This window comes from Schistocerca piceifrons, chromosome X (assembly GCF_021461385.2).
Source record: "Schistocerca piceifrons isolate TAMUIC-IGC-003096 chromosome X, iqSchPice1.1, whole genome shotgun sequence".
NCBI classification, from domain to species: Eukaryota; Metazoa; Arthropoda; class Insecta; order Orthoptera; family Acrididae; genus Schistocerca; species Schistocerca piceifrons.
The window spans coordinates 471,823,016-472,245,754 of record NC_060149.1 but is presented as its reverse complement, the minus strand read 5'-3'; the positions used below and the strand labels follow the sequence as shown (position 1 = coordinate 472,245,754).

Sequence of the window (422,739 nt, the reverse complement as noted above, 5' to 3'; positions counted from 1 at the left end):
TCCATTTCCTGTACGCATGCTGTACGTGTGATGCCTCCGTGACACTTTTATCCTTCTCGTGCGTTCATAATATCCAGAAGCCTCTTTAACTGACTACTTGTCCCTGGATGGAGTTAACACGTATGAAATACAATCATTAAGATGTGGAAAATACTGGTGGTTTATTTTGAAAGCAAACTATTCTGTTCTTCCAACAGTGTTCAAAATTCATGAATTTTCACTCGAGACTGTCAGCGAATCTACCGGTCATGATCAGATAAATTTAGTTTGTGGTGTGACGTGAACTTTAGGTGATGGTCAAACATGTACTTCATGCAAAATAAATTTATCTGTTTCTATACGACGCTGCGCTCATGCTAATACCGTTTAAGTAGTATATACATTTAAAATAAGCATTTTAAACTTCATGTTCTTACACGTTGTACACATACAGCAATGTTCGCCAGATTCCGCCCGATTTCGTGACTGAACTGCAGCTCTCCTCCAAGTAATTTCGGTCCCTGCGCGCACTCTCCGCAGCAATAATGCTATCGATATATTGGCGGTACTGCGTTTGCTTCGACTGCTAACGAGATTAATCAGCATGAGATAGTAAACAATGCTTCCTTAACTTTGGTTCCTACACCGAAAGTGGAGATGGATTGACTGTATGAAGAGTAAATAATCAGTCATTACATGTGTGGATAAATAGGAGATGCGACATCAGACAATATAGAAGACATGAGTGAATCTATAAATGAGAGCAACATTAGCATTCTTCTCACAAACTCTACATGGAAATTGAGTTTAAAGACTGTTTCACAAGTAAGTTAATAGTTCCTTCATTAGCAAGGAGTTCACGCATATTGAATTCACACACTTAATATATCACTCTCTCTTGTTGTTTAAAATATATTTTTCCGATTTTCTTCAAACGCTCTCACCACTTTTACCACATTATTTGTTGTTCCGAAAGTCTCAGTTTTTGTTACATCGGTTCTTTACTATGCGAGAATCCTTTTAGTCCACAGAACGAGCGAGAAGGATCCAGGCCAGTTTTATTGTATCATTTTCTGTTAGGTTCACTTTGATCTGGCTACTGAAAATGTTGCGGCATACTAGTAGATAAGGACATTTGATTTGGTTGCAGTACTTCTATCTACGGATGAGCGTCTTCTTCCTCTATAGTTGTCACGGTGGATTCCCATTCGGAAGAACGACGATTAAGATTCCCGTCGGGTCATTCAGATTTAGGTTTTTCTCTATTTACATAAATTGCTCAAGGAAAATGCCGGGATGTTCCTTTGAAAGGGCAACTCCGATTTCCTTCCTCCTCCTTCCCTAATCCGAGATTGTACTCCGTCTCTAATGACCTGGAAGTCGAAGGGGGAGTTAAACTCTAATCTTCCTTCCTTCTTTGCCGCTTTCTCTAGGTACATTATTTGTCTATGTAATTGAGGCTGCAGTCTACTAAACGTCAGTTAGAACAGATGTAGACACCTTTTTTTTTAATTTCATCCAGAGCCTCCTCAATAACTCAATAAGCGACAGAACATCATCACTCGCTGACTGTTCTATAGGTGAATATCGCTTCAGCCTGTTTACGTTGTCACTAGAGGGTTTCAGTCTCGGGTAATTGCTTTCATACAAATACAGAGCTTGTGAGATACAGCCGCACCAACTAAGCAGGGCGCCGCCAGTGGCAAAGGCACGAGCTAATAATGTGGCTGACAGTTCTTGGCCGGCAACCATTGCACTACGATGAGTGGCAGATTGACGAATTTATAATCGAGTCACAGTGATCACATCCGAACGTAGGGTATTTTTCTAACTTTAAAATCACATAACTGCCTGGCGAAAGGTTACCTTGTGTGTTAGTTCATAACGCTCCATGGCGTCTGCCATTACGAGTGACTATGAGCTTTAGTTGTTCGCTCACATAACTCATTAATTTTCCCCTATGCTGTAGTTATATTTCGTACTATTCAGGAATGAAACGCTTCAGTTTTTAACTCACATTGACATCTGCTTATACTGACTACTGTATCCGAAAAATCAGTGATTTCAAGTTTTTCTAATTTTTGTTATGCTTAAACGACAAAATAAATTAACTCGAAGGAAAACGGTAACGTTTACATTCACGCAACCCTCGACAACCTTCCTTTGATGATTCCTACCGAAAACTCATAAAAAAGGCTATTGAAGTATAACAGTAAGACGCAGGAAAATTTCAACTTATAAGCCTATATGGCTCACACCAGTCGCCTGTAAAATTATGGAACACGTTTTATGTTTCTCTCTAGCTGAATCATCGTTTTAGTCTGGTCTTCGGAGCCTTTCTGAAAGCTACATCACACTAGTGGCATCTGCCAAACTCAAGCACTCTCGACGATGTGCACCGCGAGCGAGATTTGCTGGGAAACTTTTATTGGTGAACCCTGATTAATTCTCAGCACTGCTACACTTACGTGCAAAACCAATCTAAATCAGAGTCGCCTTCCTCACTATAGACTGCCAGGCAGGTTTTAAATGGCCACTACTCAAATGTCACTAATATAACTGCCCTGCAGCAGTCTTAATTATTATCAGAAAGATTTCGCAATCCGAGCACAGGACAGCATCTCTAATAGTTCATACTCCGCCTCCTTCTGGTTATTGGCAACTTCTGCCACTAAGTTCCACCAAAAGGAAGAACACGGATACAGTTAAGTCAAATAGTCAAAAGACCAAAAAATGGACCGCACTTTAAATTTCTACGAGAGCTAATGGAATTATTGGTTCAATTAGACCACTCCAAGCCTGTTTGTTACATCCAGAAACACTTCAATATACCTAAAGGCTCTCCGTTCTGCTAGGTCGCAGTTTCCTACTGAGCACGTTCTCACCCACTAAAAGGCAACAATCCTTGAGTAATGGGAAATTAAGCACCTTTCCATGGCGCTCTCGGAAACGTACTTACGAGCTCGTGGAACAAGCGAGAAAAGCACTGCCCATTAGCATTCACGAGTCGGCGACATGCTTGCCCACATTAAAAACTTTGTCACTCTACAGTATCACATCACATGTCAGAATACTTGAAAACAGAAAAACTATAAAATTAATTTTTATCGTCGAGAAGTATTCTGAAAGTGTCCTTTTGTCACTAAATTTAGTTTTTACCTTATATTTTAGGTTCGTTTACAGTGGTTACGGCAGCCATCATAATCACAGAATTAAACTGTTTACATGTATGGGATCCATATCAACTAGTACGGTGTGTGCTTACAAAAAATGGTGAAATGATTGATCGGTTGTATTTAACGCAATAGACACGAATTAGCATTCGGTCCAGTACAGTGGTCCAATATGTAGTGAAAGACGGCTTATAAAATATCACACTAGATTTTATCAGACCAGGTTTACAAACATGCTTCACTCCTACACATATTAATTCTGCAAGGTCAGTATCTATAAAAGCATAGCACTTGGCCAACGATACATAAGCAAACATTTGCCTGCCATATATTGCTTCACTGATTCACAACGTATAGCTGTACATGCAGGTATCTTGTTCATATGGTCCTTTTGTAATTCAGGAAACTAGCTTTGGTGAAAGTTCGTGCCTAATGAAATGTTATGAGAAGAAAATGGGAGGCCTCCAGTACAACTGTGTGTGTGTCCCAGTTTCTCCGAGGGCGTGCTGAAAATTAATGCGTCCTAATTTTTATGTGAAAAATCTTACAGATTTTTAAATAAAACAACTGTTATTAACATTCTCCATCTTTATTCTCCATGTCTACACCTTTGCAGCTGTCTGCCGCTAGACGGCTCCAAATTATAGCATGTAGCATAGCGGTGTGTAAAGTAAAAAGTAACTGTGTCGGTGCGTGAGAGACAGCGTGCTTTAATAGTGTTTCGAAATCGAGGGTTTCGGCCAGACATGGACACTCTCCTTCATCATGACAATGCCAGACGAGACACGGGTGCAGAGACATCTGTTACAATCCGACTCCTTGGGTTCACTGTCATCGACAATCCTCCATGGACCCTCGACTTCCATCTGTTTCCATAACTTAAAGAACATCTTCGAGGACTTCAGTTTGATAGTGATGAAACGGTGCTAGCTGATGTGAAGTTGTGGCTCCGTCAACATAGTCAAACTTTCTACAATGGTGACATCAACAAACCGGTCTCTCTGTGGGAGAATAGTGTTCGTCGGCAGGGTGACAATGTTGTGAAACAAATACGTAAATATGAAGAATAAAGATGTGGAATGCTAATAACGTTTATTTCATTTATAAAACTGTAGGAGCTATCACATAAAACATTAGGAGGCGTAACTTTTCAGCACGCTCTCGTACTACGTTGCTGTAGACCCTTCAGCACCACATCTACAGGTTTCCCGTCCTTGCTGTGTTAATGGGAGTATGTCCGCTGGGCCTACCAATAAGTTAAGAACTCCCACCTACTGGATGAAGAAAAAACAATAAGAGGAACATACGATATTATGGGAACAGCAAAATAAGGAACTTAATATTTAGAAAATGGCAGCAGATACAGAATTCTCTATTCACTGGACGGAGAGCGTTTAAATTTCTTCCTTATGTAGCCGAAAGCTTCAGGTAACTTACCATCAGATAACTTTAGATAAGTGGTCCATTGCATTACGGGACATGGGCCATATCTTACATATCTGAATAGAACTGGTAAAATGGTAACGAGCAGGTGTGACTGTGGAGAAATCGGCACCACAAATCATATCCAATTTCATGAATTTCCCCCTTTTAAAAATATAACAAGGATTGATAAATAGGGCAAAAGAGCTAAAACTGTTTCAACATGATCTGAGTAAAATGATACTTACATACGCTAAACCTTCTAGCTAATTCCACCTGAGGGAGGGCAGTGAATAACTATAGCCAACATACACCACAGTACAAAAGAGTAAGGCCCTTAGACTTTCCCAGGAACCGAGAACGAAGGACGACATCTCTTTAGCACCATTACTGTTTCTTGACACCAGTCAATACAATAACGACAAGGCCACAGCTAATGCAAAAGGCGGTGGAAGCAGGTCAGACAGGAGACGACCTAACAGAGTTACGTCACAGAGTTCCCCTGATTTGGAGGAAACTGCCACCACGTCATTAGGAAACTACCGCATCCCTGGGATAGCTGAAGGACAAGCGTCGTAATAATGACACAAGAGAAGACAGAGCAGAGCCTCTGGGGTACTGTGGTCTGTAGGCACTGTTTGGGGCTACGTGGGAATCGGTGTCTTTGCAAAACAAGTATGCACCAAGCTCATAAAAGGACGCCTCATTTTTAGATAGAAGCATGCTGACAGACAGAGCTAAGCTTCGAGGAGAATTTCACGCTGATCCAAGAGTCGGCATGATTCTACAAGCTGTCATCACGAGCTTGGCCTCAACTAACAGCTCGCCTACTGTTAACACTGAGTCTGATGTTGAGGACTTAGCAATCGTCCAGATGATGGTCCACCTGCGGGCATACACTGATCAACTACCAGCCTTCTGTCCTGGAGAGTTCTGTTCGAGACGGGGGCCAGGCAGCTATTCAGCCATCTTTGGCTGTGCGGGCATACTGTCTACACCTTCGTCTGCGAGTGCAGGTGCTGCTTCTGAGGGCCGTTTTCCTCAGTGGGATACACGGTATGAGTCCGCACCCTCTGCTGCGACCTGCCCTCGGCTGCGAAACCGCGTCCATTCGGCATACGCAGCGACACACATTTCGCTTCAGCGTTCCTGCTGAGAAGTATGGTGTCACAGAGGCTGCTGGAGGCCGCAGGTCGGATGCTTACCGCCTCCACATCCGCCGTCTTCAGCGAACGTCCCGGAGGACGTTGGTGCCACAGAGCTTCGTTATGATTGTTGCAGTTTGTTCACGAATAAAATGTATGTTCAAGCAATGATGTTTTCTTGATGGCATTAATGCCTGATACCAGACAGTCATTCATCACCACACTGCTACCCCTCCAAGGGCAGTGAACTTCCGGCTCCTGACACCACATGGCCAGTTCTACTACCAGCCGTAATGGGCATCCATTCCTGGCGATTAGAGCTCTATGATCGCTTAGGTTAGTAATGAAGGGAAGTGGCCATAAGCGTCATTAGTAAGGACGAATAGAAGCACTGAAAGTAAGTGATGCACTCTGACTTGTCGCTATACTGTCTGGAGGCAGTAAAATATTGCTGGACCTAATAGAGTGGCAGATCGGGCACGAAACGCACCAAGAAGCTAGCTGTAGTCCAGCGGTTGTAAACTGTGTCTGCGTATTTGTGTGTGTGTGTGTGTTTGTGTGTGTGTGTTTGTGTGTTTTCATCTGATACTAAAAAGGATAGTTAGTACAACTACAGAATGCAATATGCTATTTAACTGTTCTTCGATGTTCAGTCACCTGCCTCGAGATAACTGGGTGTTTGTGTTGTCCTCATCATTTCTTCATAATTCATGAAAGTGGCGTGATTGGTCTGAACAAAGGTTGGGAATTTGTACGGGCGCTGATAACCGCTGAGTTGAGCGCCCCACAAACCAAACTTCATCAGCGACCCTCACACCGTGATAAGCGATAGTAGTAGGAATATTAGAATTAGTGTTAGTAACACTATTAACAGTAGTTGTAGCCGCTGGAGAAAGATGAAACCAGTGGTAGGAGGTTTTTATTCTTGCAGTAATTGTATTTTTCATTACCGTTGTAGCAAAATACGCTATTGTAACAGTACTACGAGTAACAGCAGTGGTTGATAAAGATAACTGTAAAATTAGGCAAAATGTCAGAAGCAAGGAAAAAGCTGTGACTCTCTTCCTGTCACATTAAAGTAACACCGTGATGAGAATGAAAAGAATGTCATGGGAAAGATATACACTATGTGATCTAAAGTATCCGGACATCCCCAAAACATACCTTTTCCATATTAGGTGCACTGTGCTGCCATCTACTGCCACGTACCCCATATCAGCGACCTCAGTAGGCATTGACATCGTGAGAGAGCAGAACGGGGCGCTCCGTGGAACTCACGGACTTCGAACGTGGTCAGGTGATTGGGTGTCACTTGTGTAACACGTCTGTACGCGAGATTTCCACACTCCTAAACATCCCTAGGTCCACTGTTTCCGATCTGATTGTGAAGTGGAAATGTGAAAGGACATGTACAGCTCAAAAGCGTACAGCCGACCTCGTCTGCTGACTCACTGCCACCGCCGACGGTTGAAAAGAGTCCTAATGTGTAATAGGCAGACATCTATCCAGACCATCACACAGGAATTCCAAACTGCATCAGGATCCACTGCTCGTACTATGACAGTTAGGCGAAGGTGAGAAAACTTGTACTTCATGGTCGAGCGGCTGCTCATAAGCCTCACATCACGCCGGTAAATGCCAAACGACGCGTCGCTTTGTGTAAGGAGCGTAAACATCGGACCATTGAACAGGGGTGAAACGTTGTGTGGAGTGACGAATCACGGTACACAATGCGGCGATCCGAGGCAGGGTGTGGGTGTGCCGAATGGCCGGTGGCGTCATCTGCCAACGTGTGTAGTGCCTACAGTAAAATTCGGAGGCCGTGGTATTATGGTGTTTCTCATGGAGGGGACTTGCACTCCTATTTGTTTTGCGTGGCACTATCACAGCATAGCCCTACATTGATGTTTTAAGAACCTTCTTGCTTCCCACTGTTGAAGAACATTTCGAGGATGGCGATTGCATCTTCAAACACGTTCGAGCACCTGTTCATAATGCACGGCCTGTGGGGAGCGGTTACACGACAGTAACATCCCTATAATGGATTGGCCTGCACAGAGTTCTGACCTGAATCCTATAGAACACCTTTGGGATGTTTAGGAACGCCGACTTCGTGCCAGGACTCACCGAACGACATTGACACCTCTCCTCAGTGCAGCACTCCGTGAAGAATGGGCTGCCATTCCCCCAGAAACCTTACAGCACCTGATTGAACGTATGCCTATGAGAGTGGAAGCTTTAATCAAGGCTGAGGGTGTGCCAACAGCATACAGAATTCCAGCATTACCGCTGGAGGGCGCCACGAACCTGTTTGTCACTTTCAGCCCCGTGTCCGGATGCTTTTGGTCACACAGGGTACGTAGAATAGTGGATAGGTTGTCACCAATAGCGAGAGCAGCAGAAAGTAATAAAGATAAGGGAAAGTAGTATGGTACACACTATAAATTTAATTCATTTTTCAGAGTAGAAGAAAAAAAAGAAAATAAATGGATTATATTGAAGATTCAAACAAATGTGATTCTACGTGCAACAGTATACTGTTTTCATGAAGAAACTGGACTATGATAAATTAAGGAACAGTTTCGTTTTAAATCTTCCGAGAAGGTGCACTGAATAAACATAACAACTGACTCGACAACCACTATCTTAGGTTTACAAAATGGGTAATATTAAAACGTACCGCAGGGTTTGAACAAAGTAATACTAACAATAATTTCTGGAGTTCCTGTCTCAAATGAAACACTCAGATTCTCTCGTCTGTTTTTCCTGTAAGTGTGGCATATCTTGAGCAGTCAGTAAGTACACAATCATTTTCTTGATTTACCGTCAAGCTCGACCTTAGGACACTCCACAAAGACATATTTTCATGCTGGCTATTTGGTGCACCTATTATAATTATTCCAAAGCTACTAGTGGTATCGAGAACCATAGTATCTAGTTTCTGATAATTTCTGGAGTTGCTTTGGGTGACAGTCAGTTTTTGTTAGCACCCATGTGATTGTAACCACGACAACATAGAGAACATATGGGAAAACTACGCCTTCCAGATACTGTAGTAGAACAAAAAGAACATTTACTGAATTAGTCTGAAGGTCATTAAAGAATATTCTCAACTGTAATAACAAGGTCACTGGCACGAAATGGAACTTCGAGGTTAATACGAGTTTAGAGACCACAGTGTTGAAAAATGGAAACTTAAAAAAATTGAACATTCGTAGCAGAACTGTAACTGAAGAAAATTTCACACACTAGTTGTGTACGAACTACAGGCTTCAGTACGGCTAGCTCGCGAAAATTGGAATATTTAGAGATGAAAACACTAAATATAACCTAACGAGTCTGTATCTCTACTGCTATTACTGCAGTATGGAGGACACCAGCACACGTATGTTACTCACAATATCTTCCGTCTACAGTGAACCATTGTTAGAGACCTCTAATGATTTGACGGGTGATATAACTGATTTAGAACGGCCCTTTTCCTACACTGCAACGAAAGGTAACAAGTGAGGCTTATGAATTAATTTCAAGTGACCGTGTCCAGACGAAGCCGCACGCCTTGTGGCCAATATGAAATTACTCGTAAGATGACCATGAGGACAAAATAATACGTCTTCCGTGGAACCAACTAGCATGGAATTTGAATATTTTAAAGCGACTGTAGTCGATACTGGAGAGTAGTAAAGAATCATTGTCATCCAGCATCTCTCGAAGTAACTGGAACAGTGTCTTGTCAATAGAACCATAAATTCCGCCATTCTGGGTTTATTTAAATTAATACTAGGAGGGATTTCAAGCATTTGCATGATGGGGATGGCCATACACCATACCAAGTTGGAGTTCATATGTTTTCCCAGCAATACTGTGACATGTTTTTTGTATCTGGGCATCCGGTACAACAAACCATTAGTCAAGTACAAATTACAACCCGCTGCTAAGTGTCTAACTTGTAAAAAATTGACCAATACTCCTTTTTGTGACTGATCCTATCACTGTGTTCTTCATGCTTGGGTAATAACTATATACAATTTTGTAACACTTCAACCGAATTGGCCGAAGCGGTCTATCTTGTTTTGTTTAGAGACTTCGCGAAACATTACTAAAAGCCTTCCAGGAACGAAGAATACCTCATATACCAGAAGACTGTTGTCTCCTCTTAGACCTCATGAATGAAGTTAAAGATGTGGGTTTCCCAAAATGCACTGATAAAGATCTTGAGCCAACTGTAGCCGTTTGCCGTATTTCACTGCAAGCCTGTCGGCCTGGAAGGACTGGGCGTTCACAGAGGGTGGGATTATTGGTAATTGGGAGTGGCGATGTTGGGCGTGTGATGTAGCCCCTTAGGAATACGGCTGATCATAATGTGAAGAAATCTAGTGTTCACCATGTGTGCATACCGCAAAGTCACTGAAAACTGACTAAAGCTGAAGACAAGTTCAGACAAAATTTTTACAAATCGCCTAACGGTGTTGAGAAAGGATGTATTAAATACTACTGTTGGTGGCATGTTTGTTACTGTTAGGAAAAAGCTGTCTTTTAGCGAAATAGACGCAGGTGTCCCTGTGAGTTACTGTGGTTAGAGGGTATACTTGGTAACCGGAATAAATTAATAATTTGTTCCTTTTACATCAGTCAGACTCAGATGATAGAGTTTCAGAGCAGTTCAAAGAAGAATTGAGTCTCATCTCAAATAGGTACCCTACTCATGAAATTAAACTTGGTGGTAACTTTAATCTGCCCCAGAGGAACAGGCGAGAACACATGCTTAAAGTCGATGTTACGAGTAATACATCATCGAAAATTGTACTAAGTGCTTTCTTCGAAAGTTGTTTTGAATAAATAGTTCATGGGGCCACGAGCAGTGTAAATAGTTGCGATTACATGCCAGACCTCTCAGGAAAAAAAGAGTAATGAACAAAAAGAGAGCTTTATGACGGATACAGGTATTAGTGACCGCAAGGTCGTTGTAGCGAGACTAAATAACGTATGATATCAACCAAAAGCAACTGCAAACTATAAATGTTTAAAACAGCTGATTAATACTTGCTTGATGCCTACCAAAGATATAGTCTCCATTTCTTCCAAACTATCTATATAAGCATATACCAAATATGGATTACATTCAAGGAATTAGTGCGGAAAGCAGTCTAGAATTTCATACCAATTAAATTAATAAGTAACGGAACTGAGGCAACATGGTACAAAAAAAAGTTCACGACACTGTACCATAACAAAGACGAAATATTTTCGCCAGATTTAAACGAACACAAAATCTCCAAAATTGGCGATGTTTCACAGACGTTTGAAATTTAGTGGGAACGTCAGTGAGAGAGACCTATTATACAGTAATCAACCAGAACATTATGGCAACATAGCCAACAGCTAGTATGACAAACTTTGGCATGGATAATAGCGAAGACGCGTCGTGGCATGGAAGCAAAGAGTCCTTGGTAAGGCGCTGGAGAGAGTTGACACCACATGTGCACACACAAGTCACCTAATTACCGTAAATTCCTGGAAGTGGCAGGGGGACAATGAGCTCTGACGCCAAGTACAGTCATATCCTAGATGTGATTGGTCGAGTTCAGACTTGGTGGGTTGGGGGGCCAGGACATCAACTGGGACTAGCCACTGGTTCTCGATCCACGCTGTCACACTCCTGGCCTTGCGACATGGCACACTACCTTCTTGAACAATACCACTGCCATCGGAAACATGATCGCCATGAAGGGGTGTACGCGGTCTTCAACCAGTATACGATGCCCCTTGGCTGTCATGGTGTCTGGCACGAGCTCCACTGGATCCATGGATGCCTACTTGAGTGTTTCCCAGAGCATAATGTCTCCGTCCAGCAGTACAGGTGTCAAGGGGCTGTAACTCTGGAAGACGACGGATTTGTGCCCACCCATCGGCATGATGGAGAAGGTATCGAAATACATCAGACCATGCAAGGCTCTACCACTGTACCAACGTCCAGTGCCGATGGTCAAGTGCCCATTTCAGTCGTAGTTGCCGATACCGTGGTGTTAACATTAGTACACGCATTGGTCGTCGTCAGCGGAGGCCCATCTTTACGAGCGTTCGGTGCACTGTGTGTTCACACACACTTGTACTGTATCCAGCATTAAAGTCTGATGTTAGTTCTGACACAGTTCGCCACGTGTCCTGTCTTACCAGTATGCTCAGCCTACGACGTCCGACATCTGTAATGAGGGGTAGCTGCTCAGCCCCACGACGTGTGGACGGCGTTTCACCTAGATTTCGCCACGTTTTCAAGACACTCACCACAGCACTCCTCGAACACACGACAAGTCGTGCACTTTCCGAAATGCTCGTGCCGAACCTCCGGGCGTTCAGAATCTGCCCTCGGTGAAGTTCAGATAGATCGCATGCCTTCCCCATTCTACACAAGGACAGCATTCTGATACTACGCGCACCATGCAGTCATTCCTCGCCAGGTGAGACCGCTATACCCTGCTTGCGTTTATATCAATAGTAGGTGATAATGTTCTCACTGATCAGTGTGGTTTCAACAGCAAACTCAACAAGAAAATCCAAAGATATGCAGATCGTTTGCAATGCGAAAACAGCGGCACTTCGTAATGGGGAAACTGCGGCACGAAAGTACCTCCACTGTGAAGTAGTAATCGTAATGTTGTCAATGATACTGCCACTAAACTTCAGTTACTAGACACAGTTTTCCGAAATTCCTTCACAAAAGAAGAAAATACACAGATGTAGTAAGTGCTCCATAATTTGAATCAGGTTCAGCAGCCAACATGAGTTAGTTAGAAATAGATATCCTTGGCGTTGGTTAGCAAGTTAAGTCACTTCATAAATGCAAATTTCCGTTTAATTCTTATACCCATCAAGTTCCTTTCGGTATGCGATGAAACAGCTCCATTTTTAGTAGTCACATACAAAATTAAAGAGACCTTTGCAGAAAAGAGAAGATGCTGTGTGTATCTCAAAAACTCAGACGGCAAACCAATACCAAGTAATGAAGGGAAAACTGAAAGCTGTAAGGAGTAAGTAGAGGGTATATACAAGGGAGACGAACCTGAAGGCGATGTTACAGAAAGGGAAGAGGGTGCAGATGAAGATGAGGTAGATAATATGATACCGCTGGAAGAGATTGACAGAGCACTGAAATACGTAAGTAGAAACAAGGAGCCTGGAGTAGTCGGCATTCCGTCAGCAGAACTGATAGCTTTTGGAGAGCCAGCCATGGCAAACCTGTTTCATCTGATGTGCGAGAAGTATGAGATAGAAAAAAAAAACCCTCAGGCTTCATGAAGACTTTAAATACTCCGATTCCAGAGAAAGCTGTTGCGGACAGGTGTGGATACCAAACTATCAGTTTCATTAATCATGCTTTCAAAATACTAACACGAATTCCTTACAGAGGAATGGAAACCTGGTAGAAGCCGAACTCAGGGAAGATCAGTTTGGATTCCGGAGAAATATGAGTTCACGGGAGGCAAGAATGACCTACGGCTTCTCTTATAAGACTGATGAAGGATCTTAAAGCCTACTTTTATAGCATTTGCAGACTTAGAGAAGGCTTTTGACGATGTTGACTGGAATACACTCTTTAAGATTCTGAAAGTAGCACGGGTAAAAGGCCGCGAGCTGAAGGCTATTTACAACTTGTACAGAAACCAGATGGAGTCGAGGCGCATCAAACTGAAGTAATGATTGAAAATTGAGTGAGAAATGTTATAGCCTATCCCACATGCTATTCAATCTGTACAGTCAGTAAGCAGTAAATGAACGCAAATAAAAATTTGGAGTTAGAAGTAAAGTTCAGGAAAGAGAGAGAGGGATTATCAGGTTTGCCGATGACGTTGTAATTCCGTCAGACAGTAAACGACTTGGAAGAACAGGTGAACGGAATGCACAGTGTCTTCAAAGGAAGATATAAGATGGAGATCAAGAAAAGCAAAACAAAAATTATAGAATGTAGTCGAATTAAATCAGGTGATACTGAGGGAATTAGATTAGGAAACTACACACTACAAGTAGTAGAAGAGTTTTGCTATTTGGGCAGCAAAATACACTGTTCAGCAAGAATATTGTGACCTCTGAACTATTATTGATGCAAACCCGCCGAGGCGACAGCATCGTCTCCTGGCGAGGAATGACTGCTACTCAGAAAAACGCACGTTGTCTGTAGAGCCAGTGAGCGTGCAGTCCGTGTATAGGATGGGAAAGGCGCTTGATCTATCTGAGTTACATCGAGAGCAGATTGTGATGACCGGGAGGCTCGGCTCGAGCGTTTCGGAAACTGCACGACTTGTCGGGTGTTCAAGCAGAACTATGACTAGTGTCTTCAACATGTGGTGCAACCTGGGTGAAAGACGTCCACTCATTACAGATGGTGGACGTCGTAGGTTCAGCAGACTGGTAAAACAGGACAGGCAGCGAGCTGTGGCGGAACTTGCATCAGAATCTAATGCTGGACAGAGTAAAAGTGAGTCTGAACGCACAGGGCAACGAACACGCCTAAAACTGGGCCTCTGCGGCCGATGACCCATGCGTGTGCCAATGTTAACGACACGACATCGGTAACTACGACTGAAGCACGTTTGACCATCGGTACTGTACATTGACGAAGTGGCGGAGATCTGCATGTTCTGATGAATCCCAATACCTTCTTCATCATGCCAATGGGAGGGTGCGAATCCTTCGTCTTCCAGGGAGATAGCTCCTTGACACCTATACGGTGGGACAGATATAAGCTGGCGGTGGCTCCATTATGCTTTGGGGAACATTCATGTCGGTATAAATTGGTCCAGATGAACTCGTGCAAGGCACCATGACGGCCAAGGGGTATTGTACAGTGGTTGCAGACCACGGAAACCCTTTCATGACGATCATGTTTCCCGACAGAAGTGGCATTGTTCAACAACGTAATGCGCAATGTCTCAAAGCCAGGACTGTGATCGAATGAGCCGGGTGGAGTGGCCGAGCGGTTCTAGGCACTTCAGTCTGGAACAGCGCTATCATTACGGTCGCAGGTTCGAATCCTGCCTCGAGCATGGATGTGTGTGATGACCTTAGGTAAGTTAGGTTTAAGTAGTTCTAAGTTCTAGGGCACTGATGACCTCAGATGCTAAGTCGCATAGTGCTCAGAGCCATTTGAACCATTTTTTTGTGATTGAATGTTTGAGGAACACAATATCGAGTTTCAGTTGATGTGCTGGCCCCCAGCTCACCAGATCTGAATCCTGTCGAACATATCTGAGATATGGTTCAAAGTGGCGTCAGAGGTCATTGCCCCCCTCCCCAGTATTAACGAAAATTAGGTGGTTTGTGTGTGCAGATGTGGTGTGAACTCCCTCCAGCAACCTACTAAGGTCTCATTGCCTCTACGCCAAGACGCGTCGCCGCTGTTATCCGTGCCAAAGGTGAACATACCGGCTATTAGGTTGGTGGTCAGTGTAACTGATAATGACCAAAGTAAAAAGGATATAAAATGTAGACTGACAGTAGTAAGAAAAGCGTTTCTACTGAAGAGAAATCTGTTAACATCGGATATAGATATATAGAAGATATTTGTCCGGACTGTAGCCCATTATGCAAGTGAAAAATGGACGATAGCCAGTTTAGAAACGAAGAGAACAGAGGCTTAAGAATTGTGTAGCTACAGAAGAATGCTGAAGGTTAGACGTGTAAATAGCATAACTAATGTGGAGGTTCTGAATAGGAATGCAGAGACAATAATTTTTGGCACAGTCTGACTAAAAGAAGGGGTCACTTGATAAGACACACTCTGTGACATCGAGGGATCACAAGTTTTGTATGGAGGAAGCGTGACAGATAAAAATCGTAGAGAAAAACCGAAAGATGAGTACAGTAATCAGATTCAGACGCATGTAGGTTGCAGTAGTTATTCAGAGATGAAGATGCTTTCACAGGTTAGCGTGGCATGGAGAGCACTATCAAACTTGTCTTCGGACTGAAGACCACAAAAACATGCTACTGCTCCCTGAACGAAAGACACGTACTACACCTAAGGACTGGGAACTTGCACAGGTCATAGTAACATGCATGATACGAAACTGAAGTAATCCGCTGAAATATAGACCCATACCTCCAACATAGTTTTGCGTTAGTATCTCGGAACTACTTACAACTTCGTTTGGAGATTATGAAATCCCTCTTTGAAAACAATCGATCGATGCATAGCAAGCACAGATTCAGAGGAAACAGTTCTTGTGAAACACGGCTGGCTCTTTATTATCATGAAGCAAGAGGGGATTTGAAATTCATTCCACATTTCTAGGCTTCTAGAAGGCTTTCGATATCGTTTCTCACATGCGGTCTCTGAAGCAAATTAGCTACCTATATAATATCATCCTAGTTGTGCGACTGGATTCGTGATTTCCCCCCTTACAATCGTCACAAACTGCAGAAACTGACAGATGATCATCTAGAGAGAGATATGGTACTAGTGTTCCTCAAAGACGAGTTATAGACCCTCTCCTATTGCTAATCCAAATTACGCTACAGTAATAAAGGATTACTTCTTTAAATCACCATCGTGTTCTACCACTGCGGCCCAAATGTTCTAAACGTGGGTCGTTGGTGCCCCTTTAATCGTCCTCCGCCCTGTGGCGTCAACCTCGGGCTCATCATCATCTCTAAACTTGACACTTACGCATTAGAGGCCAAAACCGTGACACTCAGGGTTCAAATCATGCAGTTTTCTTTTGCAAACGTGGTAGGCGAGCAATATACGGACCGTTTTTATCCATAATGGGGAATAAATCGAGTCAGAGATAGGATGGACAGTGAAGGGGGAGGCGTGTTTATAGCGATAAAAAGTGCAATAATATCGAAGGAAATTGACGGAAATCCGAAATGTGAAATAATTTGGGTGAAGGTCACGGTTAAAGCAGGCTCAAACATGGTAATTGGATGTCTCTATAGACCCCCTGGCTCTGCAGCTGTTGTGGCAGAGCACCTGAAGGAAAATTTGGAAAATATTTCGAGTAGATTTCCCGACCATGTTATAGTTCTGGGTGGAGATTTTAATTTGCCGGATATAGACTGGGAGACTCAAACGTTTATAACGGGTGGTAGGGGCAAAGAATCCAGTGAATTTTTTTAAGTGCATTATCTGAAAACTACCTTTAGCAGTTAAACAGAAAACCGACTTGTGGCGATAACATATTAGACCTTCTGGTGACAAACAGATCCGAACTATTTGAAACAGTTAACGCAGAACAGGGAATCAGCGACCATAAAGCGGTTATGATTTTAGCCGTAAATAGAAACATTAAAAAAGGTAGGAAGAATTTTCTGTTTAGCAAGAGTAACAAAAAGCAGATTTAAGAGTACTTGACGGCTCAACACAAAAGTTTTGTCTTAAGTACAGATAGTGTTGAGGATCAGTGGATAAAGTTCAAAACCATCCTGGAATATGCATTAGATGAGTATGTGCCAAGCAAGATCATAAGAGATGGAAAAGAGCCAGCGTGGTACAACAACTGAGTTAGAGAACTGCTGCGGAAGCAAAGGGAAATTCACAGCAAACATAAATATAGCCAAAGCCTTGCAGACAATCAAACATTACGAGAAGCGAAATGTAGTGTGAGGAGGGCTATGCGAGAGGCGTTCAATGAATTCCAAAGTAAAGTTCTATGTACTGACTTGGCAGAAAATCCTAAGAAATTTTGGTCTTATGTCAAAGCGGTAGGTGGATCAAAACAAAATGTCCAGACATGCTGTGACCAAAATGGTACTGAAACAGAGGATGACAGACTAAAGGCAGAAATAATAAATGGTTCTTTCCAAAGCTGTTTCACAGAGGAAGACTACACTGTAGTTCTAGCTTTAGGTTATTGCACAGATGACAAAATGGTAGATATCGAATTGGACGACAGAGGGATAGAGAAAGAATTAAAATCGCTCAAAAGAGGAAAGGCCGCTGGACCTGATGGGATACCAGTTCGATTTTGCACAAAGTACGCGAAGGAACTTGCTCCCCTCCCCCTTCTTGCAGCTGTGTACCGTAGGTCTCTAGAAGAGCGTAGCGTTCCAAAGGATTGGAAAAGAGCACAGGTCATCCCCATTTTCAAGAAGGGACGTAGAACAGAACTATAGACCTATATCTCTAACGTCGATCAGTTGTAGAATTTTGGAACACGTATTATGTTCTAGTATATTGACTTTTCTGGAGACTAGAATCCACTCAACAGGAATCAGCATCGGTTTCGAAAAAGACGATCGTGTGAAACCCAGCTCGCGCTATTCGTCCACAAGACTCAGAGGGCCATAGACACGGGTTCCCAGGTAGATTCCGTGTTTCTTGACTTCCACAAGGCGTTCGATACAGTTCCCCGCAAGTCGTTTAATGAAGAAAGTAAGGGCATATGGACTATCAGACCAATTGTGTGATTCGATTGAAGAGTTCCTAGATAACAGAACGCAGCATGTCATTCTCAATGGAGAGAAGTCTTCCGAAGTAAGAGTGATTTCAGGTGTGCCGCAGGGGAGTGTCGTAGGGCCGTTGCTATTCACAATATACATAAATGACCTTGTGGATAACATCGGAAGTTCACTGAGGCTTTTTGCGGATTATGCTGTGGTATATCGAGAGCTTGTAACAATGGAAAATTGTGCTGAAATGCAAGAGGATATGCAACAAATTGACGCATGGTGCAGGGAATGGCAATTGAGTCTCAATGTAGACATGTGTAATGTGCTGCGAATACATAGAAAGAAAAATCCTTTATCATTTACCTACAATATAGCAGCTCAGAAACTGGAAACAGTTAATTCCATAAATTATCTGGGAGTAGGCATTAGGAGTGATTTAAAATGGAAAGATCATATAAAGTTGATCGTCGGTAAGGCAGATGCCAGACTGAGATTCATTGGAAGAATCCTAAGGAAATGTAATCCGAAAACAAAGGATGTAGGTTACAGTACACTTGTTCTCCCACTGCTTGAATATTGCTCGCCAGTGTGGGATCCGTACCAGATACGGTTGATAGAAGAGATAGAGAAGATCCAACGGAGAGCAGCTCGCTTCGTTACAGGATCATTTTGTAATCGCGAAAGCTTTACGGAGATGATAGACAAACTCCAGTGGAAGACTCTGCAGGAGAGACGCTCAGTAGGTCGGTACGGGCTTTTGTTGAAGTTTCGAGAACATACCTTCACCAAGGAGTCAAGCAGTATATTGTTCCCTCCTACGTATATCTCGCGAAGAGACCATGAGGATAAAATCAGAGAGATTAGAACCCGCACAGAGGCACACCGACAATCTTTCTTTCCACGAACAATACGAGACTGGAATAGAAGCGAGAACCGATTGAAGTACTCAAAGTACCCTCCACCACAAACTGTCACGTGGCTTGCAGAGTATGGATGTAGATGTAGAGATGAGGTACAGTAAAATGGTTTAGAGTTTCAGATAAAAGTTACAAGTGGCAAATAGGATCACGCATTGCTACTAATGGCCGTGACCTCGAACATGGTTTGTAAAGTGATTTGGAGGTTAAAGTGGTTTTGTAAATAGCGGTCATAATATTTGGTTTAAGATTTGAAAAGGGCGGCAAATTTTACCTGTAATACGATACACCATTCAAGGTCATGGCAAGGTTCAATGAAGGTCAAATAAGCAAGAATGTTTTTAGTTCTAGCAGGGATTAGCTTAGAAAAGAGGAGGTATACAGCAAAACAAAATGTTAGATACAAATTGGAAGGAGTATCCCGAGGAATGCAAGGCGAGCGGAGTCACTCAACGACTTGTAAATCAATGATCAACATTTTATTTATCATGTATTTCAAACGTTTCTATTTTCTAAAATAAATTATTCTCGGGAACTGTACTTGCTGCTTTAATAATGTATTGTCATGTGAGTTACACTGTGGCTAAATTAGAACACGATCACAACATTAAGTTTTGAGTTCAGTGATGTCACTGATTTGTCATTCTTCTTGGGAATCCAACATAACTCGAGAGAAGCTATACTCAGATATCACAATTGTTGATGTCAAGGGAAGCAACAGGATTCTATTGGATTAGGTTCCATGGACTTGACTTAATGTTGAGCCAGAACAATACTTGACGCTTTTTAACATATACGCCGCTAGCTGTTGCATTCGGTAAATTTTGGCAAGGCCTAGACAACATTATTGTGCTTGGTGACAACTTAAAGGTTATAAAATGTTTATTAATCATCTGCTCGTAAGTGAAAAGAAAAAGAACAGTCGCTGCAAAGATGTATTTGTGGCAAGATGGTCTCCCGTCTGGAGCGCAGACGCTCAGGAAATCTATTTATTCGGTGTAACTTCGTTTGAAGAGCTCATCTGCCGACATAAAGAATTTATGAAAAAATCCTTACAGCATATTCTTCAGTGTTACTGGAGAAGAAGCGTTCCTAATTCTTTCGCAGGGACAGTTTTTACGTTGCTAAAAAGAGTTTTAATCTGTTTCGTGAAAAGGCATCCGACTGACACAGGGATGCTATTACTCCGCTTCTCAGACCAAGTAAAATTTGTAGAAGAGGTTTGAACAGAACGTTGACCGGCTGAGGACAAACCGGTTTTCAAAGACATATTAATGGTTCGTTTCATTCAGACACTTGAAGGAGTGTGAATAGTAGATGATTTATTATTTCCGTCAAGAAAGCGCAAAACATTTATTTTCCCCAGGCGACTTTCTTTGTTTCTTTTTTAATGTGATATGCAATGATTAACTTCGGATACATCCACTTTGAATTATAATTTCTTGAGTTCCAGTATCGACTTCGAGCCACCTGCAGAATCACGTACAATGAATGTTACTTACATTGAGGCGACAAAAAGGCGCGGGATAGTGATAAGCACACATACAAAGAGCGGTAGTATCGTGTACCCAACGTACAAAAAATCAGGTGATTGATGTGAAAAGGCCTCCGATGTGATTATGGACTCACAATGGGAATTAACAGACTTTGAACAGGGAATGGTAGTTGAAGCTAGACACATGAGACATTCCGTTTCAGAAATTGTTTGAGAATTCAATATTCCGAGACCCACATTGTCAAGAGTGTGCTGAGAATACCAAATTCTAGACGTTAGCTCTCACCACGGATAACGCAGTTGCCGAAGGCCTTCACTTAACGACCGTGAGTAGCGGCGTTTGCCTAGAGTTGCCAGTGCTAACAGTCAAGCAGCACTGTGTGAAATAACCACAGAAATCAACGTGGCACGTACGACGAATGTATCCGTTAGGACAGTGCGGCGAAATTTGGTGTTAACGGCGGCAGACCTCCGACGCGAGTGCCTTTGCTAACAGCACAACATTGCCTGCAGCGCCTCTCCTAGACACATGACCATGTCAGTTGGCCCCTATAAGACTGGAAGACTGTGTCCTTGTCAAATGAGTACCGGTTTCCGTTTGTAAGAGTTGATGGTAGTGTTCGAGTGTGGCACAGACCCCAAGAAGCCACGGGCATAAGTTGTCAACAAGGCACTGTTCTAGCTAGTGGTGGTTCCATAATGGTGTGGATTGTGTTTAAATTGAATGGGTTGGGTCCTCTGGTACAACTGAACCTATGATTGACTGGAACTAGTTATGTGCGGGTACTTGTAGACCAAACAACGATAGAATTTATATCGATGACAACGTGCCATGTCACCGAGCCAAAATTGTTCGCGACTGGTTCGAAGAACATTCTGGACTATTCGAGCTAATGATTTGGCCACCCAGATCACGCGACATGTGTCCCATCGAACATTTATGGGACGTAATCGGGAGGTCAGTTCGTGCACAAAATCCTGCACCGGCAACACTTTCGCAGTTACGAACGACTAGAGAGGCAGCACTGAAACTTCCAACGGCATGTTGAGTGCGTGCCACGTCAAGTTGCTGCACTACGCTGGGCAAAATGAGATCCGACATGATATTTGGAGGTGCCCCATGACTCTTGTCAGCTCAGTGTATGTATTTTAAGTAGCACAAATCTTGTGAGTCTATAAACTCTGAGCAACTGTGAACATTAGCACATATTATTCGGTCCTGCAGTATTATCCTTCGATGGTTTAATACAGAACAAGAGCATCAGTTTAATGATCCACATCAACCTTAGCCTAAGGTGCATTGTTGTAGATATCTAACCAGTCGGAGTGCAGTATTAAAAATCCAATATGAAGAACAAAACAAAGTGTGCATTTTACCCCCATGTCCCTTCCTCCCCATCCCCAACCAAAAATATTTAAATCATGTGTAGAAATAGTGTCAAATTACATTATTTCTAAAGTAAACATCGTGTCACGTCCCTTTCTCCCGGTCACACTCCTTATCTCCAGCTCTTCATAGCGCAGTATTAATCAATGCAAGATGATGGAAAATGACTAATTGTGTGCTTTATACCTTCAGAGGGTATATACACGTACCTGTAAGTATAAATTTTATAACAGACACAGCTGTGTGCGCACATTGTTGTGACGTTAGCAGCAGGCACAGCCGGAGTGGCAACTGTTTTGACCTATAGGGGGGTGGGTTTGCCCAAGCCGGGCAGAGCTCGGAAGCCGCACGAGAACCGCGGCTTCGTCAATATATGGCGGCACCCTTGGAGGTTCAGTGACTGGCGGACACTCTGAGTGTGAGAATTACCCAGACAGCAAGACAACAACAAGCAGGTAGACCCATGGTCTGGCCGTGTGGTCAGGAAAACACTGGCGTCCGGCCGTTGGTATGAAACATGCAGGGGTAGCTGCTATGGTTGGACTGAGAGTCCAGAATAATTATCAAATAACACTAAATCCAACAGACACTATACCGTTACAAAGACAAAATCAAGACGCATGCGTGGCTTAAAAAACGGCCTTCGGAAACCTCTTTCAACGTTACTTTTGTTAAATATTTTATTTATAAAATGCACTCTAAATTGATATCTCAAGAACGCCGTAAGCGATTTTCAAAAACGAAGTGGCTACAGACAGGGTTCATTGAGCACTTAAAAGCTATCATAACATATTACAGATTATTTATTTACACGTCAAGTTACGTAGGATAAAACTGAGGAGCAAATCTCCAAGGTCACGGAACGTGTCAGTAAATGAAATTACAACATAAAAATGATAATAGATAAAAATGAAATGTTTATGAACCTGAAAAAAGTCAAGCCATAAGTTTAAGTAAATGCAATCAACAATACAACAAGAATCAGCTTAATTTTTCAAAGAACACCTCGACAGAACAGATGAGTAACCCATGAGGAAACTCTTCAGTTTCGATTTGAAAGCACCTGGGTTACTGCTAAGATTTTTTAATTCTAGTGGTAACTTACTGAAAATGGATGCAGTATACTGCACATCTTTCTGCGCAAGAGTTAAGGAAGTCCGATCCAAATGCAGGTTTGATTTCTGCCGAGTATTAACTGAGTCAAAGCTGCTTATTTTTGGGAATAAGCTAATATTGTTAGCAAAAAATGGCAGCAAGGAATATATGTACTGATAGACCAATGTTAAAATACCCAGACTCGTGAACAGGGGTCAACAAGTGGTTCTTGAAATTACACCACTTATTGCCCGAACTTCCCATTTCTGTGTCAAAAATATCCTTGTAGAATGGGAAGAGTTACACCAAAACATAATACCATATGACATAATCGCATGAAAATAATCAAAGTAGACTAATTTTAATATAGAAAGATCATTCACATCAGATACCGTTCGAATAGTAAAAATGGCAACATTAAGTCTTTCAACAAGATCCTGAGCTTGGACTTTCCACGACAGTTTACTATCCATCTGAATACCTATAGCTTTCAACTGCTCAGTTTTACTAATGATAAGCCCATTACCTGAGTCTAAAAATGTCAGGTTTTGTTGAATTGTTCGTTAGAAACTTTAAAAACTGAGTCTTACAGTGATTTAGCGTTAGTTTATTTTCTACAAACCATGAACTTATGTCACGAACTGCACTATTTGAAACAGAGCCAATGTTCCACACAACATCCTTTACTACCAAGCTAGTGTCATCAGCAAACAGATATATTTTAGAGTTACCCATAATACTAGAGGGTATATCATTTATATAAACAATGAACAGGAGTGGAACCCAACACTGATCCCTGGGGCACCACCCCACTCTACCATACTCCATTCAGACCCCACATTACAGCCATTCTCAACACTACGAATAATGACCTTTTTGCTGTCTGTTGCTAATGTAAGAAGTGATCCAATTGTGAGCTACTCCCCGTATTCCGCAATGGACCAAATTCTGGAGCAACATTTTGTAATCAACACCAGCAAACGCCTTAGTTAAATCAAAAAATATGCCTAGCGTTCAAAACCTATTGATTAACCCATATAGTACCTCACTGAGAAAAGAGAACATAGCATTTTCATTTGTTAAACAACTTTTAAAGCCGAACTGTACATTTGCATAGCAAGTCGTGTGATATAGAATGATCAATTATCCTTACATACAAAGCCTTTTCTGTAACTTTAGCAAACAGAGATGGCATAGAAATAGGTCTACAATTCTCTACATTATCCCTTTCTCCCTTTTTATAAAGCGGCTTTACTAATGAGTACTTTAATCGTTCAGGAAACTGACCATTCGTAAAGGAAATTTATAAATATGGCTAAGTACAAGGCTAACATGTGCAGCACAGTACTTTAATATTCTGCTAGGCACTTCACCATATCCATGAGAGTCCTTAGTCTTTAGTGATTTAATTATAGACTCAATCTCCCCCTAGTGTGCATCGCAGAGGAGTATTTCAGACATCAATCTCGGAAAGGCATTTGCCAAGAGAGTTATATGATTCCCAGTAGAAGCAAAATTTTTATTTGATTCACCAGCAATGCCCAGTCACTAATTTTTTCCTCCTATTACGAAAACATTCTGTTGTCACCCACCTAAATAGAGGGAAGTGATCATCACGATAAAATAAGAGAAATCAGGGCGCGCACAGAAAAATTTAAGTGCTCGTTTTTCCCGCGCGCCGTTCGAGAGTGGAACTGTAGAGAGACAGCTTGAAGATCGTTCATTGTACCCTTTCCCAGGCACGTTATTGTGAATAGCAGAGTAATCACGTAGATGTAGATGTTAAATAATGTACATATATCTGCTCTACCATTAACAGAAATATTTCTGCTGCGAACTGACTTTACATCGTCGACCTTGTGCTGCTGACCAGTCACTTCCTTCACAACTGACCATACCGTTTTAATTTTTTCCTGTGAATTAACTGTTCCGTTTGAATACCACATACTCTTTGAATAAAAAATTCAAGCACTTTGCAGTACTGTTTGTAATGGGCTACTGTAGCTTGATTGTGACTACTTCTAACATTTTGATATAATTCCCGCTTTGCTCTACATGTTATCCTTATCCCACTAGACAGCCACTCGAGCTGTCTTTTACTGCTTTGACCTCGTTGAGAACGTTCTAATGGCAAGTTACTCTCAAAGAGCATGAGAAATGCTTTAAGGAAAGCATTATTTTTGTCATCTATGTTATCAGCACTATAAACATCCTGCCACTCTTGTTCCTTGACGAGGTTTAAAAAAACTCTGTGTTGCCGTTAGATTAACTTTCCTACGTAGTTTCTAATTATGTGTTACATTTGTTTGAGTACAAAAGCGTTTTAGTGTTGAAATCTGTGCATCATGATCCGAGGGGCCATTCATCCTTTTACTAACAGAATGTCCATCTAGTAATGGAGAATGAATAGAAATACTGTCTATGGCTGTGTTCCCCTGCACCCTGGTAGGAAAAAACACAATCTGCTTCAGATCATATGAATTTAGGAGATTTACGAACACCTTTTTCCTTACACAATCATATACAATACTAATAGTGTAGTCACCACAGACAACAAATTTTTGGTATTTCCTATAAAGTACATCAAGAACCGTCTCCAGCTTGAGCAGAAATGCTCTGAAGTCAGAGTTAGAGAACCTATAAACAACAACAATCAGAAGTTTAGTTTCACTAAATTCAACTGCCCCTGCACAACATTGAAAAATCTGTTCAATGCAGTGCCGTGACACGTCTATGGACTCAAATGGCATACTGTTTTTTACGTACATGGTCACTCCCCCACCCCGCAAGAAACTCCTTGAAAATCTGAAATGTGCATTCCGTTTGTAAAAACCTGAATTGTCACGTAAATAATAAGCGAAACGTTTAAAATAGCGACAGCATTAGGAAGTAGACGTCGATAAGGACATATGAATTTACCTATCCTTAACCGTTTATATTTGACAGTAACATTAGAACATAAAATTGTGTTCACCTTGACAAAATCATTATTTATAAACAAACTATTTAACGAAGTGGAAAACTAAGAACACCAACAGAAAGATGAAACAATTTACATGCAGTTACATGTTTGATAAATGTGTATAACATTAAATGTATAGTTTTTAAGAATTTTGCTGTTCTCAGAAGTGTGTGCACCTACTTCACGTCGAGGCAAGAGCTCGAAGAGCGGCAGCCGTCTTGCGCAATGTTCTTTTGGTTTGGATGCATTTTCAGTTGGGTTTCAGACCTTATACAGACAGTACGTGTGTAAGGCGCTGGGTTGCGTTTCCAGTGAGTAAAAATATTTGAGTCATGGACCTGCGATACTCGCATGTGTCGTTAGTGAATATTCTGAAATATTTTTAGCATATAGACTTTGAATAATTTGCATTAGTCTATATAGTCTGAACTCTATTAAGTTTGGAATTGCGGAACTTTAATGTTAAACTTGCGCTACATGAACTTTCAGTTTTTTCCGAAATTTTTGCCGGAGTTTAACCTGACGTGAGATAGTGTTCCGTATCGTTTAAGCCCTGAGACAGACATTAATGAGTTTTACATTACACATATATTAACTAATGATGAGCGTTAGAGTGACTGAAAAAACTCAGCTTCTTTAAAAATTTAAAGTGCTGTGAGCAGCGAACCTTGTTTCTTACCGTAAATTCCTGCCTGCATTTATTCAACTTAGCGACTGAATTTTCTTTAGGGCTAATGCAAAAAAATACGTTTGTTGGCCCTTAGACTGTAGCACAGGCAACTTTTAGAAAACCTTCAGGAACCCTATAAAATGTAACTTTATAAACTTGCAGTTTACTATTCGTGCGTATGTACAGTGGGCTGACAAGATGGAAGTTCACTGAACAACTATTTTGTCGAATGAACAGATTAGAAACCACTTTTATTCTGTCTCGTCGAGTGTGTGGACTTGAGTCCTGGATACTTCACAGTGAACTGACTCGGTAGGCACTTTGGACTGCGTGTGAAGCCAGATCACATTCTGCTACAAACGTGTCGGATCAGGCCGCAGTAGTTAGTCAGCCAGGGATGGCAGCAGCTGCCGCCCCTGCACGAAGTCGTATCCACACCGCATCACACCGCAGTTTGCTGGCACATGACAAACTGCCAATGGTACCAGTCTGCAGCATTTCCATCGAAGCAGTACAGCAGAAGGGTCGCACTCACAACAAAACAAAATTAAGTATTTGCCGCCGGTGTGTTATTTTTTGCGATTTTCAGTTCCCTTTTTAGCTAAAGCAGCAGAGTATGAAATCAAAGAGTCGCCAAGCGATTACGAACCAACAGCAGGTTGAAGTCAGCCTGAGACTCCACAGAGGGATGAAGAAGTAGCCAAAATCATGGTGAGTGATATACTTTCAGCCGGCCCGTGTGGCCGAGCGGTTCTAGGCGCTTCAGTCTGGAACCGCGCGACCGCTGCGGTCGCAGGTTCGAACCCTTCCTCGGGCATGGACGTGTGTTAGTTAGGTTTAAATAGTTCTAATTTCTAGGGGACTGATGGCCTCAGATATTAGGTCCCATAGTGATCAGAACCATTTTGATATACTTTCATTTTTGAACTAATTACGTGTCACATTAAAGAGACGTTATGTTAAAATGCTATGCGTAGTATAATCAGTAAAGTGGAAACGTGTGGGGAAAAATTAAGAAGTGGTTTAAGAAATGAAGCTGAGAGTACAATTACTAAATCAGGGGATTTAACTTTGAATTCAGGCGAGGCAGCAGTTTATGCAGTCCTGTCTGACTTTATTTCAGATTACTGTAATTATGAGCAAGCAGTGGGTCCTGCATCAAATTTTTTCAGCAGTGGTATTCGATTAGCTAAAATGGATCATCTTCAGTGGAAATCAGTAATAATTATATGCAGGCACTAGGACCTCAATTTGTTGTTTTTGTGGGTGGAGACATACAACAAGTTGCATGCGACGGTATACGAGTATGGCTAAGATTAATTACGTGCAAGCAGTGGTTCCCGTACCAGATACTTTTAGTAGTGAAGCAGTGGATTACATATCAGATGTTTTTGGGTCTGAGTAGGCAATAGATCCGTTATTAGTCCGTTTTGTTGATAGTGGTTATGATGCACACAATATAGCTGGTGATAATGTTTGTGTAAGTGTTTATGAGGGTGGAGATGTACAGAAAGGTATACGCTCCAGTTATGTAGGTGAGCTTATTTGTGAGCAGGCAGTGGTTCTTGCATCACATGGGTTTTTTGATGGTGGTCGTAATGAACAGAACTGAACTGCAAATATTGTTTTTGTAGCAGAAGCTGTGAGTGATACAGTAAATAGTAATAAGGTAAGTGTTGTTGCTAATAATAGTGAAGTTACGCAAATGAACAGTAGAATAAGTAATTCACAATTACGAAGTACTTCTGAAACGCGGGGTGGACTGCACTGCAAACATACCATGGGAAAGAGTTCACTGATGTAAGCAGTAAAGTTTCAAGATGCATGCATGGATTGTTTTGTGCAAGGTATGAATGAGGAATTTAAAGTGAAGTTTGTGGAGGGATTAATGGCGGGTTTCTGATGAGATGTGGAAAAATGCAAGCCCATATCACATGTGGGACAATTTTGGGAAATGCTTGCGAACTGATTGGCGACAGTTTAAACAAATCAGATTTCATTATGAAGCTCATAATGAACCGGAATGAAGGAGAAAAAGATTCACAATGAGGGGTTTTTGACAGGAATGATTGTGAAAACTCATTTGAAAAGGCCATGTAAGTTCGACATAAAGAGGAACTGCTAGACAGAACTTAGAAGACAGGAATTTCTTGCACCTGGGATGTTAAATGGGGCATTGATTCAAGAAATAAATAGGTCTAAAAGATGGACTAAGTTAGGCAGAGTAATGATAGGAGGGAGGTAACTAAGGTAACATGTTGTAAGGAATGAGATAGCGAAGAGAAGAAATTAATACTGCAGTCCAATGAAACTACATGTTTGCCGTTACCAGTCACTGTTTATCTCCACGACGTGTTTCAAAGGTTTAAATCACCATTATCAGTTGGATTTATATTTGTTAGTATGACACATGTGTGTGTTATGTTACGATTTTTGTAGGAACTTGTGGGACTGTCTACGAGGTGGAACCATAAAACACCAGAGGCTGGATGGCATCATTATCTATAAAACACTCTGGCTTAACTTGCCCTGTGGTAATCAACATTTTTATTGTTACCTCTCAAAATTCTAAAGTTTAGTAACAATAACTTAAGCAGTACAGATACCGAAAAAAGCGCATTGCAGGGGCGTCTGGACAGTAAACCAGAAATCTCTGAAATTAGTTCTGAGTCTTACTGTATTATTATTTTAAAAAATCGTTTATCTTCTGACAAGTCTGATTCGGCACGCCACGAATTCCTCTCCTGTGCCAACCTCTTCCTCTCAGAGATGCAGTTGCAGCGTACGTCCTCAATTATTTGCTGGATATGTTCCAATCTCTGTCTTCCTCTACAGTTTTTGCCGTCCACAGCTCCCTCTAGTACCATGGAAATCATTCCCCGATATCTTAACGGATGTCCTATCGTCCTGTCCCTTCTCCTTGTCAATGTTTTCTGCATATTCTTTTCCTCTCCGATTCCGTGCAGAATCTCCTCATGCCTTGCCTTTTCTGCCACCTAATTTGCAACATTCGTCTGTAGAACCACGTCTCATATCCTTCCATTCTCTTCTGTTTATGTTTTCCCACAGTCCATACTCCACTACCATACAATACTGTGCTCCAAACGCACATTCTCAGAAATTTCTCCCAAAAATTAAGGCCTATGTTTGATACTAGTGGACTTCTCTTGGCCAGGAATGCCGTTTCTGCCAGTGCTAGTCTGCTTTTGATGTCCTTCTTGCTCCGTCCGTCATTGGTTATTTTGCTGCTTAGGTAGTAGAATTCCTTAACCTCATCTACTTCATGACCGTCAATCCTTATCTTAAGTTTGTCACTGTTCTCATTTCTTCTATTTCTCATTACTTTCGTCTTTCTGCGATTTACTCTCAATCCGTATTCTGTACTCATTAGCCGGTTCATTCCATTCAGCAGATTATATAATTATTCTTCACTTTTACTCAGGATAGCAATGCCATCAGCTAATCGTATCATTAATATCCTTGCACCTTGAATTTTAATTCCACTCCTGAATCTTTATTTTATTTCCGTCATTGATTCTCCGATGTACAGATTGTACAGACTTCGTTCTTGGTCGTCCACTCTTATTAATGCCTCTTAGCTCATGTACCGGGTGATCAAAAAGTCAGTATAAATCTGAAAACTTATTAAACCACGGAATAATGTAGATAGAGAGGTAAAAATTGACACACATGCTTGGAATGACATGGGGTTTTATTAGAACAAAAAAATCCAAAAATGTCCGACAGATGGCACTGGACAGCAAAACGTCAGTGACGGGTGAGAGGTACGCCGATATGTTACAGAATCGCATCGTCCCCAGCCTGGCTGATAAACACCCGCTGGAACGTACGATGTATATGCAGGATGGCGCTCCACCCCATATTGCTAGACGCGTGAAAGATCTCTTGCGCTCGTCGTTTGGTGATGAACGTGTGCTCAGCCGCCCCTTTCGTCATGCTTGGCCTCCCAGGTCCCCAGACCTTAGTCCGTGCGATTATTGGCTTTGGGGTTACCTGATGTCGCAAGTGTATCGTGATCGACCGACATCTCTAGGGATGCTGCAAGACAACATCCGACGCCAATGCCTCACCATAGCTCCGTACATGCTTTACAGTGCTGCTCACAACATTACTCCTCGACTACAGCTATTGTTGAGGAGTGATGGTGGACATATTGAGCATTTCCTGTAAAGAACATCATCTTTGCTTTGTCTTACCAATACAATACAATACAATCTATCGGTACCACCTTATCCGATCTTAAGTCGTCCAAAGTTCTCTTAAATTCTGATTATAATACTAGATCCACCATCTCTTCTAAATCGACTCCTGTTTCTTGTTCTATCACATCAGACAAATCTTCGCCCTCACAGAGGCCTTCAGTGTACTCTTTCCACCTATCCGCTCTCTCCTCTGCATTTAACAGTGAAATTCCCGTTGCACTATTAATGTTAACACCCTTGCTTTTAATTTCACCGAAAGTTACTTTTGACTTTCGTATATGTTGAGTCGGTCTTTTTTACAATCATTTCTTTTTCGATTTCTTGACATTTATTATGCATCTTATCTGCACTTCCTATTTATTTCATTCCTCAGAGACTTTTATTTCTGTATTCCTATACCATGTTAATGAGACAGTACCTGTTCTAAATATAAGTTATCATATCAACTATAGCTTTCTCAGTTCCGGCGTAAGTTAAAGCTCCGGCACGAAGATGAAGAACGCAAGAGCAGAGAAGGCTGTGCGACGACGTTAGCGACTAGCCTACTGTTTAGAACCGCACCACGGGAGGAGCGGCCTCTATATGAAGAGAATATAAGCGCCGCTCCTGCCAGCCTTGGAGAGGAGAAGAGGGACACTAGCAGAGAGGCCTACATGAGCAGTGATATTAACGATAGCACTGACTTATGAGCAACTGGAAATGCTTATATGGACATTGTATATAGTGAAGGACACTGACGTGATGGCTGGGTGTAGTGTGATGTCCTTAGGTTAGTTAGGTTTAAGTAGTTCTAAGTTCTAGGGGACTGATGACCATAGATGTTAAGTCCCATAGTGATCAGAGCCATTTGAACCATTTGAAGGACACTGACTGTTTGCATGTCGCCCATCGCTTGCGACAATTCGTGGTAAATCCAAAGTATTTTCAGTCTACTTTATTGTAATTAAAACCATTAATGTGATTTGCTTGAATTGTTGTATAGATATCTGAGAAAGCAGCATCCTTTAGGCATCCTATAAGAGACGATGAGTTATACGACGATCACAGGGCCTGGTGGCCACTGAATTTTTCTTTTTGCTGGCGCCTTAATTCTTCCTTGCTTTACTTTGCAGGGGCGTTTATTTGTTTTAATCGTTTCTTGTTGTTTTTGTTAATGAGTGTTTGCAGGTGGACATCCAGAAAAATTCTTTGCTTTTGTACCGATATTGCTTGCTTGTCTTGTCTGTTTGTTGCAATTGTCTCTTCCAAACTGCTAACCCTGTCTATCCTGCTACCTGTTCAGGCGCCACACCCGCAAGTGTTAGATGCCACACAGCGAATGCAGATGTTTCAGTTCGGGACGCAGCTACTCTCTACGCTACTCAACACGGTGCAGCAGCTGCTGGCCAACGCTGCGCGCCCGACGGAACAACCATCACCGACAGCAACACCTACTGCTATACCGCCTTTTCGAATGTTTTGTGAAAAAGACGAAAATGGCTCGAGTGGTTGTCCAAGTTCGAGGCACACCTCCTTGCTCACAATGCACCAGGTACTGTGAAACATCCATATCTTTTATATCTGGTAGGAAGAGCAGTGTTCCGTTTAATTCAGAAGTGGTTTCGGAACGCCATTCCGAGTGAACTCAGGTATGATCAAGTTACCTCTTTGCTAACTAACTATTGTGACCACCAAGTGAATGTGGTAGCAGCTAGGTATTAATCCTTTAATTGCAAAAAAACGCTCAGAACGGACTTACCCCAAGTACAGATTTGCAGGGAAATGTAAATTCAGATGTGCTTACGGTGCTTTATATTCAGAATTTATGTTGCGTGATGCGACCGTTTACAATGTCCCTGATGTCACACTCAGAGAACAGTTTTTTTTTAAACAGTCCGACCCATCATTTCAGCAGGTAGCGCAAATACTAGATTAGTACGATTCCGCCCGCATCTCGTGGTCTTGCGGTAGCTTTCTCGCTTCTCACGCCCGGGTTCCCGGGTTCGATTCCCGGCGGGGTCAGGGATTTTCTCTGCCTCGTGATGGCTGGGTGTTGTGTGATGTCCTTAGGTTAGTTAGGTTTAAGTAGTTCTAAGTTCTAGGGGACTTATGACCATAGATGTTAAGTCCCATAGTGCTCAGAGCCATTCGAACCATTACGATTCCGGTGCCTTGTCGGCACATAAATCTGAGTAACCAGTTATATGTCGGTTTGATTCCCTTGTTTGTGATCAGCCCAGTTGGCGGCAGCTTGCGCTAGTCTTACCGAGTAAACAATGCTGCACGCCGCATAAGCAGTTTGCTAAACAGGCGGCTACACAGGCGAACAGAATTAAGTCTTGCCCTTGGTATTTACTTATCACAAATGCCAATACTTCCCCTCCCGACAAGCTCAGTGTTACGCTTGTGGTAGGAAAGGACATGTGCAATCCGTACGTTTGCAACGGCCCACTCACAAATTCTCGTCACAAGACGCATGTCATTAATGCCGTATATTCGAAGTCTGCAACTGGCGTTAGCACAACTAGCAAGCGTGCAGTTTCTTCAGTGATACGTCAATCAAACAAACTTTTGTTCATTTACTTATTTGTAGGAAACGTGGTAAATTTCCGTTATACACGGGTGCCTCTGTCACATTGTTAAATCGTAACACATATGAACTGTTAGGCTCCTCACACCTATCTAAACCTAACACGCAACTGATGTTTTATAATGGACAAGACATACCGGTTCTCGGAACATATATTTTGCCTGCCATGTATCTCTCACATACGCGAAGAGTGACTTTTGCTGTGCTACAATCATGTAAGTGTGAGAACACAGTTGTTCTTGATTCTTTTGATTTGTTCGGCTTTAACATTCAGGACAATGTGTTGTCAGTGCCTGCATTCAATGCAAAAGACAGCTTGGTAAAAGACTTCCCGAAACTCTTTTCTGACGGTTTAGGAAAGACTAACAATTTTGTTGCACACATTACTCTGAAAGACAATGCTCAGCCGAGATTTTTCCGGGCCAGAACGGTTCCTATTGAGTTAGGGAACAAAGTAATGGCTGAACTTACAGAATTGCAAGATAGCGGAGTTACTGCGCCCATTCCAGCTAGTCAATGGGCAAGTCCACTGGTTTTGCTCCCCAAACCTTCAGGCCACATTCGACTCTGTGTTGACTATGTCTACAGTCAGCCCACAGGTTGTGACTGACACTTATCCATTGCCACGGCCAGAGGCTCTCATAGGCAGATTAGGCACTGGACGCTACTTTACAAAAATTGATTTCCACGACCCATATCTTCAACAACCGCTCGATGAAGAATCTCAAAATGTCTGTGTAGTGAATACTCACTTGGGCTTGATTAAATATTTGTGTTTGCCTTTTGACAGTGCTTCCGCAACCACCATTTTCCAACGGTATTAGGAACAGCTGACTGCACAAGTGCCAAACTCTTCAAACCAGCCGACCGTAGTGGCCGATCGGTTCTAGGCGCCACAGTCTGGAACCGCGCGACCGCTACGGTCGCAGGTTCGAATCCTGCCTCGGGCATGGATGTGTGTGATGTCCTTAGGTTAGTTCTAAGTTCTAAGGAACTGATGACCTCAGGAGTTAAGTCCCTCAGTGCTTACAGCCATTTTGTTCAAACTATTTGGACGATATACACCTGAAGAACACATTGCAAATTTGCGTGCTTTGTTTTATGTGTTATCTGATGCAGGACTAAAGTGTAGACTGGACAAGTGTGATTTTTTTAACCTGAGTTGCAGTATCTTGTCGTCTCATAAACAGTCAAGGTGTAAATCCTCTTCAGTTGCATTTGTTAGCCGTACGCGACTTGCCAGTTCCTCGTTATGTACACAATTGCAGTCAGTCTTAGGGAAAATGAACTATTATATTCATACCGAATGCTGCACAAACCGCAGCTCCATTGCATCCCTTGCGTCGCAAGAATGTCCCCTTTGCTTGAACAGATGAGTGCCAAGTAGCTTTTCAAAAACTCAAAGATGCATTGCTCAGTGATCGATGATTAGTTCACTTTGACCCTTACAAACCAGTTGTATTACAAGTTACTGAATCGGTGCAGTGCTTCCGCACAGGACTGGTAATAGAGATAGGTCTATTGCTTTCGCATCAGAAGTGTTGTCCAAAGCTCTGTGTACCTAATCCCAAATGGAGAAAGATGCTTTGGCTATTGCGTATGGTGTCACCAAATTCCACCACTATTTGTATGGCAGAAAATTCTACTTAGTAACGCATCACAAGCCTTTGCATTCCTTGCTTCGTCCGACGAAACCGATTCCTGTGCGAATTGTCCAAAAATTGCAATTATGGGCTTTGTTGTTGTCTCAATATCAGTACGAGAATCTGTACCGCCCGATGGCTCAAAATGGTAATGCGGACGCACTTTCCCGTCTTCCGATTGGCCCTGACACAGACTTTGACGCTTCTGCTGCATCTTGTTGCCACATCGATGCTCAGGATTCTGAACTGCTTCAATATTTTCCGTTGAACTATAGGAAGATTGCACCGGCCACCGAAGCTGATTCAGATTTGAACGTTTTGATAACAAACATTAGCACAGCTTGGCCTCGGTCCTTGCATAACATAAAAAACTCTGTAACGCGTCGATACTTTGCCCGTCAGCATAACCTTGCTGTATAGAAAGGTGTGATTCTTGTTCAAAATGAGAGTGGATAGTCACGTGTGTTGATTCCTAAAGCTATGCAAAATAGAAGTGTTGCAATTATTTCACCAAGGACACTGGGGGATTGTTCGTACGAAACATTTAGCACGTCGACACTATACTTGCCAAGGTATGGACACCCAAGTAGAACAGATGACGTCACAGTGTCACGCATGTGAGGAAAATCAGCCCGCTCCCCCACAAAATTTCTCTGCTTGGCCCAAGTGGCAATCGCCATCGCAGCGTGTGTACATAGACTTTGCGGTACCTGTTTGGAACACTTGCTAGTTCATTGTCGTTGACTCGTATAGCAAGTTTGCTTTTGCTGAGATAATGAACTCGACAATGTCACGTCGCACAATTAAGGTGTTGTTATCGATTTTTTGCCAGTAAGGTTTATCTGAAGTAATAGTTCAGACAACGGCCCTCAGTTCAATTCAAATGAATTTGAAATATTCTGTGAACCCAATGTCATACAACATCTAACTAGCGCACAGGTCCATCTACAGTCCAACGGCGAAGCGGAACGTTTTGCCAGAATCTACAAGCAACAGGTGGTCAAACTTCGCTCCGCACACACCAGGGATCAACCACTGCAACTGTTTCTCGCCTCATATCGTTCACACCCACCAGCTGGACCATCGCCGGCTGAACTGCTTCACGGACGCCGCCATCAGACACTGCTCCGCCCTCCCCAGCATCCGTCGCCGAAGGAAGGTCGCAAGTATCGCATCACGCCGCATTACATTGTCTTTTACAGGGTTTTTAGCGACAGCAGACGATGGACCGAGGCGATATTGTCCGTCGACTTGGCGCTTGCATGTGTCTTACTTCACGTCCAGATGACTTGCAGCGCCGACACCAAAACGAACTTCGCCTCTGTCATATGCACGACGATCTATCAATGTCTCTTCCCCCAGAGTCACTGATCCAGAGGACAGCGCAGCCATAGCAGTTGCCGGACGGTGTCCCTACGACACGGCGGGACGACCCCTTGGAGTCGGAGCCTTCACCTCCTCCGCCTCCTCTAGTCCTATCGATGGAGCTAGACGCTCCCATACCGCAGCAGTCGCCGCCTTCATCTGGTTTATGGCATCAGGAGGTGGACGCGTACCCTTCTGGTCATTTTCCGGGGGACGTTTCCGCCATAGCGAAGGCCGGATGGTGGGGTAGTGCCTGAAGCTTTCCCCGTCTCCAGAAACCACAGCTTCCGGCCCAGCGATGCGCCCACTCTACTTCCTCCCCTGCCGTGGTTGCGCTCCCTACACGACGACGGTCCGTCGCTTTGGTGGTGGAAATGGGTGGGGGGGGGGGGGGAGGAGGGAGGAATGTTCCGGCGTAACGAAAAGCGCCGGCTCGAAGATGAAGAACGCAAGAGCAGAGAAGGCTGTAAGACAACGTCAGACAATAGCCTGCTGACTAGGACCGCATCACCACAGGAGCGGCCTCTATGCGAAGAGAATATAAGCGTCGCTCCTGCCAGCCTCGGAGAGTTGAAGACGGATACTAGCAGAGAGTACAAGATGTGCAGTGATATAAATGGTAGCAGTGACTTACGAGCGAATGTGAATACTTACATGAACATTGTATATAGCGAAGGACACTGACTGTTTGCACGTCACCCATCGCTTGCAACAACTCGTAGTAAATCCAAAGTTAAGTGCTTTCAGTCTACTTTATTGTAATAAAGCCATTAATGTGGTTTGCTTGAACTGTTGTATAGCTATCTGAGAAAGCAGCGTCCTTTAGGCGAGCCATAAGAGACGAGTGGGCAGGATCCCACAATGTTCATAGGGTGAGCGTAACTGAATATGATAAGAAATCTGATGTAATGTAAGAGCTTTTAGAATTACATTCCAAACAGTCAGCTAATATATATTTTTATGGACATATAAGGTCGAGGTATCATAACTAAATCTTGTAATAATATTCTATATGGTAATCACAAATAACATATATCATAGGACCATTACACCATTGTTGTTAGTTACATTTTATGTATTTTCACACACGGTCCTAGTAGATCCTGGATGCTCACCCAGCTAGACCTCGAGCTGTACATTATTTACAGAAACACGCACTTTATGCATTGGACCATAACTTACATCTTGGGATACGTAATGCATTTTCCTTATTTTCCACTTTGTAGAAACTAGACCTCAAGCTATGGATCACATTATCCTGGTATACACTGACATAACAGAAGTCCTGAGACAGCGATATGCAAGTACGCAGATGGCGGTATTATCGCGTATCCAAGGCGTAAAAGGGCTCTGGATTGGCGTAGCTGTCATTCGTTCTCAGGTGATTCATGAGAAAAGACTTCCAACGTGATTATGACCACGCGACGGGAATTAAAAGACCTTGAACGCGGAATGGTTGCTGTAGCTAGAAACATGGAACATTATATATCGGAAATCGCTAGGGAATTCAATATTCCAAAATAGACCGTTGAAGAGTGCGTCTAGAATACCAATGCGAAATATTTTCTAACTGTTGAGTCCTGGAATTGTAATATTCTGTTGTGACGCTAGGGAACAGTGAAATATTCGTTACATGTAAAATGAAGGAGGAAGCGGGGAAAGAAAGGAAAGGAAAGGAAAGGAAAGAGATAACTGATGTCAGTTCCATTGGAACATTACGCGGAGTCAGCGGCGACGACCAAAAATATGTGCCGGACTTGGATTCGAACCTGTTTCAATGTAAGATGCTACTGAGTGGTTTGATTACCTTACCTCAGATACCATCTGTCCCAATGGCTCGCAAGATTAATGCCGACGATTGTTTGTGTAGAAGAAGGTGAATCTTCAGCGCAGATGCTCAAGTACGTCCGACCTCCTGCGATATTCTTTTGAACAGCGGGCGGGGAGGAAATGGACAGTGACTCCGGATAGGCGGCGCTCGGTGGGGATGTGGGTCGGCCGTGAGGCGTAAAGAGGTAGTCCGTGCAGCAGTAAAAACACTGTGTCCCGGGTTGTGCAGTGGTTAACGCACCTGCCTAGTTAGCAAGAGATTCTGCGTTCAGTACACATTTTCAGTCGTCCACGCTGACTCCACGTAATGTCCCGATGCAGCTGACATCAGTAATCCCCTCCCTCTCGTTTCCTTTCTCCCCTCCGCACCTCCCTTCCACCTTCAAAGTACATACGATCTGAAAGAGTCGGTTGGTACATAAGTTCGAAGCTTGTTTCCGTAATTTTAATACACACAGCAGATTCACATAAAGAGACTTTAATCATCAATAACATATTCTCTCCACTATTTACAAGTCTGCCAACACTGACGTAACTTCTCGTTTCTGCAACTGTAGAAATCATAAGGTTTGAGGGGAAGAACTCGTCGAGCCATGTTCGAAGCTCATTTTCATTCGAAAAGGAAGTACCTTGAAGGTTGTTCGAAGGTTATTCAACTGATCTTTTTCATATATATATATATGAAAAAGGGATCACAGCATTTGAAAGGAGATCTGAGTGTGGCAGACACACACACACACACACACACACACACATACACACACACACACACACACAGATATATTTCATACATCGAATTCTGTAGTCCTTGCAAACATATGATCATTCTTTATATGTTACATCAGAAATACTGTACACACCTATGATCTTTATGTCGAGCTAAGTAATCATTCTCTCTCACATCTCTTTCTATTTTTCGCTCTCTGCTTCTCACATACGCTATTGGATGAGGGTAAAGATAGTTATTTTACAGGGCTGTCACCATTCTTCTATTAGATGACCACCACTCCCCCTTTGAGTGACCAGCATTCCCCTACTAGGCGGTTACGATTCCCCCTATGGGTGCAGTCACCATTTCCCTACTAGGTGGTCACGATTCCCCTATGGTTGGCCACCATTCCTCCTTAGGGTGACCACTATTCCTCATTTGGGTGGCCTCCATTCCTCCTTTCGGTGGACACCATTCCCTCTTTCAGTGGTCACCATTCCCCCTAGCTGATTACCATTCCCCTACTAGGTGGCAACCATTCGTTTGTGATTGACCACTGCAGCCTCTCAATTCGATTGGACGGAAGAGTAGTCTTAAGGGAGTCAGATTATTCAGCTCCTAGGTGTCCGTCATTCCCACTATGTTTCCACCCGGTAATGGTTAATGCAATGGGCTAATGCTTAGGTTCTAACATTTAATCGTTAGTACCTAATAACTAATGCCTAAAGGGTAACAGCTAATGGCTAACACATAATGGGTTAATGCACAACACCGAATTCCTTAAGGCTACTGCATAACGGGGAACGCCTAACGTATACAGGCAACAACAGTATTATAACATATTACAGAAAGCGTTCAGTTTGTCTCCTCCAGTACCTAATAAATATTTTGTGTCATCATACTATTTAAGATCCAGTGACCCCTAACGCTTAACGCTGTGAGGAGTGGTGTAGGTTGAGAAGTTTGCTTGTTATGGCTTCAGATGTGATTGAGCATGCAGTTGTCAACATATTTCTGAATTCGATGGGACGGAAAAGTAGTTTGAAGAGACAGGCACTGAAATGTCGATGAAACACTCTGACGGAAAAAATTGCAACACCAAAAAGTATTTAATGTGGAGTAATGAAACTTTGAGAAGACATTTGTCTAGGTAATATACTTAAGAAATTAATATTATGAGTTCACCAACGAATGTAAGCGCGGAATAAGTCATTGCAATCTTGAAACGCTAGTACAGTAATAATCCATGTATCTGCCCGAATGCTCGACACAAGCCTGCAAACGTGCAGGCGTTGTGTTCTACAGGTGCAAGATGTCAGTTTGTGGGATGGAATTCCATACCTATTGCTCTTGGTCGGTCAATACAGGGACGGTTCATGCAGGCTGTGGATGACGCTGGAGTTACCGTCCGATGAGGCCTCACTTATATTTGTCTCTCGATCCCTGCGACAGATATACTTTGGTGGTGCGCATGATTGCCGCATTTACATCTGCTCACAAAGGATTGCTGTTATATTTCAACAAAGTCTTACCTTGAATGTTTGGGCTGAAATTGTGAATAATCGTCTCTTAGGACCTGTATGAGTGTCATGTTGTTTTATTGGGGCAGATAACAGCTAGTTTCAGCATACGAAACCACAGATGGACACAGTGCCTATTTTGGACTGCAGCAATTTAGGATTCCAGTCTAACGAGGCGCCACCATGTTCCTTTGCAGATGTAAATGTTTAGGTAACTATCCAGGTTATGTAACAATGACTGATCGGGCAGGACCAAGTGAATTAACAGTGTGTTCAGCTTATCTAGCATCCCTTTATTATCACTCTGTATATGCAGAGTGTAACGTAGAAACACTCTAATCGTCGCCAGATCTGAGCAGATAGTACAAATCAGTTACGGGTTTAACCAGGTGAAATACGATGACGGAAAAATGCAAAACCAAGATGGAGTTGTGTGACGTAAGCGAAAGTTGGTAGCGTGTTTCTACAGCTGAAAGATGATGTCTGGTCATATTTCGGGCCAGTCGCATAATAGTGGTACTAGTAACATCACTATGAGGACTGAAATCAGGTTGGTCTTAGATACATGCTGCTGTAACATTGTGAGACCTTTGAGACTGGACGTTATGAGCTGGCGTTAGTCAAGGCAACAAATCGTCATTATCAGCGCCTCACTGAGTTTGAACGAGCTCGTGTAATAGGGCTACAAGAAGTCGTATGTTCCTTCTGCGGTGTTTCTAAAAGACCTGAGAGGAATGTAGCACCAGCACATTGTTGTTGACAGCGGTGGTCATGAGAATGCACGGATGCAAGAAGACGGGGTTCCGGGCGTCCACGTGGCACTGTCGTAAGGGAAATCCATCGTGTTTGGAGCATGGCTCTGGGGCAACGTAACTGCATCTGCAGCAACAATTTGAGCAACAGTTGGCACCGCAGTGACACAGCGAACTGTTAAAAACCAGTTACTTCAAGGACAGCTCAGACATAGACGCCTTCTAGTGTGCACATCACTGACCTCAAACCACCGCTGTTTTCGACTTCAGTAGTGTCAAACGAGAACTCACTGGAGGGCAGCGTGGAAGCATGTGGCGGTTTCTGATAAAGCCGGTTCTGTGTCAGTGCCAGTGACAGCCGCGTGTTGGTCAGAAGGAGGCAGTTGAGACCCTGCAGTTAACCTGTCTGCAGCTTAGACACCCTGGAACTACACCATGAGTTATGGTACGATGTGCGATTTCGTTTGACAGCAGGCGCACTCTTTGGCTGTCCCACGCACCCAGACTGAAAAAATGTACGTCAGTGTGGTGATTCGAGCTGCCATGCTGCCAGTCATGAACAGCATTCTGGGCGTGTTTTCCAACTGCATACCGCTGTTGTAATTGAACGTGCTCCAAAGAGTGTTGACATGATGCCTTGGCCTGGTCGATCATCAGATGTGTCTCCAGTTGAGCACATATGGGACATCAGCGGACGGAAACTCCTACGTCATCTACATCCAACACTAACCATCCCTATAATGACCGACGAAGTTGAACAAACGTCCGGACTCGACCCCACAAACTGACATGTGGCACCTTTACAACACAATTCATGCTTGTATTCAACATTATGGCTGCTACACTGTTTATGAATGTATCAGCGTTTCACATCCTCAGTGGCTTATTTCACGCTTACTTTAACACGTAATCATGCAATGTTAATCAGTTACATGTGTTACATAGACGGATGTATTCCCGAAGGTTCATTAGTCTATATCAATTTTCTTTTTTTTTTGTGTGTTGTGATTTTTTCCGTCACTGTACATTCCTGCGTACAGAATTGAACTATCGTTGCTGCGACAACATTAAGCATGTAAAGAGATTCGCAGTGGACAGTTCGAAAAACCAGAACCGCGTTCTGGCCCTTAAGTGCTCTTCGGTAATGACTGGCCATGGTGTCATCTTCTGCGAATGGCGTAATACGGATGACGTATAGAGAGGAGCGGGATTAGAACACCGCTCTTCAACCATTGTCAACTTCCCAGACATTGGAGCCGCTACTTCTCACCCACATAGCTCCGCAAGTGGCGCAACGACGCGAATACTGGCTGCAATACTGGCTGCAATACTGGCGTGGCTTTAATATTACAGAATTTGTGGGCAACTATTACTACTCATTCTCTGCTGCTTACAAGAGGAACGTGTCACGTAACAATAAATGATGTGTGACCTATGGGGTTTTATAATTTGGCACTGAGATCGTGAAATACACAGTAAGCCTATTAGCAGGTGAGGTTTGTAGAGTGGTTAACAAAAAGATTCGCCAGGAATGCCAACGGCTCATTTTAGAATTACTTTGTTTCCTAGTATTTTGTATTCTTACTTCTAAGGAGAATAGTGTTCTTAAAACTGATTGTAAACGAGCAAAAGAAACAGTTTTTTTTTTCCCAAAGGCTCCTCTGTCCGTATAAGTTCATACCACAAAAGAGGAAGAGGAACAATATTTCCGTAATCAAAAAGCTGATATACCACTACACTGAGGAATTAACATGAGGTGGATGTACTTTTCTCACTTCTTGAGACAAAACCTTTCCGCAGTTTACCACATCACAGGTCAGAATTCTCAATGTGCATTTGTTTTCAAGACAAATTTTTAGATCGTACACTCCTAAAGCCTTCGACAGAATTTAGAATGCAACTTTCCACACTGATAAAGAAACATAAATGCCTCATAAGGATTCACGATGATGGAAGGAAAATTAAGGTTTAACGTCTCATCGTCGTTGGAAACGGAACATAATCATGAATTGGTGATGAATGGAGAAGGCAATGTGCCGTGTCCTTTCGAACCAACCATACGGACATTTGCTGTAACAGAGTTAAGAAAACTATGGAAACCCTAAATGTGAATGGCCGGACAATGATTTGAGCCGCCTCGTTTCCAGTGGGGTTCCACTGTCTTACCACTGCGAAAACTCCCTCGATAAGGCTTTAAGATAATGGAAAAGGCTGCAAGCTGTTCTAGGACGCATGGGCCTCATACAGAGCGTAAAATGTCAGATCACAAATTAACAGCTTAACTTTTTGGTTTGGTGGTAAGGTTATGTTTCTATCTTCAGGCCATCAGTAAGTATAGTCTTCAAATATCGTCCAATCAATTTGTAATTTGTAGTTTGGTTCATTGTGATATAACTGCAAGTCGTTCACGGTATACAACGTAGCACAAGTATCATTACAGTGTTCAATAATTCTCTCACTTACTAGCGTTTAATGTCCATGTAATCTCAACAGTACAGTTACACTATTCAGCGCATTAGGTAGAAACGGGTTGCCAAAGCATTGGCTGTTAAGTTTTCCTTGGTGCAGTTCGCAGATCCATTAATTTGTTTTAATCGACTGATGCGGCACTGGAGTGGAGACTCGATTATCTGGACCTCAGTTACAGGGATTCGCGATTATCCGGATTGTCAACTGCGGGCAAATATCTTCGTAGTGCTGTTCGTGCGTGCACGGACATGTCGCAGTGGCATCACCAGTCCGCGCCCCGCGCTTTCATTATAGTTTGATTTAGGCAGCGAGTGTTTCATTACAGTTCGAGCTGGACAGCGAGCGTTTCATTATTGTTTGGGTCAGACAGTTACCAATCGCTGTCTCGTATCGTGTCTCCGCTTAAAAGTCTCAAAGTGCAAGAGGGCGGTGTTATCACTCAATGATAAAATAAACATTACTGATTAATTTAAAAAGAGGCGAAACTCTTCGAAAGTTAGCCGTTAAGTATAACGCAGTACTTCTACGATAAGCGATATAAGGAAGAATGTCGATTCAGATTTGAAGAACACCTGCAAACCTGGTAGTGAAGATGGGAGTAAACAGCGAACTCGAAAACTGAACTATTGGAAGAAGCTTTTTATTATTGATTTTTACAAGAACGATCAAACTCGCAACCGATATCCGGTCCTCTGCTCTGTGACAAGGTACTCCAGTTAGATAAAATAGATGGCGATGAATGGATTGTGTTAAGCAATGGATGGTTGCACAGATATAAATCTTGTCATGGAATCGGGAACTGAAAATCCAAGGTGAAAAAAAAGTCAGCTAGTATAGATGCAGTAATTTCTTTTAAAGATAGTTAAAAAAATTAGATGAAAATGATTATGATATGAACTTTATTTAAAATGCTAATGAACTCAGATTACTTTGAAAATCATTACCGTTAAAGTCCTTAGTTTCTCGACCAGAGAGTTCAACTACGGGATATAAAACTAGTTAAGAGCGAGTAACAATATTACTTTACGCAAACGCTACTGGGACCGATTACCTACCTTTGCTTCTCATCGGATAAATCCAATACCTCACAAAATATTGTGGTTCCCTTAATTTATAAAAATCAAAAAAGCGCATGGATGAACACCGAAATATTCATTGACTGCTATGACAACACCTTTATACCTGAAGTTCCAAAACGAAACTGGTGAACAAGTTAAAGTTCATCTTTTACTGGATAAGGTGCCAACCTATCCTTTGGCTGAACTGTTAGAGACAGAAAATGAAATGTTTACAGCAAAAGTTTTGGCTCCATATGAGACATCCTTGATACAACTAATGGATAAAAGTGTCAATGAAACATTGAAAATACATTTATCAAGATTATTGTCTGTTGAATATTTTGTCAACTCTGAAACAAATGTATTTAAAGGAGTGTTGCTACATGGCTGTAGATGAGTGAAATTTTATTGAATGGAAGATACGAAAACGGGAGCGCGAAAATTCAATAACCGGTACGGATGACTCTTGGAGGTTGCAAATGGCTGTCCTATGTGAGTATTGTTGAGTATTTCAAGATTAATGCTTCAGTGTTTTAAGCAGTAATTTTAAGAAGATACGTACGTAAAAACGAAAATGCCTCTCATCTCTTAATAAACAACGGTTTTTGCTGACTTCAATAAGTTTAAAAGACTGGTTGCAGTAACTTCAAGAAACTTTTAATATGTTTAATTTGTCTTTGTTATTTTGAATAAATAGCTAGCATTATATATTAACTCTAGAAAGAGAACCATATGAAAATGTACCTAGAAGATAATGATTCACGTAGGTTACCAGAGTGAATAATAGGAAATCTGTTTTCCTTCATATTTCCGATTATCGTGATTTTTGTCTATGCCAATGATTTATGACAACAATCAGTCCGGTTTATTGAATATCCACTGCACCTCAATATTCACGCTTACTTAAATCGAAATGTAAAAGTAATGCGTTTACCACGGTAGTACAAGACAGGGTGCTTATCACATACTCTGTCAACATTATTCACCTAATCTCTTCATAAACTGTACATTTACGGCCATCAGATTGTCGTCAATCACTTCGACATGTAATGATGTAAGTCGAGATCATATTTGCTTGTACATGGCCAACGTAGTGTACAGTCATTTGAAGAAAGCTTAAAGTCCTTCTTTAGGTTTTGAGACCACTGTTCTAATGTTTATAAAATTTATTATGTTGACAAGATAAATTTCGTCTCTGCGCGCTTACTGTATCAGCGGTTCCAAATATATTTATAATATTGCGAGAGCACTCTTTATCTCCAAACACCAACTTCGTATCGGGTCTAACCCGACATGCAGTCGAATCTACCTAAGGTTGCATGACTCATACATTCCTCATCAACGTGCCTCAAAACTAGGCGAGACCTCATCAGTCACAAGGGCTGTCAGGTGGTGGTGTGCCAGACCCTCAGCTACACGTGACCAAATACACTCCTGGAAATTGAAATAAGAACACCGTGAATTCATTGTCCCAGGAAGGCGAAGCTTTATTGACACATTCCTGGGGTCAGATACATCACATGATCACACTGACAGAACCACAGGCACATAGACACAGGCAACAGAGCATGCACAATGTCGGCACTAGTACAGTGTATATCCACCTTTCGCAGCAATGCAGGCTGCTATTCTCCCATGGAGACGATCGTAGAGATGCTGGAGTAGTCCTGTGGAACGGCTTGCCATGCCATTTCCACCTGGCGCCTCAGTTCGACCAGCGTTCGTGCTGGACGTGCAGACCGCGTGAGACGACGCTTCATCCAGTTCCAAACATGCTCAATGGGGGACAGATCCGGAGATCTTGCTGGCCAGGGTAGTTGACTTACACCTTCTAGAGCGCGTTGGGTGGCACGGGATACATGAGGACGTGCATTGTCCTGTTGGAACAGCAAGTTCCCTTGCCGGTCTAGGAATGGTAGAACGATGGGTTCGATGACGGTTTGGATGTACCGTGCATTATTCAGTGTCCCCTCGACGATCACCAGTGGTGTACGGCCAGTGTAGGAGATCGCTCCCCACACCATGATGCCGGGTGTTGGCCCTGTGTGCCTCGGTCGTATGCAGTCCTGATTTTGGCGCTCACCTGCACGGCGCCAAACACGCATACGACCATCATTGGCACCAAGGCAGAAGCGACTCTCATCGCTGAAGACGACACGTCTCCATTCGTCCCTCCATTCACGCCTGTAGCGACACCACTGGAGGCGGGCTGCACGATGTTGGGGCGTGAGCGGAAGACGGCCATTCGACGGCCAACACCGCGGTTCCTGGTGTGTCCGCTGTGCCGTGCGTGTGATCATTGCTTGTACAGCCCTCTCGCAGTGTCCGGAGCAAGTATGGTGGGTCTGACACACCGGTGTCAATGTGTTCTTTTTTCCATATCCAGGAGTGTACATTCAGTACATTCAGAGATTAGGAGAATATGCCGGTTGGGGTAACAGTCCAGTATGCTTTGGATCCGACAGCAATGGCAGCATGTGGTCTTACGTTACCTTGTTGAAAGACAACATCACGAAGAATACGAAGGTATGGCAAATCTACCAGCTATAAACACGCCAGTCATTTAACGTCAGCTGTTCAAATTATCGGCTATGTGAGCCGTAGTAGATCGAGTTCTATCTTATCATTATAGCAGGCACAGGGTCCGTATGACGATGAAGAATTCATTCTAGCAACGACCTTTCTCCTCTGTACCTCCAACCTCCATACAATGAATCTTACTCTGATCAGCCAGAACCTAATAGATGGTATATCCACCTTTGGCACAGATAACAGAGGCGACGCATCGTGTCATGGTCACGGGAGGGATTTGGCATCAAATCTGCTCACATAAACCACCTATTTCTAGTAAATTCCGGTGAGGGGTGCAATGAGCTGTGACACCACATTCAGTCACATCCCAGATGTGTTCGATCGGGTTCAGATCCTGTGAGTTGCGGGGCTAGCACGTTAATTGAAGGTCGCCATCGTGTTCCTTGAAGCACTCCATCACACCCCTGGCTTTGTGACATGGCGCACTATCTTGTTGAGAAATGCCACTGCCGTCGGTAAACATGATCGGCATGAACGTGGTCTGTAACCATTGTACGATGCGCCTTGGCCGTCAAAGTGCCCTGCAGGACCTCCAGTGGACCAACGGATGCCCAAGTGAGTGTTCCCAGATCATAACGGAGCAACCCACAGTGTGTCATCTTCCCGCCGCACAGGTATCAAGGAGCTGTTCCCCGAGAACATACTGCGTTCGCGCACTCCCATCGACATGGTGAAGAAAGCATCGTGATTCAACAGACCATGCAACACTCCACCACTGCCCAAAGTCCAATGCAGATAGTCACCTGCTCATTTCAATCGTAGTTGCCGAGTGGCGGTGTTGCATTGGTACAGGCATGGGTCGTCGGCTGCAGAGGCCTATCGTTAGAAGTGATCGGTGCATTGTGTGTACAGACACACTTGTACTGTGCCCGAAATTAAAGTCTGATGTTAGTTCTCCCGCAGTTCGCTGCCTGTCCTGTCTTACGAGTCTGCGCAGCCTACATCGTCCGACATCTGTAATGAGGGTTTGCCGCCCTACCCCACGACGTCTGGATGTGGTTTTACCTTGGTTCCACCACAGCACTCCATGAACACGTGCCAAGTCGCGGAGTTTCAGAAATGCCATCACAAATTGTCGTCGGTCAAACTCCGATGGATCGCGTGCCTTCCCCATTCTACACGCTCACTGATACCACATGCACCGTGTGTGTGTGTGTGTGTGTGTGTGTGTTTCTGTGTGTGTGTGTGTGTGACTTGCAGTCATTCCTCGTCACATGACGCTGCTATCGCCTCGACGGGCTTACATCGATAGTAGGTCGGTGGACATATTGTTCTGGCTGATATGGCACGAATAAGCAACCCATGTATAAGTCCTCTTGTGCACTCGCTGCATGGTGTTGGGTATGGTCTACCTGAACTCAGCGAGTCTAGATTTTCATGACATGCGTGGGATACCAAACAACGCGAGCAACAATATCATGGATTAATAAACCAAAATCTCTATTGACCAAATCCTGACAATGTTGAATTTCGGCATATGCTGATAGACGTTTCTACCTTTTACACGAGACGATCGTCTCACAAACAACCAACATTCCAGTGCGATTTGTGAATGAGAGAAATGCTGTGTAATCTTTCTTTATTTACGGAATACACATGGTGTTGCTCTTCATATTATGTGCCGTTATACTGAAATCAAATCATTTGCACACCGAAGTATGTAATACAGTAAACGCCAGTTTGACATCTGTTGCAAGCCAGCTTCATGCGTGTCTATTTGTATTACCAGCAGTGCATATATATTTTTGAGGGTGATAATGTATGTGCAAAGTAATAACAATTATTAGCTGAATACAAAAATTTTAAAATGAAATTCTGGAAAGCGGATAACCCTAACTTCTATCGAGGAACTGTGCGATCCTTTTAGCCTTAGTAAATGCCAATTAATTATAGGTTAAGTGACAAGTGAGCATGATTAGAGTTTAGAAAGAAAGATGAACTTGCTGCTGTTGAATATGCGTAACTACTTACCTTTTTTTACACCAGAATGAAACAATTATTAGAAAGAATTAACGAAACGTTGTTAATCAATATTATTGTTTATAGTAAGAGATATTATGTGTAAAATGTATCCAGCATCTCTGAACAAACCTCTTCAGGTGAAATCAAAAGTTAGCTCAACATATAAATAGTATTAACATTTGCTAGAACACTGTAGGCATGTCGGATGTTCACTTGTTACAGTAGAGTACTTTTCATGCACACAATGTAGTAGAGTGAAACATGTGCGTATTTATAGAAAACGGTTGAGTAGTGGCCAAAGAAGTCTCCATCATTGGGTACGAACCACGTAATCCGCCGATATGGGGCCCTGAAGTGTTGTTTCGATTGTGTACAGCGAACTAACTCGACTGGAACCTAGAGTACAGTTATAGGAGGCAGAGGGATGGCTAAAACTCGTAAAACGTACACCCATATCACAATAATTAATGACTTTGACTTGAATGTGTGTTGGTGGTGGCTATTGATGTAAGTTTTGTACATCTTTCGCTCCCAGATGTTGAAAATAAATTTTATTTTATTTCAGGACTTACAGCTTTTTATTGTGGGACCCAGTTGACAACAATATGTCAAGTCCAGTTCCTTGGAAGTATATTTTTCCTTGATGAGCTTTTTAGAAACATATGAACTGGGCGAATACAAAGGTACATAGATGCCAGTGTTTATTTTTGTTATGCTATAAAGCCAATAACACATAAATTTGTGCCTTCCACAGATTTTACTCGCCACGGATACGTTATGGAAGCAGTGTACTTCAAACAGTTCAGAACTGTACTTGAGAAATGGAAACTACATACTGGATAAATGTTATCTAAAGTAAAGTACACAGCTCAGAAGAATACCTGCGACGGATGTTGCGGGAGATGAATTAGTAGCCTTCCGCTCGCAGTCTATGTTATTGGCTGTCCAAAAAATATAGGCTTACTAGTAGACTTCAATGTCGACCAACTTGTGTTTCGTGGTTCATCGTCCATGGAATCCAATTGTCTGCGGTGGAAAAGGGAAAAATTCTAGTAAAATGGGCATGCCAACATCGCATCCCATAGCAGAGTGAAGAGACAGACGTGGAAGCCCAACCGTTGGTGATTGTATAAGAAACTTGTATTGTGACAAAGAACATGCCTTCCAATAGTTTCGTACAAATTAGGAGAGCTGCTAGCGACATCCTGCACAAAAAAGGTAGGAGCGTGACCGACATTACACAAAAAGTATCAATAGCTGAAGACATAAGACAATAACATATTTATGTTGCTCTAATCTCATCAAATAAGTCACGGTTACGATACTGACATAGTTGTTTTAAGGAAAATAATTTTAGAATAGTTAATCGTGAAAGAAACGTTTACGATATATGAGGCAATACATGTTTATTCACCACAACGTCAGTAATGTATATCTACTGACAATGAGTCGCTGAGAACACGACATAGCTCAAATTAAGTGTTTTGGAGCAACTTTAAACGTGACTCTTCAATATAAAAACTATGTCATTAAATAATAACCTAAATATGTAACAGTCTTGAATTATTGTTAGATAAAAATAACTTAACTATATTACGTTTCTGTTTATATTAGTTGAAAACGCGTGTTTATAGTATCTATTACTTTTTCTCTTTCATTATAAAATATGGAGTGCTATATATTGTTTTTGCAAGCTGTAATACTTCCCTGCAAAGTCTCTGCTTTAGACAAAATCACTATTAATCTACATACAAGCCTTCGATATTCTCCCTGAAAGTCTTCACTAATTATTATTCATTATAGTGCAGCAGCAGTCCACATATTAGCTATAGCACTAGATAGGAATTAACATATTCTTCTTTTTCTCTCCTCACGGACTCAATGAACCTCTTCAAGCGTTTGCTGTTCATCTTGTTCAGTAAGTTTTCTTTCCGAGCTACACAGCAGCTTTTCATCCTTTGAGATCTTTTTTACATTTCCTTATCTGCAAGTATCTTTCTTACTGTACGTAGTCTGTCTATTTTTTGTTTAAATCTTATTTTTATGTTTTTCAGTTTCTTCAAATTTTCTGTTTCGTTTTCCAACTCGTCCAGGGTTAATTCTAGCATTGTCGTAATCTTCCTGATTTTCTTTATTCATCTCACTTGTTGCTTCATGTTCTGAAGTTACCCTATAATTTTTCTTGTTATTCTGGTTCCTGGTGTCCTCATAATGTGACGAAGAAAAGATATCCATTTATTAAAAATAAAAGTTAAATGGCTCTGAGCGCTATGGGACTTAACTTCTGAGGTCATCAGTCCCATAGAACTTAGAACTACTTAAACCTAACTAACCTAAGGACATCACACACATCCATGCCCGAGTCAGGATTCGAACCTGCGACCGTAGCGGTCTCGCGGTTCCAGACTGTAGCGTCTAGAACCGCTCGGTCACCCCGGCCGGCTCCATTTCTTCCGTACAGTATCTGTAATGGGCTCCAGTTCTCGGTACACCACTTCATTTGGCGCTATCCGCCATTGTCCATCTTTCTTTACCTTTCTCGAGTATAGATGTTCTACCTGTTCTGCTCTCTACGTTTAGGATTTTTTCTATTCTGTTTTCCAGAGTGACATTGAAAAGAGTTTCATTTCCGTATGTCATCTCTGATAGAACCACTTTCTTGTAAGGTTCTAATATAGTTTTGATTGATAGACTTTTTATTCTCTGTAGACCATATTAAATTTTCAGTTTTTATCATTCTGTTAGTTCTCTCTTGCCATGCAGGTTTCTCGTGCAAGTCCTATGTTATAAATTCTCCTAGGTATTTAAATAGTTTTACTATTTTTAATTTGCTTTTATTTACTGGTACGTGGTTGATTACTAGTACTCTGCTACGATTATCTCAGTCTTTTCGAATGATATTGGGAGTACTATTTTTATACTATATTCTGTAGCCTTATTATTTGATTTCCGGGTTCTTGAATGTCCCCGGCAATTTAAATTTACTTTATCTTTCTTGGTCTCACTTATTATTTTTTAGGGTTTTCCTTATACAATTCCCTCATCACATACTGCATAGCACAGTTGAAAAGTAATGGCGAAAAGCCATCCCCATGTCTTAGCCCTGTTTTAATCGTAAATGGCTCGGAGGAACCTCCTCCCAAATTTATATTCGGTTTTTGTTGTAGCTAATTTTATTATTGTTATTAGTTTGGGATGGGGTTGGAAATTCCGTAATATCTTCGTCGCTCTATATCTTTAAGTACAATCATAAGCCTTTTTGAAGTCTAAAATCGATATGAATTCTGTTTTTGTCTTCTTTTGTGGCAATCAATCAACAAATTAAAAATGATTATCTGTTCTGGGCAGCGTCTTCAGGGGCTAAATCCATCTTGGCGTTCTCCAATTTGCAGTTCAATCTGACCTTTGCAACGACCATGTAGAGTCTCTGACATGACCTTACATGTGATTTTCAGAAGGGAAATTCCTCTATAGCTTTCGGGAATTGATCTGTCTCCTTTTTTGCGTAATCGACGGATTCTAGCTGTAGTTAATTATTCACGAAGTTCTTTGTCCGTGATTTTCAGTATGCATTCGTGTAATGATATCTTCATAGGTTCTGCTGCATATTTGCAAAGCTCCGGTAATGTTTGATCTCCTCCACTTACATAATAGTTTTTGAGCTCTTTCAAAGCTATGTAGACTTGGTGGATTTCAGGTGTGTTTATAGTTTACACTGTTGCTTTAATAGGGGTATCTACTGTATATTTATGTGAAGTAGTTATGAAGGATATTCGCAATTTAGTATTTTGTTAAACGTTTCTTCTATTTTTTGGATTATTTTCTATTGCTATGGGCCAATTAACTATTTCTATCCTATAACACTGATGTTGAATGATCATATCTTTCTAGTTGTCTGCTAAATCCATTGCAGTAATCCCCTTAATTATCTTTATCGCTATTTGTTTCTATCATTACGAGTATGTCATTTTGGTATTGATGTTTAACCATTCTTATTATTTTTTTGGGTTATCCTCCTTTGTCCTGTGAGATCCAACCGTGATTCCCCTGCTTTATGATTCTGATACCTTAAACAGTCTTGGTGTCTATGTATAGTTCTAACATTCGTGTGTTTTCGTAGGATTTATTCTGGCTACTTGTTCAAACTGTTTCTTTCAGCTGGGGAATTATTTCCTCTGAATCCTCTGTCCTTTTTATATTATCTCTTTGTTCCTCGTATTGCTTGTCATTTATCAATATATAAGGGTCGTAGCCTCTCTTATTTCTGGGGTGAGAGTTTTTGTTTGTTAGTGGGAGGAATTTAATTTTTATTTTTAATATGCAGTGATCTGATCCAGTATTCGACCCTCTCATAACTTTCGGACTGTAGATTTCCCAGTGGTAATTTTTATCCATCAAGATATCAAACAGCTGAAAATCTGAATTTTCCAGTCTGCATGTTTCCAAGTTTCGATTTTCCATGCCCTCCTTGTTTTTTCTTCGTTGTGCTGGCCATTTACCTCCTACATCTCTATATCTTCCTTCCTTTCCTAACTGGTCATTAAAATCTCCTATTAAGATTTATTGTGACTTTTATTTATGTTTGCTGTCGTATGTCTGATCTAAAAGCTCCCAATATCCATCCACATCTTCTCCTGTTCGTTAACGTATTATTGTAAGATATAAAGTACTAGAAAACTAAATAATTGGTCTGAAGTGAATTTCGTGTTATCAAGAAACTACACGTTGAGCCGCCTAACTGTGCAAGGTAGCTATAACAATCGACACTTCTGATAAAAGAATCGAATTTTATTTTATTGCTCTTGTACTTATCTATGATTTGGAGATTACAGATTATTGTTAATATCTTCGCTGTTGCCGGTATTTTTGATAAACAGAACCTCGATAACTTCCTGCAATTATGCAGCGGACACCGATTGGAACAATTATAATTTAACTATGCACCCTCTGAGTCTTGTTACTTCCCAAGTGCACAAATACTCGTATTTTCCGAGACATTTGTAGTATTTCACTCTTTAACGTTAACGCGAAAACACGAGTAATGATATTTGTGTAAGTCAACTAAAAGATTTTCCCTAGTGTGACTAGTGCAGCTGAATATTGTGGTCGTGAAGTCTTTTGTATGGATGTTTGCGTTTTTTACAAGAGGAAAGAAGAAACTTTGTCATTTACAGGATTGTCGGTAGATGTGTTCTGTAACTTGGGTACATGCATTTACAATATCTCTTCACTTTTCCGTAAGAAATTTCTGGTAACTTTTCGCTTGTATATACTGATTCCATACAGTATTGATATTTCTGTCCGTCAGTCATGTTCGCTTTCGATGACGTTCCAATTAATGTTCTGAAAGGAGATACCGGTTTTGTTGCTGTTAATTTAAGAAGCACGTCGATTTGCGGGTAAACGAATTTCCAGCTGATGTTTATGCTCCTCCGTCTTTGTCGCACTGAGGTAGGGGCTTGAGCTTCAAAGGCGACTCTGCAGAGTGCTGTAGTACAGCGTAATGCCGGGTGATATTAAAATTCCTTTCTTAGGCGGTACCCACAATCATTAACCACAAAACTGCTTAAAGTGAGCTACCACATCGCCTCGCGAAACTGCCATGCTGCATACACAAATTTCTGCTCGTTTAGTGTACACTTCACAAACTGGGCTTTCAACAAAATATTTAGTTTGGTAGATGTATAATTTCTGCCACAAATCATTATATTATGGACTACCCATAATTTCTAAAAACATAATTCACTATGCCCAAAGATAGTGGACATGAATAGAATTACGCAATCACACAATCCTCCTTTCTTACTGCATAGCGGAACGTAAAGAAATTTTTACTTACAAAAACGTTACTGTGACAGGGGATGTGAGAAGAACGCAAAAAACCGTTTAAGAGCAGTATGTTGTTCTTTTCTGAAAATACTTTAATTTTAAAAGGAACTTCACATTCGAAGGGTAATAAATTGTAGTTTAAGAGAAAATATAAGTACTGTAAAGAAACTTCTTTTCGCCGAATGTTTCCCACGTCACATGATTTCTTCAAATTGTTCTTGGCAATTACAGCAGCGTGTAAGTTCTTTTCAAAGTGTAGCACAGGATGACACATTATGCACTGCTTCCCGTTTTGTCACAGATCTCTGCGCTTATTAAGTAATGTTCAACGTTATTTCGTATACGAGTATTTCCAGCATAAACATCCATGTGTCTTGAACAGAATTTGCCCTGAGGAATTTAATTACCAACATCCACCTACAAGTGTGAATAGCTCCATGTAACCCCTATGACGGTGACGACGGGTTGTGGCACGGTCTCCATAACACAGCTGTTCTGTTGAGGAGTCATTCTGCTCCGTGGCCGTGTCATCGTCCACTACATTTCGTTAACGATGGCCCAATCTGTGTCCACGGAGCGTATACGTCACGCAAAGGCGTCCCAGATGCGCTCACCAGGATTGAGGTCAGGCGATCTGCCGGCACTCACAAGCACTTTCATGTCTGTAGAGTGTTATGTAAAACATCTGCACACTATTCGTAAGTTATGAAGTTACTGGTCGTCTCCCATTAGTAAGAAAAACAGGTGAATACGTTCCGATTGCATCTTCCTGCATAGGTTGATCATTATAGATGATGGTGAACTTCTAAGGGCTCTTTCTACTCCGTGTACATATCCCCCATATTCCAATACCTGCGTAAATGTTGTCCGGTCAGCAGGCGGTCCCAGCACCCTTCAGACGTGCTTGTGTCTAGCACCGAAGTGTATGACGTTATAAAGTATGAGTATGCTAAAAAACAGTGAACTACGCCCATAAGTAGTAGTAATAGTTGTATGTTTAATATAAATAGTCACACACAAAAACACACGCACACTCGCTCACACACACACGCACACACACACACACACACACACACACACACACACACACACGCACACACACACAGAGAGAGAGAGAGAGAGAGAGAGAGAGAGAGTTAAATTTTCTAGCTCAGCGGAAAATGGTCTTAGGAAAGCTAACATTTCGAAATGTATGTGTGTGTGAATTCCTAAGGGACCAAACTGCAGAGTCCATCGGTCCCTAGACTTACACAATACTTAAACTAACTTGTGGTAAGAACAACACATACACCCATGCCCGAGGGAGGACTCGAACCTCCGGCGGGAGGGACCACGCAATCAGTGACATGGCGCCTCTAACCGCGCGGCCAATCCACGCTGCCAGCTAACAGTTGCATATTGTGCAGCAAATAATGCGCACCAGGAAAGTGATCCAAAACTGAACAAGTGTTAGGTGTTAGCTTTCTGCATACAGAGTCTAGTCGTGTGAATGAGAATTTTGCTCAGTTCTGTAATCGAAGATAGTGAGTGTAGGATAATGTAAGGCAATATAGGATTTTATTGGTGGATCACTGCCACCTAACTGAAATAAATTGTTAGTGCTCTAGGATTACGCACCATTTACGGCTGGAGGAATGTAATGTATCGAGAAGATAGGGCGTCTGCTGCCCAGACACTGAAGATACGCTATTTTCTCCCAGCATTTCTGACCGAGACAGACGTGACTAGGCCGTCGTAAAAAGTCAGGAATCTGGAGACAGACGGAAGTAAAAATGATAAAGTTTGTCTTGTCCCTTGATATGACCAGCGGTAAGGATGCAGATAATTTGCTGAATAAAGGCGCTTTTAGAAGACAGAACTGACAGATGGACACGCGCACCTGAGAACCTAGTTGCAGCTGTAGAAGGAGCAATTCACTGCCATTATAGAACAAAATTTCTTGGCGACTGTATGCTCCTTTTTTAGAATGGCCAAAGAGGTCTGCAAAAGGGATTGTAAGATAATTCAATTGACTAGCAGAACAACCTGAACTGACAAATCACACGTACGTAAACGCCAACTGGGAACGTTGCATATCATTAGGAGTGAAATACTGCTAGCGGGTACTTCACTGAGAGGTTTCGGTGTGAGCGTTCATGAGAGATATCGCTTTTCTATAACCACGAGGTGCTATGTTGGTTAGAGCCTGACAGATTTTCATTAATATAATGTGCATTACTGTCGTAGTAGTGGGAATACGCTTATCAAAATAGTGAAGAACCCACAAGAGGAAGAAAATAGTATGAAACTTCACTAGTCTGGGGACCTCGCTGACCACCGTACGATCTCAACATGACACACATAGTTCATAGAGACACGTGCGATGTATGGACGAGCATTGTTATGTTGAAAAATTGCACCACAATACTATCTCATTGGCGTTAACTCATGAGGACGCAGGATTCCCTTGACATATTGTTATGCCATCATAGTTCCCTTCAGTCAGTACCACGCGAGAATGAAGTCATACCCGATGACTCCCCACACTATGACACCTGGAGTAACACTGCTGTGACTCTCCAAAGCATTGGAAAACATTGTAAATATAGAACCTCCACCTAGGTCGCCTCCACACTCGCCGATGATGTTTATCTGGTGTACAACCGTAATTCATCGTTGAACACAGTGCAATGTCATTCAAAAGCAGTCCATTTTTCCAGGTCATGGCACCATTCCAAATGAAACTCTTTGTGTTGACGGCAGACTATGACGGTGAGGATACGGCTGCTGCTAGGCTCAGACCAATGGTGTGGGATCATGCAGTATGCTGTAGGGAGCCCGTTATCTGTTCTCGGACGACAGACACAGATATGGAGGGGTTACGATATGCGCGGCACACGGTACGGCGATCTTAATTTCTGGTGTTCAGACGTTGTCGATATGAACCATAACAACTTGTATGCCTGCCCTCACTTTCCCATCCAGTCTAACTTTGAGCCACTGCAGTATTCGAATGCCACATTAATCTGTATATTGCCCATTTCTACCAGTTGTCCACATAGAGACCCACAATAAGATCTCTTGAAAAATATACCACATGCTGATAATGCTGTCTCACATGTACGAGGTATCTCTGTCTTCCTTACAGTGAGCACTCACCGTCAAAGACAGTTCATGCCCCTTACAATACTTTACCAGGCAAGGTAGCAACACTAAACGCGAACAACACAAATTGAGTCAGGCCACAGATGTCGTCTATTACTCGCTGATGGCCGTTCTACCTGTCACAGAAAACTGAAGCTCTAATCAGTCACATACCCGCCGATGCTAGGGTACTTTAAGAAATCAAGCATATTGAGAAATTAAATCAATTATACTGTGCTTTATTTGCAGTCATGCATCTGGCATACATTGTTTCCTCATTTATTATTAATGCGAATGCCGTACTCAAGCAGAAGTATCTTATTATAAATAAATTTAACCACCTTTAATTAATTCAACAAGGTGAAACCTTAACATAGCGAAAATACATCACTATATAACTGTCACCAAACAAGAAGCAGGATTTGTTATTGCATGCCCAGGCCAAAATTTGTTATTAAATGCCCATCTTAGCTCGATTCATTACTATAGGTCCATATTTTGTATGCCATACTCCACCTTTACCGTCTTTATCCACAACCACTTGTTAGCACTGATTCATGTGTCAAAGTTCGTATAGGCCTTTGCGAAGGGAAATACACATTTAGGCTTTGTGGATCGCACGTAGTACTTCAGTTTTGTCATTACAGCTGCTCTTCAGTAAACATTAGTAAATATTTGTAAAGAAACTGAAATGGTAGATTAAGGTGATATTATTCTTTTGTTTCGAAACAGGTAAAAATGTACATATGAACTAAGATATCCTTCTCCTTTCGAATTACAATGTCAAACTTCGCATTGCCTACATTTATACTTTCGAAAATGGTTAAAGAAAAGGCCGATATTAAAACGTACTTTAAGAAATTCAGCTCTCCTTTTGGAACACCAATGTGTCATTCATTTTCTTCTGGTCGTATATCAACCCTAGTAATTTGCTTATCTTTGTCTATCTTTATTCCCTAGTTTACAAAGAACATTATCACTACTTGTGAAGCACAGTGAAGGATTTAGCGACAGTTTTGGAGGGTAGACACAACCACCTTGTTTTAAACTTGTGTTCAGTAAAGGGATTGAAACTGTAAACCGTAGGTACTTGCTCAGAGGATGTTATTGTAAAGAAGATAAACGGGGTTACAGAATCAGCAAGAAAACTAAGGCGACACTGTCAGTGAGAATGATGTCCCAGAACACTTGACAGAGGTATTGGGCAATGCATTCTAAAGGTTTAATGTCATAAGGATTGAAAAATAATACTTCAAACCACTCGAACGCTCAATATTGCACATTAAAACACAACGGAAGACATCCCGTACACAGTGTCCTCTTGATGCTTTTCAAGAAAGCAGAGTCTAGAACGCTGTTTTATGGACAGTCAATGAGTGCTATACTGGATTCAGAAGGTCTAATCTAAGGTCCCCATTTCTAGGGAAAGACAAGTCGTGCTTCCAATGTAAGTCGCTCAAGCCAACTTCTTTTAAACAGAAGCACCTAAAATATAAATAATATTATTTGCTTCCTGTTCTTCATCCCTACATCAGCTACATTTTATATAAATCTGCTTCTTTGAGAGGTAATCCAAATAGTTTGTCAAAGCCAAGAGCAGTCTCAGTAAGTTCAATATGATGTGAAACTCCACAGATTTTGAGACATAGTCGGAGACAGGAGGGTAGTTGCTTCAGAGCGGGAAAGTTTTCTGTCTTTTGTTCTTTCTGAATATATAAAAACGTTATGTACTTAATTCAGTTATATTATCTTACTACAACTTAGATTGCAGCAGTCAAAGGAATCTTGATCAACATTCTATTAAGACTCCCGGGAGCATGGAAAGAGAGGTATACATTCTAAATACAGGTATTTCAACTTTGAAATAAGTAATAAGTGCCTAGGTTATGCGGAAGCAGCATTACATATGAGATTAAATATAGCAAAAGAGAGTGCCACGAGCTCATGAAGCTTCATTTCTTTTAGAATATCTACATAACCAATTTGTTTCAGTATTAAGATCGTAGATTCTGAGTTTGTTCTTTGATTTAAGGCATTTCCTTTCTTGACAACTATTATCAAACTTCAGTCATAGAATAAATGAAGAGGTACTGTAGTCAATTTCAGTATAGTTTCTATGATAACCTCGGTGTTATTTAACATTCAGTAAAAATCTAAATTAAATGATTATGTTTGCTTGTGTTGTACGTCGCCCGCCTTAATATAGCGATTAGGGTTACTGGCTGGCGACGTGCCGGTCGTTGCTTAGCTTCCTGCCACTTGCAATTGATTGTCATTTACATTTCTTATTTCTAGATGATTCTGGTACTTGCTTATGGAGTATTGTAAGCTGCTAAGTTCTCCATGTATGTAAAATACAGACCTCTCCGTGCAGAGACAGGCGGTTCATCTCTCTATGTACTTTTGCGTGTATCAATAAACGTGCTTCCAGTGTGATTTCTTAGTTCCTTGTTTACGGCTCTGCTCACGTAACAGGCAGTTTGTTCTGGACAATACGTGTCAATATATACCTGTTTGTTAAAAATTTTCAAAAACATCTGCTAGTAATGAAAGTTTTTAAATATAAGTGAATATATTCTTTAACATTCCATCGAGTATTTTTTCTTGTAATTTTTTTAGCAATTAGTGCCTTTTTTCAGGTATGTAATATTCGTTTATTTCACTGTAGAACATATTACTTTTTCCTTGGTTCGTAAAATTTTACGAATAACTACGAATAATATCCTGTACGATTCTGATATTTCTAACAAATGATGGATTCTTCAGTCTGAGATAATATTCATTGCAGACTGATGCTATGAAGTTTGTAGTTAAGTGGTCATTATTTATCAACATACTCACCTTGGCGACGAAAACGTTTCTCCAAACGAGATACCTGTTTATTGATTCAATCGTTGTAGAATGACTAACTTTATTAATCGAGCCACAACCTCACCTACGCTTCAACCCGTTTCATCATTATCAAACTGAAGTCGTCAAAGCGGTTCTTTAAATTTTGTAAACTGACCAAAATGGGATGGGACCAAGCCAGTACTCTATGAAGGATGATCGATGACAGTGAACCCAATGCGACGGATTGTTGCAGATGTCGTGTGTGGTCTGACATTGTCATGCTAATGGAGAATGTGCTACATGCATAGACAGACTCTTGTAATTAGTGCTTGAAGTTACCTGAGGGTCTCGCAGTACCTTGCATGGTTTATAGTGGTGCCGTTAGGTCTGTATTCCAAATGCACCATTGTGAGCATGACTGTCTCCTGATGGCGTGATCTTCAGCTTTTTTTACGTCGATGAACCTTTGTAGCGGGACCCAGTCGATGCTCTCCTGTTTTCGGAGTCAGATTGGTAAACACAGATTTCACACATGTCACAGTGTTGTTAAGGAACCCATTACCATCACGTTCAAAACCGTACTCAGCTTTCATCCTTCTATGAATTTCAACTGGAGGCCGGTTTTCTCCAATTAGAAACTCGATTACACCACGTTGTTTCTCATGCACCAACACAGTTCGGTTACACACCGCCATGTTACATGTTCCAGTTCGGATTCCTCTGGCGGCAGAGAGTTGCAACTTGCGTCAGCGACGCGTGAAAGTCGACCGAGTAAATGCACGAAGTGTAATACTCTACCGTATCTTCCTTCGCCGTCGGCGTTGTCGTTGTTACTGTGAGACACCGTTATACCAAGAGGAAAGGCACGTCGATCTTAGAGCATGAGATATAATGACCTTAAGCCATTGACAACACACAACGGTCACAGTAGCACCTGATTCCAGTATAGCTGCAGTAGTTAGGATCTACGAACTATCCCATCTTGACTAGGTCCCCAAAACCTAACTCGTAACGAGATTCCTTCAAAGCAAATTGTCATAACGATCGTCTATAAAGGCTTCGTACAACGAGAAGAAATGTTACAGTTTATGGAATAATAACAGATGCGTCCAAACTGTCTTGTCTCTTCTGCTTTATTTAACATAACTTCGTTCACAATTTCATTTCGCATTCACCACTCATTCACCGAAACCCTTTGATGAACAGTTTTGGTTGCTTGACACCAACAGTCAATGATAATGATACTATTTTTCTCCTTTTTATAAATTGAAGCCCGCTCTCCGCGATATAATTAAAAAATAAACGGTCTCATTACCGCGTCCCTCGTGACATGCGAATAGACTTATCCCGGAATTGACCGCCCTGTAGGTGTATTCAATTTAATGACCACATTTCGCTATCCGCGATTTCGTGTAACTAAATGTCCATTTGTTAGTCTGATAATACACAATAGCTATTTAAAATTCGCCCCTATATTTTTCACAACGCACAAATAGCACTTCTTTACTTGTTTACTTCTAAGAGTAAAACGGAAAAAAAACGCCGTATCATCGGCTTACTCGATATAAAGCAAAACACCTTAATATGCCCAATTTTACCTCTTCTTATAGGATCGGCTACCTTACTCATTAATTTACTACATATTATTTCCAATAACACTAAACAGGTATCGCCGTTATACACTCCTGGAAATTGAAATAAGAACACCGTGAATTCATTGTCCCAGGAAGGGGAAACTTTATTGACACATTCCTGGGGTCAGATACATCACATGATCACACTGACAGAACCACAGGCACATAGACACAGGCAACAGAGCATGCACAATGTCGGCACTAGTACAGTGTATATCCACCTTTCGCAGCAATGCAGGCTGCTATTCTCCCATGGAGACGATCGTAGAGATGCTGGATGTAGTCCTGTGGAACGGCTTGCCATGCCATTTCCACCTGGCGCCTCAGTTGGACCAGCGTTCCTGCTGGACTTGCAGACCGCGTGAGACGACGCTTCATCCAGTCCCAAACATGCTCAATGGGGGACAGATCCGGAGATCTTGCTGGCCAGGGTAGTTGACTTACACCTTCTAGAGCACGTTGGGTGGCACGGGATACATGCGGACGTGCATTGTCCTGTTGGAACAGCAAGTTCCCTTGCCGGTCTAGGAATGGTAGAACGATGGGTTCGATGACGGTTTGGATGTACTGTGCACTATTCAGTGTCCCCTCGACGATCACCAGTGGTGTACGGCCAGTGTAGGAGATCGCTCCCCACACCATGATGCCGGGTGTTGGCCCTGTGTGCCTTGGTCGTATGCAGTCCTGATTGTGGCGCTCACCTGCACGGCGCCAAACACGCATACGACCATCATTGACACCAAGGCAGAAGCGACTCTCATCGCTGAAGACGACACGTCTCCATTCGTCCCTCCATTCACGCCTGTCGCGACACCACTGGAGGCGGGCTGCACGATGTTGGGGCGTGAGCGGAAGACGGCCTAACGGTGTGCGGGACCGTAGCCCAGCTTCATGGAGACGGTTGCGAATGGTCCTCGCCGATACCCCAGGAGCAACAGTGTCCCTAATTTGCTGGGAAGTGGCGGTGCGGTCCCCTACGGCACTGCGTAGGATCCTACGGTCTTGGCGTGCATCCGTGCGTCGCTGCGGTCCGGTCCCAAGTCGACGGGCACGTGCACCTTCCGCCGACCACTGGCGACAACATCGATATACTGTGGAGACCTCACGCCCCACGTGTTGAGCAATTCGGTGGTACGTCCACCCGGCCTCCCGCATGCCCACTATACGCCCTCGCTCAAAGTCCGTCAACTGCACATACGGTTCACGTCCACGCTGTCGCGGCATGCTACCAGTGTTAAAGACTGCGATGGAGCTCCGTATGCCACGGCAAACTGGCTGACACTGACGGCGGCGGTGCACAAATGCTGCGCAGCTAGCGCCATTCGACGACCAACACCGCGGTTCCTGGTGTGTCCGCTGTGCCGTGCGTGTGATCATTGCTTGTACAGCCCTCTCGCAGTGTCCGGAGCAAGTATGGTGGGTCTGACACACCGGTGTCAATGTGTTCTTTTTTCCATTTCCAGGAGTGAATTTTAATTGTATTCAAAAGCATGTTACTACTATTATGACCGACCAAATCGTAACAAATCGTGCGGCCTGCGTTTTTAACGATAACTTTACGCTATTCAAGTTCCGTTACAGCTATCTTGACTCGTAGTGTTACAATACGTCAACCGATGTTGAGAACGGAATAAAAAGTTCTGAGTCACTACTGTTCAGCACGCCCTCGTATTTATTGATCCAAGTCTTAAAGCTAACGATTAAGTGGTTTTGGGGACGTTCTTTCCCTTTACCTTTTGTATTTATTGATTCACACAATGAGTACTTTCTTGATTACTGACAGTGCCTCTGTCATTATAATTTAATGGTTTTACTGGCTCTAGTCCTGCTTGTCACTTATCTCTCACAATGCCTTCATAGTAGTCTCAATGGATTTGCTTTTAATAAGTGTTGATTGGACCTCAAAAGGATTCTGGTTTATTTTTCAGAAAGTCTTATTATTATGCCGCAGCAGCCATCTACTGTAACATAATGTATGGCGTACCTTCGCATGTATCACGTAGTGTACATATAAGGGAGTTGTACACTCTTATGGTGCAAGGAATATTTTCAGGATCTCAGCCTATCAGAAATATTGTATGAATGAGGACCACATTCTATGACCTTTGAAAGTTACGAGGCACTGAAAATCCTCGGACACGTACTTTAATTAGCTGCTTGTGTTAAACGTGATGAGAACAGAATTTTACGATATTTTTGTTTGAGTCATTAGTCTTCTAACTGATTTTACATGACCCGCTACATAATTTTCTGCTGTGTCAACTTCTTCATCTCAGAAGTGCACTTGCACCGAACGACCTCACGTACTTGTAGGATATATTATAGTCTCTGGACATCACACACGCCGGCCAGAGTGGCCGAGCGGTTCTAGGCGCTACAGTCTGGAACCGCTCGGCCGCTACGGTCGCAGGTTCGACTCCTGCATCGAGCATGGATGTGTGTGATGTCCTTAGGTTAGTTAGGTTTAAGTAGTTCTAAGTTCTAGGGGACTGATGGCCTCAGAAGTTAAGTCCCATAGTGCTCAGAGCCATTTGAAACAATTTTTTTTGACGTCACACACATCCATGCCCGAGGTAGGATTCGAACCTGCGACCGTAGCGGTCGCGCGGTTCCAGACTGAAACGGCCTAGAACCTCTCGGCCACACCGGCCGGCATGACGTTTAGGTGTAACAGATATTAATACTACGGTTGGTTACAGCGTGTTTTAATGTAGATATTATAACAGCTGAAAAACTCGTTGTACTACATGTGATTTACGTTACCATATTAGAAGGTAAAAAAAAAAATCAACCCTGTGTTTCATTTGTCAGTCCGAATGTGTGCCGCTCAAAACGAAATCTGAAATATAATTAAAAAAATCATTCAGACTCCCTGTAGGTAAGATCTACTTCAGCGGAATACTTGGATCCGATAATACAGGCGGAACTGTACTGATTCCTTTCTTGTTGGTCAGACATTTTTAGTTGGCACGGAAAGAGGTGACATACGGGCGTGACGCCTGCTGGGATCTGGTACGAAGCGTCGTTCACGCCGGGGCCTCGGCCACTGAGAATAAGCAGAGGAGAGCGGAGTTTTTAGGAGGGGCGCTGGCGTTGGGGGGACTTCCGCGAGCTAGCGGATGTCCGTGACCCGGCGCGCCATTGGCCGGATCCGGCGGCGCGCGCGCTATAAGGCGGTGCGGCTGACCTAATTGCGTACAAGTGGCCGCTGCTCTGGCGCAAGCTGCCAGCTCTCGACCGCCGACGCCGCTGCCACTGCCACTGCCATGGACGTCGCGCTCAAGGTAACGCCACCTCAAGGTCGCAGCTGCGTGCTCCTGCAAGTAAAATGCTACGGCGGCATCTAACTTCTTCAGACGGGCGCTCACTGTGGAGGATAGCTAATTTTAGAGAGGAGCAGCAGAGTCAGAAGACAGACCGTGAGAAGTGGAATGAAATAACGTAATAAATCTATAGTGTAATATGCATCACCGCAGCGTAGTAATACGTTATGGATCTATTGTCATGATTCTTATCACTATAACACCCTGGGAGCATACTGATATTTTCATTGATTATCGCAACTAATTATCTTTCAGCGAAGAAAAACGCAGATAAACAAACTGAGAAGTCAGTTTTTCATTCAGTATGCAAAACTCTGTAAAACGAAAACTATCCTTACTAATGTATATTAAGCGTTGTAAAATACGCAGTAATCGTTTACTCACTGTAGGTCCAGCTCTCAAAATAAAACCCATGTTCGTAGCCGTTTATTAAGATGGTACGTCCAACTGTTATATGTTTTTGTGGGTGAGGATTAATGGAATAACAGTTCATTTTACAGTCCAACAATAAACAGTCACTTAAGTTGTGTCTGTTCTATTGAAAATTAGAATATAAATAAAAACTTAAATATGTAATGTGTCAGTAAAAACTACTTGTGTCACAGTTACGTGTCTCACATGCTGCCTACGTGAATGAAAATGAAACTTAGACAGTTCAGCTTAAATCACGAACTGCTTAAATTTCGAATGCATATCAGTCGAAATGCACAGTAAATGTACTAGTGTAAAATCTGTGTGTTGACAGTGACAACAACTCAAATTGGTAAGAGAATGATGGTTTTACTATCGACTTCGTGGAATGGCTGTTTATTCGACTGCCTTCACTCAGACTTTATCTAAGTTAAGTTTCAAATTCCTCTAACGCACAACATACATAAATTATGTTTTAATCCATTGTACTGATATAAATGGTTGTTACTCATGAACTAGATCCGAAGACAGAGCTTTTTATCTCGTTGGCAGTATTCACTAATAGATTGTTCTCAGCAATTCACAAAAACACCAAATAGTTCTCTATAAGACATTATGCCGTTTAATTCGATTTCTTAAGTTCGCTTCCGTATAATAAGAGATTAGAACCTAAATTTCTAAGTCTTTTGACGGGATGAGTCGTAAATTACTATTTATAATTTCTGATTAATCTTTACTATCTTGCTCACAAATTCTTCCAAAGTTTTGATTGTAAATTAAATTTAGAGGTTGGTGTCGATGAACTGCAGGAAACTGATTATGCATATACCTGCTTACATCGATGCGTTCTAACTCTGTAAAACAAGAACAGTTTCTGCGTAATGTCACTCTCAGTACTGAGTCCTTCTCGGGGTTGAAGGAGAAATTTCATCTGACAATTTTTGAAATGTATCAAACAGGATTACTATCTTTTTAACTGATAAAAAGCCTAGTGAATACGTTCTGTCAAAAACTAGTATCTCCCATTTGTTAAGCCCTAGCCCACTCGACATTAAAACCTGAGACAGCGTTGTAGATTTTTATTCTTGATATTATAAATATTGCATTCCTTTCAGATGTTACGCGAAACCCAATAATCTGCAAAGGCTACATGAGTCAGAGTGCCTACGACGAACTTTGAATGAACTGAAAACATATTTCAATTACGAGTCAACCTAGCACGGCACAAAATCTCTATTAGTTCTTGATTTTGCTTCAACGGGAAAACTGCCCATAGTCTTTATATTAATGGAACATTGGTTAGAATTCTTCTTTGCCATTCGCTCCTAGACTAACACTCATAGAGTCCTTAACTATCAGAAGACAGATACAACGTCAATTCATAACTCAAATAATCTAGTATCTGACTTACAAGTAATATCGTTGACACATTTTCTCCCATTGAAAGTCAGTTTCCATAAATCTGAAGGCGATAGGGATTATTAGATACTACATCTCACATTTACCCTAAAATTCAATCCTAAATTGATGGAAAACCTGGTTCAAAGAAAGAAAGAAAATCAGAGTCAAATTTCCATCAACGAGGTCATTCAAATGTGCCAAAAACTCGTCTGATGCAAGGTTATGAGAGGAAATCGACAGTACCCTTTTCAAAGGCACAGTTCCAGATTTTCTGTTTACAGATTTAGGAAAACCAGGATAACTCTAAATCGCTAAGCCTGGACTGTGTCTTGACTTCGCTCTTTACAAAAGCCAGTCTAGTGCCTTTACCACTGCACGACCTCACTCGATCGAGAGCGACAAATTTAAAATAAATCTATATTATAGCCTGTAACAATTTTTAACGGGAAATTAGTAGAATTAAGGTACTACTGCAAGGAACGATGGTGTACGTTATCTACAGTGTGGTAATAATTAAACTTTCCCCACTTCATGCAGTGTAGACTGAAAGCTATTTACCGTATGGGTACATAACTTTACAGGAATGATGTTCAGACTGGCGCTGCAGGATTTGCGTTGCTAGTACTGTTAGAGTCGTCGCTGGGCGCTGGTATTGGTAGGGCGACGTTGGATTGGAAGACAATCATCAGTGTGCATTAAGTTTGCAGGCAGTTAACATGGATCTGGACAAGGTGAGGAGAGCTATTTTATCAAAACAACAGCAATATCGTTGCTCTCTTTACGATTGTCGACGCGTTAAAGGAATACGGAGAGTTCCTATTTCAGAATCGATGTAGAAGAACGTGATTCGGAGGTTTGAATCAACTGACGGTTTGTGAAGTGCTCATGGGAGAGGCTGACGGGCAGTTGCACCACAAATATCTCAAGACGTTCCTGTTCACATGGCTGAGAATGCTGGACGCAATGTGTGATCTTCAAACACTGCATGGGCCGTGTCATGCAGTTAAACATTTCATGGTACACAGTCCGAAAAGTGCTGCGAACAACTACGATATCCTATTCGTAGTGCGGTTGGAGGCTGTCGTTGATGCAGATGGTGGCCACACTGTGCAACATTTTTAATCTGATACACAACTAATGAATGTGCTTCCCTCTCATGTGAAAGTCAATAGGTTTTACTTTCAATGGTTTATTCGTTGTTTCTCTTTAGCAGGTCCTTACAAATCTTTCCACAAAGTTTCATTGACCTACGATCACTCATTTTTCGTGAGTCCCCCTCAGGGAGTGGAAGTTTAAATATAAGACCCTGTACTTACCATGAAAGACTTAACGTCCTCTTCCATCTGACAGATCATCAGAAACACTACCTTACTCTTTGTCCTCTACGAAACAGCAAAGCTACTTTTATTTAACAGAGACAACACATAGAACACGATTGTGGTTTTAGCCAGAGTCTAGAACTGTTAAGTTAATGGCGGCCACAGAAATGAGCAATATTGTTTTACGGAGGAGTTCTACTAAATGTGGAAAGAAATTAGTCGTGACATAGCTGGAAGAACCGTAGCCGCTATCGTAATTTGATTTATGAGAAAACAATAGAAACCATGAATCAGCATAAGCTACGAGTATTTGCACCCATTTCCTTCACCTTAAGAGTACAGAGTTTTACCACTGCTCGAATCCTCTCCGTTTTCTACGTAAAACGTAAAGTCTCACAACGTCCTCTGATGACATAGTACTTCGCTCAGCAGCAACAGCCATGTTCTGCGAATGTGACATCGTGTTTTCTTTTCAGTTCGTGCCATTATTTGTATTTCAGTTCAAGTCATTAACGGGAAGCGTCTCACGAGTACAAATTTAACGACTAAGTACGACGAAAACCAGGCGTGACTGTCGTTCTTTGGCTCATGTGCTGTAGATCTTTAATGACTTCGTTGATTCTTTGACATCACAAAATTATTTGAAACAAAGCGTTGTAAAAGATAAATGAGTGAGAGAATTTTAACTTTTGTAAAATTTGAACATCAAGAACTAATACTACTTACACTTCATAATTAGCGAGATCTATTGGTATTTGAACTAAACTATTGCTTACCTGGTTTTGTTTTATTTTTGTTTTACTCTTCTTCTTCACCTTTGTCTTGGCCCGTTCGATTGCGAGGTCGGTATTGTTGTAAGGTTTGAAGCCTGCTTAGTGACGATGGGTAGCCGGATACCCTACCTGACGCCACTCCTGCCCCCGGGATGGAATTCGTGTGCCACTTCCGTCTGCATTTAGAGCAAAGCACATGTTCAAGTGTGAGCTCGTGTTCTGAATGTTTACAAATCGTGTATTTGAGGCGGGACGTGGGAAAGAACCCGATAGTTACCTCGACGGATTTCGGAAACGCCCTAAAAATCACATTCATGCTGGCCTGTACAGAGACCCTCGTCGTAAATCCACCAGGAAGAGTCGATCCTGGGCTATGTTCATATATGAATGGCGGAGGCGTCGTGTTAACGCGCTCGGCTATCCAGGTAGGTCTTGTGTTCGTGTTTTAATGTCCCACTTAATTTATTCGGTACTAGAAGCAAAAAGTGGGAGTTGAATTACACACTATCAGCAAACGACAGTGCATGGAGGCAAAAATGACTACGTTAAATAACTGGAGTGGAAGTAATTTTGGATTATAAATGTTTGGGGGTACTAACGAAAGAAAAGTTGTATTTAACGTCATCGACACAAAAGTAGTTAAAATATTTTCGGAAAACGGCATTCAGTGTCAGAAAAGCAGTCACGAAGCTATGATATGGGAATTTTCGTAAGTCCGTCTTGTAGCTGGCCGATCACCGTGTATCTACGACGCGGGAATCCCAACTCAAGGTCTGCCAAGGACTTCTCCATAGCGGTATGAGTGGAACCGGACGCATTTAGCCCTGTGAAGAAATATGATCAAACCGTTCGAGGAGAAATTGCAGCTCTTGTTTCGAAAAGTCGTTATGAATTGAGAGAGGGGAGTGCTAACCACACGTTCTGCTTACTGTACTGATTTTTAATCAAGAAGACTTCATAAACAGAACACAAACAGCAGTTGGTCGGAATTTCTTGGTCCTCAGTCCCTGATGGTGTAGCCTGGGTTTTAGAATTTCATTAAATGTAACACTGCGTAGAATATTCGCTACTGTCACAATTTTGATAGTAATAATACGAATTTCATTACGGTATATCGCCTCTGTCTAAACAGAGCTAGTGCGGTTACACTCGGTCCGAAGGCAGGCGGCTCGAACCCTAGTGGTGGAAGAAACTTATAGCACAAGCAGTTGATTGAAAAGGGGATGACTGGCACTTTCGTGCAGTAATATTCGCCAATATACAGTGCTAAAACCAAGTTCTCTATGCATTGTATGACGTATTAATGCTATTTGAAATTGTTGATCGCGACATGTTCATCAAATGGGAACTTACGGCTAAGTTGTTTCTGACTGAGGATAGTTGACAATGTACTGGTTCCGGGTATTATATCCTTGCGTCTCTCTAATTGTCATCAGTAATTACATTTCTTATTCATTCGTTGGTCGCCTGCCCTAAACAGTTACACTCTAAAGACACTTGAGAGCTGAGTCACTGAAGCGGCATCCAATAGAAGGAATTGCTCTAGGTCACTAGTCGAGTGGAAATATTATTATCATTATTATTAATTATTCGGCCCTGATTTTTTAAGCAGTAATGATAACTTTCAGTAAACTATACAAGACATTCATTTAATAAATCCCATGCTTTGTGAAAAAATTTAATCCTATAAGTCGTGTATATGCACACCATGTCGAAGAAGTAACCCGAGTACATTATAAACTAAGAAGTATCACGTTGAAACAAAGGAATATGAATTTCAGTGGTAAATAAGTTTACCAAACCAAGCAACGGAACGAAAGACAACAGCAATACCATTCTCAATAATAACAATAATAATAATACTAATTTCTCTGTATAATTTCGTATCACACATATATTCCTCAACACACGCTCTAGCTGCACCCAGTAAACATAAAAAATAATACCAAACGGCAATTAAATAACCTACAAAACAACCTGTTTATAGCTCTGGGGACAGTCATAAGTACTACTCTCTACGACCCATTCACTCTATTTTTTACAGAGATTAATATGTGCAACGGGTGCATTCGAATTAAGATAAAAAAGTACCTCTTCAAATGACTATGAGAACGTGCGGTGAACTACCGCCCCCGCAGTAAGTTGTATGTGCCCTCCAACGCCGTCGTGCTGCTCACCTTTCCGGTATTTCCTAGAATGGGAGCCGTGCCAGAGAAAGACTAAAACGAACTCATATTCAAACCTTAATTTGTTGCGTCAGTTTTCGCAAAGTCTTGGCACTACTGTAAATGTTTTCAATCACTCATTGCTGTAAGTAGTTACTCGCCCTGAGCACACAACATACAAGCCATTGTTCACACATTACTTCGTATATCCATAGTGGTCACTACAGCGTTTCACCGTTGATGTTGACTTCTCTCTCTTTCTCTTTCTCATGCACATTCTCTTCCTCTTTTAGCTAGTAATTTTCCTTCCCGCATAGATATTCTCCCAAGGTTTTGGCAGGTACCTCATTGTTAACATGTTCGTTATTTACATACTTTTAAAGTCGTTTGAAAGTGTTTAGGAATACTACACCATTAATCCAAACGCAGAACTGCCTTCCTTTTACAGTAATATGTAGTACATTCGTACTAATCTTACAGGACAAAATATTAGTTCGGTCTCTAAAGGAATACCCTGGTCACTCTGGAGCACTGTAGACGGCGAACAATTGCTACAAAGATGACACGTGACACTGCAGTTTTGACGGGAGTGAAGGCAGTGAAGTGGTGTGTATGCGCCATTCCGTTGCGCGGGATCAGCGCAAGGCGCTTGGTTAACGTGTAAACGTGACAGGAAGGCAGATAGGAGCTGTCGTGTTTGGATGTGCCCTTTAGCACACTGTGAATGAAGTCGCCCGATTTATTGGTGTATGGTCGCGCACTATCCAATGTATCAACGAGGAATGTTCTCGCAGCGAAGTTACAAGACCTTGAAACAGTAGTCGTAAAAAGAAAATATCCGACAGGGAACGGAGGCGAGTTACACTCCTTTTCTATGAGAATCGGTTTCTAACGTGTCAGGAATTGCAACTATAAGTGAATCAAGATCTTTCTGAACATGTTTACGAACGAACATTGTAAAGAGAACTGCATGTAATCAACATCCGGAACCGGGTACCCCGCAAAAGGCTATTGCTAACGCCGGTACTTAAATCAGCACGTCTGCAGTGGGCCAAAGAACACAGAGACTGGACAGTGAATATTCGGATGCCTGTATTGTGGTCCACCGAGTCGCGATTTAACCTCTTCAAATGGTGCAGGACCTCGAGTGAACTTGCGGTCCAGTGAAACTTTTGACTTGCTGTGTGTGGAGGATATAGTTCAAGCAGTACGTACGTCTGTTATGCTTTTCGGTAGTTTTTCGTATCATGTCTTTGACCCACTCATTCACGTCACTGTTAACATAAAACGGGATGTTTATTTTAGTATTCTCAATGACCAATTTTTATCCTTTTTGCTACATATTCACGGTGAGTATGCTGTGAACCCTCCTGTCTCCCAAGATGACAGCCATGTACACAGGCCTGCACCGATACGTTTCTCGTTTGACGGACTTTCGGGCAACCTGCCGCACCTTGATTGGCTCGCTAAATCAGTCGATCTTAATCCCTTAGAATATGTCCGAGGCTATTTGAAGCGGTAGACGAAATTCAGCGGTCAACAGTCCCGCGATTCAGTACCTATATAGCTACTCATCCGTCAATGGCTTCACTTAGACTTGGCGTGCCTAAATAAACTTGTGGACTTGAGGTCTGTGTTTCTCGGTGAACGGAGGCCATCAGCATGGTTAGCGGCGGTGTTAAACGATTTTAGCCTCACATCTCCTGGCGGTAACTAATCTTCTAACCAGTATACTTACCTGTTCGTATAGTGCAGTCCTCAGTGTTCTAAGTTACAAAACAGAAATGTGAGCTAAACCCGGATCGAATTCACACATGATAAACGAGAGTAGATATGGTACACTGACTGGATCAGGTATGGTGTTTAGGAGATTTGCCTCACTTTTTAGACAAATCCCAGTCTTGCACCTAGCTTCTGCCTCAGACGAAAATTTTGTAAGTACAGTAACACACGCGATGGTTAGACAGATGGCGCACTAAACTTTCATCCTTTAGGGTAACAAACAACTGTGATTTTAGGAAGCACATGCGGGAGAAAAGTGAAAATAAAAGAAGGCTAAATAATAAAGTAGAAGAGGCGAATCCCATCATCACGGATCAAGGCCAGGACAACGAGGGTATATGGTAGAAGATTTTTGATTTATTACCGAAGATATGTAAAATAAAATATTCTTCACAATTATTTGTTGCTAGATAAGCAAAACATTAGGGTCACCTACAGCCAACAGGAGGCAAGCACTAAATTGTCATCCATTAGGGTAACAAATGACTGTGATTAAGGGAATACATGTGGATGAAAAATCAAAATAAAAGAGGGCCAAATAATAAAGTTAAAAAAAGAGCCCATTCATCAGAAGATAATGCTAGAATAAAGAAGATTATATAGTACACAATTTGTGATTTATTACTGAAGATTTATAAAATAAAATATACTTCACAAATATTTGTTGGAAAGTTTGCAAATTGCCTATGTCGCAGCCACCAGGAGGCACGCTCTGTATTCTGTTTTCCCTTTCAGAAATCCACCACTTGATGACGTGCACATTCACTTGCGAACGTGTATTCATGTCTTGACTGGAGTCCTCATCGTTTAAAAATCACAAAATCATAGACAAGTTCCCGCCTCTAATTTTACATTCATTAATTCACCCCTTGACAACGTAAACATCCACGACGAACGTTTATTCGTGTGTTGATTAAATAATCCACCTTTAGAAGATCACAAAAATGCATTTACTGAAATCAAGGACAGCTTCTAGTGTCACACACCGGAGTCATATTACATTGGAACGGCATTTCCATTATTTGCATCTCGCCATAACTACTGCAACATACGCGCATTTCAACCAGCTTAGTGTAATCAAGTCCTGGTCTCCCTATATAACTTTCACACCTCACACTTCCGTTCATTTCCAAGTTGATTATTCCTTGATGCCTCATGATGTGTCCTATCAAATGAACCCTTCTTTTAACCCAGTTGTGTCATAAATTTTATTTTCTCCTCAGTTTGAATCAGTATCTCTTTGTTAATATAGTATGTAACCATTGAATCTTCAGCATCTTTCCGCTGCACCATATTCCGAAAGATAATATTCATTTCCTGTCTGAATCGTTTATCGTGCTTCTTCAGCTACGTACAAGTCAGAACTCCAGACAAATACCTTGAGAAAAGACATTCGAACATTTAAATTTATATTCGAATTTAAGAAATTACTCATTTACAGAAAATATGTTTTCTCAGTTGCCAGTCTGCGTTTCATTTTCTCTCTGCTTCATCCATCGTCAGTTACTTTGTTATACAACTAGAAAAACTCATCTACCTTTAGTGTTTCATTTTCTAACTCAATACCCACAAACATCTTATAACCACTTTTCAAGAGGCCTTCCATTCATTTAAAATGATCGTCTCAGTCCTTTACTATCTCTTACATAATTAACGTAATCATTAAAAAACGTTACAGTTTTTATATCTTCTCCCTACATTTTAATTAGATTTCCAAATTTATCTTTATTTATCTTTTTTTTTTTTTTTTTTTTTTTTTTTTTTTTTTTTTTTTTTTTTTTTTTTTTTTTTTTTTTTACACCTCCGTTTGAGCAGGAATACACTGAGGTGACAAAGGTTATGGGACACCTCCTAATATCTTATCGGATCTCCTTTTGCCCGGCGTAGTGCAGGAGCTCGATGTGGCATAGACTCGACAAGTCGTTGGAAGTCCGCTGCAGAAATATTGAGCTATGCTGCCTCTATGGTTCAAATGGCTCTGAGCACTATGGGACTTAACATCTGTGGTCATCAGTCCCCTAGAACTTAGAACTACTTAAACCTAACTAACCTAAGGACATCACACACATCCATGCCCGAGGCAGGATTCGAACCGGCGACCGTAGCGGTCACGCGGTTCCAGACTGATGCGTCTAGAACCCCACGGCCACACCGGCCGGCTGCTGCCTCTATACCCATCCATAATTGCGAAATGGTTGCTGGTGCAACATTTTGTGCATAAAGTTGCCTCTCGATTCTGTTTAATTAATTTTCGATAGGATTCATCTCGAGTCGGAGGATCTGGGCAGCCGAATGTTTCACTCCAGTTGTCTAGAATGTTCTTTAATCTAGTAGTGAAGAATTGTGGCCCGGTGACATGGTGCATTGTCATCCAAAAAAAAAAATCCATCATTGTTTGGGAACATGAAGTCCATGAATGGCTGCGAATAGTCTCTAAGTAGCCGAATATAAAAATTTCCAGTCAATGATCTGTTCGATTGGACCAGGGAACCCAGTCCATTCTAAGTAATTACAGCCCACACCATTATGGAGCCACCATCAGCTTGAACAGTACCTTGTTGACATCTTGGGTCCATGGTTCTTGGGGTCTGCTTCATCCTCGAACCATACCATCAGCTCTTATAGAGTGAAATCGGGACTCATCTTACCAGGCCACAGTTTACTAGTAGTCAAGCGTCATAGCGATACTGTCAAGAGCGTAAGAGATGCGCTGCAGGCGATGTCGTGCTATTAGCAAACGCACTCATGTCGATCGTCTACTGCCATAGCCGGTTAACACCTAATTTCGCCACACTGTCCTAACGGATACGCTCTTCGTACGTCTTAAGTCGATTTCTGTGGTTATTTCACGCAGTGTTGTCTGTCTGTTAGCACTGAGCGTGAATGCCGTCGTCCACTGCGTTGTCGGTGGTGAGAGGTAATGAATGAAATTTGGTATTATCGGCAAACTCTTGACACTGTGAATCTCGGAATATAGACTTTCCTAACGATTTCGCAAATGGAATATCCCGTGCGTATAGCTCCAACAACCATTCGGCGTTAAAAATCAGTTAATTCCCGCCATGCGGCCATAATCACGTCGTACGCCTTTTCACATGAATAAGCTGAGTGCAAATGACAGCGCCACCAATGCACTACCCTTTTAAACCTTGTATACCAGCCACCACCATCAGTATAAGTACATCTCGCTATTACGTGACTTCTTTTGTCTCAATGTATATTTCAGTAACTATCGGAAATTCCATGTCATCATGTTTAATTGATAGTAAGGCTCTACCTAAATCTCTGTGCGCCTTTAATTTACGCAGATACTTGGTACTCACAGCATCGCTACTACCCCCCTGGAACTGAGTAATTTAGTAATACCAACAATGCTAGTCCACGCAGCAGGTGAGCTATGCCACATTGCTTTCTAACAGTTATTAGTTTCCGGCACACATTTCCTCTGTATTGAGTTATCAGTCTGGCAGAAATATCGAATGTCAAGAGGAAGAACAATTTAGGGGACAGCGTAGACTGTTTAAAAGAGTTGCTGCCTGTCTCTGCAACAGGGACGGCGCTAAAAGCAAAGCTCATAACCAGTGTCTGACTTCACGTCCTTCCCGTGGCTTTGTGCCTGGCAACGTTCCAACAAGAAACATGGCCTGCACTGTGGCTGCGGCTGTTTTAGGTGACAGCACTAAACTACTACTACAGGATGTCGAGAAGGTCATTTCAGTTACGTGAAAGTCAACATTTATTATTTTATGCCGTGAACAAGCATTCAAGAATGTGAAAGGTGCAGTTCAATGTGCACTGGTTTTCAAATGTAATCATCTCTCTTTTGCTTGGCGTTATTCCGTCTTGTACATGGTCTGTTTTTTCAGGTTTTGTCAAACTGTACTTTTATAATTTATCCTCGTGGGTGAGTCCGCCTTTTGATCTCACAGTCGTCTAGGTAAAATAAGTGCGGAAAGTCATGTGCACGGTCTGTCTCTGAACGGTTCATACTTCGTTCGGCGTGTTATTGTATTTACACTATTTGTGTAGTCTATGAGATAGAATTTGGGAACCTACCCAGCATTTGCCTATACGACCGTGGGAAACTGCTTAAAAACCACCCTCAATCTGGCCGGTCAATAATCAAATGATTGAAATGGCTCTGAGCACTATGGGACTTAACTTCTGAGGTCATCAGTCCCCTAGAACTTAGAACTACTTGAACCTAACTAACCTAAGGACATCACAAACATCCATGCCCGAGGCAGGATTCGAACCTGCGATCATAGCGGTCGCGCGGTTCCAGACTGTAGCGCCTAGAACCACTCGGCCACCGCGGCCGGCTGGTCATTAATCCGTTAGATCTGAGTGTGGTTCACATTCCTGTCTCGCAAGCTAGGAGCTAGGTCACTGCGTTTTACGTTATAGTAGCATACTAGTTTTATGTGTAACGTCTCCTCTAAGTAGTTTAAACTTTCAGATTTGATTGACAATGATTATCTTTCCCCTGTGGTGGAAGGATTTTTGTCACAATACAGTAGTAATACTAAAAGTACAAAGCTCCTTCATGTTCAAGAACTAAATCGTTTTGAATTGGACTACTTGTAAGGAATTTCGTACGTTGTGCTCCTATACTTATTGTCCCTAAGTGTATGACGATTGATCACTGGTAAACTCTTGTATTTTTGTCAAGAGTAAACTGGTTACATTATGCATTTATTAACTTTATTCCAAGCAGTCAATGTGAATATAACAATATAATATTTAAAATGACTTCTCTCAGCATTCTAGATATAAAATTGTCGCATTTGTCCAGAACCATTTCTCGTAAGCCTATATTTAAGGAAGCATTTTCTTTCACTGACCTTATCTTACGGGACACTGCATCATTTTCTACTATTATTGATTTATTTCAGTACAGTTAGAGACCGTAAATCTAACCTACATGACTAAACTAATGAAATATATTTTTATGAACAATTCATAATGGACATCTACGTGCATATTGATTAATTTTAGGAAGGTGTCATTTACAGGAGGCATTTACGCGGTAGTCTGAGCATTGCAGTAAATCTGCCTAAACACATAAAAGCATAGCTTTCTACCACAAAGCTATTCCTTAAAAATTATGTTATATGATGACTACACAATACAAGAGCTATACAGTGAGGTATACTTGCGTTCAAGATTATGAGATTATTAATAATTTCGTAAATATATCCCTTACACTCAAAAAGTTAGTCATTCATTATTATTGGCTTTTCATTTATTAGAAGTGTGTTCTTCTCTTGTATCTTCTTTTTTATATGTCCTGGCTATAACCATATTTGCTTGTCTCTACATCGGCGTTCTGCCCTGTTGATGCCAAGGATTCCTTAACCAGTGTAGTTATAATAAAATAAATAATGACCAAGTAGATCAAATATGGGGAGTGGTATTAGGTGTAAACGCAATTTTATCACGCAATGCTGCTTCCTAATTTCTCATTTTACATCACGTGATTTTCGTTTGACCTTTGGTGTGGCTTTATTAATGGTATTCTTCTCTCTTTGCGTCTCTAATGAGTAATTTGCGTTGTAGCGTGAGGTTGTTAGACGTATAAACCATGGTGTTGGTAACAATCGCAAAATCATGTTTCATAAAAGAGATCAAATATGTCTGAACGGTATTTCCATCACTGCTATATGTCAGGTGGTTCTTGAAAACGTGTTGAGGATTATGAGTACATTTATGTTCGTAAAATCAAAGATTCGTAATCTAGCATTAGTGTACTTTCAGTAACTTAGGAATCCGTGACATTGTCGTCTCTCTTACGTGCTAGCCATATACTTATTATGATTCCGCTAATTATTAACAGAGCTTCAAAAAAATGGCTCTGAGCACTATGGGACTCAACTGATGACGTCATTAGTCCCCTAGAACTTAGAACTAGTTAAACCTAACTAACCTAAGGACATCACAAACATCCATGCCCGAGGCAGGATTCGAACCTGCGACCGTAGGGGTCTTGCGGTTCCAGACTGCAGCGCCTTTAACCGCACGGCCACTTCGGCCGGCAACAGAGCTTCAGGATAGGCAGATAGTTTCGGGTCAAGCTATCACAGAACCAAGCCTTCGTATTTTCTCCAAGTTGTATTTGTGATACGTAGACAAGGGACAATTACTTGAGCTAATGTCGGCATGTCCCTAGGTTTCTTCCATATTCAGTTAATCTGCTAAAGACGTAGAGACGTTTGGGGACATCAGCCAATTTACGTATGGGCCCACTTAGATTTTCAGTGTCAAAATTAGCGATTCTATGTGGCTGTAACTACTTTGCAGTTTTAGTGGCTATACAGCTGAACCTTTAGTAATAGCCTACCTTCCGCGTGGCTTGAGTGAATCCGCCTTGTGTCGCTTACGAGGGATGGCCTAGCATTTGACAGCCCTCATAGATTAGTAATCCCATCCTTTTTGATAGGTACCAATTTATGGAAACAAAATTACTGATAAACTTGTTGCCTCTAGTGTATCTTTAGCTTCCTCTGATTTGTGTAACAGAAAATGTTGGTAATCGATCCTAGCGTGGAAAATAGTTATTACTTGATGCGATTCCAGTTATAATTCGACTTCCGAGCAACCATAATCTTCCTAAAGGATCACATCTGCCCACAGTCTTTGTCTCCCCTATCGGTGTAGCTATAATCCGTCTCCCTACCCTCGAAATGACGATAGTGGGAGTACATGTGGTTAATTCTTGTGTTTCATATTTTTCTAACGCCAATTCCACGATGATACAGACTCCGCTTTATCTCGTAGCTAAGCTTTACGTTATTTTTGCGACCGGAACTTATTACTTGTCGCTACATCATTACTAAACTTAAAGCGGGCTAGAAACTCGGGTACACCATCCACGTGTGATTCTTTTACATTTTCGTCTATGTATTTTCCAGATTTGACGGCTTGTCTGTTGTTTCAGAGGTGAGATGGGAACTAGCCTGCTGTTTACAGACGCAGGTGTGGTTCTGATCAGATTCTGCTGCCATATATACGGGCCTATAACTGTAAATCGCCCGCATCTCGTGGTCGTGCGGTAGTGTTCTCGCTTCCCACGCCCGGGTTCCCGAGTTCGATTCCCGGCGGGGTCAGGGATTTTCTCTGCCTCGTGATGGCTGGGTGTTGTGTGCTGTCCTTAGGTTAGTTAGGTTTAAGTAGTTCTACGTTCTAGGGGACTGATGATCATAGATGATAAGTCCCATAGTGCTCAGAGCCATTTGAACCATAACTGTAAATCCCGAGAACGAACTCGGCCTGCTGTGGAAAATTTCTGTGCCATCTTTGCTAGCCCGTTACGCATAACGTACGCATTGTGGACAGGTAAAGGGCTACGATTTTACACAATGTGAGAAAAGCAGTTGGCGTCGGTGACTCTCTGGACAAAGAACCAACGTACGGTGCTAAGAAAAATCAGACATTCGTAGGACACTATATGATCTGGTCTTATTGTGTAGCTGAGGGTATTGCCCCTGAGGCTATATAATGGTTAAATTAGTGGCTGCGACACATTACGTTAGGACTGCTACATTACGTTCGCCCCAACGCCTGTGTTTCAGGGAGAGAGACGATCTTCTTCCAAAAGACCCGGATGGTGGTTTTTATTTTATCATATGAAATAAAGAGACGTGATGGTTTAAAGATACTTTTTCGCTTAAGAAAGTAGCCACGGTAAATAGGTATTGCTTGTGTTAGTAGATACTCGACGACTTCAGCAAGTAAGCGACGTTTCCGAAACGATGTGTTGTAATCTCTAAACATGGTTTCGGCTTTAATGGCAGTAGTCAGAAGCTCTCTGTTCGCAGTGTGTCTAGCACTGAAGTGATGAAGTCCCTAATTCGAATAATGCCATGATTAACATAATTTTCTTGCGTCTTCTTCGAAGAACGTGGCTGCACGTCAATTTATCCTGCAGCCCACGTCAGCCTTGGGAATTTCGTGATCGCCAAGTGTCGACAGGCCACCCAAATACACTCCTCGAAATTGAAATATGAACACCGTGAATTCATTGTCCCAGGAAGGGGAAACTTTATTGACACATTCCTGGGGTCAGATACATCACATGATCACACTGACAGAACCACAGGCACGTAGACACAGGCAACAGAGCATGCACAATGTCGGCACTAGTACAGTGTATATCCACCTTTCGCAGCAATGCAGGCTGCTATTCTCCCATGGAGACGATCGTAGAGATGCTGGATGTAGTCCTGTGGAACGGCTTGCCATGCCATTTCCACCTGGCGCCTCAGTTGGACCAGCGTTCCTGCTGGACTTGCAGACCGCGTGAGACGACGCTTCATCCAGTCCCAAACATGCTCAATGGGGGACAGATCCGGAGATCTTGCTGGCCAGGGTAGTTGACTTACACCTTCTAGAGCACGTTGGGTGGCACGGGATACATGCGGACGTGCATTGTCCTGTTGGAATAGCAAGTTCCCTTGCCGGTCTAGGAATGGTAGAACGATGGGTTCGATGACGGTTTGGATGTACCGTGCACTATTCAGTGTCCCCTCGACGATCACCAGTGGTGTACGGCCAGTGTAGGAGATCGCTCCCCACACCATGATGCCGGGTGTTGGCCCTGTGTGCCTCGGTCGTATGCAGTCCTGATTGTGGCGCTCACCTGCACGGCGCCAAACACGCATACGACCATCATTGGCACCAAGGCAGAAGCGACTCTCATCGCTGAAGACGACACGTCTCCATTCGTCCCTCCATTCACGCCTGTCGCGACACCACTGGAGGCGGGCTGCACGATGTTGGGGCGTGAGCGGAAGACGGCCTAACGGTGTGCGGGACCGTAGCCCAGCTTCATGGAGACGGTTGCGAATGGTCCTCGCCGATACCCCAGGACAACAGTGTCCCTAATTTGCTGGGAAGTGGCGGTGCGGTCCCCTACGGCACTGCGTAGAATCCTACGGTCTTGGCGTGCATCCGTGCGTCACTGCGGTCCGGTCCCAGGTCGACGGGCACGTGCACCTTCCGCCGACCACTGGCGACAACATCGATGTACTGTGGAGACCTCACGCCCCACGTGTTGAGCAATTCGGCGGTACGTCCACCCGGCCTCCCGCATGCCCACTATACGCCCTCGCTCAAAGTCCGTTAACTGCACATACGGTTCACGTCCACGCTGTCACGGCATGCTACCAGTGTTAAAGACTGCGATGGAGCTCCGTATGCCACGGCAAACTGGCTGACACTGACGGCGGCGGTGCACAAATGCTGCGCAGCTAGCGCCATTCGACGGCCAACACCGCGGTTCCTGGTGTGTCCGCTGTGCCGTGCGTGTGATCATTGCTTGTACAGCCCTCTCGCAGCGTCCGGTGCAAGTATGGTGGGTCTGACACACCGGTGTCAATGTGTTCTATTTTCCATTTCCAGGAGTGTACAAGAGGCGTCATAAACTACGTAAAATGAAGTATCTGAACGCCTCGTAATATGGAGCGAAAGGGTCCGATCTCACCGGAGATCCTGGTTAAAATTCAAAAGCGCGTTATAATTTGCTTACAGTTATACAGTACGCTCCAATATTTCCTGTATCCTAAGACATTTCTCCTATCATATTCCTTGCGTAACTGTTAAAGCTGTGATTGAGAGTTTAATTATGTGTAGTGGAGTCTCTCACACTCCAACCAAATGTCTGGTATGTCTGTTCTAAATCCTGTTGTAACATTTCAGCACTTTTTGTAAACATTAATCTACGTTTCAAAAACACACACATTTTCAGTACAGAAGCAAATCATAATACACTGATAAGCCCAAAAATTATTACCATCTATTTAATAGAGTGTTGATCCACTTTTGGAATGCAGAACACCTGCAAGGCCACGCCATTCCAGAGCTGGCGACCAATAGCGTCCCAGGCCTGTCCCGTACTGTTCATATCAGACGAATGTGGTGGCTATGACGTCAGCGTAAATTCTCCATCATATTCCTCAAACCACGGTCATTTATGTTGCTGAAAGATGCCATCGCCTTCGGGAAAGACATCAAGCATGAACGCATGCAGGTGGTCCGCAATAATGCTTATGTAGTCCACAGCTGTCATGGTACATTCGACTACTAGCATAGGTCTCATAGAAGCCAGGTGAATGTCACCCATACCGTAATACGGTCTCCACCCGCTTGATTCCCGGGGCTGGAGCAGGTTGAATGACGGGATGGCCGTGCAAGAGCATCGACCTGCCGTTGCAAGAAACGTGATCTATCGGACCACATGACACGTTTCCATTGATCCAATGGTCAAGTTCGATGATCAAGTTCCCACTAAAATCGTACCTGATGAAGGCGTTGGGTCAACATGGGAACAATCAGAGACCATCTGCTGCGGAGCCGCATGTTCATAATTCTGCACCAAACGGGGTGCCCCAGACACTCGTACCTGCACCAGAATTGTGTTCCATCGGAAGACTTGCTGCAGCCAGCCGCCTACCCTATTTTATAGAGCGACTAAGCCTCCGACCTCCATGTTCTGGGATACGGCGTGAACGTGCAGCACATTGTAGCCTACTCGTGGTTTTTCCGTCCCTCAAGCACTTTGCAAAGATTCTCCCGACAGTGGAAAATACACAGCTGACCAGTTTCACCATTACAAAGATGCTCGTTCCCACACTCTAGGTCATAACAGTCTCCCTTTTGTTAATGTCATTTATATCAGTGTATACCCCAATTTGCGGACCGTATTTCTGCTTGAATGATTCCCCAGTCGTCTCTACTTCAGTTATGTACTTTTCTGAGTGCATCACGTGCGTGGAACGGCAACAGGCTGGATTCTGTCTCACGGTGTAAAGTTATCATAATTCTTTGACTCACCAGTGTATATTCTCGTTGTAAATGTATGTTTACATCTAGGATCTCTATCCGCATAAGTATGAGCAACATATATACGAATCTCCAGGACACGTATCGCGAGTTGTAGAAGCACGCTGCTTGCAAGTCATACATGTGTGAGGGCACGTTTGCGTCTGGTGATTTGGATCAGTGCGTCCGGTGATGAAAAGGTGTTCGTAACTCGTGATAGCTTCCCAAGACTTTATTTTTTATGTGCTGGTGCGCTTGCCGTTTTGGATGAAGAGAGGAAAACCCAATAAACACAACGAATACAACAATGGATTCCACAGAACACTATTTTTAAACAAACGTGGTGAGACGGCGCCTAGGATTGTACTGCGCATGCGCAACTTCTGCGAATTGTCGATCATATCGCTCAAACGTTGTATACAAAATTCATGTGCGCTTTGTATACGAGGGAAACTCAGCATGCAGCTTGGATGAACTTTCGTATGAGATGGTGTATCGCGATATGTCAAGGTGACATTACGCTCATACATGTTGCGACACATGTATCCCAGTGTAAACGTAACACAACAGTGTGTATCCTGTCCCTTGACTGTATAAGGTAATGCGGAATAGTTGAAAATATCTTTCACTCAGTTATGACCATGGGCCAAACCTAAGTTACTCTACGTCTGACAAGCTTTCTACAGTCTAATAGTTAAGTTTTGACAACTAACTGTAAAGTAATCATCAAGTTATTGAAACCATTTTTGCTTTTTTCCTCGTAGCTTTGAAGATTCCCTTTACATGACATCCATTTCATCTTCAAATCGACATGTAGCCATAAAGTGCATTGTGTTGAAAATGAAGTGACAGAAAATTTTTTATAGAATGTTCATACTGAGCGTTCGTAATAATTTTAAGCAATTAAAGTTCCCTTCCTGGGCATGAGCAGAATCCTGCAACAGCAAAATTTCTTAGTTTGTTGATTTCATACTTGACTACTATATGTTAACAGTACATTTCAGCAATTATCGCTCCAATTCTTGGCGTATTTGGTGTACCAGTAACCAGTTACAGAAGTATTAAATTTGTATACAGTGCCTGGTTAAGTCGTTTTATTACGTACTTCTGCTCGACAGTGATCAGTAGCTATTTATTTAGTGTCTTTGTTGAGTAGCAGTTTATTATTTCTTTAATTGTTAAAGTAGCGTTATCAGGCTTGGTAACGTAGTTTTACGCTGCTAGACCGCCGCAGTCCCTTGATCCAATTTGAATTACTGCTATTTCAAATGGTAAAGCTCCAGAACTTGACAAGTGAGTGAAAACAAGGAGTAGCGTCGCAGCAGTATTTAGACTGAATCGAGGAAGTTGTTTAATAGTAATATACTGCTAGCTGTGATGCTGAACGCTGATTAAAGTGGACAGGTACTGTGCCTGATGCCTACTGATGCAGGGATATTGGCCACTGTCCAGAAACAGTAGAGAGCGGTGTTAGCCACGGTCGGCAGACTTCAGGCAGCTGTCCCGGGCTGCGGTGGCTTTGAAGCACTTGCAGCGAAAGCTGTGGCACCTTTGATGCTTCTAGCGTCGCCTGGGATCTCTATTGTCGCAGCGCATTCCACTACGCTTGACCTGGCCCGTTCATAGTCATCCGAGTGTAAATAGTGAACAGTGGCGGAGTTGTGAATCCCTTGGATGATACTAATTTATAAAGATTCAGTTGTACTAATTAGCATAACTATTAGTACAACTAAAGCGGATTTCTAAATTAATTATCACGCTTCTTAGTTCAGGACGTCCTACATACCAAATCTTGCGCTCTTGGATGAAGGTGAAAGTGTCTGCTTGCTGCAAGGCAGTTCACTTACGCCTTAGACTGTTTTGGCTATCGCTGAAAGTACTTGCGAACAAGCATTGGACGCTTCATCTGTTAGTACTGGGGACGATCTCTCTGAAATGCCCGGACAAATTCAGAGGGTGATTTGCTGGCTGACGGGAGCTTCGAAGCTAGGTGGGTGATGAAGCGCCTCAGGGAAACAGCAGAGAGGTCAGGAAGGAAGGCAAAGGTCCACTAAGTACGTTTGTCAGTGGTCGCATAATGCGGAAGAGGTTCCCCCAGAAAGCGTGAAGTTGTGTGCAGATCGTGACTACTGTCAGCGCGAATGACGGCTGCCGCCCCATAAGTGGCCGTCTAAACTCATACGCGGGATGGGTCACGAGCTTTCAGCATCGCTGCTAGGACCGATAAGTGGTCTGTTTTGGTTTGGAGCCAAGTGCAGGACTTAAACCAGAGATTTAAACGATTTTGTAAATATATTAAATGCGGAATTCTTGAATGACCCTATTCTATAGAGAAATGTAGTATCCTCTCAGTAGTCGAGGAACCACCTACACGAAGGAAGCAATTACTAGGGTTGCAGAGTACGTATGCCGTGCTCATGTGAGTTCTTCTGGGACAGAAAAACTCATCTACAGTGCTTATAATGAAGTGTACTGATTTAGGGGAAAGGAGAATGTCAGCCCACTTTACAGAGTCATTACAGATTGGAGAGAGAAGATGTCAAAATAATGTTCGCTAACTTGAGAAGTGTCCTTGGAAATCCTAAGATATAATGTCCTTTATAAACGGGATTAATACCCACATGGTACCATGAACAGATAGCTGGCTGAAACCAGAAGTGACAATCAACCAAACTTTTCATTCCGACTATAATATACATCGCGATGATAGGCGGAATGACTGTGGACTGTAACGTTTCGGACCTCCTGGTAACAAATATGCCCGAATATACCGATTCAGTCAGCGGAGAACAAAGAATTAATGATCTATCCAGTTGCTTCATCACTGACTACAGCTGTTAATAAAAAAAAAAATAAGAAATGTCAGAAGATATTCTGTTCGGAAAGTGCGGCAAGATAAAGATGTAGATTATCTGAGCAGTCATCATTCATCTCTTAAGACTGAAAGTGTTGAGAATAAATGGACCACATTCGAGAGTATTGCACTATATGCCTTACTCAGGTATCCATCGAGGAAAGTTGTGTTGGATGGGAAGCACCAACTGTGACTGAACAGCCAGATTAAAATAGATGATTAGGAAGCAAACAGAGCTTCACAAGTTTTAACGTATGCAAAGTCTTTTGGAAATCAGCTAACTCGAGGTCCTCAAACTGAGGTGAAATCGAAATATGCATGAAGCAACCAACGAATGAGAAAGTGAAATCGTATCTACCGATCTTAAAAAGTTTCCAAAGGAATTTCAGTCTTACCTTATGTTAGTAACCGGATCGAAGTTATTTAGCCAGTCATACTGGCACCGAAATGGAAGCTAACAGGAGGAATACCGAACTAAATGTAGTATCCAGAAATTGTTTCGCTGAGGAACATGGCATTAAGATTCTTGCTGACAAATTTTGTACAAATGTGGAAACATCACATGCTGAGAAAATCATCCACGTGATGGAAAACCAACTAATAGAAAGATCTTGTTGTTCTTTTATAGGAGCTCTATCGTAGGCCGCTAGAAAAATGAAGCGTTCCAATTGATTGTAGAAATACACAGATCATTACCGTTTTCTAGCACGAAGCAACATGGATTCCATAAACAACAGTGTTGTGAAATCCACCAAGATTTGTACTTCCACGAGACCCAGTAGGCAGTTGATACCGACACCCATAATAATTAAATGCTACTTGACTTCCACTAAGTGTTGGTGAAAGTTCAGCACTATTTCGTACTGAAGAAACAACGAATGTTCGGAATTTCAGGCCAGCACAGTAATACGATTCAGAGATATTACTGAACAGGTTGCAGCGTGTACTTTTTATCAGAGAGAATTCTTCAGACCTTCGTCACTTCGGGCGTACACGTAGGGAGTGTCATAGGACTATTTCTGATCACGATAAATACAGGGTGAACATTAATAAAATCGACAAACTGCAGAGACGGATTCTTGACTGGAAATGAAGCAAGAAAGGTCTTACGAACATGTGTCAGGAAATGCATAGTTCCGTGGTAGATGGCGCAGACGAATGAAAGTTACTCTTACCACGTGCTGTGTATTCTTTGTGTGTTGCAGGCTCTGTGGTTGACGTAGCGTACTGTAAGCAACAGAATGATCCGACATTCATATCGGAAACAAGCCGACATGGTGTTTGTACACGGCCAAGCAGATGGAAATGGTCGAAAGGCAGCACAGCTACCCTCACAGACCCCAATCACATCACACAGCATTCAAGCCCATTTAGGGCGTTTGTGTGACCAGGAATCCTTTCAGACAGACGAACGTGCTGGGAGGAGGCGGACTGTGCGTCCACCAGATTTGGAGGACCGGTTTCCACAGGATATTGAGACGAACCCTAGTACAAGCTCCAGGTAAGTGGCTCGCCAACATGGTGTAAGCCAGAGTACGATTATGTGTATCCTGCGTGACAACCGCCACTATCCCTACTACCTGCAACGAGCACAATTATTATCAGAAATGGATTTCCCTCTACGGGAAGGATTTTCTCAATGGGTTTTGCATCAGACGATCACAATTATCTGTTTTCTGTCATCTGTCCTCTTTCCCGACGAAGCAACAGTTACCAGAAATGGCACCATCCCATGGCGACCACTTTGAATATCTGTTGTGATGTGGATGCGATGTAGCTCTGTACTGTGTTCCGGGACGATTTATTGTCGTTACAAGCACGCGATCCATTTCCGGACACATGTCTACAGAACCTTTTTTTTATATTTACGGTCAGGAATCCGTCCCTGTAGTTTGTCGGTTTTATTAATGTTCACCCTTCATAAACAGTCTAACCCAGTGCATAATATGGGATGCTTCATTCATGGTTCTGTTCGCGGATGATGCTATTGTATGTGCAGAAGCAGCAACGCTAAGAAATTGTAGCGAAATTCAGGAAGAACTGCAGTGAATCGACTGTTGGTGTAGGTATTGACAGTTGAACCTCAACATAATCAAATGCAACTCATTTAAAAAAGGTAGAGGGTGAGACCCGTAATTGCCTGATTACATGATTGTCGAACTATCACTGAAATGAAACTCTCCGCTGCAGAGTGAAAATCTCATTCTGAATCACTGAAATACTAACATTGATTATATACCTGACATTATGTATACCTAGTAATTTAAAGTGTAACGAGCATATAAAACATATCTAACTAAAGACAGATGATAGACTGAGATTCTCTGGAAGAATCCGGGGAAAGTGTAGTCCACGCACGACGGAGGTAGCTTAAAAATCTCCTTCCATCTATATGTGAGTAGCGCCGTTCAATATTGAACCTTCACGAAAAAAGAAAATCCCAAGTCGAGTAACAGGTTTTTTCTTGGGTTCTTCAATTATGTAGGAAAGCGTCATGGATATTGTCACCCACCTCTAGCGGCAGACGTTACAATAGAATCGTTGTCCATTACGGCGTGATTTACTATTAAAATTCGGAGAGCGTATTTTCCCAGAAGAGTTAGTCAATATACTGATTCCTGCTACGTATATCTCCAGAAAAGACCACGGAGGTAGAATTAGAGAGATTCAAACTCTTACAGAGGCTTACTAAGACTCATTCTATCTTTCATATGTTACGACAGGAACAGGAACGATGGAAGTGTTAGTATCCTTGGTCACACATCGTAATATTGTTTGCACAGTATGTACACTGAGGTGGCAAAATTTATGGACTACCACCTAATATCGTTTCGGATTTTCTTTTGCCCGTCGTAGTTGAGCAACTCGACGTGGCATATACTCTCTGCAGGAATATTAAGCCATGCTGCCTCTATAGCCGCCCAGAATTGCGAAACTGTGGCCTTGCAGAATTTTTTGCACGAACTGACGTCTTGATTAAGTCCCATAAATGTTCGATGATTAACCAAACCAATCGCTCCAACTGTCCAAAATGTTCTTCAGACGAATTAAGAACAATTATGGCCCAGTGATATGGTGCAACGTCATCAACGAAAATTCCAACGTTGTTCGTTTCAAATTCATCAAATGGCTCTGAGCACTACGGGACTTAACAGCTGAGGTCATCAGTCCCCTAGAACTGAGGACTACTTAAACCTAACTAACCTAAGGACATCACACACATCCATGCCCGAGGCAGGATTCAAACCTGCCACCGTAGCAGCAGTGTGGTTCCGGACTAGAACCGCTCGGCTACAGCGGCCGGATCGTGGCTCGGGAACATGTATCCTATGAATGACTGCAAGTCGTCTCCATCAGGCCGAACATAAGTAATTTCAGTTAATGATTGGTTCAGTGATTTTCCAGTCATCTAGGATCCAACCGATATTGTCACTAGCCCAGGAGAGGCGCTGCAGGCGATGTCGTGCTGTTAGGAAATGTACTCGTGTCAGTCGTCTGCTGCCATAGCCCATTAAGGCCAAATTTCGTCGCATTGACCTAGCTAATGTGTTCGTCGTATGGCTCACATGAGTTCTGTGGTTATTTCACGCCATTTTACATGTCTGTTAACACTGGAAACTGAACACTACTGCTCTCGGTCGTTACGTGAAGGCCGTCGACCACTGCGTTTTCCGTGGTGAGAGGTAGTGCCTGAAATCTGGTACTCTCGGTACACTGTCGACACTTAGGATCTCAGAAAACTGAATTCCCTTACGGTCTCCGAGATGGAATGTCCTATTCGGCTAGCCTCAACTACCATTTCAAGTTCAAAGTCTGTTAAATCCCATCATGCAGCCACAATCACGTTGTATGCCTTTTCATATGAATCACCTAGGTACAAATGAATTTCCGCCAATACACTGCCCTTTTATACTTGGAGTACGTGACACCACCGCCATCTGTGTATGTGCATACTGCGATCCTATGACTTCTGTTACCTGAGTTTAGATAGTTTTACAGAAGAATGTTTTAAATTGTTTCGTTACTTACTAACGAGTTTATTATTTTAAGATATCCGCTGGGGCATAACGCTCTCGGTACTCTGGACCTTTTTGATGCAGTTTTCTTGTGTTGAATTACTCAGTGCAAGATGAAATGTTGAATTAGACATTTATTAACAGAGTTATGATTATACATATGGAAATCGTTGAAACTAGATCTTGTAGTTTTCCTTGTGCAGCTTACTATTTCCTCTGTGATCAACTGATCTACGACGATATATTCTGAGATAAAACACTGACCAGTTACTAGTGCTGTCTTCTGTACTCTTCTAAAATTAGTGTACCATCATTGTGCCATCAAGAACATCAGTTTTCAGGTAGGGTAAATTTCGTGTATCTCTACAAATATAACCTCTAAATCTTCTCCAGTATTCCCAGTTTGGACCTGGAAGCCGTCCCCTCTCCCCTGAAGCCTTCAAAGCCAGCAAGTCATTTGTTTAACGCTGCGGGCGTCACGTCGCTGCGGAGCACGTATTGACTTAACGCTCCGGCCAGACGAGCCACTCGCCGGAAACCACTCGATATCACCAGCAGCCCCCGTCATTTCCCCAAACCAACTCTCGGAATACAAAGAAACACTAGTGGTTAAATTTTCAATGTAACAGGTCAGACTTTTGGATTGTATATAGAGAATGCCTTCAATTTTCAACTGTACGCCGATTCATATTGGTCTGATCATTGCGTTGAAAAATAAATCATTTTGCTACAGCCTTGGGCGTAATTTTAATTTTGAGAAATCAGAATTTTAGATGTTTGTATTGATTGTAGAGGTGGGAGGGAACTTCAAATTCCTGTACAGATTCAGTTTTTCCATTGTTTCCTTACAACACCTCAAGAAAGTACGAAGATGAGCAATACTTAACGATACGACATATTCATTTCATCACTCATGTCCGACTGTGAAGTCTAGAGTACCTTACGATATCGATGCTGACCCAGCAGTAATAATGGTTTATAGGACAAACCAAGAGAGTTTTCTGTTTCTTCCTTCGATGGCAGAATACTAGAAGATGACAACGAACATCTTGCGGACGAATTTCTTCAAGAGTAAACAAGTAACAGTATGCAGAGTCAAGCTCTGTCTTGAAACTATAAACTCAAAGGGCATGTTTGAGTTGCTCGTGTATCCTGTTTCACGTCTTCTTACACAGACTCCTTACTGCGCTGAGAGCGCAAGTGCGCGCATCCTATGAATTTTACGCGTACGCTCTGGCAGCATTCATCATTACATGCACTTTATTACTGCTGACGTTATATGTAGTATACAGTATTAGCATGTAGTTCTTTTTACAATTCAAGCACCACTATACTCGAAGACTAAGTCTATTTTGGTAATGTACTCCATCGTTTCATGTTATTACTAACACATATTTCTTACTTGTAATGAGTTCTATGAAATTCAGTAGAAATATTTTTGAGATTCCTTTATTTTACCAATTTTTCTTAATTTATGGACACTAGAATAATAATGGCACGCCATTGTGTATGATACTCCTCACGTTATCTGCAAAATTACTGCAGTAAAAACAGAACTACACAGTATTAATATTGTACAGTAATATTTATTTTATATTTTGTTGTGAACCAACTTTTGGCTTTCTCGGCCATCATTAGACAACTAAAACTGAACAAACAATCTAAACAACAGCCTAAGCTTGTCGCTGCACAAAGAAACTTTTATTTCGAAAGATACGTAACATTTAAAGATTCCGCATCTATACCACAAACACAAAAGTGCAATGCTTCTAATTTGTGTTTTTCGTATAGATCCATAATACTTAAATGTTACATGTCTTTGGAAATAACAGAAGTAGAAGATCACGCTGATGTTGTGTGGCCGTTTTTCCAGTCTAAAGTTGTCCGATGATAGCTTAGAAATCTGAAAGCCTGTTCACAATAAAATATAAAATTAATATTATTGTGGAACATTAATAACGCGTGTTTCGGTTTTTAATGTTTTCCACTAAGTACCGACTGAATATTGAATAAATGTTACGTTATGACAACCGTAATGAAGCGAGACTAGGATGTAAAGTTCCGTAGACGACAAAGGGATGCGTAAGGAGTAAAACTCTGATTGCACATTAAAGGAAAAGGTTGTTATCTTTTGAAGTCTCTAATACCTAGGTCATGATTACTTGGCGGGGGGTGAAAATTGCAGTTCTCCTATGACATTCCGGTATTTCATGTACATTTACCTAATTATATTTCGTACATTTTTTTTCAATATTCATAAAAAAGAATACCCTGAAAAATGCTACAAAGACAGATCTGAAAATCAATATTGATGTCCATTACCAAAGCTGTCGCAGAATATCAGAACGTCATTAAAAAAAACTAAGGTCAGTCATTTTATTGTTGCACTACCCGAATCAATGTAGAAACTGCTACCCATGATGACAGGGCAGTGACAGTGGCATTAAAGCAATTCTTGTATTTATGTTTCGTAGTCAGGTATTACTTTCACTGTACACTCCTTAAAGTGACACCCGATGACGTTCTTTATCATACAAAGACATACATCTAGAAGTACGTATATGGTACGATAAGACGTTCTCTACATTTATTTGTTTCTGTAGCACTGCTTTGCGTGCAAACTTAGTCCATTTCGGCTCTTCAGGCATGGACAGATGTAAGTTTATAGGATGTGATTTAACTGAGCTAATACTTGCAGCATACATGTTATTTAGTAAAATAAATTTGATACGAGTACGTGAGTGCTACTCGTGCGTCGGTTAAAAGAATTTTATTTAATGTACGTTTCTTAATCGCCGAATGAAGAAACGAACAAATAGCAAATAGCTCAAAAGAGCAATTGCAGTACTAATCTCACTGAAGTGTGCAAATTTCTCAGCAATACCCAAGGCTTCATGTGAAACCGCCGTGGATTTGTCCTACATAAAACAACAGAGCTCAAAATCGTGGAAGACGAGAAGGCATCGTTTCTCTTTTGTGTGCAAAAGTTTGAGAGTTCTGCAGTCCCATAAATTTGTACTTATACTTCAAATAAATCTGTCATTCTCCATGTGATGTCGTCTGAAGAACGAGGTCCCATGTCAAAGCTGGTACCTCACGACGGAGCCACAAGTAAGGATAGTCACTGCGTGACTCAATAACGAATGAGAGACAACGGCGAAGACACGTTCTCCAGAGATTCCATGCAGCACCGCTGCCGGGGGATAATTTACTTCAGAATGCAGCGCCACTCAACCCAGTCTGCAATCGTCACGTATGACGACAGCATTGTCGTACTTCAGATCAAGCAGTGCGATTTGTAATGAAGTCATAACTATATCGAAGTTTATAGTCAATTGTACATTCAGAGACGAGACTATTTTTCTGTATTAAATCAAGTGATTAGTTTTAATGTTCAGTGACAGTAAAAAGTCATAGTCAATCCTATGAACACCGATTATTTCCAGGTTAAGTATTTTATAATTTTCAAACATTAACAAAGTAATTTAATATTTTGTGTGTGTTGTAATACCACTCGACATCCACCAGAAGTAAACCTAGGATTGCTAGGACACACTAGAGGGCCAATGCGAAAGCCTTTAGTTGAAGGGAATTTGAGTAAGTGCCGTTTCTAACCACCGGCAAATTGCGGACCTCTAGAAAATCCATAATTGTACGACTTTTTGTAATAAAATGACGGGAAACGTCATGTTGGCAGTTAAAGAATTAGTGTAACTTGCGTATTATGAAAGTATGCTGCTTCAAGGCAACGTCAATTTGAGAATTCATCAGAAATGCTATGTCCTTGGTTCAATTTCTGGTTGTAACTCGTTTATGGTTGGTGTAGCGTAATGAGCGAAAGCGCAGACTTATAAAATAACATGTCACGTGTGGGTGCTTCGCATCTCACTGGATCCCAAATTATTTTATCAACCTTCACGTTTTCTAATAGATTTTGATGCTTTCTTATTAGTTGAGTGTAAGTATGTTCTATAATATTCAATGTTACAAAATAAAAGTGCGTTCTTTCTAAATAGTGGTTGGCTTTATCCACGAGACAGCTTGCACTACTTACAGTATGATATTTCGCACTTATTGATTCAAGTTTTGTATTTGACATGTTGTAAAGAATCAGCCACTGAATAGAAACAGGTGTCAAATAAGAATGGCATGAAGATACTTTTTAGTAATATCTTCATGCCATTCTTATTTGACTTTTTAGTGAGAATGATCAAATTTTAGCTTATGTGGACAACTATTATAAATTAGTATTTCTCTAATTGTAACGGAACTTTTATAAGCCGATGTCCTCATTGACTGGACATATAACTTCCCGTTTTACCATATGACAGGTTCATAGATATGTATATTTTAACAGGCAGAACAACAAGACTGCCATATGATTAAGGGAGGAAATGAGGGTTTTAGCAGAGCTAACGTTGGGATTTAACGCCCGTCCATTTCGCAAAAAGAATGATTTGCGAGTGAGATGCAACTGACAACTGCCGCTGGAGCGCGCTGTGATCACGTGTGTCACGTTGAGGCACACGTAACGTACGTACAAGTCGCATCGTTTCTGAGCATTCAGTAGCACGTTCAACTCAGCTCGCTCAACGCTGAAGTTCTAAAGCACGGTCGGTGTGCCGACGCCGTAACGTCCAAGTTCTGTGACGTGGCGTGAACGTCCAACGCCTTGTCACCTACTCGTGGTTTCACCGTCCCTTATTTTCTTGCTACAGATGCCGACGATATTAGCAAGCGAACAGCAGAGCAACTTCTTTCTACCTTCCTTCATTGCCTTTGACCAACTCCTACGTCTCACTCATCTTCTCTCCCTCCAGCTTAACTCCCGTCGCTCCGCCATTTTTGTCTCCCTTGACCTCGAAAAGGCCTACGGCCGTGTCTGTCATCTCGGTATCCTGTTTAAACTGTAGACCAACGCCCTTCCTGTCGACTACGTTCGTCTGATTGCCTCCTTCCTCTCCCACCGCCCCTCCTATGTTACCATCCATAGCACCGATTCCCGCACCTTATACCTCTCTGCAGGTGTGCCCCAGGACTCTGTTCTCTCCACTCTCCTCTACCTCCTGTACATGGCAGATATCCCACAACACCCCTCCCCCCTCCAGTACACCTCCTGCAGTATGCCGATGAAACCGCATTCCTTGCCCTCGCTTCTACCCTCCAACGGTCTCAACGCCTTCTTCAGAATCACCTTGACCTATTTGCCACATAGTGTAACCAGTGGCTCCTGAAAATCAATCCTTCCAAGACCCAGGCAATCATTGTAGGTCGTACCACTCGCTCCTTCCAACTCCTTGATTTCTGCCTTACCATCCATGCCCGTCCTGTCCGCCTCTCCCTCACCTCACCTACCTTGGCCTCACCATTGACCATCACCTCACCTGGATCCCTCATCTCTGCTCTATCCCATCCAAAGCCCTCAACTGCCTCCGCCTCTTCAAACTCCTCTCTGGCCCGACATGGGGCTTGAACCCCTCTACGATACTCCACACCAACAAATCCTTAATCCGTCCCATGCTCTGTTATGCCAGTCCTGCCTGGATACCGCCCCCCTCCCCTGTCCCCCAAATTCTATAAGTCCCTCAAGATCCTCGAATGCCACACACTCCGTCTCGCCTTCTGTATATGCCACCCGTCTCCCATGCGGATCCTCTACAACCTTCATCTGCTCCTATTCCTTGAACATATCCGTATCCTCTACACCTCCTGTTGCCTTGATCCTCCTCATCCCCTGGTTACTCCTCTCGTCTCCAACCCCCCCTCCGCCTCAGCCCTCTGCCACCCCCTACCCACCATCTCTACACCTTTCATCTCCTTTCCCAAGGTGGCTTCCATCGACTCCCCCTCCCAGATGATACCCTCTCTGTCTCCATTTATCCCTCCTATCAGCTCTGATCCTCACCTCCGCTTCCCTTCCTCTGTACTTTCCCTTGGTTCCCTCTCCCCCCCCCCCCCCACCTTCCATACTGTTCTTTCCCCGCCTATCCTCTATCGACCTTCCTTCTCTCCTCTGAGTCATTTTGAATTTACCTCCTCTGCCTTTCCCCATTCCCTCTCGCATCTGCACTGACCCCCCCTTATGAGTCCTCTTCGTCTGTCAGTTGCCCCCCCCCCCTTCGTTTTTCCTCTCCTCCCCCCTTTTTTTCCCCTCACCTGTCCAGGTGCCCACCATCTGCCCTTGGCTATGGTGTGTCATCTTCATGCCAAGTTTTCAGTGCTGTGTTTCTAGCGAGTGTTCAAAGTTGTGCGCCTTTTCCGAAGTGTTGCGAACGGAAATAATACTGTCGTTGGGTGTGATTTTTACACTACTGGCCATTAAAATTTCTACACCAAGAAGAAATGCAGATGATAAACGAGTATTCATTGGACAGATATATTATACTAGAACTGACATGTGATTACATTTTCACGCAATTTGGGTGCATAGGTCCTGAGAAATCAGTACCCAGAACAACTATCTCTTGCCGTAATTACGGGCATTGGGTCAAACACAGTTTGTATGGCGTGTACAGGTACAGCTGCCCATGCAGTTTCTACACGATACCACAGTTCATCAAGAGTAGTGACTGGCGTACTGTGACGAGCCAGTTGCTCGGTCACCATTGACTACACGTTTTCAATTGGTGAGAGATCTGGAGAATGTGCTGGCCAGGGCAGCAGTCGAACATTTTCTGTATCCAGAGAGGCCCGTACAGGACCTGCAACATGCGGTCGTCCATTATACTGTTGAAATGCAGGGTTTCGCAGGGGTCGAATGAAGGGTAGATGGCTCAAATGTCTCTGAGCACTATGGGACTTAACATCTGTGGTCATCAGTCCCCTAGAACTTAGAACTACTTAAACCTAACTAACCTAAGGACATCACACACACCCATGCCCGAGTCAGGATTCGAACCTGCGACCGTAGCGGTCACGCGGTTCCAGACTGAAGCGCCTAGAACCGCACGGCCTGAAGAGTAGGGCCACGGGTCTTAATACATCTGAAATGTAACATCCACTGTTCAAAGTGCCGTCAATGCGAACAAGAGGTGACCGAAACGTGTAACCAACATCACCCCATACCATCATGCCGGTTGACACGCCAGTATGGCAATGCCGAATACACGCTTCCAATGTGCGTTCACGGCGACGACGCCAAACGCGGATGCGACCATCATGATGCTGTAAACAGAACCTGGATTCATCAGAAACAATGACGTTTTGTCATTCGTGTGCGCAGGTTCGTCGTTGAGTACACCATCGTAGGCACTCCTGTCTGTGTTGCAGCGTCAAGGGTAAACACAGACATCGTCTCCGAGCTGATAGTCCATGCTGCTGCTAACGTCGTCGAACTGTTCGTGCAGATGGTTGTTATCTTGCAAACGTCCCCATCTGTTGACTCAGGGATCGAGATGTGGCTGCACGATCCGTTACAGCCATGTGGATAAGATGCCTGTCATCTCGACTGCTAGTGATATGAGGCCGTTGGGATCCAGCAAGGTGTTCCGTATTACCCTCCTGAACCCACCGATTCCATATTCTGTTAACAGTCAATGGATCTCGACCAACGCGAGTAGCAATGTCGCGATACGATAAACCCCAATCGCGATAGGCTACATTCCGACCCTTATCAAAGTCTGAAACGTGATGGTACGCATTTCTCCTCCTTACACGAGGCATCACAACAACGTTTCACCATGCAACACCGGTCAACTGCTGTTTGTGTATGAGTAATCGGTTGGAAACTTTCCTCATGTCGGCACGTTGTAGGTGTCGCCACCGGCGCCAACCTTGTCTGAATGCTCTGGAAAGCTAATCATTTACATATCACAGCCTTTTCTTTCTGTCGGTTACATTTCGCGTCTGTAGCACGTCATCTTTGTGGTGTAGAAATTTTAATGGCCAGTAGTATACATCTCTTGCGAACAGAAACCAGACTATCACCGTGATTTTTAGTTGTCTGTCTACTATTTTACCTGTCTGCTTCCCCTGTATTTTATTATAATCGCCAACCCTTTGTTTGATGTTTTAACTTTCCACAATTTTTCACCATTTTACAATTTAAGTCACCGTTTTATCGTCTGCTTTTATTGTTTCTTACCTTCTTCTTATGTTTTAAAAATCCTGTACGCTGAAGAGCAGCGTACTAAGCTACTGCCAGCCCGCCCCCTTCGGTGGGAACCGAAATTCAATAAAGGAAAAAAGAAAAAGAGCAGAGCAGCTTCGTTATTTACAAGATAGCCCTACACGTTTTCGGGTGTCTAAACAATATGCCTTTTGTTGATGTTGCCTATGCAGTCAATTTCCCCATTTGCAACCCATGTAGTCACTACAACGATTCCTCATTCCTCTGTAATTCACTTACCAATTTTCGTTAGAAATCAGTGAAACTGTAAAAGATAGCGAAAGAGCGCTAAGGATGAAACTGAATTTGTCACTAGCCATAGCCTAGGCTACGATTGTGAATCTCGTAAGCCTCCACTGATCCACAGCGATGAGTGTGCAACTCTAAAATGTTTGAAGCACTTCCAGGTGATGTTGCATATATATTTCTTAAAACGGAAAAAATCACTGTCCTCCGGTCATACAGTCAACTTACTAGTGTAGTGGAAGTATTGGTTATTTTGTAGTACATATTATATATTAATCTAAATTGTTTCAATGTGTTTTCGCTCTAATATCGTGCACATTTGTCCGACATTCGTTTAATAATTAAAATAAAGAACACATGAAAATAAATTTAAAATTCATATTTGTGTCCGAAGTAGGTCTCGAATCCACAACCTTTGCTTCGTGAGGCCATGACGATACCTTGAGGCCATCGAAGTCAGAAAAGTAGCTTCTAGTCCTCATGATTTGGCGACTTCAGCCTAAATAAACCTCTAAGTACACTGTAGGGTCTCTGCCAGCTCTGTGAGATAGCAGGATGGTAACTCACATTTGTTTTGTAATGTCATTTACGGTACCTAACAGCTGAAATTGTGGAATAGCTCCACGTTCTAGTAATACAGACGATCACAACGCGTCTAGAGAAAAAATTGCATCTCGCTTGAACAGTACGGAAAAATATAATCTCACTAAATTAGATGAACAATATTTCACTAACACGATAGAGATTGAGCAAATTTAGTGTCTTCCATACGTGTAACAGCTCGTCCAGAATATTTTTCCTTTTCTACATCCACATGATTACTCTGCAATTCACATTTAAGTGCTTGGCAGAGGGTTCATCGAACCACAATCATACTATCTCCCTACCATTCCACTCCCGAACAGCGCGCGGGAAAAACAAACACCTAAACCTTTCTGTTCGAGCTCTGATTTCTCTTATTTTATTTTGATGATCATTCCTACCTATGTAGGTTGGGCTCAACAAAATATTTTCGCATTCGGAAGAGAAAGTTGGTGACTGAAATTTCGTAAATAGGTCTCGTCGCGACGAAAAACGTCTTTGCTTTAATGACTTCCATCCCACACTCTCTCCCCTATTACGTGATAAAACAAAACAGACTTTTACACACCAAATGTCAGAGCCTATAATTTAAATAAAACAGAGATACAGAGACATGTTTAGGAAACTTGATGGTATGTCTATGTTTTTGCTGTCGTTTTGATGCTGTTGTTGATTTTTATTGAAAGACGCGGACCCACTCTTCAAGAATAGACAACCGACTCTCGCCTTTATGTTCCCTGGGAGGATGTCAAAGCTCCCTCAATTTCACGGTGCTCCGCTTGCCATTATCTGTCCTTGCCTGAAAGAGATGCTCTAAACTTCTGCGGCACATAAAAACATTTAAGTTCTAATGCATCTTAATTCATAGTACATCGATCAGCATTACGTACCTGTACTACAGGACATTTAGTAATGAGCCACAGTTTTTGTTTTAATAGAAAATTAGAATGCTACACGCATTACACTGTAGAAGCACCTTTAGAAAATTTACAAAGGAAACTCTGTTCTGTACAGCAGCTACAGCACAAGACGACTTCCAAAAATTTTCAATCGTGGTAAGTTCTCGCCAAAGTAAGGCTGGTGTTGAAACGTACGGTTTTGTACAAAAATAAATAGAGTCAAAACACCTGCTTTGCACAGTACAATATCTAATGTAGCTGACAATAAACTCTTGAGAGAGAAACAGCGATACACTTGAAAGAGAGCAAAGAACTGTAACTCCAAAGCACAAACTCAGGAAAACAATTGAGATTTACATCACAATCGTCGTTTAACTATTGTTTCAGTTTGTCATAGAATGTTCTTATATGCGAACAATTTGTTGACGAACCATAGCAGAAGCAGGTCTAAAACCTTACTTCGTTTAGTGTATGGCCAACAACGCTCTGTTGAAACTAGCTACTATTAAAACAATTCTCAGGAGTCATTTGATTTTGTAGGCAGTATAATAATGAAGTTAATCATTTAACAAGTACGATGTATGGCCGGCTATGTGCAAGGAAGTTGTAAGTGATCTACGTAATATGATTCTTTTCCAAACTGCAGACCTATTTCTTATCAAGCAACATACTGGCGAGTGATTATGAGGTCTGTACATTTAGAGAAGGTATACATGAAAAAAGAACACCAGGCTAGTTAGGCTTCTCTGGTAATCGAGAAATTATACATGGAAGCGTTCAAAATGACTAGTTCTATACCGAAATAATAGCATAACGGAAGCCACTGTTACGCCAGATGCGACTGGAGAAATAAGTGTTTGGCTCCAGTCTAGAAGGAATATTTCTGGCATTTCTACAGTCGCTGATTTGCACATAGGATAACTAGTCATTACAGAGGGAGATGACATTGTCGTTGAGACAGTGTACCCACATGCGTCAGCAGCGGGATCGCAATCTCGGACGGCCATTCAATTTAGTCTCGTATGATCTGTGCCATTATCACGTCTAACAACCTGCTAGAGACAAGCAATGTGATTGTTTGTCCGTGCAATATGTATCGTTCTAGCTGTCAATGACCATTTCAGATGTTTTAGGAGCATAAACGGGTCGCTGCCTCTTCTGCTATATTTTTCTCATAGATATTCAGTTTCGTCTTCAGAGCCCATATTCCAGTAAAAAGAAAGAAAAAATGTCGCGTGACTAGGACCTCCCGTCGGGTAGACCATTCGCCTGGTGCAAGTCTTTCGATTTGACGCCACTTCGGGGACTTGCGCGTCGATGGGGATGAAATGATGATGATTAGGACAACACAAGATCCTATCCCTGAGCGGAGAAAATCTCCGACCCAGCCGGGAATCGAACCCGGACCCTTAGGATTGACATTCTGTGACGCTGACCACTTTTTTTTTCTTATTCATTTTGTTCGTTGTTGATCATTCTGTTTGGTCGTTGCGGACGTCACATGATATCCGTTCAAGTTCGTTCTGTTGAGCCTTTCACTCAGTTTTTTTTTTTTTTTTTTTGCAGAGGCCAACCAGCTCTCTAACCGAACACGCTGAGCTACCGTGCCGGCTAGCCACTCAGCTACCGCGGGCGGACATTCCAGTAAATGTAATACTGATTTCACTGTCATGCTTGATAGACATCTAGCAGCTCCCTTGTATTGAACTGTGTCGCCTCGTTAAACGGCCTGACATGATGTGGTACTACGAACAGCTCTACGAGAAATATATGCAGTTGCGATTACGGACTGCCATCACCTGTGTAGTGGAAAGCAGACAATGAAAATTTGTGCCGGACCGGCATTCGAAGCCTGATTTCCCACTTATCGTCAGCTGTCACCTTACAGCACGACTCACGGCCACACTCAAACTTCCATACGTCGTCAACCATAGGTCTACAATCTCTACTCGTACATCCATTATGTATATTCCCGAACAGAGGAGACATTTTACTTGAAAGTCCCTTGCCCGATGTCGGCGGATAAATAAGATATTGCAGTGCCTATGTTATTTCGACTTACGATGCAAAGTTCCTTCGGACATGTATGCTATGAGTCGTGCTCAGATAGCTAAATGGTAAGGCGACCGCTCGCGATAAGAGGGAAATCCGGGTTCGATTCCCGGTCCGGTACTAACTTTCATCCCATTATACAGCTGATGGTAGTTCATATTCGCAACTACGAGTACATTTCATGTACTTCGTGACGGCTGTAGTCGCCGCAGTGCCTGTTCCTTGCAACATGAATGCACGCCCGGAGTAACTTCACATCGTAATTTGGAATAACACAGGCACTGCAGTATCGTACGAACAGTTCTTTGTCAGTCTATGTTATGAATTAGCTGTAATCAACTAACATACTGGCCATGGTGTGTACATCATGCTTTCAGTGCTACGTTAGTATTACGAAAGTTGCTCTGTGTCAGAGGGAAGTTCATTACTGGTTCGAGTTCGCAGGAGGTTTGCAGAATCCTTTGTCATGTTTCCTTCAGATCCGTAAAATTCTCGTCATCTATCTTTAGCCTATTAAACAACAGTAACAGGAGTGCGTACTAACAGGTCGTAGTATAACGTGCAGTTGTGGGGACACTATTTCCTCTGCCACAAGAGTTTTATTTGCCAGTGCCTGATGCTGGGATATCAGGAGGGTTGTTCACTGATTGCCAAGACTAAGTTTAACTACACTTTGTTGTTGATCGACTGTTCTGAATGAATCAGCCTCTCGTATATGAGGGGTGGTTATGTAGAAATAGTAGCAGTTAATGGAACGATCATAAAGTGGGTCTGCGACCAATTAATATGGTGATCGACAACTATTAATTCATTTTAATACATTACAAGTTTTAATATTACGTATATATGTTTGTTCTCACAGACGTTATTTCTGGAAGAAAAATAAATATTCATCTAGTTTAGAACTACATGTGGCAAAAAGAAAATAAAAACCACTAAAGATGGGCATTCGATCGTGTTGCAGCAGCTTACACGATTGACGCAGACATTTCAAGATGAACGTGAGCCATATCCATAGAGAGTGGCGGAAGACATTCTCGCGTTGTTACAGATCATCGGAGGATACGAATAAACTCTGTCTAGTGTTTTAATCTGCACTCTGCAGCTTGGCAGAAGGGGCAAGCTTCCCTGAAATTAAGTCATGTGTACTTACGTGACGTTCCATGTTTCGTGTGAGTCTTAGGAGATGTGCAGTTGTGTGGCGGGGAGGACGTAGAGCAGCCCCTTAACGTTAGCATACCTTTTTGTCCCTGTAGAGCAGTGGTTCAGTGGTTCCCAACAAGAGAGTAATTACCTCCAGAGAGGTAAAATGTTATTTTCTGAATTGTGGAAACATGAAAGCTTCGGTTACGGTTCAGTCAGAAAATTCCGTATTTGCTTCAACCCGGCTTTTTCACTGTAGAATAAAAGTACCGCACAAAAATCTGTGCTCTCAAACATGGGCATAACTACTGTTCATGTTTGTAAACTCGAGGAAATTTAGGGTGAAGAAAATGCTTGCAGTCATAATAGGGGCTCCAGATGACGAAAACTGACAACGACTGGGAGAGCGGTGTCCTGACCACATGCCGTTCCATCTGCGTCCACTGATGCCATTGACAGACAATGACACGGTAGTCTGTCGGTCGTTCCCGATATGAGTACCAGTCCCCGTGGACGGGGTTTACATCACATGCCTCGAAAGAGAACCCATAGTTTGCGCTACATATTGCTGTCTGTCCCTTTTTATCGCAACGGTCGTGCTCAGCAACCCGACTTCTGAACATACCTGATCTAGACGTGCTGCTTGAGACATTTCTCTTCTTGAATAGCTTACAACAGTACGCAGCTGTTCATTGTGAATATTCACTCCTGCAATTCTTTTTCGTGGACTGCTCGTGGCAAATTTTGTCGTCTTGCCACACAAAGAATCGTGTCTGCATCTAGGCTTGGCACAAGAAAACTAGAAATCGAAAAGTTGAGTTACTTGCGGAAAAAATATGTAAACGATGAAAATCTGCATGCGTTGCTGAAATATTTTGTTCGGAAATTCTTTTACGTTCCGCATAAAAGATTAAAACCTATAGGTTTTGGATTTGCATGGTTTTTTGCTATGCAGTGGTTCTCAAACGATTACAAGGAAACTCTTCTCGAAAAATACGTACTAGATTCTTTCGTATCTGATACTCTCATATCGCGGCTCGATGATGAAATGGCTGTCTTTTCGATATTTGGCATATTCACTACGATACTTCGAAGTTAAGTGACTCACTATCCGTTGTTCGAAAAATTTACAGTGAATTATGAATGCGAAGTGCGATTGCTGATCTGAGGGCAACAGAAACTGACAGCCTAAAAATGCCGGACTTCTTCGAAACGATTCAGCCAGGCACCTCTAGAAGTAGTTCGAAATCCTAAGTAGCCCTCTACAAGGAATTTCTGAATCACATTCCATCCTCTGGTTTAAGATGTCAAGAAGATCGAGCCCAGGCCTGTGCCCTTTTTTAACAGTGTTGATAATATCGTCGTTGAGCGCCCCTAATCCACACACACCTACCAAACCACCCACCCACGCTCACGCATACACACATACACACAAACACTCACACACACGCCAAAACGCACACACTTCTTCTTTAACAAGTCCACGAATCCAACAACGTTTACGAGCAAAGCTCTTTCACTTTTCGGTTTTTGCACTTTAGAGTGTTCTTTACGAAATGTAGCTAACATAGCGAAAAAAAATTTATGATCATAAGATATCCTTCTCTCTTTATAGTCATAGGAGATTCATTAAACGTTGTTATGGGTAATTTTAGAGCGTCCAAATAGATTACATCTGAATACATTTATAAGCGCCCACGCTGTGCGCAGCGCACCGAATACGTTCCTCCTGCTGTCAGTACCTGAAAGGAAGTGGAGAACCAGTGTGCGTTCCATTCGGACAGGACTGCGCCGCGCACAGCTTTGCTGAGATGCGAAGCGTCGCATTGCCCTGCACTGCAGGTAGTGGTTCCAGCTGGAGAGCATTCGGTGTTGCACCTGCAGCAAGTCAGGACTGGAAGGGCTGCTTTTATTGTGCTGTAACGCCACCTAATGAAGAGAAAAAGCCGTCTTCAGTTGATAACACCAGTGTTAAATTGTAGGTCAATGAACGGCGGAAATAATGTTTTCAGTGAACTGTTTGCTGGCAAGAACAGTACGAAAATTTCTTTCCAATGTCGTTCGAAATCTTGGAACACCTGTTGCATCTGAACAATGAACAATGAGCACAAATTTTGCCACTGCAGTATCTCACAAATAGAGCGTGATAAATACTTTGCACTTTCTGGCAACTGGAGATTACTGTAAGAGTTTGATGTGTGCATAGTGCTCTTCGCTTCATCGATTTCGCAGCTGACACCACTCGCGACATATCACCAGTCATCATTTTTTGTTTTCATGTGATATTCATTCTTATTCGACTCCCACAACTCCCGCTTTTATGTACAAAACGCTATAAGTTGTTCAGTTTCATTACGGTTCCAGTACACATATAATGAGAACACACTGCCACAACGTGAATACAGGCAGCCACTGCGTTACCGCTCCTGCGAAAAGAAAGTCATTTATGAAATATAGTTACTCCACGGAGTATTCGTCTAATACATGATTGTATGCTTAAGGGTCTATAACGGGTGGAAAACCGCTGGACTGGAATAAAGCAGGGACAAGGACGTCTTTATTGATCACTGAAAATGAGAATGCAATAAAGAAACACAGATTGCTACGTAAGTAAACATGCTTAAGCATTCAGAAGCAGAGATAGGCAATGTAAGACACAATATAAGTATTCGTCTACAGTACTGAAAATAACACTTTGAACATAGAATGTTCCTGATGTTTTTGTCAAGTAAATGCCACAAATTCTAGATAGGATTAGTGTCTGGGAATTGGGTGACGTCTGTATCCAGTGGGGCGTGTTACACAACAGCCACAGCTTTCTATCTAGATCCGTATGTTTTGGATTATTACCTTGTCTGAAAATATAATCCCCATTAAGACACACGTGATTCACCTTACTGGATAGATGTGTTTTTAGGAATTTATGTAGATATTGTAGTTTATAATGCCATCGATAAAACACTAATCCCCTAAACCATTTGCACTCGTGCACCCCCACACAAGTATTGAACCTCCACCATGTTTAACTGAGACTGTTATATTTCTCCCTTCAAGTTCACTCATTTTTCCCCACACTGTGGAGCGCCCTTGAACAGCTCACATCGACTCTCGTCAGCAAATACAACCTTCTTCCAGAAATCAGACCCATTTGATTTATGTTCTCTAGCAAATGCAAGTCGCTTTCTTATGTTGATTTTATTGATGTACGGTTTTCTACTGGCTGTTCGGCCTCCATACCCAGCTTCATGAAGCATATTTCTTACAGTCTGTGCTGAAATAGACATTCCTGTACGCATATGAAAAGCATTAGCAAGGTGTGGAGCGCTCGGTTTCGGATTTTTGGTGACTTCTCGAAGTAGCTGTCATTTCTCCATCTTGGACAGAGCTGCAGGGCTACCGCTTCGAGATTTGTTTTCGTACTTCTTGCTCTGATTAAACCTGTATATAATACTCTTCACTGTACTGGCAGGTCTACCGACGGTGTTCCCAATTTCTTAAAAACATTTTTCTTGTCGAAACAACCTGACGCAGATTTTTCTCTCTTCCTTTGTAGTTTCGCAACGTTTTCGACCCATATTACGTAAATATCACTCAACGGCTTTCAGATCGGCCCAGTACCACAGATATTGCTTCCTAGACGAATACCTGTTTAGCGTCCATTGCGGGTATTTGATCACAAATTAAGCAACGTATGAGCCATAAAGAGCGTTTTATTTCCGAGTGCAGAAATCAACCAATATACGGAAATGGTTATTTTTCATTTCGTAGCTGTATTTGTATGACTGTGTGCATTATAATTTGTGCGCCACGGTCGGACGAATACTTCGTGGGGTCAATGTACGTGAGATGTTATGACTTGTCAGGCTGTATTGTGTACGGTGGCGCAGTGCGACATTCACTTGGTTGTCGCTGACTCACGTCCGCACTGGCAGTGTTCCGCAACATTGCGTCACAGAATCATGTGAAGGGTAGGATTCAAACCGCCTGCGAAATAGTATCCCGCAAGACCCAGTTTCAGGATGCATCGTCACGGACAGAAGAGAGAATGTGGCGCACTCAGCTGAGTTGCAGTCTAGACGGTGCTCTGTGACAACGAATCGCAGCTACACGTCCCAGTGTGTACTAGGCTTACGATTACTGCCACGTACTATTTCATAATCTCCGTTCCTCTCTTTCTCGTACGTAAGCATGGTGCTGCTACCCTTGTCAGTTTTCTTTTTCCTTTGAGAGATTATACATAACGCAGTGTTGATAACCGTGATAGTTGCTAAGGCTAATGAAAAGTCCGAATGTGTTCTGTGTAGCAAAGTGCTAAAAGCAGTGGTAACGAGACCCAGTAAATTAAAAGATAACTTCGAAAGAAGTCAACCTGAGTTCGTTGGAAAGTACGTTGAATTCTTCAAACATGAATAAGTTCCACTGAAAAGTTCACGCATGGGTACATCAGGCTACTTTTTCTAGTCAACAGAAGTTAGTCTAACACAATCAAGGTCTTATCGAGGAGATATGTCTAGGTATTTCGGACACAGTACTCAACGAAACAACATGCACTCATTTCTTTGCACTACAGTTGCATGAATCTACTGACATTGGATCTTCTTCCCAGCTACTTGTTTATGCCCGACACGTAAATATGACGGTTTGAAACAAGAGTTCTTCTTCTCTGAGTCACTGCACACCACACCACGCCGTGAATATGTTTTCGGATCAGTGAAGAGTTTTATTGAGGGAACTGAGGTGCACTGGTAGAATTTTGTAGGTTTATGTATAGATGAAGCAACTTCTATTTTGGGCATTCGCTTTGGGGTTCACACATTAGCTAAGGAAGTTGCTGCAAATGCAATGTTTGGCCACTGCGTTATACATCGTTATGCTTTGGCAGTGGAAACACTTCTACCTGATATGTTGAATTTACTCACTCGCATAGTGAAAACTATAAACCTATTCCGAGAAAATGCAACATGTGTAAGAATTTGCTAAGATTTGTGCAAAGAAAGTGCCAAGCCGTTGAGCCCAGATCGATGTGTTATTGTCCCAAACAGAGGTACGATGGCTATCAAGTGCCAAGATGCTGCATAGAATTTTCTAGATTAGATAAGAAATTTCTTTGTTGCAGGAAAGGCCAAGGACGGAAAGAGAAAACGATTTAAATGCCCAAATAACAGATAATACATTTAATTCCAAAGTGGTATAGTTTGCAGATTTTTATGCAGTAATAAATAAGCTTAATGTAGTCTTGAAACGAAATGTGATGAATATTTTTACCAGCATATGGCTGAAATTCAAGTCATTTCGATGTTTTCATAACTGATTGTGATGCTCGATGCCAACAGTGAAAAATATTCGTTCTTACATTAAATAAATCAGCAAATATCATAACTAATAAATTCCATCGGTAGCTGTTTCCCTGTAATGGAGAATCAACAATAAGATTCCTGCGTTTGAAGACCATTTCCAGTTGATTATTGAATTTACTCACTATCTTTCATATAGTGAAGTTGAAACCAAAACAGAATTTATTAGACTACGTAAGTGCAACTCACTGAACATAGATTTCTTTAAAATGGATGTAGCAACATTTTGGAGGAAGGTTGGCGACGATTATCCATTATTATCAAAAATAGCCTTAAGAATACTGATTCCATTCGCCACGGCTTGCAGGTGTGATGGTGGAGTGGCGCCTGTGGTGGCAATGAAACAGAAACGAAGGAACCAGTTGAATTTGGAACACGAATTACGATGTCCATTGCCCGAGACCAAACCGAATAGGAAATAGACGGTTAGAAATATGTAACGTTAACCGTCTCGTTGAGTTTCATTATTTGTTGTTTTAATATAACACCTACAAAAAATTTTCAGTTTTACTTACAGAACGATAGTGAAATATTATATATTTTCCTGTAATTTTAAAAATAGGAATGTTCATAGATTTCTATCAAACTAAACTTTAGTTAGGCCTATATACTAAACTGTCTTGGTACACGAGGTTTCTGTATTATTTCTTTAGGGGCTATAGTCTCAGAAAGTTTGGGATCTACTACTAGAGAGTAACATTTTCTGAAAATGATAGAACGATAGAGCGGAAAACACTTCTGTAAAATTCTCGTCAATTTCGCCAAACTGCGCTTGCTTTTTTGTGGTTGGGGAATATTTTCTCACAAGAGCAAGAAATTAGACCGGAAGACTACATCCACTTCCAGCTTGGTCATGTGTATGCTAATATTACAAAAGAAATGGAACACCTCACCGTAAATATCTATACACATGTGGAATAGTACGATATTCTAATACGAAGCTGAGCCAACGCTGCTACGAACCGACATCTACGGCAGCTGAATTGTACAACTAGTTATTAAGAAAAGAAGGAATACTATTGTTTAAGCAATGATGAGGGGGAGTGATGAGATCTATTACGCAACTATCTGTGAGTCGCGACGAAAAAATCAGCCAGAGGTACCATCGCTTCTAAGATCTTTTATTTGGCTATAATGCACTAAAGTTCACTGTATTGTGAAGTGTACATGTTGCTCTGAAATCCATATCAAACACGAATGTGAGATTATTTGCCCAAATTACAAATTTACAGGTTAAAACTTATAATTTCTGAATCAATTTGTTCAGAGGAATTTCTGACATTTCTGGTAAAACCTCATGTGAAATACATGCGGGATAGTTTTGATGTGTATACAAGGAGGGAGTATCGTGTAGCGCAGAGATATTATTGATTCATTGGAACATTTGGTTACCAATGTAAGACATGCAGTTGCCACACGAGTGAGTAACCAGGTTGGCTTTAACGTTTGTAGCCACGTGAAGGAATTCTTTCATGACATTCTCTTAGTGTCTTCTTGTTATGTGACCATACCACCTCAGCCTGGATTCAAAGCGTTTTCCGTATATGGGTACGATTTTAAAACTATATCTTATGAATCCATTACGCACTTTGTCTTCCAGTGTTACTCCTCCTTACCATCGTAACATCCGTACTTCTCTTGAATCGAGTTTCTGTTCCTGAGTATTTTTATGCCCAGACTTCACTGCCATATAACACTGATGGTCTTATAGCAGTTTAATAAATATTGCTTTTGATTTTAATGAGCATTTTTGAATAATACACGAAGACATACGCCACTTGTTCCAGTCAGGCGTTATTCTTTGAATTATGTCTGGTTCAGTTAATCCCTCTTCCGATATTACTAATCTCATACACCTCAGATTCTTATATCTTGAAAATTTTACGTTAACGTGCGTGAAATATGATTTTTTTGGCATTAGGACCGAAGTTGCACATAATGAACTCTGTCTTTATGCTGTTATTCGATTACATGAAAAATTGACTGTAAACTAATGAAGTTATAGGCTGACATTGTTTTTTGACAGCAGCACACAAGTCGCGTCAGGAGAACAAAACATGAAGGTCTTTGGGGATGAGAGTACCTCCTGTGATGAGACTTGATCGTTGTAGGTAACACTCTATGTGGCAGTGATTTTGACCCCTACGTATACCCAGGCCTCACTGTTAGCATCCGAACACCGCCATCAACCTAGTGCAACTGAACCGTGATTCACTCGAACGGAAGACAGTCTTCCATTAGACCACTAACCCTCTCGATGATCACGTGTACACTACAGTGATGATTGAATATGTCGCGGGGTTAACATGGAGCGTCGGCAGCGCAGCACAGTGTTCTTAATGTGCGCTGAACGGTGTGCCCAGAAAAAACTTTTATGCCAGTAAAATTAGAGTACTGTCTTCCAAATACTAGCGAAATACTTGAAAATGTTTTAATCGCCCAGGTAGACCCCTGATATGAATAATCTGAGCTTGCCCCGATTTCTGAGTGGAGCTTCAGCCATACTGAACAGAAAACCAGCAAAATTTCGAACCTTGTCTGATATTTTTTTTCTTTTCTAAATTACTCCGAGACGGAGGAGAGGGAAGAGATTAGTATTTAACGTCCCATTGACAACGAGGTCATTAGAGACGGAGCACAAGCTCAGATTAGTGAAAGATGGAGAAGGTAATCGTCCGTACCCTTTCGAAGACATTTGACTTAAGCGATTGAAGGACATCACGGAAAACCTAAATCAGGGTGGCCGGATGCGGGTTTGAAACCTCGTCCTCCTGAATGCGAGTCCAGTGTGCTAACCACTGCGCTACACCGCTCGGTAAAATTACTCAAAAACTAAGCGTTTAATCGAAAAAGCGAAGGTTACGAAAATTTCCATTAGAAATTAGAGCATTAAATTCTGTATTGACTGCCTTCCAAAACCTTGCTGTTTATTAAATCTTCCAATACAAAAGCCACGTCAGAAAACTGTAATCTTTCACACGTTTGTAGAAACATTAGTTTCCTAGTAGTAAGACATCCAGAATCTTAGAATAGGTCAATTTAACGCAAACTTTTATAGGTTAAAAGTCATAGACAATCAAGTTGTGTTTTCAAGAAATCAAAGAAAGTGACAAAAAACTTAGCTGGTACGTAAATATCGTCATCATTCAATTATGTGTAAATCACATTGTCAGTGACCAACATCAACTTTCTACTTTCCATTCAATAAATTTTTCGAGTATTCACTCTTGTTGTTTTTGCTACAAGCAGATACTCCATAACCTGCACCTTATCGAGATAAGTTTTGAAACCTATGAAATTAGCAGTAAAATATTGTAGAAAGGACAAAAAATTAGTTAAAGGATGTTAGTGAAAAGAAATACGATAGATTTATTACTGTTTTATTGGGAATAAAGGAACTTAATTCAGTTAACAACAAACTGAGTTACATACGATTATATAAAACTGTTTCAAAGTAATGCAATAAAACAAAGAATTTTGCAGTGGATCTACTACGTTGATTTTTCAAGTTTGCACCTGCATATATGTCCTCAGGGAATTCTGTTGATCGCTGCCTCTGTAAGAAGCGAAGAGGCGAGGCTTAATGATGTCTGTGATACACATTTTTCAAAATTTCAGTAGAATGCTCAATAGATTTATTTTATCTCCGGAGTACAGGGCTGCCATGAACGTCCGTCCAGTGCCACCAGTCTCAGTAATAACTTTAGAATTTCTGTATATCTTTACTGTATTCTGTAGGTTGTCTTTCATCTCCAGTGCCTTGAGGAGTTTCGGTTTTCCTTTACCAAAAACCAGCGAAGTCGTATCGCAGGCACTGACGGCACGTAATAACAGAATGTTGTCTTTCGATGTTTGACACACTTTGAAATTCAGTGGGTTGTAGACAACATAACCTTGTCCGCCTTTGAAAGCCTTCTGTAGAGAAATGTTGGAAAACAGTGTGGCTGAAGCGGTCAGAATCATAAGAAGGTCGATGTCCTCCCCAACGACGAAAACAACAGTGTCAGCTAAGCAATGTCAACATCAGTAGCTAGAATATTAGAGTATCAGCATCATCAGCAACTTTCTTAGAAATAAAATGCTCACCCTCTAGTTGTGCAGCCAGTAAAGAAATGAAGCACTGTTTATTTTATTCGTTCGACAGAAAAAAATCGTTTAGAATGGTTACTGACGTTGTTTCATTAAATGTCACAGTTGGTGCAGTACTTCTATTGGCTCTGCGTAGGCTCTCAGCTGATTTTGTGCTCCTGTCATTTGCCACTTCACAGTATCCATCAAATACAGTCGTGCCATTTCCGCCATACCAACACTTGAATATAATCTACATACTATGAATTATGGAAGAAAATAATTCTATTGCCTCCCATGATACACTATGCAATAGACATTCTCCATCTACCACGTACTCTGCCTTTTCGAAGTCAATTGGGTCATTAGAGATATCAAACTACTTGTAAGACATAGCTTTTTGCTTTTTCCGCACACTTACGTCGTCAAACATAGATACAAGTTATGGGACCAGATGGTATTTAAAATAGTTCTGAAGCTTTTCATTGTATCTTTTGTGAAACGCGATGCTGCGAAAAATCGTTTCACCGTTGACAGGAATGACCTAGTCGCGCTCTGTGATTTTAGATGTCACACCAGAGACAGGACGCCATTTCTCTTCTTTCAAATATCACACTGTCAATGTTTCTACCAATAATCCCCGAAATGCTTAAATTGATAAGATCATCGGCCTTGTGGCAACTGATCTTTTCATCGCCTACTGTCCCACTGCTAAAGGGCATTTAAATGAGCGTGAACCGGAAGAGGATCGTGTGACGAAGACCAGTAATACAACTTCTTGATATCTGCTTAATTTCTTTGTTATCTTGCATTTCAGGCATGCAAATATTGCTGTGTGGTTGGGAATGAAACCATACAAAAATGCTCAACTTGATCCATTATGTCTACTGCTGCAGGCATCGAAGCAGTCCATCTGGCCAGGGTCTATCTACCAATCCACCAGCATTTTTTAAATCACCACTTCCATGATTGTAAGCGTTAAAGTTTTTTCAGTTGCCCTGCCAGAAAAAGTTACTATCCAAAATTTTGCGGACTCTAGGGTTGTAAACTATCACTTAGGTAGGATAAGCTCACATTCTTACCAACTTAGTGTCGTTTCCAGTTCAGTCATGTCGTGTTGAATTGCATTACTTAAACGTAATTTTGTATAATCACATGCAACTCAGTTTATTGTTAACTGAATTACGTTTCTTCATTCCTAATAACAAATAATAGACCTGTCATATTTTTTTACACTAATTCTCTTGTAACCAAGTTTTTATCCTTCATATAATGTTATAATAGAAATTTCACTCCTCCTCGTCCTCTGTTAGAATATTGCTGCACGGTGAGGGATCCTTACCAGGTGGGATTGACGGAGGACATCGAAAGGCCGCTATCGACAGGGGATCTCAAGTTGATTCCGCATTTCTAGATTTCCGGAAAGCTTTTGACACCGTTCCTCACAAGCGACTTCTAGTAAAGCTGCGGGCCTATGGGGTATCGACTTGATTCGTGATTTCCTGTCAGGAAGGTCGCAGTTCGTAGTAATAGACGGCAAATCATCGAGTAAAACTGAAGTGATATCAGGTATTCCCCAGGGAAGCGTCCTGGGAACTCTGCTGTTCCTGATCGATGTAAATGACCTGGGTGATAATATGAGCAGTTCTCTTAGGTTGTTCGCAGATGATGCTGTAATTTATCGTCTAGTAAGGTCATCCGAAGACGAGTATCAGTTGCAAAGCGATATAGAAAAGATTGCTGTTTGGTGTGGCAAGTGGCAGTTGACGCTAAATAACGAAAAGTGTGAGGTGATCCACATGAGTTCCAAAAGAAATCCGTTGGAATTCGATTACTCAATAAATAGTACAATTCTCAAGGCTGTCAATTCAGCTAAGTACCTGGGTGTTAAAATTACGAACAACTTCAGTTGGAAAGACCACATAGATAATATTGTGGAGAAGGCGAGCCAAAGGTTGCGTTTCATTGGCAGGACACTTAGAAGATGCAACAAGTCCACTAAAGAGACAGCTTATACTACACTCGTTCGTCCTCTGTTAGAATATTGCTGCGCGGTGTGGGATCCTTACCAGATGGGATTGACGGAGGACATCGAAAGGGTGCAAAAAAAGGGCAGCTCGTTTTGTATTATCACGTAGTAGGGGAGAGAGTGTGGCAGATATGATACGCGAATTGGGATGGAAGTCATTACAGCAAAGACGTTTTTCGTCGCGGCGAGATCTATTTACGAAATTTCAGTCACCAACATTCTCTTCCGAATGCGAAAATATTTAGTTGAGCCCAACCTACATAGGTAGGAATGATCATCAAAATAAAATAAGAGAAATCAGAGCTCGAACAGAAAGGTTTAGGTGTTCGTTTTTCCCGCGCGCTGTTCGGGAGTGGAATGGTAGAGAGATAGTATGATTGTGGTTCAACGAACCCTCTGCCAAGCACTTAAATGTGAATTGCAGAGTAGTCATGTAGATGTAGATGTAGAAAACTATAATATTGATAACGTGTAGGTTAGAGATTATGTGCCAGTAAAAAAATAAAGCAATGAATATTCGAAAAAATTACTGAACAGGAAACAGAGCGCTGATGTTGGTGGTTAACCATGTGATTTACATATAATTGCGTAATTGCGATATTTACTAACCCCCTACGTTCTTGCCACATTTTTTGACGGTTTGAATACATCATTAAATGCTTAAGAACTATTCTCCTATAAACTTTTGCGACAAATTAGCAAGTTATCAGATACTGCAAGTCTTCCAGCGATGAAAAGAGTGCTTTCCGAAAATCGTGAACGATTACCGTTGTCCGACGTAGCATTTCTGAAGGAAATTTAATCAAACTGAAATATTCTGATACTCAACAGAAGCAGAATTTAATGGTCTACATTTTAGTTACCTTGGCTGTTTCGATTAAACGCTTAGTTTCAAAGTAATTAAAAAACTGAGAAAGTTCGAAATGTTTTTTTTTTTTTTTCATCTCGGCTGAAATTCTACTCAAAATTAGGGGCATTCATATCAGAGACATACTTGTATGATTACAACAGTTTCAGGATTACACTAATCTCACTAGTGTTTAAAAGGCAACTCTCTTTTTGGAGCTAATTTCACTTGTCTATTGTGCCTGCACCTGCATAGAACCCTGTCTTCAGAACTGCTACAGACCGGGCAAGCCTCCGATGTCCACATCCTGCGAAGAGGCGAGGACGTTCTATACCTTGTCGCCCACTGGTGGTTTCACCGTCATTCAACCGCTTTCCACAGACGCTCACGACTGTATAACGCTAACAGCCGATTAGTTTTGTCGTTACCGAAATGTAGTTCCCAGTCACAGGGCCGTAGCAATATGCCCTTTTCCATTCGCTTATGACAGCGGATTTCTCCACTTGCAGTTCATTCTCGCATTGTGCAGGCATCATAGTGTTTCCATTTGTCAGTGTACTTCATAGTGGAAAATGGACACTTTAGTGATGGCAGTCCTCTCTTCGTTTCCGGTCTCTCTTTTCGCTGGCGCCTGCTGCGCTCTTACTTTGTAAACGTTTGTGAGTTTCAAGATTTGGGATGGCGAGCTCTACTTAAAAGAAATTTGTTTATCATAGTTACAGTTCAAATGTTGCTTCCCCTTCGAAAAGAATGGACTAGCCATGGTTTAGAAAACAGATTAACTCTATCTCCTCCTTCGCAACCCTCTCCATATTACGCACAAAACGAAAAGCTATTAAAGCGTTAGAACTCGAATATAAAATAACTATAGTAACACTAAAACAATTTTCGCACACTGTTGAGTGCAGTGGTCAAATAGCACAGGATTACAAAAAAAAAAAAATGGTTCAAATGGCTCTGAGCACTATGTGACTTAAATTCTCAGGTCATCAGTCCCCTAGAACTTAGAGCTACTTAAACCTAACTAACCTAAGGACATCACACACATCCATGCCCGAGGCAGGATTCGAACCTGCGACCGTAGTGGTCACGCGGTTCCAGACTGTAGCGCCTAGAATCGCTCGGCCACTCCGGCAGGCACAGGATTACCATTAAAAATGCATAAGGCTGTCTTTGTACTTCCTGTTATTCCGAAAATATTTCATTCTTCCACCACTGCTCGGTGGAACAACTTCATATTTATAAACGAAAAGCAATAAAAAATATGTATGTTTTTCACGATTAAAGTTGATTCAGGTAAATAATATTGCCTGATGATGACATTCTAACCCGAAAACTAGTGAACTAAATAAATCAATACCTAACAAAACATTTTTTTTTACTTTTCATTTATAAATTATAGGTGTTTATTTATTCCATTTCTACTGAATAATTTTTCTGAAACACGGGATCACAAACAAAACCCGGTATAAGATTTCGATGGACATACGTTGCCCGTAGTATATGAATGCTCTAAGCCACTTAATGGTAACAATGACCACATTGATATCTACTTAAAAGTTAATATACTGATGATTTAGTACGCTGATGATTATGCGCTAAGTTATGACAAACAAGTACTACTGGGGCAGAAACGGATTAAATATTTCCTGAAATAGGGTTCTGAATCTCATTCATGGAAGTATTTTAGTAAAAGGTAAAATACGATTTAATTCACTTGTATTTATCGGCAAGTGGAGCTAACAAAATTTAGTACTTTGGACGAGTCAGTTGTGTGTGCAACGTGAGCGAGAGGACGCAAGGCAGAGCAGAGCTGATGCGGATTATATGCTACCGGGGAATTATCCTACCTCTGCAGGGGTGCCGAGCGAAATATTGTTGGTCTCGCACAGCGGGAGCGGGCAATTTTTTTCTCTAGGGCACTGGAGATTGGACGGATAGTTCCACCAGTTCGTGACTCAGGTGAGAGATTAGAAGCCCGCCATGTCCCCCAATTAGCGTAACTCAGCGACGTTACTGCTGGAAAGGATCTTTCAAGAGCAGCTACCCTTTCCCTGCGCTTGCCTGCGGCCTGTACGACATGCGTCTATTTATTCCTTTACCAGATAATATACTCGCTGTGTTCGCTGACGTTACAATAAACGATGTTGTTGCTTCTTCTTGACACCACAATACGATTTCACACAAATTCCTTAACATACGTCCTCTTTCCTTTAACAACTATAAAAAAGTAACTACCGAGGTATAGTGGACAAGACGCTTCATTTGTATTTGGGAGGGATAGGTTCTGATCCTACCCTTATTTAGATTTTCGTTAGTTGGCAAAATCACGAAGACGGGCTCGTACACACAAATCGCTAATTATTTTAATACCCTCTACGTGTCCAGCTAAATCTGTGTTCAGTCTCCAACAATTTCGATGGCAGAGGGGTAGTAGCATCATTTGACAGTCCTCAGCGTTTACTCGACTGTAACAACAGTACTGAGGAATATGAGTAGGAACTCACGTATGGATCAACAGTACACATATTAACTTTCAATTTCTCTCACCGAATCTCCTTCCTAATACAGCTCAACATTTCACACTTTCAAATGACCTATAACATTGTACTAAATGATTTAATTCGTTCTCATTGTGTTCATACGGGCCCTGTGCTACATATTTAACACTGATGTGTCAACCTATACGAAAATAATCACTTCACGACATTTCAGCTTCTTTTGTTTATAATTGTGTACTTTTAGCGAGTTAATAGCCCGTTAGCACTGCGTAATTACGAGTATACGAGACCATGGAATGGACTCTGTTTGTTGTTAATCTGTTAAGTGTTTTCATAGAAATGTATTGGTTGCTAAAGTATATCGACAGTTCACTATAGTAGAGGTCAACGGCTTTATGTGTACCCATAAGGCATAAAATACTAAAATAATTATAAATTTATTTTGTAATTCAAATGTTCCATGTCTTAAATAACACACGAAACAGACACACACACACACACACACACACACACACACACACACACATGCACGCATGCCTACGCAAACACAGAAATACGCATACAACTCTACCCTCTACTTTCTTTGTCCATTCCTAGTCATTCTTACACGGGAAACTCCCCATCGCACACGCACCAGATTTAGTGGTAAGAGGGTCCAATGGACAGACCGTCAAAGAACTGAACACAGATCAAGCATGCAAACAGGAAGAAGGTGAACTGAACTGTGAAAAAAGAGCAAAAGAGAAATAGTGAACGGTCCAAGCTCAATAAGTGTAGCATTGAGCGACGAAAAGAACGAACGGTGTCGTGGTTAAGTGGTCACGGTGTTGCAGTGCCGCACAGACGAGCCGTGTTCAAAGTTCCCTCGTGCGTCTATTTTCTTTTCCTCGCTGTTTGCTGTATTCAAATTTGTGTCTTTGTCGTGGTGTAACTTCCGTTTGCAACAGCGAGGTGTAATGAAGTGATCTATAATGAAGTCACTCTGTTAACAGCCGAAAAGAAGCGATTTTCGAATGGGAACCGCAAACCTTTGACGACAAGGTGACAAGTCAAACGAATCCTCCACTGGAAAAGACGCCTGGTGTGGCATATATAGCACTAGTGACAGTACGTGCGTCATACGACACGACCTAATTTGTACGCCTGGTGATGAGTGAGATACGCTTTCATGCTCAGTTTAAGTGTTACTATGAACGTGAATGTAATCACTTCTAAGGAAATGATGAAAACAATATAGTTTGTCCCGTAAGCTGGAACAAATGAGCGCAGCGGTTTCACATTCACAGTTTCTCTGTGCTCGGTCAAAACATGTGTGTTTAATGTTTTTAAAGTTGCATTCCGTTTTGGAAGTTTTGACTCTTCAATTCCTTTGTTCTAACATACTTCACATCCGTTTTTTGTTTTTATTTCTGTGAGACGCCTATGTGGTATCTCGCCTACTGTCACTATTCATCACATTTACTTGCGACGGTAATGTATTCTTACCACATGAGTCATATTCCATAATCAATGTATAATATGACAACTGCCAAGACTACAAAAAGAGAACAAACATTTTCAATGAACAGACGGACAGTCATAAAGTTGTGAAAGAAAAGAATAAATAGCATTAGTGGGTTTAGAATCCTGCTTGCCCGCCATGCTATCCAACATCGTAACCACACAGCCACGACGCCATGGCTGTTACACACTACTCAGTCTTCCACTTGTTGAGCTTGAACCGTTCACTGTTTCTATTTTACTTTTATTCAAAGATCAGTACACCTTTTTATTTTCATACTTGGTCTGTGTTCAGTTTTTGACGAGTTATCCACTGGCCCATATTACCATTAAATCTGAAGGGGGTGCGATGGAGAGGATCCGTTGTTAGTAGGCAAATAATACGTACGCCGTGGCTCAAAAATTTGTGAGACAAATAATTTATTCCTGGCGTATAAGCGATGTCAGTGCAGTGTCTACGACGACAGCTTTAACTGACAACGTAAATAACAGATATGCATTCGACCGATCAGTTGTGACCAGGCAGTGTTGAGTAATGGCCATGCGGCCGTTGTGTGTCGACGCTGTAGCGTCAAACAACGCAATGGAGCAACGAACTGAAGACCTCTAAATCAAGTGTTCAACATACTATCGCAAACATTTTCATGAAAAGAAAAATGTGTGTAACGTATGTCCCGCACATTTTGACTCCCGAACAGGAACAGCGGTGCGTGGACGCCTACCGCGACTTAATTGGCATGCGAAAGGTGGAGACGTTTTTGCTCAGAAAAGTCATCGCGGGTGACGACACACGGTGTTATAAACGGAGACCTACCACGAAACTACAAAGTGCAGAAATTCACATGAACCCTCATCGCCTTGACCACATAGCCTAAATTCAAGCCAGTGTGACGTTCTAGTTGTACAAAATTTCAAACAAGGCCTTTTCTGACAGTTTCACATGCTTTTATCTACATCTACATCTACATGGATACTCTGCAAATCACATTTAAGTGCCTGGCAGAGGGTTCATCGAACCACCTTCACAATTCTCTATTATTCCAACCTCGTATGGCGCACGGAAAGAATGAACACCTATATCTTTCCGTACGAGCTCTGATTTCCCTTATTTTATCATGGTGATCGTTCCTCCCTATGTAGGTGGGTGCCAACAAAATATTTTCGCATTCGGAGGAGAAAGTTGGTGATTGAAATTTCGTGAGAAAATTCCGTCGCAACGAAAAACCCCTTTCTTTTAATGATTTCCAGCCCAAATCCTGTACCATTTCTGTGACACTCTCTCCAATATTTCGCGGTAATATAACACGTGCTGCATTTCTTTGAATTTTTTCTATTTACTCCGTCAGTCCTATCTGGTAAGGGTCCACCACTGCGTAGCAGTATTCTAAAAAGGGGACGGACAAGCGTAGTATAGGCAGTCTCCTTAGTAGATCTGTTACATTTTCTAAGTGTCCTGCCAATAAAACGTAGTATTTGGTTAGGCTTCCCCAGAACATTTGCCAGCCGAGGTGGCCGAGCGGTACTAGGCACTTCAGTCTGGAACCGCTCGACCGCTACGGTCGCAGGTTCGAATCCTGCCTCGGGCTTGGATGTGTGTTATGTCCCTCGGTTAGTTAGGTTTAAGTAGTTCTAAGTTCTAGGGGACTGATGACCTTAGATGTTGAGCCCTATAGTACTCAGAGCCATTTGAACCAGAACATTTTCTATGTGTTCCTTCTAATTTAAGTTGTTCGTAATTGTAATACCTAGGTATTTACTTGAATTTACGGCTTTTAGATTAGACTGATTTATCGTGTAACCAAAGTTTAACGAGGTCCTTTTAGCACTCATGTGGATGGCCTCACACTTTTCGTTATTTAGGGTCAACTGCCCCATTTCGGACCATTCCGATATTTTTTCTAAATCGTTTTGTAGTTTGTTTTGATCTTCTGATGACTTTATTATGCGATAAATGACAGCGTCATCTGCAAACTACCCAAGACGGCTGTTCAAGTTGTCTCCCAAATCGTTTATATCGATAAGGAACAGCAAAGGGCCTATAATACTGCCTTGGGGAACGCAAGAAATCACTTTTGTTTTACTCGATGACTTTCCGTCAATGAGCTTTGGTGCGTTGTACTGATGTTGTGCACTGTATTGCTTTGTATGTTAACCGGAGGCTTAGAAACGACGGAGAGGCTCCGTACCCGCCGCAGCCGCATTCTGCGAGGCAGATGGACCGGCTCACCGAACCTTTACCCAAGTCCGCCCGGAGGATTCGGGCCGGGGCCGAGGCGCTCCCTCCCAGTCCGGAAAGCCGTGCGTTGGATCGCACTGCTAACCGGGCGGGCTATGTTGTGCATACTACACTCCTGGAAATGGAAAAAAGAACACATTGACACCGGTGTGTCAGACCCACCATACTTGCTCCGGACACTGCGAGAGGGCTGTACAAGCAATGATCACACGCACGGCACAGCGGACACACCAGGAACCGCGGTGCTGGCCGTCGAATGGCGCTAGCTGTGCAGCATTTGTGCACCGCCGCCGTCAGTGTCAGCCAGTTTGCCGTGGCATACGGAGCTCCATCGCAGTCTTTAACACTGGTAGCATGCCGCGACAGCGTGGACGTGAACCGTATGTGCAGTTGACGGACTTTGAGTGAGGGCGTATAGTGGGCATGCGGGAGGCCGGGTGGACGTACCGCCGAATTGCTCAACACATGGGGCGTGAGGTCTCCACAGTACATCGATGTTGTCGCCAGTGGTCGCCGGAAGGTGCACTTGCCCGTCGACCTGGGACCGGACCGCTGCGACGCACGGATGCACGCCAAGACCGTAGGATCCTACGCAGTGCCGTAGGGGACCGCACCGCCACTTCCCAGCAAATTAGGGACACTGTTGCGTCTGGGGTATCGGCGAGGACCATTCGCAACCGTCTCCATGAAGCTGGGCTACGGTCCCGCACACCGTTAGGCCGTCTTCCGCTCACGCCCCAACATCGTGCAGCCCGCCTCCAGTGGTGTCGCGACAGGCGTGAATGGAGGGACGAATGGAGACGTGTCGTCTTCAGCGATGAGAGTCGCTTCTGCCTTGGTGCCAATGATGGTCGTATGCGTGTTTGGCGCCGTGCAGGTGAGCGCCACAATCAGGACTGCATACGACCGAGGCACACAGGGCCAACACCCGGCATCATGGTGTGGGGAGCGATCTCCTACACTGGCCGTACACCACTGGTGATCGTCGAGGGGACACTGAATAGTGCACGGTACATCCAAACCGTCATCGAACCCATCGTTCTACCATTCCTAGACCGGCAAGGGAACTTGCTGTTCCAACAGGACAATGCACGTCTGCATGTATCCCGTGCCACCCAACGTGCTCTAGAAGGTGTAAGTCAACTACCCTGGCCAGCAAAATCTCCGGATCCGTCCCCCATTGAGCATGTTTGGGACTGGATGAAGCGTCGTCTCACGCGGTCTGCACGTGCAGCACAAACGCTGGTCCAACTGAGGCGCCAGGTGGAAATGGCATGGCAAGCCGTTCCACAGGACTACATCCAGCATCTCTACGATCGTCTCCATGGGAGAATAGCAGCCTGCATTGCTGCGAAAGGTGGATATACACTGTACTAGTGCCGACATTGTGCATGCTCTGTTGCCTGTATCTATGTGCCTGTGGTTCTGTCAGTGTGATCATGTGATGTATCTGACCCCAGGAATGTGTCAATAAAGTTTCCCCTTCCTGGGACAATGAATTCACGGTGTTCTTATTTCAATTTCCAGGAGTGTATGTGCTACACCTGAATTATTAAAACTATCGTCTCCACTTCCATCTATTTTTTATAAAGCCAATCTCGAACCTTTTTAAACTGACAAGGTACATTATTCATCACTAAGAGCTATGTCCGCCCAGCTAGCTGAGTGGTCAGCGCGACGGACTGTCATGCCCAGTGTCTCAGGTTCGATTCCCTGCTGGGTCGGAAGTTTTCTCCGCTCAAGGACTGGGTGTTGTATTGTCATCATGATCATCTCATCCCCATCGACACGCAAGTCGCCGAAGTGGCATCAACTCAAAATACTTGCACCAGGCGGACGGCCTACCCCGTGGGAGGCCTTAGCCACACGACATTTCACTAAGAGGTATGGGTAACACATTTAAATTGCGCAGAATTGTTATGCATTACAAACTGCTCCATGTCACAGAGAATGAAAACACTCGTTTGCAAGATGTTCTATTTCTTCACATAAATATGAAAAGATATTTATTTGTGTAAGGAAAGCGAGGAGTGTACTGCTTTGGTGTTTCAGAAAGCCTGGTAGAACCACGAGCTAGCATTCAAAAATTAAATGTCGTATTGACTGAATAATACCCTTAGAATTCACTAGGGAGAATCGTTGGAAGAAACTTATAGGCCGTTCTGATGGGGATCCCTAGGAGAATATTAAACCAGACATCCAGTAATGCTACGCTGACACATTCAGTAAGTGATACAATATTTAGCCTATGAGTTAATTTAGCTGTAAGAAGACGAACCTGTTTGACGTTGCATCTCATGTGCACTCGCAAGTTCAAGGAAAGAAACGTCACAATGCAAATTAATACACACACAAACGACTCCCGCGGTCGCGCTTTGCTAGTATTTCATTTTAAGCACTGGCTGTAGAGCTAAATGTGTGTAGTTCCGTAAGTTCATCTGTTTGTTGCATCTGATTTCCGAACACAACAATGACAAGAGATTTTGGGTCACTTCCATAGGTTGTTCATTTTGTTTCATTACAAAACGTTGGAGGTACGAGTGTGACTTTTCAATACTTTTCACTTATAAGACAGTGAATGGTAACTTAAAATTCAGGAAAGTACCCACAAATTTGTAGCTGTATATTCGGTAGTGAGTAGCGATCCCTGTGCAGTTCCAAACGCTCGCACACGTTGTAGCACCAGATTTGTGAGCAACTGAAGTGAAGTGGACAATTTTAGGACTGACGTTACTGGGATGTTGGCTGAGCTTGCACTGGCCGTCAACATGACAGGCGATTGCTGGAAGCCTACCGGAGTGGCCGTGCTGTTCTAGGCGCCACAGTCTCGAGCCGAGCGACCGCTACGATCGCAGGTTCGAATCCTGCCTCTGGCATGGATGTGTGTGATGTCCTTAGGTTAGTTAGGTTTAATAAGTTCTAAGTTCTAGGCGACTGATGACCTCAGAAGCTAAGTCGCAAGTGCTCAGAACCATTTTTGATTGCTTGAATTGCGGGGGTGAGATTCATATAGGGACTAATGATCCCACACCCTTGGTTTGCTGCCGCGTTACTTGGAGCGCTGCAGGTGTATAAATCCATCATCTCGCTTTCTTATTGCCTGATTTTGTGTCTTCCACCTTTGTTTTCGTTTCGTAGTTGACGTAAGTTGATTTCATCATAGCGTGCATCTGATTACGAGTTCTCGTGTGTATTGCACTCTTCTAATCGAGCTGTAAATGTTACTCGTCTTCTATATGGTTCAAATGGCTCTAAGCACTATGGGAGTTAACATCGGAGCTCATCAGTCCCCTGGACTTAGAACTACTTAAACCTAAGTAACACACATCCATGCCCAAGGCAGGATTCGAACATGTGACCGTAGCAGCAGCGCGGTTCCGGACAGAAGCGCCTAGAACCGCTCGGCCACAGCGGAGGGCACTTGTGTTCTAATTGCGTTCTTCTGGCATCCGTAATACCGGGTAGGTAAATGTTTCCAGGCTTGTTTTTGTTTCTTGTAAAACAGAAGGTGGTTTCATTCATGGTGTTCTTCGGACTTCATGTGTATCTGTCATTGCTTACGAATCTGAGTATGAACCGCTTGTATTCTACTTTATTTTATTTGCATCCGTTTTCCGTACTTTCTCGCATTTAATGAAAAACTCCATGTTAGCAGGTTTTCACAGTGTTAGTATTCAACTTTATTACATCTTGTCACGGAATGAGTATGTTGTGGTTGTATCTTACCACTGAGTGCCATACATTTCTCAGTGTGTTGCAAAGTATGGTCGTAGATGTAGATGATCAGGCCCTATAGTTAGTAGTCTCGGTGACTAGAGCACTGTTCCTTGCAAATGCTAAAAACAGTACCTACGCAAATGTTTTCACACCTTATTAACAGATACTACAAACAGTACATTTTAGCAGAGGTCAATGAAAATTTCGGTGGCAACCATTAAATACGAGAGTACGATAAACGGATGGTAAGCCGCGTGGGATTATCCCAACGGTCTATGGCGCTACGGTCATGGAGTCTGCGGCTGGTCCCGGGGGAGGTTCGAGTCCTCCCTCGGGCATGGGTGTGTGTGTTTGTCCTTAGGATAATTTAGGATAAGTAGTGTGTAAGCTTAGGCAGTTAAGTTCTCTAAGATTTCACACACATTTGAACATTTTTTGAACGGATGGTAACAAAAATAACTTAGAATACATGTAATATACTTATACTGCACTTCGTCCGCAGCTCGTGGTCGTATGGTAGCGTTCTCGCTTCCCGCGCCCGGGTTCCCGGGTTCGATTCCCGGCGGGGTCACGGATTTTCTCTGCCTCGTGATGACTGGGTGTAGTGTGCTGGCCTTAGGTTAGTTAAGTTTAAGTAGTTCTAAGTTGTAGGGGATTGATGACCATAGATGTTAAGTCCCATAGTGCTCAGAGCCATTTGAACCATTTTTTTATACTGCACTTCAATCGAGCAGTTCACACACGGATTGTAAGCAGGAACAAATAGGCATGAGTTCACAGAATATCATGTCACGAAACCAGTTTCTATTTCATATGAATCAAAAACAAATATGGAATCATGTGCTCCATCCAATATTACGGATAAGCTCAAAAATTTAGCAGAATACGAGCAACATATTTACGTTGCAATTCACGGAGTGCATTACACACAAGAAGATCATTATCAGGAACGTCATTTCCAGTTGGTAATTGCCATACGGTCGAAAGTTCAATATTGTGTTTAACAAACAAATACACTTTACCATTGGACTACCAGACCCACCCACAAAATGTAAATGAAAATATTGTCATCTAATACTCGTATATCGTAAAGTAATAATACGGATTTCCGCTCCTTATTTCTTGCACTTAAAAATCACTGCCACGCCGCTTGGAGCGTTGCTGTCGTTCTGTTTCCGTATCTTAAGACGGGCCTTTCACTTCTGATACTTTGATGTTCAGAGGCGGGAAGGGCAAGACGTGCGAAACGAGCGCATTCCACAGCGGGAAATTTATGGGTTGACGCCGCAAAGGTGTCCCATCCCCTAGATCGTGAAGGCCACTGGCTATTGGCCTGCAGTTGTGTCATGGATGTACAGTAAGTACGTCGGTTCGAAAAAAGCCGGCATCACCGATAGAGCGAATTCGGGGGAGAAGAAACATGTCGATAAGAGACGTCGCTGACGATCAACTCGAATTGCAACATCAGAAAGGTGGATCATAGTGTACGAAGCTCATAGTTGGACAACCAAGACCAGTGTATTTCAGTATAGCTCGCGGTTTGATACAGAAGCCACCACTCCCTACATGTCCCTCTCCTCACACCATGTCACAGGGCACAGAATTAAGCGTGGACGCTGGAACATCGCCACCAGACACTCAAGGCATGTAACAGAGATCAAGTGCAGTAATGAGTTGACACAGGATTATAGGATGGTATCAGTGTGTCGAAAACCACTTGAAACGACGCATTCCTACTGACACAAAGCACCGTTAAGGCTGGTGTTATTCTCATGGAGGGATGTCTGGAAGCTTACATTGGTTGAAATGAATCACCTGATGGGTCTATCGCCGTCTCTGGCCAGCGTACGATACAGAAACAAACTTCCCCATCATATGAATCCTTTTATTCGTCTGCACCACCCCGTCAGCAAAGCTGTACTCTGAACGAGGCAATGTGTAACCGCACGGCTCCTGAGTAGAAACAAAGTGATTTGAGGAACACTGTACGGACATGATTCGCGTGTGGCCGCCACGGTCATCTACCCTCAATCCTTTGCAGCATATTCGAGTGAAACGTGCGTGCATTGCAATAAACTTTAATTAATCTGCGTGAGCTACGGGCGGCGTCTGAGTACTCATGGATCAAGATGGCTTTCCAACGCTTTGGGTATTTCCTGGACAAATGACACTAGGTATCACTAACGTCCTTAGGGCGAAAAGTGGTGCAAGATGCACTAGGTATGGGTCTAATTCAATCGTTAATGAGTATGCGAATTCCTGGAGCACTAAGCAGCTGTAGGCGTTCTACGCTCTACCACTCGATCGGCAAGATATGTTCACAAACTTTAAGTCACAGGTAAGTAATTGGTTCAGAAGACTTTCACTATAGACTCTAATACCCTATGAAATTTAAAGGGACAGTTAATGGTTAATGTTCTCAAAATACAAAAAATTTCTATCAAATACAGTAAGATATATTAATTTCAAGAATGTGTGCCAGTAAATATGGACTTAGTAGTCTCACTTCGTGTCCCGACCTACTGCTCTATTAATGAGAATAAACACAAGATAATGGAGCACACAACAGAAAAATCATAGTAGCAACTACAAGCGTAGTGGTAATCCGCAGGACATTATCTGTAAGCTTCTTCGGTCTGTCACACTGAGTGAGTATCTAGTAGTAATATTACGATTACTTGAATTAAATAACAGTGTAGGTTTATGAATAGCTTCAATTCATTTGGAGGATTCTGCGAAAGTGCAGGGCATCCATTGAGGAAATTAGACACAAAATAATAGAAGGGTCTATTCTAGAGTATAGTTCCAGTATTTTCTAGTTGTTATCCACTGTGCCTTACAGCATGTGTACAATAAATTGAAAGACGTGTAGTCATGATCGTAATGGGCGAGTATGGTGCACTCTTAAGTGTAATGGAGATGGTAACGGAAAGAAGGGCACAGCCATGTCGAAAGTGCTACTTAATTAATTTAGAGAGTTAACATTCGAGGGTGTGCAATAATTCTACTGCCTCCATCGTGCATCTCACGATGCACTGTAGACACAGAAGCGTAGGTTACTAGCCTAAAGTTTATAGATAGCGATTGTACGAAATGTTCTGCGTCCAAACTATGAGATGCTTGCACATATTATTTGTTGAACTTGTGGGATGAATATAAATGAAATTTGTTATGCAAAGCGTTCAAAGAAATTTTACTGAAGCTTACGCATAAATTCACAGAAAGATAATTATGAACGGTGCATTCGGGTATGGACTGGTGAATCACTTGATCTTCGCCTTAAGAAACATCCACCTCACGCTGTTTAAGAAAGTATATAAAAAATCTAGCTCGAATGATATGCTATTTACCTGCCTTTCGTACTGTGCTAGTTACTGATATGTGTACTCAATTTTATAGTCTGTGTTCTTCTAATCGTTTAATGTTTCTTTGGCATACCTACGTTTAATTAATATTGTACTTGACTAATTTGCACCTCGCCGACGCTCTAAGTGTCTCATGTGCAGCATTTGAGAATTTTTGTATCTATAAGAAAGTGGCTTGCTTCAAAGATGTCGGCAAACTCGTACCTAATATGGTACTTTTCGTAGATTCCTATGATACCAACTGGTTTAGTTACAGATGGAGAATAGGTAATATTTTCGATACTAATTCACTTAAATTGCAGTTTTATATGTAAACGGGGAACAATTTTTCTGATCTAAGGTGTTGTTATGGCTTTTTCAAATTGTGCATAGCCTATGTCGCTATAATAGTTAAGTCGTAGCTGTAGAACTTGTTCATACGTTCGTGATTCATTGAGTGATGAACGTAACAATCTTCTTAGACCTCAGCTATGAATCATCTCCAAATCACCTACGGTTTCCTTCAGCTACGTCACTGGATATGGAGTTTGAGCAAGTTGTTAAGGCTTCGGAGACCCAAGTGGAGGAAGTTCGATTGGCACTCCCAATGAAATCCAAGTGTGACGTTATATGTCCTGTGGGATAACAGCCATACTGCTGCAAGTTTCCTCACGGGAGGACCGTTGGTCTGAGTCGCTGCTGCCATCTCGCTGGAGAAACGTATTTTGCGAAGTTTTGGCACAATTCCGTGTGTCCTTAGTCCTGTATTTTATTGTATTCCGTAACGGCACCTTGCACATCACCAATACGTGTCACGCAGCCACATTCAGGAACTTCCCGCAGAAAACTCTCAAGAACTCGATGCTTTCAAACTTAGATCAATGGAATAAAATTTCACACTTTGTAGCATCAGAATTGCCTTAGATCTACAAACAGAATGTATTTAATTTCACGATGTAGATCGTTTTCAACATGAAATAACACTATTTATAAACTGACTAAGGTACAAGATACCGACGCTACCACGTGTTAGTCCTGATCTAACGCGTTTCACATTCCCAAAACTATTTCGTAAAATCAGTCTAAGCACGCTATTGTTCTTAGACGAAACCCTCACTAAACCTATTTGTCGAATTTGACTTTAACATGCTCACAAGCATGATATTCCTTTTATATCTTAATCTGTAACTTGATGTTACCGAAAGAGAGAAATAATGATTCATCTTTATATGACATTTCTTTCCTTTCACTGTCACGGATGGAGCATGTGAAGAATTATTGCTTACATGTATTTGTGAGAACATTAATAGTTTAGTCTTGTTTTCGTAATTTCTACAGGGATGGTTGGAACCAGGCTGCAAGAATTTCCTAAAATGCTCGCGGATACCGCATACTTGAAATTATGAAAACAATTTTTCTTTCTGTGCTACGTGTATGTAGCTAATGTTTCTGTTGATGTTTTCCTAAATAGAAGCCACGTGGAATGTAAAGCAGCATTTCTCTACCGGGAGCTGAACTCCAAATACACGTGTCATATGGTGCATCACCAGAGTACAAAGCGCGATAAAATTTGTTGGAACTACTGCCTTCTTCGCGTTAAAACGAAGCATCCTGATGATAAGTGATGTGTTAGAAAGAGTAACGATGAATATGTCAAGAAATGCTGTTGTACTGTATATTCCTGTATTACGGAGGAATGATCTGTAAGAAGTCAGAAACATGACATTTTAGGGCAACATTTTTTCTAGAAAAACGATGCTTAATATACAAAAAAAACTTGCAAATACACTCCGTGAAAAAAGTTTGTGCCAGAAAAGGATAGCGTACAGTCCTGACTCTGTGAAGACGTTCCCAACGAGTTTGTCATCACTGGTTATTAAACATTTGACGGCAACTGAATAATGTACATACTACGAAAGGGGCGATTCGTAATCGATACAAGCCGAGGATAAAGTTATCTCCATCCTGTTTTCAACAGATAGTTTCTACACGACATCGAGACGAACTTTTTATTGTTCTCTTACAAAGTGTGCGGCTGATTACATTCACATACTTCGAATAAAACCTTGTCCCAAAAACTGATGATCTAGCTTCAAATGCGACATTTAATTTGAAAAATAAACAACATAAGAGATCCAGAAGTTTTACCTTTAAACTAAAATGACAATATCGTACTTTGCTAATTGAAGTACACCTACCTCCCAGGTCTTTATGAATTTCATACAACTTTTTTTCTGTTTCGTTTCGGATTGAAGTCCAGTCTGCGACGAGATCCTTAGAGGGAACAGCAGAAAACCGAGATTAAGACACGCAAACCATTGTTTGAAAATAGTTCCACGTGAATTCATTTGGCATTTTCTGTCGGTACATCGAGTTTCTCGATAGCGACTATTATGTTCGATCAAGAGGATAACGATGAACACCTTTAAATGTAAGCTAAAACGGTAAAAAAGAATAATCTGTATCGACTGACGAATAAAGCCTAGATGTTCTATAGAGAAATGCTACTGCTGATTGTGTACACTACATGACACAAATCCGTATATTCTTATACTCGAGATCATTTTATACGACCAGTGAAGTGGTGACCTTAGCCTGGAGTCTTGTGTAGGAACAGTTTCTTACACTGATAATTTCCTATTCATTTGTCCATACAGTACAGTGTTACTGGAATTCCCGCGAATCTGTCAGTTCGGTCAATCGTTTACCACTCAATGACGAAAAGTAATCATTTAATCTGAGCACGCAAAAAAACTGAGAATTGATAGCAAAAATGTTTAGAGTTTAAACATCTCGTCAACAACGATTTGATTAGAAACAGAAGCCAAGTATGAAGACGAGTAGGGTAGAAAAAATCGGGCATGGACTTGCTGAAGAATAAATCCCAACATTCACTTGTAGTTATTTAGGTGGAATGTGAAATCTAACTGATAGGAAACACACCGTGATTTCTGTAACCATAGTGTCTCACCTATTGCCTCCTTAGACAACGAAAAATTAATCTCATGAGCACCGAAACACTGTGTTAAATGCATTCCGTCACCATGAATACTAGAATGTTTGGCGCGCTGCCTCAGTTGAACTGATAGAAAGACTCGAGAAAATGTTGAAGATACTTCTCAGATATATAAAGGACTCATGCTTACTCATGACAGAAGGTGGTAGTAAATTGTGACCTAAATATGATATAATATGCCTCAAAGTATGTTCTTTTCTCGTCATCGTATTCAATTCGGAAATTTCTGCAAAATTAAAATTCATGTTCGCCAGAGTCTGTAAAATTACAAAAAATAAAAAGAAACACCTAAGATTACCTTTTTATTACAAATCATATAACTGACAGAATAAAATAAATTAGGATTACTGATCTCTGAAGCTGACAAAATTGGCATGACGTGAAGCCCCCAAGTGCTACAGTGTAGGTCCATAAACGTTATGTCATAGAATCAAAGAGCAATCTCTCAACACGAGAATTAATACGTGTTTTCGAAGTATCAATTGTAGTATACAAAATGGTAACAGATCAGTTTCCGACCCACACTATCTCTAACGCGTTGCAGGAGAGACACGCGAGGAAAGACGTAGTAGCCGCGGATTTCGAACAACGGTTGTAACTTTATCGTCATATGTGGCCACTCATTGTCCTGCTGAAGCACAGAATCTAGAGTTACATTCTCTTTGAATCTCTCCGTATTAGTGGATACAGCTCAAGATGCCTTTAATACGTAGGCGTCGAGGATGTATACTGTGTCCAGTGGAGTTACTAACTACCGCTGCAGATGCCAATGAGCTTAGTCTGTCAATAATGAGCATTGTGCTCAATGCGGAAAAATGTAATATGTCTTCGACCAGCACTGCGGGACAGGTTGAGGTTGGGCTCATTTGAAATCACTAGTCAGCCACTGAGGGCATCAGTAACGTAGAACGCTTATCCATTGTAGTTTGAGGTGCTTATGGTTTCTGGATAATGAAAGCCAATACAATAGCATGCAGGCCACTGGTTTATCTCACAGCAAATGGCGTCGAACCGTCAACAGGGACAAATGCACTTCAGCTACAGTGTACCGACGTCGAACTAACACTTATCGAATCGTAACACTCTGTTATGGCCCTTCGGCCAAGTAGTATTTATCTCTCACATTGTTCACTCTTCGTGGTGCTGTACCCACTCGTAGCTACGTACAATCATTTCCTATCCACTGCATTCAACCACATACTTCTTTAGTTATACCTAGAACACTAAAAATAGGAAAATGTTACACTGATATTAAACCACCGTAAAGTTTACTACTCCACATTCTATCCAAAGCATGACATAATTTATAAGTAAAGCATTAGCTAATTAAAATGATTGGATCTGCAGTGGTATGTTACATACCAAATTAAGTAAAAAATGTCATGTTTTACATCCTGCGGCAATCTTAAGTTTTACGGGGTTCAGTAATCTACGGTACGAGTCGAAAATTCATGCTTTGAAAAAACCCGTTTACCCGAGACCGACAATTCCAACTTATCAGATGTTCATCTCATTCTGACGTATGATATATTTGTTATTATTATTGTTATTACAATTATCGTTATTATTGTTATCGTTTTCAGAATTATTTAGGATATAACACTTCATAATTCTATGTTTCCATATTCTGTTTTCATTTCTGGTAATCGTTCCCGTATGTGTTACATATTCTTACATATTCTGCAACATGTGATACCAACACATGTTCGACAAAATAATCTGCTACTAAATAAATTAAATGAATAAATGTAACGTCGTCAGGTACACTAGTGCATGCATTCATGATTTTTCTCCCTTTGATAACTGCATGCAGCGTAGAACTGGGGGGAGGACACTGGAGCGGGGGGGGGGGGGGGGGGGGGGGGAGGGACACCCGATAGGGGATGGGGGAAGGTCATCTGAGCCAATGAGCAGCTGATATCAATGTTGTCTTATCGTGTTATTATTTATGGCATTCTGTTGCAATGCCTTCGAGTTTCAATTCACTGGGGCCACTCATTTTTTAACTACAGTTTTCACAAACACTGCTGTAGCTTCATAAGGACATAGTTGTTTTGTGAGAAAACTTGATGCAAAGATCGATCAGTCACGTCCACTAAGACTACACATGGATAGCAATGCAGCCCATTCATTTCCCCTTATTTTTCTACAGGCAAATAAAGTCTTTACTTCGTATTACACTTAGTGCTTTGACTTGTTAAGAAGGCTTATGACATAACCTCCTGTGTTTAACCTTTCTATAATTTCATATTTTGCGTTGAAATTAATGAGGAGAAATGGCGATTAGTTTTGGCGTAAGATGTGTTATCGTAAATGTGGATATTTCACTGGAGTGACTCTTCTTCTTCTTTCGTTTCACCCTCTTTGGGGTACGCTGGATCAATCATTTCTTTGTGCGTTGTTCTTTTCTTAGGGCCCAGTATTTCTTCATTCTTTCTGATCTTCTTCTCCTCTCTTCTTCTGAGATGAAGGATTTGGACTTTTGTGTGGATTTGTCTTGGAACCTTATGTTTTCATCTTTAGTAATTAATTTAGCAGTTCGATCAATAAGTGAATTTTCTGAAATATTTAATTCCACTAGGTCTTTCTCAGTTTCTTTAAACCAGTTGGGCTTCGTTTTTCAGTTACGGAAGAAGTCAAAGATTTGTTTAGTTAATCTGTTGGAATTCATTCTGAGAAGATGACCATAAAAATTTATTCTCCTTTTTCGCATAGAATCTGAAAGTTTTTCAATTTTCTTGTAGAGAGTTTCATTTTTGATGTATATAATCTTATTGTCTTGAAATTTGGCCCAATGATTTTTCTTAAAATTTTTCTTTCCTTTACTTCAAGTTTCTCCATTTGGCCTTTGAGATTGATGTTAAGTGTTTCTGCTGCATACAGTGCTTCTGGCTTAATCACTGTCTTGTAATGTGTAATTTTGGACCCCCATGAAAGGGATTTTTTGTTGTATGTATTTTTTGTTAGTTGGAAGGCCAATTCAAGTTTATTTTTTCTGGATTCCATTGCTTTGCTTTCCCTAGCATTCCAAGTTATCCATTATCCGAGATATTTGAATTCTTTTACTATTTCAATCTTCTGTTCTTGAACTTTGAGGTATTTACATGAGTGCTTGATGTTTGTCAATATCTTAGTTTTTTCAGAGGAGATGTGAAGACCAATTGTAGCTGCTTGTTTCTTTAGTTCAAGGATTTGCTCCCGTGCTTCTTCCATTGTTTCAGCAAACAGGGCCATATCATCTGCAAAAGCAATGCAATTTACTTTAAGGTTCTTCTTTTTGCAACCCAGTCTTATACCACTCTTAATATTTGTGTTCCATTCTCTGACTACTTTCTCAAGCGCACAATTGAACAGCAACGGTGAGAGCCCATCGCCCTGTCGCACTCCCGTTTTTATTTCAAAGGGTTCCGATACTTCGCCCATAAATTTAACTTTCGAAAATGTATTTGTAAGGGTCGCTTTTATAATATTAGTTGTTTTCTTATCCAAACCCATTTCTTCCAGGACTGATAACAGAGATTCTCTATCAATCTAATCATATGCTTTTTTGAAATCAATGAAGGAGATTACGTATGTCTTTGCCCTTGATTTTTGGTATGCTATAATGTTTTTGAGGTTTAGTATTTGTTCCGAACATGATCTACCCTTTCTAAAACCTCCCTGATATTCCCCGATTTGCGGATCCAATTGCGGCTCTGCCCTGTTAAAAAGGACTTTAGAAAGAATCTTGTACGTTATATCCAGCAGTGATATTCCTCTGTAATTGTTGGGGTCTGTCTTCAAACCTTTCTTATGGATAGGGTGGATGAGAGCTGTTCTCCATTCTGCGGGGATCTCTTCTTCTTTCCAGATTTGATCGAAAACACACTGCATTTTTGTCGGCCTTTTTCCATAGTTCTGCCACTATTTGATTTTCTCCGGACGCCTTGTTGTTTTTAAGTTCTGAAATGACCTTCTGTAGTTCTTCAGTCGTCGGTGGTTCTGATTCCGGCTTCTCACGGTTTTTTGGAATGGATTCAAATTTTTCAAGGATGGGTTCACAATTCAGGAGTTTCTCAAAGTAGCCTGCTAGTATTTTGCAGTTTTCCGTGTTGTGTGAGCGATGGTCCCATTTACATCTCGAAATTGGAGGGTGGGTGCTTTGTATCTTGATAACCTTTGTTTGAACGTTCTGTAAAAGCTCCTTGTGTTGTTTTTAGCTAATTCTTCATCAATTTGGAGGAGAGTTTTGTTTTCATGTGTCTTCATAATCCTTTTTATGTTTTTATCTACCAGTTTTCTAACTGTAATGAAATTCAGTCTACTTTCTTCTGTTTTCTGTGATTGCCAATTTTGTCATGCCTGTTTTCTTGTTTCAATGAGGGCATCACATTCCAGCGACCACCAGGCATATTTTTTACTTGTTTTGTTAGGTGCTATCCGTTCAGCTGTAGTAATGAGGTTTCCCTTGATATCCCCCCAATCTTTGTGTCTGAATGGATTCTGTTGCTTTTGTGAATTCAGCTGATTTTAATATCTTCTCTGTGCTATACTTCCGACCCTTAATTTGTTTCATGCTGCGTTTCCTGTTTGGGATGACTTTGAACTTAATTTTAGAAAGGTAATGGTCTGAATCCAAGTTTGCACCCCTGAGTACCCTAACGTTCATGATTTCTTTGCTAGAAATCTTCGTAATTGCCACATGATCAAGTTGAAATTCCACAAGGCTAGGATTTGGGGATACCCATGTCTTTTGTCTTCGTGGTAGTTTCTTGAAAGCTGTGGATTTAGGAATTAAATTATGTGATTCTATTCCATGATTTCCTTTTCAATTCGAGATATAACTATAGAAAGCAACCCTTTGTCTTTATATGATTGTGGAAAAAAAGCGGATTCGCGATGAATCTTCATAAATGACTGTTAGTCGCATAGCATGCAGCCGGTTCTTCTGCCTGCTTTGCTTGTCGTTGACATACGCTTTGCAGCATCATGGTTGTGAGCTACAGCTGAGGCAGGGCGTATACTTCTCACTAGACGAAATTTCTGGGCAGTTGGTGCAGTGGAAGCGAGGTGCATCAATCAAGACGTGACGGCTGTGAGGCGACGGGGAAAGGAGGGAGACAAATGAGGAGCTCACGCACGAAACGGAGGAAAAGAGATAGATGCCAGATTCGTGCTTTGCGAGTATCGTCTTTTGCTCTACGACAGGATTTTTCTCTAAGTAACAGTGTTTTCAGTCTACTTTATGCAAAGTGTCTAATCGACTCATATTCATGAGGTAGGATTTTGCCCTACAGTGAAATCTTCTCTCTAGAAGGTACTAAATCACTCACAGAAAGATTCAACCTTAATGTTTCAGTTATGTGCCTTACTTTTATATTTGAATATAAAAAGCCGTTAGTAAACCTTACCGGAGCAACACATTCACATCAAAGGAAGGTACACTATCCTATGTCCCTATGCCTACACGTACCCTCACAACCGAAGTAGATGCATACCTAAGGGATCTGGTTGTATTACCATTTCGCAGCCTTCCTCCTTCATACCAGAAACATCACCTCGAAGCACAAAGACTTGCACAAAAACTTTTTCACGAACATCTTGTCAATTACACTTGGTGATCCGGCCGCAGTTTATAATCTCTCACATAGTCGATTTGTTATTACTCGTACTGTCGCATGTTCCTCCGAGTTATCAATATTTCGAAAGTTAAACTCTGTAGACTGCCGTGAAAAAGAGCTGATAAATTTTGATCTTACGTAAAGTCAGTAAATGGATAAACTCTATCTATCAGGTCATAGAGTAAGTACAATGGCACCTAAACAGAGATTAAAAGAGAGAAGGCCGCAATAATAAATTCCGTTTTCCGAAGTTGTTTGTCTTCCTCATCGCACAAATACCAGAATTATAGATACTGATATAGGTGTGCGCGGGATAGGAAACCATGTAAATTTGCTGAACGGAAGGAAGGTGACTGAACTGACGAGATACTAACACAGTTCCACATTGAGTACTTAAAAGAAAATGGTCGTCTCCTAGAAGCTGTCTATACTAGGTCGCAGGGTTGCTAAAGCACTCCAAGAGATTGGAAAATCATGCAAATCATTCTCGTTTTAAAGATGGTTCTCCAAACATATGCACACAATTATAGACAAGTATTACGTCGTCCAACTGTTGCAGAATTTTGGAACACAATTTACGCTTGTGTATCAATATTTTTCTGGAGTCCGAAAAACTTCAGTTTCGAGAGTGATTCCGTAAATAACAATTCCACGAGAAGGAGAAGGCAATAAACACAGCCTTCTAGTCCTGTGACGTATTCCTTAACTTCAGGAATGCGTACTACTCGGTATCACTTTGTCACTGAATGAGCAGTCAGACCAGTTTTATGACTGTACTGAATATTTCGTAGCTTTTGAATTCGTCCTTAATGGAAAGAAATCTTGTTATGTAAAAGTATCTTGGGGTGTATCTCGTCAACGTGTTGTAGGACCAGAAAGTACTGTTCACAACACACATGGTAGATGAAGAAAATTTACATCGATAGAAAACTTCATCGAAATTTAGGAATATCTGCACAGGATCTGCGCTCAGTGCCGCAACTGGATGTTTCCGTCTATTTATGCAAAAAACTTTGTATTTTTTCATGATGAGTGCAAAGTACTGTTATTATTTGATCACAAATTTGACGAAACATTACTGGAAAGAGTCACGTCCATTAAATATCTGCTGGTATGCGTGAAGAGCTATTTATTCAAAATCAGAGGAACATCCAAATAAATCTCACCATATAAATATCAGATGACAAATTAAATTTCATTGGGGAAATTGTCACGATGTGTAGATCAAGTACGAAGGAAGTCGCTTGCTAAACCCTTGTTCGACCAATATATAAGTACTATCTCTCCGTTTGCGACCCTTACCAGGTAATGTTGAGAGAAGAAATACAAGAGATACGAAGAAGAGGAGTGGGTTATATCAAGGCTTCATTTACTAAATGCGAAAGCACCACGGAGATACTCATCCAAATTCATGTTGCAGAGGTTTCAGCAGGGGCCTTGTGCAGCACAAAGGGCTTTGCGTTGATATTTCTAAGCGCACATGCTCGTAGAAAGGACAACTAATATATCGCTTCCTCCTGCACAGACTTCGTGGAAAGACCATAGTGGTAAAATTAAAGACATCGAGTTAATACAGAGACTTACCAACTTCCCGCCCTTCATTCACCACTGGAACAAGAAATGAGATAAATGGCAGAGGTATATGGAGTACCCTTCGACCCACACTGTTAGGTGGTTGTTGAACTGTAGGTGTAGATGCTGCACGAGCGCACCGCCCCAAACACACGAACAACTTCCCCCGCGAGACAAGAATCAACCGACTCGAATAGCCTGAGCTATTTTCTTGCTAGAATAATTTGAGAATCCTTGGAAGAAGTAGAAATTCTCCCTGCAACGCCGCAGATATCTTCCTCATACACTGGAAACTCCAGGAGGGCAGCTGTCACGTTATAGGCAGCTTTTCGAGGAGCATGCAAGGACGTTATAACGCACAGGGTGGGGTAATGGGGCATTGTATGGTACTCAGGTAGGAGTTTGATTTTAAAGATTTGCAAGAAGGTGCACTGTCGAATAGCTTTCCTTTTATTTTTTTAGTTGTTCTGTTTTTATTTCACAGTAAATTAACAGTTCTTGGTTTAGTGATGTTTATTCTTTCAACCCACAATCCGTTTCACGCTAATGCAACTCACATTCACGGTTATGCAATTGGTGTAAAACAGTCTTTGACCAGAATAGTCGCTGCTGAGGGTTCGATCTTTGTCTGATCTCTTCCAGTTCATCTGAGATTGCTGCGAGATTATATACACATCAAAAAAAGTTTTGCATCACCCCAGTTCCCAGAACTCCTGAAGACAGACGTTGACTGTGGGTACTGTATCACAGACACAGTCCCTTTGACTGTTCAGAGATGTCACTAAACCCGTCCAAAGATGTAAACAACCATGCATGAGCAGCGCCTATTAGACGGAGGGTGTCCGACAGACGATCAGTTCCAGTCATTCCACAAGGAAGGAGGTACACGGCTAGTGTCGTCTGCAGTTCAACCATGCCTAAGTAGTCAATATCGCGGTTCGATCGCGTCCGCATTGTTACTTTGTGCCAGGAACGTCTCTCAACAAGAGAAGTGTTGAGGCGTCTCGGAGTGAACCAAAGCGATGTTGTTCGGACATGGAGGAGATACTGAGAGACAGGAACTGTCGATGACATGCCTCGCTAAGGCCGCCCAAGGGCTATTACTGCAGTAGATGACATCTACCTACGGATTATGGCCAGGATGGACCCTGACAGCAACGCCACCATGCTGAATAATGCTTTTCGTGCAACCACAGGACTTCGTGTTACGACTCAAACTGTGCGCAATAGGCTGCATGATGTGCAACTTCACTCCCGACGTCCATGCCGAGGTCCACCTTTGCAACCACGACACCATGCAGCGCGTTACAGATGGGCTCAACAACATGCCGAATGGACCGCTCAGGATTGGCATTACGTTCTCTTCACCGATAAGTGTAGCATATGCTTCTAACCAGACCATCGTCGGACACGTTTTTGGAGGCAACCCGGTGAGGCTGAACGCCTTAGACACACTGTCCTGCGAGTGCAGCAAGGTGGAGGTTCCCTGCTGTTTTGGGGAGATGTTATGTGAGGCGACGTACACCGCTGGTGGTCATTGAAGGCACCAAAATGGCTGTACGATACGTGAATGCCATCCTACGACCGATAAAGCAGCCATATCGGCAGCATACTGGCGAGGCATTCGTCTTCATTGACGACAATTCGCGCCCCCATCGTGCACATCTTGTGAGTGACTTCCTTCAGGGTAACAACATCGTTCGACTAGAGTGGCCAGCATATTCTCCAGATAAGAACCCTATCGAACACGCCTGAGATTGATTGAAAAGGGCTGTTTATGGACGACGTGATCCACCAGCCATTCTGAAGGATCTACGCCGAATCGCCGATGAGGAGTGGGACAATCTGGACCGACAGTGCCTTGATGAACTTGTCGGTAGTATGCCACGACGAATACAGGTATGCATCAATGCAAGAGGACGTGCTACTGGGTATTAGAGATGCCGGTGTGTACAGCAATCTTGACCACCACCTCAGAATGTCTCGCTGTATAGTGGTACAACTTGCAATGTGTGGTTTTTATGAGCAATAAGAAGGGCGGAAATGATGTTTTTGTTGATCTGTATTCCAATTATCTGTACAGTTTCCGGAACTCTCGGAACCGAGGTGATGCAAAACTTTTTTTGATGTGTGTATTTTCTTTGCACTATACATTTCAGTAAGGGCCAAGTCATGGATGTAAAGTACTGGTTATCGTTGTATCGTTGCAGCAGAAGCACTATAATAACGACGAAGATAGCGTCCATTCCGATGTAATGGCAGTAGAGCAGTCTTGCATTGCTATGATAATATTCCTGGCCGATCGGTTCTAGGCGCTTCAGTCCGGAACCGCGCGACCGCTACGGTAGCAGGTTCGAATTTTGCCTCGGGTATGGATGTGTGTGATGTGTGATGTACTTAAGTTACTTAGGTTTAATTAGTTCTAAGTCTAGGGAACTGATGACCTCAGATGTTAAGTCCCATAGTGCTTAGAGGCATTTGAACCATTTTTATGATGATATTCCACAAGTAAACTACTTGAATTGCCCAAAGAGTTTCTAGGTCGATACAATGAAACTAGCTGGGCCAGATCGGTGAGGTATTTGATTGAAGATGGGTGCTACGCACAGTAGCCACTCAAAAGCAGTACTTTCGTAGTCAATAGGAGGCGGAGCAGACAGCACCGTTTAATGACGTGAGACTGCGCAATGGTAAGCGTGCATTTGTGGACTGAGAATATAATCGGTATTCATATCGTCGTTATTTCTAGAACATACACCGTAGAGGCCTGATCATCTATGCTGATAAGAACGTTAATGAGTCGTATATCGATGAAAAATGATTGTCACTTTTACACTGAAGAACCTTGCCTGCTTCTGTGAGATTGCCGCAAGCTGTTTTATGAAATGCTTTGAATCAGTAAATTGTTATGCGTCTTTTGGTGACGCTTAGCTACCTAATCTTTATCCCTGGATTGGGTGTAACCAAGTATAGTATGGTTCTGACAATCATGGAGACGAAGAAGGGCAGATCTGTGAAAATGAAATGAATCTGTCTCGCAAGACTTCAAAGGGATTTCCCTACTTTATTAGTGTTTAGTTGAGATTGCTTTCAATTGAGTAACGTGGATTCACTGTCCGATAGGATAACTGACGAGGTGAAAACAGAGATTTTCTTACGATACATGTCTTCCTTAGTTACAAAATGCTGTTCAGTAGACCTGGGTGTGAACAAGTAGCATTCTCATTCCATACCTTTAGAGTGCGTTGCTCTTCATCTATAACACTTCGTCCATAACACAGTCTTACGATGTTGAGGTTTTGTGCCAACATGGGATGACATTAGGTAGAGCAATATTAAAAATTCTATTCTTCTTATCTGTGAAAGTTTAATTACTACGGCAATTACTCTACGACATGATTTTTGAGTGTGCGTTTAGATTTCTGTACCACAGTCTGGGCCGTTTTTTATTTTTTCCCCGTTTGTTTCCTTTTGGATGACTCATTGACATCCGACTTAGTAATACTATCAGAACCAGTTGTCCACAGCAGAATCCACGTATCTTCAATTGTTAATACTGTCACTACTTTTCAACTGAGCGACGCTTTTCTCAAAATCCACAGAATTGTGTTATACCACACATCTTACAGTTTGGAGTGCACTGCTTTCATTGTTGATGGTAATTCTTAAGAATATAATGATTACAGGAAACAAATTTCCACAAATTTCCATTGTTTCCTTAGATATGCTGCATACTGACAGCAGCCATGTACAGTGTGAGTTACATTACACACATGATGCCCCAGGTAATGGCACCGAAACCTAAACGTACATTCAAAATTCATCTTGCGGACAAATATCTTCAGTAATTAAACTTCCATAGATAAATAAATACAATGTCTAATACTGCTTTACCTAATGTGATTCAGTGTTGATATAAAACCACAACCGCAAAATATTAAGTATTATAGATCAAGAGTAACGCACTCTGAAAGTATGGGAGGAAAATGTTACGTGTCCACGTTCAGGTCTCCTTAAACTTTTTACTGACTGGTACGAGCAAGACACGACATGACGTGGAATTTCTAGGCGGTTGCTTTTCCAGAACGTCACAGTATCCAGAAGTGAAGTTCAAGGAAGTAAGGAGAAAGTTTAGGATTTAGCGTCCGATCGGAGGCGATGTCCTTAGAGATGAATCAAAAGCTGTAATGAACGAAAGACGTGGTAAGACAGTGCCCTTTTCAATTTAAAACGAGAATTTCCGTCATTTGTCTGTAGATATGAACGAAAACCAGAGACAGACTTTACCAGGATGACCAGACGGCGACGGGAACCCCATTGTGCTCGAATTAGTGCCCACCTCTATGGTGTGAGGTTCAAATGTCCGTATGGCTGTCCAGAATCAGATTATTGCGCGTTCCCTGAGTAATTCTACGTAAATGTTTATCCATTATGGATACTATAGAACACAGAGACTGTATATTAAATGAAATATTAGAAGATGATCCTGAAACGCCTAGCTTATGGCAATAAAGTAATATTTCATATGTGACTGTTCGAAGGTACCTATAGCTGAGTTTTACCTGATACTCTTTACTTCCATTCTTCCATTGGGTTGAAAATTTCCGTTCTAATGTGAGAGTTAATTTATTGTCATTTCGCAGTATTTGTGGCAGTATTATTGTCATTTCGAAAGGCTTCTGTAATTTCGTACTGGGTTATCACTTAGGTGAAACTTAAGTAAACTGTAACTAAATTACTTTGTGCAGTTCAGAGGCATTCAGCGAACCACATGCAGTAGCGATGTTTATTTGACGTAACCTGATATACCTTATCGATGAACACGAATGCTTTCTTCAGAAGTATAAACAGTACGTGACCTCATTCCGTAGTAGAAAGCGTCTTCATTCCCTCGGAAAGGGTATAAGCACCATCATCGACCGATTAGTATTCTTTTCCGTAGTGTGCTGCTGCGCTTTACCAATTGTGTCAAAGTCAGCTGATGGCGGGATTGGTAGCAATGTATCCGGATATTACTATACACTTACTTCTGTATTTTGAGACAACGCTTCGAACCCATACTGCAGTGGCCAACTATTCACTTCACGCATGGAAAAATATTTGTTTCAGCAGTCAAAGTACAATCACATATTAAAAGTGAGATAGTAGTGGAAATTCAGTTACCGTTCAGTAACTGTCAATTAGAATCGTAGTTTCCATTCCGTTTTTAAACACGAGGCAGTTACCCTATCGTATAATCTTACGTTATATCGGAGGCTGTATGTCGAAAGATAATAAAGATGTTAGCGGCAACCACAGAACCGAGATTATGCATTCTTTTCTATGGTTACTGCATGTGGCAAACAAAGCGTACAAACGTGTTGCGTCTTCCTCAATAGTAGGAATATCGCTCTGTGTGTTTATCGGGTGACTGTATAATTATAACTCAAAGACACAAAATTAAAACGAGCTCCTTGTGTAGTTCACGTGCCAGGAGCAAGGAGACGTGTCAAAGCTGTACCATTTTTTTTTATTTGTTTAGTTTTGGATGATTCATTGACATCCTACTTAGTAATAGTATCAGAACCAGTTGTCCACAGCAGGTTCCACGTATCTTCAATAGTTAATACTGTCACTATTTTTCAAAACAAAGCCAGTCATGAATAATCAACTACAATAGACTACGGTAAAGATAAGTTGAGATTCAATTATATTTATTAAAATACTAGTTAGATTCTATTGGAACTGTCGTGTATGCACGTTATAGCCGGATATTTCCCGGTCCAACTAAAACAGAATTCAGATATTTTTCTTTTCTAGGTAATTTTATATTTGTTTTACTCACCAGTCTTATATTTATTTTATAACTATGACCGTATATTTATTCGCATTAAATTACTTACAATTCCTAAAACATAGTCTAAGGACACACTTTTTTATTATTTCCGTCATAGTTGGAACATTTGTAGGGACAGGCAGGTTGTTTAACTGAAATTACACCTTAGAATGTACTAAACACTCAGTTTAGAATGAAAAAAGTTATTGTGCAATTAGTATCTCCTCATTGTATTTCAAAAGTGTAAAACTTGACTCTTGCGGGAAATTGTTCGAAACGAGGGAAGGGATATTAGAGTTTGATGTCCCACAGACACCCAAATCATTATAGGTCGAGCACAATCTGGAAGAAACCGAAAGGAAATCGGCCATGTGTTTTTGCTCTTTTAGCTCTCTTGTCTCTTATTTTCCCCTCGAATTTTTGTAAAAAAATACGCTTGTGTTTTAAGTTGGATGTGTCTTGTTTTCTGTTGGTGGCGATCTTTGGTGGAGGCACTTCAATGAAACTACGACCAATTGCTGCCGCAAATACGGTACGTTTTTTTTTTCATTGAGTTTCATCCCTATCTTTATTCCCAATTGATTTACAAGTTTACAGATCATCAGCTGCAAATCCAGACATTCTGACTTATTTACGTGAATAATGTTTTCATTCATTCATTTCTCCTCTGCTGGTTTCTTCTTGAGTAACCTGGTAACTCATCAAACTTTGTTCCAATAGTGTGTCGAGGTTAGAATTCATGTACGGAGAGTATCATAATTAATAGTAACAACAGATACGAAAAACAGATATGAAAAACGATTACTTTCATACTCCACTCACGTATCCTCAGTGTCGCGCCGTCGTTGTCCTTAACCGGCCTCTCTGTTTCCCTCCGGTTGACAGAAAAAAATATTGTTTGCGGGTGGTTATTGCGACGTAGAATCCAGTTTCGTTATATGCCTCACACATCCTGACCAGCTACTTTTTCACTGTTTCGTACTTTCTTTATTGAAAACAACGTAGAAACTCCTTGAGAAATTCAAGGAATTTACTTATGGAATATTCACAGTAATTAAAGGCAGCTCTACTACTACTGCATCACAAACGATTCAATACAGAGTTAAGTATGAAATAAAGAGTACTTAACCGAAAAGTTTACATAGAAAAAACAATTGTATTAATTATGACAATTCTTCATAACGAAGAGTGTTATCTCGTTACAGACTCGTTTCCAGACCCATGCTGGCTAGAATTTTTATGCTTCCATTGCCTAACACTTCCAACCGTGCCAATTTTCACCATTAATAAAAATATATCCTGTGCTTTGTTTGCACTTGAGGGTGGTGCTATAAGTTGAGAATTGTTGCTGGACTCTGGCTTTAATACGTCACAAACAATAGCAGGTGATTTGAATTCTACAGCTACATCTACAATTACAAATAGCAGCCTGTAATCCACTGTGTAGCGCCCGGGGGTGGGGGTAACTCCAGGTTATACCATTCCACTCATGTATATTTTGCAGGAAGAATGATGTCTTAAATGCCTCTGTACACACTGTAACTAGCTGAATCTTGTCTGCGTGACCCATACGAGTGTGATACGTAGGAGCTGTGGTATATTACTAAATTACTTGCGTAATGCTGGTTCTTATAGTATATTCCTAGATTAAGCGCATAATACAGGTTCTTCAAACTTCGTAAGTTGATTTTGAGGGTATAGGTTGCGTCTGCAGCTCTGAGACGCTCCACAATTAATCACACAACCCTTTGACTATTCCAGCTGCCCTTCTTTCTGTACATTCAATATCGTTGGTCAGCTGTACTAGGTTCGGGTCACAAACACTTGTGCAATATTCTACAATGTGTACCGGCACGTACCTATGCCAGTATCCAGTGTCGTAGACAAGACGCAGAGTTCCGGGCACTGCCCACACGCCATCTTAGCAGCAGCAGGTGCCCCTGCGCCCGAACTTCCTTCCAAGACACAACGACCGCTCAGGACGGTGAGCATCTCTTCAGGAAGTTTCCAAATTAACAAGAGAGTTAGTGCGACGGTGTACTGAGACAGTGGTATCCGTTCCACATAGTCAGCCACCAAACAGCCATCCTTATACACCCCCATTCCCACCTCCCCCATGTCAGCCAGTCGTCATCGGGATAGCTGAACTTGGCTACGGCGACCAGCCTATATCAGTCGCTCCCATGAAGAAAACGTCTTCAACAACCTCAGTGGGCTTGTAACCACAGACTGCTGCCTGACTGACGTTGGCAGCTCTGGACTCTGCCGCCGTCGCGAGTCAGTGTCGCCAGGGTCCAGGCCTTTACACAGTTTTCTGTGGCAATCTATCCCCTGGTACGGTACCAATGATCATAATAACTGCACTTAGACACATAACATTCTGTACACCGACGAAACTCCATCGAAGAAATATGCTGCGTCTTCACTACCAAGACGATAACAAACTCATGTTTGATCCCGAGACAGGATTTTATCGTATGTAGATAAATAGTGCATCTACACTATGTGATCGAAAGTATCCGGACACCTGGCTGAAGACGTACAAGTTAGTGGCAGCCCTCCTTCGGTAATGCTGGATTCAATATGGTGATGGAGCACCCTTAGCCCTGATGATAGCTTCCACTCTCGGAGGCATACGTTCAATCAGGTGCTGGAAGGTTCCATGGGGAATGGTAGCCCATTATTCATGGAGTGCTGCACTGAAGAGAGGTATCGATGTCGATCGGTGAGGCCTGGCACGAAGTCGGCGTTCCAAAACATCCCAAAGGTGTTCTATACCATTCATGTGAGGACACTGCGCAGGCCAGTCCACTACAGGGATGTTACTGTTGTGTAATCACTCCGCCACAGGCCGTGCATTATTAACAAGTGCTCGATCGTGTTGAAAGATGCAGTCGCCAGTTCCGAATTTCCCTTCAACAGTGGGAAGCAAGAAGGTGCTTATAACATCAAATTTGTTGTGATAGTGCCACTCAAAACAACCGAGGGTGCAAGCCCCCTCCATTAAAAAACACGACCACACCGTAACAGCAGCGCCTCTTAATGCTACTTTTGGAACTACACACGCAGGCAAATGACGTTCACCCGGCATTAGCCATACCCACACCTTGCCACTGGATCGCCACGTTTCTTACCGTGATTCATCACTCCACACAACGTTCTTCCACTGTTCAATCGTCCAAGGTTTACGATTCTTATACTAAGAGAGGCGTCGTTTGGCATTTATCGGCGTGATGTGTGGCTTACGAGCAGCCGCTCAACCATGAAATTCAAGTTTTCTCACCTTCCGCCTAACTGTCATTGTACTTGCCGTGGATCCTGATGCAGTTTCAAATTCCTGTGTGATGGTCTGGATAGATGTCTGCCTATTACATATTGTGACCCTCTTCAATTTTCGGCGGTCTCTCTCAGGCAGCAGACGAGGTCGGCCTGTACGCTTTTGTGCTGTATGTGTCCCTTCACGTTTCCACTTCACTATCAAATCGGAAACAGTGAATCTAGAGATGTTTTAGGAGTGTAGAACTCTCGGGTACAGACGTATGACACAAGTGACATCCGATCTCCTGACCGCGTTCGAAGTCCGTGAGTTCCGCGGAGCACCCTATTCTGGTCTCTCACGATGTCTAATGACTACTGAGGACGCTGATAGGAGTACCTGGCACTAGGTGGCAGCACAATGCACCTGATATGAAAAACGTATATTTTTCGGAGTGTACGGATACTTTTGATCACACAGTGTATTTGCTGCCTTGATCAACGGCTTTAAGGATGTCGTGTGAGAAAAGTGTTAATTGGGTTTCGCAAGACCAATGTTTTAGGAATCTAAAGTGGTTGGCACGGAGGAGGTCATTCTGTTCGAGATACCCCATTACGTTTGAGCTTGGAATATGTTGTAAGACTACAACAGATGGGAGTCAAAGATATTAGACAGCAGTTTTGTGAATCTCTTCTGCTAATATAAACACTTCCTGTTCAACGGTCAAACAATATGACTATTAGTCGCCATACTGGTCAGGATATAGACAGACTCACCCATTAGAAAATAAATTGTCTAAATACACTTGCTGTGGCCGAACGGTTCTAGGCGCTTCAGTCCGGAACCGCGCTGTTGGTACGGTCGCAGGTTCGAATCCTGCCTTGGGTATGGATGTGTGTGATGTCCTTAGGTTAGTTAGGTTTAAGTAGTTCTTAATCTAGAGGACAGATGACCTCAGATGTTAAGTCCCATAGTGCTTATAGCCATTTGAACCATCAAAATACTCTTATAGCCTGTATGCTACAATAATTCACTTGACTGCCTTATTTTTGTGTTTATTTCTATTCTACTGTGAGGATTACTTTCCTGGAAGCTCCCTGAAAGATAGCACTGTCATCTCTTCCTCTGACGCAGCATGGTTCTTAGATGGCGTTTCGTCGATATACAGAATATTAGGTGTCTAAGTACAGATATTATGATCGTTGTTACCTAAATACGTACCTGCTTCATTGTGATAGTTGTGTTTTCTCTACATCTAACAGTCTTCCCACAAACACGTCACATAACTTACTATCTGAAATTTCTGCGTGATCATTTATTAGTCCCTCGGTAAACATCGTTAGGTGGATCCATACTATAAGACATTACAATCACTATAAAAAAGCTAACTAATTTTAAACAACACTACAAACACAGATGCAGTTCTCGTGTCTTTGAGTGGTAAACAAAATACTGGCGTCGATGTCGAGCAACAATCCTCTGCTGTTCTCCAACCAAAAATACTGCAATCATGACCGCCAGACACCACTGATTTTTAACTATGAACGAAGTACACGTTTGTAACTCCGAGCTACATATATTGGGAAAAAATGCGCTCCTTGTTTGGAGTGTAAAAACAAAATCAACGTGAACAGGGTATTTCATAACTAAAAGCGAAGAGTGACACGGACGACAGTATACGATAACAGACACAAAAACTTTTCACTAAGCACAGTTTCCAGCTCATGCAAGACGAAATATAACGTACCAGTACAGTCCAAGGTGATAGAACGAGCGAGGCGTGTACCTTGACCTCCTAGATCACGTGACCTCGCGCAAATTGTTTCTGTTACGGATCATCTGTAACATCAATTACAAAACACTCCAATTGTTACGGCTGAAGGACTGGACTAGCGAGTTTCACAAGTATATGAAGCTTCATGAGATGACACGTGGGTGTTTCACGAGTGCGGCATTACATCGAATTTCACTATACAGTAAAATGTTACAAGTAATGTGATGAAATACTATTGTATATCTTTTTAAAGTAGGCTAGTGATGGAATTTGAGCCCAGTTAAATTGGAGACCTAAATTTCAAACAGATTAGGGCTAAATGAATAAGTGATACTGAGGTCAATGGCTGCTCGTGAACACACATTTGCACTTTTTCCGCAAACTCTTCGTTTGTTGACCCATTCTTACCGGAACGTCTTTGCTTGAATTATCTTGTATGTTCACCCACGTCAGTTTTTGGTACTAGTTGTGAGACACCCTGAATATTAGTAGGTGCACGGGCTCAGATGTGTCACAGAGAAGTACAACTCCTGATTTTGTATTTACAATTCCAGTTTCAATTGTAGCTAATCATAATCAGAAAATTGTGTTTTGTTTGTTTGCAACATGTTCCATTACAAATTTTTGTAATTCTACATGTATGTACATTTTGTGCGTGTATAGTGTTTGTATTGTATGATGATGCTGATGATGATGACGAAAGAATGGAGAGGGTGAAACCCGCTGCCGGCATCTAGCCTACTCCTTGCAAATAGCACCAGGTGGGCCTCAGAGCATAACGTTCCCATCCGACGGACGGATCACCATTGACAGTGTCACATACCCTGACATCATTAGACACTGCGGAGAGGTTTGGTGTAAAAACAGGGGCACTTGCGCGGAGTCTGGCAATCGTAAAATTCACGCCACCACCTCTCCTTTCCTTTTCGTTCAAACACTGGTAGTGAAAATTTTTTCTGTCACCAAGATTTGGAACCGTCTTACTCGCGGGTCGAGCACCACCGCACGAATGTGCGATAAGCGACCTGGAACACAGAGGCGAGTGAGAAAATCGTGTGTGGCACCTCCTAAATATTGGCCTGCAGCAAACTGCCTTTGTCATCGATACGAATAATTCTCATTTTTATTCTCAGTCTGATTAATTTAGATTCCTGATTAAAACGTACAAAATAATGCAGTAAAAAATTGAAATAGTGGATGAAAGAGGATACGAGAGAATTCAAGCACATTAAGTACTAAAATTTAATTGTAGTATACCTGATTTGTTACTGTTTTTATTTTAAATTTGAATTCGTAAGCAAATTAAGTTAGTTCTGAACCAGATAACAGGTTATAAAAGTAGTTTACCAATGTAGCGGAACTAACGTAAATACGAAATAATAATAAAAAGTCTTTTACATTAAAGTAACAATGTTTCCAAAAAATATCGATGTTGCTAACGAAATGATAAGTTATTTTATCACCTTGCTCTCCTTTAACTGTTCAATTACAACAATAAAACAGCAATTATTTATTATTACTTGTTTGGTAGTCATTCAACCTGGCACGTTTGTGAATTACACCAAGCCAAAAAATGAGTAATACAGTACACAGACCTTATCGAAAGTAAACACAGTAGATTAATAATATGTAGGTCAATGAAACTGCAGAATTAATATTACACTGTAAACTATGTAAGTAACGGTATCAGACATTAGTGTAATAATTTATTGGATTTTAGAAACATTAATAATGAGGAACGATTGGCGAAGGTATGAGTCTATGAGTAGTTAAAACCTCTATCAATTTTTTAGAAATTTGTAAGAACTGAATATGGTCGACTGTATTAGGAAAAACTGTGGAGGTGCACCTAACCTCCATGTTCGTTAAACACTAATCAATCCTCTTTTCATTTCAAACTCCCCCAAGCATCTAAGTGACTTACTATCATAATTAACATATGATCAATATAGTCTATATTTCCATATAGTCCAATAAACTGATATCTCTATTACACACTTAAGTGTACCTGATATAGCAGTACAAAGGGGAAAGCCTTCACCAGGGCTTGAATACTTGTTGAATATCACGGCCACCAGAGTTTCTGGATGCCAGTTAAGAAATGTATTCCTGAGTCGGTTACACACTTTTTTTAAACTATAGCTAAGGCTGAGCTCACAAAACTAAGATCTATCCTGAGTTTTGTGTTCACTGAAATTTCACGTGTAGGTAATTGATAAGTGCCCGTTTAATAGAGTGTCGTGTTTGCGTTATCAGTGAAGATGAAAGCGAAAGACGAAGGGGAAACTCAATGCTGACAAATCGCACAAATGTGGCCATTAAGTGTAATGTGCCATCTGATAAACAGATCACCTTCAACAGAGTTATATTTTCTGACTCTGTGAGACACTGCAGAAAGCTTTGAATGTTACCCAAGGCTTCTGGAATTTTGTGGCACAACCTCTCGCCCCACAGCCGGCCAAATACTAGTGATCTGGTTTCTTATACGACTAACAGGATTCGAAAGTGTCATTTGAAAGTCGAGTATCAAATCAGAAGCTTAAGTCATAGATCTAGATCAAAGACGTAAATATAAGTGAACCGATCTACCCTGACATCAACATAACTCTGTATACTGCACATATATCGCTTTCAGGACAGAAGAGTCCTTCTTCCTGCGATGGTTTACCCATAACAGTACTCCATACAAAATCGAGCAACGAATGTACACAAAAAAAAAATCATTGTATGATTGGTGCTGATTGTGGAAAACAACCTAGTGATACAAGTATCTCCACTGAGCTTCTCCAGGAGGTCGTGAGTACGTGCCTTCCACCATTAGTTTCAGAAAATTGGTGTCCTGTGCTTCATAAATCGATACACCAGAGTAAAACAGTACAATGTCAGGGTGTACAGAATCGCATGACGGAAGAGGGTTACACTGCACTTTACTGCAGCACACTGCTAATCAATATTTGCATGATATTCATTTATTATGTGTGTGTTCCAAAAGCGTTGAAATTTGTTCTTTATGTTATTTTATTTTCCCACGATTTTTATTGAACGTTTAATTAAGAGAGCTTTTCGTTCTGGATCATCTAGGCACTGACAAGAATGCTACCAAAGTTCTTCATATATTTTTTATATTGGAACTCACTTTTTTTGTTTAAAATATTACCTGTATATCGCGAGAAATGCTGTTATAGCTCCCCTTTCCTGCTCTGCGATGAATGGAAAGATTACTGCATAGGGCCTGGTGCAGACCGTATTTTTTCTGTAAGATGTATACTAAATGTGGAGAGTTTTTTTTCGCTTTTGTTTGTCCTTTTTTTGCATGGCTCAAATGGTTCAAATGGCTCTGAGCACTTTGGGACTTAACTACTGAGTTAATCAGTCCCCTCGAACTTAGAATTACTTAAACCTAACTAACCTAAGGACATCACACACATCCATGCCCCAGGCAGGATTCGAACCTTCGACCGTAGCGGTCACGCGGTTCCAGACTGAAGCGCCTAGAACCGCACGGCCACACCGGCCAGCATTGTTTGCATCTTGTAATAGATTTCCGAGCAGTTCATCCTCTTAGAAACATGTCACAGGCGCCGCATTTGATTTAATATATTCCTGACATGTCGTATTTTTTAGTTATGTCGTGTATTATATTCATTCGTAGTTTCTTTTCAGTTCAAAAGGTAATTATGAGATCTGTATTGTGAAATGTACATCTTATATTTTGGAAATATTCCCCAGGGATAGTTATGTAACAAGAATTTCGGCTTGTAAATGAGTCACGCTCTAAAATAGTAGCGGAAAAATAAAATAACGTATAAAAATATCACATATCTAGCTGATATACATAAAAATGCATTTTACAAAATTTATTGAAGGTGTGAAAATGCACAAAAAGAAATTTAAAACACGTTCAACCAGCATCTACTTCTCTTTCGAATTCGATTTACAATAAAATCACTTTGACAGCTCAGGTTGTATCAACTCCAAAGTAAACAGCGTTCGAGTCATATGTTACAACCGAAAGCAAGTCGTAAATTTATATCTATAAAAGGAGCAGCATTAATAATTAACGTCAGAAGGAGAAGTTTCTATCCGTAATATCTTCTTTAACATTACGAAAGGTCATATACCATTAGTGCACCATGGATTTGCGAAGTTCGGCGACGTGGCTATACTGTTCCGAAAGGCCAGCGGTGTCAAGACGGGTGGCGGCCACGTTCATTACTGGAGCTAATGAACGGTCGGCAAATGGCGAGAATCTGAGAGGCCGGCTTCCGCGGCTGCCATTACCGGTGGCAAATATTTGCGGAGGTGCGCTGAGGCGTGTGGCCGCCTCGCAACAGGTGGCGCCTACCTGCGGCCTGCGGCTGCGGTTCACCGGGCTCACCTTCCCAACTCGCGGCTTCTGCTGCACCTGGTACAGCCCAGCCGACATACCAATCTGCCCTGCCAAAGGAATTCCAGTTTTTTCCTCACTTTTCAGCGCCTTTCCTTTAGATCTATAGTTATTTCAAAAAGAGGAAGCATTTCAGGACACACCGAAAGATTTGCATGTTGTAAACATTATAGTTTCAGAGCATTTTAATATCACAGTTCATTGTAGCGAAGACAGTGAACGTTGATTATATTTGGTAACATATTATTAATGTGCACGTAAGGGCATTGCAACCATATTGCGGTGAAACAAACGTTTGGGGGAAAACATTTTTAAGGAATTTCCACCATGATGAATAGAAAATATACACACCCTTTACTCTAAATTGATGCAGAAGGATGGACTCTTGTAACTGAAAAGAATGTTATGTCGTTGGTTAGACAAATCACATGGCACTGGTGGGGAATTCAAAAATGAAAGATGGTACTGGCAGGAAATTAACAAGTGCAAGATTGCACAGGTGGGAAACTTAAAAATACGAGATGGTGTTGGTGGGAAATTCAAAAATGAAAGTGCGCTGGCGAGACAGAAATTAAAAAGAGTTTAAAGGAACTAAAAAGCAATAATCTTATACAAAATCTGAGATGGTTTAACAACAGAACAATCTCCCTTTTCATGCGACCACTATGGTGTAATATTCTAAAGTATTCGAACGATTTGAAGGTTGTCCCATGACCAAAATATCCAAGCAATGCGAATTTTTTGCACCATCGTCAAAAGTATCCCAAAGATCGGAAATTTGCGCCATTTTCAGAAGTATCCGAATTAGCTGAATTACGTTCAAAAGAGTATCGATCTGAATATTTTTACGTGGTAATCAAAATTATTCATCAAAAAATATGTAAAGGGTGCTGCATGCGACATTTCCACATCTGAAATACTTAAGTTTTATTGACAGCAAACACACATACGCACACAAACACACACACATAGCTTTAATGCCATGAACATAGAGTTTAAGTGACAGTTGTGAAAGCCATAGTTTGAGCTCTGTACCACACTTAAATTGTTGTACAAAACACACGATACTTGTCAAATGTCACAATGTTAATTCACTGTCTATAACTTTAAAATCTAAAAATACGGCAGAAACACAAAAATCCAATGCTTAAGGCTAGTACCATAATGTCATTTCCAAAGACACACACATATCTGTCAAAATGTAGGTTTAAAACGTGACTGTGGACTCCCAAAGAAAGTGCCTTCGTGGTATTTAGACATCTAAGGTGTTACAGAATATACGTAGCTATAAAACAATATCCTAATCAAGGAGTGATTATTCCACTTTTAGGCTTAAATGCGGCAATGACCAATCTTACAACTACATGAAGCACATGCTGGCAAAAGCACTATGCTACGCAGGCTAGTATACAAACAAACAGGCGGTCTGAATTACTGTCAGTTTCTGGAAAAACGCAATTAATGTATGTCATCTAAAGCGTGACTGTGAACTCTCAAATTGACTGCCGCATTGCTAATTCCACATGAAAACTAGTCGATGATGAACAAAATGTACGTAACAAGTACACAGGCAGTTTTATCCTATACCTAAATGACAGTGTGGTAAGTAACGTTGTAGGGGAGAAGAAAATAATTTATTTTAGGAGTGCAGTGCCTTGACAAAATAGTGGCAAAGCAAGAAAAGAGTATTTGTGTGTTAGAATATGCGAGATGTTTATCTGTTACAGAAGTGGAGAGTGCATTGAGAAAGACGTATCGAAAAGAACCGCAATGTAAACAGAGCATAGTGCGTTGGTATCTACATTTTAAGGACACTGGATGTGTGTGTAAACAGAAAAGTACTGGTTGCCCAAGTACGCTAGATTTGAACGGTCCGTGCAAGTCTCGAACTTGGAGTACCTCAGCATACTGTGTGGAAGATTTTGTGATAGTGGTTTCATTTCGAACAGTACTGTGTGCAACTCTTCAACAATTAAAACTGACAGGTTGTGGTTTGCCCCTTCAATTTTGCATTACAATTCAGAAAGCTACTGTGTCATTCATTGTCACTGCTGCAATCTCTTCTCACTGTCGCAACCTCTCTTACTTGCTGTCATTGTCATCGACTCTGTCTCTCATTATCACTGGCTGTCACGCACTTCCAATTTCTTCATTTCATTATTCATCTCCAAATAGCACTGTCTCCTTCACTCTCAACATAAAAAAGTGCGAATGTGTTCGCACGTCAAAAACTTTGGGTAAAACTGTTAAATTGCTAAGGAAGGTATAATGATTCAGCTTATACTCTACTTTACAGTCAGGGTCTTTTAAAAAACAGGAGCGTATTCGCCTTTTCTGGGCTGGTTCCCTTCTCTTCCCAGCTAATGCAAGGCATGTTACTCATTAGAAAAGAACTTTATGGGTCAGTAAAGTTCTGATAGTTTAATTAGATGAAATTGAATTTACGCAAAACTATACAGGATGATTCAAAAAGAATACCACAACTTTAAAAATGTGTATTTAATGAAAGAAACATAATAAAACCTTCTGTTATACATCATTACAAAGAGTATTAAAAACGTTTTTTTTTCACTCAAAAACAAGTTCAGAGATGTTCCATATGGCCCCCTCCAGACACACGAGCAATATCAACCCGATACTCCAACTCGTTCCTCACTCTCTGTAGCATATCAGGCGTAACAGTTTGGATAGCTGCTGTTATTTCTCGTTTCAAATCATCAATGGTGACGGTTGACTTTCCCGTTAGTGTGGAAAGTTGCTTCATCACTAAACACAATCTTTGAAACGAAAGATTCATCTGTTTCCATTTGAGCAAGGATAAAATCACAGAAATCGATTCTTTTAATCTTATCAGCTGCAGACAGTGCTTGAACCAATTTCAGACGATAAGGTTTCATAACTAACCTTTTTCGTAGGACTCTCCATACAGTTGATTGTGGAATTTGCAGCTCTCTGCTAGCTCTGCGAGTCGATTTTCCTGGGCTGCGAACAAATGCTTGCTGGATGCGTGCTACATTTTCAACACTCGTTCTCGGCCGTCCAGAACTTTTCCCTTTGCACAAACACCCATTCTCTGTAAACTGTTTATACCAACGTTTAATACACCACCTATCAGGAGGTTTAACACCATACTTCGCTCGAAATGCACGCTGAACAACTGTCGTCGATTCACTTCTGCCGTACTGAATAACACAAAAAGCTTTCTGTTGAGCGGTCGCCATCTTAGCATCAACTGACGCTGACGCCTAGTCAACAGCGTCTCAAGCGAACAAATGTACAACTAAATGAAACTTTATAGCTCCCTTAATTCGCCGACAGATAGTGCTTAGCTCTGCCTTTTGTCGTTGCAGAGTTTTAAATTCCTAAAGTTGTGGTATTCTTTTTGAATCACCCTGTATAATTTTACATCTCCGACCGGATTTTATGCGCATGAAAATATTGCACTTGCTTCATTACCACAAAAAAAGGGGTTCCCAGAAACCTTCTGATGATAAATGAGACACTTTACAGCATATTACTCCATGCTACGTCACTTTACAAAAACTAGATTTTCGTCTCATACCGAATTTTAAGTGCGTATTTACGTATACAAGTAGGGTAAGTCTGAACCTCTGAATTTTGTGTGAAAGTTGTTCGAGAACTTAGAAATATGTAGTAAAAGTTTGAACCATTTTCTGTCAATAGCCGTCTTGGAACCCGTGGCTCGGTTTCGCTATCAAAGAACTGAATTTTTAGGGTTTTCTTGGGAGCCGCCCATGAACTAAATTGTGACTCCATAGGTTAATTAAGGCGTACCGAGTGCCAACCGATTAGCTCCATTTGTCTAAGATGAAGAATATCTGTAATTTTCAAACTTTGACCCTGTAATGTAGGACAGTTACAGTAAGACGATCCTTGTTCGGTATACAAATGGCCCCCTAGCCCAGGAGTTATCCAAAAGCACTTGAGCCTATGTTTCTATCACCAATAGAACACTACCTATAAACCGCGGAAAAAAACCGTTTTTGTGGGCAGATTGTTGGAACATATTAGGTAGCGCATTCTGTCGCATGCATACCGACATCATTAAGATCTTCGTCTCCGATGCGATGGTATTCATTGATACACTATGTGATCAAAAGTATCCTGACACTCCCAAAAATATACGTTTTTCTCATCAGGTGCATTGTGCTGCCAGCGACTGCCAGGTACTCCATATCAGATACCTCAGTAGTCATTAGACATCGTGAGAGACGAGAATGGGGCGCCCCGCGGAACGTGGTCAGGTGATCGGGTGTCGCTTGTGTCATACGTCTGTACGCGAGAGTTCTACAGCCCTAAACATCTCTAGATCCACTGTTTCCGATTTGATAGTGAAGTGGAAACATGAAGGGAGACGTACAGCACAAAAGCGCACAGGCCGACCTCGTCTATTGATTGACAGAGACCGTCGGCAGTTGAAGAGAGTCGTAATGTGTAATAGGTAGACATCAATCCAGACCATCACACAGGAATTCCAAACAACATCAGGATCCTCTGAAAGTCCTACGACAGTTAGGACGGACATGATAAAACTTAAATTTTATGTTCGAGCGGCTGCTCATAAACCCCATGTCACGCTGGTAAATGCCAAACGACGCTTCGCTTAGTGCAAAGAGAGTAAACACTGGACGATTAAACAGGGGAAAACATTCTTTGGAGTGACGAATCACGTTACACAAAGTGGCGATCCGATGGCAAGGTGTGGGTATGGTGAATGCCCGGTGAACGTTATCTGTCGGAATGTGGAGTGCCAACAGTAAAATTCGGAGTCGGTGGTGTTATGGTGTGGTCGGGGCTTGTACCCCTTGTTGTTTTGCGTGGCACTATCACAGCACAGCCCGACATTTATGTTTTAAGCACCTTCTTGCTTCCCACTGTTGAAGAGAAATTCGACGATGGTGACTGCATCTGTCAGTACTATCGAGCACCCGTTCATAATGCACGGCCTGTGGAGGAGTGGTTACACGACAATAGCATCCCTGTAATGGACTGGCCTGCACAGAGTCCTGACCTGGATGGTATAGAACACCTTTGAGATGTTTTGGAACGCCGACTTCGTGCCAGGCCTCACCGACCGACATCCATACCTCTCCTCTGTGCAGCACTCCGTGAATAATGCGCTGCCATTCCCCAAGGAACACGATCGAGCACCTGACTGAACTATGCCAGCGAGAGTGGAAGCTATCATCAAGACTAATTGTGGTACAACACCAAATTGAATTCCAGCATTACCGATGGATGGCGCCACGAACTCGTAAGTCATTTGTAGCCACTTTTGGTCACATAGTGTATCTACATACAAGGAGCTATAAAATGTTTCCTTTCCAAGGCCGTAAAGTCCAGAATAGGTATGGCAATCAGCCGAAATCTCCGCGACCATTGAGGAAATCAACTCACCGCCGCAAAAGGATGAAGATATCCGTTTCGTAAGAGAGGGTGCCCTACTGCTTCAAGAAGTCTGAAACTGCTTCCTGTACATCCACGTCCGACAGGAACTGTCCACCCTCCAGGACATTTTAAGGGGCCGAAGGTACGATAATCGCATGGGGGGAGGTCAGGACTATAGAACAGGTCCTCGTGTGTCTCAAACTTCATTGGGCGTAACTTCTGCGTAATTCCTAGATCTACCGTAAACTTGTGTCGCGTCGCGACCAGCATGGAAATGGCGTACTATTTCACAACGGTGGTTTTCTACAGATATGCTGCCTCATGTACATTCTTCATCCTGCGATGGATGTTTGCGGGTGTTGGTTCTTCGGCAACCCAGAAAAATACAACAGATCGTTGGTCTGGTTTGGAAAATTTTGGTAATAACGTCACCATAGCTCACGTTTTACCATTTACCGCATCCACTTCGGAAAGACACAAATGCAACACTAAACACTTGCCTACTTGTCGATTCTTATATACCCGCATCGGAGTCGTGCTACCTGGCATATACGTTGCAGCAACGCCCTCGAACGGAAACTTTTCATTGCTCCTAGCAGTAACATCAGACGTAAAGTTGCGTAGAACCAGTACTGGAAGGGGCCCGCATCTCGTGGTCGTGCGGTAGCGTTCTCGCTTCCCTCGCCCGGGTTCCCGGGTTCGATTCCCAGCGGGGTCAGGGATTTTCTCTGCCTCGTGGTGGTTGGGTGTTGTGTGATGTCCTTAAGTTAGTTAGGTTTAAGTAGTTCTAAGTTGTAGGGGACTGATGACCATAGATGTTAAGTCCCACAGTGCTCAGAGCCATTTGAACCATTTTTGAGTACCGGTAGGGGATAAGGCTGATCTAATGCCCGCCATTTTGGAAATCCTTTACTCATACGCGAACTTTCGATAGTGACAGGGAGTTTTCGCTACACGTAACAGACAACTGACGATGATTTTCCTGCTCTGCAAGCGTCTCTGTTTCCAAATAGCAAAGAGTCAGACATCCGCAATCCGCTTTAACATGGTAGTATAAGTGTTTAACGTCTCGTCGACAACGAGGTGATTACAGCCGGAGTACAAGCTCGGATGAGGATTGGAATTGGCGGCGTAATTTTCAAACGAAAACTTCCATCATTTCCCTTAAATGATTTAGGGTAATGAAGGCAGGTCTAAATCTCGATGGCCTAGTGAGATTTTGAACCATTGTCTTTCGAAATACGAGTTCAATGTATTACAATTGTCTCACCTCACTCAGTCCGGTTTCCGACTCAGAGGCGACATCGGTAGTGTGGTGTATGCAGAGCTGCTCCCTGCAAAATTCGGCCACTTGATTAAAGTGTATGCTTCGCGTGCCAAGGACGGCCCCTGCCTCGTCACGGGCGTTGTTTGTAAATGGAAAGTTGTGGCACTGTATACGGTCGAGCCGCAAGCAGTGGCCTGATCGTCCGGGGTCGGTATCCTCACCGACAGGTAGCGGGCCTGTCACGGTAGATAGCGCTGTAAACAGGGCAATACTTTCCTGCGCTACATCACGTGCCCTTGCAGCGCCACGAGTGTATCTTCTGTTTGGAGACTACGCCGCCGCTGCAGGAGCATGTCGGAGCAGTTACGTTCCAGGCTTTCACCCCGGCCGCACCCATACGGGGTCATCGCCCTCGTCACGAGCACCTATCGGTGACCCTACACACGACCACCGTCTCTATCACTCCCAGGTGCCACGCGACGCTGCACGTCGTTCAACCGGCAGCTATCGTCGTTAGGGGCATCGCCTCAGACAGCCGACGCCCGACTTCTCGGAAGTACCGGCGTCACCATGACATACTCCGAGAACCAGGTTGGATCTTAACGGCGATCATCCTCGACTGCCCCCGCGCCGCCGCCTCCCACGACTCGTGGGCTTCGTAGTGTAGGCACATCCCAGGCAACGTCTAGCACAGATCTTTCTAGAATTAGATTTTCACTCTGCAGCGGAGGTGCGCTGATATGAAACTTCCTGGCAAATTAAAACTTCGCGCCGGACCGAGACTAGAACTCGGGACTTTGCCTTTCGCTGGCAAGCGCTCTACCGACTGAGCTTCCCAAGCACAACTCACGCCCCGTCCTGAGAGCCTTACTTCTGCCAGTAGGAGACGAGGGAGGTAGGAGACGAGGTACTGACAGAACAACAGCTGCGACGACGGAGCCTGAGTTGTGCTTGGGTTGCTCAGTTGGTAGAGCACTTGCCCGCGAAAGGAAAAGTCCCGAGTTCGAGTCTCAGTCTGGCACACAGTTTTAATTTGCCAGGATGTTTCAGAGATCTTTCTGTTAATACTTCAGTTGTGTCGACAATCATCAACGGGTATTTATTTGAGTTCTGTTTTCTATATCGATAGTAAACAGTGTTATTACGAAGTGTCTTTCATCACTCTTCTATATGGGGATACTTCAAGTGTCACCAAGCGCTGAAGACTACTATCCTGAGTGCCCAAATATCCAATCATATAATACCAGATTTACTTGTTATAGTATGAAGACACATTTGGAATATTTAAATAAGGGTGACCGTGGTGTTATCTTTCGTCATCGTGTTATTACTGATTAAAAAAAAAGCAGTAGTTTATGTCTGCGTATAGTGGTAGCCGCTCACTTGCAAGACAAATGCAGACGCAAGTATGTATTCCGTGGCCAGTGTATAAAATCACATTCATTCAGGTTACTTGCATCCTGTATCAGGTGATGAGCAGCATGATTATTTTTAGTGCTCCCTTTGCAATTACTGCGAAATATAACCCTTCCACGGGAACACAGTGTTACGTAAGTGCAGACCACCTGTTATTAATTAACGGTTGCAATACAAACACGAAGTATTGGTCCGCGGTAACCACGCTTCAAAACGCTGCATTTACTCATAACAAGGTGAAAAAGTCCTGTCAATGAGAAAGTAAGACGTGATGTCTCCGACCAACAGTTACACTCAACGCTTAGTTATTGTTTCTTCTCCTACTTTAAAAATAATTATATTTTGCAATAAAATGTATAAAATCAGTCAAATATCAGCAGCATAATGCGGAAGAACTTATCAGAAGCGATCAAGAAGTTTCCGTTTGAGGGTGTTGCTTCAGATTATTTGCAACGTAGCGCGTCTTCGTGCGGGTATACATGCATCGACCTGTAGGCAAGCGATTAGTGAGGCATTTGGGTCTTTTTCACGTGTGTGCGGTAAATGCGTGAACGTGAACTTGGTCGATATTATTACCAAGTGCGTTCAAATAGGACAATCGGGTTGTTATTCTTTTCTCGGCTGCCGAAGGACGAACTGCGTTAGACATCAAACGGTGAATGAAGAATGTGTATGGAGCACTGCCAAAAACCACAGATGTAGAATGGTGCGCCAAGTTTCGTGCTGGTCACGATTCGACAGAGGATGCCTTCTGGGAGTTGCGCAGAAGTTACGCCCAATCGAGTGGGGGAGACTCGAGCACTTGCCCTATAGTCCTAATATCTCCCCTTGCCACTGTCAAGCTTTCGGTCTCTTAAAAAAGGCTTCGAAGCACCGACGATTTCTGTCGGACGAGAATGTGCAACAGGCAGTTTCAGACATCGTCACGCTGTGGGACATGGTGTTTTACCAAACCGGTTTCTTCCATCTGGTGGGTTGGTGAGATGATTGTCTCAATTCTCACGGTGATTTTGGCTGATGGCATAACCGATTGTGGTCTATGCGTCAATGGAATGGATATTTTTCGATTGACCCTTATACTTGTAACCTCCCCACAAAATAAAAAAAAATAAATAATATGAATAAGATTCTAATTTAGTGTAACCTCAAAACAAATTTCTTTCACAGTGTAACCTCCCCACAAAATTCGTTCCCATTTATAACCTCCCTACAGCAATTCATTCACATTTAACCTCCACACAAAATTCTTTCTGATTTCATCAAAGCTCAAAATTCATTCACATTTAGCGTAACCTCACAAGAGAAAAATTCCTAAACCTCTCAACAGTAAAAATTATAATTATGTCGTTCACATTCAGTGTAACGTCCCAATAAAAAAATAAATTCAGTAACCTGGTAATAAAACAATGTAACTAACCTCTCAATTAAATTGTCGCTCCCTTATGACTTTTCAATAATTCACTGTGAATTTAACCTGGTAAATTTTGGACGATAGCAGTGCTGCGTCATGGCCCTGAGAGATCATTCTGAATAAAAAAAGGAAAAATTCTTACCTCAATGAAGTCGCCGGATATATCTGCTCTTACAATAAATTTTTCCGGCACAGCTCTGTGCAATGCTGGCCGACCTATCTGTCATCTGTGAAAGAAAGCAACTGATTTTTCTATTGCAATAATCTGGATGATCATGGATGGGAGAAATTAGTAAATTCTTTAAATTGAAATGAATGGTTGTTAAAAGTTACTTTTTTGAGGAAGATTATTATTACGAAAGTTTTAAAACATTTACATGCGACTTGAGACAACATTACTCCATATGCGCGAGGCTGCTTTTTACCTTGTACAATAATACTCAGGCTCCGGCATCGCTGCACCGCGACCGGGCCAGCCAACACGATACACCAGACCAGACCAGAGCAGACTCCAGACTAGCAACAACTTACTGCTACAGCTTCACAGTTCCTACCGCAGTCAACACTGCTCTCTGGTCAGAGACCTTGCATATCGCAGGCAGCACATGAGCAATACATCGAAATTACATCTGCTCGGACCTCTTACATACTGCAAATGCCGCAGTGGTAGCACCGGTTCCCGTCAGATCACTGAAGTTAGGTGCTGTCGGGCTGGGCTAGCACTTGGATGGGTTATCGTCCGGTCAGCCGAGTGCTGTTGGCAAGCGGGGTGCAAAGCAAATTGAGGAGCTACTTGACTGAGAAGTAGCGGCTCCGGTCACGAAAACTGACAACGGCCGGGAGAGTGGTGTGCTGACCACAGGCCCCTCCGTATCCGCACCCTGTGATGCCAGTGGGCTGAGAGGATGACACGGCGGCCGGTCGGTACCGTTGGGCCTTCCAAGGCCTGTTCGGACGGGAGCTTCCTCTCTCTCCTCTCTTCCTTATACTAAGAAGATTATGAATAATATGTTGCTATCATAATAGGCATGATCTTGTCCATTCATTACTCAAAATGGCGACTCATGGTCTCGCACTCTTCACGTTAGAGGAATAGTAATAATATTTCATGTTAAAAAGGATCTAATGATTACTGACGTTTTACTGTAGTAAAATACCAATGCGCCAAAATGGGCTGTCGCATGCCATAAGTTGATCAACAGAATGTATCGCGTCGAAAGTGCTATGGACACTATGGAGTGATAGAAGAGCCGTTCTTCTGGTGGTCAGGACAGCGATGGCTCTCCCACCTGGGTATTGTGGGTTTGATGGGTTAGCAAAGGCTATGGGAGTCTTTCGAAGATGAAGGTGGCTGCAGCAAGAAAGACAGCGTGCATTAAATCTCTTTATTACTACAGCAGCCACAGGTGCTTACTACCGTTCGGTGGCGTGGCCCGGCATCCATTCACGGGTATTATCCACGTGCGTGGTCAGGCGTCGTTGGTTCTGCCCTGCGAAGCCCGCAGCGCTGGTCTGCAGTGCAGACTCGTGGCGACACGATGCCCCGAACCCCGGACCTCAGCGCGCCAGTAGCGGCCTGATTACGACGAGGGTTTTCCAGCGGATTCTGTAGTGGTCCGGTGGCATGGCTTGTTACGGTCGCTGGTTGAAACATCTGCCTAGGTCTCCCATAATGCGTTATAAATAATGCCCCGGTGACTGGCTGTCTCGCGGCGAATGAATGCAGTGCTGGTTGGCATACTGCTTCGTCGACGACTAGTTACGAGTCAGATAAAACGTGCGACCCGCTGAGGAAAAGAGTTATCCGTACCAATCAAGACTAAAGACAGCTATATGGTTACAGCCTAACAGAGAAATATTTTGAGCAGCAGAAAAAAACACTTCTGGTCCTCTTCATCTACTAGAATATCAGTTTGGTGATTATTTGTCGTCAGTAGTGAGACTGTGCATCACTAAAAGTAATTTCATGGCGAAAGTGGTTTGTACAATTGCACAGGTGAAATAAATCAAACAAGTCGAAACTCTGAGGGTGTGTAGAACAGTGTACCAGAAATAAGTGATTAATAATGCAGGAAGCCGGCGTATATATTGTCACGTAGAAGAAGGTGTAATTAAATTAATGACGAAAACTAACTTCACTTAACGAAGGTTTATTCAGCACTTGCACATACAAGAGTGCGGAGTGAACTGACCCCGGCCAGAACACATACGGTGTACATACATTTACAGATCATTCTAGTACAATGATTCTTAACATTTATGGATACTTCTAGAATGTGCTCGAACCGAATATAGAAATTGAAAATTCGCAGTTCAGTTGAGTTTTGGACTCACGACCCTCCATGCAACAGTCTAGTATCATAACCACTACACCACGGTGACTATGCTACTCAGCTTCTTCTGCAACACTGCTCCCTCCTTAAGAGACCAGCGTCTCGGTGGTACGTCCTCATAGGCCGGGAACGAGTCATAGGCCCTGCATACTCCGACACCCGATGACTGATGTTCTCTCTTTGCCACTACTCTTTTCGTCGCCTTTCCGCTTCTTGCCAGTCACTGGAGCTCCGAATTTACCCTGGGTTGCAGGATTCTTACAGGGATTCGTTTGAAGGACGTGGACCGTATCTCTGATCTTTCGTCGTCTTGTGTCGGGGTCGAAATCTTCAACATCATAAGTAACGTCAGACAACTGTCTTATAACCTCATAAGGTCCAAAGTAGCGCCTTAGGAGCTTCTCAGAGTGACCAACCTTCCGAACAGGAGTGAAGATCCAGATGCGGTCACTAGGCTGGTAGCTAACAGGGGGGTGGCTCGCGTCATACCTTCAGCGATCGTTTTCTTGAGCCTGCAGCGTGCGGGCTCGAGCTAATTGCCGAGTTTCCTCAGCTGTGGTTAAACCTGGCCGATGTAGTCGTCGTCCACATCATCGGGATGTAACGGAAATACTGCGTCCATCGACGTAGTCGCCTCACGCACATGCACCAGGAAAATTGGCGTATATCCTGTGGTGTCTTGTTTGGCGGTGCTGTAGGCAAACGTCACGAAAGTTAGCATCTCATCTCAGTTAATCTGCTCAACATTGACGAACATTGATAGCATGTCGGCCAAGGTCTTATTAAGGCGTTCAATAAGCCTGTTACTCTCTGTCACAAGATTCGACTGAAAAACTTTCCCTCGATCCGTAATTAACGACCTTGTGGCACCCTGTTTTAACACAACGTCTTCCACAACGAATTTGGCTACCTGGAATGCTTCAGCTGTCTTCATGGCTTTTGTTATGGCATAGCATGTCAGATAATCAGTGCAAACTATATTCCATTTATTGCCACTAGCAGACGTTGTAAATTGTCCGAGGAGGTCAATCCCATAACGCTAAAAAGGCGTTTCGGCGGGTGGAATTGGTGTGAGTCGGCCAGGTGGTTTCTGAGGAACTGCCTTTCTCCTCTGGCACTCTCGACAGTGCGGCACATGGTGCGGACACTCCTAAATAAACCTGGCCAGAAAAACCTCTTGCCGATCTTATCGTATGTCTTAATAAATCCAAAATGTCCGGCCTCAGGTGTTCCGCGGAATTTCTGTAGAACATCTAAGCTTATGTGTTTAGGAATCACTGGTAGTCACCTCTTTCGAAACGGATCAAAGTTTTTCTTGCAAAGAAATCCATTAATTACCTTAAATTGTCCTTCCACACACTCTGACCGATTTAAGGCAAGCATAATTTGAGATGTCTTGGCATCCTTCTTCTGCTCAGTAGTGTGATCCTAGAGTGCAGCGAGACAGTCACTATCTTCATGAAAGCCTTGATGGTCTTGCACAGGGTTTCTTGAGAGACAGTCTGCATCTTGATATTTTCTTCCATTTTTGTACGCTATGGTAATGTCATACTCTTGAAGACGTAGTACCCACCTGTCGAGTCGTCTTGTTGGATCCATAAGACTTGTCGACCAACAGAGTGAATGGGGGTCTTAACAACTGTGAATGGCCTTCCATAGAGATAATGTCGAAATTTGCACATGGCTCAGATCACAGCAAGATATTCTCTTTCTGTAGTTGAGTAGTTTCTCTCGGCTTTTGTAAGTGTCCTAGAAGCACAGGCTATAACCTCATTTCTATCCGAAATTTGCGCCAAAACATCACCGATCCCATTCCCACTGGCATCTGTGTGTAGTTCTGTAGGTGCTCTCTCATCATACAGACGAAGTAGACGGTCAGTCGACAGAGCTTTTCGCAGAACATTGAGAGAATCTTGTTGAGTACCACCCTCGATAAATCTATCATCGACTTTTAATAACACTTGGAGTGGCCTGGCTTAGATACAAAAGACTTTGATAAAACGACGGTAATAAGAACATATTCCGTGGAGCGTCTCACATAGCTAATACTTTTAGGAATAGAAAATTCCATTGTAGATTTCACCTTTTCTTGGTCTGGCCGCACACCTTCGTTTGACACAAGGTGTCCAAGTATTTTGATTTCTTTTGCTTCAAAGAGACACTTTGTTCAAAAAATGTTCAAATGTGTGTGAAATCTTATGGGACTTAAATGCTAAGGTCATCAGTCCCTAAGCTTACACACTACTTAACCTAAATTATCCTAAGGACAAACACACACACCCATGCCCGAGGGAGGACTCGAACCTCCTCCTGGACAAGCTGCACAGTCCATGACTGCAGCGCGCCAGGCCGCTCGGCTAATCCCGTGCGGCAGAGACACTTTCTTGGATTAAGTTTCAGTTCGCCTTATTGGAGACACTTAATAACGGCCCTCAGTGTTCATAAATTGTCTCTGTGAACACTATAATGTCATCTAAATAACAAAGATACACCGTGCGCGTCAAGTGACTTGGAAGATTATCCATCATCCATTCAAAAGTTGCTGGTGCATTACACAAACTAAACGGCTTTACCTGAAAGTCATACAGACCCTCAGAGGTGATGATTGCAGTTTTCTCACGATGAGCCTCCTCTACTTCAATTTGCCAGTATCCCTCCGTTGCTGACACACGGTATGCTCTCTGTCTTATGGGCTGATGGTCTCCAGTGCTAATCCTGTGCTTCAGCGTCAATTTGTCTAATTTGATCTTCGCCTGTGAATTGAAGCATTCAGAGAACTCTTCAAGAATGGCACGTAGCTTCTTCTGTTGTTGCTTATTGAGATCTGGTGATAGTCGAGATAGAAGATCTTGTCTCGTAGTGGTAGCGCTAATTTCACCCACAGACTCCGCATGGGAGGTTTCTATGATGCTCAGCTGTTCTACAATTAACGGCTCAGCGTTTGCTACGCACATGCGTCATGGAAAGATCTGCGGTCCTCGGCGACAGTTAACTATCAACAATTCACCGAATCCGTTCTTAAACGAGACGATAGAGCCTGGAATGACCAAGTATTCTTCAGTGGTATGCTTCTCTTACATTCCAATACAAGATCCATGGCATGACACATGATAGCTATCTTTCTACCGCTGACGACAGGAATGATCACTTCATCAAGCACACATAGCCTCCGCACACTCGGCTGCGCATCTTCCTGTCCACAGTATCTCATCTCGTCTAGCATAATCTTCGAGCGACCACAATCTATAACTGCCCGAGAAGCCTTCAAAAAGTCCCATCCGAGAATGACGTCATGACTACACTCTTGTAAACGATGAATTCTAAGGGCTGTGTATGGCCACTTAAACCCACATGAATGACATCTTCCTGTAGGTTTTATATATTTCCCATCAGCCACCTTCAACAGCGACATTTTGCTGTGGGCGAATACGGTTTTTTGCAACTGGCCACGGTTCTTCTCCGAAATGACTGAATATGATGCTCCAGAGTCCACAGGACCTTGGGCTGGTCTGCCATCCATCAGGATATCGATGTAGTTTCCCATCATTTTTGTAGTGATCGACGGCGGAGCAGTTTTCTCTTCGGCGGCCTTACCTCAAAGGAAGTTTTCCAGGTTGCGGCGGCTAGGTGATCGTCTGGAGCTTCTGAACGGCAATGGAGACCTTGATCGGCGTGTTGGGGAGCCTCCTCTCCAGCGGCTAGCTTGCGGCGATGGTGACCTACGTTTTCCTGCACCCACATCTTTTTGTTCATATTCGTCGTCCCGGAGTTGGCGTCTGCTGAGATCAATCTGTTGTCTTCTGGCACGGGCGTCAACAAACATCCGCCGCCTTTCTCGACAGTAGTGCACCACATGTCCCGATCGTCCGCAGTGGAAACATACTGGTTGGTTATCCTCGGTCCTCCAGACGTCATTTTTCCTTGGTGCCAAAACAGGTTACGCGTGTGGCATTGTAGGAACGTAATTCCGCCTGGGTCTAGACTTTTTCACAGTTTTTGGGTTCAATGTCTGTTCCACGTCCTCCCTTATGACCTCTTGAAGCGTCTCGGTTTTATGCTCGCCGTGCAATCCAAGTGCCTTCTGAATTTTCTCTCTCACTGTCTGACGAGGAATATTTGTGAAATCAGTTTCTTCCTCCAACACAAACATCGATAGGACGTTTGGAAGCCATTCAAATATCTTGCGTGTAATTCTGTTTTGATGCATTGGCTAGATATACTGGCCCCATTTTATGAAGTCATCTGCTGTCGAAACCTCCTTCAGGCGTAGGGCTTGATACATGTCCTCAGCAACACCCTTCATGAGATGTACAACCTTATCATCCTCCTTCATTCTAGGATCCACCATTTTACACAGCTCCAAGACGTCTTGAATGTAGGATGCTGTAGTTTCTCCTGGACGCTGTGCCCTGCACTTTAATTTATCTTCAGCCTTGCACTTCTGTCGTTGTGTATCGCCAAAATACTTGAGCAGTTCCACCTGAAATACTTCCCAGCTTGTGAACTTCTCCTCATTGTTCTCACACCATTGCTTGGCAGTTGCCCCCACCCCCTCCCCCCACAAGTAGAAAAATAGGTTAGTTAGCCAAACACATGGTGTTAAAAAAATGGCTCTGAGCACTATGGGACTCAACATCTGAGGTCATCAGTCCCCTAGAACTTAGAACTACTTAAACCTATCTAACCTAAGGACATAACACACATCCATGCCCGAGTCAGGATTCGAACCTGCGACCGTAGCAGTGACGCGTTTCCGGATTGAAGTGCCTAGAACCGCACGGCCACCGCGGCCGGCAAACACTTGGTGTCATCCCATTTGTTAAATCTGGCTATACGCTGATACCAGCCACTTGTTTGGATCTTGGCCATCGTCACCAGAGAATCATCGTAACGTCCTCTTCTTCTTCTGTCTCCGATTGATTGCGATCTGTTGAATATGGCTCGAACTCGTGTTTCTATCCACATAAACTGCGGTTCTGTCGTGACTTGATGGGAGCCACTGTGTCGTCGATAATGTGCGCTGTCACAAGTTCACGAACACTAACTTACTTAACGAAGGTTTATTCAGCACTTGCTCAAATAAGAGCGCTGAGCGAACTCCTTTAGGCCAAAACACATACGGTATATATACAGTTACAGAACATTCCAGTACAATGATTCTTGACGTTTGTGGTTACTTTTAGAATGTACTCGAATCGAATTTAGAAATTAAAATTTTCCGTTTCAGTTTAGTTTTGAATTCACGACCCTCCTAGCACCAGTCTATTATCATAACTACTACACTATGGTGACTATGCTATTCAGATTCTTATGCGACAATATAATCTCAGTAGGGAGCTCATTTGTGCCTCCAGAAGTCATGTAATACCTTTGCCTGAGACCTGAGTGAACCACAAGCTCCTTGGAGTCATAGATGAAGAACGTGAGGGAGGCAACCTGCAGGATCCATTGGGACCCCAAAGCATCGTTATATAATCTGGCTGAATGGATGGCCACTCAGAATGTAATGTCGCCCGCTAGCCTGACCAATGCTGAGAGAAAGCAACCCTGAGCGTTTCAGTAACATATTGGACAACTGACTGGTTTTCTTTTTGTAATCATGGTGTGTGATGGTATTATGCAGTCTCATAATGGTTTCTTGCAAAGTGTAACTGTAACTAACTAGTCATAGTCCAAAGACAGATATATTGTGTGAAAATAAAAGTAATTGCAATGTGCACTGTTTACATTGTTGCAGCTGGCACACTTTCTCTTTTCATTTTGTTATAAATTTTGCTTGAAACACTAGAATGCAATTATTTCTTGCTTAATATACACGATCAAAAATAATAACTGCAAATGTGTTGTCACATCAAATTTATCATTGAATGGTTAATGTTACATTCTTTAAGTGAAGAATCATCTTATTAAATGGAAAGTTACCAACTATTATCAGCACGTCTCCCCGTCATCAAAGAGCGCAGTATCGGTACATGCGTAAGTTAGAATGGCGCAGATAAATCGGTCTCCTCGTACGGAAGTTCATCGCATGCAGTGAAGAGCTAGTACTTGACCATACAATGCACCCACAGCTTGTGATAAATAACTGATCGTCGATCTTTCAGTATCAGGCAGCTGCGTCCACAGATTTTATGGAGCTCTAGAATGGACGTGAACTTTTAGCGTTTACAGCTGGACGCCGTCTGCTGGGAGGCTCTAATCGTTGGACACCTAAACCAATACCGCGTTGCACTACATGGGCACATGCACGCCTCAGCGAATGGTGAATCTTCAACCTACCTTGCAGTGTTGGCCGCACACATGCCAGACGCTACAGTGGTGTGCGCAGTCTGACAGCATACGTTAATGGGGGAAAAGCCAACAAATGCCAAATGTGTTGGCTTCAGTCGTCGTTAACTTCAACTAATCGCACGTACTGAGTGCACTCAGAACACTGGAGTCTGAGACAGTGTCCATGCTTCCAGCGCCTCGTACGTCAGATTATAAGTAAACAGGACTTCCCAACATGCGACGACAAAAGTAGAACCCTTCTTACTCAAACAACAGGCGTAGCACCTTTATTAGCCTGCACGACGGCCTCGCACGTTTCCCATAGAAAGTGTCTGGGATATAATTGATCGCCAATGCGGTCGAACGCTTCTACTGCAACCACTGATGATGGTTTGTGGGCTCACATACATACTGCATGGGTAGACTGTGTACAGATAATGAAAGAGAAATATATAAAATATAGCTCTGAGCCAAATACAATGAATATTACACCTGTATAAAACAAATACTCAACAACGAAATCATAACACAACTAAAGAAAAATAGAAATAAGCAGAGGATGCAAACATCACAAAACTCCAAAACAATACGCACTACAGTACGCAAAAATACACAGAACACGAAAGGCTGTGACACAACTAACAAAAAGTAAAGCTACATTTTAACATACGAACACAAATTAACACCAAAATATCCATTACACTGAAGAAACAGAGATTGCACATATTATACTAAACAAGAATCACGCGCCACTGACATTTACAAACTCCAATATAGACAGCTGACAAATACCAAAGGGCCGGTGTATATCACGTAGAATGTCAAGACTGCCAATTCTTGTATCTGGAGATGACAGACAGAAGTTTAAAAATTAGATGGGAAGAACATAGCAGGAGCTGGAAATATAAAAACAGGCATTCTGCCTTTTCTGAATATCTGATGAAGCAAGGCTATGAACAATCTAAAATCTAATTGTACATGAAAATTTTAGGAATGAACAATTACGACAGCAAAACTGCTAACACTACAGGAAAACTTTCACAGTGGGTCCTTGCTATGAACAAGAGAGTAATAAATGACCAAATCAATATCACTCACAATTCACTGATCACCAAACTAAAACAATAACAAAGGGATATGTAGAATATAACTGGAGTATACACGACTAATGACTTAATCCCCTCCGGCCGGAGTGGCCGTGCGGTTCTAGGCGCTACAGTCTAGAGCCGAGCGACCGCTGCGGTCGCAGGTTCGAATCCTGCCTCGGGCATGGATGTGTGTGATGTCCTTAGATTAGTTAGGTTTAATTAATTCTAAGTTCTAGGCGACTGATGACATCAGAAGTTAAGTCGCATAGTGCTCAGAGCCATGTGAACGATTTTGAACTTAATCCCCTACCGCAGAAACATAAAAAAGCAAAAAAATTAAAGATCAGTCACTTGCAGTTCCCTAGACAAAAATTTGCCCTATTTCTCGCCACATACGATAGCACCTGCGCACACATGACAAATATGAGACTATCAAACTACAGACAGACACCACAACACAAAAAGGACGAACGAAAAGCACACAATAGGCAACACTATACAGGATGGTCAGAAACTGCGAGTAATAATTGTTAGGAAAAAAGAATCGACACGTTGCGCCATTTCCTAGCTAATTAGTATTCAAGTTAGCCAATCAGGACAATGCACGCACAAATTCAAGCAGGCCGCAAGATACAATTAGTGTCTGTTGTTCTCACGGCGTAGATTAGGCCTGATCTCCGATGTGCTCGTGCTTGATGGCTCGCGCTTACGCCTCAGCAGCGAGCAACCGGCCGGCGCACGGCGATTAATGGATGGCGAAGAGGAGGGGAGGGGAGGGGAGGGGAGGAAGACCCGGAGGAAGGCAGCTCGGCACGAGAAACTGTTGTCAACGAGTCTGTTCTATGGTCCGCTAAAAGATCTACAGAGATATATCGCTTCGGGCTGGCTAATAAATGCATTTCGTGGTAAACTTATATCCTAAAACTGTTGCAGTGATGAAAATCACAACGAAATGAAACTTACATTTCTTTTAATTGATGAGGCAAAGAACATGGGCCAACAAAGTACGAAACATGATATTTGCAAAGACTGATGCGGCCTTATAATACAATACCGTTTCGAACGAAGTTCAAATTTACATCAACATATATTTCTAGACTATTTTATTCACACGTTGAACGTAGAAACAGAAAATTTCAACGTATATGGCATATGTTGCTTTTCCCTAAAGCATTAATGTCCAGTATTACTTTCTGAGAACTACTAATTCGATGATAAGCTGTTACACTGAAATCTGTCAGTAGGCGTCTGTGGGTAGATTTCGTTTTCCTCATTGCGGGAAAAAAAGTTGCTCGCAAATATATGTAGGTGGAAAGATCGATATAATTGTAGCTTCAAACTTCTGCAGTTGTGGAAATTTATGTCAAAGAAAATTTTGATACGAGTCTAAAGCCTTATTTTGTTACGAAACTTGTCACTCAGCTGCCTGCCACATTTCAGGTCTAAGAGTTTTAACATAGCAAGACTTCTTGCATTGACTTATTAAAAATTGATATTGTTGGGTCTAACCTCTTCTTTAAAGTTCGTAAGCCTGTCATAATGCTGCTTATCATCGATTTTAAAAGTTCTACTGTCCGTTTTAAGCACTGCTTCATCAATTATGTAGGCATGCGTTTAAAACTATGGCGAACGTATTGTCATTGCTCAGAACACACGCAGTTTGTACTTTCGTCGCGCAGTATACAGTCGTCTGATAGCCACATTTTACCGCAAGTGCTCACTACTCAGGCGGCCAGCGAGCGTCAGCGGTCATGCTCGCCTAGCCACCTTCTGAAAAGTCTGCCGTAGATGAAAGGACAGGAGACTGCTCAGCCTTTAGTCTGGGTTCGTTCCTTACCACCGTCCCTTGTCAAGTGTTTGTATCGCTCTCTGGTTCTGTTTTAGGAGACCAAACGAAACACGCATTTGGCGACACTGTTTCTGGCAGGCAGTTTGAATTTGTGCACGCAACGTCCTGATTGTCATTCTTCGATGCTAATTCGCTGCCGGCCGCGGTGGTCTAGCGGTTCTGGCGCTGCAGTCCGGAACCGCGGGACTGCTACAGTCGCAGGTTCGAATCCTGCCTCGGGCATGGGTGTGTGTGATGTCCTTAGGTTAGTTAGGTTTAAATAGTTCTAAGTTCTAGGGGACTTATGACCTAAGATGTTGAGTCCAATAGTGCTCAGAGCCAAGCCAAGCTGCTAATTCGCTCGACAATGACTCAGTTAATCGAATTTATTTCTAAACAGTTATTTCTGAGCACAGCCTACCCTGCAACACCCTCACAAGCTTTTCAGACTGTTTCTGACTACCCTGTATACGCAGTTACAGACACAAGCAACACATTGAGGATGTCAGGTGTTATGCTGGAATGTGTACGAAAACTCCGAAAATCGTAAATCCAGGCATACACAGCTCAAGTATGTACAGCTTCCGGACGACACACATGGCGTAATAAGATCACAATATCGTAAGTAGAACCTAACAATAATTTAATCTCAAGGAATTTGCGTTCCAAGAAGTAATTTCTTACCTAAGACGAAGCGTATAGATAAAATGATATATAGTAACTTATCTGCAATCGTTATACAACACAATTGTTCTGCACATAAAAGAAACATGTGTTATAGACCACTGAAGATGCTTTATAAATAAAAAGATACAAAAAAATGTGTCACGTAACAAACAGACTTTCGTTTAGTTGCATAGACGGACCACATCTGCAAGAAAATTAATCACATAGCTCAATTATACTCTTTGGTCTCTGTAACTTTGGTAGCATCTGTTAAGTGTTAGATGTTTGTGAACTTGTGTCTCGTCGCCATAACCCACCAGTCATTTGAATAACGATGTTCAACTTTTTCAGGATGTCCTTAGATATGTCTATTTTTCAACTGTTTTGCTGTCCACATATATTTACTCATTAATGCAGCTCCTCTGAAAACCGAATAAACCGGAAAGAAAATATTTTCTGAAGATTCCTCGCTCACAATGGAGTTTAGTTGAGAGCAGCAAAATCCCTGAAGTCGTTGCAGAACTAATATGAGCTTCTGTAGTTCAAAATCTCGCATAAATTGGTGTTTAAACATATAGATAAGGAGTGCTTATTGAGAGGACGGTGATTCTTCGCTGGTAATTAAATCCCCTCGCCCACACCCCATCCCCCAAACGCGTAAGTCGTGTTTCTCTTTCCGTAGCCCGCGCTGCGTAATGGAACTCTACGTTAATATTTTGCAGTTATATTCTGCCAAATTTTCCGTTAGCATGGCTGCAGTCCTTCCCCATGCACCTGAAGAAATATTACTTATTTCAGTTTCCATTTTGTACTACGAAATAGCAACGTTCACTGCTTTCAGTTGAAATAAGAGGTTTTACATCTATCACTCACCAACCTGTACTACAAAGTAAAAATCTTCTCAGTTTTCAGTTGAAACGTAATCCAGCCATACTACGCGGTGAACTACAATTGGCTTTGGTGGAGTAACGTGAGTATTTACTCTGTTCATCGTCCTGACAAACTTATGAAATATGAATTTTTACAGCAATATACACTGCAAACGTTATCCACAAGGCGTCACTATAATTATCTTATAGATTTATGTAACAGATTACGGAGTCTAAATCTCCAGTTTAAGATGAGTTTTTTTTAAATATTATCTCATCTAAAGGAGAGATCATATACAGTAGCAGCACAACGAACACCGAAATGTAACTAATTCCCTGAATTTAGACAATTAAGTGTTTCGTGCTCTAGGAAAAACATGCACCATACTTAGCTTATTGGTGACTTACGATGTGCCGGCTGGAGTAGCCGTGCGGTTCTAGGCGCTACAGTCTGGAGCCGAGCGACCGCTACGGTCGCAGGTTCGAATCCTGCCTCGGGCATGGATGTGTGTGATGTCCTGAGGTTAGTTAGGTTTAATTAGTTCTAAATTCTAGGCGACTGATGACCTCTGAAGTTAAGGCGCATAGTGCTCAGAGCCATTTGAACCATTTGCCACTTAGGATGTTATCCAAATCAGATAACGGCAGCCTACCCTTTGCTGTTATCTTACCAGCATTACTTAGTCTGTTACCCACGAGACGGCAATCGTAGTTGAAAGAAACAATGTTTTGTAGGATATAATATTTAGGGAACGAGAGATTAGTTTTAGAAAATTTGTTGTAGTCAAAGAGACTTCATTTCTGAGTACCCAAGAGATTTCTGTAACGTATCTAAGAATAGCCTGTCTTATTGCCTCAATTGTCAGTGTTGTAGTAGAGGTATTTCTCGTGATACTGCGCAGGACAACTTAATGTATTCCAAGTCGAGTGTTTCTGAATAGTTGGCGGAAAGAAAAACAGTATCAGTCCAGTAAATCCAAATAACAACTGAGGTTACGCAGCGTAAGTGTTTATCTAACAGCTTGTGACATAATCACTTACTATGTTTACATTCGAGTTACAATTTGAATTTCTGTGTTCACTTTGATATCAGTAACGTCACAATAGCATCAGTTATTCGTGTTTCCTTGCACGAAATGTTCGTTCAGCAAGCTGCAACGTCGTTACATTCATAGGATTATCGAGAATTTGAATAATTCCAGAGTACCCTGAAAAAAAAATGTCATAATGAATAATTCGTGGTAGGTTTCACCGGAAATGCGTATGAATTATGCAACACTTGCCATCACTGCGTGTTGATATAGCGGAAGGCATACTTGACATTTACTCTAACTGGCCCTCCACTAGGCACATTTTGTGGCGGAAAAATGACGCCCATATCACCTTTCCTTCGGTTAGTTGAGATATTATTACTGTAACTATATGAAACAACAGAAAACTTGATCGGAGCGGGCATGATACTGTCTGTTTCAGCGGATAATATAGTTTCGATGTTGCCAAAATATTCCAGAGCCTATCAGATGCAGTAAATACAAATACCTATCACGTGTATTATTCGCATAATGTTTGTAAAAGCTTTTACATGTACAGCACATAAAACGATAATAACAAACAATATACAACAGATAAAGTCATCTCCACGTTTAAACATCACGTGAACAAAATTTACATGTTGTACCACAGCAAAATTTTGTTCTCATTAAGTCCTTTAATCTGCTTAGTGGCCTGTATAATTTACATTTATCTGTAATTTTAGGAATTATAACGAACAAAAAGTTTTACAAAAACTGCGGATGGAAGTCATAGATTTCTCAGTGTAATAACCCCCGTTTTTCGGAGCCAGTACTGAGTTACTGAGAGGATGGAAGGCAGTGACAAGGCATGCAACAAATTAATTCCACCGTCCCTCTCTCGACAAATGGCTCTGAGCACTATGGGACTTAACATATGAGCTCATCAGTCCCCTATAACTTAGAACTACTTATACCTAACTAACCCAAGGACATCACACACATCCATGCCCGAAGCAGGTTTCCAACCTGCGACCGTAGCAGTCGTGCGGGTCTGGACTGAAGCGCCTAGAACCGCTCGGCCACCGCGGCCGGCCACTCTCTCGAGAAATTTGTCTACTGATCTTCTGTATTATGCGGAACAAGCGGTACGCATTTATGCAGACGTCTGAAAAAGTTGAAAATGAGCCGGTGAACAGTATTAATAACACGGTCTTGTGCAGCAACAGCTCAATTTGTTATTATGATTTGCTTTCTGTTATCTATGAATGAAACAGGTGAAGGATCATTACGGGCATGCTGTTGTCTCTGAACCAAAATAACAGTAATTAAGCAAATAAAGATAATCTACAGCTGCTAAGAATAACAACACACAAGTAATTGTTGGAAAAAGTAGAAAGGAGTTCGAGTGACGAGACCAATGACGGTACGAAGCTCAGTCCCTCATAGCCTTCGTCCTATTATTAAAATCGCACAGAAAGTGGAAAGCTGAGTGTTATTAATGAGCTTCCACATCATTATGCACATTAGTTATCTCCATACATAGTGAACTTGGAAAGACGTTTCAGCACCCACACACTACTCTACTTTTAGGCGTGACACCGACCTCTGGGTGACTTATCGAAGGTTATTGCAGCAGACTGTATCAAAGACAGATCATATTTCCTTGTGAAATTAATGTCTCTTGACAAAATAGTACAATAAAGTATCAGTGTTCGTTAATAAGCGAGCAACAACATTACACCCAATTTTGTAGTTTCATATTGTAATGCTCTTAAAACTCTCGCAACGAACGAAAGACTGGTATAAAGTTATTGAGAATTTGTGACTTTAAAGAAAGATAAGTAGGATGAATACATACTACATTTAACTTAATTACGAATTCATCGCAGTTTCTACAAATTTTGTTTATAGATCAGGTTTTCAATTAATGTTATCAGTATATATCCATAGCAGGTTAGAGAAATAGAAAATGGCAGAAAAAGGATCCTGCAACACTCATATGTACGACTCTAACGGCTTAACCACTGCACCACATAGCTCGACCTTAAACGATACAAAAATTAGCTCTAATCATAAAGCGAATCATTTTATCTGTTGCGTAGTAATGACAGAAAAGCTGTGCCAAACGATTTTTAGGGAACGACTCGGTTTAAAAAGGTTGAAACTTTTACATCCTAAGCCTCATGTCGCAGCTTCGTAATGAAATGAATACCGTTTCATTCTTTGTCACGGTTACCATGATTCTTTCGAAAATGACTGACTAATCGCACATAATGCAAAGATTTAACGTCCCTTGATATACTATGTGAACAGTTTACGTTTGGTCTACATCAGGTCATATATTACTGCAATAGATGGGGGATTCTTAAGTGACAGTATACGGCATAAGAGAAATCGTTACACCATTTTGAATTTGCTTTACTGTGTATTATGAATATATCAGCGGAATGTACGTCCTAATAGATCAGTTATTATATTAAACCGGAGCAGTCTTCTGAAGATTATTATTGTGTTAAGAATTCTATCAGAACTTTAGTCCAACAAACGGTAGCCTCTGCAGTAAGGAGTTATTTGCAGGAAAGCGGAAACAAGTTTAGTTTGTAGGCTATATTCAGTACCTTCTTCTTCGTCTTTTGTTTTATGCTTGACACCAGACAGCAACCACTTACAGTTCGTCCATTTTAGACGCTGTCACGCAATGTACTGGCGATCATCAGTTGCTGTGAGTGGTGCGGGAGAAGATGTTGCCGAATGTGTCGCAGTCCTTTTTCATGAGGCAACTACTGCAGACAACAAGTTGCCGGCGGTAGTTGTCCTCGTGTGAAAGCAGCCTAACTGTTCACTGCAGTAAATATATTTTCATTCATTGTGTATAGAGGGTGACTCACGTACAAGAAAGCGTTGTGCCAGACGTTGCGCTATCAGTATAGAAAGGCATAATCCTAACGCTGCATACGCTACGGCCCGTGTCTCGAACTCTGGCGAAAGGGGCACTGGGTTTAGCCGAGCTAGCCGACTTAGGAGCGGGCTTAGAAAGAATTCCGAGAGAATCGTTGCGACATTCAATACTTTAGACTGGTGTGTCAGTAGTTTCTGCACGAAGCGCTGTACGCAAAACAATTGCAGTGAAACTACTGCACCAGGTTGTTACAGTCTGTGTATGATGGAGAGCTGATACTGAATTGTTCTGTTTCCCGTTGTAACACGGCTGCATTTATCAGGGAAAGCGAACAAGCAAAACAATCCACGTTGCAGTTATTAAAATCTTGCCTGCATCAAGAGCCTCGGCAACATGTGGAAATACTATACGATTGCAGCGTAAAATTGATGCAACACGAATTATTGAAACGACTTCCATCCACCAGACCCCTTAACATCTCATTGGTACGAGAACAATATCAAGCATCCTTTTTTCCAGATAATGAATAGTCAACGAAAATATCTCTGTGTATTCCATGCTGCACAATGGCAGAATGCACACCGCTGGTGCGTCTATGTCTGTATTACAGAGAGTTATTATGATAGGAACTATCCTCATAACAGCTTCACCCAGAGCGGGAAGAAGAAACATATTCACACTTCACAGGTCTATGATTGATATGAAATGCTACTTTAGGTGCTACAAAATCAAGTCAGTTTTACAAAGAACTTGGCAGTATGAGCCCACGACGTTACACACGCTAGCGGCTAGATACGTGCACTGATTCGATTGCGAATGGTGTCATAAAACTGTTGCCCTCTCTCCTGAGGCAAGCTGGCCCAAAACTCTCGTAACTAGTCCTTGATATCCGAGATACTGGCATTGGGACGGATTTGACGTTCGTGCTGGTCCCACACATTCTCTATAGGTAGCAGATCTGGGGATATTGCTGGCCACAGGAGTGTCTCAACATCACACAAACTGTTCACAGTCACGTGCAATGTGTCGATGAGCATTGTTCTGTTGAAAAATGGCACTACAATACTGCGGCAGTACACATATGTGGAAGCAGAATGTTAGTGACGATACAGTTGTGCCGTCCGAGTGCTCTCAATCTCTACTACCCGAGGCCTGAAGTCATACCCGATGGCTCCGCACACCATGACGCCAAGGATTAACACATCTGCTCCTTTCCAGAACATAGGACGACTGTGACCTTCCCCGGTCGCCGGCATCTTTGCTGATAATGGTCATCCGAGGTAGTGTCATGGCTGAACACAATGCAGTGCCATTCAGTAACAGTCCATGCTTCCCGGTCGCGCCACTACTCCTAACACAGCCGTTTGTGTTGTGGTGTTAACAGTAGTCTACGTATGAAACGGTAATTCCCTAGTCCATCTGCTGATAGCCTCCGACCAGTTTTGTGGAATTACAGAGAATATTCCAGGGAGTCTTAATCTCCGATGGCAGACGACGTGTAAAGGAGTTACGATGTTACCTTCTGGTGTTCAGATGTGGTCAAACGGAAACTTACCTATTAGTACGTCTGCCCTCACTCTCTCATATTGCCCAACAACGGACCATTGTCATTTCCGAATGCCCCACAAATGAGGATATTGCACGATTCTGCCAAATGGTCAAATGGAGACCCACAATGAGGCAACTTTCAAACTCTGTCACGCTTTCTCATAGGAATACCCTACATTGCCGTGTCAGTCGTAGTGATCACTCTACATCCGACGCTGTTCCTGCCCCTTATATTCACTAGCAGGCCTGGTAACAACACTAAATACAAACAACACTTATGCAGTCTATGGCCGTTCTACCTGTCACAAATACAGGGTGTTTCAAAAATGACCGGTATATTTGAAACGGCAATAAAAACTAAACGAGCAGCGATAGAAATACACCGTTTGTTGCAATATGCTTGGGACAACAGTACATTTTCAGGCAGACAAACTTTCGAAATTACAGTAGTTACAATTTTCAACAACAGATGGCGCTGCGGTCTGGGAAACTCTATAGTACGATATTTTCCACATATCCACCATGCGTAGCAATAATATGGCGTAGTCTCTGAATGAAATTACCCGAAACCTTTGACAACGTGTCTGGCGGAATGGCTTCACATGCAGATGAGATGTACTGCTTCAGCCGTTCAATTGTTTCTGGATTCTGGCGGTACACCTGGTCTTTCAAGTGTCCCCACAGAAAGAAGTCACAGGGGTTCATGTCTGGCGAATAGGGAGGCCAATCCACGCCGCCTCCTGTATGTTTCGGATAGCCCAAAGCAATCACACGATCATCGAAATATTCATTCAGGAAATTAAAGACGTCGGCCGTGCGATGTGGCCGGGCACCATCTTGCATAAACCACGAGGTGTTCGCAGTGTCGTCTAAGGCAGTTTGTACCGCCACAAATTCACGAAGAATGTCCAGATAGCGTGATGCAGTAATCGTTTCGGATCTGAAAAATGGGCCAATGATTCCTTTGGAAGAAATGGCGGCCCAGACCAGTACTTTTTGAGGATGCAGGGACGATGGGACTGCAACGTGGGGCTTTTCGGTTCCCCATATGCGCCAGTTCTGTTTATTGACGAAGCCATCCAGGTAAAAATAAGCTTCGTCAGTAAACCAAATGCTGCCCACATGCATATCGCCGTCATCAATCCTGTGCACTATATCGTTAGCGAATGTCTCTCGTGCAGCAATGGTAGCGGCGCTGAGGGGTTGCCGCGTTTGAATTTTGTATGGATAGAGGTGTAAACTCTGGCGCATGAGACGATACGTGGATGTTGGCGTCATTTGGACCGCAGCTGCAACACGGCGAACGGAAACCCGAGGCCGCTGTTGGATCACCTGCTGCACTAGCTGCGCGTTGCCCTCTGTGGTTGCCGTACGCGGTCGCCCTACCTTTCCAGCACGTTCATCTGTCACGTTCCCAGTCCGTTGAAATTTTTCAAACAGATCCTTTATTGTATCGCTTTTCGGTCCTTTGGTTACATTAAACCTCCGTTGAAAACTTCGTCTTGTTGCAACAACACTGTGTTCTAGGCGGTGGAATTCCAACACTAGAAAAATCCTCTGTTCTAAGGAATAAACCATGTTGTCTACAGCACACTTGCACGTTGTGAACAGCACACGCTTACAGCAGAAAGACGACGTACAGAATGGCGCACCCACAGACTGCGTTGTCTTCTATATCTTTCACATCACTTGCAGCGCCATCTGTTGTTGAATATTGTAACTACTGTAATTTCGAAAGTTTGTCCGCCTGAAAATGTACCGTTGTCCCAAGCATATTGCAACAAACGGTGTATTTCCATCGCTGCTCGTTTAGTTTTTATTGCAGTTTCAAATATAACGGTCATTTTTGAAACACCCTGTAACTGCAGCTGTAATCGTTACCTATCATAGGTAACTGCAGCTCTAAACATTTACATACTCGCTGATGGTTTGTACGATGTTACTTTGATATCATATCGTGTCTTCTGGGTGGTTCAATTTTTTTGTCAGGCAGTGCTCCATTGTAAATGAATTGGTGGTCTATGCTTCCGCAACATTCAGCACAATATGACTGTTGGTTTTCTGGTTAGTTGTTAGTTCTCTGATAAAAGTGGAAATAAATTCTTCTCATACTCTTCCGAAGAAATAGCTATGTGACTGATAAGGATTTAAAGAACTCCAACGTCAATTGCGCTGTGAGTACAGGTTCCCTGATAAACGCAGCCATGTTTCGTCAGAAAAAAGGGCATTTCACGTTCAACCTCTTCATAAAGTAGCTTTTGCTGTGACTGAATATGAAGGAAAGGGACGGAAACTAAACTAATCTAATTTTAAAAGACATGAATCTGAAAAACAACGTTAAAATCTGCGGTCTTCTGGGCCTGCTACGTAATAAATTACTTTCAAGGACATAAAACTTTTACATAACCAGTCACACCTCTATGAAAAATATTTTTACTTGATTTATGTGTCTATTTCGGCTATACAGCCATCATCAGGCTATCTGTAATATAACATCTTATAAATTTGGGTACATCTGTTGTATTACATGTAAGTTACTTACGAATATTACAATTTTACATACATTTTTTCGAATCCTATTACTCATACGTAATTTCCGTGTAATGCAACAAACGTATCAAAATTTGTATGATGGTCCTTCAAACATTACCTGATAATTGGCGTATAGCCGAAATAAGCCTTTAATTCAAATAAAAATTATACTCATAGCTGCGTAACTAGTTATATAAATATAATATATCGTTGTACGTCAAAATTATCACGACGTAAGCGTTAATGTTTGTACAGGACAATTTTAGATTAGAACCAAATTGATAATGATCCAAAAAATTCGGTAACGCTTTCAGTTAAGTTGATAACGATTCTTCTAATTACTTTAGTGTTAATGAGGAATAAGGAACTGTTTTCTAACGTGAAATTCGTTTACTTAGTTGCATTTGAACAGTTGGTCATGGGTAAATCGTCTTATTCCACGACATACAGCACGTCTGCAACTGTTAAATTATCTGGAATCAAAGTTCTGGAAGTTCCGTCTCTGATATATTAGTCAGTGCTAAGGATTCCTTATGCGTCTTACCTTGTAGTGTGATCTTTAATCTAAATTTATATTCGGGTGTCTGATGTTTATCGAGTGAGTGTCACCCAACATAAGAACCAAAACATTTCACAATAAAGCAGGTGATTCCGATGTACTCGAAAATATACTTAGATACTGTCTTTTATGATCCATGTCGTATCCATGAAAATCTAAACCTAGTACCACAATAGTTCCGAGATACTTTACGCGAATCGGAGATAGATTTACCTTTGATTTTTCTGTTCTCTCAAAACTGTTGAAACGTTATTGATGCTACTCTAAGTATTTTTCTTAAATTTTTCGTGATACGTTAGTGATATGTATGGGCCAATAGTAGTGACCACTTTTAGGTGCTATTCACCTGCAATATCTGGTTACTATAAACATGTAAAACACAATTTGAAAAAGTTAATGGCAATCATGTATTTCTTAACAATTTTAGCCACTTGTTTCTTACTCTGAAGCAAATTATCAAGCAAGAGCTAAGATCATGAAAACTGTAAATTACACTAAAAACGTGTAATCAGACTATTTTCATTCGACAGCATACAACAGCGATGGTGCTTATTTCGGTGTCTATACCCCGTCAGTCCAAAAATTTTCATGACAACTGAATTTGTCGTCAGTTGTGGGTACAACAACATCATAATAAATGAAAAGCGGAATTTACTTTTGCTCTACAGTATTACTTTTATTGTGTTAACCGGTTTGCGGCTACAAGACTATCTTCAGTCATTTACTTACTATTAACGCCAAAGAAATTATAATGTTTGTGAACGACATAGGAAAAGAAGTTATACATCTAGTATGAAGCAGAAAGGTAAAAAAAAATAACATCTTTGACATCTAGATATGTAACTTCTCTTCCATTGTCTCTTACAAACATTGTAACTTCTTAGGCGACAATGGTAAGAAAATGTCTGAAGATGGCGTTGTCAGCCGAAAACCGATTACAATAATAAATGTAATACTGTAGAACAAAACCAACAAATTTCGTGACTTGGTTAATAAAAACTAGAGAAAAGTTAAGATGGAGGTGTCAGTGCCTGAGGTGTTTTACATAACCTACCCTCTCCTGAGTACTACGCACGGAACTTTTAATACAACCATCTGAAAGTAGCAGAAATGTCCTTCTTTAGGGCTGCTCAACTCGGGCATCACATTAGCTTCAATGTCGGCTAAATCTTCAAAGTATTGTCCCTTCGTACGAACTGCTGCACTTTGTCGTTTTATGGTAGAAACGTATTGATAACACCAAATTTCATCACCCATGACGATTATTTTCCATACAAGAATTTCCGGTGTTTCGAATTTCAATCGAGTTGTGGCATGTAATCTCGCGTTGTTGGATTTGTTCGAGTGTCAAAGTATCCAGCATAAACATTGCACGCACTTTTCTCATCTTCAAACCATTGCGGAGAATGCTATGAAAACTTGATTGAGATATGTAGCCTCATTGCGATTTGTTACAACAACGCTGACACACTGCTGTAGCACGTCCACTACTTAACGCTGCCTACTCACAATTGACGAGTGGAATGTACATTGGCGGCTTATAGTTGTTAGCTCGAGTTGCCACCGTAGTTATTGTACGGACGTCGGTTATTCGCCAGGAATAAAATGAGTCTCTGAACTTTCGGGACGGATGGTGTATGCACCGGAAATTTTACTTATTTGCTTTCAATAGTAATTTATACTTAATACCAATGCTCGCATTCAGAGAAATGCGAAGAAAAATGAAATACCATTTGGATTTATTGTGAACAGAGTATCCTGTATACGTTCTTAGGTCTGTTACATATATCATCACACGCCCTGTGTGTGTAAGGAACTTTTTCGTTGGCATTAGTTTGTTCGTCATTAGATACTTTTCCCGGGACGTAAACAAATATTTAAGAAACGAATCCCGAGGTGACAGGGAGGTTTTGACTTTGTGTGACACGAGAGAGTGAGCCACCATGACGCCTCTGTCGCCTGATGTTTATCGCTTTGTTGGGAGAATAGCAGAGCCAGAAATTTCCTATACTGTTGTCGCAAGGTTGAATATGAAAGAAATTTGAGATACCATAACAGTTAGTTGCACACCTGATGGAAAACAAATCATATACTGCACGTGCAAAATACCGCATAGTGCTACGCAGATATGCCCTCTCTATCCTGTCTGCCACAAACCGCTTGCGTTACAATAAAGCCATTGTCAACTTGTAATGGCGTTACTGCTTCCAACACAAAGAACAACGCCTATTCCAAATTGCAAGCCACTGTAGCTTGCATTTGCTATTGTCATCTACCAAACTCGACTAGTTCATGTCTATGTTGTAATGCAATTGTTCCATTCTTCTAACGTAGCGCTGCATTCTCTGTATGCACCACTATAAAAACACTTTCACAAAAACTTTTCGTTAACTGTGCCGTGTGGTTTCTCCGTACGCTTTCAATCCTCTCGTGTTTTAAAATATGAACGGTGTGTTACGTGATGCTTTTCCTTGCACTGTGGCTCACTTTACAAGATTATAAAGCGCGGTTCCTTCACACGACCACTTCTGCTCCACATAATGTTAAGGTCTGTAATTTCGTCGAAAACGAACTCATCAAAGCGTCATAACGGCGGCGAAAAAAATTCTGGCATGGCAAAAACTTTAGTTTTAGAATATGAAGGAATTCGCGGGAAAATAAGTACGGATAATAGATAAATATGTTGAAGGTAGTTCTTCCTGTGTAAATGGGTCTGAATCTTCAAATATGATATTAGGAGGTCACACAGTTTTCTCATTAACACTATTTTAATATTACAGAATTAAGAAATAACCTCCCAAATGTTCTTTTTTATATCATGTTAACAGTTTACTTACACTGTGGAGAAAGGTATTCCGAGACTCCATTGAAATAAATGTTGTATTAGAAATGACAGCCATCAAATGTTTTGCAAGAGCCTGTTTATATGAATCATGATGGTTCAAATGGTTCTGAGCACTATAGGACTTAACATCTGAGGACATCAGTCGCCTAGAACTTAGAACTACTTAAACCTAACTAACCTAAGGACATCACACACATCCATGCCCGAGGCAGGATTCGAACCTGCGACCGTAGCGGTCGCATTTGAATCATGACTAGTTTCTGGAATTTCCTACCTGTATTCTGGCAGTTTAATTTTACGCCGATAACGCAAAGTTGAGTTGTTAAACGCTCGATTAACTTTGAACACTGTTCTTTTTCTGCACTGAAGGCACATCTGAGTAGAAACTATATTCCATTAGAAAACAGTTATAACTAAGAAAGGTGCAGTTCTCATCTACCACGCTCCACTTCCTGTTTCGAGAACTCTCATGGCGAATTTGCCTTTAGTAGTATTAGTAGCACATCCACGCGTGCATTAAATGTATAAGCACCTACAATTACACAGATACTCCGCAAACTACAACACGGTGCGTGGCGGAACGTACCCTGTACCTTACTAGTCATTTCCTTTCTTGTTCCACTTGCAAATAGAGCGATGGAAGAACGACTATTTATATGCCTCCGTATGAGCGCTGACTTCTCGTATCTTGTCTTCGTGGTCCTCGCGCACAATGTATGTTGGCGACAGTAGAAGTGTGGTAGTCAGCTTCAAATGCTGGTTCTCTAAATTGGCTCAATAGTGTTTCTCGAAAAGAGCGTCACCTACCCTCCAAGGATACCCATCTGAGTTCCCGAAGCACCTCCGTAACACTTAGGTGTTGTTACAACCTACCGGTAACAGACCTAGCAACGCGCCTCTGAATTACTTCGATGTCTTTCTTCAATCTGACCGGGTAGGAATCCCAAACACTCGAGCAGTACGCAAGAATAGGTCGCACCAGCGTCCCTTACAGGTGAAGTACTCTTTCCTCCTCCAAATAAACCGAAGTCGACTATTCGCCTTCCCCACTACAGTGCTTATAAGCTTTTTCTATTTCATGTCGCCTTACAACATGACTCCCACATATTTAAACGATTTGACGCGGAAAAAAAGAAAAAAAGAAAAGCTCAAATGGCTCTGAGCACTATGGGACTTAACGTCTGAAGTCATCAGTCCCCTAGAACTACTTAAACTTAACTAACCTAAGGACATCACACACATCCATGCCCGAGGCAGGATTTGAAACTGCGACCGTAGCAGTGGCGCGGTTCCGGACTGAAGCGTCTATAACAGCTCGGTCACCGCGGCCGGTTTGTCGCTGTCAATCAGGACACTAGTAGTACTATATACGAGCATTAAAGGTTTGTACCTCCTACTCATTACCATTATCTTACGTTTTTCCACATTTAGAGCTAGGTGCCACTCACCACACCAACTAGAAATTTTTTCTATGTCTTCTCGCTTCGTCTTACAGTCAGTCAACTTCGACACCATGTCGTACACCACAGCATCATCAGCAAACTACCGAAGTTTGCTGCCCACCCGGTCCGCCAAATCATTTATGTAATCAGAGAACAACAGCTGTCCTATCACACTTCCCTGGGGCACTCCTGGCGAGACCCTAGTCTCAGATGAATACTCGCTGTCGAGGACAACATACTGGGTTTTATTACTTAAGAAGTCTTCAAGCCCTTCACAAATTAGTCAACCTATTCCATATGCTCATATCTTCGTTAACAGCCTACAATGGGGTACAGTGTCAAATACTTTCCGGAAATCTAGAAATATGGAAATGCCTGATACCCTTCATATTTAATACCAACGGCGTATTCTAAAGTAGAATGTATATGATGGCGGTATGTGGTACGGATAATGACCTTGACGCTCTCGCGTTATGTGAGCCGACGTCCGTCCGCCGAGCTTCGTCGCACCGCCGCGGCTGTCTCGTCCGGTTGGACTTTCTCCCGGCGTCCCGGTAGCCCAGTTGTCCGCTCCACTGACCTCTTCCCGCACATTTACCGGCCCACAGTTCATTGCACCGTACAGAAGGAGCTCACCATTATTGTGTATTCAGCTGCCTACTCCCAACGCCACTCAAGCAGCTCGAATTGTTCGCTAGCCGGAAGGAAAGCGCTGCCGCGCTCTCCATTAACAAAAACCTATAGGAAGCTATACAGTTGGCAAGCGGTTGCAGTGGATTGGAACTTTCATTCTTGTTAATGGAATGTTATATCGCTTCGTGGTAGAAACATTTAAAATTTAAGAATGAAAAGCACAGAAGCTGAGTTTCGATGTACTGGTATTTCAATGTTAGGTCTTGTCTCCGTCAGTAGGTTAAAACCTTTCTGTTTAGCGTATAGGTTATCATTTTCTCTCTTATGCTGAAAATTGATCTCCGTATGCAGTTTGTGATCTAGATTACAGGAAATCTGATATGTGTACAAAAATTTAGTGGCCAGACATCGATATCATTATTTACGTTTGCTGGTAGCTTGTCTATATTCTCTGTATTTTACGACATTGAAGTAGGTATACACCACTAAATACTAATTACATGTTACATCTGACATATAAAAATAATTAAAGATAGCAAAATATATGTCTATACAGGGGTTCAAAAAGAAGTGTACAAAATTTGAGAGGTATAGTACTCATCGAAACAAGAAAAAACAGTACAATAAACATGGGTCCGGAAGTGTTACTTTCTAAGATAAACACGTGTTTATAGGAAGGGCCACGAGACCCTTGGTTGTAGTTATTAGCGCAATCGTTGCATTGTGGCTGCGTCAAATGTGTCGGCATGGTATTATGATGTCTTACAGTACTCTACCTACCATTAGGTGGTCTGCAGTCAGTTGTGTCGTTCGAGTAGTGTTGTATGCTACGTTAGTTTTCGTCGTGTTTGTGTGCCTTATTGCACAGTACTGTCAACTCTGTGTATGTATCATAGGGTTCTACCTTCATCCAAACGCATATTCACTCACGTGTTTACTGTTGTTGCGCGGTTTGTAAGTACAAATGGTTTAGTACATTTACACTTTCTCTCTTCCACCACTTGTTAACAATGGAAACCTACTACTCGACAAATGAAATGGCGAATATGATATTCTGCTATGGTTTAGTAAACAGAGCCAGTGCCCTATACACTGACTAATATACACAGCTCGGAGTGCCCTCTGACACTCTGTTCGGCTGTCCTTTCTAGCGTCTGAGAGCCACAAATATCCTTGCACCTCTGAAAACTGACTGTGGAAAGCCCTGCACAGACCGCATGCCTGACATGGAGGAGCGTGTGCTACATTCGTTGGAAGAAAACCCTGGGGCCAGTGGGCGACGATTAGCTGCAGCAGAAGGCGTGTCTCACTCTATTTTCTAGGGAGTAGTTCACGAGCAAATGCAACAGCGCGTTCAGGTCCTAAGGTGAGTACATCATCATGGCAGACGGCGGTTCTGCCAATGACTGTTGCAGAAGTGTGCGGCAGATCCACTGTTCACATCCAAGATTTCATTTACCAATGAGGCGGGGTTCACAAGAGGTGGTGTTGTGAATTTCCATAACCAGCATGTATGGGCAGATGTACATCTACAAGCAATTCAGGAAAGAGGTCATCAACACTGATTCTCGATCAACGTATAGGCAGGTGTACTTGGGGATAGATTAATAGAGTTATACGTCCTACCATAAAGGTTAACTGAGGCACATTATCTGGCTTAGTGTATTGCCTACATTGATAGAGACTGTGCCACTGCAACAACGTATGCAAATGTGGTTCATGCATGATCGAGCACCAGCACACTTTCTTCACAATTTTTGCGAACACCTGACGCAGACATATCAGGACCACTGTATTTGTCGTAGGGGGAAGGGGGGACGAGGGCTCACACCTCGGCCTACTCGTTCCCCAGTCCTCAGTCCCCTAGCCTTTTGGTTATGACACTTGAAGGAATTGGTCTACGCCAAACCAGTCAACGAATTGATGACATTACAGGGTCGCGTCTTTAATGAGCGCCAGCAGGCACAACAGTAATCGGGTGCACTTCAGAGAGTGCGTCATTTCTTACGCCGGAGAGCAGAGGGGTGCATTGTCATGAATGGTCGCCAATTTGAACACCTCCTGTAAACACTTGTTTATCGCAGAAAGTATGTATTTCCGCATTCATGTTTACTGAACTTATCCCAGAAAGTATGCATTCCGGACCCATGTTTATTGGACTTCCTTTTTGTTTCGATTAGTTGAGTACTACATCCTATCAAAGTGTTCAACACTTTTATTAGGCACCTTGTATAATGACCAAGATATTTTTAGCTTTCAAAGTTTGATTTCCTGCTCAGTGGCATCATGAAGAAATACCACTGAAAAAACACATTTAACGGTCTTAAAATTGAGATGATATTTAACAGAGAAATCCTCCGTGATACATGTCACGCTAAATGCTCTATAGGATAACATGCGCTAAGTTGTGACTATGTAGAAACGCATGAGGTTGATGAAGTTTGCCACAATACCACAACGAGATATGAATTCATTAATATGCCGTTTCTTGACAAGAGCGATTTAAGTTCCAACAGTCAGATGTGCCATGTTGTTGACACATTCTTCTGAATAACGTGGTACTATGTTCCTCAAGCAATGTTACGAAGATCGCGTAGAGACTGACTTCCAGAATGTCATATGGGAAGTAAATGTGAGGTCAGTGAAATCCTACGTTGTTGACTGGAAAAGTAATTTCATATTTCGAAATGAAAATGGCGAACTGCTGCGTAGAGTGTGTGTTAAACGTAAATGTTTACTTATAATTATTTGATTTGCAGCTTGTGATGTGATGAATGACTTTGTTAAAAAGAACATAATGTTGGTTATTCGGATACTTAACTTTCGCTTAGCATAAGCAATTAATAAAGCTAAATAACTTGCATGAAATAAATGATTGTGACAAAGATTTGTCTGACAGCGTGGGGCGAAAGGCATTGAAACATATAGGACCTCTAGTCCGGAAAGTTCGGTTATTATTGATATGTGTTCTGCTTTGGAGTCATTAAACAAGCGCGAAGAAACTGTTTAGGAGCACCTGCAAAATATGTTCTGATATTAACACTTTTTGGATTTGAAAATCATTTGAGACTGAGATAGATGTACACATGTAACTGCATAACGTTAATGTATCGTAAGCATATATAACTTCGAATAAAGAAAACAATAAAGACTGCTTGCAGTGTGTGAAACTCTGAAAAGAACTATATGGACAACAGTATATCTTTCCGTTGCCACCAAAGTAATTAAGGATGAAGACTACATGCTCCAGAAATAAAATAAATGGGCTTCTGGGAGATACTATCGTCAAACAATATCCAGTTATCATGGAGCATAGGCAGTTTTGGTTCTCGTAATTTGCTAAATTATTCAATGTTTCTAAGGGCTTCTGTCTCTCCGTTAGCAGTTTTTATGACACTATAAAAACTGAGGAGCTGTAGTCAGTGAGTTAAATAATTATTTATTTGAATTTCAGTGTCTCCACTGTCACACTGGACTCGCCTTCGGGAGGACGACGGTTCAATCCCGCGTCCGGCCATCCTGATTTAGGTTTTCCGTGATTTCCCTAAATTGCTCCAGGCAAATGCCGGGATGGTTCCTTTCAAAGGGCACGGCCAACTTCCTTCCCCGTCCTTCCCTAATCCGATGAGACCGATGACCTCGCTGTCTGGTCTCCTTCCCCAAACAACCTAACCTCCACTGTCATCCCTTTGTGATAATCCGTCATAGATGCATATCTCAAATCTCGTTTATCTGAACTGTTGTGTCGTCTAGCACGAGAGTCTTAGGATGACAATTAACTTCTGAGTTGAATTTGAATGGCTAGACTGAGAAACTGAATTTTTCGAGGCTTCTTTCTACAACCTCAATATTGCTGCAGTGGCTGTGTGTTTCCCAAATAAAGAATGTTTAGAAACTTTTTTCTGCTACTGTGCGTAGGCGTGAGTTTAGTATGCGAACGTACTTAACACTGCGTGCACTTTTCTTTTTCATTATAGGAAAATTCGTTCATAACCAAACGACTGTTTCTTTATATTAGTAAGATGCTAAGATGCTAGATTACCTTTCGTAAGGTCAAATTATTATTATATAGTAGTTTAGATATGCTTTATAGAAGTGCATAGTATTTGTGAGAAGCCTGATTCGTTTCTCTTCAGTAACATATTCTGCCCTCCTAGTTAAATGAACTTAATCTTCTGGTCTACAAGCATTCCGTACAATGCGTGACCCATAAAGAAAATAATGAATGCTGAAGAATGAAGGCTTTTATTTAATGTTAACGTCGACAATATAATATACTTTAGCATTATATTTGTTTCTAGACTTCAGCTTAACAATTTATCTTGGAAAAATGCCAAAATAGACAAAACAAAATTGATGAATACACCAGATATCAAAGAGTATTTATCTGCTTTGTTATACATTGCGTTTTTATGATGTTTGTTTTCATAAGCAATGAACACCGCAGCTTATAAAACGTCTTGTTCCTCTATTTGTTAGAACAACGGTTAGTCGCTTGAGAATTATCCCTTTGCATGTTATAATATATGCCTTTTTTGTATCCGTAGCTCCCCAGTGACCGATATGAAAGAGTCACAATAAAATTCATAGATTCCACTCTGGCAAGTGGTTAAATGCACTTTACACTCTGATGAACCAGAACATTACGACCACAGACCCTCTTGAAACCGAATACCACATTAATGCATTGCGGCCACGTGACACGATAAGGAAAGTGCATAAGAGGAGCAATGACGAATGGGGATTCATTCTAGCGACGATACCGTAAATACGGAATGTACTGAGAACAGTGACATTGACAAATGGCAAATTGTTATACCTCTCCACCTCAGAAGGAGCATCTCGGTAACGAAAAATCTGGTTGGCAGTCCTCGTGCAATTGTCATCAGCATGAACTCAAAATCACATACGAAATGTATTCGCAGATGAGAATGATGACAGTGAAAATATGTGCCGGACCGGATCTTGAACCCGGTTTTCCAACTTTACGCGAGCAGTCACTTTAAACGATTTTCTTTCTTTCCTAGAATGGTTTTCTAGCATAACCAAACACAGTATGTCTGTTAGGAATGCTGATAATAAAACATATTTAAATTGAACATAATAAACATGGTTCTTACACTAAACACTTACTCTAAAACTGTCTTTTATACATTGACTAAAAATTACGGAATATGGGTCCTCAAGGGAACAATTTTGTGTGGGTCTTTTTTAGTTAAACAGTGTAAAAATAATAACAGGAAACACCTTTATTTAACACAAAAGACATGAAAGAAATAACCCAGAGCTGCTCCATGTGTGCGAAAACGAATCGGCAACCGCTCGTTTTGAAGAGATGGTTGGAGATATTCCTTCGGAAAGCGAACGCAGAGCCCTTAATGTTCGTGAGAGTATGGCTTCCCCCTTCAGTCCCCCTGACCGGGGAGGCTCCAACTGCGTGTCAGGTTAGAAAAAGTGCTCCCTAGATAGGTTTTTAACGTGTCGTCTCATTACGTGGTGTCGTGCTAGCAAAAGCGTCCAAAAATCGATCATGTTCTTGGGTCCATTTTCGAAAAGATAAAGGACAGCCACACCCTCTATCCAGACGACCGCATGAATCTTTAGTGGTGGAAAATACTTCTCGTCCTAACGAAAGTGCATACTGGAGATAATCATGAGCGTTTGCACAGAGAGATAAAGGGCCAGGGCCAGAAGGAACCATATTCGGGCCTCCGCTCCTCAACGGAGACGGTGTCCGTCCGTATCGTTCACATCGCACAGGCAGATGGGGCTTTCTGCCACGGCGATGACATGGAGTTGGTGTCGCGTCGGGTGTTTATCAGTAACGACTATGCTCGTTTGTATGGTGAAGTATAGTTGATGAATTGTGTGTCACACCGCCGGTAACCTAACATGTGGGTGACCTCCTTTGACGCATTCTTAGGGTGAGTCTGCATTAAGAGATGATAAATAGGTCACGTAGTAGGAGCCCTAGTGTGAGGAAAGCCTTCATGGACATAACTGTGTTCCAGAAGGAAAAATGGTTCAAATGGCTCTGAGCACTATGGGACTTAACATCTCAGGTCCTCAGTCCCCTAGAACTTAGAACTACTTAAACCTAACTAACCCAAGGACATCACACACATCCATGCCCGAGGCAGGATTCGAACCTGCGACAGTAGCAGTCGCGCGGTTCCAGACTGAAGCGCCTAGAACCGCTCGGCCACCTGCGGCCGGCCCATAAGGAAAAGTCTGGCATGTGATAGCGCTGTACAATGTGGGCCACGTCGATCGGCGATTCCATAACTTCAAGAATGCACGTACGTAAAGATCTGTAGCGCGCGCACGGACATTGACCAGGGCGAGTCCACCTCTTCGCATTGGAAATTCGTGGGTTTCATACTTGACCTTGAATATGTGACCAGTACTGATAAAATAACCGAAGGCCGCTAGGATGCGATGCGCCGTCACTGTAGAGAGAGGTAAAATTTGTGCGATCTGTACAGGGTGATTCAAAAAGAATACCACAACTATAGGAATTTAAAACTCTGCAACGACAAAAGGCAGAGCTAAGCACTATCTGTCGGCGAATTAAGGGAGCTATAAAGTTTCATTTAGTTGTACATTTGTTCGCTTGAGGCGCTGTTGACTAGGCGTCAGCGTCAGTTGATGCTAAGATGGCGACCGCTCAACAGAAAGCTTTTTGTGTTATTCAGTACGGCAGAAGTGAATCGACGACAGTTGTTCAGCGTGCATTTCGAGCGAAGTATGGTGTTAAACCTCCTGATAGGTGGTGTATTAAACGTTGGTATAAACAGTTTACAGAGAATGGGTGTTTGTGCAAAGGGAAAAGTTCTGGACGGCCGAGAACGAGTGATGAATATGTAGCACGCATCCAGCAAGCATTTGTTCGCAGCCCAGGAAAATCGACTCGCAGAGCTAGCAGAGAGCTGAAAATTCCACAATCAACTGTATGGAGAGTCCTACGAAAAATGTTAGTTATGAAACCTGAACGTCAACCACCCGAGGCGATGGATCGGCCGCCAGGCAGCCCGGTGACACAGCACTTCATCACTAGCCTCCAAGAAGCCCTGATCTTACCCCCTGCGATTTTTTTCTTATGTGGGTATGTTAAGGATATGGTGTTTCGGCCACCTCTCCCAGCCACCATTGATGATTTGAAACGAGAAATAACAGCAGCTATCCAAACTGTTACGCCTGATATGCTACAGAGAGTGTGGAACGAGTTGGAGTATCGGGTTGATATTGCTCGAGTGTCTGGAGGAGGCCATATTGAACATCTCTGAACTTGTTTTTGAGTGAAAAGAAACCTTTTTAATTCTCTTTGTAAAGATGTATAACAGAAGGTTATATTATGTTTCTTTCATTAAATACACATTTTTAAAGTTGTGGTATTCTTTTTGAATCACCCTGTATTATGCTGGAAGCCATATAAATGTTACGAAACTGCACCTTTTTTTAACATGTCCACTGCTCTCAATAACTGACTTTAAACGCCCGTTCTGATGTTCTGAAGAAGACGCCGGAAATTGGTCGCCATGGGGCGACGGATATCTAGAGTAAAATCTTTTGCTAGACAGCATAGTGTCTCCATTGTCCTGAAGGGAGCCTTACTTTTATTAGGGAGTCCCCTACCAATGGTTATCGCGCAGGATTTGGCGACGATCATATGGCTGCTGTATTAGTCGATCCATCATGTTGCCTCTTGAACCTCCTCCATGGTATGTACGATGAAGACGAGGTCGTTTGCATAAGCGCGGTATTCGAATGTGTGTCATCGCAGGGAAATCCCTGATAAACGACGTTGCAGGCCTCAGAGAAGCGGTTCTAGAGCGATGGCGTACATGACGTTGAAAGAAGACAACCCTGCGATCGATATTGGTGTCGCCATCCGTACATTGACCATGATCCTCGACGAAGCGTCACGAAGCAAGGGCATGATTACGAGGATAACGCAGGTGGAAAAGCCATCTGCTCCAACACCTTCGCGAGGAAGTTATGTTTCACGTTATCGAATGCCTGATCGAAATCGACGGAAATCATGACTCCCTACAGTCGACAGACTGTGGCAATGGTGGTGACGTCTCTTTAATCACGTTACATTGTAGTATCTCTGCGACAGGACTTGGTACAGGACTAGACTGAGACGCATAGCGAGGAGGCGTTTAAAAATCTTAATAACGGCATTGAGTAAGGCGATTGGCGAATAGCTGTCACGTCGCTTGCCTCCAGAAAGTTTGGATATCGGAGTAATTAGACCGTCCAGGAATTCTGGTGGTGGCGTGATTGTAGAAGACATTAGTTCCTGGTACATTTCCATTCACTGCTGCGACATTAAATCCTTGAAGGTCCTATGAAATTCTAACGGCAGGCCGGTTTGTCTTTGCGATAGATTGAGTGTCCCCTTGGCGAGCGCATCAGTGATGTCTTCCGTAGAGATGTTTGGTACAATTGACCGTCTGTAATATTTCTGTAAGTGCCTCATAGTTAGGTATTCTTGATGATAGAAGTGACGATAGTGAGCTTCGAAGACTGTTGCCAAGTCCGCCTGTGATACCAAGCGTCGGCCGTCAGGCAGTTCTAAAGAACGTATCAGGATTTGTCGACCGCGTCTGAGATCTACGACGGCATGAAGCACTGAGGGCGTTTCTCCGTTCATCTGTCTCGGCATCGCACTCGGACAACTACGCCTTCCAAAAGGTGCCGAGTAAGGGCCAATACCTTAATCTTGATGTGTTGAACCTCGACCTCCATTCCGGGAATGGCGGGTGCTCCGTAAAGTCTTGCAGGATCAGGTAGTAACATTCTGTCGTGTCTCGGTGCCACTGCATTGGTTGCTTACCATACTGAACCAGCGAGCGGCGTAGAGCTGGCCTTACACACCGTAACCACCGCTGAAGTAGGGACAAGTACTGTGTGAAGCGTCTTTCGCTGGGTTCCCATGTGGTCGTGACCATTCATCGACATTCCGGTTCCTGTAAGCAGGCAACGTTAAGTTTCTCACGTCTCACAGCATAATAAAACGATATGATATTAACGAGATAGTCATAATTTAGTGGCCGAAACGAAATTGCCATTGGTCTCGTGCATCTCCGACTAGCTCTAGTAATGGCAGGGTTTCAGTTCCATTCATTTCTCATAGTTTGCTCAGTTGTATATCATTCTCATCGTGAAGTTTTTACTAACGATCTAAGTATAGTATTAGTTAGAATAAGGCCAGTAAGAGGAATGTATTAAAAAATGAATTTTCTTCCAAGATATCAAGCAACAAATTTAGCCAATATAGTTTGTGATCGGCACTTAACGTTTAACATTCACAGAAGAATATTTTCTCTAAGGGGCATCATAGTGACGTATCACATAAGAATAGCACAATAGGTTGATCATGATAAGAAAGTTTACTTTTTAGAACTGAATACATGTGTTAACATGGAATCTTCACTCATTTTTAATCCATAATTTTTTTCTGTAATATCTTCGTTTGTCCGTTGGAAGGAAACACTTGTCGAAAGAAAAACTTCTTTTGTTTCGCCCTTGACTGTGCTACACACTTGCCCCAACGCAGTTACATGCTCTTACAAAAGTTAAACTGTGCCTGCATTCTGTGATCACCTTTGCTGCTGGTGAATAGTTTCAGTTTAAGAGCACTGTTATGTCATTTCACAGAAAACTGTGCAGTTATATTCAGTCTTAAGGACCTGTTTACACATTCAGTAATAACAGAATCAATTCTGGAGTAAAATTTTTGTTATCACATTTCAGCTGGAAACGATAAGAGATAGAAAAATCTGAATGTCGGAGTAAAAGGTAATTCTTCAGACGCGTGAATAATTTCGATTCGCTATCTCAGTGTTTTCCTTTAGCGACGTTTAAAAAATATTCCCTCACCTTGTCACTTCAATGGCATATTTTTCCCAGTCATTCATTTCCTTCGATGTCCTACAAGCGTAAAGTATGTTTTTCAGATTGTATAGGGCACCGTTATTAAATTCTGCGTGCCTTCCTCGTTCGCGTTATTGCTTCTGTCGATCGCATCTGACTGTCTGTTGCGAGAAAGGCATTTATGTCGGACGGAACGAGGAATACACAGTAATAGTGGGCTATTCTGTCGCATGCGTACTTCACACGTAATTAAATGAACCATATAAGATGTCACTTGCTCAAACGTCCCAATCATTTTGCATCCACATATCAGCTACATGCACAGTGTATGCGTGCTTCCGTCGTAAACAACACTATAAATAAAAATATATCTGTGTTATTCTCTTTCTATTAAACATTCACGACCCACGTACAGGGTTTATACTCTCTTCTTCAGATGTGTACGGTGGTTAACAATTGTATTTTTAACTCCACTTTATTAGATTGCTTTCTTGTTTGTTACGCAAATATTTTCAGATCAATACATACACACAGAAAAAATAGGGCTAGCAATCCTAACGAAATGCATTTATTCTGTAGCGGCCTTGCGGAGACCACGGACCCTTAGACTATAATTCGCAAAAATGTCCATGAACAATCTCATATATTTTTTCAGCGGACTCTGGGTTCACCGTGTATGTGTGTTTCAGTCAAAGTACATGCTCGTGCATTTGCAAATTGACGTTTGTGCACTGAAGAGCGTGAATATGGACTGATATAAATGTCTTTTTATGCTATCACTCACCACTTGTGTGGGTAGAGTACATTACCTTTTGATTGTGGGGCAGACCAACATGTTACGCTGGTTAAGCCACGAAACACTTTCTGGAGAGTTGGGCTCGCACCCACGCTAGGTCAACCTGATTTATGTTCCCGTGATTTTCGTAATTCACTTAATGCGAATTGGTCACAGCAAGGAAACAGCCGACTCCCAGGGTAGGCTTTATTTTCTACTGCCACTCTAAAATGACGATCTATAAAAACCAATTTCTCTCTTACCACCGAGTTCTAATAGTAGTATCCAGAATGAGACTGCGTCCTTAGTCGAAAGGTTAGCGTCGCTGTCTTCGGTGCGGAAGGCCCCGAATTCTGTTCCCGATGCCCCTTAAACTTATTATGAGTACGAATCCCTGAAACGGGGTCCACTCAGCCTCATGAGGTTGAATGAGGAGCTCGGGTGTGGCCGAGCGGTTCTAGGTGCTACAATCTGGAACCGCGCGACCGCTACGGTCGCAGGTTCGAATACTGCCTCGGGCATGGATGTGTCTGATGTCCTTAGGTTAGTTAGGTTTAAATGGTTCTAAGCTCTAGGGGACTGATGACCGCAGAGGTTAAGTCCCATAGTGCTCAGAGCCATTTGAATGAGGAGCTGTGTCAATGAAGAAGCAGCTGCACCATCAGGATTCATCTACTGTCAACAATTGCTGGAGGGTTTGGCGCCTTGCTCACCACCTGTCACACAATCTTATATCGCTTCTCATACTGTCTTGTTGGCAGAAGTCGGCCTGTCAGAACAGGACTGAGGCCTAATCCGTGAGTGGTGTTTAGTTTAGTTTAGTCTATCCAGATCTATTACGATGTCATTATCTGTCTGATCCTAACCACCCATGAATGTATCACTGCGCTCCAGGCATCCTTCTTCAAATGCGGGAGCTTCTCCAACGGCCACTGCCGTCTAGGTGAACACCAATAATTACAGACTGGAAGGATTGCCTTAAAATTAAGCTAGTCCAAAATTACTCCTGCACAGAAGGAATAATTTTATATAATTTTAATTTACAGCTGAATTTGCCAATGAAATAAATGTAGCATCGTAAACGCCCCCTATAAGAAGTCTAACTAACTCAAAGGAATATATCACATTATACAGATAACTGCTACACAAAAAGACAGAATTCGAAATCAGGTGCACTTTTACAATGCATCTACAAAACAACTTTAAATCGTATCCTTTTTTTTTTAGTTTTGCGATGTTTTACAGTGATGGACTCTCCCACATTATCATTTGTTGAACTCTTTCGAAACACGTAACCTCATTCACCTGCCGCGAGGAATACCACACGCAATGCACTGAGAAGATTTTTGGCATATCGTTTAACATTTGTTCGAGAAAAGTTGCTGGCCCTTCGCTCCGCTACTTCGTACTCGTTTCCGATGGCCGACTCATGTGTCGGATGGCCCAAACTGGCTGCTGACTCCTGTCCTCCGGTGGGAAGTAGACATTTTGTAAACGGTTGTGAATCCAGACAAATGAAACAGTCCTGCCATCCATGGGAATAACGACGTCTATTTTTTGTTTAGTTACAGAGGGAACTTCAAAGAGGCGAGGGAGCTTAAATCGAAATTGTCCTTTCTCCATTTTGTTTGTATTTTATTTCGTTCTTTATTTTTATTTACTCGAAAAATTGGCAGCCTTTACTGCCTGATCTAAGATAAGTACTGTTGTCACTACCATTGCATTGTTTCACATATAAACGTTACGGACTAAAAAGTTGTGGAAACTGAACCCAAAGTTACCCTCTATGAACAGTTAAAAGTGGAGTTCGTTCTCCACAGTAGCCGTCCTTACCGTTCCGAATGTATTGTGCCGTTCATAAATGCGAAATTAACTTTTCGCTATTTACTGTTGGTTGAGTTACAGGTACTCTAAGGGAATTCATTTCTTTGACAGTATTTTATCGTAATGTGTACACCAACGGTTGCTACTGTTGGTTCTGACACACACACACACACACACATATATATATATATATATATATATATATATATATATATATATATATATATATATATATAGGGTGATTCAAAAAGAATACCACCACTTTAAAAATGTGTATTTAATGAAAGAAACATAATATAACCTTCTGTTATGCATCATTACAAAGAGTATTTAAAAAGGTTTTTTCTTCACTCAAAACAAATTCAGAGATGTTCAATATGGCCCCCTCCAGACACACGAGCAATATCAACCCGATACTCCAACTCGTTCCACACTCTCTGTAGCATATCAGGCGTAACAGTTTGGATAGCTGCTGTTATTTCTCGTTTCAAATCATCAATGGTGGCTGGGAGAGGTGGCCGAAACACCATATCCTTAACATACCCCCATAAGAAAAAATCGCAGGGGGTAAGATCAGGGCTTCTTGGAGGCCAGTGATGAAGTGCTATGTCACGGGCTGCCTCGGGTAGTTTGGTTTTCAGCCTAGTCAACAGCGCCTCAAGCGAACAAATGTACAACTAAATGAAACTTTATAGCTCCCTTAATTCGCCGACAGATAGTGCTTAGCTCTGCCTTTTGTCGTTGCAGAGTTTTAAATTCCTAAAGTTGTGGTATTCTTTTTGAATCACCCTGTATAATGGCGGAAAAAATCACAACACAGAGATGGAGTTGTGAGACATAAAGAAAAGTTGGTAGGCGTGTTTCTCTATCTGAAAGGCGATGACTGCTCAGATTTCGCATCAGTCGCATAAGAGTGACGTTAGTAGACGATTGTGAGTGTTAGATATCTTTGAGCTTTGACGTGGTGAATTGATGTTTGTCAAGAATACCTTTAAGGTGACAATGACGCCATTATCAACACCTCGCTGATTTCGAAGGAGGTCATGTAAGGGGCTACGAGATACCGTATGTACCTTCTGCGATACTGCAGAAAACTTGGCAGGAATGCAGCCAGTGTATATGACTGGCAGCCGTGGTCACGAGAAAGTACTGTTGCAAGAGGACAGGGCTCCGGACGACCATGTGGCCCCACGAAGAGGGAAAACCACCGTGATGGGTGCATGGCTCTGGCGCATCATACTGCATCTACCGCAGCAATTTGACCAGCAGTTGGCACCACAGTAACACAATAAATCGGTTACTTCAAGGACAGCTCCGAGCCAGAGGCGAGGCTTTGCAGCGTGGATTCCACTAACCCCAAAACACAGACATCTGTGACTTCGGTGGCGTCAATTGCTCATAGGATGGAAGGGTGGAGGTCTGTTGTGTATTCTAATGAACGATGATTCTACTTCTTTGACAGTGATGTCCGTTTGTTGGTTAGAAAGAGGCCAGCTGAGGGCATGCAACGGACCTTTCTGAGTCCTAGACGCACCTACACCTGGAATTATGGTCTGGGGTGTGATTTTGTATGACAGCAGGCGCACTCTCGTCATTATCCCACTCACCTCGACTGCAAATTTGTACGTCAGTCAGGCGATTCGACCTGTTGTACTGCATTTCATTAACAGCATTCCAGGGTGTGTATTCCAACAAGAAATCTCTGTTGTAACACAACATGCTCTACAGAGTGTTGACATGTTGCCTTGGTCTGCGCGATCACCAGATCTGACTTCAGTGGAGCACATATGGGATATCATTGTGACGACAGCTCCAGTGTCACCCACAACCAGCATTACCCGTCCCTGTACTTGACAACCAAGTGCAACAGGCCTGGAAGCCATCCCGCAAACTGACATCTGGCCCCTGTACAACACAGTGCATGCACGTTTGCATACCTGCATTCAACATTCTGGCGGTTACACCGGTTGTTAATGTACCATTATTTCATATTTGCGTCCGCAGCTCGTGGTTTCGCGGTCGCGTTCTCGCTTCCCGAGGACGGGGTCCCGGGTTCGATTCCCGGCGGGGTCAGGGATTTTCACCTGCCTCGAGATGACTGGGTGTTTGTGTTGTCCTCATCATTTCATCATCATTCATCAAAATGGCGAGTTTGGACTGAGCAAAGGTTAGGAATTTGCACGGGCGCTGATAACCACGCTGTAGAGCGCCACACGAACCAATCATCATCATCATCATCACTCAAATTTGCAATGGCTGACGTCACGCTTAGATAATCCTGTGATCTTGCAGTGATAATGGCCTACATATGTTATATAGACAAATATATTCCCGAAATTTCATTACTCTATATTAATTATTTTTTGCCATTGTCTTTTTGGCACGTACCGTTACCTAAGGGAAAAATGTGCTTAAACATAATAGAACCGGGGTGCGCTGCTGTTCAAATCGATCTCACGGATGACAAAAGCTCACATGCTTACGCTGTCCGCTCTCTTGCTCACTGCTTCCGATACAAATAGAGTGTAATGAAAGTAATGTCATCGACGTCTTATTGGTAGCATCTCATTTTATCCTACTTGCAGAAATGAGTCAAGAAACCACTTAAAATATTTATTAATCGAAGATGATCGTGGTAATGAAGGTGAACAGGAAGGGCAGTATCACAGTCATAAAAATGGTAAGAGCCTATATTCGACGTCTTAATTGCGATATATTCTGCGTTCAACATTTACAAAGCAACAGAAGACTGTTATTAAGCACTTAAATCTAGAGGGAAGAGTGCTCAGATGTTACCAAGTATCAAATAAAATTAAGGTTACAAAAATGTAATTAATGAAGCACTTATAAGGCTGAAACGAGCGAGAGAGGGAAATGTTGTCAGTGAAAAGCAGCATTGGAGCATGACAGTGCGTTACTTAGCCTGCAAGCAGTAGGACCTCGCCTGTTGTAGTGGCGCAGGTGACGGTTGTCTATCAGGTCCTCTTTCATGAATGCAGACCTTACATGTTGACTTCTCCAGAATAACTATTAAAGTGAGGCTAACTGACGCTGCTGAGTCATATTTAAAAACTCTGTCCCAGCATGAAAACAGTAGACTATCAGGGTAAGCTTTACTTTCAATCGCCACACCAAGAGACCATTCCTACCAATTGATATCTGTGTCTGTGTTACCAGCGAGTTATGAGTGAGATCTCGCGATCTGTTAAGTTATCATTGCCTGACTGGTCCTAACAGCCAACTACTTCCCAGAAATGTGTCCTTGCGCTCCTGGCGTCCATCTGCCAACTAAGGAGCTCCTTTTAACGGTGACCACCACCTAGGTGATTTCTAATAATTACAGTTTCATAGGCATTTCCATAAAATGGACTCGGCCAGAATTACTCCTGTACAGAGGAAATGATGTTAAGTAATTTCCGTCTCATTCTGCACTCGGGAATACGCAGAATCTCACGAAGCAGTGTTTCCTTGTTTTAATCTATAATTTTTTATGTCGTTAAGGGCATGGCAAACCCAACCCAGATGTAGGGAACACGAGGTGACCGAAAACGAATGTGACAGAAAATATGTACAGAATTCGTACACGACGACAGTTGCACTGGCTTTCTAAGACTGCTCTGAAACTGAAATGCATTTGTGTGCATTTACTAAAATAAATATATAAAACGATGGATAAACTTTAGTTGATGACTAGAGCGTAATTTGTTGAAAGTGATAACAAGTTTTTATTTCTCATTTTGTGTATTTGCATAGTTATATCGTTTCCGATCAAATCTATATAGGTCTTAGAACATAAAATCAATTCTATAAGCAAATAGCCATCCTTTCCGCCTTTATTTTTTAACGTTCCTTCGACAGCGCACCATTAGAGACGGAGCAGAAGCTCGGATAGATAAGAATAGAGAAGGAAATCAGCAGTGCATTTTCAAAGGAACCATCCCGGCATTTGCATTATGCTATACACGGAAATTACGAGAAACATGTATCAGTATGGCTGGGCCCGGGTTTGAACAGTCGTCCTCCAGAATGCGAGTCCAGTGTGCTACCACAGAGCTCGCTCGGTTTCCACCTGGAGACACTGCGATGCGGCGCACTTACACAGTGCAGAGGGTTTTCTTTGAAGCTAATAACCCTCTTAAAAGTACTAACAAACTCGACACATAAAAGTGGCAGCGGCCCAAGTTTGCCCGCTGGCATTCTTTGGAGACCAGCGGCACATCTGTCGTTTAGCGCGAAGCACCCACTAACGGTCCGCATCGTCTCTTTAGGAGAGCTTTCTCCCCCTTTCATATTTCTTTTGTCCATAGCTGCACCTGTGCACTAACCGCCGCCGACCCAGATAGTATCATGGCCGAAAGCCCGCCCTAAGCTGAAAGTTGGCATACACCTGCTTCAGTCACACTCTCGCGAAAATCGATCTCTGGAGGCGCACTCACTCACTTGTTTGTTTCAAAAGTATGACGTCTCAGCTTCGTATAATGTTACGCAAACTCTTGCCTTCTATGTAGTTTGCTGTATATAGTTTCATAAAAAACTCTATACTTCAAAAACACGTGAGAGGGCCATGTGACAACTTCTCGATCTGGCAATGGAATCCCGTATTTACAGGTCAAACATGATGTTAATTTTCTACGTAGTCCCTTTTTACGCCAACGCATTTTGTACAATGATGAGCCGGTAGGCAGGTTATGACAGTTATCTGCTGTTCGGTAAGATTACAGACGAACTATTTACATTACGTTTTCATTATGTGGGGCAATAAATGGACCTCGGAGAGTGGCAATGTGATACATGGAGTATAAGTTCTATAAACTCTTCGTACAGAATTTCAGTGGTCCATATCCTAAACAGTATTTGTGAATCAGATCGTTTTCCTGATTAAAGATGATAATTTTTTTTCTTCTTTTGTAATCCATACTAGATGATTTGCATTGTACTTATTAGTTATACTCTTCGCAAAGTAAGCAATAAGAGCAACACATTTGCACCCCAAAAACACACGTCATATACTATGCGAAAGGTAACTTAATCCTCAGAAAATAAGGAGGATCATGCGGATACAGGTTTTAGTGACTACAAAGTTGTTGTAGAGGGACTGAATTTGATTACATGCAAACGCACCAAAAATAAGCATATAAAAATTAGTTTGACACCTTCTTAAGGGACACTCTTCACTCCTCCCATTCTGGACATTTAAGTACAGACCAGACCTGATTTGAATTCGAAATATAAAGAGATATACACCAAATATACTGATATGAGGTGGTACTAATCCCCCCATTGTACCCAAAACTGTTACAGAAGCATAGAAAAATGCATCCTGAATCTGAAAGAGCACAATATCTCCAAGAGCGGCGAAGTTTTACAAAAGCTCATAATTCAGCGTGAACTTCAATGGGAGATGCTTTTAACAGTTTCCACAACGAAACTCTGTCTAGATATGTGGTAGAAAGTCCAAAGATTTTCTGGTCGTATGTCAACTGCACCAGTGGCAAGGCGCAATGAACACTTTCACCGCGCTATAAGAATGATAATGTTACTGGAGACAGTGTCACTAAAGCAGACTTACTAAACAAGCGCTTTCGATATTCCTTCAGCAACAAGGAGGAAGTAAAGATTCCAGAACGAGAGCAACAGCAAACATAAGTAACTTAAAAGCAGCTATCGTCTATCTAGCGAAGCACCTTAAATCACTAAATAAAGGCAAGGCCTACAGTCCAGATAGTAGTCCAGATAGGTTCCCTACAGAGTACGCTGATGCAGTAGCTCCCTACTTCGCAATCATATAAATCGAGGTATCCGTACACGAAGACTGGAAAGCTGACGAGCCACACAAGTACCCAAGAACGAAAACGTAAGTAATCCACTGAATTACAGACACATGTAACTAACGTCAATTTCCGGTAGCATTTTGGACATATACTGTGTTCGAACATTACGTATTACCTCTAGGGCCCGCATCTCGTGTTCGTGCGGTAGCGTTCTCGCTTCCCACGCCCGGGTTCCCGGGTTCGATTCCCGGCGGGGTCAGGGATTTTCTCTGCCTCGTGATGGCTGGGTGTTGTGTGCTGTCCTTAGGTTAGTTAGGTTTAAGTAGTTCTAAGTTCTAGGGGACTGATGACCATAGATGTTAAGTCCCATAGTGCTCAGAGCCATTATTACCTCTAGGTTCAAATGGTTCAAATGGCTCTGAACACTATGGGACTCAACTGCTGAGGTCATTAGTCCCCTAGAACTTAGAACTAGTTAAACCTAACTAACCTAAGGACATCACAAACATCCATGCCCGAGGCAGGATTCGAACCTGCGACCGTAGCGGTCTTGCGGTTTCAGACTGCAGCGCCTTTAACCGCTCGGCCACTTCGGCCGGCTTACCTCTAGGGAAACGATTTGAAATAACATTGTCAACACGGATTTAGAAAATATCGTTCTCAAACTTTTTATTCGCACGAAGTAATGAGTTCTATCGACAGGGGATTTCGAATTGATTCTATATTATTAGATTTCCAGATTGCTTTTGACACCGTTCCTCGCAAGCGACTCCTAATCTAATAGCGTGCGTATGGAGTATAGTCAAGGTTGTGCGACTGCATTAAAGATTTCCTGCCAGAAAGGTCACAGTACGTAGTAACTGACGGAAAGTCATCGAATAAAACGGAAGTAATATCTGGCGTTCCCGAAGTGTTATAGGACCTCTGCTGTTCCTAACCCACATAAATGATTTAGAAGGCAATCTTAGCAGTCCTCTTAAATTGCTTGCTGATCATGCTGTCATTTATATTCTTGTAAAGTCATAAGATGATCAAATCAGATTGCAAAATGATATTTGTATGGTGCGAAAAGTGGTAATTGACTGTAAATAATGAGAAGTATGAAGCCATCCACATGAGAACTAAAAGGAATCCGCTAAATTTCGGTTACACGATAAATCAGTCAACTCTGATGGCTGTAAATTCGATTAATTAAAAAGGGATCGCAATTACGAATAACTTAAACTGGAACGATCACATGCAAATCAAAGACTGGGATTTATTGGCAGAATACTTAGGAAATAAAAGGATATACTAAAGAGACTGCTTACACTATACTTGTCCGCCTTCTTCTGGAGTATTGCTGTGCGGTCTGGGATCCGCATCACATAGGATTCACGGAGGACATCGAAAAAGCTCAAAGAAGAGCAGCTCGTTTTACATTATCGTGAAATAGGGGAAAGAGTGCCATGGATGTGATATGCGAATTAGGGTGGAAATCATTAAGACAAATGCGTTTTTCGTTGCTGTAGTATAACACCATCCTACCGTGACATAAGATAATGTTTGAGTTTTGACCGTGCGTGTCTCTATTGGATGAAGGTATCGGACTGTAATTTTGAATAGAGTACATTTAAACTAAACAGGCCTTAACTTTGGTTTTAATGAAAGTAGTAAAATTCATATACGAATGAAAAATCGAACGGTCGCCAGCCCAATTAATTTGAAACTACATGTTTAAGGAAATTGAGTATTAGTTATTGAAGTGACCTTCATTAAAATTTTCCTTTGAGTAGCACATAGAATACAAACTGACAGGGCACTGTGGCTGTCTGTAGCAGTGGTCACCAATAATGTACATACGAGTAATCATAGAAAGCAAAATCGTATCAAACTCACACTAATAAGAGCTACACTCAATATTGTTGCTTGGATCAGTACTGAAAAAAATGCCTCTGAGCACTATGCGACTTAACTTCTGAGGTCATCAGTCGCCTAGAACTTAGAGGGTCTAGTGCAGCAGGGGATACAACCCGTCGGCTTTGGACAATGACGTCACAAGTCGCCAGAGAGCAGTTTACCATTTTCGCTTTTGCTGTTATGTTTCAGTTTCGTTTTTTTACTGATTGCTTAATAAAGTGGATCTGTTTATTCTATCTCGTGAGATTTTTTTTTTAAAAAGCCAAAAAACACTTATCAGCCACTGAAGGGAGCTACAACACTAAGAAGAATCGCTTCTCGATTGGCCACTTGTGACGTCATTGTCCAAAGCCGACGGGTTGTATCCCCTGCTACACTAGTCCCAACTTAGATCTAATTATACCTAACTAACCTAAGGACATCACACACACCCATGCCCGAGGCAGGATTCGAACCTGCGACCGTAGCGGTCACGCGGTTCCAAACTTTAGCGGCTAGAACCGCACGGCCACTCCGGCCGGCTAATCAGTACTGAAATGTTCCTGCAAGAAGTGCAGACCTAAAATTAGCCATGATGGGCTTCTGACTTAACTTACATGCAAAAACCACAATTAAAATAAATAATACCACAATCACACTGTTTATACTCCCATTTGCAGAAATGTATCAGATTTCCTTAGTAGTAATAATAGTCCATTTATCTTTTTAATAGGTGAAGAATATGATGGGGATCCATAAACTAGTTTGGTGGCATTAGTCAAGCTCTAAGATTACTTCAGTACCAAAGACTAATTCAAATAAAGTTAACTCTTAACTTCACTTGGAATAGTATATATTTTTACTTTTCAAGGCAAATTACTCAACACTGACTGCAATTAACTTTAAAAATTCGTTCATGATAATAGTCAAAGCTAAATTAAGTTTCAGATGAGTATAACTTATTTCATCACCTGTGAAGCAGGTATTTTAGATAGTAACATTTACACAATCTGCCAATAAATTTTTGCAAAACGATACTTTTCAATAATCTGAGAGTACTTTACTAAAATTCTAACTAGCTTCACTTTTACTAATCCTTGCACATCTGACAAGCATACATAAACAATAATAGTGCATTTGAAACAGTATACTCGGTTTAATAAACACTTAGGAGGGGATCCTGCATAGGTTCATGATCAGGATGAAAGATACGGTTCTAAACACTTATTTATAGCATTTGGATTATTATTAAAATCACTCACACAAATTAACTGGTCCATGCTCTGATACATATCTGTGTGCATGACGTTGGTGGAGCAGTGGGGATGTTATGGTGGCAAGCGACGTGGAGGCTAACCGTAATCACGGCTCTTGTTGTTTGGATATTCTACAAAATTTCTTCTTGTCGACGGATTTTTAACGTGTTAAAGCCATTCATTATTTCCGAGAGTACCAAGCAACAGCCAAATCCACATCCGAGGCAAATTTCCTTGCAAAACGGCTTCCAATTGCCTCCCTCAGCACCGTCGATGTGTACCGTGCAACGACCAGCCACTGACTGCCTATCGTTCCCACCAAGCAGCCGCCCCGTTCGACCGCCAAAACCACCTTTTACATAGCACCGAGCCACTTCCGTTGCGGAGGGCCTTCCCTACGTCTTTTACATATTACAAACATAAATGCCCTAAGCATGAACCAGTTTCCAATAACATTATTTTCTTTATAAATATACTCATATTATAAAATTTCATTATTCTAACATTTATCTTTTTCCGTATATACATTACAATACTTTAAATTTCCTGCCACAAATCAATGACCTTGACTAACTAAGAATAAACACTCAATAATTGTAGATACACAGATACATAAAATAAATCTTCTTCTAATCGATATAAGTGTTGCAGTAGGATCTTCTCATGTAATTTTGATCAAGAACTTTCTCCTCAGAGTGTGAAAATATTTTGTTGGCGCCCACATACATAGGGAGAAATGATTACTATAACAGTGTAAAAGAAGTCGAAGCTCGTTTCTCCCGCTCCCTGTTCGAGAATGGAAAGTAGGGAAATACCTTGAAGGTGGTTCGATGAAACCTCTCCCAGGCATCTGTATCAGTCCAGAAATGACAAAACCTGTGGAAATGTAATGCTTTGGATCAGCGAACTATCCGTCGGTTCCCAGGACTTAAATCTCTCACTATTCATATTAAAGTTATAGGAGGTAGCTGATCGTAATCCGTCTGTTGAATGGAAACTATAAGGTATTAAGCTCCATTCGAGCTATTTGAGAGGAGTAAACTTTTTGTTATCATCGATTAACACTCCACTACACTTGGTTTTGTAAATAATTTTTATGTTTTCTAGAGAAATTATTGTTCGTTTTTAATGCAATTAACAAACAAATTTATATGAAAAGAAAAATATTGGAGTACTTCGGTTAATTTCATTTCAGAATGGCAAATAAGAAACTTTTTGGGGTAACTCATCAACCCAAGTTGAAAAATTCCCTGTCCGGAAGCATGTAACACGAATTATATGTAGTGTGAACTTAATAACGTCTCGCACAGGCCTGTTCAAGGAACTTAGGATACTACCTCCTGCTTTTCAGTATACTTACTTCTTCGTAAAATTTGTGTTAAACGTGTGTCTCTTGGTTAGTTGGTTGGTTCGGAGGAGGGGAAAAACAGCAAGCTCGTCGGTCCCATCGGATTAGGGAAGGATGGAGAAGGTAGTCGGACATGTCCTTTGAAAGGAACTATACCGCCATTTTCCTGAAGAGATTTCGGGAAATCGTAGAAAACCTAAATCAAGATGGATGGTCGCGGGTTTGAGCTGTCGTCCTCCCGAATGCGAGTAAAGTGTGCTAATCACTGCGCCATTAAATGAATTTTCGGTGCGTGCTTCGTAGAACCTTATAATAAATTTAAACATGAAAATACTTCCTAATGTTACTTCAGTAAATCCATTTAGGATGATGAACTGAAACTGTAATCTATATTGGAAATTTATTTGGGAATAAACATGCAACTACTGGTTTTTTTATTTTTCATGCGATTTATTGTAAGCCAACCATAAACATGTTTTCGAGCCACTGGCGCCTCGTCATCAGATGGCAGTGTTACAGGAACATTATATCATGGACCAAAATTAGCTATAGTTGCTGTGACACCTGTAGCGTCTAGCCACACTCGACCCACGGTATAATGTTCCTCTAAGATCTTCATTTGCGCTTCCAGTGCCCCGGAACACATTAATGGCGCAATAAGTCGCATAAAAAATAAAAAAAAAAAATAAGAAATTATCATGTTCTGTACTTATTCCCAGAAAAATCGCGAACTTCCTAATGTTCAATGAAAAGTTTTTCACGAATTTCTAGAAAATTTGCTTTTTCTGAGAATGACATCCTCCATGACTACCATGTTCCTGTCCCCTCATGCAATCTTTGCATGGCAATTACTATACGACTATGTTATGAAGAAAGCCTTAGCCCTCTCATTCTACACTCGAATGAATTTTGCACAAAACATCGTTCTAAACCGTTATCGAGAGCTGCATCACAGTAAAATTCATTTGAATAACTCTGGAAAGCCTTTATAAAGCAGCTATGTAGAACATACACAAAACCAGAGGCACTAAAATATCCTGGCAAATGAAAAAATTAAGCATATTAATCTTCTAGAAAAACGATCTGTAATTGGAAACAGAATTAATACGAATCACGTTGAGCTCAGAGTGCTAGAACGTTACCTGCTTCTCTTTATATGCGCGCTCGCTGCGGCATTACTGCTACATCGCCGACAGACTGTTTTGCCGCGCCAGTAGACGTGAGCAGTAAATCGGTTTACACCGCGCCGCTGCTGCCATGAGGAATCAAACACGACGAAGAGCAGTAAACATGAGGCTGCACGCTATCGGTAACTGCATCGGTGCAGTTATTCCTGGCACGCAGGATATTACCTACTTCCGCCAACATTGGCTAATGACTGCGCAACCGAGGGGTGACCGGTAATCAGGATTACTTGGGAAGCCCTGTCCTTTGAGGTGGTACTTAAACAACGGATCCGTTTAGGCTATGTAAAGTGGACACGTAGTCTGTATCAACGCGCCAACAAAGCATCAAGGAGGTACATTTCAGATAGTTACACATGACATATCAGGTTTGGGAACGACGTACATTGGATACTCGCAAACGTTACATGGCGGTATCATCATTGCGATAAGTGATGAGTGCATATCGCTTTAGGTAAATGTGAATCTAGAGCCACCATACCGTGTGGCATAAAAACGAGTTATCTAAGGATATCAGATACACGTGCAACACTCATCGCAGTGCAGTGGTTCAATTCTGAGGTTGCCTGAAACATGTTAGGAAAGCTAAAGTGTCTCATATCAATAGCAGCTTTCCTGTTCTGCCAATATTCCATGGCACGTTTAAGAAATGACAAGTGATCGAAAGTAAATAATGGTTATAAAGACAGAACGTTTCCAAATAAATATATTAACTGTTTGCAAATTTCCTAAATGATAGTGATAGGTGGAGTTGCACTCTACCAAAACAACGATTCAGTAGTTTTGGTATACCACATAAATAGTGGTACTGGTAGCATCGATAGAGAAAGAAACACAAATAAGTGCGTGAGCGAAACTGGGAGCCGACTACTTCTCTACGTTTTTTGTTTGTTTGTTTGTCTTGCACTAATTAAAATCTCATATCGTTCATTGATAGTCTATTGTGTATTTGATATTCTTACAAAATATAAATTGTATATTACAGACAATAAAAATTAGTTGATCGCGTAACTTGGGACGAATTTCCTGTTATTATTGATGTGTGTCAGTTATTTACAAATAACGGATCGAGCAAGTAATGAAGCGATTTCTGATAAGTTTTTGTTTTGCTGTATGTGTTTTTTTGTTTGGGCTTTTTGAGGGCACTGCATTTTATAGAGCTATATGATAAATGGGTGTTTTTTATTTTTACTACTACATCCCTCTGTTTAACGTAACAGATCAGCAGTTTTCGAATAAAACCCGAACTAAACGTTGGTAGTTTCAGTTTTGCTATAAACACTGAATATTTTAATTAACAGACAGGAAGATAATTACGTAGAACAAAAATGCTACGTAAGTTACATGGCACTTTACTCATCCTAACTCAATCCTAGGCGGTACGCTGCTTCTGGTTTCTAGGGGAAATCGCACAGGCAAATAGAGAGATCGAAAAGAGGTAACGTCCGAAAGGTATGCAAAACACCTAACTCAAAGGTAATGCTGTTAAGATATTAACTGACCGAGACTACTAGGAAAACTACCGAAGTCTACCCTAACTTACGATAGTCTACGGCAGTCTACGGTAATTTAGGTTATAGGTAACATTTGCTTATCGTCGCTTATAATGCGTAAATCAATATTAGGGTTTAATATTCCGTTGACGACTAGGCTGTTAGGTTTTTACAGGAGCCATTACGTAGTTGACGTTAAACAGTTAGGGAAAGTAAGGAAATCCTAAACATTAATGACGTGCTGGAATTTGAACCAATCTGCTCCATCACTGGAAGTCATACAAATATTGTCACGTTAACTCAGAGTATTACACAGGTACCTAGAGCGAATTTTAAGAGACGTCACATGCGAATCTCGTTACGTCTTCTGTATAAATCTGGTTATCATTCATCGCTACGGCACTGCTACACATGCTTTGGGGTGAAAGAACTCCAAAATGTCCCTTGAGTAGCTACAGCTGCTCATCTATCGTTATGATCTATCCTTATGATCTACTATCACGATGTATAGTCACGATTCTATGAGGGAAATGTCACGCTGGGTAGCCGCGCGGTATGAGGAGTCTTGTTCAAATTGTTCAAATGGCTGTGAGCACTATGGGACTTAACATCTGAGGTCATCAGTCCCTTAGAACTTAGAACTACTTAAACCTAACTAACTTAAGGACATCACACACATCCCTGACCGAGGCAGGATTCGAACCTGCGACCGTAGCGGTCGCGCAGTTCCAGACTGTAGCGCCTAGAGTCACCGAGCGAGGTGGCGCAGTGGTTAGACACTGTACTCGCATTCGGGAGGACGCCGGTTCAATCCCGCATCCGGCCATTCTGATTTAGGTTTCCCGTGATTTCCCTCAATCGCTCCAAGCAAATGCCGGGATGGTTCCTTTCAAAGGGCACGGCCGACTTCCTTCCCCGTCCTTCCCTAATCCGATGAGACCGATGACCTCGCTGTCTGGTCTCCTTCCCCAACACAACCAACCAACCAATAGCTGTAGCGCCTAGAACCGCCCGGCCACTCAGGCCGGCTGAGGCGTCTTGTCACGGTTCGCGCGGCTCCCCCCGTCGGAGGTCCGAGTCCTCCCTCGGGCATGGGTGTGTGTGTGCTGTCCTTTGCGTCATTTAGTTTAAGTTTGATTCAGTAGTGTGTAAGCTTAGGGAACGATGGCCTCAGCAGTTTGGCCCCATAAGACCTTACAACAAATTTCCAAATGAAGGAAATCGCTAAGATGCTCAACATAACAGTCTCTGTCGTTGCCGCTTCTATATGGCAAAATGGGACCAAAATTGTTGCCACAGAGACCACATACGGTACTTAGCTACAGCCGAAGACTCTCGTTCACTTTGATTAGAACAAGACATCTTCCTCTCAGTCCGTTTGAAGCAACCGACAAAAATTTTTAGGGGAGCGGAGAGAAATAGGAAACAGATGGATATGGTGTTGCAAATGCTACCACTGGAAAGAAGCACGAAAGTATTATTATACAGTATGTTGCCTAAGTCAATAAGACCTCTAGAATTTAGGAGATATATTCGTTAATGGAAGTGACGGAAGTGTGTAAAAATCAAATGATAAGATTCTTATGAGACACAATGCCAACTAAATATAGAAAAATGAAAAATAATCAGTCACAACGAAGTACAGAGAGTGAGTGTAATAGGATGGAGGAGCTTATCTTCGTCTATGATAGGTATACTTAAATTTTTTGGCGATGCTGTGACTGCAAACTGTATCTTGGCGGTTTCTGAAATTTATTTACACGAATGATACGCAATCCTGGGTGTCAGGTGACAGTAATTCAGTGCTGACCATCGTTACGAAATAGTAAGATATAATAAAACCGTGCTAAGAGGCTACGGTCAATATCTTCACTTTGGAGCCATTTAAAAAATGTTCACGAAGCTCATTTTAATTTTTCTTTAATCATTGACATTAAATATCAAACGGAATTTGGCAAAAATGTTAACAGCAATAGCTTGAATACGTGGTGATAAATGAAAACCGGTTCCAGAAGTAGATTTGGAATCTGATCTGTTGCATGCTGCGGTCTGTTACTTTAATTTCTTTCCCTTTTTCTCGATAGTTTTTCTTTCCTCCTTCTAGCCTTACTATTGGTCACAACGTTGCTTCCCATCATAGATCTGGCAAAACGGCCATTCAGAGACCTGAGGGCTGTGACTCAGAAGGAACCGTTTATTGGAACATTCTGACAAAAATATACAAAAAGGAACAATAAGGCATCCTACATGTGAATGTGAATTCTAATTTAACCTATAATCGGAAAACTGTGCATTCGGATTCCTTTTTTCGGTGTGAAAGTCTCTTGAAATGCTCCCTACTTAAAACCTTTTCAAAGCAACTGAAGGACTGCTCTTAATTGTAAATTGTGTGATGTACCGGGTGATCAAAAAATCAGTATAAATTTGAAAACTTAATAAATGACGGAATGATGTAGATAGAGAGGTAAAAATTTACACACATGCATGGAATGACATTAATTAGAAACAAAATAAAAAAAACAAATTATTGCTAGCCGCGAGAAAGATCTCTTGCTCGGGTCGTTTGGTGATGATCGTGTGCTCAGCCGCCACTTTCGTCATGCTTGTCCTCCCAGGTCCCCAGACCTCAGTCCGTGCGGTTATTGGCTTTAGGGTTACCTGAAGTCGCAAGCGTATCGTCATCGACCGACATCTCTAGGGATGCTGAAAGACAACATCCGACGCCAATGCCTCACCATAACTCCGAACATACTTTACAGCGCTGTTCACAACATTATTCCTGAACTACAGCTATTGTTAAGGAATGATGGTGGACATATTGAGCATTTCCTGTAAAGAACATCATCTTTGCTTTGTCTTACTTTGTTAGGCTAATCAATGCTATTCTGATCAGATGAAGCGCCATATGTTTGACATTTTTTGAACGTTTGTATTTTTGGGTTATAATAAAACCCTATGTAATTACAAGCATGTGCGTCAATTTGTACCTCTCTATCTTCATTATTCAGTGATTTGTTTAGTTTTCAAATTTATACTGTTACTTTGATCACCCGGTATGTATTAACTAAAAAAAAAAAAAAACCCACACACACAGTAGTACCGGAGTGGCACCAAACAGCCCTCAAAATAAAAAATTTACTAACATTCACTATAGGTCTGTTTCGACATTCTAGCCATTGTCGTGTGGTACAACAATACAGATCCGCATCAGAAATATTTCTGCACTGACCACGTTTTCGTTTCGGCGTTCCTACGCATTACTAGTGGACATGTGCGGAAGAAACTAATGTCTACATTGAAAACCTATAACGGTTTCAACCTTACGTGTTAAGTCTGAGGCGCTTGTCACCATTCGCGCGACTCCCCCCGTCGGAGGTTCCAGTCCTCCCTCGGGCATGGGTGTGTGTGTCGTCCTTAGCGTAAGTTAGTTTAAATTAAATTAAGTAGTGCGTTAGCTTCGGGACCGATGACCAGAGTACTTTGGTCCCATAAGACTTTACGTGTTATAAACAGGCGGACAAATGGTTCAAATGGCTCTAAGCACTATGGGACTCAACTGCTGAGGTCATAAGTCCCTTAGAACTCAGAACTACTTAAACCTAACGAACCTAAGGACATCACACACATCCATGTCCGAGGCAGGATTCGAACCTGCGACCGTAGCTGTCGTGCGGTTCCAGACTGTAGCGCCTAGAACCGCTCGGCAATTTCTGCCGAAACAGGCTGACAAATTAAATGAATTAGACTGTTCACTTTACGAGTCAGAACTGGTGTTGATGAACAAATACGCCTTACTGGCTTTGATATCACATGAGAAAAAATGCGTGAATGTCAATTCGACCATTGTAGCAGTAGTCAATGCCAGGGAGCTGTTAACTGGGAGACTGTTTGTCAATGAATATAAAATGAAACAAGGAAAATGTTTTTTTATTCTACAGAACGAGAGACTAAAGCTCTCATTGCAGCTCCTGACAGCTTTACAAAGAAACTTTTAATAAAAGTAATGAAAGAAGCTTAAGAATTCACGTTCCATCGACAATCAGGACAGTAAAGACGGAGAGAAAATTAGGATTGTATTATGATCCGGAAGAATATCAGCTGTGGTCATTCCAAAGAAACCTTTCGCTATTTGCCCCATCAGCGTAGGAGAGTCCCGGTAAAGATTAGAGCACTGCTATATCCGAATACGAGTCCAATGCAAGTCGAATGCGTCATATTGTTCGCTAAATGCTCTAGTGTCATTAACAGCAAGGCGTTTGTAAAAGGTGAAGTCGTCTATGTATATCCTAATAAATGCACAGTTCCTATAAGGGACAGTCAAATGAAACCGAGACAGATAGGAAACATGGACTGAACTATTAATTATTTCGAAAGTGATCGCCATAACTCTTAAAACATCTATCCTACTGTGACACAAGGCGGTATTTGCCTTCATGGAAAAAGGCTTGCGTGTCCGTTTATATGTTGCCGAGCTTGTTTCGAGTACGCCGCAGAAGTTTCTGGGAAGCCCTTACACATCCTCAATACAGGTTCGGTCTCTCCCCATACGATTTCCATATTTTTGGAGGCATGAAGAAAAACAGTCGTGCCTTTCGATTTGCTTCGGATGAAGAGACACACGCCTCGGCACCATCATGGTTTCGTAGGAAACCTCAAATATTTTCCCTGAAGGCATTGACCGTCATGTCTTACAGTGAGATAAATGTGTTAACATTTATGGCGATTGAAATTTTCACTTTGTAGTGGAATGTGTCCTCATACGAAACTTTCTGGCCTATTAAGACTGTGTGCCGGACCGAGACTCAAACTCGGGACCTTTGATGGGCAACTACTCTACCAACATTTTTTCTTAAACCGAGATCTCCTGCTTACATGACAGACGCTCTATTTTTTTCTTTTTTAAAGTAAGGTAGGAGAAACACAAACATTTATTATTCACAAGACCATAATACGTCTTTATACTTATAACTGTCCTGGAAGCAACCTCGCTGCCGTCCTACCACGCAGCATGAAATGACAACAAAGTGGGGCCACCTGATCACTTTACTGTTTCGGTTTCACAATGACAGCACCGCCGCTCATCTATGCGCTCTCGGCACACCCCAAGTGTATGGCGGGTCCGCAAAAACCGTTCCTAGGGAATTGGCATACCAGTCCTTGGACTTTCGTAGGCGTAACAGTTTTTTGTATCCATCTTGCAATTATTGCCAGTAATCCAGTACGTTCAGACGTGTGTCTCTATATATGTAATGGACCGTCATACCTGTGATCCACGCCACTGCGTTCGTCTTGTAACGCGGAAAATCCCTTTCCTCTTGGAAAGTACTATGCCGGATGATATTGCTGCATATAGCGCGCCGCATGAACGCTATTAACGTCCTCGCTAGAGTCCAGACAGCCAACGCCTCATCGCAGACCAGCTGGTGGCTGTCGGCATCCAGCATGACCCATTGTTGACACATGGGCGATTCCGCCAAATGTATTGGGTAGCTTTTGTCATTCGTTGGGTATTTCTGGTTCGCTACAATGTACTATGTTGACCTGACTGTTGTAGGTAGGAGAGGGTGGTGTACCTTGCGCCACACCACGTGCCAATTAACGGCTGGATGTTTCCATTCCACCCTGTTCCGGGCGATCTGTCGAAGAAGCAGATGGTACACGTCCTTCCATGTCGACTGTCGAGAAGTCGGCAAACGCTCTCGAACGTAACTGTGTTCAACGATGAACGTGCATACATACGTTAACGGGGGTGATATATGCCCGACTGGGCGGCACTGACCGGGGGAAGATACGATGTTGGTACTAGTTCTTCGACGGTCGTTCCCGTAAGCGAGTGATTCCTGTTGCGCCACGGTTTTAGCTTAGTACTAATATATATGACAAGCGCCTCCTCGTGCCCGTTCACAAAACCAACGCCCCTTCTCGCGCTGGGAGGGTAAGCGTGTTGTACTGTACCTTAAAGAGCTGTCCCAGGCTTACATAGTACCCAAGAGCCGGCTGAGTCCTCATAGCCATCGTGCGAGTCAAGGGGAGAAGGTGTGTCAGGTGGCACATCATGCGAGCAAGATAAAGCTTGACGAGTGACACTCGTTGCAGCGTATCCATCGGCCGTAGGGCGTTTACTCGTACTGACATGCGGACTCTGAGCTACAACAAAAAAATGGTTAAAATGGCTCTGAGCACTATGGAACTTAACTTCTGAGGTCATCAGTCCCCTAGAACTTAGAATTACGTAAACCTAACTAACCTAAGGACATCACACACATCCATGCCCGAGGCAGGATTCGAACCTGCGACCGGAGGTGGTTCCAGACTGTAGCGCCTAGAACCGCTCGGCCACGGCGGCCGGCTCTGAGCAACATCCGACGGTAGTTGTCCGCAGTCGTTCCCGCTGACTACTTATGAAACGTTATACCCAAACATCGAAGAGTTTGCACCAAGGATAAGGGTCCTTTCGTTCCTGGTTCTAGTCCACGCCCCACATGCATGAATTGTGATTTTCGGAAGTTGACCTCGCTGCCAGCGCCCATCCCATATGTCTGTAGCCAATACAGTGCTGATTAAGTCATCCCCTCATACCGGACGAGGAACACAATATTATCCGCATATGCTCTACATTTGAATGATAGACGCCGCAGGGAGATCCCGATAAGACGGCTACGGAGGCCTGCGAGGCACGGTTCTAAGGCGATCGCATACAGGAGGATCTTCAAGGGACAACCCTGTCTGAGTGATCTTAAGCTCTTAAAAAACTCTGTTCACCCTCCGTTGATCACCATCGCTGATGTGGCGCCGTGCAACAGCCGCATCACTGCAGTGGTCAACAATGGTAACACACACATCCTATTCATCACCGTCGCGAGGTACACATCATCCACTTGATCAAAAGCATTATCGAAATCTACAGCAACCAGTGCCCCCCTGGAGGCGGTATGCAGCCGCGAAGGAGACGACGTCACGATAGTCTCCCAAGGCTGTGTGGATATTACCGATGCTGCCAAGACAAGTCTGATCGGCATGTATTCGATGCGAAAGCGACGTTTTGATACGGCCGCCCAGTATGTGTGTAAGGATCTTGTAGTCACTATTAATAAGGGTCAAGGGGCGATAATCACAACGTCGTTTGCCACCACGGGGCTTGAGTATCGGGATCATGAGGCCTTCTGAGAATTTAATGAGAGCCGGTAATTCTTGCCACAGAAGCTCATTAAACATGCATAACCACATCGGTATCATAATGGTCACAAAAGCACGGTATAATTCCAATGGGAATCCGTCTGGTCCTGGGGACTTGTTAGAGGCACCTCGTGTAACCGCTTCCTCCGGCTCCTCACACGTAATTTCAAATAACACGTCCGCTTTCCCGTTCACACGCGTCGTGTGTGGGATCTCTTCCCCGTCGCTAGCGTAGAATCTGTTAAAATGATCCGTGGACGCCTGTGCTATGCCCCTTTGTGTAGAAAAACGACGGCCATCGCCGAGATCGATCTCATGAATTAACGTCCTTCGTCTTCTTCTTATTTCCTTTATCACATAATGTATCAAAGGAACCTCGTTGGGCAGGCAATCCTGCGACCTCGCGTGTATCATCGTACCAGCAATCCTTAGCGCCGCAAGTTGTACCAGCTTCGCCTTGACTCGGTGGACGGCCGTCTGGCGTTCTGGTGTAGGTGGCTGAGCGAACAGCTCCCGGAGGGCCGTAAAGTAAAAGTCAGTGGTCGTGCGCTGCCATTGACAAACCTTCTTCCCATAACCTATTAACGTTCTCCGTAAAACTGGCTTCGCGCGCTCGATACACCACTGTAGGATATAACAGTAAGAATTCCGTCGACGGATTGAGCTATGCCACGCGTCCTCCACTATGCGGCAGCATTCTGATGGGCGCATGTGGGAGACGTTCATCTTCCAATTACCCCTTCGTCTCCATACCTGCTGTCTATCAAGGTTAACCGTACAAACATTTGCCTCATGGTCTGTAAACGCGATAGGCCAGATTTCTGCGTCCACCGTCGACATCGCTAACGCCCTTGGAACGAAGATCAGATCCAAAAAGCTCGCGGAGGGGCTCGGATACCATGTATCGACTAATTCCATCCCGTTGACCAGCTCCAGAAGTTCTTGGCTAGGAGTATAGTTAGGATGTTGGTCCGTTCTGTCGAGCACACAACTAGAATCTCTGCCGTGTATGCAAGCATCATATCGTCCCCGGAACAACGGTGTAGCCTCATGGGCGTAAAATCGTGCTCTGTGCCGGCCGCGGTGGTCTAGTGGTTCTAGGCGCTCAGTCCGGAACCGCGCGACTGCTACGGTTGCAGGTTCGAATCCTGCCTCGGGCATGGATGTGTGTGATGTCCTTAGTTTAGTTAGGTTTAAGTAGTTCTAAGTTCTAGGGGACTGACGACCATAGATATTAAGTCCCATAGTGCTCAGAGCCATTTGAAACATTTGAACCTTCCTTCAATAGTATCGCAGTGCCAACGACTCTCTCGTCACAGGGGGAGCAGTAAATATCGTAACCGTAAAGGTCTGAGGGGAGAAGCACCCGAACGACCTGTAATAGCGCTATGTCTAAATCTGCAGGCTTTATCATGTCACTGAGCATCTTGATTTTTACCGGCGTCCCAGTCATATTGATGTGAACAGACCCTATCTGATGAGCTTGTTGCGTGGCTTTCAACTTAGGTAGGGCACCTTAAGGTCGCTAATTCTTCGGTACAAAGGCTGCTTTCTTTCTAACGCCACCCGCCGTCCTCTCATGTGGTCTGCCGTTGTTCCGTGCACTCTTCTGGTCTTACACCGGGAGAGTATGTGGGAACAGTTCCTCCAGCACCATCTGCTCCCCACGGGGGTGGGTCTTCTGACCAGTCCCCCAGCATCGCATCGTTGTAGGCGCCGTAGCCTTCTCACTAGACTGTTGCCGTCGATCGAATTTCTCCGCTGTTTCTGGGGCATCGTCATAGGAAGGTCGTGTCGCAGTCCCGCTGGTCGCCCTTGCATCCACGCTAGGCAGTTCTTCAGTATCCATGGTCGTCTGCTCTGTACCCGAACACGCCTCAGAATAGCCTGCTGGATCAAATTGGTCGTTCTCCACCGTGAGGCGGTACTTCTTCCGGCGTCTTGGTGATGGCTATTTACGTTGCCGAGCCTCGAAATCAGAGGTCAACATGGCCTCTGGTTCTTCGTGGGGGACGTCACAATCGTGCGCCGTCGAATTATCGACGTCTTTAAGTGCCTTATTTGAAGGGGCTGCAAGCGGCACCGAAGAGGGGGCGTCCTGTGATTGCTGCAGGCGGTCTAGCACAACGTCGTCCTTCCGTAGCTCGCCACCATCTGCCTCTGTCTGTAGGTTCCGGTACGTTTCTGTCTCGCGGCCTACGTCACCGCGTAATGCGGCGACATAGGTCATTGGGAGCACAGTCGGGTGCGGTGTGAGTGGTGGATCATGCCGTGGCAGCTGTAACAATCTTCGGTGAGTACACTCAGACCATACCTGTCCCTCCTTCCCACACCCAGAGCACGTCATCGGCTGTCCGTCGTAGATAACAATCGACATACAACGTGCGATGTACAAGTATGACGGAACATGTTTTCGGAGTTCGATACGTATTTGTCTGACGCCATTGAGGGCAGGATACGTTTCGAAACTCGCCCATTTTTCAGCCACATGGGATAGGATTGCTCCGTAAGGACGCAGGGCGTCTATCACAAATTCTTCTGGCACTTCGAATGGGAGCTCAAAGACGCGGATCGTTCGTAGTCCCATGGCGGCGTGTTCAACTGTAATCGCTCCAACGTTCCGGTCCGAATGACGGAAACGAAGTCCTTGTCGGTGTCTGAGTAGTAGGTCGTAACATGCCGCTTCATTAATTAGCTTGACATAGACTACGCTGCTGACTAACGATAGGTGTATTCCCACTAGAACGTCAGCTTCGAATTTTTCCCCGTCCCGTTCTATCTTGTAAGCCTTCGGTCGAGCATATTCGTTAACGAAAAATAAATTTCAGCGTCGATTTGTGGAACGACAAGGCCATGATTAGTTCTAGGTTTTACCACGGCACACCGCTACACGCTTACCGTAAACACCTCTCGCGCACACGTGCGGCAGTGACGTTAACACCGTCCGAGCCGCTGCGCCGCTGAAGGCTAACTGCTACCCAAGCACAACTCACGACTCGTCCTCACAGTTTTACTTCCGCCAGTACCTCGTCTCCTACCTTCCGAACTTCACGGAAGCTCTCCTGCGAAACTTGCGCGTTAGCACTTCTGGAGGAAAGAGTAGCGCTTTCGTACTTGGGTAGCTCAGTTGGTAGAGCACTTGCCTGCGAAACGCAAAGGTCACGAGTTCGAGTCTCAGTCCGGCACACAGTTTTAATCTGCTAGGAAGTTTTACTTTTGGCGATTACTTTTGAAATAATAAACAGTTTACTCACATTTTTCCATCTGTCTACTTTTCATTTGACTGCCCCTTATAAATGTAATCCGTTTCTACAACTTCCAGCAAATTTCTGTTATTTCTTTCCGGAAGTAGAGGAATAATTTAGAGAGACATGATGCTTTTTTTCTGCTAATGCCAAACGCGTTGTCTAAGTGATAAATCTAATAACCTGCAAATAATTTACAGTTTCAGTTTTTACAATAGCTCGTTTTAGCGACTTTCCTCTTTTTTCAGTTCCGCTGGATATAAGGGAGGTATTATGTGACATAAGCATGAAAAAGGAATGATTTCATCACAGTGCAACGTCCCTATAATGTGCGCTGTGTTAAATGAGACGTCGGTACGCAGTTAAAGTTATCAAATTTCCAAATGTACGTGCTAACAACGGCACTTACGTCGCAAAAGACCAACATGGTGGGACCAGTGTAATTTATAGCGGCCAATGCCAGGGTCATTAGTTTAACGACGCAGCGGCATCCGCTGTACTCTAGCTCCCGGGCTGTATGCCCGATGCGCGCCTTCCCGGAACGCACCGCTCCCTGAAACATCTGCGGTCGCCGATTTGTGGAGGCGTCTCTGCTTCGGTGTCACTCGCGGCTGGCTGCCGAGAGTGAGGAACTTTCAAAGCAGTTATCCTTGCGGTACGCCATTTACTTCTACAAAGTTCTGTGATCTCTAAAATGATTTCTCTCTGCATCACTTACCTCAACTGGCATTAATTGCTTGATATTTCACTAATGCTTCATAAATTAACTATTTTTCTTCTTCTCCTTGGTCTTCTGTTACAAAGTTAACCTTTTTGTCTGTTGTGGCTTCCTTGATTACAGTTACCGCTATTTCCGCCCTTTCAATACGTCTCCTTTGTAACACGGAACAACTGCTCGCAGTGTGCTGAACACTGCGCAACCTACGCCACCTCACATTTCATATTCGTGATAGACTAGTTCTGCGTGTGCCAAAGCCGGCCAGTGTGGCCGAGCGGTTCTAGGCGCTTCAGTCTGTAACAGCGCGACCGCTACGATCGCAGGTTCGAATCCGGCCTCGGGCATGGATGTGTGTGATGTCGTTAGGTTAGATAGGTTTAATTGCTTCTAAGTCGTAGGGGACTGATGACCTCAGATATTAAGTCCCATAGTGCTCAGAGCTATTTGAACCATTTCGTGCTCGAAAGATGAACTGCCGTGATATCATTTGACCACTCACTCGACAAACAGCAACAGGAATCATAGACAGCCGACAGGTATCAGGAAGTGTCCATATGTGTTGATTTACAGTACACTGCCTGATGAAGAAAAGTGAAGTCCAGAGACGAAGAGGAGGAAAGGAAACGAAACTTCAAGGTTTTGAGACGCCGTATGATGTCAATATTTTTATTAAAATTCGAGTCAAATTTACGTAGACGGTGGCAGGATAACACCACTTATCGGTGTGAAGTTGTGCACTCTTTGACCTTGAAGTGCACTGATTCGCTTGATAAGGGTGTCATAAAGACGTCTTATCATCCTCTGAGGCAAGATGGTGCCCAACTGTTGTAACCGACCTTGATATTCCGAATACAGCCTGTGGGGAAGACATCATGTCCGAGCAGGTCCCAAACATTTTCTATCGGGGATAGATTTGAGACTATTGACGGCCACAGGAGAACCTCAAAATCACGCAGACATTTCACAGAGTCCTGTACCATTTGTGCCATGTTGAGGAATGGTACCACGAAACTGTCACATGAGAAGCAACACGTGGAGACGAAGGATGTCTGTGACATACAGTTGTGCCGCCAGATTTCTCTCAATCACTACTAACTATAACCTGAATTCACACCCGATAACCTGCCACATCATGAAACCATAAGTACGAGCGGACTTTTCCCATCCGGTTTTCATCTGTTTGCGTACCTTAAATAAAATCTTCGAGGACTGACGGCATCGATAAACTAGTCTCTCGTTAGGAGAAATGTGTTCGTCGCCAGGATGACTATGTTGAGAAATGAAGAAGAAAGGTGTAGAATATTAATGAACTTGTTTCATTTAAAAATCTGTAAGAGTTTGCATATTAAAAATTCGGAGACATTACTTCTCAGCGTAGCCGGTAACATCCCCGTGCATTTCAAAAGCGTTGTAATACGGGAGCTCTCCCATGATCACCGCCATCCTCGCCGACGACGGTCAGCCGAGATTGTGCAGTGCCGCAATTCATCGTTGACATAATGTGACATCATTCATCAGAACTCTATACTTACTGGTGACGGAGAAACTCATAACACAGCCCTTTGTGTTGTTCAGTTAAAGTCAGCTTACTCATGTGACGGTAATTCTCTAGCGCAGTCTCTGTTACTCTTCAACCAACGGTGCAGGATCACAGAATGCTGCAGGGATTCTATTACTTATCTTCGGATGGCAGGCGGAGATGTGATGTCCTTGGTGCTCCATACGGCGGTCCTCCTTTGTAACATGGTAGGGCATGGTCGACTGGAGCCTTGCTAACGAGTGTGTCTGCCCTCACGTTCCGATACAGTCCAAAATTGGACCACTGTTACATCCAAATGCTCCACATATTTGGTTATTACGTTATTCGACCAGCCGGCCAAATGGAGGTCCACAATGAGACAACTTTGAAATTCTGTCAGTTGCTGAGAACACTATATCACATGAATACACGGAATCTCCGTGCTATTCGTAGTAGTTACTCGACATCTGCCGGTGTCCTCACCTGTTACATAACCTAATAGGCCTGGTCAAAACAATAAACGCAAACAATACTAATGCTGTCCTGTCACAGAGGATTGCAACTCTAATTATATACATATTTGCTGATGCTGTGTACCAGCACGTAATTATACTGTCATTCTACCAAGATTTCTGGGCTATACACTTTTGTTGGCAGCCGCTGTAGAATAACCAGAAAAATATACCTGCCGAAGTCAGATACCAGACTGTGATTTAGTGTAAGAGTTCCAAAGAAACGTAATTTACTCATGCTGCAACGCAATGGTACTTGAGAATGAGATTGTGTGGTGGTCTTACTACACACGTCTAATTTATACCGCTTTGAAACTTAGTGATAATGTATATTTTAATACGTTCGGTCACATTCTTCATATGCGACACACTCACTGTTTTCGTGTTATGTGATACTTCTACATCAACAACTACATTCATAATATGTCTGTCGCTGTACGGCGCGTGGAGTGTGGTACTTTGTGCCATAGTTAATAATTTCTTTCCTGTTCCATTTGCAAATGAAGGTAGAGTAAAGCCATATCTATACGCCTCTATGATCCTTAATCTCCCTTCGATGTCGCTTTCCGCGCCCGGGTTCCCGGGTTCGATTCCCGGCGGGGTCAGGGATTTTCTCTGCCTCGTGATGACTGGGTGTTGTGTGATGTCCTTAGGTTAGTTAGGTTTAAGTAGTTCTAAGTTCTAGGGAACTGATGACCATAGATGTTAAGTCCCATAGTGCTCAGGGCCTTAACTTCGCTTACTGCCGCTCGGGATTAGCCGAGCGGTCTCAAGCGCTGCAGTCATGGACTGTGCGGCTGGTCCCGGCGGAGGTTCGAGTCCTCCCTCGAGCATGTGTGTGTGTGTTTGTCCTTAGGATAATTTAGGTTAAGTAGTGTGTAAGCTTAGGGACCGATGACCTTAGCAGTTAAGTCCCATAAGATTTCACACACATCTGAGCATTTTTTTTAAATCTCCCTTACTCTGTCCTTACACGAACTGATGGCAGTAGCTTCGTTCTTTAGTCTGTCGCAAATGTTTGGTCTCTAATTTTTATCGACAGAGTTTCAAGACATGCTAGTCTTCTTCACTCGAAAGATTCCCATCTAAACTCGCCTACATTTCAGTAACACTCTCGTACTGATCGAACCAATTAGTCGAGCAGCAGCTACCTTGTGTGCTTCGATCTGTTCCATTAATCTGGCCAAGTGAAAATCCCAACAGTTTAGCAGTATTCAAGAAAGAATCTCACAAGTTTTCTACACGCGGTCTCTTTCATAGATGTGCTGCCCTAGTATAGATCTCGGTCAGTAGATAGTGCTCAGCAATTCGCCGTCCCGACAAGTTATCTTAAGTGCTCGTTCCACTTCATGTCGTTTCGTAGCGTTATGTCTAGATATTTAATCGATACCATTAATAATACGTTCGAACATTGAAGGAATGTTTCTCTTATCCATTTTCATTGGTTCACATTTATTCACATTTAAAACAAGCTGCCATTCATCACGCCAAATAGAAATTCTATACTTAATCCTTCTACAATCATTCAAAGACGACACTGTCCAACACACAACAGCGCACCAGCTAGCTGTCTGTCCTGATGTTCCCTTGAGCCCTAATGAGAACTTGCCATTCTATTAACCAAAATCTTTTCGAGCCACTCACACATTTGAGAACCTATTCTGTGTGCTCGGACTTGTTAACAGTTTGCGATGTTAAACGCTTTCGAGAAAACTGCAGTATAGAATCTATCTGTACGTAATCATCCGCGATGCGTCACGCTTTAGCATTTGAAAGGGACGCCTTTCTGTCTCCAGGATATTCATTAGATACTAGCTTGTAATATGTCCATACTTTCTGCAGGAGACTGACATCCTTTGGTCCTCGTTACATACGGAAGTGACCCACTCTTTTTCCCAGTAGCCTGGGGCTGTTCACTGCACGAAAGTTTGACGATAAATGCGACCTGCGAAAGAATGTTGTACTTAAAATTGAACAGAAATTGAAACAGGGCATTATGCCTTATTCGATGTCAGTAGGTTCCGTTGACTTTTAACACCAGAGATGTTTACTTCTATGACCTCCTTTAGAGAATTTTTGTGGCTGTCAAACGATGGTAATTCTGTACGATTTTCCTGCTTGAGTTATTTTTTAAATTGTGACACTCGAGAAACGTCCAAGAACTATTTAATCGGTTCGTGCAGAATGGCTACTGTACTGGGTTCCAAAGGTGATCATAAATAATTTGGCTCATCCATGTAGTCTGACTGTCTGCCACATAGTGGGGTCGACGCTATTTACTCGTGAATTATTTCACTTGCTAACGTAACGTGTTTCTTGGCTTGGCTTCCACTGAAGCTGTCAATACATTACAAAAACGCAAGTTTTTCTCTTAATTTACTGTAGCTCTTAATATGGTAATGCAAACTTAATAAAATTTCTGCTCTCCTAACTTTAGGACTGTGTGAGTAAAAATACTGACACATTCCACTCCCCCAATAGTTATTGGTAACAAACACAAAAGGTAGTTACTTTGCAGCTGTTGCTGAGGTCAGGTGTTATACTTCGCAGTCTCTGTTAGTAGTGTCACCTAAAAGACGCTCTTTTCCCTTTATTCAATAATGCTGACAGAACGACTTTCTTGTACTACAGTATGTACATAAAATCAAGCACATACATAGACATGGCAGTTGAAAATTTGTTAAATTATATAGTTGTTACTAGTTATGTCAAGTGGATTTGATTTCCTTAACCAGGAATTAACAATTTTTTTAAACTGAATGCACTGCCTGGAAGTAAAAACAAGACACACATTTATCAGTTAAACTTTGAATGAACTTACTTTCATGTTGGCTGCCATCCTGTTACAGGACTTGAGAAACACTTTAAATTGTATCTCAAGAGTTTTCAACTGGATACAGATTCTTGAAAAATCTAAATGTTTTAAATACTATACGAATTTGTAGTTTTATTACGTGAAGTTGTCACTAATGTGTTAAATGATGCTGTTGCTCATAGTTAGAAATCATTGCTCATAGGCATCAAAAGCAGCAATTTATTTTATCTGTAGGGCATGCTACAGTGGTGAACGTGCTTTGAAACTCATTGTGATACAGAATCAGGGTGTGTTTAGTTAGGAGGAACTAGTATACTTAGGGTTTTACTATCATGTTATATAAGGGACACAAGGTTGCAAGTACTTTGGATAAAAGGAACCATTCAAAGAAAACAGTTTGTTATATTATTTCACTTTACGAATGAAGCAAGGGATAGCTTTACTTAGCTTTCAGTTTCTGTTGCCGGTGCAAGCTTTTTATTGTCAGAAAAGGGCTAATGTACAAGTTCAGTATGAGACGGTTTAAAACCCCAGCGACACAAGCTGTCGTATGGGGCACCAAGCTGAGAGGGACACCAGTGCTGACCAAATGCAAAATTTTCGTACAGGGTGTACCACAATTAGTAGGGAAAACTAACACGGGTGAAAGTGTACGAGAAAGAAAAAGGGCGGGGGGGGGGGGGAGGAAGCCAAATGATGTGTCACTTATGTGGAAAAATGGCCTGAAACCGTCACTGGGTACAGTCCTTATGTTGGCTGCAACAATCAGTGGACTGGTACTCGCAATGACGGCTTTTTCTACCGTACGCATCGTCTCCAATTGTAACAGCAATAAGCACATCATAGGCTAGTCGTGTCATTGACTCTTACGCAGCTTAATGACTATTTAAATGTGAGTATTTCGAAGATAACTTAGGACATTATAGTGATTGTAATTTATTTTTCTTTGGTAGTCTTACGTATAAAGGTCAGTCAAATGAAAACGAGATCCATGCAAAACAAATAAGTAAATTGGTTATTATTCCAAAAATAATCACCAGGAGTTTTAATACATTTATCCCACTGGGAGATCATACGGTCAATGCGTTCACTGAAAAATATCTACAGCTGCCTACCGAACCGTAACTGAACCTTTTCGTGCGAAGCACGTCGACGACCACGAATTCCTTTTTCTGGGCTCCAAAACATGAAAAATCACACGGAAAGAGATCGGGAGTGTATGGAGGATGTGTAAGGGTATCCGATCGAAAATTTGCAGCGTAGTTCATGAACAGTTACGCTAGTTCCCGGAAAGTCATGAAGACATTTTTCCTTAACTGCAAGGGCCCGCTGCTCATAGATTTCTTGGAACACGGCTCCCCTATTAACGCAAAGCAGATACTTTGCAAAACCTAAAGCGCGTCATCAAATCGGAACGCCCACTAACGTTGACAGACGGCATCATTCTGCTGCAGGATAATGCAGGCCTACATGTTGCCAGGGTAGTTTCGACTAGGCTGCAGAAGTTAAGCTGGGAAACACTTACACATTCTCCATACAATCCAGAACACTACCAGTGGATCACCATGTTTTTTGTGCCCTGAAGAAAGGTATTAGTGGCCGTCGATTTGCTTCTAACGAAGCGGTGCACTCCTGGCTAGAATTATGGTTCCCTAGGATACCGCAAACAGTTTTACATGAACGCAGTGACCGTCTTGTCTCAAAGTGGGATAGATGTATTAAAAGTTTATTACTGTTGAAACAATAAACAGTTTATTTATTTCCTTCCGTCTGTCCAGTTTTTATTTCACTGAGCGCTGTAAGTTAATTACCCTTTTAAATTAATGAAAAAAGCTGAATCAATCTTTATTATGTCATTCTAAAACAAAGCCTTTCTGGTTTCAGGTAATCATTGTTCTTCATGGTACTTTCGTCTCCCCGTGTGTTGCTGCCGATTTAAGCAAACAACTAAAGGTAAAAACGTCTACAGCTAAATATATACTCTGTAAGCAATTGTACTGGTTGTAGCGGACGTTTCTTCGTACTAATATTAAAAACTTTCTGTTCTCTTCTGTATGCGTACACGTCTCTGTAAGCGCTCGATTGTCTCTTATCGTGTTCTCATAATCTCTACGCTAAATATATGATGGTATCAGCATAATGGTTAGTCTTCCTCAAACATAGAGTCTCTAAATTTACCCATCTGGGTTCCGCGAACACTACACCGTATTTCCTCCTAACATTCCAAGTGAAGTTCCCAAACGTCTGTAATATTCTGCTAGAGGCTCACACATGGTCTAGCAGTCGACACTGTGATAGTGTCCAATGCCTTTTTGACATTTAGGATGACGCTATCCTCCTTCTTACCTGTGTGATATGTTTGGAAGTTACCTTGTACGAATAAAGCTAACTGTAGCCGACACTAAACGTTTTTCGTTTTTCCTGAATTCATACTGATTCTTAGGAGAAACTAGTTTTGATCCAGCAAAGTCATAATGTTTGAGCTTAGAATATCCTTTGGTATCCTGTTGGAAAGATATGACAAGGGTTAAAACGTCAAGGAATAACTGCCATGGTACTTGAGGGAGCTCTACCAAAGCAGTGAGAGGAATGAAGTCATAAGGAAAGCGTCCTGCAACAGACAGACAGCGATGTGGTCTTTAATTCTTTGCATCCGTTCTTTTAGACGTCTTGTAATCAGGGGTGACCTACGCTGTTTTCCAGTGCTATGGAACTATTCGCTGAACAAGAGATTATATCGATAAGCAGGAGTAGGCGAAGGACTAAATCGTCTACTGATTTAGAGTAGAGTAATATTTGAGGGATTCTTTCAGGGCCTGATGTCTTGTTCGCTTTGAACCGATTCCTTTTTTTTTTTTTGGTCGGGTGCACATTTATAAAACTAATATGAGATTCTATATGGCGGTCCAAAACTGTTACGGTAGTAATTCTATGTGTAATTATATATTTTTTTAAATGTGTAAATTAACATTTACGCTTTTCCTCTCGTCCTTAGCTTCAAACTGAAACGTCCCCTTTGAACAATTTATACAAGACTGTGCTTAACCTGACACACAATATTTTTAGCGCAACGCAATCTGACTTTCAAAATTCCCTACAAAACAATGGCCCTGACTAACATTTAACTATACCTTTCACAAATCACTTACCTCACAAAAATCTTCGCTGCTCAAGCTACTGCAATACAGCGAGCGCCACTACTGCCAGCTAAATAAAAGATTCAAACTATGGAAGGCACTAACTACTGATAGGGATAGTTAGCAAATGAAAGATATTAATAGAGAACGAACAATGTATTTACCTTGATATCATCACAAGTCATAATATATATATCAGTTCATGACAAATTACAAACCTCCGCCATCTCTCTCCCCACATCCACCACTGCTGGCGGCTCACCTCCAACTGCGCAACGCTACGCGCTGTTCACAGCCAGCTGCCTAACACTACAATGGCGAGTATTACAACAATGCAAAGCAGCCACAGACTGCACACAGCACAGCCAGTGATTTTCATATTGAGGTGGCGTTACCAATAAAAAAACCTAAACAGCCTACTTAACGTTGCCAACAAGAAAATATAAACAGCCTACTTACATAGAGAAAACATAAACAGCCTACTTACATAGCCCCCATGCTCCCCACAAAAATTTTTACAAATTGGTTTGGGCAGTGCCCAATACAGATTTGAAAAAAATTTTTCATAATTACAATAACAAAGATATCAAATGCACACACTTATTGATACAACGTTGGTCAAAAGCTAAAATTTTGTCACAGTCCATAAAGACAGTCCTGATTCATCACAGTAAAATAGCAGTGTTTTTCTCAAAGTCTAAGCAGTAAAAGAAAATACACACAGAAGTAGTGGATTTCCATGCAGTCTTGAAGAAGTAGTGTTGTCCTTCCAACGGAAAGACAGTGCTGGCTCTTGACATGCTGACAGGTAATGGGCCACAATGGAGCAAACCCACAGCAGAGTCATTCGAAGTTTTGAAGAGTATTGGTAGGTAAGTCATCACAGAGGGGACCCACTGTAGTCCTGGTAGAGAGTATGGTATTGGTGGGCCACCAGAGGTGCAGACCCACTGCAGTCCTTGTAGAAATAATGGTATTGATGGATCATCAAAGATGTAGACCCACTGTAGTCCTTGAAGAGATGGCCAGCAGCCATCTGTTGTGACTGTGCAGGTGCACAATCACCGTTAAAGAGTCTTGCGGATAATATAGCAAGTCCATAAACCACCACTTGTGCACTCACAAAGTTTTTGAAATTGTCCTTAGAACCAGCAATGCTGTTATCCAGTCCCTTGCTGAGTTATTAACACACGTGCAAACACTAACAGTCCCTACTTCTCATATATTGTCCACATACTATGACCAACAGAAACGTGTGCAGTGAAATGTAACTAACAAGTTAATAATGTCATGAACTGGTGACAATTACAATTTTATAACATAAGAATACAATTACAAAGGTACAAAATACATCATTAAAAACATAATAATACAGATAACATTTGTAGTACAGGCTTTACAAAAGAATAGAAATAAACATATACATGAGTGTTACAAAAATAGTGACATAAGTACATACATAAAATAATGAGAATAGTTTTCGAAACATTAATTTCACACATGAACATTGAAACAGAACAGAATTGTAAACAACTTTACAAAGAAAATAACATATTATTAATGCAACTTATATTTGAGGATAACAGTATTCCTCCTCATAGTGAATATAGCTTAGTATTAGAAGAGAAAAAAATTCTATGAAACAGTACACAGAGACAGGAAGAAAACAAATACTCAAGGGTACACAAACACATAGTGGGATAACACCAATAGGAAAGGACAGGGTTCGTTTTCAGTGTAACATTTGGTACTGCAGTCCAACCCAAAACTTCATATATCTTTCCTCTTATTTCATCCTTTGTTTCCACCAAAAAAAATTCTATCTAAGCATGTTTTCTGTATTTATATGTTCACACATTTCTTACCTCAACATTTATTTCCAAGAAAATCCTACCTAAACCTGTTTTCTCAATGCCTTTCTTCCAATTCATCGCAACTCATTCTCTTAGAGGCTACCCCCTCTTAAGCTAACTTAAATCTACTGAGCTCAGATGCTAAACTAAGGGACGAGGCAATGCAGCATCACATAACAATTAATATAAACAGCAATTACCAAAAAATTGGAAAATTGCAAAGCAAGCTACCGTAAATCTAAATTAACAGATAAAATGCAAAATTACAACTAATATGAGCCAATGTGCAGCAACATGAAAAATCAATGAGTAGTAAAATTGGCTTAGCAGAGTAACACAAATTAAAGTTCAGTAGCACTATGCCTGGCAAACAGCAGCTTATATCTAAACATGACATAGCTCAAGAAGAAAAAATATTACAGTAAAAACAACAATGCAGATAAGGGAAATGTATATTCACATCTTAATGTCTATGTAATTAAAGTGGTGCACCACAAGAAGTTATTCTACCAAAAAGTTACCAATTACTTGAAAAGAAAATTATGAATGCAGTTACTAGTTCCTTCTTATTGTTCTTTCCTTTCCAAGTGCTCCTTTTTTAAAGAATGTGGATCATAAAATAATTATTTAATAGATCTGTTGACAGAAAGTGTTCACATTAGCAAATGCATTTCATTTTATAAAAGCAATGCTGCAACACAGCTGGAAACCAGATATCAAGTGAAATAAGCAATTACGCAAACCAAAGCATAAAAACATCATTCAATAGTCATGTGGCATTTCGTAAGTCAGTAGCTCTCAACTCTCATAGAAAGACACTTGTCATTATCAGGTTTGCAGATGTACGAATATTTCCCATCAATTCATAAGCATTTCAGCAATTAGCACAAAGTGCGAGTAATCATATGTTTTCAAATAACGAGGGTGTCGCATTAGCGATGAAAGGCACACCCTAATGGCTTGTTCTCCAGGTGTTTCCCTGTGCTCTGAAAGGCACGCGCTAATGGCTTTTTCTCCAGGCGTCTGACACAGCTGGGTGCCCACGACGCATTATGTGTAGGTGGTCCGTTAACTTTCTTACGGAAATATTTACGACAGCCGTTTCCGCTACAGAGACAGTCGCATATAAAGATATTTCACAGGTCAAGAATTTGCGTTACAAATCTGTAGAAACAAAATGCTATTGATGTAACAGTGTCCAAAAAAAAATTTTCGTCTGCATTGTAATACATTCACGCATTTACGCACATTTCATAACTCTTAAAGTACGATTCTTGGTTTCCAACAACCTTTTCCACAAATCAGAGTCCCTAAACACTACTCATTATTCCTTACCTCATTATACATAAACATATTCGTCGACACTTCTTCAATATTTCATCATGAGAAATACGTAGCATAATAAACATTCCTCAACAACATAATACACATCGTCGTCGTAATAATAACATCATAACACCTCAGTCAAATCTCAAAATCGTCGTAACTTCCTCCAATAATTTCCAAGCCTAAAAAAATTCTCTGCTCATGTCAAAAGTGTCAGCTGCCTCAAACGTACTTTAAAAATCATGAATCCATACCAAATACATCATTCAAAGCTCTCATAGTATCACAATGGTTCCAAAAAAAAATATGAACAGTTTACAAAGTACAGACAAAATACAGTTTCATAAGTGTGAAGTTATCCAACTGTGTAATTACGTAAACATCTGTCACTGATATAGTAAAATAAATGTTTGTCTCTCTCAGTAATTTGTGTGTTAGAGAAATATGGTACCGATGTGTAAAGTTGTATAAGCAAATACCATATTAGCTAGGGTTCCTTGTGGTTGCCACACACATGGTACACAAAGTAGGCATGTACCCCCCTGAGGATAAATGTAATTATACCCTCAGGTGTTACAAATTACAGCAATGGAATGAAATGTATCACGGAAAACTTTCTTTGTAATAAAAAAATCTTTAAAAATAAATGTTTCAAGTACAAAATTAATCACTCAAATACGTGTACTGTAGCGCTAAATGTGCGTCTTGTTGCAACATAATCTGTGTGGAAGTGTCGTAGTTATCGTCCTCCGTAAGCAAAGTTCTGCTAAAGTCAATGTACTTACCTCATGATACACAAAAGTGAAATGCTTTACGTATAGATATCTTAGTTATTACGCTTATTGCCGTGATGAGGAAAGTACTGTACAGTAACGTATTGTTATGCCACGAAAAAGGCTGTCTCATTGTTGCTATACCACAAAAGTTACTACTAAAACATGTTTTTCTTCCTAGAAGAATTCAGAAAACTGTGCAGATATAAAACAGATACACTGCAAAAGCAACATTGTAAATTGTCACTCATTAGTAGCGTCGTGATAAAATCGTGTAGCTGTCACGTAAACTAACTATTGTCTCATCTGGTATCTCACAGAAAGTACTTTAAATCCGGAATGTATTTTCAAGTAAACCAAAATGTTGCATTAAAATCTCATTAGCAGTACTGGTAAATGTTCTAATCGTACAACTAACAAGCAAGAATGAACACACACAATTACACTGTGTCGTCTGTTCGCAATAACAATGCATTCGTAATTTCTGTTTAAATAATTTCTCTTGGTTCTTGGCTGGATATTGAACTTCAAACATTGTTGCATGGTAACAGTTTCTAAAGCATACTAGTAACGTGAAGTGAAACGCTTTATGGCAAAGACAAAGTTAAAAAGCAGATTATCTCTCAGTAAGCGGTTTTACATGTGAAGTGTGGTGCAATCCTTTACTCTTCCTAGTATGCAGACTTTCAACTTCAAAGCAATTATAATGTTGTTTACATCGGTAAAGAATGCTAAATCTTTTCTCAAGGCTAGCGTCTTTGTTATTTTTCCCTGAGCCAGCGGCCGCACGCAGCTGCCTGCTGTGCGAGTCATTGTCTGTCTCTTTGTTGGCGCGCGCCGTTATTGGGATTAGGAGACCTAACTTCTACAAATTCGCCTTGCCGAGAGGGCCCTGCTCTGTTTGAATCCCGCCAGTTCTGATGCAATTGACGTCTGTCGTTATGATCATATCGTCTGTCGTCATTTCGGTAGAATCCGTAGTTTCTTCCTTGTCGGTCACGTGGTGGAGAATTTCTCCCTGAATCGTAAGTCCGCGCTGAACTGTTGCGTCTGAAGTTATTCTGTCTCCCCTGGTAATAATTGTTTTGGTTCCCATATTGTCTGTTTCTGTGGTTATCTCTGTCATAGTCATTGCTGCGGAGAGGTGATCTTTCCCTGTAATTATTACTACTCTGCCAACGGTTGTCATACGGGTGGTGTCTATTTTGGTCACGATTTGTGTGGTGAGAATAGCCTTGTCGCGTCCAGTTATTATTTCTTTCATCGTGGAATTGTGACAGATGTGACCTGTAATTGTTGTGTTCCTGGTTTCGCGTTCCGCGATTGTCAGTGTCAATTTCTAATTCTTGTAACAGACCCTGAAATGCTTCAATGTCATCTTTGCAGCGTCCTGCTAAAATAATATGTCGTAAATGTTCAGGCAATTTGAGTAAGCAAATACGGATGAGTTCTGAGGGGCTGTATGGGTTTGATAGATATTGATTCTTATGCAACATGTCTTCAAAATATTTGACAAGACTGGAAAATTCAGATTGTTCAAAGTGTTTCATCATCATGATGCTATGTTTTACACGGTCTTGTGTAGCTTGAGACCAATACGCTGAGAGGAAGGCATGATAAAAATCTCCTTCACTGTGACAATCGTGAATGACCGATCGCATTCTTACACCTGGTTCATTCTCTAAGTAGCCACACATAAATTCTAACCTGTGCTCCAATGACCAGTTGGGAGGGAAACAATGAGAGAATTGATGGAGCCATGCTTGTGGATGAATGTCGTTGCCAGAATTCTTAAATGTTTTGAATTTACGTGTAGTAATGAACAGCTTATAGTCAAAATCGTCATGTCGGCGAGTCGCATGTCGGTCATTGTTACTTCGTTTCGGCGGTTCCATCTCAAAATTCGGTGCACATTGACAATTTCTTTCATAACTTCCGAAATGCCCTGTGTTATTATTTTGCGGCTTTTCCGTATTTCTAAGTCCCTCTTCCCGTGTTGGAGCGCGAGTGTCCTCTGAAATACGTAATTCTTGTATTACCTGTGTCAGCTGTTCTTGTACTTCCCGGATTTCTCTTTGGTGTTGCGTATTAATTTGATTCAGATTTTGTTTCAGTTTCCTAATTTGTTCGCACTCTTCTGTGTCATTAAAGACTACCGGTTTTGTGTCATTCAGATTATCATCTACCTTCGTAGATAAGTTAGTGACCTGATCTGAAAGTTCGGCTACTTTCTCTGATAATGAACTAATTTCCTCCATGTGTCTTTCTGAACCAATTTTCAGAGTATCTACTGTGTCCCTTAAGTTTTCCTGAGTTTTTGCAAGTTGCGTAACCGAATCGGTAGATGCAACTGAGTCCATTTTAGTTTGCAAGGTCTCATGATTTTCATGAACAATAGTTTGCAGTTCTTTTATGGCTGCTTCGTGATTCTGTAATGCATTTTCATGCCGCGAAAAAATAGGCTGAAAATGCTCACAAATTTGTGTTTTTACGTCATTACACACTTTTTGACATTTCGATTCAATGTTATGTAACTCAGTAGTTAAATCTTCACGTGTTTGTTCAAGTGTGGTGTCTAACTTCCGAAGATTTTGTTCCATTGTGTCTAACTTTTTAAGATTTTGTTCCACTGTGTCTAACTGTTGCTGTGTTTGTCTCTGATTTTGTTCCATTTGTTGCATTAGTTGTAATAACAATGCATTAGTGTCTGGAATCTGTTCCTCTACTCTTTTCGGCAGTGCATTTGCACCGGCAACATTCACATTTTGACAAGCTGAAAATGTGTCTTGACTTATTTGAGAAAACGGTGAGGACGCAAAACCTGAATCTACAACAGTATTTGCAAAATTGTGTCTTGTCATTTCGGATTCCTGAGGCGAGCTGTTGCCGACCGATCGATCAATAATGCTTCCCTGTTCACTACCTGTTTCACTGTCTACACCATTATTTGACGCCCGCTCCATTTCCCTGTGCACAGTTACCAAATTACTACTTTGAACATTAGTAAATTCATTACTCGGCGGCGCTGATAAGCTACGCTCGTCGTCACTATTATTTCTCAATTTAGTTTGGAGCCTAGTGTTACGTTTTTCACACGCCATTATTGTCACAGTATTTCACACGACAACACAGAAAAACACAATTTGAAGAGCAAAAATAAGAGAACACATTAACATAACACTGAAAATAATATCTAGTTAATTACAGCTGCAAAATACTTGGTGCAAATCTATATGCATGCCACAACTGTTTTACTGTACAACAATGAAAGGCTACAACTACAAAGGAGATTCTCTCTACAATTACGCGCTAGCAATAAACAAAAGCTACACTAAATACACAAACTACAAGAAAAATCAGAAGATTCCAGTGAGGTATCCTAGGCTAAGGGTCGACATATGAAACGTCCCCTTTGAACAATTTATACAAGACTGTGCTTAACCTGACACACAATATTTTTAGCGCAACGCAATCTGACTTTCAAAATTCCCTACAAAACAATGGCCCTGACTAACATTTAACTATACCTTTCACAAATCACTTACCTCACAAAAATCTTCGCTGCTCAAGCTACTGCAATACAGCGAGCGCCACTACTGCCAGCTAAATAAAAGATTCAAACTATGGAAGGCACTAACTACTGATAGGGATAGTTAGCAAATGAAAGATATTAATAGAGAACGAACAATGTATTTACCTTGATATCATCACAAGTCATAATATATATATCAGTTCATGACAAATTACAAACCTCCGCCATCTCTCTCCCCACATCCACCACTGCTGGCGGCTCACCTCCAACTGCGCAACGCTACGCGCTGTTCACAGCCAGCTGCCTAACACTACAATGGCGAGTATTACAACAATGCAAAGCAGCCACAGACTGCACACAGCACAGCCAGTGATTTTCATATTGAGGTGGCGTTACCAATAAAAAAACCTAAACAGCCTACTTAACGTTGCCAACAAGAAAATATAAACAGCCTACTTACATAGAGAAAACATATACAGCCTACTTACAAAACCTAGACTGATGCGCGAGTGATTTAATGGTGATCTGGACTCATTAATTGGTTTACATATTGCTGGATCACCTTGTTTTTTTCTCATAAATTCTTCACCAGGATCTGACTGGTTAACTTATTGTAGGCTTCGCGTATGGACCTTCTTAAAAGTTTTAGGAGTTTTCTATATCAGTTTCTCTCCAATTTCTCTTGTAAGGAGAATTGGTAGTATCTGTTTTCGCAACGTTCTCCGACTGGTACCATTAAACCGTCACTCAGGAAAACATTTGTAGACAGCCCAAAAGCTAGCCGGCCGGGGTGGCCGAGCGGTTCTAGGCACTACAGTCTTTAACCGCGCGACCGCTACGGCGCAGGTTCGAGTCCTACCTCGGGCATGGATGTGTGTGATGTCCTTAGGTTAGTTAGGTTTAAGTAGTTCTAAGTTCTAGGGGACTGATGACCTCAGAAGTTAAGTCCCATAGTGCTCAGAGCCATTTGAACCATTTGAACCCAAAAGCTACGAAACAGTTTACGATGCTCTCGTTCGCTAAATTCTGGAGGGATTTATTGTCGATTTGGGACTCTAAGATGGATTAGTGAAATAAATAAGGAACATTCAATGGAATACGTCGCAGATTTGTTTAGTTAGTGCGAAAGTGTCTTATAATTTCTTAAAAAACAGCAACTGAACACAAGGCATCGTGGAAATTCTCAAAATTCGGAATGCTCACATTCCAGTACGAGTGCGAAAGTGTCTCATAATTTCTTAAAAAAGTCAGCAACTGGACATAAGAAAGGCAATAGGCATCGTGGAAATTCTCAAAATTCGGAATGCTCACATTCCAGTACGAGTAAAAATTTGTTTTAATGGAAAAACGAATAGCTCGCGTAAAGACTACGAGAGGAAAGATAGAAACATTGGAGTTTATAAGAAGATTACACTCTAACCTTCGCGTAGTAGGTGGGAATGGAACCGGTACAGAGAGGGGCTGGGGAGGTGATGCAGTTGTTGTTGAAACAATTCGAGGTTACGATGGAGAGCACTATAAATTGAATTGTGTTAAATGGACAGGCTACAAGCGATGAAAATAAATTTAAAAATTTGTGCACCTGTCCAGTATCATTGCAATGTTTTCAGATACTTTAAATGACAGTTTTATTAGGATAGTGTGTAATACCTATAGTACCTACATCAACCCTTATCCTGTGGCCGACCTGCAACCTATGAGACTGAATTTCTGTTTGTTCTTTCCCGAGACCCTCTAACCCAAAATCCCGCCAAATCTACTCTACATAGCCCCACTACACGTATTGCCGGTTCCTTTGTGTAATGGAGCCCTGGCCTACTAATTGGGAGTCGATACCCCACCACCCTATCGTGCAAATCAAGGAATCTACAGACTACAGCGTCACAGAACCATATGAGCCTCTGACTCAGTCTCTCCTCTCGGCTGTGTATCAAATGACTGCAATCGGTCCTGCCAACGATGCTACTAATGGTGAGCTCTATCTTCATCTTGGATGACGCCGCCTGTTATGCATACATAGTGCCAACAGAATTTCTTGCTCTCCATGGTAGCTATATCCCACAGGGGCCCCGTTACATGCTTAACACTGGAGCTCCCAACTGCCAATAATCCCACCCTTTGTTACTCATGGATCTCGCAGGCTGAGAGGCTTCCTCTGAAACATGAAAAAAGACTACGTCTCTTTCAGCCACACGTGGCTTCTTAAACTGGTATGTCATATGAATCAGAAAGGCCTTTCGATGAGCCCCCCAGAAAGTCTTTCGCTGCCTGCCAGACCTTGGAATGACTTCCCACTTCAGCATTGTTGTGGGGTCAACCTCAGTGCAGGCAGTAACCCGAACATCAACATTGGTAGACCGATCGTGGGAGACTTGCGACATGCTTGACGACTCTTGTGTGCCGACGTCCGGCCCCCCACAGCGATTTCCATTGGCAACAGCTTCAAGTTGCGTGAACGAATTCAGTACCGCATTTAGCGGAGAGCGAAGGGTCACCAATATCACACCGAACACCGCTATCGCTGGCCCTATCCATACTAAAGACTGCAAAACTCTACACAACAGAGTTATTAAAATACTAGGCTGTGCCTCATAAGCACAAAAACATGCAATAAATTAAAAAAAATTAAACGAGTAATCAGTCAGGTAACTGAAAAAATGTCGTTTCTGTGGGAGCTTGTGTAAATAGTTCACAGCACACCATTGTACTCGTCTGTGCTGTTGCAGAAACGGAAGGAGATGCCTCACTGACGGTTCAACAGACGCCGAACTCTTCTAAGCAAAACAAACGAACAAAGGCCTTTAGCGATACATGCGTCGATACAGTTGGAGGTACTTTGCTATTGAAACGAAAGCCTGTGCCTAGTAAGCACTTAAACACACAAGAGATTTAAAAAGTCTAGTTGTCACTTAGATAACTGGAAATAAGTATCTCCTGACTGGAGCTCATAAACCTGTTCTGCTGCAGAAAAAAGAAGGAACTGTCTCATTGGCGCTCTTACTGACACGGTTCCCAAGACAAGTAGATAACTCTGCTATGATAACTCTGTCAATGAAGGCATCTACCTTCTCAGAGGGTAAAAACGATTCTTTTACGGTGTGGTTAGTTGAGCATATGTTTTAACTTTCATATTTATCACAACCATGCTCTCGTATACTTGAATGATAAAATCGAAGTACACTTTTCACCTTTTGACACACATATTTGCGCTTTACGTATTCCTTTGTTTCCCAATAGCACTAAAGTACTGTACCTGAATGGTTGAATGGGAAGAACACAACTGAATTACCGAAAATTTTTATTCAGTCAAAGGTTGTGTTCCTTACAGTAAAGTGATCCCGAAACAAACCATGTTTCTCATTTTTATCTCTAGATTTGGCTCTCCTGGTGTGTATATATTGTACTAAATATGGAGCAGGTATTAAATAATGAATGTGTCAATAACAATAATAAAGTTTGATCATAATTTCATTGGCAATCTGCAAATCTCCTTATGCATCAACTTCTTCCTACAAGTGGAATAAATTTTCATCCTGGACAAGGATAATGACTGGCCATAAACCTTGTTATACGATCAGTAAACATATTCTAGTCAAACATCAGCTGACAAATTTTACATTATGTAGCAAATGGATCGAAATTGATACGCAGTAATGAAATGGTCATCCACACGTGACGGGAACATAAATGAGAAAACAATTTTGAGAACTGAGTGTGAAATGCATACATTTGAGGACTGTGATTAGTTACATGTAGCAAACAAAAACTGACGATATCCCAAAAATACTGATAACTGGGAACATTTCCCAAGAACCTGACAAATTCTGTTTCTGCACTTACCGAAAAAATCACAGCGTCAAAATAATTAACGTAGAGTAATGAAATTTCCAGAGTACATTTGTGTAAGTAGCATATTTAAATGATAAACACTCAAAGATCACAGAATAATAAAAGCGCGAAATAAGCTATTGACAATGTGAAATGCTGTTATATTAATAACCAGTGTAGCCGCCAGGATGTTGAATGCAAACATGCAAAAGTGCATGAATTGTATTGTGCAGCTGTCGGATGTCAGTTTGTGGGATGGAATTCCAGGCCTGTTAGACTCGGTAGGTTGATACAGGGATGGTTAATGCTGTTTGTGGATGACGATGGAGTTTTCGGCAGATGATGTCCCATATGTTCTCCATTGGAGACAGATTTCGTCATCGAACAGGCCACGACAACATGTAGACACTTTGTAGAGGATATTGGATTACAACCGCAGAATGTGGGCGAGCGATATCCTCTTGGAATACACCCCTGGAATGCTGTTCATAAATGACACCGCAACAGGTCGAATTACCAGACTGATGTACAAATTTGCAGTCAGGGTGCCTGGTATAACCAGGAGAGTGCTCCTGCTGTCATACGAAATCACACCCCAGACTATAACTCCAAGTGCAGATCGAGTGTGTCTAGCACGCAGGCAGTTTGATTGCAGACCCTCAACTGGCCTTTTTCTAAGCAAAACACGGCCATCACCGGCACCGAGGCAGAACTAGCTTTCATCAGAATACACGACAGACATCCACGCTGCTCTCCAAAGAGCTCTCGCTTAAACCAGTGAAGTCGTACGTGTCTGTGGTTTTGCGTCAGTGGAATGCACGTTAAAGGGCGTCTGGCTTGGAGACGTTCTTGAAGTAACCGGTCTGTAACATGTCAATGTGTCACTGTGGTGCCAACAGCTACTCATATTGCTGCTGCAGATGTAGTACGATACACCAGAGCCCCACGCCGATCACAATGGTCTTCCCTCTCGGTAGTGCCACATGGCTGTCCGGAGCCCGGTCTTCTTGGGACCGTAGAACCTCGTGACCACCGCTCGCAGCAATCATATACGTTGCTTAAATTCCTGTCAAGTCTTTCTGCAATATATGAGAAAGGACATTCAGCTTCTCGTAGCCCTATTACAAAGCCGCGTTCAAACTCAGTGACGTGTTGATAATGGCGAATTTGTCGCCTTGAAGGCATTGTTGACTAACATCAATTCCCCACGTCCAATGTCAAACGCAAGTAACGCTCACGAGCGCTACAGCGTAATGTAAACCTCATTTGCGTCTATAGCGGCAATACTAGTGCCACTCTAATGCGACAGGCGAGAAATTTGAATAGACATCATTCACATGTAGAAATACGCTTACGAACTTTCGTTTATGCCGCACAACTCCTTCTTGGTGTTGAGACTTTCCGTCAATGTATAGTTGTAGGTTTAATCGTAATAGTTAAAATTTGTGTAGGTACATGCTGAAATTGTAAACCACGTGAAGTGAATCTTCATTTATTCGCCAACAAACTCAGAATGTAGATGATTTCTTGGATTGGAGATTATATTACAACAGTTAGTACTAACAACAAAAATAATGATTATAATGATTACAATAATAGTAGCAATCATTAAATAATTGTGTTTGAATTATAACATTGTTTCGTTTCCATAACCAGTCGTAAGACAGTAAACTCTTTCATCAGTTCCCTGCAGTAACCCTGCACACACGCTCTGCCTCCTATGAGCAACTATGTCAGTTCTTGTCAACTGATCCTACTTTATGCTGTAAAAAAAAAACATCAATATCACAAAACTGTTATCTTGACATGTGTATCTGAATTAGTAAGGTTGTTGGAAACGAAATTGATTTTCAAATTAGCTTTTCGTAATATTTGCAAATTCCTTCTGATTATTAACAATACTAGTTACAGCCTTTGAAAGTTTCATCACTACAGCAGCTTTACATGAATTGTCATTTCATTTGTTTAACCCATTTGTGTAAACTATTGCATTTCGAAGTACAAAAGTCTTAACAACAAATTATCACTATGTCCTATTCTGTCTGAACTATCGGACTTATCTCTACGAAAACTCATATAGAGTAGTGACATTTTATGACCGAGAAAAGTGTTAAGTGCCGTTGTTTATTTAATACCGGGTTGAAGTTGTTACGGATCGGTAAGTACCTAATTTTTGCGCTGTTTTCTTTTCTTTGAAGAACCAGTCTCACTAGAACAGACAGTGTTACCAAAATTACGGTAATGATTTTTTTAGCTCGTGTTGAAAACGTTAAGCATTATGATATTTACTTATTTATACGGATTATCAAGATGACACAAAACAACTGTCGTAAAAGAAAATAATTTCATCATTACTGTTTAGCCGCAAGCAGGAGGAGTAATGGTGACGTAACGATCAGACTGTGCCCCAAAGTATTTGTTTAAGTGAAACATTTTAAGGACTCTTAGGGAATGAGATCCATTGGTGGCATACAGGATGAGTCCCTATTTCCTATCGCACAGATTCATCCTCTCCCACATTCCATTTATAATTAACGGGAAAAACAAAACACTGTACTTCATTCAACATTACTAGTCACAGCTACCTACATGACACACTTACCTATATGGCACCTCATACACAGAGAGAGAGAGAAAGAGAAAAAAAACAGTGATTAACGTCTTCTACTGGATCTTGTCATCAAACGAATACGAGATCCCATGTTTTCGCCGCGCTCAGTAATGAATACAAAGATTTAACCACTCTTCCGTTATCTAATGTTATTGCGCTCCTTTATCACCCTGGTCCGTATCAAACGTTTTATTCGATCCTGTGTACTTCAGTGCGTATTCAGTCCCTACAGATAATTTTTTATTTGCTGATAAATCTTCGAGGTAAAATGTAAAGGTTTCTTTTTCGTGAGAAAAATCATTCAAAGTGACACAACTGGTCGCTAGAACTACACTACTGCCCATTGAAATTGCTACACCACGAAGATGATGTGCTACAGACGCGAAATTTAACCGGCAGGAAGAAGATGCTGTGATATGCAAATAATTAGTTTTTCAGAGCATTCACACAAGGATGGCGCCGGTGGCGACTCCTACAACGTGCTGACATGAGGAAAATTTCCAACCGATTTCTCATACAAAACAGCAGCTGACACGCGTTGCCTGGTGAAACGTTGTTGTGATGCCTCGTGTAAGGAGGGGAAATGCGTACAATCACGTTTCCGACTTTGATAAAGGTCGGATTGTAGCCTGTCGCGATTGCGGTTTATTGTATCGCGACATTGCTGCTCGCGTTCGTCGGGATCCAATGACTGTTAGCAGAATATGGAATCGGTGGGTTCAGGAGGGTAATACGGAACGCCGTGCAGGATCCAAACGGCCTTGTATCACTAGAAGTCGAGATGACAGGCATCTTATCCGCATTGCTGTAGCGGATCGTGCAGCCACGTCTCGATCCCCAAGTCAACAGATGGGGGCGTTTGCAAGACAACAACCATCTGCACGAACTGTTCGACGACGTTTGCAGCAGCATGGACTATCAGCTCGGAGACCATGGCTGCGGTTACCCTTGACGCTGCATCACAGACAGGAGCGCCTGCGATGGTGTACTCAACGACGAATGGGAAAATGTCATTTTTTCAGATGAATCCAGGTTCTGTTTACAGCATTATGATGGTCGCATCCGTGTTTGGCGACATCGCGGTGAACGCACATTGGAAGCGTGTATTCGTCATCGCCATACCGGCGTATTACCCGGCGTGATGGCATGGTGTGCCATTGGTTAAATGTCTCGGTCACCTCTTGTTCGCATTGACGGCACTTTGAACAGTGGACTTTACATTTCAGATGTGTTACGAGCCGTGGCTCTACCCTTCATTCAATCCCTGTGAAACCCTACATTTCAGCAGGATAATGCACGACTGCATGTTGCAGGCCCTGTACGGGTCTTTTTGGATACAGAAAATGTTCGACTGCTGCCCTGGCAAGCACATTCCCCAGATCTCTCACCAATTGCAAACGTCTAGTCAATGGTGTCCGCGCAACTGGCTCGTCACAATACGCCAGTCACTGCTCTTGATGAACTGTGGTATCGTGTTGAAGCTGCATCGGCAGCTGTACCTGTACACGTCATCCAAGCTCTGTTTGACTCAATGCCCAGGCGTATCAAGGCCGTTATCACGGCCATAGGTGGTTGTTCTGGGTACTGATTCTCAGGATCTATGCACCCAAATTGTGTGAAAATGTAATCACATGTCAGTTCTAGTGTAATGTATTTCTCCAATGAATACCCGTTTATCATCTGCATTTCTTCTTGGTGTACCAATTTTAATGGCCAGTAGTGTAAGTTAAACTTCGTTGTTGACTCGACAGGAGGTCTTTTCGAGAATATATTTTCGTGTGTTATTTACCGTTAGGATTCTTCCAGAACGCCCAAGAACCCAAACGCGTTGGAACAGGGCGTCCAGCATAATTCTACAGGAGTACGCTCCATGGAATTCAGTATGAACGCCATTCTGTGGTTCCCGATTTCCTCCAAGTATTGGTCTTTTAAGATTTCTGCACGTGAGCACCCATTATCGCCTTAAAGAGTGATTTCTTGCCGTCGATTTTTGTGAATCCTCTATCATGAAGATCCAAGATATCATCTCCACATTTATGAACTGTTTGTGACTTGCGTAACACACAGAACGCTTTACGTCTACCGAATAGGTTCCTCCCAAAGGAAGTATTGCATGCGTACACCTGTATGGTACTTTTAACGGTATTAGAATTGTTGTCAGAGTTTGCCCTGTTTTTTCCGGGTTAGAGCAAAATCTTTGTCATCTTGAGGACCACAGACAAACTGACATTAATTTAAATGATTATTGAATCAGTCATTCGAAACGGAGGGAAGGGAACACTCCCGTTGTGATTGTCCATTACAATTGTTTTGATGGTATGTGGAAGATACAGATAAGCAAATGAGACGATATAAGTATAATAACTATAATGCTGTGTGTTTATTTAATTTCTTTCGCAAGTATTCATGCCCAAACATCGGTTATCGGCGTTCGGTATTCATCATAGTCTATTCCAACCTTAAATCTATTACGTTCTTTCTGTTAACTACAAAGTCTTCTGTAATTTAGAGACCACATTTCGCAAATTCCTTTGAAAATCGACAATTCTTTACTCTTTTTCCATCCACCCAATTGCACATCACCGTAGTTCATGGGGCGAACATGTCTTACTAACTACAGCGAATCTTTGAATCGCTATCACTACATACATGCATGTAGGCATAACTCTCAAGTTGCTCTGAATATTCTATCACGCCGTGTCACGTAGGGCTCCTACAAATACCGTGTGATAGTTCTTAGAAATGTATTCATAATTTTATACTATTTTTAAATTTGCTTACTATTTTTCACACATTTGTATTTCCTTAAAAATCCTATTGCCCCATCATTTATGGCGACTCGCAGTGTAAAAACTGGGTTAAGTGAACCGTCCGCCTGCTTAGCTGAGTGGTAACGTGTTTGTCTACCCTGCAGCGGGCTCGGGTTGGATTCCCGATCGGGTTGGATATTTCTCCCCTAATGGACTGGGTGCTGTATTATCCTCATCATCATCGACGTGCAGGTCACCTAATGTGGCACCACCTGAAATAAGACTTGCAACCCGGAGACAAAACTTCCCCGGATGGGGCCTTCCGGTCATCAATGCCAAAATAACATTTCATTTTTAAACTGAACCATCACATGCTGACTTTCTATTGTGACTATCATTGTTACACGATATTCGTTGAACCAGTAGCTATTCCAGAAAAAGAAACTGCTACAGATCTAGGCAACAGTTCCACGATCTTAGACTTGGGTGTGTGTCCAGTGGGAAATTAATATACGTACCCATCACGTAAGTGACAAATACCTTTTGGGAACACAGTTCATAAGCAGTCCAGTAACAAAATTTTTGCAAGAGATACCCTCCAAGATCTTTAGCAACATAGAATTGTAACGCAGACAAAGTACGTGTTGTGGTGGAAAACGACGGAGGTCCGAGAGACGCCAGAAATTGCATTTGTTAGCAGCGAGAGGCGAGGAATTGCGTAAAGTGCTCCCGAGGGCCTCGCTTGCCATTTCCACGTACTGGCGGCATCTATTCACGTCTAGCGTCCCGGTGCATTGAATAGTGCAAATGGGCTCCGTAATGAGGCATCAGCTACAGCCAGCTGGTGGACAATTTGCCGATGCCGAATAGTGAAGCAATTCTCCATTCCTCGTTAGGATCCACGAGCTTTCAATATAGAAGAACAAGAGGCTTATTTTTAATGTCTGAAGTTAGTAAAAATACTTCGTGTTCTGTCCATTGCTGTCAGACGAGCTTAGCATCCGGTCGTTTTACGAAACACAAATATTCGTTTTAGTATTGCTTAAAAATTTTTTCCTCTGTTAACTGTGCATATTTTAACAGAGTTCTTCGTACTGTCGTTAACCTAGTTTGCGAAGAATGAACTGTTGAAAGAGAAATAAAATAATGTAAATTCACCTTCGGATGTGGCATCTCCTGCAGCACACATTTGTTACTGCTGCAGGAGCTCTGAAAGTTAACGGTAACTTAGAAAAGCACCTTCTCACTTTACTTGTATTCTGAATGGATGAAGTCATAAAAAATAGACTGCGAATTACATAAAATCTTAAAAGAAGGAATCAGCTTTATCATTTACATCCAGATAACAAATAGTGATCGTCAGACAGAGACACTGGCTTTGTTGAAAAGAAGTATTATAACAGTAATAACTTCTGCATTAACGTTACACTACACACGAAAAATTATGCTAAAGTTATTTTAGAATTATATAGACAATTAAATGCGTCCGAAGGTATTGGATATTATTTAGTCTAATAACGTCATTATTTTTAATGCTTACAGTAATTTAGGTGTGTTGAAGTTTAATACGATGCTCTGCGACACTGTATCTCTAATAGACTAAGCATCAGAATACATCTCCTACAGGCAGGAGTAATTTTTTCAAGGTACAAACTGAACACAGATCAAGCTTGAATACTGGAGAAAGGTGTAATGATTTGTGAAAAACGAAGGAAAATATAAACAAGGAACGTTCCAAGCATAAGATATGCAACTTCGAGAACGTTGCAGGAACAATGGCGTTGTGGTTACGTGGTCAAAATATGGTTCAAATGGCTCTGAGCACTATGGGACTTAACTGCTGAGGTCATCAGTCCCCTAGGACTTAGAACTACTTAAACCTAACTAACCTAAAGACATCACACACATCCATGCCCGAGGCAGGATTCGAACCTGCAACCGTAGCGGTCGCGCAGTTCCAGACTGTAGCGCCTAGAACCGCTCGGCCACTCCGGCCGGCTGTTCATATTTTGCTTCGTTTTTCACAGTTTAGTAGGGCTTCTTCCTATTTTCATGATTGATCCGTGTTCAGTTGTTGACGGAAGATCCTTTGGGACATCTTACCACTAAATCTGAGGATGGGTGCGATGAGGAGTATCTCTTGTTAGAATCTATACTGGTTTCTCTAGCAAGACACACACACACACACACACACAAACACACACACACACACACACACACACATATATATATAATTTTGATTAGCGTGAGAAACTTAACAACTTGCCAAGCACCAGATGACAGACTGGAAGACTAAGAGACTAAGGTACAAATATAAACGTATGTAAGTCATCTATGATTTTGCAAGTGCCAAAATTTGGTATCGTAACCATCATTAAAATCACCTGGAAGTACGTCTGCCTTGTAATGGTTAGGTTGCGAAAAGGAACAAACTAGAACTGTAAATAACTTGGGACCTGTTTTCACTTAGGGGCACAAGACTTCATATGAGAACCACCAAAGATCACTCGTCCAAGTGGAGAGAAATACTCGGGGATCAGACATTACTAGCACTGTTGGCTGTGTCACGATACACTGCAGTGCCTCTGGCTCCATCAGGTTCGTATCTTTCGACAGTCAGTAGTATTAGACGCGCCCAGTCGTCTGTAAGACTATAAACTGTCTGTGTTTATCACGTGTTCCGCGATGATTGAATGTAGACTATACTGGGATTCGATTGACCGATAAGAAGAGCGCACTTTTAGTTGAGTTGCTCGACTCTTCCATAGTCCCAGCGCTAAAATAACAACCAGGAATGTTTTTGTCGACGAATGTCGTAGAAAAACGTTGTTTGGAGCCATGCCGAGTAAAAGAGTTTTAATTTATTTGCGGATTGCTATTCGACTGAAGTTACACTACCAGCTATTAAAATACCTACTAATCATGCTGGTAACACTTCTTGTTCACTCAGCGGATGGGGACATACATAAATTTATTAAACAAAAATTGTAAATACTACGGAATATTAAAGTTTGTCTATCCTGTAGGATTTTGTGGCAGAAGCTGCATCATATATCCTAGTCTGTGGCTTGAGTACAAGATGCAGCGTCAAACCTATACCCGTCACATTGTAGATATACATAGTTACACGCAGCGGTGCCGCATGTTACCACTATTATATCACGCACATTACATTCTAAATATTAATTTCATCGCGGTGTAATAAGAACTACTTGCTTATATTAAATGAATCGCCCATCCTATCTAGGATAAGTGAATGTAAGCCATAAGCGCAACGCCAAGTGTTCATGTGAATGAATCTACACTGATGAGCCAAAACATTTCACCGCGACGTTGGATGATGTCTGGTGGCGTTGCAGGCGGTCGACGCGGTTACAGAAGTATGTAAGCGCAGCAGACAAGGACGGGAATCACCCTAGAGAAGATATGCTCTGCAAATGGAGAATTCCATAGAGGTAAGCGACTTTGGTTCAAAATGGCTCTGAGTACTATGGGGCTTAACGTCTAAGCTCATCAGTCCCCTAGAACTTAGAACTACTTAAACCTAACTAACCTAAGGACATCACACACATCCATGCCCGAGGCAGGATTCGAACCTGCGACCGTAGCGGACGCGCGGTTCCAGACTGTGGCGCCGAGAACCGATCGACCACCACGGCCGGCTAAGCGACTTCGGCAAAGAGCGGATTATAATTACGCAGAGCTTCTGAACGACTATCTCGAAAACGGCGGAGCGGGTCAAGTGTTCACGTGCTACTCTCATTAACATCTACGGAAAGAGCTAGATGGACTGTGAAACTACCACTAGGCGGGAAATGGTTGGCCGTCCACAACTCTTTACAGAACGTGTGTTCAGAAGGTTGTCTGCTCTGTAAAGCAGGGTAGATGGTCATCTGTGGCATCTCTGCCGCGAAAGAGCGCAATACTGTTGCACGCACAAGTGTTTCGTAGTACACCGTTCACTGCACATTGTCGACCATGGAGCTGCGTAGCAGACCATCACTATGTATTCACATGTTGACACAACTACATAGTCAATTACGGCTGCAGTGAGCACGGGACTATCGGGATTCGACCGTCGATCAATGGAAATGTGTCTGCTCTTCGGGTGAATCACATTTTAGCTAAACTAGGTCGATGGTCGTCTCCACAAACGCCGTCATAGAGGTGACGTACCAGATAGGGTTGATAGAAGAGAGAGAGAAGATCCAACGGAGTACAGCGCGCTTCGTTACAGGATCATTTAGTAATCGCGAAAGCGTTATGGAGATGATAGATAATCTCCAGTGGAAGACTCTGCAGGAGAGACGCTCAGCAGCTCGGTACGGGCTTTTGTTGAAGTTTCGGGAACATACCTTCACCGAAGAGTCAAGCAGTATATTGCTCCCTCCTAAGTATATCCCGCGAAGTGACCATGAGGATAAAATCAGAGAGATTGGAGCCCACACAGAAGCATACCGACAGTCTTTCTTTCCACAAACAGCACGAGACTGGAATTGAAGAGAGCACTGTTAGAGGTACTCAAAGTACCCTCCGCTACACACCGTCAGGTGGCTTGCGGAGTATGGATGTAGATGTAGATGTAGATGTAGATGTAGAAAGGGGGCTCGAAACGTGCAGCACGCCAAAGACGCACGCTAATGGGTTTACTATTATGTTATTGTCCCTGCACCTGCACAGGACCTGTGGTAGTGAACGAAGACACGCTGATAGCTGCGAACCACCTGCATCCCTTCATGCTTGATGTCAACGACGTCATCTTTCAGTAGCGTAACTGTCCGTGTCTCGGAGCCATAACCGTGATACAGTGGTTTGAGGAGAATTACAAGGAACTCACGTTGAGTCTTGGTGACCGAATTCGCCTTATTTAAACCCTATGAAACCCAATGGGGTCGGTATCGGGTGCCATCACCGCTTCCACAAATCAGCGGCACGTTATTTACGCGTATTACGTGACCTGTGCGTAGACATCTAATGCCACATACTTCTACAAACCTACTAACAGATTGTCGTATCCTTGACACGCAGAATCAGTGATGGGTTTCTTTCCAAAGACGGACAAACAAGCTATTAAGTAGGTGATCATAATATTTTGACTCGTCACTGTACAGTTATCAATAATGTAAGCAGAAACAGAACGCACTGACTAGAGAGAGTTAAACTCTGTGGACTGGAGGTGCGTTTGTACAAAAACTGGAAAGAATTGTGTCAGAGATAGAAAATACATCCTCGACCACTCATGTTAGAATTTAACTCTGATTTTAGCTACTTTCCCGGCAAAATGGGCATGTATATGCCCGAAATCATTTACTACGAAGATTTGAGGACTTGATTGAAATATCCAAGGGGTTACTGCAGCATGCAAAATGAAACACAGCAGTGGGATGCAAATACCTCCACCTTATTTGGGAATAATGTAGTTAAAAAAACTACGTGATCAAAAGTATCCAAACATCTATTAATGGACGTTTATATAAAGTGTGTCCATCTTTTACATTTATGACAGCTTGAGGTCTGCTGGTGACACTTTCAATGAGGTTTCTGAATGTCTGTGGAGAAATGACAGCCCATTCATCCTCAACAGACGAAAGCAAGAAACATAGTGGTGGTGGACGCTGGTACTGAAGCGCAGTCGACATCCTGTCTCATCCCAAAAGTGTTCCTCTGCGCAGGCCAGTCCATTGCAGTAATAATAGTGTTCACAAACCATTACATCACAGACGTAGCTCTATGACAGGGTTCATTGTGATGCTGGTACAAATAATCATCGTCTCCGAACTGTTCCTGTAGTGTACGCAGTACACAAAGCTATCAAAAGTGTTCATATCCTTCCGCATTAAATGTTTTCTTAGGAGCAATAAGGGGACCTCGCGATAACCACAGAACACAAGTATCCGGTAATACCTCCACCTCCGTACTTCACTGTGGGCACTATACCTTATGGCAGAGAACGTTCTCACGATATTCATCAAACCCAAACCCTTCTACTGAATTGCCACAGGGTATAGCGTGATTCATCCCTCCAAATCACTCTTTTCGAGGCATCCACTATCCAATAGCTCCTCTGATTAAACCGTCTCAGTAGTCGTCTAGTACTTGACTACAGGAATACGTGGCTTATGAAGATCTGCTCGACCTTTGCACGTTAAAATTTTTAACGCTCTAAGCACAATCATAACGATAGTTGCACTGCTTTGTACATCACGAGTGATTCCTTCCGCTGAATTCATGCTAACCTTTGCAGCTACCTTCCGCAATGCTCAGTGGTCCCTGTGTGTACGACAGGTCTGCCCGGTAGATGTAGTTGCTCCTTCACGTTCCCACTTCAGTCACATCACTAACGGTCGACTTGAACAGCATTACATGGGTTCAAATGAGCCTGATGGATCTGTTATTCAGGTTACATCCAATGACCACTTCACTTCCGAAGTCACTGATCTCTCCTGACCCACCCATTCTGCTGCTAGTTCTTCTCGACTGGCAACACAATACTCCCCGCATCTTTTATACTGACGGGTCCGCCTTTCACGACATCTAGTGGTCAGCTCCGTATTACATAGGGGTTTCTAGCTACTTTTTATCAGATAGCAGTTGTTACTGGAGACAGAAATCTTACAACGAAGGAAGTGAAATCTTTTGTAAGGTACATTGAGTGTTATTACAGCAGCATTATGAATTTATCAGAATTACGCAGAACAACAGGAAAGGCGTTTTTACCGGTTTCTACACTCAATTTACATGAAAAAAATTGCGTTTTGTGATGCAAAATCTATGGGAGAATGTGAGGAACAAATTGTGAGGATGAAAGAAATGAAGCTTGGATTCACTGCAGATTAGAATGTTGCTAACGTAAGTGAGAAGGAAGCTTCGTGTGAAAGTTGACTCGATTTCGAGAATACTTGAGAAAACAATGTCACGTCTGTGTTCACAGCGGTTATTATGTCGTGTGACTACGGCGTCCCGTCGGGTAGACCGTTCGCCGTTGACAAGTGTTTCTATTTGATGCCACTTCGGCGACTTGCGCGTCGATGGGTATGACATGATGATGATTAGGACAACACAACACCCAGTCCCAGAGAAGGGAAAATCTCCGAGACAGCCGGGAATCGAACGCGGGCCCTTATGATTGACATGCTGTCGCGCTGACCACTCAGCTAATGGAGGCGGGCCGGTTTTTAATATCACAGTACATCATTTTGTAGGGCTTCAACCTACATACGTGCATCGGCCGTTGGCCTGGATGAGGTGAATAAGAGATCGAGCAACTGGATGTGAGTGATGGAGTCTGCGCTAGTGTCAGAGCGCTGCCTTCCTGTGCATATTGACGCCGGTGCACACCATATATCTACATATTTTGCACAACAGACCAACTTCATTCATAATTACAATTTTCTCATTGAATGTAAACTGCGTGTAATCCATTCGACTCTGAAGTCCCTTCCCTGTATTACATTTTGACTGTCACATTTTCCAGTACACTTATAGTTTCAAATAAAAATAAAAAAATAACTAAAAATAAGTGAACATCAAGAACGTCGAGCGCGTCTAATCTGTCCTGTAAGAATGCAGATGACAGAGTATATTCCAGAGGTCAATGATAGACACATTTTCTAGTATGCTTTTATTTCAGAGTATTGTGTTTTATTTATGCGGTTAGTGAGCAATGGTAAAACAGCTGACGACTATCCCTAAGAATGAACAGAGATGTAGCTTCGTGAATGCGAAGTGTGTGTCGAACATTAAAATAGAAATTATGCCCAAAACAAAAAGGAGACTACAGTTTATGTAAAGTAATTTTAATAACAACGTTACAATTGCTGTTCATGTGGAACTGTAGAACTACACATAATTGGCATTGATGTTCATACACACATCCCAGCGCGTAGGATGAGACTGGATGGCTTAAATGTAGAAACTGCTGCATTGCTGGCGGAACCAGTTTTTCACAGTGTCTTACAATTCCATGTCACGGCTGAACCTGTGACATTTCAGAGATTGTTAAGATATGCGCGTCACACGGAGAGAGATCGGGGCTGTAAGGAGTGTGTTGCAGGAGCTCTAGCGTCTTCTTGGTCACACGTTCCGCATCATAACGCTGAGACCACCGGAATACTGTGCACTGAGCGAGACACTGCTCTTCGTACACTTCTTTCACATTGCGATGAATTTGTGAAGCGTTCTCCCCTCCTGCGCAACGAAACTGGATAGCCGCTCTTTGTACTGACCGGTAGGAATCTTTCATGCATCTCTTCCGAGATCAGGAAATTGCTAGTCCGCCCCCGGTAGCTGAATGGCCAGCGCGACAGAATGTCAATCCTTAGGTCCCGGGTTCGATTCCCTACTGTGTCGGAGATTTTCTGGGACTGGGTGTTGTGTTGTCCTAACCATCATCATTTCATCCCCATCGACGCGCAAGTCGCCGAAGTGGCGTCAAATCGAAAGACTTCCACCCGGTGAACGGTCTACCCGACGTAAGGCCCTAGTCACACGACATTTACATTTAGGAAATTGCTGCAAAGCCGTAAGCTCCACTTGTACAACTGGGAATACCACCGTACCATCTACATCTACATCTACATCACACTCCGCAAGCCACCTAATGGTGTGTGGCGGAGGGTACTTCCGATACCACTATCTGATCCCTCCAACCCTGGTTCACTCGCGAATACTGCGTAGGAAGAATGATTGCCCGTAAGCCTCTATACTGGCTCTAATATCTCGAATTTTCTCTACGGGGTGAATACGGGAGATGTATGTGGGAGGAAGTAATATTTTGCCCGACTCCTCCTGAAGAGTGCTGCCCCGAAATTTCAATAACAAATCTCTCCATGATGCACAACGGCTCTCTTGTAACGTCTGCGAGTGAAGCTTGCTTAGCATCTCCGTAACGCTTTCTCGACAGCTAAATGATCCCGTGACGAAACGCACCTTCTTCGTTTGATCTTCCTTGTCTCCTCCATCAGCCCTACCTGCTAGGTACCCCAGATAAATGAACAATACACAAGAATCGGGCGAACAAGAGCCTTATAAGCCATTTCTTTCGTGGATGAGTTACATTTCCTTATGATTCTTCCGATGAATCTGAGAGTGGTATCCGTCTCTCGGTAAAAACATTCACCCACTGGGATTACATACAACGCCATTACAGCCATGGTCTTCTTTTGAATCGGGCATACCTTATACATAAAGAAAAATACTTTTGTAGCCATTCAGATAAAATTATTAAGTAGGGAACTGTAGTGCACTACTCGAAAAAAAAGTGTGGAGCACCCGGGAGAAATGGTCAGATGTCATTGTAACTTCATGATTAGAACTTCAGTTATCTTTCAGAGTTTGAACGACCACCAGAGTGTACAACTGTTGTTAGTGTTTGGTATAATTAGCAGACCTGGTAGGGCTTATGAGATACGTCAACAGATTCAGATGGAGAGCGATCAGTGTGAATGACACGGTGACACCACGTGTGCCTATGATACAGTGTTATCAGCACCCGACGAAATTTAAAAGGGACCTCATTGTGGGTCTCTACTTGGCCACCTGATATTCTTGTTTGAGGGACGTTCGTATGTGATAGGGCCCTGATGTCGGACTGCATAGAAAGGTGAATGTATCATCGTCATTAAGGTTCCGGTCGACTATGTCTGATCATCAGAAGAGATGATCGCCGTATTGTGCACCAATAACCTATTAGCCTTTTACATCTGGTTGTGCCATCTGAGAAGAAGTAATAGATTTCCTGTAACTTTCTGTGATAGCTAATGCCATTTGTTGGAAATTAGCAATCGTCGAACTAGGGAATTACCATTCTACGCCTTGATTGCCTTTAACACCACAGCACAAACGGCCTCGTTTTGAAAGGTAACGTGACCGTGAAGCATCGAATACCGATGAATAGCGTCGCATTATGTTCAGTGGTGAATTGCGGTTCTGCACTATAGGAAGAGCGTCGTCGGAGGGGATATAGGAGACGTGAGAGCAGGTTCCCTCCTTTCAATGTCTTTTGGTCTCATAGTTTTGGGAGCTATCGGGTATAAGTTCAGCTCACGGTTGGTCGTGTCAGAGGTAATTCTGACGATGAGCGTTGCGTCACGGACAGCTGCGCCCTCACGTGATACCACCTCCCATGCCACTAAATGGTAGTGCCATTTTTCAGTAGGACAATGTTGGTCTACATGTAGCACGTGTCTCTATGAAATGTCTGCATGGGGGTCGTCAGATCTGTTCCTGTTAGAACATGTGTGGGACCAGTTCGAATGTCAACTCGGTCCCAGTGCCAGTGCATCAAGGAGAGGACAGAAGGGCTTTATGGCACCCTTCCCAACGGAATCATTCCAGGCATCCAGGCGAGAGGGGAGGCAAACGTGAAATTGGTATGCGGTCTCATAGTGCTAAGTGATTCGAAAATTTGACTAGTTTTTATGATCTTAGAAATAACATCAAATATCCTCTCAGCAGGTGAGGTAGTTCCGTTTTGTTTCCTCCTCCCCTTCTGTACGCTTCACTTTTTTGTCAAGCAGTGTAAATTCCAAAAAATAATTGAGTTACTATCTCCTAATGGAAATTTTACGCCTATTTGTCACTTCGTTGGAGATGCAGCACAGTTTATTCACAGATTTAAGTAGAGTTTTTGATAATTAGTTTACGATAATCCTTGTTTTGTACTTCTTAGTTTGAAATGGCCGTAGACAACGCGTATGTTGACGTATCGGTAAAACGTCAGGGTTAACGGATTATAATTTTATGATTAACAGGAACACGGCTAGTTACATTCGCATTTCTTCTCGAGAGTAGGTGCTCACATGTGATTTTCGGGAACTATAAGGACGTTTCAATATCTAGCGGTAGTCTTACCTAACGATATGAAATAGAACGAACAGGTGATATGAGTAGCTGGGAAGACGTATAGAGGATACAGGTCTGGTCAGAGGAGCCCTGAAAAATGTCTTGCATCTCTTACCATAAACGTAGACAAGACGCTTGTATACCTGCTTTAAGGTACTGCTTCAGTAGTTGCAATCCTTATGAAGTTGGAATATAGTGGAGGAATTTGGATGTCTCTACGGTCGTCACGTGTATCCCATACGAAGTGGAGTAAGGACGCTCGTGAAATGTAAATAACAATATTTGGTACAAGATTTAGATACAGGTGTAAACGTAAATGGTGTTACAGAAGTACTAGAATGACTTCACTGATACAAACGTTTTAAGGCCCTAAATACTTTGCGGAAAGACTTTTTCTAAAACCCTAGCAGCACAACTTGAATTAGCAAAATTATATTCATTTCATCCAAACCAGGTATAGTATATCCGTATGAACTAACGTCTACTAAGGCAACAAAGTACTAAACAGAGTCTTCACGGCTTTAAATAAACTCCGCATTGTTAATCCTGCACGAAAAAGACTTCATAAAAGGCAACAGCCGTGTAGACGGAAATGTGGAACTTTCACGCTCTAAAAAGAACTGAGACACGGTGGACAAGCCACTGTTTTGTAACGAAGGGCGGCGGAAAATAGTACGAAGCTCGGCTGCTTCTCGGAAGTTCGCGTCAGCTGGTCGATGTAGCGGCAGCGTCAGTGGCAGCGGCTACTTTCTCTGCAGGCACGCATCGCGTCCCTCCCGTCACGTCCCACTTCTTGCCTGTTGGCTTTTTAGAGCCCTGACGTCCCAGCGGGCAATCGCCGGTAGCCACTGCCCTGGGGATAGGCATTCCCATACGCACACAGCTACCGGGAAATGAATTGAAACCACGTATCTGTAGATTATTCTTCGAAAGGCCCCGTTGGAAATTTCTTTGTCTGCTAGGCTGGTTCGCATAGAAGTGTGCAATGCTTGAATTATGTCACACATATAACACAATGTCATGGGTTCGTAACGTTCCAGGATAGTATGTGACATACTTACCGTGATACTGCGATTGCTCGAAGCCATTTCTTTGACATACAGTGGATCGGATTTCCGCTAGATATTTAAGTACTTTGCAGACATATGGAGAAATTCGTAAGGGTTTCACTAGAAGAGCACAATGTGTTTCAGTTTGGTGATTGTGCAGATGCAGAGTTAGTAATGAAATCCATGTCTCACAAGACTTAATAAGTTCACATGGTGGCTCTAATAATCTAATAATCTAAAACTGACAGATTTTCTGTTGGAGGACTTTTTTGGGAACAGATGAACGTAGAAAATAATGGAAGTGGAGTGAAATTCCTTATTATTGGGGGGGGGGGGGAGAGGACGACCTCTTTGTATTTGTTTGTCGCATAAGTAAATTATGGAGTATATCCCGATACACATATCCAGTGAAGGTCTGATCCTTGAAAAAACAGTAGCTGTGAGACGCTCAGAGCACAGTAACGTTTCATTTTTATCTCGAAAACCGCCCGCTTTATTATGTCGTTGCACTTACGGCTATCATACCATTTAGCAATAGCAATTTGCATGGTTTCTATTTCAACCGTTTCCATTACATGTTCCTATAGAGAAGTTATGCAGTTTTCAAGTCTCTAATTGCTTCTTCTTCTTTAAGCTACGTAGTGGACACTCTCGCACACACTCGTGCAGATTTCATGTCGCTAGTGGCCTACCCGTTGCTTTCATCTTGCGGTGACTTTCTGCTGCTATATACTATGACTGACACCTTCGAAACAAATTGGCTGGGGGTACGTCTTTGTAAAACCTCATGCTGAAGTCTTGTCACTGTTGTAACAGACTAATTAGATTGAAATTCAATAATAACGTAACATTTCACATTGCTTGCTCCAAAATTTTTATCAACTACATCTATTTCTACACCCTACATATATGCTTCGCAAGCCACCGTGCGGTGCATGGCGGCGGGTACCCAGTATCAAAAATGGTTCAAATGGTTCTGGGCACTATGGGACTTAACATCTGAGGTCATCAGTCCCCTAGAACTTCGAGCTACTTAAACCTAACTAACCTAAGGACATCACACACATCAATGGCCAAGGCAGGATTCGAACCTGCGACCGTAGCGGTCGCGGGGTTCCAGACTGAAGCGCCTAGAACCCCTCGGCTACCACGGCCGGGTTACCCAGTACCACTGCTACTCATTTCCTTTCCTGTTCTGATCGAAGATAGAGAAAGGGGAAACGGCTATCTATACAGGGTGGTCCATTGATAGTGACCGGGCCAAAAATCTCACGAAATAAGTATCAAACGAAAAAACTACAAAGAACGAAACTCGTCCAGTTTGAAAGGGGAAACTAGATGGCGCTATGGTTGGCCCGCTAGATGGCGCTGCCACAGGTCAAACGGATATCAACTGCGTTTTTTTTTTTTAAATAGGAAACCCCATTTTTATTACATATTCGTGCAGTACGTAAAGAAATATGAATGTTTTATTTGGACCACATTTTTCGCTTCGTTATAGATGGCGCTTAATAGTCACAAATCTATAAGTACGTGGTATCACGTAACATTCTGCCAGTGTGGACGGTATTTGCTTCGTGATGCATTACCTGTGTAAAAATGGGCCCTTTACCAATTGCGGATGTATGGCTATTGTGATCAAAATGCCCAAGGGGCGTGTGGTATGTAGTTACGTTATTTAAGGAAACAGGAAGTGTTCAGCCACATGTGAAACGTCAACCACGACCTGCAACAAATGACGATGCCCAAGTAGTTGTTTTAGCTGCTGTCACGGCTAATCCGCACATCAGTAGCAGACAAACGGCGCAAGACTCGGGAATCTCAAAAACGTCGATGTTGAGAATGCTACATCAACATCGATTCCACCCGTATCATATTTGAATGCACCAGGAATTGCATGGCGATGACTTTGAACGTCGTGTACAGTTCGGCAAATGGGCACAATAGAAATTACGGGACGATGACATAATTTTTTGCACGCGTTCTATTTAGCGACGAAGCGTCATTCACCAACAGCGGTAACGTAAACCGGCATAGTATGCCCTATTGGGCAACGGAAAATCCACGATGGCTGCGACAAGTGGAACATCAGCGACCTTGGCGGGTTAATGTACGGTGCGGCATTATGGGAGGAAGGATAATTGGCCCCCATTTTATCGATGCAATCTAAATGGTCCAATGTATGCTTATTTCCTACGTAATGTCCTACAGATGTTACTATAAGATGTTTCACTGCATGACAGAATGGCGATGTACTTCAAACAAGATGGATGTCCGGCACATAGCTCGCGTGCGGTTGAAGCGGTATTGAATAGCATATTTCATGACATGTGAATTCGTCGTCGAAGCACCATACCACGGCCCGCACGTTCACTGAATCTGACGACCCCGGATTTCTTTCTGTGGTGAAAGTTGAAGGATATTTGCTATCGTGATCCACCGACAACGCCTGACAACATGCGTCAGCGCATTGTCAATGCATGTGTGAACATTACGGAAGGCGAACTACTCGCTGTTGAGAGGAATGTCGTTATACGTATTGCGAAATGTATTGAGGTTGACGGACATCATTTTGAGCATTTATTGCATTAGTGTAGTATTTACAGGTAATCACGCTGTAACAGCATGCGTTCTCAGAAATGATAAGTTCACAAAGGTACATGTATCACATTGGAACAACCGAAATAAATTGTTCAAACGTATCTACATTCTGTATTTTAATTTAAAAACCTACCTGTTACCAACCGTTCGTCTAAAATTGTGAGACATATGTTTGTGACTATAACAGCACCATCTATCACAAAGCGAAAAAGTTGCTCCAACTAAAACGTCCATATTTCTTTACGTACTACACGAATATGTAATCAAAATGGGGGTTCCTATTTTTAAAAAATTCTGTTGATATCCGTTCGACCTTTGGCAGTGCCATCTAGCGGGCCAACCATAGCGCCATCTGGTTTCCCCCTTCAAGCTAGAAAAGTTTCGTTCTTAGTAGTTTTTTCGTTTGACGCTTATTTCGTGAGGCATTTGTCCCGGTCACGATCAATGGACCACCCTGTATGGCTCCGTATGCGCGCCAGTTCCTCATACCTTATCTTCGTTGTTCTTACGTGAAATGTACGTTGTCGGCAGTGGAGTCTTTCTGCGCTCAGCATCAAATGCATTTTCTCTAAATTTACTCAACAGTCACTTTCTCTACAGGTATTATCATTTGAGTTCCCGAAGCACCTGCGTAATACTTGTGTGTTACTCGAACCTTGCGGTAACAAATGTAGCATCCCGCCTCTCCATTGTTTCGATATCGTTCTTTAATCCGACGTCGTACGGATCCCAAACACTCGAGCAACACTTAAGAAAAGGTCGAAATAGCGTCCTATATGCGGTCTGATTTACAGGTTTACCACATTTACAGCCGAGCGGTTCTAGGCGCTTCAGTCTGAAACCGCGCGGCCGCAACGGTCGCAGGTTCGAATCCTTCCTCGGGCATGGATGTGTGTGATGTCCTTAGGTTAGTTAGTTTTAAGTAGTTCTACGTTATAGGGGACTGATGACCTCACAAGTTAAGTCCCATAGTGCTCAGAGCCATTAGAACACTTACAAGAAATTCTCCCAACAAACCGAAGTCGACCATTCGCCTTACCTATCGCAATCCTCATATGCTCGTTCCATTTCATATCGATTTGCAAGGCTACGCCCAGATATTTAAACGACGACAGTGTGCCAAGTAGGCCACTACCAATGCTGTATTCGAACATCACGGGTTTGGTTTTCTTTCTCATCTGCAATAAGTTACATTTTTCCACATTTAGAGCTAGTTGCCATTCATCACACCAATTAGAAATTTTGAGTAAGTCATCTTGTATCCTCACAATGTCATTCAACGACGACATCTTCACGTACACCACAGTATCATCAGCCGCAGATTGCTGCCTACCCTGCCAAGTCATTTATAAATGTAGAAAATAGTAGCGGTACTATCACATCTCCCAGGGGCACTCCTGACGCTACCCTCGTCTCTACTGAAGACTCGAAGTCGAGTACAACGGGCTGTGTTCTGTTACTTAAGAAGTCTTCTAGCCGCTCACATATCTGCGAACCCATTCCGTATGCTCATAACTTTGTTAGCAATCTGCCGCGGGCCACCGTGTCAAATGCTTTTCGGAAATCCACAAACGTGAAATCTGCCTGTTACACTTCATCCATAGTTCGCAGTTTATCAAGTGCGAAAAGGGCAAGCTGAGTTTGGTACGAGCGATGCTTTCTAAAACCGTACTGATTTGTCGACAGAAGCTTGTATATATCAAAGGAGATAACTATATTCGTACTCTACATACGTTCAAGAATCCTGCAGCAAACCAATGTTAATGATATGCCACTGTGAGGCAAGACGATCAATGCCTTCATGGAAAAATGTTTGCGGTTGCCTACGAAAGCATGATTTAAGCCTGGAGTGCACCTCTTCTTCCGAACATCGGGGGTATATGGAGGATGTGTAAGGCCTTCCAGCGAAGCTTCTGCAAAGTAATCGAAAGATTACGTGTTGCCAAGGCCGTTTCGACTACGCTGCAGAAGTTTCGCTGGGAAGCCCCTGCACATCCTCCATTAAGTCCCGATCTCTCCCCATGTGATATCCATATTTTTGAAGCCCTGAGGGAAGATATTCGTAGGCGTCGATTTGCTTCGGACGAACAAGTGCACTTCTCGGTACAATCGTGGTTCCATAAACATACGTAAAGACTTTTTCATGACGGCAGTGACCGAGTGGGGAAAACTTATTAACAGCTATGGCGATTACTTTAGAAAAAATAAACAGCCTATTTAGTTTTTTTCTAGCTGTGTCGTTTTCATTTGAGTACTGCTTGTATTAGGACTTGAGGGCACTTTTAAGAATTCAGACAGCTGTTTCAGGCACATAGATTTGCAATTCATTTTTGAGCTTACAAAGTGGAGTATTTTTCCGCGGTTCGTGAAGAGGTGCGTCTGGAACACTTTTGACGCAAGCGTTTACTCTCTTAAATACCACAAACTTCGGAAACTACCATTCATTTCATTATAGGGCACACATATGATCTGTTACTCAACAGTTATTTAGTCACATATTCCATAGGTTATTTCTACGGTATTTATATATAATATGAAAGATTCCAAGTAGCACCAAGGTTTTAAGTCCACATTAAAGTGAGGGTTTCATCATAAATACCTGGGACAATGCGCTCAAAGAAAGGTGGAACGAAAGGTAAGCCGCATGGAATAAGAGACGATTAGTAAGGTATTGTGATGTTCATAAAAAACCTTCCGATTGAACATAGCTTTCCCTTTCTTCATACTAGAATATTGAAGAACAAGTCATTTTCAGGCATTTCAACGAAATCCATTTTACGTTCTGTGTGCATAATGCTCATTAACGGATCGGCTTATTTAATAGTTAAATTGAATATAGTATTGTTCTTCTACATAATAAATTGAAGGTATTTTGAATGTCCACTTACGTAACAAATGTTTTTATTACAGTACTGTTCACTTCAGTTGATCCGTCGTCAGCAAAACGATATATCTTGTTCACCTTTGGTGACTATTAACGTTATTGAATTATTTGCAGCAAATATCTTTGGTGAATAGTGATATACCCTTAGGCTGTAGTTAGTTTACTACATCCGAAATAAAACGCAGTGGGGGTGATGCGTAAGCAGCGAAAATCACTGTTAGTGAATATATTGTATCGCAATGTAACGTAGGTTCCAGAACAAGAGGTATCTCATTATATTAAGTTCCAAGGGCAAGATAAACTAACAAACAAAATATGTTAGCTTATTCATTTTTCCCCTAGTTTTCCTATTTACTGTTATTATTGTATTTGTTCTATCGATTACCTTTTTATAAATAAGAAGCGATTTTAGAATATATTGCATTATTCTTCCTTTTGACAGTTCCCTTAAAATTCACTTGCTGTAGAATCTGAGAGAGCATTATAATATGAATGAGGTCGTAAACTACGATGCCTCGATTTCAGACTTATGGCAAGTTGCCTCTGACGTAAGGCCTTAGAACTACTGTATGAGGCATTGGAATTGGGAAGCGCTATAACCTCAGGTTATGGTTTTACAGCTCCATTAAGTGCTCGTTGGATTCTCAGTAAAGTGCAGTAAAGCGAAATGAATAGTTCTGGAGTCAAAATGTTGTCTCCCGAGGCTCAGGTTCTATAACTCATTGTTTATAGCTCTAGTTCACATTTCTTACACATTATCACATCTTCCCTTCAAGTGCACACTTTACGCTGAATGGGGTAGGTTATTACCTTTCGACTTGCTTACATGTGACCATCTGTTCATCCACGCAGTTCATTGCTAGCTGTAAATCAGTTGCTTTAGAATTAGAATTACAATCATTTTACCGTCATTATCTGACGGAGGAATTTCGAGGGTCAAATATAGCTCTTTAAGAAAACTAACTCTGTCTCTCTCTCTCTCTCTCTCTGTCTTCTCTCTCTCTCTCTCTCTCTCTCTCTCTCTCTCTCTCTCTCTCTCTCTCACACACACACACACACACACACACACACACACAGACAAACACACACACTCACACACACACACACACACATACACTTTTTCTCTTTTTTCTTTTACAGCGTTTGTTCTTTCGTACGTGATCCACTCTTTTCATGACATGAAAAATTTATTTTAATTTCATTTTTTGTCGTATGCCCTTCCGGTCGGAACACTGTCTATTACCCTAACGGAGGGAACGAGTGTGGCATTTATCTGTGAGTCATAAAAACTTTATTCTATGTAATAGCGTTTTAAGCTAAGCTACACGAACAGTGTTCACGATAGGAGTAAAACAGACTTGTAAATTAAAACGATAAGGTATGTTGCTAAGCCCTTCACGAAATATGAACTTGTTATTTCAGAATTTCACTTAATATGTCAAAATATTTAAGAATACGTATTGATCCGTTAGCGTCAAAGTCAACAAGCACCTTCGGACATTGAAAGACAGAACCAAAATTGAAAACATAAAATCTTTAGAACCTGTGTCCTAAGTGAGACAAAGTTCGTCACCTCCTCCAAGAAAAGAGGGCACACAGCTGTAAATAAACTGCATAAAAAATCTGCGAAGAGAGAAGTACTTACCCTGTGCTCTAAGACACTCAGGACTTACGATTTAAATGATTCAGCACTTGACGCACTGACGAGTGAATCACTTGGTACCATAAATGTTACATCCTACATGCTGCATTTCCCTCTGAGATGAATAGAGAAAAGAAAGTGAACTAAAGATCTCGCAGGTAAACGTCTCCCATTTCACAAAGAGATATAAATCAATAAGCTAATTCGTTATAACCATGAGCTAAATAGCGTGTTTATCCACTTTTGGAACAAAATATAGCAGCGATTCTGCGTGGCATGGATTTGATAAGTACTTGTTGGGTTTCTAGAGGTATGTGGCACCAGGTGTCTACGTACAAGTGGCGCAGTTCCTGTAAACTACAGCCCTGTGGTTTCTGAGCGTGGAAGTAGCACTTGTGAAGGAGGTGGAGGAGGAGATTGGTGTTTAACGTCCCGTCGACAACGAGGTCATTGGAGACGGAGCATAAGCTCGGATTACGGAAGAATGGAGAAGGAAGTAGACCGTGCACTTTCACAGGAACTATCCTGGTATTTGCCGGAAGCGATTTAAGGAAATCACGAAAAACCTAAATCTAGATGGCCACACACAGGTTAGAACCTACGTCCTCCAGAATGCGAGTCCGATGTTAACCACTGCGTCACTGGCACCTGATAGCATCCCAGATGTATATAGTGATTATAAAAGAACTTTAAAACCTCACTTGAGTACAGAATTTTATTGAGACGAGTTAAATACGTCGTTAAGATGCCATCTTGTAGCAAAAAGTTTCATTGGCTTATGGTAGTAGTACAGAATTCCGCCACTAGGAGCGACAGAAAATTGAAAGTCATATGATTAATATGTCATCTTGTAGCAACATTTGCATCCACTTACTGTTGCAGTTCCGAATTCCTGCCATTAGGAACGACAAAGAGCTGAAAATCAAAGTGACAGGGGTGACGCCACATATGCCGAATAAAGTGTGCTAAGAAACAATAGATAGGGCGTTAGATGTATGACCAACAGCAGTCACATTTGGCCAAAGTGAAAGTCAAAGTGAAAGGCAAAAGGAATGTATAAACTGACACTCGCAATATTTTGCTACAATATGACACCACTACTACCTGTATAAGCCTTCTCAATAAAATTCTGAAAATCACCCTGTTTGTTATCAAAGTGAGATAAGGTGAATTAGATAGCTAAGACTTCAATATGATTTCACTATCAACTGCCGAAGCCATAGTAGCATCATTTAGGCAATATGACCCGAACAGTTATCCTGATGCCATCGCCGTTGGGGAAGGAATCAAGTAGAAAGGAATGCAGGTGGTCCGCAGTGATGTTAATATAATCCACAGCGTTCAGGGTGCCTTCGATTATACCATAGGACCTATGGAAGCCCATTTTAATTTCCCCAATCACATTAAAGTCCCATCAGGCGCGTCCTTAGCCTGGATGGCGGAGTATCCGGACACGACAACGTTCTTATAGATACACGGTCCAATCTCGATGAATACGTGCCCACTACAGTTATAACTGACAATATCGTTTCTTTAACTTTAGAACACGTACAACTCATCTCCTGCGGAGCCCCATGTCCAACACTTGTGCTTGTACCACCACTGCAGTCTCTCGTCAGATTCGCCTCAGATCGCCGCGTACCCTGCTTCGCAGAACGGGTAGGTGTCCAACCTCCACGTTCTGTGAAGACACTTGGACGTCCAACACCTCGTCGCGTACTCGTGATTTTACCGTCCTTCAACCACTTTCCATAGATGCTCACAACATTAGCACGAAAACAACCGACCATCTTCGCCGTTTCCAAGAGGCTCGTTCTCAGGCGCCCTGCCGTAAGACTCGATCCTTAAGTAAGAGCCGCTTACGTCAGTAGATTTCTTCATTTGCGACCCTTATCGTTGCTAATACGGTTTCACATTGTCATTGTGAGTGTGTGTGTTTTGTTCATCGTCTCCTAATCACCTCCACTTCATTTTAGCGTGTAAGAAAACTTTAGGGTCTTTCTTTATGTCATTGTACTGAGGGCCGAATTGGCGCTTCTAATCCTATTACTTGCATTGTTGTGCTAAAATTCAGGCTTTATTCATCAGTGTCCTCGGAACTTTATATGTGTGCCAGCGTCGAGATTCGCTGATATCGATATGTTCTAGTCACCTAACTGTCCCGTGGGCCTGTTCGATCATGTGATGAAGAGTTGTAAAACGTCATTGGATTGCGTCTTACAGGTTCTCTATGTGGATTTTCTGCTGGGAAACCTTTATTCGGGAGTATCGCTCCACCGTAGATATTTGTTTTGGTAACGTCAATGTCGTGTAGGCGAGTTTCGCAGGCTAAGCCCCAATTAGTTGTTCTGTAGGTGATTTTTTAAACCACCGTACTCTTATAAAAGTCTTAGTTTGGTGACCGTATTTAATTCGCTCGTAGTAAAGAATGGGTAAGTTTGTTTACCATTCCTATGATTTGAACTGTAAATACTATACATGCTTGTGAAATAATATTTCTCTGTCGACAGTCACTACCAAACACCGGACCGCTGTACTCCAAGGTATGTTTCTGCCGTTTAATTTAAGTTTCCGGCAGAAAGCTTGCATTTTTAAGATAAAATAGATTTCCATCGTCGAGTCGTGGTTTACTTTGACCTCATTTTTCCTACAACAGTTTATCGTGATGTCTAACTGACTTTGGAGTCGTTGAACATTGGTGAAATAATTTCTTTCTATAGTAAATAACGCTGTGTCGTCAGCAATCTGAGCTATCTGGACATGCGACGAATTGAGGATACACCGTTGTACATCGTAAACAGGGCAGGCAAAATACCACCCTTGCGGCAGTCCACCGGTTGGTATCTTGATATCTGAACATTTACTTTTGACGTGCAATGTTATTCGTCTATTATGGAGAAAGTTGGTGATAAGACGGTTTCAACAATGCGGGTAGCTCCTACGTTCTTAAATTTTTCAGCTGAGATTCACCCACCAAACTCCGTAGTACACAAGTTATATGTCTAAAAAGACATGAGCCATCAGTGTGTAATAATGAAGTTGCTCGTCACATGTTCAGTATGCCTAAGAAGTTGAAGTTCCGATGACGCTTTTGGTTGAAACCATAAATATGTGGCACGGCTCATTCATCCAGACTACCTGGCCCTTCAATCCGCTTCTTAATCAGACGTTCAAAAATTTTGTACAAACTGCTAAGTGAGCTGACGGGGGACATTGCTTACTTGCTTTTTGAGCTGCCTGGCTTTGTTCGGGACTGATATCGCATTATTCTCTTCTCAGATGTCCGGGAAGTAGTTGTATACAAAGAAGGCACTGTATATCTGGGTTAGTTATACTAGTGGTTTCCTTTGGAGGTTCTTTAATTGTACATTTGTGATACTGTACTGGTCAGGCGCCTTTGGATTGTTCAATCTGCGAAGGCTAATTCTCACCTCCGATAGCACTGTGACTTTCAGCTATGCCCGAATTTCATTGATCCCAATGTGCTCTTCCAATTAGTTGGTAGTGAACTTGTATTATTGTTCCGTTAAATTCAGACGTTCTTGAAGTAAGGGTGGTTGTGCATCAGAAGTCACGGCGAAGGTTTGCGCTTAGTACAAGGAATGTGTAGAGATGCCTTTAGGTGTAATCAAAGTATTCTTATTAATCTTCTCTGCTCCTGACTTTTTTACTAGCCTCAATTCGTCCTTGTATGCATTGAAAACATCCCCATTTGGTCTTCCGATGAGTCAGTCTTTTATTGAAGGAGGCGTATTCGTAGATTCCTTTGTAGGTGGTGCATTCTCTGACGGCTTCTTGGATTTCTCGTTTCGTGCAACTTCCTCCTATATCCCTGTACCAGTCCATTTGGATTTTTAGCTCTTCAAGCAACGGCGTTAAGAGATCTTGGTAGGCTGCATTGAGAACGATAATCATGAACTCCAGTTTTTCTGCGGTTTTGATTCCGATTGTAAGGTAATTAACGGTCTCTTCTGTAGTACTGACTGGGAGTGTGAGCCTCGTGTTGTTGTTGAAATATCACCGAAATTGATCCCAGTTAGTTTTCTTGCATGTCCATCACCTTGGTACCATAGCAACTCGAAGGAGTTTGTCCAAGACCGGGTTGTGGTTCTGTGTAATTTCAGAAATCGATCACGATTCCGGGTCTCTTCCCATGTTCTTCGTTACAGCAATATTGGAAACGTCGGGACGCTGGTCGCCCACTGTTGGCCGGTTCCTCGAAACCCCAAATCTATATCTGGTGTTCGAAAGCTGTCCCTGGAAGTTTAGTCTTACGCATGCACATGGATAGTGATTGGCATTGATATCTCCGTCCATCAAGGTTTCGTGGAAGCTATTTGGAATTTGACGAAAATCCCTTATTCCAGTTGGGCATTAGGTCGCAATAGCAGTAATATGACCCATTATGGTCCAAATTGTCATCGCTGTAGCTTCAAACTGTTGCAAACGAGAAAGCTGTTCAACTCGTAGGAGCAAGCGGTGCATCGGAAGAGAGCGGTTCTTCTTTTTCTTGTCTTCAGTACACTACCATACTGCGTGGGTAAAACTCTTCATTCGGCCTGCAGTTAGTCTCCTTGAGCAGCAGACTATCAGTTTGTTGCTGCAGTATCAAATGTTGAACTTCTTCCTTCATATTTCGCACTCGTTTCGCATTTCATATACAGAGTCATAAGTCTCCCCTGTATAGGTTTGCGAGCGCACCTTAATCTGCTAAAAATTCGGTTGCTTCTATCAGCCTGATGAGTTTTGTGAATGTGTTCCCGGCTTATTTAATTATCTTGTCAGTAGGTATGAGAGTGCCTAGTATGTTACAATTTTTATTGTCCGGCTGAGTGAAGTTATTTTACCAACGTTATGACTGACGCTAAGATCCGTCGCATAACGCGCTCGCTCCCTGTGAGTCCTAGTTGCTGCCACATCTGCAGCAGATGCTCTTTCTTGCTGTAAGTGGTCTGTCCCCCTCTGATGGGACTTCTTGGAGAGGACCGGATGCAGAAGCCGGTGTCCTGTCGTTTGGGCAAAGTCCTTCGACGTCGGTAAGGTACCCTGTCTGACAAAACTTTTCGGAATATTTTTTTGGAATTGTTCATGAGCCCGGTATGAAGCCGGGTGAGTTTGTGCGCAGTTTACGCTTTTAGGAGCTTCTCGTGGTGCTGGACAGTCTCTGCGGTTATAGCTCAATTCACATTTCACTTACTTAATTGAAAACCAACAAATAATTACGGTATGCGTCTATCGTTGGCAACGTTTGCACTGAACTGACTCGTTGCGTGGGAAGTAGTAGCACTAGTCGCACTTTATAATACCGTATGTAATGCAAATGTCGTGTGACTAGGGCCTGCCGTCGGGTAGACCGTTCGCCGGGTGCAAGTCTTTCGATTTGACGCCACTTCGGCGACTTGCGCGTCGATGTGGATGAAATGATGATGATTAGGACAACACAACACTCAGTCCCTGAGCGGAGAAAATCTCCGACTCAGCCGGGAATCGAACCCGGGCCTTTAGGATTAACATTCTGTCCCGCAGACCACTCAGCTACCGTGGGCGGACACCGTATGTAATTAACGTCATAAATAGCGTCAGAAGCTGTGGTATTTGACAAGATGATAGCAAAGACAGTTTCAGATCTGAATAGCCCTGTCACCGTATTCTTCCGCTTAAGGTAGTGGACGTATAGCACTCTACCTCGTTCGTATCTTGACCCTATAAAATTTCTTAACTTCTTGTTCCGTTACCTCAGATGATAGATCTTTCACGAAAAACTTTTTGACCTCCTTATGTCAGTTTTGACACCTGCGATTTTTTTTTTTTTTTTTTGCAGTATTTAAACGTCTTGTCAAGATGTTACACGGCATCCACATGGAAATTGATATATACTCTGTGAGAAATAGCTCGTAGGCTTTCGATGATTACATTTTTAATGTCTCTAGTCATCTTCATTGGATTCACAACATGGTATAGAATAAGAGGAGCTACACTGGAAGGTACAGGTTGAGCTTTTACTTAATACCGCGCTGTGTTGTCCGCTTCTTCCGCCGACTGTCTTACTTATTTTGGGTTTCGATTTGATTCGGCTCTCTTGTATTCATAGTCGCTCTGCTGGCTTCTGGGGAAAGATCTTTTTCTTCTAACTTTTGGAAACGTTGCTCATTGCCATCTGTTATTTTATTCTGGTAATCTATCTTCGTGTGCAGTGTCTTGATTGGTCAAATTTCAAAATGCTTTAGACGGGATATCTGTATGGCACAGAATCGACTCTTCATAATAAAAAGTGTGAGCTTATCCATACGAATACTGAAGGGAATCCGTTAAATTTCGAGTCCATGAGAAACCACACAAATCAAAATGCTTCCAATTCAATGCAATATGAGGCGGTTTCAATTAAAGTGCAGCTATTCACGGAGGTCCAGCGTGCACTGTAATTATCGCACTGCAGCGAAACTTGGTAGATATGCTATTGCGTTAATGAGGAACCGGTATACGATGGAAAACAAATTAATTCCAATTGTGGCCACCCGGTGCAAATCTGGCGGTATGTACTGTTTGTGTGACATCCACACTGTGGTCTGGCAGGTGATAACGTGAGTGAACAGTGTGGCTATCTAGAAGAGAATCCCCGCACTGTTAGCGAAACCGTTTTATGTGAACGGCAGCAATTACAGTACTGCATTGAGGGAGTATCGCCGAGTGAAACGTCTGAACAGGGGCCCGTTGTCATTAAATGGTTTAAAGAGGATGATACCGAAATTCTAAAACACGGGTGAGCTTGGTCTGGTACCTTGAAGAGGAAGGCGCCCTATACCGATGGAAGTTATTGATGAGCTTACTGTTGCTGTGACTGACAATGTAGCACGTGCCCCAGGTAGTGCTAGTGCTCGTGCAGTGTTACTAGAGTAGTCCATCCCATGGTTAATAGTACGGAAAGTTTTGCGGTCCGTTTTACACTGATACCTGTACAAGATCCAGACGCTGCAGCAACTGAAACCTCATGATCCACAGCAACGTAACGAATTTGCTCTCCAATTTCTGCCTCGGATCGAAGTTGATGAAATGTGACTGTGCAATATTACATGGAGTGACGACGCATATTTTACACTGCCGGGTGTAGTGAATAAACAGAAGTGCCGAATTTGTGGTACTGTTAAACCGCGTGTTGGACACGAAGAGTCATTGCACCCTCTGTATGTGACTGTGTGGTGTGGTTCACAAGCACCTTTATTCTCAATCCGTTCTTCTTTGAAAAGAATACACGCAGAGGGCCCGTCAGGTGTAGCGTGATGTCTTCACGTTATCGAGACCTCCTTGTATATCATGTCATCCCTTCTTTGGAAGAGCGCAACTGTGTAGAATTCACTGTTTTCATGTAAAATGGGGTAACACCTCGTGTCACTTTCGCAGTGAAGCATGTGTTTAGTACAGCCACCTACGTACGTATTATGTCCAGAGGTTTTCTTGACGCAGGGCCTGCAAGATCACTTGATCTGAATCCGTGTGACTTTTGGCTCTGGGGATCTCTAAAAGAACGCGGTTACCAGGCTGATCTGAAGGCTAGCATACAGGAACATGTTGCTCAGATTCCACTCGAAATGCTGCAAGCAACCGTCCATCGCGTCTTTTTACCGATGCAGCATCTTGTCGACGTCTCCGGTGCTCATATGGAATAAATTGTGTAAGCGACGGATATTACTAAAATCAACATTCGGCCTTTCTCACTTGTTTGACCTTTTTTGACCACGTCCCGTTCCTAATCCATTACATATGGAAACATTTCTATAATCTTTCTTGCATTCACAGTGCGAGATTTGCACCTGGCGGCCTACTTCGGAATTATTTTTTTTTCCGACGTAAATCGCTTCCACATTAATACATTAGAATATCTACCAAGTTTCATTGCCTTATGGTAATTACAGCCCACACTGGACTTCTGTGAGTAGCTGAACTTTAATTATGACCACCCATTACCTTTGGAAATCAATTATGAACAGTTTAAACTCGATCATAGAGTTAATTATGTGGGAAAGGCGAACTAAAGATTGAGTTTTATTGGTAGAACATTTAGAAGGTGCAACGAATCTATTAGAGAGACGGCCTACACTACGCTTGCCCGTCCTCTACTAGAGTATTGCTGTGCGGTATGGGATCCTTAGCAGAGTCGACGAAGGACATCGAGGAAGGGCAACTCGCTTTGTACTATCGCGAAATAGCGGAGAGAGTGTCACGGATATTATACGCGAGTTGGGTGGGAAATCATGGAAACAAAGACGTTTCTCGTCGCAGCAAGATCTTTTCGAGAAATCTTAATCTTCATCTTTCTCCTCTGAATGCGAAAATATTTTATTGACGACTACGAAAACACGGAAAATTAATCATCGTAATAAGAGAAATCAGAGCTCACACGGAGAGATTTAAGTGTTATCCAAGAGTGAAACGGTAGAGAAATAGTGTGAAAGTGGTTCGATGAACCGCCTGCCAGGAACTCAAGTGTGAATTGCAGAGTAGTTATGTAGATGTAGATGTAGAAGCAGATATATACCGCATTCCGATCCGCCTGTTTAGTTGACGTTGACGCTCTCTGAATCGGAAGATGAGTTGGAATCATGGCGCCCCTTATCGTAATGTTGGACTGGTCTTTGTTTTAATTCCCTCCTTCCTGGGGCGTTCTCGTTCAATTTGGGATTGCGCTCGTCTTTTGGGCTTTCTATCTACGTTAGGCGTAGGCTAGTTTTACTAAAAGTATAGTTCGTGGTCCTGTGAAGTCCTTTAACTAGATTCCACATCGTCATCCATGTTTGCAACTGGATGCACGTGACCCGTTCGCGGTGGAAAAGGACCCTCGACCTGAAGTTAACTGTGAATGAGGTCCCTGCATCCAGATAGCCTGGATATCTCATCCGTTTTCGATCTAACATCCGAGTGTGTTTAGCGCTAAAACTGATGCAAGCTGATCATGGAGGAGCTGAAACAGATTCAGGTGTAAAAATTCCTCATCTGATCTGATTCAATAAGTTCTTTGCAGACCATTCAGCAGTTGTATTTAGTTGTAGTAGCTGATAGAGGAGCCAACGGGGAGTGCGGTGTTCGTAATATATATCACTGTATCATCCTTTTGAAGCTATAGTCTCAGTATCGGATATCGTTTTATGTCAGTGGAAAACTATGTATAATAATCGTAATTGTTGTAACATATTGCTTTAGCTTCCTGGTCAAACAAGAAAATGTTATATGCTCTACTAAACCACCGGATCAATCAGTGTTGCACAGACATACAATGGTGTAAATTAGTATAAAGGCACGTGATTATTTGTGAAAAAAAAGTTTTATTTACGTACTGTTACAGTACGCATTTTCCGCACAGTTTACAACAAAGCAAATGAAAATACATTTTCGTCTCACCATTAAAATTAGCCCGAGAACTTAGAAACTGAAAAAAAGTTTGTCTTTCGGCTAGGAATGGATGGAAGTTGGTTTAAAGGCAGGTCCGCTAGATGAAATGCACAAAAGTGAATGTCAACAATTCGTTACAGTTTGCAGTTTGGACGTGTGTCTGCTATCGTCGTACGGCAGTTATTATGATAATGTCGCGTGGAAAGCCCCTATCGGATGAAGACCAAGCAAGTCTTCATGAGTACCAAGAAATGGGTCTGTCTAGTCACCAGACTGCTAAGAAATTATGGTGTTCCAGTTGTGTTGTTGATAATTTAGTCAAAGTTGGTGTACAGTATAGCAAAAATGGCAAATATGGCCGGACGCGAAAACTATCAACATCATAGACGCGTTTGATTCTGTGATAAAGCAAAAGTCAACGGCTTGTGTTACTCTTAAATCGTGGCAAATTTGCGGTTATCAGTCACTTCCAGACGTGTTAGACTAATTGTGGCCCAAGAAGGGAATCTGGCAGTCAAAAACGGCCCCATAAGCCACATTTAAACAACGGGCATAAGGACGCTCGACTGAAGTTTGCGGAAGAGCTTACGTCGTGGACCGTAGAATGGAACAAACTAATTTTCAGTGATGAGAATAAATCTATTTTTGATAGGTCAGATGGTTTTCAGTATTACTGGCATGATCTCCATAAAGAAGAGCACGTTTGGATGAGTAGAAATTCTGGCAGTGGCAGTGTTATGAACTGGGCAGCATTTTGTGCAAAAGGCAAGTCCAACACAGCATGACAGGAAGTCCGATGATTCTACAGGAATGATGGGATTTTAAATGGTTCGTATGTATGAGCAATTTGACGATGACAGTTTACTATTACAAAACCATAACGCCGGTATTCAATGGTCTGCAGGACAAAGACGTGGTTTCAAGATAAAGGAATTCGAGTTCTGAGCTGGCCATAGAGAAGTCGTGGAGAATCGATGTCTTTATCACAATGCATGACGCTTGAGACTGTGGCCCAGCTGAAAACTGACATTGGAATAGAGTGGACCCCAATCTCCTAAGAAGAAATCACTGCCCTTATAAAATCATTGCCTATGAGGATTTTCGTAGTTATTAAGAACAATGGAGGTTTTACCAAATACTGGGTCATAGTTGCAATCTATTTACTGTATGCGGTATGTTATTCAGACAAAAATTCGTAAGTTCCTATATATCAATTTCTGCCACTGTCTTGTTCCCTAAAATTTCTTCAGTACCGATGTATTCTGTAAAATGTGAATGCATTTTTTTCTGTTTCGTTGTAAACTGTACGGAAAAAACGGGTGAATACTAAATATGTAAATAACTTTTTTTCCCACAAATAACTAATTTCCGCCACTGTAGAGATGTAGATATAACTATTTAACTACAGATTAAGAGTGATATATGTATGGGAAATTTTCTGTTACTGAAACGAGGGATACTATCGCAAGCCGAATTTTAGGCTTAAATACACTCCTGGAAATGGAAAAAAGAACACATTGACACCGGTGTGTCAGACCTAGAGATGGGGGATGCACTCTTGAACTAATTCATAGAGTTGAATCTTTCAAAGGAGTGAACAATCAGTGATTCAGAAAAAAAGAACGGTAGCTCCAAACGTTTCCCACGGCAGAGAGAGAGAGAGAGAGAGAGAGAGAGAGAGAGAGAGAGAGAGATAGACGGAGCATATCAGCGGCGCCTCTGCTGGTCACAGCACAGTGCACGCCACACAACACAGCCAGCGCCGGCCTCTGCCCTGCTTCTACCTTGGCTGCCTCCATTGGGCAGTGCCCCATTGGATTTAGTGTTTCACATATGCCGTGCCGTCTCTGTGCGTCGTCTGCCGCGCGCAGTGTCTGGCGCAGCTTGACTTCGCATCGCACTCTGTCGGCGATCGTTTCAGTCGCACGTCCTGCCCTCTGGGCAGTTGATGCGAGCAACAGGACAGAGAGCCACCTAGCGGATAACATAGGAACTACTTGCAACAACCTGCTCGCAAGAAAACAGACGATTTGTCTCGGAGCGGGTGAGTTCACCGCTGCCCCCACCCTCGGAACTCGCCCACTCAACGCTCACCCCACCGTCTCGACTCTAGCCAGAGCGTTGAGCAAAGCGACTCAGGTGTCACTCTGGTCTCTGCGGTCTCGGCTCACGCAGTAATACAGCTCGCGGCTCGACCTGCTCGACTCAGCGGCTCTGCATCGGAGTTCGTCTCTACTGGATATTGTTCTTCGTAGTAATACCGCTACGTATATTACATTATTATGTTATGTATACATCATTTGTTTTTATTTTACTTTTATTTGTTTAAACTGATTAGATTAGGTTCCTGACGACTCCTCTTACTATAGGATTTTTATTATGGACACTCGAATTTACGCTTTAATTACGAGCGAACCGATAAACGTATCGCAAAATGTGATACACCAATATTTTCCTTGTTTTATTCTGCGTAAGGCTATATGCAGCACTTTCGTTTTACAGTCAAATTTATAGTTTTTTTCTTATTCTGGTACGGATTTTGCGATTTTAGGCGTCTTCGGAAGGAAACGTTCACTTTAAAAATATATGGCTTGCAATGTATTTGTATGAGGTTAATGAAATTTTAATACATTGTAGCCAAATATATTGTTAATGTAAATCTCAAGTTACAACGTTTTCCGATCACCCAAAAAACCACGATAGTGCAAAATAAATCAATAATCAAAAACTTTGTCATATCGTGGAAATTTCAATAAACAATACAAAATTCTTACTCATTATCTGTGTTACTTCAAAATAGGATCAAATAAGATCAAAATACAGGTATAGTACTGGAATAAACCAAGTTTAAAGGGCAATGTGCCTTCCATTTATTTTCTATTGTAAGTGAGTGGTGAGTCATGAAAAAGAGCTAATTCATTTCAGGGAGTGAACAGTTCTGATCCGATCTCTGAAAAGAACAGTTTTGCCCATCTCTAGTCAGACCCACCATACTTGCTCCGGACCCTGCGAGAGGGCTGTACAAGCAATGATCACACGCACGGCACAGCGGACACACCAGGAACCGCGGTGTTGGCCGTCGAATGGCGCTAGCTGCGCAGCATTTGTGCACCGCCGCCGTCAGTGTCAGCCAGTTTGCCGTGGCATACGGAGCTCCATCGCAGTCTTTAACACTGGTAGCATGCCGCGACAGCGTGGACGTGAACCGTATGTGCAGTTGACGGACTTTGAGCGAGGGCGTATAGTGGGCATGCGGGAGGCCGGGTGGACGTACCGCCGAATTGCTCAACACGTGGGGCGTGAGGTCTCCACAGTACATCGATGTTGTCGCCAGTGGTCGGCGGAAGGTGCACGTGCCCGTCGACTTGGGACCGGACCGCAGCGACGCACGGATGCACGCCAAGACCGTAGGATCCTACGCAGTGCCGTAGGGGACCGCACCGCCACTTCCCAGCAAATTAGGGACACTGTTGCTCCTGGGGTATCGGCGAGGACCATTCGCAACCGTCTCCATGAAGCTGGGCTACGGTCCCGCACACCGTTAGGCCGTCTTCCGCTCACGCCCCAACGTCGTGCAGCCCGCCTCCAGTGGTGTCGCGACAGGCGTGAATGGAGGGACGAATGGAGACGTGTCGTCTTCAGCGATGAGAGTCGCTTCTGCCTTGGTGCCAATGATGGTCGTATGCGTGTTTGGCGCCGTGCAGGTGAGCGCCACAATCAGGACTGCATACGACCGAGGCACACAGGGCCAACACCCGGCATCATGGTGTGGGAAGCGATCTCCTACACTGGCCGTACACCACTGGTGATCGTCGAGGGGACACTGAATAGTGCACGGTACATCCAAACCGTCATCGAACCCATCGTTCTACCATTCCTAGACCGGCAAGGGAACTTGCTGTTCCAACAGGACAATGCACGTCCGCATGTATCCCGTGCCACCCAACGTGCTCTAGAAGGTGTACGTCAACTACCCTGGCCAGCAAGATCTCCGGATCTGTCCCCCATTGAGCATGTTTGGGACTGGATGAAGCGTCGTCTCACGCGGTCTGCACGTCCAGCACGAACGCTGGTCCAACTGAGGCGCCAGGTGGAAATGGCATGGCAAGCCGTTCCACAGGACTACATTCAGCATCTCTGCGATCGTCTCCATGGGAGAATAGCAGCCTGCATTGCTGCAAAAGGTGGATATACACTGTACTAGTGCCGACATTGTGCATGCTCTGTTGCCTGTGTCTATGTGTCTGTGGTTCTGTCAGTGTGATCATGAGATGTATCTGACCCCAGGAATGTGTCAATAAAGTTTCCCCTTCCTGGGACAATGAATTCACGGTGTTCTTATTTCAATTTCCAGGAGTGTACATTGACGCCATTTCAAATAAGAGAACGGATGTAATTCTTTGTTAATATAGGGCACTAATTTTTAAGTAAGGAAATTATTTGTATTGATATTTGTTTCATACAGTTATATATTTGCCGTGTAAAGGTTTTCTTCTGAATTATGCTAAAGATATTTAGAGAGAATAAAGTGGTCGAATATCGCTGGGAGTAACTGCTCGATTTGTTTCACGGTGGCGATGTGTTGTACATAGAGAACGTTTCAAATGAAGAAGTTGTGATTGTAGACATCCATTTCCTCTTTATTGAAGTTGTCTGCACATATGTGGCAAGCAGACGCTAGATAGCACGACTCGCGGGGACCCGCTGTGCGTTGCGTAGCGTCGCATCGGCCAGTCAGGCAGGCCAGATAGCCTCTGTGGCGACATCGATCCGAACTACTGGCTGCAAGCCGACGGCTGCCGCTGCTTCGTCTCCCACAAAAATTCTTCTTCGCCAGTCGTGTCGTCATTTAGGCTGCTGTGGATGTGCGTAACATCTCCTCACTGACGACCGTTCGGAAACAGGAATTGAGCCTTGTAATTGAAAGATATTTCTCCGCTGCTGATTTGCAGTTCTACGAAATATTTTTAACATCATGTCGCAACTGTGGAAAAATTGGTATATAACCTGAGAACGGGAACACACTGTCATAATCTTACCAGGGTCTAGGGCACACATTAGTCTACAGTTTCCCAGATCTCGAGAAAATTTTAATGTTCGCTCAACAATGTTTCGACAGCAATGAACTGGACCACACAATCTTAAAATTTATATCGTATAAATCCTAATTAATGAATTGAATTTACGAAAAAGTAGCTAAAATAAGCCTTTGAAAAATCTTTATATGCAATTTTTCCTCAGTTTCGATCTAATTGCTTATGAACATATGTAACTCCATCTTCTGGCTGGAGTATGGGACTACGACTGGTCAGTATCCAATAAAACAATACCAATCGCCGTTATTACGATACCAGTTAAAAGTGCTGCTATATTTTGTAACACGAAAGTTACCCGGTTCAAGGAGGCCTGAAGATGACGTAGTGTATCATCGAAACTGGTAGCCTAGAAATAAACCTAAATAACGGCGATTGGTATTGTTTGATTGGATAATTGCTTATCGATCGCTGGTGCGGAAATTTTTCTTATTATTTCATTTGCCACCGAAATACGTTGTATTCATTATACGAACAAGTTTCATCGTGTTCCGTGAAGCATTTTCACGGTTGTCCTACAACTACCTGAACTAAGTATCCGAACTGTAAATAACTTAACAGTAAATTAATATCTTACAACACTGATGCAGTAGTAACATTTTCTATCAAACAACACAGTAGGTAAGTGGTCGTTAAACCCTAAATAGCATTGGGGGAGGTTACTTTGCCCCACCTTTTAAAAAAATCGTAATTACGTCCGTACTTTATATTATAAAATTTTGAAAAATTTATCACTTTTAATGATTTCTTATATCAGATGCCATAAGTGTTTCAAATTTCTCAGTGAAACTTAACCAAAAATTTAAGTGTTATTAGTGAATGTGACTTTTCGCTGTAAATGTCACTTCCATATTTTCAGGTTCGGGACCCTTCTTACACATCTATATAACTGTAAAAGGTATGGCGTGAATGAAAATCAACAACAAATGACCAAACTTGTAGTTTTTAAAATTGTTTGTGGTGGTCATAAAGTACTCCTCCACTCGGTGCATAGATTACAGAAGCTGTATTGGTGTCCTAAGATATGCTAAAAGATATTTTAGGTCCTGTTCCCTATTAATACATCAACACCTATACAAAACATATGTTTTTTAATAAAGGTCAAACACATTCAACGAAATTTTTGGTGGTGGGCACTAGAGTACTCACCTCCCACCCCTCCACCCCCCTCCCCAATCCCCCACCCCTTGCGTTTGGGAGAATGCGCTAGCTGTTTATGCCACATTGTTATTATTGTGATTACTATTGTTATAGATTCATTGCATCAACTTTTTTCGTGTGTTGGAGTTTCTGTGCAATACGTTCCGAGACAAACAGCTTAACACTTTTAAGCCTAACATAGCTGCTAATTGTACTTCCGAAATACGTTTCGTATCCATTGTTAAAATTTTGTAAACTAATTATCTAAATGTGCTTATCTCAGGCTCATTAAATTTATACAAACACATTAGCTGCTCGTGACACATTTATTTTCCTGTCTTGGAGTAGTTCGTAATTTTAGTGGTCCCACCTTTTCTGTATAGCTACACCTAAGTTATTTTAGTCCGTAAAATGAAGTGAGATTAAGGGTACAAGTAAGAGACCTATTACCCCATATTACGAGGCAAATATTTTACAATATCAACCACTTCGGTCAGAACAGGTATGAGATTCTACGAACCCTTCGTTAATTCAGACACTGATCAGATATTTCTGGTGGCTAAAGAGCGAAGAAAAACGGTTGATCTCTAAAACTTCACTCCTCTAACTCCTTACTGGCCGTGGTGACAATGAAGAAATTAACTTACAACTACGTTGGCTCGGCACTGAGCAATATGGGACTCAACTGCTGTGGTCATAAGTCCCCTAGAACTTAGAACTACTTAAACCTAACTAACCCAAGGACATCACACACATCCATGCCCGAGGCAGGATTCGAACCTGCGACCGTACCGGTCGTGCGGTTCCAGACTGTAGCGCCTTTAACCGCTCGGCCACTCCGGCCGGCACAACTACGTTGCTGCAATACAGTTTTCCTTACTGGAAATTGAAAGGAAGAACATTCTGTCAGTACAGGAAAAAAAAATGTACTTGGTTCTCGAAACACTGAAGGCTCATACTCACACCTTCCTGCTGGGATAAGTGACTGTAGAAACCTACACAACAGTATTAAACTTTTTGCCGCTGGTGAAAGCAAAGAATACAAGTTAATGTGTGTCATATTTTTATTTTTAAAATCTGATACCAACAACAGTAGCACATACGTTACGTGATACATACCCAATATCATCTGTATCACTCTCTGCGTCATCAACGTGCCGTTTCACGTCAGTAGGTTCCGAAAGAGAAATAAAGTTCACAGAAGGAATATTAACCAATGTCCATTCCATAGCCATAATAACTATTTGGCATTTCTTGGTGGAGGTTCTTGGTCAGAGCACACCTGTCTGGCACTTTTCACCTGCCTTACAATAACTTCACTGAGCTGTCATTTTAAAAACGTATGAACATTAGTGACACGTAAACTGCACTTTTCAGATTTTTGTTTGCGTATGACAGCGGGTATTAATCGTAGAAATGCGACTATGACCATTATACTGAATGTGAGCTACTACGTAAATTCTGAGTGGGAACTAGGAATTCTTAGTAGTGAAGTAATACACAGGTCTGAGATGTAAGATTTAATCATTTAGAGAGCACTAAGAAGACTATTAAGTGTTTACAGTTTTGGATCTAAAGACAGACATGTAATTATACGCACGGTGAAGACGGATTGTGGGATCCAAGACTACAATACAGGAAGGCGGGACTGCGTTTATGTAATGAACAAGAATGAACCAAGATAAGTTAATTTATCAATTATGTACTTATTTCAAAAAATAATATTGTAACCGAGTTTCATGACATGAAATACACTTATGTGACAAAAACTGTGGGATACCTCGTAACATCTTGTCAGACCTCCTTTTGCCCGGCGTAGTGCAGCAACTCGACTTCACGTGGACTCAACAACTCGTTGGAAGGCCCCTGGAAAAATACTGAGCCATGTTGCCTCTATAGCCGTCCATATTTGCAAAACTGTTGCTGGCGAAAGAACCGACCTCTCGATTATGTCCCATAAATGTTCGATGGGATTTATGTCGGGCGATGCGTTGGCGAGATTCGTCTCTCGAATTCTCCAAAATGTTCTTCAAACCAATAGCGAACACTTGTGGCCCGATGACATGTTTGGTGACATGAAGTCCATGAATGACTGCAGATGGTCTTCAAGTACCCAAACATTGTATTGTATTGTATGTTAACCGGGGACCTAGAAACGACGGAGAGGCTCCGTCCCCGCCGCAGCCGCAGTAGTCCACAACCCCACGACGACTGCCGCAGTCCACTTCACACCTCCGCCGCCCCACACCGAACCCAGGGTTATTGTGCGGTTCGGCACCCGGTGGACCCCCCCCCCCCCCCCCCAGGGAACGTCTCACACCAGACGAGTGTAACCCCTATGTTTGCGTATTAGAGTAATGGTGGTGTACGCGTACGTGGAGAACTTATTTGCGCAGCAATCGTCGACATAGTGTAACTGAGGCGGAATAAGGGGAACCAGCCCGCATTCGCCGAGGCAGATGGAAAACCGCCTAAAAACCATCCACAGACTGGCCGGTTCACTGGACCTCGACACAAATCCGCCGAGCGGATCCGTGCCGGGGACCAGGCGCTCCTTCCCGCCCGTAAAGCACGGCCAACCGGGCGGACGCCCAAACATAATCATTTCCTTTCAAAGATCGATTTAGTTGGACGAGAGGACCCAGTTCATTTAGCGTAAACACATTCCACACCACTGTGTTGGCATCTAAAGCTCGCACGGTGTCTTATTGACAAATTATGTCCATGGATTGGTGGGTCTGAGCCACCCGAACCCTACCATGAGCTCTTACCAGCTGAATTGTGACTCAGCTGACCAGGCTACAATTTTTCAGTCGTGTAGTATCCAACCGATGTTGTCCCGATACCAGGACAAACGCTGCAGGTGACGTTGTGCTGCTACCAAAGGCACTCGCGTCAGTAGTCTGCTGCCATAACTCATTAATGCTGAATTTCACCGCTCTGTCCTAACTGATACGTTCGTCGTACGTTCCACATTGATTTCTGTTGTTATTTCACGCAGTTTTGCTTGTCTGCTATCACGGACAACTCTACGTAAACACCGCTTCTCTCGGCCGTTAAGTGGAGGCCGTTGGCCACTGTGCTGTACGTGGTGAGAGGTGATACCTGAAATCTGGTATTCACAGCACACTTTTAACACTGCCGATCTCGGAATATGAATTCCCTAAATATTTACGAAATGGAATGTCCCATGCGTCTAGCTTCAACTACCATTCTGGGTTCGTAGTTCGTTGATTCCCGTCATGCGGCCATAATCACCCTTTCTCGTGGACCACCTAAGTAGAAATGACAGCTCTGCTAGTGCACCGCCCTTTTATGCCTTATGTACACGATACTACCACCATCTGTATGTGTTCATATCGCTATGCTATGACTTATGTCTCCTCATCGTATTTTATATATTTAGTGGTTCTGGTCCTTTTACTATTAATGGTGTTATTGTACATAGGTCTACGGACAACTATTTTCGAATATAATATCATGCTCGAAAGTATCCAAACTACCTGAATCGCTTACCGTCTGATTTGTATGCAACCCACATAACGTAACTTACTTGCACGTCCTCTAACCCCTTCCCGGTAGAGTAGTTTGACTGCACAAAATGTTAGCTACAAGAGACCATTTGAGAACACTGCTCTACAGGGCAATTAGTCTAGAAACATATTAATACCTCGATTATGGACATACCAGGAAACACGATACAAAAATGAAACATGCATTATCGTTTGAAAACTCACATTTATTACAATAAATGACATTTGAAAAACGAAGTCTCAGATTGAAATTACTTGACGAAAGTATTTGCCCCGGAGCAACACTCGGAGTTCCTAACCAGCAACTAATGTCCCGCTAACCAATCACGAAGATCGTAAACATGGTTTCATTCAGACATATCAAAGGGCGTGCATGTTTAAACTTGAAATAATGTGGCGTACATTTGTGCGTTGGACGGGGATTGTAACCCAGCATTAAAGGCCCTGCAGTCTGGAACCGCAAGACCGCTACGGTCGCAGGTTCGAATCCTGCCTCGGGCATGGATGTTTGTGATGTCCTTAGGTTAGTTAGGTTTAACTAGTTCTAAGTTCTAGGGCACTAATGACCTCAGCAGTTGAGTCCCATAGTGCTCAGAGCCATTTGAACCACTTTTTGTAACCCAGCACCTAATCGATTGTTAACCAAGCATAATTAAATATCAGGTATAGAAATTTTTCATCAGTATCGAGATGACTGAAACTGAAATTATGAGACAAAATAGGTTACCTCTTCCGGGATTCGAACGCAGTGCATTTAGCCGTCGTCTTTTAACCACGTATAGACGTTAAATATAGGTTTATTTCATCAGTAGCGAGACATGTGTATATTTGAAATTGGAATACCGGAAGAAACGTTCTGTGCAATCTAACACAACACATATCATCGTGGCTGAGCCCACATGAAGAGAAATTAACTATCGTATTATTTTCACAAGTAGCTAGGTGTGGAATGTTTGAACTTGAAATGGTGTGATGAAAAATTCAAAGTCTGAATAGAGATCGAAACAGGCGCTTATCGCTATTGTTGACAATGCATGAATAGACGTTGAAAACAATAATCATTTTCCCCCATAGTTTGGAGTGCGTATGCTACTGCTAGAAATAACATCTCAAAATTTTTATGCTGCATCATGAATTGAACCCAGACACGCACCTTATGTGGGGACTTTAAAGCGAATGGAATTGTGAAACATAGAAACTTTGAAGCTGTGTCATACTGAAGAGGACCAATCTAGCCGAAATGGGAAAACTGAGAGCACAGATACTTTCAACATCTCAAGCTCTTATACAATGAGAAGTAAGTGTACATTTACTTTCCATTCTGATGGGATCATTAATAATTAAAATTAATAAATTAATAAAAATGTCTGCTCTAAGAAAAGCTGCTATTGACAGAATTTCTAACTGCCGTGACTTCCGTCTCTGTCGTGGCCCACACCGAATTCCCGCGAGGTGGTAGCTAAGGGATGTCACGTTTAATGTTGACGTGTAACCATAGTACAAACCTACGTCGTTCAGCTGGCGTTACCAGAGATGAATAGGGTCTGTTCGTGTGTCTGGAGAGTGGTTGTCTAAAGTGTGAATGTAGCCCGCACCCTAAATATACAAAACTAGAATCGTTCCAACAGATCATAAAATTACACGTATGGCCGGGTCACAAGTGAATTACAGCCTGTGCAAAACATTCATTTCTTTGTGTGTCCACATTGCCATTGACTAGCTGCCTTGGATACCCGTTGATATCTTTCGACTTGCATTTGGTATCACTGAAATACAGTCACATAACGAGCATCTGCACAAATTGACGGCACGGTAGGCTGCAGAAATTTACACAGGAATTACTGCTTTCCGTTTGATCTGGTATGTTGTTGTATGTATTAGTTGTCTGGAGCCACAAGAGGTGCAAGTTTAACGCAAAACCGAAATGTGGAGCCCATTCATATCTTTGCACCTCATTTCGTTTGATATAACCGTGTACGAAACAGCGCTGTGACCATTGCTCATGTAGTATATGACGTGGAGAGTATTAAAGTAAGTAATTTGCATCTACGTACATACTCTGAGAATCACCATTTATTCCAAACGTCATTTCCTATATGCCTCCGTACGAGCTTAATGTCTCATATCTTCATGGTCATTATCGGAAACGTACTTTTGCGGCAGCAGAAATGTTCTGCGGTCAGCTGCAAATGCCTTCCTCAACAATGTATCACGATAAGAACGTCGTCTTCTCTTCAAGGATTCCTCATCGTGTTGACGAAGCATCTCCGTAACACTTGTGCATTGATCGTACGTACTGGTAACAGATCTAGCAGCATGTTTTTGAATTGCGTGGAAGTCTTCCTTTAATCTGAACTGCTAGGGATCCCAAACACTCGAGCAGTATTCCAGAATAGGTGTTGTTATGTACGATGTCTCCTACGTAGAAAACCAGTACTTCCTACAATTCTCCTAATGAACTGAAGTCGATCACTCACCTTCTATGCAACTTTCTATACATTCTAGTCCCATTTCACTCCGTTTTATAACGTTACGCCCGATAATTAATCGAAGTGACTGTGTCAGGCGGAGCATGACTATTATAGCATTCGAACATTATAGTACAGTTTCTCCCACTTACTTGAATTAATTTACATTGTTCAAGATTTAGAGAAAGCTGTCGTTCATCAGACCAATCAGAAACTGTGTCTTTCATTCTGTATCTTTCTACAGTCACGCAACGACGGGCCGGCCGCGGTGGTCTCGCGGTTCTAGGCGCTCAGTCCGGAACCGCGCGACTGCTGCGGTCGCAGGTTCGAATCCTGCCTCGGGCATGGATGTGTGTGATGTCCTTAGGTTAGTTAGGTTTAAGTAGTTCTAAGTTCTAGGGGACTGATGACCACAGCTGTTAAGTCCCATAGTGCTCAGAGCCATTTGAACCATTTTGAACGCAACGACGATACTTTACCGTATACTACAGCGTCATCAGCAAACAGTCACAGATTGCTGTTCACCCTATCCGTCCGATCATTTATGTGTATACAGAACAAAAGCAGTCCTATCACACCTCCATGTGACACTCCTGGTGATATCCTTGGTGGTGATGAACACTTTCCATCGAGGACAACGTATTGCGTTCTATTACTGAAGAAGTTTTCGAGCCACTCCCATATCTCGGAACCTATTCCTCATTTCGGATCTTCGATCTCATCTGCAGTGGGACAACGTGTGAGGCGCTACCGTTGCTGTAAAAATTGGCGTTGATACATTTGTTAGTGGCAATTTAGTCTGGTGTGTTGACGAACAGGCTGCCATGAGCATATTGAACCATCGTCATATTTTGTTGGAGGTTCTGTAATAGTTTTTACGATGACTTATTAAATGTGTCATGATAGAAGATTTTGAGGAACGTTGTTTAAGTATTAGCAAAAGGAGCGTGAAATGCACAAAAATCTAACGTTAGTGACATTTTACTGTCTTTCGATTTGAAACAGGGTCTCACGCAGTGGAGGCACCTGGAAACATGTGCATCGAAAGAATCACGTCAGAGGGTATTGTCGATTCAAGTATGCTGTTTTCGACGTGAGTGATTCGCCACTTTCAGAAAACCAACGCGATTTGATGGAGGATATCTTTATAGTTTACCACTGTGGCTTACCAAATTATTGGCAATTTAACATTCTTGAAACACTGGTATTCAGGGGACAATGTTGGGGAAAATGCAAGAAAGGTCATGACGTCATTAGAAACGAAGCAGAAGTTAGTATTGGGAAATCTGGGAGAGACAATCGACTGTTACCTTTAAAGGGGAAGATCCCAGCATTTGCTTTAATCTGTTTAGGTAAATAACGGGAAACTTCTATTTTACACCCTATAGGGATAAAGGAGTGCACAATTGCTAAAAGTATTTTTCTGCTTATACCGACATAACATATATTATGTGTGACACTGATAATTTAAACTGGGTTTCTTTTTGGGTCTCCTCTCATTACCTGATTTACATATTTTCGTGATAGCCGCTAAATGATTCTTATTTAGGACACAGGACTTCACGTACATCAGACCATATCGAGATCAAAAGTGCGTAATATTTTACTAATGCGTTAAGTTTTGGGCAGACTTATTAAGAATAATTTTAGTTTCGCTAGGTAGAGTTTCGCCGTAAGGTTATAGTTTTAAAATAAAATTGATTTTAATTCAAGCAGTGAATATTTTATACCGTTTTCGTTGGTTGTTGGTAACAACGGAAGAAGGTAAGAGAGAAATTGATCATCAGCAATATATTCTTTCACATTATCTGAAACAGCCTGATATTGCTCATGCAGATTTTGGTTTCCACTCCCGTAGAAAGCTACTGGTTATGACATAGAGATATCGTAGTCCCATTTTAAAGTTCGTTTTTGTCCACAAAAAACTTTATTGGTAGCTTTCCTGTAAGGAGCAATAAAGGTGTACGATTGAGGGCATAATATGAGAAGGATAAGTACGGTACCGTTTACGTTCCAATCATGTTCCTGGATAGGTTCTCAGTAGAGTGGAGACGAGTGTTGTCCTACAGTAGCAACACCTGATGCAGTTTTGTTGGTCTCTTTTACTGTATGGCGACCGCAAGGCGTCAGAGTTTTTGGCAGCAGATGCAGCGACGGACACAACCCTGGGATGCAGTTTGTAACACCTTTCTGCTAACAGCTTCATCAAATTAATTTTTGGTGTTTCACACTAGCCTCTGCTTCAGATATTTTTTGATAGGGCTGATCATTAATTTCTTTTTATGTTATTTTAACACACCGCGGCTCAAACGCCCGTCTGACCATACTGATTGACGTTTTCCTCTATTTCATGAAATAGATTAAGGCAACTGCTGGGATATTTCTATAAAAGGCGACAGCCAATTTCCTTACCCATAGTTCCCAATTCTACCTTCTACTTCGTTTCTAATGACCTCATCGTCGCTGTGATTTTTAATTCGAGTCATCTTTTCTTTCTTTTTTCCCCAACATTGTCCGTTGAATACAACTGTCTCACTACGGTTACATGGTCGCATTTCTTCATGTTTGCCAGTACTCTGATGGACTATTGTGGTAAAACGTAAAAATGTTCTCCTTCAAAGTAAATAGCAAATAACTCACGTCGAATAGATCATACCACAAACGAGAATATTTTATGACATGATTTTTTCGGTCCACTTACTCCATACATGGCACGAACGTTTCAGCTGCTGCTGCGAACACCCCTTTATAAAATGCAAAGAGGAAAAAATGTCACAAACGTTGGACTTTTTACCGTTTCACGCTCTGTTTGTTAACGTTCAAACAACGTTCCTTATCACTTTCAACTATGCCACATTAATTAAGTCACCAGAAGAATAAGTCTAGAACCTCAAATAAAAAAATTATGATTACTACATACTCATAACGACCTGTGTGATAACACACCAAACAAGATCTCCATAAAAGTATTCACCAATCAACTTGGTTGAAGAAAATTTGCCTGTGGTTGCAGGTTACCTATTTCAGTGTTCGTAACATCATAAGTTGCATGAGCAATGGTCACGACGCTGTTGTCTATGCGATGATATCAGACGCAATGAGGTTTACAACGTAATTAATGAATGCTCTCCTATTTAGGCTTTGTGTTTAACCTGCGCCACGCTGGCCATCCGACCACTAAAATACACAGCACCACGGCATCTCAAGTGGAAAGCAATAGTTCCTGTAGAACTGTCCATATCCTACTGTGCTGCCAGTTCATGCAGCCGGTCGTTATGTGGTTTTATTTCAGTGATTAAAAAGTTAATTATAATGTTCACATTGGGAATGAAATCCATCTCAAAGCAGACAGATATTCATCGAATGTGGCCCACCCTTCGTTACGACAAAACCATTACCCAGACATGTGTATAGTATAGTTGGGATGCTTCTAGAATCGTATACTTAGCGTGGGCTTTCGATTCACATTTCAGGCAACCATTTATAAGAAGGATGAACAAATCTTCTTCATTTCTGGTAGCATCAGACGAACAACGTAGGGTTGCACTGTGGGTAATCCACACTGAACACAATGCACATCAACTACCAACTAGAGGAATGAGGTATTGATTGGGCAATGACAGAAACACTGTCATTATTAGGCTTCCTTACATTGGGAAGTCTTATACTGTTAATTAACCAATCGTACTTCGGTGGCAGGAGGAACAAGACTTCTGGTCAGGTGACTACAGGGTTATAAACACAAAATCAAATAGGGGTAATGCAGGATTAGGTTTAATAATGAATAGGAAAATAGGAATGCGGGTAAGCTACTACAAACAGCATAGTGAACGCATTATTGTGGCCAAGATAGATACGAAGCCCACACCTACTACAGTAGTACAAGTTTATATGCCAACTAGCTCTGCAGATGACGAAGAAATTGAAGAAATGTATGATGAAATAATAGAAATTATTCAGATTGTGAAGGGAGACGAAAATTGAATAGTCATGGGTGACTGGAATTCGAGTGTAGGAAAAGGGAGAGAAGGAAACATAGTAGGTGAATATGGATTGGGGGACAGAAACGAAAGAGGAAGCCGCCTTGTAGAATTTTGCACAGAGCACAACATAATCATAACTAACACTTGGTTTAAGAATCATGAAAGAAGGTTGTATACATGGAAGAACCCTGGAGATACTAAAAGGTATCAGATAGATTATATAATGGTAAGACAGAGATTTAGGAACCAGGTTTTAAATTGTAAGACATTTCCAGGGGCAGATGTGGACTCTGACCGCAATCTATTGGTTATGACCTGTAGATTAAAACTGAAGAAACTGCAAAAAGGTGGGAATTTAAGGAGATGGGACCTGGATAAACTAAAAGAACCAGAGGTTGTACAGAGATTCAGGGAGAGCATAAGGGAGCAATTGACAGGAATGGGGGAAATAAATACAGTAGAAGAAGAATGGGTAGCTTTGAGGGATGAAGTAGTGAAGGCAGCAGAGGATCAAGTAGGTAAAATGACGAGGGCTAGTAGAAATCCTTGGGTAACAGAAGAAATACTGAATTTAATTGATGAAAGGAGAAAATATAAAAATGCAGTAAGTGAAACAGGCAAAAAGGAATACAAACGTCTCAAAAATGAGATCGACAGGAAGTGCAAAATGGCTAAGCAGGGATGGCTAGAGGACAAATGTAACGATGTAGAGGCCTATCCCACTAGGGGTAAGATAGATACCGCCTACAGGAAAATTAAAGAGACCTTTGGAGATAAGAGAACGACTTGTATGAATATCAAGAGCTCAGATGGAAACACAGTTCTAAGCAAAGAAGGGAAAGCAGAAAGGTGGAAGGAGTATATAGAGGGTCTATACAAGGGCGATGTACTTGAGGACAATATTATGGAAATGGAAGAGGATGTAGATGAAGATGAAATGGGAGATATGATACTGCGTGAAGAGTTTGACAGAGCACTGAAAGACCTGAGTCGAAACAAGGCCCCCCGAGTAGACAATATTCCATTGGAACTACTGACGGCCTTGGGAGAGCCAGTCCTGACAAAACTCTACCATCTGGTGAGCAAGATGTATGAAACAGGCGAAATACCCTCAGACTTCAAGAAGAATATAATAATTCCAATCCCAAAAAAAGCAGGTGTTGACAGATGTGAAAATTACCGAACTATCAGCTTAATAAGTCACAGCTGCAAAATACCAACACGAATTCTTTACAGACGAATGGAAAAACTAGTAGAAGCCAACCTCGGGGAAGATCAGTTTGGATTCCGTAGAAACACTGGAACACGTGAGGCAATACTGACCTTACGACTTATCTTAGAAGAAAGATTAAGGAAAGGCAAACCTACGTTTCTAGCATTTGTAGACTTAGAGAAAGCTTTTGACAATGTTGACTGGAATACTCTCTTTCAAATTCTAAAGGTGGCAGGGGTAAAATACAGGGAGCGAAAGGCTATTTACAATTTGTACAGAAACCAGATGGCAGTTATAAGAGTCGAGGGACATGAAAGGGAAGCAGTGGTTGGGAAGGGAGTAAGACAGGGTTGTAGCCTCTCCCCGATGTTGTTCAATCTGTATATTGAGCAAGCAGTAAAGGAAACAAAAGAAAAATTAGGAGTAGGTATTAAAATTCATGGAGAAGAAATAAAAACTTTGAGGTTCGCCGATGACATTGTAATTCTGTCAGAGACAGCAAAGGACTTGGAAGAGCAGTTGAATGGAATGGACAGTGTCTTGAAAGGAGGATATAAGATGAACATCAACAAAAGCAAAACAAGGATAATGGAGTGTAATCTAATTAAGTCGGGTGATGCTGAGGGAATTAGATTAGGAAATGAGGCACTTAAAGTAGTAAAGGAGTTTTGCTATTTTGGGAGCAAAATAACTGATGATGGTCGAAGTAGGCTGCCAATGGCAAGGAAAGCGTTTCTGAAGAAGAGAAATTTGTGATTTCAGTGTCAGGAAGTCATTTCTGAAAGTATTCGTATGGAGTGTAGCCATGTATGGAAGTGAAACATGGACGATAAATAGTTTGGACAAGAAGAGAATAGAAGCTTTCGAAATGTGGTGCTACAGAAGAATGCTGAAGATTAGATGGGTAGATCACATAACTAATGAGGAAGTATTGAATAGGATTGGGGAGAAGAGAAGTTTGTGGCACAACTTGACCAGAAGAAGGGATCGGTTGGTAGGACATGTTCTGAGGCATCAAGGGATCACCAATTAAGTATTGGAGGGCAGCGTGGAGGGTAAAAATCGTAGAGGGAGACCAAGAGATGAATACACTAAGCAGATTCAGAAGGATGTAGGTTGCAGTAGGTACTGGGAGATGAAAAAGCTTGCACAGGATAGAGTAGCATGGAGAGCTGCATCAAACCAGTCTCAGGACTGAAGACCACAACAACAAACACTTCAAATTCGCAATATGCTTATTTCTCATTGTACATTAACTTGTGTTGTTGAAATTATTGGAGCTCGATTGCGATTCGTTCACAGATCTCCACTTTCGTAGATTCACCTAATTTATGACGATACAGTTCCATAGTTTCATTGTTTCCAGAGAGTCCAAACTGCTCAAGGTCTCCATGAAATGCGTGTTCTTGGGTTATAATGCTGTTCAAGTACAAAAGTTTTCTTCATGCCATTTCAAGCTGTAGCATGTGCACACAAAACAATAGGTTGAAAATAATTATGACAATAAAAACGATAAATGTTTGTTTCGTCTCTCACTCCGATATAAAACATTTCGTCACATCGTATCAGGTTCAAACATGCCACTGGTGAATCAGAATTCGATAGTTAACGTCTCTTTGCGTGTAGTCAACTACGATGATATGTGCAGGATACGGCTCCTAGACAGTACAAAATTTTTCGTCGCGTTATTTCCCTTTCAGACAATCTCACATTTGACTACTCGTGAAATAAACCGATATTTGGCACCTATTCGCAGCTTGAAAACGACTGCGATAGGCTTTGGTTTCGAATTGCGGGAAGGTAGCATTTCTTTGTCTCATCCGTTTAAGTGCTGAGTTCTAATCCCAGTCGAACACAAAATTTTATGCCACGTTATTTAAAGTTTAACAATTTCCAGAGTTTGTTATTTGTGAATGGAGCCATATTTAAGATCTTTTGTGGGCCGTTAAAAAGGCTAGTAGATGCTGACTTGCAGACACAGGTTCAGGTCCAGAACAAAAAAAAAAAAAAAACTTTTTAATATAATTTCAAGCTTAAACTGTGTTATTGTAATGCATTTATTGTAATAATTTTGAGTTTACAAACGTTGAAGAGTGCGCCATCCCTAATAACGTGTTCCCTGATATTTGCTTTATCGTGGTATTAATATGCATCTGGACTGTGTGCCCAGCTGAAGAGCGTTCTCTAGTGGTCTGTTGAAGTAACCGTTTTGTATAATGGCACGTCTGTACCGAAAAGAGAGCATGGGACCTGCAAGACATTTACCTTACGTGGGTTGCATACAGATCGGGCGAAACGCCATCCAAGTCGTTCACATACTTCTGAGCACGATAATACAGTAAAGGAACCAGCAAAATTACATGAATAACTATTTTGTGTTTATGCGCAGTTCCACGATGAGTACTGAAACATATTCGCGGGCATTTATGGAAGCTGACATCATTATCGAAATAGTTATGCACTGATGTTCGTGAATAAGGCTCTCAATTAAAAAATAATTACAAGTTAACACGTCGACAGTATGCTTGACACGATTTTGACAACCAAACTGTTGTTACTAGTGTAACAAACACTATAATTAATAGTGTATTACTTGGTGGTGTGAATACAGCTTCAAAGAGTGGCTTAGGCTGTCATCTTTGCCTAAGTCATTGAATGTGGGGTCATCGAGGATCAATCGTCACTATAAAGTGCAATGAATCCATCATGCTGAGTAAGTGATGCTGGAGGTGGAGATCTGGACGCGGTTTTTCTTTTCGACGCTGTGAAAAGTCCATCACATTAACTTTATGAAGAAGAGCCTAGAAATGGACTTTCCTCATGGCACCCTGAAGTCGATATTCAGAGACATTCACAGTTGATGGACCGTTATAAATAAAACGTTTATCAACATTGAAAGAGGACTGTTTCAACCCTCCTTCACGTAATTTCCATTTGTACTTCCTAGCGTACCCTATGAGTTGTCTGCTATTTTTGTTATTATATGTCTATGCTGCAAGAAGAATTGCGAACGAACCCATTTTTATTGATTTTTTTATGTTTCGCATCAGCAATTTTTTACCTTTTTCCCGTAATTTCCACGATGAATAAGGCCGGTGTACGAGTCGGTGTACGGGTACTGAATGTGCACATGTACCATTATTGATCTTACTTCTTTGTGCGGAGTCTTGGGAACTTTCCGTTCAAACACGGCTTGTGAACTCGTGTGGTCGAGGAGGAGAGAGGTCCCGCCTTTCTTTTTTTTTAAGTTTTCGATCGACTAAACAAGTCAATGCGTCAAGTCAAGGGCATTTTCCATAAATCTCTGTTAAAAATATTGTCCGGAAACTGGTGTGGACGCAGAACAACGACCTCCTGACTTTTTTAGCGTCCTTCTGATTGGGCAGTCGCCTGGGGCCTCGTTGGCGGTTTTTGCTATTGGACCGCTGCCCCGTACTGTGTAAAGATGCGCCGGACAACCGCAGCTAACGACAGTATGTAGAAGGTTTAGAGAAACTTTTCCTGGAAGCGCCGTGGTAAGTGGACCGTTTTCTCCGAAGCACACTTCGTATAAGTTCCAATTTTTGTTGGGATCCGTTATGTAATCCTCGCATTTACGTGAATTATCAACCAAGAGAATTAACGCTCTGTGGTGTCATGTGAAGCGAATATTCAAATAGATTCGTTATTACTTTTTTTTCGAACCGTGAGTACGACCGCTGCATCAAATTTACATTCTGATAATCAACAGATGATTTGCTTGCTGAGCGGAACGAATGCCTGGATATAAATTCAAATCTGCATGTGCGGAATTCTAGCAGTCGTAACCTATTTTTGATGACCGGACTTCGAAGTTAACGCCCACTGATAATAGGCCCATACAATCTTATCCTACTCCATTCTCTGATTAAAACGAATACTCACGAGTCAAAGAAGTGTTAATAGGTTGGGATTTATTGGAATTATTGTACCTTTTGTCAGTATGGTGGACATAGCTTCTTGTTTCCATTGATATCCGTCTTTAATGATAGTGTATGCTGGTACGAATATCCTGTACTACTACCTTCCCTAATTTTTGACATATACGAGTGCTTTATGTTGCGATGTTCAGTGATTGTTGCGTTCCCATGAGTACCCGTATTCTATCATCTTTGAGAAGAGATCTAATATGAAATGCAAAGAATGTTCAAGGTAAATTCCCTCCCCTCTTGAGGAACCATACTAATAACATTGTTCTTGGCATACCATATGTGAGTTGAGAGTGAAGGTCTGTCTACTTAATGAATGTTAGCTTCATGGAATATACTCGTAATTCACTCTTCGCTCTCACCCTACGTAGATTCCGCCCTTTTACTAAACCCTCTGTGAAGTCGCCGATACCAGATGCACTGCTTCAGAAATGAATAACTTATATTTCCTAAAAAGCATAACCCAGATCGTCATTCTGAATCCTCCGTATTACTTTCCGTGTCGTTTCCCAAATTAGTCATTGACTGAAATATAAGTATCCTTTCACAGTAACTTCACATGACATTGAACATGTTTCAAATGGGATATTCAGGTAATAACTTTTTCCGCAGTATTGAAAGGACTCATAATAATTTTCAAAATTTCATAGCATATATCAGAAAGTGTTATCAGATAAATAAGAAATGAGACATGAATAAGAATCAGCAACCGAAGCAGGAGGCTTTTGGACGACATACATAAAACTATTAACATATAGGTGTCAAGTCAACTTTCATGAAAGTCCATCAACGTGAAGGTCCAATCGTGTGGGGAACTGATAAAGCATTACACAAATCTTCGTTATCTCTCCAAGGCATGTCGGAATGGAGACTAGACCTGCAGACCGAAAGGCCTGTAACAATGTGTGTTGCATAAGCCGGCTGAAATGTGTGGGAGCGCCATTTTGCATAATACATACGTCAGTAGCTGAGATCAGTTGCTATACAAGATTGCCTCAACCTGTTTGGTTCCACCCCATAAAAGACAGTGTGCATTAAAACCACCCAACGAAACTGTTTCTGGGGTGACTGGGTGCTTGGGAAAGGTACTACGCAATTTGTTACTTCTCGATGATGTTGAAGGTAAATGCTACAAATATTAACTTTTATAAACGTTCGTAATCATACAGCTATAACGACCAATGTGGTGTTAATCAACGTTTATTCGCCAAACATTTTGTCAAGAACAAACACGCTCATTCTTCCTTATGCTCATTGAGAGATAGTTCAGTAATTAAAATATGGTTAACGTTTACATAAAGTTGGCGTGAAGGTTTCAGGAAAACGCATTTCCTATAGCGCTATGCAAATCACTGGACAAACGGGTAATAGCCTTTGAAGTTCCGCTAATCTGTGGAAGCAACCTTTACACTGGCACTGGAGAATTTCTGTTGACGACACTAAGGCGACGTAGGGTGAGCTCTCCTGGTGGAGGGAAGTAGCGTCATTTTGCATAGTTCCAGCAGCAATGATGAGAGGAAGACTAGGGGGATTTTGGCATGTGGAAAGGAGGAATTTCACAATGGTTTTGAGGCTCCGTGTTTCCTACCCATGCGCTCCAGAAGTTTCGCGAGTCCCCTCGGGAATGTCTAACGTGAAAAGTGGCGGAGAATACTTTAAGTCTTAAGCAAGCGTAATGGGCTGTTTTATAGAGGTAACTGGGCTGACTCTAACAATTCCGTTAGAAATCTACATATTTCTTTCAGCTGTTCCAGAGTATACCAACTACTGTTTTAAAGCTCCAAAACGCAAATCAAGCAATGTATGGATATTTTTTTTGCATTCAACTGTGAAACTGGGAGAGTCTTCCATATGCTCATCTCATAGACTCTAATAAATCCCACCCTGCCTTATTTGACATATGACAGATAGATGTAGCAATAAACAACAATATTTTACTAGTGTGACCTGACAATAGCTTTAAACCCTAACAGTGGTTGTCTCTGGGGGTGATGATGCCTCGCTTCGCTGTTGTATTATGGATGTACAAGCGACACTGTCGACGAGAAGATACTCTTTTGAATACTGGTTTAGAGTCTCATCCTTTTTGCATAATTTTAAATGCCCCAATATAGTTGATATTGTCCTGCAATAAGTAGTACAACACGCTTTCGCAAGATACCTACAAACAACTAGATCTGTATATGAATTCACAAGCCGTTAAATGATGACTGCATTAGTAAAACCACTTTGTGGAAACGGTCCATAAGATTTACTATTTCGTTGTATTTTCATATCCAAAAAGGAGCAACTTCTAAGATATTTTCCCTTAGTAATACAGTTTCACCAAGAATAACATGTATCGAGCATATTTAAAATGATTTATCATTCAATGGGTGGATAATGGTGAAGAGATTCTATTAACATAGCCACAAAACAGTCAAAAATAAGATTTTAGCGAAAATGGTGTGACGCGTTGGTTTAGAATTTACCATATCCCTGAGATGCAGCTAGATGGGAATCTGATGATCTATAAAGTCTACTGATGGCTCCCAGTGAGATCAAGCGTAATGAAAAAGCAAAGTCACGCGACGGATAACTAATGCAATCTGAATTAAACAGGGAAGGTCTAATTGAATGTGATATTTGTATACAAAAACTCTCATGGAAATACTGATAAGAGTTTCCATCAAGCCAATAAATGGAACTAAAAGTCAGTATAACAACCTGATTTACTGTAATCACTGGATGAACAATACAAATAACTGCAAAAGGGCACAAGAATTTAAATACATGTACGATAGAACTTGGCTCAAGGTGGGTGGGTTTCAGGCAGAATGATACAAAAATGGTGTCCACGAAGATGTAGAAAAGTATGAACATGTACACGTTCTCTCGCATAAATACGTGTTGAGTGCAGATTTTGGAAGAACTGCCCGTAACAATGAGAAACATTAACTTACAACCTACCGTTCATTTTGAAACTCTGATCACGAACTAACTTAACGACGGGTAGAAGTCGACCTTGAAGTATTAATGTCTTTCCTCTTTGATGGCCGGGAAAACATCTGAAAATTTTAACAGTGGTTATGCATCATCCAGAACGATCCCTGAGGACCTCCAAATACCTGAGCGAACGACGAAATTGTTGTTTGGTTCCAGACGAAAAGTTGTTCTAAAATGGTACTACTGATCACTAACGGGCAAACTGAAGAATGCTACTCGTCTAAAATTACATAATTTCAAGAGAGAAATGTTCTTTTCCGTCGTGACAACACGCCATTGCAATTTTCTCAACTATTTACTCCCAAACTGTGTTACTTCTTCTCGAACTTATGGTACATCGATTTTATTTGCCGCAGCCGGCTCTCAGTGATTACTTTTTTCATCTCTGAACTTGAATTATTGGCTAGGCGGATGTAGATGCATATAAAAGGAGTGGCTTGTGCAGACGGGAACCTTTAATGTGCTCAGCCGGGCATTGCTAATTTTACCGTACATGTGAAAACGTTAGAAAATCGTTGTAATAAATGTATGAAATGACGAGGTTACTAAGTTAGAAAACAATTTTTGATAAAATACTGTGTACTTGAATCATTGTGTTGTTAGCTGGTGTAATACAGATTTGATCAGTATAGTACATCGTGAGCGAACAAGAGATTCCCGTTCTTGTTGGACGATCAGACCGCACTTCTGCCACGGCGACGGTATTGGAGAGAGGAATGGTGACCTCCTCAGGGAAGGGCTGGAGTTGCTAATCGCTTCTCCGTGACTTATTGGCCGGTCGTGGGATCACCTGGGAGCAGTGAGGACGCCGCCTGTTCGACGAGAAGACAATCGAACCCGCACTATTCCTTCTCTACAATACGGTCGGCTCTCTTTTCACACGCACAACATTTTTATTCGTATTGGAATACATAGTGTAGGCCTGTGCTTAAATTAGAAAGATATATTTTTATTGTTTTGCATCTTATCTGTCTTATTGTTAACTTTCACTCAAGCTCTGTGAGCCATTTACGACGTTTAAAAGGCATTTTTCACACATTGTGACACGGGATCTGTGGTTTAGTAAGTTTTGCAATGATTTCTCGCAACTGTGTGTTCATTCTAAGTATTTTGCTTCAAAACAGGTCTTATATTCTTTATTTCTCTAGAATTCGCGTAAGAAAATATACAGCAGATAGTATTACGAAACTCTTTCGGTACGTTATTTCTCTTTCATAAACTTGGTTCCAAATTGACTGTTATGCTCAATACATCACTATGCAGCTGTTAAACACAAGATACTCATGTACTTTTTCCGTGTGTATACGTGTGTATGAGTTCACAGTGCTAACAAACAGCTGGCAACCTCCATCTCCGTGGATTACACTTATTCTGTGGGTGATCCGCATAGCATCTTAAGTATATATCAGCTACACCGTATAATATCTGATACGAATAATCTACAACAGGCATGTTACCATCAATAATTTCTTCGCCTCCTTTTAAGTATTATAGTTATACATCTAACTATTTTCCGGTCACTTTGGAGAGTTTTTTTAGAAAGATGTCAGAATTGACTCCTAAATTGTGAATATCTTAATGTTTTTACTTTCAGTAAAGAAAAATTTGTTCCATATCACTTATAATATGCGTATTAAGTAATTACACAGTAACTGTTGCATATCAGGTACCACGTGGTTCGGCCCCATTCTCACTCTGTACATGCCCAAAAAATGATTTTGTTTGGAAGGCTCTTTTAGATAACTATATATTGTTATTGCACTTATGAAGTACTTTGGTTTGGTTTCTTTCCTTTATGTATAGTTAGGTAATGAGTAAGAATACTGTCTGCACGCAAAATGATAATTTCTCACGCTAAAAGAAACATCTAAGAATTTTGGAAAGTAATACTACCTGAGGGTCCTGTTGCGCTTAATTGGTACGAGGCAGTACTTAGTTTGGATGACGATGCAACCAATGCCGTTTCAAGGAAGGATGGCAACATTACTCTAAACTGATGGACTGAACTAACGGAAACCTAAAACAGAATGCCCAGACGGTGTTTTTAGCCACTTCACTCGAAGCAACGTCTGTATATGCATCTAGGAGTTCGTTAAATTTAATAATGTCATTCCTGTCACTTTATCACTCCCAAAGAGATGCACAAAACCATTCAACGTAGTTGGATATTTTCTCGTTCCCTAATTTTATCACAATCGCATTGGAAGGAATAGACATTTCGTGGCTTAGATACACCGAACCAGCATTTGCTTTGAAATCTTCTGTGTTGTGTCAGTGACATTTAATTAAACGTGACGTGTGATACGACGCGCGTCTGCACTCCACGTGTTTTTAATTTCTCGTGGCGCTGTCTCGGTCCATAAAATGATCTGTCAGAAATAACTCTTTTAACTACATGTGAGCGACCTGCGTTTATTTTCAGTTTATCTGGCGACACAGAAATTCTGTCATGTGAACAGTAGAGATATACCAAAGTACTTGAGTTTTATTCCCCTGATTCCTGAATGTTACTCAAGCCCGGTTTTAATTCAATAGTTAGGTAAATCTGATCTGTATTTGTCAAACAAAGAGATACAAGTCTTAACTTCGAAACAGTCTGTGCAACTTCCTAAACAATATTTATACACTGGTGTGCAAAACGTAAGGACGGAAATAAGTTTGACATCATGTGTCACTGCCAAGTAACATAACTCGATGAAACTTGCACGACAAACAGTAAAAATGGATACCGTATAGCACAGAAGATAACTGAGAAAAATATGCAATGAAAAGAACACAAATGATTTATTTTGAGATATTAGTTATACTGAAGTCACCGCGACTTATGATTGGTAAGGAGGTTGGTAACGAGTTCTTGTTATAAGTCATTTCATTCCTCCACCAACGCTGCTGACAACTGCTACATTGTCGGTAATCGTGGTCGACCACCGCCTCTCTTTCGTGCAGCAGTGGCTGAGGTTCGGAACGCTTCCCATGCACGTGGAAACAATACTGTGAACAGTACCATACTCCTAGGCTATAATCGTCTCCTTTCTTCTTTCTTCCAATTTCTTAATGATCCTGTCCCGTGTTAAGTCATCCAGATGTAACTTCCGGGCCATGTTGTAGTGAAGAACACCACAAAGGCTCACGGTAACTGCTAGCTGATTAACATACACAGTCTTCTCCCGTTCGTTCAACTACCTGGCGTTACGGATCCTGAACAGGTTGGTGCTGATACCACGAGCATAGAGATTTTCTGCTTCCCTGCTTCTACGATAAAAGCCATCCGACTCACAGTAAAGGTTTACCAGGTCACGAGCAAGTTAATCAGTCTTCGAGATACAGAAAGAGGGAGGGATATTCTAGCAATAATTGCATAGTGCTTGCGGACATATTTTCATCTTCGAGTTCTCTATAAATGAATAGTGTATTTTTGTATTTTCTTTTTTAGGGAAAATAAGGCACAGAAAAATGTAGACTTTAAAGAGGAACAAAACTGAGCAATTTTCTTCCATATGTTCACAACAAATACATTTTATTTTAGGTAATAATATATAAGCTCCGGGAAAGCTTTCATTCTATTTACGATGAGTACAAAATACTAAAACAAGATTTTCTTCAGAGACAGCGGCACGGTAGTTGATCCAGTATAAACCCATGTCTTTCTCAGGCACTTGCTTCCTGATCTGCAGCCTTTCCCTCCACGCAATACACATTATCTTGTACCGTCTCGTTTCTGTTTCGTTTGCTATGCACTTGGTCATGAAGGACCGTTGGAACCTAAGTTTTCTAACGAAAACCGACTTCTCGTTTCTTCATGTTCTACTAATAATGTTCTTCCTGTCAAACTATGATAAAGTAATTCTTATATTGCCCGCCTGGCTAGCCGGGCGGTCTAACGCGCTGCTTCCAGAGCGGGAAGGCGAGCCGTTCCCGTGCACGAATCTGCCCGGCGGATATGTGTCGAGGTACTGTACACCGGACAGCCTGTGGATGGTTTTTAACGGGGGTAGGACGTCAGCAGGAGAGGCACCACAGGACATTTTAATTTCCACTGTCTATACTTTTACAAATAAATTCATAAAAATTTGTCAGCATGACCAAGAAGTATTCAGGATTCACACTGATAGCAGTGGACGTTGAAACACATAACAAAAGCATTTTGTTTTATATGTGAAATTCGACCATTTTTTCCGATACCATTGGCTGCATTAATTGCTTTAGGTACCCTTTTCTTCATAAGTAAGAGAGATTCTTCAATGAATTTTCCACAGCATACAAATCATACTTAAAGGAGTATGAAACTTTAGAATTTATTTAATTTATGAAAAAATGACTGCGTTATTACATTTTAAACTTCACGTTTAGAAAAAACTCAAATTGTATAGTTAACTATGCCAATTTTTACCACTATTTTTAATAGATTTGGAAAATTCTAGAGTTTTCCATTAAGGAGTTTGTGTTTAATGAGCATACCAAGTTTGATAGTAATATGATATTTATTTTGGATGCTACATGCACCTAAGTACAGAAAATTTTGTTTTGCGGAAAATGGCCGTTTATTTTCTGCTTGTATTTGGCAAAGTTTTAGAACTGTCCAGCACCATGAGCAGGATCTTTTTCGTTTTCGATATCAGTCTCCTTTCTCTTCACATTCCTATGATGCACTCTTCTTGAATTTATGAGCTCCGAAACTGATTTATCTGCTTTCACTACACGATCTCTGTCTATCGCCTACAAAGCTTTGATACGGTTCACTCCAGGCTTAATTCCCATTTTCTCTAATACATATTTCCTGCTTCGCACACCGTCATTAAAACATGAAACTGCATCATAAACACCAATAGCAAGTGCATTTCTTCCCACAAAAACGGTTTTTGGCAGTCTTTCCCGTACACATTGGTTAAAACTTTCATTTGGGTTTTGGGTACCACCATGAAGGCATTTCTTCAGTAAGTTTTCATTTGCATGGTCTCTGAATATAGGTTTGATGGCTTCCATTACAGCAGTTGGTAGAGAATTCCTATGATGATATTCTTCACCACCAGCAATTGACCTTTGGTAGCCACACCATGATTCACTTCCTTTTGGGCATAAGTTGTGGATAGGGTTATTGTCTGTGGACATTTTGTGGAAGTATAAGGCCCAAACTGCTTGCTTAATACTTTTCAAGTCCCTGTGTTTCTTCTTATTTCCAAACCATAATATGTCTGTAGTTTGTCAACTTCTGCATCCGTCAGTCTCCCTCTCCCTTTTATTCACTTCCCATCAGATAATTTTTTTCCTGACAAATCTTGTCTCAGCCTTCTAAGTCTAGTACCAAGTCTTATCTGTACATGTCCTACACATTCTAACTCTAACTTCTGCACAATAGTCTCAGCTCCATATGGTGCACACTTTTTAACCTCAAGGAAAGCTTTACTGTCACCATCACCAAGGTACTTCACATAACGCAGGCCACGGGGGGCAACAGATCTGGTAAACAAGTTTACAACTCCCTGCACTTCCCTACCTCCACTAGAGCCTTTATAGTTCGTATTACATACATGATCTGCAATCCCTTTCACACAACTATGACAAAATTTACTCAGTACTTCAACATCTAGTACCTTACCAGTGTCAATAGATGTTGCTGTTACAACACCATTCAATGAAGTGTGCCGTCTTTTGTGCCAGCTACCATCAAAAGCAGCCACCATGTCCCTGTCACCATCATTTTTGACAATAGATTCTTTTGCAGCACTTTTCATTGAAGATTCTGCAACTTCTTTTACAGCCTCAATCAGTAAGCCATAATACCTCTCAAAACTTTGCTGGAGGAGGAGGAAGATTCACCCCTGCACAAAGTGTTCTTGCTGCCTTCTGTCCCCTACGAATACAGCGAATGCCATATGCTACCCTCAAATTCACATCATAACATTTGTTTGCGATTTTAGATGTCATGCAAGACGCACCAACGTTGCATTTGCTGCATATCACAGATAAGTTCGTAGCAAGGCCTTTCCTGGCACTCTTATCTTCCGTCAAAGAAACCCACTGAACACCAAAGCAATGCTTGCACATTACATTGTCCAATATTAATTATGACAGTATGTTAACATCAACGATAATATTACATGAACCTTCAGATTCACAGCCTCCATTTTCATTAGCACCAGAAACAAGTTTCCTTCTAGAAGCACTCGGTAGTGAATTGTTTACTGGCTCTGAGAGGTTGCAGTTTTGTGCCACTGGTGTAACATTTGTTGTAACACCCTTTATTGTGTATCTGTTGCCGTTGTAACGTTGTTTACGGTTGAAGCAACTAATTCTAGGCAACTTGTGCGATAATATGCCACAAACCAACACAAAACAACACAGCAAATTGAAAATTGTGTCGAAGATCACAGTACCACACTGCACGCCTTTCAAAACATAGAACAAACAAAACCAGCGATCAAAACAATGCATGTCGATAGCAGCAGAGAAAGTATCGATATCGATAGTCCTTTATTTCACGTATGACTGTCTTTGACATCAATATTACATTCGAATTCTACAGAGCGAAATACACACGTAGGTATGACAGAAGAATGCTGTGCAGAGGGGCATGGCGCTGCACCTTCATACACTTAAGACCAAATTACGTACCTTATAACTCCTCAAATATATATGTTTTATACATCAAATTATTTAGGATGATATGTGCTACGAAATAAGCGTATTTTTTTTTAAAAAAACGATTATTTTAAATATTTGACGAATGCGGGCTGGTTCTCCTTATCCCGCCTCAGTTACACTATGTCGGCGATTGCTGCTGTCTCAACGTACGCGTACATCGTAATTACTCTACTACGCAAAAATTGGGGTTAGACATGTCTGGTATTAGGCGTTCCCTAGGGGAGCCCACTGAGGGCCGAACCGCACAATAACCCAGGGTTTGGTGTGGGGCGGCGGTGAGGTGGGTGGACTGCTGTGGTCTGTTGTGGAGTTGTGAACCGCTGAGAGCTACGGCGGGACGAAGCCTCTCCGTCGTTTCTAGGTCCACGGTTCACTACACAATACACAATACAAATTCTTATATTTGATAAGCGAAATCCATTTATCATGAAAACTGAAGCAAAGAAACACAATAGAGCAACTCCACCTGGCAAAGCAAACAGGAAACGATATCATGGAACTGACGGGACGAAAATAAAGCTTCTTAGAAAGTCGTTCATCTTTACGGAGGATGAGAGCTAGCGGTCCGTACATAGATCATCCTTACCGTCACCGATGGCATTTCACATCGATAGAAGTGGCGTTTAAGAGGAATAACAGAGTCTTCTGAACTAAGACAAGGGACTAAAAGTGTGGTAATTGGCTAACTACATGAATACGTGACGAAGGCGCCGTCAGTGAAAAAAAGGCAAGGGTAAGAATATGGTAGGGATGGGGCTGGAGCCATTCAGGGTAGTGATCAAGTGACACTGAAGAGGACGCGGCACAGATCCGAATAAGTCACCCGCAAACCGCAGGCGCGTCGTCTGTATTTTTTTCGAGGCGTGATAGGTATTTTGTCCAGTCTAGAAATAACTTAAATTTAGAAAACTTGGAGAATTATTCTGCAAGAAGCACTGAGGCATAGCGCATTACAGGTAGAAAATAATTCCAGTGTGATCGGAAAAGAAAAGAATCAACAGTGTATTTAAAATCAAGTTGTCCTTAGTGTAACCCTAAATAGCAGTCTCATCCTCGCAGGAAAGATATGCGCCACGCTACTTATCGCTGACATCGTTTGTAATTCAGTGCTCAACCGAGACGGGCAACACTGTAATTCACTGTCCAGTCACATTAATGTGATCACCTGTCGAAAGCCTGAATAAGCACCTTCTCGAGCACGACCCGCTGTGAGACATGCAGGAAGAGAGGCAACGAGGTTCTGGAAGGTACCGGTATGGATGTGAAGCCAAGCCAACTACAGTGTCGTGGACAGCTGTGCTACGTTTCTCGGTTGAGGGTCCATGGTGCGAACAGATCAGTCGAGGTGGTCCCACAGATTCTCGATTAGGTTTAAATCCGGAGAGCTAGGTGACTAGGGGAGTACAATAAACTCATCCTGGTGCTCTTCGAGCAACACACAGTGTGCGAGTAATATGACAGTTTGCGTTGTCCTGCTGGTGGATGACATTGTGCCAAGAAAAAACCAACTTCATGTAGGGGCGCACATGTTCGCCAGGTTTACAAACATACTTGTTTTGATCCACTGTGCCTTCCAGAATGACGAGGTCACGAAGGAAATGCCATGAAAACATGACCCAGGCGACGCTCACTCCACCGGCCTGGACCTATCCGACAATTATTTCAGGATGTTTGCTTTCTATGCGATGAAGAATAAAACGTGATTCATCTGGAAAGGCTACCTGTCGCCACTCAGTGGACATCCAGTTGCGGTATTAGCGTGCAAAATCCACCTTTCGTCGCCGATGAACAGCAGTCAGCATGGGTGCAAGATCCAGGAGCCTGTTATGGAGGCCCTTGCGCAGCAACAATCAATCAACGGTCGTCGAGTAGAAACAGTAGGTAGCCACTTGGTCCTTCTGAACTGCCAGTTGCTCACCAATTACAGGGCTATTAGCCCGTACATTTTTTCGCAACCGTCTTTCACCCCTGTCAGCTACGGTCTGCGGTGCACCATAGTAGTTTTGGGTGAGGGAACCAAACAGCTAGATCATCGGTCCCATCGGATTAGGGAAGGATGGGGAAGGAAGACGGCCGTGTCCTTTTGAAAGCATCACCCCGGCATTTGCCTGATGCGATTTAGGGAAATCACAGAAAACCTAAATCAAGATGACCAGACGCGGGTTTGAACCGTCGTCCTCCAGAATGCGAGTCCAGTGTGCCAATCACTGCGCCCCTTCGCTCGGTACGGTGCACCTTAGTTTCTTCGACGACGATTTGGGATAGAGCCATTTTTTCATGCACGGTGTAGATTAACCACGGCCGCATGCTACCAGTTTACAGACTTCACCGTTTCGGCAATGCTTCCACCCTTGGCCCGAAAGTGAATGATCATGCCCTTATGGATGCCAGACAAATTGCTGCGTGTCCGCATTACAACTTCTGAACCGTTTCCCCCGTTCCTTCGACATGCTTTGTGTACCTCCAACTGATAGTGCTGCCACCGGCCGCCTGTGAGTGGTTATTTTACATTTCCATCGAGCATAGACGGTGGTCACTGGTCACATTGATAAGACTGGGCCGTGTAGGTACTCTGAACAGAAGTAGAAAGAATACTGTGAAAAGTGTTGACCGATATCAGAAAAAAATATGTAGTTCGTGTTGCGTAAAATGACGGGGTGCAGTGGTGGTTGTTACAACATAGTGGTATGTATAAGGGTCATGAGATGGCAGAGCTTCGCTTTTCCGCAGTAATTAAAATCGAAATAAAATTTAGCGATGTATCTCAAAGTAAGTGACTAATCATTAAGATTGATGGGCAGTGTGTGAGAACCAGACAAAATTTTGTAACGGAGGCTTTTTAGAACTACCTGTCAGATCAACGGTACAGAGTTCGTGAGCCTAAGGTAGAAAATACTTTGAAAATAGTAAAATAGTACTTCTTATGGCTTACTCTGCTATAATGCAATGGTTAGCTGAGGAGGAGAAGAGCACATGAAAAATGTTGTGATGTCATGTGTAGCAAGAAATCTCCTAAGCGATTCTTAGTGTGACATTGTGGGATGCCAAGCGGAAAGCTGTTAGGAGGTGTAGTCTCATGAATATGCAAATATGGACAAAGACACTCCTGAAGGCGGTACAGGCGTCTCACAAGATGATTTCGAAGGCAGGATTTTTGTGTGATGTCATCTGGCCTCATTATAAAGTTTAGAAGTTGATGAGTTTTGCACACGCCTTGGTGTTCGTGTGTCTGTGTGTTAGGCAGCCAGACCTACTGAAAACCGTGCGGTGTTTTTCTAGTCGGTAGGCTGTGCCCGACTTTGAGAATGGAGTACATACCACGTCTACGCTACAGGAAAGGGGGGAGGGAGGAATAAGAAGATTTTCTATTCTTCCCCCACCCCTCCGAAATCTCGAACACATGATATTTTATTTATTCTTTACAGAATTCTCATACACTTCAGTACTCTGAAATATTAATAAGTTTTTGTGTCAGCTATAATTTTTAATTTCTGTGGCATGACGCGTCTCGCAATTTACCAACATATTTATATAAGAAACGTCAGTTATAGAGTTTTAAACCGTCCCTCCTCCTGCTCCGTCGATAAATTTACGGGAAGCAACGGCTTGTCGCGCTAAATCAAAGAAATTTCTGTGATGAGCGAACACGTTCGTTATCGGTCTACCTCGGATGGCGCTAAAATGGTAAACACCCAAAACGTCGGACAAAATAGTCTTCAATTTATTTGTTAAAAATTTGTACATGCAACTTATTATCTGCGTTAAACAGCGAGACTGGACGTAGGTTTTTTTTTCGTGTTAGCTGCCTTAACTATGAAAATAGAACTTCTGACATCTTGGAAGAAACGTATGGGATTTTTTCCATCCGGAGAAAGCCTTTGAGAATCAGTGTGAGTTGCTCGCAGAAAATAGGCGGCCGTCGATATAAAATTCCATATGGAGTTCATCTGCAATCGGTGACTGGTTTCACGGAGTCAGTTTCATACTGAAGTGAAATTCATCTCATGTGAACTAGGGCTATTAAAGGAAGACTGCATTTATCGCGAATGGAACTGAAGGAGTTAGAACTTGGAACCTCGGTAGGATACGATTTTTATCTACAGTTCCTTCAGAATACAAAGAACGTATAATTGTCGACGACTTGATTATTGATATAAGATTGCGTCTATAGATGGCACCCGAATAGTCATTGAGGGTGCCAGTCAGGCGCTTCAGGGATTATATCTTCTGATACATTGTATGTTATGAGTAAACTCATGACCGCCATGGAATGACCAATGGATTCAGGAAGAAAATTTTGGTTTGATGCGGTTAGTAGTTACACAAATTTTCACTGATGTGTGGATGTGTTAGGTGATGCATATTCTTGGCGCATGCAAAGCAATACTCCTTTATTCACTTTGTCGAAAGTGGCTGATTGACAGCGTAGGATTATAGAAAACTCGTCAATTTCAATTTCGCAGCGTATGTACCCTGATGAATGTGTTAAGGAAATCTCCATAACGATGCGAGATATAAGAACTACAGCTGATATATTTGAGCACTGACAGCGGTCATATCCAAAATTCGGCTTTTATCAATCTACAGCCTGCATTTTGCCCTCGACATTTTAAGGCAATGTGAAATGCAACACGATCGTGGATGTGTCCTGAACATTAGTCACGGATTGGCAAAGGGAGAACTGAATATAGAAGCAGCCCAGACTGCTGAAATGGCTCTGAGGACTAAGGGACTTGACATCTATGGTCATCAGTCCCCTAGAACTTAGAACTACTTAAACCTAACTAACCTAAGGACATCACACACATCCATGCCCGAGGCAGGATTCGAACCTGCGAGACCACCGCGGCTGGCCCAGACTGCTGACCGGGGCCGCTACGACTTTAGTGTATAAATCTGTATTAGGATACTTAGTTGCCATACATGTATGAGATGTAATTTCTGAACGAGGTTCTGCAGGTGCTCAGAAAAATTTATCCCAGTACTTGGTTCATGGGCGAGAGAACGTATTTAGAAACTTGTCTTAAAAGTACCGACATGCGAAGTCTAATGTACAAGTGTTTGGTACAGGGCGGGCGGTGAGAGACGGACAGTACACATATTAACAAGCAAAAGGAGGTAAAATTTTGTGACGACGTCATCCTCCAATGGGATGATAGCATTAGTAGGACTGTGTTAAACCACTTCTTCACGAAAAGTAATGTCTACCACGGATGTATGGAAATAGTGATCAAAATGTAGCCTCCTGTCATCGGAAGATACTAGGTTGTGGCTGAATATGACGATAAACTAATTTAGAATGACGTAGTCTGTACGTTAACGCTCCTCATCCGCCAACACTGTGTGTGTGGATTGGAAAATATCGGCAACATGCTATGGGGGGGAAAGACATTCACTGTGTATGTTGTATCAAGTATTGATGCAACACTAGAAAAGTTAAAACTTAGAACATAGCTGCTAAGGTTCAGTGACCGTGTCAGAATTATATTAGAACAGGTAAGCCCTCGGTCACAAATATTAAGCCAAAATTGACCAGGTTAGGACGCTACTATGAGCGTCGTCTTCAGAATTAGACTAACTGTTCTAAAACATATTAGGTATATAATACATTAATAAAATTAAAGTTTGTACTGACTGGAAAAGATGTGACTTGTAAGTACGGCATCTTATTCCAGTCAGTACAAACTTTAATTTTAATATGTATTATATACCTAATATAATTTAGAACAGTTAGTCTAATTCTGAAGACGACGCTCATAGTAGCGTCGAAACATGGTCAATTTTGACTTTATATTTGCGACCGAGGGCTTATTTGTTCTAATAGAACTAAAAAAGTTGATCCCGGCGAGAAAACATTCGATTCGGTGTACCGTTGCTCACGCATCGCATCGATCGTTACGTTTGGGGGAATTTGCGTTGAGACTATGTTGCTATGTGGGAGTATCTTTCAAGGTTCCAGTGACTGATAACTGACACTGAATGGCGTTAGAGGGTATTGGTAAAACTGTACGGATGCTGTTGGCACGGTTAACGCGTCTTTGGAAATGTGTAGTGCTATTTCCATCGGTAAGGATAATTCTTGCATGTACGTAGCTAGTAATTGCGACAACTAGTTCGTGACTGAGACGCCCCATTGAAATTCTGGGTGTGGGTAACTGTGGATCTAAGGGGGTGGGGGGGTTGAGCATCCTTTCAGCATTAGGCCTGTCATTGAGTTCGAGGAGAAATGTTTGGGCACGCTGGTGGTCTGAGACACAACAGTTAGTTCTAGTTTATGGGTGTCCCCCGTAAGTTAATTATGACTTAAGGCTGTCCACGTTGTCATATAGCCGTATACACAAGGTCCAGTCACATTAATGTGACCACTGCCTGTGTTCGACGTTAACGTTCAATAATCACCCGTAGACAGCCGATAACAGCAATAGCAGTGGATGATACATACAGCCTGTCGGGGGGAGGCGAGAAAACAGTGCATTGGTCGTTGTAATGTGAATACGAAGCGATTTACCTGACGACCAAAAGGGTATGATATTTGGCTTTTGTGACGAAAATGGAAGTATTTAAGAAACGCGTAATTTGGGAACGGTTCGCAAGCTGACGTGGTTAAAGTATCTGTGCACGGGAATATGGCACTGTCCAAAACCGGGACTGTTGCAGATGTTGTACACCACTGTCCATTGATGACAGGGGTGAAAGACGGCTCCGGGGACGTGTACGGCAACTAGATGTGCAACTGTTGAGTAACTGGCCGCCCAGATTGACCAAAGGTCTACCAATATTGGCTCCTCAACGACCGTTTAGCGAACGTTGCTGGGTATGAGCCTCCGCAGCAGGATCCTCGATCATGCACCCATGCTGACTGCTATTCATCGTCGACGGAAGCTGGAATTTGCACGCCAAAACAAAAATCGACGTCTACTGATTGGAAGCAGGTGCCCTTTCCAAATGAATCACATTTTATTCTATAACAGACAGAAAGCAAACATCCTGCAACCATCGTCGGGAGGATCCAGGTCGGAGGAGGGAGCGTAATGGTCTGTTGAATGTCGTCGTTGCATTCCCTTGGTGATCTCGTCATTCTGGTAGGCACAATAGATCAATATAAGTACGCATCTATCCTTGGGGGCCATGTGCATTCCCAAATGCAGTTTGCTTTTCCCTGACACGATGACATCTACCAGCACGACAACGCAACATGTCACAGCTCGCACTGTACGTGCGTGGACCGAACAGCGCCACGATGAGTCTATCATACTCCACTGTTCATCAAACCCTCCGGAATTTAAGCTGTGGGACACCTTAGACTGCGCTGCTCGGGCCATGGATCCTCAACGGAGAAATCTAGCGCAGTTACCCACGGTACCGGTGTCGGCAGGGCACCACAGCCTGTCGGTACGTTTCAGAACCTCACTTATTCTCTTCCTGTACGTATCACAGCGGCGGTCGCGCTGAAAAAATTGGTTGTTCAGGTTTTTGACAGGTGACTGGATAGTGTACCTCTCCAAGTAGATGCACGAGGGCTATTCGGAAAGTAAGGAACGACAGGTCGCGAAGTGGAAACCACATTCAAAAACAAAACTGTTTTATTTGCAACAGTTAGCTACAACTTCCAGCTACTTATCTCCATAGTCACCGATCCGACTCAGATGTTTGTCATAGCGCTGTACCAACCTTCGAATACCCTCTTTATAGAAGGAAGCCACCAGTGCTTTCCGCCAATTTTCTGCACTGGCCTACAGCTCGTTGTCTGTGCCAAAATGTTGTCTTCATAGCCAGCGATTCATGTGAGCAGAGATGAAACACCGAGAGAGACAATTACGGGCTGTATTGTGGGTATTCAAACATTTCCAATTGAAAACGATGCAGGAGCATCTTCATTGCCCTGCAGAATGCGGCTGAGAATTTTCTTGAAGAAAAAAACGTACGACAGTTATGTAATGTCTGCTGCATAGCTGCGGGCGGAATTTCTCACCAGGCCCTCGTACTTGGCGGGAGACACTATTGTTCTAGGTATCTTTTTGTGCTCTTTGTGTGCTCAGAACTAAAAAACGACGTAACATGATCGACAGCCATACTAGAGACACTGCCCAACACACCTGTACAAAGCTTCATCGGATTTTCACTGTGGTTTCCATTTCGTGACCGATTGTTCCTTGCTTTCGGAATAACCCCCGTATGAGATACAAATGCTCTTACCGACATTGAATTTAACGCTGAAATGCCACTTTTTGTAATTTATCTGACCTACTGAACCATAGACAAGGAACACAGTGCGTTTTTACTATGGTTTTGGGCGTCTCAAAGGCCATATTGTATATTCACAACTTGCTTGACCAATTTCAGCATAAGAGACCGAAACTTTGTAGAAATCACCAGTGGATGTGGCACCATCCAATTAACCTTGAAACTGTAAAACTACACAAGTAAGTGATTCGTCAATAAGTAGCAGAATGAAACTCTTATTCTCAAGGTATTCGTGTTGAGGTACTTCTACTTAGTGTACTTGAGGAATAATGGCGTTTTCTAGCAAGTGATGAAACGTTGGAACACTTACATATCCTATACACTGAGGGAAAAGCAAAGTGGAGGCTATTTATTCTAGCTGACGAATCTTAAATAGCGGGGTGCACTGCACTTACAGTTCTGAAAGACGCCCCCACCCGTTTCTCAGAAAACACTGAGAGAAGCTTGTGATGACGGAGCCCTTAGGGCTGTGACAGTAAGTGGAATGTCGCCAGCTGGCCATCGATCCTTTTGGCAAGGCTCTTTGCTCGTGCAGTGTATACGCAACAACTGCGAGTATGAAGATTGTGAACAAACGAAGTTTCCTTATTTATGTTTCTATCGATTCCACATGCTTCAAAACGAATATTATGCCATGACTATCGACACCAACGGTTTCGAAAACTCCTTCTAAAAATCTTGCTTTCGAGTGGTCCCCGATTAGTATGCCGAATCGCGACGAAATCGGTAGACAGCTGAGTGTAGTCACTCTTGGGTTTCTTTTTCTGTTTCACTAAACACGAACAACTACACCTTCACTTTGTGATCTTCTTTCTTTGTTCACGTGCTTATTGAATGTAATTTGAAGAACAACTTGACTGACACTCCTTCTTCACAGGAACTCGAAATTTTAAATGTGGTAACTAAAACCTGCAGGTAACAAATTAACCCTGGACATTACTACCTATACTCTTCTTGTGAAAATTGTTTTGGGAGACTGTCCTTAGGAAGTGTAGGCTATGTGCTAAGGAAGTGTTCCGACGTCATTTATCTGCTACTGACAGAAATAATATATTAGAAGCTTCTACAGTTTTGGGGTACATTTGCTCATTTCATAATCTACATTCAAAGACATGTCTGCATTCTCTTCGTTTGTTTTCTGTGTTTCATAGCTTACTATGTTCGAAACAGTTTTACCGTTTTGCTCGAGGTGCGTATTTTTTCTCGGAAGTACGTAATTTGTGGTTGTATTGTACTGTATTGAACCGGGGACTTAGAAACGACGGAGAGAGGCTTCGTCCCTGCCGTAGCCCTCAGTGGTTCACAGCTCCACAACAGGCTACAACATTACACTCACCCCATCGCCGACCCACACCGAACCCAGGGTTATTGTGCGGTTCAGTCCCCAGTGCACCCCCCTCCCCTCCCCTCCCTAAGGGGAACGAGCCATCATTCACCGAGGCAGATCGGAAACCGCCTTAAAAACCATTCACAAACTGGCCGCACACCGGACCTCCACACTAATTCGCTGAACGGATTCGTGCCGGGGAGCGGACGCCTTCCCACCATGAAAGCAGTGAGTTTGCGTGTGATACTCAGATGACTTTGAAGAGAATTTTACAGTTCAGTTTATAATGTGATTTAGCTATGTGATCGTTAAGTCCGTTGATGCCACGTAGAGTCCTCTCTTAGTTTTGCATGGTATTCTGAGCCTATTTGTTACTCAGGGTTTGGCTTCATTTGATCTGCTTCTATTCGTTAATTTCTAATAAAAACAGTTTTCTAGTGGTATATTACAGAATACTTCAGATTTTAAATTTACACTGTGGTTGTTGTGCACGTCTTTCAGTCTTGTATTTCCCAAATTATTCTTAAATTAATCAGTTCCTTTTCCATTTATAACCCTTGTAATTTCTCTATTATTTTTATTTGTGACATGCACCCCGATACTGAACATCAGCAGCTGACCGCTGGTATCTCACTATGAAATTCCAACCCCAACGCTTCTATAAAAGAAGTAAATGACACAACCAGCTACAATACTTTTTAAAATCTTCGATTTTAGTGCCATAACTGGTTTCCGGCTGCCATGCCTATCTTGAGATGGCTAATGTTCCCTGTTACAAAGATGTTTTGATTAACAACATGTCGTCATCCCCTGCACTGCACAGGTATGTCTGAATATTATGTGGCGCTTCATATGTTGTCTTATTAATAAAAATCCAGATAAGTACGAGTAGGACTCGTGCACCAAATGTTCCATACAAACTTAGCAATGTATACAGATAGTTCATTCATACCGCGAATAGAGAATTTCGACGATTTATGACTGTTATTGACATCGATATAGGCAAGATATTAAAATATGTGACTTAAATGGCCGCATCTTACGACAGCATTCACTTGGATGCTTACAATTTTTATGCCACTTAGGGAGCATAAACATGTATGTGACATAGTTTCAACTAGATACGTCTACCCGTTCCTAAGGGGATGTTGTATTAACAGACGAACAGACAGTCAGATAACACTAAAAAAATAGGAGCGTTTCCTTTATTTGTACTGTAAAATCATGATACTTGCCAAATCTCATGATTCTAGGTCAACAGGAAGTACGCTATAGGTTTTTATGAGAGAGTTTGCCAGTATCAAAATGTATTACATAAGTGGCTGTATCTTTCTATTTCATTCATATAGAAGCTTATACTTTTTGCATGGCCAAGGGACCATAGACGTTAGTATGTGACATAAATTTCAATTTGATACGTCTACCCGTTCCTGAGGGTAGCATATCAGCGCACTCTCCGCTGTAGAGTGAAAATTTCATTCTAGAAACTTCCTCCAGGCTGTGGCTAAGCCATGTCTCCGCAATATCCTTTCTTTCAGGAGTGCTAGTTCTGCAAGGTTCTCAGGAGAGCTTCTATAAAGTTTGGAAGGTAGGAGACGAGGTACTGGCAGAAGTGAAGCTGTGAAGACGGGGCGTGAGTCGTGCTTGGGTAGCTCAGTTGGTAGAGCACTTGCCCGCGAAAGGCAAAGATCCCGAGTTCGAGTCTCGGTCCGGCACACAGTTTTAATGTGCCAGGAAGTTTCATATCAGCGCACACTCCGCTGCAGAGTGAAAATCTCATTCTGGAAACATCCCCTAGGGTGTGGCTAAGCCATATGTCCGCAATATTATTTCGTTCAGGAGTGCTAGTTCTGCAAGGTTCGCAGAAGAGCTGTGAAGTGGGAACAATGAGATGAACTTCTTAAAGTGGGCAAGAGTAGCGATTCAACCCTCAGCTACACCAAAGAAATATCTATGTTTGATCACGTATTTCGATATTTGTGAAATGTTGGTACTAACACTAACGTTGACACCGAGTCTTGAGTGAGCCAATAATGCCTTCTAGCACAATAGCATCCAAGAAGCTCCCTATCGGCCTCATATTCTCTGTCAGGAGACAAGTCGATAACACGAAGTACAACGAATCACAACGGTACATAATACTGAGTAGGGAAATACAGGAAGTGCGTTGAAAATTCACTGGTACGTAACTAATGTTAAAAAACGGTTATAAATGTCGACTAATTGTTAGAAACTCGTCTGTCCGTCAAAGTAACAACAACGCTAGATACAAAAAGGAACTGTCCTTAGTGCGAATAACTCTACACAGGGGTGCGTCGTAGAAGGTATTTATCCTCCCAATTAGAGTAGGATAAGCAAATTAATACAATAAAAGGAACAACATAAATCAAGAAACGAAATCGGAAGGACAATAAAATCTTAATAGCACAGACCAAGCAGTGAAAGCAGTGCGCGAGCAACAGGTGTCTTTATTGGCTCACCGCTCAATGAACTAATTATGCCTCCTGATGGCTGTCAAGATACTGGCCGACACTAGCTGCTCAGTTGAAACCCTTAGAAACATACAAATAATCAAAAATTCATACCACATACCATACCTTCAATAAATATTCATAGAATAACAGCACAATTATAGACTTGAAACTTCGATCTTTATGAACATGAAGTAAATATCACAATGTTAGGGGCGATAATCATCCCAAACCATATAAAGGTTAACTGTTTTGACTGCACGAAGGAACGACAGTCTTTTAGAATATGGAATTAGGATGGGCCTGGTGAGCTCTCATGCCTTCCAGGCGTGTAATCTGCCATGTAGAACAATATACTTTAGGTAAACATTTACACCAACTTCGGTAACCGATAGAAATGTAGGACACAGACATTTTTTCAAAAGTTGCTTATTAACCTTGGCATCCACGGCATAGTAGCAGCAGATTTATTTTGTGTATTGTCCGTAAAGAACCAAACTTAGAATTTTTATCCAGAACTAAAAGTAATAGACGAAATGTTCACTTTCTTGGTTTTTTTGGATTCAGACCCTCACGATGTGTCTTTCCCCTAGGTGTCCATCAACGTAACTTGAAGTTTGGATCACATTTACTAACGAGTTGTTTTAGCTTCCATAATCTTAGCAAGGAAACACCACCACAAGACCTTCTCCAGCCTTGCTTCTGTCCAGATTTTTCTTAAAAAGGAGGGAGATCCTTTATACTACAGACGGGGTCTGTAGCGTTTTAATGAAACATACCTACAGCACTAGAAATGACAACAGAATGTAGTCTAGTTACAGATTAACTCACGGGTCGACATTGGGAGTTAAATAATATTGGTTACATTTGTAAACTGTAAGGAAATTACACTTAATTGCGGCACTCCTAATTGTTAATAAAGAAAGGGGACAGGTGTGTCAACTACAAGATAGCACGCGGAGGGCATTACAATCGTTTTATTTCTACAAAATATTCTGTTTCGATGTCAGCTAATAACGTTCAGTTACCCTTTACGAAACGAAATTACAAAACAGTTTGTTGCGTGTCACTGCACACTTATTGAGTTTGGGCGTGGAAGGGCTGGGCGAGTGGAGATTTAACATCATTCGTTACGAGAACAAATCTAAACGTGATTTACTTAAAAATGTAGATTCTCTTAAAACATAGAAACACGCGATGATTCAGGACAGTAAATTTTTGGCTAAAGAGAACAGCAACTATTTTAATTAAAACAGTAAGATTCTAGTAGCAGCAAGTTAATTTAAACTGAACAGCAAATCTCAAGAGGAGCAAAGCCTTAATAATAAACTGGTTAATCTCGCCAAGACGCAAAGCAAATTAAACAGGACTTAATAGTAAATGCTTAGAATAAGGCATCGAATCTCGAGGGTAGTAAATGTAAGACGAGTATTAAATTCCTACAGCAGCTCCGCAAGCGGACGAGCCTAAACAACATAGGCTCTGACGTCACCGCGAACTGGGACGCCTCATAATAAACAGCTCGAGCAACTCACAGGGGGAGACCATGACGTAGGGATCACAGATTTAGTTCAAACGTTAGCTCAGCGTGGTCGGTCAGAGAGCTGCCTGCTCTCTGCAACAAAAAAACTAAGTGACGGGATCAACAACGAACCACAACGCGTATCATGCCACGTCCGCTACGACCAGACACGATGAACGGTTAGGAACAAAATGAAAAAAAGCGTGTTCGATCAGACGGTTGGGTGCCCTCTGTAATAAAAAAAACTGAGTGCATGGATCAACGATGACGTTGAACGGGTGTCATGGGACGTCTGCTCCGAACAAATGCAAAGAACGATAGGGAAAAAAAAAGTAGATTTTTAAAAAGTGCATAGCCCTCGAGCTACGTAAGACGAGCGAGTATGAGGCGATGGGTCGACTCCCACTCAACCTCGATTTTTAATGTACATTTTTTCATCTCTGCTTCTATTATTTTATTTATATGACGTTTGAGTGGTAATGTGATTGAAAAAAGCGCGTATATTTGCATGAAGTTTTAGTAAATCTGGTGTTATTTGACTACTTACTTTTTTAAATTAAATTTAATTTTTATAACAGACATATTTATAACTATCGACAAGTAAATGGAGAAACGCACAGAGTTCTCCTGAAAACGTATGTCTGTCATGATTTGCGAAGTCCCTTATACATGCCGCCGGCCGAAGTGGCCGAGCGGTTCTGGGCGCTTCAGTCTGGAACCGAGCTACCACTACGGTCGCAGGTTCGAATCCTGCCTCGGGCATGGATGTGTGTGATGTCTTTAGGTTAATTAGGTTTAAGTAGTTCTAAGTTCAAGGGGGCTGATGACCTCAGATGTTAAGTCACATAGTGCTCAGAGTCATTTGAACCTTATACATGCAATCTGGTAAGGTACCCTGAACTACATTGCATCTCGACGCTTTGAGCTGCAGATACAACGGCAGGCCCCATTTGGTAGTTAACTTGCGTAGCTGTTTGACGTTGGTAATGTAGCAAGAACGGATAGTGCAGGTGCAAATTTTTTGAATCTCACAGAATTTACACTTGTACTACAAAAATGAAAGTTTAAGGGGCAATCGAAGCGTCGCGTCATACACGTTCGTCTTACAAAGTTCGAAAGCTAACCACATTTTTTATCTATTGTTGTTGGTTTCATTTGTTCGGGGTGGACGTCCCATGACTTTCGTTCAAGTTCATCGTTGATCCATTCACTCAGTGCTGTTTTATTTTATTTTATTTATTTCAGGGGCCAACTAACCCTCTGATCGAACACGCTGAGCTACCGTGCCGGCACCACTTGACCATCATTAACTGTAACGTCCAGCACATACGGAGGTACATGAGAGACGCCTAAAACTCCTCTTGTGACTTTCTCGCAATTTCCAAAGTGGTGTACCTTACTACTCGCACATTATCTTGTTTTAATCGACTGCTATAGGTGTACGAAGTTTGAAGTAAATCCGTGATACGAACATCGTGGCCACCCGTTGTCAGAGTATCTGTCTTTAAAACACACATAAAATACAATTTTAAAACAAGAATAAACATACCCATAATCATCCAGAGACAATATGCCAACTCCAATTCCCCCAGGTTAAGTAAAGGAATCTATCTCTCCCAATGATAATTCAAGAAAGGGGAACCAGTATGTATACTAAATAACATTCACAAGCAGAAACACTACACGGATGTGAGGCACGTAACGGATATTGGTAATTACTTAGTAAACAGTTCGTGCACGAAGGTTGACAATAATACATAAATTTATAAAGCACGAAGAACGTTAATATACATATCAAGATGAATACATTAAATAAACAAGAAGTAGTTACACCAGAAGGACTTTCCACATGGCAGACTGAAAACAGCCGAAAGGGGGCGACAGGTTACAATCGCAACAGTGACAGTTTGGCGCCAGAAACGTTCTCTCTCCAAACGCGATGACCTAGCAAGAACGTTCTTGGCAAACGCACGGGCGAAACTGCACGACATGAAAGCATCGACTCCCAGATGTCAACCGCTGTAAGCCATGGAACTGGAACCCCACAGCAGAATGCGCCCCTAAGGCCGCAAGTGTCCGCCTACTGTCAACGGTCGTCTCCCGGCTGCACGCGGTCTAGCCAGACTCGCTCTCCTCCAACTTCCGCAAAAAAAAAAAGCACCCCGCGTACCCACCGGCCCGGCACAATGTCAGGACTCCGAAAGCGGCCAACATCATCCCGTATCACAAATCATGTCCCGGGGCTCAAGGAGCCGCTTGCTTCCTGCAACCACCACCTCACTCCTTATCGGTTCGAGTCCAAGAAAGACCCTGGAGCCTCAGTTCACCACGTTCGCGCCCCCTCTGGCCAAAGATATGCCGACTCGTAAGCCGCACGCCACCTAGCGACTCGCATCACGGCTCAAAATTTACATATTTCATTATTGTAATTGAGTAAAGTGATCGTGCAGCATGCACCACTTCGGATATCCGTGCGTTTTAAAGATCCGCTTTCGGGACGTGGAGGTGGGCCGGCCCTGGATCGAATTTTCGCGGCTGATTAACAATCACGGTCGGAGCGTCGGAAAGCCCAAACTTGGTTTCAGGCGTTCCCCTCATCGTGACAGGTGAATACTGGGCTGGTACCCAAGTTCCGGCTCAGTCACACGACTCACAAACTTTTAGAAAAACTTTTACTCACTCTCACATGAGTACCACGACACGCGGGCAGTTTGGGCAGACATGTTCCGTCCCAGAGTGTAGCGAGGTGGCGGCAGGAAGTGTACCCGGCTGCCTCTTCAAACTTATTATGTCAAATCCGTTAATCACCATGCCGACGCTGCGCCGATGCGGGAGAATGGCACAAGGAACGGAAGATACTATAATATGCCTATTATGTTAATTAAAATGTCTTAAACGTCATTTTAGGTCATAATTGCAATTATTTTGAGATAAAATAGAGCATTGATAGGCAAACAACAATAACAGCGCTTAATTGCATGCGGGTGCCAGGTAATGTTCATTTCACCCGCATCGTCAGGTGACAGTGTGTGGGAGTTGGTGGGTATGCAGGCCAGCTGTGTGAAGGGTTACAGACGGTACGTGTCTTGCAGCTGCGGCCAGAGGTGGATGTCAGCATTCGTCTACAGGCTGTTACCTGCTGATGATCCTTGTAACTGGAACCAAAGAAGTGAGTTATCTCTGAGCTCCCGCGGACAAAATGCGTTACCACCGTAAAATGTTGTTCTTTGTTCTTACACCTCACTGCTGCTCTACATCATACGTAGGAGAGGGCTATACCAATAACGAAGTCTAGAAACAGACTTTGGCTAGTTAGGATCGTTCTACGTCCACTGTTCTGATGCTGCGATACGTTCCTGAGAGTGGTACGCTTCCCTTTGTAGACAGAGAGATAGCGTTGATAAACCAACAGGTTGAGCTACTTAATTCATAGTATGGACGTGGGTACGTCCAAACTCGATAGCTCCTTTACGCCATTCTGTGACCTCTTCACGTCGACCTAACTTACTGCGCTGATTTCATATAATCAACTAGCCCATACACAGTACTTCACTGCTATGAATACTCAGCGATAGGTCACATGACTGCCTGCTGCCAGTTCAACACTATCTGCAGCCGGTGCGCTCTTTTAAAGGGTATAACTAATATTTTGTTAGGTGAGCTTGAATGAAACCTTTATGACACCAGTCTGGGAATACAGCGGTCCGTCAACTTCGAACACTGAGGTAAAACTAACAGTTAACTGTGACAGGAAAAACTTTCGTTTTCTCTTGAAAGTACATCCAAGGACGCGTAGGGAGACTACCCACACCTCTACCGACATGTTTCCCCGGATGAAAGCGGTCAACAATAATCGCTAATATGCTCCCAGTAGTTCAGACGGACGGCCGGTGTGGCCGAGTGGTTCTAGGCACTTCAGTCTGGAACCGCGCGACCGCTACGGTCGCAGGTTCAAATCCTGCCTCGGGCATGGATGTGTGTGATGTCCTTGGGTTAGTTAGGTTTAAGTAGTTCTGCGTTCTAGGGGACTGATGACCTCAGATGTTAAGTCCCATGGTGCTCAGAGCCATTTGAACCACTTTTAGCTCAGACGAGAGTACAAAAATTAAGTAATTATTCACTACAAAACTGACAAAACTGGAATAGCCGAGAAGCATTTAGATTCACATACCGACAACTACAGTCAAAACAATACAACTACTATATCCAGACAAAACCGACGGTATCACAGGACAACTACTTTGAAGTAACAAAAATTATCAATGATTTATCCAAGTCACAATTCGTTTTAGTGGCTTTTCTCCAGTTTTGAGAAAAATACGATTTCTCCGGAAGGTGTTACGAGTGAATCCCTTCGAAGTGTCATGCCATTTGTACGACGTTACCCTGGGGGCAACTCTAGGGATTTACATTATTCCCTTATCCATTTTTTTATTTTATTTATTTTCAAGTGTTATGACGTCTCTTGAAGTTACTGTTTACTGTGTCCAGCTGATCGCCCTAACCCACTTTTTGTTTGCAAGAATTTCAACGTCATACTCAGATCTTCAGGACTATATTTTACTGCTTGGACTTTGTTCCTTTCCCAAATATCCCGCCGTTTCACTTTAACGCTCCCTGTGTGCACTGACTGAATAACAATGGGGACAGACTGCAAACCTATCTCACTTCCTTTCCGATTACAGTTTGCCTGTAATTTCGCCAACGGCCTTGCTGCAGTGGTAAGACCGGTTCCTCTCAGATCAACGAAGGTAAGCGCTGTTGGACTTTGATGGGTCACCGTCCAGATCTGCCGAGCGCTGTTGACACGCAGGGAGCACTCAGTCTTGGTCAGATCAATTGAGGAGCTAACTGATTAAGAAGTAGTGTCTTCGGTCACCAAAAATTGATAAGCGCTGGAAGAGCGATGCGGTGATCACATGCACCCCACATCCACATCCAGTGACGCCTACAGACAGAGGATGACTCGGCGTCCAGTCAGTGCTGTTGGACCTTACGAGGAGTGTTTGGAGTGAGTTTCATAACTAATTTCGGCTATGTGTAGGTAGACCGTTGTTTTTTAATTAAAATTTTCAAAACATTTACATAAACCTACAGATGCTATAAATATGGAATAGCCACTATTCAGCCTATATTCTCAAATAACCTATAGAGTCAACATTGCCTTTCGTGTTTCTACATTCCTCCGAATAGCAATCATATATTCCCCAGGTCGGCTCCTATCAGTCATTCCCGCCTTGTGTAGATAATTCGTGTTGTTATTTTTAACCATGATTACTGAGCTGTAGTTTCGTAATTTGCTGTTTAGTACATACCTTGTTTGGTAAAGTGAATATTACGTATTCCGAGAAGTCTGAGATCAATTTTCGTGTTCCACACCTTCCACACACAGCGTGAAACTATTTTCTCATGGTTAGGTGTCCGTAGGATGTTAATAATTCTACCAAGGAAACATCACCAACTTCGCCACATATTTTAAGGAGAAAATAGCATACTTGCAAGATATCAGGCCTTACAATCGATTCCACGTGAAAAGTTGGATCATAGTTCCGACAGTAAGCAGTTATGACATCCTCAGACAGCAGCTTTTTAACTTGCGCATGCACTGGTTGTTTGTCACCCGCTCCGCCGCAGTGTAGCCGCCTAATGCCCGAGCGACAAACTGCATACAGTGGGATGAGTAACAGGTTGTGAACTACTGTTTTGAAATTGGTAACATAATGGTACTGTTTAAGTGAGTATATTTGCAAGAGATACATTATTCTTCAACGAAAATCGTATAATTTAATTTTAAATCTGAAATGATTAACTTTATTTCATAATAATTCCTCAACTGCTTAGGTTAATTAATTTTGATTTTGAGGTGTGTACATAGCTGCAAAATATCAATACGAGGATATGGTTAAAATAATAGTCAACCTACAGATGAGTGAGGTTAACATATTACGTACTCATAGCCGGCCGCGGTGGACGAGCTATTGTAGGAGCTACAATCCGGAACTGCGTGACTGCTACGGTCGCAGGTTCGAATCCTGCCTCGGGCATGGATGTGTGTGATGTCCTTAGGTTAGTTAGGTTCAAGTAGTTCTACGTTTTAGGGGATTGATGACCTCAGATGTGCTCAGAGCCATTTGAAAGTACTCATATTACTTACTATTTTTTGCGAAGAACTACCTCTTCTGGAACAAGATTTCAAAACACATTGGGCAAATGTGTTCATCTCCTACTTCATCTTCCCTTTGCATCAACTTCATACGAATAACAGTGCTGTGGTTGTTATTCCGCTGTACAGTACTTCGTGATCGGTCATTAAGCGGCTGCGGTGGGGCGAAGCGACAGACCAGAAAAAAACAGGTGCTCCCGAAAGTTTAAAGTCTGTATATTCATATGTTCATAACTGTGTCCTATCATACTTCTTAACCAAATTTTCGCACAGGATCGATTGTTTGGACTAGTATCTTGCAAGTGTGCTTCTTCTCATGAAAGTGTGACGTCTGGCTGGTGATGTTATTCCTTGTGAAGGAACATCATCAATTTCGATGTATTGCTTCAGCGTAAGACTCCATTGCTCTGTCAATTTCTTCTCGCTGTTTTCCTTTATACATGCCATCATCACAAAGTTCCTCTACACTATCCATAGCTCTCATAATTTAATAAATACAACCATCGTTGTCGCGGAAGACGACGATCATGGCTTTTTCCTACTCCCACGTTAACTATGAGAGATAATCGTATCGTGAATTTGATAGAGGCCATTATTTGACATACATAATTTTCTACGCGCTATAATTGTTGGTTAAACATACCTACGATCTATAACGTGTAGCAATCCTTTAACATAGTGATTACAACGGCAAAACGTCATACCTTGGGCACCACAAACCATCAAACGGGATTGGGAATTTGAAGTCCATGAATGGCTGCAAATGGTCTCCGGGTAGCCGAACGTAAACATTTACAGTAAGCGATCGGTTAACTTTGACCAGATGATCAAGTCCATTCAATGTGTACACATCCTACACCATTATGGAGCCACTACCAATTTGCACAGTGCCTTGTCGACAACCAGAGTTCCTGGTTTCGTGGGGTCTGCCCCACACTCGAGCCCTACATCAGGTCTCACCATCTGAAACTGGACTCATCTGACCAAGTCACGGTTTTCCAGTCATCTAGGATCCAACCGATAAGGTCACGAGCCCAGGAGAGGCGCTGCAGGCGATGTCATGCTGTACCTGAAGCTCTCGCGTTGGTCGTCTTCTAGCACGACCCATTAGCGCCAAATTTCGCCGTACTGACCTAACGGATACGTTCGTCGTAGGTCCCACATTGATTTACATGGTTATTCCGCGCAGTGTTTCTTGTGTTTTAGCACTGACAACGCTTCGCAAACGGCGCTGCTCTCGGTCGGTAAGTTAAGAAATTTGGTGTTATCAGCACACTGTGAAATCTCGGAATATTGAGTTCCCTAATGATTTTCGAAATGGGATGTCCCATGCATCTAGCTCCAACTACCATTCCGCGTTCAAAGCCTGTTAATTCCAGTAATGCGTCCATAATCACGTATGAAACATTTTCACATGAATCACATGAGTTAAAATGCCAGCTCCGCAGTGCACTGCCTTTAACACATCTTCTATGCGATACTACCATCGTCTGTATATGTGCATATGGCTGTCACTGACTTTTGTCACCTCAGGGTACAACAGAAATCAAATGACGTATAGCGCCATAAAAATACCATTGTGTTTGTTGCAGGTTTCTCATATTGTTGTGACTGCCTAAAGGGAGGGCACGGATAGTCTGAGATGTGCTATAACTGAACAACCGGTTGAAGACTACAAAGCTGAAGTCTCTTACGTCATTTACCCGTGCGGGACGGTGGATGCTGTGTCACTGGCCACATTTTATCCCTTGGAGAAAAACAGCACACTGTGGAAAACCCACTACCTGCTTGGACGATATCGTGTTGGCAAGCAGGTTGCACAACCTGATGTGGTTTTTAATTTACATATATATCTCTTTCACTGCTTACCAAACTATACCATCACTTATTGGTCCAGAAGACTTTCTCAGTGATGCGAGCGTCCAGTAGTTGGTTCTGCAACGATGCTAGTCTCTGTGCCTGCGACATTCAGTAAGTAGGGATCACGTCTACATCTTCACTTACATGTATACGAACGAAGGAGAAGGAACTGCCTATATGTCCCCATACGAGCCCTGATTTCTTTTACCTTATCTTCGTGGCCCTTGCACCAAGTGTACGTTGACGGTAGTGGAATCTTTCTGCAGTCAGCTTCAGATGCAGGTTCCCTACATTTCCTGAATAGCGTCATCTTCACTGCAGAGATCTCCGTTTTAGTTCACAAAGAATGTACGTAACACTCGCATGCTCATCGAATCTATTCCTAATTAGAGTAGCAGCGCACCAGTGAACTATTTCGTGTCTTCCAGTAATCTGACATCCTTGGGATCACAAACACTCAAGAATTGATCGTACTACGTTCTCCTTTATGGATAAGCTTCACTTTCCTAAAATTCGCCCAACAAACCGAAGTCGACCAATCGCTTTTCGTATTACCGGCCTAACGTAATCGTTCCATTTCATATCGCTTTGCAACTGTACGCCTGGATATTTAATCGATGTGACTTTGTGATCCAGCACAGTACAAATGCTATGTTCGAACATTATACGGAACTGTTTTCCCTACTCATCTGCACTAACTTATATTTTTCGACATTTAGAGAAAGCTGCCATTCATCGCATCATCTATAAATTTTGTCTAAATCATTTTGAATTCTCTCATAGTCGCTCAGGAAGATCGTTCCTGCTTACATTACTATTTTACTAACGTGTCCTTCTGAATCACATAGCTAAATGGTGGTTCTGGATGCGGCGAGTAAGGCGGTACACTGTAGTCCGTCTATTCGCTTAGGAAAAAGCAGTGTTCGTCGTGGACCCCTGTCATCAATACGGCATTAGGTGGCGAGTTTCCAAAAATGAAGGTCCTCGTGGTGTTAGCGGTTATCACGAAGTTTTCACCTTCTTGATTCTATCGCTGGGCTGCGTCATGATGTTTTGACTCGTCTACTGGCTGGTTGTGGTGCAGTACCGCGGAATTTCAGTATGTACAGAGACTGAAAACATGTAACTTCAAACAAACGAAAAATTAATTACTAAACTTTGTGTTTTCGAATATTTAATTAAAACTTAATTATTACTCCTAGGTACAAGGTGGCACGCATAAAGCCCAGTGCTACCGCTACTTGATGGAGTGTCTCTTGCGTAGGGTGCTCACGATTGGCTGCCATCAAATGTGCTGTAATTCCTCTTCCTGTCCACCCTGGCCTCATCACACAAAACCCAATATTAAGTCTGACGTGACATGCTAAACTGTTTCATCTGTGCAGCATCAGCGGCTTTCTGTTTCTAATACAGCAGCTATTGCTGATTAAGTTTATCATTAGTTTATATGACATGGCTACCGTAACATGAGTCGATATTGGCAAGTCGAACACAAAAACCTATGAAAACGTACACAAAAGAACTCATTCTGCTAGTTCGGATGCAAGGACGAGTAATTAAAAATCAGAGCTAGTCTTGTTACTGTCAGAAACGAAATTTGTAAAAATCCTAGTCACAGAAAAAGGGAAAATAGAAAACTGTGCATTTGCCAATCGTTTTCCCATTTCGTTTCAGTTGATAATAAACCACTCAATACATTCGCAAGAAAGAATTTGTAAAGAAGACTGTCAGTTATTTTCATCAGTGCTAGGAACCACCCACTTCACCACAACAGCAGGTTGGTCAGACAAAATCATCCGTGTCCAAACAGAGAAGAAATTTCCATATGCTCGGCACTAGTTAGCCGCGGATTTATTGCATTTGCTCGATATCAGTCTATTTTCGAATTCTGCATATCTTACCGCTTATGTTGTGTTCGACAGCATCTTCCTTTCTCTGATAGCAATATCATTATCTATACATGCGTGTGTGGTGTCTGTTCATTCGGACATGTCCGAATGAACATTAACAGTTTTGATCCAGCAACCACTATGAATTAAGACACAAAGGAATTACAGACACTGGCTGTGAGGAGGCATTGATTGAAATCAATGGAGAAAGCTGAAAATTTGTGCAGAACTGGGATTGGAACCCGAGTCTCCTGCTTACTAGGGAGATGCGCTGACCACTGTGCCATGCGGGCACAGAGATGATCGCAACTACACCTAGTACCGTAGCATGCCTATCGTCAGATCCAAATTCTCAAATTATTCAGACACTACTAATGTAGTGCCCCTTGCCCATTATCCTCATTAATCGCGGTATTTTGCCGATTCTCGTAAGAGTTCGAGTTTTATGTGTATCAATATAGAGGAGGCGACTGGCAGTCCTCACCTTATTTATATATACGTGTTTATGACATGTCCGAAAGAACAGACAGGAGGACGACCGATTGATCACTTCACTGCGGACGCACGTCACGCTCGAACGCTTACGATGATGGTGGATAAGCTGAGAATTAGGGTCTGACGGGAGGTGCACTAGGGCAGTCCGAGAAACTGCGATGATCTAGGTGGCACAGCGGTCAGCGCATCTGCCTCGTACGCGGGAGACCAGAGTTTGAATTCCAGTACAGCACAAGTTTTCAACGATCCCCATTGATTTCAATTAATGTCCGCTTGCCTGCAACCAGTGTCTGTGATTTCTCTGTGTCATTGTCTTTTTACTGCATACACTAGATGACTAACATGACTGAATAGTTATTGTTCTAACGTAATGGTGTATATGTTTGTGCAGACGGTTTTACTTTTGGTGACGGCAACGGTGACATTCGGGAAGGCGGAATACCGGCTGGCAGTGCGTCCACACTACAAGTGGAGCGGAGCCGGCACGGCCACGGCCAGCGCCGCAGGTCCGCGCATCGCGCTGCTTCGCGGGCCGCCGCTGTCTGCCCGCCCGCCCCCGCATCAGCACGTGCACGCGCCGCTGCCACTGTCTCTGCCGCACCACCACCACCACCAACACCACCACCACCAACTGCAGCACCAGCACCACGTGCATGCCCCCGCCGCGCTGCCCCCAGCCAGGCTGCGGCGCCCCGTCGTGGCGTCAGACGTCGCCCACGGCTCGCCGCCTCGGCTGGCGCTACGCCCGCCACCCCACGTCGAACTCTCCGCCTCCACGTGGGACGACACCGCCTTCCGTGCTCCACTGCATATGGAGCCCTTCAACCCGTCGCCTCCTCCTGCGCCGCAACGCCCACCCGTCGTCACAACCAGCTCCGACGACGACAAAGGTCCGATACACACGATACCTGCCCCAAATCTGAGCCTCGACAAGCCTCACAGGCTGCCGGCGGCTACTGTCTACGGTAAAGCGCCGGAGCACAGCTTACCACCATTGAAGCCGACTTTCCCTTCAGTGTTCCACAGTGGGTTGCATCTTCCGACGTCACACTCCCACTTCGGAGCGACTACTGTCAGTGTCCAGCCCAGTCACGGCTACGAAGTCCACGAGCCTACAAACGATCAGGCGGGTTACAATGTGGAAGGCTTGCCCACGTACTTTGCTCCGGATCCCGACCCGAGCCTGCCGAGTCCCAAAGTTCCGGCGGCTCTCGAGCCGCACAATGTTCCGACAAATAACGTTCCTCTGCCGGAGCTTTTAGGTACTGCCTATAACAATCACGAACCGGATGCACAGAATGCTCTAACATCGCAAGACTTATTCCAGCTGCTCAATGGAATCGCACCACAGGGACAGCAGCAGCCATTGGTCGACAGCTACGGTGTGCCCATCGGTCAGCAACCGCAACTCGTTTACCAAACAGCTTTGCCTCAGCAACAGGGAGTGGATGCACTGTCTAGTTTCCATACCACGCCCGATAACGGCCTTCTCCTTCAGGGTGATTTACAGTCACCTTTCCATACCTTCAACTATCCACATCAGTTTCACACGGTGGATTCTAACGCAGACCATTTCGCAAACTCTCAGTCGTACTACAGTGAGCAAGAAGCTTCAGATAGTATCCCCAGGGTGACAGTGCTTCGCAAGACACCTGAGTCGCATGGAAAGCCCTTAGATGAGCACTCCTCAAACGGGGCTCAAGACGACTCGCTATCAGAGCAAGAAAGCGCGGAGACGAGTTATTACAGTGGAAAAGTGGAGTCAGTTCCGGCAAGGACAGACGACTCGGAGACAAGGACTGGCAATGGAACTCCCTCCTTCTACTCGCAAATCGGTAGCGGTGGAAGCGGTGTAGTATCCACCTCCTTTTACACAACACTACCGAGCAAAGAAGTAGCCGACAGCTTGGCTAGTCTTCAAGCTGCAGGCAGCTTAAATACTAACTCCGCCAACAACAAAAAGAGCACACCGGCACCTAACAGGAACAGCATCCACACCACTGATCAGGTAGTGCACGTTGGGGACAAGGTTCCAGAAGGCCAGGAGACGAAAGACGCAAACTCTCCCGCTGACAACGAAAGCAAAGCTGAAAACTCTCAGGATTATGAAGAACATGTCGAGTATGTGGAATATGAGGACGACCCTCCCACAACCGATAACAAGGACGAAAATGATGATTCATATAGCAATCATCACACACAGGATACGTCTGGTCATCTTCATAGCAACAAACAACAGTATTCTGATTATTATCAGCCCAGCTACGACGACAACAGTCCTGAAGAAAATGAAGACGCCGCGGAACCTTCATTGGAATTCGGCGCCAGAATACGACCGAAACGAAATTCGATGATTTGATGTCCGTACTGAAATGAAACACGTTTGCGCAGATGAAACCAACAAATCCACGTTCGCTGCCAGCAGAGTGTTTACAGGACGTCAGAACTATGGGACTCGTTTCGAAATATGGACTCTTGACAGCCTCTATTTAAAAGACTGTTCAATCCAAGTTTATTTATTTTAAAAGACTGTCCTTAATGGTATATATTTATGTGTTATTTAATTTGTTTGTATTTACAATAAATTGTTAAAAAAGATTACGGTAACGAGTAACCACACTTAATACGTGAATGAACAGATTTCACACATCCATGTGGTATGTTATTTTTTAAGTGTGATTTATTTGCGTAGGGGACCTTATAAAACTAATATCTCCTCCTGTTGAATATTCTAATTGAGAGATAAACTGAAAGGTGGATTTCCCATTTCTGTAAGGAATTATTATCTACACCGAAAATGTGTTAGTGATATCAAAGACCAGTTTCATAAAGTTAATAGCTAATGTTTGATAACTGTCGCATAGTGTTAGCAAGAGTAAATGTTAAAATAAAAACAAAAAACCAAAGGTAGGTGGCCGGTACACCGTCAACCTTGGGTTATGGCATTTAACGTATCGTTACCTAAGGAAGTGCTTCGGGTGTAAGGTAAGTGCGAATTTGCATCGTAGATGGATATCCTCATAAACAGACAAATATCCTCATACCTGTGAGGTGGACAGATACACATATCGTAAGAAGGCAAGTGCATGCTATGTCTAATAAGACGATGCATAGTAAAGCACGTTTTCTTCAATCAGCCATTGGTGACTTCTTAATTTATTTCTTAAAAGGTAGTCGTATAGCTGAAGGAACTGCTTCAGTAGTGATGACAGAGTGATATATCTAATAAAAATAGATGCCATTTCGGAAAATGTAGTAATCTTGTACAATCTCGAATGTACGGTATAATATTGAAAAAGCTTATTAGGAAATGTAAAGTAGCTTGCCTGAAGTCAGTAAAAGAGTTTGAGAGGGAAAAAATTACATAAATACAGTGGCAGTAAGAACAGCAAAATACATTCGTAGCAGTCCGTTACTGACTACACTTTATATATTTTCGTGAGCATGCATGGAACTACATTAACGACTGGAAAAATGATCAACCTTTGTACATAGGAAGTATGGTCACAAATGCAGTCATGTAACATGCGTTAGCCGTGTAGGAAAGATAGAATTGCTATAAGTTTGCTGAAAGGAATACTCAAATTTAGGCATCAAAAATGATCTCGTGAAAGCGTCTATGCAACAGTGTTTAGGATAGCAGCAACGTGAAATCTTTACTAAAAGGTGAGTGGGTATTTCTTCTCTTATGTTACTTAGCAATTGTGCACAGGAATGTTGGGTTACGCCCGACTCTAGCTGTGCTTTGTTTTCCTCAATCACGGACTGTACAAGATATGGAATACTGTACGGCTTCTAAGTTGTGTCCGTGTGTCACCCATAGGAATTTCGTGTGTTTCAGGCTTGTGATAGGTAAGTAATGCCTGCCCTGAAACAACTAAGAGCGCTTCCGTACCAAAAAAATGTAACAGCTTCTCACATAAATATCTCTTCGTGGGTGGCGTAACTGCGTCACTACGATCCCAGCACCTGTGACGCGCAGGCTGTGGTGCAATCGGCACCGTGTCCATTGCCGTGCACTGTTTCTCTCGATAGCCAAGTTTGGTCCTGTAATTCGTGGTACATGCAGGTATAAAACATGAAGTCCATCATTTCGGACCAAGCTCATCTGACGAGGCGTGTAGGTGAAGGGTGATTGCATCTTTTGGGAATAATGAAGTAAACGGCAATATGTGTAGGTGATTAATTTTTATCTGAGTACTTCAATGAGACTATCACAGGTATTCTGTCCGGCCAATAACCGTTTGGCGGGATCAGGAGGTGATTCACGATAATTTTAGCGTTGAACACACCGGACCTAGGTTCTAACTCGCTGGATCCCTGTGCAAGAGGTAAATGGGATATTGGCTGACGCACCTCGGCAGTTGCCAGTAGTCACCTCGTGATTGTTCCCTCAAGTTCACTGTTGTCCGTAGAGTGCATAGGGGGCAGATAACTAGACAGAATTTTGAAGAAAAACTTATGATTGGGCAGTGCTCCTATTTCAACGCGTAGACCACATATCAAATGTATCTTTTCAAAAATTCGAAATTACACTTCGTCTGATTGGGCGACCTGTATAGACTTTCAAACAGACTGTAAACGAGATTAAAGTTATGCGCCGAGGCCTGCCGCAAAGAGGAAAGCTACGGTTTCGAGTCACGGTTCCACTCACAGTTTTAATCTGATAGCAAGTTTCAAATCAGAACACAGATCTTTACAGAGTGAATAACTCATTCTAGAGACTGTATAACGATTTCAAAACATTTTTTCTCGTAAACATCACAAGTGCAAGATAAAAGCGTTAAAGCAGCCACAGGAAGCCAGTCAATAAAAATAGGAGAGAGAGATATGTGCTACTTACAAGGGAACCTCCCCATCGCACCCACCTCAGATTTAGTTATAAGTTGGCACAGTGGATAGACTTTGAAAGACTGAACACAGATCAAACGAGAAAACAGGAAGAAGTTGTGTGGAACTATGAAAAAAATAAGCAAAATATACAAACTGAGTAGTCCATGTGCAAGATAGGCAACATCTTTTTAAAGCGAAAACACTCTCTCCTTTCATTAACATCGTGACAATTCGGAAAACTTCAGCTGTAAACGTGACTCACAGGTCAAGCTTTCAACAATTCACTAGTTTGATTATTGTGTTTGTTTTGTTTGTCATTGCATTGTATACCAACCTAACAAGGCGTAATTATATCCGTTTGGTAAGTAAGAATAAGAAAAAACAATGTATACAAAAGTTATTTAAGAAAATTGTTAATATACAATATTTTTGAATACAATGTTTTTCACTTCCTCATACTAATCATATTTTATAGGATTATACAATCGTCACAATACATTTGTTACACGTTCATTCTACTATTTACATTATTTACATTTTTTTGCAGTAAAAATCAGTTAGGTATTTACATTATATACAATAATAATTTTTTAAGTAATTCAATTATTTATTTTTGACAAAAGTGAATCAAGTACTTACATTACTTAAAATCATCATTTTTTAAGCAGTAATGTCCCCAAGCAAGTGTATTTAGTCATTGTGAAGTATATGTCATACGTCATCCTGTGCAGATAACGAATATTCGTGTTGTTTAATAGTTGAACTAACATGCTGCTTTGAGTGTACGATAAACTGCTCAGTGGTTCTTACTTCCAAATGCAGGATGCACTGCTTATAATCTGGTTAATCTTTTTGAAGAAGATTATTTTACGTCCTTTGCTCTGAACACCATGCTTCAAACATTGGACTTAACAGCACACATTTTTGTGTGCAGACCCCAAAATTCTACTACAGGTTCATAATTCGGTCCGTCTTTCATTAATCCAACCACTGTTTTATTCATCAGCAGAATATCGTATTTGTTATTCCTGCCAATTCCGAAATATTGAATCTCCTATTAACACCAGTCTTATTATCTTCGTAGATATTCAGAGCTCTAAAGTGGCTTATGAGGCTATCAGTGTGTGTAGCGCACTTTCGCTCAGTTTGGCGGGAAATTTTACTGAGCATTTCTGTAATGATGCCGATAAGCAGCCTTTTAGAAATATTTAAAATCGTCATTCCATTTGCATTTGATTTATCAAAGACTACATTTACTCTACTCAGTCCGATGGCGTCTGGATTTTCATTAAAATAGCACTCATTTGAAAATTTGCTTTTGCAGTTAATGCAGATACCCAGAATCTGCCTTTCCAAAATGTTTCTAGTTTAATGTTCGGTATTTTGTATCCGGCCGGAGTGGCCGAGCGGTTCTAGGCCCTACAGTCTGGAACCGCGCGGCCGCTACGGTCGCAGGTTCGAATCCTGCCTCGGGCATGGATGTGTGTGATGTCCTTAGGTTAGTTAGGTTTAAGTAGTTCTAAGTTCTAGGGGACTGATGACCTCAGAAGTTAAGTCCCATAGTGCTCAGAGCCATTTGAACCATTTGTCGAATACGGCAGTGTCCATGAGTTCAAAAAATTCCTCTCAAATACACTGCGTGTACTCAAACAGTTTGTGTTTTAATCTCTCCATATAGCTTCATCCAACAAGCTTCCCTAAACGATATGATTTGGTGAATCTTTTTTATTACCAATTTATTTTGTAAGAGGTATTTTAGATTTATGTAATGAGTGGCACAGTTATTCGTGTCACTCACAATCGAAAACAAATTCTTTGGTTTGTTTATTTGTAATGGTGGAGCAATTGTTTGGCGGACATAGGGACATATTCGAATATAAATCGTGAATACGTCAGGGTATTCAAGAAACACTTCCTGCATGTACCCTATGTTCGAATCGCCTGGTACGTCCTCCACCACCAAACCTTTGATACTTCGTTGAGGGAGCCATTTATAGAGACCGGAGGATGTTACAACATTGCCTACCTGTACTGACTTTTCACATTAAGGTTGATGAAGTAATATTTGCCGATTTTTTCCATTATGATCAGACATAAATCTGTTGCATGTCTGCAAGAACAATGGAAAATTCCACCTCCAAAATACCGTTCCACAAAATGAAGTTGTTCGATATCGATAGTAAGCTGCAATTATGCTTTACTTATTATCTGCAGATCATCCCACGCAAAGACAGGTGAGGGAATATCGTGCGAATGATCCAGTTCAAATGTCTTACTGCATGGACCGCGAATGTTTTCGAACACGTCGACTCGGAGCACCACATAACTTTTCAAATACGGGGGCTATTCAGAAAGTAGTGAACTTTTTGGCATTAAAAAAAACTAAGTACAAGAAATACATTTTATTATGTACATCTGAAAGAGAGACTGACATACTACTTTTCCACTTAGTCACCAAACACATTGAGGCACTTATCATAGTGGTGGACAAGGTTTGAAAGACCTTCATCGTAAAATTCTTCCGCCTGAGACTTTAGCCAGTGAGTCGCACCCGCCTGCAAGTCCGAATCGTTATCAAAACGCTGCGTTGCAAGCCAGTTCTTCATCTTGGGAAAAAGTGAAAGTCGCCTGTTGCAGGATCGGGACTGTAGGGCAGATGAAGGAAAATGTCTCATTTGAATGAATTAAGGAGTTCTTTAGTGCCGAGGTCGGGCATTGTCGTGCAAAAACAAATTATTGTGCGTCAGCTTTCCTCGGCGTTTGCTCTGAACTGCTCTTCTAAGGCCGTGCAAAGATTGACAGTACTGGGCAGAATTTATGGTTGCTCCACGTTCGAGAAAATCAATAAGAAGCACACCTCGCCTATCCCAAAATACTGTCGCTATCAATTTCCTTGCTGACAAGGTTTGTAAACATTTTCTTGGTTTTTTGGGATGATGTTATGTGCCTCCACTCCATGGACTGTAATTTTGTCTCGCTATTGACGTGTTTCACCCAAGTCTCGTCACCGGTTACGATTCGATCCAAAAATGAATCACAATGTTTGTGGTAGGCTTCCAGAAATGTCAACGTTGCTCCCATTTGCTATTCTTTATGGTGCTCTGTAAGCATTTTGGGCACCGATCTTGCACAAAATTTGTGGTAGCCTAGGTTTTTAGTGACAATTTCAAACAAAAAAGACCGTGAAACTTCTGGAAAAGAAAGCGAAAGCTCAGATATTGTCAAGCGACCGTTTTCACGAGTCGTTTCATCAACTTTAGCGATAAGACTGTCAGTCACAATGCTCGGGCATCCACTCTTCTCTGCATCGTGAACGTTGGTTCGGCTATTTTTAAACCGACTGCACCATTTCCGGACGGAACATTCACTCATTACGTTGTTTCCGTACACTTCGCACAGTTCACGATAAATTTCTATGGGTTTTAGGGTTTTTGCAAACAAAACCCGTATCACAGAGCGCATCCCAAAACTGGAGGGATTTTCGATTGCTGTGCACATTTCAAATTCGAACATCGAAAAAACCAGACGCGTAAGGACGTTCCAGCTGCCACGGATGGATGTCGACTGAGCTCCCGAGCACGCACATGCCAAAATATACGCGATCGGCGGCCGCCTGGGGACGTCAGACGGAAACATTCCCTACTTTCTGAATAGCCCTAGTACAAATCGGTATATACTTCAAGTGTTTTACATTTCAGTACGTAACACACGCTGCACGCTGTCGACTGAGCTCCCGAGCACGCACATGCCAAAATATACGCGATCGGCGGCCGCCTGGCGACGTCAGACGGAAACATTCCCTACTTTCTGAATAGCCCTAGTACAAATCGGTATATACTTCAAGTGTTTTACATTTCAGTACGTAACACACGCTGCAGGACCTTTAGTTCTTAACCGCTGTTATCGTTTCATGTGCTTGTAAACTCTTAAATTTCTTGTCTCGATGCAGGTAACCTCCCAGCAGAATCAATTGGTTGCTTACATGTTCATATCGGAAAATTGCTCTCTAACAAGACGCAACTCTCGATCGTCTGGAAAACATGCTGGCATCACATAGAGCTCACTTGTTATTAAATATGATGCACTGTTTCGAGGGAGCACCTAAAGTAATTCAACAAGTCAATAAATTGAAGATATATGTTGCAATGCCATTTTCGCTGCCTTACTGAGAAACTGTGAATGATTCAAATTTTTCCGTATTCGATGATAGAACAGAAACATGATCTGCAGTTAATGTCATTACTTCATTGTCATCTGTCGTCGTTTATTCACATAGGTTCGTGATCGAAAATTCTGGTCGTAATCGCTCAGATTGTGGAATACGACAGGCACAGTATAATGAAATTTGTAATTCACGTTGCAACCAGAATGTGCTGCGCCTCGACACACATATGTGAAATAACAACATTCTCGGTGCTTTACTTTATCTTCCTCAAAGGGTTTCTCACAAATACTAACAGACGTTTGCTGACCAATGCACCAATTCTTCTTAAGGGCTTATTATCGTGATTTCATTTTGTGACTAAAACTATTTACAGTCTCAGTGATTGCATAGAGTTCTTCAGTGAATTATTGCATGCGATAACTGCCTCTGCACAATTTAAACTGGGACGTTCTTGGCTGTAATTGCAGTGTATGTAGTTGGCAATACTGAATAGTTTACACAAATGTATCTAATCGAAATTTGAACCAGATTTAAAACAATGACTGCAACCAGTGACTAGTTCCAAGGCGTATTCAGTATCAGCGGAAATCACAATAGGCAGATTCAGTTTATTCCTAAATTTTCTTAACTTCGGAAGCGCATTGTTGCCGGAATGAAATATACTGGTAATCTGTTTGAACTGTGCACTGTCAACTAACTCCGCATTCTTGGAATGAAAATAACACATGCAGCATTCACATACGAAAATGGAGTCATAATATGCCGTAATGCCGTAATTTGATAATCTCGACAAGGCTTTTTATGTAATTGGAGTGACATATATCTGCATTATTAACTCCGAGCAGTATTCATGGATTTACATGTCTTTTGTGTCAGCATTCTGTAATATGCTGTGGCACATCTCGGAAGTCTTTGTCTTTCATTTTATCTTCCACAGTCAACCTTTCATTATCTGAATACTGAATGTCATAGAGGTTTACACACATGTCTTCATTCCGGTTTTCGAAAACATGAACGTGATTCAGTTCTGCAGGCAACAGTATATTAGCAACGTTTAATACATTTGTATATGGAAAATATTCAAATACGCGTTGTGCATTCGTACACACAGGATACAATCTTGATAGAATCAATCACTTAAAAAATGCATTTCATGCCACTTGTAATTCACAACTGCAGTTTTATCTGCTATTACCTTCGGCAGTTTCGTATATAATGCTGCAGAAAATCCCTTATTTCCATTAATGTTAACTCACTGTTGAATTACTACATTCAGCGCCAAGCCACATTAGCGAATTTGGGTAGTTTCTAGTTGTCAAAAAGTTGTTCTGTGGCACTGCTTCACTACCACTCACCGATGTCAGCAGACAGCGATGGAGGTTCATTCTTTGTATGAGTGATATCTCTTTCTCATCACCTGACTTTTGTAAGAAAAAAATTGCAGACTAGCAAACAACTGATCTCAATAGTTTTGTTAATTTGACGAACTTTAGTCTCGAAAACGTGAAAACAGTCATTCAGGAAATTTCTAGGGTCCTTAAATCCAAAACTGTTGTCTATATCAGTGGTACATATTTGTCTCCTACCATGAGACTTAGCAGCAACGCATTTGAGATAATCAAATGCAATGTGTTTTGCTGCTGGTTCACCCATTATAATAATAGTACTACGTTAGACAAGCTGCAACGTAGTCGCAAGCAGACCACTGATCCAGAAACTGTCGAATAAATTCCTTTTATCTCCGTCTATGATCAACAAACTGGTCCTTATACTACCGGTCTTGATGACGATGACATCTGCAGATGAACATGAGAAAACCAAATAAACTTGACGACAGCCTACATGTGAAAACACTGACATAGGTTGTAATGAAAAGTTTTACTTTCACACTTGTGGAAAACATGCACTTAAAAAGAGGCATACGGGTTTTAATACATGTCCTTAGGTAATGAAGCCACACAAAAATCGTTTACAAATACACACAAAATTAGCTAATATCGCAGCACACGTTAATAATATGTAAACTGGACGACAATCCTGGCGGACTCATCTTGTTAACAGCGCTGCTGTTCATAACAAACAGCGATACAGTATCCACAAAATATCATTGTTTCCTTATCTCGTTAGACGTCACTGCTGTAAGCCTATACATTTTATTCGTTAATTATGTAGTTGTGCAATATGCAGTAAAATGATGAATACAAAAGGTAAAATCTATAGAGGGTTTACAATGATTTTCATTCTTTGTTGATTAGTTTTGTTGTCTGGGTAAATGTACGTTTGCCTGCCATTAATTTTTTGTCTTTTAGCCTACTGTAACTGAGCGAGACATCATTCATAGAAAGAAACGTTGTAATATGCTATAAAATACTCAGTTCCTTACGTATTTCACTGTCGGACAAAGGTACACGACAAAGCCGGTGAATCATTGTGGTAATGAAGGCTTTTTAATATCGCGGAGGACGGCATGAATTGTCACTAGGTTTTTGTTAATGACTTAGAATATTAGTTTTATCGCCAAATTTCTCCAACTAATGAAAAAACAGTTTATTATAAACGGCATGTTGACGACATATTATTACTCTTAGAGGGAGATGCCAGTGATGTTAATGTATTTGTCGAAGCAATAAGCAGTACATCACGTAAATAGAAGAAGCGAACTCCATTAACTGCCTTGAAGTTACTATTAAGTAAGTTAACAAGAAAGAGAAACCTCTGATTTTCAGAAAACGTACATGTACAAATATTACCATTCATGCTAATTCATGCCACCCACCACGATGTAAAAAGAATCTTTCTTCTCCTCAGTGATTCATCGGCTCTTTCGTCTAACTCTGGCCGACAGTGACAATGACTGTGACAGCGACAGTGACAATGTCAGTTTTGAGAATATGGAGTACACAATTATTGATGGAAAGAAAGAAACACGATGAGTTGCTCAAACTTCTTTACGATGTTATTAATGAACAAGAGCCGTCGGATAAAGAAGGTGTGAGCAAGACGACATCTGTGAACAGAATTATGCTAAAGATGATGTTATTGGTGGAGATGACACACATAGCGATTTTACTCCAGAAAATGAGATAAAATGAAATTGAGGGGACGTAAAATCCAAAGCAACTTAGATCCGAAAATTCTTGGTTTGAATTCAAGGAATAGAACGTCATTATTCCAAAGAAGTCTATCCTAAGGGGAAAATATGGTAAAACTTAGTCATCAAAAAATCCCAAGAGGTGAAAGACTCCCTAAAGAAATATACGTAGAATAGCTATGCCAGGTCCACAGGATGATGCTGGCAAAATTCAGAGTGCTGACGAATGCTGGAGTCTCTTCTTTGATGAAAATATTCTGAATGATTTTGTTCGCCACACCAATCAAGAAATGGCTCTATAAAGAGAGAGATATTATTCTGAACAAAGATTTACTGGTGAAATCACTCTACCAAAGATGGAAGCATACATTGCCCTACTTTTTATCACTGGTTCTAGAAATTATTATTATACGAGTGGTGATTTTAGATTGATTTGAGAAACCCTTGGAATACCTCAGTTATGTCACTGATGAGATATAGATTTATTACAGATTTCTGTGTTTCCTGCTTGGCGCTTGCAGTGACGGCTGGCCACTCCTGGAAATGGCGAGTCGCGAGCGTTGTGCGCATGGTCGGGAAGTGCGGCCGTCTTATCGCGGCGTTCACTAAAGAGGAATATCGCTGCAGGGTTTTGGTGGAAAAGGAAAACGAATATTCGTTTCTGTGGCATGCACGTCCTTTTGATTTCTGGTACGTATTTCTAAACATACCATCCTGAAACTGGTTAGAGATGTGAAAGATGTTCTGTCCATGTTCATCTATACTCCGCAAGCCACTTTACGGTGAACATTCAATCTCCCCTCACAGGTGATGGCGAACCCTGTAAATGTTTTGCTGCTTGCCATGGAGATATACCACAGACGCCAAATGAAACACTCAACAGAAAACACGCGTGAAGACTATGTGTTGTGCGACATGGTTGTTAAACTTCTAGACGAGCATGTAAATGGCGCAGACATGTGGCTAGAAACAAGTAGAATACTCGATATTGCAGACTGTGAATCTACAGACGGCGATGACACCGGCGAAAGTAGCACTCATGAAGACTCTTCCAGTGATAGTGCCACGTACCATCATCAATTGTCTCCGAAAGTAACACCAGCAACTACAATTACCTTATCAGACAAAGAAAAAGCGGTGACGTATTGGTTGAACGAAAGTGGTAAGAAACGCCTACGTGTCAGTACTGTTCAAAATAAGTATCGCTTTGTACGTTCTGACCGTGAATTGTATAGATGGAAAAAGGAAGTCGCTGGACGACGTAAGAGTCGACTGGAAATTGCGACGGAGATAAATGAGCGATTTTTTGAGCTATTTACCGATGCCAGACAAAAGTCATTTAGTGTCAGCGATACAACTTTGCGTATTGGGCGTTAGAGATTGCCAACGCGATAGACGCTAAAGAATTTACAGCTTCTCAAAGTTAGATTAGTCGCTTCAAAAGATCACATAAAATTGTGGCAAGAAAAATAACAAAATTTGTATCGAGAAACAGGTCGGAAAATGAAGTGACACAAATCGAAATGATAGAAGCTTTTCTTACGAAAGCAAAAAATAAGATCGCTAGTTTTAGTGAATCGTACGTGTACAATGCAGATCAGTCAGGTTTTCAAAAAGAAATGCGTGTGAAAAGAACACTGTCATTCAAAGGGGAAAAACATATTGAGGCGATTGCGCAGTCCACGACTGCACTCACCCATTCATACACAATAATGCCTATAATTAGTCTGGATGGTTCATTGCTCCCTCAACTACATGTGTCTCTTCGAGAACCAATTGGACGTTTTGGACCACGTATCAAAAGAACAATGTTCTACGCAAACAATCTTGTGGTAGACGCATCGAAGTCTGGAAAAATGGGAAATGAAAACGTTACACTTCTCATGCCTCATGCTTTTCTTCCGTTCTGCGGGAACAAATCTCTTCTCCTTCTAGATTCGTGGTCAGGTGATAAAAGGTCTGATTCATTAAAAGCTGTATTTCGAGCCCACCCTGACAAAGAAGTAGAGATACTTCAGATTCAACCCGGCACGACGAACGTAATTCAACCGTTAGACAGAGAATTTTTCCGTCAGTGGAAGGCATTTTACAGAAAACTAACAGAAAAAATTATTGTATGCAGATAACTGCAATTTCCTGTCCATCACCGTGACAATATTCTCAAGCTGCACTCAGTAGTACATTATCAATTTTCCTCCCCCTCCTCGAAATATACTGATACTAGGCCTGATTCATTCCTAACACCAGCCCAGTTTTGTCTACGGATATCTAACGACGTCTGTGATTCGCAGGGCTGTCATATGTCGTCTTTGATTGTATGTTCTTGGTGCACAAAAAACCTAAACATTGTATCAATATTTCGCATTTTTGCTGTAATTACAAGAAATAAAATTTGGACGTGTTCTAAACCGTGTTTGTGTCTATTTCATAGCTATTTGGAAAGAATGTTGTAGATAACATATCAACCATAATTGTCAACGAATGTTTAATTATCATACGATCGTTTTCACTGGGGGAATCAGCTCTCTCATCACTGTGGCAAGAGAGCGGCACGTAGCTAACGCCATCTTGTCCCTAGATGGCGTTGGTATAACGTAGCGAGAGAGGTCAGGGTTGTACAAGCGGCAGTTATAAGCGCGGAAACCATGCGACAATAATGTCTCACTTCATAAAATTGTTTACAGACATCCAGGTCATGTCAGCAGCTAAAATTCTGCATACAGACTTCTTGCAACGTTAACTCACAGTGGTAAAAAAAGCAACACAGGTCTCGACATGACAAGTCTGACCATTCCCTTGTAAGTCCGAGTCGTTTACTTAAGGTGGCCGCCCCTGACAAGGCAGAGTCCGGCAAACTGCACAACCTGGCAACACTATAAGATGCGGACGTGTCAGGAGGAAGAGGTGTCTACTTCCGAGATGTTGTCGTGTTCCGTGAGCCGAAGTATAATGGAAATCGTCGTGCATTCTAAACTTATATTCGCGTATCCAGAATAAGAGTTTCACTCTGCAGCGGAGTGTGCGCTGATATGAAACTTCCTGGCAGATTAAAACGGTATGCCAGACCGAGACTCGAACTCTGGACCTTTGCCATTCGTGGGCAAGTGATCTACCATATGAGGCACCCAAGCATGACTCAGGACGCGTCCTCACAGCTTTAGTTCTGCCGGTACCTCTTCTCCTACCATCCAAACTTCACAGAAGCCCTTCTGCCAACCTTGCAGAACTAGCACTCCTGGAAGAAAGGATATTGCCGAGACATGGCTTAGCCACAGCCTGGGGGATGTTTCCAGAATGAGACTTCCACTCTGCAACGGAGTGTGCGCTGATATGAATCTTCCTGGCAGATTAAAACGGTGTGACGGGCCGAGACTCGAACTCGGGACCTTGGCGTTTTGCGGGCTAGTGCTCTACCATCTAAGCTACCCGAGCACGACTCAGAAACCGTCCTCACAGCTGCAGTTCTACCAGAACCTCGTCTCCTACCTTCCAAACTTCATAGAAGCTCTTCTGCTAACCTTGCAAAACTAGCACTCTTGGAAGTGGTAGCTCAGATGGTGGAACACTTGCCCGCGAAAGGCAAAGGTCCAAAGTTCGAGTCTCGGTCCGGCACATCGTTTTAATCTGCCTGGAAGTTTCATATCAGCGCACACTCCGTTGCAGAGTGGAAATCTCATTCTGGAAACATCCCCCAGGCTGTGGCTAAGCCATGACTCCGCAATATCGTTTCTTCCAGGAGTGCTAGTTCTACAAGGTTCACAGACGAGCTTCTGTGAAGTTTGGAAGGCAGGAGACGAGGTACCGGCAGAATTGAAGCTGTGAGGACGGGTTGTGAGTCGTGCTTGGGTTGCTCAGATGGTGCCGGCACGGTAGTTCAGCGCGTTCAATAAAAGGAGAACAATAAAAAAAGGTACAGTGTATAAAGTTAAAAAAAAAGGTAATAGAGCACTTGCCCGCGAAAGGCAAAGGTCCCTAGTTCGAGTCTCGGTCCGGTACACCGTTTTAATCTGACAGGAAGTTTTATAGTCTCGTGTTCGTGTCCAACTGTATCTCTTTTTTCTTTTTTAACACATATCGACCCTCATCTAAAGTTATGAGTCTGACTGAACGTCGTAGCTACGTCGCGATGAGAAAAGCTTACCCTCGAGCTTTTCCTCGCACTGCAGCGGCTACCGACCTCCAGCCACACGCCACCCGCCGCCTGAAGTTGGTCACCTCCCAGGTGAACACAGCGTGTCGCTGTCAGTGTATGTCTTAGTTGTCATTTTCGAAGTTGAAGTTCTAGTTATGTATGTATTAGTTGTCATTTTCGAAGCTGAAGTTCTAGTTATATCCCGAAGTTAAGAATTCGATTTTGCATACTTGACAAGCGTTGTAAAATTGGGTCGCAAGTGGAAAACGGTGTAACATCTGCTACATAATATTTACTTTCGGTATAGTGGAGGGGAGAATGCAGAGGAGGCAACTCGAAAGATTTGAACTGTGTGTGGCGCCAGTGCTTTTGGGGAAAATACGCCAGAAAAAGATATTCTTGTTTCAACAAAGATCGGTCTGGCATGAATGATTTCCACATTAAGGAAGTCTTGACTACTGGTATAAATGATGGATTACCATTTAACTCTCTGGCGACATTTGCGTTCAAAATGCTCTAATTAGAAACAACAAAATTCAACGGAGTTTCTATTATTGCAGTTTTTCTTGAACGTCATCAGGTCGCTCATTGAGCATTCCTATGCAGTACTGTTACTGGTGACGAGTTTGAATCTTTTATCGTTAACTTCCTAAAAAGAAATGAAATTCTGAGCGTTACCAAAAGAGGTAAACTCGAGCAAAGAGTTGTGTGAGTATAATATTTTCCATCTGATAGCTCCAAAAGTGTGTTTTGCACTACGAATTCATTCCCTGGAGTCTGTCCGTCACAGCTGGAATTGGTTGCCATGAAATGAGACATCTTTAGGTTGCAGTGTAAGAAAATCCATCGACGAAACTACATAACGTGTGCTACTATCACTTTTCCCGCTCTTGATTGATCAACCATCAAGGCAATTCATTTCTAGACGAAAATGCTCTTCAGACTACACTGGTTTAATGACATCGTTAGAACTAGTAGGTTTCTAACGGCGTACTATTTTTAAACTACTTTAGCATTGTCAGTTTGTTTTAGATACTGTGAAAGAATATACAGTTGTTGATTAATTCCTCTTTGATGATTACTGCTGTGTTCAATAAACTAATGGAAAACGCAATTAAAATGTTTACTGTACTAATACAAATTAAATTCAACTTACTACAGAAAAATCACGACGTCAGTCTATCTTAACAAAACATTAAGTGTTTGTAAGACGATTGTGCCTATTTTAACACGAACTAGTAGGATATTACCGACTTTGACTTCGAAAAGATCTGTATTTACTTCATATCCTATATCATCATATGAAAATGTGACAGTTCATAGATAAAATTACGTATTCAAAACAACAACAAAATTGTCGGTAGAAAACAAAAGTGGCATTATGAATTTGCAGTACCATAAGGTTTTCGCCTCGCACTAATGGGTACTGAAAGTAGCAAGTCGAATTTTGCTCGAGATTTGTCTTACGAGTCCCGTGTGTAGTTTCTATCTGCCTGCTTGTACCTCTGCTACAAAATAATTAATAATATGCCTTTCAGCGAGTCTCGAAAGACGCACAGTAGCAGCTTGTACCTGGTAGGCAAGCACATTACCTCTTTTCCTTCTTTTTTTGTCGGAAACAGGGTAAGGGAAAAAAAGATCTTTATTTGTACAATCATAAATACAACAGAAATGCCATCCTTCCGGTAGAATCAACATGAGGCATTACACTCGAACGAGGTTGCAGAAATTTTGATTAACAATGTGCCGGAAAAAAATAATAATACTGAATTAAACTAAGAGGTTTGAGGCAATAGACAAAAAAGGGAAGAAGGTGTTGGGGTATGATAAAAGTTGCAGGCAGTTGCCCGGCAGATGGAGCACGGAGGCATGGTGGGCAGGGGTCAGTATGCGAAGCCTGGCCACTGTGTCCGCGGCACCGCTACCGGGACGAAAATCCCGAAAGGAGGGTAGAAGCCTAAGAGGAGGGGACAGTAGAGTTGGGGTAATGAGCAGCGTGCTCTGGTATAGTACATAAAAGAAAGGAGGCGCTCATCTATGCTCCTACTCCACTGTGGGTTACGATATAGAAAGTAGCGCTGAGAGTCTCAGATGTCAGCAGGAGGGGCGGGAGTGTCGTCCACGTTTGGCAGCATCCAGCTGAGTGGAGGTGACGTAAAGATCGCGTGTAGGTAACTGGTGAAGAATGCGCGGTAGCGCGGTCGATGCTCGACTTCACTGTGGGCGGTTTGTAAGTACTGCCAGAAGTCGAGGGTTGATTCGTCGCCAACATTATACATGTAGGTGAGCGTCCACCTCTTGACCCATGCAATCGCATGATTTTTGGTGGCGGGGAATAAGTATCCTCAGGATGGATAAAAGTCCATGCGTCAATCAAATCCGGCGGAAGGCGGAGGTAACAGGAAACGAACTGTCGTCCAAGTTTCCAGACGTCACTGGTGGCACCACAAGTCAGTTGGTGGACATCGTAATCCATGAGGTGGCAAACTGAACGAAGCGGAGAGTCCGTTAATCCGATGGCGTGAAGACGTTGATTTGTGGCGAATTTTCCGCATGCGACATGGTACCATGTTGCACGGACGTTGGAGGGAAGGAAAAGCTGGTGGATATTGCGCCAAACCGTGGGCCACCGCGTCGATGGATATCTGAAAAAAAAAATGGCTCTGAGCACCATGGGACTTAACATCTATGGTCATCAGTCCCCTAGAACTTAGAACTACTTAAACCTAACTAACCTAAGGGCATCACACAACACCCAGTCATCACGAGGCAGAGAAAATCCCTGACCCCGCCACTGGGATCTTAGCATCGTCGCATAGGAAGCGTTCCACTTCCAAGGCCTTTGGTCGTGTATAGTCGTTGCAGAAGCTGAATCGTAGTGTTGATTTTCTGAAACGGTTGGCCATGGTTCTACTACACGTAAGCGACACGTAATTGACGGCCGCTGAAAGGTAAACAACAGCGAGCGTGCGCGTTCCGCAGGCGGAAACAATAGCACGTTTGCACTGCACGGCTGCGAAAGCCGGACTGTACCTCTGACTAGCGAAGAAGTGCGGCATCTGTGTCTTACTTACTGGCGCAGTAGGCGCTATGACTGATAACTCACTACATTAGAGACGAGAGTAGTAGTATTTTCCGTGTGGAACGACTTTCGTGAACTCGAAAGCATTAACAGATGTCCGTATACCACATCTTAACAGAAAAACACTCACATTATTCAACTGAAGTGACACGATAATACCAAGTGAATTTGTCAGGATAGTTGGGTGTCATCAAGGAAGTAACTCGTCGGTCACAGTTGCCAAACATATTCTGCGTTTTTGCCGAAGTTTCAGTTATAGTACCAGGAAGGATACCAACTGATGTGTTCTGTGAGAGACATTGAAAGTGACTTCTGACGGATATTCTGCCGTTGCTCGAAACGTGAAGACTTAAAGTGAATTCGAATATTCTGTATGACGAAGTTATGATGTTTCTACTCTTCCAGCTCTAACATTCAAACAATAGTTACAATAAGCAGCAGAAAAGCGCCTGCGAACCAATAATTAAAAATGCAGTCATAATTAGTGGACTCTGACAAACTCTGTCTGTCATCTGATACTTGTGAAAAACTACTTCTTTCCATCTGTACAGCACAACCGTATGAACTCAGTGGTTTCGCAGGAATCCTATACTTAATTTCGTTGTGATCGTTTACAGTGACAGTAGAGGAGGAGCAAAACCATCTGACTTGAAATATACTTTTCCAGCGGGATTTGAGCCTTTGTCTACAGATGCAGTAGCACATTCAAAGAGGTATCGAGAATGTGTGCATGCACTCATTACTACAGTATAGGCTAGGGCAGAAAGAATCAGGTTTCCCACGAAGTAAACGATGAGAAACACTGTAATTAACCCATAAAGTATCCATATCGCAAACATAAATTGTGCGTGTGTGTGTGTGTGTGTGTGTGTGTGTGTGTGTGTGTGTGTGTGTGTGTGTGTGTGTGTGTGTGTGTGTGTGGGTGGGTGGTGTCTGTTCTTTCGGACATGTCCGTTCTTTCGCACATGTCCGAAAGAACAGATATCACACACATATGCATGTACAGGGTGTTTCAAAAGGAATAATAGATATTTTAGCAGGTCGTAGTATAGACGAATTGCATAAAAATTTCCATATAAATGTGTCCACTTTTTATTGAGTACAGAGATACAGCTGTTAGTACGCAACATTAACAAACTCAAAGCAAAGGGAAATGAAGACGTTCAAATTTGATTTTCAAAAGTTCACCCACCAACATCAATGCACTTTTGACTCATCACGACGTGTAGCTCCTGTGAGGTCGTTTTTGCATTCTTTTATGAGAGATGCATTATTTATAATCCGAAAGATCAAATCGGCTCTTAGGTTTACTTTTCCTTTGTAGACTTCGCCTTTTAACCATCCCTACTTTCAAAAATCCAAAGGGATAAGGTCCGGTGACCTTGGTGGCCAAGAAAGGTGCCCACATCTACTTTTCCATCTTCCGGGAAATATTACTTTTGGATGATGTGTCACATGACCACTAAAATGTGCAGGAGCTCCGTCATGCTGGAGGAACATACACATTCCTGTAGACAGAGGAACCTCTTTCAATAATGCTAGAAGACCATTTTCAAGGACACGTAGGCAATGGGATCCTGTAAGGACCAACAAACGAAAAGTAAATGCATCGAACACAGCTGTATGTACTCATTAAAAATTAGACACATGTTATATGACATTTTATACATATTAACATCTCCTACACTATTTACTATTCCTCCTGAAACATCCTATATAATGATTCAGGTCTCGGCGGGCCATTGAAAGTTTTCAGTGCTAGACCCACATCATCGTCCGAACCCTGTCCCGCTTATGCGGTAAGCGGCAAAGATGGGAATTTGCGTCTGATGAGGAGCGTGTGTAGACATGTCCTGCATGGCGGTTGGCCGTGGAGTCTCGATAGGGCAATGGTCAGCTCGTCTGCATCGTAACTAGGAGGTCCAGGTTCGAACCCTGAACAGACACCCATTTTCATCTGCCGCCGTTGCTGTATTTCAACGCCCTCTGACAGTGTGGACGTCTGTCCTTCGATATTTAAGATACAATTGTTTTTTGAGCCAATGCAGGTGATTTGCGAACCTTTGTTTTGTCATCAGTGTAATGGAACTTCAACGGCATCCATTCCTTAGTCACTGCTGTGAGATAGCGCTAACCCACGTCATACATGCGAATCAGACTGTAGCGCATATTTAGACAAATAACGAATGATCAGTAAAGAAGTACTTACGAACAGCAGAAGCAGGATAGCAGCGAGCTGATCACTTAACCAAGAGGGACATAGAGTACCTGTGTAGTGAGTCATTTTAGCTGCATAGCTGACGGTAATATTTGTCAAGCAATTCACTGCAGAAATAATGTAATATCCACACGACGATCTTTGTAGTCATTAGCAGCTCGTCAATGGAGTACTATGTTCATGAAATCAGATTACCCAACCTGATGCCAAATAAAGGGAAGCGACGTCGCCACCACACTATCTTTACTTAGGTAGTCAGCGTAAGATTATGTACGCCACCATTAACGTTACTATAAGCAGTTTGACAGCATAACACCACTGACAACCTGTGCCACTATCATCACATAGTTCATAACTGCAGTGATTAGAAGTTGCTGATGTTTGTCAACAATAGCGGAAAGCGCCTCGTAAATCTAAAGTTCCAATTGCATTACGTCTAGGACAGAGAGAACCCTAAATAACAGTAAGAGGTTACCAACGAAGGGAAGAGTCCACGTATTGTCCTGAGTTCTTGCAGTCTGATATTAATGTAGTTCCCGATGGTTTCACACTAACAAGTACTTTTGGCTATCGGAATACTCATATGGGAATTACCAGAGTGTAATTGCTAGAACACTCAATTACCTTAATAACACCTCATGTTGTATTGAATATGACTCGGAAAGCGACGTTAATTTCTCGTTTCCGTCAGTCTCCTGACGACTCACTGAATGAACTTCGAAGTGCACTCACAGTTGTGTTGCCTGCCGCATGATTTCTGTAAAGTGTTTGTGGTGTCACCGACAGACACCACACTTGCTAGGTGGTAGCCTTTAAATCGGCCGCGGTCCGTTAGTATACGTCGGACCCGCGTGTCGCCACTATCAGTGATTGCAGACCGAGCGCCGCCACACGGCAGGTCTAGTCTAGAGAGACTCCCTAGCACTCGCCCCAGTTGGGCAGCCGATTCTGCTAGCGATGGTTCTCTGTCTACATACGCTCTCATTTGCAGAGACGACAGTTTACCATAGCCCTCAGCTCCGTCATTTGCTACGACCTAGCAAGGCGCCATATTCAGTAATTAGAATGAATTCTGAACAGACAATATTTTGAATCATGTACCGTCAAGAGCGACGTTCATCATTCATGGATTAAAGTTAAATATCAATCTAATTACGTCCGCTTTCTGAATTCTAATTCCTAGTCGTGTTCCAGACCTCACGTCAGTATAGTTCTTCCCTCCTCAGGCCAGCCTACGTGAGCTAAAACGCGTGCATTTCGGCCTCCTCTAGTAACACGGTGTTGGCTCTTCTGCCAACTCAACAGTGTTGTGGCAGCTGGCTGTCATTGCTGAATACAGACATGTGCAAATATCTTTACTGCTCTAGGGCAACTCGTCTTTGCGGCATTTTTACCATGCCGCAATTAGCACAATAACATCGGACTCATTCTGCTGAAGAACTTGATGCCCGCAAGTCATTAAATAAGAATCTGCGAGTGGTAGTAATGCAGGAAAGGAAACAGACGGTTGGACAAAAGAATGGAGGGCTCCCTGCTTTTTGCCTTTCCGATAGGGCCTACGATAAGAATCTGGCGTAATATTATGCTTCAGAACCCTAAATTGTCTATTGTTTCACTTCATACTAAATCAAAAGCTGTGATGTGAGAAGAGGAAATTTTGATATCACCTCACATTACTTTGTGAAACGGTTCCTATTTTCTTGGGATTCAAACAGAGTGGACTTATCATCACTGGTAATATTTTGATGACTAATGATATGATACTCGTTCCAATTGCTCCATAGCACCTATGAGTGGAGTCTCGCGTTTGTTTCTATATGAACATGCAGACAGAGATATTCGCTCACTGCAGTCAGAGCCAAGATGAGTTATTTCTGTTTATGGCGAAGTGTCTGCTGCAGTGTCCACGCCAACATAAACAAATCGCGGCTGCATATGACATTGCTAATCGCTGCACTTGTCGCGGGCCGCGACAAGAGCGCACTGTCCCTGCTAACGATATTATGGAGTTAATACATCTTACTTACTTAACGTAATACACAGGACATGAGTTGAGTAAAAATACAGTTTGTAGTAACTAGCCATTGCATTAAAATACTCTACAGCTATATTTGGTGCAATATTTATTGTTGCTTTTCTCTATAATGTTATTAGTGTTGATCCAGATTGTGTGTGTACACGAAAACACACACACACACACACACACACACACACACACACACACACACACACACTCTGTCATTGATTCTAGTGAGAGTGATGACTGCTGTCTGTTGAACAACACATGCGTCAATCAGTTACGCAGATACTCTGCGAATGAATGGTGTCTCAATTCTTGACAACAAATTCCAGCTGTGATGGACACACCCTTGGGGAAGAACTCGTAGTGCAAAACACACTTTTGGAGCTAATAGATGGAAAATATTATGCTCACACTACTCTTTGCTCGAATTTACGTATTTTGGTAAGGCTCAGCCTTTCATTTCTTCTCAGGAAGTTAACGGTAAAAGCATCATAGCTCTTCACCAGTAACAGTATTGTATAGGAATGCTCAATGAGCGATGAGATGATGTTCAAGCAAAACTGCAATAATGGTCACTTCGTTAATTTTTGATGTTCCGAATTAGAGTATGCAGTACTCCTACCCCAAAGTTCTTAACGTTGCATGTAGAATGCAAATGTCGCATGACAGTTAAATGCTAATCCATCACTTATCTCAGTGGTCGAGACCTCTTTAAGGGGACCACACCCTGCCTATCAAACCCATGTTAATTTAGCCAAGTATTTGGCCCATTTCTGAAAAAACTATTTGATGCAGGACCTTAATATTTTTAATGTATGTTACATGATGCTAATAGAGTCAACTGTACTATAATCTACTTTATCCATTCTATAGTTTTTAAGAAATACTTTTTTAAATTTATTAACAAAAAATATTAAGTTTTTTCTGCAGAAAATATTTTTTGTGAACTTCCTAATGGGGGAATATTAATGACTGTAGTGCCAGAGGTGGCTTTTTATGTTATGCAGAGTCTCTGAAAATTTCATTCATTTATCTATGATAGTTTCTGATATAATGGGGCATGTGTACTGGAAATTTTAGTTTGCGGCAAATTGACTTTAAAGAAAAAGTTTTGAAATTTGCTACAAACAGTTTATTAAAACTGTTAAATGCTCTGCTGGCCTGTAGCACGTGTTCCAGCTTCTTTTTCACCTTCCTGGATGTTTGCCTTGCTTTCTTGGCCGTATTAGAGGCAGACCTGTCTGCATCGGCTATCCTCATTATATCGCAATGTTGCAGACCAGCGATCATATTTTCACTATAATTAATTCCCAGCTCTTTCAGTACCCAGCACTTTCCAATATTACTACAACTGAATTTAATAACAGTATCATGAACTCCTAGTTTCATTGTAGGCATGCCTACAAATACAGTTTTAGGAAGGCGCTTCCAAATTATGCTGTTGAAACATTCATTTGGGTTCTGTGTCTGCCCATGCAGACATTTCCTTAGAAGGTCAGGATGAGCCAAGTCTCTGAAAATAGGTTCCATTGCTGTAATAACAGTAGCATAAACAGAATGTTGGTGACAATAAGATTCTCCAGTTGCCTGAGACCTGTTGTATTTGCACCAGGAATTTTCTCCTGATGGACACAATCCATGACATGGCTTATCATCAGTAGAGGACTTATTGAAGAATATAGCCCAAACATCTCTCTTCAATGCCTCAAGACTTTCTTTATTTCTCCTAATTGCCTGCCCATAGTATACCTGCAAGTTTTCTATTTCAGCTTTAGTTAACCGACCCTGTCTGGTCAATAGTTTTCCATCTTCCAAATTTTTCCTCTCATATCAAACATTCTATTTTGCTAATATTGGCATCTCCATATGGCTTACAGTTCACCACATTTTTGTTTGCCTTACTGTCACCATCGCCCAAATATTTGGTGTACCGTACGCCTCTTGTTTCTACCGAGCGATGAAGTATTTGTTGTACTCCATGAAATTCCATACCATCACTTCTTCCTCTAAAATTAGCCACACAGTTGTGTTCTTTATGTTCATTGACTTTACAATATTTGCAATATTTAGACATTATCTCCACATCTAACACTTTACCGGTGTCTACACTCGTGGCAGTCGCTACTCCATTCAGAGAAGTATGTTCTCTTTCCTGCCAACTTCCATCAAGTGCAACTGCAATATCCGAACATCCATCATTTTCTTCCACTGTTTCCGTAGCAGCCAGTTTCATGCTTTCCTCACTGACCTCACATATAGCCGGCCTAAGTGGCCGTGCGGTTCTAGGCGCTACAGTCTGGAACCGAGCGACCGCTACGGTCGCAGGTTCGAATCCTGCCTCGGGCATGGATGTGCGTGATGTTCTTAGGTTAGTTAGGTTTAATTAGTTCTAAGTTCTAGGCGACTGATGACCTCAGAAGTTAAGTCGCATAGTCCTCGGAGCCATTTGAATCATTTTGACCTCACATATAGCTTTCTCAAATATTTCAGTTAGTTTTTCAAATTTATTAGGTGGTTGATGTAAGTTCATCACTGAACAAAATGTTCTCCCTTCAGCCATGCCCTTGCCAATACACTAATCTAGTACTGATTTCATAAGGGCCACTAGCAACTGGTTTTGAAGAAGTCATAAATGAAATCACAGCTGAGCATTTAGTGCGAATTAAATCCAAAGCAATTGCTAGGCCCTTTCTCCCACTGGCACTCTCACAATTTTTCACACTCTGGGACTCACCACACTGTCTACATTGTACAAATTTAGAAATTACATCTGATAATATTCTCAAATTTATAATAATTTTACTGCACCCCTTGTCCCTTACAGCAAATTCGTTGTAACTCTCTTGAAATGGTGAGAGCTTCTTTGATGATGCACTTGTTGAAGAATTACAGTTAGAAACATCGTTGCCAGGAAACGTAACCTCTTGTACAGATAGCTTTCTAAACTTGTTTCCGCTAAAATGCCTTTACGTTTCGTCATCTTCAATAAACACAACAAAACACACGTAAACAAGCACTGCAAGCGGAAGTATAACAACTACTCGCAATCACACTTGAACAAAACTAACCGCGTATTTGAATGCTTGTTGTCTACAAACAGCAGAAAATAAAAAAAATACCGACCGTTGCCTTCCAAGGATAGCCATCACACTCGGGAGTAAAAAACCAAATCCTAACGTGCAATGTAGGGGATATAATGACCTAAAACGTATGCAGAATAGTGGGTGACAGAAAAGTGGGCGTAGCACATAAACACACGTGGTAGGAAAATGCTCTTTAAATGCTCGAAAAAAATTTTTTCAGCAAAATCATTTTCAGAGTACTTCAAAAATTCATCGAAATATGATGAAAACCGTAAATCGATTTTTTTCGACCTGAACCACGGTGTGGTCCCCTTAATGTAGAAAATCAGTCATGCCAGAACGATCCTTGTTGAAATAACAATATCTTTTTCGGGTGTATTTTTCCCAAAAGCACTCGCTCCACACACAGCTCAAACCTTTCGAGTTGCCTCCTCTGCATTCACCCCTTCATTATACCAAAAGTAAATATTGTGTTGCATATGTTACATCTTTTTCCACTTGCGACCCAATTTTACAACGCTTAACTGTAGTACATGATTTTCAAGTATGTAAAATCTAATGCTTAATTTCAGGGTATAACTGGAACTTCAACTTCAAAAATAACAGTTCATACACACACTGAGCCGGCCGGAGTGGCCGTGCGATTCTAGGCGCTACAGTCTGGAGGCGAGCGACCGCTACGGTCCCAGGTTCGAATCCTGCCTCGGGCATGGATGTTTGTGAAGTCCTTAGGTTAGTTACGTTTAAGTAGTTCTAAGTCTAGGGGACTGATGGCCTCAGAATTTAAGTCCCATAGTGCTCAGATCCTGTTATGTTCAATCAGACTCATAACCTTAAACTTGGGTCGATATGTGGTAAAAAAAAATTATAGTTAGACGCGAACACACATGTTTAAGTTTAGAATCCACGACGATTATCTCTATACCACGGGCTAACACATTATGACGACATCTTGGAAGTAGACAACACTTCCTCCTGACACTTCCTCATCTTACAGTCTTTAATGTATGTAATAGTGCGTTTTAAATACGACAGTATGCCATCTTAGGCACTGTATAACATTAAAATAGTTGATAATGGTACTTTGAAGTGGAAATCATGAGCGTGTAAATGTAACACTGAAATTAAAAAACAGTCTAATGGCGGTACTAACGATAAAGAAATATATTATGACTGTGGCCCCACATTATGAAAAAATTGTTAAATGCATCTTACAGTGTTGCCAGATTGTGCAGATAGCCGGACTTAGCGTTTTCAGGGGCGGTCGGCTTTATTGGTCACCTTAAGTGAATGACTTGGTCTTAGTTTCCTAATGAACCAGAAAAGTACATTCTAAAATTTATGTTAATGTGTGACTGCCATCCTAAACATTTGATCACAGGAGTACAGTAGGTAGGAAAAGAAACATACAGTGGTCAAGAACCACTAGCATATTTCTAGGAGGAAGACCAAGCGAAATCAGTTTACGACACCAATTCAAACATAACCGTAGATACTTTGCTTACGTCGTCACCCCTTCTGTCGGTGATATTGAATTATGGTGCTACTATGGTTTGAACAGTACGAAGGAACAAACAAGACAGTTCCAAAGAAGCTCTTCAAACTAAACTGTGTTTCTCTTTGACTTCAGTAGAAGTCAAAAATGGTATCTTTTTCACCAAAGAATGGCACAATGTTCTTAATAACTTCAACCACGCATTACATGCCAACTCTTTCCCGAATTACAGAAAAAAAACAGAAGTCGATGAATTTTAAAATGAAAAGAAAGGAGGGGTTGAATCATTTGACCAAATGGGCAAGACTTCCTCATGTTGAAGATGCACACGACGCTCGTCATGGTTGCATTTTATTGGTTATGCAATGCAAGGGAATTAATGAATATTTAATATGGCAGTAGGTATGTGAAGCTCGAGGACTGAAATTATCTAAGAGACTGCAATTTCTTCACAGCCTTCGGCTTCATTTTGCACCGAAAATTAAGCAACAGACAATGTCTTGTGACAGCCAGAGCGAGAGCACCAGCAGCAGCGAGTACTGTTTGTATGAAGCGTTTATTTTGCATTTTGTTTACGACCTTCCACTAAGGAAGGGATTCTATTTGTGTTTATCTGCTCTGCATAGTAACTAACAGTTCTTGATAAAACTTTACGTAGTTTTCGTGTTAGATTTCTTAGTGTTTTCTTGATCGTTTAGAACAGAAAGCGCCCTAAAACCGTCTTTTGTTTGTTTCGCGGCCGTTAGCCACTAGTCACTTGAATCAGCAGTTGTCTTGTGACAGCCAGAGCGAGAGCACCAGCAGCAGCGAGTACTGTTTGTATAAAGCGTTTTTGTACTTATTTGCTGCGCTTAGCTTTTAAATAGTTTTTTCTGGGAAAACCTAGCGTAGTTTTCGCGTCTCGTATTTCAGTGAGTGTTTCTTGATTATCAGAGTAGCTCATCAGAAGATTATCTTGGGAATTTGTCACCGTATAGAGTAGGGTAAACATAGTCATGTGTAGGGACTGTGGTTGTTATGAGCGGACGCAAGGAGAATTGGCCACTCTTCGGGGGCAAGTGGAGGCTTTGTCTGTTAGGCTATTCGAGCTCGAGGCGCAGGCGTCGGCTCGTAGTGGCGTTGGGGCAACTGTGGTGAGACCTATGCCTACTTCGGTGGCCTTGGAATCACATGGAACCCCTGATGTCGCTGCGTCTTCCGGCAGTGAGCATCTTACCGGTCAGCCATCACTCCAGGGTGAATAGCGGACAGTGGTGGGCTCGCGCGTGCGTGGCCGAAAGGCGAAGGTGGGATCTGGCCGCGTGGCGGCTGCCTTACCCCTTTCCAACAGGTACGGGGTGCTTCCTAGTGGTGATGACATCGTTTCCGAGCCACCACAGGATGCCTCGCCTGTTGGGCCAGTGGCCGATTCTCCGGCAAGGTCCCGACAGTCACAGAGGGCGGGCCTATTAGTTATAGGGAGCTCCAACGTTAGGCGGGTTATGGAGCCCCTCAGGAAAATAGCGGGTAGGTCGGGGAAGAATGCCAGTGTGCACTCGGTGTGCTTGCCGGGGGGTCTCGTCCGTAATGTGGAGGAGGCCCTTCCGGCAGCTATTGAACGCACTGGGTGTGACCGGCTGCAGATAGTAGCACATGTCGGAACGAATGACGCCTGCCGCTTGGGTTCTGAGGCCATCCTTGGTTCCTTCCGGCGGCTGGCTGATTTGGTGAAGACAACCAGCATCGCACGCGGAGTGCAAGCTGAGCTTAATATCTGCAGCATAGTGCCCAGAGTCGATCGCGGTCCTCTGGTTTGGAGCCGTGTGGGGGGTCTAAACCAGAGGCTCAGACGACTCTGCGACTATAATGGTTGCAAATTCATCGACCTCCGTTATTGGGTGGAGAACTGTAGGGCCCCCCTAGACAGGTCAGGCGTGCACTACACACCGGAAGCAGCTACTAGGGTAGCAGAGTACGTGTGGCGTGCACACGGGGGTTTTTTAGGTTAGAGGGACCCCCCTTGGGCGAAACGATAAAATACCTGACGGCTTACCAGAGAGGACATTATCATCGTTGATAAAGAACGTCCGTCCTCAGAGACCAAAAACAGGAAAAGTTAACGTAATATTGGTAAACTGCAGGAGTATCCAGGGCAAGGTTCCTGAATTAGTATCTCTTATTGAAGGAAATAGTGCGCATATAGTATTAGGAACGGAAAGTTGGTTAAAACCGGAAGTGAACAGTAACGAAATCCTAGACACAGAATGGAATATATACCGCAAGGATAGGATAAACGCCAATGGTGGAGGAGTATTTATAGCAGTAAAGAATTCAATAATATCCAGTGAAGTTATTAGCGAATGCGAATGTGAAATAATCTGGGTTAAGTTAAGTATCAAAGGTGGGTCAGATATGATAGTCGGATGCTTCTATAGACCACCTGCATCAGCAACCGTAGTAGTTGAGCGCCTCAGAGAGAACCTGCAGAACGTCGTGAAGAAGTTTCGTGATCATACTATTGTAATAGGGGGAGACTTCAATCTACCAGGTATAGAATGGGATAGTCACACAATCAGAACTGGAGCCAGGGGCAGAGACTCTTGTGACATTATCCTGACTGCCTTGTCCGAGAATTACTTCGAGCAGATAGTTAGAGAACCAACTCGTGAAGCTAACGTTTTAGACCTCATAGCAACAAATAGACCGGAACTTTTCGACTCCGTGAATATAGAAGAGGGTATCAGTGATCATAAGTCAGTGGTTGCATCAATGACTACAAGTGTAATAAGAAATGCCAAGAAAGGAAGGAAAATATATTTGCTTAACAAGAGTGATAGGGCACAAATCGCAGAATATCTGAGTGACCACCATCAAACGTTCATTTCTGAGGAAGAGGATGTGGAACAAAAATGGAAAAAATTCAGAAACATCGTCCAGTACGCCTTAGATAAGTTCGTACCGACTAAGGTCCAGAGCGAGGGGAAAGATCCACCGTGGTATAACAATCATGTACGAAAGGTACTACGGAAACAAAGAAAACTTCATCATAGGTTTAAGAGTAGTCGAATCATAGCTGATAAGGAAAAGCTGAACGAAGCGAAAAAGAGCGTAAAGAGAGCAATGAGAGAAGCATTCAACGAATTCGAACATAAAACATTGGCAAACAATCTAAACAAGAACCCTAAAAAGTTTTGGTCATATGTAAAATCGGTAAGCGGATCTAAATCCCCTATTCAGTCACTCGTTGACCACGATGGCACCGAAACAGAGGACGACCGAAGAAAGGCAGAAACACTGAATTCAGTGTTCCGAAACTGTTTCACTGCGGAAAATCGTAACACGGTCCCTGACTTCAGCCGTCGCACGGACGCCAAAATGGAAAATATTGAAATAAACGATATCGGAATTGAAAAACAACTGCTATCACTTAGTAGCGGAAAAGCATCCGGACCAGACGAGATACCCTTAAGATTCTACAGTGATTATGCTAAAGAACTTGCCCCCTTTCTATCAGCAATTTATCGTAGATCGCTGGAAGAACGTAAAGTACCTAGCGACTGGAAGAAAGCGCAGGTCGTTCCCATTTTCAAGAAGGGTCATAAATCAGATGCGAATAATTATAGGCCTATTTCGCTTACGTCAATCTGTTGTAGAATAATGGAACATGTTTTGTGTTCTCGTATTATGACGTTCTTAGATAATACAAATCTCCTTCATCATAACCAACATGGATTCCGCAAACAGAGATCATGTGAAACTCAGCTCGCCCTATTTGCCCAAGAAATTCACAGTGCCGTAGACACTGGCGAGCAGATTGATGCCGTATTCCTGGACTTCAGGAAGGCATTTGATACGGTTCCGCACTTACGTTTAGTGAAAAAAATACGAGCTTACGGAATATCGGACCAGGTTTGTGATTGGATTCAGGATTTCCTAGAAGAAAGAACACAACATGTCATTCTTAACGGTTCAGAATCTGCAGATGTAGAGGTAATTTCGGGAGTACCGCAAGGAAGCGTGATAGGACCTTTATTGTTTACAATATACATAAATGACTTAGTTGACAACATCGGTAGCTCCGTGAGGCTATTTGCAGATGACACGGTTGTCTACAAGAAAGTAGCAACATCAGAAGACTCGTACGTACTCCAGGAAGACCTGCAGAGGATTAATGCATGGTGCGACAGCTGGCAGCTTTCCCTAAACGTAGATAAATGTAATATAATGCGCATACATAGGGGCAGAAATCCATTCCAGTACGATTATGCCATAGGTGGTAAATCATTGGAAGCGGTAACGACCGTAAAATACTTAGGAGTTACTATCCGGAGCGATCTGAAGTGGAATGATCACATAAAACAAATAGTGGGAAAAGCAGGCGCCAGGTTGAGATTCATAGGAAGAATTCTAAGAAAATGTGACTCATCGACGAAAGAAGTAGCTTACAAAACGCTTGTTCGTCCGATTCTTGAGTATTGCTCATCAGTATGGGACCCTTACCAGGTTGGATTAATAGAAGAGATAGACATGATCCAGCGAAAAGCAGCGCGATTCGTCATGGGGACATTTAGTCAGCGCGAGAGCGTTACGGAGATGCTGAACAAGCTCCAGTGGCGGACACTTCAAGAAAGGCGTTACGCAATACGGAGAGGTTTATTATCGAAATTACGAGAGAGCACATTCCGGGAAGAGATGGGCAACATATTACTACCGCCCACATATATCTCGCGTAATGATCACAACGAAAAGATCCGAGAAATTAGAGCAAATACGGAGACTTACAAGCAGTCGTTCTTCCCACGCACAATTCGTGAATGGAACAGGGAAGGGGGGATCAGATAGTGGTACAATAAGTACCATCCGCCACACACCGTAAGGTGGCTCGCGGAGTATAGATGTAGATGTAGAAGTGATCTGCGGATGACGACAGAATCTGTCCCAAAGGAAATTAATATCTTTGCCGGCTAACTCATCCAATGAAGACAACAAATCACCTGCACCCGGTCCAAGACAAGGACGACGTAAGCTCTGCAAAACGAGTGGCAAGATGTATAAAAGGGAGGGCAGCGACCAAAGGAAATTCTTTGGAGTAATTATTGAAGGTCATAAATTACTGTTATTAGCCTTTCAGTTTCAGCAAAAGAACAACTGCCATGGCAAAAGCTTGTTATATTTATCCTATAGCGAACTTTGTGATTATTTACATGTGCTTAACATTCCAAGAAGCAGTAGCATTGGATTTATATATTGTATAAACCACGATGCGTATTTTGAACTAATGAAAGAATTAAAATTTGGAACAGTTTTATCATTTAAATTGTAACAACTATAATTTTGAACTGGTTGGAAATACACCCATATCACCATTTGTGTAACCACTGAAGTGTTAAAGCAGCTAGGAGTAGCCAATGTTTTTGTCTGCAAATAATGTCATGCGCCGCTACACCAGGCTACAGAAACAAGAAAAAACAGCAAGTAAACGCACATTCACTCAGAGAACAGAACTAATAAAGGCAGAATGAAGACCATCCAATGAAATTTCGCGGCAATATGCTCCAGAAAATAGAGAAATGTTTCTTAAAATATAACGTTAGATGTAGCTTACATTTTAACAATACCCTAAAACTTCGTGTAAAACGTAAGTTACAAATGTGTATGACAAATATGATGGCTCTAGGATTTACATGGTTGACTGTAATAACTCTGCCGGCCGCGGTGGCCGTGCTGTTCTAGGCGCTCCAGTCCGGAGCCGCGATGCTGCTACGGTCGCAGGTTCGAACCCTCCCTCGGGCATGGGTGTGTGTGATGTCCTTAGGTTATTTAGGTTTAACTAGTTTTAAGTTCTAGGGGACTGATGGCCACAGCAGTTGAGTCCCATAGTGCTTAGAGCCATTTGAACCATTTCTGTAATAACTCTGGTAAATAATATGTCAGCCACACCGACCGCTCGTTTAATGTAACGGATAAGGAGCATCCACAGCCACGTAACGGAACTGTTTTGTGGTTGTATTTATCAGAAAGTGGCCATACCATAGGGAGAGTTCTCTCCACAAGGCGCGAAAAGGCCGTGTTCTCAGCCTTTCATAAATTAGAAGAGCTTGATTGAAATTCTTTCTTCCAGAAGGGCTAGTCTTTCAAGGTTCGCAGAAAAGCTTCTGTGAAGCATGAAGGTAGGAGACGAGGTACTGGCGGAAGTAAGGCTGTGAGAGCGGGTCGTGAGTCAGGCTTGGGTGAGGTTAGTTGGTAGAGCACATGCCCGAATTCGAGTCTCGGTCCGGCACACAGTTTTAATCTGCCAGGAAGTTTCATAGAACAGCTTGAAATTTATAAAGCCAAAAAACAAGAGCCAGGAAGGAGATTCAATGGGCACACCGGCTCTGTACCCAATGCATGCTTTTCTTTATTTGACACTATTCTACATAAATCACATTTTTTCTTTCTTGCTATTTCGTTTCCCTCGCCCCACATAAGCTGTGGGGGTGGGAAGAGGGTGGGACTATCAGTGGTACAGTCAGTCTGAACTTCTGCCAATGACAATTTAAACTAAGTGAAAACACAAAAAACACTAACATAAGATGACATATTTACAACTAAATTAAAATATCTTTTAAGGTGAAAAATAATAGACGTATTTAGATACATAATGAAGAAGGGTTTCTTTGTGTGTAATTTAAAATAGTGATAATGTAAAGTAAAAACAAAGAAAAAAGGAAAAGATTAGCTCATTTCAACGTTTAAAACATGATGTAAGGAACTTTGATATTAAGAAGAGGTATTTTAGTATCACTAACAACTGGACGGACCTTGTCAGGGATTGACAATTCGTTGTTGAAGGTGGACGCTTACTGAGGATGGTAGGATTGTTGTAGTACAAGGATGGTGGAGTGGTACATAGTACCCATGGAGCAGAACTGGCTGTTGGGAGACAAAAATGGAGGAGTAGATGGCATCAGTAAGCTGATTAAAATTTGATGTTGAGAAAGAGAGGGATGGGGAGAAAGTGGTGGGAATATTGTCGAGAGCAAAGGAGAGAGAGATCTGAGGAGGTTGAAAGGGTGTGGTGCGTTTAGATTGGTATGACAGGTAAATATAGGGACAGAGTTTATGGCCTTGGAAGGGGAGATAATTGAAATTTCTTTGCGAGACTATGTGGACGATTTGCAGGTGTAGGAGAGCTGGGATTTATCGGGAGAGGAGCGGGCTGTACTAGGGTTGGAAATGTTAACGGTTAAGACTGAATTACTGGAGTCAAGCTTGCTGGTAGTGTAGGTTGATCGTAGGTGTTCTACGTTAGGAGTCGAGGGAATTTGAGGAGTTGGTAAAGGATACTTGTGGGGGAAGGTAAACGACACCAGAAGGTGAAGCGCAGTGCATGGCGATCAAGGATCTGGAGGGACTTTTACAACTTATGGGATGCAGATATTCACGCAACATTTGCGTAGCAAAATAGGGGTTGGATCAAGGTTTGTCAGGTGTGGAGCACAGTGGAGGTGTGCAATCCCCAAATTCAGGCAGTTAGTAGTTTTTGTCTATAGTGGGCTTTTGTTGGATGGCTAGTAGGTGGAGTTTCCATGTTAGTTGCTGGTTCATGGTTAGTCCCAGACATTTTAGTGTATTAGTTAACTGGATAGGACCATCATAAATGGTAAGGTAGGAGACATGAAGACGGAAGGAGTGGGTAGTACATCCTATAATTATTGCCCGAGTTTTGGAAGGATTGATCTTGTGGGGCCATCGGCTACATCAGTTGGTAAACTGACTGAGGTGGATTTGGATGGATCGTTGGAATTTCTGAGCTGTAGGATAGAATGTTAGAAACGTGATGTCATCTGCATACTGAAGGGGGTGAAGTCGTGAAGGTGGTTTGGGCATATCAGCAGTGTAGCGGAGATAAAGGAGAGGAAAGGGGACACAGCCTAGGGGCCTGCCTGTATTGGAGTGAAAGGTATAGGCATTTGTCTTCTTCATGGTGATATAGAATGTGTGATTAGGGAAGGAAGAATGCAGTAGGGTGGACATAATTAACTGGAAGTGGTTATGTCTGGAGTCTGAAGAGGAAACCAGAATGCTGTACATAGTTATAGGCTTTCTTTAGGTCGAGGGGGGCAAAAACATCTGATTTACAGATGTTGCAGGTGTTGAACTGGTGAGGTAGGAGATGGGTGAGGCCATCAGAGTCGAAGGTGGGACGGAAACCAGACTAATTATTGAGAGGGAAATTGTGTTCGTTCAGGTATTGATGGATGCATCGTGGGGGGATGGATCTGAAGAGCCTGCTGAACAATGAAGTGAGGCAGATGGGGTTGTAGGGGAAAGCGGCACTAGGGGGTTTGTGTGGTTTGAGAAAAAGTAGGATTCTGGATGCTTTCCAGATATCAGGATAGTAATCTGTGGGGACGATATTGCCATAAAGGCTTGCAAGAGTGACTACAAAGCAGAAACTGCATTCCTTAAGGTGGTGATTGTAAATGAGGTCGCGACCAGGACATGTGTTGTGTCTTCTGCGAAGTGAAGGATGGAATGCTTTCCAGTATTTGGAAGAGGTAATGGGGACTGTAGATTTAAGTTTGGCGCCAGTCCTGGCGTGTTTTTTTTCTTTTGCTGTCTGTAAATTCTTGATGTGTCTCTGTATTTGGCAGTGGTGTGTGAGTTTATCCCTGACACTAGACCTTAGATAGGCGTTGTATAAGCGATGGGCTTCTCGAAGAAAGAATAGGGCTTGGGTAGAGGGGTGGAGGAGGTTGGCAGAGGGAAGAGTGGGACACCGAGAATCTGTGGCCTTGATAGGGATCTGAAAGATGTAGGTGGAGGTTTACATGGTGTGATAGGGTTGGAGGAACATTTCATTAAAGATCAAGGTATCAACACTGTGATGGGACTAGGTATGTATTAAACAGGCTTGTTGGTGGGTAGGGAAGTGATGTTGTGGTATAAGATACTGTATTACTGTCATACCATGATGAGAGCCTAGGGAGTGGGTTATGTGGATAAGGGGATGGAGAGGTTTAAATGAGGGTGGACAGTTTGGAGGACAACTATGAGAAATCTGATGTCTTTGGCAGCAGAAGCTGGCTGGAGTAGGTTTTTAGGACAGAAAGGGTGATTGGTTGGGCAGATGAGAAATGTTAATTCTACTGTGATGGGTTGTGTTTGGCCTTGCACTTGGTGGAGTACGTCAGGTGGGCACCATTGCATATGTTAAGGGTGGGAGGTCAGGCGATGTTTTGGCATTGCTTGTTGAAGTGAGAGTCTTTACAGTGAGAATGGGTGAGAGGATTTTCACTGTGTTATCACATATCGATACCACGCCACAGATGTTGTTAAATTGATAACGGAATTGGATGTTTCCATTCGACACCAACAGCGGTCGCGCAGGATTGGGCAGACCTAATTGTGTGTACCCACAAAACCACACCTCCAGTGGCTCAGTACCATGAGTGCCCTCTGCCACCCCAATATTGGATAGCCAGTAACATTTGTTCCGTCCACTCGCGCTCAGAGCCACATTGCTACATGGGGCTACTCAGACGTCACACAATGGCAGCTTCATCATCATAGTTGTTGCTGTTGTGATAGCTGGACTCTGTTTCTTGCTGCAGTATTTGAATTGATTCTTTGTACCCTTGGAGTAAATCTTTTGTTAGTTTTTTTAACCCATTCACTAATCATTTTTGCTTTAGTGCAGCCTTCCTGCGATAACAGTTGCCACACTATTGTATTTTCCATCTCACTTTATCATTGTGTGTGAAGTGATACACAACATTACTACCAGGAGTGTGGTGCACCCTGTAAGGGTGGCATTTCGGGCAATGGTAGGACTGGCGGATTGATGTGGAGGTTTCAACTTCATATTAGCGTTTGTATATTACGGCACCCTTCCTAAGGAGGTGAACGATGGTGGGGGCAAACTCTGTGAAGACTGACACACACAATCTGACACTGTGCGGATTTCCAAGTCAGAACCGTAATTCAGTTCACATATCACCTCCTCTGCCAGGATCTGAGGTCTCACCTTTCTCATCATGGGAGTGGGGTTGGGGAGATGGCACAGAGGCTAGGGCCTTTGGATTTGGAGCTGATGTTGATGGGAGTGAGGGGACATGAGGGGCAAAGGTAATATTTGATATTCTGGGGAGGATGTCTGAGTGGAAGTTGGTATTCTCGGATTTGACGGGAATGAAATCCTTGTGGGGAATGATTTGGGTGATAGGAGTTAGAGGGTTGTATTTTTTGATTTTTGGAAAGAGGGAAAAGTTGCAGGCGAGGATGGTGTGTCCATGTGTTCAGTAGCATCTGGAAGTGTATGAGATGCTTTGGTTATAGAGCTGGTAGTAGGGTCTATGTTATGGGGCTTCTGTGGTTCTTTTGTGATTGTAGGATGGGTTGAGTGTTAGAGAAATGAAGAAAGTGGAATACAAAGCTGTGCATGTCCTTCCACTTGGCTTCAGTTGTTAGGGCAGATTCTGGACTTTATTGTGGCTTCTGGCATACCTACGGTAACATGAAGAGATGTTATTTTTGTAGGTGATGTAGGAGAATTTATTTGTGTGGGACTGGAAGTGAGGGACAGGCAAAGGAGATTGGGAAGAGTGTGTGGAAAGGGTAGGATAGATGAAGGAAGTGACTGCAAAAGGAGGCGAGACAGTGGGAAGGGGAGAGTGGATATAGAGTGGTGGACCACAGAAAGTGGTCTACGTAGTGAAAGTGAGAGCAGAGGAAGAGGTGGAGTAGATGATGGACATGCCTGAAATGTGCACAGTGTTTCACGGAGGCAGGAAATGGAAATTCGACGATAATTATTGGTAACAGATCACTGATGAGATGATGGGGGTGATGACAGCGTGGTGCTGTGTGATATGACAGTAGATGAGGACGGCGGCAGCGGCGACGAAGGTAGAGGCAGCGAGTAGCCTGGAGGTATGGCGGTGTCTATGATGGTTTCAGCGATGGCGACGAAGACGGAGGTGCGGAGATGACCGTCGTGAGGCGGCTGGGATGGCGATGAAGCAACTGTAGTGGCGATGAGGCGGCGGCTGTGTGGCCGTTGGAGGCTCTGACAAAATGATGATTTACAAAGGAGATGACGGTGTATACACACACACACACACACACACACACACACAAACACAGAGGAATATCTTGACGACACAGGCAAACTACAAAGGCAAATAGATACAGAGGCAAAGTGTAGCCTACGGAACAAGGAGAGCAGCAAGAAGAGAACTAGAAAGGAGTACCCTAGCTGATCTAGTCAGTTGGTGCTGGGAAAGGATGTTATATACTAATCAGAGAATGCCTGTCTTATGAATATCTTTCCTAGGCGTTGCCTGACGCAGAGTTCAGTATGTATTTGCTTCATTTTCTTATGTTGATCGTATTACTTTCATGTTTGACTGTCCCTACTCTAGGTACGTAATATATTTCAGCAATTAGATAATTTTATATATCGACTGGTACAACGTTTCATTAATTTTGTCTTGGAATGGCATAGGCATACTGACCAATTCTCACATATACTGTATTCTGGTGACTACGTCAACAAAACGTGCTGAATTCCTACTTCGGTCTTTGGTCACATCCGTCTGCCTCCCTTCCCAGGGATTTTATCATTTTTATATTATTTTGCTTACTCTGTCAGTTTGTTCTTATGTATCTTATAATTTTTATCTAAAATCACCAGAGCAGCACCTCAAAAACACATTTCAGCTAACAATTTTGTTTTTGACAGTTTCAAATTAATTTTATTCATGGTTTTAGTTTACAGCATTTTATTACTGTAACTACGCATACACTTTGTGATCCCGCAATAGATTTTATTAGCAACAGTTACGCTGTTAACAGGATGACTCCACCTTCATTGTGGCCCAGTTTACATCATATGTTATACATGAGTGACAATGTTAAGCGTACATTGTGTGTTCTTTTTTTTGAAGATGACATTATAGCTTCATCTTATTCGGAAATGTTTTAAAACAGATATGCCTCACAATATTTTAAGAGCAAGTTTCCAGCATGCATGAAAGTAAAACGTTTCGTTATAGACTGTTTTACTTTTTTAAGATGTGGGCTGTCTACTACTGATTCTGGTTTTCGTATGTTTTGCTGCTGATCTGATAATGTCATCGCTGACTGAAACCGGTAAAGTAAGGACCAAAAACGTTTATGATCATTGACAGAAATGAAGGAATTTCTTATAATATTATGCCAGTCAATGAAAATACAGCCTACCGAGAAGGTCTTCTCCTTCTGCAGTCTCCACTACTACTGCTTCTCCTTCTTGCAGATTTTATCCCAGCTGTCAATCAGCTTGTTTGCTGCCTGATAAGGTGGGCTGCAGATACTGTAATATTGAAACAAGCTACTCACCAATCCATAATGTTGAGTGTGTTAGATGACAAACATAAGTAATTTCAACAAGTTGGAATCTCTGCTTTTTATGTCTTCATATCCCCCGGAAAGCCGAGCGGTTCTAGGCGCTACAGTCTGGAACTGTGCGACCGCTACGGTCGCAGGTTCGAATCCTGCTTTGGGCATGGATGTGTGTGATGTCCTTAGGTTAGTTAGGTTTAAGTAGTTCTACGTTCTGGGGGACTGATGACCTCATAAGTTAAGTCCCATAGTGCTTAGAGCCATTTGAACCATTTTATCCCCCGTAAAACGCTAAATTATTCCAAGTGAACCTTCCCCCCGTTGCTGAGTCGGCGTTCTTAACCCGTACTCTCGATCAAGAGTACTGCATATGCCCTAACACTGAATTAGAAAAAAAACTCATGTACACATAAATATGACAAAAGTGTTTGAAATACACTATGTGATCAATAGTAACCGGACACTCCCCAAAAACATAAGTATTTCATATCAGGTGCTGCCACCTACTGCCAGGTATTCCATATCAGCGACCTCGGTAGTCATTATACATGGTGAGAGAGCAGAATGGAGCGCTCCGCGGAACTCACGGACTTCGAACATGGTCAGATGACTGGGTGTCACTTGCGTCATACGTCTGAACGCGAGATTTCCACACTCCTAAATATCCCTAGGTCCACTGTTTCCGATGTGACAGTGAAGCGTAAGCGTGAAGAGACATGTACAGCACAAAAGCGTACAGGCCGACCTCGTCTTTTGACTTACAGAGACCGCCGATTGTTGAATAGGGTCGTAATGTGTAATAGGCAGACATCTAGCCAGACCATCACACAGGAATTCCAAACTGCATCAGGATACACTGCAAGTACTATGGCAGTTAGGCGGGCAGTGAGAAAACTTGGATTTCACGGTCAAGCGGCTGCTCATAAGCCACACACCACGCCGGTAAACGCCAAACGATACCTCGCTTGGTGTATGGAGCGTAAACATAGGGCGTTTGAACAGTGGATAAACGTTGTGTGCCGCGCAGAGTAGTCGCTCGGTCTAGGGCGTCCTGTCGCGGTCCGGGCAGCTCTCATCGTCGGAGGTTCGAGCCCTCCCTCGGGCATGGGTGTGTGCGTTGACGTTAGCGTAAGTTAGTTTAAGTTAGATTAAGTAGTGCGTAAGCTTAGGGAACGATGACCTCAGAACTTTGATCCCCTAAGACCTTACCACAAATTTCCAATTTCCAAACGTTGTGTGGAGTGGCGAATCACGGTACACAATGTGGCGATCCTATGGCAGAGTGTGGGTATGGAAAATGCACGGTGAACGTCAATTGCCAGCGTGTGCAGTGCCAGCAGTTAAATTCCGAGGCGGTGGTGTTCTGATGTGGTTGTGTTTCTCATGGAGGGTGGTTCCACCCCTTATTGTTTTGCGTGGCACTATCGCAGCACAGGCCTACGTTGATGTTTTAAGCACTTTCTTGCTTCCCACTGTTGAAGAACAATTCGGGGATGGCGGTTGCCTCTTCAACACGCTTGAGCACCTGTTCATAATGCACGGCCTGTGGCAGAGTGATTCCTCGATGATAACATCCCTGCAATGGACTGGCCTGCACAGTGTCCTGACCTGAATCCTATAGGAGACCTCTGGAATGTTTTGGAAAGCCGACTTCATGCCAGGCCTTACCGTCCGACATCGATACCTCTCCTCAGTGCAGGACTAATTGAAGAATGGGCTGCCATTCCCAAATAAACCTTCCAGCACCTGATTGAACGTATGCCTGCGAGAGTGGAATCTGTCATCAACGCTAAGGGTGGAACAATACCATATTGAATTCCAGCAGTACCGATGGAGGGCGCCACGAACTTGTAAGTCATTTTCAGCCAGGTGTTGGGATACTTTTGATTAAATAGTGTATACACTGCATTAGAAAAGACTGATACTTTTCCGAAGGCAGTAACTACATTGATAATGATGACAGAGTTGTCTGTGACAGTTCAGCATCAACTGAAAGCTTCTTATCAAGTCTCCCTACATTTATAACCCCACCTCCCTGCTGAGTCAGCAGAGATTTCTTATCTCTAATGTTTAATCAGAGATGGCGCAGTAACATTCCCAGAAATGCCATTTTGCCAGAAACACAAAATTTGAGGAAACAGAAAAACGTACGGAAGTTGAGACTTGTTATCCGACAAGAAAAAGTAAGTTCAGACCTGTTCCCATACGTATGCAAACTTGTCGCACTCAGTTTCGCGACTGCAAGCGGCTATAAGCAGATAAGGGATTCTGTATTAAGTAAAAATATATTTCAAAAACCGTTCACGTGATTTTCTTAACAACACGTATTCGATTATAGGTGAGAGTCCGTATTCGCTTCCATAGAAGAGTGGAAAATATTGGGCAAATAAAAAATCCCTTACTATTCAAAGTGTGTGGAGCGAGGAGAGCAAAACGTGCACCAGGTAACAGTGTACAAGAGATAATACTGCAGCCTTATCTCTCGCAAGGCTACAGCGTGAGTTCACATAACTGTCACTGCTTCGAATTATCACATGCAAGCTTTAAAGAAATGGAAAAATATTTTAACAAAAAATTGCACTGCAGGAAAACAAAGTCTACTTGATTTGTTTGCTCCTATTTCCAGGAGACGCAACACACGCAAGTCTTCAAAGAGGTTATGGAAATAACTGTAGGAGCAACATCCTCTTCCTTGAAAATGTGTTGTAAGCATTTTATATTATGCCAGAGCTATGTATGTGTACATAATTATACATAAATAGTGCATATCTTGACCTTGGTCTATTTTTAATATTACGCCAGAATTATGTATGTTTACGCAGTGTAGCATATTAGTTATTAGGCGCCGGCTGGAGTGGCCGTGCGGTTCTAGGCGCTACAGTCTGGAGCTGAGCGACCGCTATGGTCGCAGGTTCGAATTCCGCTTTGGGCATGGATGTGTGTGATGTCCTTAGGTTAGTTAGGTTTAATTAGTTCTGAGTTCTAGTTGACTCATCAGAAGTTAAGTCGCATAGTACTCAGAGCCAGCCAGTTATTACGCGTTAGTCATTATGCATTACATATTGTCGGTTATGCATTAGGTTTTAGGTGTTACTGGATTTTAAACAGTATTCTAACACCAGTTGGATGTCAGCTGCTACTGTTTGCAACAGATGAGCTTCAAAAAAGTGTAACCCACGACGTAGAATGTACAGAAGATTCGTATAGTTCCACTGTGTGTGTCTTGAAAGTACGTTGAGAAAATTTTTTGTAATAAAATGTCCTTTATGTATTCTTTTTTTTTCTTTCATTCCCTCACTAATATTTTATAAGACAAATGTGGAAAAGATGTCAGAGAGCTAGAGACAGAGAGAGAGAGAGAGAGAGAGAGAGAGAGAGAGAGAGAGGAGAGAGAGGGAGGGGGGGGGGGAGGAGACGGAGGGAAAGAGGGAGAGAGAGAGACAGAGAGAGAGGGAGAGAGGGAGAGAGGGAGAGAGGGAGAGAGGGAGAGAGGGAGAGAGAGAGAGAGAGAGGGAGGGAGAAATGACTACGTCGTATCAGAGATCACAGTATCTTTTGTATGAAATACATAGATATGTGTGCGTACACACCATTTTACGTATAGAGGGTGAACATTAATAAAACCGAGAAACTGTAGGGACGGACTCCTTGCCGAGCATGATGGAAAAACGGTCCTATGAACATGTGTCCGGAAATGTATCTTTGCCGTAGTAGATGGTGCTGACGAACGACAGTTCCTCTGACTACGTACCGTTTGTTCGTTGGGTGGTACACTCTGTGTGATTGACGCAGCGTACTGAAAGCAGCACAATGGTCCGGTATTCACGTGGGGAACAAGCTGAGGTGGAGTTTGGCTACGGCCAAGAGGACGGGAACCGTGGAGCGGCAGCACGGCTGTACCAGAACAAATACTCTCACAGACACCAACCAAAGCATACAACATTTCAAACCCTTTTGGGGCGATTGTGTGTTCATGGCTCCTTTCAAATAGACGAATATGGAGGGAGGCGGTGGACTGTGCGTGCACCAGATTTAGAGGACCAGGATATTGAGACCACACCTAATACAATCTCCAGGCAAGTGGATCACCAACTTAGTGTTAGCCAAAGTACAATTATGTGCATCCAGTATGACAACTGTTACTATCCCTATCACCTGTAATCCTGTGGAGGCCACCTTGGACATTTGTTGTCACGTGAATACTATGCAGCTCTGTACTCTGTTTCGGGACGATTTTTTGTCGTTCCACGCACACCGTCCATTTCTGAACGCATGTTCATAGGACCTTTTTTCCTCCATTACCTCTCAGGAATCCGTCCCTGCAGTTTGTCGATTTTTTCTTAATGTTCACCCTGTATAATGCACGTCCTTCACGTAGGAGCCATTGTAATATTACGTCACAGGTATGTGGACACAAGTAATGCAACTTTGCACTATTTTCATGCTGAAATGAATGAATACCTTTGACTTTAAAATAAAGCTTATATAGTTTTTTACTGCATATTGGGTACCATTTTTGCACCTCATATTAATAATACACTCCGATTGGCTGGAAAGGTGAGGCTTACAAAGCACAACCGCGGTAGTTGGAACTATTCCTGCCAATTTTCTAAATTTCACACCAATACCATCCTCTTCAGGTTTTTGAATTTCCTTCAGTTCTTTTGAATTTCCCATCATCCACTATACCAATTTTTAATAGCCCAATTTTTTTAATTTCCGCCATTTTCTACTTACTGTTATAAGTCTATTTCCAATTCTCCGTTGATTTGTTTGAATTGACTGCCACCAGTCATCTTGTGTTTGTATTTTCTCGTGGAAAACGAGTCCAACGCCGCAGTTGTGGTGTAGACAAGCGATATAAATTCAAAATATAGGCTGGAGGCCTCATACCTGTGCTGCTGGTGAGTTTTCTGGGCTGGTTCCCACATCTTATGGAGTTGAAGCCTGATCGCTAACAACAGTAACAATTGTAAAACGTAACTGCCACAGTTTATGGGGAGCACGATGTACCTGTCAACTGCAGTTTTACAGAACCTGCACACAAAATTGTGTCTATAGTGGGTGCGGAATATATGTGACTCTGTAAGACCTACCTGTATAAAAACTTTGAAAATTGTGCACTATGAAGGAATCAGAATTTCCGTCTGGTCCCTTAGAACAAGAACCATATGAAACCTTGGCACTGAAGCTGGTTAGCCGCCGCTTTACATGCGGCGTGACACTTTAAGGTGCGACAAGCCTATAAAACGATATGCAGGCACCAGTCACCGGCATACCATACCATTGCTCGCCCAGTAGTGCTAAGAATTTTAATTATTGTCGGTAACCAACGAGGTCCTACTGGATTCGAACAAATAATTACCTTTTACAATGGAGGTAACTGATTTTAAATTCTTACACCGAGACTAGGGCAGATTCGAACTTCGCTCTTAAAGAGGCTCATAATTATTATACATTAATCAGAGATTAATTTCAAATCTTTGTTTCATAACATTTTGGATAGACATAACGCCTTTAAAAAAGTGTACACTGATGGCTAAAATCTAGGGGACTCACATGGCTGTTCAGTCGTGTTTCCCGTCTGTATCTTCAGGAATAACCATTAAAACCAATTTATCGTATTTACTACAGAGCTCCATGCAATCCTAAATTTAGTGCAGCAGACGGGGCGTTTAAAGTAAAAAGGATTCTCATGTTTCCTTACTGCATATATCGTGTTGCAGGAAATGTACCCAGCGGAGAACGTGGAGAAATGAGCGTGCATACTAAGCAGCTAAGAAGGCCTGCAGAGAACGTAACGTTAGACAACATCCTACTGTTCTTCAGGCTTGCATTTTGCCACTGAGTGAGAGAGCTATACAGAGGAACGAGGAGAGTTTGACCCTGAGAGTCAGCGAAGTCGGGTATTCGGTGTTGGAGTACTTCATACCGGTCTCTCCTCTGGAAAGATCTACTACCCGCCTCCGAATTAGGCAATATTACGTAACACACACAATCCGGCGCGAGAGCCGAACCTCTCACCCCACCCCCAAAGAAAGTGTTATACTTGTTACGGACATCTCACTATATGTCACATTTCAACTGGGCTCCTTTTATATTATGATGTGACGCCAAAAACCAATTTAGATGGGGAAATGGTCCCTACTGTACTGATGACGAGCATTTCAAATTTAGTGCAGTGTGTGGACTCCATCCTAAACTTCTAGGCTGGTGTTTTTAGTGTGTTGCAGTGTGACTAGCACAACCTTTATGGTCAAATATTTAAGACTGACTTTATTGTTTAAAAATAATCATTGTAAATGAGAAAACCAACGAACAGTTGCTACTAGGTATGTGAATGAAGTGTCCAAAAGTGACATCTCTTCTAGGGGTAGTTATTTTGTGCAAAAAAAATTACATTAGCGCAGAAATTGTGGAATCCTTCTTTCATGTCGAAAAAGTGATGTGTATTAAATCGCAAAGTAACTATGAAAGCTGAGCTTCGTTCCTTAGTTGTGATCGGCACATATCGGTAACCTTCGTGTCGCCTGTATTTAGTTTTGTTTACGACGACCAGCATCTCTACCAGACAACCACTGCCAAAGACCTACAGTATAACCAAGATAAGTTGGGCATCGTTCGTATTACAGCAACGTATGTGGACAAATGTGTGGCTTACCTGTAGTAAGGAACATGAAGTGAAATCAATGTAGTTGTAATAAAACTCAGTGAGTAGAAGATAAATTACATTTAAAGCATTTACTAAACATCTAACTCTATGTCTCTTGTTACATCCTGGCCGGAGTGGCCGAGCGGTTCTAGGCGCTTCAGTCTGGAACCGCGCGACTGGTACGGTCGCAGGTTCGAATCCTGCCTCGGGCATGGATGTGTGTGATGTCCTTAGGTTAGTTAGGTTTAAGTAGTTCTAAGTTCTAGGGGACTGACGACCTCAGATGTTAAGTCCCATAGTGCTCAGAGCCATTTGAACTTTTGAAACGTCTTGTTACATAGCGATTTGTTTTTCCTAAGTCGGAATTCTACGTGACCCAGACACACCAGAAATATCTTTATCGTCAATCATCGCTATATGCTTTATTAATTAATACTGGATACACGCTCACGGAGTAGCTACATTGCAACTGTTTGAACGTTGCTGCTGGCAGCGGTTGAGAACGTGATGTCATGATCATGGAAACTACCGACATTTCAGGACATGTATCGAGCAGAACTAAAGAGCGAAGTGATACTGATACTGGCCAAACGCTAGCATCGGTTGTTTGTATTACATCTTCAGCTTTTATTGTTTGGATTGTAAGAAATTGTGGTTTGAAACCAAAATTTCAGAGCGCTATTTTATAAAAAATAATTTCTCATTCTAAATTTTGTCTCAAGTTTTCAAAAGACGAACCTTCTCATTTTTATCACTGTTGATGTAGGGGATGGGGACTGAACGGCTGAAGGGGTGCGTTCCAGCAACTACAGTTTTTGAAATTATACACTGCCTTTGCTGAGAATTCACAAATGAAGTTGAATGTCTCCATCACTTTTTCCAGTCTTTGGAAAAGACCGAAAAAGGGCTCCGATCCCATGTAAAACACGTCTGCAGACGACTGCATGTGTGTTCTTAGTTACTTCCGGGATGTCCTTCTAGGATATGCAATGAGTTCAAATTAGACTGGTTCTCCTCTCGTGATGCTATTCCCCTGACCTGGACCATCACGAGCAGGATGTTCTAAATGTGTATGACAGCCTTTTCCCCTTTAGAGCTGGCCGTACCTCTAGAGTAGAGGGAGATAGCTTCTGGAGTTAGAGATGCAAGGAATACTGGCTCTATCTGATTATTCGTTTAGGACAATACTTCAGATATGTATTTCGGTTCTTTACTAAGTATAGCTCTTCCCGTGAAACAGATTCTGATCTGATCACGAGTCGTCAGCCATTTTGATGTGACCACTTGTTGTTGGATTAGGGTTCTCTGTAGACTGCGCGTCGACAGGAGTAACTGGCAAGACCAGCGACAAGACAACGACGACTGCGGCGTTATGAAAACAGTCGACATTTGCCAACGCACCTGTCAACGAACAGTAGTCAACTGTTACAGTAAGTTGCCCCAACAGCTGTAAACATCCTACATATGTACTCGTACGAACTACATGTGAGCTTTTATAAAGAAATAAATAAAAAAATGAAAATCTAAACACCGCCAAAACTTGCTGTTTATCTCCAAACAGAAGCACGAATAAAAATAAACTATGCGCAATGTGCAAACTTTGTTTCGTGATTCCTGAAAACAGCGCTGCTGGAAACTACTGATGGTATCGCGGGATCTAGTTCAGTACTAAACCTTTGCCTCCTATCTGATCCCTCTCTTGAACATACGGCTGCTTGTCCAAATAGTCATCGGAATTGCAACTATAATCATGGTGGATGCATGTCCTAATGTTACAGTTCCACATTACTGACGGTACAACTTTAGCCGAAATGTATGTAGATGCCAGGCAGGTTTTTTTTTTTTTTTGCTGCATTAGGATACGCCACGAGACATTACGAATGATCCACATAAAATGTTTTCTAGTGTACAAGACTGAAAAAATTTCAGGTACCTCTGGGCGTGTTTGAGTGCATAGCAGCAAGGCCTTTATCGCCCACACTAAACCTGTATGACACGACTTTGGATGAAAGTGATAAAATAATAAAACTTTAACAGAAATTAAATTAGAAAGGATATCATGAACACACACACACACACACACACACACACACACACACACACACACGATATAAAAAATTCACGTAATGTGTTCGTTATAAAACGTAGAACAAAGAAGAAAGAAAGTAGAGGAAATAACTAGAATAGTATAGCAGATATCTTTGGCTGCTCGATAGCTGGAATAATAATTTAAAAAAAATACAGTAATGTGTTTTGTGAAACAATTTGCGTAAATTAAAAATTAGAACAGATTAAAGAAACAGTAGATGTGTCTTTCAATGATACTTGAAATTATTTAAAGCAAATAGACACTCAAATATTTCTCTAATCTGTTTCATATCTTAATAGTCGGAAAATTATTTCCCCAAAAATGACCTTTTATTTTGTATTTTTTCAAGATTTGTTCAAAAAGCATGAAATATAACAAATAAAAATGTTTATCGTTATTGCATCGTTACTAAGAGTATTCATTGTGTCCCAGGAGGAATGGCTAATATTCAGAGGTATGACAGGAACGGTCATTCAAAGGAAAAGTCTAGTATATATGGGCTCTAAAATGCATACCTTGGGAGCTATGAGGACTTCTTCGTATTCGACACTGTGAAAAAAGTCTCTTCTAACTGAAGTTCTTTGCCTTCCATATTTTGAGAGGTGGTAATATGGAACAAAACAAGAAAGAAAGTACAGTAAACATGAGCTCCAACGTCCGTACCCTAAGAGCTATGAGCACTTGTCTGTCTTCGAATTTGTGAAACACTTTTCTTCTATTGAACAAATGTTCGTATCTGTTAAGGTAAGCATGTTAACTAGACAATTTTTTCTAGTTTTGACTCATATAACTTCCTCAGAAAATGTGCACATCAAAGAGCTTGTGGTAGAAGAGATTTGTTCCACACTATCGAATATGGAGTGGTGATAGTACTTAAGGTATGTTCTTTGAAGACTATGTTACCTTGACCTTTTTGCTTCTAATGATTGTCCTCGTCTTGTCACTGAATAATGACCATTCATCGCAGGACACCCTTCATAGATCAAGAGAATGTTGAGGAGTTTCAATCTATGCTGTAATTTGCTATTTTAAGGGTGCCGACTTCTTCCAGTGAGGTAAAGGAAAGATGACTTGAAGGTGCAGGAATGCCGTTTTAAAATTAAGCCCTGATCACAGATATCCATTGTGCAACATAGATCCGGCGATTGATCCGGGTCTTCAGGTCTCGAAGCGAGTGTAGTTTTGTAAACCATATCCTTGACTAGTTGTCGACATGTACTACAAAGTGTTCAGTCTCTTTTGAAAAGTGCACAATTCATAGGAAATGGTCACTGGTGTGGCAAAGTGCGTGCAAAATACACATGGCTATTTTTTTAGTTTTGCCAAGTAGGCCTACTCAGAGGAAGACTTACCATCTCTTAACACAAATATTAATCGGTCAGATAGCCAACGTAGGGAGTGAGAATGATTAAATTTTAGTCGGTATCTGTCTGAGCGTTCGCAGTAATGCGTCTGGGCTGAGATCTGTCCTGGAAATGATTCACCCTCGCACCATAATTGGAACTGAAGGTAGTAGAAAAAGTGGAGAGTTAAAAAATTTTTGAGAACACGTGGAAAACAGTACCACAAGGAGAAACATTACGTGTTGCAAGATCCGATATGTGTCCCATTGATATAGACATCGGTGGACTTAGATTAATAATCGGATGGTTTCACTGACAATAAGATTCATACGCAACAGTCGCAGAGGAATTCGAAACACATCAACATGGAAATACCAAGTGTGTACGTTAGTTGCAGATACTGATGGGAACTTACCTAGTACTCACCAGGAAAACCGCGCAAGGTTATATTATTTAATTGGAATACACTCCATTGACCATATATATCTTTTTCCATGCTAATCTCATAAAATAGTTTGAAGATACCATTCATTCCGTCCAACTGATCTCCAAGTTCTTTGTCAATTCTCAAAGAATTACATTGTCTGACGAGAACTTGAACTTTCAGTTTCTTCTCCGTGAACTTTAATTTCCTTTCAAAATGCCTCATTGGTTTCGTTCACTATTTGCTCAATGTACAGACTGAATAACTTCGTGGAAAGGCTATAACCCTACCTCACTCCTTTCTCAAGAACCGCCTTCCTATCAGGCCCACAGTTGCTGTCAGTTTTCTACTCAAGTTTAGATATGCCTTCAGTCCCTTTAATTTATGTTCGATTACATATTGTTTTCAACCAGACGATATTGTCGAAATCGTTTTCTGTATGTATGAATGCTATAAATGAGAGTTTGCCATACTTCACTCAATCTTCTAATATAAATCTCGTCTTCATACACTTCCGCTAACCTTTTTGTAATATAGTATTCAAGTTTCAATCATACATATACCAGTTACTGAGAGAAACACATTTAGCCTATCAATCTCCCATTGTAGCGTACAACTCGCCTGCCATCACAACTTTTTATCTTCTTGCAGCTGCTGATCTTTTCTTCAGTGGTTTCAAAATTTCTCTATATGCGAGACCTATCTTTTTCATAGCCATTCATGCACTCACATATTTTCATTTCTCCTCTGTCATTCCTGCTTGCCATTTTGAACTTTCTGTTTTATATTATTTTGTATTACATTTTCTTCATCTGGCAAAATGAGGGGATTGGGGTCGTCTCTTACATCTAACCAGATATTATTAACCAGACAACAACAGCAGATGAACAGTGCATAACTATATTAATAATAATAATATATTAAATAATAATTATATACAGCAATAATTATGATAGTCATGGTTCAAAACAGTATATAATAGCAATGATAAAAATAGTAGTTAATATGTCATATTTCAGAAATTTTTGTCTTTCAGTAGAGATAAAATACCAGTCGTCAGCTGCACAAGAAAACCTTTATTTGGCTCGCTTTACCTGTTTATACAGTCTAAAGTGTCATCTTCAGATGTGAATTAGCCTCAAATCATTAGTAAGACAAAGTCAAATTATGAATCGGACGGTGGTGCCCTTTGCTACGGAGTCAATAAAACGGAGAGACGTCGCTAAAAGTATATAATATGTACGATGAGTGACAAATAATTAACTGTCAAATTTCGCATCGTACATAGTATGTGCGACAAAAGTCGACCACCAAACTTTTGTCGCACATGGGATGTGAAGTTTCACAGTTCATTATTTGCCACTCATCGCACGTACCATATAGTTTCAGCGACGTCACTCTGTTTTATTGATTCTGTGGCAAGGGCCACCACCGTCCGATTCTTGTTTTGACATTTAATAATGATATGAGCCTATTTTACTGTTGAAGGCGCCAAGTTAAACTGTCGAAACCGAGACAGTGAACCTAATAAAAGTTTTCTTGTGCAGCTGAAGACTGATATTTTATCATTATTGAAGCAGCGTGCATCTGCTGAACTACAGCTATGAGCAAAATCATAATTTCAGACCTATTATTTTTCCATTACATACTTGTCGAATATGTGTACTGACATCTAACGGAAATACAGGGTGCAAATAATCATATTTTCGCTACTTTAGAGGGCTCCCATGAAAAAGGAGTGCTCGCAGAACAATGAAACTTTGAGGAAACGTTTGTAAGGACACGCGGAAGGGAAATGACAAATAAACCCTTAAAACAAACACATTTTAATGTCCACATGAGAGGGTTCGGATCTGGTGAGTTTGGTGGATACGCATTTTGGAACGATCGGCCAATGATTAGGTTCTCCAAATGTATTACGTAGTAACCGAGTGGCCTCACAAGCAATCTGAAGTGTAGATCCATCCTGCATCAAAACAGTTGATTTCGAAACACATCTCTCCCGCACAGCAGTGATCACATGTTAGCGAAACAGATCACACTAACGTGTGCCGTTCACGCTGCATGTCCTTGGTCCTTGGGATCCGATTTCCTCAAAGAAAAATAGATAAATTACGAACCGTGCCGTTAAGCCACATACAGTAACGCGTTCACAAGGAAGGGAAATTAATGAACGCTCTTTAGAGGTGACGATCCCCGAATGCGATAATTGTGAGTGTCACTGTTCCAGTGAGCGTGAAATATGTGCCAAGGCCAATTGTTGTCAACTTCAACCCTTGAAAGAAATGTACGAGCAGAGTCTACTCGAATGTATACGTCACGTGGTAAAATTTGGTGAGTAATGAGAAGTTTCTACGGATACCATTCCAAAATCGTTCGCAGCACTTCTTCGAGAGGTGGACCATGGAATGTTCAGCTGTCGTGACAAAGGTCTTTCACCGCTTTGCGCCCAGCAACAGTAACTTCTTCCACATTCTGTCGGGCAACTGGCCGTCTGCATTTCCCATGAGCGAAATGAATCATTGGTCGATCGTTCCAAATGCAACAAGATCACCAGATGTGAACCCTTTCATGTGGAAATTAAATAGCGTTTCTTTCAATGATTTTTCGTTGTTTATCTTCCACTTGGCCTTACAAATGTTTCCACGAAGTTTCAGTTACCTGCGATCACTCGTTTTCCATGGGGGCTTTCTCATGTAGCGAAAGTATAATTATAACCACCCTGTATATGACAGCAGTACGGAATGAATTAAATGACGAGAAGAATGGTGAGCGGAATAGAGAGAAACAACAGGATAAATAAGATACCAAAAAATAGATTTTACTAGGAAAGCATGGACGAGTGTTGATCATGCGACGAGCATATAGGTTCACTGTTGAACAGAATCAAAATCTCTGGGATATGGCGAGAAGGAAGCTATGTGGACGGTAACACATAAAATATTAATCTCATCTAGAACGCACAGCGGTTCAGGACAAGGCACAGGTTGTCTAACAGATTTTTCCAGAGTCGTTTGGTTGAAACGGAAAAGGAAGTGAAGAATAATTTAGTGTTACGTGTAGGTACAGCCAACGTGCTGTACGTTTCTGATTTTGTTCTGCAGTTTTGTAATGATAATACGTAATGAGGAGAGGTATTAAGGACACCAGTGACTAAAGACAGCAAAAGAAAACAAGTGTAGAAAAATTCGTCACCTGTCTGGCCACATCCGCCCTAATTTAGCGTAGGAAGGACAAACAATCAAATGTCACACATATAACTTACACAAGCTTCCATGGCTTCCTCGATTGGTCCAGATTTTTCACTATTTGCCCCGTGTTGAACTACGTCACATTAGTAAATAATTCAAATGGTTCAAATGGCTCTAATCACTATCGGACTTAACATCTGAGGTCTTCAGTCCCCTAGACTTAGAACTACTTAAACCTAACTAACCTAAGGACATCACACACATCCATGCCCGAGGCAGGATTCGAACCTGCGACTGTAGCAGCAGAGCGGATCTGGACTGAAGCGCCAAGAACCGCTCGGCTACAGCGGCCGGCAGTAAATAATTGACAAGAAGAAAGAGGATACTAATATTTGGTATTAGTACACAACAGACTCCAGCAGGGTAGAAGGAAATTCAGAACGGAAAGAGAAGCCAGCTGAGGAGGTTCCACATTCGTAACTCGTCTCAGCGGCTTGTGAGGTAACGGGCGAGTTGTGCCGTCCTGAAAATATTCTACGTTCGGAGTTGGCGTGGTCGCACGGAGCGCTCGGTAAACCGGGGCTCGTCAGCAACCGCGTGGTGCCGAACATTACCCGGAGCAAGAGGCGTAGTTCCAGTGCGTGGTCCAGACCGACCGCGTGGCTGGGAATTCCATGTTGACGCTGCATCGAGGACTGTGCTTTGTGTCGATGAAGGAGATTTGTATGCTGGGAGTGCCAAAGATGGCACACTTTGTGAAACCATAATGGCAGACATTTCACAGTTCATGTAGAAATTAATAACAGACAGAGGAATCATGATATCTTTAAAATAAACATGTACGTTGCCATTATTTGCACGAAGATTCTGACAGTGTAATCAGATTTGCAATATCTTTATTAGTTTAAAGTGTAGTATCTGACTGTAAATTATACAAGTGATACCTAGCAACGAATTTCCAAAATCTAAACGGTTCATCCGATTTTGTCGATCGACATGTCTTTAGAAAGCTATCAGTGTAAACCTAAATTGGCATGAATTACAGCCATTGAATAGCACATGAGTTACTGGTGGTCATAGTGGCTGATTACTATTGATCGTATCGGGCCATAAGTACTCCACTGTTACACGAAAAAACGCTAGCAGCATGCTTATAAATATATTTATTCGTCTATGCCTTTGTTTATATCAGATATATAATATTAATGAAGAAATTGGTCAAATATTTACTGTTTTTTAGAAAACACAGAGACATTAAGCTACGGGCCTACTTTTGTTTCTATCCCTTTGATATATGTTTATCTGATTTGTTTATGTCTTTAATAATGTGTGTTAGAGGGCGTTTATGGTCCAGCTGTAGGAATATTTATTTAATTCCAAGTTATTTAAATGTAAATCCAGTACTTCGTATGTGTTTCAAAATGTTCGTGTGTGTGCGTTGGCTTGGAGACATGGCGGGAGCGCTCTAGCCAATCACAGCGCTCGTTACTACAGTAAGCGACTACCGAAGTCACTGTAGAGCCTGGATGGAAGTGGGGGAGGAACATAGGGTCGCATGGGAGAGAGGAGTGCTGGATGGGAAGGCGCGACGGACCGTCGCAGGAAATACTTGGAGAGCGTTGAGCAGTTTGCGCGTGTTTGCGAGAGATAGAAATATTTCGTAGTGCCGACTTGTGCACTCCTGAGATTTCCGTGTCTTCTGCAGTGAAGACATAGTATGCATTTAAAAGTGAATATCTCACGAACTATGTTGTTGTTCATAACTAAATAGATGAATTAGGAATATATTGTTTCCCTGTTATTCAACTTACATTTTATTTAATTGCTGGACCATAGATACCAATAAGTGTTTTGCAGTAATAAACTGAATTCTTAAAGGTACTTCTGCTATCATACTCATCATTTAAAGTCGTTAAAATAGTACCTGCAGATTTTATTTAATTGCAATCTCTCATTTATAAATTTCTATGTTACATTCAAAATTCACAATTGCTGTGTGATAGGAACCTTCGACCGTTCGATTCAAGTGTATATTTATATTGTATACTGTAGACTCAGCAGTATTTGGCTTGTAATGTGGCAACTACGTATCTCAGTCCCTAGACAACGAAACCAGCCAAAACTTTTAATATTTCAACTCTGAGTGTGAGGGTACGTGGTTGAGGGTCACCATATTTTTTTAAAAGCTCGCAAGCTGCAGAAGAAATATACTGATGCTTGAACTGGGAAACGGAAGAAGGATTACTTGTTAAGGCAGCGTACAAGGTCAACCCTTATTCTGATGATAACGCCAGCCTGTGCCCTCTGGCGCACATAAACTTCAACAAAAATCGATGACTGAGTGAGAGTAAATTAAAAAACAGGTGTGAAAATCGATAATGAAAGTTGTGTTGAAAATTACCAACACATAAAAAAAGAACAATTTGTACAATATAACAACGTACTGCATGTGTTCAGTCCATTTGACAACGAGAGATTGGTTATCAAACAAAAAAACATAAAATTAATAATAATTTGGTGTGTGTTTGATAATCTAAATACAGTTTTCAGTGCAACCGCTGCGGGTTCTAATAAACCTCGATATTACTAACGTTCCACATCCGGCATGAATTGATGTGAAAACGACTGAAAAAGTGAAAGTTGCGTAGCAAAGAATGGAGATATGCATGATAGTAGTTACTGAAACTGACAGGAAAACAACAAATGGGAATCAAATGGAAGTGTGAGGCACATGCAACCAAACGGACTGACAATGGATGAACCAAAAAAAAAAAAAAAAGGACGCTCCTTCCCGCATTCGACGAGGCAGTTGCCACATTACAACGATATCGTGGAAGATGTTTTGGGGGAATAAGAAACATGTGGGAGTGACTAAGATTCTTATCACGGAAGACAATGTAGTATGGAAAATTTTGGAGGAAGAAGAGAGGGAAGAATTGGATTTAATGTCCCCCATGCCAGGACAGCAATAGAGACAGAGCACATGCTCAAGTTTGACAAGAATATGAAAACAAACTGGCCTTTTTTTTTTTACCGGGGATATATCCAAAATCTACCTCAAGTGACTCGGGGAAAACACGGAAATTCTGAATCAGGATGGACACATAGAGATTTGAGGCTCTCTATACATGAAGGGGAGTCTACTGCGTTGTCCAACGTGTGACCGCGCTCGATAAGTGTGGAGCTGTTCTAAAATTCAATAGAAATTTTTTTCAAGGTACCTTTCTTGTATTCGAGAACGGTCGTTCAGTACGTATTTTTGTAATGTTAGTCTGATATATTGACACAGATACGTGAAATAATATGCTTTCACAGCTCTTATAGGACACCAAAGATAAGGAATTATGAGAAAAATAGTCGTATTAGCAACAGTAGTTTCTATTTAGAGACGCATGAAATAAGAGTGAATACTCATCAGATGCTCTTGTAGCACAAATAAGTACTGTCGTAACTATATACTTGTACGTACTAGTCTACTCAAATCGAACCAAGCGCCATCATATGTGAAATGTGTACTTCCTGTTTAGTAGTTAATTTTAGTCTAATACTCTCAGTTTCTCACTGATACTTTAGCCAAATGATGTGCAGCATTTACTTATGGCGCGCAGTATTGCTAACCAGAAGATAAGATTGGTTTTGTCTATGGTATCCACATTCAACAGGGCAGGAACTGGTCTAAAATGTTATAATCTTATGTGGCGAAACGTTGTAATGCATACCTCCATCCATCTTCCGTTCTTTCATGAGATACATCTGCTTTTTGGCAGCCGGAGAAAAGTTTGAACAAGTCGCTTCTCCGAAAGGAAACCGAAGTTATAATTGGAAAAGTCTGTTATCATTTTCGCGAATACTCCGTTTCCGGAAGTGAACTTCCGAGCACAACAGTGAGTATAAATTCGTACCTTATGATACATAATCTGTCACAAGAAGTACCTATGTAAACTGTGTTGTGTTATGCACTTGGAAAAGAAACATGAACATCTCAGCAGAGGTTGGTAAGATTTAGGAGAATATCGTGTGTGAAGTGGTTGCAGTAAAAACAGACGGAATGGATGTACCAGGAATCGATTTAGTGAGAGTTTCCATGGTGAATGGACAAATTTACAAGGTCTATGGAGTGACACAAAAGTTACTAAATCTCCTTTCGAAAATATACATAAAAATTTCACAGGCAATGTGTTTTCAGATAACCAGCGAGATGCAGAGGCCTCTCTCTAGTAGATGAGTAGACTTCTCTACGGGTATCTGACGCCGTATTACGAATGGCTTTTAGAGGCTTAAGTATCTTAGAAATACGCTGTCAGTAGGGACACTGTGAATCTCATTAACCCTAATCACTGAAGTCTCTAAAAGTAACATTATCTACGAGATCCCGTGGATTTTGTCCGCTTAGGAGCGATATAACTGACAAGACACGCGACCACTCCTTAAAAAAATAAAAAATAAATTTAAAAAAATAGGTTTCACACTAAGAAATAAATTCTGAATATGAGGAAACCGTTTGTACAAATACGCAATCGTCTGAAATATACGTAAATATTACAAAGAATAGTAAGATGCTGGAAAATCGTAACATATAAATGTAATGTAGTTTCTTGTTGTGTAGTATTTCAGAACATTAACATCAGCGAGTAAAGGTATACCAGAATCAATGAAATCTAGATGAGTACATTTCAGATTGACGACTATCTTACTTTCGTTGAGCAACTATAGTATTTTCTAGTGCCTCTTAGGGAACGTTACCAACACTTCTTTCTCTGTTCCATCTCTTCTAAGGCAGCTGACTTCAATTTTTCACCTCTGTAGTCAACAAGTTGAAGCTCTTAGTAAAAATGTTATAGGTCGGTCATACGTTCTTCTTGCATCCTATGAATTCGCCTGGGAAGGACCGAATTTGGAGCAGTTGAATGGTAGCATTTTCCCGAAGTAAAATGCCAGTAACGACGTCGATCTGGTAATATACACTCCTGGAAATGGAAAAAAGAACACATTGACACCGGTGTGTCAGACCCACCATACTTGCTCCGGACACTGCGAGAGGGCTGTACAAGCAATGATCACACGCACGGCACAGCGGACACACCAGGAACCGCGGTGTTCGCCGTCGAATGGCGCTAGCTGCGCAGCATTTGTGCACCGCCGCCGTCAGTATCAGCCAGTTTGCCGTGGCATACGGAGCTCCATCACAGTCTTTAACACTGGTAGCATGCCGCGACAGCGTGGATGTGAACCGTATGTGCAGTTGACGGACTTTGAGCGAGGGCGTATTGTGGGCATGCGGGAGGCCGGGTGGACGTACCGCCGAATTGCTCAACACGTGGGGCGTGAGGTCTCCACAGTACATCGATGTTGTCGCCAGTGGTCGGCGGAAGGTGCACGTGCCCGTCGACCTGGGACCGGACCGCAGTGACGCACGGATGCACACCAAGACGGTAGGATCCTACGCAGTGCCGTAGGGGACCGCACCGCCACTTCCCAGCAAATTAGGGACACTGTTGCTCCTGGGCTATCGGCGAGGACCATTCGCAACCGTCTCCATGAAGCTGGGCTACGGTCCCGCACACCGTTAGGCCGTCTTCCGCTCACGCCCCAACATCGTGCAGCCCGCCTCCAGTGGTGTCGCGACAGGCGTGAATGGAGGGACGAATGGAGACGTGTCGTCTTCAGCGATGAGAGTCGCTTCTGCCTTGGTGCCAATGATGGTCGTATGCGTGTTTGGCGCCGTGCAGGTGAGCGCCACAATCAGGACCGCATACGACCGAGGCACACAGGGCCAACACCCGGCATCATGGTGTGGGGAGCGATCTCCTACACTGGCCGTACACCACTGGTGATCGTCGAGGGGACACTGAATAGTGCACGGTACATCCAAACCGTCATCGAACCCATCGTTCTACCATTCCTAGACCGGCAAGGGAACTTGCTGTTCCAACAGGACAATGCACGTCCGCATGTATCCCGTGCCACCCAACGTGCTCTAGAAGGTGTAAGTCAACTACCCTGGCCAGCAAGATCTCCGGATCTGTCCCCCATTGAGCATGTTTGGGACTGGATGAAGCGTCGTCTCACGCGGTCTGCACGTCCAGCACGAACGCTGGTCCAACTGAGGCGCCAGGTGGAAATGGCGTGGCAAGCCGTTCCACAGGACTACATCCAGCATCTCTACGATCGTCTCCATGGGAGAATAGCAGCCTGCATTGCTGGGAAAGGTGGATATACACTATACTAGTGCCGACATTGTGCATGCTCTGTTGCCTGTGTCTATGTGCCTGTGGTTCTGTCAGTGTGATCATGTGATGTATCTGACCCCAGGAATGTGTCAAGAAAGTTTCCCCTTCCTGGGACAATGAATTCACGGTGTTCTTATTTCAATTTCCTGGAGTGTATTTCATAGGTCCACTAAGCAGTTGTCAACATCATTCCCTCAGGGAGCCTTCAAGACCATAAACCATACTATTTACGGGCAAAACTTCAAGCCTTCTGTAATGTCATTTTACATTTAAAGTAATTTTCAGGGTTATCTGGTAACGTATTCATTGCATTATAAATGTGCGTTAAGAAGACGTTAATTATTTGGGTCACGTGGTGGTAGGGTCATATCTTTGTACAAAAGGGACCCTGAGGTCTTGATACAATAGGGTTTCGACGACGAGTATGTCGATGAAATCTCTCACCGATTTCACGAAATATTAGCCAAAGAGCCTACCCTCCATTGTAGACAATGGGGTTCAACGTTTCGTCCTGGACTCTGGAATTAAATAACAGGTAATCATATTCATACCAAAGGGCTGGACGTTATTATTCAAGCGCATTGCAAAATAGCTATAAACACTGTTTCTCATTGATGATTGCCACTGATAATTTAGGTATAAATACATTATATAGACTGGGATCTACAGGTCACGGACCGTTAGGTGGCAACAGTATCGTTCACATTGCGTTTTTCTTTCAGACGTGTGTAAAGTGACAAGAAATTGAAACAGAGCTTTATAATTGTTGAATCTGAACTACTACATAGAAAGCGGTTTCTAACTAGTATTTTACTGGCTCTCGAAGTGAGGAATTGAAGCAGAAAATTGGCTGCTTCTTCAGCTACAAAATCATGACTATGATCGACTGCAGCTATTTTTGCTGTCACTCCAGCTTGTACGAAGTCATATGACAATTCCTTCTGTCAGGAAGCTTGTGATGCGATGTGCGCGGTGATAAAGTAAGAGCATTTCACTATGTGCCAGGTTCTACAGTGTGTGATATTAGTGAAAGCTTTTTTATGCTGTTGGCTTTAAACGGAATATATCCAAGCAGCGTTAGTATAACATGTAGCTTTATTTTCTGTTGATGTTCCGAAGACAGAGGTACAGTACAGTAGTATATTTCCATAAGCACTAAATAGCCACTTTTCATAAAGTCAAATGAGGCAGTAAATAACGATTTTAAGAGATCAGAATAACTAAGTGATGTTATATGAGAGAATAAACACCTACTTTTCTACTGGGTGTTAAAAAAAATTGTTGAATACTTTGAGAGGTGATAGTATTCATCGAAGCAAGAAAAACAAGTCTAATAAACATGGGACCGGAAGTGCATACTTTCTGAGACAAATCCGATAAACACAGGCCCAGAAACGAATACTACCTGCGATGAACACATGTTTACAAGAGGCGTTCAACGTAGCGTCCATTCCTGACAATGCATTCCTCTCCCTCCGGCTAAGGAATGGCGCACAATTTGAAATGCATTCGGTTGTTGTACCTGCTGGCACGCACTGAAGATTCAACCCTGTGGTGTCCACAAATCGCTGATTGGCGTGGCGTAGACCAATTCCTTCAAGTGTCCCCATAACCAAAAGTCTAGAGGATTGGGGGTCAGGGGAACGAGCAGGTCAAGTTGTGCTCTTTCCTCCGACCTGATGGTTAAGCGGGTCAGTGTCAGACTACAAACCTAAAGTTCCGGATTTCGATCTTGGAAATGTCTTAGAATTTTTTCTAACTACTTACCGCTTCTTTCACGTCTGCAAAATGTATGGATATGTGAAAAATACCAGTTTGCACTTCAGTGTGGAACCTTTCTAGGTTCTCCTGTACGGCAGTTGCCCCAGATACGCCAGTTCAAATACAAGGATGTACAGGTTCTAATAGTATCATACCTAATTCAGAATTTTAGAGATCTATCTAATCTTAGGATTACCAGCAGTCTATCTTTCATTCAAATTGGAGATTTAGTAGCTTTTATGACTACTATAAATTTATTTATGTCACATAGTATCCCTGTCTAATAAATGATGCCATAATGGCTGTTGTTGCCTTCAGTCTGAAGACAGGTCTGACGCACCTTGCCGCATTAGTCTACCCTGTGCAAGTCTGTTCATCTCTGCCAATCTACTACAATCTACATCCATTTTATCCTTCTTACTGTCGTCATGCCTTGTTCTTCCGCTACATTTTTACCACTGCTTCCTCTAACCACACATACACATCCCCCCATTACACACTGCTTGATGCTTCAGGCTGTGTCCTTTCGATAGGTCCCTTGTTTTAGTCAAGCCGTGGCATGAACGTTTTTCTCCGGAATTCGATTCAGTATCGTTTAGTTATTTATCCAATATACTCGTCTAATCTTCAGCATTCTCCTGTAGTTTCACGCTTCAAAAGGTTCTGTTTTCTTTGTGACTGAACTGTTTATCGTCCACGACTGAGTTCCATTAAAGGCTACGCTCAAATAGTTTCTTTTATCACATATTACATTGTTATTTTCTTCATAATTTGCAGGACAGTGGGCTTTTGTTCAATTGAGGTGGGTCTTCGCATGTGACTATCTTGTCTTCGACAGTGTGTGCATTATACTACTCATATTGGTTCCCCCACATCCCTGTCTTTTTTAAATTTTTGTTAGACATGCTCCTACACTACCTCTACATAGTTTCGTGGTAGTAATACAGTACTCGCATTTCGAAACATATTTTTCTTTCCTGCAGTGCACCTCACTTACTCCCACAATAACTGATTTCCATTCTCTTTCCTAATCCAATAACGTACCTACAAAATCAAGGATTCTAACATTCCACGGTGTGACCCGTAGGTAGCCAAATCTGTTTTTCTTTTTTGTCTCGTGACATTGTCCTCCTGAGTAGTCTCCACCCGGGATTATTGTACTTATGGGGCATATCTCCAAGCAGACGTCATCATCATTAAGCCATACATTAGGTCTGTATGTCTTCGGGAAATGTGACAACTAAAGTTTCACCGTGTTTCAGTTGTTCGCAACACCAACATAACAAGGCCGCAATAGCTACTACTAGAATAACTGTTGATCAGCCTATCATCCAAGCTATTACCCCTGTAACTACAGAAATAGTTTCTGCCCATCTGCCCCAATGTTACGGCGATAGAATTCTACTGGACTTCTGCTTTCGTTGTTTCTCAGATTGAAACCAAATGAAATATTACATTGAGGAAATATTAAAACCACAAAGTGGTCATGAACAGCCGAATCATATGCTCCTTTTTGGCTTCACTTATAATTCAGTCGATCTCGAATTAATTTTTTCGTCCTAGAAAATCAAGGACTCGAGCCGAAAAACCTAAATCATATCAAACGCACTCCAACACCAAGTCCAAAGTAAAATTCATAGGTGGGTGTCAGAACCATTTCTGGTCAATACCGACGTTCGGAAGGGCGGCGATCTGTCTGCTGTTCTCCTTAGTATGGTTTTGGACGAAGTAACCCGGGAGTGATAAAAAGAACTGAAAACCACAGCTACTGGAAACCCACACGACTTGAAAGACCCAAAAATTACATCCAAATTTCTTGCCTAGTTTTCGCAAGTATTCTAATAACACTAGCGGGCGACTAGACGACAGCAATTAAACGAATAGAAGTACTCAAGAAATGTGCTGAAAGAGTTGACCTCCAAAAACCCTACCAAAAAGCGAAGTACGGATGCCCAAAACATCCTACTGAAAAACTAATCACAAAATAAGGACAAATAGTTCAAAGGCCTAGGCGAAAGACTTGAAACTACGGGAGGAAGGGGGAGAGGGAAAAATGGCACAGAAAATTCGGATGAATAAACTTAGGAGAGCTAACGCCAAAATTTACATCCACAGCAAAAAATGTATGTCAATACACACGAGAATAAGGCACGATAATACAGTTATTAAGCCTAAAGTCTTGAGCGCAGATGAAACGCCTACAATCTAAAGAATAGGGAATTTGGAAAATATCCTAAAAAAAGAAAGCAAGATGCTAAGAAAGACACGCTGCTCAAAAAAATTAATAAATAAATAAATAAAAACGAAAGAAGAAATAAAACTGAACGACACAGACTACGACGCTGAAAAACAACCGAAAATGAGTATCATAATTTTATGGGGAAATCAACAGTCTCACGACAACAAGACTCACGCACAAGATTACTACGTCCGTAGTACAAATCAAAGTCATACCCTGAATTGAGCTGGCCAATAACGATTTAGAAAAGACTCATAGAAGTCCAATAGAGAAATGCAACAGAAACGTACACCAACAAAAAATCTGCAAATGGAATTGTCAGAGAATGAAGTCACCATTAGACCACTGACAAAGGGGACAGAAGAAAGAAAAAATTCCACTGGGGATAAATGAGAGTTGCCTGCTCGAAAACACAGACAGCTTTGTGTAATCCGATAGGGCCAATCAAACGTAATAATAACAGCGCAGAATGTTGCACAAAATGTAAAAACGTAAGTAATATCCTGGTGGTGCGTCATTGCCAACTATCACAGCTGGATGAACGTTGGATATACATAGAGCCGTGACAGTACCGTACCGACAGTAAGTGAAAGAAATGCGCAGTGAGACGAACAGAAATGATACTTTTATTCAAAAACAACGATTACACTGAAGACACCCCGATTCATAATGGTCACATGGACGTCAAGAACTGCTGGGTATTGTTCTTAACATTACCAGCGTCCAGACCAAGACCCCTATGGTAGACAGGACTGAACTGAGCAGGGTGCTGTGAGAAAGATCTATTCAAATTCAAGAGCGTCAGGAAAATACCATTCGTAAACAGCACTTATTAATCAGAAGTACAGGACTGTTCTCGTCAGGCACTGGCAGCTCCTCCAGGCAAGCAGAGTGCGCACTTCGTCATCAAAAGCGAGCGCGCGCCGCCAGCGATTCTGTGGCGTCGCGGGAGGCTCGTGTGGCGGCCGTTACGTCATGGCTCCGTCAGTGGCCTCCAGGCTCCAGCAGGCACGGTCCTCACTGGACAGCAGTAGACAGCAGACTCTGCGGGCCCGTCTCCGTAGTGGTTTTGTTGAGGACGTGTGGCCAGAAGACTCGCCCTCCAGCCCAGCCTGAAGTATTCGTTATCGTTTAGCGTCCGACTGCGGCCTCCAGTTAGGAGTCAGAGACCGGCAGCTTCAGTGTCAGCTGCAGAAACGGGCGAGCAGCAACTGTTGAAGCCTCCAGTAGGCCAGCAGACTCATGGCGATCTCTGCACCCCACCTGTCATGACTCGGAACGGGGCGTTGCAGCCTATAGTGACAAAGTCTCTCCAACGGGACTTCTAACTCCATAGATAATCGTAGACGATCAGGCGCGCATAGAATCGACTGACATAGCATCCCTCTACCACGAAACTGCTGCCTCTCAGAGTGAGATTAAGAAATTGTAGTATTTATAACTGGTACTTTCCGTGCGCTATGCAGCGGTGGGGATAGCAGTGATATCTTGTGTATACACTATGTGATCAAAAGTATCCGGACACCTGCCTGAAAATGACTTACAAGTTCGTGGCACCCTCCATCGGTACGGTGTTGTCCCACCCTTAGCCTTGATGACAGTTTCCACTCTCGCATTCAAACGTTCAATCGGGTCCTGGAAGCTTTCTTGGGGAATGGCAGCCCATTCTTCGCTGAGGAGAGGTATTGACGTCAGTCGGTGAGGCCTGGCATGAAGTCGGCGTTCCAAAACAGCCCAAAGGTGTTCTATCGAATTCGGATCAGGACTCTGTGCAGGCAAGTCCATTACAAGGATGTTACTGTCGTGTAACCACTCCGCCACAGGCTGTGCATTATGAACAGGTGCTCGAACGTGTTGAAAGATGCAACCGCTATCCCCGAATTTTTCTTCAACAGTGGAAGCAAGAAAGTGCTTCACATATCAATGTAGGCCTGTGATGTGATAGTGCCACGCAGAACAACAAGGGGTGCAAGCACGCTCCATGAAAAACACAACCACACCAGAACACCACCGCCTCCGAATTTTACTTTTGGCGCTATGCACGCTGGCAACTGACGTTCACTGGGCATTCGCCATATCCGTACCCTGCCATCGGATCGCCACATTGTGTACTGTGTTTCGTCACTCCACACAATTTTTCTCCACTGTTCAATCGTCCAATGTTCACGCTCCTTATACCAGGCGAGGCGTGATTTGTGGCTCATAAGCAGCCGCTCGACCCTGAAATTCAAGTTTTCTCACCTCCCGCCTAAGTGTCACAGTTGTTGCGTTACAACTGGGCTTTCTTGTATGGCTGCTATGTCAGCAGTATGACAATATCTGTGCGTTGTCATGAGGTCACTGTGCTTCACTTAAGGACTGGTACTCTCAGCAAGTCGTGAGTGTCGCAACTGCTTCCTTGTTCACCTCGGCCTGTGAAGCATTTCCTCTTAGTTTGCAGTTGGCCTTTCTTTGACTCAAGCGGATTTTCTTCTGGTGTCGCCAGTGATGGATTTTTAAGAAAGTCTTAGTGTTAGCCTGCTATACTATTCCGGGTTGAAGCAATATGCTATGTGATCGCGACAGACGGCAATGGATACTCTTCAACGTGCTCCCATGTCGACACCAAAGTTGGTAAGGGATTATTTTGATAGGACGTTCCGCTCTTCCAATTGCGCGGTCAACAATTATTAGATTGAAGTTAGTGCATGTACACGTGCTTCAAATCGTGTCTCCAGCGAATACCACACGTGTCCGAGGTGATTTAATTTGCGGAAGGGACACGCCTATTCTGTTCGCCGAATATCCTGTAGTTGCAAGAGCTCCTCTATCGGCGCTGTTCCATGCGGTCGTGCACTGTCGTCTATAAAAATGTGGAGGGCGAATTCCCCATTGAAAGTCGCACAAGGGGTGGAGTATAGTGTGCCAATAACTTTGCCCTGAGAATGACCGTACTGAAACATTTGGAGGTACTACGGACATAAAGAACTGTGCGACCCCTCACAATATCACCTGGGCCTTTGAAACGTTCATGTTCGATAGTAAAGGACGTACCAACACAAAGCGGGAAGTGGGAAGACGTTATTTAAAAAAAATGGCTCTGAGCGCTATGGGACTTAACTTCTGAGGTAATCAGTCCCCTAGAACTTAGAACTACTTAAACCTAACTAACCTAAGGACATCACACACATCCATGCCCGAGGCAGGATTCGAACCTACGACCGGAGTGGTCGCGTGGTTCCCGACTGTGGCGCCTAGAACCGCTCGGCCACTCTGGCCGGCGGAAGACGTGGTTCACCCAGGATCATTGAGCAACATAATCGTCTTGACGGTCCAGGTTTTTTTCCGCAGAAAAAAGTGAACACTGACCAAACTGGACCTTGCCACAAAATATTGTTCAGAAACGTAAACCAGCTATCAAATAACACTGAAATCTCTCTCTCTCTCTCTCTCTCTCTCTCTCTCTCTCTCACACACACACACACACACACACACACACACACACATAAACACCACACCAAAAGAATGAAAACAAATGGCTCTGAGCACTATGGGACTTAACAGCTGAGGTCATCAGTCCCCTAGAACTTAGAACTACTTAAACCTAACTAACCTAAGGACATCACAAACATCCATGCCCGAGGCCGGATTCGAACTTGCGACCATAGTGGTCGTGCTGTTCCAGACTGAAGAGAATGAAAACAGACGGAAAAAATTCAGATTTCGAGCCCATTACTCCAAAGTAGACCAGTGAAACAAGCGACTGTCAAAAGCGCATTAAAAAATGTAAATTGTGCAGTGACATGCGTCCAAGACATAGCAACATAACAAGACCCAGGATTCACCAATGACCAGGAGTAGCCGTGAGTAAACGCTATTTAAATCCGAAACATTATCCATAAATATCAAACCACACCAAATATTTCTCAATACCTAAGCCTCACAGTTTTTATCGGCGTCCACATAAACACACAAACGACAGAAAAAACTGGTTTCGCAGACAAGTAAAAACCAGCCAAAAGGCAAGAAAATCCAAGCACAGCAATGGTACGCCTTAAAAAAGAGGCACAGGTCTTATTTTATTTGAGTGTATATTTTTGAATGTTGTAGCCCAAATGAAAATTCAATTCAGACGATGTCCTCACAGTCCTATGCATTAATTGAGACTTGATATTGATTTTGGTTGGCAGGCACAGAACACACACAGAGCAAATGAAAGGTAAAGTACTTTAGCAATTTAAAGAACAACAACATCCGATGTAACATTTTTTGTAACGTAGTTGAAGTCTGTATGTATCTGTACCACTAAAAATAAAAGGAAAGAAAAACAGTGGAACTATCACAACTGTGGTGAAACATAATTGGGTAGTAAAGCAAAACAGTATGTGTGTCCCCTTTAATTTATTTTTCCACAAGCACGTGAACAAGGCTTAAAATTTCAGAATAATAGTTTTCTCTAAGTCTACAAATGCTATAAGCATATGTTTGCCTTTCCACTACCTACCTTGCAAGAGAGGTTATAGGGTCTGTATTGCCTTTTGTGTTCTCATATTGCAGACGATCCAACTTGATCTTGCCTGACGTGAACGTCTACCAGTGTACTTATTCTTCTGTAAATAATTCGTAACAGTATTTTGCAGTTATCAGTCATTAAAATGATAATACGTTAATAATGACATGTCATATCCTGCTTTCCTTCAAATTCTAAAACTTACATTCATCTTGAAGTCTGAAAGTATTTCGTCTGTCTCATATACGTTGAAGAGGCAAAGAAACCGGTGCACCTGCCTAATACAGTGTAGGGCACCCACGAGCACGCAAGAAGTGCCGCAACACGACCTGGTATGAACTCGAGTAATGGAGGGGACTGACACCATGAATCCTGCAGGGCTGACCATAAATCCGTGAGGGGGAGATCTCTTCTGAACAGCACGTTGCAAGGCATCCCAGATATGCTCAGTAATGTTCATATCTGGGGAGTTTAGTGGCCAACGGAAGTGTTTAATCTCAGAAGGGTGTTCCTGGAGCCACTCTGTAGTGATTCTGGACGTGTGGGGCATCTCATTGTCCCGCTGAAATTGCCCAAGCCCGTCGGAATGCGCAGTAGACATGAATGGATTCAGTTGATTAAACAGGATGCTAACCTACGTGTCATCTGTGAGAGTCGTATCTAGACGTATCGCAGATTCTATATCACTCCAAATACACACGCCCCACTCCATTGCAGAGTCTCCACCAGCTTGAACAGTCCCCCGCTAACATGAAAGTTCCACGGATTCGTGAGGTTGTCTGCATACTTGTACACGCCCAATCGCTCGATACAATTTGATACGAGACTCCTCCGATCAGGCAACATCCTTCCAATTAGCAGCAGTCCAACGTCGGTGTTGACGGGCCCAGGCGAGGCGTAAAGTTTTGTGTTGTGCGGTCATCAAGGGTACACAAGTGAGCCTTCGGCACCGAAACCTCAGATCGATGATATTTCTTTCATTGGTTCACACGCTGTCACTCGTTAATGGCCGAGCACTCAAATCTGCAGCAATTTGCGGAAGGGTTGCACTTCTGCCACGTTGAGCCATTCTCTTCAGTCGTCGTTGGCCGTTGGTCCATTCTTGCTGGGTCTTTTTCCGGCCGCAGCGATGTCGGATATTTGGTGTTTCACCGGATTCCTGATATTCACGGTACACTCGTGAAATTGTCGTATGGGAAAATCTCCACTTCGTCGGTACCTCTGAGATGCTGTGTCCCATCGCTCGTGCGTCGACTAAAACAACACGTTCAAACTCACATAAATCTTGATAACCCGGCAGTATAGCTGCAGTAACCGATCTAACAGCTGTGCCAGACGTTGCCGACCGCAGCGACGTATGCTCCTTGTTTACATATCTTTGTATTTGAATCTGAATGCCTATGTCAGTTTTTTTGGCCTTTTAACGTATCTCGAACACCAGATGCAACAGTTTTGTCGTAGCTAATTGTACCAGGTATGAGGTATCAGTAGTTCATGGGGGAAGTCGTCTATTCTCCAGACTGTTCTGACACAGGTTTTTCAGCGCTCTGTCAAATTCTTCTCGCAGTATGATATCTCTCATCTCATCTTCATCCACTTCCTCTTTCCTGATTAACGCTGCATTTAAGGTCATCTCCCTTGTATAGTTCAATTATATATACCCTTCAACTTTCACTTCTTTTCATAGTACGTGTTTCCATCTGAGCTCTTAATAATTCTACAGATGCTTCTCTTTTCTCGATAGTCCTCTTTAATTTTGCTATAGGCGATATCTATTTTCCCTCGTGTTGCTGCAGCCTTGCGTTTGTCCCTAGCCATTCTTGTCTCGCCATTTTGCCCTTTTTGTCTGTCACACTATTTAGAAACTTGTATTTCTTTTTGCCTGTTCATTTTCTGCATTTTTATATTTAACCCTTTCATCAATTAAATTAAGTACCTTCTGTGGCATCCAAGTATTTCTTCTAGGCCTTGCCTTGTCTTCTCTGCGCTTTCATAACCCAATCTCTTAAATCTAACCAGTCGTCTTCTACTGTATTCCCTTCTACTGCTTCAGTCAATCGCTGCATAATGCTCTGTTTGAAACTCTTAACAACCCTTATATCTTTCAACTTGTCCAGGTCCCAGCTACTTATTTTTCGAGCGTTTTGCAGTTTCTTTATTTTTAATCTACAGCTCATAGTAAATAAATTATAGACAGAATCCACATCTACGCATGGAATTGTCTTACAGATTAAAATCTGGATTCGAAGTCTCTTTTATCATTATATAATCAATATGAAATATTCGTGTCTTCAGGGCTCATTCACGCATACAAATTTCTTTTATGATTCTTAAACAAAGTGTTAGCAATCACTAAATTACGCTCTGTGCAAAATTCTACCAGGCGGATTACTCTTTATTTAATTTTCCCCAGTTCATATTCTCTTACTATATTAACATCTCAACGTTTTCCTACTATCGAATTCCCGTCCCCAAAAATATTTAAATTGTACGGTAGTTACATACGGACATCAATAACGCTCACCCAAAAATTCACATCATCCTTAAAACTGGAACACCCAAAGAGATACATTTACTAGACACAAAAAGTGCAAACTCCAGTTCCCATTATACATAAAATCTCCACTACACAGTACAACAGTTCTCAACAGTTCATACCATCTGACAGCCGAGAAACAGGGCAGCCTCGGACACTTCCCACACAGACTGACCAGAATTCCAATGGAGAAAGACGTCTGAACACAAGGACTAAACTTCATCAGACAGAGAGACATAGGAAACGGTTACAAAATAAACACGGTAGATTCATTGTATCATATAATAAAATAACACAGACAACAGCAGTACAGCACAACACATCACATGGCTCACAGAGCACATAAGATAAAGAAACTACAACCAAACGGAAACAATGGCACACAATGATACTTGACAACAAAATGACGCGTAAGATAATAAGCATTATGAGAAAAAGAGGAATACATGTGGAGAAGAGAACAAGTAATACACTGCAGAAATAATTTAAAATACCGAAACCCATAACAGATAAATTCAACAAAGCTGGTATGTAACAGCTAACCTGTAAAGAGCGTAAGAGTGTGATTCAGTATACACTGAGGTGACAAAACTCATGGGACTACGATATGCACATACAAATGTGGCGTTAGTATCGCGCACACCAAGTATAAAAGCGCAGTACACTGTCAGAGCTGTCATTTGTACTTAGGTGAGTCTTGTGAAAAGGTTCCGGCGTGATTATGGACGTACTAAGAGAATTAACAGACTTCGAACGCAGAATTGTAGTTGGAACTAGACGCATGGGACATCCAGTTTCGAAAAGCGTTAGGGAATTCAGTATTCCGTGACCCACAGTGTCAAGAGTGTGCCGAGGATACCGAATTTCACCACGGACGCAGGAGTGGCCGGTGGCCCTCAGGTAACGACTGAAAGTAGCGAAGTTTGCGTACAGTCGTCAGTGCTGACAGACAAGCAACAATGCGTGATATAACTGCAAAAATCAATGTGGGCCGTACAATTAACTTATCCGTAAGGACAGTGCGGTGAAATCTGGCGTTAGTGGGGTATGGCAACAGACGATCAACGCGAGTGTCTCTGCTAACAGCACACAGCGCCTCATCTGTGGTTGGACCCTAGACGACTGGAAACAGTGGCCTGTTGAGACAAGTCACGCTTTCAGTGAGTAAAAGCTGACGATAGAGTTAAAGTGTGACACGGACGCCACGAAGCCATTGACTCAAGTTGTCAACATGGTACTGTGCAAGCTGGTTGTGGCTCCATAATGGTATGGGCTGTGTTTTCATGCAATGGACTGGGTCCTAAGGTCCAGCTGAACCGATCATTGACTGGAGATCGTTGGTGTTCGTAAGACGTCATTCATGGACTTGATGTTCTAAAACAAAGATGACATTTTTGTGGATAATAATGAATCATGGCACCAGACCACAATTGTTCGTGATTGGTTTGAAGAACATTCTGACACGTCGGATGGTTTGCCACCCAGATCGACCGACATGAACCCCATCGAAAATTTAAGGGACATAATCGAGACGTCAGTTAGTACACAAAATTCTGCATCGGCTACGCTTTCTCAATTATGGGCGTCTATGACGTAGATTGGCGCAATATTTCTGCAGGGGATTTCCAACGACTCGTTGAGTCAATGCCGTAAGTCACCACAGACCAAACAGTACTCTGCTACCAAACCTTATTCACCACTCTAAGCGAACTATCAATTGCCAAACAATAAAACGCAAACACACATACACATACGCACCACACAAACAGAATTAAAATAGACGGATCAAATTCAAACTTCGCGGTCGTCAGTCCAAGGTAGAACAATGAAACAAGTAACTGTCAAAAGCTCATAAAAAACGTAAGCTGTAGAGTTGTACAGCAACGTAACAAGGTCCAGAATTCACCAACGAGCAGGAAAAACCGTGAATAAGCGCTATTGAAAAGACGAAACACAATCAGTAGACACCAAACAACGGCAAATAGTTCCCGATACCAAAGCCTCACAAATTTTTGTAGCTGTTCACACGTCATTATAGACACACAGGTAGCCGCGGTTAAACACAGAGAGCGATAGGTTATTTACAGCTTGTATACAAACAAGACGGTGGTTATAGAAGTTCTAGGGGAAGGAATAAATACTTTCAAGTTTGCCGATGGCACTGTAGTTCTGTAAGAGACAGAAAAGGACTAGAAACAGCTGTTGAACAAGATGGACGGGATTTTGTTAGGAAGAAATAAGACGAACATTAACAAAAGTAAAACTAGTGTGACGGAATGTAGTCAAATTACATCAGGTGACGCAGGGTAGATTAGATTAGGAATTGAAACACTAAAAGTAATAGAAGAGTTTTGCTATTTGGGCAGCAAAACAACAGGTGATGGCAGAAATAGAGACGTTTGTTTTTAATTTAGACTGGCAATGGCACGAAAAGTGTTTATGAAGGTGAGAAACCTATTAATGTTGAATATAAATTTATGTGCTAGGATGTCGATTCTGAAGGTCTGGTGGGTAGACTTCTCTGGAAGCGAAACGTGGACGATAAGCTGTTCAGATAAGAAGAGAATAATAGAAGCATTTCAAATGTGGTGCTACAGAAGAATGCTGGAGATCTGATAGGTAGATGGCATATTAAATTAAGAGGTACTGAATAAAACTGGGAAAAAGATGTTCATGGTAAAAGTTAACTATGACAAGGGATAGGTTGATAGGATACATTCTGAGACATCAAAGATCATCAACTTAGTATTGGACGGGCGTGCGAGGGTAAAAATTGTAGAGGAAAACCAATAGATAAATACAGCTAGTAAGTTAAAAGGGATGTAGAATGCACTAGTTATTCTGAGATGAAGAGGCTTGTACAGGATAGAATGGCAAGGAGAGCTGCTTCAAACAAGTCTTCGGACTGAAGACAACAACAAAGACCACAACAACAATAACATCTTTCTGAATCATTAATGGATTTTATTGTAGCCTCTCTCTCTATCACCTTTTAATCGTAGCTTAAGACACTTATGAGTACTTAATGGGGCATCTATTAATTTGCCTTGCTGAGTGTTACTCCTTGCGATGGATGAAACCGCTTTTTGTGGTACGCTCTTTTAGCCAACCCTTCATTCGCCGAACCCTGTAGACGACGCTACGGTCCGCTAAACGGGAGTAGTTTTAGTTACATCTGAAGAATGTCTATTGTTTCGAAAGCAGGCTAATTCTTTCTGAATTCTTTCTGAATTCTTTCTGAAAATAGATTGCAGCACGTCAGCCTGCAGGAGGGCATTACGGTAGGCTAATTCTTTCTGAATTCTTTCTGAAAATAGATTGCAGCACATGTCAGCCTGCAGGAGGGCATTACGTTACGTTCCCCTCCACTGGTTACGTCAATGTCCAATCGTTAACAGCTGGACATCCTATTATTCGACTGTCAGAGACGTGGTTGAAAGACATATACAGGGTGGTCCATCGATGATGACAGGGCCAAATATCTCACGAAATAAGCGTCAAACGAAAAAACTACAAAGAACGAAACTTGTCTAGCTTGAAGGGGAAAAACCAGACGGTGCTATGGTTGGCCCGCTAGATGGCGCTGCCATAGGTTCAAATGGTTCAAATGGCTCTGAGCAATATGGGACTTCACTTCTGAGGTCATCAGTCCCCTAGAACTTAGAACTACTTAAACCTAACTAACCTAAGGACATCACACACATCCATGCCCGAGGCAGGATTCGAGCCAGCGACCGTAGCGGTCGCGCGGTTCGAGACTGTAGCGCCTAGAACCGCTCAGCCACTCCGGCCGGCCGCTGCCATAGGTCAAACGGATATCAACTGCGTTTTTTTAAAAATAGGAACACCTGTTTTTTATTACATATTTGGGTAGTACGTAAGAAAATATGAATGTTTAGTTGGACCACTTTTCTTCGCTTTGTGATATATGGCGCTGTAATAGATTTCCATCGATAAAATGGGGGCCAGTTATCCTTACTTCCATAAATTCTGCATCATACATTAACCCGCCTAGGTCGCTGATGTTCCACTTGTCGCAGCCATCGTGGATTTTCCGTTGCCCAATAGTGCATATTATGCCGGTTTACGTTACCGGTGTTGGTGTATGACGCTTCGTCGCTAAATAGAACGCGTGCAAAAAATCTGTCATCGTTCCGTAATATCTCTTGTGCCCAGTGGCAGAACTGTACACGACTTTCGAAGTCGTCGCCATTCAATTCCTGGTGCATAGAAATATGTTTAAGTAGCATTCTCAACACCGACGTTTTTGAGATTCCCGATTCCCGGGCAGTTTGTCTGCTACTGATGTGCGGATTAGCCGCGACAGCAGCTTAAACACCTACTTGGGCATCATCATTTGTTGCAGGTCGTGGTTGGCGTTTCACATGTGGCTGAACACTTCCTGTTTCCTTAAATAACGTAACTATGCGGCGAACGGTCCGGACACTTGGATGATGTCGTCCAGGATACCGAGCAGCATACATAGCACACGACCGTTGGGCATTTTGATCACAACAGCCACACATCAACACGATATCGACCTTTTCCGCAATTGGTAAACGATCCATTTTAACACGGGTAATGTATCACGAAGCAAATACCGTCCGCACTGGTTGAATGTTACGTGATACCACGTACTTATACGTTTGTGACCATTACAGCGTCATCTGTCACAAAGCGAAACAAGTGGTCTAACTAAAACATTCATATTTCTTTACATACTAAACGAATGTATAATAAAAAATGGAGGTTCTTATTTAAGAAAAGGCAGGTGATATCCGTTTGACCTATGGCAGCGCCATCTAGCGTGCCAATTATAGCGCCATCTAGTTTCCCCCTTCAAGTTAGACGAGTTTCGTTCTTTGCAGTTTTTTCCTTTGATTCTTATTTCGTGAGATATTTGGCCCGGTCACTGTCAATGGACCACTCTGTATACGGTTTCAACTGTTATATTTGTTTTACTGTGTTCAAATTTTAACATAAGAATGTACTTCTTGATGAGAGGATTATGTCAGCACTTTAAATTTTTATGTTCAGACAATAATTGTGTAAAGTTTTGAAAATCTGACTTGGTTGCCGCTGTAAGCCGTTAGGTAGGAGGAGGTGTTAAGTGTTTAACGTCCCGTCGACAACGAGGTTGTTAGAGACGGAGCACACGCTCATGTTAGGGAAGGAAAGCGGCCGCGCACTTTCGAAGGAATCATCCCGGCATTTGCCTTAATCGATGCAGGGAATTCACTGAAAACCTAAACCAGGATGACAGGACGCGGGTTTGAGCCGTATTCTTCCCGAATGCGAGCCCAGTGTGGTAACCACTCCGCTCACCGCTCGCTTGTTGGGTAGACTAACTGCAGCTGACACCAGTGACGGTGCATCAGGTTAGTTGTTTCGTAATATAAATTAACACACAGATACCAATTATGCATCAATGTAAGCAACTGACATTTTGAGCAACAATAGCCATCACACTGCACTTTGAATACCGTCTCGGGACGTCATTAGCGTCAACTACATTTCGGATCAGTAGCAGGAAAACGGTGCACCTGTGACAGATTTGTCACAAAAGAACAGTGTTTCATTGTATCTCCCATGAACAATCTAAACTTTTGTGTAGGTAATTTCTTACACACCGTATAGAAACATAAAACATACATTTGAGAACTTGAGAAATCGGTAGTTGCTGAACACAGTCTTACAAGTAAACACAGAATAATGTTTGATGTGACCAGAATCTTGTCCCTCGCTTCTACATACTACGATTCTGTTTTTAAGGAATAGTAGAGACGGAACGGCGCGATAGGAAATTCACCCGGGACACTTCTGTTATCTTAGTAGGTCGTAGAAGCTCCTGAAGCTGATCAGGTAAAGATAAATGCGCTGAATAATTTACGTTCCTATGAGAGCGCAGTCACAGCCATTGCCGAGATGGACGCAACCTTGGCAGCATGACATTGTGATAACGCACGCTGATTAATCCAAAGCCATCAGTTGGCTACAAATCGTCTCGACAACAGTATCCGTGATAGTCAATTGTTCATGACGAAGACGATGGAGGATTTCGTGTAAAACTGGAGACTGAGGCGACAAGTAATCTTCGAGTGTTTTATACATCTCCTTACGTGTAAGTTTGTGTGGGATGGGATATACTGGCAACTAACCTGAGAGGTACTGTGACATTTATTTATAGGGGAATCGCAAAGCAGAAGGTTTGTCCTTAAATGCGAGTGTGTGTGTGTGTGTGGAGAGAGAGAGAGAGAGAGAGAGATGAACTTGATTTTGTGTGTCGTGGGTTTATTGGCTGCCAGTGGATAGCCACATAATTATGATGTCTATACTGAGTAATGCGAAGTTATGTTTAAAGGTATCTACTCCTAAAGAAAAGGTACAATTACCCTGGACCTCCATGGATTCATGAACTAAAATGTTCGCAAGTTTTTTAATAGATATTTTGTGCTTAAGTTATTAATGCAAGACTGCACAGTTCTTTCAGATGTTTTGGACATATAGCTTACATTAATTTCTGAAGTGGTAAGGTGCTATACTTATATGCCATCTCATCTAGTTTGTTTTTCATCTCCGGCGATACCTGACAATGAGTACCGCCCTTCGATAGTGGCATTCGCCTCTGATCGAAGTGTTTCGGTTTTTTCAGGGCCAGCCAGCCAGCAGCAGTCCAGCCAGCAGCAGCAGCAGCAGCAGCAGCGGTCCAGCCCGCGGCAGCAGCAGCTGCAGCGTTCCTGCCAGCGTTCTAGCCTCTGCGGTGGCTTCCCGCCAGCGGCAGCAGAGTGGGGCTTCGGCACCAGTCGGCGTTTCATCGGTCTCCATCTGTTTTCGTCCGTCTTCGTCCGTCTTCGTGAGTCCCTTGTTCTTCCGTAATTTTTGTCCTGTCCTGTTCCTTTCCTCCTTGTCGTCATTTCATCCCCACCACCACTACCACTACCACAACTACCGCCATAGTATACACCTCTCCCTCAACTGCCACCACCACAATTACGTGGTGCGCCCAATCGCCCCCCTCATTGCATCCTCCCACTTCTCACTCTCCTTTCTCCTTCGCTCTTTGTCGCCCCATCCCCGGCTCCTTCCTCTCGTGCCTCCCCCTCTGATCCCTTCCTTCCCCTCCCTCACTCTGTCTCTGCAGCCCCCGCTAGGGTGGTGGCCCTGAGGGCTACGGCCCACGCCCAGCACTCGCCCTCGCCTTCACCATCGTAATCATCTTCATCATCGCCATAGCCTTCACTGTCGCCCTCCCCATCTCCGGCGCCAGCTCCAGCATCCACGCCGTGACCTGCCACTTCCGCCACCTCCCAGTTGCTCCTGTGCCACACGCCTCCTCTCACCCATCTGTCGCTGTCAAACGCCCCAGTGGCACCCCTGCCAACACTTTCCCGGAGCCCCCATCTCCCTCCACACTCCTCGCCGAGACTCCATTCTCATCTCCACCCCCAGGCCCACCCTTCACACAGACATCCTCTCCCGCATCCCCATTACCCGATTTGGCCCTAATGCCTCCCTCACACCCACACCTTTCCCATCCCCCTCCCACCAACCCCAGCCCCCACGTTGCCCTCTGACCCTCACCGCTGTGGTCATTTGGCTTAGTCCAACGATCACAGAGGAGTAGTAGATGGCGGAGCTCAAGGCGCACCCGTCCTTAGAAATACGGGCAGTCCACTGCATCTTCAACCCTGCCAGCCCCACCCACCTTATGCGGGTGTTCTCAGAACATGCCCCCTCCATCGACCATCTCCTGGAGGATGGTGCCCTCCTCTTCCACCAACGTTCCCCTCCTCAATCCCTCTGCTGCCAGAGGTGTTGTGCTATAATGCACATCCTACATCTGAGTGCCGTGTGGCCCCTGTCTGCCCGCATTGTAAAGAGGCGCACTTCTTCTGGCAGTGCCCCAACCTACAGTCCCCTACCTCCTGCTACACATGTAACCTCCCTCATTCCACTTAGTCCCAGAAATGTAAGACCTGACTGCCCCCCCCCCACCACACCTGAACTTACCGCCCTCTGGATGCCCCCACCCCTCCTGGGACATCCCTTCGTCCCCCTCCACCCCACCGCTGAGGACATCATCAGGTTCCTAACCATCATCCTCCAAAATGTCCTCCCCTTCCAGCGACCCCACACCCTCCAGCAGATATCCCTCGCCGCCCGATCCATCTTCCATCTCAACATGTATGTCACCTACTTCCATAATCAGGCCCATATCTACCTTCTCCCATCTTGACACCCTCGTCAAAATCCCTGTCACGGCGCGACACACCGTATCTTGTTCAATAACATCTGTTCCCTTCCCGCCAACAAGAACTGCTTCCTGCACACCCTCATAACCCACTGCATGGATGCCTTCCTCCTCAATGAAACCTTTCTTCAGCCCCAACACACCGTACACACCTTGCCCTACCTCCTTCACTGCTCCGATAATCCCCTCCCAATAGCGCGTGGCAGTCCTCCTCACTGTTTCAGATGGTCGTCGCCCCTGTCCCAACCCTTGTAATGACCCTCCCCCAAAATACATCCATGATTATTCCCGTGTCAACTGGAATGCCTACCGGGATACCCTCTCTGCCCAGGTCGATAGCCACCCCTCCACCTACCACCACCCTGATAATATTACCCATGCCGCCTCCTTTCTCGAGCAGACCTTGTCTGAGGCCGTGGAAGCCCACGTTCCTTCTGTCACTGTCCACCCCCTCCATCGTATTTTACACCCACAGGACGCCCTCCTTCTCCGTGAATCCCGTCGTCTCTACTGAGCCTTCCTTCACACGCTTCATCCGGACACACTAGGACGCCACCGGCAACTACAATGACACATCAGAAACTTTCTCGCGGATAAGACACACCGGGACTGGTGACAGACATGCACCTGTCTTGATGCTACACTTCCTATCAACTCGTCCAAGTACTGGTCAGCCTTCCGCCGTCTTACCATATCTAACCCCCCCCTCCGTACGACCCTCTCCTTCATGATAATCAGCCCTTCCCTGACAATCTTTGTAAGGCCAATCACTTTGTCTCCTACCTCTCCGATATCTTTACCATCCCAGATGATCCCCATTTCGATTACTCCCTCATCCCAGATGTCCACGAAAGAACTGACACTACTGTCCCTCCCCTCGCTCCTGGTTTCCAGTACTTGGACAAAATTGCACACACCGAACTCAATGCCCCCATCACTACTAAGGATATCATCGCTATACTCCGCATGAAACGCAACACCACTCCTGGTCACAATCATGACACCTATCGCCACCTTTGTGAGGCTCCTGCCTCCTTCCTCTCCACCCTGGCCAGGCTCTATAATGTCCTGTCCACTGGCTACTAGCCTGACCTGTGGAAAACCTCCCGCCTCCTGATGTTCCTTAAACCTGACAAACCGCCGTCCGCTGTCTCCTCTTACCGTCCCATCAGCCTTACCTTGGTCTTCAGCAAGGTCCTGGAATCCATCCTTACCCGACGCATCCACCAGCATCTCTGCCAGCACCGCCTCCTTCCCATGACACAGTGTGGCTTTCGGCCGTCCTTCTCTACCGATGACCTTCTCCTTCACATCACTCATCTCCTCTCCGAACAGCTCAATTCCCGTAGCTCGGCCATCTTTCTCTCCCTCGACCTCGAACGCGCCTATGACCATGTGTGGCATTCCGGTCTCCTTTTCAAGCTCCAAACCTTCGCCCTTCCTATTAACTACGTCCGCCTGATCGGGTCCTTTCTTTCCCAACGTCCTTCCTACGTCACCAGCCACAACACGGATTCCTATACCTTTTTGCCCTCCGCCAGTGTGCCCCAAGGCTCCGTCCTCTTCCCTCTTCTGTACCTTTTGTATATGGTGGACATGCCGCCGCCTTCACCCGCCATCCACCTTCTCCAGTACGCCGATAACACCGCCTGCCTTGCCCTAGCCCCCACCCTGCAGCGCTCCCAATACCTTCTCCAATCCCATCTTGACCGGTTCACCACTTGGTGCAACCAATGGTTGCTCAGGGTCAATCTTTCCAAAAGCCAGGCGATCATTGTAGGCAAAATCACCGCTTCCTTCCGCCTCCTCAACTTCTGTGTCACCATCTATGGCCGTCCTATCGCCCTTACCCCCACCCTTAAGTAGTACCTTGGCATCACCCTTGACCATCGCCTCTCCTGGACCCCCATCTCCGGACAATCCAAGCCAAGGCATGCTCTTGACTCCATCTCCTGAATCTCCTTTCTGGCAGTACATGGGGTCTGGACCCCACCACCATCCTCCACACCTATAAATCCCTCATTCGCTCTATCCTCTGCTATGCCCACCCTACCTGGATCTCCGTCCCTCCTACCTTTTTCAAATCCCTCCAAATCCTTAAACGCCATGCTCTTCGCCTTGCCTATCGCATCTCCCTCCCCTCCCCCACACGGATCCTGTACAACCTTATTCCGTTCCCCCACCTCCTCCGTTTCCTCAAATGGATACGGATCCTCTACACCTCCCGTAAACTAGGTCCCACTCACCCACTTGTCTCTCACATCCTCTCCCACCACCGTCCGCTGCTGCACCTGTATTTCCACATCCCACCTGCTCTCCATCTCTCCACTCTCCTTACCCTATCCCATGGTGGCTTCCACCAGTTCCCCCTCCCTGATGATGCCCTCCTCCCCTCCATCTACCCCTCCTATCAACTTTGATCCTCTCTTCCCACTTCCTGTGTTTTTTCCTCAGAGCACCCTCTCTCCCTTCTCTCCCCTTCCCTCCCTCCTCCTATCCTCCTACCGCCTCCTCCGAGCTTCCCCTAACCCCATACCTTCATTCCTCTCCCCATCTCCCATGCCACTGGCATCTCTGCTCTCCCCTCTCCCTCCCCACCACCTTCTACCACTCTTGTCAGGTCCCCGGACTCGCACACGTCAAGTGAACATCCGCGCGCCGGAAATCATCGACATCAGTTTTACGTGTGTGTGCCGTCGTGGTTGTGGTTCAGTGTTTTTCGCCGCCCACGCTCCTCCGTTCACATGTGTCTTCTAAATCATCAGTGTCTGTGCACAGTGCCGACAGTTTCCCTGTTTATCGTCGAGTGTGAACGGCTTCATGTTATTTACTTATTGTATCTACTGTTTTTTAACCACCATTATGTTACGTTTCTGTCTTCATTGGTTTTCTCTTTTATTGTACTGCCTGTGGCTGAAGAGCGGAGTAAAATTTTCCGGTGCCAGCCCACCTTTTATGAGGTGCAAAATGACAATAATGGGAAAAAAAAGAATCTAGCTTGTTTTACATTCCCATTAATCCCCCGCCCGTGCTGCTTGTGTAGTAGGTTAGGAATGCTTTACTTACAGAACTTCATCGAGTCACGTTGTACGTTGCCGTCTCTCATCACGAAAGCAACATTTCAGTCTTATATGGTCATGTCTAGCAACGTATTTGCCAGCCATTCTTTATTTAACAATCCTACTTTAAGAAGAATTCTGTAACTACTATAAGTATTTTAATGTATGTGTTTAGTTTTGTTTGTGACCTTACCCATTTAGCACAATGAAGTCTAATATTTGGCATGTGTCAGTATGCTTCCTGTTTCATGGTCAGTATCGATATATTCTCGTTTGTAAGGTTTGCTCCTATGTGATAGACGATGCTTTTGGAATTTTTCTTCCAGCCAATCAGCGTGGTGGGTGTGTCGTACCCACATGTGAAGAGTTCTGAGCAGCACAGGCTTCGTCCCTAAGTGAAAATAACTTTTTGTTTGGCAGGTGAAGCGGTGTGAGCAGGGCTATAGTGATAACGATGGAATGGCGAGTACTGTGTATGCCTACCGGCATACCACGTCTATACAGATGCAAGTTTCTGGACGCCGCGCGTGTTGATCCGCAAAGAGCACCAATAACGCTGCTTGGTACCAACCACGTAACAGCCTGCTAATTATGTTGCCACTAAATAAAGTAAAGGGCTGCTGAGGCTTTTGGAGCTGGTGTTTTGAGCGCCAAGTTACAAATTCTCAGAAGCATTTCTGATTTACGGAATATTTATTCGGGTGACTTCTTTGTTCTCACTGCTGCAACGTGGTGTGAGATAAGCCGATTGCTTCAATCTTGTCCCGTGTCAACGTCTGTCCCAGTACGTTATAATTAGTATTATTAGTGTTATTTGTTATATGAGTTGTAATAACAGAGTATGCGAACTGCTAAGTTGTGCCTTCCTGGCCGAACTTAATTTCTTAATTATATTTTATTTTGGGGTTCGTTGATTTACCAACTCAAGAGAGGAATCCTTTGTAATCAATGTTAATGTATAAACTAAATATGACTTTCATCAAATGTATCAGAAGTTTCGCCTTATTTGAAGTTATATGTCAATGATCATAAAGCTGTTCTAGGTGCTTCAGTCTGGAACCGCGCGACCGCTACGGTCGCGGTTCGAATCCTGCCTCGGGCATGGATGTGTGTGATGTCCTTAGGTTAGTTAGGTTTAAGTAGTTCTAAGTTCTATGGGACTGATGACCTCAGATGTTAAGTCCCATAGTGCTCAGGGCCATTTGAACCATTTGAACCAATGATCATAAATCTTTGTTCTAAGGCAGTTATATGGGGAGTGGATTACAATTCTTGGTTTAAATATAAATGGAAGTTGATTTCAACCATGTGAGGCACTCTGCAACATTTTCTCACGGTCAGTAAATAGTTTGCATCCGAATTCTTTTATTTATGTCCCATTTGGTCTTACGTCCTATCTTGGGTTAGGTAGTAGTAAGTACTTCTGCACAAACCAGGGGCCTAATCATCTAAAACTTCCACCGCAGATATTGTAGAACTGCAAAGTGCTATTGATGTGCGGTCTTTACATAATGGATTGGTAGTCGGGGACTCTAACCCTTAACCAATAAACAGACTGTAATAATACTCACAAAATGAATTTTTTTGTGCCAACATACCCTTTTTAAGTGGAAAAATGTCTACTGATATTAACAAACTAAAAGCTGGATGAATTTGTGTTTGCTGCGGTAGACTATTACGAGTCTTTTACGAGATACCGTAGTTTGAAAAGTTTCTACACCGACACTTGTTTGTGCCATTCATCCCGTTGTTTTGGTTGCTTTATATGCGTGTGTGTTCGGTGAGTGCAATGCGACTTGCTAGTCAATTAATGTGTGACAGTCCAAGCAGTAGGTCATCAGTGGGCGACGGGATTTACTAGTGCAGAAAAACCCGATATGCTCATAGTGTACAGAAAGTGTAGGAAGAATACAATTCTTATGCGGAAAGATATCCCAATAAACGTCAACACTCTCGGCAATTATGTACCGACCTCTTCAACCAGTTACATGAAACTGATAATGTAACTCCTAGACAACGTAACAGGAGGAAAGAGGTGACGAGAGAAGAGGGGAAAATTAATGTTCTTCCTGTTGTTGCAATTGGCCCGCACATTAAATCCCTCGCAACCGCACGAGAAAGTGGCATGTGTCACGAAAGTGTCCTATGCCTTCTGCTTGGATAAGGTTCCACCCCTATCATATCTTTCTCCATAAGGAGCTACATGGAAACGATTATGAGAATCGTGTTCACTTCTATACACAGGCATTAAGACAGGCTACTCCAGATTTATCAGGTACCTTGTTTAGTGATGAAGCCACATTTACCAGTCATGGGCAGGTAAACGGTCCAGACATGCACTATTGATCTGCTGACAATCCCTGGTGGGTTCGTCAGGGGGAACATCAGCCTCTACGGAGTATAATGGCGCGTTTACACCTGTGCGTCTTGTGGCTAGTTGTCTTGCGGCAATGCTTGCCCCACACACAAGTAGAGGCACGTGTCTCGCCGTCTAGTATGAGAAGACTACCGCGCCCCCGTGCGCAGAATTCAGAGGCATGGGCGACTTTGCACCGTTGTATGCGTCACCTTGCCTCTTCGTGCAATAGCTGCATGCACCTAGTGCATACGGAAAGCCTCACAGGTGTAAACGCATCTTAAACATGTGATGTGGGTAGTGAACGATCAGCTCATAAGCTCGTTTTCCATAGACGGAACACTGTACGCGCACAAGTATCGCAGCATCCTAACAGACCATCTTCAAAGAAGATAGAGGACGTTCCTCTACCGACTAGGAGGAACCTGTGTTACCAACACTACGGCTGTGTAGTCATAATGCACAAAGTACTACAGCATTTCTTCACAAACTGTTACCAAATCGTTGAGTTGGACGCAGCGGACCAGTAACTTGGGTGGCCTGTTTCCCGGATTTGGGGTCTGTAGCCTTTTTTCTGTGGGGAAAGATGAAGGACGCTGTCTACAGGGACATACCAAGTACACCCGATGATATGCAACGACGTATTACTGCAGCCTGCTCGGAAATCTCCGCTGAAATACTAGCACGTGTGCAGAAGTCGTTGCATGCCAGGTTGGAAGCGTGCACTGCCGCTGACGGTGGTCATTTCGAACACAACTTGTGATGGTCAGTTATCTCGTTACTGATCAGAATCCACATAAATAGTGTATGTAATTGTATTGGTCTTTAGTGCGTGCTATCACAAGTATTGTAGAAGTGTGGAAACTTCTCAAAATTAGACGTCTCGTAAACAAGTCGCACTTGAATCCTGCAACAAACACAACTGGCATTCTAATTTACCCTGTTTTCAGTTTTTCAGTGTCAATAGGCAATGTCCCATTCAAAAAGTATCTCATTTCACAAAAAATAAACTTTCTAACTCTTATTACAATCTGTTGATTGGCAAATAATACGAGCCCATGACTAACAATCCATTATGAGAATGCCGCACGTCAACAGCACTTGCCATTTCCGCAATATCTGCGGTGCAAGTTTCAGGTGATTATATATACTTCGGTTTATAATTCCTTCCTGTTCCCATGGCAAGTTTTTAGTTGCTCAGTACGTATTTGTGTTTACTGTCGGGTCTCTCCAAATATTTGGAGCTGTACATAGTGAGGTGTGTCTAATCAAACCCGGGTGAACGTTGAAACTGTAATCGTATTAATGCTCAGTTACTTTACAAATGCCCTACATCTTGGGACCCTGCCTGCCAGGATTCTACTGACAAGGGAACCTCCCCATCGCACC

General features: G+C 42.3%; 1 protein-coding gene across 1 annotated transcript; it reads left to right on the top strand.

Annotated features, from left to right (window-relative positions):
• The first annotated feature begins 65,956 nt into the window (after window positions 1-65,956).
• LOC124722854 lies at window positions 65,957-338,808 on the top strand. The gene is made up of 2 exons (XM_047247980.1): window positions 65,957-66,026; window positions 336,652-338,808. Exons 1-2 carry the CDS (start codon window positions 66,009-66,011, stop codon window positions 338,617-338,619), a joined length of 1,986 nt encoding a protein of 661 aa, XP_047103936.1. The 5' UTR covers window positions 65,957-66,008; the 3' UTR covers window positions 338,620-338,808.
• Window positions 338,809-422,739: the final 83,931 nt, after the last annotated feature.